Source organism: Gymnogyps californianus, chromosome 8, assembly GCF_018139145.2.
Source record: "Gymnogyps californianus isolate 813 chromosome 8, ASM1813914v2, whole genome shotgun sequence".
NCBI classification, from domain to species: Eukaryota; Metazoa; Chordata; class Aves; order Accipitriformes; family Cathartidae; genus Gymnogyps; species Gymnogyps californianus.
In genome coordinates, this window is record NC_059478.1 from 35,791,530 (window position 1) to 36,368,245 (window position 576,716).

The following is a 576,716-nucleotide window of genomic DNA, read 5'->3' on the forward strand; positions in this document are numbered from 1 at the left end:
GTATTTATCAGGGCAAAGCCATGTGTCACGAGACTCGTGCTGCCTTCAGTTCTCGAAAGAGAGTGATGTACCATCATTGGTACAACACAACCTTTTCAGTCACAAGCCACTGAAATCCAAAGAAAGTCTCCTAATTTTGTCTTCCTTTGATTCTTGTATTTTTTTCCCCTTTCTCCCCTTGTCCCTTCAGAAAAAAGGAGGAAGAAGGGCTCTCTGAAGTAGATAATGTTAGTATTACAATATATATAGGAGTGGGTCTCTTCAGTAATTTAATCTGTTGAATCTGTTCCAAGTGTCCCCTGATAGGAAAACCATTTTTTCTACCTTAACGCAAGAACATTCCTTCCAAACTCTATTTTAGGCACACAAAACGTCATGTTCTGCAGCTCAGTTATGAATGGCAACAACAACAGAATGTAGAAACAAAACCAATTCCTTCTTCTGTATTGGAGAATTTCTGGCACATCGGATAAATAATTATTTGGCACTCTAAGTCCACTCAGTAATACCGTTTTTAGCTCTTTATGCAGCTGCTAACATGTTACAGACACCCCAATTCACAGTAAGAGTTAAAACTACTCGTCGTCAAAAGTAGTTTCCATGCGAATGGATCAATGTTCCTTCACGCCGTTGTCCGTCGGATTTCCTCTGACAAGGTGATTGATCTCTCTTTCCACTCGTTGTTAGAGCACTTGGAGACAGCGCTGGCTGCCTGACAGAACTTCTGGAGGAGGATCTTTCTGAGTAGCAGGTAAACCCACGGATCCAGTATCTGGTTTAGTGAGGCCAAACGCACAGCTGTCAAGAAGAAATTGCATTCTTTGTGCAGTCCTGAGCTTTGGGCTTCACCGGAGAAGCTCTTGCAGTGTTCAAACGATGTGTGGCTGAAGACCATCTTCAACATCGTTATCTAAGGGAAGTTAGGAGGAAAAAGTGATACATGTTAAGAGGCTGTTACCTGTATATCACTATATGCAAATATTCCTAAAGACAAAATCCTGCCAAGACATGTTTTTCCTCCCTCATCCAATTCAAACTGTGGTCGGAGCAAATAAGCATTCAGAGAGCAGCTCAGTTTGCGTGTGTGTGTAAAACGAGTGATAAACATGATACCTTTCAGCTATCAGTCAGAGTTATTTATAGATCTCATGCTAAAACAAGGCAGCACATGCTGCTTCCCTGCTTGAGACACAACAGAAAGCTGTGTGCTAAATCCTAGAGGTTCAAGATGGCCTTAGCTAGAAAGGGAAATTACTGACCTCGACTCATTTTATCATTGTCATGTTATCACAATTACAAGGAACAGCTGAATAACTCATGATGAGTAGAGCTCTTCAAAATTATGTTATGAACAGTAAATGTCAGAGAAAAGAATTTCAACTACAAAAATGTCTTTATTCTTTTTAAAGCTAAGATGTTTTATTCTATGACTTCTGAATTTTAGAATTTGATTTTAAGGTAAACTATTCTGCTTATGAACTGAGCCAAATTAAAAGAAAAGGGTTAATAAAAGTGTGTTGGGCTAGGAGTCAAGAAAACATTTTAAGTCAACAGAAAAAAAATCTTTTTCTTTTGTCAAAAGCCACAGACTGCCTTTTGCGTTAACCTGACCTATATTTCCTCCTTTCCCCCTCAGTTCAGCTCCCCCAGTGAACAGAGTGATATAGTTAGGAACCTGTTTCCCACAGCATCCGAACTGGCACGACTGAGAGACACTATTTACACTGTAAAATGTCTCACGCAAGGAGAAGTTTCCGTAACCGATGTCTCCCACACCTCACAGCACAGATCAGTAAGCTCCGGCCTGGGAGCCAAAAGCTACACGCAGGTTGATTTTTTTGGGATTAAATGCCATCAGGCATGGCAGCATCTTGATTTACAACACTAGTTACGCAGCATAGGGCTATCGGGGTCCTGCCATGGGTGTGACGTGGGTGGCACATGTCAGAACATAAGCACTGGTCAGCAATAGTCACTCATTTATTCAGAATAGCCAAAGAAGAGGCAGCTTTGATTAATACTTTCACCCCAAAATCTGTACGTTAAGATAATTTTATCACTCGTATTTCAAAGTGTCAGCGAAGACATGTGCTGTGGGTATGGTACAGGCAGCAGGGAGGATTCATGTTTCTTACGGGTTGCTACAAAGCTTACAATCTTTAAAAGACTTATAAACTGAAGACTGCACTATAATGATTCAATCAACTAAAATAACAATACTTCGTACGTCCTCATTTTCCAAATTAAGACATAAACTTGCTTTACACCTGTCAGTGCCATGAGCCTTGAAACACTAAGACACTGCCAAGGGCTGCTACAGGCTGCACAGAAAACCTGTGACTGAAAAAGAACGCGGCTTGGGATCTCCAGTGCAGTGCTCCAGCCACAGGAGCACCGGTTTTGTTATCAGGCTGCTGCTTATCCAGGTAAAAACGGTGAGAAGCTTTTTTTGTTTGGCTTTTTTTTAAAGCTGGTGAGAGAGCTCACCAGAGCTGGTGGTGTGATGCTCTCATATACTCATATATAACCGTGGGAAATGTGAATCACATTTTGAAAGATGTCAGATATAGATATAATTTTCCATGGTTTAATCTGGATCTGTTGTCTAAATTTTTCTCCTGAGCTTTCTGTACCAACTACAGCTGCTTAAAAATATATCACTTCAGAGGCTTCTCGTTGCTTCTCTACAGATAAGCTATGTTAGATTTTGTATTGCAATGTCTTTTCCAGGAGCCCATAAACACAGGGATCAAAACGTCTCCTGAGCGGGCACTTGCCATGCAACTTGCTGCCAAACGACGTGCGTATCAGCTGTATAATGGGGCAAATACCTGCGCCCTCACGCCTGGCTGTGATGCACAAGGAAGCTCTCGGGCGCTTTAGAGCAAGGAAAAAGGCAGAGCTGATGTGAGGACGGGGCGTGCTTCATAATGTACGTCGGGTAACTGCAAGCAGGCCTTCTCGCCGGGTACCGGCTCCTACCACGGACTGAAGCATGGCAGCGTGAAGTGACCTGGCACTTGGGAAGCCGGGTAGGGCCTGTGTGCTACACTCTGTACTCCGAGGACAGGGCTATGGAACACCTAACTTTTCCTGGACAGGCCCTTTTTTTGCTTGCAAATCTCTTCTGGGCATGACTTGAATACCTTGACCGGCTGAATTTACTGTCTAGAAATCCTGCAGAATTGAGATGCAGTAGGTCCACACATTTTGATGTGTCTACTGTGTATGTCAAGGAGATGGATACCTGTGCACAGTGGCTCCGATGCACATCTAATTCACCGTCTTTGCAAAGTCAGTGGTACCATACACCAAGTAAACGGGCAGCCAGTCCTGAAAACGCAGGGAACAGCCCGAGGGACGAGACTCGCAGTTAATTGTTCACAGCCCTGTCCAACTTCTTGACTTCAGCCTTTCGAAAGCACCAAGACAATCTGCACCAGCAGCAACACAAGCCGAGTGATCCCAGCCAAGGTTTTCCCACAGAAGGCTGCCTTCAGAGCAGAGTGTCACCCAGAAAGGTCACATCTGGACTGCTGCTGTCCCCATAAACTGGGACAGTCAGAGCAAGAGTGACCAGGAGCAGAGGCTACGGGGGAGGATTTTTCCATTCAAAGGGATATTCTGGGTGCCAGATCAATAACCATGTGTTGACCTTGGAAAGGCTTAGATGAGTCCAGAAGGCAGGGCAGCTCAGACAGCAAAGTAGAATTGTTTTTGTTTCTTTAAATAGAAGCAGTTGAGGATTCCATTTGCTACATTTAATTTAAATAAAAATGAAAATCAGTAACCATTGGTAGAGCTTTTTAAAAATACAGATACAGATGCAGACCACAGCAAACAGCCACTTGTGCACCAGACCCACACAACCACAGTCCTACCACTTCCTCTGCCACCTCCGGCTGTTCAGGTCACTGTCACCGTCACCGTCACCGCTCGGTCTACACTGCCTACAGCATCTGCCTCCTGTGCCCACCAGAGTCGAGCACGACCCACCTCCTGACGAGGACTGCAGCATCACCATGCCGTGGAGAGCAGCAGTAAAGAGTATGTAAATATGCTGTGCCCACGCTACAGCCCATGGAAACCACACTGCATTTGTCATTCCCAGTATTTGGATTACTTTCTCCCAGATCAGCTCTTCTAGCTCTTCCTTTGGGAACTCTGCAGTGCAGACCTTGTTGTCTTGTTCTTTTGTTAGTGAACCCATGCAGCTACAAAAATATCAGGCTAATAAAATACATTTCCCAAGCAGAAAATTGCTGCTTATTTTTGGTTTTATTGCATAATATTCCTTTACTGGAATATTTGTTGGAACAACAATTGCTCTACTGGAAATTTTATTTGTTTGATATCCTTAGAGGTTGTTTATCATGGCCTGTACTGGTCTTCTAAATGAATTAAAAGAAAGACTGCAGAAGGTAGAGGAATCCACATCAGGTGGAATAAAGTCAATGGAACTACACAATTTATGCCAATAAAAAATTTGGCTCAAAATGCATATAGTAATATAGTTCATAATCATATTTATTCAATTAGAGTAGATAAAACTTTACTGTTATCACCAAATTTAGTTTTATAACAGAATTAAGCCTCCACTGCTCGGTTTTCAAACTTACAACCAAAGACAAGACGCATTTTGTGAGATATCTTTACAGTGTTTTGAACAAAGTTGGACTGTAGTACACAAGAACTGTTCAGGGTTGTTTCACAGGCTCCCCAGCTGGCAACCATCACTGTGAGATACTGCCACCAGCTTAACTTTACACGGGCAGCCGGTGTTACCTCAGGGACTCCCAGGAGGCTTACTACCATATTGCAAAGAGTTTACAATGAACTTCCATTGTAGTTGGGGGGGGGGGGGGGGAGATAAAAACTTTCCCAAAGATATTTTTCCAGTTTTACAAACTATGTTGGAAACTGCTGCTATCTGCAGTAAAAGATGGAGAATAAAACAGCTGAGGTGCTTGAAGGCGCATATTTTTCAGCCAAGCAAGAGCTGAGTAGTTGGTCTGGAACGTGAGATAACAATCTGACGGGAAATTCCTGGTCCCAGACTGCAAAATCTTTTCTTGAGATCGCTTCCAAAAAACCAAACATGTTTTCTACGCACCATGAAGACAGGAGGATTCATCGTCTTACACTGCTTCTCCTCTCCCATTAGCCCTAATCTGTTGTTTAAATAATTCTCTCACACATAAAGAAGCGAGCCATAGAAGGAACAGAGGATTCTCCTGATGAAATACAAATAGTGGCTGTGGTGAGTAAACCATGGAAAGTCACGATGGAGAGGATATGATTTTTCCTTGTGATGACTAACAATACCTATAGTCATGTACCACCTTGTTTTAAAATCAGAATTGTAATTTTGTCTCATTAAATTTTTAGGAGTCTCTTCTGCCGCCTCTGCTGAAGCTGAGGCAGAATGAAAGACTTCAGTTCGAGCAGGCCAAACGCCATGACAGACTTCGCTTGTGGACCCCTGAAGGAGAACTTCCCATTGCCTAGCGTGGACGTGGATTTCTTTTTTAAAGTAGAAATACCGCCCGTCGCAGGCAAAGCTAAGACAAGTCCAGCCAACTAGACTACAGAGGGGCACGTTTGGCATCTGCACCACCTTAACCTTGGCTCACCCCCTCACTGCAGCTGCTCATCCATCAGATTGACAGTAATCCAGAAAGGATTATATGAGTTATATGAGTTATTATATACATTATTATATGAGTTATTATTATATGAGTTATTATATAAGTTATATGGCACCTGACGATCTATCTTGATTAGCAACCTTCTTGCAGTAGGGCAATGCAACACCTCCTGGCACATGTGGGCCACAGACGTCCCAGTATGGCCTGGGAAGAACTGCTTCTCAGAGCCGGCTCCACATCAAGGCCATGCCGGTCTCTGCACGGCAGCACCGCACATCGGCACGTGCGCAGGCAGCACTGCGCGCACTGCGCTCTCCTCCGCCGCCCCGCAGGGCACTCACCGGCAGAGCAACCTCAAGCAAATCACTTCTCTGTTTCAGAGAAATATACGGTGGTGAAATCATCTGCAGTCCTCTCGGAGAATTACTGGAGAAGGCTGAGGAATTTCCTAAGAACACGTTTACAGAAGGATAATAACGCAGGGAATCACGACAAGGTCCCATCAAAGTCTAGCGGGATTCCAACCAATGTGGTCTAATTCTTACCACTTGGTTGTGACCTTAGGTAGCCAAATACGGTCCAGCAAAATCCAGTCTTTTGGCCAAGCTGAAATGATCAGGACGCTGGGGCAGCTTTGAAACAGATGGCTACTCCAGCCTCAGGTGGAAGCGGAGCAGTAGTGGGAAGAGTTACTGATTCACAGAAAAGGAGCCACTAGTTAGTTTCCGTAACTATGTTTTGCACATCTAAAAATATTACAAAATAATCTATTTGTAATAAAAATACCTGTAAGGGAGAATTATTTAATTTCTGTCTGACAGGGGGTAAAGGAGAAGAAGTATTTTAATAGGAAAAGCAGCACAATACCTGAGCATTTTGGCTTTAAATAGCCTTGAAACAACTCTGTGGGTGAGTAATTTTGTAGCCTGGAGCTCTAAAAGAATTATTATGAGAATTCCAGTTTGTGCTGCACTGGTGTTTCTGTACAATCAAGGGATAGCTGCCTCTATTTTACCTCAGACTCATTTCAATCTGCTGTCAGTTCAGTTCAATGGTTATGCTCCACCGCTGAGCACCAAAACAAATAGAAGATTAGCGTGAACTGGAAAGCACTGACGATAAAGCAATATCTTAAGCGGAGCATTTTCCCAGGTTCTCCATGCTGAATTCAAGGCAGATCCTGAGTGCACAACAAAAGGAGGCAATGCCTGCATTATGTATGCACTTCCTCTCTTCTACCAAATCCAGCACAAACCAAGAAAAGGCGGGACGCTTCATTAAGCCGTTTAGAGCACAGCCACTATCGTCAGAAGCTTCACTTTTCTGTTAAATCACATTTGATTTTGTCATTTTCCATCAACAGATCAAGTCTAAAACCACTGTCTGTGTAAAAGGGCATTGTTTACCCAATAGTAATAGTTGTCAGAATCCGTTAGTTCTCGGTTATAAAACTCAGATTTCTTTTTTTAAAATACCAAAAATCTCCTCCGAAAATCCCTGGATTCCTGTTTCAGCTAAATTTCTTACAACTGCTAAATGATGCAACTATAGGTTAAATGAGTTCTACAATTTGGCTTTCACTGAAAATGCACTTGCATTACTCCATGGTCACTCTTCCAAAAAATCTGACCTCTTACTCCTAATTCATACTTTGTAGTTGTACAGAAAATGTTGAAGTGCGCATATCAAAATGCTTCCGTAGTCATGACTCTTGATTTCGAGAATATGAAGACTAGAGAACATGCTGACTAGACAGAGAAGTTTTGCAGCACCCCACAGAACACGTTATATGCTTTCAAGTGCTGCTGCCGCACAGGGATGTGAACCGTTTACAAATTCACTCTGGCTCACGGCTGTGTCACCCCGCGGGGCAGCAGTCCTCCACACGATTGTAAAACACATGCAAAGCGTTGCCAACCGGTAGCTCTTCAACTGGCCCTGCCTTCGACTCGGAGCGTCAGGCTCCTCGCCAGGGAGTCAGTTCACCTTCCACGGCCAAACCTCTGAGAAGCCCTGCTCTCTCTTACCGGCTGCCCAAGCGTTTTCTGGAGGTGTCAGCGTTGTTTACAACAGGCTCTCTGACCTGGGCTCTGCTCCCTTAACTCATCCCATTAACACTTCCCACAGATCCATTCAGCAGAGCGGGGGCAGCTGTATCGGTTTGACTTCTGAGTGTTAAATCTGCAAAAATGCCACGGGACGCAAACCACCAAGAGGAATCCCTGCATCCTCACCGATTTTTCCGAGTACTCGGGTTCTGAAGGAAGAGAAAAGAAGTGTCCCTCAACTCAGGGGTTTTCTCTCGATGATACAAAGCTGGTTAAACCCTCAGGTGCAACAGCCCCACAGCCCCCAGGCTGGTCGAGGGAGCAGCATGGGTCCTGCCGCCTTGGCTGCGGAGGGCAGGGCAGAACCTGCGTCCCAACGGAAAGACCACAAAAGCAAGGGCTGAGAGGCAAACACGCTTCCCTCATTTAATAAATGCCTTCTAATTTTTTCATCTGTTTAATTACGGACAAGCATGCAACAGTTAACTTCTGTAAAATAAAGAAATCCTAGTGTCTCCCCTTGGGACTTAATCGCACACGTCAGCGGGACGGCAGGACGTGCCACAGCAACGTTAACGGCTAGCCAAGGTGTCTGGGACCGCAGGCAACCAATGCACGGCGACACAGAAACAGTGACAGGGTATTCTCCTGGTTTAACTTATCAAATCTAACATTCCTTCAGGTTTGAGGAGCAGAACATTATTCTGGGCTCTCAAGTTCTCACTACATTTTCAGTGTGGTTTCATATTTTACTTTCGTCACAAGCTGTTAATGATCTCTAGAAAGTTAACTTACAGCCTCTGACTTATTTTGGGGTGGGGTTATTTTGGAGATTTGATGGGATTTTAATTAATTTACAAGGATAACATTACTAAATTAAATTAATTTGTTTTCTATTTTTACCTCATCCCCATCGGCTGTTAGCTTTGGCAGCCATTCCTCTCGTTGCAGCCCCATTTACGAGAGCTCAAGTTCTCCTTTGTGCAAGAAGGAAGAAAAACCCTTCTCTGGCCATAAAGTACATTTCACATAACTTCAAAATTACCGTAGCTAGCTTCAGCCCTTTCCTGCTTATGGATCCCAAGTACAAACTTTGCAAATATCATACTATCCTCTGACAGCAGAATAAGCTGGCCTTTTTAGACAGGGTATTGGACTCCCAGGTGTGCCCTTGTCCCACATGGCAGAAAGAGACGTGGACTCAGCCTCCTCCACTCCTAAATCATGAGGAGGGGTTTACCCCAGCTTGGCAAGAAAGGGCGTAAGTGAGGAATAACAAAAGAGCCGGAAGAAATGCAAGGGTCCTTTAAAAAACCAGAAACAAAAAGCCCAGAATGCTGCTGTATATAAGATACAGCGAGCAATCCGCTGAAAACTAGAAGGCACTCGCAAAGTCACAAGTCGTCCCTTTTCTCATAAAGCACTGAAGTAAGTTTTGCTACAAGGTGGGAGCACATAAAAAATCGTAAACGGCTGTTTCCCACGAGCACAGGGCTCCATCACAATAAGGTCTCGATAAACTTCCTCGCAGGTTCCCCTAAATGAGGAACAAGCAGGTTCTGGTTCCCCTTGTCCCATCACCTCCAGACCCCTGCGGTGCTGTCGAGCAGGTGCAGCGTGCGGGGCAGGCTGCGCCGGGCAGGGGCTCAGCGTGCCCCCCCTGCCCCTGGAGCCCGCCGCCAGCGCCAGCCGCTCCCCCTCCCCTCTAAATCTGCCCGTTGCCTGCCCGGCGCCTGCGGCTCTGTGCCACGAGCACTGCCGACTTCAGTGTCCTGCTCCCAGACCCACGGCCTCCTCGCGTCCTGCCTTCCTCCTCTGTACGAGACCCTTGTTTTCCTCGAGGTCCTTCCTTTTGACTCCAGTTCCTTCGTCTTATTTTTTCCAAATACGCTGCACTTTGGCTACCCTCTTGGACCTCTCCCAGCTTCTCTCCTACCAGCTTTCCACACCTGACATCCCCCAGGCTCTGTCTCTGTCCCCGCTTTCTTTCCTCAGAGGCCGTCCACGGCCATACGAGGAACCCGAACCGCCGGTGCCTCCCACCCTGCCCAGGCCGGTGGGGCGGCTGTCGGGGCCCCCCTGCCTCTTACCCTAAGGGAAGGAGGGAGGGAGCAGGCCCGGCGTTAACCCACGGCGGGCGGCAAGGCGACCTACCAGCAGCGGTGACCAGCAGGCCGAGAGGACACACATGATCCCCAAGAGCTGGATCAGTGTCTCCATGGCGATTCGCCCCCACCGCTTGCTGGAGTGCGACACAGTCGCTTTGGTCCGACAGCGAGATGCCAAGGCCTCGATGGTGGCCAGGTTGCACGCCACCGTCACCACGAGGGAGAGGAGCCCCAGGCCGGCGAAGGTGGAGGCAAAGAGGCTGCCGGTGAGCCGGCTGTCGCCGATGCCGATGAAGCACCAGGTGCCGGGCCACTGCAGCGTGTACTGGCCCAGGCCGGCGATGGGCAGGAGGGCGAAGGCGAACACGGCCAGCCAGATGCCGAGCAGCACCGTCTTCGTCACCCGCGTCTTCATGTGGCTGGCGTACCAGTGGGGCGCGCGGATGGCCAGCGTCCTCTCCACGGCCATGGCGCTGGCGATGAAGAGCGGGCAGAGGCCGAAGACGGTCATGCTGAAGCCGAAGAAGGCGCAGAGGTGGCCCGAGGGGTCGACGGCGTCCCAGGCGCGGTTGGACAGGTAGACGGAGATGACGATGGGGCTGGTCAGCAGCTGCCCCACCAGGTCGGTGAGCGCCAGGGAGCCGATGCACAGCAGGAAGGACCGCTTCCGCCGGCTCTCCTTGGTCCGGTAGCTGCGGGAGACTAGCAGCATGGCCAGGGCATTGCCCACGATGCCGGTGATCATCATGGTCAGCGGGAACGCCACCGAGACGGCGCTGCAGCCCTCCACCGCCCGCCCCGTCCCGTTGCCCCGCTGCCCCATGGCGCCGGGCTCGGTGCCGTTGGGGTCGCCCTGGCACTGCGGCCAGCCGCTCATCCCGGCGGACTACCGCGGTGGCGGCAGCGGCGGGGCGCCGAGGGACCGGCCCATGGCGGTGAGGAGCGCTGAGGAGAGGCGCGGCGCCGCCGGTCGGCGCGCAGAGGGCGGGAGCCGTTATAAGGCAGGGGCGGGCGGGAGAGGGATGGCCCTTCCCGCCCTGAGGGGAAGGGGAGAGGCGGCGCGGCGCAGCGCAGGCCGGCCGCACACCTCCGGCTCCGCGGAGCCCTCAAGCCGCGGGGTGGGGAACGCTGCCGTACCCCAGGACGGGTCTGGGGTCCCGGCGGCACCGGCCGTGCCCCGCCGCGGGGAACGGTTCCTTCAGGCGGCCCGCTGGGACGGGGGCTGCCGGCCGGCCCCCCAGCGCGATCGCGGCGGCGGGCGCTGCTCGACCCGGTCCGTGAGCTCTGCTGCCACCGGGCGGTACCGGGGCTGTCCCCGTGTGTGTGTCCCGTACCCCCCCGGCGGTACTGGGCTGGCGGCGCTGAGGACCGGGTTGCTGAATTGCTGCCGAGCCGGTGCCGGGGGCCGCTGCGTGTCACCGGCCCTGCGGGCAGCTCCGGGACGCTCCTTGTGTGCTGAGGCGGCAACGAATGCCACGATGCCGCCTTTCTTTTTCTCCTTTCTTTTCCCGGCTCTGTTTAACTCTGGGGACTCTACGGTTCAGGCTCAGCCAAGTCGTTTCTCTCGGCCTCAGGCCGTAACTGGCTTGATTAACCACGACTAAATAAATGAACACCCCCAGCTATTAGGTGACAGAGTACCTGATACTGCACCGAAGCACCTCAAGCTTTGTGCCATGTCTGTGTTCTCACGGTCTCGGGAGCTCGGTGGGACCTGGCTTCGCTCCTGGCATAGACAACAACTAGTCAGAGAACCGACACTAATTATCGTTACAAATCCTTGTTTCACGTCACAGTAATTTCTTTGCTTGTGAGCAGGAATTTCTAAGCTTGCTCTATATAGTCGGCTACCGCTGGGGATTTAACTAATTTTTCCTGTGAAAGCAGAGTTAACACTTTTAGGAAATTTTAACAGTTTTACGGGTTAAAAGTGCTATTAGCAAAGTCTAGTTTAAAATACTGCCCTGCTCAGGTTTTGCTTTGTAAGTGTGCACAGGCTAAATCACGAAATGGGAAGAGCTGCATTTCTCATAGTTAAGAACCATACTAGAAGTTATGGCTTGCTTTATAAATTATTGAGCTGTGGCTTCTTTGTTAATTCCTTGCTTTCTAGAACATGTACAACAATCTGTCCTTAAATGAAGGAATCCAGGCTTTAATCTTGCAGATCTACAGCAGGATACCATTTGCAAGATAAGTCCAGTGCTGGGAACAATATTCACACTAAACTCGGATGTACAAAGCTTTAAGTAGAAAGTCTGGAAACGTGAGAGGGGAAGACATCCTTTCCCCTCCTCCCCCCTCTCCCCTTTTTAATTCTGACATTGATTTATTGATTTGGAGCTCCTGTGAGTTCAGCACACATCTTCTGTGTGTCCCTGCCACCATTTGGAAAGTTTTTGTGCCATCATTTGGTACTGTGCTTGATATTTGTGCCCCGCAGTTTCACAATGGGAATGTTCCCGGCTAGCTTAGATGTGTGTTATTTCTGGATGGGGTCCATAACCAGCCTGTGAGAAAGCACCAATTTCTCAGTTCCATTTTCCAAACTAAGTATGAAGCACTCTACAGACTTTTTTTTTTTTTTAAATGCATGTGTAAGCAACCTCTTTTTCCAATAAAAATATTACTCATCTTGATAATGGGAGGACAGGTGAAGTTAGTAAATTGTGCAGGACTTTGCTCAAAGCTATTGTCATAACTGAACTGTTACAGGAACATTACTCCCTCCTGTTGCTCCCTTGTCCAAATTTTGGAAAAGTTTCCACAAGTATCTATACTTTCATACTTAAACCCCCCCCCCACCAACCAACCTATTAGCTCATGTTATTTCTGATTAAAGAATAAAGAAGTCCTTTGTGTTAAAGGAATTCTAGACAGAAAATTCTATAACCAGTGTATACACTTTGATTAATGCTCCAAGAACAAACTATGAAATTGGTTAAAAACATTAGCTGGAGTTTCTTCCCCAAAAGCACGTGAAAGCTATAGCATAGGGACGCAAGCAGAGGTAGCATCCCTAGCAGAGAAACTCCTCAAACAGGAAAGAATTGTCAGGACAGGCTGATCCTGAGGCGTTGCCATTAACCGAGAAGGGTGAAGGGTGCGTTACTGGGACTGGAGGGGCTGTGGGACTAGCCCGCTCCTTCAAACTTCCATCGGCTTCAGTCAAAATTTTTTTCCCATTTAAAGTATCTTTTCATACCGCGCAAGAATATCCACTTTAGGATCTTAGACGCTCGGTTGATATCTGACTTGAAAAGTGCTCGAGCATTAAGCCTTTCCTAGTGGAAGACGACAGCAAAATGTCATGGTTACCTGCTAAAGCAAGGTGGTTACGGAGGACGAAACTCCTGCTGCGAACCCCTCCATTCACATCCTGTACCACCCCAGGAATGCCAAGCTCCAGTGGTCAGCTCTTGATTTTCAAAATTTACTTTTAAGAAGCCTTTTCTGACACCTGAATGAAAGGCACCAGGTATAATACACTGTTGTTATTTAAAGTTATCCTGCCATACTTGATGTTTGGTTTTCAACATTCGTCTAGCAGTGCTGCAATGAAATTAGGAAGGTTTCAAGTAAGTGTCTTCATCAGTTAGTATTTTTCATTACTCTCTGGGCTGGTTTTGGCTGCGGTAATTTTCTTCACAGTAGCTAATGTGGGGCTGTGTTTTGGATTTGTGCTGGAAACAGTGGTGATAACACAGGGATGTTTTTGTGGTTGCTGAGCAGCGCTTACCCAGAGTCAAGGCCTTTTCTGCCTCTCACCCCACCAGCGAGCAGGCTGGGGGTGCACAAGGAGTGTTTATCTCAACCCACGAGTTTTCTCACTTTTACTCTTCCCATTCTCTCCCCCATCCTGCCGTGGGGGGGAGAGCGAGCGGCTGGGTAGGGCTCAGTTGCTGGCTGCGGTTCAACCACAACACTTGAAATGTTACTTACGCTCAATTATTCCCTAAAGGTGACTGATGATAGCGCCATTGAATCTAAAATGCTATCATTTAAAACACTGCCCTGCTAATCATCAATACAAGCCCATGCTGCAACGTTACCCCCCCAACAGAATAAGGCATGGCAAATGCCCAATGCACTAAAAAAGAGGAAAATGTTGCAGATTCCTAGGCAGAACAACTAACTTGCAGTAGTTCATTATAACTAAATTTCAGTTTGGGGAGTTAGCGAGAAGACCCAATACAATGTCTATTTAATCTCCGGCTGTTCATCACAGTTCCTTGTATCAGACAACAGTGCACGGAGTTAGTTACCTGCTGTGGAAATGAAGCAATCTTGTTTTAAGATGTACAAACATGTACATTTTAACGCTTTTTATTATCTATCTGAAGAAAAAAGAAACATTTTTCAGCTGTGGATTTTACTCTGTTGCCAAATTGATACAAAATTAAACACTAGCCTGCTTTTTAGAATCACTTTCTAGTTGTCAATTACTACAGTAGAATGCTTATGCAAACCCACCATCACTATTCATGAATGTATTTAATTTTTCTTAGAAAAGCACATTAGCCCTAAACTTTATCTAATCAACACGTCCTCCTTTGCCATGACAAATTTCACTGATCTTTGATAAAGCTGCACAGAAATACCTGTTTATTTCTATAGGCAGAAATTTATCTGACCCCAATGGCTAAACTGAGGGCAAGGGAAATAATTTTCTAGTGAAATAAAAAATTTACTGCTACGCCACCGGAGATAATTCTATCCCCCCAAACACCCTACTACAGTAAACCCACATCTTTTTACTGCCCAAGCTTAATCTGCTTTGTGTCTTGTCAGAGGTGGACCATGTTTAGTTCTAATAGCTTGGTTCTAACTTATTTGCCGATCCAGTAACTGAAAAGAGGTATTTTGTGTCATTTGTAACAGGCATGCAAAGGCTACCATAGTCGCTGTGCCTTTGTATTTTAAAATGTAGAAATCAAAATAATTTCAACATACAGCTTCCTCTAAAAACTTTCTGAAAAGATGTGGAACACACAAAGAAGAAAATACCTTGAAGTTTTGTAAAAGCTCATTTTAAACGTGCTGCTGTTTAAATCAAAAAATATTTTCGGTACTTAAAAAACTGAAAATTTATGATTCATATGGCCAGGTAAGTGCACATACTGCCCTTCTTGCACTGCAGTAACAGAGAACAACAACAACAACAAAATAATCTGTTAGGACAGGTTATAAAGAAAGATCTGCTTACGTTTCCAAGAGGAAGCACTCACTGCACAGTTGACTCACAGGTTTTATTTACACTTGTCTACAGAATCATTTTGCCTTACATTTTATCTAAGCCAAATGAAACCATAATTTTCCTTTGTCTGTACCCTATCATTTGCTAAATTTAAAAACTTTCATCTGTTAAGTACAGCAACGATTTTAATACAAAGCACAAGAAAAAAAACCAAAGGCTAACAACACAGCATCTATTTGATCTGATTTTTACAATTTAGTAGTTGGACTTCGAAGTCGTCAGAGGCACAGTTACAAGACTAACCTGCTCTTGTGCAATCTACACACATTTAGCATTGAAATTAGATATAAAAGAAAGCATTAAAGAAGAAACTGCAGAGCATTTTTCTCTGCAAAAAGATTATCAAAATATTTCTACACCAAAAACATTTTGCTTATATACCAATCCAAAAGAAGTGTCTTAAAAAAAAAAAAAAAGAAAGTAGAATGTAGTTTCTAAATTTTGCTCCGTTTGTTTTTGTGCAGTTGATTTGAAAAAAGCAGTGGTCAAATATGGGTTTGGAAGTTTTACTACTGAAATAAATGCAGATATATTGCTGTTTGCTTGCTTAAAAAGAAGAATTTTCCTTAACATACTTACCTTGTGATGGCACTGAAGATACTTAAACCTTTCTTAACCAAACGGAGCTCAAGAGAGACCAAGTTTTAATGTGATATTGCTAGTAAAATAGATTCAATAAAGCATTTTAAGCCATAAATTAGTTTTAAGGGAAAAAGAATGATTGATGAAGAACACATTTAAGATGTCAGAACTTTCTACACAGTTTATTAATTCTCCTTTTTAAATATAAATAAAATTCAGATACCTTGAAAATTTTAGTCAGCCCCAAATGAATTTTACAGATGGCCTGCAGAAGCTTCACTTGATTCCAAGAAGCTAGTTCCACACTCCTCCATCTCAAGAGTAGCTCCTAAATGATCCCTTTACAAGAAAGGATCGCGGAGTCCAGGGTCCATGCATGTGAAAATACCATAGCCAGCACGCACTGCAGAAAGGGCACTTTGCTGACTGCGGCAAATAATGTCTAGTGACAGGCACCGGCAGCTATGAGACTCGAGCAACGGAGAGGATAGTGCCCAACCTCTCAAACATCCTCGCTTCGAAGGAATGAAGTCTAATTCACTCTCTACAGAATCATGTGATGGACTGGGTATTTAATAGCTATCTTGCACTGAGCAGAGCTAAAGAGAAAGAGAGGGGCATCCATCTATAATTTTACTTCAACACAGAAAAATAAAAAATAATTAGACCTAAGTACTCACTACTGTCATCCAATGGGTAACACCAGCCCTACAGCTACGCTAATCTTTTGTGGTCCCATACGAGCTACATCAAACAAGCTCAGGAGTTGGGTGCAGAAAGCTCATGGGTTCTTCCTATATTCCTCAGACACTTCTTTGTAATTGTCACATGAAGAGCAGAGTTCTATTAGAACATATCCAACCTCTGCCCGCTCATACATATGAGAGAGCCAGGAATTGAGTAACTGAGACTTTAAAAACAATAACCCCCGCCTTACTCAAATAATAAAACATCACACCTCCTCTGGGGAGTTTATGGCTTAAAATGCTACCTCACTTTTTGTTTCATGAATGAACAAAGCTGCAGTTTTCCAGAAAGCAAGGACAGACATGCACCTCTACTAGCAGATTTAGCACTTCTGACCAAGTAAGACACCAACTTCTTAAAAATGTCTCATGCACTGACTGCAATTTTTTTTTTTTTTTTTTTTTAAATGTGAGCTTTAATACATTATTTCTTTTTAGAACTTGTACGGGAACCAGAATGGGAAGATCCAGATGATGATCTGCGGCGTCTGCAAGATATAAATGGAGAAAGCATGCAAAGAAATAAGTTGAAATTAATTTTAGCATCCACTTTGAGTAGTCTGTATCCTATAATAGCTGGAAGCCAAGTATATCTGATAGGGGCCTTATAAGAATATAGAAATAACTTTAAACCACTAAGCTCATGAATGTGAATTTAATACTAAAAATGTAAGTTTAATACTGAAAGTAGAATACATTTTCTAAATGCAGTATTTGCTTATGAAAAGAAATCAATAATGTACACATTAGCACTTTCACACACTGAAAGAATGGCGACCCAGGTCTTTCTATGGAACATGCTCCTAACAGGAGGAAGTGTCATTGGGGGGGGGGGGGGAACCAGAGGTTTTAACAGGAAGAGTAGGGGAAGTGAGAAAACTACTTTTAATATCAGAATAACTGATCAGATTCAATTCTCTCCCAGTGAATCTCAGTCCTTCAGAAAAAAAAAACCAAACAAAAATCACACATTTAAATACACCCATTCTTATTCTACATAAACCCAAACCTTTCGGGTGACCGTGATCTCGATCGTCTTTTTTTGCGATCACCAGATGAAGAAGATCTAGAACGACTTCGCTTCTTGCTTCTCTCGGGGGAAGATGATGAACGAGAGCTTGAGTAAGATCTCTTTCTTGGGGTGGAAGACCCCCTGTAGGACCTGGAGCTGGATCTTTATTGATTAAGAAATAAATCAGATTTAATTCTGGTATAATATAGAAAGAACAAAGAAAGAACAAAAAGAGACAGTTTTCATGAACACTCACTACTCTAGTTCCATCAGTGTTTTGTCAAATAAATGTGTGGGTGCTTTAATACTTACTCCTTAGTTATCTGCCAATAAAGACTTCTACTGCCGTGGTAGTTTTCTTAATAAATTTTGCTAAACAGTGTTTCTTGATATACAGACCACCAACGGTCTGGAAACCTCTTTCCAGCATTCACCAGAATGATGCATTTTGACAAAGAAGCGATGGGAGACTGGGACAGGAGGTAGCCTACGTAAGGACCTTCCTCAGTAGTTAAACTCACAAAGCAAAATGGCTTGAAAACCACAGATGTAACGCTGATTTAACAATGTTTCACATCATATTAATGGATATTTCACATTGGAGATTTGTAAAGTAACGTTTGTCTTACTAGAATAGTCAAAACCCTCAGAAGGTATATTTACAAATCTCAAAATAAATTTGTGTAGAGAGCAAGACCTTCCACAACCAAAATATTTTAAAAAACCTCTTAGAATACAGTAATTTTGGCATTAAAAAAAAAAATGAACAGGCTTCACTCACAAGCACTCAAAAATCACTTTGGTTATCTAAAAAAACCAAGGAAAAAAAACACTTGTGGAAAAAGTAACAGAGCTAGAAAGTCCTAAACTCTAATTCCAAAATTATATAAAAACACCTAACAGCGTTTTTTCAGTAAGCTGGATAAAACATTTAAAAAATCCTGACAACACAGCGTATGTTGTTGGCAAAATATTGTCAGGGTTCTCATTGTAAACAACAAAGCAGTCCTATTTCACACAAGCTAATACACTGAGGACACTCGGCGGATGCCGTGTGGCACAAGCAAATAACCCAGCTCGGCTGACGAGTCGCTTCAGCACCTAGTGGGGGCACAGGCATCCTTTTTCTCTTCCTAAAAGCACGGATTCCATCTCGCGCTGACCCTCACGCGATAATCCATAGCATGTTTCCGCCACCAAAGGGCGGTGGCACCATTTGCGATTGGTCTTCCCAACTCAAACTTCCTTATTTACAGTTTTTAAGATTCTCTGCATGCATGGAGATGGGACAGTTTTCTTCATTCCATGGCAAAAGGAAAGTCCTGCCAACAGGATGCCTGTGCAAGGACACCTCAAGGAACTTAAGATGCTTTCGTTACTCTTCCCCGCACAGGTCAGTAACTGCTATACAGAAAACGTCGGCTAGCTCAAACTCCTGTCAGCTTCTCACATGATTTACTATCAACATTTTTATACATTCCCCCCACATTTATAAAGATAATGGCAGCACTATCTAGTGGAAGTTAAGATATGCTAAATAAGTTATCACTAAACACAAAACCAGAAGCATAGCGTATTTTCTAATGTTCTTCCACATCAAGTAGCTAAAGTGGAAACAGTAAAAATGGCAAAAATTACTGAAGCGAGTAAACATGCATTCAAATTCTTCTTCCTTCAAAGTGAAGATCTGTGGCGTCCACTCGTCTAGCTTAGATCAGACTTAAACTCTTCAACCAAAACCTCGCATTCTCAAGAAATACATCTGTAGTGGTAACAACCTCGTGCAGAGACCCCAGGAATTCTGACTTCCAAGATAAAAATGAGTTAATGTTTTTTGACCGGCATAATTTTACGATGAAATCAACACGCGGTTGGTTCTTCTGCCCTTTTTTCTCTCTGCAAGGAGAGAGTGCTACCTCATTCACCTTGATTTCGACCCACGAGATCTAGAGTGTTCTCTGGAACTGGAACGAGATCTTGATCTGGAACTGGAAGAACTTCTTGAATGGGACCTGAAACAACATGGAAGATTTTTTTCCAGTGTCTGACTTGTATTTAGCAGAATAACTGCTACTGTTAGCAGCAGAGACAACGATGCATCAATAGAATTTGGCCTAGAGTCATTAAAGAAGTGACAATTTCCTCCTACTCCCCCAGTATCACCACAGTACATTTTAAAATGGAAGCTTTAACATAGTAAGATAGTGCACTAAAAAAATTTATAAAGTCAGCTTTTTATTACGTTTCCTAAAACAAAGCACAAAAATTAAACAGGATTGCAGTTATTTGGCAAAATGAAACAACTGCATATCCATTAACTATTTCATGAAATCAATGCCTTAACTTTTAATTTGTGCCTTAACTTGAAAACCATCAGTTTCTTTGAAAAGCAGAGTAGGTAAGAGTATTGGGACTAGCTAGCTCAAATCTTCCCCAAATCAGTTCTCACAAGCATTCTGTAAGCAGTTTCACGTTTTCTTAAAGACTCTCCCCTGCATTAAAAATTAGGTAGTAGTTAATTCTTGGCTAAAATACGGACATAGTTAACACTACTTGTAACTAGTCAAAATTATTTTCAAATTTTTCACGTTGATGGATTTTCTTTAAAGCACAAACCACAAAAGGTATGTAAAAATGGTAGCGGACTTGCAGTAACCATTGTAAAAAGAAGGCATTGCAATCAAATTCTAATAATCTTTTCAGGAAAAATGTATTATACATGCTGTCAGTCTCCCAGTTTATACTGTTACCATGTCTTTTTCATTTTACTGTGCAAAACAAAAGCGGTATGAACACATGCTAACTAGAAAATAGGTTTAAACCTTTTTAAAAACCACAAAGTATGCACAAATGGCAACCGACATTTCCAATTAATTATCTGTAGCTAGAAGCAAAAGGTTCAACAGAAAGTTGAAAGATCCCTAGCAAATTTCAGTTACGACAAGCTACTTTTTACTTCACTGTTAACATTTGTGAATTAGCGAACAAAGTTATGGCCAGATGAAGTTCTTCTGTCTTCTTTGGCCTTCCCACCCCTGAACCCAAGAACTGCACTCACATGCAGCCCATACTGGCTGCATACTATCCTCACCCAGGACAATACAGCCACTTCCTCAAAGATCTTGCTCCACACCTCACTGCATTTACAAAAATTGCTGACAGCCGGTCAGCTTAGTCACTATTATTCACTCAGTGCTCCTCCTTGGAACCACGCGGCAAATACACATCTCAAGACGGCATTTGAAGGAGTGGGGAGGCTGACAATAGGTACTGTGAAGAACACAATTTTTCATAGTAGAGGCAGCATGATAAAAAGCATGACAGCAATGGGGAGAAAGACAAAAGAGAGACAGTGGCTGACATCTGGTTAGTATGAGGGTCTGAAGAATTTGGGCAGTGATCACAGCGGTGCGAGCAGAGAGGCGCAGTTACAAAGCTAGGAAGAGTAGAAGAAACTTGAACTTTATGTATATGAACTTTATGTATAACCCTATGAGCTAGTACCGATTTGAGGTCTTAAACCTATCAGTATCATCCTTGTATTAGTTGCAAGGCAGCTAAAAAGCTACAACGTGATCTACATCACATGATTACAAAACATTTATTGAATTGTTCATATATTACTGAATTTAAATAATAACGTGAGATCTTAAATCTCACTTTTTTTGTAGACTTTTTTTGTGGCCCCATGATCAGTATAAACCTTTAGCATTATTCTGACATTGCCCCTGTACTTAAAGCTTTGTCACTTGCCATCAAACTAAGTTCAAGTTTCTTGTCTTTATTTCCAGGATATTTTCCATTCTGTCCTTTCCCTGAATCTGTCTGGACTGCATCATCACTGCCCTCTTCTGCCACCTCCTCTCACTTTAACAATACCACCCTTCTGCTTCCCTGTTCAACAACTCAACATTGCTAAAAAAAGTTCACCCATTGAATCACATATGGCCAACAAGCCTAAAAATAAAATTGAAAATAAGTTATACTTTTAAATTTATTTGAAGGATTCAATTGAAATATCAACTTAAATTCACTAAAACAAGCAACGAGACATATGAAGCCTCCCTACCGAGGATCCACAGAAGGTCAGAACAGAATATTATCTACCTGTGCAAATTCTGTACATAAAATTGTTAACATTATTAAACTAAAACTGTAAGGCAATCAAGAAAAAAAAGTAAATAAAGAAGTTAGATACTGACATTTTGCCTGGCGTTACCCTTGACCTGTACCCGTTTACCTGGACCTAGACCTTGAGCTTGAATGAGAGGATGAGCGCGATGAAGATCGTGAGTGGGAAGATCGAGACTTAGAACGACTGCGCCTATTGGATTTCTTTTTCTTATTAGTGTCCTCTTCTTCACTGGCGTCAAGATTATATTTTGAAAGGTCAGCATCATCTTCATCCTCATCCTGAAAAAATGCAGATATATAAAAAACACTTAAGAAATATTTTGATTGTTTTCTTCAGTTAAGTGCTTTTTTACTTATTCTATCGTTTATTTCGTGCCTTTTTTCAACCTTCGAAAATACTGTTAGTGCATTTAATGAGATCCAAAAATTTTAAGAGTAAGGAGTGACTGAAAATTTGTGTTTCAAAGCAAACTATTAAAAAGCCTGCAAAAAACCCATCTGAAGTCCCATTTTCTGTTACTCAATGAAGTTAATGAAAATACAGACATTGTCTTTTACCAGTTACTTTAAATGAGCGCCTGGAAGAATTTTCAGACTCAAAATCTATAACCATAGCATAATTCTGCAGAGGCATGTTTCATATTCAAAGTTTGGTGACTGTTGTGTTAAAAATAAGCATATACACGTGTCTGCAGGACTGCTGGCCAAAGATGTGGACAATCCAATATGCGATGATCACGTATTTCAGAAAGATGCAAAAAATCTCTGAATATTTTATTCCATTTTATAAAAAATAAATCTGACTTTGTTTTAAAAGGCTAAGAAAAAAATTCAAGAACATTCCCTTTATATGGTAACCATACATAAAGGTTCCAAATAAAGATCTCAAAATTTTTGATTCTGATCTCAGATAACCTTTTAATTTTTTGTGGTTTAAAAAAATTATACATCTTGGAATGCAGGTATTTAGAACAAAACAGAGCTTCTGCACATACTTTACAGGAGCTGTAGGCACCATTATTCTGATAGCTGCTCCTCTGCATTGCTCTAAAGGCAGCTAAACATACAGACCAAACCTTACCTACCAATACTAAACAGCACTGTAGTAATAATTAAAAAATAATTGCTAGAGAAAAACCAAAACACGCTACCTCATCCAATTTATATTTGGAGAGATCTTCATCCTCATCCTCCTCATCTTCCCCTTCAGATTCCTTATCTTCTACTTCCTTCAGGATAGACGCAGGACCAACCGGCTTCCCTCTATACTTTTTCTTTTTGCGTCCAAACTAAGAAATTTTATTCCATTAGAATATGATTTAATCAAAAGTAATTTCCAACTGTATTTTTTGATAAAACTTCTATAAGAAAATAAATATCTATCAATTTCAAATAAGGTATTGCTCAAAGGGAAAGAGAAGTAGCATGAAACATCAATTAGCAACAGGAAACTTTCTAAAGAGATGCTTGTCTTCGATACAATTAGTACCCACAGACAAGATTAATGGAAATCTGAATTTAACAAAACAATATTTTATATTTGTGTCTATGGGATATCTTTATAAAACAGCGTTGAACATCTGTCTGAAAACAACATGCATGACCCTGAAGCCAGCTCCCTAAGAAATTTAATGAACTCAGCTTGTACCAGTTTAATTTGAACTTATTCTTAGTTTTTAACCCCCAAAAAGACAAAACAGATGCATTCACTTGCAGTTCAAAACTTTCACACTTGAGCATTTGACAAAGAGACGCATCACAACGTATTTCTGACTAGCGCTTCTCCCCGTAAGGAAACCAAATGCAAATGTCTGCATGCTAAACACAAATCACACAATACCCGTCTCTCCAGAGTAATACATGTACCTAATCTTACCTCATCATACTCCCCATCTGATTCTTCGCGTTCTATATATTCAACATTCTCTCGTTCATTAAATCCTCCTCCGTATCCTTTAAAAAGGGGTAAACCAAGACAATCTCTTGAGCTGCACCAAATTCAGCTACATTAAGCACAAAGTTTAGAATAAACTTTCACAGAGGTTCTGGAAGCCTTCAGTGGATTTATAAATATATGCCATACGGATGTAATATGATCTCAAGAAGAACATGAATTGTTCCCACACACGTTTATTAAACATAGTTCCTCAGAAACCTAACGGATAAAATTGATTACGACACATAACACAGAAGCAACAGCGTTTAAAAGAAGGGGGGGGGGAAATTTCAGGATTATAGGTGTGCTGAGCAACCAGCTTCCCAGAAGAACTCTGGTGGGGCTGCAGTGCCTGACAATTGCCTTGGCGTGGATAAACACAAGAATGTCTCCGAGGCGCTAGAATAAAGGCTACTGTCCTCGGAAGACCAAAATCCCACCTCTGAGAGCAGCCAGTAGCCAACTCGGGAAAGCAGGCAATGAAACACGAGGTGAGGGCCATGCTGGCTAACTGCTCTCCCAGCTGCTGGCACTGGTGCAGCCTCTTTGCCACAGCCAGGTCCTGCGTGCATGCAGCCTCCTTGGTGGCTTCTGGGCATGCCAGTCTGCTCCCATATCGCAATTATTCTGTGACATAAAGTCATACATACATATTCTCAGGGAGCAACAGGAACAAAAGTATCCTGTAGTTGCAGTGAATTGTACAACTGCCAAGATTTGCCTTAAGAATCTTTCTACTCCTTTTTATAATGCGAGTGGAAAACTTCAACGGCTCATTTTAATTTCAGCTGACTCTGTAATTTACTGCAAGCATGTGCAACATGCTAGGTGTCCTGCACATGACTGCAAATTTACCCTGAAGGATGCCAGAACTTGAAAGATTAATTAACTATAAAAATATTTAATTATATGAAATATTATAGGAAATACAATTAAATATTATCCTGTAATATTCTTACAATATTAAATAAGAATATTAAAAAAAGATTCTTTTTCCTTTTGAATAATAAGCTCTGTGCTCTTCTCCATGCTTCTTTTTTTATATGCATCAGCATTACACTCTATGCATTAAATTCTCTGCCTGATCCCATTTGCAGTGGTAACAGTATAAATAGTTACGACCGCACTGTAAGGATATCCTCTGTTCTAGTTACCACTGGGTTCATTGTTAATGCAGGAGGAACTTTAAATGTGTCACAGTGTGACCAAACCTCATTAAGAGATAACAGTCTAATCTATACAGCCTTCACACACTGTTCTCGTGACTGCTGAATTCTCTGTAGATGGACACTATATATAAACCAGACCTTTTGGAGTTCAATAAAATATTGCATTACTCCTTCCAAATGTCTTAGTATAAAAATCAAATATAGAGGCAGTTTAAGCTGACTATTCCTTGACTTTCCAAATGAAACCATCACATACTTTACACACTACTAAAAGTAATCAAGTCTAAGAACCTACAGACTTATTTACGTATGGTAGATCATTCAACTTTGCTAGTTCTGCTGTGAAAACAATCTCTTTAAATTACATTGTGATTTATAAAGAGGTTTTCTCACAGTAATTCGAGTATTTTAAAACCATATACATCTTACCCGTCCTTTCCTCCAATTTAGCGTACTTTGGAGTATTACACATATTACATTCTGATCTTCTGGCCCAGTTCACATTACCACATCTTCGGAGGCAAAAAGAACAAAACAGAAATAAGAAACATTTTATTTCAAATCAAAAAGCTTAAGTGTTGAGGCAACACTTTAAAAAAAGTCATAAAAACGTATTTGCCAAGTTCTAGCAGTGATCTGCAGTCACTAGTACAACACAATTAACTCCAAGGCCAACAGACACCAAGACACAAAGAACTGCAAGAGAGTCTATGGGTATCTCCCCAGCACGAGGATGACGGGAAGAGGACCACACTGGACAAATCAAAGGGAAACAAGTAAAACTAACAGGCAGGTAGGCAGACAAGTTAACAGAAGTAAGACTACACAAAAAGTGTTAAAATTCCTCATTACTCTCCAGAAGTGGCATTCACTGTTCAGAGGAGTTAACGAAGAAGCTACCATGGGAATAATGCTTATCAGCAGTCATCGTCGTCCACTGATGCACAGTTACAGGCTTCCGTTACTGCATTTCTATCTTAGAGAGTCCTAAAAGGCCACTCATACTTCATCCCTCTGTAACACCATCATCAGGACGCTGCTCAGTCCCAAGGAGGGAGGAGGAGGTCCGTAAGACACAGCCTAGCTACGAGCTCGGAAAGACAGGGCAATCCTGAACTGTGCCATCAAGTGGATTCCCTCAGACACCGGGACCCACGGCGCTGCCCAGGAAACCTGCCCGTCTCACGCTGCGGAACAGCGCAAATGGAAACCCATCAGGCTGAACACAGCCACGTTCCGACAGAAAAAAATTTAAAAAAGATCCAGATTTCACTGGTCAGACAGCTTAATCAGCAAAAACTGAAATCCTTAGAAGTGCTCCAGAAAATCTAAAAGCACCTTTCAAAAAACCAAAGCATTTTATTAAAGTAGTCCTTTTCTAATTCAGATCTTAATATTCTCAATTGATGGCTTAGAGAAACATCTAAGAATTTAACTATGTTCTAAACTTATTACATATTTAGTGAATGTTAACAACAAAATATCATACTGCAATGAAGGTGTTACTTCCATCTATGCATTTCTTCCGCACTTGAGAAGTGTCTCAGCTTACCAAAGAAAAACATGAACTTTTACCTGCCTAGTCTTGATTTTTTTAAATCTTTTTCCAGTCATGTTAATTACGTAACTGCTGTCCAGCAAACAAAAATGAATGCTGTCCTCACAGCAAAACCACTAGTGGAATAGCGTGAATTTTGATCACTCTTCTCTCATCAGTACAAGTAAATTTATACTGACAAAATTAAGTATCACATTGTAGATGTGTTGTGTGGCTCTGACACTCTGCATTTTTTAAAAGGGCATACGTTTTACACTGCCAGTCGTTCGCACTGAAGAGGCCACGACTCTTTTCAGCAAGTGTCTTTCCTATTTCAGTCCCTCCAGCTTTCATCATTTTGGCTTCCGTCGTTTTTTCTGGAAAAGAAAAAAAAACAAACAAAAACCCAAAACCCAGCAGTTCTCAAACATCTTTATGATTAATTAAAAACATTTAATATTGTTTTCTTTCAAAGAGACAGAAATAGACGAGGAGAAGAAGATATATCATCTCAGGTACTCACCTCTTCCACATCTGTTACAGCTGGTTCTTCTAGCAAAGTTAACGTTCCCACACCTGAAAATAAAAGCAGAAGGAGAACGAAGACGCTAGTTAACCGAACGCTGCAAAATGCACACACACGAGACTTAAAGAAAAACGCCCTCATATTTCTAACGGAGTTTGTTCCAAATTAAAACACGAAGTTTCCCAGGCCGTGCCCGACCCTGGGGCGGGCTGCTGCTGGACCCGCTGCACGGTGGGGGCCAGGAGCTATGAAACCCTGCAGGGAAGCCCGCCTCGGCCCGGCGGGAGGGCGGCCGCAACCCCCCCCGGCCTCCACCCCCCCCCCCCCAGACCCGGCGGCCGCAGCTCCCCCGGGCCGCCCGGACCTGGTGCTGCCCCACGGGACTGTCCGGTCCCGTGCCGTGCCGTGCCGTGCCTCAGCCCGGACCCCGCGGCGGACGGGCGGACGCCCCCCACGCCGCCCACGCTCACTTCTTGTCGGGGCAGATCCAGTCCCCGTCGCTCACGCGGAAATTCTTGGTCGACATCTTGGGCCCCGCCGAGCCGAGCCGAGCGCCGAGGAAGAGGACCGGGGTCCTACGGAGGGAGGGCTGCCCGCCGCGCCTGAGCCCTGCTACCGCAGCCAGCGGGGGCCGCTGCCGGGCGGGATTTTGGTCAGGCAGCGGCTCGGACGCCTCAGCCCGGCCGCGGGAAGAGGGCGCGAAGGAAGTGCGCCTCCCAGCGGGCGGAGGGCTCGGAGACGGGGGGAGAGGGGGAGCGGTGCGCGCATGCGCAATACGCTCCGCCGGTGGCGGGGCAGGCGTGGGCGGGCTGCGTGCCTGAGGAGAAAGGGCGGGCGTGGGGAAGGGAAGGGGTCTGCGTGCCGGGGAACCGGCCCGGCGGGGCGAGGGAGCCTTCCTCAGCCCTGGGAGCGTGAAAGTCGCTCGTATATTGAGCTCGTTTGTTCATGGGAGTTTCTTTTCCTCCAGCTGTCGCTGTGTCTCTGTCACCCCCAAGTCCCAGGGACATGAAGCGGCCGGGCTCCTCACGAGGAAAGCCTGTCGGTGAATTTCTGCGTGTACACCTTCACCTCAGTAAAATAAACACAGAAGCCATCAGCTGCTGATGTATAATGAAAAAGAAAGTAAACAAGGCCTTACTTCACAGATGAGAAAGTGCGCAAGGTTTGGACTGGTTTCTCAGTGTGATGGCCCTGACGAAATCCCTGTAAGAACATACAGAGCGTTTTAAATATGAGTAAGACAGAGCATCGGTATAAATATGAACGCTAGAGCGTTCAAGTAAACCCATCGTTTAAAAAAAATACTTCTTTTATTATGACTGAAAAAACCACTCCGTGGTTTGCTGGTGGGTTTGTTCCAGCAGCGGGATGCCGGCCTCCATTTCCCCTGCGTGACCGGGGTGCCCGTGGCCGTGCTGGCCGAGTGCAGCCGCGACGGAGCAGCGCCGGCACGGCGCTTTCTTGGCAGCTCCTCTTTCAAACCACCTCTGATCCCCTTTCGCTTTTCTTTTTGGACTGGTAACGATTTGGCAAGATCTGCTGCACTTAGGTTGACCAGCATTGCCTAACTGAGTAGATGCGATGTGCTTATTTATAGCAAATGTTACTCTCCTGGCAGTTTTTATTCCCTTTCCCTCCCGTGCTGTAGCCACATCCTGTGGAAAAATCATCTGGAATCTGGTTACGGGACTGGTTTTCATCACATCTGCTCTCCAGTTCATGAGGCAAGATGACAGTGTTACTGCTAGTTGTTTATAAAAGTATAAAACAGTGTGAGCGCACCGGAAAAATGTGTTGGGGCATCTGGTTTGTCTGCCGCAGAGGTTGCGTACAAATTCCCACTTACAAAATGTCCATAATAATCAGGAAGGACTAAACCTGCGTTTTCCTGCAGCAGGAGAAGGTCCCAGGCAAAGGACTGTGCTGGAATTTTGAGCAAGAGCTGTGGAAAATCTTGCTTTTCTCTACCTCAGAATTAGAAGAACAAGAGGAAAGTCTTGGACAAAAAGGAGACGGCGGCAGGGCAGCTGCTGCAGAGCTCACCCGTCGGGACTGCCCGTACAACAGCAGCAGGTCCTGTGTTGCACTTGTGTTTGTGTACACAGCCTGTTCAAGAAGCGGTGCTTCGCAGACAGGCAGCGCCGCTGCAAAATTTAAAACCTCGATTAGCGATTTTTTCTCCAAATGACATTCCTTTATGGCACTGAATAATCAGTCTAGGCTTAAATGAGATACCAGTGTCTTAGCGCTGTAGTAGATGGCAACAAATCTTCTTTGGTCACTTTTTCAGTGCCAATCTTTAAAATGAAGTAAATAAAAAAGAGCTTGACAAAAGCTGGAGAATCCAGTTGCAGCCCAGAGTGCCTGGAAGGATTCACTCCTGCCGCCGTATGACATTTCAGTCAGTACAGCAGGTGGCACTTTAGTCACATGCATTTTTCCAGGTACTGTTGTAATTGCAGACTAAAAGCCTGCTTTTTTGTGGAATTCAGGGGAGATCTTTTAGATATCAATGTATTGATAACTCTAAAAAAAAAAAAAAAAAAGGCGTCACTGTCACCATGTATGAGTGGCACCGGGAATTGAATGCAAGATTATCTTTGAGTTGCACACGATGCAGAACGTACAGTTGGCAAGGTCCATCAAGATGATGTAGTATGCGTCTCTGTTCAGACCTCCTACAAGCAGGATTTTTCCACTATCACCTGCCTTTTCCTGAAAAATAGGCACTGCTCCCCGGTTTTTGCTTGGGGGAGGCTCTGCTTAGGTCAGTAGGATTATAGGGAGTAACCACAACCCGAAGCTGGCCCCTAGAAGTTAATTCATGGCTGTGTGCCTCAGGAAAGACCCTTTCATAAGTAACAGGAGTATCAATCATAAAGTGTAATATCAGGGAGACAAAAAAACATCCGGACCTGCAGAATAAATTAATGTGTGATGGAAGGTTTTCTTCATCTGTAATATCCTTCTGCTTATTAAAAAACGTTGTCCAAAGCTAGCACGTTCGAAGAAAATCGGTATCTGTCGACTTCACTAAGAATTGGATTGAACTTCAGCGCGCTTAGGAGAGGCACTGTTCTGAAATCCTGGGTTCCTGTTGAAATCATGGTTTGTGAATTCATTACAATACTCTCAGAATTTGGGTCTCTCTCGTGTTGGTGTCTGCAGAAACACCGAAGAAGGGGCAGAGCCTGTGCAGAAGATTTCACAGCCTTCAGCGTGGCTTCTGTGCGGATGCAAGGGTCGGCTTCTACAGAACAAAATTTAGAATGAGCTTGGAGGATACCTCTCTTTATCTTGAATGATAAAATCCTCATGCTGTTCAGGTCAGAAGAAAACCCCCTTATCGATGATTTCAAGGACAGGAATTTGTTCATAATCCCTGGATTTCCCTTCAGGGAAATCAAGGCATGCAAAACTTACTTTTTACATTAAGAAATGAAACAGAATATGCATTGTTTTAAAAATAAGCACAGGCAAAACTGCAATTCATTTGATAATAATTTCAGGCTTAAATATTTTAGAAGTTACTCAAATGTAATGAGAAGAATATTTAAGTGGTATTTGTTTTCTGCTAAAGGCAGCTTCCCAGAGGAGTCTCTGGCCAGGCACCTGCAGCCCGAAGTTTGAAGTGATCAACCGCATTTTGAAAACAGGACCTTGCCCTGTATGTGCAGAGGGAGTGTTTCTGTAACTTCTGTTTGTTCAATTTACTTCAAAAAACGGATATATTAAAAGCTGAAAAGCCAACTGGGGACTGAAAAAAAAAAATTTATCTTTTAATTTATGAATAAAAGCAAGGCCCAAGTGGACAAGATCTTCTACGGTCTGGAGGGACGCTGTCACCAGACACAATCTGGTGTTCAACTCGGTGACTATATAGGATATTCCCTTTTTTTAATAAACAGTTAGCTTTACTTAAAGGTTTTTGATATGCTGATCTTCTTTTCCTGTGTTTCTTACACAAAGTTTCATTTAAATATCTACTGCCCATTTCACAATAGCTTGTGAACCATTTTATTGGATTCCTGTTTCTATCACAATACATTTTGGCTTCAAATGTGGGTAAGGAATTGCTAATAACCAGGTAAATGAGAAATACATCACCCATCATTTTAACGTAATGAAACCGAACAGCTGAGAATGAAAAAATGTACAGAAAACTCTTTAATTGGCCCGTCTCTAGACAGCCAATTCCTGCCAACAAGCCCTGAAAATCAGTTTTCCTGAAGAAAAACTAAATGGTACAAAGGCCAGCAAGATCAAAGGCAGGTAATTAAACGAAGGTTGCCTGTGCTTCACAGCTCTTTCATGTCCCTTCCTGGTATCATGTCTGCATGCCATGCTCTTTAGTAAGCAACTTGGGGCACCTAGGTTTTTAAGCTTCACTTTAAAGCACTTAATACATTGTTGATGCTTTCCAAGACATGATGATAATAATAACAACAACAATAATAATAATAATAGTAATAATAATAATAATTTCAGATCTATGAGTTAAAAGAGTGCAATGTGCTTCCATCAGGTGAAATCTAACTATTATGAAAACCTATTTCTGTTGATGTAATTGAACATACACTAAATCATACTGCGAAATAGCGTTTGACTGTCCGTCTTTCAAAGCGCATCACAACTTGACAGATACTTGTTTAAACAAGAAATAGTGAAAGTGCGGTGCCTATGTTAGAACGTGCAGATGCTATAAACCATTCAAGACACTCACAGGTTTGTGATTTACCATGAAATACAAGGACTGCTGTGCTGGAAAGCAGTTTTAGGATGTACCATAGCATTTGGAGAGTCGGTCTTCCAAAGTTTGTTTCAATTTTCAAGTGTGACAGACGTTTGGTAATAGAGTTTTTCAAGCAAGTGATGGGTACTGACACGTCACTCAAGCTGACATGCTTTTGGAGGAAAGGTTTTCTTCAACATGTGACCTTTACAGAAGGTTAGACATTGCTTGTCATTTAATAATTTAACAATTAAAGAATGATTCAAGCCAAGTGTTTTAAATAATAGTTTAAATGTGCTTGGTTTAGTAAGAGTGGAGTTGGCAAATATTCACTAAATCATTTAAAGGTGGGGCTAACGGGGCCTTGAAGAGGTCGCTGCGTCCTCTGCCTTGGTTCAGAGGTACAGTCAGATAAAGAGACCAGTCACGGCGGCTGCTGCTTTAACCCCACACCAGGCGCTCCCCCTCCGAGCTCTGTGCGCCGTCCCGTAATCCAGCCTTTATAGCCAAGCAACCAGTAGCCATCACAAATACTTCAGACCTAAATCTTTCTTTCTGCAGATTAAGCGGACTAGTTTTTGTCTTTCCATCAGCTGATCTAAAAAAGGCCTGGTACTCCTCTCTGTTGTTAACATCCTCTGGCACGTGTGAAGGGACCGTTCCTCTTCTCTATACTTAGAACACGGATTTTTAAAACTTTCCTCCTTGGCCTTATTGTCGAGATCTTCAATCGTTGTTGCTCAGCTCTTGGCTATCCGCAGCCAGCGGACCCCTCTCCCTTAGGGGGCTGCACACCGCGCTGTAGCTGAGGGCTGCACTGAGTGAGGTAGAAGGACTATTTCAGTTTGCTTTCGTGCAGTGCTACTATTTGTGCGTGTTAAAATCGCACTTACTTCTTTCCCCAAGAGCATCGCATCATGAATACGTACTCAGTTTATGATTCACCGTAGGGCAATGCCTTTTGCAGTGCTGTTGCTCTTCCAGTTGTTCACTGTTTAAGACTTGTATATTTGATTTCTCCCTTCGAAGTCTGATACTTTGCATGTGATCTGAGTTGAATTTCCTTTTTATTAATTTCAGATCAATTCTCCAAATACCAAGGTAATTCCAAATACTTAAGCGGTCTTCCAAATTTCTTTTGATTTTCTTTTTGACTCAATCTGGATTGCATTGCCTTAACCTGTGCACATGAGTGTCACACAGCCTAGGTCACAGGCTTTTCTCACGGGAAGGTAGGTCATACCTGGATATTTCCCTCCTGCTTGGTGGAGGTGCTGAATGGAGTGAAATGAGGTTTAACACAGAATCATAGAACCCCAGAATCATTTAGGTTGGATATACAAGTTCTGTTTTCACATAAACCTTCTATCTTTTTTGGTACTAGGCATGTTATTTGCCGTTCTGCCATATATTAAATATTTTTACATGTTATTAGTAAGCCAGTAATGGGAAATACTTTGCCTAAACAGTGTGTGAAACCACCTCAGCTTTAAAAGGAAAAGCGCGCGTGTCCCTTGCCTTGACACCTCGCCCACGTGCTTTGCGTATGAGCCTTCACATCCACCATCAACATGTAATAGAAATAACATGGAGTTTCAATAGTCAAATGTGCAGGGACGATCAAAATGGATCATATTTCATCATTACATTTTTACTCCAAAACAATAACAATTTCTTCTCTAACCGAGCTCTCACTGTTGCTGACAACAGCCTTTCCTGCAATCAGAATTGTGATATAGATGCGTTATTTTCTCCAGCAAATTTTACCTGTCAGACAGTTGTTTTAGTTCTAGTGCTCCTTCTCAGAAATAAATAAGGAGTCATGATACACTTCACCCTTTTGACAGGAAAATCCAAACATGTATTTGCCCACAATTTAGTTGACATCTGCAGTACAGGTTAGGATTTTCTTTTAGAGCACAGGAGATCCAGTTTAGATTTTTAAACTTACTCTCCAAAGGAGATGTAAAATAAAGTAATGTTTTCCTCATCATTTAGGAGAAGTAACCTATCCAGCAAAGCTATATTTCTGGGTACGTGAAAGGGTACAGTTAACAGTGACACCGTCCCAAGAACTGACACTGGATCTCCAAAACGTTGGAAGAATTTTTCATGCAGCGACTAAATACTCTGTGGCTAGCTAGATCTGACAAGGAGATGTCATAGCTGACATAACCCAGGGATATAGAGGGTTTTTCTAAGAGCAACTAAGGTAGATGTTCTTTAAATTTCGAATTGATATATTTTTTCCAAGATTTTCTTTTAAAAAGGAGCCAGTTTGGAAGAGCAGCAGTTGCCGTGCCCTAGCCAAGTGCAGGTTGAGAGGGGTGGTGACGATTCCTTGTTAATCCATTCAGAGATGGTAAATGTCGATGAAGGATAAGGATTCTCTGACTTGGTGGATAAATGACAGGATCAAATAGTTATGAATTGATCATGAATACATTTAAACAGAAATTAAAAAACAGAGTCTAGCCATCCAAGAATGAAGGTCTGTAATGGTTTTCCAAATAAAATCGGGGAAGGAGGATTCGAAATAAGTTAAGATGGAGCTTGGTAAACATATGGAGAGGGTTCTTTGATTTGACAGAGGGCTTACTGGAGAGGGGAAGCTCTGTCTGTGGTGTGAGAGTTTCTGAGCATCACGTACACGGGCTTATCCCGGGAATTTGAAAGGTGACTGGATCATTGCTTTCACTACCTTGTGCTGCATCAGCGCGATGCTCAGCCTTCCCCTTAGTCACCTGTGGAGGTCCCGGGTATTTTTTTCCTCCTTGGCAGGAGGCTTCATGGCTGCTGCTTCTCCCAGCTTTCTCTGAAGAACTAACTGGTGATGATGAGATCTGGAGTCAGGAGGAAAAGTTGCTCAATTCGCCTTTGGTTTTGGAGGATTGCTTCGGTTGCTTTCACAGAGTAAAGCCTTCAGGATTTGACGTGGTTGGATGGCCAGCGTATCTATATTCCACCCTATGTTTTTTGGTTTGGGATCAATTGCAGAAGTTCTTACAATTTCTGTAACTTTGTATTTCATAGGGCATATTTTGCATATTTGCTTGTAAGTTGAGAGTAATGAGGAAATCCTTACTCAACGCGGTGAAAAGTCCACCACCGAATTCGTCCTGCCGTGACTCCCTCTGTGTTCCGCAGGACACATGCTGTGTGACAGCAACAGCTTCTCACGAGGGTGGGTCACCCCAGGGCTACCAAGAAACTGCTCTGTGGTTGCTGCTTTTCTCTCGCTTTCTCTTCTGTCACCCTCCTCTTTTTTCTGACCCACTTTGACATCTTTCAGGAAAGGACTGAAGGATTCTTCTGTGGAATCAGAGGAGTCTGTCAGACAAGGAAAAAAACCTGAAGACTTGTTATTTGTTCCTTTTTCAGCAAGTTGCTGGTGCACCACGATCTCTGCAGCTCATTACGTGAGGACACCGAGGCCTCCTTCCTCTGGTATCTCAGTGGCTCCGGAAAACACAAAAGGCATTTCCCGTATTCAAACCTGACGGCGTAGGTGAGCGGGGGACTGGTTATAATGGTGACACGTGTGTGATGTTTGAGAAGGCTGATGTCTGAAGGGCTCTGTGCAGGTAGCGGCTCTGCGCTCCTGTGTCACTGAAGGAATAAGGCTCCCAGCAGGAAAAGCGGAAGACATACTTTCTAAACCTGCTGCTTAAAGGAAGGTGATGTGTTTAAGAAAAATACACATAAGTAAGCCGATATTTATAATTTTCAAAAGGTATGTTTGAACACCATCTAGGTGAGATGCAGAATAAATAATGCCCCAATTGACAGCTATAATTACCGGGGTTCAAAAAAGCTTATTTTGAATACAAATTTGTTTGAGCAAAAGCATTTAATGGGCAAGTGCAGTAGAAATAAAGGTGAGGCATGTAAAAAGAAGATCTAATATATATTTTTTAAAAGCCGGGTTGGAAAGAGTTCATCATTTAAGGAGTCATTGTCAAGCAAAACAAGATGTGATTAACCTTTCCCATGCTCGTCCTCCCCTGCTCTTCTTACACTGCATGGTATCACCACTAATTAGCGTGCGGCTGGAATCGGTGCGACGGGAGGATCTGTTAGATTTCCTCTGCTCGCCCTCTCGAGGAACGCTCGTCACCATGGCATCTGAGCACCTCGCTGCTGCGAAAGCGCCCGCCTGCAGCGGCGCGGCGGCGATATTTCGCTCAGACGTACCTGGAGGGCTTCGGAAGTTCCCAGCGCTGTGTGGGGATGTTTCTTTGCTTCGTCAAAATCTTTTCTGTTGTCTTGTCACAGATTCTGCCCGTGGTGAAATCAACAGCACTGCGTGGAAGATTTTGCAGATCAGCGTTTACTCCTAGAAATTTGGTGTTAAGTAGACGGAAGTGTAACTTGGTCGCAGAAATAATTAACCCCTTCATACCAGTCAATTTTAATCATTATTTTCTACTGTGTCCATGTAAATAAAATGTGTTTGGCAAAGTATCGCTTACTTTGGCAATGTGTCTCTAAAAATAAGTAATACAGTCCGTTCACACGTATCCCAGTTGATGGAAATGTGCCAGTAGTACATTTAAAGGGTAAGGAACAATTCCAAAAGAAACTGTACCTAAAAGGTTTTGTACTAGCTACAGTATTACTATTTTGAGCTGTATTTTTGTTAATGGACATGGGATTGTACCCGCTTAGGACTCTGAAGTCAGAATTAGGCTGCTGACCGCTCCTCCGGTTTCCAAATGGTGGCCTTACACCTGTAGTTCATTGCTGTTGCTTTGCTTTTTGCATCTTACTGACGTGAAATATTTTGCTCCTTCTGCAAGTTCTGTTTTGACAAAATAAAACAAAAAAATTGAACGATTTGGTTTAGGTAAGGAACTGAACAAACCCGAAGAGTGAATAGGCAGGAGCGTCCTCCATGGTTTGCTGTGTCGTTTCCTAGAGGCGCATCTACGTGACCTGATTCTCAGGATGTCCAGGGAGAACCATGGGTGTTCCTTCACTGCCAGAGAATTTGTGAATTCTCATACATTGCTGCTTCCCAGCCAGAATGCAAAAGCAATTTCATGTCCTCATTTTTACAGCCAATTCTGCTACAAATTTGCACATTTCAGTGAAGACAGTCTCTCTTTTTCCAGAACACTCAATTACAGCGACATCAGACACACAAAATCATTTTGACAAGTGTCCTATTTACAGGGAAATGAATGGCCACAAAGGAGAAGAATTCTTTTTTTCCCCTCTTCTTTCTTTTATTGTAGAAGAAAACTCTTGAGTGAACTTTGTTTTTCCTTAAATTGCAATTATCAGTAGAATAAGGAGTTCAAAGTACAATTTCCCTTCACATCGTGCTTCAAGCCAACGCGCCACACCAAACCAAATGAAGTCAAGTGAATCCAGAGTCGGAGCCCGCTCCAGAGAGGTGCTGGGTCTCCTGGTCAGAAGCCAGAGAGATTTCAGCGGGCTGACAACTCAACAGCGAAGTGCTCTGCACCTCCACGAGACAGAACCCTTTTTTTTTTCCCCTAAGCTTTCCGAGATGTATTCATCACACTCTTCCATGAGGTTGGAGCAGATCCCGAATTCAGCGCAAACTCCTGGCAAGCGGACAATCCAAACACTGAGTGAAGCAGAGGTGTGTGTCTATATATGTATGCAGGAGGGGTTTCTGAGGTCTCCCACCCGAAGCAGGTCTATCACCAGTATGGCATCAGGCCAGCCATGGCTTTGTCTAACTTCGTCCCAAACCCAACAGCAGACTCCGCTACGTCCCCTTCTCCCCAGAAGGGATAAGACCCCGCCGGTCCCTCCCGGGGACCTTGGGGAAGGCACAGTCCTTCTCACCGCAGCCCACCACTCTTGCCTTACAGATGCTGCCAAAGCCCGAGTGTGTTTCCCCCAGAAGTGAGCCCCGGCACTGTGCATGAGCCGCGCTCCCAGGCTCGCACCGATCCCAGCCGGCCTCCTCTCCTCGCTCCTGCGGCTCCAAACCCTGCCTCGGCCAAAAGCAAAATGGCGCTGGTTCAACAAACCCGGCTCCATTTAATGCAAGTAGAAACGAATTTTATCCTTATTGTGTTAGCAGCTATGCTTTTTTGTTAACGACAGAAATTTTGAGTGCTGTGCAAAATCTCTACGTTGCTATGGTTATAGCACAGCCATTCCCAGAGTCTTCCCGAAGTAGCTAGAGATGAGAAGAAACCAAGGGACACTATGAAAGTAATTCCCAGTAGCGCGGGGTTTTCAGGTGTTTCTCCTGCTGTCAGTGGGGAATAAATGAGGTTAGTGCCGTCATCTTAGTTCTAAGTAGTATAAAATTCATTTACAGCTGGAAACTTTTCAATTTAAATTGCCTCCCAGGAGGTATCCAACCTAAAACTTTGGGGCTAATTTCTACAAGCATGTGCAGTTCCCCCCCCTCCCCAAAGCTAAAGCTCTCCATGTATTCTCTTATCTCCCCCCTTTCCTCCGCTGCATGTTCGTGGTCTTCCCTGGCTCTTTCTCTGCTGTAAGCACAGCAAAAAAGAGCGATCCCCAGAATCATCGGTACCAACAAACCTGTGAAGAGTCCCTCTGCACCAAGCTGTGAAGTTGCTCCTCCGGTCCCTCGGGCGAGGAGGTGCAGCACCCACGCGCTCCCACCCTCCCTCTCCATCTGGAGGACCTGTGGGTCTCCGGCCCGGCACCCCAGCCCACCGCACCGGGTAATTGCTGGTGCGAGGTAATGGAGACTGACAATTTCATCTTTAAGCTATTTATCAGTTGGTGCTCTGCACATCAGGTGTCACAGGGACATGACAACTCTTGTCAGTGAAGGAAGCGAGTCCTGTGACAGGCTTTCAATTGAATTTCTTCACCCAGCACTCCCAGCATTAACACTACGTTAAAACAACTTCATTCATTATTCAAAAAAGGAAAAAAAACCCAGTGAGATCCTGACAAAATATATAACTTTTTTTGAATCCTAAAAATGCACCTGATCTTGATTCTTCGGTGCCTTCAGAATAACCTGTCTGGGTTCGTTAAGAACCGCTTTATTTGTTGCCAGTGAATAAGCTAACCACGGGTCATTCTGCCAACGTGTGGGAGTCAGTCGTTTGCTATGAATGATTCATAACTCAGGCTGCTTTTTAATAAAATGCTCATGTTAAAATTCTACATATGCTCAGAAGGAAGAAATAAAAATTCCTCTCTATATTTTCATTAGAATTTATAATAAATGACAACCCGGAGATTTATTCTCTTGTATGCATGTCCTTTCTGCAGCGGCACCATACTTGTATACAGGCTTCACTTGGCTGCCCACCGTCCCTAAAGTCACTCCGTGATACTGCTCCCATACAAACAGTTTCGAGAGACAGTGAAGTCCGACTTTTATCTCATATTAAAAAAAACACGCAACTGGAAGAAGAAGAAGTGAAGGCTCCAGGAGGTGGCATTGTTCGTGTGCCTTCTTCCCTAGAAAAAGACAAAAGCAGTAGTATCAGCAGTGTGACCCATGACTTCTCTCCGCTGAGAAAGCAGCCAGTGCATCGTCACCGAGTCATTGTAGTTATACACTACACACTCCGTGTATTCATGACATGTTTTTAATAACTCGGGAGTGTTTGGTTATTAAGCATAACACCATGCTCTTCCAAGGTGCAACTGAAGCAGAAAACCTAGCAATGCTGTCCCAGATTTATTGGGGAAAGGCGCTCAGACGAACCCGAGAAACAGAGCATGAGCAGTGGCAGTGCCAAGAGCTGATGCATGGCATGTTTGTTGCCTTCCGTTATATCTCATTTGTCCCCCTAAAGTAATCTGGAAAAGGGGCACCCCCCCTTATATCCACCGATTATCGCATGGCCCGGAAACAGAAGCCCCTGGGCTGCACGGCTTTGAGATCTCTCCCCAAAGCCTGCTCTCAGACCGCACCAACAAACAGCAGCAGTAAAGATTCCCAGTTTCAGTCCGCTTTGCAAGGGGCTGCTGGTCTGCACTCGCCCGGCAGTGCTATTTCCCTCAACTACTTCGGTCATTCCTCTGTATTCCAGTGCGGGACACGGGGGAAGTTCCTTCTCGCTCCCTCAGCTGCACAGCTCTCCTCTGTGCCGTCCCCTGCCGCGGACAGTTCGGCACCGTCTCTAGCAGTGAAGTCCTGAGCCTCCGTTGGCTTTCACTATGGCGTAGCTTGTTCTGCATCTCATACCATATCCCTATGGTAAGCAAGCCGAGACATCAGACATGTGAGCAAAAACCTGCTATTAATTTTGGTAAATCTCTTTACTGCAAGGCAAAGGTTCCTTTTCCTTCATGCACCTTATTTTGCAAGCCCTTTTTCCCCCGAATTCAAAGGTTCTGCTCAATTACAGCCGTTGCTCAAGCATTGGAAGGACAGTGGGGTGGGGTGGTTGGGATGCTATGGAGCTGCTTTCTACTTTCAGCGGAACTACGGCCTTCCCTTCTGCCCCTTAAACGTAGGGGGAAAAAAAAGTGTTGGTGGTACCTGTTTACATAGATTGGCTTTATGCAGAGGAATTAGTATTCTGCATGGGACCACAGACATAAATTGTTACAGCAGGTCCCCAATGAATCCTTCGTGAAACAAAGCATACCGTGCTTGGACCTGTTCGTTTAAAGCCCCAATTAACAAATTGGTAACTGCTAATGTCTTTCTCTTCACAGCTACTGAATGATGAGGTACAGATCCCGTTCAGGAGCATAATGGCAACGAACAGCAGGGCTTAACGCACCGCAGTTTGCCCTTTGATCCCAGATCATTACAAAAAGGGTTTACCAGAGAATTAGCTTACCTTTTCTCCTGTATTTTTAATTTTGAAGAACATTTTTCCTGCAAATATTTTTCTCATGTAAACTTTAATAGTCGGTCTTTGCCTGGATGCTGCATATAATTTGATTTTATTAATGACTGTTCACCCCTCTTGCTCTACCACTCTGTCCTCCAGCCTTACTCCTGACCCAGAGGGTTCAAGCAGATTTCTGCATCCGATCTAAACATTTTCTTCAGGGGTGCAGTTGTTTGTAAAAAGATACCCAGTTTTGACTTACAGGCCTCTGAGGGTGGAGAATGATGCATCTCCTGCTAATCTGTTTCAATGGTGGTTTTTTTTTTTTCCCAGAAGTGCATGCTGTTATATTTTTTAATTATTGGGTCTTTATTCTTTGTTTGTTGGATCCAAATATCTCAGAAAACCAATTTTTATACCCAAAGACCCTGTGGGTCTCTTTGGTTTATGTGGAAGGGTGCTGTAACGTCAATGAAATAAGAATCAAGAGTACTCGAGATTTAATAGCCACTGTAAGTGCTCGTCTACCACCACTGTCTTCAATAGCACTGCTGAGGAGAAGTGACTGTGAAAGAAAGGTCAGGATGTTGTGGTTTGCTTGTTTAAAAGTAGAGAACTAAATAGAATATAGGCAGATGGATATGAGGGCATTCAAAACTCATATCAAGGAACACAATGAAGTGAATTGGATGGAAGTTTCATGGCAATCATCGCGAGGGAGCTGATGCCTCTCTAAGTTGCGTGGCAACACGCTCAAGACAAAAATAAAACACACATATGGCTTTGAAAATCTGATTTATTTCTGAGGTGAAATAGGGTTTTTTTTTCTTTCTTTAAGGTTAAAGTCTCCTGAGTAAAATGAGAAAGTCCACTGACACTGGAAAAAGTTACCAAGTTTTGAATTTTCCAAGGATTCCTATGTATATGTGCACTCCCATTCCCACTGCCTCTTCATCTGCTCTGCTCTGCCCTTGGCCAGTTCCTTCTCAGCTTTGACTGATCTTGACAATTTCCTTTTTTAAGCTGTTCTTCCAACTCTTGGGTTTTTTTGTTTTAACTTCTTTTTTTATTCTGAATTATTTTAATTGATGAAGAGCAATTCCTCAACTCATTCCTGTGGAGCGGGAGTCTCAGGGCATTGGTCTTGCCTTGCGAACTCTGCTGATGCCAACACACTTCCCAGAACAAAGCCAGTTGGTGACTGCAGCTTGCACTGCATGAGGAAAAGAGGAAAGATGTCCCCTCGCACAAACGTGAGCTGATTGTGTTGCTACAAAGGACTCCAGTGCCCGAGACACTGCAGACTGGCCAGGCGTAAGAACTATGAACCATCTTTGCTTACTACTTGGAATTGTCTTTGGGCCAACAACTATAGAAATGCCAGTATTGTCCTTTTACAGTTTGCTCCTCAAGCAAGAAGATGCCATGGCTGACAGCGAAGGGAAAGTGTGAGGCCAGGAGTCAGATCTTGATCCCACCATAGCGAGGGACAAGGGTGAATGTATGGATGCAGTCTGTGTGATACCATCGCTGTGGACTCAGCTAGCCGAGGGCAGTCACTTCAGCAGCCTCCCAGAGCGACAGAGCTCTGCCAATTGATGTCTCCGTGGGCATGAGAAATTCCTGTCTATGGCAAACAAGGGGCTTTGAGCAATTCAAGCTCAGGGACATTGCAGGTTTGCATTACTGTCCCCAGCTTCCAGCCGGGGAAGATCAGGTGAGAACACAGTGTTTAAGTGGTTCCGTGGGAGGACTCTGTGTCTCCTCAGTATTACATCAAAGTGTCTTTGATTTACTTGGGTTGTGAATAAAGAAAGACCTATTAAAATGGTTCTAAGTACCTGCAGTATGTCTTGCTGTATGTCATAGAATCATAGAATGGTTTGGGTTGGAAGGGACCTTCAAGATCATCTGGTTCCAACCCCCCTGCCATGGGCAGGGACACCTTCCACTAGACCAGGTTGCTCAAAGCCCCATCCAACCCAGCCTTGAACACTGCCAGGGATGGGGCATCCACAGCCTCTCTGGGCAACCTGTGCCAGTGCCTCACCGCCCTCATCGTAAAAAATGTCTTCCTTATGCCTGTTATCCCTTGTGCACGTGCAGGTGGGATGCCGTTGTTGGCGCTGGTGGGGATGCGGTTGAGGCCGGGCGCTGGTGACCGCTTCCAGCAGGTGTCATCGCCGTGCTGCGGTCCCCTCCAGCCCTGCCTGCACCTCCTTGGCGATGGACCATAAATATTCAGTACCGGATACACTGAGATGTAAAATAGCAGGTGCAGCAAATCTGTGGGGAGGATACGTTTAATGGGTGAAGGCTTCAATATTCTGTCTACTGAGCAAACAACTGTATATAAAAACTCCATCTGTAGCTTTCTATGAGATGTTGAGTTGTTTTTTTTTTAATTTAAAACCACAATTTATTTTAAAAAGTACAGATACTCTTGTGGAAGATGGCTTTGTACAATTAAATGGCAAAAACGGATTAAAGCCATTGATAGAAATGTAAATATTTGAGTAATTTTAGGTTTCATCTGAGTACATTCAGAACAAAAAACCTTGTCCTGTGCAGTTTTTCATGTTCCATTCCCTATGGTAAAATTCTTGCTAGCAATTACGCTTTTTCTTTTGGCCTATTCTTCCTTTGTTTCCATTTCCCCCTCTCTTTTCCCTTAGCTCCTACAGCTCCTTATGCTTCAAGAGCAGCTCTTCAGTTCAAGGGGAAATGCTGCCACGTCTCCATGTGAGCCAAGTACCTCATCAGCTTCCCTCAGTATAGTTTACTGGAAAGCAATGCCAAGTATTTCCATTTATTTCCCCATAATGCCTTTACAACACCCCCCAGTGCTCATCTGATCTTTCATTGCCTACCGTTTGTAGGAATCTTGACATTTATACAGTGAAATTCCAATATTTAGATCAATTTATGCTTTACAGATCTGATTCAATTACCAATGAAATCAATGGACGTCTTGACTTCTACCAGAAACTTTCACGCTGACCAGATCTTCCACTCCTTCACATTTGCAATGGCTGAGATTTTATAAACAAACATATTTTGATCAAAAGCTACTTAATAAAGGTAATTTAACTGGCCACTCTCTGAAATAATTGTATCTGTAGCTAATGCAGCAGTCCCAAGTCAAAGCTAGTATAAGTAGGCAAAACTTACTGGAAAGCGAAGATGAATTTACCCCATTTATCTGAAGTCGCAGTTGACATCATGTGGAATATACGGCACATATGAGGCTGTAAGGGCACGGAGCCAGCAGACAGCTGCTGGACATAACGCTGGTCAAAGCCTTAGGTCCTCCCTTGCCTGCAGCGGGAAGCGTCTGCCCTGCTTTTATGGTGTTTACTCGGAAATTCGCATCCAGCCTTTCTCATCTCTGTGGCTGCTGGAAAACGGCAACGCTCTGTCCCTGTTGCAGAATCCCGTGATGAGCCTCATTCGTCCAAGCCTCCCATCCAACAGATGCCATATGCAGTCAGTCTGCCGACTGCAAGTCAATATTTCAGTCCTCTGTGGGGAAGATGACTGTGCGCGCGGCAGTTTAGCCTGCACGCCGCCTGAAGAGCTGCTGATACCACTGCCTCTGTCAAGGGCCGCCGGGGAGCATCGGGAGAAAAGGCAGTTGTGGGGTGGGATTGGGTTCTTGTCCTACTCCGATGGGAACCTCCGTGCCTCCTGTGGCTGGACAATTACTTGAGCCTGATCCCGTTCCACTGAGATTAACGGGAGATCTGTTGTAAACCGCAGTGAGTACTGAAGGAGACCTGGTGGGAGATGGGTCTTATCTGCTGGCCGGTCATACACTGACATCTGTTCATTAGACAGTGGAGTCCTGCAGAGCAGCTCTGTGGAAGCAGCACAGCCTCCTGCCCAGCCAGAGGATGGTGGCCTGGAAGAGAAGGACTGTGGGAACTGGAGGCTGATTCCACATAAGATGGTCAACCCTACCCAACATCTCTGGTTGGTCCTGTAGGATGATCCTCCATCTCTCGTTACAGCGGCTGTCCCCATTTCATTTGTTTGTCAGATGAGTAAAGAAAAGGGTGAATCCGTCAATCAGCCATACTTAGGAAGAGCCACACAAAGCAGCGATTGATTAAACCTTGTTCTCAGAGTAAAGTTAACAGAAGCCAATTACAAAGCTTAAAGAGAAAATGTTGTGTGCTCTTGTGCCAACGCTCTGCCTTGATTGGAACGCACTGAACTGCTTAATCAGAGCGGGGATCGGGGACACGGCGCCATGTCCCAGACTCCGCCTGTGAAGATGCTACCTGCTGGTACCCCAGGTGAGATGCTCTCGGAATGGGTTTTTTTTGAAGAAGTCATTAATGGCTATGTGCAACAGATGCTTCACCGAAATGGTCAGGAATACATTTTCTTGTCAAGGTGCAGTGAGTACTGTGTGCAGAGTAGGGTCTTCTGGGAGGGTCTGACAGTCTCAAGTGAAGGTAGAGACATATTTAGGTGGGGTTTACAGAGCTCTCTGGGAATTTTAACCTGAGGTCAGTGGTCTAAAGGAGGACTTCAGCCTTCTGGAGGTGACCGTGCTGCTGAAGAGGCTGTGGGAAGAGCTTCTGATTTGTGCGGTGACGCTAGGAAAGGTAGTGGGGTGCACGTGAATAGCTCTGAGGTCTGAGAGTTTCGGAGGAGAACCAAGGCAGAAGATGATTCCCTCTAAACATGGGGCAGAGATTCACTGAGAAGGTCTGTGAAATGACCGAGGGAAGACGGAAGATCTGGCTCGAGTGAGGCAAAGAACTGGGTATGGCAGAGAAATACTATTCGCATTTGGGAGGAACTTCAGACCTGACCCTGACCTGTCTGATCAAAGCTGTTGTATTTCCCCAAATCATCTGCTTCTTAAGGTCAAACCCTGCATACTTGATCTCAAACAACAATAACTGACACTTTAAAAGTCAAATCATCACAGATTTTTCTACAAACTTTATACACAACTGACTTCAATGCCATTGAAATGCAAAGATAAGTTTGAAAAGAGTTATTTTCAGAATAACTCTAGTCTAAGTAAAGTATTTTCAGCTAGAAATATCCTACATACTCAGCCTTTTTGCTGTGTAAATTTTATTTTTCATTTTTTATATTTTGCTGTGTAAACTTATTTTATCCCGTATAGGTTTTTGTGGGCTAAACCTGGGGTATAGTGGCTCAGTATACTAATGTGGGCAAAGAGCACAATCGTGATTTAGGGATAAGCTTACTTATTATTTAGGCACTATTTTGTAGGCTGACTTACATTCCTGTTGTATTACAGTCACTTTTCATCAATAATGAAAATATGTCCCTCTTATCCCCCACAAAAAGCTTTGTATTTTCTGGCATGTTTGAGGAAACGATCTAGCGTATATCAATAAAGACAGCAATAATTGCCATGGGCTTACTGTTGTTTATGCAGAAGAAATTTCTGTTATTCATTGTGGGCTGTCAGATGTAAGACATCATGCAAATGGAGCGGATCTCAGAAATAATTCTCGTATGGCTAGAGCAGAACTCCCAGAAATATTTGTCTTACTAAGAAGAAAATACGGAAAATGATACAGTAGCTGTTGCGGAAGCAATAAATACGTAGCACAGTATTATCTACAATTGTTCATAAAGATCGCTTGATTGCAATAGCAAAGTGCTGCGCGGTTAAAGTGAAGTGTCTTGATATAACAGAAGTTTTACAGATACATACACCATAATTAACTATTATTATGTGTACTAATACATACTGGTAATTAATTACTCTTTCAAATGAGATAGCAATCAAAGCCTTGATTTAAAAGCACATACATTTCTCTGTGTTTTCTCTGTGACCTCTGATATTTCAAAGCATGAAAATATTGATGTTCCAGTAATTGGCTGTTACCGCATTGCTCATCCATTAGCTGCTTGATTATGGTCAAGACGGTGATGGGCTGAGTCATGACTCAGAACAGGAAAATATATTCAATGTACTAAAATCAGATGGGTTGAACTTTGACTATGCGTCATCATTTGCAGTTGCTACTGCTAGTGTTAACTTTGGGAAACACTATAGTGCCTAGAAATTAATAAAAAAGGGAAAAAAAATCTTGTTTCCAGAAGATCCTAAGCATAACTGAAAGGGCAGAAATTGATACATAAGTTGTCAAGTTTATGAACTGTCTGAAAAAGACTGTGTAGTACGAGCTTTAGTAGCATGCATGTGGAGGTGTGCGTGTGTGAATGCACATAACAAAAGAGACCTGTACTGCTACCTTTGCAGCCAAGTCTTCTTAGTTTTTTAAAACTTGGCAAATTTATTTATCGCAGTCCTACCTCAAACACAACAGTAGAAAAGCCATTTTCTTTGTATAAGCTGCTTGCAACAATCTGCTATATGTTGATTGTATTATGGGTGAGCTTCAAATACAAGTAAATTTCAATTGTACAGTGAAAGTGTTTTAGTAATTAATTAAAAAAAGTCCCAGGATGTGTTGAAAGGAGTTAAAATGAATAACGAATCTATTTTTAAATAATGCATTGAAATTTATCATAAACTGAGGGCATTCAAATGTAGGAATGAGACATACCTGAAGAAAATCTGTATTTTTCATCATATAAAGCATTGTTCTGTTGTATGGCTCTGCATGTGTGGCTTAAATGTGAGGCTTAAACTTTAGAAAATACCTTTTTACTGTGCGGGTAATCAGACACGGGAAAGGGTTGCCCAAATCAGCTCTGGGGTCTCCATCCTTGGAGGTGCTCGAGCCCGACCGGAGGCAGTCCTGGGCAGCCGGAGCAGGGCTTGGACCAGACGATCTCCAGAGGTCCCTGCCCTCCCCAGCCCTCCTGGGGTTCTCTTTCCGTCCACGAGAGATGCACAGCGTAATGCTGGGGAGAACTGAGAGGGTGGCATTCCTGCTCAGACTGTTTTAAGCAAATCAAGTCAGAATTACGATGAAGAAACTTCCAACATGAAAATTCCCAATCTGTGATCAATTCATATAGGAACAGATTAGTCCAGCTTGGATCTCTGAGACTTATATACTATTTTAAATCCAACCTCTCTTTCCATTTGGATACTCATGAGTATCATTGCAGCTGAAGAGGGAAAGTTTGGAAGTTATCCTTTCAGGCTAAGGCAATACCAGTGGCCAACCCGGACGACTGCTGGAGAATGAATACATCTGCCCCAGCATGCTGAGAGAGAACTTCTCATCTCAGCAGATAAAACATCTCTGAAGAGTAAGTAATCAGTCGTAAATCCATTTCCTAGACTAAATCCGCTCCTTTGGACTTCTGAAAAGATGTCTCAGAACGCTTATTAATATTCTTTGCTATGTATTATATTTTTGTTGTTTCATTTTAGCTGTATTTTTTCATTAAAATGAAAATAATCTGCATATCCTTTATTCCAGGATTAGCTCTTTTTATTTTATTTTCCCAGCAGACTGATTGTCAGTTATGTTTCAACAGCTTCAACCACTGATGGATTTCTACACAGCTGCCTGGGCATCTGTGGCAATGAAATATGAATGTGTTTCAACAAAATCCAAAGGCTTCTGCTAGGGGTGGCAGTTATCCGTAAGAATAGCTTTCTGGAGAATGTTTGCATGTTCTTCAAATGTAGCCTGACAAATTGTTTAAGTTAAGGGTCATTTATCCCCAAGAAACTGTAGATATTATTCTTTGGGTCATAGTTAAAAAAATATAAATCCTCCCTTTAAGAAATCTTTGTATTTCAAGCGTCATTCTCACAGAAGTCAGAAGATACAACTCTGAAAATTGGAGACCTACAAGAAACAAAAAAGTCCTCCTCAAAGGCACGACACATAATGCCTTACAAAGTTCTGAGCTGGGGGAGAAAAGGAATGAATGAGAAGGGAAAAAAGGCTTATTTTCAGTGTGTTTTGATTTTAGCCACCTGTGATTCAATGCTGTGTATATTAATGGTAGATACCTGGAGGTGATAGACTCTGCGTGGATACTTCTAGAGATTAATATCCACATCAGACTAATATAGGTAAAGTGAAGCTATTTCTTTTTACCTAGAAGAGATAGAGATTGTGTATAAATCTTGTGGAAAAACAGCACATAATCCTTTTCTAAAGCACACGCTAAGGAGGGAAAAAAAAAGGCTTGCAGTCCAAGGTGAACTGAGTGACAAACGGTGTCCAGAGGTACGGCATCAACAGGCTGGCCCTGTGTCAAGCCGTTCTGTACCTGCAGCCTGGCCAAGACCCAAGGCAGGGACCCAAACGTCGCTGCTGCAAAAGCACGACGTATGCCAAAGCCGCTCACCGGGGCCAAGAACATCGCACGAGTGACTGTCGGCTGGCTCGCACGGCGCGGGCGCACGGCTCCGCGCCGCCGGCGGCAGGAGGGGATCGTTCGTGCCGAAACGGCGCAGACGTTGGAGCCGCTGTTAGTGCGGAGCTCACTAACGCGCCTTTCCCCTGAGGAGACGGGCCTCTTGAAGAGTCGTTCCTCCCCACGTGTGAAGCAACGTGGTGTTCTTCTACGTGACCGTTTCGTAAGAAGGAAAAGCCCCTCCCTGGGCATCTAAAAGTAAAAGTACGGTATACAACTCTGCTCTAGATGAGCAAGTCTGGTGGAGCAACGCAGCTCGTAAGGGCCAAAGTAAGGAGTTTATCACAGAAACAATAATACGTAACACTTCTATAGCATATTCTTCTAAAGATCTTGAAGTAATACACAGAGGAAGGTGAGCCAGAGCTCTGTTCGCTGTCTTGCTCTCAATGCAGTGACTCCCAGGTCTGTTGGTTCCTAATACCATGCTGTAAAGAAACCAAAGTTACTGCTCAGCAGCTTCAGGTTTGTATCATGCAGCTGAGAGACAGAATCTCCATGTAGAATCGCATGGAGCATAAATTACAATGGAATTTGAACGTGTATATTTACAGTTGTCCAGGACGAACAGTAAAAGATGCTCTAGTGAAAGATGTCCCTGCCCTTGGCAGGGGGGTTGGACTGGGTGATCTTTAAAGGTCCCTTCCAACCCAAACCATTCTACGATTCTGTGATTCTATGGCTAATGTAGGACAAGAAGAGAGTTTTTCTGAAGAAAATCCACACTCCTGTGCTTTCTGGAATGCCCAGGAAGATCCTCAGAGATAAGCCACAAACTGACTAAACTGTGAATGCGTCATCCAACTCACTTCATAATAATGTTATCATTGAACAGCTGCTTTTAATGTTTAATAAAAGGTATTTATAAATTGCTGTAACAACATTGTTTACTGTTTGCATTACCTCTCTCAACCTGGTTCATTAGCTGTCATTAGAAGCAGTTTACAGCGTACATTTTGCATATAGAAATGCCGAGTAATAATCTGCATTCAGTCCCATATCAACTTCAGCTGTTCCTTTCCACCTTCCCCTTTCTGACCGAACTCTCTGAATTATATAAAGTGAACATAGGAGGTACGGACACTCAGAAAATTGTTGTTTGGATTATGCCAGTAAATGCCTCATTCCCTTAAAGCTATAGTTCCTATAGCTTTTAGAAACTCCTACCAAAAATCAGTAAAGAGCTTAAAAATACATGGCATTTAACAGTGAATACCCTTCTTTATTTCACCTTTTAATAGGAGACTACTGGATTTTTCTAATGAGGTTATCAGGTTCCACTGTAGTGAATGCTTTAGAACAGCGGCTTGTAATTTTACTCATGTTGTGACCTTCTGTGCCAAATGCGGAACAACTCAAAACCCTCCCCTTATCTTGCTGGATGGAACACGTCACATTCCCTTTGGCAGCCTGGAAAGGACAGTACCTACCTTACCCAAAGCTCAAAGTCAACCGTAAGTGATTTAAAATTCTGCAGTGCAGTGCTCCTGCTGTCCCATGCCTTTTTACCCAACCAACGGCCAAGAGTAACTTTTCAAACTTTTTGAGTTTGCAGATATCTAAAATCTCTCTAGTCAAGGTGTGGAGCTTTCCATGAAACGATTTAAGTGTACCGACAATTTGCAGGTTACCTAGGGTGAAATGCGAGAGGCGGAGCTGCAAGGATGACGTCCTGGTAGCTGTGCAGTGAGATGTAGACGATAAGGCATGGAGCTGTCTGACCTCACTCCTGCAAGTAAAGTCATCTGATGTGAGAGACAGCAGAAAACCTGGCACAGGAGATTTAACATGTTGGGCGATGGGAAGAGATGGAGGTAGATGACTGGGGAAAGTATGGGACAATTTGGGAACTAATCTAATGATCTTTAGGGACTGATTCATGGGTTCACGTACATTGGAACGAGTGTAATTAGCAGGATTTTTCTCATTTAACTTTAATCTGAAAATTGGTTGTGTAGTCTACACTAGCACTGTAGTCAGTGAAGAGAAATAGGTGCTTGTGGCAGGTGATTCATCCTTACCTAAGATCAGTGTCTGAAGTTGGGTAGGATGGACGCACATTTAAGATTTAGGATCAGCCAATCCTTAATCAATCAGATAAAAACATAACACCGTTAGAAATGCCTCTCTGGGTCAGCGTAATGGTCTGTCTCGCTGAGTATATTGTCTGTTGCGGTGGCAATAGGCAATGCTATTCAAGAAGAGCACCTGAGTCTTACCAATTTTTGCTGCCCGTTTGCCTTGTACTCCTCCAGCATATAGAAGAGCTGTATTAGGGATGTTAGAAGTTAAAGCCCTTCCTGATATCTTTAGTAGCCATTGACCTGCAGTTCATGAATTTGTCTAATCCTTTTCAGAGTTGACTGATCCTGTTTGCCTCCCGAGCCTCCTGTGGCACCAGGTTCCAGAGGTTCATGACCTGCTGCGTGAAGAAAAATGCTCTTTTATCTATTTTAAAGCAACCTCCTCCTAGTCCCGCTGGCTGCTTCCGAGTTCTCGTTGTGTGTGACTGAACAACAGCTCCACGTTCAGTTTATTCACTGCCTGCCAGTGTTTGTCAACCTCAGCTCCGTCCTCCTTCTGCCTTCTCCTGAGGCAGACTAAGAGCCCCAGCCTTTTAGACCCCTCATAAGGCAGCTGTTCTACTCTGCTGATGTTTGCTGCTGCCCTTCTTTGTGCCTTCCCAAAGTCTGCTACGTCCTTCAAACGCAGAGACCAGCACTACACGTAGTGCGCGAGAAGTGGGCGCACCGAGGTGGCACACAATGGCAAAGGATGCGTTTGCCTTGTTGGCCACAGCCGTTCTGATGACATTCAACATTTTATTGGCTTTTTTGTCTGATATTGCCCGGCAGTGGTTTCAGAGCACCGCAGAGATGTCCGCAAGGGTTCGTTCCTAATTGTAACTGTCCGTTCTGAGCTCAGCACCATCCTGTCACCATGTCCAGAGTTTTCTTCTTTATGTCCCTTACCTTACATTTATCTACACCGAAGCTTATCCACCCTCTTTTTGCCCCCTCAGTTTTGTGAGCGCGTTCTGGTGTTCCTCACCAACGGCATTGCATTCGATCACATCTCATGCTTTTTTCCTCACCAGGAGGAGGCATAGCTGAGTATCTCGAAGAACAGGAGTGCCTCACTCCAAATAGGAATATAATTCAATGTGATGATTTACAGCAGAGAAAAATGGAAAATATGTTTACAATATTTTACTTCACCACCCTGCAACTCACCCAGACTTTTCTGAAATCATTCTGCCACGTTCCGTGTACGGCACGACAGAGTTGCCGCCACCCCTGAGGCTGGATTCAAAGGAGGCAATGTGCGAAGATCACAGACAGACGATTCAAAGTACAGATGGATGGGGTTTAATGCAAAAAGCATGCAGCAACATGCTGAACAGACGTGCTTGCATTGTTCCTGCTGGAAGTCTGCTGATCTGTGTGATCTTTTGCAGTAGGAGCATCACAGAATGATTTGGGTCACAACAAACAGAGAGCTGGCAACTTTGGATTAGTTTATGTTTTAACCTATGAAACATATTTTCAACTAGGCAAGATCTCTGGAAAAGACTTTGAATAAATGCAGTGTTTGTGTGTTGCCAAGGCTTCAAATCTGAGCAAGAAAAAGAAGAAACATTGCGGGCTAGGCAGCTCCCAAAATATTCACAGCAAAGTGGTAAGGCACGCATTTCTCATCTATACTTCAACTGGCCAAGGACAAATATCTCAATTTAATAAGCATTCCTACCCATTCTCAGGAAAGAAAACTGCCTCTCCCCTTTGCCCGGCTGGGTGGGGGGACAGCCCTTGCCCTGCCACAGGACCTGGCCAGCCTTTCCAGCCCCGTTCCTCCGTGCCGTTTGCCCAGGCTGCCAGAGAGTGCCAGAGTCGCAGACCTTTGAGCACAAGACTCGGCATTTAAAATAAAAATACCACTCTCGCTCTCTTTTTTTTTTTTTTCTTTTTTTAAGGAAAGCCTCCACTCCATTGCAGTAGCAACAGTCAATCTGATCGTGTTCAGGATTTAATTTATCACATTCAAACCAATATGATACAACTTGCTCAGGCGGCAGGGTGAAGGACGTAACAAATATACTCAGAAATGCCTGATGAAGAGGGAAGCCAGAAGGCGGCATGTCACAGGTTTGTCCCTCATTACGTAGCTGACAGCAGCTACCCACTCCCTCTTCCATCATTTGCACCCTGATGGAAGAAGACCTTAAGCGGAGCTCAGGCTAGCTCTGGCTTCGAAGTCAGACCTAGTGAGTCCCGGTACTGCAGGAAGACCCTGAACCGGTACAGCAAAAGCTGATGTGAATGTAGTTGAACAAATTGTTTAAAGGGAAAGCTCAGATTTCCCTTCCAGTCCCTCAGCAGATGAGAGCTCAGAACCCGGCTCTGTCCTTCAGCAGAGACGGGACGTGCCAGTCCCAGCATCTAACGCTGCCTATTCTTGCCTACACAGGTAACACTGACTCGGGGGAGTACCTGTCTACAGAATTGATTCTTTATATGGAGATATCAACTCACAAGCACCTTTCCCGTGGCAGCTCCAAAGCTGGTGTTTATTTATTCATTTTCGTTTTTAAAAAGATACTCAATCCTCTGTGTGAGCCGTAGCTGGTGCATAATGACAGTCGATGCTTGCCTACACGCTCACAGCACCACCAGTTTCTGACTTACTGCATTAAAGCAATGTACTTGGGGACAACCTGAGCACGAAAGGCACTGTATAAATCCAAATTCTATTAGGCACTTCATGCAATACATGTTCGTTGTACGGTACTTCACCAGGGCTTTATCTTAAAAAGAGAATGGAACACAAGACTTAGAAAAATGGTTTGCTTACAATCAGCAAAGAATTGTTATTCTGGTGCCGTGCTAATACATTGTCATACAAATGCCGAGGCAGCCTGATAAGAGTTCCACTGTTTAAGTTGAAGACTTCTATTCTGTCTTGAGATATTTGGGCTACATTGTTATTCTTAAATCATTTCTATTTATAATATGGAGAGTGGGTCTAAATTCGAGACAATCTTATGCTATTTTTTTTCTTCAGTTCTAACTATTCAAGGCCATTCCCAAATATTTAATTAATTAATTTAGTCTGAATAGTTGGTATTTTTCAGCATCCAAATCCAATCTTTCAGTGGATTTCAGTAAATCATCCCTGAAAGCTTTTTTTACTTAGATACTGGTTTTGCACAGCATCAATCATTCTACTCTTTGACAGGAAAAAATGTTTTCTAAATCTGGCTTGCTTTATTGTTCTCCATTACATAAATAAAATGATTTATGGAGTAAGAAAAGGAAAGAAAGGAGGAGGAAGCATTGTCTGATCTTTTTAGAATTATTTTTTCTTTATCCTGAGATGTATGCATTTTTTTCTCCTGGGCTTGTGTTTGCGCTGAAGAAGAACCTCAACTTTCTGCTGACCTCTGCTCCCTATCTTTTGCACCGTGCCCCGAAGATTAGTAAAATGTCAGGCTGCTCCTCCGTTCTGGGCGAGATAACGCGGCAGAGCTGGCGAGCTCTCATGAGCCTGACAGTGCCGTGCCTCTCAGAAACCTGCGGTCCGGCGGCTTCAGCACGGCAGCGTGGGTGAACGGGATCAGAGCGGGGCGCTTCCTATTGCTGCACAAGGCGGTGGTCTCGCCATGGAGACACGGGCGCCAAACACACACACGCGCACGTGAATGCACATGAATCAAAATTACTGGTTGCTATGGCGATGGGAGACAAATGATGCTTTTTGCAGATTCATTGATGGCGCCGTGTCAGATAGTCGGGTGCCACGGGGCTGCAGGAATTCTTCATCAGGATCTGCCTCCAGCTCTCTTCAGCTACCACTGAGTCAAAGACACTCAGAGAAAAAAAATAATACCTGTAGCTAACTCTCAGCTGTAAGCCTCCGCTCATGCGGAGAGTGCGAGCGCACAGCACTTCCGTGGCTGTTCCGATGGACGTTGATGTGGTTGATGGTCCACTCCTGGATTTAATGGATTGCAGCGTATCCCTGAGCTGGCATGGCTATGCTGGTTGGTCTGGATACACGCGACTGTCATCCTCTTGTGAAATACCTCACATCTCTTCTTGTCATACTTAGGTGCCCAGGACTAACGCTGTGCCTGAAGCCAGCAGAGAGGCTGAAGTACGGCATCGCTGCGGTTCCTTACGTTACAGAAGTGTCACAACAACAGCTATTGACACTACCTTTCCACTATGCTTTTTTATTGAAGAATCTTAAAATAGCAGGCACCACCAAAGTCGCCATATCTTGCAGTATAAACAGTATGCAGAGAAACATGGCTGGTGGTTTCTTCATGGAGCTCTGGTTTAGAGAAGGTCTGGATAAGAAAAATCCTAGAAGTAACATAACTGGCTTTGGTATACCATTTTTCTGGGGCTGACAATACTAGGGAAGGATCATTTATCATAAGTACATTCTTGTAATATTCAGAGAAACAATTTTTGAGCTTTGTGTTATCTATTGCTGCTCCTTTTATGTTCTTATTGCTTACTATGAGTTTCTGTTCGAGAGAAAAAAATTAAGTATATTTCAGAGTGATTGGAGTCTACATGCAGTTTTTGTGTGATATATTCAATATTTTATGATTCCTTTCTTCTTAAGTATTTCTAAATAGCAGTACCCTGTAGGCTGACGAAGAGAAATAGAATTTGCTTTTATTGAACATAAATATATGCACATTATAAAAGGAGATGGAATCATATAGGTGTGGCGAAAGCTTAAAGGTTGAACTATTACATCTCTAAAGGAAACCAGAAGTCTGCTGGAAATAAGAGGTGCGTCTTTTGACCCTTATGTCATCACAGTTTTGAAACAGAATCCAGGATTAGAAGTCAGAGGTAAATTTTTGTTCGAAGCCTGTCATTTAGCCTGGCGTTATGTGCGTTTTCCTGGCAGCAGCAGGTTAAACATTTTCCCCTCCGAGCAAAGCAGCAGTGGCTGAAGGCTGGACCCACGGTCCCGGTCTGCTTGTCGAGTGGGAAGGGAGGGCGCTTCCCAGGGTGCTGGCGGGCGGCAGGAGCCCGGCTCTTGCAGCGGTGTGCCGATCTGTCCGACCTCAGGCGAGCTGTTTTATCTGTCCAGCCTCCACCTGCACTTGCTTTGGTTTTATCTATGCAGCCTGCAAGGCATCCATCTCTCTTGCTGAGTGTTTGAACCCCCGTAGCAAAGGAGGTTCCTCCCTTCAGTTCAGACGGTGACGGACGACCTGGGATTTAGAGAGATTTTGAAGCACATCCCCAATACCTATTCCACTAGGCTAGGAAGGGAAAGAAGACTAAAGAATCACACTGTATCCTTTGCCTTTATGTATGTGCTCATAGCAGGCTTTTAGTCTATCAACAAGTTAAAGACGTGTAAGAGTTGTTAAGGAAAATAAGGAATTCAGTGACGAAAAAGCTTTGCAATCAGCGATGGCAATTACTGAGGTTTGCTCTGGAGTATATAGATGATTATCAAAACCTCAAACTTCAGAATATCAAGAAATAAAGACTATTACTGCATATATTTATACATACGCTATGATAGTGATTTTTATTAGAATTTTCAGGCTGCTTGTGTCAGGATGTGTTTCACTGTACGCAGCAAGACAGTGTGGAGATACCTGAGCTACAGGTGACTGACTGCCGGACAGCAAGAAAATTAGCAGGGAAATGTAACCTGTCTGGGGCTTTGGCCTCCACAGTCAGATTGTTTGCAGTACCTGCATTTGCTTGTTCAAGCCGCAGACTGAGTATTAGCCACCATGCTGCTGAAGGAGGACCAGCGGCACGTTGACATGCTCACTTCCCCATGGAGCAAAGGAGGACAACCGCTGTCGTATACAGTCACATCTGGGGTCTGCTCTGCGTTTTCCCAAGCAGACTGGGCAGGCAGATTATAGCTGCGCTCTCACTATGTCTTCTGGGATGTCCTGCATGATTTCGTATTTACATTAGTGGAAATAAAATGCTGGCAGTTAATTTTACAGACCTTCATAATCATTGATGCAAGCTCTAAGCCCATTCACTGAAATAAAAATTCTGGAGTTTTTTCAGTCAAGAGAAGACATTGAGTTGATTTATGCCCCTGGGTCAGGAAGGCTGCGCAGAGCTTTGGGAACCATCGTTCTCTGCCGTGCAGGACTGGTGGGTGGGGAGGTCAGCAGGGAAGGTGAGCGGGGAGCAGAGGGTGAAAACTGCTGCCTCGCCCATGGGGAGCTGGGATGCCGAGCAGCAAGAGCTCTGGGCCCCGACCACGGTCTCGGAGCTCTCCTGTGTTTGGAGACCGAGTGTCTAAAGTCTGACCCAATATAGAGCAGGTGGGAGCAGAAAACCCTCGCAGCCTGCTCAGCCTGGGAGGAGCTCAGAGATGCCAACCCTGGAGTGCCTTCCAGAAGAAGCCACCTTTCAGGGCAAGTCTGAGGAGCAAAACTGGACAGCGAGTAAACATCTTCTATGTTATAGCTGCTATCCGAAGGTGACACTACAGTGTTAAGAAGCATTTTAGCCTCTTGGCAGGTGGAACAACGGTGCGGTGACAGCCGCGGCTGCCCACCCCGCGCTACGGGAAATAGTCTCTTTCAAGTCCTCAGCAGACTTACATTTCCTGACTTCACTGTGCCGATGTGGAGCCAGTCTCATAGCTGAGGCCTGGGACTCTACAAGTCCGTCTTCTTGCTGCTCTTACCAAGTCTTTAACAAAAAGAATGCAAAATACAAAGCAAAGTCAGTAAAGGAAAAGGGAACTCTTCATACTTCTTCAGTTTTGGCTTTTTAGAGCAAGCCTGTTTAACACGAAATCGTGTTCAAGGACCAGTCCATCTAAAGGAAAAAGTGAATATTAGGTAGCCAGTATGAGAAAGAGGATAACATTCTCTGATGGACAGCCCAGTGCTGTACGCTCATAACATTTTGTTAGTAAATGTACTATGCTCATGTATGAGTTTGAAACAAAATAATTCCATTTCTAGTCTTTGTCAAGATAGGGAGAGAGAGAAAATCCTTTTCTGGAACAAATGAACAAAAGAAAACAAAATTCAAGGTCACAGCTAAATATAACACATAAAAAAAAGAAAGCAAGTCCATCCAGCATCAAGTAGCTGTTCAGATACAGCAATCTAATGAAACCAATTGTCCCTGACCTATTCTATTAACATTCTGAAAATGCAAACATTCACTTACAGCCTGTGTACTTGCAAAAAACCCACCCAGACAGGAGGGCCCTTAGGGCAATACAACCACCTGAGAGAAAGAAGACAAAAGCAAGGCTAACATACATCGTCAAGATTATTGACCTCGTGCCCTGTATAGCAGCAATACCTAAACCAGAGACTCCACTTTGCATGTCGCCCGCTAACATACAGAGTATTCACAGGCAGCTCTGTGTGTAAAAGCCAACTTCAGGATCCTTTCAGCTCATGATACGTAACTGCTCTCAAAGGCATCAAGCTGCTGCGTATGTCCACCCTCTGAAATGCAAATACAGGAGATACCTGCACTCCCAGTTAGCTCACTCGCCTGCTGCCAGCAGCAAAGCGGCAGGAAGCACAGACTTCACCCACCAAGCACCACAGCAAGCTTCTGCTGCCCCAGCTTTGTCGCTGTCTCTGCATGTGCTGCAATCCCCGCTCCTGAGTGCAGCTCAGGAAAGAGCTGGGTTACGCTCTCCAGTTCACGAGCAGCTTTCTGGCCAGCTTGCTGCAAACTTCAGATGATGTGAGAGAGGGAAGGGCAGGCAGTATCAGGGACTTTCATTGTAGAGAAAAGGCTAAAATCTACTTGGGACTCTGCCAGAGCAAGTGATGTCTGAGCAGAGAGAAGATGAATGGAACCATGCAAATCCTCAGCACGTTTCCCTGGTGAGAGCAGCACCTCTTGTAACAGGGGGATTGCCAGAGCAGGCTCGGTGAGGCAATAACTTCCAAGCGATCCTAGGCCACGCTCAAGATCTTCACAGTCTCAGGACACAAATGTGCCAGGAGAGGGACAAAATGACTCTGCGCTCTGCAGTCCCGACTCTGCAAGGTGAGACCTACCTGTTGCAGCAGGCATTGGCCTTGGCGATTTCCTGAACTTTCCCCTCTCCCTTACACTTAAATTCAGCAAATTGTTCAGAGAACTCAGCGACAGATAAAAAAGTTTGAATTGCTCCTCTGCAGAAGACTCTTCCAGGTTTTGGAATGAGAAAAATTTCAACCTTTCTCAACAGGCTGACGAAAGAGGTAGACCCAGGCAAGCCAGGCAATTCCTCCCGCCTCTCATGAAGCAGTGGATGTGGTTTGAAAAGCAAGGTGATGGCTTTCATTTCACCTGTAACCTTTTGGCATATGGAATCTTGAGGAAAAAAATCGCTAATGGAAGTTCCTAGGCTGGTGGCTGAAATAAAATGAGATGTGTAATATCAAAAACATCGGGAATTTTATTAGTGCTGAATATAGAAAATAATAAGGGGGAGAAGGTGCCAGTTAGCAACTGGGCACTTTAGATAAATGTCACATAGCGAGTATGTGCATTAATTTGCTGCATAGATTGTTCTGACATGTCGCATTCTGGACAAAATGTAAGAGCTGTGCCTTCTGTGGCATTTCAGAGCTCAAGACGCATGGACTGAGCCCGGGAATCCTTGTAGCGTGTTTTGTCTCTTATGAGATTTTTGACTTGAAACTGCATTTCTTTATCTTTAAGCGCTACACTGTGCAGGTTCCCATAATTTGCATTTCAAACTTGGCAGAGGGAGAAGAATAAAAATACATAAGGCAAATTTTACCATTATCTCTGAATTTCTGTGGTTTTATCAGTTTCACTCAGAATCCAGTATGTCTCTGTAAGGCTGTTTTTAAAAGATAAAAATAGGCATTTCAGATTGCTAAAGCAAAATATATTGATAAAAAAAGGAAGAAAAAATAATTGGAGGAAAAGCATATACCTATGCATTAAAACAACCCTCCAAAATTATGAACCAGGCATAAAATGTGCATTCTTAATTGTGGGAGACATTTCCTGATGAGAGTCAGGCATAGTCTTTATCAGTCTTAGACTGCTTCTTGCTGCTGTCACCTTGGGTTGCAAGTAAACATCGCTCTGATCACATTAATCTTTACTATTCCAAGAAACAGCTCTGAGATGGTTTTTAATCAATGGCAGTGGGGTTACAAATGTGTGCATGAGCTCCGAATCCAGCTTTTGTCTCCTTCTAAAATTCTTTCTAGTGACAGTGAACTTTCTTTTTCACTCCACTGCCAACCTTTAATCATGTAAATGAGCATTTAAATTTACTTAATAGTAAAGCAAAGTTTACTCTGCATTTTCAGAAGGGTTCTAGAGTTTGTAGGTTCCTTAATGGTAGGTTCAGCACCACCTGAAGCCCTCTGATGAAGCCTGAGAATCAGAAATGAAGTCAAACATCTGTCCTATTCCTCCACCTTTGAAATTTCACTCCCCGAAAAATATCTCATGATAGGGATTACTAATCATTATTGAAGCATTTCCATTACTTTATGTTGCAAAAGACGAATTCTGATCATGCGAATACAGACCAGTATTTTGGTAATACTAAACTGGATTGAGCAAATGGAACCAATTAAAATTACCAAGGAAAAAAAGGGTCAGTTTTAACCAGGATTAGTTCTCCAGGTTAATTCCCTAGATAGCTAGAGAAATGGTTATACCACCAGAAGTAAGAAACAGAGCAGGAACAAATGTCTGGTGCTGGAACAAATATCTGGTGCTGGAAGAAAGGAAGGACGTTTCTTTCGGTGGCAGTGCTGGTTTAACGTGATTATGGAATAGCAGCTAGTGTAGCCCATTTGAAATCAGCATGCAAACCACAGTAACAAATGACACTTCTGCTTGTGCATTTGTGGGCTCGGAAGCACACCTAGGCGTGCAGCAGCCACACTCATTCTCACATTGTGTGGGAGTGTGCATCCAACAAACTCCATTTCCCTTACTCCATTGACAAAGTTTGACTCATACACATTCCTTTTATAAGTTTAGGTAGCTCTCATAGCACAGTATACAATCCCTTTTGCTTTCCACACATTCCCCTTATCTTCAGTTCTATACAAACAGAAATAGTTGCATTTTTATTGTGGCTGATTCTTAGGCAATTTATAGAGTATAAAACTTAATCCACAGCGGGAGAGAGAAGGAACAAAATTTCAGGTATTTTTCTCCTTGAAGCTCTCAAAGCTTTTTCTAAACAATACACTTTTATTTGGATAATAGAACTTTAACCTTTTTAGATCAAACATGCTCTCCTCACATTTCTGCTGCAGCAGAATGGCTGTATTCCATACCGGAAGCTCGCTGTTAAAGCTGAGGGAATGCACACACCACAGCAAGCACAACACGGGGCCACCAAAGGGCAGGAAACGTGGTAAAAACATGAGGATCTGATCAAAGGGAGGCCTTCTCAACAGGGCGAATCCTCTGCCTAATCCAAAGCTTGCAGTGGGGGGCCTTTTCACTTACCTGTTCTAGCGTCTTTCAGCAGGTGAAGAAAATCCAATTAATCTCCTCCCATGGGTGCCCATTTGTCTCTCAGTGGCCCTAAGCACTCCTCTCTGAATGTTCCTTAAACGGCACACAAGTATTTGAGGAGATGCCTAAAAACCTCCGAGAGATGAACAGGCAGGCTGGTATCAAAAGGAGGGGGTTTTAGTAGCTGCTTACTTTTTTTTTTCCCCAGTTGAGGACAATTAGACAAATCAGAAGGTCTGAGCAGTTGCAAATGATACAGGTAAACAGAAAAATGCTGATAATAGTGATGATTGTTTTTGACATTGGGAGTTCTGAAGGTCAAAAGGAGGAGAACTTGAGACAGCAGCAGTCAGGCTTCTGAAACTCCTGGTGAGTGTCTGATTATTCTGCTAACGAATGTTGGTGAATATTTTGGGTTATATGCTTCCAGTTCATGAAGAGTTTTGCTTTCCGAACAGTTCAGATTGGTTGGTTATTTGCAAGAATTGCATTTATTACTCTATGGAGCTTTATCAGGATGGTTAAAGCAAATCCTGTTCATGAAGCACGTAATGACAGTGGCCCTGAGACTGAAAACAAAAGCAATATGATTTACTAAGAAAAAATGTCATTAGAAAAGCCCTTATGTAGCTTTACTGTTTAAAGAGGAAATATAAACCATTGTCAAATGCAAACAGAGCTCTTTGTTTTCTATCACTACAAATAGTAACTGCTCCAATAAAAGAGTGCCAAAGCTGCACACATTTGTGTAAAATGAGTGGCATTGTTCATACATCTGCTTACTCTCTCCACTGAATTTGTATTCAGACATTAAAAAAAGAAATCACTGCATGAGCCCACCCCAAAACATCATTCTCCTTGGCGCTTTGCTTCCACAAGGAAATGAATATAAGTGAGAGATGGCCATTGAATTTAGAGAGGAACAGCAGAAGAGTCAGTGGAGCATTAGAAGAGCATTCAAAGTGCCAGGCGATGAGGAAAGTCTACGTTTATTTCCTCGCTGCCCCTCATCATGTTGCACACAAACTTGGGCAGAGCGCAGATGCAGTTCCTGGACCGCCTGATGACTGGAGAGCACTGGATGTGCATACGGGTGCAGCCCTGAACAGCAAACTTGATTTTCATACCTATGGCTCGCTTGTAACTTAAGTCCCACAGCTCTTGCCACAATCACACACAGTTCACTGTGGATATACAGAATATTTTGAAGTAACAAGGTACCCAGTACCAGAAACAGTTGTCCTATTATGCTGAGCTTGACAATTGGCAAAATTTTCCAAATTCACATGCTGCGCATTTGAGCTCCTAAACTGATCTGAGTTTGAGGCGGGTACTGCAGAACTGCTGCAGAACCTGAAAAGAACAGCTGCGGCCACATCTTTTCGTGTTGCTAAGTTCACCTCTCAGTGTGAGCCCAAAAGCTGCTCCTAGAAATTCTAAACTTAGTATTCACTGAACAGATTCCTAAAACATTGGAGAGTATTTTTAAATGTGATGGTTTCCTGGCAAGATACACTGAATGCCGGCATACGATACATTATCTTCTAGATAATGTTTGGTCTTAGCCTAGCAATGCAGGACTGAAGGGAATAAATGCAAGGAAACGATCCCCTTGACTATCTAAATGTCACTAGGTACAGCTGTATCTTTAGAGTAGACAGCCATAAGTTAATGCAAAGACATTCCCAGACCAGTACTTCTACTAGATAGCCTATTAAACCGGAGAAGTGTTTGGTTAGAGGAGACATAAGCATAGCTCAGTGCAGCAGGGGGAACTGTTCACCTGCGCATTACAGATCCTGGGAAAGTAATTAGCACATTGAGCATAATGTTTTGCAGGTTTTTTCCAGGATACTGATAATCCAAAACCTGCCTGCACGTCAGTGTCATAATCCACCCCTAAATTAGGGGAAAACAGCCCGGATCCTATATAAATGACAAGAGGTGGGCAGAGGTAGAGGACCTGGTCCAGTTATGCCCGCGCCCAGAAATTATATAAATATGTATTTTGAGAGTTTTTCCTCTCCCGTTTAGGAAAATGGCTGTAGCTGCAGTGGAGATAAATCAGCTGGCCAGCAAGCACCCTGAGAGGTTTTTTATTTTTTTTTTTTTCTTCTTAAGTTATAGCAGTTTTGTCCCTCCTGACTTATGCCGGTGTTTTAGTGAAACAGTTATGTAAGGCAGAGCTGTGGATTTTGCTTTGCATGTAATGCTGCCAAAGTGGTGTAATCAAGTTCAGGCAGCGAGGGTGCGGCACTTTGCCAGTGTTAAGCCTAAGTAAACCGCAACAGAAATTGAAGCAGTTGGTACTGACTGAACTGTGGCCCCGGATTAAGCTGAAATCTTGCCAGTGTCATGGTGGGACTATTGAAGAGTTATAATCCCATTGGTTTGAACTAGCAAGGGGCAGCTTCACCCACATGATAAAGAGCAGAAGGGAATCTTCCCCAAATTACTACCAAATGAGTAGAGACTTAATACTTTGAAAAGTGAAACTGTGAAGGCTGCTGTTATGAAATTACTGCATTAGAGTAATAGCAGAATTGTTCCAATTCTCTTCATTGTTCCTGTGGATTAACTGATTTTATATTATTTCCCAGTGATACATACTGTGTTATTTATTGCTGTAATCAGTAAGATTCCAGTTCCATAAATAACTTTGCTTGCACAATGTGTGACTTTTTGTTTTATGGATCCACATTAATGTATTAAATTAGGTTTCACTGGAGATAGCTTTTGCTACAGTGTGTCCAGAGAACACATTTATAAGGAGACAGCCGCTTGGATGACCTTGTGTTTGAACTTTGGTTTTTTAGCAAAAAAGGTTTTATAAAAAGCACGAAAGAGCATAAAGTAGGTTCATGGAGGATACGAGACAAATGAAGCCGATATGAGGATGCATTTCTGTCTTCCAAATGTTCCTTCCTTTAAGACACATGGTGAACACCTACAGCTTTTGTAGTCCTTCCGACTTCAGCTGAGCAGTTGTTATGAATAATTACTAAGGCAGGACAGGTAAGTGACTAGAAATTGCTTTTGTCAAGAAGCAGTGCAGGTGAGGACTGGGCAGAGACCTGCCCTTCTGGGGCGATCAGGCAGGCTGCTCACAGGGTGCTAGAGCCGGACTTACCTTGATTTCTCCCAAAGGTGCTGAACGGTCACAGTGTGACCATATGTGTGACCACAGCTCACCATATCTGAAACACGGTCTATTCTTTTAGGTTCCTCCATCTAGCAAGTGAAAAGGATTTCTCAAAGACCATCAACAATGAGTAAGGCAGATTACTCAGTAACAGTCCTGTTTTAATTTTAAAAATAATGGCAATGGATTAAAATCTGTTATAAAACTACCCTGTTCCATGAATCACGATAGTCACATCAGTGTGACTCGCTGTTTATCACAGCCGTGTTGGATCTGTTGCCCTCTGTGGTCCTCTGTAGGCTGTGAAGCAAGGATGAAATGGAAGTAGTGGTCACAGCAGACGGCCAAAACTCTCGGAAGACTTGAACGGCGCCGGTGTAAATTCCCAACCCAAAAACCTACCGAGAGCTGGGGAGAGGAGGATTTTCCTCCCCACCTCGGCCTGCTGAGGTGAGCCGCCCTGCCGCCCCTGCACTGCCTCCCAGGCAGCATCGCCTACTCTGATTGGGTGGCCACGGCACCCCCTGCGTGCATTCGGATTGGGTGGCCATGGTGTCCGTTTGGATTGGGTGGCCAGGTAGGGCCTGCGATTGGTCAACCGTGACTGCTGCCCGGCAGCTGGGCGGGGCGGTGCACTGGATGTCTGAGGGGAGCGGGGCCACCATGTTGGCTGGCTGTGGTGGCCGTGGTGGGAGGCTCCGACCTTTGCTGTAGCTCACAGAAAGCAGTCGGAGTATTCACTTGTTGCATGAAGACAGGCACGCCCCCGCCCTCTGATGACATAAACCAGCCCTCATTAGGAAATAAGGTGGCAAAAAGTGCGTAACCGTAGTTGTAATTCAATGCAGAGGCACCGCTACCTGGTGAAGTTCAATGGCGACCGGTTCCTGCTGTCTCTGCCAGCATAAAGCCCAGGAGCTGCAAAAGGAGCCCTGGAGAAGACCAAGGGCACGGCTGCATAGCGTAGTGTAGGGTTGTGCAGCGGTACCTAAGCCAGCTGTAAATGAGATGCAAATGTTAGTTAGCATGGTGAGTTAACGTTCACCTCCTCTGGGCCTATGTACCCGCTTTGTGGCATGCGGGGCCGTGCGTCATCGCCTGACACTTGGCTTCACCGAAATACCTGCTGACATCTGGCAGTGCCGGTACGAAGCACAAACTGTCGATACTTGAGGTACAAAAGCTAATCCGTTTGTAAAGTTATATTCCTTAGCTATTCCCAGGTAGCGCGATCGTTTGCTTTTCTGTTTCGTCAATGCTAACCCATAAGGTGAAGAGTCTATATACGTGGTTGTTATTCACAGTCAGAAAAGCGTGGGTGTGTAGGCGCCTGCCCAAGTGCTGTTGGGTGTTGTGGTCCCTGAGTTAGCTCAGACGGACTAGCCGTGCAGCAGGGACCCCCCCGGGGTCTTGCTTGCGCTGCGGAGGAGCAGCATGTGGGTGTCAGTGCCACGGTAAGGCTGCAGGCAGTACCTGAGCCTCCTTTCGCCTCCCAGGCAGGTGGCAGCTCAAATGCCAAGTGGTGATAATTTAAATCATGGCGAGGGCCACCCTTGTATCGTCTCATTTCACAGATGCTTCATTTTGGTGCTGCGAGTCAGTGACATTTGGAGATACGCTTGCCTTCTTTTTCTCCCAACCAAGGAAAAGCTGAACTTGTAAGCCTTGCGCTGCCGTTGAGGATAACTGAGTGCCACTGAAAAGCCAAAGTGAAAGGGCCAGTGAAAGGCAAGCAGCATGCCCAATTTACTGTAGGGACTCTCTCACTAATGCTGCCTACAGGGATGGGACTCACCACTTTTCTCCAAAGTAATTTCTGTCTTGTGTTCTGAGGGATGACATAAATGTACAAAAAATTCATGTTCTTTGCAAGACAGACCCAGAAGACTATTTGCAGTAAATAAGAACTTTCATCTTTCTCATCTTTGTCCTATAAACCTGCTCTGGAGAGCTCACATTTTTAAAAGACAGTTCTCTAACACTTCCGTAGCAGGAAGGGGGAAAAGGCACATTTTTGTTCAGTTGTGAAGTCGTACAATATTGCAGATTTGCCCTCTGGAACTTTCCCAGTATGTATCAGTCCATAAAACTATAGAGCACTAGAGAAAGAAATATGCTTTCAAGAGGTGATCTGTGACGTTAGGTGGTAGACAGGAATCATCAGTAACTTCCACCCTGCAGCATGTAAGAAGGTATAATGATCCACAGACACCGCAAAGCAACATTTTATGCCTATTGTGTTGATAGCAGGGTTTCTGGGCTACACCGGTATTACAGTTACTGTCATTATGATGTCTTAAGAAACGAGTCAGCTAATAAAGACAAAGTTTGTTTTGTGTTGTTTTGGTTCCTTTTCTTAAAGCATAGAAAATAATAACTGTTCAGCTCAGGTACCTTTAGAAAAATGAGCCTTTCTACCAACAAAGGAAAGATGGAGGGAAGCGTAAGACATCAGCAGATATTTCTTTTTTGGAAGAAAGAACAAGAAAACAGTGTAGCAGCAAGATTTCTGCTTATTAAAAGATAGCACTAGGGCTCTGGGCAACATTTATCAGACACAGTCACAAAAGTCTAGTGTGGGATTTACCACTGCCTATCACTGGGAAAAAAATAACAACTAATGAAGCCTGCATTTGTTCAAGCAAGTCAAATATCCCATTAAAAATCCTAGTTAGCATTTCCAGGTAGGAAAAGCAAGAAAATACGTTTTCCAGAGGGGTGGTTTGTGAGACACGAATCTAACAGAAGCTTTTCCCCGGTGGCCTGACCAGCAAGCTCCTGACGCCGACTGCCTCGTATGCGAGGTGTTGGGGTGTGGAGGACCGGCCTTAGCCACCCAAGCTGGTCATAGGTTAGCGTGGCTCATTGCACCACTTCTGATCCAGATAATAATATTTTCTTACCTGTCATAGGAAAAGAAGAAGAAATGCTTCCCTCCCCAAAATCTTGGCTCCTCGGAGGTGCTCCAGGCAGGCCCCCTGGTAGAAAACTTTCCTGGGTCTCAGCAGGCGGTGGCACGCCTGTGGCGCAGTGCCTTTGGATGTATGGTTCCTATGGCCAGGACAGGAATCAACAAGCAGCAGCAGGGTTGGTTTGTTTTTTTCTGGGGGGCGTGGGGGTGGGAATTGTGTTTTAGCCCAAATGCGACGTGGGCTGTGTTTTAGGAGAGTGTCCTCCTCCATGTCTGGTCGTGCAGAGGGGTATGTATTTCCTTTCACCCGGGCTACGTGACGTGTGGCTGCAGCTGTAGCAAGGGAATGGTGCACAGCTAATGACTCCTGCTTTCTGAGCCCACATGCCGGATAAAACTTGTCAGCGGGCTTTATCATCTGTATCTGGCAGAGTGTCCGGGGAGGAAAAGAGAAAACATGGGTTTGGGAATGCATAAATTGCCTGTGGCATGACATGGAAGCATCGGAGAGGGGGCAGATATATGATTCGTACATACACTGTGTGAGATTGACAGGTCTGTATCTGTCCCTTGGTCTCTTTTGTGAGATGGTCCATGAATACCAGGAGTCAGATTTCTGCCCATCCACCCATGCTCTCTCTTCCTACACAGCGCCGTTTACATTATCAGTAACTTGATCAGGTGCAGCAGTATTTCTGACTGGAGAGCACATATCCAGACCGAAATTCCCAGTGTGAGGAGAAGCAGCAGGAAGAGCTGCTGACTCCAGGCCGGGTGCTCATTTGAATCACTACCTGCGAGAAGCAAAAAATGCCTAAAAGTATCTTACAGCAAAATTCTCTGTTATATTTTTGTGGCGTATTATCAACATTTAACTCACTGTAGACCAAGGTATTCAAACTACTATATTTTAGTTACCGCCACTAAAATCCTCGGAACATCAAAACCCATGCTGCCTCATTTTTTCTCCATTTGCAAATATCTTTGGCAGAGAAATTGAACAATAAATTTTACTTTTAGTAAGGATAATTGTTAGAGAGGATCCTCTAGTAAAAGATGGCGATTAAAGTGTTCTTGTACATTTTTCACTCCTACAGAGTTTAATGTACAAGTTGTCTTTTGCTCACAATGCGCAAGCTCAGAGGTAAAGAATCTATAAGGGACATGGATAGCTAAATGTGTGTGGGATATAAAAAAAAAAAGATTGCAAGCTAGTCTGTCTTTAATCTGATGGTAACCTCTATTTTTAAGGCAGCATTCTTTCCTTTCAGTGTATTAATTAAAGCATAAACCGGCTGCTAAGCTTATCTTTACAAAGTAGGAACTATTAATATTCTTCTTTTTTGTGCTTCTTTTTATTGGCTTTTCAGCTAAGGGACAGAAACACCAGCTGAACCAATTAGCTATCCAAAGTTTAAGGCTTATTACACATGCTAAGAAATGAAATTCTTGAACGTACAGTAATGAGGTACCTTAAAATGCAAGAGAGTGGGCAGATGCAATCAATCAAAATAAATCCATCGGTGATACTCTCTTTAACATTTTATTGGTAACTATAAAGTGAAAGTAGACCAGCAGTGATCAGAATAGAAACCCTCTGATTAAAATTCAATTTGTTTTCCCTTTCTGTGGTTGAGAAGACTCCATTCAGCAGGTAAGGGTGAATGCACTCTGGCAAAACCAAACAGAATTAAATGAAGACATCATCCGATTCAGATCTGGAAAAACAGACCTTGTGCTTCTCCCTGGAATAAGCAGCCTGACGTTGCACATTAGCATTGTAAAAAGAGTAAAATAAATCCGACAATTGGAAAGATTGGGTGTTTTAGATAAATATTTTTGTTGTTGTGGTTGCCTGAGACCATATATTTTTGTTTTCAACTCATTAACCTGAAGACAGAAAGAAATTAATTCTTGGGAATGCTGTAATGTCATTACTAGGAGTGTTTTAAGGTTCAGTACTCAATGCAATTCATTTCCCCAACACTTAGCAATAACGCCCACATACATTTGTATGTATAACGTACAAACATGAGCTGGTACTGTAGCGGCAAGGATGCTTTTGTCCTGTGAGGAAGCTGCCTTACTGCAGACCGTCACGCTCAGACCGACTGCGTGGGACCCCACCGGCTGGCACCAGCACGGGCCCGTCGGTCTCTGCAGGGGACAAGCGGGGCTGCGGGAGTAGGCACCGTTTCAAGAAAGACTTTCAAAGTTATACGCTTTGAAGTGCCATTAGTAGCTCTGCACTTAAGGGGCTGCCTCCCTGCTTTGAAAATGTATCCCTGGCCTGATTTTTTTTTTAATCCTCTTCTAAAGCTTAATTCTCCTTTTGGTAGTGGCCACACTCAGCGGGGACTGAATCAACTCCTGCTGTCTTCGGTGGGAATGCAGGGCAGGTAGGCAAGAGTCCAGTGGGTACCTAAATTGTCTGCTGATACCAACCCTTGGCTATTGCACATAACCTAAGCTTATATACACACCTCTAACTTGGCCACTTTGTCCAGGCAGAAACCAAGCAATTTGATACAGAGAAGATTCTTTTCAGCAGATCAAGAAAATGTTAAGGAAACGCCCACTGGCATCACCATGATTAATATCTCACTCAGCTTTTGATCAATCTCTTTAAGACGGTGGGAGAGTCATCATATTCGGAGCTGCGCTGCCACCAGACTTGATGCAGGAACCCCACAGCCTTCAATGGGAAGACCAAAGATGCTGCAGAAAGTAATGCTCACAATTTTTGTGTAGCATTTTCTGGACATAATTAATGCTATGATGTATTGTGCGGTCTATCAAAGGTACAGCTGCTTGGGAAAGTGTAACATCAGGATCTTCAGATCCTGTGCTAATTCCGATGAGATTTTATATTCAGTCTGCCTCAATTCCCTCTGAACTATCAATTTATCAAGCCAGACTCATTTGGGATGCAGCTGCTCCGCATCTCCTGGGGTCTTACAGATCTCAGCATGCAACCTCATTCCCACAGCCCTGCCATAAGCTCCTGCTAAAGCAGCATGCAGTTATTATGATATTCTTCATCTCATCTTCTGAACTGCCACTGCGTGCTCTGTGTTCTTCCCTGGTCACCGTGTTTCACCCCACAGGCAGCTGCAGTTCAGTGTCAGGTGAAACAATTCTTGAGTGTGCAAATGTTTCTAAAATGTTTTTAGATCCTTTTGAAATGCAAGTGGCTTTATAAGACCTATTATTATATTATTATTCTACTTCCACAGAAACATTTAAAGTACGAGTATTGTCTTGGCAGGGACATGGTTGATGTAGCTGATGCTTTAAAAAGAGTATCTTTGGGTTAGATGATTGCAGTTCACTATTTGATAGGTTACCAGAGGAGATGCTGCATCAGCTCCGTTTCATTTGGAAAGCAGCTGCTGTCCCATGGCGTCCTGTCGTTCTTAGCTTGCTGCCTCTCTTCCCTCCATCTCCCCACTGCCTCCCAGCACTGTCTTGTTATGATTTACTGATAACCAGGCAACCTCAGGTTAACTTGTTTTCTTCTGAACTTTTATCAAGTTATGTTTGCTCACTGACCTAGCTGCCAGCGCTAGCAATCTGGCTGGCTCGGGAGTAGCAGTTCTTTATACTCTTTATACCTGCCTGCTCTCTTTCTCCGGACAGTGCTTGTACTACTCTGCACTGCTAAACATTTCCCTTTGCCTTTGCTGGTGTACCTTTATCCTAATCAACAACCAGTTCACAGTTTCAGCTCGCAGGGTGCTTTTTCAAGGAAGCTGAAAAATGTAGAAGAGTTTTGTAGCTACGCATCCCAACGTACAACAAGAGCATTTAATCGATATAGCTCATTTTGTTCCTTCCCCTCGCCCCACTCAAGTTTGCAAGGAGATGGGCATACAAATGAAACCTCAGCATTAAACTTGCACCCAAACAGAGACGCTAGACAGGCGATGCATCAGATTTTTTTTTTACGTTTTTGAAAGGAGCTTGGCTTTCATATGTGCTAATAAGATAATGGTACCTCCTTTCTGGTTTGTGGTTTTTTTTCCTGGCATGGACATTTTCACAGTTTTAGGTTTGGATACAGCTGACTTGTGCTGCCTGGACTTCTAGCTGAATCTTTTAAATTTATATCTTTCCTTAAAGAAAAAAAATGTAACAGAAAAAGGCCATGATGGCTTAAATGCCACCATCACCATATATATTGCATCTCATCTCAAGTTCTGCCTCTGCAGGGGTCCCTTCACAGAGTCCTCTGAGGACTGTTAGCCTTATTCTGCCTATAGCTCTCTGTTGAAAGCCTGTGCTGAAGAATTATTTCTTTCTTGCCATTAAATAGCAATGTGCAGACAAATACATCTAGAAATTCATTTTGCATGTTACAATACAAGATGGGCTTTCACTGAGGGCAACTGGCTAATTCACTACAGGCACCATCCAGAAAATTTGGTAATTCCTTTTTTTTTTTTTCTGAATAAAGTACAGTCTTGTGACATAAATGCGCTTTCCCCCTTAAAAAAAAAGTAACAGTTAGGAACAATACAGCCAAAATGTTTTATTTGGGCAATACAAATACAATCAAATCAAAAATATCACAGATTTTCGTACATTAGTAAGAAGTTACTGTACACTTGAACAGTTGCCATTTTTACAGCTAACAAAGCTTTACCTTTATTAAAATGTATTTTCCTCTCACATAAAATATACACTTTTCACTGACGTATTTTACATCATACACCTCTCTGGGATAAGAAACATTTCACAAACAATGCACAACAGAGGCCATCTTCTCTAAACCCATACAAAATATTACATAGAAGCGAGAAACACTGGTATATCCTACTAGGCTGCAGCCCTCAAATGTCATAGTCTGTTGCTACTAAAAATACTACATGCATCATAAAATGCTGTACATCGTTTAAAGTTTGGACTTGTCAGATTTGATCCTAGTTCCACACGGTACTTTGCAGTGAGTGTTAAGCTTCGACTTTGTATTAATGGCACACTGACTCTTCCTTTGTGTTCACATCTGCAATTAAAAAACCCTCGAACGATGTTCCTAACGCCAGAGCAAACGCAAATGGTTTTGCAATACAACGCCACGGCTGATCATTTGATACCCCGTGTGCCTCGCAGACACGCAGTCTGCTCCATCTTCTGACAGCATAATAAACATCTGAAATCAAATCCTTGATCCATTGAAATAAATGGAAGTCTTGCCATTGACTTCAGTGGAACCAGATTTTAACCCTGCAGTGGTGTTATATTTCCCTTACAATTAGTGCAATATAAAAGGAGGGAAAAAAAGTTCCGTGAAGAAAGACTCCAGCCATGCTGCAATAGAGAGATCACTGGCAGCAAGCATCTCTATAATGTAAGGTTTCCATAAGAGCTTCCCCGAGGACTACCAAGAACCGTTCTTTCATAATCATTTTCTGATTTAATTTGGAGAACAGATGCAGGAAATAAATACACTCATCCCTACAGGCTCTTGCTGAGATTTGGAAAGAATTAGAGACTCTGTTAACTTCAGGTTAAACTAATTAAAAAAACATAGAAAAAGAAAATGTCACTATATTTTAATCCTGGGAGAAGTTCTGTTGTTAACCTAATGAACGAGCTATGGAAAAGCGATTTTCTCCCTACCCATTGTACAGCAGTAAGGTTACAAGGAAGTTACCGAGTGGCTTTGGAAAAAATTTTCCATGCATTTTAAAGAGGCTTTTTCTTAGTTGCAGATAGGAAGATCTGCCCGGTTACTGAGACAGATACTCTATGTAGCGTAGCATTGTTCTCGTCATGTTCTTTCTTGGCTCGAGTCCCTCCCGAAAGGCACCGGCCGCTTCCCGGTGCCGAGCCCCGCGGCTCCCGCAGGAGGCGGAGGTGCTGAGCCGCCCCCGGGGTGGCCGCGGCTGGTGTGCCCGAGGTTTCGGGGGAGTCAGGCTAGCGCTCGGGTCTGGGAAACATCAACCCAAGGCTGGTATCTCAAGGCGCCTTTCAGACATCAGCTTCTCTTTTTGCACAGGTTGTTCCCGTCCTGCTGCCAGGCCGGCTTTACACAGAAACACCCTTCCTACCTTAGCTCATCGCCGGGGAGAACATCCCCTGCCAGGATTTCTTCAGGTACCTTTGGATAAGGGACTGTTTCTCTTCAAAAAAAATCCTTCAATCCTCATAAATAAGGCATCCGTTTAATTTAGTTACTGTAAACCACTTTTTAAAAACTAAAATCCTCACCGTATCCTGTCATCTTGAGATGATTTATTTAGAAATGAATAAAAAAGAGTAATATATATATATATAAGTATCCTTTTCTAATTGTAACACAATGTACAATCCGCAACCTGATTCTGGAATAAAATACAATCCTGAACAGAAGCAACGTGAACGTAGGGAAAAGTAATTCAATCATCTCCCATTATTCGTGCATTTACCGTATTAAGATGGCTTTATCTTCTCTGTGGCTAATGGTCACTCAGAGGGAGGACTCGCAGCGTGTTTGCATTGCCCACAGCCTCGCGCCGCGCCGCTGCCGTGGGCCGAAATCCTTACTGTGGCTGAGGCTCCGCGTGGTGACTTTGTCAGGCTAAGAGATGAATGGATGCAACAGGAACGTGCTCGTGGCGTTGGGTTTGGTGGCTGCGGAACGCAGCGACCTGGCTGCTGCTGGAGCCAGTGCAGGCAGTCTGCTTTCACTCAATCAGCCCTGGTAGGAGCTTTAGGCAAGTGCTTTCTGTGCTGCTGATTGATGGTGTTTAAGCAGAATTTGATGCAGTTGGGTTCACGCTAGTCATGGGAATATATTTTTGCAGCAGTGCAAGGGTGACCAGTGGACTGTGATGAATTATATTTCCTTGGATTCGCTTGGCTTATACTGTTATCAGCTATAAGCAAGCTAGAAAACAAACAAATACAATATCTGATCTTTTGACACAGATACTGTACATTGGGCTCAAAGCAGAAATTTCATCAGCAGAAGACAGATAACAGTGTGATGGGTATCGTCCATAATGCGAAATCCGGCTCTGAAATTATGTGAATTGCACATTATACAGAAGCACTTCCAAGTTGCACTCGGCATTATTCTTAGATTTACTATGTAATTTGGGCAACAATTTACTGGTGAGAAAGCTGCCCGTGCACAAATAGGGGCAGAAGTTGGCTTTTCTTTTACCTATATGCTACTTCGTTTGTCCTGGAATAAAATACAGCATTATTTGCTGGAATTTGCCAATACCGCAGATAAATGTTTACAGTTCTAGAATCCGTTAAAAGTAGGTTGTCATGGTTGATTTTTGTTCATTCTGATCATTAATAAAATCAGGACAAATTTACTTCATCTAAATTAAACTGAGGTTTGGGAACTATATAAAAATGATGATTTTTATAGTTAAGGTGTGTGTATGGGATATCCTTTATACCTATAATTATATCTGTAGTTTTTTATATTCATGTCTTGTGTCTGAGTATATGAACATGCAGTGCATGCTTGCTTTCTTTGGATTACTAGTGTGTCTTTCATTCAGTAAGGTCGACTGTCGGAAACATTTTATAATAGCTTAGTATTAACTTGTCTATTTTACTGTGCCCCTGAATGACAGTCAAACACCTCCGTTTGTAGGTTGACTTTTGTTCTTTTACATATTTTAATGTAATGTTTCTACCTCACTTTCTGTAGAGTGGAAATGAGAAGGGAAGGCCAATATTTACCATGAATGCATTATGGAGATTCATAAGGAAATACACTGGGCCAGCCTTCACTTTCTGTTATACTAATCTCGGCATGGTTTACTTCATTTAAACCACTGAGGTTACTTGACTGCAAAGCTGAAGCCATGGCAGGATGTGGCATGTATTGTAAATCCATTGTATGTGGCTCCTCTGCACGTGCAGGGATAGTAGAGCAGCTCTGCAGAGTAACCCCGCTGGGTACCAGGAGTATGCTGCCAGGTAAAAAAGGCCCGCTGCACAAAAACACGTACCTAGCTCAAAGGTGACAAAGTTTGTCATGGGGAAGTCAGCATTGACACGATAAAGGCAAAATTTGCTTTCTCATGGCAAATCCAGAGCCTGTGTACATTATACACAGATCTACAGGAGAAGAGCTGTACGAAGAAAATAACATGATGATGCTTTCTAGGACCCCTCTGCCATATGGATCGTGATTTCACATGTAAGCTCCCAAAAGTTGGATCTTCCTTCCGTTTGGTCTTAGGATAAAGGGGTTTGTACCTTCATTAAACCTTTTTGATTTTGTATTTATTTTAATAAGAGCATTTTGTTATTGTGGGTCATGAGTTCTTACATCATACATGTCAAACCTGGCACGTTCCATTTAAAATATTCTTTTTGAAAGAATAGTTTTATGCTTGCTAAATAACACTGAGGATTCACCTCAGTAATTTATTCTGCAATAAAAAGAATACCCTTTTTTTGAAAAAAGAGGTTTTTTTTTAACATTTAAGATAATAAAATGAATGGAAAACCATTTGTTTTCATCAACTTTATGTACAATGGACCCCCCTCTCAGATTTTCAAAGGCAGCATGATGTAATGGGGTCCCATGAAAAAACAAAGGGGTCAGCCTCCAGCTATCCCCATACTGAATTCTTTCTGCGCGCTTTCTCTTTTTTTTTAAGGCTCATTTTAATAAACACTATTTCAATTCACATTTACTCAGGTTCTTCCACTTGGGAATCTCACAGGCTACGCTGCATTGATAGGAAAGCTCAAGACTCCCTCTGTCAGTGTGCCAGGGACTGTCGCTACGGTCTATCGAATATGAACACCAGGAAACTCCTTCATTTGCCTGCAAGGGATGAGAGGGTGAAAACGGGAACGTAGAGCCCATACATCCCTGATGGGTGAACCAGCGGTGCCGCTTGTTTTGCCACACAGGGACAGTGTCACCCGAGAAGGCACTGCATCCCACCTGTCCTTTCATCTTCCGTTGTTCGCAGAGAAGTCACCGCGTTACAAACCAGCAATAATTCTCTAGCATTGGTTAGGTTTACGTGGGTGAAGGATTGTACAAATGTTTACTTTAACCGCCAGCAGCTGACATGGAAGCTTTATGTTCTGAACCGGTGAATAATGCTAGGCTTTCCCTTCATGCTCCTTAATGCTTTTTTGACCTTATTTGCCTGTAAGTAGCTTTGCCATCAAAAGCTGTAATTCTGCTGAGTGATTTCCCAAACGCAAGAGGAGTCCTACTGTGTAATACTTGCCAGATCTCACAGCGTGCAGCATTACATTACGTGCAGGGTTTACTACTGAGTGATTCCATTGTGCGGTCCAGCTAGTACCATCTCATAATTAAATAGCAAACTCATGCCGTGTAAAGGTCAAACGTATCAAACCTGCCAAAACAAAGGCTACATGTGTGTGGGACTGGGGAGATTGAAGACCAAAGTCAGCATATATACAATAACCATTCATTAGCTTAGAAATTAGGACTTGCCACGGTAAGCAAATTATTTGCTGTGGATGTGCTGCATGAGAGTGTACTGCAGCGATGAAGCTCGTGCACGTGGCTTAAAATGGGCTTTAGCTTTGTAACCTGTGTTAATTCCACTCTCGGATGTATTAAATTTTTGAAAGAGAGGCATTAACAACACGGTAACTTTGCTTATAAATTTGCTTTGATCTTGTTTTTCGAGCCGTGTAATCAAGAGCTGGTGCTTGATAGCTAAGATTGGGTTTTATCTGTCAAGCTTTTTTAAGCTTTTAGAAGCTAACAGGGAGATTAGGTTTTGAATATGGGCTTCGTATCCTAACCCCTTATGCAAATAAGTTTAACAGATATGACAACACTCTGCTCCCTGGGTGTAATACAAAATATACAATATTATTCTATATTAGACCTGCTCTGTGAGAAAAAAGAATAAGTGGGTTATAGTAGCTTTACTGTGTCCATAAGTGTTCCTAATTCATTCCTCTGGTTCTAGAAATGAGCTTTAGCCTGTCTCTTACGGAACTCATCCTATCTGCTGTTTGTTTTGCACAGGTAAAAATAATTCAGACCCTTTTTAATGGTTTGCTACTCCAGTTTTAATTGGAAACGTCTAGGCTGGTTCTTGCTTCATTCCCTTCTAATACAATTTGACCCCGGTCCACAGAGTTCAAATCAAACTGCAATAGCATAGTTGGACTGACATATTTAAACCTGGTGTTTCACTGCAAATGATTTTGCGCTGCACACAGGAGGTAAATGAAATACAATATGTAAGTATTAAATGGATATACTTGAGCCTCCTGTTGCTACAACTTTTGTCTTTCAGCTCTGTCCTTACAGAATTTTACAGGTATAATACCTTACAGGTATTATAAACAACCAGGCTCAGCTGAGCCTGCTGTAGGCACGGCTATATTATTCTCGGGGAGGAGCTACACTGTGCAAACACATTGGAGGTCCTCAAAATACTGGATTTTGTTGTTGAAGAAAAACTGAGAAAGAACTATTTTGCAAAACCCTATTTGATGATGCTTAAACATAGATTTTCTTGAGTATGGTACAGGATTGAATTAGGCACATCACCCTACCTGGCAACTTTTGCAACGTCATGGAGAGCGGGGGCTTCTTTGGTGCTGGATCATTATCCATATTTATCAAAGGAAAGATACAAGAGTGGAGCAACAACATTATTTCAATCGCTATGGTTATGAAGAAATATAAAAATGATAACTGCTGAGTAAATGTTAATAGACAACATTGTCTGCTGGTGATGGTGAAAGAGTAGTACCCATTAAGAAGAAAAAAGACATCAAATCCCTAGGAAAGCTGTTTTCCCTCGTGTCATAATGACCAATGCTGTTAACAGGATTTCTAATGGATGTTTTATACTCTTCCCTAAAAGTACGCTACTAATAAAAGTCTTAATTTGTCATATTTTATGTATTTATTTTCAGCATATAAAAATGTAGCAGGCATCCTGTCTGCTAAAACATGCTTGTAATCGAGCTTTAAAAGCCTGGGTAAGCTGCTTCACAAAAGACACTGATGATAATTGGCAAACCAGCCCATCAGAGTTCAAACATTAAGTATTGACATTAGATTGAAAGGAAAGCTGATTCTGAAACAAGTGAGGAGGTTCAGGGCCATCCCAGCCCCCGTGGTTCCCTCGGTTCCTGTGCCCAGCTGAGGCTCTGGGCTGTGACGGACCACAGTCCTCAGCCAAGAAGCAGACCTGCGCTGTAGTTGCTTTCCGCTTCTAAATTCCACCAGTGAAACATTAAGTTTTAGGTCTAGCAGATTAGCATTTGGTTCATTTTTCTGACCAAGAGGTATTAGAAAGACATGTCATTAAGCGTGGCATACTTTGCAAGTAAAGCAAAAGCTTATAATTAAGAGTAAGCGCCTCTGAAATACTCCAAAGTGTCATTATTTGGGCATTGCCCATGTGATCTGCGGAAATCCGCCAGCACATTAAAACTGAACTTGGGCAGAGAGATATTTTTTGTTTATTTTATTTTATTTTATTTTATTTTATTAATTTAATTTAATTTAATTTAATTTAATTTCATTTCATTTCATTTCATTTCAAACCAATGAGCCAGGTCCTTCTATTGCGTAAAGCAACTCCATTGCCAGCTGCTGAAGCTACAGCTTGCTGATACACAGTTTGGCTCTCTGCAGTGTGACAGGCAGGGATCTACTTGAAAGGAGAAGGACGACAAATGGAGCTTTATTCCCTCAGCTGTACAAATATCCTCTATTTCACGTGGTAGAAAGTTCTGATTTATCATTTTGCCCTCCAGAACTCTCTTCCCCGCCACTGCCATTGTACCCCCAGTACTATCATCACCTTCCTTTCACCCTCCCCAAATCAGGACGGCCAGCTCCTGCCCCGGAGAGATGGAGCTGCCCCTTGGAGCACCACGCCTGGAGCCCGGAGCGGCTGCCGCGGCACCCCTCCTCTCCCTTCATGTTCCTGGGGTCAGGGCCTGTATCTTGGCTCATTTCTTTTTCTAGATAGATAAAGATTTTAAACAAAAATCTATCCTTCAAATCATGGTCCTCACTTGGCATCCAGTGAGCATATTATACGTACGTGTGGTTTTAGAGCAAGTTATTAGTGCAGCAAGATTATTTTATTTATTCCAATTTCACTGTTCACAGCTCAGCACAAAGCCAGAACTGCTTCATAGTTCCTAATAAATCACCTTAAAAACACGCTTTCATTACTTGTCTGGAAGTACTTTTGTTTTTCTAATCTATTTTTAGCTTTAATATATGTAGTATCATTCAGGTATTATTGTCATGTTGGCTTTTTAATACTGAGCTTTGTGTTGCAGGACTTACTTGTTCTTTTAAATTGTCTTATCATATGATAATGTACTAAGTCTTTTGCTCTGGATCACCAAGGAAAATATACTTGTGGAATGAAGAACAGATGGCGCTGAACCAAGGCGTTATTCAGGGTACTGATGTTTGTTTACTGCTCTATAAAATCCTCCCTGTATTAGCAGAGTAATATAGTACTAGTACCTGGGGCATTTTTGCTCAGGGCTCAATATGATATTGTATCCCTAGGCTTCCCGATTGCTGCAACGTAAATCAGGAGAGAAAAATCCAAAGTCTATCAGGGAAGAGGAATAATCAATAGTTACAAGCTATCAAAGGCAAGGCAGTACTTACTAAAACCAAGGGGCACGCTGTGCCCTGTTCTGCGCTGCAGTATCCTATGCAGCCGCGCCGTGCTGCGCGGGGCCGCGCCGTACAGGAACCACGGGAACATTTGGCTGAACCAAGCTAACCCTGCTAACCTTTTATTGCATGGCGAACCGAGTTTGATTGTACGGAATACATATACTCCCAATTCAGCGCTTTATACATTTTAATTGAAAAGCCTGAATCTATAATGAGGAGCAATCTATCTTGCAACGGCTGATCTAGAAGAACTGAATAAATAATCAAGCTGATCAGTCTGTGGCATGGTTCGTATGGCTGTCAGTCCCGCACCCAGCGTTCTTCTGGCTGGAGAGAGAACGATAACGCTGGAAGAACTCCCATTAGCTCTGCTAAAGCTTTCGCTCAACCCTAGCTAAAAGACTAGCGGCTAAAGCCTGCCCAGACCGAGCACGGCTGGGACACGTGAAGGCACCCAGAGTGCTGGCACGCTTGGCATCCTTCTGAAGCAAGCGGTGGCCAGCGGACTGGTGACAGATGAGAGGCACACCTTGCTCCTGCGGACAGAAAAAGGTGTGAAGCATGTCTGGTGGGGTCTTCACTAGCACTGCTCCAAGGCAAACCGCCTCTCCCTCGCTTCAGATGATGCTCTGGCTGGTCTGCACGTACATCTTTTGTTGGTACCACACAGTGCTACCAGACAGCCCAGTGAGTTAAGACGGAGCGGTCCCTTTGCCTTTGCGCAGCGTCGTGGGGTTGTTTTGCCCCCTGCCTTAATTTTTTCTTTCCTGTGTGCTTCTCAAACGTTGGCCTATGTCTCAGGAAGGTGGGAAACACATCCCAAGGGAAGTCAGAAGGATCAGGGCAGCCCAGTCCCTGGTGCGTGTGCCTGGCTGCGCTTGTCGCTGGGGGCTGAGGAGGCACGGCCTGCTCGGCTGCCCCTGCCCTGTCCCCCAGGTTCTGACACAAGGGTTGTCCTTCACGGGGGTAAGTGCTTTCAAAGCGCTTGGCCGCTGCATATAATTTGTGGAGACCACCGCATCGCTGCTGCATTGCTTGGGCAAGCAGAAGCATGACTCCAGGCTGCAACCAGAAGGCACTGGATGCTCCATGTCCACTGAAGCTAGCAGCCTTTCTCCAGCGTGACCCCTCGCTGCTGCTGTCGAAGCCAGTAAAAAAAGGGTCAAACCCAAAGTCTTTACAGCTGCTGTGTTTTTTGTCTGCTGCATGAACCACGTTATTGCAGTCCCTTTTTTTTGTCCCGTGCTCCGACACTGAACACCGGTATAGCACCGACCACACAAAATGCAGTTAGGCACAGAGGCCGCCGTTGATTTTAAGGCCATTTTTGAGACAGAAGTGCTGCTGAGCTCTAAGCTGCTTTAAATGCTAAGAATCTGCAGAAAGTTAAATCCTACCTGTTTTATACTTCACCTAATTTTTCATCAGAAGTCCAAGTGTGATGTGTTACATGACTCTGGCTCCACCAGGGCAGCGAGCTGTGGCAAAGGCCATTTAAAAAAAGAACATATTGTTGACAAATGAGGCTTGATGCTACTTTAGTCTTGACGGGCGTACCATATTTAGGGCGGCAGTGATACTATCCTATCCATGCAGATACTACTTTTTCCATGCAGATCATTTCAGTGCCAATATCAAGCAAGACGCTACAGAAAAACACTGGTTCTTAAACTTGCGCCTATCGGATTATTTCAATATATTATTCATATCACCTTTTTATTCTACTGCATTTTAAAAATCTGTTTATGGAAAAGTGCTCATAGAATGTATTAGCATTTGACCAGAATAGGGTATTTAATTCAGCATGCAAGCATTGACAATGAAGCATATATTATGCCTCCTACACAGCATTTACTGTCATTATAGTCGCCTACATATATTATTTTGTTGATGATTATGGATGAATATTAGCAAAAGAACTTTGTGCAAAATAAAATCATAGTTGCCCACCATCTGAGAATGAAGGAGAAAAGGGCATAAACAAATGGCTTGGCTTGCAAATGATAAACTCATTGTTTTGAAACTATCTTAGGAAAATTAAGGATTATCTTCAGTCATCTGTTACTTGTTGCAGCGTGGCATAAACCTGATGCCTTCAAGGTTTTTCTCTGCTCTGATTTCTGCCCCTGCCCCTTTCTAAAGGCGGCACTGCAGGCACTAACCAGGGCTTCGGAGGAGTGAAGGGAGACAGAGACTGAGAGCGCGCGATGCCTTCTCCAGCCTGCGTCATTTGCTTGACTGAGTCAGTAGGGCAAAAGATCACACAATTTTTTAGTGCCGCTGCCTTTATCAGACAACCGATTTATTGCTGTCGTGGCGCAGACCTGCGTGAACGATGAATTAATTCCCCACAGCATGTAAATAGCGTATCGGATATCATAGTCACTTTTGTCCCATGTGCAATGCTGTGCATTGCCACAGTGCTACACTAACTGTTTTGTTAACATTCATGTAATTTGTGTCATTGTATTAGAGCCAAGGCTCTGGGGTGATGGTATTGGTGACAAACTGGGAATGATCCGGAAGATTCATCACCAGCCTGCTGGGTCCCTGCTTTACTTTGATCTTCTCTGGTGCTCTGCATCAATTTCTCTTTGAATTATTGACTGGGGGATAGTGTTATGCAAACCTCCATGTATGCCACAGACCGGTCCCTGTGTTTAACCCTTGTGCATGCCTTGTTTTGCAGTTGGATGTGCCAGGGGACTCTTGTGTGGGGGTTTGTAAGTTCCCTGTCGGGCTGCTCTTGAAAGCTGCCTCTGAGATCTTTTAAGAGATGTTGGGAAAAAAAGCTTCTGCATCATGTTTTCTCCTGGCTGAGTCTGAGCTGGTCTTTGCAGGTCTCACTGCTAATTCTGTTCTTGCTGGTTTTGCCACAAATCCTGAGCTGACTGTGAGTTTTGCCGAGGTGGCACGACAACAACAACAACAAAGAAAAGCCATAAAGAATAGCTCAGTGTGGTGGGCAGAGGTGGTCTGGCAGGCACTCTTGGGGCCTTAATGCCAGCGTTTTCTGTGTGACTGAGGAGAAGCAAGCTGCGGAGCTTGGAGAAGGTACCAAGTCCCGCACTGTCCGTGACCTGGCGGCTCGTGGGAGGACACAAAGGGGCTGCCGCTTCGTGGGGGATCTGCTCCGCTGCTGAAAACTCCCAGCTTGAGCTGGTTCACGTTCTTCACTGTCATCTTCTCCTGCTGACCCTGATTTAAGGGCTGGGAGTGAGGGGCAGGTGTGTGACACGGATTTAATTTGTAGGTGCAAGAGGCGCTGCAGTCAGTGCTGAGGAAATCTGAAGACAGAGCGGATGAAGGCAGAGGAGAAGGAGTCTCCCTTCCCCAGGTCGGAGCTGGGGAGCTCTGCTCTGGTTTTGCCCAGGCGTTGGCCAGTAGCACCTGGGCTGCCTGTCCAACGTTACCGGTAGAGCGAGGAGCTATGAGCAGCAGCAACACACAGGATGCTACAGCCGGGAAGGAGACCACATCTCGGGGGAACGCAACCGCGACCAAGCAAAGCTTTCATGTCCCTGCTCCACCAAAACGCTCAGCCTCGAGGGTGCCGAGGTCCCCAGGTAGCGAGGGGGATAGCTGCACCTCCCTGAGAAACCTCACACCCTGAAAGGCTGCTTCAGGAACTGTTCTGAAGTACGTGGCTGAACTAATTTCTCCATTCAATCAACATTTCTTGCATCATTAGGAAAACAGCCCAGTCTGCTGTACCTCCCCAAAGCGAAAGGCAGAAGCCAACAGGAGATGCCGTTCTGCCTTGCTCGGCTTTGGTTTAAAACGATGCAAAGTAAAAGTCATCAACAAAACTAAACAATGCCCTGGGGAAAGCTCTGATCGCGTTTCCTACAGTAGCTTATCCAGCCCCGTAATAGATCTTGTGAACTTGTGTTGTCTGAGCCCAGGCTTTTGAAGTGTTGCAGACCCTTTCCATGGGTTGGGATGCGCAGAGACGATTACATTTACCCGTCGTGACTGATCGCCATTGATTTTGTTGAGGAGGAGGAATGGATAGCCATCACAGGGCAGAAGAGACTTTACAAAAAAAGTAACAAAAGAGAAAGAGTTTGTTTTTCCACTGGAGTGAATGGATGATTAAATCACCTGAGGGTCTTGCTGTGTGATTCTTGCTTTTTAGATAAAAAAAGCCAAGCGATCTAAACTGGTTCAGGTTGAAGTATGTATTAAGCTTTACACGGTATTAAATTCATAGATCGGTATTTCTTTAAACTCGAGCTGGCTGGTCATTTTGACCATATATAAAAGACATTCTATAAAACTGAACAGAAATTAATACAATCACTCGATAGCCAGAAGCTCGTTCTTAGAGCAGATCTGCCTAGATTGTTACGCTAATTGCTGCTCCGGCTGCGGAAGCGGGGACTGCGTGGCACTGCCTCTTTCTCTGGGGCTGCGTCTTATCTCCAGCAATTTTCTGAGTGCATGTTCTGTGCCGGCTGATCGCATCAAAAAAGCCAAAGGATTGAGAAGTTCAGGTGCTCGGTGAAAGGAGAGGCGCAGCAATAGAGATGGAGTGCTAAGATCTGTGCGGTTTAGCTATCCACTTCAACAAAACATGCTGGAAGATTTGCTCAGAAATAAGCAAACAGATCCTGCAAGCGCGATTGTGTTTCCATCTATAGAGCAATGCTGCCTGGATACCCTTCCCGGCAAACCATGAATCTCTTTGTGCTTTCTGATTACACTGTAAATCTCACTCGCTCATCTGTCATAAAGATTGATTTTTCTTTTATTGTTTTGTCAGTATATGGTTTTATCTCTTCAACCCCCTTCTCTTCCCCTCCATCCGTAAGCTGACATTTTGCTGAAGTGAATGTTGCGACGTCTATTGTATGTTACTGAGCGAAGCTCTAAAAATGAGTCCTGCAAATTAGCAGACATCATAAAAAATAACAGCCTGCAAGGCCCAGCGTGCCCTGACCGTACAAACCTGCTCCCCTTTCCCCGGGTCTGGCACTCCCCACGTACCCCACCTCCTGCTTTCGGCTTGGCTAAGCCTCTTCTATGGGAGCCACGGGACATTTCGTGAGAACAAGCGTATTGGAGAAGGTCGAGGAGCGGTAACTAGAATTGCAGCCATGTCCTCAAGGCACTGTTAGAGAGGTGGGACAAAGGCGGGCAGAGGTGCTCGCCTCTCCCCGGGGCCTCGGGACGCTCCCAGGTATCCCCTGAGCCGCAGCTCCAACCGCGATTTCCGTCAGAGATGGCTTCAAGCCCCGCTAATTTGCAGCTTTATACTTGTTAACTTCTGAAGGCTGGTAATTATTTTGTGTCACTGTTGACAAAGTTGACGACTGTCTTTCCCTGTACCATATTAATTCAGTGACTTTGTATGTGCGTATAAAAAGGCACGTTTGCTTTGATTAGACAAATTGTGAATGTTAAATTACAGTTTGTACCGTTGAATCTGCTATTTTTCTTCTGCCCATTATTGTAGACCAATATTCTACTTTGGGAAGGCATTTAAACCTCCTCACAGTGATTGAAGGCAACGACCAACTTTTTATATTCTATTTATACTGATCTCTATTTGATTTTCACAGATATAAGAGGCTTCAGTTGTAGGATCACCCTTATCTATAGATGTAGGCTGAGCAGAGACTGCACATAGTGCTCGTAGGCCAGGGAGCAGGCTCCTCAAAGAGTATTGCTACTTGTGTACGGTTAGTTATGCAGTTTTAAACAGTAGCTCAGGCTTAGCCCACAGCCGTAACACGCACAGACTATCAGCTGGCTGCTTGTGACAGTACCTAGAGACTTCTGGCTGCGTACAAGCTGTGCTGTACTGAGAGAGCTAAAAATTTGGCATACCGTTGATTTAAAGCAACTTTCCATTTATAAAAATGCACGTGGGATGGAGTCATTAGAATAATAAATTCTAATGCTTATATAACGCTTTGAATTTCTACGAAGCGCATTATAACTAGAGCTGTTTCACAGCCCTGAGAACTCGGGCGAAAGGAGGAAAAAAAGCCCTAACGCCCTGCCCCTGGGCACGGAGCTCGGCTGGGCAAAGGAGCCCGCGCGGCTCCCGGCTGACTCGGGGCTCGGCTTCGTTAATGAGCTGCTCTGAAATCCACTTGTGAGAGACAGCCAGCTGCCCCACGGAGGAGGTGCTCTTGGTCAGCAGAGCAGACCGAGCCCTTCCCCATCCCACTGGCTCTGGCCATGTCCACACCGTCACCATCACCATCACCATCACCGTCACCGTCACCATCGCCACCACCAATCCATTTTGTGCACCTAGGGCTCTAAGAGTCCCTCGCCCCACCTGGCTGGGGTCAGAACCACGACGTAGTGGTCCCTGGAGCAGAGGGGTGCGGGACCTGCCCTTCCCGCCGGCGGGAGGACACCGCTGAGGGACAGCGTGGGGACGGGCACCAGCCCTGCTGCCTTGGCGCGCTTCTGCTCATGGCTGAGACCGAGGATGGGGCTTCACGTGGCCCTTTCTCTCCGCAGCCCAGCGCGCTGACCGAGGGAGAGGGTGCGGAGAGCCCCTCTGGGGAGAGGAGAGGGAGAGGAAGAGGGCGAGGGCTGGCCGGAGGAGAGGGGATGCTCAGGGAGGAGAGGTGGGCTGCTGCTGCTGCACTGATTCTAGAGCTAAATCAAGAAGACCTCTTTGCTCTCTTAATTGCTATTTTTTTTGCATCTTCTCAGACCATTTTAGTAGAGAATAATTTCCCAAGCTCAGACATCCTCATTTGAATTGTTATATTATCTGCTGGGGTTTTTAAAAAATTTTTCCCCCTGATTACATTGAAATATTGGGCCAGATCCTGTGCTGGTATGGACCTCTGTCCCAACTCTTTACATGCATACAGGAGCAGATGTTATAAGTATTAGTGGACAGGCGGGTTGCAAACAATTTTATGATAGTGGGAAACTGAGAGCGGTCCAGCTGGAAGATCTTTGGAGGACACTGGCGGGAGAGCCACTTGTAACTGCTCCTCAGAAGTCAGCCTGCCCTTATGAATAATGGAGGAAAACCTGCTTACAGAGGCATACAAACCCAATTCAGTTTTGGTTTGTTTTGCTTCTCCTCCCTTGTAAATCCATGTGTCTTTCATAGCACATTCGAAGCTAAAAGAACTGTAAGTAACATCTCGTCACACTTCTTAAATCTCAGGTTGGTGAACTGCTCTAGTTAGTCATGGCCCTTTTGGTCCTGCACGCAAGTCTATTGATTGCATGAGGGATAGGACAGTTGTGATGCTGCGGTGGAGTCCCTGCTTGGAGAAGATGAAGGGCTGGCAAGGCTTCTACAGGAAGCCACAAAGATGTCACAGACCCCAAGAAACTCCTTTAAACAGTTGAGGAGGAAAGAAACCGAATCAATTTTACCCGAGAGGGCCCCGGTTGCCGGTGGCGCGTGGCAGAGGAGACACAGCGTGGTCCTCTGGCCCCAGCAAGGCAGCTGCCCGGCTCACGCCGATGCTCGTCCCCAGCCCGAGGTGGTGGTGGAAGGCGATGGGAGGAGGATGGCACCACGGGCACCGTCCCGGGGATGGAGCACCCCCCGCCAGCCCCGTCTGCTGGGTTGGGGCCTCCCTCCCTGCAGGGCGAAAACGGAGAATGGGGCCAAAGAAAACCTGCGTCTTTCTGTGGACTGAGAGCCTCTGCTGCAGCCCTCCGGAAGGTCACTGTGATGGTCACATTTTTTTAGGTAGCTCCTCATTTTCTTAATGTGAGAGATTTCTAAAGTTAATTATGAAATCTTTAGTATTAAATATTCAGGAACACTTATTTTTGAATACCTCAGGTTTAATTTAGGTTCTTTGAAATTTTAATATCTTGCTTTAATATTTAATGCTACCCTGACATGAGTATAGAAATTTAAAGTCTGTTCTTTGAATGAAACGAGTCCTGGATTTCGTTATGGAAAAGGCTGAGATGGAGAGGTGAGGAAAGGGTCTATCTTAAAAGGATGCAACTCTCTCTTCTTTTTTTCCTATCGATATTTGGGCATTGGAATATTTCCAAATAAAGATGTTCTTTTTGCACTAGTGTTGTTAAAGTAACATAGACTCAGGTATGCAAAATATGTTTCTTTCCTCCCTGCTAATTATCAAAGACCACAGTCTCTCCAAAGCGGCAGACTGTTTCGGGTCTTCTGCATCATGCTCATCCATCAAGCAGTACCAGGGCTGCGCTGCATCCCAGGCTCTGTACCATTTTTTGGTTAGATGTGATGCTGAGGAAGCACTCACTGTGTTTTCTTTGGGGCTCCACAGAATACAAGAGACACATAGATCTGGGCAGTAAATGGGACAGAAGCCTGCGTCACTGGGTGTTTTGCGGGTGAAGAATGAACGTGTGACCCTTGCATGGTTTGGTTACTGTTCCGATGCCAAACAGGTCACTCCTGTGCAGCACCAGCTAGTTAGCGAGCGGCGGTGGGTCCTGGGGAGCTGCCTGGGGCAAGGGCTGGGTCTGCGTCCTCCCTGCGCAAGGAAATGAGGTGCCGTTTGTTTCTGTTCATCCACAAGGCTAACTCATGTACGAATTCCAGATTATTGTGAAAACAACCCTTCATACACACATGTATTGTAGGTATGTGACTATATTGGGCATTGTAGGGCTTACTCAGTTCATATGTCAGCTCTAATTAAAGCCTCTCAGTTATTAAAATAATGTTTCACAGCACAGTACCTTCAAATGAGAAGCATTACAATTTTTTTTAGTTTTTTTTTTTTCAGGAAGGGGGTTAGCTGCCTAATTAACAGACACCATTAATTTGTGAACTGCATTTAAAGTGAAATGAGTAATACAGGCTTTGTGAAATTTTCTAAGAGTCTACATTAGAGTCAAGATGCATAAAAGCACTTGGAAAAAAATCACAAGCCGATGGGGTTTAGTGTTTAAAAGATATAGGCAAGCCTGTAGCTGGATGAAAACTGAATTTGTCTTGGGAAAAAAAAAGGGTTCCTTTTAAGGACAGAGTATGAGACTTGCATGGAGGATTTTGCTGCTGCCTTATTCAGAAGGCATGGGAAAATATCAGCTAAAGGTGATGGAGCCAAGTTGCTAGATGCTGAGTGTCAAAGAGCAAGAAAATATGTGTGAACATGTAAAATAGCAGCATGCAAAATTATTATCACAAAGGCTCTCTGTGAAAGAGAACAGGATATAATGGGGCTGATTTTGAAAAGCAGTTTTGTCCAGTTTTGTGCCTGCAATTTTATGTGAACTCATAATGCCGGTGCATCTTTATGGCCACATTTTATGCACTTAGATGATCACCTACCCAGCTTTTACTGCCAATCAGTTAGATTTCCATGGGTCTGATATTATGTACCATTATTCACAAAGTATAATAGCACGCACAAGCAGTCTCCCCAAGTTAATCGGACTTCATGTGCAAGTATAACCTGGCATGGATGAGGATGTCACCACTGATCTCCAAGCCTCCGTCTGTGCCGCGTAATTATTTGTGACAACAAGATATTATTTTCAGATACGAGCACACAAGATCACTAAAGCCATTTTAAATCCTGGGTAAATGTCTGCACGCACACACTCAGAGGATGTATGTGCTGCTTGTAACCGGTCCTTGGCATTAGCAATAGATTTTAAGCACTCTTTGTGGCCCCCACATTTATTGATGAAGCCTGGGCAAATGTTTGGCGGGAGTGTTTTGTGTGTCGTTGGGGACCCGATTTCAGCCCCAACTCTAAAAAACAACACACCATAGAAATTTGCACTCTAACTATCGGGTCTGGGTCCATAGCACTAACATTCACGTCAGGCTGGATAACAGGGCACGAGCATCTCTAAAGCATTCCTTGCCAGTGTAAAAGTGCTCAGCTGGGACGGCAGAAGGACGCAGCAAAGCGCCTGGAGAACGTTGTTCTTCAGCTGCAGCTTTGCAGACTCTGAGTCTTACAGTTTCTGAGAAGCCCTTCAAAAGTAAACTGCAAACCCTCCAAACATTAACTCACTGATTCAGAGACTGCATGAGCTGCAGCCCAGGATAATCTGGCACGAGCAGCAAAGGCAGCTCGAGTGCTTCACCACTCGCCCCATCTCAGATCATCCTCGTTTACACTTGGTTTTCCTCCCTTCACTTAATCACTTTAGCCTTTTGTGTGCATGCTCTAAACAGAACCCTGAGGTCTGGCATCAAATTATTCTCTCTCTATATCTATTTAATACGGTGTTCAGTTTTGGGGCCCTCACGACAAGAAAGACATTGAGGTGCTGGAGTGCATCCAAAGAAGAGCAACGAAGCTGGGGAAGGGTCTAGAGCACAAGACTTACAACGAGCAGCTGAGGGAACAGGGGTTGTTTGGCCTGGAGACAAGGAGGCTGAGGGGAGACCTTCTCGCTCTCTACAACTACCTGAAAGGAGGTTGTAGCGAGGTGGGGGTCGGTCTCTTCTCCCAAGTAACAAGCGATAGGACGAGAGGAAACGGTCTCAAGTTGCACCAGGGGAGGTTTAGATTGGATATTAGGAAAAAATTCTTCACCAAAAGGGTTGTTGAGCACTAGAACAGGCTTCCCAGGGAAGTGGTTGAGTCGCCATCCCTGGAGGTATTTAAAAGACGTGTAGATGTGGCGCTTAGGGACATGGTTTAGTGGTGGACTTGGCAGTGCTAGGTTAACGGTTGGACTCGATGATCTTAAGGGTCTTTTCCAACCTAAATGATTCTATGATTCTATGATTAATCTGAACAGTTTCAGTGCTCTGGTTTCTCACAGGGCCTGTGGAGGTGCAGCAAGAGACCTGCCGGCGGGGGCAGAAACGCGGGGCCCGGAGGTGCCACGCCATGACCTCAGCTTCTTGCTGGCTCTTGCAGAGCTGTACCTGGGGATTGCAGCGGGGGCGAGAGGGCTCAGAGATATGATCTAGCTGATTATTACAATGGAGAAAAGAGGCCAGATACGATCTTAAATGGCAGTGTTAGCTATTTAACATCTTCTTGCAGTTGGACTAGATGATTATTATAGGTCCCTTCCAACTGAAATATTCTGTTCTGTTCTATTCTATTCTATTCTTTTTTTCGTGTGGTTTTTTTTTGAGGGGATGTCCATCCTGTACAGCTAATTCGGTGTTTTCCAGGGACTGTGGCGGGTGGGGAAAGGGGGGTCCTAAAGACTAAACTGAGCGCGTTAGGTGGGTGCAGCAGGGTGTTCCTGTACAGACAGGCTTGAGGTGGGATACTGGTGAACTTGGCTTTTAAAGCATGGGAAAAGCGATTGTATAATGAAACTTGAGGCGAACTCTGTTCTTGCTCCTGTGTCAACTTTGCTAAAACAATCTTGGATCGGGATTTGTCCCTATGAGAAGATACACCGCATAGAAAGTGAAGCCAGGTGAATAAGGAACAATTTGAGGCTTGAAGAAGTTAAAAAAGTGAAGACTGCCGAGGTCTGATGATGGAAATTCATTAGCTCCTGGCTGAATAAGTAACTATGATTTTCTTTTAATGTAAGAGCTCTGCCAGCTTGCAAAGGAGCAGATGTGCACACAAGATGGATAGTTTCAAAGAGTCAAAATACTGTTTTTTTTTTTACTTTAGTGATTATCTTTTTTCATCTAGAATAAATCCAGATTGTGCATAGTCTGGAAAACAAAATAACAATATTTGGAGAGGGATAGTGTTTATTTAACAGGTGGCTTATTTAGCAAATGGTTTACTCTTATAAAAATAATATTCCTGTAGTACTCTGCAGCAGTGATTCAGAACATATGAGAGCGGGAAGGCATTTTTGGGGGTTATTACTTTATGAGGGCTCGGGTTAGGTTGGTTTAATTAAGAACATCTGCAGGAGTGCTTTGCTAAGTGCATTTGCATATGTTATTGACTTAGAGTTGGGTGCTGCGTCTTGGAGAGCAGTCACCCCCTCCTCTCGGCCAAGACAAGACGCGTTTGCAGGGACAGCGTGCTGCTGCAGAGCCCCGTGCGGGCAGAAGGGGCAACCGGTGGGCTGCAGCCCAGCAGTTTGAGGGACACACAAATTCATCAGCCATTCATCATACTTCCAGCCTCCAGTGGCACGGGAAGCCTATCCTTAAACATGGATTTGACACTCAGGTATTATTCCCTATTCAAGATGTTATTCCTATACAGGATGTTCCCTACAACGGGATGTTATTCCTGTTATTCCCAGGAACTTATCCTGGAGGGGGGAAAAAAAGGGGAAGAAGCCCTGGTGACAAAGGTGGAGGGCAGGAGCTGAGCTGCATGGGCAATCCCGGCCCTTCCCAGCGGGAGCAGGCGCAGGGACAGAGCAACCCCCCGGCGCGGGGACAGGAGCTGCCCCGCCAGCCTCCGAAAAAGGACCTCACCACAGCTATGCCCGGTGACAGCGGAGCTGTCGTCATCACACGGAGGAGTGCAAGCATGTTCTGCTATAGACCAAATATATGTTCTTTATAAGTCTTCTACATTGGGTGCGATAGCTGCGCTGGAATTTGAGCGGAGAGTTATTTTAATAACAATATTTTGAATAGTAGAAGGATAATTACACACAGATTTGGCTCACTGCCTCCACAAGGCTTGGCTTTTGTTTTCAGATGGTGTCTCTCTACATTTAACAAATACAAATGACTCTGTGGCGGTTTTTTTTTCCCTATACTTGTTTTATTCTTATTAATGCTTCCAAAGGCGCTGGTGCTGTATTAAGTAGCTGGCCTGGTACGGAATAGTACCCGCACCACGAACCAGGGGGGTGTGTTTTGGTTTTGGCCTTTCTGCCTCGGCCTATGGAAGGTGGGAAGGGATTTCTTTCCAAAATATTTTTAGTTTATTGGAATATTAAAGCACTTTCACAGCTCCCAGGTTTTGCTAATAGCGTGAGCATTAAATATAGGTAAAATGGCTTTGATGACAGAAGTCATGAACACAATAATTTAAAGTGATTATTAAATTATAATAACCCTAATTCTTGCAGTTCATTTTAAGACTCCATCCCAGTATTTACCATTATTATTTGTCATTTACAGCAATGCTGTCATGATTTTTGGGTGGGAGAGGAATTAGAAATTGAGAAAGTGTTGGGGCGGGGGGGGAAGGTTGGTTTGATTTTTGCCCGAATTGGCCAAATCCCTGGTTGTCAGCGCTCATGAAGGAGATCCATGCTCAAGGGGCTCGTCTTAGATGAAGAGCCTAGCAGTAATCATTGCACATTTCACCATATGGTAAAATAATTACTTTTCGCAAGCATCAATGCGAGGAAGCAAAGAAAAAAATTGTATTTCAAGATCACAGCTCGTCAGAAAAATGAACACATTTTAAACACTCAGAGGAGGACCCTGTGCTCTCCTTAGGGCTCTCAGCCGAGGACTAAGCCAAGCCAGCCGCAGGCAAGACCTGCAGTAAAACCCTGTCCCTGTCCGTCCTACGACAGGAAAGCCAGAACAAGCCCTGCCACAGAGCAGGGCCTTCTGCAGCAGCAGACCTGCCCGGAGACCTGCACGTGTTTAAACCCATTTCAGAAGTATTTCGGTCAAAAATTCTCTCCTCCCTTCTTCTGTTCATTAACCTTTACCAGAGTGCTAATTCTGTATTCAAATATAAGGTCAAAGCCCTTAGCTGAATTTTTTTCAGAACTAAGTGTCTTATCTAACATCTTCTGGAGTGAAATACCACGCCAGAAGCACTCATCAGTGCCTCTTGACTGGCGCTGCTGCCGTCTCGCTTCCTGAGGAGCTGGTGGTACATCTGACGTGGGAACGACTGTGCTGGGGAGCCAAGTTACTAAGGGTGATTAACTCTGGGAAATTAATTTTTTACATGTACTCTCTTACATTGTGGCCTTTTGCAAAAAGGTGCTTAAGGCACTGAAACAAAGACTGAGACACTTATCGAAACTCCCATGACAAAAATGAATATACTGTAAAAACTCAGGTATCTTTTCCACTACGTGTTTCATCAGCAGGGGAGGCAAACCGACATTCAGACATTTCTGCTCTGCTGCGTCTATATAAAGCTATGCCTGCACGGAAAGGTTAGAACACCATACCCCGCGCTCAAGGACGGCAGCACGTACGCGTCCGACTTGGGGAGGAAGGTTTTGCTGAGTTGGAAAAACATCACGGAGCTTTCAGGTTTGTTTAAGTTGAAATCAGAGCCCTGCTAGAGACGAAGATGGGAGCTCAGACCTCAGCGCGCAAGGCACAGCGCCCTATCTTTGTCTTCTTAGCTCACCATTCGTCTGACACTTTTGGTTTTTAAGGTCTGTCTTACGAGTTAGGAACTCAGTCTGAGAGCTGCAGCCTCCTCCTCCCGCTCCCCGTGGCTGGGGAGAGAAGGGGACCAAGAGAAGGGGACCAAGAGAAGGGGACCGAGAGAGGGGGCCAGCGGTGTGCCAGCCCCCGCCGTGCCGGGGAGGGCAGAGGGTGCCAAGTGTGCCCCGATGCCTGGGGAGAGCAGCCCTCCGCTGAGAGCGCAGCCTGAAACCCAGTGCCGAGCATCTCCTCCCTCTTCGACAGCACCGCTGCTGCGGGCTGGAAGAGCATAGTTTGGCAGCCTTGCAATTAAATTAATATGAGAAAAAATAACCCTGACGAGACTAGAAAATGCACAAGTAGCAGGGCAGGATGCTACTTGTTCGCTTTTCCAGGGATACCCGGAGGAAGGTGGATGGAATTACCACTTTCCTGAATCGGGCTTGTTGCTCACCGACGGCTAAAGCACGGGGCTGCGTCTGCGGCGGTTTCAAAAGATTGACGCAAATATCCCAGAACTAAACTTCCAAAGACTGTGTCAAGCACCTTGTTTAATTTAGCCCCGCATCACCTCTAACTCCACCCGGATGCCTCGCTACCTTATTTTCCAGCTCGCTGAGAGCAATACGGGACCCCTTCCCTGGCCCCAGCAAAGCGGCTTGACACCCGAGGCGGCCGAGGCTCCGGGGAGCAGCTCACGGGAAGGTGCCCCGTCCCATCACTCTGTTTGTCCTTCTGCTACTAATAAACACATAGCTAGGAAGGATACGTGCACCTATCTTGCTAAAAGTAATTTAGAAATGATTCATAGGGACTTACAATCCTTAATTCTTGGCAAACAAACTTTAAATCCTCTTTATGCAGAAAATAGTCGCAAATGAGATCCATCGCTCCCCTGGCCCAAACTCCCAGGCTCTCTGTTTTTAAAAGCTCGAGGGGAGTGAATTTGCAGTAGCTTTCTCCAAAGTTAACTTTTTTTTTCCTTATCGTAATAAATGTAAAAAGGTCAAGGTTAATGAAGAAAATAGTGAATTCGAAGTTCCGTGGAAGAACAACCCAGTGCTTTTAGCAATTCACTTAAATGAGAGAGGAAAACCAGTTCCTTCAACATTTTAAAGCTTTCGTAGCCTAATGAACCATGCTACCTCCTGCAGCTTCTAGAGAGCCGAAATTCCTGCAAGAAACTGTCTCATTAGCATGAAGTGGGAGCAGCCTGCCCGGCTCGCTGCGGCTCCCCGGGATGCTTCGCCTCTCCCGCCCCTGATGAAGTATCTCTACCTGAAGTGACACGTCAAAAATGTTAAGCACATCTAAATGGCTGCACCTCCCAGCCTAAATTAACTGCCGTGTAGAAGAGGAAAGTCTATTTTCATACCAGAAAAAAAAAAAAATAAAGGCGGGGGGAGGGAAGAAATGGTCCTGCCATCTCGCCATTAGACACCTACCAGAAAACAAGGCTGCTGCTGTTCAATCACATCTTTAAGGTTTATTCTCACTTGTGGTTCACATATAAGTCGCTGTCGTTGAGGTTAATGGGAGTTGTGTGCTCATAACTATAATGGTTTTGATAAGTGGAAAAGCTGATGTTACTGCACATAAATCGCATCGTGTAATGTGCGAATGGTGTTTTGGTTTTGGCTGAAAAATAATAAAGGGAAGGATGGATGTGCATTAGGAGAGAACAGATTTCGCCCTCTAGATACCAAATATAATATATATCATCATTACAGGCATTTTTTAATCTGGCAGCATAAAAAAAAAAAAAAAGGTAGTGGAGGAGTAATGAGTACGTTCATATTTGGCAGAGAGGAGGGGAAATTCCTGTGGCTGTGGTGGCCGGAGCAGCAGCACTGTACCCTCTCCTCCTCCCCATCTTTAAATTCTGGCTCGGGGCACAGATGGAGTTCGTGCTGCTGCTGCGGGCTAAGCCTGGCCTGCCGTCCCGCTGCCCCGGGGCTGAGGCAAGGGAAGGGGCCGCAGCGAAACGACTTTCAGCTGCCCTGCTTTTCACCGCTGTTTGCGGGTGGGCTCCAAGTTCATCGCGTGGGAGAACCAAGTCCTCCGCTCTGCCCGCGTACGTGCGGAGCGAGAACAAAGGAGAAGGTCCCTCCTGCGTTCCTCCGGTCACCGGGATGGCTGTTGGCATAAATTAAAGGCAACCCTCAGGGATAATTCTGGCAGCCAGGAGTTACGGAGACATCAGCACGTAGGTGATGCAGAGCGGCTGGTGACCATTAGGCATCATTCAGCAGCCCCCCCCCGGCGCGGGAGCCCTCCCGTGCAGAGACCTGACGGCCTCGCCACAGCTCCGTTGTTTGGGACAAGAACGAAGCAGCCAGAGCAGGGTGGGACTTGGCCCTCCGGCTTGTCCTATAAGGCAGATTTACATCCTACCAAGCGACGGGAAAGCTTAATGTGCCCTAAAAAATGAATGACTGAAAACTAAGTTGATGGGAGGTGGCAAATATGCTGATCTCTACATTTTTTAACACGGGAATTTTCTAATATAAAGGAACGTTTGAGCTCTTCATGAATTAGGCATAAAGTGGGCAGAAAGTGAGAGGAACAAATGTGCTCAGCGCTGAAGGTGCCCTGGTAAAAATCTCCCCTGCCCTTGCTGCTACAAAATTTTTGGAGCAGGATTTATTGAGAATCCCTTCCACATTATCCTGAGGCCCTTGTGCCATTGCCTTGATCTGGCTGTTTTCAGTTATGTTATGGACTTTGCCGATCGCAGAATAAATTCCCTCCCTTGCCCGCAATGCTCAGCAGAGCAACATAAAACAGGACCGAACCCCCAAACCAAGCGTGTTTGCACCCCCCTGCATGTGCAGCGGCCGTGCTTAAGGTCGGTCAGAAGCCCGCGAGCGAGGCGACGCATTGCCAGTGCTAAAGTTTATCCTTTTCCTAAACTTCCTCACATATGTCAGTTTATGCAAGAATTTTAAAATTATTTCATATTTAATATTTAATTTAATATTACTTAATTTTAAAATTAATTTTAAAAGAAACACTTTTTTTTTTCCTTTTTCTCCAAAGAAACAAAACCTTCCATGGCAGGCTATGAAATATGGATTATTTACCTCCAGACCGGGCACAAGTCTGATCCAGTCTTAGAAGTAAATGCATATTTAGTCATTAAGGCATATTGTTTATCCATGTAAATACATATTTTGGTATACACATTCTTTGTAACACAGTTATGTGGAATAAGTGGAGATTTTGGTAGGCATAACATTTACCGTTGTTTGTCTAGAACGCTAGCTCTGAAAATGTGCAAAAAAGCAGCTCTTACTGGTGATGGTTTTTAACACTCCTGTATCTTAAAAACAGCATAGTTTCTAAAAAAAAATATATATATTGAAAAGTTTAAAAAAAGCTGTCTAGCTATGAAGGATACGTTTCCTGCCAAGTTATAAACCCTTGAGAAACTGCATTTGTTCAAGAAGTTGTGAGACACCCTTTAATTCGGTATTAGTATAATATCACGATCAGCAACTGTATAATTAGAGCATCATTGCTTCTCTGTACGTCACTGATGCAATGGTAATTGCAGACCTGAGTTATTGCACAAGTAGGAACTTACGGTGTTACAGACTTTGGGGTTTCCAATGTGGACAACAATCTTGATATAAATATTCAGTTATACTGCTTGGAGCTAAGCCATTTATTTTTCACGTTTGAAAGGTGGGAATAAATATAATAATATTTGCCCGACAGATATGAACAGTATGGGTTAATCCTTCGAAGAAGCATAGAACATACCTTCAAACAGTTGCCTAAAGCAAATACACCCCACGCATTACAGGGCGGGTAGATTTCGTAAAATGTGGTTGTGTTCAATTTGCAGCAGTCTGCACCGTCCGTTTTGGAAGAACGCCCCAATAAGTCCCAGTCTGTACAATTACCAGTTTACCGCATGGAACAGATTCACCAAGAACCAAGTTTCTTTATTTGATCAACACCGCCTACAGCTCCAATCCTGCAAAAATCAAGGTCGTTTGGCTATAGGTACTATGTCTGTTGCATTAACCGGTGCATAAAGTTAAGCACGGCTGTATCTCTTTGTAGGACTGGAGGGCTGAGAGGGCAGAGTCTCGTGAGCAGCCTTCGGGATGCTGACCCTACAGACCCCGAGGGCGCACGGCAGCGTGTGCGCGGTCCCCGCGCCCCTCGCGCCGCGCTTCGCACGCACGCACACACGCACACGCACGTCCACTGCTGAACGCGCGGGTCTGACTGATATTAAATACCTATCTCATCTAAGGAAACGCCGTTGGCACGTAGAAATGGTTTTTTTGACTTGACAATAATTATGTCCCCCCAAATTTAAGTGAAAATTCAGAGATGGGACTATCTGGTCCATGTCATCCAGTGGCTCTACCTGGTACGAATACAAACAGTGCATACTTCTTTTTTTTTTTTTTTTTTTTTTTGTCGTATTTAACAAAGCTGCTGCTCATTCTATTCTGTTGCTGGAAATACCAGGATCCAGATATCAGGAATCACTGAAATGAAATATATCATCAAAATATATAATTTGATCCAGCCACAGTATAGAAACATCTCTCAATTTTACGTGAGATGAGGCATATGAGTTGGGCTATGCGTATCCTTTTTTCTTTCTTCATAAAACCGGACTGACACGATACTTTCTGCAGCACCACTGTTTCTAGCAAATGAGTTCTAAAATATAGCACTTTAAAGCTGCAATACAAGAGAGATTAGAATATCAGGCCTGTGTATAGTATAATTTGAATTGGGTTTATACTATTTCCTTAAAGAACAGATTTTGTCATGTTATTCAAGGTTTTAAAAAATGCCACATTTCTGAAAAGAGTAACTGCTGAGCACATGGCTGTAAATAATGCGATAGGAATAGTACGATCCGTCACGGAACGTACGCAGAGTGACCCAGGACATTTTATTGCCATATTTTGGAGTCAACATATTTCCGTTTATACCCTGCGCCTGAGTTCATCAGTAACTACAACAGATTCACTGCATATTCTGTCTACGTGTTAGCATGGGATAGCATATAGTGAGACTAGCGAAACTCAGAGTCTGCCTTTTCAAAAACTGGGGTATCATCTGTGAACTGAATTTGGAACCAGCGCTCATCTGGAATTGCCTGCTACAAACACCTATTGTCAGGAGAAAAAATGTTGTAGTATAATAATTGTGTCGCCTACTGGAGTTCATATACAAAACAGGGGAATAATAATGTCGATAATGGTTTTTTTATTCTTGTCATCGATAGTTGCTTTGTAAGCAAGTCAAGATCTGTTGGGGTCACCAGGAGATCTTGTATTCAAGGGCTGTTGGCCATAGTCACGCCGCAGCAATTTACACAGATGGCATTTTTAAATTCAGCTGTAAACTGTGAGCAACATTTTGTGTTAATGCTGTCCGGGGCTGTTTAAAAAAAAAAAAAGTTAGTAGCATGATATGCTATTTTGAGACTTGATCCTTCACTGAGTGAAATGAGAGCTTTATCTTGATAGGCTGCAGTACTAGGAAATTGTGTGTGAGGACTTAACTGCTGTGGTAAGATATTTGTACAGTGTTAGTACCTCGGTCATGAAGTCCTGTCTGTAAAGACGATTCTATCATGGACGGCAACATGCACTTCAGTACAGTTACTGGAGCAACCTCGTTTTAATATATATATGTATTTTATATATATATGTATATATATAAAATTCTGCTTGATACTTCATGTATTTTCAGATATCTAATATTTAAAAGCATCCTTTATCATTGCTAAATTAGCCAAACCAGTACAAAATTAAGTGCAAGAAAAATACCAATTCACATAGTTTTTGCCAGTAATACAAAAGGGACTACTCGGCTTCTCACACTTACAGCCATTTAGGAATTTTGATTTAGAATGACTAAGGGAAACGTTCCTACATTCAAAAGATGTCTCGAAATAATTTGCGTTCCGTTTTGTGATGGGAAAACTAGTTTTTAGAGAGATCGCCTACTGGTTAGTGGTGGTAGATGGAAAACATAAAAAGGAGAGGAGTTGGTGCTGTCCTTGACCGACTGCCTAAAAACCTACGTCTGGAGCGGTTCCATGGCCCTCTGGAGCTGGGAGAGGAGGTTTGCCTTTAGCCAATAGCACCTTGGTCCTCGACTTGAGATTTCCTATGCTCAAAAGGATGCTTTAGCGTTTCCCAAAACACATTCCAGATTTGTTGGAGAGGAAGAGGAAAGTAGTGTTTTATGAAGGCACACCCATGCTGAATTTGCAGGAAAAAGGAAAGAAAACAGAAAGCAGTACTGCGCAATGCAGTTATAATACAAGGCTCATTCTTGAAACCTGAATATCATGCTAGAAGAAAATCTAGATATGTGTAATATTTTGAAGAAATATTTTGAAGGCAATAGTATTTGATTTTTTTTTATCAAAAAAGAAAAAATGTTTCTGTGTAAATGTGGATAGAATGCTATTTAAGAAGGGAACTGAATATTTGTATTGCAGCCTTAAAGAAGCACATTTTTACTGCAATATTTTTTTTTTTTTGTAAACTACGGTCTGCAACTCAGCAGACCATGACTGAATGCTTTTGAAAACTTGTAGATTACAAACATGAAATCACAATTAATATCCTCTAAAAGTAATTTCAGAGCTTTCACGTCTTAAAAAAGGACAATGTGTACTGCTTCACAAGGTAATGCAGCTAATCAAAAAAAGGAGTAGAATTAAAGTATTTACATAATGAGCAATTCTACAGAAGGCGATCATCCCCATGTAAGCACTGCTGATTATATCCCACGCTGCTTTTAACAAACTCTACCAGATTGGATCCAGTCATCAGCACTTTCAGAGAATCCTTAAAAGCCTTTTATGGGTCTTTACATTTAGTGCAGAATGATGTTCTTCAGGTAGAATATGCTGGTGAGGGAGGACAGTGTCAACACAAGGTACCAGCAGGAGAAGAGGACTTCGGCGTCACCGGTGATCCCGTACTGGGCTGTACTGGGAGCTGCAAAGAGAAGAAAAAGGGGTTAAGTGAAAATTTCCACTCTTAGACCCCCAAATTCTTAGTTTTCATTAATTCTTCTAAGATAACTGTTAGGGCAGCAAAAGCATTCTGCTGAAAACTGGAGAAAATGCTGCAAAAGTCGCCAAGCCCTCCTGCTACACCCCTCATTTTGTTTTAAAGAGGATAAATGATTATTAAGGCAAGCATTCACAAATGTGAGTACTTAACATCAGATGAGCGCTTCATGTTTAAACATCTGAATTATTTATCTGTTTTTAAGTTACTGAGCATTAAGATCTCCACTGAAATCAATGAAAGGTGAATATATTTAGCTCTGTTGGAAAACAACTCACTTTCTCCCTAACTTTAGAAGCCAAAGTTTGACAATGTTGCTTAGCCAAAGACATTCATATTTATTTTCAGGCTCTTTGAAGAAATTGTATTTACTTGCTTTAATACAAAGTCTTTCTCAAATTCCTAAGTAAATATTACAGTGAGTGCATGCAAAGAGAGTTAAAATATAAGAAAACAGCGTCGAGAAACAAGGGAGGAGGCAATCATTTGCAGCAGTCGCGAGCGGGCTGTCTGCGGGCTATCCTGACTGCGGCGCGGGAAAGGACCCAGGCAGAAACCGATGCTTTTGGTCTTGAAAAGCCGCAGGCAGGAGGAAGGAAAAGGACCGGTTACCTCACCCTGCACTGAGCTGAAGCTATCAGGATGACGCTATTGGGATGTTCGGCTGCTAAATAAATTCTGCAGGCTCACTTTGGCCACCAGATTTCTGTACAAAATTTCTCTCCAATCAAATATTTTTCTTTTATATGATGCGTGAAACCCCGACCTCTTATAGTCGTACGCAACGTCCTGTGCTCTTTGGCTGAACACTGGTATCAAACGTTTTGCTTTCCAGACTACATGAATATGCTATAGATTATTCTAAAACCTAAAATCTGTGCAAGTCTTGTATCGAGTGCCATTTCTACAAGCAGGCATCGCTTATGTCAGCGGCACTTTATTTAGATACAAGTTGCAGATTTTGCTTTTTTGACTAGACTGACCCAATGTCTGCCGGAAACATGGATGGAGGTTAGTTGGTGGATGCTGAGCAAGACTGAGCCAGCTTGGTGCCCACGTCCTGGTGCTCAAGGCCTTTTCCTCGCAGAGGACAGAGGTGTCGGAAAGGCAGGAGGGGAACAGACATTTCCAAGCTCATTCCTGATGACCCATCTTGAGTGAGCTGGGGATGCTCAACCCAAAGGCTGTGCTGCGAAAGGGAGAAACCACGAATGTGGCTACTTTGAAAAACATGCAAGCCATGTGTGAACGAAGAGAAGAGGTCGCCTGGGAGCCTCGGGTTGGTGCGGGGTTGGATACCATGTGGAGGATCCTGCCTCTTCTGCAGGATCTCTCCTTTCACCCCATTACATTGCCGTCCCGAGGTGTCCTCAAGGCACGGGGCTATCTGGACTGAGAACACCAAGAGATGGTCTGAAGATGAGACTTCAGCCAACAGCTCTACTCTGCAGGTACATGGAGGATGGCTACACAGAACAGGTACCAACGGTGCAGAAGACAGTTTTCCTGGGCCAAGCCAAAGCTCGTCCCACCGCCTTGCCCAGGAGCGAGCTGCCTCCGACAGCACCGCTGCCCCTCGCCAGTGCCAAGTCCACCTCTGGCAGGGAGACAGCAGGGTACGGCGCACGCCGTGCTTGGGAGTAAGCAAACTTCACCAAATCCTCACGCGCTTCCCTTTTGGGCAGAGAAGAGGAGGAGAAGTAAAGCATCCCTGACGGCAGGCGCGAGCCGTGCTGCCGGCGTGTCCAGGAGGGGTTGAGCGGTGCGGGCAGGATGGAGGCCAGGGAGGAGAGCAGGATCTCGCTCGGTGGGCTTGGTACCCAGCGTCTGGCTTGCACGGAAAGCCCCTCCCCGAGATAAATGATGATAATAAAGCAACAGAGGGGATTGCACTCAAATCGCAGCCTGTCTGGAGGAGTAGGAGAGACTGCAGCAATCGCCCAAGAAAATAAAGTAAACCTGGGGGTTTCACCAAATCCTGTTTGCTTTTGCAGGACGCAGCCTCCTGAATTTCAAGTCTTGTTCGGTCCAAATACTGAAACATAAACGTTCCTTTTCTTCCTATACAGAAATCTGTGCTATGTGCTGCCGGGTCCATTTTCAATGTCTGACATTTTATTTGGTGCAGAGTATGTGATAAAACCAAAAATCATTCGTTTTTCCCCCCATGCAGAAAGGTTCAGGTAATAAAAAAAAAATTACAAGGTGAAGCTTGATTTTGAAGCTTAGTTTAGTGACTTATAACCATGACTAACTGCAGGACAGGGCACTCTCTTCTCTTCTCATTAAAAACGAACTTTCTGTGATAAGTCAGTATGACAAATCAACATTTAATTTATTACAAAAACCAGGCTAGCAAGCTGAAGCATAGCGTAGGTGGTATTTCATTTTATCATATTAAAAGAATTTCCCCAACGTAAAGATAATTTGAACTACGGTGGCTATAAAAGCGAGTGGAAAATTATGTAAATCTGATTTCCTGCATATGAACCAGTACTATCTTTCTAAAGCTTATTAAATCATATCTGGATTGTTTCAGCACAAAGGTACTAGGTGAATTAATGGGGGAAAAATACATAGACTTGGGTAGATAATAGAAAAGAGTTATGGTTCCCAAAGCTGGCTAACCAGAAGAATTTGATGTGAAAGAAACTTGAAGGAGAAGCAAATCTGGAGCAGTTTAAGCCACTGGACTCTGCTGGGTTTGAATAAACTGCCCCGAGGGCTGAGTTCATGTGGTACAGGGAGGTGCAGGATGCCAAACCAGTGCAGGGGCTGGTTTTGCTGGTCCATGGGCCATATATTAGCCCTGTTCAATCCCACCCCGTCCCACACCTCAGCCCCCCGAGGAGCTAGGGTGTCGATGCTATGGCTGGGTCTGACAAACAAGATTTCAGTTCAAAAAACCGTTCAATAAGCTCTCTGAGTTTCTTTAAACCCGTCTTTGGCATTACAATAAAGAATGAAACCCAGCTGCGCTGCATGGCTCCCAGGTTCCCTGGGACTGATGTTCTGAAAGAGCTTGAGCAGAAATTTGAAATTACTTTCCAGCCCCTCTAATACCTGTTCCATTTCCTCAGATTCCTTTAAAGAGGGCAAACTGGTGCGTGCCTGCTGTCATTAGGGTCTGCTGATCAGTACCTGCTGGGTAGAGTTTCACTTAGTGAGACCCGCAGCGACATTTGCTACAGAAAACCAAAATAAACCCGAAGCTATTCACGTTTGCATCCACGTGGCCCCAAGAGTCCCCCCGAACAAAGAAATTGCTGTCATTGTGGAAACCTCCCCAAAATCTACGGCATGCCAACAGGCAAACTGATCAGAAATTGGCTTTAAAGGGCTTTTTTGGAACTGCATACCGCAGGTTTAAAAAGCCACGCTATTTTAATTCAAACTGGAACTGGTAGCTGGAAAACATTTGCCATATGCCTGCACAGGACCAGTAGTTCAGCATGTGCATCGTGGTGCACTTCTTCAACCCTCTGATTCATCTGTTGGTGGAAAAAGCCTGACTGTTTTTCAGTTTGCTTTAATAGTCTCCTTTTATAATTAGCAGCCCGAATTAGAGCACCCTCTGGGAAGCTCGGCTGGCAGAGATGGGCAGGGCGCTGCCTGCGCGTTCAGCTGGGGAGCACCCGCTTGTCTCAGGTACGATGGACGGTGGCTTAATGATTGGGAAAGTCTTGCCAGATCATTATGCCTCTTAACTTTAATTTGACTTCTGGAAATCTCCAAGTGTTTCTAGTCTCCAAAGTGAATTTATAAGCAGATGTCCCTCTCCCACTGTTAGTGGCAAATGGGTTGCATCAATCACAATGTCACGGTAAGTCTACTGGATGGCATACAGTTTAAAATGTTGTGCTCGGCTCTTAAAAATTCTTTAAAATTCTTAAAAATTAATAAGCTTTCATAGGTTTTTTTTGATGGTTCTCTATGTCAGACTAAAAACCTTAGTTTAGGAATGAATTAAAAGGTTGAAATGTTTGAAAATAGCACAAAACTCTGTCGTGGTTTAACCCCAGCCGGCAACTCAGCACCACGCAGCCGCTTCCCCCTCCCCTCTCCCAGTGGGGTGGGGAGAAGGAAAAAAAAAGGTAAAACTCATGGGTTGAGATAAGAACAGTTTAATAACTAAAGTAAAATAAAATATAGTACTAACTAATAATAATAATAAAAAAATAATTGTAATGAAAAGCAATATAACAAAAAAAAAAAGAGAAATAATATCCAAGAAAGACAAGTGATGCACAATGCAATTGCTCACCACCCGCTGACCGATGCCCCAGCAGCGATCCGCCCCTCCCGGCCAACTCCCCCCTGTTTATATACTGCGCATGACATTCTATGGTATGGAATATCCCTTTGGCTAGTTGGGGTCAGCTGCCCTGGCCGTGCTCCCTCCCAGCTCCTTGCACACCTGCTTGCTGGCAGAGCATGGGAAACTGAAAATCCTTCACTTTTAGAATAAGCGCTACTTAGCAACAACTAAACCATCAGTGTGTTATCAACAGTATTCTCAGGCTAAATCCAAACCCCAGCACTGTACCAGCTACTAAGAAGAAAATTAACTCTCTCCCAGCCGAAACCAGGACAAACTCGCAGCTTCTTTTTTTTCCCCACTAAGATCTTAGCATTGAATGTCATTGTTTTATACAGACACACACACATGCACTTGCAGTCTTAATATTTGTGCAGCAGGATAATGGTGGAGGTATGTATGATTAGGCATTAAATAAAAGCATGAATTATTTGACTCTGATTACATCTGCAGCTATCCTGGGCATTTCCATAATACCTATTACCACCGTTATAATGGAGCATTCTGTTTATAACTGATTTTACAGCATGTGAAGCTTTTGGTACAGAGAGAGGGCAAGGAGAACAGCGGCTGGCCCGCAGGGAGGTATTTATCTGGCTAAAGAATCTCATCCAGAACAATGTCTTGGTAACTATCTGAAATAGAAACCAAGGTCAAATTGTTTGGCTCCCCTTGTGCCGATCCGGCGGTGCAAATTCAGTTCAGAGCTGTGGTAGTGATACCTTAAAAGAAAGTGAATTTCGATCCAGAAGAAGATTAAAATGAGCTTGATGAAAAGTCTGATGTTTGAAATATAAAATGACCCGGGATTTAGAAGATGCCGTAAGTTTAAAATATATCAGCTTCAGTCATTGAGGGATGATAATTTACTTTCTTGCTAATGGATAAGCCGTTAAATGTTCCTCAGAGGCTGACAAGCAGCGTCCCGTCTGGGAAGGCAGGGGCAGGGTGTCAAGCTGAGCCGCGCAGGCGGCAGCGTCGCAGAAGAGCTGTGAAGGGACCCGGTGGGGTTCGGCAGGTCCCCGTGCATCCCCTCTCCCAGAAGATGGTTCTTCCCCTGGGGAGCTCCGCGGGAAGCCTTGGGATTTGCAATCACCCCCTGCCCGCTGAGAGTAACCCTCGATATTGACACACAGCAGTAGGTGACAGAACTGGGTTTTGTGCGCACGTATTGCACCGTGTCCTTATAAGCGTTATCAGGCTCGTCTAACCTCCCTTAGTACAGTAAAATTATCTGTAGATCTGTGCGAGCAGGCGCTCTTGTTGCAGCAGGGATGGAGACAGGCGGAGAAAGTTTCGGCTCTCGTTCCCCCCTTTGCTTTGGAACTCCCTGTGTTCTTACTTATCGATAAAAGCGGGTCCGTTTCTCACTTTTGACAAGACCGCGTCTGGCATCTTTCCTGGGAGTCATTTACACGGTGTCACAGTCCTGCGGAAGGAGAAACCCCTGCTAAGGTCGGCGCTTGCCGTGTCCTCCACCGCCGTCAGAGCACGACCGCCAGCCAAGGTCCCTGTGTGCATGCCTCTGAAGTCCACGTGCTCGTATCACGCTCTCCTTTTTTCTAATTTAGTGATTATTCTACATAATCCTAATGTTTTATAACAGTTATCAGTTGTGAAAATATTTAAGCACACTCTTAGCACAGATAGGATTATGTTCAGACATCTCTCCTGGTGGTGAATAGAAAGGAACAAAGTAATATTATATCACAATCTCTAATTAATACAAGAGATTAGGAAAAGTACTATGCTGAAACGTGCAAACCAACATTGCCTAACACCAAGGACTGCATTAACCAGAAATAATTATAAGCTTTAATGCTGATGCCTTGTAGACAAAAGCACGGACCTCTTTAGGCTGTCTGAATAAGCAAGACTAATTCTGTTAAATGGATTATGCAGGGAGATGTTAATAAGCATTTCATTTAACTATATTCAGGTTAATGATTTATTATAGGAAAGCCTTAATAAATAGTTTTTTGTGCAACATTTAAAATACACAGAGAAGGAAGGAATAAACTAACTCAAGGTCAAAGCAGTAAGAAAAAAAAAGGTGAAAAAGACTGGGCTGTCAAAAATGTTTTTTTAAAAGAAAAGATTGTAAGATAATGGCACTCTGAAGGCTCAGTTGAGTCCTACAGATAAAATCTCTAAATATTGTTACACTTGAAGTTAGTTGAGGATTTATGGCTTTGGAGGAGCGGGTCGACAGTCTATAAAAGACTGAATTAGAAAGCAATGGCTTGTGATAGGAGAAGTAATCTGCTTGGAGAGCGCTAGAACAGGCGTACGAGCATTTTGAACAAAGGAAAGTTTGTCAAGAAGAGAAACCTCGCTCTGTGCCTTGGAGGCCGGGTAGGATTGTGGCAAGCTTGACCTTGGCAGAACAAAACCTTAAAATCTTGCGTAAAAATGAATCAGCGAAGACACCGATCTGTTTAGTCTTATGCAAATGCAATCATCCTCAAGGCTAAGTGCCCGAGACAGGGAATTTACAGTGACAGAAAATTCACGAGGGAAGTTAAACAGATAGCTCTGAACGAGCAGGCCCTTTTGAAGTGTGTGCTAGATGGAGACTTCAATTAAACCGAGCTTTGACCATGATAATAACACTTGGAAAATGCTTATAATTTAAGTAATGTTGAAATGCGTTTGGACTGCGTCTGTGGTAGCTGAGAGCTGGACGTGGTGACTCAGAAGGTCCTCTCCAGTCTGATGTTCCTCTGTTATTGGTATGAATCACTGAAATTCCTTTTAATGAGAGAGAAACGTACAGTACTGCCCAGGCCAACATCCCCAGAGTGCATTTGAAATGCAAAATGCTTCTATTTTAAATAAAGGCGTACGTTTGCAAGAGATTATTTTATAAGCGATGCATGGTCAAAATGTTTTGCTTATCCCAGCGAAGAAAGTCAAGTGAAGAAATCAGTGCAGAGCTACGCAGCCCCGGCTTTCGGAAAAGTGAAATACATTTTATGTGATGGCTCACGGGGCACTGAAAAACATTTTCACTGAGAATAACAAACTGCTGGATGAGGTAGCTTCACGCCACTGGACGTGTCCTCACCTGCGCGCAGCGTTCATTCGTCTCCCCAGTCCTTGCTCACGAAACCATAGGGACAAGGATTATGCCGGGAACAAGAGAGGAACGTTCTAGGGGACTCCACCTCCCTATAGCATCATCTACATCAAATACGTCGTTAGTATAGGGAACAGCCAAATTTTGCTCTGTTAATGCCTGTGCAGCCATTCTCTGGGTCGCGTGGGCGTAATTTTGGGTGGGTTTTGCTTTTGTATATTTTCTAGCCAGGAGTCACTTAGCACTACTGAGACAAATATATCTGAAAAGCCTTGAGAAAGGAGACAGGGCATATTGCAGAAGTTGTCCATGAGCTAACTCTGCCCGGATGGATAAGACAGAGCTGTAGAGGATAAAGCCAAAACCTGTGAGGGTCTTAAAAGAGTGGCTTTATCGTTCTCTGAAAGGTGAGCGTTGGCAGAAAGATTCGGAAGATGAGCCCCCCCCAGACCGATGGAATTGATGAGAGAGGGGTATTGTCAGGTCCTATTCATCGGCATTCACGCAAGGCTGCTGTGAGATGCAGAAACTGTAAAATGAATGGCTTATGCTGATTTGTTTCTTATTTCTCATTTAAATGAATAATGTAGCATTTTTTTGAGTCTTAAAATAGGAATACAGAGAATAACAGATTATTGCTATAACTGCAGAAGCAAAAACCAACTTTTTGTTGCACTAAAATATTAAAGCTTAGAGTTTTAAATACTTGAGATAGATATGCCACCAGCAAAGTTTTAAAGTGAAATATTATCCCAGCGTGTGTTTGCGTGTATCTCCGTGTACGCACAGAAAATAAGAACGAAGCACTTCTTGTTTCAGTCATAAAGACCCCAGTTGTGATATGCTCTGTATCTAATTCGAAACTGGTTCTTGGTACTGATTCTGAGTTAGTTAAAATATAAAATATGACATTTACAGGACTGAAAAGAAAGTCAAGCAATCAAAATATGATAACTAGCTCAGCCACCCGGCATTGTGATTTCATAATTGTGGGGATCTTTGCCTGGGAATTTGGGATCCCTGGCTGGGGAAGCACACGTCCAAGGAGGCAGCAGCAGAGACACGTTTCCCTCCCTGCCCTCCGCAACAGTCAGCGTCACCCTTCCCGTTCCACCCGCTCACACACCGACAAATAACTCATGCTGAATATTGTAAACAGCGAAGCACTAATTTAAAACCAGCTAAAAATACACCCAGTAATGTAAATTTTAAGATGATTTTTGCTTGCTTATTAATGTGATGGGGCATGCCAGACACATTTTGCAGTTGTTCAAACCAGGCCTACTTAGGGAACACTTAACAGCTGCATTTCATTAAGCTTATAGAGAAAGCAAACCCATAACTGATGGAGGTTGTTAACTATATGCAAAAGCTTTTAAGTGTCTTAATTTCTGTTCTCAGATAACTCTCTGGAACAAAGCATTTCCAAAGTCAGCAGCTTCTCAAAAGTACTTAGTGCAGGCATCTCAATATCTACGGTATGGACATGGAAGCACCCCCAGCCCCCTCAGGTTGACTCACCAGCCCCGTGTTATCTTGCCAACAGAATTGGTCGCTTTTCTAAGGAGAGCATCCCATGCTCAGGCTGAAGAGGACGCAGTTAAAGATCTAGCCAATCAATTCGGCAGAGTTGCATTTGGAAATGCGGTCCTGGGGCCGGGAAGAGCTTTGGTGGGCAGCGGCAAGGAGCGGCCACGCTCCAGGGGTGACGGCGGTGCCGAGGGTCGTTGAATTGGGTCACCGTTCCGATTTTTGCTGTCTCCTGTTTGCTTTTCCCCAGTTGCGCTGCCTGGAGGCCTGCCTGGGCCAACCACCTGGCAGCAGCCTCTCTCCCACTTTCAAAAGCTGTGCTAACAAACGGAACCCTAAAATTGTAGGCTTTTTTCCCTAACATGCATTCCTCCTTCCTGTCAGCTTCCAAAATCTAATGTTTTATTTTCCAAATTGTCATTGACTCTCCTCATAGAAATCCAGGTTTAAATCTGATTGTTATTGTTCGCAGCAAAACATTTAATGTGAAAAAAAAAAGGGGTGTTATTTTAGAAAAACAAACATCTCTAATTTTTCAAACTTACAAATGGTGAGTAAATTTTCCAGCTAATTTATACTTAAAAAAACCACGGTAATTTGATCATATTTAAAGTTACAGATGGATTGGCAAAATTTGGGTAACTTCATCGAGAGAGGGTAAGATAAACTTTTCATTCTAATTAAATGGATGCTATTGGTGAAGAGTATTTAAGGTGTCAGAAAAGAAATCCTCTCCAAGAAGGGAGGCACATGGCATAGCTTATACTTAGGCACAAGATCCTGATAACTCAAAAACCTTGATTTTGGACATTTTTACTTCACGTGCCAAAGGAATCGCTGTGGTCCTCAGTGTCAATGGGTGCTTTTTGAAGGAGTTCAGCATCTAATTATTAGTGATACGATAGTTAGAGACCTACAGAAACTATTAATGTTTTCTATTCAGTATACGTACACCCTTGAATTGTTAAAAAACGCGCTATAACCCAAACTACCGCATTTGAATACATTTGAATGTAAGCACTTTAGATTGCTACTGTTTTCACAACGAAAAAGTATTGTTAAAACTTTATTACCTAGGTGTGATTTGTTTCCAAACTTGCATTTTAAATTTTAGCATACGGTTGCCAATAGAAAAGTCCCCATTTACAGGCAACTATCACACAGTGGCACCTAAAAATCCCTGTAGTTATTGCTCACTCTAATTATATGGTCTTGCTGTTGTTCTTACTCCGTAGTGTTTGTAAGTGTGGGCTTTTCAGTGGGGGCCAGGCACGCATCATTTTTGTTACTCCATATTTCTGTATTTACAATGGATTCAGGTAACATGAAAAATGGGCAATGGTGATTTGGAGAAACTGTTAACAATAGCAGCCCTAACGCAAAAGCCTGTTTTGTAGATAATCAGTGTAAATAATAGATTCCCCGCATGCTGCTGTCTATCAAGGTATTTCTTCAAGCAAATGTCTCTGGGTATCATAAAATCAGAAAAACAGTGGTGCTCAGACAAAGCAGACTCACTCTAATCTTTCAGAGAGTGCAGACATGCTTTTGTTGCAGCTGCAAAAACAAAACCAATTTTAAACCCTTATGCATTGTTGTATGGTATATCTTTGATGGAATTTCATTTAGACACAGATAAACTTGATCACATCAAATAAAAAAACATTCCATTAAATAATGCAAAGGAAAAGAATCCTTCTAATACATTAATAGGATAAATGAAGCAGGCACTGAACACAGAGTGCCTTAGTGGTTAACAGGATAAAATAGTACAGCCCTGACATACCCGGTTTCTACTGCAAGGAATATTTCATAATCCCAAGAAGTATTTATGAGGAAAATTACTGTGAGGGAATAGAATAAAATTTGGCTTTATATATTATCCTCTATACTCAAGTTATCTCAAGTTTCTTTGTACCGCTGAGAAGTGCAGTCATATTGGGACAAATAAAGTGTCTTTTAGGAACTTCAGAGCCGCGGAGGTGTACCAGCCTCGGAGGTCTGAGACAACTTTTAACAGATGGAGGAGATACCAGCCATGTACAGTCCTGCCATGAACCCGTGCTTAACCGGATCACCACCTGATCCCTGCCTTTAACTGGTAAAGGAGACAGGAGAAATCAGCCAAGCGCCTTGCCTGGAGAGTGAAGCAGAGCAGGTAACGGCTGGCACTGAACAGACATCTCACTGTCCGTCAGAGCTGACTGAGCCTGAACGTAGCTGTTCAGAGCAAACAGCAGTGTGCACCGAGTCACCGACAACCCCAGACCATCTCCCCCAAGCCTTCCGGCACTGACCAGCCATACAGGGGCCGTCCCAAGGTGACCCGAGCTGGGATTGTAATGCAAGAACCTCAAAGCTGGATGTTCTGTAATGAGAAGGAGCTGCGTGCATTTCAGAGGGCAGATTAAAATCCAAAATAAACTTAGTCACTAAGAGAAATCTTTTGACCAGAAAAAAAAAAAATTCAATTCAATAAGGCCAAAAAAATTCTGCTCTTTAACAAAAACAGCCCACTGCACGTGTACTGGAAGAACAAGAATTGACTCTGTGACAATTCCTCAGAAAAGCATCTGTGATTACAGTGGATCATCCGTGCTATCTTGCTATGAAAGGAGAAATATGTTTCGGGGTGTGCAAATAGCAGTGCAGCCTATGAAGTAGTAGAGCTGCTGCTCTCCTCAGCACAGGAGGGCTGTGTCTGGCGTGGATGGGTCACTCTGGGAGATGCACAGACTGGCCGGACACAGCCCAGAGAAGAACAACGAGAACATCTCACCTAGGAGGAAAACATGGAACAGCAGGACAGTTCAAAACCCGAGGGGGAGAGGGAGTCCTGATAGCAACTGCGGGATACACATAACGATTGCCTGTGGAAAAGGTAAGGGCATGATCTGCTCTTGTCTGTAGCAGGTAGAACAAGATCGACAGGTCTGACCCGCAGCAGGTAGGGCCCAGAATAGCTATGAAGGCAAACTTAGCCCTGGGTTGCATGGAAAGGATGAGGAATCTGCATCATGGCAGAGTTTTAAGAGCAGTGTGTACAAATATCTGTCAAAAATATCAGTAGACACCACCTCTCTTGCCTGTGGGAAGAGACCTTTCTAAATATTCTCTTTGGGCCTTTAAAAAACAATAATCCAGGCATGCATCATAAGTAGCAGTGACTGAAACATTTAATTTCTTTCTGGAACTGGAGATATAACAGGTTTCACAGGAGGAAAGGCAAAGATCAGCCACCTCAGCCTGCAGCTCTTGGAGGCAACTCCCCAGTCCGTAGCACAGGCTGCAGCTCCATTTCCCTCTCCTAGAAATTGGCTCTCGGTTCTTTCCGATGGCTTAAGGACATGCCCGTTGCATGCAAACTGCGCAGAAAACTTTAAACAGATCTTTAATTCTTGTAGAAAAACGAATGCAGCTGTGGAACCTATAATTAGCATATGCCTCTTGGCTTATCGAACCCAGCTCTGCTGTTGCATCTTGCCTTGCGATTTCCCTCATAAATATCTTAAGGTCTATCTTAAAAGCAGTTACTTGTCTTCCACTGGGAGCAATCAGTGGAAGGTTTCTCTACAGTTGCACTTCTGAATGGGGAGGAATCTTCTTATTCTCAGGATAAATTTGTCTTTGGATGAGCTCTGTCTCCTCCTGGATCTCACTGCCCTGTTTCCACAGGCACCACTTGTGCGTGGCTTCACTTCGTTGGACTAAGCACTGTCTTCTAGTCTCCTTCCTCTTTCTCTTCTTTCTCTTTGCATAATAGGAACAACAACAGATTTGAATGCTTTACATAAAGCTGCAGTTTTAACCCATTTCTTTGTGGGATCAGACCCTGAAGGGCTATAATTATCACTAATGTTCCCACATGAGAGCTATTAATAAGTTAAAGGGCACTGTTGTTTCTGTGGCTTGAAATAAAACCCGACTTCCATTTTCTTTGAGTTTGCCAAGCTTTCCTCTCCTTCTTTAGATGTGCTAAAAATAATTTACCCAAGGATTATTAAGAAAAAAGTAAAGATTTTTTTGAATATTATTTTGTGTTTTATTGCAGCAGTAATCTCTTTGGTAAGGTTATCTTCAGTGACTCAAATAACTTTGCCTTCAAATAAAAGTTATTACTTAGCCCAAAGGCCAAGCAAAGAGTGCTTTCTGGAATCAGATCCACTCTGCCTCTTTGGAGCATACATGAGAAAAGTTGAATAAATGCAAACCTAGCATAGCTTGATAGTCAGAGTTATATGATCTACTGCTGTGTATTAATGAGCTAGAAACACTGTCTAGGATTTCATTAGCAAAGTAAGGCCTATTTAATAAAAATAGTCCATGAAATCATGAAAATTCCAACTCAAAATTCTAACAAAAGTCAAGGGAGATTATGATATTGCTGTCTCCCCAGCATGGTTACACAGGCAAAGCTACAAGGTTGGCTTCAGAAATGCAATCTGTCTCTAGGCAAAAAACCCCAAAATAAAACCAAAATCCCCCCCTGCTGAAAACCCAAACTCTGGCCTAATTGCAGATGTTGCCATTAATACTGTGCTCAGTAGGCTGGAACACAATTGCATAGTACTGAAAGAAAAATTATAACATCTGTGTAACCTGGCTGATAGATGACATGGTGTTGCAATAAATAACACGGTGTTGCATCTTTTTGCTTAAAACGACGGGCCGTTCTGTGTAACCAGCCTCTTCCATCTAGGGCTGTGCGCTGGGGGGCCTCACCTCCTGGTCATTGCCAGCAAAAAAAAGAAAGAGGCAGCCTAGAGAAAATACCCTGAGTTTCACTATCAAGACGTTTCTACAGACATCTGAAGCCTGCTGAATTTACTGGCTAAAGTATTAATTCCTTGAACTGAGAATTGGACATGACTGATTATTTTCTCCATTGGATTTCAGAATTACCAATGCTTTATAAAAGAAAGGCAACGCCTCGATACAGAGTTGTGTAAACTGGATAGCACAATATATAGCATCCTATTATCTATCAGCAGAAAAATAATTTAATAACACCAGCATAGTCAGCAAAGCCAGGAAATGCAGCTTATGTTTGCTCCCACTTAAAAGAATGCTGTTCATCGCCCACAGTAACACATTCGAGCTCTGACAGGAAAGGATATGGTAAAAAATAATGACCTCAGATTTAAAATGTGCTAGTTATGTGTCCGTAGGGAGGTACTGCATCACTGTGCACCAGCGTCGGAGCGGTCGGATGCAAGAATACTTTGCATTGTATTTCTGCGGGATGTACATGGTAATTGCAAACAGGATTGACAACTTCCTCTAGTCCAACTTCCCACGAAAGGCTGAACCAGGCGATCTTTCGAGGTCCCTTCCAACCTGGGCTGTTCTGTGATTCATCAGATTTCCCAAGAGCTCAGTAAAGGTATCCTAGTTCTGAGACTTACAGGGACTCAGACACAAGTTCTGAATAGACACTGTATTGGGGCTATTCTTAATTATTGTGTATTTTAAGCTGTAATCCAAAAGACAAATGTACAACTCCCAAACTGTCCTTCTTGCCCCAGATTTGGTGAGAAAACCATTTTTTTCTGAGTTCATGTATGGAAAAACTCAAAATTTGTAGAAAAGAGAAAAGAAGCTCTTCTGTTGAGAATGAACCATGAAAACACTTTTAGATGATAATTTTCTAAATGATGTAGCTACTGAAGACCTCAATTTCTTTAAAATGCTTCTTTATAACTGATATCAGAACTAATTTCTGTTGAGCTTAATTATGGGATATCTTAGCATATTAGGCAATTGCAGGTCCCATGTACTGTAGGCTTATATGATGTGTATGGCTACCTAACTCTGGAGCTACACTATGGTGAGTAAAAATGGATGTCACATTCATCTTCCAAGCTTTGCTTCTAGAAAGATGGCTTTTTGTATGTCTGCAGTGTGATGTACACACTGTTTCTGAAGCGCATATATATACTATTTTTTTGTTGTTGTTGACAGGCTTTCTATTTGAAACATTCAGACTATTTTAGATTTGCAAAAATGTGTTAAAATGCTGTAGCATACATATTTTTCATTAGTCAAAAGCAAAAAATTCTTACTTATTTTGCAGAAGCACTTGGCAGACAGATGTGCTTGCTAACATGGTAAGTACAACACATTCCTATGTCATAAGAAACATACTATAGTTTTCAACTACAGGTCTTACCGGAGTATCCCTCACCCTGTAAAAACCCTTCCCTCCCATGTATGTGCTCCACTGCGGGAGGCATGTTTCACCTGCCTTGCTCTTGGCACAGTCAGGGTAAAGGAAACCACAAAACCAGCTTGTATTTTTGGGTCTAAACGCTTTTGTCTTGTCTGGAAGATGTGGAATAGCAACAACTGTAGAGATAGAGGGGGATAGCAATAGAAAGGGATCGTTTTAAAGGAAACTTGTAGGCAAGGAACAAATAAATAATGTATTATTTCATATTATGCAGTTTTCTGCTCATACCGCTGCTTTTGGATGTGATGTGTTCAAGGCTGGAACTACCTTCTTACCTACATATCTATAGTCCACATCTAGCCCTGGTTTTGTTATCATCTGTAGCAACAGCAATCAACAAAACCAATCAGCGCTTGTTTAGCTTAAAATTAAATAGAAAAGAATACACAAAGGATAAAGACATCAAGTCTAGAACAGGCTGACGCTGGGTTCTGCATGGAAGTCCAAAATTAAACAGAGGAGAATGGGTCATGCTCTTCCACTGGACGTGGTAAGCACAGCTTTGGTTAAGAGGACATTGAGAATAACGCTATAAAAGTGCTAGAGAAAGCACTGGGACAAGCAAGCCAGCCGCCCATTCCCATTCCCCGTCCCTGTGTTGCAGTATGTAGCCCAGTTCTCATCTGTATCCCAAACCATGAGGTCTGGAAAGGTTCTTCAGTGAAGAAGAACCAAGAAGAGCCAAGAACCGAGGCTCTCCATGACAGATAACCACGCTCAGATCTCCATACAAAGCGTGTAACTTTCGAGCCGCCTGCAAGGGTTCAAGTGTGATAAATTTGCCCAATTCAGAAGTGTAATGCTGTAGCAAAACTATGGAGTTATAAAGTCAATTGCTGAGAAACACAGGTTGTTTTGAAAGTAATATGCCTGGCGTGTGCTTTCGGGTACTTATGCACATGGTTTTGGCAGCCTACAATAACTGCTTCTCTGACAATGTTGCCCTCATTTGTAAGTGTCACATTTGAGAAAAGGAAAAGCATTTTAATGTGACAGAGAAATTTGACTTGGGAGCTAATTACTTTAATTTGATAGAATTTTTGGCTCATCTGCATACTTGACAATTATTTACAACTTACATTGGTAATTAGAGGTTGGGTCTTGTGCTGAAACACTGTAAATAGCTTTGAAGACATTTGCTGATCCTTCTAACTTTTAGAAGAAATGAATTTATTAGTAGTTAATATGTAAAATATTTGTACTTCTGACCTTTTGTAAAACATTCTTTCTATATTTTAAATGATCAGTTGTCAGAATAATTTTCCTCAAAATGAAGTGTGACATTGTAAATAAGCTCTTGAATTAAGCAGCGTATTAAATCTATGTATTCAGTGGCAACCTTTGATAGTTCTCATATATCATGAAGATTTTGTTGGTTCTGCTACATTGAGGCAATGTCATATAGCATTGTGAATGATAATTTTTTACGCTGAACTTTACAGTTTCTGGACAGTTTCAACATCATTCTTCTGATCTTGACAAAGCATATTGAGTTAAGCAGGTTAGTACATGATTTCTTGCCTTTTTTGGGGGACTGTGTGTGAGAAAGGAACTTTTTTGCTGGAGGAGCTGACAACCTTTAAACAAATCTTCCACTGAGGTGGTTGTCAGATGATTTCTGAAGGTGCGTTTTTTATTCAGCTATTGTGCTGATTTTCTTAAGCATTTCTTTGGGGTTTCTCTTGGTCATATTTCTGCATAGTGTATATATTGCTCTCGTTTTACAGGTATGTTAAAAAAACCGTAATCCATGGAAGTCTACTGCTGAACCGCGCTAATAGCTAATCAATTAAACATCAATAGCACTTTTATTATAATAAGGTGATGGATGAAATAAATAACAAAGTCAAACTGTTTACTAATTCCAGAAGAGTTAAAGTATAGTGCCACCTTGAATTATAACTGACTAGACCGGCATTACCTCTTGAGCTTGCCTTGTATGTCAATACTGCTTAATCTTGTTCTTTGTAATGGGGTATGTCTTAAATAGAAGGACGCTGGATAAGTCATATACATAAAAGAGATCTACAGCTTGCTGGCATGTGAAATTCCTCTAATATATATTTTTATGAAACTACCAGAACATTATGTGCTCAGCAGCATAAATAAAAAAGCATGTTACCCTGGCAATTTTACATTTACTACATTAGTTAGTAAATGCAATGGCCACCCTTACTTTCCTATAATAAAAACTGCTGAGCCTTTTCATGAAAGATGATTGCAATTTCCACCGGCCTGTATATGCAATGAAAAAACATAACTCATCAAAATCTGAGCTACTCGCTCTTAAGATACAAGAGCGTTTTTCTTGAACACTTGATGTGACATTAACTATTCATGAAACTTGAGAGTGTTCAAACACTGCCTAAGTAAAATTGTTACTACTTTTCAACTTGATTGAGATCTTTTCTGAACCAGACTCTACAGCAGCCAGCAAAAGGGCTCTCCACACATAAGAAATGCGGAGAGCGTCCAGGTACTGTAGCTGTGAGCTATCGATTTGCTGAAAAGTCGAGTTCCTCCTCCAAAATTGATTCATGATAACTGCCTCCATTTGGGTCAAACAGTATTTAACCGCTTGTAAATTTTAATTAAATGATTTGTCACTTTGAACATACAGTTTGTCATCTTGCAGCTAAGCGATGTGTCTTTATCAGAGAATGACTCAAGGGGAAGGCATCCATCTCCTCTGTCACTTCGCCCCCCATTAAGATAATTTGGCTGTTGCGCGGTATGTGAGGCTCTGTGAAACAGACTGTGCTTCCTATGAACAAGTCCTTCATGCGAATTATAAAAATACAATTTCTTCCTTTCATCATTAACATATGCTTAACTTTCTGAGCATAACAAACCCTTTTCCCAGCAGCACTTAGCAAAACAAATTTTTTCCTTCCAACAACTTACTTTTTCCTTTTTCATGCACCAATGACACCTGTAGCTATTCTTACTCAGCTACCCAAGCATCTTTTCTGTGCCTACAGTTATCCTTACTCGCAAGATGTTGATTCCAGAAGAAAGTGAAGAGAAGCTTATAAACCGTGTAAATATGTTGACTGACTCTAGAAATGACAGTTTATTTTAATTGTTTTTTATGACTGCATAGCTCTTACCCTCCTTTCTGTGTAACTGGCTACGGAGTCCTCATTTCAATGAATTTAAATAGGTCTTCCGCATGTGCCTGTTATACAACACTGATGTAAGCGTATGAATTTCATATACATCCTCCTCTATCTATCTGTGACAAGGTCTAATCCTTCGAGGCAGAGGGCCTCTTGCTTGTGCAGGGACACAAGCTGTTACTTTAAAGCTGTTGCTTTAAGTCTGGGGTCCACCATTTGTGAGCTAAGAGAACTTAACGAACATCACGTAAAGTCCATCCACAAAATACACAGAAAGCGCGTATAATCTAATCAAGTATTTGTTACTTTTCATTAATGTGCAGATTTTCCTTTTCCCAAAGAACTTTCAGATTTCCACCCTGTAACCAAGGGTATCATGTTAGAAGATGCCATTCAGCTTATTTTTATTCGCTGTTCCCTATGATGAATTATTCGGGGCTTTCCTGATGAAGGATTGCAGCAGGAGCTGGCGTGGCCGTCGGGAGGAATCTGAGCTTTTGCAGCTACCTCCTGCGTGTGCGAGGGGGAATGAAAGCCCTCACCTCCGGAGCGGCTTTGGGCTGGCTTTCTGCTGGGGCTCCCCAAACCGTGGGGCTGGTGGGGGCCCCTTTGCAGAGCCCCCCACCCTCCCTGGCTGATGCTGCTTCTCCTCCGCAGCTTTTACTGCCGGTGGAGGATTTTGCATCAGGAGGCTTTTTGTGCACCAGTCTTCCCCACCCGCTTTTCAGCTTAATCCAGAGGATTTTGGAGACATTATGGCTCAGCTTTGCATATGTTATTACGCAGAAGAGGAAAAAAAAAAACCCAACAGTTGAGATTTTTCAAAGCTGACTGGGAGCTTTAGGCATGAAACTCCTGTTAAGACTCATGGCTTTGAAAATCTCTATCAATTAGTACAATATTTTGGTGGAGATAGCCAAAGCGTTGGTGCCTCTGTGGGAGGCCCCTTCCCAATTAATGCTGATTAATGGTAGGGGATGAGCGCAGGGAGTGCATTATCCTCAGGATGGCTCTCCCACTAGCTGCACCTTTTGAACACCTTCTGCTGTGCAGATGCTTAGTGTCACCGTGCCCTCGCCATCCCTTGCCTGAGGAGGACCACTGACACTAATGGGAGGAGACACAGCGTGGCTGCAAGGAAACGTGCTGGTGAAAAATGAGTTAACTTCAACAGAAGTATTTGCTAAGCAATCTGTGCAAGAAGGTTAGAGAGACCATTCGGGGAAGATGCTCGAGCACTGCACTCTGCTGCGCGAGCTCATGCTGCAAAGGGCCCCTCGACTGCGATGGCGTACTGACCCTGCCGCCGGTTGCCACGCTGTTGGGTGGCTGAGGACAGCTGCAAAAAGTCTCTTCTGCATGATATTTTCCATCCCCTTTCTCATCACCCTTGTGAAGTCAGGAATTTGGTCTCTTCCGTAGAAATACACGACACTCACCATTAAAATGCACTTTGAAACAGAAAACAAAAAGCACCAAACAGAAGGTTCTTTCGTATTCTCCGCGACCACCTTGTGGGTGAGCTGCGGCTCAGCTCTTCTTAGCATAGCGCTATATTTGTGGGTTGCAATCAGATAAACTCGACATCGTGTGTGTCCCTCTGTTCACGAGAAAGCAGCACACACGGACTGTCAAAAACGTTTCCCAGCCAGGCAATGGGCAATTTCTTTCTGCCATTGACTTTGGCTCAAAATCAGGATTTAGGAAGACAAGACAGAAAACAGTATGTGGCACTTGGCAGGAATGTTAGCAACTTTCGAAGTAGTTATGGATGTCATATTCTTAAAAAAATAGTAACAGAAGGGGAAATGATATATATTCCCCTCCGGGTTGTAGGTAAAGTTTGGCAGTCAGTGATGAAAGCTTTTCACCTTTCCCTTTTTCTAACCTCTCGGGGAATTAAGGGTGCTGTGTTTTGAGTGTATACCCTACGTCATGCCTGTCTAAAGAGCTGTGCTTTTGGGAAGACAGGGATGGACTTGGATGCCTTTAAAACCACCTCTGATGGTCTTTGAGACACGTGGGAGAAAGATACATTTTGCTCCAAAACCAGATTTTTTCCTAGTTTGTACTGTGTATAACCCTTAACTACTAAAGTCCTTCAAGTTTCTATAAAAGGACCTTTCCGAATAACTGAGTGAGACCTGGAGAGTGACAATCTCCATTTAACAGGGTAAAATTTCTACCTCTTCATAAAATGCAGCTCCTTCTTCATTTAAAATGAAACACTAAATGGGACTGTACATTGCAGGAGGGGAGGACATAGGAGGCTGTAGGTATGGAAACCTTACGAACAACATCCTGAAATGTCTCTATAACCAGAGTGCTTTGCTTTGACAATTTACTGCAGACTATTCAGATTACTTGCTGTTTTCCTATTATAAAATCCATACCCTGTTCATTCAAGTGAACATGCTCTTGAGCTTTCAAAACCGAGTTGTTCTCTGAATTGCCTCAGTTTGGCAGAAAACTCATTCAGTGTAGCTTTATATACTGTGCTTGTTGAATAAGGAGGCTGAATGCTAGGCAATAATTTCTGTTGCAATCAGAGATATTAAGAAGGATAAGTTCTATCAATCTTTTTTCCAAAGTCAAAGAGATGAGTCCCTGCCATTGTGGAATATGATTGAGAGAGAAATGCAAGCTGAGTCACGGATCTCGAAAATGAGAAGGACGTACAAAAGATGTCAAGGTCAATCATTTCGTCTCGGTGTTTGGAACGATAGGCGTCACTGAATATTCCAGCGTCATCAACGTCACCGATCACAATGTGGTGCAATATGGAGGCGGGTGGGTGGGAGGGAGCAGGCTGCCACTCATCCATTGGGTTAGTCTTCTGCTGCCTAATGCCAACAGCTTTTTCTTATGGAAACGTCTGACTCAGCAGCTGAAAAATGGTAAAATATTTTGCAAAACTTTCATCTTAATGAAAACCATCTTTAAAACTTTAACCAGATGGCTCCACAGTTTTTTGTGGCACCGTAAAATTCAGAGGCTCAGTTAAAATCTGGACTTAATGAAAATCATGTACAGGAACAGATGCCAAAGCACAGGAACAACTACAAAGTGAATTTTCCTTGTAAATCTTGCTGGACTAATGGAGTAGCATACGGTAAATTGGGCCTGAGCTCTTAACATGTTTCCTTCCACCTATATAGTGTGTCCTAAATAGATGTGAGGTTCATATGAAGACTCGCTGCTCAGAGATACAAACTTCTGGTCCTGCCACACTCACATTGAGCATTGCCCTATATCCTTGACAAGCTATTGTTTATTTTTAAATTCAGGTATTCGGGTCAGAAATTCTCATTAGCAGCTGGGCCTGGAAGAAAGCAAAGGTCATGGCACAGCAGGCCACTGTGCAAGTGGCTTGAGTCTATAATATAAAGTATATAGCCTAGACTCTGCGCTCTGGTCCAGCTCTGAGCAAACCATCCTTGTTTTATTCATCACTGTCAACTCCACAAGCGAACGACCTCTGTCTGCTCATAGTCCACGTCCGTTTAAGCCACCCTGAATATTCAAGGACTGCTGCACTGCCCTCACTGGTGTATTTGTGCCTTCAAAAGCATTTCCTATTCTGAGGAAGGTCTGTCTCCAATAATTGTAGAGTCCTGCACAAAAGCAGGCTAAAACCAAGACGGCACGGCTTCTGGGAGCAGTGACAACTCATGATAAAACAACATTTGTTTAATTGTTCAGAGCTGCTGTGTAAACCTTTTATGACCGCACTCTTTGAAGGACATGGGCTTGGCCCGGCTATCATGTTTTTTACCTACAAATTTTTGTTCTATTTTCTTTAACCCAGAAGAGACTATTGGAAGAAAAACACATCATACAGTCTTTCTTGGGTTGCCTGATGGCATGCTTAAGAGCTCATCTGGAAAGTTTAAAGAAGGACCAAAACCAGTTTAAAAACCAGTTTGGCAGACTGGGCCTTGCGACTGGTGTATAATAAGGAAAAGATAAAGATGCAAAGATATGCCTTTAAACATTAGGTTCAGAATAAGGAAATGGCTGATCCTGTATTATCTCTGGATGTCGGTTTTCATCCCTAGCTGGAGATATTGCTGGCAACTGCATCAAAATGTCCATGTTGCATAGATACTCTAGATGCAGCTGGCAAGAAACTGAAATTTCCATTTGGTGAGAAATTCAGACAGTGAAAAGGCAAGAAAAGAAGTGTTGCCTGGAATGAGATGGGTAGCCTGGAAGGAAGCCAGTATTTTTTTTTCCACTCAAAACTCAACAGGCTTTTATTTGAATTTCTTTAAAACTGACATATTCATGGAGATTTCAAATAGGCATTTTCTGACAAGTCCCCTATTCCCCCAAGCCTTCCCTCCCTTAACAACCCAAGTTTGTCAGATCCTTTCCAACCAGCTGTAGCTGTAGGCTCTTTTATATTCTGCGCAGAGTTGGGACCCTCCCTGAAGTTATAGATACGTGCTTATATATACATTTTAAATTTCCGCACATGGCTACACATCTCATCTAGATGGATATATGCATATTTATTCCTGTAAGAATTACTGTAGTCAGCCAATTCTGGCTGATAAAACCTTCACATAAAACATACCCTTATGTGATAAATAAAAACAAAGACTGCTCTCTTTCTGCTAATGAATCACATTCATGGAATCTCCTGCTTCTCTTTTCTCAATCAGAACATGTCCTTATACGCACGGTCTTTTAGAGCAGCTTTACCACGTCTTGTGATGTTGCAGGCTGGAAGATTTGCACTGTGCATTTTTCTTGCCCTCTCAGAGCTGGTGCAGGACTGCAGACCGGCACTGCTGCCTGCATACACGACATGCCACGCTGCTGCGAGGGCACAATAATACACGGCTTTGGCCACATTTCAGATTAGCCCGAACGGAGCCACACTTACTGTCTTACAAGCTAGATACGCAAACATCTGATTTCCCGGCATACTTTGGGAGCATAGGCCTAAATCATGTCTGTAGACGAAGAACAAAATTTAGATATATGGATCGCTACCCCCAGCCTGCCTTCAGAGCAGACATCTCCAGCCCGTGCGCCTCCGCACCGTCCCGAGGAGTCCATCCCCTGCCAGGGTTCCCCCGCCGCCTGTACGGCATCAGGTACCAGCGTCTGACTGAGATGGGGAGACATCTCGAGGACGTGGACTGAGATGGTCACGCATTTTATCTATATTAAGAGTTAACAAAGATGCTAGAGCTATAAAGAACAGTATCTATCTTTTAAAAGTCCATTAACTGTGGGAAGTTAGCGCTGTGCTGAAAAGAGCTTTCCCCATGTCTTAGAGGTGTGCTGGTTCCCATGCTGTAGTTCCTACACAGTATACACTTACATACGACAAATGCTGATGCCATTTACAATAACGTAAATGAATTTGTATAACGATAAACTACCAACACCAACGACACAGATCCCTTGGAGCCGAGGAATCACGTACAGCGGTGAGCATCCCCCAGAAACGTGGAGGAGCCTCAGGCTCGGACTGCCAAGCAAGCCCATGAGACGTGGCTCATCACTCGGCGTCAGAAACACTCGGGCAGGAGAAAGGGTCAACACCGAAGCAGCAACAGCTAGTAAGCTGAGCATCTCTGTCCGCCTTCCACATCCTCTACCCGTTTCATAGACTACAGAAATTATTTCACAGATGTCCCTGCACTGCTTTCCTGGCATTTCTCAAGAGCACTTCTTGGTTAAAATGTGAAATTTCAGCAAACTGATTGATGTATTATATTCTGAAATATTCAGGCATTCTCATTTTGGTGTGAAACCCTGGATTTTGTTGGTTAAACAAATCGGTGAGTGTCAGAGCAGCTTCTCCTCTTAAGCGGGCTCCTCGTATTTGTGGAAAAACTCATTAATATTGAAATCCCCCATGACAGAGGGCATGTAGGCAATACAGTATCAGAAGAAGTATTCTTGCATTTTACATACTGGTTTAGAGAGTAGGAATCAATGGACTAAAAATGACCTATTTCTAATCTTATTTTTCAGCTGATAGAAAGTAGCTCTTTTGATATTAAATGATGCATCTATTCAGCAAGCAGTGAATAATATACTTATGATTTACTGTGTTCAAACAGTTTTCTGAAATGGTGCAGTCTTTAAATATTGCAGAATGTCACTGAGCACACACTGTGAGTTATTTGAAACATGCATTTTACTTAAACAGAAACATTTACCTAATTCCACAGATTTTACTTTGAGGATGCAGCTTTCACAGAATGATTTAGAAACGTAAAGTTCACTTGTTTGTAACAGCAGATGAATAGAATACTTTAAAGGCAGTTATTTCCCATAGTGCAGCCGGTATATAATTCTAAGCGTTCCTGGTTTAAGAACCTGCCTTGCTCTGCTGCATGTTCCTACAGTAACACATTGCACACTGGATGAAGTGTGGAGATACATAATGCTGGGTGAATATATAAACTGATTTTTTCGGGCAGAGAGAACTATGCCGGGATTTCACATCTGCCTGGAGTTCTGAAATGCAACAGAAATGTCCATAATACGTTATGAACGGAAAGCTTTAAAATAATTAACAAATAAGATTAATATATTGATCTTTTTTCTTTAGAGACTGCTTACTTGTTTGATGCCAACCTACTCATAGCAAGTCTTGGTAACCTTATATATGCTTTTCTATCTGTTAACTGGGACAAAAGAACCTATGGTGTTCTGCTGGGCGTCGGAGGGTGATTCAGCCATCAAATGAAGGCGATGGAGGGCAGTCTGGGAGACCCTGCCTTCCTTCCCGGGGGGGATTATTTGGGAGGCAGTGAAGTGGCCACTGAGAGTCAAAAGCTCTTTGAACAAACAGACGTCTGTTTCTAATGGGATTTAGAAGTTAAACTTGCAATGATCCAGGATCTGTTATCCTAGATCTTGATCATCTTTTCATACTTGTTTAGTTTTTTGGAAGAAATTCCACAAACTGGGAAAAGAAAGAAAACAGTTTGAGTGTTGGCTGATGAGCGACCGTCTGTTTCTCAAGGCTGGTCATCCTCTTGCGCCTCAGGGTTCATCTCTACTCCAGTATTTGCTGTAGCAATGTGTCTCCTGCCCACACGCAAAAATCTCTAGCTCAAGGTACATGGTGCTTTCATCACGTAAAGACAAAATTAATGGCAAGAAAGAATGCCATAAATTCTGAGATTCAGAGTCCAACCCTGTAGATTTTCCTTACGCGAATCATTTATCGATTAAAATGGGAATTGCGACTGCATAAGGAGAGAAAAAATGGAGGGGTTGACATGTTTCCTATGGAACAAATAAAGCCTGCTTGAAATTAGGTATTATTTGGTATTCTGGTATATTAAAAGTGTTAGATATACAGTAAGGCAGATGAGGGAGAAGTAGCTGAAGTTCAAGGAGTTGTCCAACCTGCCCAGAGTGCTCATTTAAACATACGCTTTTGTTCCTGAGAAAATTAAATAAGTTAAAGTCCTTCTCTCTCCAACTCCAATTTTTATGCCTCATAACACGTGAAATCATTAATTAAAGAAGATTGCTCAATTATTCTCTCTGACCTGTCACTGTTACTTGTTTAGTCAGCGTTAAGAATTCAGCAGCATCTTCAAAGGCTTTCCAAGACACCACCTGTGAACTCATTACACTAAAGGATGAAAGATTTGTAAGCAACTACAGCTCCTGGCAAGGGCTGACAAAACAGCTGCCAACTGTGGCCCCAATTTTTTAACTTTTGCAGCTAATTCTACATGCTTTAAGCGTTGTTGCTTAAAATTGAGAAAGTGAACTCCCACGAGTAAAGAGCGGCTCCAGCAGAGGAATGCACAAGTGTATCACCACGGCTCTCAAACACAGTGTTGGTTTTGCATTAGTTATAAATGTTTTAAATGGTTTGTCTCCTATTGTTTGGAATTGTAAGGAATCCTTAAGGATTTTTTTTTTTTTTTAAATCAAAATGTTTTTTATAGGTAATCGTTGAAAGACATCTTGGGGATGTTGTCACATGGCTTGTGAACATCTAGAAAATGTCACAAAACTTCGGTGCTGAAATTTTACACATGTATCTTATAAATAATTTTTAACAATAGAAGGTCAAGACAGTTGATTAGAGTAATTATACTGAATATGAGAAGAAAAATTGGTGAGATGAAAGGTCTTTTGTATGTACCAATTTAAACGCTGACAGAGTTTGCACACTGTAAGAGGAGTAGAAAACGTTGGAACCTCATCATCAGTGCAGCACTTCATCTGTTTAGACAGGAGTTATCAATATTATTCTTTGGCTAACCAGTGCTTAAGCCACACTGAGAAAATAGATGGCTGATAAGAAAAGTGACCTGTGGGAGTCAGAGGCAGTAGCAACTCCAGGCTTAAGCATCTTAAGATGTCCGTGACATTTTCCTTTTACACTGCTCCTTCCATATACAACAATACATATGCATATACTCATACACACTAATAACAATGAAAAGAATTTTCAAAGATGCTTTGAGAACAGGATAATTACTGTGTATTCAGAGTTGGACTAAAATCTCAACAGAAGGTGGTTTCAAGATCTTCAGGATTACTACAGATTCTTCACTTTCTACAAAAAGTAACTTCCTAGTTTGGGCTGTAAGAAAGATCCTGGAAAACTCTACCCGTGATGATAATGTTGAACATCCCGTCAGTCATCTACCTTGATTTATGGGAGATCCTTGGCCTGCAATTCTCCCTCATCTATCTGCAGTGAAATATTGACTCAGTTTTGAGTTTTTTCATAACCTTTGGCTTGATATTGAAACATTGGAGAAGCATCCATCTCCTTCCAGCAGCAAAAACTTCTGCAGGAAAAACATCCATTGAAGCTGCAATGGACATGTAATGACAATTGTAAATGACAGCAGTAATTAACCAACTAGCTGCAAAGCCTAGATTAAGTAAGAAGGAGGCTGATGCTCTGTATTCTGACTGATGCAAGGACCGAGGAAGAATGAGTTACTACAGGATTATCCACATTTTGTACTCCTGTCACTGCATGAGGGAAAGCAGGGCAGACGGACAGAGATCCAACGGGTGCTGCTGGCTAAAACCTCCTGGGCTGACTTTAAACGGAGTCACAAATCTTATTTTACTGTCATAAGCAGCTACGGACAAATAAACCGGGTTTTCTGCCACGATCTCCCACCCCAACCTACTGTCTCCTCTGCTGATGCTGCAGCACATGAGGGACTCGGTGTCTGACACTCTGGAAACTTTTTAATTGCCTCTGCAGCTGTATAACTTCGTAGCAATAGAGATGGTTTTATCTAGCTATTTACCAGACTAAAAGTAGAAAAGCAGAGGGACTATCAGAGCATTATCTAATTATGTAAGGCAAACAGAACATTCCAATGGCAATGCCACTGCTGATGCCAGTGCTGATTTCCAGGAGGAAGGACTCAATCCTAAATTTTTATCCACTCTGAGAGCTTTCCTTTAAAAAAACACCCTTCCAGTTGTTTTTCATCTGCAAACTGACCTCAGGGTCCTTTCCTCAGTCATTTAAAGTTGGATTAGCTCATGTAGTTTCCTATCTATTGCAATTTTAGCTTCTTCTAAATTTTTCCTCTGTTGTGTTCAAAGGCTTTCATATTCTCAATTTCGAACTGTACTTTGGAAAAAGACCTCTCTTTTTAACACCGTGCTCTCAGAATTAAGGCAGGGATCGTTATAAAAGGACGCTATTCGTTTCCATTCCCCCATCTCCATCCTGCTCCCAAAAAATACAAATGATTTTGCTCATTTGTTGTAAATTTCTGCAGACAGCAAGAATTCAAACACATCTTGAAGCTATATTACTTGAACATCAATTTTTTAAAGTGAGAAAAGGCTGTGCTTCTGTGTTGTAGTGCTTACCTATGGAGATTAAAACCCAAAATGTTACTAGAGTCCATTCCAACCGTAACCATACAGCATAAACCATCACTCCCTGAACAGAGCTTGGAATAGTATCAGGCCAAGTACAAAACCCAGCATTAAATGACACATAGTCTGAGGTTCTCCTATCACTACTTTGCATGATTGCCATATCATCCGCGACTCTTTTCTTGTTCCTGGCTTCTGCTAGCTATAAAAATAATTTCTTAGCTTATTTTCAACTGCCTGGTAGTCCAAAGCAACTGTGAAAAATCACAAGGATAGGAACTTTTATTGCAAACACTATCAGCTTTTTGCAGGTTAAGTCCAGCCCTCCCCTCCTACTCCTGCTGCTGCTGTGTTTTGTGACGAACGGTGGTCACGCATAAATTGCTCAGTCGCTCTCATGAGCGGCTTTGCGCCGCAGACGCAGTAGATCCTCTGCACGTAGAAGAGACAAGAGTGCTTTGGAAACCTCGCTGCTGAAGAAGGGCACGCGGGAAGGCAGACAGGCAGCGCCTGTGCACAGCGAGCGTCTCCGCAGGGGACACCAGCGATTGCCCTTTCATTAAAAGCACCGGGGATTTATACACTTGTCTTTCTACTCCTGTAAGTTTTAAGGCGGGTGGATCAGTCTGCCGCCCAGTTTTTCTTTTGGAACTCTGTTTAATCTGCATTTTTAACTGGGGAGTAGATTACCTCAATCGCTATGGCTTTCTGGCGCCGTCTTTCTAATCTTTTTATCTTAATTTGGAAATAAAAGTATACTTCATGTGTAGGTTTTGCCAGAGGAAAATTCTACTTGTGTTTGTCTGCCAGATGATCCTGATAACGCTTCCCAGACTCCTCCTTGGAGGAGACCTGAGCATTGCACATCTTACCACATCATGCACATGGAAATAATATCAACCTGTTGGGTCGGACACTGTAATTGCATCCCGGGGACGGTGTTTAACGTAGAGCAATGGGAGCTAGAGCACGGTACGTGAGACTCACGACTTACCCCTTCCAAACCCTTTGGGAAGTGGTTGGGAATATTGTTACAGGCTGACCTGAAGCCATCTTTTAACAAGCTCTGGGCAGGGCAGCCCCTGTTCGACAGCCTGCACCGGGCTGACCAGCTCCACTGAGGGTGTCCTGCTGGGGAGCAGCGTCGGGAAACCCCCAAGAAAATGGGGAGTCACCACGAACGGTCAGGACCTCTTACCGCCTGCCAAGCGCAAGGGCAGGCTTTTCAGCTCTGCAGGAACACCTTCTGGCACCCTAAAATGAGGAGGACCTCACAACGGTTTCTTAGATCCATCCTACGAGCCATTCAGTGACGAGACAGCAAGAAATTTGTAAGCCTCAAACCAACGTTCATGTTTACAGCAACACCAGAGAAGAGTCAGGTTATCACAAAGAGAAAACACAGTAATTACACTGCACGGCTGCATTGCCCTGTGCACATCCACTGCATCACCCTGGGGCAGAGAATGAATGGCAGAAAAACAGAGATGTGGGGAGGGTTTTCTCAAGAGGGGAAATTTAAGAAGAGGACAACATATGAAGCCTGGAGGGAACACAAACCGATGAATGCACAAAGACGGGAAGGAGACAGTCCAGCACTACCACAACAAAGCTGCCCGTAATCAATTCCAGTTATTGATATGGCAATGCGTCAGTTATGAGTCCCTGAGAAAAAGTACCCAAACATACTTCGTGAATGTATGTGGATACTGACCTGGGCTTGAGACAGGACTAGAGGTAGTAGGCTCAATAATTTCTACAAAAAGGGAAAAGGAAAAAAAAAAAAAAGAGAACATTTGGGAGTTAATCACACATGGAAGACAAATACAGAATGAGACAGCAAACAGTCATGCAACAGACACGACAATTTTATTTAAAGATCGGGCTGGCCATCACAGGCCTGTGACACACATGCAGTCGACCAGACTTCTGTGCCTATGAACTATACATCAGTGTCTTTCTTTTCCCAGCTATGATATTCATGTGTCACCGGCATACAACATCAGGACCGAATACACAATCACTCAAAATACACAAATATTTTTGCCTGCCACCGTGGCAAAGCCACCCCTGGAGTTCTCAAGCACAGAAACATTTCTCCTGGGAATTACTGAAACCTGGCTAGAAAAAGGGGGTCACTTTATTGAAGGTAATTTCCTATGATGAATATAAGTCAAGGTAACAATTTTGAACAAAGACGGTTTTTAAGTAATAGCTTTGTGCTTTAGCGAACTTTTAAAAATGCACATCTTTTTAATTATTGAAATCTTTCCAGAAGAAAACATTTCTCAAAAACATCACACACATTTTGACGATGTTTACTTCACCTGGGGCAACCAATACAAACAACAGAAAAAGCGAAGAGAAGAGCACAATTCTCCAGCATTCAGTCTAACGAAACAATCACCTGTGGCTTTTCATTATAATTTTAGTTTAAAATTCATTATTCTGTGCCTTTTTATTAGCTTTGAATAGTGCTATGCAAAATGAAATACCAGTCCCAATCAATCTTGCACAGAAGCAAGCTACCATCTCAATGTAGCAATTCAATACTCTTAATAAAAAAGATTTAACAAAATTACCAAGCTCAAAAGATCATTGACCGTATCTTGACTATAACAAGAAACTAATGAAAAAAAATGTGAGCAAGTTGACAACAATAGATGTGCAGGTAATAGCTGAACACACTCTCCACTCTCGTCCAATTTTGCATTTTTTCCCCTACAATTACTTTTCAGGTTAATAAGATGCAAAAATGATTCTAAGTGAAATAACAGACAAATATTTTCCCAAACAAAAAGTTATGAAGTTTCTTTACCAAATTACTGACACTAAGAATGCTGCTAACACAGATGAATGTTTCCAATCTTAAAAATATTTATTTGACATCTTGACAAATACATCGTTGTTGCTGATAAAGTCAAATCACGTTTTTAAAATAAAATGGAATTTGAACTGTATTACTCCAACTTTACAATTTTATTTGAAATTTAAAATCCAAGAAGGTTGGTGACATCTTGAGCAGTCTTTAACATAAAAAGGGCTTAAAGTCTAGTATCGTGGTTTCCTACCCCGTATAGGGATAATTTACGTATGCAGCAGTGGAGAGAGGGAGAGCTGCGGGCAGACGGGTCGGTCAGTTAGTCCCCAGACGTCCCTCACTGGTTCCCACCATGGCAACTGGGGCAGTGGGAAAGGAAAGGTGGAGATGAGGGTGCTCCCCATCCTGCTCCGGCCGGGAGCATCCCAGGGGACGTGCAGTTTGTACACCCTGCCGCGGCGCTCGGGTGCCGGGCTGCAGGGCGGCAGGAGCTGGCCGCTTCCAGCACGCCTGACACAGAGTCGGTGAAGGACATAAATGATGGTAGAGGATTCTTCTGGGGGTTGCGCTGTGCTTCAGATGAAGGTTTCTGCTTAACTGACTGCGGCACAAACAGGGGTTTTTCCCAGTATATTTAACAGATATAAAGCAAAATTACACAAAGCTACAGAAATGATGATTGTACAGTGAAGAGCGATGAACTAAATTGAGTTCAGCAATGTCCCATTTTTACAAAAACCATGGACTTTGCTACATTGGCATGGATTAGGAAACTGTGCAATAGCCATAGCGATGTGTTTGTGGGTTTTGAATCAATCTGCTTAAGACACCGACTCTGCTTTCTTAGGAAAGAGGCGCAGTGAAGGTCCTGGCTGACGTCTCATTGCCTGGGGAACCCGCGAGAGCCTGCCGGGGTAGAGCCTACTGCAGGGCAGCACTGCTGGGCTGTCGGGGCACGTCCCCGGCCAAGGAGCACCGCTTGTGCTTACAGCGAGGAAAAAGGGAAATGCCATACGACAAAATGTTTCCAGCTGTCTAGGAGAAAAGACGTCCTCTGTGAAATAAGGTTGTACTCCTGCGCAGAGCAAACGTGATTTTAGCAGGAGAAAAAGAAACTGTGTTAAAACAAGAGACTTGGAAAAAGCAAAGAATTATCAAGAATTCCTCAATTTTGTGTTTTAATGTCTTTAATTTCTTCCAAATCTTTATGTTCTGAGAAATTACACCCTGCTTCTCATGTATAATTACCAGCTTTGCTTCAAATGCATTGTACAATGATGACAAAAGTTATTTTTCTGGCTACCCTAAAATAACAGGATGCTTTTCTTCTGAATTTAGGAGTCAATCCTTCTTGTTGCTATGGCTTCCTATAAAGGAAAAGGTTCCTCTTGCTGCAGAACAACAACGTTCTTTGCAACAATCACATAAATTAACATACTCAGTGAGTACAATATTTCATTAAAAGGCAAAATACCATACCCAAACCAGCAGGGATTTTACCAGGATCATGCCTCTTTTGGAAACATTGGATCTAGACTTAATTGTAGGTGCTTAAGGTAGCATAAAGTCACAGAATCGTAGCATCATTGAGGCTGGAAGCAAAGGCGGTAATGTCATGTATTATTCTTGCAAAAATCTCACTTTTAAAATACATTATTAGATCAAGGAATTGGAGAGGTGGATATATTTCTAGTTTCAAGTTCTAAAACCCTTTGCAAATCTTTATTCATGAAATTGTTCAGGTCTATAGAGAGAAAACAAAACCAGCTGGTTTTCCTATGAGCACGCTAGGCTGGTTCATTAAAATTAAAATATATTAATGACTTCTTAGTAACACTGCGAGGCAGGGATGTGTAGGAAAGAGTGGTAGTATCTTTACTTCATTTTGCTGGGACCCCAATCCTACAATATCAGGACTGCTCAAATTTTCAACGGTGGTTGTGAAAAAAAAATACGAAAGTATAATGGAAAAACATGATATTCTGTGCCATTTCTGTGACTTCAGTGGAGAATTCTCCTTGAGCAGAACTTTTTAGATTTGTTTTGTAAGCCAGAGGAAAAGCAATGTGTTCACACCACCTCCTAGTTTGCCCTTTACAGACTTGGTGCCGTCTGAATTGCTGCATGCAGAATCCTTGCTGTTATCTTCATAATCGCCTATTCTGGCGAGGCAGGCGTGAGCCAAAAGCATCTCGCTATTTTAAAGCAGAGCTTTAATTCAAGCTGGGACCAAAAAGATAGAAACAGGAGCATCCTGGGCGTAGGGATACTGGCATAGCATCACTGGCTGCTAAACATACACGGCAAACTGGTAATTTCTGTCAAGGTCTAAATGTACTAATGCCCCAAACCACTTAATATTACTTGCTGGCCTGCCTCTGTCTTTGTCCTCACTGCCCGGTTGGGAAGGCTGCCTGCCTTTCAGTCCTGTGGCTGCACTTGCAGACTGACTGCTGCTGCCAGTTTGGGATAACGGGGCAAATTCCCACCATTGACTTCAAACACCAGGTGGACGTGCAAGCGAGAAGGTCAAAACTCGTGGTGGGCATCTCTCCTGTGCCTCAAGGCTCCGGGGATGCTCAAAAAGGGCTTCTGCAGCGACCGTGCCGCGGAGGCAGAGCTCAGCCCCTCCGGGAACCCAGACTCCTCCGGGAAGACGGGCCAGAACAGATTCAGCCAAAACAGAGTAGCACACTTTGGGAAAAGCTGATGAAAGATGACAGTTTAATTTTTTCTGAAGCGTGTACAAACGTACCTTTTACTGCCTTTTAAGGTTCAGCTCTCTTTACAAATACCCTACCGACCATACGGTGAATGCTTGGGGATGCTGCCAGAGATGTCGCCATGGAAAGCAGAACCTCACAGCGATGGTTTGGGACAAGTGAGTCTGGAGTTAGAAGCCCCTGTCCTGTCCTGTCCTTTTAGAGGTGCTGCCACGCACTGCAAATCTGTGGAAGTCATGAAGCAACTGTTGGAGAAGGGTTGGTACAGCCAAGGACCGGTGACAACTGCCCTTGGGGTCGAGGCTGCATCCCTGACTCGGGCAGCTTTAAGAAGAAAAAGGGGGAAGGTTGGGAGAAGCTCAAGAGATTTCTGCAACTGTGCGTAGGAGGAGAAAGAAAACAAAGTACACGTAGACAGGCCAGCAAATACAGTATTTGATGGCAGACAGATTAAGTGCATGGAAGAAGTACGAATGCCGCCGAGAACAGCAGTCAGCTAAGTGATGCTGTCAGAAGGGGCGTACAAATCACAGCCTGACACCGAACTTGGCCAGGGAGAAAGAACAAAACTGCCGGTAAGCAATGCAGAGAGTCCTGGAAGGGGGCAAGTGTGACCAAAGGCAGCCCAATGCGGAGCAGCAGCTGTGGCTGGAGCCGGGGTGGAACAGGGTAGAGAGCACTCCAAGAAGAGCGCTGCATCCTATGCCGGCATTGTGATGGAGCAGAGAGAAGTAAGAGATGATAACATGGGTAAAACAAACTGTCTGGGTTAATATTACTTTGAGAAAGGTGGAGAAAAGTCTTCTTGGGACAACACAAGGAAATCTACTTATCTGCAAAGTCAGATTTTGATAAAGACAACTAGGGAGTTTTTAAACAGAGAAATGCACCTGTAGGTCACGGTGTAACCGCCCGACTTCGCGGAGGTGAAGGAGGGGGAAATGTGGGATAAGGTGTGCGGGTATCTGTACCGCATTGTCACGGGATGAAATAAAATGTAATGTTCTTTTAAAATGAGTTTTGGTTAGTGGTGCTGAGCCTATGCTAGAGCCGACTGCTGGAAATAATCTGGCGTTAGAGAATCAGCAGTTGAGTGAGTTTAAATAAAGTGGAAGAATAAACCCCGCAGACTTGTAACTACAGCTCTAATCCTCAAAAGAGAAATCTTCGGAGAATATAAGCTACTAAAGACAGCTGGGACAAGGAGGTGCAGTTTAATGTCAAGGACATTTAACGTTGCCTTTTACCAAAAGGAAAGAGATAGTATCTAGAAATTCCTTTCTGATCCCAGGCAGAAAAAAGCTTGCAGAGAAAACCTCTTAACAAAATGGGAAACCACCCCGTGAAAGGCTATGCAGCACAAGGAGGAAAATTACAAGGAACAAAAGGAATTGGCCATGAAGAAGCAATGTCTGGGAAACCCAGCCGGGCAGGGATGAAGTGGGAGCTGCCCGGATGCCCAGCTGAACGGCACCTTGGCAAGGAAACCACAGCAAACCTGCTGCAAAACACTCTTTAGCCCCATAGATACCTTAAGAAAAATGAAAGCACCTCTGTTCACAAAGGTAGGGTAGAGAAATTAAGCATGGACCTAAAAATATTTTTTTTTTGCTTGAGTTTTAGCAAAAGCTTAAAAGATGGCATTCTGAATAACAAAATGGAAATGGAAATTGCCAGGCCAAAGTTAAAGCAAAATTCAGTCAGCTCAGGATACTCAGGTCAGAGGGATTTAAATACGTTTGCACATAAAATTATCAAAACAACAGTAAATTCATGGGGAGGGGAGGACAGCAGGTACAGCAGGACTGAGAATTAAAGATATGTTCAAGAAGGGTAAGCACACACAACTACAACTTCACGGCTTTAGAAAAATGTGAGGCGGAAGGAGCTATTAAAGGATATAGGCAGGTAAAAATAAGTAAGTAAATAAAAACTGGCTATTAGTTTACTAGAGGCCAATTACTGGTAATTATTTGCCCAGAAAATTTCCTAGTATATGATTAAGGAACCGAGTAATTCATCAGCCCCTGTTTGCATGAACAAATGCGTGTAAACCGAGAGCGAATGCATTCAGAGATCCGAAGTGGGTCTGCAGCCTTTATAGCCTTGCTGTCCTCACGCTGCCTCCTCATCGAGCTTGTGCAAAGGAAAACCAACTCCTTCGAGGAGGAAACTCGATTAGTTTATGGAAGGGATTACACGACGGAGCAGCCTGCGGTATAAGGCGATTAGATTGACTGACCCAGGCGTCCTCCCACTCCCAGCGTCTTAATAGCATAAACCAACCTTTCTTTCCCCCAAGAGAATATGAAAAACTCAGCAAAAGTAAGCAATACGTTGTTTCAGTCTGTTGCCTGCAGAAAACCACCCTACGAGCCTCTCACTCTCAGATAAAAACCATACCAACCCTCCAAGCAAGCACCCCACCTCCTCTTCCCATCTCCCAGACCCACCAGCAACCAAAAGCAGACACAGAATTGCCCACGGTACACGTGCCGGAAATTTTTCCTGTCTTTCAATTAAAAAATGCACAGACGTTATAGTGGCGGTTGCACGGTTACTACTTATACTGGCGTACTGCAGTCCAGACATCCTTTTTCAGGAGTTGTGACCGGCCCCTCACTCTTCGCCGCTAACGCAGCCACATTTCCCTGTCCACTGCTCACAGACTTGAGCTCATCAGCCATTGGGGACAGAGTAGGGCGACTCACACACGCAGCGCAGTGTAATTATATTGAAACGTAATTGTTATAGCGTCGCACAAAGAAGAGTATGATCAGTACTGTCCGGAATACAGTTTCTCCTGTGGAATTTACTACTTCAGTAACGTGAACAATTTCAATATTAAACTGCAACCTGTGAAGAGTTCAGAAATGGAACAGATCTCAAACTGGTGCATGATGCTTCCAGTTACAAAACGTTGCAGTCTCCTACGGAGGGGTCTGCCGATGGAAGAAAGAAGAGAAAAACCTACCAAAATCTCAGTCTGCACTTGCAAATACTGCAAGTTTTTCCCGCGCTGGAAGTTTAAGATAAAATTTATCTAAAAAGAAATTTGGTGAAATGAAAAATTGCTGACAGTGTTTAATGAAGGTGTACTAACTGAAACCTCTTTGGTGCTGCAAGTTAATTTATTATTTGCACAGCACTAGCACAGTCACAGCCCGGGCTGCGGGTGAGGGTCTCTAACGCAGCCCCCTTGGAGCCATAGCTCACATACTGGTAGGACTTTTAGTCAAGATTTATTAAATCCAAGAAGGGAAAGGCAATGGTAAAGATACAAAAACTGTGAAGTTTGGAGAAATCTGGAACGCCATGGGACCACGCCAGATGTACGCCTTTGTTCTCCTCTCTCTTTTTTCTGTGCCTTGTCCTGGCACAAACACAAAGGAGAGAAGAGTGCTCATTATTTATTCTCATTCCCCTTCCTTCCCTCATGCCCCCACGTCAGCTTTCTGTGTTTTATCTATAAAGAAAATACAGAACTTTTGACAACATTCCCATTTCTGGTACCTTGCCAAACCCCTCACTCTTCATCTGCTGGTTTCTGTCTCTGCATTTTATACAGAGAATTTACTGATTTTTCTAATACTAAATTTGAAATGACAAGACACGTCAAGCAACTAGACTCAGCACTTGGCATCCTTAGTCTGTTGAGACGGTTTTGCCCCTGAAGAAATTATCTCCTTCAAGGTAACAGAAAACACAGTGTCTCTGTGGATATCACTTCTGAAGCCCAGTTTGCTCCAAATATTGTAATTAATTTCATATTAACAATATTTAAAAATATATATATATTTCCAGTGTATGAAGACTGTAAGGGTATCCACTGCAAATCAAGGTCCTTAAAAACCACAGATCACAGAACACAGACTTTGATCGACACAGAACCAATCCAGTTCTGCTCCATATGTCAGACAGGGAACAGCCAGTGGCCTAACAGCTCCAGTCCCACTCACCAGCACCCCTGCCCAGACGCGTGGCAGCCGCCTTCTCCCTGCACTCCTCAGCGGCCGACGTGGCAGCATGTTTCTGCTGATGCTGGAGCCGGCGAACAACACTTGTCTGTCGCTCGCAATGGGTGTTAATGCCACCGTAAAGAGCATTTCGATCCATTAAGGAAGGATAATTCTTCAGCAATATAAAAATGACGATGCTCTTTTCCAGTTCTCTGGAGCACCCTCCCAGCACGAGCCCAGCACCAGCCCGTTGCTGGGTCCATTACACAACAAGTCTTGAGTTAAAGCTATGAACCCAATTTTCTGTTACAAAGATAGCTTGTTTTATCACTCTGCAGCTGGTCCAAAATGAAATTGTTTTGGCTGGAGCAATTGATACTGTTAGGAGGATACCAGTTTTTAAAAATGAAAAATATTCTTTATTATGAGTGAAGCCATATGCCACACTCAAATTCTGTTTTTCAGAGCAAAAAGCAATGCTATACAAGTCTGAGATATAATTTATTTCTTTGTATTCTTCACTATTACGGTGACAGAAAGTCTAACTTATTTTACAATAACTACGATGAACAGAAACTATGAAATGTTTTAATTGATTTCTGTAGCCCTCAACATTGTAACATTGCTTTCTGCCATTCTTCAGGTATTTGGATCCCAAGTGTGAAATGCCTACTGGAACAAACTCGGGTTGCCTTTAGCCAAAAAGTTATGTTTCTTGAAATCTCGTTTTAGGATATGACACACACAAGAGCATAGAAATCTATTCTGCTCAATACTATTTTCTTAGGAAGACTGAGAAGTCAGATATACGATCAAGAAAAGATACACACTTAATTTGACAAAAGCACAGCACTGGCACATAGTCTAGTTTTTTCTTTCTAGGGTTATTGTAGTTTTTTCTAGTATTTTGCAGTCTAGACATTAATCGTCAACACTCTAAACAGTTTCCCTACTTATATTCGGTTTAAAATCCCATGAGTTTTCTTAAGATAAATACAAATGATTTAAAAACGTATTTACTATGGAATGGCATTTACATACACTGTGTAAAAGAAAGCACAACTTTACGATATATTTTATTATAGGATGGGAGTCGGTGCTTACTCAATATCGGTAACATCTTATCTAATGACAGTGCAATTTCTAGACCTGAGAAAGTGTCAAAACACGATGCTGCCAGACTAGCACACTTACAGATTGTAACGAGAGCATTTGTAACAGGAGAATCCAAAAATCTTGTTTCATTTCAGTCTGCATCAGTAAAATTGTTGGATTTTGCTGCAATAATATTTAGACTTCCTGTGTACTGGAGGAATCAATAACTGGTCCAAAATACAACTGGCAATTAAACACAAACACATTAATTAATTAAAAAACCCCCTCATAACTATTTTCATTTATGACCTTTGATAATTAACCAGGCTTATTTAATCTAATCTCCCCTGGGCTTTATCAGCTATGTTGAAGATTAATGATTTATTTTGAAATGAAGGTCCTTAAGCCTAGGTAAACCAGAGACTGTTTGAGTGCAATGGTAAATGGAAAAACACGTTTAATAATAAATCTTTTGGATGGAAAGTGTAAGTGGATTGGGTAGAGACATGACCTTAATTTATTCTGTCTTTTACTCACCATTAATATTTTGCAATTGCAATTTGAGCTCTTTTACAGGTTTGAGTTATTACACCTTAATTGCCTAGTAATGGTTTATTTTATTTAAATAGTTTGTTCTTTTACTACAGGATGATAAGTATTTAATAGCTCAGTGTCTATGAGACAATAAAAAAAAATTAAAATTATTAACCTTGAGTTTGAGACCTGAAATTGCCAGGTAGTTCACTCACTCCATCCTTCAGCAATCCTCACTGCTCTACACCTACAGTAGCTTGGTTTTGCTTGATAGCAGGAGTTTTGCAATAAATATTCAAATATTTTGAAGCCTGTAGAAAACCACGTTAATGACACCTTTTAGTGTATTCTTGTAAAAGAAATCCAATGAAAGTTAAGTTATATGAGCACTCACTGAAATCCATTTCTGTGGAGTACCAGGCCTGAGCACCACACGTGTTCTTAGCTGGCGCACAAAACGTAATGGGATGAATTTAAAGTTTTACATAAAATTCTAATGGAATTTGATTTTCTTATGAAAAATCAAAGAAAGATACTAAAATAACACATTGTTTTAACTCTGGAGTCTACTAAAGTTTTTTTAAATTTATTTAATTTTTAATAAGTTCCAGAACGAATCATTATATTTTTTGTAGGATGAACTATTTTATAGCGTGAAAAAAAAGAAGTTTTAAATTTAATTTGATTGGGCGGGGTTGTGAACCACTAACAAGCAAAAATTATATTTCCATTAAAAACATTCAAGATAATATTTAAAACAAAGGCCACGCATTTGATACTCTTGCCGCTAAGAGTATGCAGTTTCCATCCCCGCTATCACAGCAATGTCACATCTATAACATGTTGGCATATGCTCAAGGCTTTACCTTTCACAGGAGTGCTTGTACTTTGAGGAAATGAATAAATCAGGGAAACTTATCCTGAGCAAAGGGATTTTGGCAAAAGCACCCATCCATATTGCAGTCTACTTTTTGAGTGTCACAAAAATCTACCCACTAGTTTATGGTCCCATCACTAGTACATCTTTGCACTAGTATTTACAAGCACTAAACTATTAAAAAATGAAAAAGTGCAACAGATTTCAAGGAAAAAAATAAATTTGAATAAATGAGTAATGAAAATTTTCAGCTTTGAAAAACAAATTTGAACAATGAAATCTTTACAGATTTCAGAACGGACCTCAGCACTTGCAGCCTTCAGCAGTGCCATGCAAGGTGGCTGAAGAAACTCCTGCAAAGCAAGTCTAAGAGAAAAACGTAAAACAGACCACGCAAAGGGTCACTTACGTCAGGATAGCAAAAAATATTCATTCATTAATTGCAAAGAAAATATGGTTACGGGGAGTTTGGAGATGGCGAAGGTATAGAGAGAAGCCAAGACAATGCAAAGAACTCCAAAACCAGGTAGAAATATTTTGTTCTATGGTGAGTCTCACGCACGCCCTGGGTGTGTAGGGCTGCCTGCAGCCTTCTGAACGACCTCGGGATGTGGAAGAGACGCATAGCAGCAAACACGTCACCCGAGAGAGAAGTGATGCTCTGGATTTAAAGAGAAGGGAAAGGAACCAGCAGCTGCTGGTCAGCGAGGAGCTCTGCTTTTCTGCCCAAATGCCACGGAGAGCAAAACGGTCCGGCCGCCCCGGTATTAGGGACACACTACTTACTCGATGTGAAGCCACATGAGGATGTTTTCTTTCCAAAGAAACTGAGGCCCCTTCAGATGCAGAGAAAGATTTCTAAAGCATTGCATTTCTAGCGCCCATTGCAGTTTAAGAAATGTAACAATAACTTTCGCAAACGAAGAAAACCTCAGACAGCATTTTTGCATTCTAAGGAGATACATCAATAGGGCTCGTTTGATGTAAATCGAAAAGTGTTTCTCTCAGCGCCGTGTATCCGGTTACAAGACACTGTCGAGTATTATCAAAAATAAAAGATAATAAAAGGCACAACCAATTTGCCATCCCTGTTGAGGACCTGTGTTTATGAAATCTTCCACACGGTTTACAATTTTTTTCCTATAGCATTTATCAGAAAAGCACTATTGAGGATACGACTTATGAAATTCTCTTCCCCTGCACACTTGAAGCATCGCAATTTCTCAATAAGCGGCTGCAGCCAGGCCCACGGCAGACTGTCTGCCAAGAAGGAAAAGAAGAAGCCGTTGTTTTAACCATGATCACTTAAGGGAAATTTTTTGAAAGCTTCCTGTTGTAATCTAACCTGTCCCTGTGTTGCCTGACCACCGATTTCAACTTGTGTGTTGTGGTTTGCCCATCAATCCATAAATGTAAGCATCTGCTGTGGTCCCCTCTACGTGACACGCAGGCTCCCTGCAAAGCAGAGAGCACACCTGAGTGTCGAGGGATGCTCAATCAGCGCACAGTAACCAGGCATGGAGATTCTCGTACAAGAAAAAGCCTTAAAATAAATTGTGTCGTTTTAATTAAAATGAACGGAGGAAAAGGAATGGCTCTGTTCATGGAAGAGAAAAAAGAACATTTTAGGAGTTTTCTGAAAGTCATCTCTAAATGCTTAATCAACCCTTCCCAGCCTGTGGCTCTTCTACATCAAGTTAATGGAACAGGGCTGCATAACCGAGTTGCAAAATGGACAAGGAAATGGAAAAGACAGACAACGCAGTCATCAGGGATGCTACGCTGAACACGACCTTCTGTTGATGTCAACGGTCTAAGGAGGCTGCTCACGAGTGCACCCCTTTCCCGGTGCCGTGTCACCTGCCGTCCGTGCCGCAACAAAACCAGGGTGAAGCACATAGAGAAACCTATTGCATTTCTGTTTCCTATCAACATTTTAATTATGTCTACTTCACAAAAGTTACATGAAATACAATGTTTTTGTTTAGTTGTTCAAGTTATAGTATTATAAAAGATAAACAATATTTGCTCATTACTCCTTATTTCCTATTTCGGATTTTTCCAGAGAAAACTGTTGCTTTAATGATTTTTACAGCTGTTGAGACCATAACAAAATGAAGAAAAAGTGGCAAAGTAGTCTGCATCCTTTTAGCTTGGTCTTTCATTCATATGTATAAATAAGAAGCTCATGAATAATGTAGATCTAGAAATCTGTTAGCATTTTTGCTGTTCAGAAACATATGATTAGCATTGCTCTGACTCCCAATAATTATATTCTTGTTCTCAGAGGTCATTCTTTAAATCTGCACAACTGTCACTATATTTCGGGAAGTAAATAAGGCAAAAGAGACATTAGAGATGCAATGCGACGCATGCCACGGCACTACCTCCTTCCTGCGTGCATAGCGGTATGCCCGCAACTGCTAATGCTATTAAACAAGTGCTTTTGCCAGGTTCGTGATAATAGGCAGGTTTGTTAATTTTCTCCCACTTCTGAATATTCACAGCTCCCATAAAAATAGCCTGGGTGCAGGGGAATCTTCCAGGAGACACCTTCCTCTCCACGCAGCCCTGCAGCCCAGTTAAACCCTCTGCCAGCGCCAGCGTGTTTTCATTCATCCCGTGCGCGGCTGGAGTTTATCATTAAGCCATGCTTTGGCTTCTCTTGGAAAGGCCAAGTGACCCAGAAAAATGCTTCTGCTTGCTGGCTGACTGCGCTTTACCTGGACGTTGGAAAGAGAGAGACTTGGGTTTTTTTCTGGCACGCAGTGGAAGCTATAGGCAATCTGTAGGAGAGGCAGCTGACCTCAGTATTTGAGACCTTTGATCAATGCGCCCGGCAGCATTTGCTCTGACACACGCACATTTGATCTGGGCTGCATAAAAGATCTGTGGGCTAGAAACACTATAAAATGTTGTGCTCTGTAACCAGCAAGAGTAATTCTATTTTTTCCCAGTTTTTTCCATGGGATATCTTGCCACACTGAATTATACTTATATGATAAAGCTGGTTTTGTCTATAAAGCTCTGCACATACAGAAATGCCAACTCCACTGTTCTGGTGCAGTCAGAGGTACCGCTCAGCCATACACGTACTGAAATTGCATCCTGCTTTTATGCTTTGGCTAACGTGAATGGCTCATTTCACTGGAGCAGAGCACAATTTCTGAATAAATATTATTAACGTGGGGCCAGGCAGGGAGTCCACCTGTAAGGATGCAAGTCCTGGTACACGAGAGCCACGTTCCTGCCCGTTCTCCTCGCACCGACTCCGAGCAGTGACTTGGGGCTGGGACCCCCACGTCCCATGGGCACACAGGGCTGCGGAAAAGTCCCAACAGCAGCAGGCAGCCGGGCAGCTCATCACCCCGTTTATCAGAAAACAAGAAGAAAACGGGAATCTGCCTGATTTACAACGGAGCAGCAACGCGGACACAGGGAGCTGGCTGGGAAGAGTTCGTACTAACTTCAGGTACCTCCCCAAATCGCTAATGTTTGCAGTCGATATAGGGGCCCATAGGTAGTACCTGTGCAATCAGGGTGCGTTACGCCCTGGGTCAGCCCGTAGAGATGCTCCCCCTGACCAGGGGCAACCTGGGTTCCTGCCCTAACCACCTCCAGGTTCACCTCCCGTAGGGCTTCCCGGGTGAAAGTCTTCTCCTGCTGCTTGCAGCTCGGGGAATGCAGGCAGAGACACCTCTTCCCAGAGTAGAAGTCTCATTCTCATTTATAGACATTCTTGCCTGATCTATGCATTAGTACTGTGTTTAGAGTAAGCACCCCCATCTCTGCAATCCTCGTATGTATACAAAACATGCCTAGAAGAACTAGATGGTGTTCAACTGCTCTGATATTTGCTTTCACTGGCACAGCAATTTGTGAATAAGTTATTTAATAATTACTGCGTAATTATAGTTCTGCTGATCCCTGATGAACTGAAATCCACAGACAATGCCTATCAAATGAATCATTACAAATCTCTATAAATTACATGGTGAAATGTGCCAGTGTCACGATGAAATTCATAAAAAGTCTACAGTTTCTGTAAAAGGAGACTTAATTAAGCTGGAGTTATGGCTGCACATCTCTATCCAGAGTTTAAGAAGGAGCACATTGTAAGATTTGACTTCAAACATACCAAGAGAAATAGAGAGCCACATAATGCTACAAGTCAGAGGGAAAAAAAGAGAGGAACACAATGGTAAACCTTAATGTGGATTATTCCAGCTTCAAATGAGTCATAGAGAAGTACAACTGTTCTTCATTTGGTACAGATGTGTGTTGGAAAATAGGTAGAACAGGAGATGAACAGTGCCTGGCTAATCTATAGAACAAGTCACCATGCAAACACTCAGAGGAAGGAAATACATTTATTGCCTGGGGAGCTATTAAAAGCTGAGATCAAGGAACAGAAGTCTGCTGCAAATAGCCTACAAGAAAACAGAGGCTCCAAGCACACGCGTCAGTGGGTTAAAATAAACAACAAAATGTGCTTCTCAGAGGATTCACTTATCATCTCCCGCAAGGGATTTAGATATATCAGACTGTGATAGCTGTTGTCAGACCCAATAACTTTTTCCTGGTCAAGGTAGTGAAATTTAAAATATTGGATTACCTATTATTTACGTATTGGGATCCTGCCTCAGAAGATTACACCCAAACCAAGGATGACTCCCTGCCAAGGTCAGAGGCAGACCGGCTTTGCTGCCGCTGCTTCTAACACAGACTCAGCACAACTTGTTAAGGTAAGTGTCATGCTACAGCTTAGAATCTTGTTGCACAGATGAACTACTATTAGCATATTATAAACATAATATTAGCATGCAAGAACTGAACATACTATTTCTGGACATAGAAATATCTTCTCCGTTCTTCTGGATACCAAATCCACCTAAACATGGCTGAGATAACCCTGGACTGGCCCCAACTCCTCTTGCAGTCCCTCCTCAGCACCGAGGATGCCTACACTGACCCTTTCTACATCATCCTTCCACTGCTTTAATAACAGGCACAACAAACTGGCTGCTTCTAACGTATTGAAAATGAAATAAATCTTCATCTGCAAAAAGACAAACAGGACTCTCTTCTTAAATGCAAAACAATAAAAATCACTTTAAAGAAAACCAGAAGTGTGAGTAGCTAGAAAGAGGACATTAGGTAGGGTTAGACCCAGGCCAACAGTTTTCATTAATGCCAACCACATACTCCACTTGTTAAGCAGCATAATAAAATCAAACCAGCACTAAATCCCTGGGTGAAATTGGGTTTTGTTTAGCTTTGCAGCAAGGCGTTCATTGGAACAGCGGAAAGGGAATTTTACACGAGAGCTGCGTCTTCTTTTTTGACTTTTTTTGTACGGAGCAGACCTGAGGCTTTCGGTTCATTTCTTTAACGCGGAGGACAAATCCCTTTGATAAACTGACTAAGCTTCATTGCCGAAATAATTTCAGTTGCTTGCCCCACCGCTCTGTATTGAAGACTGCTGCAGAACCCAGCTGTTCTAAGGGTTAGAAATCCTCCTCTCAGCCCGGATTTATGCACGACAAATTCATACCCAGTCATTTTTGGACTGGCTTCATCCCTTAGCCTAAGCAGTTATTTTCCCAAGCAGCGCTTTATTGTATTGGTTTCCGTGTCGAAACAACCCACTCCCCCAGCCTTTGCTTTGCTCGACCGGCATTGCGCAAACGTTGATTCAAGGGCAATTTCCTTTCACTCTGTCGTCACGCGCAGCATCACAGCCGGGCGCCAGTTCAAAAACCCTGGGCAAACTGAGCAAAAACTAAGAGTCGGTAGCAGCTCTGTAACGAGCTCCAAGCAGAGCTCTTTCCTCTTCCGCTGCAGCGCAGGCTGGCGTCAGACCACGGACACGAGGCCAGACACGCCACGTTCCTCCTCGCTCCCCGCCTTCCAAAACAACACTGTCAGCAACTACAGATGTGCTAAGAGAAAATGTGTGAAAGTAATTTTTATGTTCAAGAGAAGTCCCAGGCACTCTGGCAAAAACTTTTTGTAAATGGGGGAGTGATGGTTCCAGTCCCTGGACTGGGAATTTTATTGAAAGTAATGCAAATTTTGTAGGGTATTTGATATGACAACCATTAACAAGGACCATAAAGAGCTGAGCTACCTTTCTCACTTGCGTTGGCACTTGCATGTCCTGGACATGATGATCTATCCGCTCAGGCTGCACACTGAACTGTGGAACAATATTTACAGAGCCCAGGAGCAGTTTCAGCAACTCCTGGTTGAGAGTAAATGCTGAAAGGTCAAGAGTAAGCCTTTCATTTGCAAACAGAACTGGACTGGCTGCAAAATCTCATTAGTAGGAGAACTATGTGTCTGATGGGTGACATACTGAAATTCAGACAGGATGATGACAAGCAGTGCGGGGAAGCTTTAATCCTTTTTTCACATTGCAACCTAATTTAGAAATCTGCATGCAGGGAAAGCTTTTTGGTACTTTGCAAAAAGTGCAATTTTGCTTCACAATGTGAACCGCTTAGTCATTAATTGAAAGTACTATTTTAAACCAGACATACTTTGTACAATACACTGCTCTGACATTAGCAGGAATCTGGTTTTTGAACTCAACTCTAGATTAAGAAGAAAGGTGAATTACCTTGCTGAAGAAGATGAAGAAATGCACTGAACTACCTTTAGCTGTAAAATCATTGTTTTAAAAACATTAAAGTCTCTATTGATTTAGATAAAACATTGTTGGATCCTGACTCCAAAGTTTGTTCCTCCGGTCTGACAGACATTTTCTCGTCTACTTGCAGCACTCTGGAAAGCTCAGCAATAGCATTAGCAAAGAAAAGGGGCTGGTACCAGATGTACGTGTTATTGGCTAAATAAATAAAAGCGGGACACGACTGCTGTATTGTGATGCGCCTTAGTTTACTCTGTGGTTACTTCATGAGATTTGTTGCTTTCTTCCTCACAGCCCCAGTAATTTAAACATTTTATTCTTTTCCTCGGAATAGCATTTTAACAGAGTAAATTATCAGAATTTAAATGATCAAGTTCTCAGGTTTGTGTTTTATCTTTGAATGAAGTTAGTAAATCTAAATATTGCCTAGTCTAAAAATAGGGATATCTTTTTACAGGCCAATTTATAAGAAAAGGTCTGTAACAGTAACAGCACCTTACTGCACAGTAAAATTTAGGTTACTGTTGTAGATGCTTCATAGCAGAACGTTTTAAAGTCAAGACATCAGCTTTGTTACTTGTGATAATATGTTGGGGAAAAAAGTACATTTCTGAAAAATTCATCATAGGTCTTTTCACTAAGTATTTCTAATATTGCAAGCAATATCTAAGCAGCTGATGCTAATGTTTTTCGCCTGAGGTTTGGAAAAGCCCTGAGAAGAGTAAGCTTTTATACTCAATTTATTATTTAAAATCCAGTCAAAACCTCAACATATAAACGTGTAGGTGGAATTAAGGATAACATTGAGTTCTCTGTTTTAGATGCTTATTGAAATACCTCAGCATTTTGTTACTTATGAGATTCAGTACAGAGGTTAATTAGTGTTTTTAGTGTGCGCTCACTGAAAAAGCTCTCATTTTTAAATCTCTGAATCTATTTTATCTTTCTGGCAGCCAAAAAAAGAATTTTTTTTTTCTTTCTCATTTTCTTCAGTTCACAAACTGTTCAGACACTTAGGAACATGTAGCAGCTCTCAGGAAAATGTAAATAGAAGCTGTGGAGACCATCTCTATTTTTTTTGATAATCTCTAAATTAGAGGACACTTGACAAGATAGAAGCACACACACTTTTCAGATAAACAGTGTTTGGTTTCAAGCAACTGCTTTTGTTCAATAACCTAGAATTTATTTGGTAAATTATCTCAGTTATCGCATTTTCCAACCTGTTGGACTATTTGCTTAAATACTGAAGTCTTGGGTTTAAAATCTATTCTATGATCTTCATGAAAATTCTTGATATCCTTGATCAATAGCTAATTCCTTTTTAAAGCCCCATGAGCTTTGGTCTCAACAACTTGTTATGAAAATAAGTTCTATACTTAATAATATTTTAATGAAGAAGTGCTTTGCATTAAGTTTAAAATTTGCCACTGATTAGTCTAAGTGAAAGCTCTCTTGGGCTTGTCTTATGAGAAAACTTCCTAATACACCTTCCTTAGACTAGCCAATATTTCAATAAGCCTATTTTCCTTTAGAAGACAGACAGTAATCATCTTTAATCTCTTGACATGGGAATTTTTTCATCCTTTGTTTCCTGTCACCCCTTTATGAATCTCCCCCTCCATTCTGCAAAATTTTTGAGGCCAAGGCTGAAGTCTGTGTTCCAGATTGAGTTGTAAAATATATTTATATCATTACATTACAGCACTTCCAGTTTTCATCCCATTTGTTATGCATGTTTTTCTTTGGATTTTCAATTTTTCTAAAAAGTTAATTTACTTCAAGGTTTTCTACCCCTTGAAAAGAAACACAAGATCAAGAAGAGCTCTGACCGTTGGTGCTCCTTGCCCTGGTCAGGGCACGGGCAGCCGCTGCCTTCAGCAGCGCGCTGTAAATGAGTTCCACAGATGACCCTGTATGTTTTAATCATTGTAATTAACTGATACCTAAGACGAACATTGAGACATGCTTCTAGACATGCTTCAACCTCTATGGTTTATCCAGTTCAGTAAGAATATGTGTCTAAACATTGTTAGCTGTGGTTATAATTGCACAATTTGAGAATATAAACACAAATGTAACAAAACATAACATAAAGGCAGCTTCGGTAAGGATCCATAGCAAAGATCACGAGGGTTTTTGTTTGGCTTTTTTTTTTTCCCTTCAAACACAGATACACTCTCAGGCCTTTAAAGTTTCTTCTAAATGTCAAGGAGAAACACGTGTTACTGGCCTTGCTCAGACGGGTTATTTCTACCTCGTCCCATCTCAGTCACTTACTGTCATATAATTGATAATAAAGCTCAAGCTGGAAAATGGATTTACAGAAAATTTCTCTTTAACTCTCAGTAATTGCTACCTGGAGCAGCAGTTAGCATCCATATGGAAGGATCTCAAACCCAACATCTAACAGAATTATTACGACTTACATAAATGGAGGATTTGGCCATTTATCTTATTCTGTGTGAATATATGAATTTAAGGTGCTGAGTTTTTAACTCTGCTGGGTTCCTTGTCTCAGCAATATCTTATGAAATTAGTCCCCCAGGGGTACTTGTGATGTAAAGAAAACTCTCTGTTTTAGTTCTGTGCTGTTCAGCTGCATTGTACGTCTGCATGTCACCCTGTGAGAGAACAGGGAGAGAAGAAAGGTTTTTACCTTGCCTACGAATCCCATTGGGGATGGTTGAAAGTTTTCAGAGAGTTGTTTTCCGCTGGGAACATGATCACTCAATTAAAATGCCCTGGATGAATACATCTTGATCTTTGAGAAAGGTCCCCAAGGAACCAGCTCCCAGATTTATAACCCTGCTTCTCTAATTCCCTGAATTTCAACACGCTGATCAGGAGCTGGGTGTCTGTCCCAGTCTCCATCTCCAGGACAGGTCCTTTCGGTGACGGATCACCTCTCTTGTAGCAGCCGGTCCTATTAGGCCAACTTGGACATGGTAAGCAAACCCAAGGACTTAGACCAGAAGACCCACCAGTGAAGACAGAGCACACACAGAAGGAAAAAAAAACCACCCAAATCACCTTCAGTCTGTAACAGAAGAGGTACACCACAGACGTCAGGAGCTTCCACATGGGACAACGCATCACACACAGATTTGGCTTGGCTTTGTAAGGGGTGTGCCATGAAACCCTACGGGCGTGGACCTGGATGCCTCTTGCAGCAGGTCAGAAGCCATAAGAAAGCATTACGGCTCAGACGTGTGACAACCCCTTTACAAATGATTTGGAAGTTCCCAGAATGGATTTCAAATCTGCTCCCAGTCCATCACCCCTCCTGAGACGCGGCGGAAGGGACCTGCCCTGCATGCCCAGCAGGAGCTGCATGAGCAGATGTGGGCAATGACTGCACCCCCGGGGCAGGACTGGAAGGGACTCCCCCAGTGAAAAACTAGGTCCATGGCACCAGTTCCCTGCACAGTGATGTCTACAGGAGACTTTGGGCTTGATCCAAACCCTATTAAATCAATAAATGTCTTTTGACGGACTGCAGCAGTCTTTGAATAGGCTCCTAATGAGTACAGGAATTTTCATTTAAATTTTTATATGTATATAGATATATCTATATACATTTTTTATTAATTTTTTTTTGTGCAGGCCAGCCTGCCTGGCTGACACATAACACAGAACTATGCAAATTTAAGTTTGATTTGCTTTGCAGGCTGGTATTTGAGAGATAAAACAGTAAAATCTTTCTTAGGTAATTGGACAACAGCTGAAACTGTGGACACAAAGGGAATTTCCCTGGAGAGTACATTTCTTTCTAGAAATGTCAAATTTGGTAGGCCAGGCAAAGCTATCGAGCTAAAACTTAGCAGAAACCTGTCACATATCCAAATACACTAAAATACCATTTCTCAGTCAATAAAATGAACCTGCTGAGTTTAACGATGACACCAAACTATATGAACAGGAGACGACCCAAGCAGCCTTTGCACGATAACTAAAAGCTATGGAAATTACTGATAATAAAGACTATCTGCAGCAGCGCCAGCCTTGCAGGGCCCCGGCACAGGCCGGGTAATACGGGAAAACTCCCGCGGGAGGTCCGGAGCTCAGTGCCAGGGAGAGGGGAGCACGGCCAGCGATGCAGCCCAAACTTTGTCTGCATCAGGAGAATTTTATTCCAGACAGAATAACAAATGCTCATCCTGAAGGCGGTCTGGGGCTGCAGCCGGGGCCGTGCACCGCGCACAAGGGGAGCATCTCGAACGGAGTGCCCGACAGACGGACCTGCTGCACCGCTCACCCGAGCAGTGCGGCCGCTGCCACCGAGCCCCTGCAGCACAGCCGCGTTCCGCGGCCCCTTTGCTCTAAATACAGCTCCAGAGAGGCTGAGTTTAAGAAGTTCACATCCCAGCTCCCAGATATGTTTGGGGGAAAAAAAAAAGAAAAAAAAGAAAAAAAAGGAAAAGAAACTAAAGCTTGCTAAAGCTGGAGGAATAAGTGCATACAGCAACCTTTAAGGTTTAAGAAGAGTCACTTCAGGAATACGACTGCTGCGCAGGTATCAGACAACATTAAATCACCATTGCAAAATGGTGATGGAAGGGTACCTGTCCCAGCAGCAAGCCTGCTTGGCCACCCCATCACCACCGTTATCGACAGTGGTAGTGCAAACGCATGTGTTTATCGCTATATGGAGTAACTCATTTTGGATCGTTCCCTTGCTCGTTTCAGGAGAGGCTTTTATGAACTTGGAGACAATTATTTTGCCATGGCACTGCCCTTCCCTCCCTCTGCCCAGATCTCATTTCTTCTTACTCCTGAGAAACCCTGCTCTCTCTTCTTCCCATGGTGACTATGATGGGTGGAAACAGGCTTCAGCTGCGGTAGGAAAATGTTTGCTTTAAATACGAAGGAAAAGTTACTAATGTAGGAAAGAAGCATGTCTATAAAATGACCGCAATGGTGGAGGGTCACTATGGATCAAGGGGAGCAAGTCCAACAACTGCCAGGAATGACAACCAGCATCATGAGCGTGTCCTCGGTCAGATAACTGAGGTGATCTCTGAAGTCCCCTTAAGCGTAGTTTTTCTTTGATTTTCATGACTTGGCACAGCAGGAGGCACTGCTAGGAAATTACCATGCAAAATGGTTGCCTGTCCCCTTATTTAGAAGATGGGTCATACCAAGGCCATTATACCACTCTGCAGATACCCTCGATACCTCTCTGTCTTTGATGTTCCAGCAGACGTAGCCAACGCTCCAACAATTATACATAGTGCCACTGAGGAACATGTATATTATTACATGTTATGTGCAACTTACAATGACTTAATTTAACTTTTTGGAAGAATATTGATTTTTTTTGCATTTCAGACATGAAACCCAATGTATTAAAAATATTAATACAGCAGTTTAATTAGGAATCTTTATGTAGGAACCAGGACACAATGCAATCAACATGTATAAATTGAGGGCACGGTCTGGCGCTTCCTGGCATGTAGAAATGTTTGAGACAAGATTATAAGCGTGTTGCACTAACCATAAGTTCACAGTTGGATGCTTATTCAATAAAGTAGTTCTGTTTAGCTGCAGCAATTAAATTAGCACAGAAAATACTACCACATCTCTCGCACACCTTGCTATGCTCCTTCTTCTTCCAAATGTCACTACTGACCTTTTCTGCAGCTCTTCACAATTATTTACATTTTTGAATAATTACTGACAATACGTTTAAGATCTCTGTATAAACCTGAACACCAGTAACACCTGTGGATCATATAACCAGCCATTTAAAGGAAGTAATTTCTTTGGCAGCTGCTAGTAACGGACATGGATGCTTCCTCTGTATTGCAAGTTTTCTTAAGAAAGATACCACTTACCAGACAAGTTAGTTATAGCATTCCTAAAATTACCAGGGAATGTATAGGAGGTGCTCTTTAGAAAATAAAAATAATACCTTTACTTAAGAATAAACACACACCTATCTACTAGAGAAGTAATGATTATTTTCATCTTCTGCGAGGCGATGGCTTACATGAATCCAGACTTTTGTGGATGACATATCTTCAGGGGATACAGAGAGATCACACATGCAGCAGTGAATTTATTGCCTCTATGAACAGTCTCATAAGTAGATTTATAGTTTCTATAGATGTATAGATCTACATGTAGATTAAAAATGCAGGATTTCAACAGCTGCTCAGATTCCTGCCCTAATTTGACAAGTGCTCAGGCAGAGGAGGTGAGGACCGTTGTGCCTGCCGGGCTTGCAGAGGCATGGGGTTGGCGTTGCACCCCTGACCGAGCCAGGATACTAAACCGATGCACCCTACAACCTGACTTATACAGCCTGGATCTCCGGTGCCACGGAGCAGAGCGAAGAGCCCCGTGCCTGGCCCAGGATCTCCAGCAGCTCATCAAGGGCTTGTGGCGGCAGCATCTCACCCCACGTCCCGCTGAGGGGAGCAGGGGCTGAGCAACGGCTCCACCTTCATCCTCATAGGTGAAAGGTAGGAAGAACCTTCTGCCACAACTCAGCTTTGATAAGAGAAAGTAAGAAATCCACTACCAGCTGTGGCTTCTGGCCAGGCGAGCACAAGGACAGGAGACATCTCGGTAAGGATGTTGCTGCTCCAGCAGCAATAGAGACCATCTCAGTTTTGGCTGCTTGAGAAACCTACCTTGGTGCCAATGGTTAATGGTAACTCCCTCCCCTCGCAATGGTCTTGCAAATTTGTTTGTAGGAAAATGCCTTTTGTCTTGAATTAAGATTGCGCTAATTTAAAAGCAAAATCTGCTGAATTAAAAAAGGGCTATTCCATTCCCCGCTGGCTCCTCGCCCCTGTAGATGGAACCTCTTACCCTGGGTACACACCGTAATGCCTCATCTCCTGGGCTGAACGAGTCAGCAAATCCAGGCTTTATTTACAGGAAAGGACTACATTCTTCTTCCTACGTACCAGAAATTCTGGGAAAAGCCAGGGTAGGCAGTGCTAAACATCTGATCAATTAGGCCCATAGATGGCAGGATGGGACTGTCCAACAAGCACGCCTCATGCAGGTGCTCTGGGAGGATCACGTACTCCATACGCTTGCCCACAAAAAACAACGCATTTGGATGATACAGAGGACTCAGCCATGAATAATTAGCAAATTGGCATTCATTATTAATTTATTGGAATCACTGCTTCTCTGTATTTTTCCCGCAAGGCTCAGTCTTTCTATTTTACAGCTGCTGAATTTATTATTAATAGCTAGATCTTGGACATGGCCAACAAGTCTTCAGTTAGGGATAGGAGAAATTTCGTTACGTTCGCGGGATCTGGGATGCTCATAACTCCCTAGACATGAGGTTCTTCTGCAAACTGATCTGGCTACCTGTCCCCGGGACAGAAGTGGCTCTGGGTGACCTTCTGCTGGGCGTCCCTGGCTCACAGCAGCAGTGGGGTTGTCCTCTGGCCATGGGTGAGCAGCCATACCCCAGACAAGTTGTCCTCCTGCCCTGTCCACCCCGCAGGCACTCTCAGGTACAGCTCCATTAATCTACCTTTGCTCAGGCCATGTCGCAGCCACACAAAGTCAGCTTTTACCTTGTCCTCACATCCCTTTACCTGCTTTATGACTTTTAGGTTAAAAATTAGCTCAAGGTTGCCTTTATGGATCACAGAGAGCCAGAGCCCTCTTGGTAGTAGAAGAAATAATCCTTTTTCTGGTATCCTTGAGTTTTATATCTGCATAGGATGCAGACATCAATAACGGAGAATATGCTTAGCTCTGTCCCCGAGAAAGGCTCCCAGCTGTGCACAGCTACTATGTCATTTATATATTACACAGGGATGTGCAAAGAAAGAAAATACAGATTTTCTAACTCTGCCGTACACATTTTTCTTAAAAAACCCAAACCCCACCAGCAGACAGAAACAGCCAATTAGCAATTGCTTAGCGATATCGGGCAAGGTGCCAATACCTAACGGCGGAGGTGTGCAGGCATCCACGCTCAGGATGTGAAGCGCTCCCGCTGCAGCTGCGCGTTGTGACAGCGTTTTGATAACAACCCCTGTGTCTCTGCGCACCCGTTGCGGTTGCACAAGCGAACACAGCGGGGCATGCGGCGGGGCTCCCGAATCGCGGCCGGTACCAGCACCTGCGCTCACGATGCTATTCCAACCGCTCCGCATCTCAGACTGTAGGGCACCGATGCAATTAACAGTTTAAATACACGCTGAAATAAGACATCAACATCTAATTTTTAACATTTGTCACGATGATCAAATTATACTTAACCCCATATTTGACTATCACATGTTGCAACCAACCATTAACTGCTAACACTTCCCCCACACGTACCTGAACCAGCGCATATGTTCAGCTATCGTTGCCAACAAAATAAAATGTAAGTAGCGTTTCACAAGAGAAAATTCTCTCTGAAGGATTAAGGAGTCCATACTTAATAAGTTGCTACCCTGTGATGGTTTTTTTAAAGTGATACTCTTTCTAGATAACATTAATGCAAACTATAAGCAAGGAAAAAACTCCCCCAAATTATCTTAATTCCCAACTGAAATCTAGATCACCACCTTTGGAAACTTCTCCTTGTTTTGACTAGATCAAAAAAATCATAGTATAAAATAACACATTTTGTCTTGGTCTTTCAGTCAGACCTCTGAGCTAGCATCACCCCCATATTCCATTCTGTGAGGTCAGGATCAGGCCCAGATTTCAGTCTTCTCTCTCGCACTGTTCTGCTTCACACATCCCATCTCTTTCATGATGGAGAACAACTATTTTCATGATTTGTAACAAGGTACTTGGTACTTATACGACATTTTCCACCTCTGCATCTCAAAGTGCTTTTTAAGGGTGGCTACACGGCACCTCAACAATTTAAAACTGATAAAATCCTGGCAGCAACTAAGAGACAGATTCAGCTCTGCTCTGTTCAAAATTAAACCAAACCTTCATTTTACCTTCTGTGAATTGCAAATGCACCAAATACTATCTGCTTCCAGCATAATATTCCTTTGTTTTCACTTCTTGCATTTTCTGTTTAAAATAAGTGTAACGTTGTTTCCATTTTGTTAATGATTTCTCAAATGTTAAATAAAATGGCAGCAAAGGCTTCATGCTATTTTCTGCTTATTACGTCTCTTCTGCAGTAATTTAGAATATCCTGACAATACATATCATATAGGAAGTATATTCAGAAGGAAGTTTCATGGCTAGAAGGCAATAACCCTAGGATTTAAGCAACTGAAAATCTACATTTCCACTCAATAAGGAATATCTTTATGTAGAGAAAAGCATGTAGGATATATTCTAAGTTTTGTCTTTCAGTTTTATCACTATTAGACAGATTAGCACCGAAGTCCAACTACAAACATCTTCGGATGCCACTAACAGATGGCTAGATATTCAACAAATGTGAAAAAGTACAAATCCACAGATAAAAATATCTTTCAAGCAGGACATTTGATACGATACCCATTTTAGGTAACCTTCATGCTAAAAATCTCAATGCTTTGCTTTGCCTATTACAATGCTCATTGTCTTTTCCAAAAGATTTAACTTCAAGTCCTCTGCGACTTCTCTGTACCAGAGGCCAACGACCGACAAACCGACCTGTGAGCAGGGCTCTGGCACACCCCAGTTATTCAGCTCAGTATATTCCCTGAAACTTGCTGAAAAAGTTTTTAACTTTGTTTACAGTGGTACCTTAGTGATCCGTTATTGCTGTTCTGAGCAGAAAGATTTTGTCATGCTAATTCTGTCTCTATACCATGACAGCGGGTTGGGTTTAGTTGTGGGTTTTCTGTAGATTCATAACTCATCGATACCCCCAAAATGTGCCGTTGCTTTCGGAACAGAAACCCTTCTGCAGCACGGAATAAATAACCGGGTGCGTTATTTCCCAGTACTGAGGAACGCAATGGTATTTACATGCCTTATGAAGAAACCAGGGGGAAAAAAGCATACTACTATTTTTTGGCTTTTGAATCCATGTATGTGGAAACAAACAACCATGAACATTTGCCACATGTCCACGTTACTTACGGTTGAGAGGCAGGCTGGCATTGGTCGTCCCTAGCTTGTTGGCAGCGACACACGTATAGTTGCCAAAATGCTCTTCTGTCACATTGGTAACAGTAAGAAGTGATCTTGTACTATAATTTTTAATAGTAATTCCTTGTTGACCATTGATCAGTCTAGAAAGCAAAAAGAAAATTTCTGTAACTCATATACCATAAGCAATAAATGTCTTTTTTTTTTTTCTTTCTTTCTTTTTTTTTCCTTTTTTTACAGACATAACTGGTAGCACAGTAAGCTGTTTGCAAGCTGCCGATGTAGTCTGTCGAGCAAAATTACCGTAGCGGCAGATCGGAGAGGCCATGGGCAGCACTGGAGCTGTGGGGTGCTGAGGGGAACCCTTTCTGCCTGTGTCCTACAGTCGAAAGAGAATAAAGACTGACACCCACAGCCCTGCCTGCCTGGCCATAGGATAGGATATAAACTCTCAGATGGAGAGCTTAGATTTTAAATTGGGCAAACCTAACTGGAAATTTAAATACCCTATTTGGGGCAGAAAAATATTATGGTAAGTGTTTCAGAGAGTGTTTTTTCAGACGCTGGAGATTGCCTGTGTCCTTGCACACCTCCAGCTGATGGCAGATGAGGATTAGGTAGCCAGAAATGCGATTGTGACCACAGTTTATTTTACAGGCCTCTACAGCTACAAATTAGACCTGCAATTAGGAAAGATGTGCTACAGCAGCACTGCGTCCTGAGACAGCAACCTGAACAGAAACCAGGTAATGAAGCGCAGGAAAAAGCCAAACCAGGGCTCTTTTCACCCGGCTCTGGTTCCCTGGCTTTGAGCTTCCCACCCCAAATTTCATAGGAACTGTGCAGGTCTTCTGACGTTGCTTCCAAAGCCATGTCAGAAGCACCGCTGCTGCACTGGAGCAAAGAAAGATGACCAATTTAAATGTTGCTGTTGTAGGTAAACCACGTCTGATCAAACAAGGAGATGAGACAGGTAACCACATTATTAAAATACTAGCTACAGTTGATTACTCATAATTCCTTATATTTCACATAAGGAGCAGAGTGCCAGATTAAGTATACAATTTTTGTTTGACATATTGAAAGATAAAATCATATATTCTGGGAATGAATGCAATCTTTTAGCATTCCCTCTAAAAACATTTCAAGTCTATCATTAATTGCACTTCTGCATGTTGTGGATTGAATACTTCTCATCATTACATGAGTGCCTCTGTTCCCATTTCATCAGTGTATGCTGCTGCACATACAGGGGGTTTCTCTTCCCTGTGTAGTTTGTGTTGCTGTAAAGGACTCTGGTCTGCTCTGCGCAGCCCACCGTCGGGGAGAGGAGATAGCACGTGCCACGGACGCACGTGGTTTTGCGAGAAACATAAAAAAATGGGATCGAAATGCCTGGTTTGGGGTGAACACTGCCGTTCGAAGATTCATCTTTTCTCCAGACTTGTGAAAGGCAGAAGTTTGTCCTTCCAACCTATGCACGTGCTTCTGCACAGGGATGTTCTCCTTCTAAAACTGCCAACGTCTGTCCCTCCTCTTTCTGCCTCTCCTGCAGAAAAGCTCAGGAGCCTCCTCCGCTCCAAAGCACACCCTGCTGTGACGCTCCCACGCCAGCACGCCTCGGCTCGTAGCTGGCGACAGCGTTATCAGCGTGGCAAGCAACTGACGCCGTGCACGTGGTGCTCAGGGAGGCAGAGCAGGCAGGCGCGCAGCAGCGCACCCGTTACTCGCTCCAGCCCCAGGTCAGACGCTTTCCTCGGCATGCCCCTTCCCCAGCAGGGAGGGCACGAGCTGCAGCCACGGCCACCATCCCTTCCTGCTGCCTTTCAGGGTTTGAAACGCCTGTCCCCTCTCCTGTCCCTGTCCTGGGGACCTTGGGGTACCGGAGCGATAGCTCCACTTCCCCCTCTGGCTTCCTCCTACCGGCTGTTTCCAAGCCACCTCCATCCTTTTGGCCCATAACTGCAGTTTGAACTACAGCATCTCTATTTTACAGCTGTAAGGTTTGACTCATATTTTTTGTGAGGAAAACAACGTGGTGTTGGGATTTCTGCCGTCCCCATGCCCCGTCAGAGGCGACGTTAGTGTCAAAAAATCAACTGAGTCTGCTCGATGTGATCTGCTGCCTTCCCCAGGCTGCCGAAAGGACGAGAGCTGTGGGTGCCAGCTCGGATCCCTTCCCCTCCTCCTCTCACCCTCCTTCCTCTCCCACCGCTCCTGCCAGCGCAGTTTGGACAGCATCACCTTCCCTCCACGTCCCTGCTAGGAAGTGGCTGACACTGGGGGGCCAGAACTGGGACTGGAGTAAATGGAATCGGATAGATATGCATATCAATAAGCCACGTAATTAATGGACCGAGGAGTCGGCATTAGTTAGCATAAACTCAGCAGTTTTGAGGATTTCCATTTGCAGTTGTAAGAACTAGATGATTTTACTTTCAAATTAATTACTCCCGTGTGCTGCTCTGCCTGGCTTGTTGACTGAGCACAGCGTTCATTACTTGCCTGGGTTTTACCAAGTTACTTCTCAGGCTGGAACAGCGTTTTAAGTTGTGTGCAGCCACCCTACACATTCCTTCACCTTACTGCTTTGTACCACTAGTTATAAAGGGAAGAGTGATCTCCTTTTTATTCCAGAGATTATGCCTACGCATCCAAAGAAGATTATGCATCAGTGCCAACCCCAAGGGGTACCTATCTTTGGTTTCATATTTGAATACCTTCACATTATTATAATATATTAAGCCATTATAGTGAGTTTTGTTATTTCAAATGTAAGTCTTGTTTGCTTTGTCAAGGGTAAGGGAATTCGTATGTTTAGCTAGGTGACTTTTGGGCTTCTTCCCCGTGGCTGTTTAATGTCTGAGATCTAATTTCCGCGTAACCCTACAACACAACATACTCAAACAGTTGAGTTTCGGAAACTGGGAGTCAGCACGGCGAAGCCATCCTCCTCTCCGCAGGGAATCCTTGTACAGTCCTTCTTACAACCCTCACGCTCCTCACCTTTCCCCAGCTACAAGAGGAGAGCGGAGGTATTCAGCCTGCCCGCTCCCTGCCCTGGAAAGCCACCCAGCCTCCCGCGGGCTGCAGCTCTCGGGCTTCAGGCTCCACACCTCGCACTTGGCCAGGGAAGAAGACGGCAAAGCACGCTTGTGCGCCAGCGCTTACGGAAAGTTAACGAACGGCAACTCTTGTGAGCTCGGTCATTAGGTAGAATTAGTCCTGCGAGCTCTCTGCCTTGAAGACCAGTAGTTTTAACTGGATGTAGTCTGCGACTGCTTTTATGTTTAGTTTTAATGGCTATTTTATGATGAGATGATCCCTGGAGTCTGGAAACTGTGGGTTTGGATTTACATTAATCTAAGTAACAACAATATCGTTTACAGACCCAAAAGGCTTGTTTCAGACACTGAACATATACTTAGGGTTTCAGATCTAACTCCCACTGTTCATTTAGTCAACAATTCATCCAGATCTACAAAAAACCAAAAAAGGTCCCAATCCAAGACTAACTGAGGAAAATGGATTCTCTCTACTCTATTAGCAGAAAATGCAGCAGGGTGTGCACTCCCAGTATATAAATTTAATCTTGTAGTATATCTGCAAACTATCTGCAGGATAATGTACATGCTACTCTGAACTACCTATGAGAGCTGACTCTTCCCAGTTTCGCGTTACAACAATGACTGAGCTGTCCAAGGCTCATTCTGTGCTGGCTTTCCATCATCCAGAGGTAAAGGGGATATACTGGAGGAAAAAACAATGTGTATGTATTTTCCTCTTTCCTGCAGGTGGTGGAGGTTCAGAGATCCCCAGTACCTTTGCAGTCATATATGTCTAGCATATATGCCGACAACAGTTTAACAAAAAAGGATGGACCATTAGATTTAACATAATATGTGAGCAGTAAGACACAATAGGACAGTACATTTCTTGCTGATTATAGCAAGTCTCAGGTGATACACCAACTGAAATGGAAAACAGAAGGCACAACTTTGGTGTCCTGAAATGCTCTGCTTAGTCTTTCCTGCTGCTGCCGTGGCACTGAATGCGCTCACGAAGAAAGGAATTGGCCAATGTTATAAATAAAGGTGATTATCACGCTGGAAACGGCTAACTGAATCCAGAGTGCTAGAACCTGTGCTACAAGACTTTCTACATAAAATATGTTTCTGCTGCAACTCCCCCCAACATGTGTACAATACAATATGCATCCTTGGAAATAGGATGCAGATGAATTTCACCAACAGAAGAAAAGGATTTACTGTTATATATAGTAAAGATCAATTCTATTGTTTTAGAGAATGCTTTAGGGTATGGTCAAAGTGCAATAGTTACGACTGCTCTGAAAAGTCAGGAAGGAAGATGAGCAGCTAATGCTCCTGAAGGGGAGCAGCCAGCCAGGGAGAAATGAGCTGACAGATGGCTTTCTGTGAAAAATGGTCATTAATATTCTCATGTCAGCTCCCAGGTTTAATGGGATGCTCGAGCTGAGAAACCCAACGCTCGGAAGCCAGGAAATTCCAGAAGTTAGAAGGTGCGTATGGACAGTCGCTTCCAAGGGACAATATCCACTTGCTTTTGCACCACTATGCAAACCTAACAGAAATAAGCTCTTAGATAAGGTAAGAGCTGTAAACCAAAATTTCCTATTCAAAAAGAAAAATATCTACCTGTTTAATGAGCTGGTTTTTAAAATCAAGATGACCCTATAGAGATGCCTGTTATCATTACATAGCACTAATGACCTGCAAGTGAAGCTGACTGTGAACAAAACCAAAGCACGTGGTCAGTTTTTAGGGTGAGAGCAGAGAGTGGTCCCCTGACCCCCTCTTGGCTGCTGTGGCGTGCAGCAGCTCTGCTCAAGTCTGTGGACTACAACCCTGTGGCCTAGACCACTGGTGGCACAACTGGGTGAAAATTCATATGCATTAAGGTTTGGTTGACAGTCTTGCTCATGAAACAACCTTTCCACCCCCAAAACCCTCAGCGGGAAACCTATGACGATGAATTTAAAAAAAAAAAAAAAAATCGTTTTAGTAAACTTTTTCAGTGCCTTTCTGGTTATTATACTTAAAAGGCTGTAATTATTAAAGCATGTTTAACCATTAGGCTCATTATTGCAATTATCACTACCACAGCCCAGCCACGGACAGCCTGCTTACGCCTCACTTCTGAGCACAGAAACTACGACCACAGGGAAACCGAGAAACTCCCTCAAAAGCCGCGCAGCATGGCGGCTGGTAGCCGACACCTCCAAGCACCCGCTGTTTAAAGCAGCTCGGCATTAATTTCAGGACAGCCTGCTGGACTTGTCATCACGGGGGACAAACCCAGCCCGGCGGTCTCCTCTCTCTTCCACCCGGGTCCCCGCGGGCGGGCAGCATCCCCAGCAGCACGAGGGGGTCGGCGAGCGCCGGCTACTTACTTCCTCTCTCCTTTGTACCACTCAAAGACCGGGGCAGGAACTCCTGCACCTTCGCACCGTATCAGTCCGTTCCCTCCAAGCATCACACCGCTGGATTTAAGTTCCTGAATTGTGGGGGCAACTGAAAAAAAAGAATTGTAAAATGGATATTTGCATCTAGATACGCAGATCGTTTAACGCCGCTTCTCTTCAGCACGCTCTACATTACTCTCAGCCTGGCGCATGTTTTCCATCTTGATTCACATTCAATCACGTTTTCTTCCAGCAGTGTAAAAATTATCCCACACAGCAGATTCTGATATATATTCTGCGTATCTGGTGTAAAAAACACAACTGAGACATGAAGAGATATCAAGCCCATACTGAAAAAAGCTGTTTTTCCAACTCAGTTACTCAACATAAAGTATAACTATTTGTAAGCATTAGTATCGTACAAGATGTATTTAAAACCTGAGAACTGGAAAAAAGCACATGAAGCCCCAACCCCGGCGCCGGCTGAGAGGCTGCGGGGTCCCGCCGGGCTCGGCCGGGGGGATCCCCCGCAGCTGGGGAGGGGTACAGCAGCTCCCGGGGTGCAGGGTCCGAAGCACAGACAGGGCCAGCACCACTTATCTTCTGCATCGTGTCTTCTGCAAATGCCCCACGAACCGCATAGGCTTAGATGGCCTTTGAGATCTTGTTTCACATATTAAAAGAACAAACTTACCTTTGCAATTATGAGGCAACTGTAAATACCATATAACAGCATGACTTTTCCAATATTACACTGGATATAGATTTGTTTCAGTAAATATTATTTGTCTTTTTAAATAGTAAACATTGTAAATAGCAATAAACATTTTAAGCTTAGAACTACAGGTACAAATAAAGACGAAAAGTGATTGTCAGTTTTTCCAGTTGCCAGCGAAAGGCAACCGTAAACTGAAAATTTTAAACACAACAAATTCCTCAGGAAAGAGATTATCAAAGGAAAGGCTGAACAACAGTTGCCTTCTCCCTGGAATTTCTTTTACATGTTCTGTTTTTAAACAATAATTTATGTGCATCACAAAAACGCTTTAAAAACCAAAACGCAGAACTTATAAATAAAAATCTGTTTATTTTTTCCCCAGCAGTTTTCCAGATGTTGCTTTAAGGTGTTTATGTGCATGCAAAACGCTGACTGCCTCTCGACTGCTTCTTTCACCATCTCACCCACCGCTCAGCGCACCACGTTAAGAGACCATCATCTTTTACGGGAATCAGCCACGCTAAAGAAGCATCGGATATATGAAAGAGCAGAGTGACAGCCAGGTTCCCCGCACAGGCGGGTCAGCTCCATCGCGTACCTCATCGCACACCCATCCTTCACCAACACCATCAATGGCTGCTTTTCCAGATGTGTAGGACATGGCACAGCAATCCAGCTGTCGCAGCCCAGGGAAAGCAAACGTGCACTCTTAGCACTTACACACAAGTCTCAACGTTTAACAAAACCGGGTGAGTGCATTTCGGGTGGGATTAAACAGAGAACTGGTTCTCTCTCGCCCATCGCTCACGTCCTACCCTGAGTCAGGCAGACAGACTACAATTTCCCACAACCGGCAAACACACCCTCTGCCTTCAACTTTCTCTTCCCAATGATTACATCAAACCAATCCATAAATTCGTTAACTTTCAACCGGTAACATTAAAATTTCAAGTGGATAATAAACGTATAACCAATTTGCATGACTACTTCTCCATAATCTGCATAGGAAAAAAACCAGATTTTTTTTGTTACTCCATAAAAATAACAGGGAGATATAAAGCTTTCTCCTTCCTGAGAAAAAAAGCAGTTTGTGCAGCCAAGACTTTTAAAAAATAACTTTGAGTGAGACCGATCACATGAAGAGCTGTGAACCCGTCACATTTTGCCTTTGCTCCTACAGCACTGCGCGGCACCAGCACCTACTCAGAGCACCACAAAGCTCATAGCTCAGCTTGTGCTTCTGAAGCGTTCAAAAGAATAACAACTAAAAATGTCCAAGATGAACCATACAAAAGCAAAACTTGTGCGAGATAAACCATACAAAAGCATCACCTGAATGATGGAAGGAAATGAAAGGCTACTGCATGGAGGTTGCCAAAAGCTGGACTATGACTGGGAGGAGGTCTACCTCTCGCACAGGGTTTCCACCCGCCCTGGGACCGGGCACTGCCTGCCAGCATTCCCACCGCTTCCCTCAAGTTGTACAAAAGGCGTGAACACTGCAACAGAACCCCTAGGACATTCCTCCACCATTAGTTCACGTGTGGCCGGTGCATTTGAGGCTGGTCCAGATGTGCCGCTGACGAGCAGGCAGGTCCTGGGTCTCCCGGCTGCAGGGCACCGACCCCAGACCCCCGGCGTTCAGAGAAATACCAGCTCGCTTCCCCATTTACCCATGCCTGTCTGACTTTGCGGTTCTGGATTGCTGGGGGACCTGGTCCACCCGCCTGCCCAACCCAGGTGGTCCCGATGGACCTCTTCATCCTGAGGTTTCAAAGCTCCAGGGAGACCCACAGCCTGGCTGGATGGCAATGCACCGGCACTTACTTATCCGCGCAGTTACAGGTATGCACCTTGCCGCAGTTTTAAACTATTACTTATTTTGTCCCTGGTGATATGAAGAGTAGGTCTAAATTTCTCTCTGAAGAAAGCTTTTACCCATTTAAAGACTGGTGCGCTCATTCTCTAAGTCCTCATTTAGCTAAACAAAGGCAGTCTAAAAGAAACTCAGTTCACTCCCTCTCATTTCAGACATCACATTTCCCCCCAAAATGTGTGTGGTTTCTGTGGTGCCTGGAAGTCCTCCAGTTCACCCACACTTTGCCTGAGTGAGCGTGCCCAACGCGAGATGCAGTGCTGCCAGGGAGATGCTGCCAAGTGGAACAGGGAGGTTGCACGTGGTCTGCACGTGATGCTTTCCCGCACGTGATGACATCCTGCCATTGCTGACTTAACACGGCGTTTCTTCCCCCGCTGCCCCTTGGGATTCCTGTGGCATTAGCCCAGTTGCCCATCTTACACTTGTGCAAGTCCTCACCTGCGGGTGGGTGCTACCCCATGCCTCTCCTTTACCGATCACCTTTTGTTTTTGCCACTGCTCTCCCAGGTGTTGAGACAATCTCCGGTCGTGCCTGCTCCACGGGGCAGTCTCCTAGCAGTGCCGGGAATCCTGCCCTAAGGGAGGGACGGAGATTTGCTGCACTTGGAATAAACTGAACATGGCAGGCGTAAGTAGATATAATCTATTTTTGGGGACACCAGAGAGAAATTCTGGGAGAGGTACTGGAATAATGCACTGGATCCATACATCGGGCAAACTTTCATGAATGGGAAGTTGAGTTTAAGCTATTGACGTCTCATGTAATTCCATCACCACCGAAAGACGCTGGGGAGATTTTCAGTGACGATGGGTTTTGTCTCTCAGGCGCTGACAGACACTGGGAAGATTTATCACGAGCGTGGGTTCTGTCCTGTGCAAGACAAGAGCCGTGACCACCCCGCAGGTTCCACGGCGTCCGCAAGCCCTTAAATAGCAGGAAACAGTGCCTTACCCGGCCCCTTCTCCACATCGCCATGCAGTGGCTCCTTGGAAAGCTTTGTAGTAAGCAGCAAATATTTTTCTGCGTTATGCAAAGGGAGTGAAAATATTTGGGTTTTTTCTAATTCAGAGTGGGTAGGATTATTAGCAAAAAAACTGAGTTTGAAATTAATGTACCGCCCTATGTGCACACTGCCCGGACAATACTTAATTGTCGTGAGCTAAGCAGAGAGCGCAACTAAAAGACCAGCAAAGGCCTGAGTCCTGTAGAAAGTTTTTTTTTTTTAAAAAGTACCACCTTCGTGCTCCTCAATGTGGCCTGCTCACCTTTTGCTTGGTGTTTTGTGGATTTTGGGGGGATTTTTTTTTTTTTGTTTGGTTTGGTTGTTTGTTTTTTAAATAAATGCAGAACATCACTGGTAATAAATTCTAAAATTAAATGATCCATAAAAATGCACAGCTTGCCGATACTTTTTCAGGCAGGAGCCCCAGGCACCGCGCTCCCAGTGCAGCTGGGAAGGGGATGCCGGCTGGATCCCAGCTACAAATGACGATTCCGGGCTTTGCGGTCTGGTGAGGCAGAGTTTCATTTGGAAAATACTGGAAAACTTCTGAAAAGGAAGTTTTCTTAGATCTCCCTTTCAGAAGGATTTCAGCTTCTGTTTGTTCAGAATAAAAATAAAAATCAATATTCTCTGCTCTAGGAAATCCCTGGTTAATACTGGTATGAAAACACAAACCGAAGATAGCTTAGAGTCACCATTCTCTTAGACTTTTCATTGTCAGGTTACTGTCTTGTTTTTAGTACAAAGGCAAACTACGCAATGCAGGCACATTTCTGGTGCACTGATTAGTAACGTGCTGAGCCAAAAATCCATCAGACCCTACTGCTCCCATCGGTGTGGAAGACTGAATAACTCCAGATGAAATTACACACCTAAATACCTGCTGCTCTCGTTGCCAAGGTTTGTTTTGGAAAGGAAAGAGACAAAAACATAGGAAGAGATTCTCAGGCCTCCACTATTTCATATGTTTTTTTAGTGTTTTTCCACGTAGTCAGCAAAGACTCATTTTGGAGAAGACATTCGTGATTTGATCTTATTGCTGTCAGTCACGCTGCAGCTGTCTGCATTCTTATGCTGCTGGGGCCACACGTGTTTTCTCCTATGTAAAAGATTTTGAGGTTATAACAACCAGAAGGAATACTATATTGATCTAAATACAAATAATTTAGCAAGAGGAAAGCTCATATATTATGTTAACAAGTGCTCACAAGGTTCAATTCCATTCTGCCTTCACTGTTATCCAATATACATTGGTTTTTTGGTGAACAATCGCCCCGACACCAGAGTTGCCCAGTGCAGCGGGGATGTGCAAGATCAGCCAAACCGCCCAGGAGAAGAGAGGGATGGAGGATAACAACAGCCCGGGGCTGACGGGCAGGTGTTTGGGAGAGGTTATAATAACCATACAGAAAATAACATGATTTTTCCTCCCAGGTAGCACCTCAAGAATTTAGAAAATTCCTGAAACAGATGCGGCGATGGTTCCCCCACCCGTTCCTCCCCCCTGGCAACAGGACTCTGCATTTCGCAGCACTGATCATCCCTGCCTGATCACCTCCACCTCATTAGATCCTCCTGCAGCTCTTTACAGCTTGCTTTATTTTCTTTTGTATTGCCAATAAACTTGCCAGCCCTCTGCTGACACCCTTTTATAGGGTGGTATGAGCAGCACGGGGGGGGGGAACGGGACCTTGCAGCGTGCTCCCCTCCCCGCGGAGGGACCGGAGGGATCTGACCCTCTTAAATTACTGAGGTGGATGATTTAAATCCTGCTCAATCCCAATGGCAATCAGATGCCTTCCAAAACCCCTGGCAGGCTCCCTGCAAGGCCGTCGGGAGCGCTCCCAGCGACACCAGTATCGCTGCCCACATTGCCCCACATCACCCACCGCCCCGGCGACGGGCAGCTGCTGTCGGGTTTTTACGGCTGCTTAGGGAATCAATGGCAAGGATAAATATTGGCCATCTAGGAAAACATTTTCACTCAGGAGTTTAATAATGATGACTTAAACTATTACAGAAAATCATTTAGTATCATTAACGATGCAATCCTGCCCTGTTCAGCCGATTGATCAGACGCTAGCAAAAGTCCTGAGTGGGCAATAGAAGGCAAGGGATAAATACAGATGGACACAAGACATGATGAAAGTTTAAAAAGGTAAAAAGAAAGAGCAGCTTTAATAAATTTTAAATAAAGTAATTACAGCTGGAAAAATAGTGGAAAAACTAGAGAAATTTTGGTTAAAGATTCAACACAAAAGAATCCAAGGCTGAAGGGAGGCACGGGGTAGGCAAGGCTCCGGCAAGCCTTCCCTCAAACTCCCCAGCCTCCACAACTGGAGGCTTTACCAGGTTTTCCCCTGGCAAGTGACGTGGGAAAAGATTCCCGTTGTGTTGCAGAGACACAGACGTGCTCCTGAGTGCGTGCAGGGCACTTCATTATAAATAATAATAAACACACAAGCAAGTAAGAAAATAACAACCTGTCTCAAAGGTACCGAGCATCAGCAGGGAGTGAAACTGTTTTCCTGGAAGAGCCTACAGGAGGGAGGAAGGGGGTGACAGCTCCGAGAGCTCCCAAGGGGGAGAACAGGATAGAAAAGTTAGTGGTCTGACAGAAGATACTGCAGTAAAATGTAACAGTGATGTTAACAAGAAAACCTTGTGTAAGACTAATAATTTTAAATGTGTTTGTCATTTTTATATCTCCTAAATAATGGTTTTACAAAATAACAAAGAAAAAAAAATGATTATATGTATCTGTCAGCACTGGGCTTTTGTGACTCATATTTGTAGGTTTACTCTCTCTACGATGGATCCTTGTTCAGTCCTCTCCCACAGTTCATCCCTGCGGAGCAGAGCACTTAAAATAAATGCTTCATTTCTGACTTGAAAATAAATTACTGGAACTTACTTAATATCAATTTCTCAAATACATGTAAGTGCTTTGCTGGGAAAGGCTTTTTCGAGTGGGTGCTCAGAGACTCAGCTTAACTGGAGTTTTACTGACACCCTTTCGCACTTGTCCTTGCATGAGATGGCTCAGGAGGTAAGGCTGCTCTTGACCCAAAACACATATTTATTATCCCCACAAAACACATATTTATGTACCCCTGCCAGAGGGATTTGACAGGAGAGGGGCGTGAGCGAGGAGGCGAACCGGACCCGACACGAACCGGGAGGCAATGCAGGACGCCACAGCAGCTCGCGGCGGGTTCGGTGTCACTTCATGGGAGTCGCGCAAGTCTCACCCAGCAAAGCCCAACGTGCCTTTGCACCACCGCGCACCGCCACGCAGCCAGGTTATATCAGTTATTGCTAAAACGGTGTGGGAAAGGTACAGCTACATACTTCCCTTCTTATTGAGGAGCAACAGAAAAAAGCACCCCGCAGGACAGGAGCACAACATAGCAGCAGCAAGAACAGTGATGCGACGGCTGGGTTATTCCCGTCCCACAACCAAACACGACGTGAGTTCAGGCGATGCGCTCCGTTCAGCCTGTGAGCCTCAGGGGGACCTGTTTGAGATTTCAGGATAGATGAGCGCTACATCAAGTGCGTACGCACACTCCGATGTGTGCACGTCCTCTTTAATTTTAGTGAAACAATTGAAGTTTCAATAAATACCCCTATTAAAGTCTCATGTGATGATGCTGAGTACTCACTGCGCTCCAGCTCTCTCCCAGCGTGTTAATGAGAAAGACGTGAAAACTATCATCTTCGTCTCCCACTCCTGCGCTGAAAGAGCTCTATAATTACTTTCTGCTCAGTTTCTGCTCATCTGGTATCACCAGCATGTTCGCATGAGTCAGGCGTTTGTGCTGGGAAACCAAATTTTACAACTTATGTTCCATCCAGAAACGATGCAAAGTACTGCTGAATCTGGTTCGCTACCCAAATATTTTCATTTTGCTTTTAAATGTCTAAAGGAACAGTTAAAACAATGCATGCAACACACTGGCATTCAGACAGGCACAGAAAGCGTGCAAAAAACCTCCAGCTAGAACAGGTTTCATCTTTTAACGTTTTAATGAGCTTCGGGACTTTTATGCATATTAGTTATGTTGCCCTAATTACTCATTATAATTCTAATGTGCATTTTATATTTAATTACAATGCTTATAAAGATTTGGTATGGACAGTAAATTATTATAACTAGCATGTGCATAATGATTATGAGCTGAATTTATTAACTTTTACACTAGCATTCAGGGCTGGCAACTTCCAATTTCACCTTTGTGATTAACCATATTGTCTGATTAAACTAACATTTTTGTGGCATTAATTGTAAATGTCAAAAAAGTCTTTCATTTTTCCAGTTTTCATCAGATTTTAATTTGGCATCCTCACGTAGTCTTTTGTTAGTGAAATTGCTCGCCAGTGTGTTAAGATAAAGACTTTCAGGTAAGAGAACGGGTTTTCTGAGGTCTGTCTTCTGCCTCAGAAAAACAGATACGAGCAATATTCAAATATATTCATTTTTATATATATACACACACACAGTGCTTTACCAATAAAGTAACAAATCTTTACAAGTGAAACAGTATCACTTGTACTTTATATAATTAAGACGGTCTTCCAATAGTCTAGCTTATTTAATTTTTCTGACTTATTCAGAGCGGCAGCCCTACCTATTCCCAAATTAACGGAGTGGTTTAATAAATGACTCTTCATATCAGAAACTTCTCCAGTGTGTGGCAACATTTGAGAGACGTGCCTTTAACAATCACTGGGCTAAGCAACTAATAAGCTTATTTTTTCCATCTTTTCTTGATGACTTATCAAAACCCACTGAATTTAGTGGGATCTTGATGTGTACATATACATAAATTTTATATGCAAACATACAAGGTATCAGTAAGAATTCAGTTCAACTCCTGCATTTCTAGATGTAACCCATCATCTCTTTTGTGCTTTTCCCTTTCCTATTCAGGATTTAACTTTACAAGACAGTATACTTTAAGTGTTGATTAATTAAACAATTGTGTAAATACCTTGCGCTAGCCATCAGAAAACGAGCGGATTCTCAAGCATTCCCTGCGTGTAATTTGGCATGTCGCAGGGTGCATCGGAGTTTCCCGAAACGTGCATCTCCCTCAGCTCTGTCTAATGGATTGCATTATTACAGACCATCAAAATCACTGGCTGCTGTGCAATTTATGTTTTTAAATATAAAACCTCCCAGCATTGAGAGGAAAGCTTAAAATCTGCGAGTAATTGTTATGTGGGAGGAAAAAAAAAAAAAACAGCAACACAAAATAATTATAAATAATAGGCCAGCAGACAGGAATTTTTAACAATGTGTTTTACAAGTGTTTGAGTGATAAGAAAGAAGAGGAAGAAACTTAACAAACCCCCCCAAAACCAGCAAAGCAAAGACCTCTAGGGAGCTACGTAAGAAAATGCAAGTTAGCGCACAAGTGGAAGGACTGCTTTGTTTTTCTGCCCATCACATTTTATCTTACTGCTTCATCTATTTAATCCTTCTATTTTCCAACAAAGCATTTTTCTAATCGTATTCCCTTTAAGGAACACAAACCCCTTTTCTCGAGCCGCTCGCGCTGCGGGTGACAGCATCCGAGGGGCGGGCAGCTCCAGGCACGAGCCAGCATCCGCTCCGCGTCCCGGGCTCAGGCAACCTGCGTTCCCCGTGGTTACTACACGGACCAGTATGGGTGCGTGAGCATTGACAGCGTCGCATCAAGCCCCCTTCGGCCGCAGACCTGGATGGAAACGGCCCCTGCACCGTCAGCGGGGCGCTGGCCCCGGCGGGGGGATGCTCCCCTGCTCTCTTTAGCCCCTGCCGCCCAGCCCAGCTGCTGTGACTCTCCATCTTTGTGCGAATAGCTACGCCCCATTTGATAGCACGGGTCCTGCCGCCGTATAGGAGTTCACAATACGAACCACAACCTCAGCTCCGTGCGCTCCCTGCGGTCGGGGACCTCGGAATGCACATCAGAGCAGCTGGGGGAGGACAGCAGGGCCAGGAGCGTCTCAATCTGCATTTGTCCAACTGCATCGCACTCGTCCTTTCCGTGGGCGTAACTGAAACCACGATGAACAAACGTGAAACAAATCCTGCATTTGCATACAAGACTTGTTGGTAATTTAGAAGGAACAGATGCACAAAACATAAATAGGGATAGAAATGTTCAGCGTTTGGCGTTGTTTGATACGGTGGAGTTGGTTTTAATCTTTCATTGGCCAGTGCAGCTTGATTCAAATTTAACTGAAGTCAAAGTCTTTGTATTGACTTCAGTCGGCTTTGAATGAGGCCCAGAAAGATCTGCAATAAAAGAATTGCACAGTTTTCAAAACAAAAAAAGTAAAAAACCCCACAACTTGAAAAACACTAGTGTAACAAAGACAGCTCTTGTCATGTAATCCCTCTTTTTATACGCTATTGCTCTTACTGCTATAATTTGAGGGAAAAGTTGTCATCGATACTTTCTCATCAGCAAAGAATGGCCGAGCGTCTGTAATTACCTGAGTCGAAAGAACAAACTTTTATGTCTCATGGCATAAAATATGGTATCGACGGGACCCAGCAGAACCACTGACGGTCTTTTTTGAAATACATGAAGGGGATCTATTAGAAAAGGGTTTAAAACCTTCAGCGTGGTACGTAGGGAGATTGAGAGGCACAACTTCTGAGTCCTGACACTGCACCCACTGTAGGAGGGGGAAAGCGTGTTTGCTGGGAGGTAGGTGACGCCCGGGCACTGCGGCACCGACGGGCAGTGGCTGCCAAGGAGGCTGCGTGGGTCCGTAACGGCGTGCAGGTCTCCTGCAAGAGGAGAGGAGGCAGAGCCTGAGCAAAGCATTGCAGAGCCTCAGCAACGTATAACAGAGCACGACACCCCTCATGGGTCATTTGCAAGTGCTGGCTGGGCGACTTCAAGGCGAAGGGCATCTCTCTGAAATTCAAGAGAGCATCTCCCCCAGGAGAAGGCGTCTCGGGAACAGCCAGGGTTAGCTTTTCCCACGTGGCATGCATGCCGGTCTAATTTTCATTCTCCCTTTGCATTCACTCTATTAAGTTACGTTTCTCTGCGTGTTGAGAAGGACTACACACCCCATGGAGGCAGCGAGGCAAGCCCAGCGATGGGGAGCTTTGTGCTGAGAGGCAGGGCAGCATCTCCTCAAGCAACAACTGTGAGGCTTAAGTAGTGGGAGAAATAAAGATATTTTACGCCATGCAAGCTCGCTGTTAAATATTGCAGTGCTCCATGTACAGGAGCAAACGTACGTCTCTGGGTAAGGCTGGAGGACCGGCGCTAGCTTGGGAAGGGGACGTTTCCATATGGGACAGGAGCACCAACGTGGCAGGACGTGGGGGGAAGAAGGATGATGTGCTGTCGTGTCTGTTTGCCCAGAGGAGCTGGTCGTCCTACCTAGGCCGGGCTCACCAGCTGCCCCGTCAGGCACTCGCATCAGCAAACCTCCCTCCCTCGGCAGTTCCTACCAGAAAAGCTTCCGCACAATTAACGTGCTCTCGCACTCTGCTGCGGTTCCTTTATCTCAGCAATTTATTCAAACGTGTGTGAAAGTGAAAGGGGAAAAATGAGTATCGGCATCCCGGAGTGGTACTAAGGAACGAGGAGGAGGAAAGGGGATGCTTTCATGCATCTGATGCTAATCCAGAAGGAAGAGTTGGCTGGGAGCCTGGGTGTGAACAAACACGAGCGCTTTTACTTTGCTATTTCTCTCCCTCTAAGGAAGATAAAAGCAATGGACTTCAACAAATTCCAGGAATTACTAAGTAGATCTTTTGGCAGTAAAGCTGAGGAGAAAGTGAATTAAAGCAAGCTGGTAGTTTTCCAGGGAAAGAAAGTTTGGAACAAAAATGCAAAATATCTCAGAGTAGGTCAGAAACGCAGCAAGAGACCTGCTCGAGTCCCACCGGAGCACATCCAGGCAGCCAAAGCACGAAAGCAGATAAGGCAGGCACGAGACATCAAGGGCAATGAGAAACCATGCCATACGTACGTTATCAGTATTGAAGAAAAGAGTTACCCTGCTGCTCAGTACTACCCCTGTGCGGTGCCCAGACCACCGAAACACTTGTGGTGGTGCGTTTCTGTGCCACCACCCTTGCAGCTTGGCCCTACCTGAAAATGCAACACGATCGCTCATCAAAAACCTGGACGTTGGGCCCAGAACAAACCCTGGGGACCCACATCCCTTTGGGCTGGCAAGGAGCCTTTTGATGACAATTTTCTGAATAATTGTGCATCCTCACCGTGGACATTTTTTCTCATCCATGTTTCTCACACTTGCACCTGTAAGTGACATATGTCAAAAGCTTACAAATGTCAGCACACGACATCTTCTGCCTTCCCCGGCGATAAACGGGAATTAGTGAGACGACGTGATTTGTTGTTGATGAATCCATGGTAGCTGTTACCCTCCTCAGGTTATCCCCCAGGTACGAACACATCTTGTTACAGTTCCAGCATGTGTCTGGGGACTGGAGACATGCCAGGCGACTGCCAATTCCCTCTGAACAACAGGCATCCTGGGGCCTCGGTCCCCAGGACCTCGCCCAGCCCTTTCTAAGGTCTCAGAAATAACAGTTTCATCATCGTTTGCTTTATGTAGATCTTTGATGAAGTTTATTATCCTCATCCGATGACTTGAGACAACAATTAGCTTACAGAAGACTGTTCTCTATCGACTGTAGGTTAAGCTTTATTTGTCCGCTCTTGGTATACAGTCTTGGTGGCTCGCAGGTGATCAACCTTCCCTTCTTCTGAGATGGCGGAGCAGAAAAGCAGGAGGCGGCGTCTGACAAGGCGCAGTGCAGGGAAGAGAGGCCAGTACCTCCCAGAGATGCTCGACAGACGCATTATCTAGCGCAAACCACCTCCTTTATGGGGCAGCAGTGTGGTCTCAGCTGAAGTACCAAAAGTTCAGAAAAGCAGAAGGAATTGGGATTAGCGGAGCGGGAAAAGATGATTTATTAGGGATACATTGCATCAGTAAATACGCAAGACAGAAGAAAAAAGGAATCAGCTCTGCCCTATCTCCTTTACGGGCCAGGTAAGCAATAATCAACCAAAATTGAAGCAAGGGAGATTTAGGTCCGGTAAGCTATTGCTGGAAGAGATTGCTTAAGGAGACTGTCAAGGTGTTCTTTCTCTTTTTTTATTTTAAAAGAAAAGGTTGACAGTTCAAATACCAGCATCTGCATCTGGACAGCAGCATCAGCCTGACTCCTCAGTTCCTCCTCTGGGTTGAATCTTTGTGGTCTCTGGGATCCTGGGATTATTAAGTATCAGAACAGTTCCTATAACGACAAATTCCTTTACTCATTTCTGTAGATACTAGTGTTGTGTTTAAGGTTATATGCCATTTTTCAACACAATGGGAAAAAAAGAAATTATGCTCTTCTCAGCTTACAACAGTAATGAAATCTCCAGGTTCATGCTTAACTACAAAAATGAGGCAAGTACTGAAACTGGATTTGGAATTCAAGAAAATAATTCAAAAGACAGAAGTAGAACTTTTTTGCAGAAAACTTATCACGTACACCTTGGATCTGATTTGATATATTCTACATACATAACAAAGTAGCTAGGTGAACTCACCAACATGATATTTCTAAGGACAGAACTCATTACTACTGTATAATAAATGGAAGCATAAGTCAGAGTTAGCACTGAACAGATTGTTTGGGGTTGCAAAGACAGCAGCTGTCACAGCTTGACAGCTTTCTTGTTAGTGAATCAGCTTTACTGACAGTCTTTTTGATTGAAAACCACTGTTCGCTGACAGTGTGTTATAGCTGATATACATATGTATCTCATGAAGAATGAGAAAGAGCCATAAAAGGTCTAGAAGCTATTGCTCTATATTAAAAAGAAGTGAAGTTTACATAAAGGGTTTTTTGGTTTCTCCCCACTCCCCAGCAATCTGCAGCAGATGTAAGTTGATAGAAACAGGACAATCTATACTGATATGTGACAAGCGCACACGCACGCCGAGTCAAGTCCAAAGTGGGTTTTCTAGCTAAAAGCAATAAACCCACAGAAACACTCGTTGCTTTCAAACACTCTCAGGAAAAGCTTGTGTAATTGAAAACAAAGTTTAGAAATAAAATTACAGAAATAAAACTCAGTGCAACTCTGACAGGGGCTTCCCAGACCTCCTGCTAGCCCAACGCGGGGATCTGCTGGAGCAGATATAGCCATATTAATTCAAAAAAGAACCCGTTTACTTTGAGTCACATTCTACTTTTCTCTTATACCCTCCATCTGTGTCAATGGTTTCGCTCGGCAGCTCCATGGGACAGGGAGCGTTGGCTTCTGCTTTCCGCAGCACACTCCAAATACCTGCGCAAAACCACCACCACCACCGCTCCCTGGCCAAGTCCAGCGCAGGCTTCCTCCAGCACCTCGCTTAACACAGCCTTCCGCTTTGCAGTGCCCTGGGCTCTTCACTAAGCACATGCGATCTGCATGCTTGTGGCACCAAAAAACCAGCTGGCTGTGGTAAAGGAGGTATTGTATTGAAGCAAATGCGCCTCGGGGCTCTCTCTCTCTCTTCCCTCCCATCTCTATTTATTTATAAGATTGTCCATATAAAGTAATGTCTTCCTCCTCAGTTTTGTGGTATTTCAACAGATAAAAGCCCATGAACTGGGAACAATGGTTGTCACCTTTTATTCTGAGATCTCTGCTTAAAACAAAGCACACATGATGCTGTGCTGAGGAAGACCAAGGCCAAACAATGAGAGCCATTTACGACCACCAGAAACGTCCAGGGCTTTGCACTTTGTCCCTGATGATCATTTAGTATTCTTGTTACAAGTGCTCATTTCCAAAGGATGTCACATATTTCTCAAGAAGAGAGAATAGACCACAAATCAACACTTGGGTGCAGACCTGACTTTACATGAGAAGTCTGGAATTAAGTGGGATTTCCCCACTTAAACATTTGTTTGCCACACTGAAAGATAATTCCCGATTTGCTCTATTTCCTGAGATTCTCTTTTGCCATTAGTAATACCAGGTGCAGAAGCAGTGAGCACCTGAATTTTGAGACATTTGATATTAAACAGAATTTTGTTCAAAATACACTGGAGACAGCGCATTTTGAAGTGAATTTTTCTGGATTCTTGAACCGAATTCTTTCAGTCTAGAAACCACTATCACGATCTTTGTGCACAGCGTGCAACAGGTATCAAAGCAACTGAAGCAATGTGGTCCGTAATGTTCCTTGTCGTTGGGAACAGGCACTGAGTGCAGCCGTGCCTGCAAGGTGTCAGAGCTTTCATCGCAAGAGCTTGTGTTTGCTCTACAACTCTAAGGTCCAGAAAAGGTCACAGCAGCCTCAACATAGCCTGTTTTTATTTGAGAAGAGGCAGAAAATATGAAGAGAGCCAGCTTTATGAATTCTAATGCCTGAAGAATGATGCTGGCAATTTTTCCTTCCTTTTGTGTCAACAGCACTGCTTTGTTTTAAACTATAAAAGCAGAAATATTACTTCTCAAAGCTCCCCTAGCTCAGATCTAATGCCTACACCACACACTTGCTAATACCAGCCAAACTGCAGAAGTTATTAAAACCTAATTTAGCAATCTCACCAGGGGACAAACAAGTTGTAACAATATCATTACAGTCTTATCAGGGACTGGATGTCTCGTTGAAATGCTGCGCGTAGTCAGGGTAGGAGCCAACGGGGACCGTCGCTGCATGGCGTCATGGCCGTACCCACACACTCGCAAGTTATGCTAAACAGATTTCTTTGGCAGAACCATTTCAAAGCAGCAATGACTGCGGCCGGAAAAAATAATAAAAAAAGAATCAGGAGATTGAGAATTTTGCAAGACTGACACACTGTTCAGACTTGTCTTCCCATGACCCCAGTTGGTGTCACCAGCTGCACTCAAAACCCCTTTAGACCATCACCTCAAAGGCATTGTGCTTGTCTAAGTCTTAGACCAAGAGCAACAAGGAACACTACAATTACTAGTAGAAATATTGCTTTACAACATGTTGACTATTATGAGAAATATTTTAAGTAATTGTTTTTGCTGAAGAGCAATCTGGGCAAGTGAACACTCCTGGAAGCTGAAGAGCTCTCCATTAATTTTGGCTCTAGTTTGGAGTCTAAAACAGCCTGCTGTATACTTCAAATTGCTTCTTGAAATGCATAAGCTCTTTAGAGATGAGTCATCTTCTATTAAGACTTCAATTTTCCTGAACTGTATTTTAGCTGGTATTTAAAGTGGGATCACCTGGAAGCTGAAGAGCTAGCGGTGGTTCAGAGCTGGGAGAAGGCATTCACCCCAGGCAGGACTGACTTCCCAGGAGTGCTTTTCCTCAGTCACTACAAACACTTCCTCGCTTTGCATCCCGTCAGGTTTGAGGGGGTTAGCATCTCACCTGCAGATGTGAAACGTTAGCACCTCCGAAGATGACAGGGAACTGCACACCGACCCTCCAGGGAGCCAGCGCTGCGCCCCGGGAAGCCAGCCCTGTCGAGAGGAGCATGGTCCTGCTGATGCCAGGAGAAAGAGCTGTAAGAAAGGCTGCTTCACCAGAGGTGGATGCACAGAGCTGTCCAGAATCTTACTGTAACCTTATTTTGACTTTAAAATGACAGCACAAGTGGAAAAGTACAGGAAAGTTGTATTAAAAAAATTCATTAATTTTTTTTGTCCACTAATTCATGAGCTGGTCCCCACACTTTCACCAACAATGCCCTGAAGCCTTTACGTTGTGCCTTTGCAACAACCATCAACAATCTATTGCTGACAATATTTTTCACCGATATTAGGAGAGCGTGTCATGGATGCTCTATTATTTGTTACAGCACAGTCTCCCAGAGATGCATAAACATAATGAATGGCATTTACTGGTATACCATAATTATACAATATGTGGACCTGTAACTACTGGCAGAGTGTAAATATGTGCAAATTAGTATGGTTATTTTTATTTCAAGGACTTGTTTTCCTGGGGACAAGGAACAGAGATTACTTTCAAATGGGTAATCATGGCAGTCCTCAGAATTAACCACTGCAGAAATGACAAATAATCAACACCCATAGGCTTCTGAAACGATAAAATCCAGATTTGAATAATAGAAACAATCTTTTAATAGCTAGGTCAGACACTCTGCTTCCCAAGAAAACAGTGCTTGAAAAAGGGTTTGTTTGCACAGGTGTTAATAGCTCTCTAACTCCTCAATGTGGTTCACAGATTGGTGTCAGAGACACTCTTCACATAGCGAAGGGAGAACCTGAGGTGCGTTTTGGTGTCTTAAACTCTTAATTTGCCTTTGCAGCCGAAAGCTGGGCCATTGCAGCAGCAATGCTGGTGTTACGCTGGGGCATCATCTCCTCTTCCACTGAAGGAGCCAAGCTGCATCCTTGTCCTGCAGCCTCATATGCCACCGGTCAACCCGAGATCTTTATGGAGAGAAGAGGCAGCTCACTCGACAGGCTGCTGTCCTTACACATCTGCACCGCACCGCCGGCAAACTCAGGGTGCAGCCGCCCGCTCCCCCCAAAACAGCTCCCCCACACACACCCCCAAATCACCTGGCAGAGTTAAGCAGGTATTTTCTTTAAGAAGACGAAAAATGTCCTCCTTATCTGTTGGAGGGATATCTCGAGTACTCATACTCCAACTTCTTCAAATACAAGACCTCGTTTCATGCTGCCAAAGCCCTTGATTATGTGCTGCGGCAGCAGAATGCCATCTACATGAAGGAACATTATAATCAATTCTGTCACGCTTCAATATGAGCAGCATTTTTCAGAAATATGCAGTAACTGCGCAGCGGTTTGCAGAACCTAATAGTAAACTATTACACCGCAGAAAGAAATCAATGTTAATTTAGGAGCCAAATTGCACTCAAGTCAGAAACTTGAACTATATTGTTTTAATCTGACTTCTGAAATGTTAATAAAAGTACCTGAAGGACATAAAGTGACAAACATTACTTTCTTAAGAGGCTTCTTTCCCCACCAGTGAGGAGAAAGATATTTTCTTCAAATCAACTACATTCTTTCCCCACCCCACCAATTGAGGTGGTTTTAAATATGTGACCAGTTTTTATTGAATTGGTATAAGTTGTTTTTCATTAAGTGTTACTGTGAGATAGGACATCATATAACTCATACAAGTGATCTCAGCGATGAGAATAGCTCGCAAATTAAGTAAATAAGAATTTAGTCCTAACATTGACCAAAAATAACAAAAAAAAACCACAAGTAAGAAACCCCCAACTCTGATTACATTGTGCATGATCAAAAGCTCCATTTTACAGGGTAGCAGAAAATTCTTCAAAGATCTTTGCCTTATGCAAAAAAACCCCTGGTCTTATTTGCACCAGTTTCACCTGAAATATTTTGCTAGCAGCTCCTCGTCTGGATGGCTGGACCCAAAGACAAGCTCTGCTGTTATTGACTTAAACCATGAGCAAAGTTTTCATCTCAGCTGTGCTAGCACCTAATCTCCTTTAGCTAAAGTGGGTGGCTTTGTAGTCTCATATATTTGACCCACCGATGTAGAAACTAATCACACTGTTATTTCTCTGCTCTCAGCTGCGTATTATGTGCTGCAGGAAAGACTTCCTCTCCATCGTTCCTCTGAAGGCCTTCCTACGTCTTTTTAATTGAAATAGTAGCTCAGATGTAAAAGTTATAACTACTGAACTAGAAGATCTGTACGACACAGAGAATCCAATTTTTAGAATTAGGTTAATATTTAACGGTAACAGGAAAAACAAGTCAAGAGATGGTCTTGATGGACTACTACACGAACCTCCACACCCACGTCACTCCTGACCTGCCTGCATTGCAGACTGCCAACGCGTCCTTCCAGAAGTCAGTCCACGGTCCCCCAACAGCACATCGCGGAGCAGCACCGTTCTCATCATTCAAAATGTTAGCACAACTCTAACTTTGATCTTCTGCAACAGTTTGCAGGCGAAAAAAAGTGAAGGGAGGACACCATCCATTCCCCAGGTCTGTGGCAGGCAGGACAAAACAAAAGGGGACCAATCCTCGCAGCCTTCTTCCCAAAGAAACCGGAAAATTTGTGGGAAAGGGGGCAGCCTGAAGTCATGCTTTGGACAAAGCTTATGCCTGGCCAGGGTCATCTCTTATGCTTGCAGACTCTGACCCACCGTGCGAGTCCATGGTGTGCACCAGCATTACCCTCACCCACACATCCAAGACCAAGCAGGCTCGAACAGAGCAGAGTCACGTTCTGGAAAGCTCACACTGCAATAAGCCCCACTGATCCATTAACAGAATCAAATATGAACCAGTAGTGAGATTTCCAGGAGTCCCCAGTGTGACTTAGAAGCCAAAATCCCATTTTTGAATGGTAACCTGAGAATTTAGGAAAACATGTTTCACAGAAGCCAGTGAAACCGCACTCCGGAGTGCTTTTAGCTATTCAGAGTGTAATTTTGATACTTCAGAAGGGTATTGCAAAGTTCAGTCTTCCAAGGCTCCGCGTACCTCTCGAAACGGTCGGTGGGAATTGTGGCTGCTGAGTACCTGCAAATTGCTCTCTGTCATTACAATATAGGGAAATACTTCGTGATTAAAGAGAGACCGACCTACATGATGCAGTTTTAAATGTGTGAATTTTAGCCAGATGGATAATATCAACCACTGCAACACCAAGAGAAGGCCTTTCTGTTCCACGGTCAAATATGAACATATGACTTCATCTCATGTGGGTGCAACTCTGTTTGAAGAGTTGACATGACCGAATTTACTTGATATAAATGACACCGTAAAGAAAAGCAGTAACTTCTCCTCCACAGTTTTGTTCTTTCAGAGAACTGGTTTTAGCTGGTTTAAAAGAAAGAACTTTGTAAGTGGATGGAAGTGTCCTCACCAAGAGGAAACATTTGTGATTAAGCTTCAGGTCCTCTAAGGCTGTGAGATGCAGCACCCTTGACTGCAGTCGCTATTGTAAACTTCTGGTACGACAGCCAGGAAGGCTGTTCCTTCTCAGGCTGGCTAACAAACAAACAATATTGCAAAAACAGAGACTCACACAAACACCTACAACTGTTCAATACACTGTCCATGTTGTTTTAAGAAAAAAAAAAAAATTGAAGTTGCACTTATGGATCAAAATACATTTATGTAGGCTCACTGGTTTCTCCAACAAAATGACTCCTGGCCTCCTAAAGCCAATGCTGACCATAACCCCCAAGTCTTAAATTTAGTCAGGGACATAAATATGAAGCTGCACATCTGTAGCTACTAAAAATTGAAAGAATCAGAGTTATTTATTTATGCTTAAACAGAAGCTCCCCCCTCCCCTCTCTTATGTTAGAAGAAAGTGGAAATTAAAACTGCAAATTGCTCTGAGTCATTTTATACTTGGTACCAAAGCAGAGGAGGACCGAGACCTTCAGAAAATATTTGGGCCTTGCCTTTTCATTTAATAACGCATCCACCTTGATTGAGGGGAATTTTCTTTGTTGAATCCAAAATAAAAAACCTTGCCAAGGAAATGTTTTTCGTAGGTCAGCAACAGTTCACAGCAAGACACTTTCTGGGAAAATAAAGTCACAGCAACGTGTCCAGGTATTAGAAGCCCCAACAAACACTGAAGTCCTAGAATGTTTTTCCCCAATAGGTTTAAAGTTACAGATATAATTAGGTTAGAGTGGCTTGTACAGTATGTCTGATTTCAAAGTAAAATCAGAGTATTATGCATAATATTATGCAAAGTGCCATAGCAACAGTAAGGCAGACTTCTAAGAAATGCTAATGAGATAAGCTGTTCTGCAAAAACCCTAACCTGTCCAAGCAAAAAACAAACACATTACTTAAAATTCATACACGAAACTCACACATTCCTTCTACAAAAAACCCCCACAGCATAAAATATCTTCTCAAACCATCACAGCAAGAAGAGCACGAGCGGGAAGGAGGACAAGGTCTGTACAGCAGACACCTTTCGTAACCGGCTTGCTGCTCCTTGAAAACCCAGTCCCACCAGACTGACACTGCTCCGGCTGAAAACCAGCGGCAGAACTCGGATGCCGGAGCCTGGGAGAGCGGGCAGCAGCCCAGGGTCCCTCTGCTCTGGACTGGAGCGGGACCACCGCAACCCGGGTGATGCAGTCACTGCTCTGAGCACACAGACCCAGGGTCCTGAGGCACTTGATGAAAGGGGGGGGGGGGGGGGGGGGGGGAACCAACAAACCCACAACAAAACCCCCCAAACCTTAGATGATTTACTGAAGAACATGAAACACATGCACAAAAAGGAAAGGGTAAAGGGGGCAGAATCATCTGAAACACAGAATTTGATCAATTCAGTAACCACAAATAATTGTTTTATATTTCAAGTTAAGACAAGGAAAGAATAATGCAGCAAGTACTTGAATAAACCAAACTGATACAAAAATCAATTGGCCTAATAAACTTCAAAAATATATTCAAGAGCTGGATTAAGCAAATGCAGAGCTACACTGTTATTTCTGAGGTGTGGGGCAAGTGCCTAACACAGCCTTCAGGAACCTTTTTCAGAAAAGGAGCAAGCAACAGGAGCCAGGGAACTACAAGCCAGTCCATTTATCTCCAATCCCCATAAAAGCGCTGTTCGAGCAATCAAAGACGTGAAAGCACCTGCAAGATAACAAGATGAGCAATCGCCAACAGGTTTGTTAAGAACAGATTGTGTCAGGTCATCAGTTCCTGCCCATAGCAGGGAACAGCAGTGGATGCCACAGCTTAACTGCAGCAAGCATTTGACCACCTCTCCCACACACCAGCAAGCTGGGCTTGGCTAAAAGCTCCCTTCACGCGAGTGCGCGTTGTCTGGAAGGCTGTGCTCATGGGTCTGCTGTCCTGCCTGCGCAGCTGGACATCAGTCCTGGGCCTGCTGCTGGTGGGGGTTTTCATTAATACCATTATCAGAGATGAGAACCCTGAAACAACCCTGATAAATTGAAGAAGTGGCCTGGAAACTGGACAAAACCAAACAGGAACGAGTTCACCGCTTAGGATTCATCAGCTGGATGAATACAGTGAGGAGGCGAGACAGCCGTTCTGCAGAGAGTGACCAGGGCTGCCGGGGGTAAAACCCCCCTGAAGTGTCCTGCTGTCACAGGGAAGGCAAGTGCCCTAGCCAGATATACGACCAGGCATAAAAAAATAATCCTTCCACATCCTTGGCAATCCAACACCTCACCTGGCATGCTAGCTCAAGTTTTAAATACCTTATTCGAGAAAGCCCTTCCCTAGCACCAACTGATCTACAGAAAAGAAACTTTTAGTCAATCCCTTAGAAAACATGACCCAAGAACAAAGATGAGATGAATCAGGGCTGGTGAGCGTAAGGAGGTAAACACGGGGAGCACAAGTCCACTGTCTCCAAAGAGATCGAAAGGCGAGACTGATCTGTTCTCTGTTCCTCAGAGGACAGGTGAGGAATGGGGCTGTAATTCTGCAAGGAAGGTTCACATTAGACACTGTGAAAAATGTTCCATTAAGGACCGTGATTGAATAGAGTATGTTGCCCATGGAGCTGCCATCACTGGAGACGCCTCACGGAGGGACTGGGCAAACACTTATTGGCAACACTGATTCAGGGCTGCAACTTGCAAGGTTAATACAGTTTTTACACGTTATCGTGTAGTCTATTCACTTCCATTTTCCTTTTTCAATATTTTCAAGATCTAATGGAAAACATCTGTACAAAGAAATGCTGTTGCAAGCAGACATGGCTCAGTATCTAGAATATTTTGAGTTATCTTTATATTTTTTGTATTTACTGTCTACAAAATTTGTCAGACGAGCTTTCTCTTCTGTAGACCCTGGCACATCAGCGGCAGGAGAACTGCTGCAGGTTGAGCCCAGGCTGCACTAGGCATTGTTTCCTTCAAAGCAACTTATGCCAGAAAAACTACTTGGGAGTCCTGGCTCAGAAATGAAGACCTGTCCTCCCTCCTGTGCTGCCAGGAAGACCCCAAGACAGCCAAACCAACAGACCCTACCGGACCAGACCACACCAGCGCTTCCCAGTGCCAGCTGGGCTTCCTCAGCACAGGAACTGTAATTTTCACCTCCCCAGAAAGCACCGATGAATCTGGCCTTCAATTTGCAGCATGATGGGGTTCATAAAGGCTGGAATTAAATTATTGTCTTTTAATTTCAACTGAAAGGCTTTTTTCCTCTCCAAAGCCACCGGATCTTAATTCAGTGAAGTCTGCAAGATCCAGCTTTAACAGAGCTGTTCAAGACACAGTTACAGAAAAGCAGACCCTTAGTGTATATTATCTGAAAAAAGGAATACTGCAATACAGCTCCACTTTAAAAGTCCACATTTGCTATTTATTTAGGTAGCTGACAATTTTACATAAATCAAAATAAATGCCAGTTTCATGATGCACACATCCCATTCTTCATCGTCTCAGCATGGCCTCAACACTTCTGGAGATTCTCGCATTCAGCAGCTGCCTTTAATATATTTTTTTTTTAAGTATGGCACTAATAAACCAGAAGAGAGGCGGCAAAGCTGCAGTGCCACACGGATAGTTTCAGACCAGCTTTCAGATGACATATTAAAGTCTTGCTAATCCAGACACTGGTTCGTTCAAAGTGGGGTTCGATATTATCACCTATAAATCAGTATTTGCTTTATAAAATGTAATGGAAAATGCTAATAAGATTTACTTATGGAATGAAATTGGATTATATCTTTTCTATTTTAACTTGATTTGGTATAGTATTCCTTCTTCATAAACCAACAGCTTCAGTTTCTCCCCCCCCCGCCCCAAATTCAGGCAGACAAACACACCATGGATTCTCAGGCCACCATTTTTAAAAGGGAAGTTATGAGGGACAGACATAAATTAAGTAGAAAATGTAGATTATGCAATATGAAGCAGTACAAAGAAAAAACCCCTGTAAAGTCATTAGAGTTATAATATATGTGCTGTAAGGCAGATAGCATGCTGGTTGTTTATGTATGGTTGGAAGCTGCCCAGCCAAGAAACTTGAAATTCAGAAAGTAATTTAAACGTGGTAATTTTCTTGTACATGCTTGGATGACTGAACACCCGCTATATGCGATGAATATCCATATTCAAAATTATGCTTATATCCACCGTAACCGCTCAGGGCTCATTGATACATTCTATTAACTGGGCACAATAAAACCTTGATTTATTCTACAGTTATCAGGTCTGCAGTAAAGAACGTTCCTTTTAATAACAGTGAAACAGTATTAAAAATTGTCAGCAGCAGCGGCTAAGCAATCATATTCATGCAAATGTAGCGCTGTACCGTCACCGTTCTGTGTGCTGGAGATCGTATGCTGAGACGTCGCTGTACAAGACACAGTGGAGGGACACAGAGATGAAACAGGGATTACTCGGACTCTGAGACGAAGAGATGCTTCGGCAGCACACGACCGTCCATACCCCATCAGATCGTAAGGGTGCAAAAGCGGGAGTTGAAGCACAAGCCACACGCGTCACTTCCAAGAGTATTTTCTATCGTAAGCACTACCGGTGGGAAAGGCGATAGACGTTTTGTGAAATCACAGGATCCCTGTAAGACTAAAGGAGGAGAGTTTGGTGTGCTGGTCGTGGCTTCAGTGATGCTCGCCGCGGAACCGAGTCGCGAGTAAGTGGCATTAAAGGCACGGTGGGGGTACCTGGCAGATGGGCACAACATCCCTGCACCAGAAGTACAACCACTGAGTAACACCAGGCTGGGTGAGGAGCAGCAGAGGCTGTGGAGCTGGTGCTGAGCCCACGCGGCAGGGCGTCAGCAGGAGAATTAAATAAGTTTGCGAAACCAGAGAAAAATGAAGGAATGGGATTTGGTTTTGGGGGGGTGGAGGGAGAAAGCCTTGCTCTTTATTAGTTTGTTAGACAAACTAACAGATATCTTAAAAGAAGAAACAGGACTGAAGAACATTTGACAAAGGAAACTGCCCAACCCAGGGTAGCAAAAGGACCTGAAGGCTTCCTCTCTTCTTTTATATTTCTTTCGTTAAGATCTTTCCAGATTTAAACTTGAAAATAAATTTGACACAAATTTCTTGTAAATAGTGACTAGTAGACAAACCACAGCTCTCCTAAATTAAATATTTAGCTTTTACTGATGGAAAGCTGCCCTGCCAGGCCAGCTCAGACAGCAAACAGGCATCATTCTGCTGGTTTGGTCACACGTGTGCCATCCCTTTTTGAACAGGGCTGCCCATGCTGACGTGCTGGGAAGCAAAGCTCACCCCAGCAGCACTGGCCACTGCCACAGCACATCCCACCCACGGCGAACAACGTGCCCCCGGGGCTGATCCCAGCAGGGCGAGCTCTCCCAGCATCAGCCCAGCTCCGGCACGACCCTCTCCTGAAGGCAACGAGCCATTTTTCTGCCTGGTCAGAACGGATGAGCATCATCAGCAGGGAGCAGATGTTTGGAGTGCTTTTGCATTGCGCTTAACTGGCTAAGGGACAACGTACAAATCCAAACAGAAGCGCATTAGCAATTAGCTGACTATGACAAATCGTTCATGTATACAAACTCTTTCATGCTGTAGGCAGATCATAGTTTTACATTGCTTCAATTTTATTTCCAACCCCCCCTCCATTTTCTTCTTTAGTTGTAAGAAATATTTAAAAAAAAAATAAAAAAATACTCTGCATATCCCCAGTGCAGACTTAGAAGTTTGCCTGGCTCTGACATAATGCCACATGCATCCACACTACATACAGCCAAGGACACTTCCAGCTTAGCCCAGGTAGCCAAATCAGGACAAAGATCAGCTTGGACACTTTATTCAAGTATTTATCGAGCTTGTTGGTTGATTTAGCAGTCTGTAACATGTTTCTTACTGCAGAGAGAGGTACCCTCACACTGCCTGCTGCAGTCAAACGTGAGCACCCCTTGCTTGTGGTATGCACCAAAGAGGAGTATGACCCTCTGAGCCTGCACACCCATCGACACAGACACACTGTTTCTCCCATTACCCCCTTGGCTCGGTGTTCACGAGAGCAAATCCCATCCCACCGGCAACCCAGCCTCTGCCACTGGCCACATGGGAGTCACTGGTCCTGCTCCCAGCTGCCACAGCGAGACCTTTGCTGGCCGTGCAGACCCGCAGCGCTGGCTGGTGGAAGGGCCAAGGGCTGGTGCAGGAACAGCCCACCACTGCTCAGCTTCACCTTCCTGACACCATGGGAGCTGGTCTTTCCCGCCCACAAAAAGCCATCTGACATACTCAAAGCTCACGTTAAGAGAATGGTGAACTGAGATCAGAAATGGTTTCATTTAAGCTTGAGTTTTGGCTTTGGCCAGCTAAGCTGATGCTCTTATCCAAACTAGGACTCATGCACATCTAGATCGTGGCTCAGAAGGCAACAGTGATTCCATGAGTTTACCACCTCCTCTGTGTTTTTAAAAAAAAAAAAAAAACAAACCCACAACCAAACAAAAAACCCGACACCAAGACAACCACTAAGCAGGCCTACCAACTTTTCCCTTTCTATGAGCACTTGGAAAGGTCCCAAGACAGCTAGTTTCACTCTTATTTCATATCATAGGGATTTTAATAACACAGATGCAATATGTGTTTTGCTAAAACTAGACTGAGCTCACCATTCCTTCTGGTCCCTATTGCACGTTATTTATCTAACAACACAAACCATTTTGGAGTACAGCTTGTGCTAAATGTGTCACTCCAAAACACCCAGGGCACACCTATGCAAATATCTGCACAACTTCTCTTACTGACAATCTTCCAGTAACAACGTACTGCACAAAAAATAATGGTCACTTGTTAGAATCATAGAATCATTTAGGTTGGAAAAGACCCTTAAGATCATCGAGTCCAACCGTTAGCCTAGCACTGCCAAGTCCACCACTAAACCATGTCCCTAAGCACCACATCTACACGTCTTTTAAATACCTCCAGGGATGACGACTCCACCACTTCCCTGGGCAGCCTGTTCCAGTGCTTGACAGCCCTTTCTGTGAAGAAATTTTTCCCAATATCCAACCTAAACCTCCCCTGGTGCAACTTGAGGCTGTTTCCTCTCATCCTATCGCTTGTCACCTGGGAGAAGAGACCGACCCCCACCTCGCTACAACCTCCTTTCAGGTAGTTGTAGAGAGCGAGAAGGTCTCCCCTCAGCCTCCTTGTCTCCAGGCCAAACAACCCCAGTGCCCTCAGCCGCTCCTCACAGGACTTGTGCTCCAGACCCTTCCCCAGCTTCGTTGCTCTTCGTTGGACGCGCTCCAGCACCTCAATGTCTTTCTTGTCGTGAGGGGCCCAAACCTGAACAGAGGATTCGAGGTGCGGCCTCACCAGTGCCGAGTACAGGGGGACGATCACTGCCCTGGTCCTGCTGGCCACACTATTGCTGACACAAGCGAGGACGCTTGCTCCATAGAACACCATCCATTGTGGTTTTTCCTCCCACATAGTCTATAGTTTTTAAAAGCACTGCCTGCTTTCAGGAATTCAGCAAAGCTGATGTAGGTGGAAACATGTCAATGAGAGCAAAGAAGGAGCAAGAATGGCGATGGACTCTGCATAAGCCACCTTGAGCTGCTCTGCAGTTGAAGTCTGTCCTTGTGACTTGTAAAGCAAGGGCTGATAGTCACAGCACGTTATACCAGAGCTTTGGCGCAGAAGCCTCAGGACCTGCAGCCGGTGTCACCAGCCTATGTGACCAAGCAGCACAGAAAGCTGCCTGTGAGACCCACTGTACAATCGAGCTATTCTATAAGCGTTAGTGCATTGACCCACCACCTTCCAGGACAGCATGAACTACAAGTGCCCTGGTGTCATGTAAACGAGGAGAGTCTGGTCAGCTTTTGAGCGCAGGAACATCCCATAAATGCCCAGGTAGCACGGCTAGCCCCATCAGCAACCCACCTCCCCTGCTCCCACCTCCCGCTCTGCAGCGACCGGGGGACGAGGGGCTTTGCTACCTACAGCATATCGATAGGGACAAGATCTGTGGAGGGAGACACAAAGCTGAGATCTCAAAGAATTGTGGCCAATAAAGATGCCACAGCAATTTTCAAACCAGAAACTCTTACGAATTACAAGCTGGGTAATTGCACTTAGCCTAAGAAAATTCATAGTTAGAATGAATGAGAGTAATTATTCCCCTTTTTTTTTTCCCCTTTTTTTTTCTTTTTTACACATTGGAGGGAAAAAGAACACGGTTCTGAATGTTTCATGTCATACCAAGTGCTAAACCAAATTCAATCCCAAGTCAGAAACACCTCCTCAGCGTGAGAATCCCAGAAGGTCAGAGCTGGCAGGGACAGGCAGCAGGCTGCCGCGGCGGTTCCTGGTGTTACCCACCATCCACCGAGATCACTGCGGCAGAACCGTGCAGCAGCAAAGTCCGTCTTGCCTTCACACTGGGGCAACCGCACAAAACCACTTGCCGCCTCTACTGGGAGTACCTCAGATTTCCACGGAGATCAATCGCCATCTAATCACCCAAACAATTTCAAAAGATTTCTCATCTCCTTATGTTATTGCACAACCAGAACAAATTAAATCAGAAACACTTCAGCCCAACAACCACAGCAGTCCTCAGAAGTTACTCAGATAATTACTCAAAAAATTACTCCAAAACCTGAGTCTCAGCACCGCAGCCCAGCGAGAGCACCTGCTATAAAGCTTGTGACAGCATGCCAGCACTACTGTCCTCCCGACAGACAAAAGGAGGATTCGAACCTTAATCTCATTTTACCTTCCTTCGGTGAGACTAACTCATACATCAAATAGCACAGGGCATTTTGCTACCGTAATACAAAACCCAAACACACGACAATTTCACCACAAGCAGCAGATCGCTGCATTAGACTTTTCTTCTCAGCTGCATCCCTCTTCTCCATTGGATTTAGTGATTAAAAAACAACATGACTTACAGTTTACTGTGACTTTTACTTTTCTCACATCTGGGACTGAGACATCATTTTCTGCACTGCATTCATATTCCCCAGCCTGGTCTCTTGTAATTCCGTAGATGTCCAGGTACTGTCCACTCTCAAAGGGTTTTGCTGAAATGAAATAACCAGAGAAAGAAATCATTGGAAGCTGAGCACAAAACACCAACTTCACCAACGTCTGAACAGCAGCTGTAGGGTTTTGCTGGGTGCTGCAGACAACACACATCCAAGGGGAGCTGGGCAGCTGCTGCAGCTTTTGCTTGGAAACCCCAGCTCCAAGCTGGGCTGCAAAACCCCCCTGAGCTCCTGGGGTTGGCCAAGGGTCCTCTCCTGACCCTGCCCCACAGTCAAGCTCAGCAGCCTCCAGACCCACAAGAGCTCCATACCTGATGGGCTTTACGGAACATAAGGCAGAGTCCTTAGTCAAAACCCTGCCTTAAGAGCTTCAGCATCCGTTAGGGCTTATGGTTTGCACCTAGGCAGAGACCTGCCCCCCCGGCAGCAATCAGAAGCAAAGGCAGCGATCAGGGCGAGGCAAAGGGACAAGCAGCCCAGCCCTGGAGCAGCTGATCCACCCCTGCTGCCCGTGGCCCCAGCAGCAGCTTCCCATCCCAGGTGCCCTCACTTTCCGGGGACCGTTTGACCTTGTAGCTATACATCAACCAGCTGGGCATGAAGCTAAACCTCATCAGCTGGGGACGCCCTGCACACCGAGGACGGCCAAAGCCAGATGTGTCCTGGGGGGAACGGTGGCCGATCACCTCTAATGGCTGGCCATGGGTGCAAAATGGGTGGGTCATCCCACGTCCTACCTCCAGGGAAAAAGCCCTTTCAGGCTTGCTCACCACGCCACTCAGTACTTACATGCTGTGCCCTAATAAACATTTCATCGTATTAATTAAAAATTAAATAATAGCTCTCCTCTCCCAAAGGACCAAAGCCCAAGAAATAAGATCCTCAGTTTTGTTACACAGAAATACGGACAGTCAGTGTGAGCTGAAAACAGGTGGAGGTCTATTTGATGTAAAACAAAATGAAGACCAAACCAAAATATTCGTGTATGTAACTCCTTAGTGCATTGTAACTGAAAACATTAATCATTTTAGAGAGCAAGAACAATTATATGATTCAAAAGCTAATTTATCTACACTTGACATGGAGTCATAGCATACACAGAAATTTTTGTAGTTTTCTAAACCCCAGCACCTCCCAGCTTTTCCCTACTGTGGTTCCCGCCTTGCCGTGAGCACGCTGATATCCTTCGGATGAAAACTGCTACCTGGTTCAAAGTTCATCCTTCTGTATCTTTTGAGCCCTGCGCTCTAGCTGGGGAGCAAATTAATTGTTTTAGATTCCTCACAAGGCGTTCACCACATAATAAACCAAAAAATGTTAAATATCATTTTTATCTTAAAACAACATATCATAGCAGTCATGACTACAGATGCTGGAAATCATAGGCCTAAAGGTTAAAAAGACTTGCTGGAAGTGTTTTCCCAGACAGACGAGCTTTTAATTGACTGTTAATAACTTTGCAACTTATGGAGCAATGACAGAAACCTGAACTGGGCAGTGAGAACTAAGTAGAAGTATTATGTTCATGTCCATCACAGCAGTGAATGTCATTTGCTTATCTGTTCACAGATTAATGTTTTAAAGTGTGCAAGGTTCAAAACATCAATTATAACAGTGCATCGCTTAGCAAGAGAGCACTCATTAATAAGCAGAATATACCATGCCTGTCACGGGAAAGACCTCAAGCAAGCACTGGTTATGTAAAGTAGAAAGATAAGACTGAAATTGGAAAATTATTGTGAACTGAAGTGAACATTCATAAAATGCAATGAAATAATTTATGGGATGCGAGAAATTGCATGAGAATGATTTGTTTTCTCTTCCATGTTGTTCGTAGGAATAAATCACAACCCCCCCCCTTCCACAAACAAGCCAGCCGTTGCTGTTCACACCGTGGCCCTCGTCCGGCTCCACTTTGGCCAGGTGGAATCAATGTCTAGGAAAATTGTATTTACTATTGCTTTGAACAGCAGGGAAGGATGCAAAGCCCCTGCCTGCACAGGGGCATCTGCCCGGCCAGAGGAGAGGCCTTCCAACAAGACTTCTGCTTTGTTACTAATACCAAGAAAATTATATAAAATGCAAAATTCTCCTGTGTGTCAGGTTAAAAATTGCTATTAAATTATGAGATTGTAATGCTTTCCAATGTCAGTACTTCCCTGGTCATATGGTATGCACCAAAATATTGTACGCTGAATCCCGGGAATAATTTATGATGTATCCTATCCCAATTCCCAACATCAATTTGGAAAAAAAGAAAAAAAAAAATGTATCTCCAAGTACCTGGAATTTCGTCAAAACAGTTATTTGTGTTTTGGAGTTAAGCTAAACCCAAACATTCTCTGCTTTAAATGTTTGTTTTAATGTAAACATAACACACCAGGCGATAACCTCGTTTCTTGCCTCCCAGCTTTTGCTTTCTTAACAGTTCCTGGACTGTAGCTGTGCTTCTGGCACTCGCTTTGCCACCTGAATGGGGTAAGGTTGAGCCTCAGCCGAGGTCAACGCAGCCGCCACTCCGGACTGACGGCAGCGACAGGTTTACGTATTCAGCACAATTCTGCTACGGCATAAACAACCTCAGTGCTCGGGTCTGGCAAGCAGTCATCCGTCCGGCTGAAAACTATCAACAGGAACAATATCTGCAGGGAAAGCGAATGCGCATTCGGGTGCTGACCCCAGCCAGCTTCGGGGTGCTGCTGCGGACCGAGAGGGCAGCAATACAAATTGCTACAGCTCAAACGCATCAGCGCTGCTGGGTGGAAACTCGGTGGGAGTTCCCGCAATAATTCCTGTTAGAATGATTTGCAAAAATGCCCATCGGCACTTTCCATAACCCTTGTATTTATAGGGATCTTATGCTGAGCTTTTAATCTAATTTATGCTGCAGAATACGCATGCAGTTTTATAGTGCTGTAAACCCCATCTATTTTATGCAACTCACACACACATGTGAAAATATTAAAATTAAGTCAATTTTAAACCCTCATGTCCCCAGAAATTTTGCATCTGGCTCACATAAGAAAGCTTTTAGTAAATATTAGAGATAAATATTTTTCTCAGGGAATACATAGATACCACGTTTCATCTTTCCTATTCGTCTGCACGGTATTTCATCTTCTTCAGCTTGTTTTTAGTTCTAGAGATTTCCCATGGCTGTGTGGGAGAACTTAAATCGTGTTATGTGAAAGATACATGCATAAGTATATATAAGTGTATTTATGCTACATTGCATGCACATCCAGCTCAAAAAAGGATATTTGTAGGCAGCGGGGAGAATAGATTGTGTATGAAGACACTGGTGAATGAAGACAAGTTTCAGGAGACAACTCAGTTTTCTCGCTGTTTTTTTCTGTGATGTCTTACAGCCCGGGGTCACCGCACCTTGCTCTGCCCTTCTGCAGACCATGTGCATTTCATGGACCTACCAAGATATCAGGAACATGGCTGGCTGGCTTTTCTGGCCGTGCAGCCAAAAGCCTTATCAGGCTTAGAATCTGAGAACAAGAAATCTGGAAGGTTCATTAGCACCAGTCCATCAGCCTGAGGTCGCGTCAGCCAAGATCTTTGATCAAAGATGGGAAAAAACTGTTAGTTGAAGTAAAAGAAACATAAACGTGAGAGTGCCTCGTGCCCAAGGCCATTCCTGATGGGTTTTTCAGAAGATCTCTTAACTAGACTTACTGATGCACATGAAGATATGTAAGTGACCTGCTCTGGATATCTCAGGTTATAAGACCAGGTTCTCTAGCCAGGAAGGGAAACGCCTGTGACACTCAGCTTGAATGCCTATTTTCTGCTACTGCCATGTGATATGATGCCTGATAAATCATCACACTTGTTATTCCTCAGGAGGGTACACAATTAAAACTGTGTTTTCTTACCACGCATATGGTATCTGGCATCAGGTGTAGCACACGTACACATTGCCATATGGACCAGTTCTCAAAGGCTTGGACGGATGAGTTTTGCAAGGGTAGCATTTTCCTCCCCTGGTGTTAAACATAAGTCAGTAAGAACAAAAATCTGGTGCAAGTCCAGGGTAGCTCCGAAAAACTGAGGACTTCATCTGAGCCAAGGGGGATTTTTTTTTCCTTATTCACTAGGATATTGAATAACTACAACATAGCCCCAGTTGATGAACTGTAAAACCTGTTCAGTGCTCAGGAATGGCTTTTATGACCCAATCTTTGAGATACCTCATCCTCCAGCAGAGAGTGAAGACCCTCGTAGGGCTGGGAGCATGGAGAGCACGAGGCTGAGCTGATGCCGCTCCTGGTTCATCACGGGCTCAGGGCATTTCGATGGTGCACATGAGAGATTGCGAGTGAACCGTCTCCCAAAAGAGGGGAGGCACGGAGATCCCAGCTCATCCTTACGTCTACTGTCCCAATGATGAGAACTGGGCTCAATATAAGAGAACAGAAGGTGGTCTCCAACGACGATGCCATTATGATGCCATCTGATTATCACCAGATGCTTTAAGTAATCCATAAGGTCCTTCTTGATCTCAGAGGCTGGGTGGAGATACAGGATCAAGGGTGCAAGGAGGCACCTTTCTTTCCTGGAGATGAGTTGCTGTGGGATGCTGAGAAGAAATCTAAAGTCTAAACAATTGGATTCACCCAGAAAAATGATCTGAAGCCATTTCTACTACTCATTATGGGTTCTGGGTTTAAAGCTACACCAAATGCTGTAATTGGATAATCCTCTCCAAGGAACTGCAGGTAATCTGAACAGCTCGCTGTCTATGGGGAGAATGGCCCTATCACATTAGGGACCATTTAAACATTGATCGCTGAAGGCCATTTAGCTTTAGAGAAGCCATGCTCCACATTTGCAAAGAAAAATCAGATAAAATGTAAAGAAAAAAAATATCCCAGACTGACAGATAAGTTGGGGACTGGAGGAGATCTCCCAGCTGACGACACGAAACAAGAAAAGCAAGTAGAGCTATTTTGTATGAAAGACGTGCTGATAAAAGAAGAGAGATGTGAACATAGATTGACAAAGTTGAAAGTTTCAGAGGTGGAGATGAACAGGGTTATATCTATATGTGAAATACATAGGTACGGAGAGAAGCGTTTGGAGAGCCAGCTGTGTGCACGCTCATAGTGTGGGCAGTGTAAATCTCAGCCAGTTATCAAGAGATGTTGTGTGTAGAGGGTAGAGGTTGGTCCTACAAGAGAAGTCGTCACAGTTAGTTTTCCTCATTCTCTAAAGTCACATCAGTTTCGGTCCCTGCGTGGAACTGCTGCCAGGCTGCACCGTGTGTCTGAGCTTCGTGGAGTTAGGATGTTTTGGAGCAAGTTTGAATTTTCTCTTTGCAGACTTCATGCCAGGGAACACATGGTCAGCTCGTACTCCAGAATATGGACTGACTTTTCTGCCTCAGCAGCTGAGCATTAATAGAAAGGAGAGCCAGCTCCATTTTAACACTTGAGAAGATACGGTCAACCAGACGTTACTTTGGAAGAAAAAAAACCACTTGAGATAGTAGGTTTGTCTGCATGTTATGTCTTCTGGATATTTAGTTTCATGTATATCAGATTGCACTCTGATTTTTGTGGATCTGTTCAAAACACTGTGCTGCCTGCAGAAGGCAGAGGCCTAAGTGCAGTCTGCTGCAAATGCCAGTTTTTTTCACTGGAAGACCACAACCCAGAGCAGGGAGATCATCTCTCTGCATCATGACATGCAAAGCGCCCTTCGGCAGGAGAGGGGTTTGCAAGAGATCCTCTTACACAGGGCACACTGCGTCTTCTGCAGCAAATAGCTAAACATGAACATCTTCAGTCTGAAAAAAGCCTAAAAAACCTTTCTCTGCAAAACAAAGATTAAAACCGTGTAGGGAAGAACAGGGCAGTGATCTTTTCAATAAGAAAGCTACACGATTAAATCTCACTTGAGCTTATTTGTAATTCATAGCACTTAATGTGGGGGTTTGGCTCTTGGGAAGGGGCTAATTATTCCCAATAAAGCCCCACGCCTGTGGCGGCGTTCGGAAGAGACTCGGTCCGTTGGTCAGCCGGAGGGTGACCCGGGGGCCCCGGGGCTGGGGAGCAGGAGGGATGGGGGGCAGGAGGAGCCCGGACGGTATCACCCAGGCGTTCACCCTGGGGTAAAGGACTGTGGTCACAGCTTCTCTGATGTCTGATGGCTTTATAACATTCCTTCCTCCTGTTGCTGTATCAAAATGATGCACTGCAAATGATAGCCTATTATTTATCCACTGGTTGTCTATTCGGCTCAAATACATTTGTTGATCCCTCCCATTTTATATGACTCTCTTGTCTACAGTTTGTTGAAACTGGAGGCATTACTAGAGTTAAATGAATCATTAATATTTTTTTCATATTTCTTTATATCCCTCAAAAGCAACACCATTTTTTTTGTAAAATGTGCCTTTTAAAAGGAATTCTTACTATGTTTAAAATACGATTTATTCACAAAAATGCCCAGAAGAAATGATTCTGGGAAGTAAACCAGGAGGTACTGCAGGTATGGTCAGGACGAATGTGGCATCTGCTGTTCGCTCGCTGTCACCTCCCTGGAGTGTCTGCGTTCACCAGCCTGCCCGGCCTCGGTTTTCTGCCTGCCTGCCTGCCTGCCTGCAGCCCTCCCGGCAGGGACGTCCCCAGAGGCTGAAACACCCCTGTCACAAAGTGCTCCAGCCACCGCCTCGGTACCAACACCCGTGACTAGAGTGGGGCAAGGTCGAAATAATAGCGACAAAATAACAGAAATAAGGAATAAAAAAAAAAAGTGTTTGAGAAGTAAAATAGAAAAAAAGGAGCACCTCGTCAGATTTTTGAGATCATCTGTTACTTTTCTCAAAAAGTTTGTGCAAGGCCCAAAATTGGCACGCTCTCTTCAAAAGACCAGTGTCTCCCAAAACAGCCATGAGGGACACTATAGCAAAGGAAGGGGAAAGAGGGTGAAATCTACAGTTGCTTGGCTTGGTTTTGAACATTAAAGATTTCGTTTCACTGAAATATCTTCTATGATTCATAAATTGCTCACTCGGAAGTGCAGTATTTCTCAAATAAAAATGAACTAATATCTGAGGGAATAAACTAAGCATGTATTAAAATTTTAATTTTGGTAGCATTTTATGAGTTATTAAGGAGTTCATCTACTTTTATTGAAAAGCAAGAAATACTTTCCATTTGTTATAAAATCATCAAAAAATTCATACTTATTTCTGTGCAATGTTTTTGTACGGTTTTAGTTTGAACCTCCGTATTTCGCTAAGATTGTAATCTTACTCTCATTTCTCAGCTCCTTCACAAAGACCCAATTATTTGACCATCTTAGTTTGAATATTCTTCTCCTGACAACTGTATTTTAACAAGAATTTTTTTTTCAGCCTGTTTAAAGATTTTAAGAAGACATGAGGATTTCTAGGAATGCCTTTAATTGTTCCTGAAGGGATGCTCAAACTTCTGGAACGGTTCTGATAAAAATGACATTTTTCTGAGAAGTCTTCCTCAGAAACCCCCTGACCACAGACAGTGTAATGTCACTTGACCCCAGAGCAATGGATCATGATACTGAATGTCACTTAATTGGATCCTAATGCTCCACGTATCTCCCAAGAATGGTACTTACAAGTATCGTTAAAAAAAAAAAAAAAAGGCCCAAAGTCCCATAACCTGAAACCAAAAGACACCGTCTTTTGTATGGGAGAGGTGTGATTTTGGAAGTTCCTTATTTTTTGTTTATCCAAAGGCAAAGGAAAGAATCACAACGAGCCCTTTATATTGAGTACTAGTGTTCGCACTGCTGTCCTTAAACTGTTAATTAATCCCCTGATTTAGTCCACGTAGAGCTCCACACCATTCCCCCTTGAGTTCTCGGGAAGCTGCCAGCTGTGTGTCTGATATCAGGGAACCATTGATTTAATGACATGCGATGCCTTTACCAAGTGAAAATCTCCCCTTCAGGATCACGAGCCAGGCCATTAGACTGATATAAAATATTAATCACAAAACTTCAAGTCCCCAAATAGTTGTAGCATGGACCAATCCATCTACGCAATCACCACGTTGCCCATCAGTGTGATGTTTAGCTGTTCCATGCACATAGTTTTTCTCCTGTAAAGGCTGATGAAAAACCCCGAGTCCCCCACGAGCTGTCCCATGTCCCAGGGGACGCATGCTTTGGGTGTTTTCCAGGGAGGTCTTGCTCATCCATGCACAGGAGCAGCTCCTTGCAGCACGTCTGCAGCTGAGGAAGCGCTCGGGTAGGGGGGAGCAGTGCAAGTTGTTGCATTTCGGGTGTACAGCCACCAAACGAGCTTTGTATGCCAAGAGGGCTGTGTTGCAGTAGCTCATCCTCTGCTGGATGAATAGCACAAATTTCTGCAACCGAACCAATTGCTCAGGTGCCCAGCCCCAGCCGGTGTGAGCAGCAGCCCAACACCTTGGTGCTGCACCTTCGGTGCTCACAGGGAAACGTGTCAGGCCACCAGGCTGGAAGATTTCCTGACTCCTGGAGCTCCCGGCCAGAGCTGATGATCGGGAGAAGCAGGCATCCCTGTGCCATAAAAAATGCGAAGCAATGGGCTTGTGCAAAGTACTGCAACGTGGAGCTGTAAACCTAGAGCTGAGAGCCGAGCCGCATCCTCAAACGGCACAGAATGAGGAGTTTACGTCAAGGCAGAAAAAGAAGGGGTGTTCTCCATAAACCCAGTCTAGGAGCAGGACACGAAAGCTTTGTAAAGCCCCAAGGCATCCGAGCCCTAAATTAACGTTATCTTTGTCAGCGTAATATGCTGGCATTGAAGGCATTACTTCTGAAACCAGCTGGTGCCAACGTGTACAACACACAGCCAAGAGGCAATTTGCAGGTTTCTCTGGTGGCTCAGGGCAACTGAGAGCACACCCCTGTCCTTCCTTCCTCCCGAAGCCGGGACAGACGACGTCGGGAGACGCCAGGGGCTAAGTGGAGCGGCAGAGGAGCAGACAGCTATGTGCAGGACTCTTCTGCTTGTCTCCTCTCCTCCACCGCACAAATAAAACCTCCCTGATCACGGTCAATCTTAGCCCGTCACTGCTGATCCCCCCTGCCTTGGTCTATCTCTGAAGGTTTCCTGGCTCGTCTCCAAACCCTTCCAGCTCAGTTGCAAGGAACAGATGTTTCGGCTCAGTCCGGTAATGCTTCACCTGACCGAGGAGCCCAGCGCTAGCGCCGTAATGAAGCTATTGCCTGCAAGATGAGTAATGATGGCATAAGGGAGGCATATCACTGTCATTGCTGATCAGGTTAAACCACTGAATTATTTTACATTCTGCTTCTTAGACACCTAAAGGGAACTAGCTTCGCTTTTGGTCTAATGCAGCAATAAATCTACCTCCGTTTAGGAAAGGGGGCTGCATGTCATTGCCGCTCCGGACGCCACGTCTCGAGTGGGGCAGGGTCTCACTCCACCCTGCAGCCTGTGAGCACATCACCGGCTCCGGCCTCACAGCTTCGTCTCCTGCAGGACGTCACCTTGACGAAGTGATAGCTCCTTATGACAAAACCCTTCATTACCTTTAGAGCTCTTACCAAGCAGCTGGGGAAGTGAGACGGGATCACTTGGAGAGGGAGACAACAGAACCGCGACTCCAGGCATTGCAAACCCAAACCCACGAACCAGGAAACAATAATCACCAATTTTAAGCTATCCGGGACAAAGCAGCTCAAGTGAAAGAGGTCTTTTTGGATGGCAGTATTGCCAGGCTGTTTGAAGTACCTGTTAATTGGACTTTGAATTACGAAGTTGGGAAAATGCGGTTCGATGGCGAGAGCCTTCGCACAACTTGATTAGTGCTGGGAGTAGCTTCACTGTGCAAAGGCAGCAGCTAAGCGGAGCGTGGATGAGAGCAGCTGCTCATAGATCAAAAATTACGTAATGCACACTTGCAGATATATTAGAGGGAAACAGTGGTGTGAAATAACCCTCACCAGCAATGACATCTGCTAGATTTTCAGAATCTAGTAGGACAAAAGACACAAGCCAGAAACTTTTGTTTCTAAAACTTTCAGTTTTGAAACCATTTTCAAGCAAGAGATGGAGCATTTTAAAAGACGAGCTCACACTTTGTACACACACAAAGCCCTGGAAATCTGATAATAATTCATCTCAGTTAAGTATTTTCAGCCTGAAAATCCAGGTTCAGAGTACTTGCACTTCAACAAAATACTTCTTACTTCTGTCATGTGTGGATAACATTTGAAAAACAGTGGTTCTCTAGCAGAGGTGCAAGTGGAACAAAATATTTGACATTATCTGTGCTCATATCAAGCTTTGTTTGTTTCTTAGGATTTAGCTAGAAGTTTTCAAAAAGCCTCTTTCTTTCTCCCCCGGCCCAGTCTCAGCGTTCTGTAGCAGTCTGCTTCAGGAAAGGTCTTGCAGGAATCACACTCTGCCTGTTCAGGGACTAGCATCGCCTTTTGTCCTGTAATTGAATTGAATCAGCTCTTAGACTCATTCTTCCCAGACAGCCCTCATTTGAGTGCTCTGAAGATGTATTACACTAATATATCGTCAGAACGACATTGCTATGATGATACATTAATGCAATACATCTTCACAGCTTTAGGGCTGTCCAGAAACAATAGGACGGGCATTAGATTCAGTTCAGTCATATCAGACTCATGCACACATGCCCCGGCGGCAAACGAAATGTGTTAGAGAAGGAGAGGAGTCATCACGTGGATATGTTCAAATCTAAATTCAGGCTCATTTCTGGATCAGTGTAGCTTTCCTCAGTGTTAGTGAAAAATCTGTTATTTTGCATGTGCTAAACAGTTCTTACAGGGTTTTTTGGGGGGGGTTGTTGGGTTATTTTGGAAACGCTTCAGTGTCACCGTTCTCTGGTGTGAACAGGACTGAATGAACAAGGAGAGTGTCCTGGTGCTAGGGATTTGCCTTTCCCTCAACATGGGAGAATCTGTCTTCATTCAGCTAAATTCGTAATTTCTGAAAATCTGCTCTCCCAAATGCGTGCATATACATACATCCAGTTAATCCTCATGTTTTAGGAAAATAACTAGAAGCTAGACTGGAAGTGATGGGGATAAAACTGTGAGAAAAGGGCGAGAGAGCAGGGAAGAACTGGAAAATACAAAACTAGAAGTCACCAGGGATGATGCTGAGGATCCAGGCTGAGCGGTTACAAAGGCAGAGGGGGATTCTTCAATCCGAACAAGCCAGAGAAGCTGGGACAGTATGGGCAGGAAACACTGCCACACACAACTACAAATAGAACAGGAGATTCCTATGTCTCAATCTTAGTTTTTTCTTCTTTTTTTGCCTGCAGCCAGTGGCTGTGAAACCCGCTAGCAAAATGTACATCAACACATCTGTCTCCTTGCTGAGCCAGCAATGCTCAGTCTCTATGCTAGCAGGTAATGCAGCATAATAGGAGTGGATGTGGAGATTAAAACAGTGCTGAGGACCTAACGTGCACCGTGGGGGGGTCTGGCGTGGCTTTGCTTCGGAGCAGATCTGTCCTGCTTGTGTGGGCTGAACTCCCGCTCGTGGCAGGACCGTGCGGGGTTCACTCCAGGAGAGCATCCACCAGATTTCCTTCATCTGAGGGGATGGCGTTCATGCGCTTTGGGCACATCGATATCAGCGTTCCAGTTTGGAGCAGGAGTGCACTTCTGAGGTGAACCTCTCGGTTGCTCTCACTTCTTGCACCACGCGTGGTGCTGCAGAGCGTATGTGCGGAGCCCAGCCTTGCGGGCGAGTCCGCTGGGTGACAACACGGTGCCAACACGAACCGACTAGAGTGAAAATATTTGTTTGAAACATATGAAACTTCATCTAACAACACTTGTGGTAAATATTATAATTGCGAAGTCAAGCCTTCTGAACAAAGCCAAAGGTGAGGCTACTCTTGCAATCTTTTATGCCCCTCTCTCTCTCCCTTTGACATAGACCCACCCTGGTCACTGTTGTCTAACTGCGGCTGTGCTTCATTTGAAGCACCGTGTTTCCCCCAGCATCCACCCAGATATTTAGCTAGTTTGGCAAAACATAACCGTACACGTCTGACCAAGCGCCCCATCTGCTCTGCTAGCTCTCGCTGTGTCCTTCCTACGAGGGAAAGCAGCCGCTCCGATGCCTCCGTGCATGTGCTGTAGCGGCAACTGCCAAAACAACCTGCTGGGATGCGGAGAGATACCCCACTTCCCTCCGTTTGCTTAATTCAAATATAAACAAATGAAATACCTCTATACCCTGAACATTAGACTATGGTGTGAATTTTCAAGAAGCGCCATTTTGTTTTAAGGGAGCTAGGTAGCAAAAAGTTTTGCTTCTTCCCTAAGGCTTTTTGAAACTACGGAATTTAACCTATTTTGCATTTAGATAAACCCAGGAAATGTCAGGCTTTCCTGGTAAGCCTGTCCTAAGCAGCAAAGCGCTCAGGCGGCGCGCGCTTCTGCTGCTGGCCCCTGCTCGGCTCAGCGGTCTGAGCGTGGCCGCTCTGCCGGACGTCACCCCAGCATCCCGGGTCATCGGTCCCTCTGTGGCTGGGAAAACTCGCCTCTGGAAAGTTTTGTCAAAACCAAAGCAGAAAAGAGTTTCGACATACAGCGCCCGGATTTTGCAAGGCAGTAACATTTTATCAAAAGATTTCTGAATGGCTTTTGTTGTTACTGCTCCTGGCAACACTGCCAGAGCTTGCTTTTCAAAACTGACAATGTAACACACACACACTGCGCATACAAGTGTTAAAAGCTGGAGTTATGTTTCAGGCAGACCTTAATTCTTTAAAATTCTGGTTTCATTCTTAAACTATTGATGCTGCACTTTGCTCTTAAATGTCAGAACAAAATAAGTAATACCTGCAATTTATTCAGATGACATTTCAACAATACGAGATTTTCAGATTACAAGCTACAGCCCCATGTTTCTTATGGTGTTACGCTGAATGTGTAGATTTTGTGGATTTACATAATGGGTTTGTATAATGAATATTTATATAATGAAAGCATTTACATAATGACTGCAAGTTAAACATGCACAATAAAGATTCCAGGCCAATAATTTATGTACTAAGTTGAAAATCACCTCTAAATACATTTTATTTTTATTCCTACGAAAGGTTCATTTTATCTCTTGTTCAAAAAAATTGAATCCAACCTTATCCAAGTAAAGGCTGCATTGATGCAAATCGTGATAATATTTTGGAATTAGTCTACATTGAATCATTTGTATTCAGAGATTTCAGTTTCTTATCTTTTAGCAGCAGCTTTGACAAACAATTTCAGAATATTCTAAATATGATTCATTAATATAATTTAGTGTTGTATTCTAGATGTGATGCTTGCATGTAAGCCTCATTAGTGCCACTGGGAATTACAGGAGAAAACTGGAAGACATTATAAAGTGCAGATGAAGCTTATGTTTAGATAAAGGTAATTTGCTGCAGACAGAATATAAACCGTTACAGAAATCTGGTGTTTTCAACTCTCTTGCGTTTTGTTTTCTAATAAATCCAGGCTTCTTGTTTGCCAGACTGATATTTAATTGGATTTGAGTGCCATTTATAACTGTCTGTGCACCAGAACACACACCTGAGCACCAAAGTGGTACAGTGTTGCTGAAATGGAAAAATTCTTCTTCATTTGGTAGGCTAGCAGACAGAATATATTCTGTAAATTATATGTTTGCTTCCATCCCATTTTACAAGATTTTTGAGCAAAAAGTTATTTGGATCCTGTGTTCTCCCGCTCCGGACAGAGTTCTGTCCATTAATCAACCAGGGGACACCCAAGGCACGTCCTAGTGCTCTGCAACAGCCGCGTCAGCGCTCGCCTCTCGGAAGAAACGGGTTTTGGAATGATGCAGCCCTGTAATGCAGCGTTTGCAATGAGTTTGCCAGGCCTCAGCACTGAGGCTTGTCAGAGCATCTCTGCCTGCACTCGTCCTGCCCTGCCTGCAGCTTTGTCATGCCTGGTTCAGCTGGGGGAGCATTTCCTCCAACTGAGCAGGCGTCCCCGGCTAACCTGTTTTACCTTTGCGTTTCCGTGGTACAACCACGGTGTTATACAGCCGGCAGCAGCGAGCAGTTATTCCGTGTGTAACGAGGTATTTATGACTGCTACACAACGATGCAATGCAGAGAAACACAGGCTGGTGTGGGAGCAGGGGCTTGAGAAGCGGGGACACCGGACACGGTGCAGAGGAGGGCAGGCAAGGGGTGGATAGAGATGGGCAGGGGCTGCCACGGGAGACCCCACGGCTGTGAACAGCCCACCCATGCTCAGTTAAAGAAAGGCAGATTTGGAGCTGGACAAAGTGGGGTTTAGGGGTATCGGAGAACAAAGGAATGATACCGGACATACGTAGAAGGCACCACGTACAGTAAATAAGGATGTAATGTGGAGCTGCAGAGCAATGAAGAAAGAGCAAAGGTGTAAAAGCATGACAGCAAACATTTAAAAATGACCCCAAACGGATCCTAAAGGGAGGAAGAAGAAACCACCAACGTGAACATCGTATTCCTCCCCCCGAAGGATCCTGGGTGCTGGCAACTCGCCATCACAGCCCCCACCAGAACGAAGCCACCAACCTTCAGCCCCCACGGGGCAGGGAAGGGTGCGCTGATCACCAGGAGAAGGGATAGGAACTAAGTGTGTCTATAAAAACTTTAGCTGCGTCAGTATTCTTTCCTTTTTGGTAAGTCATAGAATCACAGAACGGTTTGGGTCGGAAGGGACCTTCAAAGATCATCTGGTCCAACCCCCCTGCCATGGGCAGCGAATATTAGATCTAGGCTAATAATGATTCTTGAGTTAAAACTTCAATTGTATATACATAAACCAAGCATGTATTGTTATTGTATCAGGTGTACCTCCTCTTTGCCCATAAACAAGATTGAGCCATTCATGAGCACCAGTGTAAATGCATCTGGAGGTGAAGTAAACCAGTTGCACCATGAGGAGATGCTTCCAGTGCCACCCCGGGCAGCCAGCCTGCGGTAGGGGCGTATCCCACTGTTTTTACAATGAATTATGCATGCACGTACTGAGGGCCCCCCTGGACAAGAGAGATGTGGACATCCTGGAACGAGTCCGGCGGAGGGCCGTGAGGGTGATGAAGTATCTGAACTGGGGAGCAGCTGAGGGCGGTGGGGTCTCAGCCTGGGAGGAGAGGGCTCCGGGGGTCCTATACCTGATGGGGGTGTAAAGGAGATGGATGCAGACTCTCCTCAGAGGTGCCGGTGACAGGACAAGAGGCAACGGGCTCTCACTGAGACACACGAAATGCCATTTAAACATGAAAAAAAGCTGTTGTACTGTGAGTGTGATCGAACACTAGCACAGGTGGCCCAGAGAGGCTGTGGCATCTCCATTCTTGGAGCTATTCAAACCCAACTGGACATGTTCTGAGCAGGAGTTGGACCAGCTGATCTCCAGAGGTCCCTGCCCACCTCAGCCAGTCTGTGGTTCAATTCTGTGATTTTCTTTTTTTTTAAGTACCAAATTTGTTAAGCCCACGTTTGTGTTTCATCTAACCTACTGCTTCCTGGTGAGAGAGCAAGGGATGTGGCAAAACCAATCCAACAGGCCACCCTTTCCCAGAGAAAATCCTAAAAGGAGAAGGTGTATGGGATTTGCAGGATTACCTGCCAGCTGCTTGGTCAAGATGCTCCAGCAGGGAGGATGAAACAGCGAGCATATGGTAAATGAACGCTGCTGTCTCCTATGGGCGCTATTCATATGTGCTTCCCAGAAGGGCTGAGAAGGCAGAAGGAAGCAGGTATCGGGCAAGGCAAGGGAAACAAAGCACAGGCTGTAACTGCCTGCCCTTAAATCTTCGGTGGTGAGAAAACATACCTGTCTGCCCACAGTTTGCTGTGCTAGGCGCTCGGCAGGAGCACATCATCATTGCACCGCGAGCACTTTGATTGACTCTCCCTGTACCACGATATCTTTGATTAGTCTTTTCCTCAAATTTCATTTTCAGTTCTCGTTAGGGTAAATGTAATGGGTCTGCAGCTGAATGAGCGCATTCTTCCTCTCAGTCCTCATCCTCAGTCCTTTGGTCAAGATACAAAATCAGTGGGTTCACTGAAAGCCCTTGTGATTACATGCACTAATTTTGTCTGAATTCAGGATGAGGAGGATCTAATTCCTCCTCAGACCCCTTCTCCAGCCTGAGTGCACTAATTCTCCTTTTCTGCTTTTTTCCTCTCCAGGAAAATTGTAACAGCTCCTTCCTGTAGACAATCCAATGCTTTAAGCTATTACTCTAAAGTATCACCACGGTTTCCAATAAAATTTTATTTGACATTTAGTTAAAATCCATTTTCTGCTACAACTGAGTTTTTTTTCCCTAGTCCCTTGATGGACACTTCAAGCAGAATTCATTGTCATTGTCTTAAAGGTCAAAAGTTTTTTTTTTTTTTCCAGATCTTGCTTTGTAAAGCAAACTGTTACTCAGGCTTATAAGACACTGCGGTAAGCTGTGACAGTCCATGAAACCGTTCTTCCCTGCAATTACATGGATTTCATAGAAGTTGTGCGAGCAAACAGAAAGACCTTCACTGCAAAATCAATTATCATTGTAGAGTCCCTACAAAAGAACCCAGTACAATACCAGTCTTGCACGCAACAGCCAGCTGGAAGCGGGGAGTATCTCCTTTCAGAAACACAAAACCCACCAGGATTTCCAGAGCCGGTTGCTCTGAGATACGGAGCGGGGATCTCCCCACCTCTGAGCGAGACAGATCCCGCTTTGCTCGCAGGGAGCCAGCTCCGGTGGCTCTGCCCCAAGTCAGCCAGTGCAGAGATGCCTGTAATGTCAGCTGAAAGTTTTCCTTTAAATATGTTATGAGGAATTAAAAGTATAAATGGAAATATTAAATAGAAAGTATGCTTTTAGATGCCATTTTGTTTGCAGTTTTTCACACATATAATTTAATTTGTTCAATAAACCCATTCTAATAAACTATGCTGCATCATGGAATAATGGTTCAGTGGTAGTTACATTAAATCTATTGCATGATGTGTTAATGTTTTTAACTTTCATGCTTACTTCTAGAGAGCCCTGTGTGTTCTTGATTACTTCCTTGTTTTGGTTTTAATCGGAATTGTTTGGTAAACGTCTGCAGCCTGTTAAAACAGGCTTAAAAATATACTCATATTTAGGGTGCCTTCACTTCTACATTCCTATCTTACGGTAGTATTATAGTTTTCACTGATCTCAGCTGAAATCTGAAGAAGCTTTTATTTTCTGAAAGTCTCGCTAGGCACACACTTTTTAAGGCATACGAAAGCGATGCTGTCACACTTCCGAAAACTGAACATGCAAAGGCTGGTACTGGGGAAATGCGGCAGAAAGCTCCAGGGGACAGATAGCTGTGCTTACCAGACGGAGAGATGTGTCTCCAAGAAATGGAAGGCTCTGGCTTCCCCGTGGCCAGGCACACCAGAGTAACATTGCTTCCTTCATTCACAACGATGTCACTCGAAATACGAAATATCTTCGGAGAAACTGGAAGGAAACAAGGAGAAAGTTGTAATGGAAAGCTGCTGAATCAGTGCAATCCCGCCAGAGCACGGAGAGCTGAGGAGAGCTGGGATACCCATATCGCCATTGTGGGTAAAAATACGTGCGGTTGTTGAAATATAACTGTGCAAAAACCTTGTTTAGGTGTGAGCACAGCTATTTCCATCACGTTTGCAGAAGCTCAGCCATGGATTTGAAATGCCACAAATAAGAAAGGAGCAATTTCCTCTATTTTGTGCAAAGCAGGTATTGTTATCGAGTTCCCAGTAAACTGCCTCTGATGGATGCTCTTGTTTAAGAGAAGGTTGAGCTTGCTCATGACAGTTTGAAAAGAGGATGGAATTAATTTTTTCTTATACTTTTAAAAATAACGACGCCTATTACATTTACTCCATGTGTACTTGGAGAGTCATATCTGTTCATGGAGGAGACTAAAATACATTTATTTCTGTTGCTTTGTATTGCTTTTAGGCTTGCAGTAGCAACATGGCTAAGAAAAAATAAGCTAGATTTTTTTCTTTCATTTCATGAGCAGAATTCTTCACTAAACTACATTTTCTGTACTATTTATACATCTGGGCATAAGAGAACAGAGTTCCACATGGATGGAAAATGTTGGAAAGCATTAAATGGCCTACCCTTAAGGGAATGCTTTACTTCTTGTAATGTTACACAAGGAGGAAAGGAACTCAGGGTCCCAGCAATGAAGGCAGGAATTCTGGATTTCAGAATGAATCTTTCTTTCTAAAGAAATATGTATTTCTTTACATGTCTTATTATTATGTTTGATATAGAAATCAAATCAATGCAATAACAAGGCATACCGTGTTGATGTTTCTGAAAAGCACTATTCGCTATATGATAAATAACAAATTTTGTACAAATATTTGTAAAAGGTACAGATCTCACATGTGGGTGTTTCAGAACCTTCTGGAACGACTGCTTTAAAATCAAAGTGCTCTGCAAGGTAAATGGGTACCAATAAAATGAGGAAAAAAAAACGTTTATGATCTTCCATTTCCCTAACCAAAGTCTCTGTCCAACCGGAGCTTTACTCTCCTCAATGCCACGGTCTTGTCCCACTGGTTTGCTCCAATTTGTCACAGCCAAAATCCCACCACCTGGACCAATACACACCCCTTTGCCACCTGGGACACATTGTTAGCATCCCTTCAATGTACTTTAAAAGTGCAGAGCTTTTTCATATGCACAGACTGGTTTTGTGTGCTTTGGGATCTCCACCTGCAGATGTTCTCCAGCCCTTTCCCTGCTCCAGTGACTGGAAGTATTTCAGTCGTAGAAATGAGTTGGGGTCAGACAGACTTAAAAAAGCTGGAAGTTCTCAGTGCTTGCTTGTGGCTATGCATTTGTGGGCAAATAAAATTAAAAGTCTATGTAGAGTATTTTTAATTAGCAGAGAAACATCGTCTTTAGGGAAAACCAAGGTCTGGGGAAGGCTGAACCTTCCCCAATTCCTAAAGCAGTGAAGGTCAGTATTACCCGCCTTTGAAGTTCAAGCAGGTTTACACAATCACTTGAACAGAGAAATACTTCTGAATTTGCCCTACTCTAGCTCACAAGGGTGACAGTCCACTCTTCCCCACTTCGCTTGATGACCTGAAAAAGCATGCAGTCGTTACAGACCATTTTTAGGAGCTGAAACGTGCAGAAGAGTTATTTCCACGTAAAGGGTTAATTTATTAATCAGATTTCTTTGCAGATCCCTGCAATGAACCCGTTACTCAACTTCCTTCTGCAGAAGTCTCTCCTGTCCTAAAGCAGACCGTGAACAGCCGCCACCGACATGCCCACCCCACGTCAGCTATGCCATGACGCGACCCTTCTGCGGGGCCCCCATGCCCTGAAACGGGGCGTTGTTAGTACAGGTCTCCCCCACTCCCCCGTCCCAGCCCAAGTTAAATATCATTAACGTTTCAGCTTGGCAACAGACAAAACATTGAAAGGAATTCTTATTTATGTGTACAGAGTATGAAAAATAAAGCTGCTTCCTAAAGACAGCTGGTGAGGGATCATTCCATCTGAAATGTAGAAATCCATCTGAGAGCAGGATATCATGAGTAATGGGGCATATGCAGTGGCTTTATTCCATCTACAATATTTTAAACATATCTTCCTAAATCTGAGACACTTATTTCTTTATCCTTCAAGAATGAATGTACTTCCAGAAAGTCAAGTAAAGGAATCAAATAACTCAAAACAGTTCTTCTCACAAGTAAATATATACAACTGACTGATGCAATATCTATTTGGAACTGCGGAAATATCTTCCAGATGAAGTAAATGTTATGGTGTAAGACTTCCAACAGCATTAAACTTCTTATTCAAGGTTCTGTACTTTTGAAGGTAGAAAAAGGAGAGAGATTCGCTCATGTTCTGGCATTATCGAAGCAGTACCACAGAGGGATTTTTCACACCTGACACCTAATGCTATTTATCCAAGTGATTTTTATTCGCCTTAAACTTGTCACTAAACACAGAGGAGGTGGCTGGAGCCTGCTGGGCTGCCGTGACGGCACCTGGGTGGCCAGTACAAACCAAAGCAAGCTAAAGGAGGTCTCCTGGTGCTCAGGCTGTGCCAGGGTCAGGATTAGGTTTAGTCCAGTCTCTTCCCTGCATCCATCACCAGAAAATGGGTGGGTGAAATATCCACTCATTGTTCAGTATACTGATTTAATTAGTGTCACTGATAAAAACAGATTAGAAATGTGATAACATTAATCTCAGTGGGAATGAGGAGCTCTCGGCATGCTCTTATTGCTGGTCCTTCAGCTCAGGTACTGTAGGTTCCGTGAGCAGAGTGGCAATCCAGCAGAAAAGCTGGATCACATAAGCAACTGTAATCAAATCTCCCAAAATACAAATTTCCAAAGAAAATACACTGATAGTCCTGCCATAGGCAGGAATCTAGAACTGAAGTAATGGGATTTCATTCAGTTCACACAGATGAACAAGATTTCTTTTCCAAGACAAAGATCAACATGGTCTACTCTTTTCTCTGCTGCTTAATGCAAGCATTGTCTTCATCCTCCTCTGCCTTTCCTCGTAAGGTTTTATTTGCTCTTTATCACTCACCTCCTCTTCAGGTGTCCTCTTCTCACACAAAGCAGCATATTTTCCCTAATGCTCAGGCTCCCAGCCCTGGATTTCCTCCTGCAGCTCCAGCTCTTTCCCTCTCCTCCTTGTTTTAGGATAGCCACTGACTTTGGCTGTCAGTCTCGCCTTCCCTGTTGTAGGTTTTGCCTACCATGTTCAAAACCCAAATCTATAGTATTTTGTCAAATATTTTAATTTTGATAAAAACATATGTTCTAATGGCAAACAATTTGAAAATTTTTCCCTGGTGATTCTGCATGTAAGCCATGGTTATGGAGCACAGAATTTGATATGAACGAAATTCAACTGTATTAACATATTTGTGGAATATATGGTCAGAGGGGTCACCAGGATAATTTAGTCTGAGCTCAGATAGTCACAGGCTCGAGAAATTTTCCCAGCAGCCTGACTAAAGTATATGTTTTCGAAAGCTGTCTAGTCTTATCCTGGCGATTCCAGGTGATGCTCACACTGCCACGTCTGGTAAGCACTTTCAGCGACTGAATACCCCCTCGCTGCCGGGAAATAGCATCTTAGTTCAAATTGCATTCCACTAAATTCAGCTTTCAGAAATCAGATCTTATTATGTTTTTTGTCTGCACGACTGAACATCCCCCTTACTATCAAGTATCTTTACTACGACTAAGGACCCGTACAACGTGATAAATCACCTCTTCATCTTTCTCTGCAGGTGATTTGAGCACCACAAGCTTAATTTTTGTAAGGCTTCCTAGGTAATATTTGTTTCTCTCTTTTGAGGGATATCTGAATCCTCCTGAAATGTGAACAGGGGAACAAGGCATAATAGCCTAGCAAGAGTCTTACCAACACTGTACAGAGGTAAAGCCACTACTATATCTCAGCTTTATTTCCTCTTGCCCTGCGCAATTATTATCACCCGGACCGTTATTCCTATTATCCCTCCAGCTCCTGCCGTGGCCAGCTGTGGAGGGAGGGAGGGGGCAGGAGGCACTGAAGGGAAGAGGATGGCTTGCTGCATCGATCTCCTGCCTGGTTAAAAATACCAGTTATGTATGCTACTACAACAACGTAAATACTTGGAGGCTCCTCTTGGTCCCATTGCACGTCCACCTGGGATTCCCTCCTGAGCAGTACTATGGGAACCTCCTCTTAATTTCCTCTTTAAAATTGCGTACCTTGTAGGTAAAAACTGGCGTCCCCAGCAGGAGGAGGGAGAAGGGCAGCGTCGCCAGGGCTCTGCCGCAGAAGGGACCTGCCTGCTCCATCTAACGTCACCCTCTCTTCTACCTTATGGCAGCTCTGGTAAGACTTTTCCAAATCAAACTTCCCCAGCAGTGGCTGACAAAGTCCTGCTTTTTCACCTCGCTGTTTGGAGGAGCGGCTGTGTCTGACCAGATCTGCTGTCCCTGAGGCCTGACTGATTGATGCTAATAGGAATTGAGTCTCTGGCTCCTACTTCTTCCTGGAGTCCAGAATTACGTGTGCCATTATTTTGCAGGGGATTGACATTGAATCTATAGCTCATTGCAGGGTCTCATTTCTCATTTTCAAGGACTGGAATTATATTCTTAGTTACATTCCTGGGTACATAAATGATGCAGCATAATAAAGCTTACTAGTGTAGTGGGAGTGACTGTAGGGTAGAGCTGCTTTTTTAGTCGCTGCTGCTTTTTTGAACATGGGAAAGGATGTCTTATTTTCATCACGATTTAGAATTATCAGGTAAAAAATCTGGGGCCTCAGCATAAGCGCACCCATCTTGTTTCTTAAAATATGTGCTGCCTTACTGTTTCGCTGCCTTGAAATATCCAATCAAAGTCTATGTAGTAGCAAGATTATAACATATGTGGCTGGACATACAGCTCTGTTTCTTCTGAAGGCTTCCCCAGATAAAGGCAATGACAAGTTATGAACTACATTTTTTATAGTAACATTTATTAAATCATATGGTAGCCAACTCCCTTTTCAGATTATAATGTAATCAGTCCCATCCTATATACAGAATATGGCCAATTCCAACAGAACATATAAAAACTGTGAGAGGAATTGGGTTGTAAGTACAGAACTGTTACATCTGGGAGTTTGGCAGGAGAGACTTTACCACCAGCATCTAAGGAATCACCTGCTTCACCCCTCCCAGGCGCTGCAAGTATAGCTTTTGTGCTCATACTGCCTTAGCTGAAGCTTCGTATGCTTGTTTTTCAATAGTGACTTTTTTGGTGAAAGAGAAGTATTACAGAGCCCCTTTTCCAGAATCCCCAATACCCTTAAGTTCTTCATCCACATGCTGGGCTGCATCCCCACCTCTCCGTCTGCAATGATAATTTGATTTTTTTTCCTAATTATAATTTCATAATTAAGCAATAAACTCATGGAGGGGGAGAGAAGATGCTGCTTTCAGCAGCTTAACTGACCGTTTCTTTCGGACTGGAATCGATTCGTTGACCAATCCATCTGTGCCAACGCTTACGCATTTCTAATTGCGAGCGGGCAAACAGCAATGCGCACCGGAGTTTGCAGAACACCGCCCAGCCCATTTCAGAGCCCTCCTGCGCCACGCACCGCAGCTCTGCTTCCCTGCGGTGCCCGAGCACACCAGATGCTGTTTAGGGTCCGAGCTGCAGTGGAGGGCAGTGAGAGCGCACGGTTCAAGGGACACTCCCGGCGAAGCAGCGCGTCACCGAAGTGCCATGGCCTGCGGCAATTCAGCCTTCCCTTCTGCAGAAGCATTAGCGTTCAATCAAACGCGTCTTTCTAAAAGCTGTACGAGTCTCAGAAGGCAAAATCCTCCCCTCAAGAGCACACAAACACCCTTTGAGCGTCGGGGTTTCAGCAGAACGTTTGCCTTCCCTGGGAGCAGCCGCCGGCCCCGGGGGTACCCGCTGCCCTCGCCGCAGGCAGCAGCCCCGCCGCGGGGTCCGCAGGGGCGAGGGGCAATGCGACGCCCTCGCGGCACAGCCCCGGCAGGTTTCTTCTGCTTTACAGATTTTCTGATATCGCTGCCTGCAGCAATCGGCACAGGCAGGGTACAACAGCTTTTGGCATTCCCATGCCCAAGCCATTTGCTCCTCCAAGTAACATTTCGTACTCCTTCCCACGAATCCCAGGGTCGGACATTTTCGCCCAAAGGGCAAATCAACACCATCAGTTCTCTTCCTGCTGCTGTTTGGAGCCTACGGGACGTGAGTGCACACAGTCCTTGCTGGCAGTACTTCATGCCCCCATCCATTATATCCAAAATACGGAACGGCTGTATGTAATTTTTAAATGTGCGCTATTTTATAATCGCCTTTATACTGTATATGAGACTGCGGTTATAAACACGTAAGGTCTATTGCATTTTTATTAGGGAGACAGAAACTCTCTGGTGTAATGATTCCTCCGCAGTGTCACGCTCCACGAGCGTTGTTCCGACAGCAGGCAGGCACGGTGCGCCCACTGGAAGGGCACTGCGCTTCCCGACGGCACCACCGAGACTCCTGAGGTAATTGCCAGCCGCCTACTACAGCACTTTCCTCTCTGACTTTATTATTTGTGTCTGTATCTCAGTGAACTCTTTTTTCCCCGTGCCTGTTAGATGATCTATTACAGAACTACAACTGAGCTTTAAATTTGAAAAAAAGAAAAGAAGAAATGGCAGGCGGGAAGCTCTGTGAGTACAGCACAGTGTTTGAGCCCTGTTTTCATAGCCAGTGATTTTCTGTACTCAGCATTGTACAGAACACAGACCCCATTGTCCTCGCCTCGAGGGACACAAGATCCCAGTGGACAAACCCTCTCCAGATTTTGCTAAAGCCTGGAAGGTCTGATCCAGAAGGAATGTGCACGCTTTTGTTTCTTTTTGAGGCTTATCGTCAGGAATTCTGCAGTCTTTCTAAGGGAAGATTTGAACTGTGACATGGTAGAAGATGGAGAATTTTCCAGACTTACAGAGTGCAGATTAAGTGATTTTCTCTTAAGTACGCACCTTTTTCATTTTCTAATTGACAGGGCTCTTCTTTAATCTAGGTTTTATAGTGGGGAAATTAAATAAAATCTAGTAGAAGATGTCTGTAAGTCTTATTACAATGACACTGAGCAAGTTGCATCATTTATGCATTTCCAAAATAGAATTAGAAAATAAATGAATACAAGCCATACGTTAACTAAAATAACACACAAGTAAACACAGAAGTGTAGTCCTGCTGTATAATATAATTCTGTAAAATTACAGAAATGATACAATATGATCCAGTACTCATGAAAAATTATAGATTTTATTTTTATCAATTATTTCCTAAGAAGGTCTTCTTTCCTGTGATAGAAATTGGCTTCTGTAGTATTTCTGGAACCTCACAGTTTGAGACAAATAATGATTTCTGATATATTGGTATGCTGCTAATTTTGCTGCTATTTACTGACTGATAGGGATCATTACATTCAGATCACTAAAATCTGTGGAATTTATTAATTATGACTAGACTATATACGCATAATCACAATGGAAAGTTAATATTTAGAAAGTATTAAAAAATGTTTATTTTGCGCACATACTTCTTATGATACCTCTAAAGACTCTGATCTATGAGCAGATTTAGCTTTTAATATCTGCTATGCTGAGCTTCGAGTGCAGATTAAATCCATTGCAGAGCTACTCTCCATTTCAACAACTACAGCCTTTCACCCATCCCACATGGCAACTGTGAAGGTCAGAAAAGAAATTAAATATAGCGGCGAATAAACATTTATGCAGTATATGGATTAAAGAAATGCGTAAGAAACAAGATAATAAGCAAGGATGAAAGATGAATTAAACTCCCAAGTAAATTTTGTACAGGGGTCCAAAATGAAAAGCGTGTTACAGTCATCTGACATCTTTTCTTAAAATGCTTTTAAACGAATACCTTCCCATTTAGGACAAGGTATATGGACTGCCTGTAGAAATTCAATAGAGGAGGCAATCAAAACTAATCTTCTGCTTTCTATAGTTTTATCAAACCGCCCTACTGCGGGGACAGTGGGGCGAAGGGACTGAGCGAGGAGCCCGGGGGGATCGCCCCAAAGGTGGAATCCCTCCCTTGACAGGAGGCAGCACAACCGGGGCTATAGGTGCAGTCGTGCAATGCACAGCGGGTGCCAGGGTGGTGATGCAAGATGCAGCCCGGTACAGGATCCCTGATGCTGCCCAACACCGGCGACAGGCACAGAGCATCAGTGCAGTGGGAGAGCAACGGACAGAAGCTCCTGCAGGTACCTGGAGCGGCTGAAGAGTCATTGCTAAGTGACGGCCAAGCAACTGCGAGGTTGCAGAACTGATCTGCTATAACCCACCTGACGGTCTGATTTTCCAATGAAATATTTTGAGTGATTCGGGACCAATTCCCCATTTGCAAATTTCAAATTAAAGAGTTGCCTGTGGCACATCAAATATTAAATGCACTTTAGCCTTTGATCATTTTCTGGGAGTCAAAATAAATCAAAATCAAAGCCAAAGATTTTTGTTATCTAAAAAAAAGAGAAAAATTAAATGATTATTTTTTGTTTTGCTGATGAAATTTAAAGCAATGCTAAACATTTTGGAAAAAGATTTATGTTTCAGTGAAGCTTCATTTTCTGTTCAGAAAGCAGTCTATTACATTGCTTTACTTAAATTTGACTAATTGAGAGGAAATTATGTCGCAAAAGAGGAACATGGAGGAGCAAATGGTAATTCAACCTCACAGGTAGTCATGCAGGCAATGTGACACCTCCAGTGTTACAGCACGATCCTAATGTGCAAACCTGTCCTCACACAGTTTTAAATCTCCACCATTCCCTTCCTTCATGTGTCTTGATGAACGCATTCTCTAAAAGGTTTCTGTAAATGACCAGTAACAGGAAAATTTCAGCATTTTCCATTATTTCCTTTCTCCAGTTCTTCGCTGAGAATAGTTATTGTACTCGGCTTTAATAAGTAATTTGTCAACATTATAGGATAGCAAAAAAACAGGGAACATACTCAAAAAAGTTGTTTACCTAGTTGGTTTGCACAGTGTTTTGTTTAAATATTTACCAAAGCTTATATCCACTACAGCGTTAAATACATTAATCACCTTTATTAGAAGTGCAAACCAATAGAGTGTGGCATGAGGGATACAGCGACATGCTTATTTTCCCTTGGGCTGTTTATAACAGAGAGAAATAAATTTGTTTCTGTCTCCAAAAGCAATTAAAACAAACGGCATGAGAATGAAGTTCAGACAAGCCTTAATAGCGAGCTACTATAAAACCAAGTGTGCAATAATAACGATAACGTTAATAATAACAATCATAATTTTATTCCACCCCGATGCCACTAAAGTACAACTCGTTGGAACCAGTCCATCAGCTCCAAACCAGCTCGTAAGTGATAACGACCCGCGGTCCAAATCTCAAGGCCTTGAAGACAAATAAAATGGAGGCACTCGGCGCTTGCCATCACGAAGGACCCCCCAGCTATCTTCGCAAAACCTGCTGTGAACTGCAGAACGCTGCCCAAGTGGGTTTTTGCACGCCAAGTGGGCTTTGCCCTTCTCCCCCGGCCCAGTTCGGGTGCCCCCCTGCCCTGATGGTGTGATGCTGCTCTGAGCCGCCCAGAACTCGCCGCGCACCATCGGGGCGAGGGACGGGAAATGATTGTTCGTGATGTACAGACGAGCTTGTAAAGCACTGGGGACTCCTCGGTGATAATAAAACCCGCTATCTCAATGTAATTTGTTACCACTAGTAGTCAGGAAACACTCGCTGAGCTGCACTCACAGCCAAAATCTAAAAAAAGAGCTCAGAAGAGGAGGGGATTATTGTCTTCTCAGGCTCCCTGCATTTTAATTTCCTGATCGGATGTTTCTCGCTGGCATTTGGGAGCAGATGACCCTCTGATCCTGCCAACATAATGAATCCCACCAGGCTCCTGGACCCCGCGCGCCCCTTCCCAGCCCTCCGGCGGCGCGGGAGCCGTGCAGCGCGGGGCACGGCGGGCGCTGGAGCTAACGGCAGCGCGGGCAGCACGTCCTCGGCAGAAGGTGGTGGAGACACCACGCTCCTCCTCCCACCAGCACACACCACCCCACGGTGAGGGGCACTAAGGCAGCGTGACCGTCCCCAGAGCTTCCCACAGCCCGGCTTCGAATATACAACTTTTTTCCACGTCTACTCAGATTTCGTAATATTTTCTGTACACCTGCCTTCTAAAATCTCAAAAAATTCTAAATTTAGCTGTGGAAATGCAAAATACGTGGTTGGCTTTTTTTTTTTTGAGATGTTTATCAGAGATAAAAACTCATCAGGCCTTGACGTGGGCTAATAATCTCCAGCAATTCATTCCACAAACAGACGGCAGCAGGTCCCTGGCTTGGTTCCCCACTCACTCCCAGGCGTGGCAGTGATGGCAGCACGGGACAGACCTGGCTGCTACCAGAAACATTTTCTCCGAGGTGGCCAACGCAGCCAGGACCAGCGGTACAGCCATCCGAGGCTCCTCATCCCTTTGGCAACGGGACGGCTTGCCGGCAGCAGACAAGGATGCTGCATTGCACCAGGAGGTTACCGTCAGCTGCACCTCTGAACCCCACATTGCTGGAACGACAGGTTAGGGACCTGCGTGATCTGAGCTGTCTGCTGTAGATACTGAAAAAAATACGGTGAACCATCGATTTCTCTCTGCAGACAGAATAATTTATTGCTTTGCTTTCCTAATATGCATATTGATTTCATTAACTTGTGTAATATCTAGAAATCACTAACATGACATAAGAAATAGATTATTGTTCTTCTTTTTATGGCTTGGACATAATAATTAGTTTTTACGACAAATACATAGAAAAATTAAAATGTGCTTATGAGGGTTATTAAAACCAGTGATGAACTCCATTTGCCACTAATTGAGAATCTATATGACTTTTCAGTTTGCAATCATCAGATCCCCCGGCATCTGGAAAACCTTCCACTTTACAAATGATTCTGTTTTCCAAAAGTTTTCATAAATTTTAGCATATGCACTTGCATGAAGATTTCTCGTAAGAAAACCCAAATTTCCTATTCTTTCCTTCTCTTACTCTTCCCATTTTAGTCAGAAGGACGAAACAACTTGTAACTGAATAACCAGACACAACCATAACACTCCAATGTGGGGGAGGGAAGAAAAAAAAAAGGACAGTTAATCAAAGGAAAGTTTTTATGGAAAAAAAAATATCCCAAGTTGAAATGTGGTTATTAGGAAAAAGTGATACGTTTGAACCGTATGTGAATGAAAAGAGGGGGACTGTGTTAACAGCTAGCAGGGTCTTCAGCGGGCCACTCGACCATCTGCAGAGCTCATCAATAACCATCACCAAGCAACAAAAAAGTAATAATATTGCCAACTGCAAACCGCTGTGACTACTGTGAGGTGTATTAATTAGCAGAAACAGATGTAACTTATTTCCAGGAGATTACACTGGCCGATGTCCCAGGCAGCAGCTAATGCTGCTCATCCAGCGCCGTGGCTAATTAGCCAGCGAGGCGTCTGTATGTGCTCGTGAAGCTTCATCACTTGCTCTTGACCCCCAGCCCAGCTATAAATCCAAGCCTGCTTCCGTGCGGTGTGGGAGAGGACACCCTCCAACCAGTGGCTTTATAGAGAAAGCAGATAACGCCAAATATTTGTGGCCCCAAACCAAAAACGGCAGGATTGCAAAGAATCCCCTTAAAGGCTGGACTTTGCACAGACTACTACCAGTCAAGTGGTTAGTGAACGAAAGTCACAGTATTACAATGCAAAATTCATAAGTTATCATAAGTCAGCGTGCTTTGAATGCTCCAAGAAGCAAGAAAATATTTCACTGTTTTAAAACACCCTTAGTTTTGTCAAGATTTTTAAATTATTTAAATCTACATAAATCCTCCACCTCTCTGGCAAACATGTACACCGTTTTCATCCTCAGACCTGTAAACAATTTTGATCCCCTAAACACCTCTAAATGCCACATCTAAAATACCTTATTTTAAAATAAAAAACAACCGTAAAATCACAAAGAAATTTTTTCCAACAAAATTGTTTTTATAGTTGAACATATTGCACCATAGTATCTACCATAAAAAAGATAATTGTGCTTTTTAGAGGTGCAAAATCATTTGTCAACACTTTAAAAAAAAAACCTTGCTCCACTTTTATATACTTTTTGTTTGTTTGTTTTTTCCAGAATGCATTAGAGTTGCCACACAAGAAATATTATTATATCCTCCTCTGCTCAGCCCTGGGGAGACACATCGGGAGTGCTGGGCCCAGGGCCGGGTCCCCCTGGAGAAGAGAAGCACGGCGAGAGCGGAGCGAGTCCAGGCAAGGGCCACGATGGCGATGAAGGGCACGTCCCAGGAAACAGTAGCCACTATGAAGACTGTCAAACAGGAGTAGGTGAGCAAGAGTAAATCAACAGCAAAGATTTAAATTTGTATGAAGCTTGCTGAGTTTAAAACAAAATTTAAATTGCTGCATTTTAAAGGGTCTGGCTTTCGGAGAAGACACCCTTCATGGATGAAGTCCCATCCCAAATGCCCAGCTTGAGGCAAGGGCAAATAAGGTTTTTCTTTGGGAATGAAATTCCTTGAAAGCCAGGGTAAGTGGAAACTGCAAGTTACAGAAAAATAAAAGTTCAGAATTTTTCAAGCCATATTCATCTACAGAACCAGTTATTTGCCCACGTGCCCAGCAACATTTTACCGCTCCTAAACATCGATGCCTATGAATTGTATTACTGTGCCAGTATTGAGCCATGGTATCTCACCTCCTTACGGCTGCTGAAAAGAGTCAATGGAAGGAAGAGAAAGAGCTTGCATGTTCTGGAGCATGTCAGACATGCGTTGTAAGTGTAACTCCAAGGGCAGCTCACAGATTATTAACCCCGGTGAAAGGCACGACCCGAGATCGTGGGACGGTCTCACAGGACGGTGTATGCGGCAGCGCAGGCTCATTGCCTGCAGCAGTGCAGCGCAGCCCAGCAGAAATAACGTGAGAAGTTACTTCTCCTCCCACCCTACCTGCACCCGCCATGGTTAATTTAACTGTCTATGAATGCATAAAAATGCAGGTAACCATCTAGATGACTCTCCATGTAGCATTGCTTTTTGTCCAGCTGAAGCCCCCCCTGTTGTAATCAAATACTGCACAAAGATTTTTTTCATGTTTGACAAAATAAAATAATAAGATGAGCTCAATATTTAGTGAGCCGTCAAACACTCCCAAAACATATATGATTCTTCGAGTATAGTTAATATAGTTTTTTTTTTTACTCAGTAGAGTAAATAATATAAAGAAGCAGACAACAGCCCGTGCTAGTGTGGCACAAATCTTCATTTATGTGGCAATCAGTCACCAACTGGGAAAACTAAGAATATTTTTTTTCTTTTTTGCATTTACATGATTAGTTCCTTAACAGCAGTTTGATTGAAGAGCATTGCCTAAAGGTCCCCACCTCTTGCTTATTAAACACACTTTGTCTTGTACGCAGAAGAAGCATTGGCACACTGGTTCTGATAAAATAAATTAAGGGTGGGCTGTGAAGAAAAATGGCTATATCTTGATTCTTCATTTATTTCCAATTCATGTCAATGCTAAAGCATGAGGAAAAACCTCATAAAAGTAGTACTTTTGTAAGTTTTTGATTAATCTCTTTTCCTTTTACCTCTTTCATATCATTAGCAGTATAACCATAATTTGTATAAATTAATGTAATACCCTTTATGTTTTAACTAGAAATTTATTATCATGCATTATCTGCTATCAGTGATCAATTTATTTTAGACCAACTTGAATATCAGTCTTAAATTATAGAAAAAAGGCCCACATTACCACAGGAACATGCTAATGCAGAATTGGAAGGAAAAATCAAATTAAAAATGTGTAAGCAAGTATTCTATCTGTTGTATCTATTGTATTTCTATCAACAGTATCCTGGAGTCACAGCACAGGGGCAGGAAGGTCTCCTGGAAGCGGACGCTGGCTGGTTAAAGGCTGACGCGGCTGCATTCACATCTACAAGATTCTTCCTAAATCATTCATTTCAGCACAGAAATATCGGCCGTTACCTGCTCTACTCGTGGCAGTGCCACTTCTCAAAGGTAAAGATCTATTTTAACCTCAGTAAAAGTTTATGAAGGCATGAGAGACTTGGGAAGACGTCAGCAGTGGCAGATGTGTCACCTATATGGGTGCCGTCCCTCCTGCTGCCTCGTTACCCGCCGAGCTGCTAACGATGGCAGTGTGCACTGACGGTCCTCCGACTCTGGGAGGGTCACATTAAAATGGTTTCTTTCTCTTCAGCAGCAATATCTCAAGTAAGTAAATCTATTCGGACTCGTCAAAACCAAGTTAAAACGAGCCATGCCTTGAATAGGGGAATTGAACGAAAAGTGAATTTATACTTAAGAGAGGTTTGCTGAAGTCGGTGAGATTTTTGCTATTGATTCATCAAAGCAAGGAGTTTTCTCTGCATCACAAAAACAAAAATACGCGGTGGCTTTCAGCTACACGCTCACCACGTGCCGCTTCTTGAAGGTTCGGGTTTTGTGAGCAATGGCCCCAGCGAGGGTGGAGCCGCACGTGAGCAGAGGCAGGCAGCGGGGAGGGCTGCTTCCATACCTGGAGGACTGTTACCAAGCCAAGAAGCCATTCATAACATGTGCATTGGAATAAATTTGTAAATTCAGAGAGCACCACTGTGTAAAACTTCAAGTAATGGAAGCCACTACAAAAGGGCTAAATTTATTACTAAAAATAATGAGCAAAAAGATAAAGAAAATCTTACCAACTATGTATCAATTGTATCACTGTGATTGATTTTTCACTTAGAATATCTAAACATTTAACTAAGAACTACTCAAGTTGAATATTTTTTTCATAAATATTTTAGTAAAATCTAGAAAGTTTAACAGAAAATAGGCTAAAATATCAGGTGGATTTTTTCTGTTATTAAATACTAACAGTGATTTTCAGGGACCGTTTTTACACTGCTATGCTAATACCTCTGACACTTATGGTCCACCCATCTTCTTCCAAGACTGAAAGTAAAAGAGCTCAGCAAAATAATATATATATATCATGTACCAGAGGGGTTGGCCCCAAACTGGAAGCAAACCACCACTTCTCCGAGGAGGGATGGAGACGTGTCTCCAAGCGCGGTGCTTCTGGAACAAGCACGTTGGCCTAAACCCCAAAGTTACCGCAGGAGGGGAGGCAGAGAGCAGCCCCAAAGTTTCACCTCGCAACCAGAGCCTGCTCTGTGAGGCGGGAAGGATGCGCTCTGAATGAAGGCTGATGGGCGAAATTTGTTATGATGCTGAAAGTTCTTTGAAAGATGAACATGACAGCTTTCTTTTTTTCCAAGCAAATCGAAGGATCTTCATCTCTTACCCACAGTTATTTTGTCGTGCAACCATTTCTCCATCAATGAAGAAGCAGACTCTCTGCAGATAATCATTCTTCAATTTCTGATGCCATAGATTTTCCCTATTTTCTGTGACTCATCTTGTTCACTTGGTAAATGCAGAGAGAAGGGAAAGGACGAGCACTTGTTCTCTCTGCAGCCCTTTCATCACTCTCCTACATTTTTTCATTACTGTACTCAATTTATCACTGAGAAAATACAGAAGTAGAAGAGCTATATTCTTTGCCTTGAGATGGATTTGTTATCAGCAGTTTGATGCTTTGTAAAGCAGAAGAAATGTAGAAAATAAAATTGCCATTTCTGTTAATTGATTTGCAAAAATCTAGTTTAAAATCAGAAAAATCTTACTGAACCAAAAATCTAGCAATATTTTATTTTTCTTCCAAAGCTTTCCATCTTTTTCCCTTAAGTGGAAAGCCATTCCCAGGCGCATTGACATCGCCAGACCGCTGGGTCCCCAAACAGCACGTTCCCGCTTTGACAGGTCTTTGGTTTCCAGCACAGGGAACAATTAGGCTGAGCAAACCCATCCCAATCTCACTGGCTGAATAAACACTGACCGTCGCTCCTGAAGGATGAGCCCCGTTTAGGCTGGGGGAGGTCAGCAGAGGTGCTGGGGTGCTGACTCCAACCACCCAGCGTTACAGCGAGTGCAGCTCTCTGCCTCGTTCAGCCTCTTCCAAAGACGGGTTAAGTGTTCCCTCAGCTGCACAGCCTGGGCAAGGGATGTGGATTTTGCCTGAATGCACTTTCCTGTAACACCAGCACATTTGGTTTTTTAACCACAATTTCAGCTGTACTTAGCAAGCTAGGAGTAATTAGGTACTTTTGTGTTGACTGTCTAACGATTCTTCTCAACTTTTTTAAGCACAACTGAGATTGGTTCAAATGAAAATCAAATCACTTGATTTACAAAAAAACCCTTACTGATTCCTGCTACTAATAGCACTGTAATGGGATGATGCGGCGTTATGTCTTTCTGGTATGAAAAACTGAAATAAAAGGAAATGAGAAAAACATGTTTCTGCAAGCCATGAAGTCCTCGAAGCAATCATGTCCCATAAACCAGCGTACACTGGGAATGGGATGCTTTCCAGCTTCAGAGGGAATCCCTCATCCAAAATACAGATTGTCGGAGTATGGACAGAAAAAGAATTATTTTATTTGGAAATTCTTTCTGTGCAAATGGGGATGAGATTCGTGTCTGTGGGATTATGCCTTTATGGTCTTTCCTTCTTAAAGAGAAGGCGAACTGTCACGGTGAAACGTCCCCCGGGCACACAGAAGATGCAGAGCAGGACTCCCATCTTCTGTCTTTCACACTCTGTTTTTCCCACTACCTGGAAAAGCTTTCAGACATATCGCAAGCTACTTTCAGTAAGCAATGCTCTTTAATCAAACCGCTGCTAAGGATTTAATCATGTAAATGTAAAAAAAAAAAGAAGGCAAAAAAAAGAAGTAAAAAAGCAATAACCTACTGGCTAAAACTAAAGTTTTCCCAGTTGGTGACTGATTGCCGTCTAAGTAAAAGGTCTGAGCCACAGACGATATTCCATTTTAGTTGCATTGTTTAAGCTAATTTAGCACACACTGATAGGAACGTACTCTGAAAAATCAGGGATTCTTTCTGTGTGTCTTACAGACCACTAAATATGTGATTTACTTAATTATTTCCTAGGCAAACTATGTCAAATTTACTTTTCATTTTGATTCTAAGGGGGATTCTTCTCTGCTTCAGATCCTCCCGCACATCCCAACACCCCCAACCCTCTGTCCGGCACTGGAGACTCGTGTCACGCCTGTGCAACTCCCTCTGTGTAAGAACTAAATATAATCTTAGGAGGGATTCTGGGAAGCATTATCTCAGATAATCAATGCAAAAGTCTTATATGCAGTAGCAGTGATATTGTTTGATTGATGAAGTTATTCCAATTCATTAAAAATGCAAATAAAAATTATACACAAAGGTTATTCTTGAAAATCCTTTCCAATTTAGTGAATTCAAACATTTAGTATACCCACAACTAGAATATACTGTGATTTTAATGGTATGTTGTTACAGAAAATAGGTACCCCCAAAAAAGAAGAATGATTAAAAATACGAAAATGGTCAAAGGTAAAAATAATACAACATTCTATCTAGTTAAAAAAATGACTCCTCCGTATTAATTTTATATACCAGCATTGCAGGGGAATGATCACTAAGAAAAGACAAGAAGAAAATTGTTTACACAGGGTAAGAAAGGAACAACTGGGTGGAACAGGATAAACATTTGTCAGCTAAAATACAGTCTGAATAAATTTGCATAAAGCAGTCGGAACGCTTCAAAAATCTCACGGTCCATAGGAAATTTCTGAAGACCTCTCTCTGTGATTACGCAGACTTAGACTGGAAGAGGACAATAATATACAAGCAAAAATGTATAAATAGATCTGCATATAGATCTCGTCCATCTGTGAAGCACCATTAAACACCTACATCTTCCAAGGCTTTCTAAACAAGCAGTTTACTTCCCAACCCGAAGCCGGCTTAGTCAGATCTCAGGTCTAACGTGTGAGTGCTTACCTATAAGGCGTGTGCTTACCTATACGGTGTGACCTTACCTATAAGCGGCCTGTTTCCTAGTCGTTATAGTCTCCTAAAAATATTCTCAATCCTTTCTTTCTTCCTATGCCATTAGATATACGCTACACTGTCCTCATTTCTCCAGAAGGTGTCAATAAGTTGCTAGTTATTATCTGAGGACATACACATATTATTCCCTTAAAACCCCACTATTCTTCTTTTCTTTTCAGACAATAAGCTAAATACTGCAAGGTTCAATTTAAAACCAACGGAGAGAAAATCATAGTTTGGTCAAGCCAGAAAAGCAATGTAATGTAACAATTCAGAGTAAACTTATATTTCCCATTCCATATCGTTGTAGATAAAGTAACAGTTGTGTTAAGTCTTAGCGAAATGGAGAGGCTGCTTATTTGGGGTGCGCAGGCTGTAGACTGCTGAAGTTGCTGTGCACATTTATATGTGTATGTATAAATAGAAACAGAGGACATAGAGAAGAGAGAAACAGGTAAAATGTGGAAATTTGGTACGCATGGATTTTAAAGATGAATTAAAACGTAAGTGGGCATAGAGCTTTTCACTGAAATATTTTATGTAACATACTAAGTACCAAGAAAAAAAATTCTAGAATAGAAAATTAGAGGTAAACACCATCAGTAGTCCTTATGGGCAAAATGAAAATATTTGAAGTTTTTGGCCGATAAACAATAATATACTTGTTGCCACTCCTGCTATCACATGAACTATATAAAAGATCTGTAACGATTCAAGATGCTTTCTTGTAACTGTGCATTTCTTCTTCTGGAGAATTTTACAGGTTCGCTTTTTCTCCAGTAAGGCTGGATGACAGATTTACATTGTATTCCCAATATAGTTATTAAAATAATTTCCCTTGACAGTTCTCTGACTGCATCACTCCCCCTTCCTTGAATCCCAGCCATATGTCTCTGCTTACTTTGCATTTTAAGTATCTTGTTCTTATCTGAAAAGCAATTCATTGTCCTTTGCTCCTCAGTACGTGTCCACTCTCGCCCATTATGAAGTGAACGTGCAGTTTGATTGTGTCCACAGCCACCCGCTCGGACGGCATCATCTTCCCCTTCCCTTCATCCACACCTCCCTCCACACCGGAGAGCCCCACGGAAAGGACCACGCCATCCCCGTGACCCCTCGGGACCCACCGCTGATGTGATTTCCACATTGAAGCAGCTGAATCCCGCTGCCCGCAGAGCCGAGGTACCTCACCTGGCGATAACAAACACCGGCATCCATAGTCATGTCACTTCAAAGATGCTGCCAAGTGTTAATTCTTGGGAAGCTGAAAGTCAAGTCTTTCAAAGGTCAGGGTGACTTGAAAAGTGGCGTGGGCCAGCGGTGCTTAGGAAAAACGTTTGTACCTTGTCAAAAGACATCTTAAAAATGGGGCTAAAAGGAACAGAATCAATCAGCGACTTCAACCCTTTGCTCCAAGAGAAGATCAAGAGTATCAGAGACATCTCTGACGTGTGTCAGTCTCACCTTGGGTTGCTAGCTTATGGCAGAGATCTCCCCAGGCGACCTGCTCTGGCTCTTGTCTGCCCACAGAACTGGAAATTTCCTCCTGCTCTGAACCTCCTTGCTGGGAGGTTTTCTTGTACACTTGTCCTGCCCTTTGCATCCTCTTTGTAACAACTGTGCATATATTTGAAAATTTGTTTTAACCTGCTAGAATTCCCTGTCTACAGGTATGAAAACTTTCACATTTTTGTTGGGTGTTACATTTCCTACTATTATTTATTCTTATGCATTTCATTTTTATTCTCCTTTGAACTTTCTTTACCTTGTCTAAAACTTTTCTTAACTTATTCTTTCCCAAATTGGGCATCCCATTCCAGCTAAGACTTCATCGGGGACAGATAAAGCAGAACGGGTACAAACCATTTCCAATCCAGGTACTGCATCTCCAGATGACATCTGCCCTTTTCCTGCAGTATTTATGTTGTTGTCTCGGATTTAATACATGGCCCACTATAACTCTTCTGAAGCACTGCTGCCTATGTAGTTTTCACTCATTTGTGTATTTGATTTCTCCCTAAGACTGCTGTCTTGCACTGTCCTTATTTAATTTCATCTTATTGATTCCAGACCATTTCTGAAATCCATCATTTTGAATTTGAAGCCTGTTGTCACAAGTACTTGCACTTTGATGTCACCTGCAAATTATATAGATGTATTCTCTAGTACATCACCTAATTCACCTACTGAAATACGTATTAAATCCTTCTGGAATCACGACAGACCCATTTGATATGTCCTTCCCACTAGACAGTGAATTACCGACAATCATTCCTTCAGTATTATTTTTAACAGGCGGTGTACCGACCTTACAGCAATTTGATCTGGGCTGTCTTTCTTTAATTTTTGGAAGAGAAAGCCAGGACTGACAGCGTGAACGTCACTCTAACGTCAAGATGCGATTCCCATCTAATGCCTGACCTTTCCCAGAAGGCGAGTCACCTTCTCAGAGAAGGAAATTAGACTGGTCTTTCATAGTGCCTGCTTTAAAAATTAATGTTGCTCGTTTATAATCTATGACCATTTGATTGTTTATGAGATTCCCTTTTTTTAACATGTTAATTCCAGACTTTTTTCAGGTCGGAAGTTAAGCTCACTTTTTTACATTTTCAGGGGTCTTCTGTTGATTGCTTCTTTAAAACGAAATACTGGGTTTCATCTTCCCCCCAGGTTTCCCAAACAATTTGTCAGGATTCAGAGACTGCTTTCAGAAGTCCGAGGATGAATGCTACCAGTTTGCGATTATCCCAGCTTGTGTGATGCATCTCAGCATTTAATTTGATCTTTCCCTATTTTGGCTTCTCCTCCTGAGAAGTAATGCTCTCCAGCTCCCTGATGGACGTGGGTCAGAGGGAGGTCTGGCCTCTGCACACGTGGACCAGTGGGGGAAACCTCTGCTTTGCTTTTGGCTGCGGTCTCCATGGATGGAGGAGGAGGAGGACGCATCACCGTAGGAGGATCAGAGGAAGGATGGGGAACCCACCGGGCAGGTAACCCCCAGGTGCCCCGTGCCCCGTCCAAGCACCGTGCTCAACTCACACACGTTTCTTCCTGCAGCTCTGGGAGAGGTTAGATCACGAGCACCATCCTGACTCATTCGCGCGTTTCTGTACGCCGAGGGGTGCCTCTCGTTATCCGATCACATACGACTTTTACTCAGGAAAATGATTCTCTAGTTACACTGAATGCAAATACATACTGCGCAAGTTTCCAATGAATTGACTCAATTCAAATGAATAAAGGCTTGCTCCCTGAATTAAGTCAGTTGGTAGGTATTTATTCAGTATTTATTTTTGTTCTCACTACGTAGCCTAGAAATTAGTAATGATTATCTAACATTTAAATGTGGAATTGCTTTCCACGTTATTAATTTCTTCTCTCGAGTTTCTGCAGAACTACCCCCATCGCACGTAAATGTGTTGCGAGCGGTGTAATTTAATCTTCATGATGTTCCAATGACAGGGGAAGCATTAGTATTAATGGGGATTAATGGGATTATTAATATTCACATTTTACAGACAGTTAACACCGAATTAAAATCAAACTGTTACCTGCCCAACAGTTTTGGATACCTGATGAGAGACAGTGCACGCAGCATCTTCTAACGGAATTTCAGTTTCCAGCTGCCTCGGGAGAGGCCAGGGAGGACCGGCAGATGGGTGCTGCTGGCTGCCACCCTGCCCAGAGCAGGCTCCTGCTCACAGCGCCGGCTGTCACCCTGGGGTCTGAGGCAATTTTGACATTCATGCGCAAAAAGGGAACAATAAGTTTGCTCCAGGTTCCTAACTTTGCAACTTTAATATTATTTTGATGCGGCTTTTGAAAACGATATCAATGAACAATAAGTGTTTTGACCTCGTTGCTAGAACTGTTCCAACTCCAAATGATCTTAAAGGCTTCAGCCAACAAAACCAGTGTTTGTTCAACCTAAACAGAAGTAGGCGATGTTTTATTTCCGAAACGGTTACAGAACTGCTCTATACAACATTTGTGGTTCTCAAGTATTCATGTACTGAGCCTCTTACCCTTTGCTGTACTACCTATAAACGAGAAGATTTCTTCAGAGAAAAATGCAGTGAGTTTTTCAGCTTTACCAACATAACCTTGCCCAGCATAACCTTGAGACGACGACAGGATCACCCTGTGCTTTTTCATTAACAGAAACAGCACTTTCAACAGAGCATTGTCCTAATAATGGAATTTATAACGTTTCCAAGTCCTACAGTGTTGCCTCAAGCATAATCTCTGGGCCAGCTAGTATTTGAGTGCCGAATGAATGCTAGTTCCCTGTTAGGGCATTTAATTTGACTAAGAAAGGTCCAAGTGAAAATTTTACCATAATTTCAGCTGTGGAATCACAGCAATAGATTCAATTTCTGTTTCCACTGTTACAGTGACATATACACTATGTTACAATGCACAATTACCACCCTGAATGTCTCTGCTTACAGAAATCAATGAAAATGAAAAATGTACAAGGATTCTATGCACTTGTCCCTATAAATTACACTGATTATTAAAGACTCCAATAACAACGAACGAATCAAATCTGTACTACTATGAAAAACATCACAAGGATCACAGCCATTCAAAGTAGGCAGCTTACTCCACTTAAATGGACTTCTGGAGCTGAGTACTCAAAATTCTGTTTAATTAGGATTTCAACATCCAGCTAATGACTTTGCTTTGATAACACAGAGCACCACTTTCCATCTTAGGTTAAAATTACAGCAGTCACTGGTCCATGCTGGGTAACTATGTGACTTACCAGATTCATAAATAAATAACCATTTCTCAGTGTGAACAAGCATCTAGATTAATTTATAGTACTTCAAAGTTAAAAAAGACTAAGCATATTCTGTCGGCATAGCCAATGATGAAGGCAAGGCTGGTTTGCCTTTGGGAGAAAGCATAGTGGCAGAACGGCAGAAGCATCAGTAGAAATGGTTAAACTCCATAGATGTCCTTTGCTACCCTATTCGGTCAGTATTTCCATCGGGAGAGCAGTGTGCTTCTGTAAGGAGGGAGCCAGAAAAAAAGCCCTGGGAGCCGCTTGGGGTGCCTGGACGGACCCAGCCGGCACACCGATCTGCTGCCTCACACACCTCCCTGGAAATAACCCCAGCTCGGGGCTTAGCACGGATTTGAGAACTGGGAAAGTGGGTTGGTTGGTTGGTTGGTTGGTTGGTTTGTTTGCTTGTTTGTTTGTTTGTTTGTTTCAAGCTTTTTGCCAAAGGCGGAAGGGAAGGCATGTACAGTTTTGGAAGGTGTGCCGGCACAGCTCTCCACCACCACGCACCTGATTCACCCAGGCTGAGAAATACATAAACTTGGTTCAGAAGAGATGGGAAATTGGAAACAACCTGAAATTACCCTTGCCGTTAGCAGCTTGACACTCATCTCCAGCAGTGCTGTCGTGCTGCTCTAAATTTCACTGCGTGCCCATCAGTGTCAAACGCCCGTCACGAGTTTACACTGCACACGCGAGTGATGTCGGAGGCAGGGCTCAGACTGGCACTGGAGCAAGTCCTCGACGTTCAACCAAAGAACGTATGGAGACCTTGCTTGGGATTCTCATGAGATGAACCTGGGTCACGCATCCCATGCTCTGCTGCAAGGTCAGTCTGTGTTTGCCCCGGCGCTGCTCTGGACACTGTAACAGAGTTGTGGGTACCCACGGAGAGAAGAGGGATGGCAGGAGTCAGTGCAGTGCCCATAGGGGAAGAGGAGGAAAGCCTAAGAGCAGAGCAAGCACATTCCAGGACAGCAGCAGCTCAGGAGGGCTGGGCTGGCAGGGACCTCTGGAGATGGTCCCGTCCAACCCTTGCTCACTGCAGGGTCATCCAGGGCAGCTGGCATGTGGAAGAACCAGAAGAAAGCGAGCGCTGGGAGCAAGAAGAGTACTGGAGCTGAAGGAATTGATGTGGACACATACATGGTAGCATGCAGTCAGAAAATATTTGCTGATGTTCTACAGCCTTGAAAGTACTGCCTGGAAAACCTCTCGCTCAATGGTATTTTCAAGGGAAATCATGGGTGTGTGCAGAATGAAATCCTTGTAGCCATTCATGACATCCAGTTTACCCATGTCTCTGCCATTCATCTCTTTTTAAGAGAAAGATAAACAACATGGAGTGGGCAAACCTCTTGTTTCTCCTACCCATCAACATGCCTGTTCCTATGAAAATAAAAATTAGCAGTGGAGATGCTAGTGCCTGAGGAAGCCTTGCACAGTTAGGACATCTCAGAGTTGGGAGGTTGCTGCCATAATTTTCAATTTTAATCAACCATAGTGAGACTTTTCCAGCTGTTAAAAGGTGCCTTTGCAATGTGAAAGCTTCGTGACAAAACATTATCATCGATGGATATTTCTGTCTGGGTGAAATCGGTATTTGCAATGTGGGGTTTGAGGATTTATTCAACATTGTTTTTATTCTTTCCACTGCATAGCAACAGAGGTTATTAAGAGCATCCTGTAAAATATTAGTTTTGGGACTCCATGTTAATTAACTTCTCCATGCTGGAAATACTGAAGACTGACAGCGTTAAAAGCACTTCACCAGTTGAGGCCTTTTTCTCCGTACAACTGCAGTTCAGGAGCAGATATAATTATAATAGCATAAAACTGTGAATTAGTTAGGCAATTTTTTATTTGTGACAGAATTAATTTTTAAAACTCATTTAGGAAAGAGTATGGGATCATGGCTAAAGTAAAAGACAGTACGTTAACCACAGTTTTGAGCTCCTTGGCTCCTTGCCCTGGCACAAGGGGTCTGTGCTAAATGAAGCAGATGAAGAAATCAGTTGACCTCTCTAGGACTCTGAATAGCTTCCTGAGAGGACCCGGGAATAAATCAATGTTTGACTTTTGAGTCTGTGATGCGGTGGTCAAGTTCTGATACTGCTGGCTGCAGTGGCCAGTCGTAAATGCAGTAAGTGGGGCTGATAACCAGCACTGTGGCAGGGAAGGTGCTGGGCTCACACCTAACACCAACGGGGAGCCACGTTTGCAGGGGAGACTCAAAGACCAGATGAATGGATTATTCGTCTAGCCGCAGAAGCGTAAGGGATTTTGAGCGGTGTTTCCAAATCAGGACATGGCAAAATGACAAATGTCTCTATTTATGGCCAGAGGAAACTTCGGAGGAGTAAATATCGCTATGTTACTGATGAGATCAGTGCTAAGAAATACAGGATCAGACACCAGTGTGCGCCAGTGAGGATGGCCCAGGGAAAGCTTAGCTCAGTCAAATAAAGCATGAGATATAAAGTAATAATGAAGCGATTGGCTTTCTAACATCAGTGATGAAGAGTGGAAAGACAGAAAAGCTGACTTTAAAAGGACTTTAAAAATTTTTTAAGGAATTACATGAACTAATATGTAACATAGAGAAAGGCAGATAGTTTTACTATTTACCTTTTCTCATCTTGCTATGACATTATTAAAAAAAAAATCCCCCCAAATAATAAAACCAATCAAAATGTGTTTAGGAAGAAGTTAAAAACATGCAGCACATAAACAATAATTTCCACAAGATCTCATGGATGCCAGGAGTGCATATTGGATATTGTTTCCCATCATACCGGGCTACAAAAGAAGAGGGAAACACTTGAATTGCAAACCAAACAGCACCTGATCTGTCTTAAGAGGGAAACTTCATCATTTTCCCTGTGGTTAAGTTGTTCCCCACGTCAGTTCATATGGCTTTCCCATATATCACCCCGGGAAGGCAGATAGCTTCCTCTCGCATTATGCCTTTTTAATGTAAAATGCAAATTCTGCTTGCTGAGCTGCTGCTGGGGTGTAAAGAGCTCCTTCTGAGCACCCCAGCGACTGGGAAGGAAACTCTTACCTTTTGTAATGAGGGAGGAATATCTCCATGCAGAAAGTTAGAAGTTAACTGCTTGTTTACATAAATTAATGGAAACTTTGAATAAGAAATTACTTCTTGTTCATAACAGGCTCTGTGTATCTGTTCTAAGTAGAGTTACGAAGGAAATAATTCACCATAGCTCATGCACTCTGACTGGAATGGGATTTAAAGAAGTCTGGAAAATTAAGCCATAAAACACGACAGGCGGCGTGTTTCTGGAGGTTGCTCCAAGAGCTTTCAAACACCGGTGAAGTGCAACAATCTGCTGGGCACACACTTCCCGGAGTGCCTCAGTCGCTATTAGAAATGGAAATTAAAGAGGAAAAGTCAGATGAGAGGAACCGAACAGATGCGTTTTGGAGAGATGATCAGAAATGGGGCAACTCCTCCGACAAACAGGCCAAACCACGACTGCGAAGCATAAACCAGAGTCCTTTCAAATCTGCACACATGGAAATGCTTTGGAAAAAATTATCACACGAATTCTATTATAAAATTAAATATTTTTGCATCTGCTTGCTGAAACCAGACTTACGTGTATAAACATCCGTGCTGTACATAATTATACTCATAAAATGGGTGCATGCATGGGTGAACGCAGAGACGTAAACCCAGTGTTTACGTATGTGGTTATTCATTTTGGGCTCACAAACTCAGTGTGCATTCAAACACTTCAGACGTAGTCAAGGAACCCTGCTGAAAATTTAACCACAATGTTATATTGGATGCATTTTACTGCTTTAATTTTTCTGTGAATTTTTATTTAAAATACGCAATGTCAGAACACAAAGCAGGCTGAGAATTTACGCTGTGGTCACATTTTATCTCACTTGAAACCTACCTGAACATTGCATTATAGATCTGGAAACTCATACAGTAAGTCTGGATGAATAATGGATTTTTTTTTATGAGTAGCTGAATTCCTAAGTTTGAAAAAAAAATTCAGTTCACATAGAACCGAGAAAGGAAAGTTTTGGTTTTGAGGATTGAAATGAAAACCAGTAAAACTTCCTTGGGGAAATATGAATGTTTTGTTCAATCTAACCCAAAACCCTGTGTTGCTTTTCCAGGTTACAGAATCCTGTCTAGCTCAAAAAAAGGCTGTTTAGAAAAGGACAGCTGAAAAGCTGAAGGCACGAGACACTGATTTCTAAAGAGTTATTCCAATTATCTGCTCCTGTGTATCATTTAGGGGTCTGTTATCCCTGATACACCCCTCAGGCTATATCGTGTGATAAGTAAATGATGAGTAAGATCTTGTTCAGATGACGGCTTTTAAATGTTGACACTGACTTGAATGGGAACACTGCTTTGAAACTGCATTACTTTTGACAAAAAGGACCAAATGTCTATGGGTGAAACCTTCCTGCCTTCTTCATATTTGTGTGAACCCCAAACTTAGTTCTTATCTTTTCATCTCGCAAATTTGGGCTAAAAGACACACCGGTATTTTTTTCACCAACATTATTAAAATATTCCCTGTAGTGTACCAGAGACAAACATTTAATCTTTTAAAAGAATTTAATCTACAAAGCTGGTTTTGGTAGGAAAGCTTGTTAGATATAAGATATATACCACATATATTCATTTTTATTTTAAACCAAGATTCTATAAGCTGGGGAAGGCTATTAGAAATAACTGAAATTTGCAGTCTCTAATATTCTTGCTTTTTTGAGTCACAGTGAGAAAAGAGTGTATGTGTCTAAGTGAATTGTACAGTCCACAGTGAATTAGAAGAAAATCAGCACCTTACAAAGCTTGAGTTAAATACAATGTCAGGAAGTAAACTACAGTAGCACTTAAAGATTGTATGTATGATAGAGAGCAATTATTGTAAACCTAGAATTGTAGGCATTCTTCAACTGACTTGCATTGAATATCCATATTAATTATAGTGTAATAATATCGACATTGCTATATTAAATATTAATTATGATTTTTACATACTGATCCTATTCCTCAATTCTATTCAACTTTTTTCACAATAAAGAGAATAAGTTGTTTAGTACAATAATATAGTGGTCTTATATTTAAAATATATCTTACTGGAATAGACTGATTCAATCGGACACCTTCTTATCCGCATTCAGAAAGTCAGCAGAGAAGTCCGAAAGGCAGAAGCAATTAGAGCCATATTATTTAACGTGATGTTTACATTTTAGTGATATAGAAGTGTCTCTGCAGGAACCGGTTTAACGTAAAGAGAGGTTATAATCTGAAAAGAGATACAGGAAGAGACCTACGGCAAATACTTTTAAACTGCAAAACCTGGGGCACTACCTGTAAGCAAGGGGAGAGGCACGCTACACCTAGTGATCGCTGTTACCACATAGAGAGATTTTGGAATATCTATGGGCAAAACATTTTAGTGTGCTAACTACATTCAATTCACTGCGAAAACAAAACAGTGTCTTTCCTTTGAAGTATTTCAAACAGAAAGATTTTTTTATAAAACAACCCTTTTATTGTATAATGGAAGTGTTGTGTTAATTATAATTTTTTTTGCCAAGGATCTATTTTACATAACAAAGCAAATCTGCCAACTATTAAGGAAATTTTCCAGTTTTCTCTTACAGATGATAGAAGGGGAAATAATATCATATTTTAAATGCAAAGTGGGGATGATTAAAATTTCAGTCTAAATAAAATAAGAACATTTCCGAATCCTAAAGACAACAAAACGAGTAATCTGCTGGGGACAATATAATAACTATCTTACAATTCCACACTTTAGCCCTTAGTATTATAAAACCTTACAAGTAAGCAAAAATCTAACTATTTATTTTGTCTCACTGTAATGTCTTCAGCACTGTTGGCCTTGAGGCAGGTTTGAAAATCACAGGCTTATGAATGCGCTTGTTTTATCTAGCTCCTGAAGTGCCTTTTTATCCATTCAAATCTGGGCACTCAAATTCAGGTTCACATCTCTCTCGTGAGATTTTTGTTTAATTTTTTCCTTTTAAATGAGCATATTAACCTGAAGGGATAAATCTGCAAAACATCACATGGAAAAAAAGAATGCCAAAAAATGTAGTAAATGAACAGATTTTGTATGTGCATCTCCTTGAGCACAGTTTTCAAAATTCACCCATGGGTCTAGGCTATTCTGTTTGCAAAAATTCCTAAGCTTTTATTTGAATAGCTAGGATAACAGATCTGTGATAAGTAGGTATAATAGAAGTTAAAGTCATATTATAGGATTGTATTAAGAATCAATGCTATATGGTTTTCATTTTGCTATGGAGTTTTCTTGTACGGTGCAAAAGATCTTGTACCATATATTATCCTTGTTACTGCTTCATAAATTATAATATGTAAGAAATGCAGCCCCAGTAATTTAAGTCATAGAGTTTTCATTGTATGATTCCTTTAAGGAAACTCTTCAGAACATTTCTGTGAAAGATTTGTTCCTATAAATGAACAGTTAGTGTTACATGACTTGTTCTTTAAAGGAAACAACATATCTCTTAGTCACATAGGATAAAGGAACATAAAATCATAGAATCATAGAATCATTTAGGTTGGAAAAGACCCTTAAGATCATCGAGTCCAACCGTTAGCCTAGCACTGCCAAGTCCACCACTAAACCATGTCCCTAAGCACCACATCTACATGTCTTTTAAATACCTCCAGGGATGACGACTCAACCACTTCCCTGGGCAGCCTGTTCCAGTGCTTGACAACCCTTTCGGTGAAGAAATTTTTCCTAATATCCGATCTAAACCTCCCCTGGTGCAACTTGAGGCCGTTTCCTCTCATCCTATCGCTTGTTACTTGGGAGAAGAGACTGACCCCCACCTCGCTACAACCTCCTTTCAGGTAGTTGTAGAGAGCGAGAAGGTCTCCCCTCAGCCTCCTTGTCTCCAGGCCAAACAACCCCCGTGCCCTCAGCCGCTCCTCACAGGACTTGGGTATATTCAAATCCTGAGCATTGTCTGATGAAAACATAAATGTGAAGACAAACCCTTTAAAAATTAAAAAGTTCTACTAAAGTGTTGAGGGATGAACATGAACCATGACTTAAGGAAAAAAGACACTATCTGAATTTTCACTTTGTACCCAGGTGTTTTGCTGGATATTTTAAATGGAAGCAAGTATCAGAGCAGAACAACAACAACCTATATACTTCTTTGGATCTGGATGAAACCCATGCTTTTATCCTTCTGCCTTTCCCCTCTTTATTCCCGGTTTGCAGTTCCTCCCTGCTCCCCATGGTGATTTCCACTTATCATCACTCCACACTGGATGCAAGGTGGAAATCCAAAAGGGTGTCTGGCTGCAATTATAACTCACCCATAAGTGGGGGTTATTTTAATAATTCTCTTTCATCCCTGCTGTTACTGAAAATATGCTCGTATAGCTGGATGAATAGGTCACAGAAAAACCCAAACCACCACCAACTCGTGAAACTGATTGTTGTGTTAGATATTCAGTTCTGCTGCCCTTTGAACAAACTGTAAGGCATTCAAGAAAGTTGTAAAATTAAGCATTTGAAAAATCAGTGCAAGAATGGCATTTTCATGCCTGTTTGCTTCAAAGGATGCTCTGATTTTGCTAATTGCCTCAAAGAGGGCTTCGATTTACTGTTTGCTACAAACAGTATTCTAATTTAGCTTATCCTGTGAGTCTGCAGCTGTGTTCGAGTATGGTGATGCTTGGGGCTTGTTACGCTGTTCTTCTGAAATTCATTCTCTCAGTTGCTTGTGTGAGACGGTTTATGTCTTTGTAGATTGGACTCAATACCTTGCACTAGATGAAGACTTAGGCATTCCGGCCTTTGACATAACCACATCTCCTGGCGGGAAACCCCAAAATATTTTCTTAGTTAATGTATCCTAAAAATCTGAATCATCACTGTAATTATAAAACAGAAAAAGGAAGAATAATTTGGATTACTGTTTACCATAAATGTTGTGTTTTTCTAAAAGTGAAGAGAGGAGCATAGTTCTAGGCCAGCTCCAAGAGTTGCTGAAAGCTGTGCCACCAAAATGAAAAAACAAAAAATAAATCGGGTGATCTATTTTTTCAGTTTTATTTACAAAACAAAGGCTAATTGCATCTAGTCTAGTGATATTAATAAACCACTGATGAATCTGCTTATTGAAGACCAGTGACTCCTGACCAACGAGACCCACTTTGTAGGCTTTGGTTGCTCATGCCTACTGGATGGGATATAATGAAATACAATATAATGAAATGGGGTATAATGAAAGTATTAACAGATGCTAATACGTAGTTACATATTAAAGATTTTTTTCCTTTGTTCTTTCAGTTAAGGGAGTTCAAATTAAATCACACTTTCAGTCAACACTGAAGTGTTTTTTACAACTTGTTAATGATATTGTAATTATTGCTTCATATACCACATGCGAGCAATTTGCAGATCAAATTTGCAGCTATTTGATTACACCGCGTCAGCCACCAGAAATCGGACATGGGTCAGCCACTGTTCTACCTCTAACGGCTCCTGTGTTACCTAAACACTGGGACATGCCCAAACTACGAGACATTTCCCTGAAATAATTCACTATTTGCATAACTGCTGCTCAGATATATTCATAGAAGCTACTATAGAATAACCCGCATTCAGGGCCATGAAGATGATGAAGCTATCCGAGCACCCGCCACGGGGCGAGAGGCAGGGGCGGTGGGAGTGTGCAGCCCGGAGAGGAGGGGGATGCTCAGGGCCACAGCCTGCCCAGGCTGCCGTGCTTTGGGGGAAGGTGGTGAAATCCCTTACGACTGCCAGCTGGGGAGGAGAGGAGCAGAAGCTTCCTCTTTTGAAGGCTCAATTTAGAAAACTAAAGCCTCCCAAATTAAACCTCAGTATGAAGGTATTTCAAATGCTAAAATGGGGAACAGCAGCACCTTTATTTCCCCTATAGAGAATGCACCCCTGCATCCTTGCCAGATGTCTCAGGTTAGGTAACCTCTGCATTTGCTGTTCTACAGTCTTTTGATATATAAGAACTGCAAAAGTTTTCTTTACATCTTTATGAAAGCTGTACAATCAAAGATGAACTTTTTCAAATGGAGATTTTCCAGGCAGGAAACGTTTAATCCATATCCTTTAAAGCTTTCTTTCAAATTTCTTACAATTCAAGATTACAGTATGAATCTGTGACTTGACTTTTCAGTTGTTTTCAGCCCTTTCCAGAAATTCTCCTGAATTAGCACTATGAGTTCTTTTTAAAAATACGCATTTGATTTTGCTCTTTCTAACTGGTGTATTTTGCTGCTTGCAAATATCAGATATTGTCATCATCCTCTCTTACCCTCTCTTAAGCTATAAAATCAAAATTAAGCTGTAGAGGATTCCAAAAAAGAAGACAGTATATGAGAAGGAACTGCTTTAATAAATCCATCCCCATGCTTGCTCATTCTTGGTAATTCTCCCATAACCATGAGTCCAGCACAGCTCATAGTGCAAAATATTTTTCTTCTGCAAGTTCCCAGCTCATAAAAACAAGACAAGATGTACCATCTAATAAATTCAAAGGGAAGAATCGCATCTTCATACACTGGAGGTGGGATTTAAAGAGCTAATGTACAATTCTTATTTTTCATTTAATTAACTCACCTATGCGATGCAGATAAAGTTTGCCATAGCTCAGTAGAAGACATACCAACGTGAAAGAGTACCCAGACACAGTAAAATCCTCAGCAACGGACTGTCCTCTTTGTGAGTTGTTCAGTTGCATAGGCAATTTTTTTCCTCCTAATAGGCTTCACTATGAATGGGAATTACCCTTGGGCATCGGTGATAGAAGAGACAGTCTCAATATAAAAGCCTTACAAGGAAGAGTATAGTGAATACATGTATCTATTTCAAGACTGATACTCTTGCAAATACAATCTTCCATAAATATCTAGAGATGCTGCCCCTGGTAGGAATGGAAAAAAGATCCCATCTTCATTTAGTATTTTGTGTGTGTGTATATTCACTGAGTTGATAAACTACAAAAGAGATTGGCTTGAGAGTCCTATGTATTTCCAGAAAACCACTGGATGTTTTCCAGTACAACCTATGGCTGCTTCTGAGGCAAAGAGAACTCCTCTTCTTAGACCGAAGATTCAGTTTCTCTGACGGAGTCTCCAGTTGTTAAAGTACATCAGGTTCGTGCATTTCACTCTTTCGCCTGGTTTTCCTAATGAGATCTTTCTACCCCTTCCTGTTTATGGATTTTTATTAATGGATTGGTCACTGGAGGTAGAATATTTCTGCCTATGTATAATTTAGTCAGCTTTATGAAATAGTCTAGCATGCTAAGAGGTCATGCATCAGCTTTTGCTAAAGCAGAGCTAGCTACAAAGGATATAAATCACAGTCCTTTACCCTGTTCTGGATAATAATGCCATCTCTCAAGGATGTCATTAATTTAAAAGCAGGTATACAAGCTTACTTTGTAATTTCTTCAGAGCAGACTACGACTAGAAGCAAAGCAGCAGCATGCAATGCAGATTTAAGTATTATGCATTATATAAGGAAATAAAAGACAATACAAATTCTGTATGCTATCAGTTTCTCCAGCATTAAATATGGAAACGTAGCACGAAGCGTACAGCTCGTTTTATTGCAAATATTCTATCACAGTTGTGGTGGGTTTGTGTAGCAAGCGAGGGGCTGCAGGGCTGGCTCCTGTCAGAAGCTGCTGGAAGCTTCCCTGGCTCCAACCGGGACCCGCCTCTGGCCAAGGCCGAGCCAATCAGCAATGGGAAGAAGCTACTAGAAGCTTCCCTGGCTCCAACCCGGACCCGCCTCTGGCCAAGGCTGAGCCAATCAGCAATGGGAAGAAGCTACTAGAAGCTTCCCTGGCTCCAACCCGGACCCGCCTCTGGCCAAGGCCGAGCCAATCAGCAATGGGAAGAAGCTACTAGAAGCTTCCCTGGCTCCAACCGGGACCCGCTGCTGGCCAAGGCCGAGCCAATCAGCAACGGTGGTTGCGCCTCTGGGATAGCGTATTTAAGAAGGGGGAAAAAAAAAGATTCCTGGGGTGAGGGTAAGATGGGGGAGGAAGAAGAGGAGCCACAGTTAAAATAAAAAAGAGGAGGAGAGGAAGAAGATGGGAGAAGAAGATGAGCTCCAGTGAGGAGAGGAGTGGGATGTGAGAGAAACAGCCCTGCAGACCCCGAGGTCAGTGAAGAAGGAGAGGGAGGAGGTGTGGGGGAGCAGGGATTCCCCTGCAGCCCGTGGTGAGAGGGCAGGCTGTCCCCTTGCAGCCCATGGAGGTTAATGGCGGAGCAGAGATTCCCCTGCAGCCCATGGAGGACCCCACACTGGAGCAGGTGGCTGGGCCTGGAAAAGGCCGTGACGCTGTGGGAAAGCCCACGCTGGAGCAGTTCATGGAGGACTGCAGTGCGTGGAAAGGACTTGAGTTGGAGAAGCTCGTGGAGGGCTGACCCCCGTGGGAGGGACCCCACGCTGGGGCAGGGGAAGAGTGTGAGGAGGAAGGAGCGGCAGAGACAACGTGTGATGAACTGACCGCAACCCCCACTGCCGCCCCCGGCGCTGCTGGCGGGGAGGAGGTAGAGGAATTGGGAGCAAAGCTGAGCCCGGGAAGAAGGGAGGGGTGGAGGGAAGGTGTGTTTTTAAGATATGGTTCTATTTCTCATCATCCTACTCTGATTTGGTTGTTAACAAATTAAATTGGTTTATTTTTCCCCAAAATCGAGTCTGTTCTGCCTGTGACCATAATTGGTGAGTGATCCCTCCCTGTCCTTGTCTTGACCCATGAGCTTTTTTTGCTGTATTTTCTCCTCCCCATCCTGCCGGGGGGAGGAGCGAGCGAGCAGCTGCCCGGTGCTTTGTTGCCGGCTGGGCTTAAGCCACGACAAAAGTCCTCCAAAGGTTACTACTCTCTCTGCTTGTAACTCCAACTTCATTTCTACTTGTGCTTGGCCTAGTTTCACTCCTACAGCTGATGCTTCCTCAAAAAAAAAAAAAAAAAAAAAGTCCGGGAAGAGACTGACACAGAAAAATGAATAGCAAAGCATTTAAAACAAAAGACAAAAAAAAGGACATGCTCTGCATTAATGCCATTTTATATTTCATTATTATACTTAGCCGTTTCTTACTGGTAAAAAGACATATGGGGAATGTTCCTTACATTTTCCTTCTCATTTAATTTTACTTCATTCGCTTTTGTGTTTAGCTTTTCAACCACCAGTTCTTTATTCTTCATCCTGGGACATCTTCAGTGACCAAGGTCATATTGTAAATGAAAATGCACCCTTAGACACTAACCAGGAATATGTCCTCTCTACCTTGCTTATGCACTTAAAATGCTTTTTATTTTATTTAAAAATGCCCATCAACTGCCTGCTAAAAGTATAAAAAATCTTTTCCATTAGCTGTCACCGAATATTTATCATGAAATTTAACGTGGAAAAGAACTGCTTTGTTTCTGTATTAACTCTCAACTCTTTTGAGAACGTTTTAACGCGTCCCAGCTTGGCTTCCCCCAGAACTCCGTGCCTCTTACTGACTACCCCAGCACTCAGGATTTCTCTCTTTTTAAACATGAGCAACAAAACAAAACCCCAAGATCAATAAAGTTGCGATTTTACTCTAGAGTGGACTTTCTTCCCCTTCCTTCTATTCTGTGGGATAAAAAAAAGCTGGCAGGATGGGATGCTTGAATGGGACATTCATTTGGGGGACCTTCGTGCTGAACGACTGTCCCAAAAATACAGGATCAGCAGACCAGCAATGGAGATCCATCACGCAGATACAAACCCTTCCCTTAGTGGTCAAAAAGCAACATAAAATATTGGCTAATACTATTTCCCTTTATTGGATTGAGATTTTCCTCTTTTTTTTGGATACTTTAAACTTATATTTCACCACCCTGTTTTGCATAATGACATTTGGTAAACTATGGATTTGATGTAGCCTCCACTGGTGAGAACTGACATTTTCCCACTGACTTCTCCCAACACCTTCTCTCATCTATGAAAATAAATATCTTTTCCCAGTGACGAACCATAAAGAAGCCAAATAATCTTACATTTTCTGTCTCGCTGGTCTTGTTTGCATTTACCCCAGCCAGAAAACAGCGTTAGTGACCTGAAAGTGGGCTGTTTTTTGTGTAATCAACACGAATAACACAGGCTTTAAAAACTTCCAGCGGGAGCAGAAAGAGATGGACAGCAAGGTGTGAGGCTTGGTGGGGTTTCTGCTTCCTTCTCACCCTTTTCCAGAGTGAGACTGTGTTAGAGCATAGGCATGGCAGCAAAATAAGACCCGATGTTTGGCTTCACACCGTATGGAAAAGCAGTACCTTCCTTACACTTTGGAGACAAACAGCCTCTTAGAGGATTTACGCCTGCTGGCACGCAGGGCTGACACAACCGTTGGCCCTGGATATTCATCACCAGCGACGCCGCACACCCATGCCCAGCAGCCCGGTCTGCTCTGCCGCTGGTGCTCAGCAAATGGTGATGATGGGAAGGGAGGAAGGCAGCACCCGGCCTCTGAGGTCCCTGTCCTCCGTGGCATAGCACGGGCCAGGATGAGCTGGGCTGGGCTTTCTCACCTGGAGAGCATCAAGCTCCCAACTCGACACCAGGATGGGGAGGAGAGGTGGGAGGGGATAAATAAATATTTTTCCACCGGTAAAATCTGGCTTGGCGCAACTGAAATAAAGGAAACATGAAAAGGCTGACAATGGTATTTTTAAATAACAGTCCAGTTTAAAACAGAACACTGCTAACACAAATCTAACTCATTAAAAGTAAGAGCTTTGCTAATACTTTATCAAGGCACCCTGAACAATCCAGACAGTTACAAGATAAATTACACGATGTTTTGAATTTGCATTTTTGGGTGACAGACCCTTTTAGCCTGACTTACACTTGTGATCACTGCAAACAACACTCCCCGGAGTTTCTCTATGTATTGCATAGGACTTGCCCAAATTTACCCAGGACTCAGGGAGATGTGCGTGGCTTCCCCCTTAGAGCTCGTGGTACAAAGCACCCAGGAGAGTACGCAATATAGAATGTATTGCCTTGACAAGCTGCAGCATGATGCTGCCGCAGTGGATTTGAGATAGTCTGTGCCTGTGAGGCCCCTGTATAATCAGGAGGGAGGAATGATCAGAGGTGGTTTACACCATCACAGGAGTGAGGGACACTGTTCCCTCAAAAGCAAGCGCATTGCCCAGTCCATTTTTCTGTCGTATGCAGCCTTTGCTTTTCCTTGCTTTAGTACCATTTGAATGTTAGCGTACATAATGCTACGTCTGTAGGAGTGCACAGAAAGAGAAGTACATAGGCAAAGACTGCACATGGAAGAATAAAATGTTAGAGACTAATTACAGCACTGCTACTCAAAGAAGACAGCTCGATTGTTTAAATTTCATAGAAAGGAAAATCCGGAACAGGTTTGTCAACAGGTTTCTGAAGAGCCCAAATGACATTTCACACTTTTACAGATGCTACTACCTAATTATTCCAATAAGACCAATGCTTAATGGGGTTTCAGAATTCTAGATGCTAATTTCAATGTTTTTAGGGTTTTTAAGTATGTAATATTGACATTTACAACTGGTTGGATTTATGGCACAGAGTTTTTACCTGTTAGATAAAGTTCAACATATGTGCAGAATTACCTTCAAAAAATATAAGGCCAGTGGTGAACAGTTCCAAATCTTTTTCTTATCCATTATAAATCGTTGTTCATTTACAGACCTATACGGCTAACATATTGCTTCTTTGCAATTACAGAATGCTGTCATCTGTAAGAAAAGGCAAATCTATGAAATATCTCTCCACATTCAGCATATTCATACTGAATTATGCCACAGTTTGACTCATAATATGACTGTATACAACAAGGAACTTGCATATACACATCCACATGTATGTGCTTGTGCACCCTGGTATATACATTACTGATAGCCAGTATCAACAGACAAGAACTCTAAAATCTCTTCTATCCCTGCCAGTTATCTGCTATATGATCGTGGACATTTCACTTCAAAATAAATGTGGGTGAAACCATCCACCAGTTTTATTTCTCTCCACTAATGCCTTACTGGCTGGATTTTCATATTGCTGAACATCAGAAGGGCAATTTCAGACCGTGAAATAAGTCTGATTTTATCCTCTCAAGTCTGTCAGGGTCCCCACTTGTAAAATGGAAGGTAATGCTTTTCTCTGTTAGGAATTGTTATGCAAATTTAATTTAAGTTTAAAAAGAATACAGTTATAAAAGGCCAATCATTATTTACTTATTATCAATGCACTGATTTTAGTCTATAGCTAGTATGAATGAACTGTTCCTTGTATGAATAAGTTTCCAATGTTTCTGATCACTACAGTGCAAGAGACTAAATTTAGAATGAATTGCAAGCAAATTCAGAAAGGTCACAATGTCCAGCAAGGAGCACCATGAGCTGGGAGAACAGGAATCTACAGCCGGTAGCAAACCACCCTCTCGTTGATGATGAAGTAGCAAGACACCCGGATATTATTGCTGGCGCACTGCATTGTTCTAGCAGTGTTTCCACAGGAGAAACTACTGCCAGCTTCTTTATTTTTACCCCATTTCCAACCCACCTCTCTAGGTCTGCAAGAAAAAACGGGAAGCAAAACTGGAGGTGGAAGGCAAGAGGGGACGGGAGATGCAGGGGAGGAAGGCGATAGCGCAGATCCATCCTCCTGCTTCCGTGCCGCCGTGCCTGCCAGCACAGAGACAGCCGGGACACAGCAACAGCCATTGTCAACGGGCAGAAGCTATTTCCCAAGTTGTTAAAACTTTTGAGCAGCAAAATGTCTAAGAACTGCATGTTGGTTACTGCAAATTTTCTTGGAAAGTATCCTGTCACTGTGATTTATAATTAACTCTATCTCCTTCGTCTATTTGTTCTCAGAATGCATCATGTTGTAGCAACACAAAACATTTCCAGCTTGAGCATTTTTAAAGCTTTTTGTGGACATCAGTGGATTTTGGCTGGCTGGCATTATCCTTTACAGGCAGGTGAATACGATCCCCACGCTTCCAGGAAACCAGATCACAAGAACTGGACAAAGGCGCAGAAGCAAAACCAGAACAGAAGCTAGGCTAGCTCACTCCCGGTTTGCAGGACCTCATTCTAATTCCACCTCCCATTTCAATAAAATAATGTGTTTGTGAAAACTTGCACTTGTTTTTTAATAATTTCAAAAGGTGAAGTGTTACAAGTATATTTATTGTTTTTATAGATAGAGTTCTTTTTATTATATTCATATACTTGCAATTGCCTGTACTGATACTTGGAACAATATTTCCAGTGTTTATAATTACAGTTACTTAACCTGCAATATAGCCAGATAAGCAGTTTAAAAGTAATTTGGAATTTCATTATGGTAGCAAAGGAATGTGTAATTCTCAAAGCCTTTGCTGTTAACCAAGCAAGGTCATGTCACACAACAAAACACACAGAATTGGTTCTGTCCTGGTTTCCATGATGCTCTTCTCCCTAGTTTTAAGAAGTTCGTGAAAGGCATGTCTCCCTTTTTTTCCCTGAGAAATTATTCTAATGTCTAAAAGAGTTGCCCTAAAAAGGAATTTTTAATTGCTAGATGTTTATGTTCAAAGCATTGCTCCTTTTCCTCTGTAAATAACTGCAGAAAACAAATATTCACAGATGAGCAAGCGGCTGCAATGACAGTGGCTTGCCCAAGACACGTTTCATCTTCAGCTTTGTCAAGGAGCTTGTCTGATCGCTGGTCCGACAGCTCAGTTTCCCTGTTAATCTCGTTGTTCCATTACCTCTTTAAAAAAGGAAAGTAGCATCAATAAATATTTCTAACGCTTTCCCAGCTCCTTCCACTCGCCTCTATAAAGTCACCTTTCCCATGCCAGAGATGAGGAGACCAGTAATTCCACCAATTGTCCGTGGATCTCCATCATCCCCTGCAAGTAAGCAGGGATATTCCCATACTCAGCAACCGCATCCAACACGGGATCAAAGGGAAGAGGAGCGGCAGCTGCGTGAGCAGCAGGCCGGTGAGCGTGGGGCACACGGCGCGGCTCCCGCGCCCGAGAGGCCAGGGCTGACGGCTTTCTGCTAACGATGCGGAGGTGGAGGGACGGCTAGTCAGGCATTGAAATTCCCACAGAACAAACTGTAATGCTGTAAGAGGTGCCATTTCATTGTATATATGGTAAAATTATTTATCGTTGGCACCCTGGAGCCTTGAATAAGACACTTATTACTTTAAATAAGTGATTGATTCTAGAAGTACGTGTGGACATAGTTATGACGCCGCGTCTTCAGCGGCATCAGCAGACAAGGGATGCCGCAGGGGAAGTTTCGCTCTTTGGGAAACCTGTAAATCCAGCGCAGTTTCCATTTGTCTCACTTTTTAAACATTAACTGGACTTGACAAAAGGATTTTGTCAGATTATAGTATTTCAACTAGGATATTTAGTATGTCAGATGTTATTAGTTTTAATCAGGCTAAAAGTAAGATGCTGACCTCAGTCTTTCACGCAGAGACACCGAAGACGTGCCGCTGTCGGTCACGCCATGAAGGGACACAGCCGTGCCGGTTAAGAACACTTGATGTGTCTTTTTGTTTTATTCCCCAGTTTCTTTCCATTCTGTTTTTATAGAAATGGTTGTCATATATAGATCTATTTTTTCATGGATTACAATGAACAGAATTCCTGATATGGTGTGTTTTAATTGCCTTAATTAGAAACTTGTGAGGAAGAATTTACTAAAAATCTTATCGTGCCAAAATTTTGACCCTGAAATACTTTTACAGTGTTTTCTCCTCAATCTTAGGGAAAGAGAAGATAAGGATTTTCAAAAATGTTGGGAATTCATTTGAGGATAATCACTGGTTTTGCACCTCCTTAGCAAGTCTTCACTAAACATGTAGATTAAAGTCCTTTTTACAAGATAAAACCAGCATGTTCTAGATCTACCCTGCATCAGGTGGGATATTTTTTACAACCTCTTTCAAATCTAGGTGATGAAAAAGATGACACTCTGAGTAAGAGTTGCAGAGATTGGTCTCCAACATGCTCCAAGGCTATTTAACTGTCTTTGTTAACATCACTCCAAGCAAAAATTAAACTTTTAAACATGGGACACCGTTTTTTCTCCTGACAACTGACAGTCTAACAGTACAGAAGTTGAAATAACAGGAAATCCAATGGGAAAAAAAAATCAGATAAATCACAGTAATCACAGTGATCACAGTGACAGGCAGCAGAAAGCTCAATAAAATATTATACTGCTTACTCAGGGTACAGAGTTCCAAAAACACTTGCAATGTAGAAATGGTGGCAATGAATAACAAAATAATTAATGTCTCAGTTTTTCCAGGCCAGCCCAATTGCCTTTAATTAAATCAACAGGACGGCGAAGAGGCATTCCGAGAGGGAATAGTAGAGCCCATAGTAAGGGCAGTCAGAAGAATGTGTACTCATATGTAACCAAACCCTTAAAAGTGTTGTAAGCCAAAGTTTGTGTCTTTAAGATAATACTCCTGCAGTTCATTACAGTTACAAAACAACATTTTGGAGGATCTGTTCAATTGAAATTGCATGTGGATAAAGTAATTGTAATTAAAATCTCTGCATTGCCGCATTCTATTTTCAGATGACAATTGTATTTCTGAGGTAGTACAATGGAAAAAACAGCATTTCAATTTCAGTCTTCCAAGCAAGTCTTGCAATGAGTGTTGACTCTTTCTTGAGTGAAGCTATCAGGATTTTTGCCGTTGAGTTCAGTGGGAGCAGCATATTCAGTAGATATGAAATCTTAAAAAAAGACATATTCAATAAATACAGAGTCTTGAAAAAGGAGTAGGTTGGGCAGCCTCGATAATTTCTTGCATTATACGATGCAATCCCACACCACGTTCTGCTATGAATGACTTTTTGCTAATGGACTCCCATAGCTCCATCCACATGCCCGGACACACGACGTCGTGGAGTCAGCATCTTCGCTCTGCTAGTGGCCAGCGCAATGCTAAAGCCTTAGGCGGGGGGGTATGCTGTCAGAGCTCTACAAGCACTTGAGAAGGCTACCCACAATCCTCGCTGAGTGGTACTAACCATGAAATTATTTTCACGTTTTCAAGTCAAACACTTCTGATGATTGTAAATTCCTTCACAAAAGCCTTTTCGTTGAGATGTGGAAGACTATGGAGGTTATCTGCACTTTAATTAAAAAGGAATAAAAATAAAAGAAATAAAAGCTGGCCCAACGGTTTTTGTTGACATCATGCACTTTAGATCGTTCTAATGCAGAGTAGTAGATTTGACTTGTATTTGCCTTAGTGCCAGTAAGAACCAGAAGAGACGCACTGCACAGAGCAGACACAGTCACCAGCTCACTCTTTGATAAATTCTCATTCTGAATTGGCTTCCTTTCCAAAATATTTTTTAAAATTTTTCTTTCTAAAAGTTTCATAACCCTTTTTACAACCTGGGTTTCACACAACATTTCCAACGGGTTGTTTTTGTTTTATTTGAGGGAGCTCTCCTGTTTGTAGGGTGGGAGCTTACCAGACCAATGTTTTAGGAAGTACGAGAGATGCTGTGCCCAGCAGGAAGCTCACGCGCCTCTCTAGCTTGGTAGAGGAGGGGATGAAGAACCTAACTAACCTAACAAATGCAAAGCTCAGAATTTAATAATCTACATTTTTGCCCTTTGCATTAGATTATTACGTTCTCTAACCTAAGTTGTTGGGTTTTTTTGCTTTGCCCCTTATTTTTTCCTCCTTACTTCTGCTTCTGGCGTTGCTGTATAATGCAAGAAGTTGCTGAAAGACGCTTTGGACTCCGCTGAACACACCTTTTGCAAGACTCTCACAGGACACAAAACAACTCATTCAACTTAATTCAAATGTAACAGAGCTAATATACTTTGGACCAGAGAGCAAATGATTATTTTGCATATACTATCCTTTGCCTGCAGATTTCAGAAGATGGAAATTTCAGGCTTATAATGGACATTCAGTTGAAGCCATGACTGTAAAGCACCTCCAACACGGCAGAATTATGAGTTTCAGACTAGTACAGCCCTGTTCTACTTCAGAGAAAATATTCCTGATTTACATCGTTATAAATGAGATCACCCGCTAACGCAAACATTTTCCATGATTTAAGTCTTTTAAAGAAGGGGAAAAGCCATTCATACATATTTTAGAGAGAGAGAGCCCCTGTAGCTCATTTGAATGCTGTGAGAGGTACAAATGTGGGAGGAATTTAATGAATGGATAAAAAATACAAATCCTGGAGAAAGCATTCTGATCGGTCATTAGTGATGCATTAATGACTGTGGATGCAGCCCTCGGTAACGGCAAGTCCAAGTACGCTGTTTGCTGGAGTGGGTGGTTCCTTCGGCTGGGGGGCCTCGATCATTGAGCAAATCTCACTCAGCCGCCTCCACCTCCGGAACAATTTTTCTAAGTCTTTTTCTTCTTGTGCTGAGCAGGGACAAGATGATAACAGTGGCTGGCACTAGCGAGTTAATTTTATAACGAAAACTGACATCCTACTTGAGTGCTAGCAATTTAAAAGAGTAATGGATTGTCAGTTTTAGCTGGAAAGTGGTTGTTATATGATTTTAGAAGTCTTTCGCATATTTATTTTGTCCCACTTTAAATAAATTTGGGTAAGATTTATCTCGTTAGCTCCAAATGCAAGTCCCTCTTGGCCTGATTGAGGAAACAAATTAGACTTTGCAAACATTGCAAAGACTAAATCAATACATTAATATTTAGGGGACATTAAGGAGGTTTATTAAACAGAAAAAGGGCCTTGAGTATTACTTTGGAAATATTATCCATGTTTAAATAAAAAATATAGGTTGCGGTTTCTGACTGAATCTATAAATCGCATTTACATAGATAACTGAATTATTTACATGCACACCGTGTCAAGTGCAGATTATGTACAGAAATGGGACGATGCAGAGACGGCAGGACAGGAGCAAGTGCCAGGTCTCACACGCACAGGGTCTGTCCCGGGAGGAGCCCCCAATGTGCCCAGCACGGGCTAGATTAAAATAAAAATTAAGATGGCAAGTAACTTATGTAGGAAAGTTTTTGTGTCACCAGTTCCCCGGTATTAGCATTTTGGTACTGACGGAAAGCACTGATGTGACCAGGAACCGGGCTCCTGCAGGACGGGGAAGGCAGAGGGGGCAGCAGGGGTAAGCAAGGGCAGCAGAGACCGTGGGGAGTTGGAGACGGGGTGGCAAAGGGAATGAGACCTGTTATCTACACCTCAAAGCCTAAACCACAGACCTATTCGAGCTGTGCATCCATGACAGACCAAAATACAGCCTTGAAAAAACACCCCTCGATCCAGACTGTGCCAGCGGATCCTGGCGCTGCTGCCACCAGGAGCATCGCCAGGCTCCTCGTTCACGTTCAAGGAGACAAACAGATCTGTCAGATCCTTAATCCCATCGTCAGGAAGACCACGGTCACAAACCTTGCTCACCAACGTCATGGTCACCCCTGCCCCACCAGCCCCTGTGGGAACCACCGTCCCGAACCCTGGCCACTCTCCCTGGACAGCCCATCTACAACGCGACGGGGAGCAGCACCTTCCCCTCATCTCACATTAAAATTCATACCTGGCTAAGTTATATTTGCCTCGTCTTGTAAAAGTGCTCTCCCTTAGCCAGCATGTTTGTTCTCCCTCCCTGGGATCCACACCAAGTGTATTAATAAAGCATAACAAAATTCTCCCCGAGCCCTCTTTCGCTAGGTTAAGCAAAGCAATCTCTTGCAGATGTGTTCTTTATTCTCCTAATCATCCTGGCAGCCCTCCCTCGGCGGCTGAGGTCCTTTTGAACACCCTGTTCTGGCCTCTGTCTCCCTGGAGTCACAAACGAGAAGCCCGACTTGCCCCTTCCCCACACGGTGCGACAGCATCGTTACCGCGTCCTGACACACGGAGGGAACCGGAGACTTTGGGCTGTGACCTGTCGCTCTGCCCCGCGGCAAAATTAATTCTCAAGGACATCGGTAAACATGTCTTAATATTTTTGCAAATTGAAAGGGAAACGCAGCTTGGAGGATGCAATTTAAACTTTGGTAGAATAAATGTCAGATTAGAAATGGCAGAAATTGCAACCTTTTGCTAGAAAAATTATGAGCAATATAGCGTGGTAAGAGGTATTTCATTTTTTTACTTTACTGTGGCAAACATCTGATGTTTAAATCATCTGCAGTTCATGACTTTGCAGATCAAGCATCTGGCACTGAGGTAGACGGAGTTGATTACAAACTCTGACCTTCTAAACTTTTAATTAATTACTTCATAATTCTCACTTCTTTTTAATAAGGTCACAGAAATAAAGTTAACTGGATTATCTTCCTCTCTTTCACGTGATTTTTCTTTCACTGATGTAAATGTGGGCTAAAGACACATTAGGCTTTTTTCTTTTTTATTAACTATCTTGATTAATTTTCTTGGTACAAAAAGGTGTAACTACGTAATAGGTAACAGTGATCTGGACTTGACTTGGTGGTCTTGTTAAGGCGTTGAGCAGGGATTTGGGAGACTGAAAGTCAACTTGAAGCTCTGCCAGAGATTCCTGAGTGTGGCCAAACCCCACCAGGTCTCGCAGCTCCCTGTATCCGCGCATAGGACAGTGATGGAGAGGCTGCTGCTTCCCTTCAGCCTTGGTTATTTACTGATCATGTTACCTTTCTGTGTTTTACTGATGGAAATCAAGGCATCTTTAACCCATTAAAATGCATTTATTCTCTGAAACACTTACATGACTACGTTCAGAAATTATCAGCCCAAATAGCAGAGAAGAGGATATTCAAAATGACAGCTACTGGATCTGTGTATATAGAAAGACCTCACACACACGGAAAAAAGGAAAAAAAGAGAGCGAGCTGGATTTACATGGCTTTTAAAGTGGAGTTTCACAGCAAATAATTTTGCAATCTGGAGTTTGAACCTATCTGGGAGCTTATGATCAGACATAAGTCTTTATTCACTTAATTCGTGACACGATGCTCACCCCCCCGGCTCTTCCAGCTCTGCCGTTTTCAGCAGGAGAACGCCTTCTTTCAACGTTACTTGACAGAACACAGCCTGTAGGGCAGAGGAATTTTAAAGGGCTAAGACTTGGTTTTAAAATTTTCTTTTTCTCCTGTTATTTCCTGTGCTGCTCTAGGTCTGCTGCTGATCATTTATTCACAAGGTAAAAGGAAACCCAGCCCTTTGACTGAATGATTTTACTTTGGCAAAAGACCTGCTTTTCCCTTCATTTATTTCTCCCCAATAGCAGAAGTTGTTTCTAATCTTGAAATACAAAGCCATGAACAATATTAAAAGGAAACATAAAACTGCTTACATAAAATGTTATTGTATCATCCCTATGAACCCTATTCAGCAGGAAAGGATATATAAGCTTATAGCACCAATTAGCTGTTTGATGTTTCCTTTGCAGTCTCGGTTACTTTCAGAGAGGTCAATCTCCATCTCAAAGGATGCCTGAATCTTGCATCCTTACCTCCTGAGTCTCTGCACACGGAAGGTGAAGCGATGGCTTTATTAGCAGTGTAAGCACGAAGCGACCTGATTAAAAGTGCTTACATGCCCAAGTCCCATTCAGGACAGCTAATGACAGCGGTAAGTGTGATGCCGGTCTCTCTAAATTAACGTGCAAAACTCAGTGTTGAGTCAAGGTGGGATCCCACCCGTGTGGGATGAGCGATTGGCGTGACTCCCTTCCGATCCACTGAGCATCCATTGCACGGCTGATGATTATTAATATCTATGGTAATATGTACATAAAGATATGAGCTGGAATGGAAAGAAGTGGCCACAGTCATCACCGAGATGGGATGGGGCATCCTCCAGAGCTGCTGAGCCCGCTCTGCCGCTCAGTGGATGCAGGACCTCTCTCTCCAAGCAAGGAGCTCAGCAGCTCTCCCTTCTGGCTAAATGCTAAGAGAACTACACAGGAAAAAAATACAAGGACGGTGATTTCTTTTAACTTTACCTTGAAAATGGCTCACTTGTTCTGGCTGTGCTTCATGGAGCTGGTCCCTACTGCCTACATAAAATATAGCTGAAATGATATTGGAGTAACTGAATATATATACACAATTGAAATAATAATTGATACTGTCACAGCTTCTTCATTCCAGCTTCCCAATCCGACAGCATGCAAATACTTCTGCAATCCCTGAACAACCCCCCCACGTAAACAGTACGTGTACGGGTCTGCACGCAACAGCCGCCTCTGCGGAAGGCTATAAAAATGACTAAGTGGTGGCTTTTTGGCTGTACTGATAAAATAACGTCCTTTATGCAACAAACACACTTAGCTCTTACAAGGCAGCAGCCTAACGTTCTTACAAACCATTGGGGTCTAAAGGTCCAGTGGTTAAGAATAATTAGTTTGAGAAGCATTTCATACACGTTATTTGTAAGGGATTTTGGTGTGCCATATGGATTAATAGAGATTGCCATTTAAATTCTTCTGTTTTATATTCATTGCTTTATTACTCATAAAAATGCAAAAGAAAATGTTAATGATGATTACACCAAAGACTAATAAGTTAAAGCCTTAGGTTATACTTTGCATTTCTGAAGATATAAATGCAATTGCTTAATAATTATGCATATTTTTAACTATTGAGTTATTATTTCTCTATATGCTTGTAGTTAGCCTAATTAATTTTAAGCTCCTGTTTATATGTTTTATACATGCAACTAATTTCCAACATTTTTTTTTAGCCCCTTGCACGAGGGCATTAACTATTACAAAGACAATCAAAACTAAGAATTTCTCACCCTGGAACAATGCAATAAATATTACCTCCACGCGTGTAAAACTGACACCGTTGTTCTGCAGCGCTTATAACAGAAAACTGTCTCACGGAAATAAATGGACTGTTCTTATTAACAATATCAGGATCTTAGTATTCCTGTGAGAAAACTGGTCTGGAAGAAACAAAAACTGTGGATTTTAATCCAAAATCAGCTTCATTTTGTCTTCACTTGTTTATTTTGGTTCTAATGAGTTTATATTAAATTTCTAAATCTAATAGAATTTCTATTTCTGTGTTTGAAAAATTGCTTTGTGCATGCTAGCTTTCCTTTTTTTAAGCTGATGAGCTAATTCTTGTTTTTATAACAACGTTTGTGATGGCACACACCAGAGAAGACACCTGAGGTGCTCAAATGAAACACTGCATCTTTTAAATGCCAATAAAATTGACAGAAAACTTCATGCTTAAAGCTTCACGGGGGTAGGACACATCCATGCAGGCAGGTAAGCTGAGTGCTATGGGAACCGCAAGAAGACCTTCGGGGCTGTGGGGCTGCTGATGGGCCATAAAGCGCCCCGGTGAATCCTTCCTTCCAGCTGAGCCGTGCCGGGAAGGGGACGAGCTTCCCGAGGAGCGACCTGCCGCCCTGCCCACCGCCGCGGGACCGCCGCGGGATGAAGCGTTTTTGTGCTTTCTCCCAGGCTGCCCTCGAGGAACCGCCTCTGAAGGAGCCCACAAACCAATTCATTTTCCTCCTTTAAAACTCCCCTCAAAACAGTCCTGGAGGAAAGCTGGAGCTGGGCTGTTGGGGTGCCGGCGCCGCTGATGGCCGGGCCACCTGCGAACTCTGCACGACAGATCGCGCTCCGGCGTCTGTCTCACTGCATCCATCAGTTGTCTTTTATTTGATACTTTTATCCCATGGTCATCAAAGCATGTCTTGTGGCCTTGTTCTGTCCCCAAGGACAGCTGGGTCCTGATCCACAGTGACCCCTCCACGGCATGCTGCAGTAGCGGCACTGCCTAATTCTGAACACATCTTGACATCGTAAAGGAAACGAGGATGTTTCTGGCAATATTTGGTATGAATGTTAAAATGCAAAGGCTGTAAAGCTTCTGTGAACTCAGCACCTGAGTATGCACCTTTACGTGGTGCTGAGGCTGAATACCATGCAAAACAACCAAACTTGGAGCCACGCAGGAGACCTGTACCAAACTGAGAGATACCCGCACAGCACCACTGCCAGGAACTATACCTGCACTATTGTCCCGGTATTTTCCTCTTATATTTTTACAACTTGTTCAATTGCCAGCAGAGTAGGAGTGAGGATTTAAACCTGAATTTGGCAAGTTGGAGACCCTTCTGGGCTCATTATCTATTTGCAGGGGCCCAGAATCAATGGCAGATACAGTCTATGGCTACATACATCCAAGAAAAAAGAAAGAAAGAAAGAATGAAAAGCTTTAAAATGTGCTTAGCTAATGTTTCCCATCTATAAACACAGATTTTTTTAGTACATCTCCAATAACAATTTGCAATTGGTTTAAACACATACCTTGTACAGTTAAGTGCACCTGCATCGTTCTAGGAGTGTGTTGAGTTTGCACAGAACAAGTGTATGGACCGTCATCTGTCACGTCTACGTCCTGTATCTGCAGGCTATATTCTCTTCTATTTGCTGTTGCGATTGAAACTCGAGGATCTACTGACCACTTATCACTTCCAGCAAAAATAATACTCGACCGATTCAGCCAGGCACCTTTTGAAGCTCCATCTTCCAAGTAACACCTGGGAAAAAAGGTGAAACCGTAAGTATGAAAACGTAGGAGCTTTTAAATACCATTAACTTGCTATTGATTTTTAGACTGAATACAGCTACACGATATTAGACTTGAACCTCAAAACACGAGTCATTTGTTAATTCACAAATCATCATAAAACCAAAAGCCTATCTTACAAACACACAATAAACACAAATATATTTTTCTGCTGCGTTCTTCCTTTCTGATTTTCCTGCTGTGAGTGGTCAGTGGAGCAGTAGGTAGGAAGTCTCAGTTATTTCCGAACCGGACTCAATGACTTCATCGGAGCAGCCCTTTCTGCTCCAGTTTCAGCCCGTAAGGATCAGGAGGCGGCAAGAGCTCCTGTGCAAAATTACTGCCCTTTCCCTAAGACACAATAAACTTCTGCTTGCTTAGTTAGGGAACCAAGAGACTTTTTCCACCAAAAATCATAGTGACATCTTAGCATCCAAAACAGTATTTTTTTCTTTTCAAAAGGTTATTAGATTTGTCATTGCTAACCTTACATTCAACACCTCTCATTTAAAGCAAACATACATTCAATTAGCATGGATTTCCCTGCTGACAACAACAGTGAAATATGAAGCATAGTTCTACTAAATATTTCTTAAAATGTCTTTGGTATGGTAGTGACTCAAACGAATGTGATTTGTTTATTATCCCATACTTTAGCTTTTTTTCAGTTATTATTAGAACAATAACCAAAAATAGTGCTCTTTGGGGTATAATAGTCACCTTAGTCGGAGCTCGGTGAAAAACAAGACCCCTACAATCAGAAGCAGATGTACCCCAGACAGATTCTTTTCCCTCTAAATTGTAGTTCAAAAATATTCCTCCATAAAGTAAGGACTTTGTTTTTTTTAAAATGAGTACAAAGTACAGCTGGAGAATGAAAACATTTCTATCGGAAGAGTTTGACAGCATTGCTACACAATATCTTGGGGGTTTGAACACAGCACCGGAGATTGTGAGGGAATTGCGAGCCAAATGCCCCGGTGTAGGTACTGCAAACTGTCTGAAACTAATCAGCTGAGAAATATAAAGAACAAGGTATATTGCAAAATCTAATTTGTAATCCGTTTCACCATCTGTAGAATCAAAAACCAGTCGGAGTATTAAAGGTCAATGTTAATTGAAAATCTTTTCTGTAGATACGCAACCAAAAAAAAAAAAAGCCACCCAGGCATAACAGAAGCGTAACCTTCTACTAAGGTAATTAGGCACTGCAATACGCTGCTGTTGTCAATATTTTGTATTGCATATTAGGAAACATTTGTAATCTCTCTCTAAAATAGCTTTCCATCTTAAGTTGCTCACCTGCACACTGGGATGAGGAGAACTGCACTGTGATGGATGCTATTAAACGTCACTGACAAGTCCTAAGAATAGCATGGCGTCAAGCACAATTACTAAAACTTGGTGGAAAAAGCGGTGAGAAGCCGGTGAATGATTTTGACAGCACTTCTTAGCACAACGAAGTAAATAAGAAGGCAAGCAGACGTTTGTTGGGGCGGGATCCCTGAAGAGGCGAGCCGGCGCTGGGGTGAGAGTGCGTCGCTCCTGAACCTCGGCCGGGCAGAGCGGTGGCCGGGGGGGGAACGGGGTGATGCCAGAGGATGCAAAGCTGCACCGGCGCTGAGGAACCCCCGTCGCTGGTAGAGCTAAAGGAGCGGCCACTCAGCGGCACGCAGGCCGGTAGGATAACAATGGTCCGAGGAGATGCTCTAAGTTTTGACGCAACCGATGGCTTTGGAGCAGCCATCAAACTTTTCTGCCATCTGGAAAGAGGGGAGTGACACTGGTGACAGATGGGAGAGCAGGAGACAGAAAGGACGCTAAAGACCACTCCTCAATCCCACGGGCATTTTAACTGTGTGTTCAACTGATGCTTGGACGACGCAGTCTATATTCTACCTTGCGGCGTTTGACAGTGAAAGCGATCGCTGGGCCTGACAGCCTAGGGATGCTCTCTTGAACTTCAGCCAGAGCGATGATTTTTGTGAGCAGCCAGGAAAACGCACGAAAGAGCAGCAAGTCAGGAAGGCAAACATAATGATGGGAAGAAAACCAGTAAACACCAGCAGAGCACAGGACTGTGTGAAGTATAAGAATACGACAAGACTACAAACACCAGAGACACGTCAAGTACCACCTTGCCATAGACAAGGAAATATTTGTCATAAAAAGAGGAGGACTGGAGACAGGAGATGAGACCTGAGCAAAAGAAAATGGTGACAGCCTGGGTAGAGAGCATGGGAAAATAGGGCTGGGAGACGGGTGTCCGGGAGGAACGGCCAGCAAGGAGAGTCCCTTTCTGTGGCTGAGAAGTGAGGGGATGAAAGAGCAGAGAGAGCATGCAGAAGGAGCTTTATTTCTATGAGCTGATAAAAAAGACTGAGCCCATCTGGAGTGAGGTTAAGGACATTTAACTATGGCTCAAAAACTAAATGAGCATTATACTCCAGTTTTCCATAAAGAAGGGGACATCCAGCATGTGGGAAAAGGCAGAGCAGCTAATGGAGTCAAGGGCAGAGAAAAACCTTAACGGAGTCACGTTTGAGAGCATGAAACTGCAAATCCAGGAGCATGTGGGATTTTTTCTGAACAAACTGGAAGTGATGCTATGTGACTGGGAAATCATGAATGTATTATCTACATTTAAGGAAATGCGGAGAGTGAATCAGGCAAATTCTAGGCTAACCACCAGGCCCACAATAGAATTTAAGGCTTTAAAACAACTTTAAAAGTTGAAGGAAGGTAATACAAAGTGCAACAGACTAATGGGACATTTCTATTTCATAAAGCGTTTTTTTACATGAAGGAAATCCAACAGAAGAAGAGAATGCAATAGATCTCATCTCTTTGATAAAACATTAAAATAGCACAACTATGGAAACTGTTAGGTGGGAGAAAATGGTGATTTCGTAGCTCAAGCATATGGTGGTATTGTTTAAGGGGAAAAATGACGTTCCCTTTAGGAATAAGAAACTAGAAGCATCAGGCTGAAATTCTTCAGAAATGGATCATGAATATAACCATTCCCTTAATTAATGGTCTCAACATGAAATCTAGAAGAGTTCTGAGAGAAGCTGCATATGATACGGGATAAAAAATCACAGTTTATCTAGCAGAGAATTGGGATGTCACGGGGAAGCATCACTTTGAGGACGGAGAGCGCAGCTGACGTCTGTGAATCCCTGCAGGAGGAGTTTTGTGGGGTCTGGTCCCATTCGGAGAAGGCAAGGAGCCGCTTTCAAAGTCTTATGAACATTTTCAAATTGATTCTAATGAACAGAAGACTGGGGAGAAGCAGAGAAACCTCAGATTCACTGATGTTTTTCTACAGTCTACTGGTATTTCTGCAGCAGCTGGACACAGTCAGTTATAAATGAATATTTTTGAAGGTAGCCTGTAGTTTCAGTGACCATTTACTGTTTTACTTAACTCCCTCATTGTTTATACACACACAGCCATCCACAAACATGCAGCAAAGCGTTAGCACTATGGCTTCTTCCCACAAAAGAGAAAACCAGCCTCCTCCTCTCCCAGCACACAAGACCAGCCTCAAATTCCCTGCTCGTAAGAAAAAAATTAGCCTTGCTTAAAGAAAAAAAAGAGAGAATAAAGGTTGAAATTTTTGGTTATTAATTAGAGACAAAAGTGGAATGCTCATCAGACGTAAAGCGAACCACATGAAAACCGCGCTGAGAAGGGCAGTGCTTAGGGATGCTGTCGCGGCAGCTCCGAAGCATCCTCGCAACCTCCTCACGGCACCTGCTCTGAAAGCCCCAAAGGTTCCCGAAAACTTCTCCTATAAACACAGCCCTTTTGATATCAAGGCTTTCCTGCTGAGAAAAGGCAAGATACAGCAGCACAGAAAGGAACATGAGACCTCTTGCTGGTTTGATATACAAAGGTATTTTCTCAAAATAACTTTCTAAAACAAATAAGAAATTTTGCTTTATTAATTCATAGGTGCATGGTTATCATGGATAGAGATGAAAACCTGCTAAACCCAACCTTCTTCTATACCCCACTAATTAACAAAAAGTATACTGTATACAATTGCCATATAAAACACGAAAACTAAGGACTAAAAATGGAACTGATGTTTAGTTGTTGAGAAAGATTTTCAAGTTTGATGAAAAAATAAATCACAAAAAGGTATTTCTAAAAATGTAACTAGGAGAAAACATTTCAGTCTTGTTCAGACCCTGACGAAGCATGTTGTATTGTGGAAGCACGTTGGCTTCATAATAAAAATGATATTCCAAATAAGGTTCTTTGAAAACAGGTTAAATATTTTACCTTAGACAGGCTCCTTCAATAGCCCAAAGCAGTCTTTTCTCTACATTCACTCAAAAACCATGCAAGTTCCCTAACACTGTAGAAGCGAACTGCTTGGGAAATGCTGCAGAATTCGGCTGAGATATTTTGCACAGGATAGCCTTCAAATTAAATAGCCGCCAAGATGCTGTATTTTCCCACTACGCTTGTGAGATGCAATGGATAAAGTGCATATTTACTCCACGGAAGAAGCAATCAAATGATTCATCTCAGAAATGTTTTCTAATCTAACAAATTTAATCCCTTTCTGTTTGCAAATCACTTCTCATTTCTGAAAACGCAGTTATTGCTTAAAAGGATTCTGCAGGCAACTTGGACTGCACATTCACCCACGTGTGTGACTGGCCATTGGAGGCAATGCTTCTGCACTGTAGTTATTGCAGAGGAACAGAAATAAGGACAAATAAGGAATTTTTCCCCTTTAAATGAAGGCTTGGTCTTTTTCCCCCCCATACCTTTATAATTTTCTATGAAAGAGCAGTCTTTCCACATATGTTTTGTGTGACTTAACCAACCGATTTTGTATAGATGAACATTTGCAAAGAATAAACGCCGAGCACAACAAAAATACCGACCAGAAGCAAGCCCATGGAATCCGACCAGTGCGCATGGACTCAGACCGCAATACCACAGCCGACCTTGTACACAACCTCTGCGTTTATCCCTACAATTGTATTTCTCACACCCTTGATCTCTGGATGCACTTCTTCATTTTAACTAAGAACAGTATTTTAACGTTATTTTTTAAGCTGCAGGTCATAAATGATAACTCTGTATTATTTTCATTGCACGAACATGAACACATCTGGAAACACAACGGCTCTTTTGGCGGAAACCCCACAACGGTTCAGCTCCTACAAGAAGACGAATTGCCTCGCTGCACGTGCACGCTCTCCCCATCCATACCCCTCCCCACGCCGCTGCGCCGGCAGGGATCGGGGCACGCTCGGCGACAAGCCAGGCATCTCACGAGTGAGGACTGGGCGGGGGGCAAAGGCAGCTGCGAAGAGATAAGACCTCGCAAAGCAAACCGACGACAACTACCGGGAACGCAGCTGAACGGGTCCGCGTGCCCCGGCTGCCCCTCGCCGTGCACGTGCCGGGGTGCAGCTCAGCCGGGCGATGCAACGCCCACGCTCTGCGCGTGCATAGGACAATGCTGACCGAAGTCCTCCATGAGAACCTCTGTTTCCTTAAGACTGCAGCAGCCTAGTTGAGCAAAATACGTTACAAATCCTAAAGCAGGAGTCGCCAAGCTAAGTTTTACTAAGAACTTGAAATTTGGGTTTGCACTCTGGAAAGATTTGCCCATTAAGTCTTGCAAACATTTCAGGGAACTTAAGCACAAGTTTTCAGCAAACCTGAGAAGTGAGTTTGAGCAGAGTTCTGATTTCACGTGAACCTCTGAAGAACAGGCAGCCTTCCACAGCAGTTCCCTCAGGATGAGTCCGAGCCTCAAGCTAAGAGCCCAACTCTCCAACTTCTAGTTTTAAGTGCCGTAAATACACTGAATAACGACGCCAGATCAATGCACAGTTCTAGATCAGCGCACACAAATCCCCGTGGGATGACATTACTGACGGGGCAGAGCTGCTCCTGCCAGAGGTCTCCCAAGAGAGCTGTGGTCGGTCACCGCCGATTGCTGGCGGACAGTTCAAGCCAGAGCATGCTGATGTTTAATAAAGTCCAACAGTGAAACATTTCTTACAGTAATATATGGGAAATAATTTATTGAAAAGATGACAACCAGTAGAAACTGCGAATACTAGTGGCCTTCCCTCTCTTCCCCCTTTCCTCTCTTTCCTTAAATTGTATTTATTTTTAAACTTCTGTGTATCACGGCAGCATTTTCTGCGATGTAATTTTTAAAATCTATGCATAGGACCAATTATTTTTAGAAGTTAATAATAACACTGTAGCACAATTAAAGAAAGCATAACAATCATTAAATAAAAGTGACTTTTGCTCTTTTCACCTTTACTTTGCTTGGAAAAGTATTGATTAAACTACAGCTGAACTCAGAAGATAATTATTCTATTTTTAAACTTAGAAGATTGGAAAAAAGAACAATTTATTTTTTAACTGATGATTGTAATCAGAAATTCTCTACTCAATAAGCATAAAAATAGATTTTAATGTTAGCCATCATATACGGCTGAAGGTATTTTATTATTTTTCTGACCATTATTAATGGGGATGATCTTCTGTAATTTGTAAGTACAGAAAAATATAGTCTCACCCGGCTTCCTTAAAGTTTTTAATCCTCTCTTTTTGATACCTCCCACTTTCCTAGTTCTCTAGTCTATTATTTCCCCATAATTAAAACATAGACCTATTAATCTTTGTAAAAAACAGTTCTTCTCGGTTGCTTAATTAAAACTGCACACGGTCGCTTTTTACAAGAGCCTTCGCAGTGCAGCCCGGGTTGGAGCTCCCACCTCGCCGCCCTTGAAACAAACTGCACGGCATCGCACACGAAGCTTTCCCACGTTCTGTACATCACACGAATGTTTGACGTATGCCTGTCTCCACACAGCCTTCAGGACACTCTCCTGGGTTACATCCGCGTAGTACTCGGGCAGTACTTATAAATGAAAAAAATCTTCATTCAAGTAGGACCAAAAGCTACCGTTATCCCCACTTCTTGTGCAACTACTTCCTTCACCCGGATTGCAAAGCTAAGAGGATAAGTGAGTTCAAAACTGCCTTATGAATCCATAGGTAAATTCAACCCATGCAACCCTTTAAATACACCCATTCAGCCCCATGGGCCTCCATTTAGTGCTCCCGCCTCACCCGTTTCTGCTCCGCTCCCTGCCCGAGCGGGACTGTGGGAGGCGAGCACAAGGAGCCGTGGGCAAGCCGGCTGGCTGGCCGGGAAATGGCACCCGGGGGCTACTGCGCTGCCCGGCTGCAGAGTCATTCAGAACAGGTCTCTGACTTCGAGGAGACACCAAGTGACATACTGTGGGACGCTTCCCCCATAAAACACATCCTCTAAGTGGTAAGACACATATTCCCGGTCAGAACAGGACTCATTTCTGGGCAGGCTGTGTCTCTCAAACCAGTAATCCCCTTGCAGTTCAGGTTAAAAGTTCCATCTCATTTACAGCAAGTCCTGGAATCCTTTCTTTTCCCTGAAAACCGAGAAGAACTTGACTTGAAAATTTTTACGGTTTTATATAACTGGTGCTTTGGGTGCTGGAGGAGCTGACTGCAACGCCCACGAGGGATGACAGCATCCCCTTTCCATCGCCCTGCAGCGGGTGAGTGTTCACCAAAGCAGATGTGAAGCACTTAACAGAGCTGTTATTGCTTACTACAGCAACTTTTTTTCCAGTGAAATTGGTTTTAGCATTGAGTTATAGCCACTTTCCTCAGAACAAAGAAAACCTTTGCAAAAAACAGTGTTCCTAAATTTTTTCTGCTTTAAAGGAGATCGGCTTTGAGCTAAACAGCAAGGGGAGAGAGAAACACGAGGGTCAGGGTTCAGCCTAGAAAAACACCCAGAAGCTCAGAACATAAAATGATGCATCCAAGCTCCAGAACCAGAAAATCACACCAGAAACCTGCTAGGGACTTTTGCAACGCCCTTTTACTGATGATCTGATAAATGTCTTCTCTGGGTTCTCCATGGATTCTTACAAATGACAGCTTAAAAGTTTGTTACACGACGGAAACTTCTCTGAACAATAAAAATAACTCAGGCGCAATTATAGGTGATCCTTTCACTTTTGTGATCAGCATCAGTTTTCTCACGTCTACGATAGCTCAAAGCATGGAATTCTGCATAAAAAAACTGCGGCGCAGCTGCTCGTTGTCATCACAGCTTTTTTTTATTTTTTTTTTTTTTTATTTTATTTACAGAACAGTCTCAGGCCGGCAGGGAGCCGATGCATCGACGGCCGGTGGTCGGGCTGGTGCACACCAAGCCCCGGCTGCCTCCGTGCCCGGAGCTCGGGATCCCCCCCGGCCCCAGCTGCCCCCAGCAGCGTGTACACCGGCACAAGCTCAGAGTATCCGGAGTGTGAAGATGCTGCAGCCCCAATTTCACCATTTTCTCCGGGAGTTAACCTGCGCTGCCCGCTGCCAGGCCTGGAAGAGCGAACACAAGGACTGGGAGGTTGCCTGGGGAGAAGACTTGGCCAGCGCTCAGCTGCAGCCGCGGGAGCTGAGTTCTCTCTGAAGTGGGGCAAGCGTTAAATATTACAGAGGAATTGCACCCTGGAAGCAAGGCATACAGGATATTAATAACAAGAAAGACTTAACAGAGTTTAAAAATCTTAATCTTAGGAAGACTTTCCCCCCCCCCTCAAGAAGCAACACTATTTATTTATGAAACATGCAGATGTTAAATTATCCTGCAGAGGGAGACTGTTCTGTCGTGAGTGGGACAGAAATCTGCACAGACGGTTTCTGGAAAGTCTGAGAAACGGGAGTTAGGTAAAACAGGGGAGACAAGCAGTTGTTTTAAAACAGGGTTTAAAATCAGAACCCCAAAACTCTGTCTCACAGCAGCCAAAACAGACCTAAAATAAATAACCGGCTTTGCTTTGCCTGGCATCTCCGTTGTATGTCGAAGTCCTTAGATCCACCTTTAAAAATGCTTTCTGCTTAAAGAATGACAGCAGCACTCAGCTGAGATGTGATGAGGTTCCTATATATGAATGTGCACCTTTCCAGCACCAACTCAGCCCCGGGTGCTGAGCCGCCTGCCCTCCCCTGCTCACAGCAAGTACCAAACCCACGGTGAATTCTTGCGTGCTGCATTTCCAAAACGGCACCGGCTGAATCGGGATTAAAAAAAAATGGTGCTAATGGATCGAATATAGATTTCAGATTCTTTCTCTCTATGCAGCCACCAGTTGACAGCAAACATTCGTGAACTTTGCAGCATTTAACGTAGGTCCTGCAAACACTGCAAACTCTGCTGTGTTCCCCTAGGAACTCCCCCCGCAGCGTCCTGCCTCCTCTCCGCACGTGCCCTGGCCCCTCCGCGCCGCCGTGTTCACTGCACCTTCTGCTCCCACCTCCCCTTCCTCTGCCTGGCTGCCAACCCCTTTCTCCTTCCTCCCACCCTGGTATCCGTTTTCCTTCTCCACAACCAGCAAGTCCCAACGTCTCCGTTGCTCTTTGTCTTTTCGTGTCAGTGGCGGAAAGGGCTCCGATTATACGTTGAGGTGTTAACATGCGCAAATGAGCCTTTTTCCTTTGATCTTTGCTCTGCGTGCGTTCTGCTTTTTAAGCACCATAAACCGTAGTTGGCAGCGAATCCTTTTTTAGAGCAAGTTTTCTCTGCAGGTTCAGAAGATGCAGCGTGTCTCCTCTATAGAGGATGGAGAGCCTCCAAAGCCAGTCTCCCTCCAAGCATCAGGAAGGAGATGCCACAGGAGACCGCTCCCTCTGCAGCTGCTCCGGCAGAGGAAAGCTACCCAGGGGGGATGATCCCTCCAGGAAAACCTTCCGTGCTCTGACCAGCACAGTGCGGGGGGACGACCGAGTCTCCAGCCTCGCCTTGTCCCTCCCACAGCCTCTGCTCCAAGGCATCTTCGGGCAAATAGCAGACTCATCTGTTGCACTCGCAGCAAAGGAGCAAACGATGTCGTAGCATCTCCTCCCCTTCCAAGCTGAGCAGACTCGGCACGACTGAGACGTTTCACCCAGTGTTTGCAGTCAAATGATTCATTTAGCACCATATCAATACATGCATTCGTAACTGCCTCCTTTAAATAAAGACGTTCTTCCAAACCTACTACCCTCTGTTTTCTGCAGTCCTCAGCAGCCCATGACATTGCTTTCTAAAATAGCAGCTCAGAACTGGAGATCTGCAAACTTAGGGAGAAACTAAGACAATTCTTTAAATATTTGCTGACCCGTGGACTTTTCCAAAAGGAGCAGATACCAGTATGAGATTTTATCTGGCAAACCGCCTGAAATAAATGGGGATACGTGCTACCTGAATTTTCATGAGTAATTAGCATAATTAACCTCCCTGCTCTGCTCCTATGCCACTTCCACTGCTCCAGAGAATTGACGCATAGTTTATTAACCATGAGAACTCATCAGATTTTCTGCTCTATAGCTGGCCATGACAAAGTTGCCAGGTACCTGCCAGCCTGCGGACGAAACAAAAGACAAGGCAGAGAGAGAAAGCAGGACAAAAGGACTGGGAGAGAATCTTCTTCGTTACACATCTCCAGCTTCTCAATTTTATAAACTCGTCTGCCTTGAGATGCTTTATTCCAGGTAAGATATTCCAGGAAATCCGTCTGCAGATAAAACATGGATTAATCCCTATATCTGAAACATTTTAAATGGAAAATCAGTAGAATATTAGTAATTAATAGCAAAAGTGTTTACTCTTCTACGAGATTTTCAATGTAATTTGCTCTACAGCTGATGCTATTTGAATTTTAATCTGTATGGGTTTCAACCTCAGTACCTGCCAACCCATCCCAGCCAGGCGAAAGGCCACTTTCCCAGGGGTTTCCCAGCCTCCCAGGTTCCCCACAACCACCAGCCATGGCCACAATGCGTATTTCCCTCCCGCCACAAAGAAGTGGCTCTTCTCCACGGCAAGGACAGAGAAACTGTTAGCATCACAACGGCAATAAATTCATTTGTGGTTTTTATTTATACGAAAATATTCCCACCCCTTTTCACAGATATTTTTTCATATTAAAATGAACAAAACAGTATAGTGTGAAGCTAAGAATCATTAGTTATTAATTAATTACTTCATGGAAGCACATAATATTTTCTCTGAAGGCTCAGAACCAATATCAGACAATATTATTGTTTCTGACAGTCTTGGTTTCATTTTCAGAGAGTAACTCCCAGCTTAATCATATTATTTGAAATATTAAAAAGGGGCTGGCTGCTGCATTTGATATTTATTAATTCCTGAAGATTTATGATATAGAAACACCGACTTCCAGAAATTATGAAGAAGAAATTGCCAATGCAGAAAACTAAGGAAACAATTCACTGCATGGGTTTGTCTTTATTATTTTGCTCTTTTCTTAAGGGAGAGGGGTCTTTGAAAATTCGAGAGCCAATTGTGTTTATTTTATAGGAATAGATCAGTCAGCTGTTTCTTCTGATGGTGAAAGCCAACCCAGATGGCAATTTTTTCCCCTCTGCTTTTTTGCCACACGGCACTGAAACACAAATTAAAGGAATAAAAAGCAACATAAGCTCTGAGACCATGGCAAGGCAAAGGATCATGCCTAGAGAATAAGAAAACATCGGGCCCATGAACATACCGTGTTACCTTCCAAATTTTCAACATCACAGCACGTTATTGAAGGATTTTAGCATCCAGAAATATGTAACTGAATTAAAACAGCCGTAATACTAATTAACTGCATTTATTTCAGTTTCAGAACAGTTACATTAGTCTTTATTTTTAACGCTGAAATGAAACAAAGGTTTCTTCACTGACGCAATGAGCTCTGACAAAAAAATGAGGGCTTACAACAGGAGACTATTAGAGTTACGCGCGCTCAGGATGGAATAATGAGTGTCGGCTGGCTGTTATACTCAACATCCACATAAATGCCGTAATTTGATAATGAGTACAGCATCACGGCGATGCGGGGCTCGCACCCCCTGCGGCACATTACAGGAAAGAGTGAGACAGGCTTGCGGGCAGCGGACATCGCCTGCACCCGGGGAGCGGAGAGCAGCCCTGACCAGCTTCGCCTAGGAGAAAACCGGAGAGTCACCACACCGAATGCAAATATCTGCCCAGGTTTGAGCTCCCAGCCCAGGAGAAGGACCCAGGGTCAGCGGGTGGCCCCGCGGGAGGTCCCCGGGAGACAGGGCAAGGAAACGCGGGCTTACACGTGCACGGACCTGCTTGATATAAACTTGCTCTGCTTGCATTTCTGCACTTGCCTCCGTAATGTTTTGGAAGACTAAACCAAAAGGCAGGCGTGATAAGGACAAAGGGCAAATACTATTTACCAGTCATTTAAAATACGTGATAAAACAAAAGTGCAGGAAACCCCCCTAGATGTGTGCTCTGTTGGGTGGTTCTCCACGTCGCGCTGCCCAGAGACCCCATGATCAGCAGCTTGACAAGGGGTGGGAGGTCCCCGTCGGCTGGCGAGGAGGCTGTCCTGGCTTCCTCGGCTGCCTCGACCGTTTCTCCCGACACTGCGGTCTCCCAGGTCGGCCACTGGGACCATGCAGTGCGGTGAACCTGCTAACTGGTGCATTGCTTCCCAACGTCAGGAAATTTTATGACGTCTGTCTGCAGAACCAGTGCAACGGTGAGGTCCTCGCTACCTGCTCAGCTGTTAAGTATAAAACACAGCAAACATAGTGAGAAAAAAATGGCTATGGGCAAAGGCGTGGGTGCTCCTGCTCCACAGCGGAGCTGTGATACCTCCTTCTTTCTCCAGGCACACCAGTGACACAGGCTGCGGCTGCCCGGGCTCCGGGGATTTCTCAATATTCAGCTTTTATGTTTCACATGTTCTTCCCAAGTAGGCTTTTTTCACTAACAAGGCTTAACGAAAAAACATTCCTTCCAAGTGAAAACAAGTTGGATTTTAGGATTTCCTTATAATAATATCTACACTATGAGCGATAGGACACACAAGGCGGGAGATAATTGTGTGCTGTGTCATGTCCTTTATTGGATCAGTATTGACCCGGGACTCTTCTCTGAGAAGGTAATACCAACCCTGCAACGCAATTCTCTCCAGGTTGGTTTAAGTAAAATAATAGAGTTAATGACAGAAGCAAAGCTACCTAGAGAGGTGTAATTCATCATGGAGTGTTTCATGCCATTATCTTAAAAACATACAGTGTAGTAATCACTTGAAGTAGTGATAACACATAATTGTATGCTTCTCATAAATTATAGGTGAATGGGAGTTTCAGCTAATGAGTGCCAAATAGCAGCTCAGGAACTGTAGTGATTACAGAAGATGTGGTGATGAATGCATTTATTATTGGGGTATTACAAATCTTTTTATAGCAGAGATGGCAAGTTTATAAATAAATAACCAGCCACAGAGGTACCTGCACGTCTAACCAAGAAAACTAAGTTATTAGCCTGCAGTTTAACCAGCTTCTTATACAAAAACATTTGAAAGCTTGGTGAAAACAAACCAAGGCAAAACAATGGAAACAAAAGTCCCACCCAAACATCTGCACCCATGGGTATCCACACACTGTTTTCCCTCCACTTGCAAAAGACGCACTGTTGGAGTATTCTCAACTGAAAAACAAACTTTTGCCTCGTTTCTCCTGGAAAAGCATCACACACACCCACACTAATTAAAAGCAACAGTGCTCCTTTGCGGTATAAATAAGGTGCTGCCCAAAGTAAAGAGCTCTTTCTGTGTCACTGGCTAGGACTAGCCCTTGCAGCAGCGCAAGCTGGCAGCACAGCAGGGAGCAGACCCGGCAGAGACCCTGCAGCCCCGCAGTGAGCCCGCCCGGGGCAGCGCTGGGGAAGGGCTACACGGTATTCATTGCAAAACCCAGCAAAAGCCCCTTCAAAACGCAGTTTTGAATCACTTCTTCCTCTGCAGCACTCACCATCAGAAAATGCCTCTATTTGACAACAAAAGATAGCAATATGCCTTTGGGGCTTCTCCCTCCTCTCCGGGACAGGAGGGCTGATGGCAGAGGAGCGAAGGTGGCACCGGCGGTGCTGGGGGGAGCTCCGTGAGCCCCGTTTCTGGGGGCTCACCTCCTCCCACAGCCACCCAGCACAAACCAGTAAACGCTGAGGATGAAGACACGGATGGAGAAAGATCAAACCTGCACTTGCTGGTGTGAATGAGCGTTTTCACTGATCGCGGTAGAGGCCAACTGGGTCCAGCCTCCTGTTCCCTGTGGAGAAGTATTTCATGAGCACCATCGCAAATATTTCTGCCAGTGCAGCTACTGCTTAGAGCCCCATGCATATAACTTGGCTTTATTTTGATCTGCTTTTCTTTGCACGCTAAAGACAGGAGTAACTGTTAGCATTCCAGAGAAAGAAAATGCATGTAAAAAAAGCAAGCAGAAAACAGGTAAAAATCAAACAAAAATGACTATGCGACTTGAGAGCACAAAGCAATTCCTCATCGGCCAACCGGCAGCCGAGCGGGGCTCAGGGCTGAGCCGCAGCACACTCTGCGCCCCGTGCACCCCCCCAGCTGCCCCCCCGGGGCGGTTGTGTCCTGGGGGCCACTGAGCAGCCGCCTCCGAACCCCTGCCCCGCCAATGCCGCCGAGGGTTTTGCACATTTTGATGTCAGTGTTATTCCCCTTCGGTCCTTGAGCTGCTTAACTCGTACCCTGCCTAGGTCAGTGGATTGGTGCAATGGGTTAGTATTTCTGTGTTCAGAAGAATATGAGTACTCCTTTGCTTTTTTAAATGAAGCAAATATGTTAAAACTTATAAAAAGATCCGAGTGAAAATATTCTGGCACTCTGTAATGTATTTTGGCATTTTTACAAATAACACATTTCCTTGCAGCAATTTCTCTGCAGCCTGGCAGCGTGCTGCGTGTGACCAGCCACTGTTGCTTTTTTCATCACGATGAAAATAAGCCAGAAGGCAGAACAAGAGAAGCATCCTATTTCTCTGAAGTTTCTGACATTACCTTAGACCCAGGTTTAGTTCCTACTCCAAACTCAGAATGATCTATGACTGAGATCTTTGCTCTTTGTCAGGCAGAAGAGAGATTACACGGAGGTGTACCACATTTCAGGTCAGCCTCTAATACATTTAGGACAGTGCAGCTGGCAGACAAGGCCATTTCAACAATTCCATTTTTGTGACAATATTTGAGAAGTTATCTTCATCCCTGGGCAGAATGAAAATAAAATTTAAAAATCTCAAAGGCTTTCATGAAATAGAATTCTCCACCCAAACTAATAACTAAATAACTCATTTCATGTGACTTCTACTAGGGCTGAGACATGATTTTACCTGTGCTTATCTCCTGGAACATTTTGTTTGCTGATATATTACTGTTTGGAATATTAGTAATAAATAAAAAAAAAAAAGGCAAATTTAATTGTGCTGCAGTCCTTCACTAGAATGAATCTTTCAGGAGAAATAAGAATGACCTCTTTATTTAAAAGAGGAAGAAAAGGTTATAGATGGAGCTGCGCTGGCTGATGAAAATACACGAACTTGGCACACAGATGTCTCACGTTCCAGTTGCCAGCAATAGCCAGATTTTTGGATGAACCTCTCAGCTGCTTGCTCCATAGTACCACGACTAATACATTATTAATAATATTATTAAACATCTCCTCGGGGGGAGATCTCGGCGTGGGGCAGCCACTCCGGGCCGCCCCACCAGCGCAGCACCCGAGAGGGCTGAGGGGAGGCTGACACCCTCCTCCCCGTGTGATAACTTTTCCTTGCGTTGCTTGTGCGGTGCCGGTGTAGCAAGAAAACGAGCTGCACCTTGGGAAAAGAACTCACAGCTCGGGAAACACTTCTGCTGATGCTGGGCTGTGTTTAACGCTCGAACGGACTGTAAATTCCACCCAGTCCCCACTGGAGCTTTCTGGGAATGAGATCTGCACATCTCGACTGAAATGCAAAGGGGTTGCTCCGCGGTGGCCCTCAGCGCTACTATACACTGCCATGTGGTGGAAACCTTCACATCCTACGCAACGCGTTGATGTCTCAAGTATTTTGTAATAGCATCTAATAGAATAATTTTAGATAACCACTCCAAGGCGTCCTGCATTTGACAGATCCCTCTTGGCCATCCTGGTCTCTCTGCTTATGTACTAGTGCCACTGGAGAAGAAAGGAAAAGGCAGATAAAGGACATACTACGCTACAGTGGCATTCCAAAGAATTTCATGTATTCATATTTCATGTCATATATTCTGAATTTCCATCATCTGAAGGACATATCCTGGATCCAATCCCTTCCATATTACTCACATTTAAGATTTAAGTAAGTCTCACCGTGCAAGATAATGGAAAAGATTCAGATAAAGTGTTTGCTTTTAGAACCGCAAATTACAACGAAAAGGCTTTGAAATCACTGGAGGATAATAAACCTGACTGAGTTCTTGGTTCATGTGGTGCTTGGTTTTCTAGTTTTTATAGAAGAAAACCATGTATAATCTGAAACAGTGTCTTCCTATGCTTAATTTAGTGGTGCAAAATGTAAGGACAATACTGTGTGCTTTAATTATCCCAGCAAAAGCAGCATTTTCTGTACCTTTGGGTTGAGACTGAGATAGATATGTTGCCATATGTACATGCAGGGTGCTGTACCTGACCAGCACGGACAGCAAAGGAAGACTCACAGCAATGTGAAGCTCTCCACTGTCACAAATAAAGTAAAACAATAAGCACTGGCCTATGGGTGTCTTTTAAGCCGGACTGAGTTTAAGACACGAATGGGTTATTATAAATCTGAGAGGATGCCTTAAATATATTATACATCTTCAAATGTTGTGCCCAGACTTCTTTTTTTTTGTCCCTGTACTGCTAATAGGATGAACATTTTTTTGAGCACCTTAGAAGCCTATTCGCATTTCTCATGCTGTATTTCCACTTGACTCACTCATTGTGAAAGGAAATTTTACCGGAGGAATTCAGCTTTTTACAGAAGGCAGCCAAGGAAGTCGATTACTTAGCAAAACCGCCATCTCCACTCAACTGGTGCTCTTTATCTTCCCGCGGCAGACACTCACACACTTGCCTCCGTAATCCAGTCTGAAGAACATGGCCCACGACCATTAAGCGTAGTTACTGCGGGATAATCACAGCGATTGATTCTGACACACTGATTTTTCAGCAAGATCTCCCACCACCTTCCACTATATTGCGGAGCCGGTCCTGGAGCACATCCACTGAAGGAGCACGGAGCCAAGTTTTTGTCTGCTCCTAATTGTTGCTGTGGATTCTTATTTGTAACATAGAAAAAATCAAGTGGAAACTACCTCGCATTCGACTAGCTTTGAGGAAAGCAGCACAAACCCCGACTTGCCTATGTCTGCATACTCCACAGGCCTGCTCTGTCAGATACGTGTAGCTGGCACACGCAGTAAATAATTACATTGCGCTGACTGTATTCAAATCCTGTCTTTGAAATGGTGATGGAATTTATAGCAAATGATTTTAGCAGATATGAATGATGATTACTTTTAAATATGCAGTCGTTCACGTGGACTGCCCTAAACCAAAACCCCGACCAAGACCAGAGCGGGCAGTATTGCATCGGCACCGTCTGGAGTTCCTGCACGTGGGAAAACCAGGCTTACCTTACTCTTCTGCTGGAAGGGAAATAACAAAAGATGCAATCTTTCTTCCTGTCTTCCTAGGCTCCAGTTGACTTCAGCAAGGACAGGATTTCACCCCAGATCTACAACGACCTTGCCGACGGGGAGAGTGAAACCCTTCATCTGAACACTACACTGCCTGATGCCTACGTGCAGAATCAGGTCCTTGGAGTGACGCCTGTCTTACAACATAGTCCCGAACCAGTTTAGGTAGTGACGCTGTAAGTCATTTCATAGAACCATAGAACAGCCCGGGTTGGAAGGGACCTCGAAAGATCAACTGGTGCAACCTTTCGTGGGAAAGGGAGCCTAGATGAGAAGTTTCAGTTTTCATTTAATTTCAGAGAAATTAGATGTACCCTTTATTGGGTGCAGAAGAATGGCATTTCTCAGCACAGGTTGTTTTCTGAAGAAATAAGTGATAGTGCACACAGAGGAAGGATGAACAACCTATCCAAACAAACAGTCACTGACTACCTATATGCAACTCTTTTTATAGTTACTGGGAAATCCATTTGTGCCATTTGAATCTCTTCAGAGATGCCTGTGGCTTGCACGACCGCTCTAAGGCAAAGTTTGACATAGCCTGACGGCATTTGCATAACCTGTGTGTAACAAGGAACTGTTCTTGAGTAGTTTCCTTTAGCACATCACCTATAAACAAGCTTTTTAATACTAACAACTAGTGGGAATTCCTTTTTTCTTTTCCCTTTATGTTTTCCCTTTGAAAACAAAATCCAGCCTTCTTATTCATGTTCAAAATATGTTGGCTGTTCATTTTACTTGTAAAAGAGGTGGCGAGATAGAATCACGTCTTTTGAAAGTTAACAATTTCACATCAGAACAAATAAACTTTTATAAAATGAACCAATTATGGATAACCTCTGTATGAGGTATATCAAGATGCTGAGTGTAGTAACAGGTGAGGTAATCACACTGGAAAACATACAATGCACATCGAAATTCATATTTAGATAGAATAGCTGCAAACTTTTCTCCGTATGTTTTTAGATTAAGTGATGTCATCTTATGCAGTTCTGGCAAGTAAAATAATTGTTGGCCAGAGAATGGATGAGTACACATTTGTTTTATAAACAATAGCTAAAGGAATAGTATTAAAAGTATTTACAGTCACATTGGGCATATATTGCACCCACACAAGTTGAGCCCGTTTCCCCGTGCAGGGCATTTGGGACCAATGCAGAAGATGCTGAACATCCCGGAGAGATGAGGAGGGCTGAGCGGTGGCAGTCAGCTCGGTCCTGCCGGGGGGCAGCCCTCAGCACCCCCCCTTTCCCTCGTCTGGAGCGGGGAGAGCTGGTTCCTCCCAGGCAATGTGGGCGTTTGCATTCACCAATATTGGGAGGCGCTTGGATTGCAGAGAAAAAACCCACAACAAATCATTAGATTGGTTAGCTGAATAATTGCACCTCCTGTTTCCTACCCTTATCCGCTCCGATCATTATGGCATTATGCAAAACAAAATAAAACGATCCGCTATACAATCACTGTATGACCATCCAGTTTATACAATCATATCATTATGTATATATAAAATCATAACGAACTTGGTAACTATGTCACTATAGGTTCTGCACATCCATCACCGTACAATCATTATATAGAAACAGGTACGATTCGCATGCCTTTTCAGAAAGGTGTTTAAATTAAGGCTGAAACCAATCACGGCCAAAGCACAAACATTAAAGGGTAGCAGATTGTGAACGATGGAAAGGCAGCTGCTGAACACCACCCCAAGAAGGAACCGATGGGATCAATGAGCTGCCCCCCGGCTACGCCGTCCCCCTGGCCCGTCCCTCCCCAGCCCCAGCCCCACGCGCTCTTTTCCCCGCCTGCTCCAAGCAGAGATGAACGCTGTGCTTCATCCGACACACAGCCCCGGGTAGCTTAGCAGCACGCTGCCTGGGCTCGGGTTTTGCAGCCTGCAAGGCAGCCGCCAGCAAAATCAGGTCAGGGTGGAAGGGAAGGCAAGGCAGGTCGTAATCAGGATTTCGTGTCTGCAAAGCCTGCTATCCTCTAACCCCCCCAACCTGGTCTGCTCTTGCTGGGTTCGAGCATCTCGGGTGAGAAAAGGGAATACTGCTCTGAAAAGAACTATACGGCAACATTATCTTGCTTAATAATTCATCCCACACGTACAAACACATCAGTGTTTATTTAAATTAATGGCAAAAATATGTTTCCTTCTCCAATTCCCTGAGCCAGGCAGCAGCCCGTCAGCAAGCACAGCTCTGCTACACCCTGAGCACGAACAGAAGTGTTTGCTGAATGCCAGTGGGTTATAGCCCTGCAGAGCATAAAAAACAGCTACTTTTTTTTTTTTGTCAAATGTAACTGGAAAGAATTCAGCTTGACTCTCAGAGGTAAGCTGAATTCAGAGTGCTGGGAAAGAGAAGAAATCAAACCAACCCCAAACCTGACCATGTTTTGGGCAGAAATAATTGAAACTACAGGTGGAACCTCACCATGACATTTGCAAAGAGCGACTTGATTAAAAACAACTACATTTCCTATGATTGCTAATCCACCTTTCCTACTCCCTCCCAGACAAATACTTTAAATGCTGCTTGCCAGAGAGCTCAGAGAGGTTTCAGCTGCTCACCCACTTTGTGCCATTTTTAGATTTCTGGGGTTCCTTTTTTTTGTTGGTTTCATTAACGCAGCAGCCGCACACAGATCACACACCGACGCTCGGACACAGACACAGAGCCACCGAGGAATGGTTGTCCTCGGGTACACACGGACGCGGGAGAAGCACCAACATTAGTCCCACATCACAAGGAGACTCGCATCAGCTAACAGGTTTGCTTCTACAAGTACTGAATAGGAACAAAGACTTCCCCCTATTATAAGCAATATATTATAAGCAATATATTATAAGCAAACATATTTTTATATAAGAACTAGGGTCAAAGACCTTATTCTAGCAATGGCATAAAAAAGCATGGAAAAAAGACAGATCCCCACAGGCAATAACACATCTACCTATGCGCTCTTAGTGCTATTAGTGCTGTTGCTGAGTGTGCTAGAAATCAATAAATGTTTTTAAGCAACTATTCCAAGAACAGGTGGAATATAGACAGTCTAGGAGGTGAGCTGGGATGGCTGGAAAACATTTGCTCTACATCTTTTCTGTATTTAGAAAAACCCAAACATTTGAGCTGCACCATAAATAGCATGAATCAGAATGAGGTTATTAATCTTTGAGAGCCACGTACAACTGAGATTAATCAGCTTGTCTCTCATAAGCAATACCTGCAACTCCAGAATAAGAAACATTTCCATAAAGAACACACACAGGCATTAGCCTGTTTTCCATATCTTAAAGTCACATCTTCATTGCAAAATTTTAAAATACAGTTTCTTTTTTAGGACAACTAGGCAAACGTCAATCATTTAGTCTGATTTATAGCATAGGAGAGATAATTAACTGACATTTGCTGGCACGTTAAGAAAGAGCGTGTGAACAGCAAGGCGAGTGGGGCGAGGTCTACGTTGCTGCCCCAGCGCCGCAGAGCGTTGGGGCACCCGAGGGAGCTTTAAACTGGGACGGCGGCTGTGCCGGGCACGGCACTGCACAGCCCCCTGCGGAAAATCATCCTTTTGCTGAAACAGGGTAAATTTGCCCGTGCTGAGCTCCGAGCTCCCCCAGCTAACCTGCCACCACTGTCTAAGCTGGCGACTTAGAAGCTGCCATAGTTAACCTTCAAACACGTACGGGACTGAAGCTACGGGTAGTCATATCCTGAATACTGTACATTTTTTTGCCTAAAAGGATAAGAAAACATCAAGAAAATGGACCAAACCCACTTGTTACTACCATACGCAAAATTTATTTTTGTTTGGCTATATACATTTTCAGGATGGTGCTCCGCTAGACAATTGGTGTTTTTCAGAGATCAAAATCTTTATTAATTTCACTGTGGTGATGAAGAGGTACCTGCAACAAGGTTGGTTTTTTTCTTTTATTAAAAAAAGTAATACATATTATATAAAATCTAGTTAATTAAAAGAGACCGCTATCCTGCAAATTTCAGAGCTTGCTTGACTTCTCTAGGCAAAAATGTAAGTTACAAAACACATAAATGACAGTTACCTTACTACACAAAAGCCATTTCCCCAAAGCCCCTGGTTGAGTTACAGGGAGGAGTTGAAGGAAAAATCCCAAATAAGAGGAAGAGACCCAAACCGTGAAACGTAGAGCGGCAGAACCGTGTTTCAGGGAAACCGTGCTATTATTTTGAGAGGATAATCAAACCTGAGGAGCGGCTGCGTTCCAGCCTTGGAGCTGGGCACGTACGCAGACGGAGGGATGAGCTGGCAGCGGTCCTGCCCAGCTGGCGGGAGGCGCGGGGAGGCTTGGTCCAGCCCAGGGACTGCGCGGGAGAGGATTAAACCTCATTTCCCATCCTCCTGCCCTAGCTAGCCAAGCGACAACCGCTCCAAATCACCGCACATGTTGGATGGGAGGGAAGTGTCCGTGTTGAAGGGACGCTGACACATGCTGACGGTAAAGTTACACATATTGTGGGAATAAAACCGATGGGCCTGATTACGAAGATTTACATTAGCAATTTAAAGGGATGGCATCACTTGCAAAAAGAGTGCAGAATTGGATCCTCATAGTTTTTAACAGCAAGCATGTTTGGCCTTTGTTGTTTTTTGTTAGTAGAAGACAGAGAATTTATGTGCATAATTGCACATAAATCACGTATTTGCAGACCATTGTGAAAAATAATGACCTAGCTTTTAACTGTTACACATACTCAGCTCAAATTAACTCCAGTGAAAGCCCTGTGTTTATACGCAGGGAAGAATTTGCCGTAATTACGTCCAGTATTTTTAATACAAATTCTGTTTGTGCGCATAGAAGTGTGTTTATGGCTATCCATGTACTGGGGGATAATGGAGGGCCGCCTTCGTGCACCGCCACAGATGCCTGATTGCATATTTATCTATAGTAGACATTTCAGTGAAATGACCCAATAATTTCGCTGCCCAGACTTATTGCAATATTGCATGATAATTGCTAGAGTGAGCTGAAAATAGATCTTAAAATAGGATGTAGGTGGTTAGCCCCAGGGGAAAAGAGGAATGAAAGATTTAGTCTGTGGTGCTGGCTATGTTCAAAAAAAAGAAGCAGCAGATAAGCTAGAGAGACGAGTAGGAGCAGATGGGAAAAAGAAAAGCTGTAGTTATATGGGGAGCTACATTTCCACATCGATCTGATAAGTGCCGGCCGCTGTCTAAAAGGCTGAGCAGTATCAGCCCATGTACGTGCACCTGGGAATACCTGCCACGGGAGTTTGGGGAATCCCTCGCGTGGTTGCAGAGGTGGCTAATGCAAAGAATAACAGAAACATATCGCTCTGCTGAGAGAGTATCAGGAGGAGCAGAGATGGCAATTGCTACAGCCGGAGAATACTTTATCCCACAACCAACAGTCACTGCGCCTGCTTGACCGCGGTGCCAGCAGGACTGACGACGGGCTCTGGGACGCGCTTTCGCATACACACCGCGGTGCAGTGGCCAAACGCCTCGCCAGCAAGGCGGGCAGGGAGGCAGCTGCAAACACCTACAGTATTTATAATAGTAATATTTGTAATAGCAATATTTATAATAAATAGTGATATTTTTGACTGAAAGGTGTTCTTTCTCGTTGAGAGCAACAAAGAAAAAAATCCAGCCCGTCTACAACCTATTCATAGCGCTTGCCTGTCTGCTCTCCTGTCCCAGTTGACACCAGTTCTATTATTGCCGCTGCTGGTATCTGCACTGGGGCCGCTCCTCAGGACCCCGCTCTGCTGCAGGAGCCGCCGAACCAGCGCGACAAAGATCCCGCCAAACTGGCACAAAAATCAGGTGAAGAGCTTACAGTCCAAGTATTTCTTCACTAATATTCCCTACATTTTCTGAAGTAGCCTTGTCTTAATTGTGTTCATATTTGTTGTCCAGAAATTTAATTTCTTATAGTTCTTTAGTCATGTGTCAACATATCTAAAATTCCTGTAATATTTATTCTCCTTCTCTGGATAACCTTGTCAATCTTAATTATAGCTTAGGGTAGGCAAACAAAATTGAATGTGTCGCTCCAGATGAGATGTACCATTGTTCAATATGCTGCTGTAATATATTCCATACTTTTAATGCACCAAAGCATTTTAACTGCTGTTGCACACTGTGCAGACAGTCATTTGAGCTCTCAACCACATTTATTTATTTAGATTTCAACCTATAAAACATAAAATAATACATTTCCAAGACTCTAGGTGCCCTTGACAAATAATTAAAAATGCAATTCCACAAATTCTCACACAGCACCAGCACATCAAAAACTTTTCTCTGCATAAAACCATACAAATGTCAAACTTCTTTACCTGAACTGTCACAAAACTTTATTTCCTCCTGTCACCCATTTCCACTAAACTGGTAGTATTTACCTGCCTTTCTCACAACTAAAAAGCCCTTTCAAGCCAGAGGGGGTAATGGATTCTCCATTTCCAGGAGCTTTCTGGAGAGAACTCTGCCAGTTCACACTTTAAACTGTTTTTGCAAGCAAGTCCCATTTAGCTCCCTTGGCCATGCCAAGCCCATCAGACTTGGCAGCGCCTTGGCTGAGACCCACCCAGCTCCTCACACCAGCTACCTTAAATTGCTCTAAAAAGGGAAGAGCCGCTGCCTTTCCCGGCACTCAAAACTCAGAGGATGGACCATGGGGAAAAGGCAAAGGATGGCTGCAGAGAGATCTAAGGGCACTTCTCAAGTTAAAAAGGAGGTGGTGAAAAGCGGCGAGGAGCAAAGGGCATGCTCGTGGGTAGGGTACACAGCTAGCGAGTGTATCCCTTGGATGGAGAGGAATTTATCAGACTTCAGACATTCAAGTTGCTTCAGGATTTAAAAATCCCAGTTGTGGAGGCTTCATAGAGAATAGCCAGAGCACATACTGGTGAATATTTAAGATTTTTGAAGTGCTTAGAATTCGCAGCAAATCCTTTACAGTTGCAAACAAATTTTATAGAGACTAATCAAGGGAATTAGTGAAATATCTCAGAGAGGCTCCTGCGTTAACAAGATCCCACCACAAGGTGATGGCGTGTCTAGAAAGGTAAAATGCTAAAAAAGTTTCTATTACTTTAAAGACTTGATTCCTGAGGGAACGGTTCTATATAAATCATATTTTCATAATGTAGACTGGAAAGTGTGGCTAGAGCACTTTCATCTAATTTTCATAAAGTATCTTGAATCAGCAAGAAGTACCTATCCCTGAATATAGGTATTTCAGAAAAATTTAGAAAAAAATGATGTCTTAGCTCAAGCTTCCCTAAGGCAGCTTCAAGTGGAGAAATACGGGCTTATTTAAGCAAATTATGAAGGCTGAATTTTATACATACTGTGATACTAGTAATTATTAAGGACTTGCTCAGAGGCCAGGCTCTCAATCCCCTTTTAAATTCTAGGATATGAATGGGGAAAAAAAAAGCATGTTTCATCAACAATTAACCTTTTCCCATATGGATGAAAGATAAATGAATCATTGTCCATGTAAATTCTCAGCTCCTGTCATAAAGCCTTTTGTTAAAATAAATTGGAAAAATCAACATCACTGAAGTTAGTAGTCAAGTTTCTACTAACTTCTACTAACGGGGGACTGCTCTCACCAACTGCTGATGTCCTCATGAGCTAAAAAACTTGGAAAGAAGTTTCACAGAGTCACCGACCGGCTGAGGTTGGCAGGGACCTCTGGAGCCCATCGGGTCCAGCCCCCCAGGGCAGGTGGCCCAGGACCATGTTCGGTCGGGTTCGGAAGATCTCCAAGGACGGAGACTCCACCACCTCCCTGGGCAACCTGTGCCAGTGCTCGGTCACCCTCGCTGTGAAAAAGTGTTTCCTGATGTTCGGAGGGACCCTCCTGTGTTTCATTAGAATTGACTTCCTAAGTTTTATTAAATGATATTTAGAAATAAAGCCTGAACGAATTTTCTCACTAAATAACAAAAAAGCTACCAGAGAAAATAGAAAATTAGATCATTATTAATAATACAGAAGGGGAAGAAAGACAATTTTTTTATTGTTTTGACCAAACTTAAGCTTAAAGACCAAAACCCATTTCTATTGAAAACATCAACACATTTTGCAAGGAGCAGAAATGATGGATAAAGTTTTAAATTCCAAAGGAAAGGAAGTTAGTATAATTACATTTGTGGACAGCAAGCTAGTGCTTAGGAAAATAGAAATTCATGAGATACAATTGACTACAATTTGCCCTATAAAACCAGGATGAAGGAGTTTCCAAAGGCTTTTACGAGCTAAGAGGTTCATGAGGCTGTGAAATTCATGAGGAATTTGCATTAGTATCAATTCAGAGATCTGTTTACTACTGGCTTTTTTCCTCTGGCATGTAAAAAGAACGTTTTTGAAAACAGAGTCCCGAAGTTAGAAAATTGCTTGAGAAATGCTGCTTAGAGGCAAAAAAGCCCTCCCCCCAGATTAATTTTTAAGCTATTTAATATTTCAAAATTATGTGAAATCATCTCAGTCTCAATATTACATTTCATTAAGGTACTTAATTACACGTAGTTTGGTTTAGAGACTGTTCAGCGGCGTGGGGCCAAGCGAATGTTTAAGCTCCTGTCTGAACTGGCTAATAACGCTTGCAAAAAGGATTTGTCTCTTCTCTTCCCCATTGAAAAGGCAGCTTGTGTGCAACCAGAAAAATCTAGTTTATTTCTTGTGAACTGAATGGCAGCCGGTTCAGTTGCTTCGTCATCCCCAGGGTACTCCGAAGTGCAAAGGGGGAACTTCACGACTATCGAAGGCAGCCGCCGGAGAAAGGGCTTGGCACTGCCCGAGGAAGCGACCAGCAGCTCCCGGTCGTCGCCTCGTTCGGTTTGGCAAAAAATCACTTTCAATTATTTTAGCCAGCGGTTTCCCAGCTGTTGGTGTGATCCTGTTGATAATACTAATAATCCTTTGGACTATCGATAGTCCAAGGTCCAGATGTGCTCTGTAGGAGCCAATACTCCCGCTTTCAAAATAGTAAAAGTGAATATTTTTATTGTCTGAAACAAAGAAGTAGCTACTACCAGCTTTACCTATGAGCTACTTAATTTAATAACATTTTCTCCTGTGTGAATTACCAGACAGTTAATATCCACAATTTCAAGAGAAAATATACTGAGGAAGTTAGAACTGAAGGTGACGTGATACCAGTGCTCCCACATCACTCCCAAAAATGATGCTTGCAGAATGTTTTTTTTCGTAATAAACATGTCTCTTTGCAAGTAAGACAAGAAATCGCATCATGCTACCGCAGTGCTTTCAGACCAAATTCTCATAAACATAGGTTTGCTCACTCTTTTCCTGATTTCTTAAAACCCTATCAGTTTTTGAGGCTGACAGGACTGGCTTTACAACACAGCAGCTGTTCTGCTCTGCCTAGTGCAATATTGATTTTTACAACAAGCTCTGTAAATATCAATATTTTTGTACTTCAAGCAGACGAAAAGCAGCATAGTGAAATGTACCCTGCCAACCAAACATGCCGGGTCAGTCTGGAGAGAGCCAAGACAAGTTAATGAGAAAGTAAAACAGACAGGAAGAAAAAGAGCCGGGAAATAGAAAATAAGCTGTGGAGGATGAGATGAGAGCTCAAGCGAAATGGAGGAAAGGTAGGCAGAGAAACTGCAAACACATTTTGGGGGCATGCCAAGCCTGAAAGAGAAATAAGTAAGATGGGGAAAACAGAGCAGACAGCTGTAGGGACGGCAGGGAGAGCCACCGGCACTGGGGAAGTAGGCTGGTAGGTCTTCTCATTTTCTGATTATTTTAACTAAATCCTACTTGCCCGGCTATGACAAAGTGCATGTGTTGGTCTCATTAAGTAATGTTTTGTGATTTTGTAGGATTGAAAAATCCTACAAAATGGAAGAAATTGAAGTTGTGTGTTACCTATTTCATCGCTGCCCTTTTTTCCAATGGACATGGAGTCATCGTCTTCCTAAACCTGGCCCAGATGTGGGCTTCAGTGGAAGTTAACTGGCCAATGCCTCGCTGTAAAAAGTGAACGGCGAACAGGACGGTTCAGGAGAGGAGCCGGAGCCCGGGGCGGGCTGACCCTCTCCTGCGGTGGAGTGGGTTGGCCAAGTACTTTGCAGGGAGGCTCGAGAGGTCCCAGGACCTCCTGAACCTTTCACGGCCAGGAAGGTGCTGCACCATGCCCATGCCACACCAGCCTCGAAATGTGCCCCTACAGACCAGAGCTTTGTCATACCCTGCGGGGACGGCTTCTCTCTGCGGTTAGAGATCATGGAACTAGCGAGGGGACGGGAACAGTCCTGCTGGCACATTTAATGAGAGGAAGCCAAGTGGAGGAGGCAAACTGCAAGATCTGTGAACATTTTTAGTATTTTCTCTCATGTTCCTACTTAGCTGCGCTTTCAATAATTCCTTTACATAGTGGTTATAACAGAAAGCTATAGACCAAAGTACATTTTATTATTATTTTCTGATGCCAAACATATTATCAAAATTAGCAAATACCGTACAGCTGAATGGAGGGAGGTATGAGGCACAATATACTCCCTGAGTGCTTTTAATTTGGTTTATGTTTTTAGGTAGGTTGCTCATTAAAATTTTCATGAACTAGTAATTCAGATGGAAAAAGCTGTGGAATGCCAAATTCTGAAGATTTCCTGTAATTTTTTATTAAGCCACAGAATTAAACAGATCTTCTCTGAGGGACTGCTTTTTCTATAGAGAAACCAAGTCAAAGAACATCACAAAAACTACCTGTTGCCAGCCCTACTGTCTTTCTGAGACTCAGATTTTACAGCAGGTAGGAAGTAAACTGCCAGAAACGGGAATTCTCCTGTTTTCCAAAGTCCCACAAGTTGCTGAACTCCAACCCTTGGAGAGAGAAGCTTTTGGTCCTTCTCAAAAGCAGCCCCTCTGCAAGGCTGAGCACCAGCCCAAAGCCACCTCTCCCCGCCCCGAACCCATCAAAACCATCAAAGAAACTGTCTAAAGAGGCAGCTCGGGCATGTCACCGGTATGAATTTCATCGTCCTCATGAAGATGCTGAAACAGAAAGCTTGAGCAAAGCCCACCAGCCTCTGACGATGCCGCTGGAGGAACGGCGGGGGCACGGGCTCGTAATGATGCTTTTTTGCCCCTCTTTGATTTTTTTTTTCTTGAACCATAGTGCAGGCGAGCTCCCCTGCGAGAGCAGGAGCTCCTCAACCTGCTGTTTGAGATGTTCAGTCTAGATATTGAGTTCTCCCACAAAAATATTTAGGGTGCATTATTAAGGTTCAAAGTCATGTTTCCAAAAATGAGGAAAATGACAGGATTAGGTTGTTTTTTTCCTCACAGCCTTAAATTGGCCTCCTGTTACCTGGACTATGAAACAGAGTTTATTTAAATGAAGAACTAATATTTTTCCAGTTAAGCTCGAAACTACTCTTCATGTATTCTTGGCACAATAGTCCATGTCAAACTGCTCCAGGACCACTCTTTCCAGCATTCCCTCACCCAATACTGACTCTATATCTTTCCTAGTTTTAGAGGAATTAACTTTAGAAGAAACTTTGTGTGCCAAAAATGATGAGACTTAAGAGCTTTTAAACAAAAATACAATAGTCTTCCAATGTGAAGTGATAAAAACTCTTTTTTTTTAGAAGAAAACATACTTCGACCAGGTGTGCCATTACTATATCTGCCATTAATTATGTCATTTATTAATTTAAAGCTTTTTCCACCTGCCTCACACATATTTGAAATAAAATATTCAAATACATTCAGTGTCGATAAAAGGGTAAATTCAGCTGTGAAACAGAACAGATTTCCATTTTCCTAATGCTTTTTGGCACTTGCTGCCGTCCAGTTACATTAGTCTGTAAAAATGTTTCTAGCTCTATCAGCCCCTAAGTATGTGCCAAACCAAATGTGAATTTATAATTCTGAGTAAATAAGTCCTACACATTAAGTCCCTCAAGAACTAAGAATATGTAAGAGAAACAGTTCATACATTTTAAATGCCTATAATCATAACACTGTACCCAAAAATGTGATATATGTTCCATCAGGAAAAAAACAGCTTTTTAGGTAAATTCTTGACAAGACATAACCTTAATAGCTTGCATTTTTTCCTGTACTACATATGATTTTGACAGAGAAAAATAGAGGACATTTCAGACACATTATGCATTTTGACGTTAAATAACTAGCAATTAGCTAAAGTACATAATTGCACCTTAATGCAGCAAAGGAGAAAATAACAAAAAAGACTGGGGGAAAGTGTTATAAAACTGCAAAAAACCAAAACAAAATCGGGGGGGGGGGGAACCCCAGAGACACTGAAATCACTCATACCAGGCTAAAAATGAAGGTAGGTGAGATTGCCAAAGCCTGCATTCCTTACTCAGCCAAAATTCCCATGACGTACTTACAGATGGGCTCACGAAATATACGTACACACAGCTCCAACATCATCAGCACCACACAGAAAATTACTAAGCTAAGAAAAATAACATTACTTCTAGCTGCCTTTTTTTGTACGCAGCTTGCACTGAGAATTTTTCCTACATGCTATGTTATCACAGGTCTCCACAGCAAGGATAAAATAGCTGGTTTGAAGAAAAAGAGAGCCACATAACGCAAGTCAGTTTTGGAAAACGCGGTGCACTGAAAGCCTGGGGCCCAGAGCTAGGTTAGGTTCATGAAAAAAAATTAGAGTAAATAGCACCAGTGCAGCTTGCACGGCTTCCAGTGAAGACTACAAATTCAGGTGAAATGTATCCAGCCAGTGCAGGGAGTAAAGTTCTGCATCTGCTTGCAAACAAGAGAAAAAAATGCAAATTCGACCTGTTTTAGAAAAGGATTCTCCAGTGTGGTTAGCTCTGGCAGCCAAGCGTTAGATTCAGTCATACACACTGTGTTTGTTCCCACATCGAGTCTTCTCAGCAACGGACAGACCGCCCATTGCTGACGAACAACAAGTAACACCTCAGGTGGCTGATACACTCGTCCCCAGGGATGATGATAAGAATAAATATGGAGATATTTATTTAAGACTAGTCTCTAATTATGGAATGGCATCTAGTTGCAATTGGCAGAAGTATGTTTTTCATCTTCAAGTAATCAAGAGACTGGATGCTATTGTTTGACATCGGGACTTGCTCAAAGACATCAATAACCTTGTCACTTTGAAAGACAGTCTTCTGCAATCTGCTCCGCTCCTTCGCTCGCAGACTGCTCGTGCTTATCTTATCTTTTAGCATGTGCAGAGAGACGAGATCATTGTACCAACCCTTCAGCAATGAATGCCAATTCACTTCTGGTCAGAGAGTCTTTATAAATCCAAAAGCTCTCTTGTAAGGCGTCTAGGATCTAAGAGAGCTCACAGACCAGCTTCACACTTCACAGCTTTCCCACAAAGATGCATTTGTTTGGAGTGCATCCTCGGGAAGGGCTTCCTGCAAGGTCCACTGGTGCTGGCATTTGCCGTGGTGTGACTTCTGCACAGGAGAAATCTCCTATTTAACTGTTCTCTCTGGCTCTTCTCCCTTGGATCCTTTGAGGAGTCATCTTTAATGAGGGTGAGGGGAATCTGGTAGAAATGGGTTTAGTACAATTGCTTCAACTCCACATTTGGGATAGCAATTACGATAAGTCTTTCCAAAGTACACTAAAAGCAGACAGATAAAACAATGGAAGATGTGTCACACATCTTGCAAAGCAGTGGATTTTAAAAGGAAAACAAAGGGAGTAAATAGATGCAATTTTCTACCAACAAGTTCTGCTGCTGTATCACAAATCCCCTTCAGGTGATCTGGATCAACACGGCAAACACCAATCTTGGCTCAGCAGGTGCTGATGAGAACTCAGACGCCACAGAGAAGAACGGGACGAGAAATAATACAAGAGCTGAAGGAAATACTGGTGTGCACAGTACGTCTGTGAGGGCTACTGCTAGCCAGCCCCGCACAAGGTGCCAGACAGACGGCGAGCCAGCAGCCAGTGGGAGTGATGATGTTCACGGGGAAGGGGAGGGAGGAAAAGCGCTGAGATTACAGAAAACACCCACGGCCGTTTTTGGGGTCTTCAAACAGAAATGCTGCTCAGCAGGCGAACGAGCGGGTGACACTCCACGAGCAGCACTTCCTTGGAGCACGGAGAAAGATTAGCAGAGGGATAACGAAGATAAAACGGGGACGTGTCAGACAGGATTTCACGGAAAGCGGGGCTGCCTCTCATCTTCCAGACGTTAACTATTAAGCAGTGACGTGGTACTCGAAAAGGGATGTTTTCATGGATGCTACAGCTCCTCTTTCACGATCAACTCCTACACCGCAGAATACCATACCCGGTTCTGCTCACCAGCTGACTGCAGATATGCAAAGGGAATATAGGAAGGGGAAGCAGAAAATTAAAAAAAAAACAAAACTCCACGGAAACAAAAAGATTAAAGGCACTGGACTAGTTTCCATTACGAGGGACAGTGGAGGCGGCTCAAGGTCACGTTTACGGCAAAGGGAGCAGTACAGGCATGCTGAACGTGCACGAGCACCACTTCTCGCCACACTACTGTTGTTGTTATCAATAATCTAAACCATAGCATTTTCCATATAGAGAGGTCGGCAGCTTGCAAAGACACGTCACCGTGTCTGCTTTTTGGAGAGGGAAGCTGGGACAGTCTCTGAGCAGGGCAACAGCTAAGCCGAGGAGGTGTCTGTCCGCCCAGGTCACTGCCACTGGCAACACCACAAACTTCAGAACGGGCTTCACAGAAGCAGTTCTGGACTGTTTGCTTGGAAGTTTCAAAGCACTAAGCATGCCCTGGGATAGTTCAGCCCATTATTTTCTTAAAATGCTTCATGTGAAAATAAAAATTATAATAAAATATTGTTCTGTACACTGCAGAATTTAGCAAGGTCTATTAGGGTTTAGTGGGTGGTACAGGTTTACTGAGAAATGTGAGGCATGCTAATACAGCTTCACTTTATGGCTTCTCCTGTCCCCTCACCACCAGCAGAACAGAGGCGCAATGATTTGCCCACAGCCGAGGTTACACAAGAAATTGGTAGCGCAAACACAGACTGGCCACTCCTTCGTAGCGGTTCATTTAAATACATATATCTCAATTCTTACAGTCTGTCTTCAAATCTCATTAAGCAAAAGCACTAATTGCAAGGCGGGGCATATATGTGCACGTGTGTCAAAGGCAATGGGGTAATCCTGCTCAGGCATGTACATTTCAAAATTAATAGCTAAGCAATTTTTCAATGAACACTCAAGACTCTTAAGCACCTGTATACGATAATAAATGATAGTGATCAATTTTATTTAAAATAAAACCGTTAAACAATTGAAGTGAGTTCTCATCACTAGTGCACTCATAGTCCTTTACTCAATCTTAGGAGCAAATCTTCCTTTTGACCAGAATATTGTGACATAAAATAACACCTCTCAGCAAAGTGTGCCACAAAGCTACCAAAACATTTTAAGCTCTAAAATACACACCCCAGGAAAAAGTGTATATTCACAGGTATGTTTTATTAGCAATGCAAGCAAGATGTTTTTATACTGAATTTCTAATAAACAGATTTTCAGATAATTTTCCGTAGGTTACTAGGAATTGCACATAATGATGCAAAACCTGATCTTCTGGAAAGTTTCCAGAGCCTCACTACACTCCATCATGGTGATCGCTATACTCAGCACGGTATTTATTGTCACATGAAATGCTTCATCACTATAAGGAAACATCTGAATGTTGCTAACTTGCTAAATCTGACAATTACAGACCTGTCACCCACCACTTTTAACATAAAATCTGACCACATCGACCTCATTACTTTAAAAGGACTATGTACTCCGATGTCTTGAAAGGTGAGTCCGTATTTCTGTGCGTATTAGCATATTAGCATAATTACATGGGTTCTGCCTTTGGGGTAGCCAATCAGACTATGCAAATGTGGTTGCTCATGGAGTTGTTGAAATAATCTGCCACTTGAGAGTTATAGTAAAACAATTCAATCCTGCTTTGCTACAAAAGGAATTAAGTCAGAATCATGAAGTCTATCAATCTTCCAGCAAATACTCTACAGCCTGAGAAGACAACCTCCTCCACGTTCTCCACTTACACGATTTGCAGCAGGGAGCCTACGCCGCACAATCCTGTTAATGTGAGTTGCCCGTTTTTAGAAGAAGTATTGTTGGATTTGTGGAACTGGTTATGTGAATAGCAATTATGCAAGTAAGTGAAGCTGAGCCCAACAGTGCAGGCAGCGACCAGTACTCATGATCGCACATGACTCCCCCATTTAAACAAAAGCACAGACATCACCAGTAAGGTGGTATCACACTTTAGTGGACACTTTCTCTAATTAGACATATAGGAACCACTGAATTGCAATCCCATTTTAAAGAAAGGGAGAGGTTTTCCTTAGCTGACCTCAACAATATAGACCTTTTTCAGATTTTCCTTTTGAATGTCTGGCTTCAAGAGCACGGTACTGGTGGGCCACCTTGGACTAAAGTCATACAGCTTTGCCCTGCGCTGTAAAATATAAAATATTTGCAGAGATGCACAGAAATAACCAGCTAACCTACACATTAAGGCACAGTGTTAAAGACGCGATGCACTCGAGGGGGCATTGGGTGGCGGAGGACAGGGCGTGCTGGGGCTGGCTGCCCCGGACTGCCCGCTTCCCCCCATGCTCCAAGAGCTCCAGCCCCAGCCGCGTGGGAGATCCTGGCTCACGGTGCCATGGGCACCTGCAGGGATGTGCCCTTTGGTCCTGCTTCCACCCAAGAGTTTATTGTTAACAAAAACAATGAATGAATTTGAGCAATAATAAGGTTTAAAAAAGGAAAGCAACAAAGATTTAGACTGAGTTTTTACCAAGCAGAGGCTAAACGATGGAGGAGTAGAGCACCAAGGTGGAGAAATGTTATTTCCTGAAGGGTTAATTCTAAAAAATGTCACTGATTTAGTTATTACTTTATTACTGAGCAAATCTGCAATAGCATAGGATACGCTGCCTTTCTCCTGTAATCATATATTTTACTGAACATCCTTCAGCCTACTTTCATATTCAAATCAGATGAACATTAGGCACACTAATAAAATAATATTTGCAGAGCCTGAAAGAGCCTTGATTCTTTAACAAAGGAAAATTAGCAGGCTGTGAAAAGGTAAACAATATTTTAAAACACCAAGCATGAAAGACAAACAAATGATTTGTTGAAAAAAGTAGGGATCATTATTTCCCAGAAGTGGCCGTTATTTTTACACGAGCCGGGGGCAACCCCAGCGCTGCCCAAGAAGAACGAGCATCGGCACCTCTGGCAACGCCGCACGTTAATGAAATGTCCTCAGAGCTGCAGACACAGCTAGAACTTTCCGTGATCTGTCACTGCTCTCATGACGGTATCTATGACGACAGAGCCACATTTTTCCTATATTTATTCCTATAGTTCACTACATAATTTTATTCATATATTCTATTACATAATACCAGTAAGACATGCCAGCCAATGAATTTTCATGGGATTATTACACTTCTCAGAAGTGGATGAAGTCAATCAGACTTGCCCTGTGTTGACTCAAAACAAAGTAAAATAAAAAAAAAAGTTACTGCCATCATAATTGTAACTTTTTACTTTCATCAAGAACCACACAATGCTAGCCCTTTTATACCTCAAAATCCACTTCCTTTCATAGCCACTGTCACATGTTCACAGCTATAAATATAAGAAACAAAGACTCTATTTTGGGTATACAGAATTTTGACATTCAGAATTCTGATCTCTTTTTATTTTTTAGTTTTATGAATTTCTTTCTGTAAAAATAGATCTCTCAGCTCAAAGTATCTAACTGCAAAGAAGAAGGAAGAGGGCTAGCTAACAAAATTAGCCTAAAATTTTACAGGCATAATAATGCTGAAAGGCCAATGTAACTAAGAAATAGATGTTTATCAGTTCTGAGTAGAATACAGAACACTAAGAGGCACAAGGCAGTTGGAGATACACAGCAAATAAATTTACTTTGTTGCTACTGCAACCACTTATTTGCTATTAAACATCTTACTACAGGACAAGCAAACACATGAACCTATTTAATAGCATTTTCACTACTCTAACATTGAAGAATTTACCAACATTAACACAAATCAAAACTACTTGTTTTGATTGCAACATTGATTGCAATTCTATAATAAAAGATTAGACTGTGTTTGAGATGACTTCTTCATGGTCAGTGGGTGAGCGTGAGTGCATATTATTCTCTCTTGAAAGGTTTTAGTATAATTGCCGTCCCTAAACATCACAGACCCTACAAGCCCATGAAGAGGAAGAGCAGACCACGCATGTTGTCTGGCATAGCCGCACTCTACTGCTGTCCAAAACTAAATCTGCTCATTTTACTCCACTCCCAGGGGGACAGGAGTGCAGAACAGGAATGCAGAAGTGTTGAAGACCAGATCATCCATGTCTGCATGAATTCTCATGCTGACTGCAGTGGTCCTCAGCATCAACGAGACCCAGGTCAGGCCAACTATGAGCATGTGCTAGGAGTACCTGCACTATACTGGGGTGTAGATCCTTCTCTGCAGTTACATAAATACAGAGGGAAACAGAAATTATAATCTAAAGTGCAGTGATGAAAGTGTTACCTAGATAGATATGTGAAAGAAAAATAGCTTATGAAGCTCTTGTGGCTTTTCAGAAATAAAAGATATGGTGGAAATGTCAGAAAACAGAAAAAAGATTCTCAGTGGTGTAAATCAGCATAGTGCTCCCACCACCGATGGAGTGGAGTGGTGCTACTCCATACGCAGTTGGGATCTGCTGAGCATTCACAGCCAGGGTGCGTGTACATTGATACCCAAAACTTGTAGGAAACAAAACCTTTACAAATTCAACAAGGTAGAATATTAGCATTAGAAAAGCTATGCCCTTTAGGCTGAAAATATGATGCAAATACTTCCCAGCATCTCATCTCTAATTTCTGGCATAATTATTCTGTGTTAGGAAAGACGCTAATTTGAATGTCCATTTAGAGCACTGATCAAATTGATGCCACTGTTGGAATTCAATTATCTTCTTAGGCTTTCAGCACTGCAACCTAAGGCAATGTGTGTGTCTAACGCATCAACATTTGCTTATATGCTGAGATAATCAGAAGCAACAAGAAAGTGAATCCTTTTTTAAAAAAGGACTACCTTAAAATGGTTCTGTTTGCTGTATATATTTTCCCAGGGACATTTGAGAATCGTGCATCCCTCTGCCCCAGCTTCCCATCACCAAGACCAGTGTCTGCCTCCTTCATCAGGATAACGTCCAACGAGCCCGTGTCCCTCGGCTCTGCAGCTGAGCACGGTTTGGTGAGAGCCGCTGCAAGCCACAGCAACACCCAGCTTTGTACCTTCACAGCAGCGAGACGTGGAGTGGGATCGTGAGATGTTGAACATCATGAGAGACATAAAGATTAATCAAGATTAACCCCCACCTGTCAGTATAGAAGCTCACCCTAGGCCATCAGAAACAAACTAACTGGCAGGAAAGGCAAGGTTAAGAGAAAATCCTGCAGTGGGGACGGAGACTGCTGGCTGCGGCAGAGCAGCGGGAGTTTACATCCCCAGGCAGGGAGCGAGGTCGCTGCTCCAAACGGGATCCTGGAGGGGACGAGGAACCCAGCGTGGCAGAGGCTCCTGCAGAGCTGTTCACCCTGGCTGCTGCCTGAGCCTTGGGGAGAGGGGGCTGCCAGCCAAGGGGAGCACAGCCCAGCACCGCTCCTCCAAAGGCTGTGGGAAATCCGTCTGGCCCACGTATCCCTCAAGCACAGGGATACAAAAGTACAAGTCTTGATTGTGCTTCTGATGGCAAATCTGAGTAGCGATGCCTGAAACCTTGTGCTTTGCATGCCAGTACTCCACTGCCGGTGAGAACCCTGGCCGTAACGTTGCACCATGACCTGGTCTGTAACTCGGGAGCTCATACTCCACACTCCCTCAGTAAAACTGATACACAGAGGCACTCTCAAATCGGACTTGGAGGTATTAATTGTGTTCTGTAGTTCACACTTCCTTTATTTTCCAAAGATGTCAATCAGCCTTTCCATCTCAGCATAACTAATCTACCGGGAACACGTACACAGAGATTTTATGCACCCCTTAGACAAACTAAAATAAGTGTGTTGGTTTCCTTTTTTCTTTGAACCTGAAATTCTGAATTAAAACCAGAATATTTTTATCTGGCCACAGAGCCTTCTGTATTTAAATTTACCTGTAAATTCTGGTATTTGTTTCTATGCCCAACATGAGACTTGCACATCCTTTCTTTCTGGTATTTGTTTCTATACCCAACATAAGACTTGCACATCCTTTCTTTCTTTTCTACTTAATTTTCCACCTAAAGAATTCTGGTTGTCTGCACAGATTTGCCTTAGTGGGAGGTCTTCAGCTGGCCATTGGCAATACTACCAGATGCTGAAATTTTGTAACTCTCATTTGAATGGTAATTGCACTAAATATCCTCAGCTTGCTTTTTATACATCAGTTGTTAAAAACACATTAATAATGCAAATAGAGTCCTAGTAAGGACCTGACCAAATGTACAGCCATCCCAAACACAGCAGAGCTTCCCATGAACGTACCTAGTTCGAAAATAGTCACGCGTGTTTCAGAAAAAAGCAGACTTCTGAAGTAATCCTCTAAATAAATTCTTTGCTCGGAAAAAACATGAGCCTCCCATTGCTGCATGACTACTGGCGGCTCTACCAAATGTACTTCAGCTTATGGTAATGGGAAGAATTAGCAAGGTCAAGGATGCTGCCTGCCATGAAGAAACTCTTTTGTTGAGTCACTAACAACTCTGGAAGCACGGATTAGGATACGAGGAGTAAAAAACAATATTGAGATAAGGTTGGAGGTTTTTCAGTGTCTTTTTAGTGTTGCTTGGAGAGGCAGCTGCTGCTTATTATTGAGATACAAACTACAGTAACATTTTTAATTGTAAAATGGATAAAGACAATGAATTATAAATGCTTTTAAAGGAATATATTAATGAATGTAGTATATGAAATGAAATTTAATTAAAATTGTAAAGTCATAAGCCTTTAAGGATAAAGTGAATTAACTAAAAGGCTTTATAATGAATTAATATAATACATGAACTGGAATTGAAATAGATTTTAAAGGTATTTTAGATAGTTCTTGTATGGAAAAACAACAATGCATGTGACTAACTTTTTAATTGGTTTTGATCACTGGGAAAGAATAGTGGCTGGCTTCATTTTATTTGAACATAACTTTTTATTTATGCATATTTATTCTTTTATTCTAATGCTAATAGAATAATAGAAATTAGGTAACTATGCAAACAACTTGATTAGATTAGGTAATCAAATTAATCTCCAACAGTGTAAGTATGGCCCCTATAGCATACGGCATGCTAGAGTTTCTGTTTCCAGCTCTGCTGAAAACTTCTCAGTAACTAGAAGTGACCACCTCATAACCAGCAATTCTTAGCGAAGACCAATGCGCACGATCTCACTGCCTGCTCTCTGCCTTTACCTCTGCCTGCTCTCTGCCTTTACCTCATCTTCTACGTTTTACAATCCCTTGCATTAGAGACTGTGTTCTTCAGGGAGCCCAAAACAACTTTGGGAAGAGCTCACACAACATATCCCCAAAAGACCCACTCGGTTTTCCCATCCGTGCCTTGCCGACACCGAGAACAGGAGGAGTCTGCAGGAAACCGCCTGGCCTTACCCGCTCCTTCCAGAAGCTCGAATGCCCTACACATTATCCTGATTTTTCCATTCAGTTATCTTACAGCTATTATTACAAGGATGTCATTTATCCTTTAATATTTGCAGTGTGAAAAGAAGGTGGGCAGTATCCGTTCCAATACAAATGGACACTACGCCTCAACTACTTCTCTCTCCTGGTGCCTGTGCCAGCCAAACTCAGAGGTCCAGGTCTCCCACTCAGGACTGCCAACACACCAAGACAGATTTTTTATTTTGTTTTGTTTAAGGCTAAAGGCTAAGTCCAAGAACTTTAAATCTTCCAGCTTATTATTAATATTTTTGCTCTATCTTAACTTTTGTTCTTAATCCATGTTTCTTCTTTCTTTTCAAGTATGCAGATAAGAATAGCATGGTAACACAAAAAGTTATCAGGTACATTTGGATGCACTACTAAGCTAAGGTGAGATCACACTGATAAAAACACTCCTACGATCTCCTATCTAAAATGGATATGTCAGCTTTTACCCAATCTGTCATTAGAATGGGCTGATATAACTTGACCTAAAAAGTACTCACTTGATGGAAAATATTTTTGAAAGGAGATGACTCTTTAAACTACCAAAATATATACAGATACAGTGACCGAAGTTTCAATACAGATTTTGAAGTCAGTTTTAATTAACACTGGAAGAGTTCATCCTAGGTTTCCCGTGTCACATTTGAGTCTTCAGGTAAAGATGGATTTCTTTTCTAAAAGATGGGTTTTAGCTGAAAAAGAAATTGTGGACTGGATATAAAAATCACACAGTCAGATTATGTGGCACATCAGATTAGATGATCATTAATGGTTTCTTCAAGGCTTAAAATCTATACATCAGTTCCATGTCAATAGTATGTTGTACATTTCACGTGTGTCCACATTAGATGTCTAGTTTGGATCAGATGTGAATTCAAGAGGATCTCCTGGAGACAGCTCTTTATCATCTCTTGGTTTACACCATGGAGAGGTCATGGAGCACCTGAACTGGTTGCTTCCAGAAGAAACCAAGCTGGGCAGGGTGCTTGAGGAAGGCATGCGCTGCACTCCGCCAGCTAATGGGCAAGAGCACATGGGACTGCACCACAGCCACCCAAAATACAGCAGCAGAAAGAAGTGTACTGTGGATAGCAGATCCTTTGGGCCAGCTGTTCTGCTCCCCAGCTCCTTCGCTATGTGCCCCAGAACTTGCTAAGGCAGCCATCGCCTTCAACAACCCTGGAGAGCCCTGAGAGCAGGACAGCAGTGGGATGGCACGAGTTCTGAGAAATAGGCGTGGGCAGGAGAGCAGCACGGCCCCAGGAACGACAAGAAGAATGCAAGAGAGCATCCTAAAGTGCGCTAGAGAGCTACTGCAACTAATTATTTCAGAAATCCAGCCTTAATGTTTGGCTGACATGTCAGTGATGAAAAATTCATTAACAAAGACTATAGCATCTGACAGCTCTGGCCAGATCTACCATGTTCTCTTATTCTAATATACGCTTTAGGAATAGAAAGTTGTCAGATACGTGGATGATCAGTCTTTGTTATACATTTTCATCTTCAGAAAATGTCTACATGTAAATATTTCAGAATCTGTTGTTCTTCTTAAATTATGCTGCACTACAAAGAAAGAAACACTTCATGTGGAGAGCCACAAGCCAATAGGAGTTGGGAGTCCTGAAATCTCCAGGGAGATTAGTCCTTAATGATCTTTAAGTGCAATTGCTGGAGACTAAAAACAATTTTAAAAGCCTTCTAAAGAGAAGCAATAATCTAAATGAAGTGATATGCAGCCGTAGTAGAACAACCTAGATAAGAAAGGGTATTTTTGCTTAGCCGAGTAAAATTTTGGTTTCTAGAGAAAAAAACGAAATGAGAGACGTAGAGAAAACTAGAAAACGGACATGTAAAGCTTTTAAAACTTCCCAGGGTACCAACCATAACCATGTGAACTCTGTGGATAATAAGGGGCAAAAAAATGATGTCTCTTGACATTTCGTTTGAAAGATGAGGTCTTCCAAACAGAGGCCAACAGCAGTAACTACAGAACCACAACCACAGATTTTAATCTACAGGTAATTTGGTATTTCCTTCAACAAGAGGGAAAGAAAATTTACCGCATTGAGATGATTATGGTCAACCTCAGCAGGGTGGCAGCGGTGCTCCTCACGGGACATGAGGGAAGAGTGGCAGCTGGATGCGGTGGTGGCTCTTGGAGAGGACGCCTTTGGGTGCCTTTCTCACATCACCCTCCCAACCTGAGACCACTGAGCAGCCCCCAGGACTGCAACAGCCAGACACTGAAATACCCAGCGCTAGGAGGGGAACATTTGACAGAGATCCTTCACAGGAGAAAAATATTTTGGTTGGTTTCAGTTTTATCTTCAAGTGTATGTATTTCTCATTTAAACATCCCTCAATAAATAAATGAATTGAAAAGAATCCGGAATAAGGCATCAGCTGCAGTCTAAAAATACTGCTACAATACGTAAATACACCTAAGCTCCAGGAAAATGCCCAGGTTGATTTCTGTGAAGGCAATAGTCCAAACTCCTCATTGATCTTAAGCACGTACCAGAAGTGGCTTAGCGGTTGCAGTGATCAGATAGATGATGAGTTCAGATTTTCACGTCCTGAGTCAATCAACAGCAGCAGCAGGTACCACGGCACTGTGTGAACACTGGGTCAACGCCACCACACAGCCATGTGATCACCAGCTCACTCGTACGTACCCTTTTCTTCTGTTTTTGTGTCTCTTGGGCATTTCTCATTCTACTTCACTTAACCATATCTGTTGATTTTCCAGCTCAAGCTTAGACATAGAATATATTGTGGTTTTTTGGTTGTGGTTGGGGTTTTTTTGCCATTTTAATCACTTTTTCTTTCGCTAATTGAAAATGTATATACTGCAAATGTCTCTGAAACCAGTCATATTTCTTATTGTTGGAGCAGGCTCCAACTGCAGTTAGTGCACTTGAAAGCTCTGGAATATTAAGGAAAACACCCCAGTCTGAGTTAATGATCTATTATCATCCATGGGTAGCCACTGTCAAAGATTATTCCAACACAGAAAAAATCTATTTTTGCCTTCCAGTAAATTCACGTAGTGCAACTTAGTTATCATGGAATCATCATAGAATCACAGAACGGTTTGGGTTGGAAGGGACCTTCAAGATCACCTGGTTCCAACCCCCCTGCCATGGGCAGGGACACCTTCCACTACACCAGGTTGCTCAAAGCGCCGTCCAACCCGGCCTTGAACACTGCCAGGGACGGGGCATCCACAGCCTCTCTGGGCAACCTGTGCCAGTGCCTCACCACCCTCACGGTGAAGAACTTCTTCCTTACAGCCAATCTAAACCTCCCCTCTTTCCGTTTAAAGCCATTAGCCCTTGTCCTGTCACTACCTGCCCTTGTACAAAGTCCCTCTCCGGCTTTCCTGTAGGCCCCTTTAGGTACTGGAAGGCTGCTGTAAGGTCTCCCCGGAGCCGTCTCTTCTCCAGGCTGAACAACCCCAACTCCCTCAGCCTGTCTTCATAGGAGAGGTGCTCCAGCCCTCTGATCATCAAAGCAATACAAATCAGATGGGCACTTCACATATCAGACAGAGCTGCCTCTTGGAGATGTGCATAGGCTTACGAGGTTCACAGCATCAGGGATCCTCTGTTTGCAGAGGGGCACAGCAGCCAGGGAGCTTTTACTCGATGCTGTCTTCGCTGAGCTGTGCAGCTTCCAACCGTATTTACTTAAGATTTTGGCAAAGGCGCTATCCTTGTCCTTAACAAGCTTAGCTAAGCTTTTACAAGCCCATGGCAGGTTCTGCTTGTCTCACATAATCTGATGGGATGAAGTACTTCTGCCTGTACTGGAAAATAATTGCTTGCCTATCTTCTACGGTGCTTTTAAACCTTCTCCCCTATGGTTGAAACAGCTTCTTCGGTTTGCCGGTCTAAATTCTGCAAGATAAATGGGATCTCTGTTCTCCCTCCTGCTTCCCAAGCTGATAAACAGGACATTATGTTATGCTATACAGACTGTATGTAAACAGCTGAAAACAATATAAAAGACAATTTCACTATGACTTGATCTTAAATTTAGAAGGGAAGAAGTTGCAATGCTTTTCTTCTCTGCAATAGCAAAGCAAAATAAAGTTATTCTGAAATGACCAGAAGTGCTTTTCTGGCTGTAAAAATATGCATCACATGTGAAAATGGCAATTCCATTAACACAAAAGAAAGAAAGATGAAGAGCAAAGTACCGTCCCTACAAAAGGTACAATGGCAGTAATTTCCATGAGCGAGTTAGCTGCACAGGCAGCCTGGAGCAGGCAGCAGGTACACGAAGCACGGGGCTCGCTTCTCTTCCTGGCGTTGACAGGGAAATTTTCATGCACTGATGCATTTACCTTTTAAGTCAATGGGACTTGTTGAAAATGGTATTCTTCGCTTCTGTGTGCTTCTGCTTGCCTTTCAGTCCTGGGTTAAACCTACCTACTTGGATTGCAAGCAACTTTAATCACTGAAGAGCGGATTATGATACCTTTGTACTGGGTGACATCTTCCCCATCTTCTGAGACAGACCCCAAAGCAGAAGATGGTGCAAGCTCCCACGAGCGGGGCCAGGGTTCTCCCTGCTGAAGTCCAGCCCTCTGATCATCAGCCTGCCAAAGCCACACTCCTACCCTCATCTGCATTCGGTACTCGAGGCTTGCACCTAGTGAAAATATTTCCAAAGTTCAGCACATCTCCGCACACTGCCTAACTGTCTTGAGAAATGATAATAAACATCTAAAACCCCCAGTGACAATGGATATGCTATTTTTGCAATAACCCTCTGAATAACACTTCTCAGCCTTCATTATGGACCAAACAGTGCTTCAAAATGACACTGGAATACAAAAAGTCTGTTGGTTTTGCTAATGGACTTACATTGTTTTTACACTAATATAAACAAGATGAGATTCAGGCTTTATCAGGATTTCCTGACAAATATATTTATCCCTATTGAAAAGAAAGCTCCTCTTCTTGTGAAAAAGGCACTCAAATGAAACCATGGTTACAGAAGTTGTCTTGTATGTTAAATAATGTAATACTGCATCATTTTAAGTCTCTAATCTCATTAGGATCAAACTGTAGCAAAGGATTAAAATAGAGATTAGAAACAGTGCAGAAGGATACCCTGTCCCTCTGCACGTATAAAGCAGAAAGATTTTACCCTATAATGATAAGGTTATGGAATGGGTTTTACTTTACTAATTATTTTTTACTATATGAGCCTTAACAATCTCAACGTCCTTTTGAAATTTCAGATTTCAAGGCAAAGAGTTGGAAATGACCTGTACGTCTGCCACCTTCTCTCTGTACCGTCATATGAAGAAAGGATGGGAAGAAAAAGTTAGTTCTGAGTACTATTGCCTCGTCCTGCCTCCTTTTCTCTCTCAAAGTTTGCTATCATCTCAGGTTTAACTGGAATGAAAAAGAACTATGAAAACCAGAAAATAAAAATAGGGGGGGGAAATAAAATAAAGTAGGCTTTTTTAGTGGTACGGGTGTCAGAAGTGTCTTGCAGACTCCGGCCATCTGCACTCACAGTGTAGCTGGGGCTGTCGTTTGCCGCATTTCGTGATACTAGTTGGGTAAGAAGGTAAAAAAGTTCAAGCTTTAAACTAAGGTTAGCTGATAGGATGTATAGGTAAATCCGAGCATTTCAACTCCAGCAGAAAGAAGAAGCTGTTGCCTTTTCCACAGAGCTCAGCAGTCTGCACCCGCCCCAACAGTGGAAGTTTATTACATTTGGATGCAAAACACAATTACCCTCTAACTTAGCCTCTAATCTTTATGAGGTAAGCCTACGTACTGCTGCTTGCCTGGGAACATTTAATGAGAGATTTGCATCATTTAGAGTCAGTTTTAATAAACTTTTTATTTACAGTTGTCTAGTTAGGAATAGGAGTTACTCCAGTTAATTCTTTGCTTACAGCAGCCCTCCAGAACTGGAGGCACCTACGGCTGTGCTGTGAGACCGAGACATGCTCCGGCTCATGAAAGAGTTAAAAAAATGGGGTAAAGGAGGCTGTGCACAACCCTCACACCCGCTCTTCCAGAGCCACCCTCCCAGGAGCGACGCCGAGCCGCTGCTCAAAGGACCGGGAGAAGGAGGGCAGGTGGAGCACGCACACCCAGGGACGGACACAGTCTGCTTTTACCCTGCTTCCCGTTGTGTTCAAAGCACAAACAGGAATCTTAACGATCTTTGTGGTTTCTTTTAGATGAGCTGGAACATATGAAGATGTAACAGATGAGTAAGAGAAAACAGGTATAGGAACAGATCAGCTAAAAGGCATCCTTGAGTTAAAGTAACAGATTACGTGGTTTCCTAAGATAATCATGTCCTTCTTGGTGATTCATTAAACTGAGATGAGAATTTTCAACCAAATTCACAATCACCATTATGCAGAAAGTTCATCAAAGTAAAGAAGGAACTTAGTTTCAGAATATATAAAATGTTGACATTTCCTGAAAAATATAAAGAAAGACTCTGAAGTTCATCATGCTGAAATATTTTAACTGGATGTCGAGCCTCAGTGCCTGTGCTTTGAGACTTCTGGTTTTCCACTCCATCCATTAACCCTAGAAAACGGACAGGAGACTCTCCAAAGTACTTTTCACCTAAGCAGTGACAGGAAAGAAGAAAACCACCAATTATTTCATTATGAATCTCATTACAATAATTTCAATATCTATCAGTCATAAGAGGTATCTCTTACCTCTTAGCACTTACTGTCTAAGAGCCACGTACTGACCCTGCCTGCGCATTAGGGACAATACGCTGCATTTAAAGGGCTTTGGCAGAAATCCCATCATTTTAGGTGACCTGATCTTAATTTCTTTGTCATCTGAAAGGATTAATTTCTGTTAAAGATTTTGCATTACTTGTATTTCTTACAATAGATAGCTATTATTTTATCTGTCTGGGTATAGACGTGTATGTATATATATGAACACAGACAAGAGTTTATTCTGTCAGCAAGTAATCCCTCTCATGATCTGCTTCCCTGTGATATAAGGTGGTATCTGCTAAAAAAGAAGTATGAGATGGTTTCACCTCCCTGCTGAAGAGCTGTGTAACTGAAGGATTACGATCTCAACGCAGCGGAGGCAGGTTTCAGAGCCATCCTTCCCTTCTTTTTCCGAGGGATGTAATGGGAGGGAGGCCACGGCTGCTGCGGCTGCGGGACACGGGCCGGCCATGCCGGCAGGCGTGGGGCAGCTCGGTGGGGGCTGCTTCCCACAGCAGCGGTACCCCTGGGCACCCCCACTCTCAGCCCCCCCGGTACCCTCCAGCTCTTTGCCTCCCCCGATCGTTCCCTTTGAGCCTTTTCCCCTAAACTGACCCTCACAGGGGCTCCCAGTTTCTTTTTTTCTTCCCTGAGGTCCTGTTTCACCAATGATACCTGCAGGAAGTAAATCACCTGATAAACATAGGAAAAGGGGTGGATTTGCACTGATAAACATGCCGGGTTAGATTTATCTAGGAAAAAAGGTATTGTTACATTGCGCACACTCTCACAGCTGAATCTGCTGCTTGTACTCAGCACACAACGCACGCGATGAGGATTTGCTTAGTTTCAGCCATCAAGCCAAGACCCACGACAAAGCAGCTCGCCGTGAAGCTGAGACAGTCGTGACTGACCATCACACAGTTTACCAATAACCCTTCTTTCAGAAGGAAGCAAACCCAAACAGACGCCGTCCCGACGGAGGAGGAGAAGCCGTGCAGAGGAGCGGAGCTGTGTGGGGAGAGGGATGGGGACCCCCTCCGATGGAGCGCAGAGCAGAGCCCACCGCTGCCCACCAGCGCAGGACTCCCCTTCCCGTGCTACTGCCTCGAGACATCGCCTCTCTTGCCACAGTCCCACTATTTTCCTTCCATACAGGTACTGAAAATATATTTTTCCATTATTGATTCGAAACCTCACATAGTTTGAAAATTATTACTCTTTTTTTATTATTACTAATAAAAATATTACAAAGTATTACTCGTAATTGGGTGTGAAATGCTTAATCTTTTGAGAGCAGGTGATGCAGCCATCCACCTTGTAACCTATACTCTCTTCCAGTGTACTTAATGCGAAAGCATCTTTGCTAGGTCCTCAGGCCCAGGTTAGTTCCCTGTGCATATCACAGCAAACCCGTCTAACATTGGGGAAGGGAAGATTGCACGCACGGTGACCATACTTCTCTGTGCTTTGGATGTTGCTTATCTCAGGTTACAGGACCCTCTATTTAAACACATGTCTAATTTAGTTATATGCCTACATTCAGACAGCAAGAGTATTTCCACCAGCTCTGTACTCTAATGAAGAGGCCTGATCCGTTTATCTAGTAAGGTAACAGAGCAGTGAAGACGCAGTAGTAGGGAGATCAGGAGGTCCACCCATGCCCTCCGGCTGCTGTGGGGACATCGCCTGTGACCACTGAGATGGGAGGGGAAGGATGTCTCCCAGCAGCAGGGCAAGCCCACTGCTGAAGGATGCCAGACCCATCACTGAGAGACATACATGCTCAACGGCAACCAGTTAAACACCCTGAAAAAACAATCTAGATATTCCAGTGAAAGCCTGCGAACCTCATCGTGTGTATTACAGAAATACTTAAACACCAGCTTCTGAAGGAAATCAAATACGAAAGTGCTGATTTGTCACCTGGCACTTAAGTTGGCCTCAGTATTGGGGGAATGGAAGGCAGAGGGTGCCATACCAATTTTTCAGAACGGCTCCAGCAGCAATCACACAGACCATGACGCACGACTTCCATACCGGGCAAACAGGCGGACGCTGGTGAAGTACCGAATGAGGAGACCTACTGAAAAATGGGCTTAATGGAGAAGAGATGGCATAGCTTTTCCTCGGGGCAGCGGCGTCTCAGAGGGCCATCACCCACCTCGCCGGAGCTGACACCGACACCCCCCCAACGAAGAGAGAGGAGAGGAGGGGTGGGAAAGTGGTGGGTTTTCAGCAGGAAGGTTATCGGTGCAGCCACAGTGAGGTCTCTGCTGGGCAGGGCTCAACGTCTTCCCAGGCTGAAGAGTGGTACAGAAGGAGATGACAGAGTTCATTGGCGATGCACAACTATGTGGAGCAACGTAAAGGCAATCCAGCTGCGAGGAGCTCCAGCCCAGCCTCACAGTACGGAGCACTGCCGCAACGGCAGGAAGAAACTGCCGTTATGGATAAGCGCAAGGTAACGCCGAGTTGGGCAAGCCAGCCCTAACGACACACACAAAGCGAAAGGTCACTAAATCAGATAGTGGCGCTCAGAAAACTTCCCCGGACGATGGAGTTTTTATGGGTGCTTTTCAACATCGGCTTCGTGCTCAGGAGGGGAGAAGGGAAGCGGAGGTTCAGGCAGGAATTATACAGACAGGCACCGATGACAATGGAAAATGTCATTATGCCAATAAAACTCCACGGGAGAGCCACAGTTTGCATATCTGGCATCCTATCTCAAAAAGGATTTAGAAGATCTAGAAAAGGTATGAAAAATGCGACAAGAATGGTTAACTAATTCGAAGAGGTTCTGTTCAAAGGAAGATAAAATAAAGCACTATTCAATTTGGGAAAGAGAGGACGGCATAGCAGACGTATAGAAAATCATGTATGGCAGCAAAAGCGCAAAATGGCAAACAATTATTTGTTGTTTCTCAAAATGCAAGAACAAAGGGTTGTCAGAAAAGAACTAGACAGTAGGTGCAAAACAAAGAAAAGAAAGTATTTTTCATGTAGTGTATAATTAAACTGTGGAACTCATTACCACAGGATGCTGTGGGAGCCAAACACGTAAATGGATTTGAAAAGCAATTAGACAAATTAATGGAAGAAAAGTCCATCAAAGCCTATTAAGCACAAAGACGTGGATTCAACTATTGACACAACATTCATCATCAGTCACGCAGCACTTCTACCCTACTACGTTTATCTTGAAAATGTCATTTCCCAGCCCCGGCGGCGAAGGCAGCACCTCCTCTGCAGCTGCAGCCCAACGCCGGCACGGCCGGGCACGGGGCTCTTCTCCCCTCTCCGAGTTACCGCACAGAGACCTTCCGCTTGCTAATAGAGTAGAGTTTTACCACAAAAGAAAATGAAACCTTCACTGAAGCACCGAAGTACTTATAAATTAATTACACACACTCATAAAAAATACTGGAAACACCAGCAGCGCTAGGCTTGGAAAATACCGATACTTGGGAAAAAATGAAAACCTTTGCTGACTGTTACTAACCTCAGATGAACTTCCAATAGTTCAGGTTTGCCAATTAGGAAAGTCTATACCAGCACCTGGAGGCCAGCAACAACACATATCTATCTTTATTATGTTGTGAAATATAACCCGAGGGCTGCTTATTGACATTTTTTATGCAGTAAGAATAAATGCTGCTTGTATTTTCTTATTAAAGAAAGGAATTGCTGTACGGTATTGCAATAGGAAGATACCGTTGAACTGGCGCTTTCAATAGCTTCATTTGCTTTGATGATGATAAACCGCAGCCTGGTCCTTCACAACCGGCTATCGGTTTCTGCTCCCACCAATGCAAGGCTGGCTCTGTTCCCCATCTATTGCACTGCTGCGAGGGAACGTGCCCCCACGTGCAGAGAGCTCAGGGCGAACGTTCATGCTGTGCCTCTGGTACCTGAGGATAGAATATTACTTCGCAAAGTTTTAAATCTTTTCCTGATTACATTGAGGTACACCAACCTATTTAGTACAGACTGAACATACTGCAAATTGTTATTATGCTGGTATGTTTTTACTTAGGAAAAAAAATTACTGCTAGGCTTATTTTGCCAGATTTAAAAAATCATGCTGAATTGAAAAGTGTTTTTCTTGTAATTTAGAATCTAGACAGGAATAAAATGACAGCAAGTATCAGCCCTGGATTACTGACACTCTGTCTTATACCAAAGTGAGGAGAGCTGAATGCAAATTATTCTAAATGTACCCATTTTAAAACAGAATCTGCAAAGGAGGAGCATAGGGAAAGAGAAGTTACGGTTCCAGGAAATGTGATCTGTGTAAGCGAATATTATTTATTAAAACATATTGACTAGTGGATACTTTCATCTTAATTTATAAATTCCAGCAATAGGATATGACTCTGAGACATGTGCTAAAGCTAAAAAATTAAGGTGTGAAATCCAAAATACATGCCGCTTGGCAAACCTATTGCTTGCGTAAACATATCACAGCAGACACACTTTGCACCATTTATAAGTTACGATCAGATTTCCAGTTTTGTAACTTGCAAAGCTGCAGGAGGAAAATACCAGAAGGTCTTCTGGGTTTATAAAAAAATACAAATGCAAAAAGAAGCCCAACAACTTTATTCTGTAAGATTTATTGACAATTTCAACTAAACAAAAGTTTATATTTCTCATTAGGTTTTTTGTGCTCACAGTATTATGTCTGATTTTCTAAACAGTTACATAGATTTTATATATATATAAATAGTGTAAAGTGAAAATGACATTTTCATACATCTGGCACATCATACAAATTTTAGATAGTTTTTTTCTAACAGCAATGTAATGCTGATTAGAAATAAATAAAAAATTCTCCCACTCAATTCAGTGTATATGGGATTACGCCACACTTCCCTAGTAAGGTAAAATACTTCCTAGGCTGAGAGTGAATCCATTTAATCAATTTGCTGGTCTTAAGTAATATCTATTCTCCTAAAAAGGCACCTAATTATTGAGAATGTTGCCACCTTTGAATTGCATATATTATTGATTTGAAAAATAGACAAAGTAAAACCACAAACTGTGTAAGACCCAGATCTCAGTAACTTTAGTATCATCTAGAGAAACCCAGTTAAAATCAATTGATTTGCAAAGAGACTGCTAGAACAACCACAACTGGTATTTTTGAAACATCTAATGAATAATATCCCAGGAAAATTTTCCCAACAACCAACCAAATGTCCTATACAAAGGGTATGAATTGGATCTTCTGCATAGAAAAGATCAAAAAGCAAGTATTTTTAAAAGAAAAAAGAATAAGGATTATTTTATCTCTCACAGTGACTGGCAAGGTGTTTTAGACAATACAGACCCAACCTTTGTACGAAAGCTTTCTGTATTGTTTTAACGTTACGCTATTTAGCCGTAGTGAAATATCAGCTTGATTGTGGACTTGTTTTCCTTCAGCTTAACGCAAGAGTCCTGTTGTGTGGGCTCAGCAAGGAGGCCGTATTTACCCCTTAACGCAAACACTGGGAAAAGAACACCAGCAGGCAGGCGCCGCGGGGCAGAAGACGCTCGTAGTGGAAGTCTGCGAAATATCCTGCGTGATGCTTCCAGCCACGACCCACCGCACGCCCGGGAGGAAGAGGGACGCAAAGCACAGCTCTGCGCTTGGGGGCTTCATGGCATGAGCTGGCCGTGCCGCGGGCGATTGCACAGGAGGAATCCGGGGCAGCCAGAGAGCTTCCTTGTGTCTATAGTGGGGAAAACTGGGACCTAGTGTCAAATTAACCAGGGTCTGTAGCTGCAGAGTGAAATGCAGTTATGCGTACAAAGGGCTCAAAATTGAAGTCTCTGCAAAGGCTAGCCCTGCATGCTTTTTTTTAGGATGCTCTTCTCCATCTTCAGCCCGTGATACGCTAAGAATTCACCTTTGTGTCTTTACAAAAGATATAAAAGCTTATTGTCCAAAAAGGGGAGCTCCCCAGCCTTCTGGACCTACCACTGCGACCCTTCTGAATTTCACACACTCCTCCAAAAAAACCTACTTTACTTAAGCATGAAGAAGCTGCTAAGTTTGCTCAAAGGCTGCTTTGAGAATCACAGCCCAAAGGTGAACGTGAAAAGTACACGCAACATGAAAACTACAGTGCTTCTATCCATAGACCTTCAAAACTCTTTCCATCTTTGCTCTTCTAATTATTAAACAGTCTCTGAAAGTCTGTAGAAGAAAGAGGTCTGACAAAAAAATAACACACACTGATTGCTAATGATGAAGCTAATCAACAGTGGGTTTTAATTCTTGGCTTCAACAGCCCATTTTCTTTTTTTTATTAATATGCAGACCAGCACCAGTTGTGTCGTCTCTTGTTTTTAAGCAGAAGAACTTTTGAGCATAATGCTTTCAAATTTTCTTCCTTGACATCATTAGGCTAGTGCAATAGTGAGTAATGCTGAACCCACTATGAAGTCCAGTTTTGCAGAACTTTAACTTCTGCTAAGAAAAGTGGGATGGATATGAGAAAATTATAATTACATCTAGCATTCAAAATAGGTAAAATCCAGATTTGTGCAACCTCTGAAATGCCACTGTAATGATTACTGCCTTTCTGATGGAGGAAGAGCTGCATTAATTAAATTGAACTGGAGCCTTGTGGAGGTTTCCAATAACTTTTTAATTATAGCTTAATGCTGCTTTCTAGCCCTTGCAAAATTGAAATTTCTCTTGTAATGGCTGGATTTCATATTCAGTCTTTCTTTTTTTCCCAAGACGCTCACAGAAAGCCATGAAGTTGCAGCCCATCAGCCGTGACTCAAGCAGGAAGAGTTTTGTGCAGTACAACATTTTTCCTGATTTCTTTCCAAAGCGCAGACCTGCTAAGAAAATGTTCTTATAACCCATTACAGACATCTACATTTGTGTGGCCAAGCTGGGAGTCCAGTCTCTGCTAGCTAATCAATGGAAAAGGGCGTTTTCTGGAGAGCCAAAACATTTTCACAGGCTCCTGCCCTGCCTGAGGAGGAGGCTGCACTCGTTTCACTTTCTTTGCCCTCTCCCTTGGGGCCAGAGACACAGAGTTTTGGAGGCAGGTCCCAGGAGGCTGGAGGGCTGGGAAGAGTTAGCGAGGTCCGAGGAGGAGGAGGCGGGAGGAGGAGGATGCACCCTGCGCTGGGAAGCGGCACTGGAAGCGCGCGTGGTCCCGATACTGGGACTGGAGATGTCCTTCCTCACACTGGGACTGGAGGTGTCTTTCCTCACGCTGGGACTGGAGGTGTCTTTCCTCACCTTCACCCCCTTTCTGGATTTTACTGAAGCAGTGTGGCACAGCTACGTTCATTCTCACACTCAAAAATCAATAATTTAGAATTCCCATAGTGCATAGTATCTGCTCTCAGACTGAATGAATTAATCCTGATTATAATTACTGTGAACATTAAATGAAATATTAATATGCAGGCATTTTCATGCGAGTTCATATTTCCACTTTCAGTCCAGCAAGAGTGCACAAAGAGTGACATTTACGGAAGACAATATACAATGTTCCATGGTAAAATTCTTGACGTGCAGAAACTTTCTCGGTCTAAAGGGTTATACTGACTGTAGTACATCCTCACAATATAAGGCTTTAAGAGATATAAAAGATGACATTTCATTTTTGTTCTCTGGAACATTTCTGTTTGAATGGAATTCTTTCCTAAAGAAAATACCAAAAAAGAGGAGTTTAGAATGACATTTCTAGCACTGCAAAGCTTTGATTTCAAATGCACAAATTCCAGCACGTGAGCTTTACAGCCTGAGAACTTTGCATGTTGATGGCAGCCGACAATCTGATTTCCAGCCAGACCTGGAAGAGATGGGGCAAATTATCACCGCCTTTGAAAATTATCTTTGTGCAATTTAATCTTTTTCTTTCAACTGGTCATGCTGTTAGCGAGCAATTTGGTAGGGAGAAATTATCAAACAATTTTAAAAGACTGGCAAGGCTTTCCAGATTATTAGCAGAAGTTTCAGAAAGTCAAGAAAAGTTGAAATATTCCTCCGATGCAGAAATGTAACACCTAAACCTGAGCTCTCGTTCCGAGAAAGTCTCCGAGAGAAATCACGTGAATTCTGTTCTGAAGCCACCATGGCAGAAACGACAACAGCTTGGATTTATTCTGTGCTTCTGATACAAATTAGCCATTTATATTTCCAATACCCCTGGCAGAATATTCAGCGTCGTGGTGGGTTTAACAAGACTCAGCAACGCCGATGTGACGCCCTGACCGATGCTAACTGAGATGCTTCTTGATGCAGGGGAGTGGGAGAAGCCTTGTAAAGCCTGCGATGCTGAATTAGACAGCCGTGATCTTTCATCTTCAAAAGGCTCTGAAATTAAAGTTGTCTAAGCCAGGACTAAGTTATAAGCACCGCTTCAGCAGTGGACTCCGTAACGCGATTACGCACCCTCGCATGGCACACGCCGGGCATTTCATGAAATAGAATTACACAGATTGCCGGAAAGGGGAACCCAGCCGCCCTGAGCACTTTCTCTTTCTCTCTGGCTGACGGGCTGAAGTAATTAGTCGATTGTCTGTGCATTTCTCCACAGCACAAGTAAATAGCTGTGATAAATAATTACAATTATTAGCAAAAAAAATTATAATTCTAATAAACAATACAATGCAGCAGGGAGGTACTTTCTGCGTTCATTAGCTTGGAACTAACAAAGCACCAGTTCTGGGAGGATTACACTGACAATCCTGTCCATTAATTGGCTGATCCTCACTCCTGAGATCAAACATAAAGACTAATTTATTATTCTTTAACTAAAATATTATCCAAAATTACTTACTGTAAAGTTGTTGACTATAAGAGCCGCTGGCATGCAGACACTGCAATACGGGGGGGGGGTAAGCGCCGCACGCAGCCACACACACGTTGTAATTCCCTATTTCCTGAAAACCAAGGAACGCACTCTTTTAAACTTTTGACTCTGCACGATGGACACTTAACTTTCTTGTCATGGCGGAGTGAAACACCTCATGTGCCCTTCTCACATTGTGCAGCAGGGCAAGAGCGCCAAATTAATCATCTCATTTACAGCAAGTAATCGATAGTAATGAATAAATGCTAAGTGAGGAAGGAACATTAATTTTCTATCGTGAGGCAACTCACCACAGGTACGCTGTTCTTAGGACAGAAAACACCGAAATACAACCCAATAAATGTTTTTATACAAAACAAAACAGCGGTGCGTGTGTGTGAACATAATACCTTTTCTCTTATCAGTTATTTAAAAAAATAATTCCTACACAGAAAACCAACATTTCGTATGGTCCGGAGCAAGCCATTTCCAGTTGCCAGCTGCTAATCACGTGCCCCCTGTTCAGCTTTGGTACTGCTTCAATACTCTTCAGCGAAGGCAAGGTGGGGCGTCTGGCCTTGTCACCAAGAGGAAAAGAAAAGAAAGCAGAACAAAAAGTCTTGCACTTTCCTCGGCAGCTGAAAGACAGGCTGTCCGTGCCAGGCAGCGGTGGGCTGGGGCTGCGTCCTGCCCCTGCCGCGGGTTCGCTGCCCTGGCGTCGGATGCTGGCTCGGCTGCCTGGGAGGCAACGAGCGCCGGCCAGTGACGAGGGTCAGCGTCAGCCGTGACCTTCTGCGGGCGATGCTGGCGTGAGCAGGAGAGTGGTTTTGCCTGTCAGTTAGACTCTTGTTTGCAAGCAATGGCCAGGACAAACAAAAGTCTGATCCCCAGCTGGGGACTGTGAGTGCCGCAATGTCACTTTTCCATCGAAAGCAACGGAAATGACTGAGCCTCTGATAGTAAAGATGAAATAACTTTTTACAAGGCTGTTAGGCAACTTAAATCTACAAACTCCTGGTATTTACCCCAAGACTTCATTTCTCAAAAGTCTGGATATTAGGTCAACTCTAGATGTGCAGTTCCCACCTCCGGGTGCCGGGTCTGTCGCCTGGCTGCACCCACGTCTCGACACCCACTCGTCACGCTGACACACGGAGCCGGTGCACCGACCGCGTTATCAGAGAATTTCAGCCCCTGTTTCACCTGTCACAGCCCTGGGGGGCACGGGCCCAGAGGCCGCGGGATCGAGGATGGTTTTCACCCAGCCTGGCTCAGAAGCACCCACGTCACTACAGAGGTGTGGACACGCCACGGCGGAGTTGGAGCTCAGCATCTCTTTGCAGTTACTTCACTGCTGAGGCTGGCAAGCAGGGTAAGGCACTTGTCTAAAACTTTATGTCACTCAAACTATGCATGGGAATGTGTCATGGAGGAGCCTGGCTCGTTTCTGCTGCCAGAGTCCAGGATCCCAAAGGGACCCAAATTAAACCTCCCACAAGGCTAATTTGCCCCAGCGGCAAAATGATGAAGAAGGAATCAAATCTAAGCTTGAGTGTAATCTTCTGGTCAATAATACATTATTTATGTTTTAAATTAGTTTCTAACGTGTGTCATTAGCATAATTGCCCTGTGTTTGGGCCAGGTCTGAGCATGTTCTCTCACTGAAATTAAACAAAAGCAACCACACTGAATTTGCACAGCTGTTAATGAATTGCACACTGACGTTCCCAGGATTCAGGGCTTTGTAACAGTACAGTGCAGTGTTGAAGGCAATAACTGTGTTGGCCGGTACAGCTCCCATATAAGCAGATGAAAGTCTTACAAATCTGGTGAATCTGGTTTCCTATTGCACCATTGCACTTACTAGTTTTGGGGTTGTTTTTCTCTTTGTCTCTTTTTTCCCTGAAAAGAACAGTCATCAAATAATATCTAAAGCAAATAATATCTAAACCCCTATTTTCCAATTAGCTCTTCTCTAACCCTACTTCCAGTGTCTCATACCCGTACCTCTACCAGGACCTGGGCTATCATATTTTCATCACTTTTCTTTTAAAACCTGGACTGTCACCATCACGTAGATTTCTGCCCATCCACCGACAATCCCTTTGTGAGCTTCCAACTTTGAGACTAAAGGCATGTTTGGTGTAAAATCAAATCAGGCATTTTCTTTTGCAAAGACTTGAGCAAGTTCATCGTAAGCTTATTTTTTTCAGTCTGCCCTTCTCCTTTTTTGAGGATTACTTCCGAAATGGAGCTATACATGCCGTTCGTTGTACCTTTTGAAGGTGAGAATGACATTTCTAAAGGAATTATCTAAGAACATAAAAAATCTAAAAGTCTTGTGCCTTTGTAAGAAAGAAATTTCAGATATTGCTGAACCATCAGATCTATCTAAATGCAGTACAAAGACAAAAGAAAAGGATTTAGACACACTTTAAGAGCAAGGGTATAAAAGATTAACTTGTTAAGCCTCTGTTAGCTCTCATGAAGGGTTGACATGGAGTGATCTCCTCTCCAGAACCGAGTAACTCACAACATCAAAGGTCATCGCTGTTTCGATTGCCAGGCTGTTTGGACTGGGCACTCTGGTCACAGGGACGCTTTTGTTCCCTGAGAAGATAACTGTAATGCTATAATTATGAATTCCAGAAGGAACAGCTCTGAGGAATCCAAACGTTGCTCTCCATTAACTAGACTCAGGCAGTTTTTTGTAGTTTTAGTGTAACACAAAAAAGACGCATTTTCAATCAAGAGTAATTAATTTTAAAATGAGTAGTTTGAAACACTTAGTGCAGTGTTTGACCACATGTAACACTGAAGGAAAGCCATTTAGCTAACTATACTAAAAACTAGTCTGGCAAAATAAATGTGGTTTTTCATATTGGTTTGGATTAAATCTTTAATTCCTCCATGTGGTTTAATCTGAAATACTAAACTTCAGTCACTATGTGGCTAACTAGGCTAGTATTTCAAACCAGAGAATGTATTCCACAATTATTCTGTGGTTATGAATGATCTATGAGCAAGCTGTAATGTTTAAAAACTTGCAGTCTATTCAGGTCTTTGGCATGGTGATTTAAACCCACGGATCATAGATGAACTTTTCCATGTGAGCGTGTAAAATGTTATTCACCAGTCATATATATTCCACCAAAATTACACCAGGTTTTATTTGATCAGGATTGGATGGCCTGATCCAAACACACCTTGCAAAATATCTATGGAAATCGTGTTGTGACTTATGGAAGTATATTTTTGCACTTATATTTTTCTTTCAGTATAGAAACAACAACAACAAAATATTGTCAGTGTTTTGGTCACGCTCCCAAACATGCCCTTATCCTGAAAAGCAGAGCAAGACTGAATCCACCCCTGGCTTTTCCATGCCCTCGTTCCAGTCTCATTGACCACGCGTGCCTTAACTAGTGCCTGAAATTCAGGCTGCCGCAAACCCCCTCCTGCCCACGACCCCGGCAGCCCCGGCCACGGCTCCGCTCCCCGGGGCTGGGGCTGGGGGGACTGGTCCAGATGCAGAGCGATGGAAGATGCTGACCCAGGCTCTGCCGGTCCAGCGGCTGCTGCCTCCAAGCTGCTGCTTCTGCAGTCCCACCGTCACTGGCTTGTGGCGTCTTAGACGCCTCTCGCTCCACTTAATAAATCCAACCCTTTTCTCCAGTCCGTGACAGAGTTTTATGGCTGACGGTGAAACTCGGCGGGGAGAGACGTCAGTGAAAGATGGGCATCTCCTCCAAGTGCAGAGCTGGAGCGGCAGTGCTCCTCTAAGGCTCACAAACAGCCACGATGAGACCCAGTACCTGCGCTGCAGCAAGACATAACGGATTGCATGGTCGTGGTCTCCGTGGCAGGGGCACAGACCCAAACTGGCCAACATTAATTTCAGTGGGAATTAAAATATCCCTTACAGCAGCCCTTTGTCTGCACCTCCGAAGACTGCGCCCTTTCCCCATCAATCTAAGTCTAGGTCCATCAAATCCAGCGCGCTCTGTGCTCGCATCACAAAAATGCCATCTGCGGCAGGTGGTGTTACAGACCTTTCGGTATCTGCCTTTTATTTCATGGCTGTCCTCGTCCAAATGGATTGGATACTTCATTCCTTTTTAAGGACGCCACCTGGCTTGCTTCCAGAATTCTTAAAAATTTTACCAGAGACTTTCAATATAAGATGAACTGCTTGTTTATTATAAAAACTGTCAAATGTTTGAATTGCTACTCTGCATCCTATCATTTATCATTTCCTCGAATCTATACCAATCACTAAGCTTGCGATACTGCTGTCATGTTCATTTTTTTCCTACATAACAACAACTTTATCCTGTAACAACTTCTCTTTGTAATGGAATAATTTAAAAGAGAAATTCCAGTGATACACATTTCTCATTACTTACAAATAAGCAACTTGCCAAAATGATCCCAAACAGACACTCCAGTAATTTCAATTCACTGGCTAAATATAATTAGTAACCTTACATCTTTTTCAAAAGACATTGGCATCACTTTACAATTCATTATGGGGACCAAAGACAATCTGTCTTATAAATCCAATATCAGTAAATGAATCAGAAGAACAGTAATTACCAGCAATTGGTGCAGGTTAGCAGAGCATCTCAGACTGCTAAAGCACCGTATTAACGGGTTAGGGCTTGCAACACCTCTGTAGCAATGGAAATGTTATTGCTCTAAGAAGCCTCTTTCTTCAGGTGCTTCGTGTTCAGATAACAAACCCAATTTTTCTCTGTTTTAAGGAATGGAAATGGAGGACGGCATGGCGTGGCTTCAGATAAAAGCCAAATCTAGTGACTGTCAGACCTGCGTTTCTTCTTTCCACGAACTGGCACAAATCCTACTGTGCACAGATGTGGACCAAGGAAGAGCATGATCCCGCAAGCAGAAGAATTTGCAACACAAATTAAGAGCTTTCTGAAACTCAAAGGGGAAACGCTGCAACTTTCCCCATTTCCATAGGAACTGATTTTTTTTCATCATGTTCAGATAAACTGACCGTAGAAATCCTTTCCACCTCGTTTCCTGACAAAACCAGGTGCAGGTAGCTGTGCTATACCTGTCTGCCCGTCCCTCTCAGTTACCTTCGGACCCACTGGCCCGTTTGCTTCAAATCCGACTGAAGGATGGGAGGTTCAACGAAGAGAACTCCTCCATGGAAAGGAGAAAGGAGACCCTATCACTGCTTCCAAACCGCGAAAGGCAGGAGCAACTCAGCCTTCGCCATCTCCTTTGGACAGACGGCATCTAGCTGCAAACACGGTCAGGCTTTCCGAAAACTCAATGCAGGTAGGCAGCTCCAGGCTGGTCCCAGCATCTCCTCATCCCAGTATCTCCTCATCCCAGTGTCTCCTCATCCCAGCATCTCCTCCCAGTGGGCAAGTCTCATGGAAACGGGGGAGAGGACGATCATAAGGAAGAAACTGAGAATATTTCAATGGGTGGGAAAAAGAGGGGCGGAGGACACAGGACCCCATTTTGTAAGAAACCAGCCTTACTTGGTAAAAAGTATCCCTGAAATAGGTAAGAAGTGTAAAAGTATCCCCTTTGCCGTTCACTGCGAATTTAATGTCAGAAAATCAGCTTTCTCACACATTCACTGTTAGCTCAAATCCAGCAACGCGTGATCACAGTAGAAATATAATAGTGCGATAGGAAAGGTTCCCCATATGTCAGAAGGATGACTCTCTAAGTTTCTAAGACTACTAGCAAAATTTCCAGAAATACGTAGAAGCTGCATGTAGCTTATTTAAGCCACTAGCCAACTACGATGGCTCCTGCAAGGTTTTGCACCTGTTTGTTTTCTTTTTAAATGCCATGAAAATTGGCAGCAACATAAAGCGATAGTACTTAAATTGTTCCTTAATAGAAGTGAAGTGAGAATTAGAACAAAAATAACACACATATTGTGTTTGCAGATGAGAGAACAAACAAAGTGTACACATTTCTAAGTTGATGTTTGAATGTTCTTATTTTTCCAGCGGCAGTTTAATACCTATACCAAAAAAAAAAGCAACAATAGAGGAAGCATGCTTCGGTTTAATAGAAAACAGATTAAGAAGACCAATGGTAAAACAGAAAAAGAAAATACCCTCAGAATTAAGTCCTCAGTGCTAGGGTGACCTTGGATGTAATCCACCTCCAAGATATAAAAAACAACGTACAAAGGTAGCGTATCAATCATTTTTATTACAAAACAGACTATGAAAAGCTATGGGAGGTGGATCAAAAATGGCTGAAGAATCTGCAAGACGCTGATATGCATAGAGTACCGCGACACTGGCCAAGAGGGCGGGATGTAATTATTGTTTACAATCCCAGGTTCAAGTAATATTGCAGTGGAAGATAAATCAAAGGCTGACATTCAGAGCAAAATATCAGTGACCTTGACAGGGACAGTCTCTTTACCAGCCTGAGTTACAGCCACTGCAATTAGAGTCTGCACTTTCTTGAAGCGAGGGTACCAGCAGTGACGCCTGCATTTTACCTGTGAATGTCCTTCTGTATTTTATGGTGAGCCCTTATTTCTATCCTGTGTTTTTTCGAAACTTATTATACTAGTCTACCACTATTAGTCATAACACTTACACCATTCTCACAGTTTTCTTTCCTTAAAAAGCCCATAGTTGCTGATAAAAAGCTTAGAAGTGAATTGAAAATGTCAAAGAAAAAATTAAAATCGCTGAGGTTAATGGAGTCCAACCAAAGGCAATCATGGGACAATCTATTTTTAGATATGCCTGTGACCCCTTCTTAACTTTTCTCTCAGATTTCATAGAAAATGTTAGCTATTTGGATAAGATTTGCCTTTGTCCATAACCTGACATCACACAAAAATATATTACAAGAAATCGCAGAACCAGAAGTAATTTTGCTGTTCAACAACATCAATACATAGACCCTCCTCTAATATCACACTTCTTAGTAACATTTGATCATTATCTCGTGTTCCTTTCTTCCAGCCGGTAGTCTCTATTAAAAGCCAAACGCAGGCCCAGCAGAAGAGAACGCCCCGCGGACTGCCCCTGCTGCAGCTCGCCGGCTCTGCTGCCAGCAGCTTCCTCGGCTTGAAGAGAAAGGGAAGGTACGCAGACAAAAGGAAAAGGATTTTTACATTTGTTAAGAATAAGGGTATAAATATCAACTTCTTACAACTACATTAGCTGCCGTGAAGGGATGGCATACAGTGATTCCTCTTCCAAAAAGCGATTGCCCCGTGACATCGTGTGCTGTCCCCACTTTGGTCAGTGCATGGAGCAGGAGATACTGGTGATAACTAGTGCAAGACACTGGCTTGTTCCTTCCCTTACAGCATCATCCCAAGTTGCTGTTCTCTGACAGTCGGTACGAAACACGATGCTCTTAAGCAGGTTAACCTAAGGTTACGCTTATTGCAAGTACTTCTCTCGCCACCACAGACTACTTTTAATATGAATTTTCTTGTTTTCCTGTCACAAACATTTGTGAAATAATACTTATTCTTGGGATAGCATCTTCAGCACCAAACCATCATTTCTCTCCTGATTGCTACCATTGCCAGTTATAAACAAAGTCAAGTCCATTCATCAGTAAATATCCAAAACAAGACAGCTCAGCTCAAATAATTTTTGATGAAAGTTAGAGAGGATTACAGGGAACATCTGACTAGGCATATGGCATTTTAGCAAAATTGACAGTCTTCCAAACTGTTACTCATATGTGTCTTTATCGGTAACTGTTTTATCCAGACTTGTTTGGTACGTTGAAAAAAAAAATCTTTTAAAAAATGGAGAATGAATAAACCACCAACATTCACTATTAAAAAATCCCTTGTTCGATAGTTAATGAGTTCCAAATATTAAAATATTTAGCCATGCCTAATGACTGAATATCAGGTATTGTGAAGGTTGGTTCACAGCTTCATACAGCTATACAAAAACATCAGACAGGTAAGTTTATAGGCTAAAATCAGTATCTACATAATAATGTAAAGCTATAGAGACAGACTATATAAATTACAGAAGAAAAAATAGATTAATAGAAACGAAGATGAGATACAAGTGTCTTCCCCTTGACTGTCATTTAACTCAGTTTATGTTTATTCCTCCATTTTTTCCTGTCTTCTGATTCACTGCCCTTCACTTGCTCTAGCTTTCTGAACTACACCCACCAAACTGACCCCTCTTTCCCCATTCCACCCTTCCAGGCTGTACCGAAAAGGAGCTGGTACATGTTCACGCAAACCCCCAAACCACGTTAAGCTAGGGTGGGGGCACCAATAAGACAAGTTTGGAAGATGTTCCTGGCTTCGCCTTGTAAACCAGAGTGTGGTTTGGTTTGAGCGTCATTTCTACTGCCTACAAACAAAGGTCCAGTCTATTTTTGCTGTTATTTTGTTACAAATGAGAGGGAAGGCTCCTACCGATTTCTTGTTATACATGTATTACGGTACGTGCACGTATCATAAGAGAAGTCAAAGACTATATGACAGTCTGAGTCCTCATTATAAAAAAGGCCAATGTGTTTCAATAATTTGGTTATTCTGGAAGCAAGCCTTTAATTTTGGACCAGGCAGACTAGAGGCAGATGTGCGTCTCTGCAGCTGCTGGAAGCCACCCGCCGGCTGCAGTGGCCTGACGATGAGCCAGCCCGCGCCTGCGCTGCTCGAGCATCACCACGCTTCCAGGAGAATGAATGAGAAAGAACCTGGAGGAGAGCAAAAATGATTTGAAACCTGACCGGTGAGAAACAATTGAAAGAACTTGGTTGTTTTGTCAAAGGGAATGTTATTTAGACACTTGGTTTTTGATCTTCATTAATGACCTGGAGAAAGGAGACGAAGAAAATAATGAACATGCACAGAACACCGAAACAGAAAGTGTTCTAGAGCCGCCCCATGCATAGAAAAGTGATTAAATTCTCTGTATATTCTCCAACTCGGTGCATTGACATTTACAGCAAAACCTTCTTTGTACAGACCTCTGAGTATCCTGGTTCCACTTAAAGAAAAAAGTAGGGTGGAAATACAATTTCTGTACGTATATATATACACACACATGTATGTACACACATATACAATTTCTGTAACCTATTGCTGGAAGTTTATAATCAAACCCTTTTATGAAAACCTTATGAGAAAATAGGTAATTTAGATTGACTCTAGTTATAAACCTCCTTTCCAAGTCTCCTCACCATTGGCTCCTAACATTGAACTCACTCGTCTCCAACGATTGATTTGTCCAAAGACCTTTAAGAAATTGACATTTTATCAAATATTTCATCTTTTTTTTAATCTCCTGTAAAAATAACTGTTTTAACATTTTATGTGAAGTCTGTTGTTGTGGACTAGGCTTTTTCTAGATGTTTTCTGAAGATGGGATAAAATTTGGCATTTGAGCTAATTCTTTGTTCAGTAGCCTACATTCTTCTTCCAGCACTAGGCAGATCTTTCCCCAATTTATATATTTAATTAAAGCTTTTCAAATCATTATTATTCAACGGTTGCCAGTGCAATTCTGTTTGCTTTCAGGTTTCATGAGGATTCAAATCATTCATGAAAATTTCTATTTCTCTCTCCCATGGCCAAATGTATATAGCCCTTGAGATTTATTAGCTTCTTTGGATGCAGTAGGAGCTGTTGAAGACTACCAGGTTACTTTGCAGTATGGTGATTCATGTTCCTTTGCACCCAAATAATGAGCAAAAGAAGAAAATGACTTGATACGACATGCCAGGAGAAGTTATCTGAAGGACTTCACAACTTGACCTCGTATTATAAAGGCTGTGACTATCTTCAACGATGCTTTGAAAAGTGAAGTAGCTGAGAGAGGAAGAGTCCCCATGACATTGCAATTATGCAAAGGTGACATATAAATAAAACCCCTAGGCAAAAAGAGCTGCCTTTTCATATTAAGATTGAAATAATTCTCAGATCAGGACTAAATTTTTGTGAGAACTGTCATATCAATTAGAGGTTTTAAGGAAACTGAAGTCATAGATAATGTATTGAGCATAATACACTGACATTTTGATATGCAACCAGCAGACACTAAAAAAATGACAACTGACTCCAAAAACCAGTAATGCTGAAATGAATAAATTAAATGAGCAATTACTAGTATGTTTGACAAAGCATGATATAACAATGCATTAAGCATATATTAGCTCAGCTTTTACTCACTGATCTTTATCTTCTTTTAATTAATGAATTTAATTGACTGGAAGGGAGATTTAAGAATGGCTTTTTACAAGTCAAGTAGGAAAACCATTTTATGTTTGGGAGAGGACAAGCAAAGAGAGTATGCAATGGAAAACAACGGGGTGGAGCCACTATCGGTCTGTATCTGGTGCCAAAACCTGAGAAGATATAGGAGAGTCATTCACAATTGTAATTTTCACAAAGGAAAATTTATCAAAATTAAAACCAGTAAGACATGCAAAATAAGGGGAATTCTAGCAAAATTGGGTGGATTCATAAAGAGTTTTTCAAATCTTGGAAACAGTTCTTCGGATAAGAAGAGCACCTGTATATATCTGCCAGGGTCCCGAGCATCCCTGAAGCTGGGATGCTTAGCCACTGGAAACTCGTGGTGAGCTGGGGATCTCCAGTGACACAGAGCTCTAGAAGGACCTTCTTGGTCTTTTGTCCCAGAATCACTGGGAATTGACGTTGTTACTCTTTTCTGAGTCTGGATGCAATCGGCTGCCTTACCATCATCATTAGCCATCAGCCTTCTTACAACCTGCCTGGATACACATATATTCATCTCATATTGTGAGTTAGTCTGTCTGCCGTACGGGATACAATGTGCTGCAGAGTGTGTGTCCTGTTTGGAGAGCACGCTAGCTTTGGGATTAGAAGCAACCTAGTTACTGCTGCATGGAAAATAAAATCAGCCCATGCTGAGCTCTGCTTCCAGCATCGGGGCTAGATCAGCTTCGGCTAAGGGGAATATATGTACTGTACTCTTCCCTAAAGCCAGCCTGCACACAGGTATGTTGGAAAGCATTCCTTTTTGCTTAATCAGGCTCAGATTATTTCTTTTTAAAAACTGTATCTTATATATATTCATATATATGTGTGTGTTTATATATGCTATCCTGTGTAGATATCTGTATGTGCACGTATATATTATTCCAAGAAAGTATCAATAATATTAAGTCAGAAAAGAAGAGCAAACTATCTCAAAAGGAAGATTTATTTTGCTGCTGTGCACATAATCCTTACAAAGAGTGAACAGTAACTATTACCTTTTTCTCCTTTTTTAGCTTTGTTTTCAATTGCATTTTAAATAACAACTGTTTGTAGTTTTCTCTATTTTCCATACCTGGGGAATAAAATATATGCTTAAACTATTTGAAATTAGTTAAGCCTGAAAATGTCAGATGGAGATCAGTTCTGGAGTTTCTCATAGTAAATTATATTTAAATGGCTCATGACTTTGCTAATACTAGACTGGAGGCAGTGTAAGGACCAACAGCACTTGAAAGAATGAATTCCACTAGCTACAAATTAATGGAAAAAAGTAATACTTATTAGAAAGGCTATGAAAAATCAAAGATGGTCTGGCATAGGAGAAAAATGCATCTTTCAGATACTATAACAGGCCTGAAGACTTTTATATCACATTTTTTCAAATCTTGTGCTCTATCACAGTAAAAAGCAGAAATGTGCTCAGCCACTCAAATTCAATTTCAGCAAGCAGTGATGCAAATACATCCAGTGTGAAAATTTCACTATACAGCTCTTTAGAAGGCTCTACTGATGGGACGTGTTATGATGGGTGCTCGGGAAGCGTCCCCATATATACTTATTTAATATATACTCACATTGGCTCTTGTTTATCTTTTGCTTCCACCAAACGTGAAATAATGGGACCAAAAAATGTACTCTAAACCCTGAAGGTGAAATTTTTAGAAAGTCTGTCTCAGAAGGAACGATCACTCGGGAACGATCACTCGCTCCTCCCTGCAGCTTCTGAAAACAAAACAGGAAAAAGGGAATGGGGGAGTCAGCGGAGCAGCCAGGCCAGAAACTCATGAGGATCCTCTGGGGAAGGAGGACAGAAGCAGCCTGGAGCGTGCGGAGGGAGAAAAAAGAAGTTCCCTCTTCGCGTCCTGCACCTCGCTGCGTCTGCGCCTGCCCGTGCAGACTCATTTTGCTTGGCTCATAGTATGGGTGGCGGAAGAGCAGAGAATATGGATGCTCAAATCTACTTCCTGCCAATATGCATTGTCCTTCAAACATATAGCTGAAGAAATATTCAATACCTCAGTGACTTAAATACCTCAATGAAATGCAAATGTGAGAATATTTGTGGAATGCATAGATCCTTCACAAAATCTGGGTTGAGTTTCGTTATTTGTTTTTGTTTCAGATTTTTTTTCTCTCACTGTGTCTGCACTGACTTACAAACCACCGTGGCACTAGGACGGAGAAAAGCGGTCGGTAGGAGTGTGAAATCCTGGCTTGCAAAGAGCCCCACAAAACCCACAACTCCCCAAACCAAACCTATCAGTGTGAACACAACCTGACAGAAGACGTTACACCAACAAAGGCAAGAAGATTTTCATTAAACTCCATTTCTTGGATGCATTGTTACTTTCATCCACAAATTTACCACCACAAAAAGCCAGCAGCTGTAGATTAGCTTCTCCTAAGCTCAGCGTAGTTAGGCACCGCAGAACGGTATCTCATGACTCCAGCAAATACCCAGAGTAACATGGCTATAAAACTACTAATAATTCATTTATTCTTGTCACATGAATTTGGTTATTTGGGGGGGTGGCTTGGGTTTTTTTCCAACGGAGGAAAAGATGGTAGCACTCCATCTGCAGGTCTGAGTTTTGCACAGGAAGAAATATCGCTCAGGAAATATTTGGCAGAACAAGTCCTCATCATTTTACAGGCCGACAATATCTACACGTATCTACAGCTTTTACAGGGCAACTGGAAGCGTATTTCATCATTGCCCTTTGATAAGCGAGAAACTAATATCCCCTATCTTTATTCACAATAACTGGCTAAATGACTCTTGTCAAAAGCCCAAACTTTTTGAAGGGTGGCTGACAAGGGAACTTCGTGAAGCGAGAGCAGACACCCGGTTGTGTCTGACTTGCTTTGTTCACAGACAGGTATATTACTAACTAGCCAAACAACAACATATCAAGCATTTTAATAATCCCATTAGCTGGGCAGCTTCTTAGCATCACACCAGAGGGTCTAGAATAACAAGCTTATATAAAAGCTCTAGTTATATTAAATATTAAAATATTGTTAAATATTAAAACAAAACTTCTAAAAGATAAAAGCAAAGCAAAAGTCACAACCCATTCTATTATTTTACTTAATTCTGTCTCGAAGTATTTTGTAGCAGAAATGGCCTAGGCACTTAGGAAAAACCAAAGGACAATAACCATCACTTAGCTACAGCCTTAACCATCCACTTCCTGTTGACTGAAGAGAAGACAGGACCCAATAATTTTTATTTGCTTGACAAATTCATCTTCCTTTTCTCTGTTCTGCTGACTGCAACACGCTCAGGACAAACGAGAAGGGGCACCAAAAAGAGCAACTCCTTTGAAATTCTGCCGCTAACCTGCTCCTGTGCAGTGACATTTTTTTTTCTCTTTCAGGGAAAAAAGCATCCTTTTATTTCTGCGTGTTTAGTGAGACAGATCAAACCCGTGACTGCTAAACGAGGGTGTGAGACAAAGAAGGCTAAAGTCTACGAAGCCTTCGCCCAAAATGAAGGCTGTACATTCAATGGCAAGAAGCGCATAGGTCACACAGGAGAGCTTTTATGGGGTTATTGCATTCCTACATGCCTCTCTCACGGCAGCCGTGAGCGCCCAGGAGCTGACAGACTGCTCTTCCTGAGAAGCACCAGGCAGGCGCCTGCAGATTTTAATGGCACAGGGAATGGAAAGGGGAAGGGAGAGAGAAAGGGGAGGGAGAGGCAGACAAAAGGCAGGAGGAACACCAGGCTGCCAGTTAGCCCCAAGCTGAAGGCATGAGGAACAGAAATGCCGCTCTTCCCTGCAGAAGACAGTAAGCCTCCAGGTGGAAGGGCCGGACACAAAAAGGGAGACCTGAAAACACACAAGGATGGATGCTGGGGGGTCTCTCAACCTCAGAATAATTTGAGGAAGGGTCCAAGCAAAAATACATATTATCGTCATTTATGACAGCAATTTGGAATTGATTCATTATGCCTTTTTTCTTTTTTTATTAATGTCTTAAGATGTGTTTCCTCCCAAGTAGCTGTTATTTTTCAAAGCATGCTCTCAGCCAAACACCCCAAAGGTTCCTCCGCCATGGAAATACACTGCGTGTCGGGGGAACCAACACATGCAAACCGGTAAGAGAATAAAGATTGCGATACCAGATCAGAACCTGCATCCTCCTCAGCTTAGTAGAACGTACGGGATCAAACCCGAAGAGCTTCCACACAGACCCGGAGCTGGGGAGAAGGCGGCTTGCCCGTGCGACACCACGCCGGCCACAGACATCACCTTCCACCCCTCCCTGGCCGAGCCTGGGGCCAGCAGTAAGCTTTTTAATTACAAAAGCTATGCTCCAAAATTGGATAAATACACCTAATTGGTTTTTTTGTTTGTTCGTGCAAAGATAGGGAAAAAGCACATTTGAAAGATGGTAGGAATAAAAAGTAAACAGGATCTACAGTACCTCTCAGAATAATTGTACCTTTCTTCGTCTCCTGGGGTAACCATGGTAAATAACTGCTCTGTGCTCAGCACAGCAATTCACTCGCATTAGTCATTCTTGATGCTGAATTACCTTTTCACAAACAACCAGTTTGCGAACAATTAAACTATCATAAAAATGGGATTTTTCTCCTCAGAAGGCTTTGGGGCATGGCACGTTGATGACATTTTGCAAATTTTCCCAGGAATCCTTTCTTTGCTTGTGCAGCAAATACCAGCGGCCACCACTACTCACGCAAAATTATATTTTATTAAAATTACATGCAATAACAGAAGAAAAAACAATGCCAGATACAAGGTGGGTTGACCCACTCAGTAAGGGCATGGTGAAAAGGAGGCAGCAGGTCGGGTCTGTGGACGCTAGAAGATGCCGTCCACCCCGACAGTCCTCCCCAAAACTGCTCCCCTGTGTTTAAAAATGAACTCTCCCAGACACAGGACTTTCCTCCTTTATTGCAAGGAAAAGAAAGGGATCTGGTGAAATCGGATCCTGAGAAACTTAATTTAACACAGAGGCGCAGGAGCCTGCTCCTAACTGTGCTTTTTGTTATGAAATCAAAAAATAGTTAGAAAGTCCTCACCCCCTGGTATTTTTTTTAAAATGCTTCCAACGAATCAGAGAGAAATCAGACAGTTTTTGGCAAGTCGGGCAAAGTCCTCCTGCCTGCAATGCCCCGCCGGGTGCCCGGTGCTCGCCTGCGGCAGCAGTGCACAAGCGTGCACAAGCGTGCAAGAGGCTCAGGCTCGCGGGAACACGTGCATTGCACCATTGCCAAGAGTATCGGGCAAGAGGCCAGCAGAGCTGCAGGGTACGGCCTTCCTTTTGCTTCCTTACAGCAGATTCATCTTCCAGCAGGGTTTAAATATGTGTGTGTATATATATATAAAACTGATTTTTTTTTATCACCGCTGCATGCATGCAGGGAGACTGTTCATAGATCCAGAGTGACAAATTGTGCCATAATCAAACTCTGTATTTGTGCAGACACCGTATCACTGTCAGGGCATACTATTTATATCCAGAATATACTGCTTTGACTTCTGTGGAAGCAACAGATCTAATAAACTTCTCTGACTTCGCTGTTGCTGGGTTTCATTGTTCAATCTCGTTTCCTTCATAATTTGTACAATATGGGAGAAAACTGTATCTCACGTCACCCAAAGCAAGTTACTTCTCAGGAGCTCCTGAACTTTTGGTTCGGGTGCAATTTCATTTTTTGCACCTCACAAATGACTCTCATAAACGTATCTAAGCTTGGAAATCAGAAATTATAGCCGCATCCTTCAGCACCATACATCTACATTTGTGCAGTGCGATGCGGAAACCAAAACCCTAGTAGCAATCAGGATGGATTTATCAGAGGACACAAGTTACAGAGGACACAAACCACCTGTAAATTAGATGCATACTGAGCATACTGTGTTTGCTATTTTTACCTTTGAAAAATGAAGCTGAACTACAGAAGGGTCATAAACACAAAGGCTATATCTTTTAATAAATACAGCTGACTCCTATATAATGCATGCATGCAGAGATATTTGAGAACTGGAAGTAGAAAAAAATTATTTAGGTAATTTACAGAAAAATAATTGTAAAATGGAAAAGCATGTAAGATACTTTACCTTACAAAACTCTCTTTATCTAAGAAATATCAAGCAAATAATATTTCTCCTTACAACACTCCTCTACTATTGGAAAACCATGTTTAATGGATAAGGAAAATTAAGAGAAGAAGAGATGATTTATTGAGAAGATCCACGGAAGGTGGAGCAATGACCCATCCACCAGAGCCGGGTCAGCTTCATGGAAGTTCCTTTTCTGGTTGTTTTCTTCTCTGTTTCGATTTTTTACTGCAATTTCAACAGTAAAAACCTAAGGTGGCACTGCCTTAGGTTATACACTCCTTACTTCACAACAGGAAACAAATTCTCCAAGTTCTTCTACAAATATTGAAAATGTGAATGCTACAGTGTGGCACTATATTGTTTCCTGAATTATACACTTTCTGAGTTCAGCAAAGGCTGTGTAGATTACATGTTCTCTCATTCTTTCCTAAACAGAGGAATACCGGTTGCTTTTACATGGATGAGCAGCACCACGGCTTCCCACCCCCTGGCAGGAGGTGAGCAGGGGAGTAGCCTTACGCATGAACTGAGCACACCAACAAACATGGAGCTGATCAGAAATGTCTGCAAAGCCAGTGGCCAGAAACACTTCGAAAGTGCAGGCAATGCATTTCTTTTCACTCCCACTCTTCTATGTACAGACATTCACTCAGCAATTTTGACTTTGTACCCTAAAACCAGCTCTACCTAGTTAGGTTACTGTACCTTATTCCTCATCAGACCACTGAGCATATTTGCCTGGAAGCCCGTGCTCCATCGGCAGCCACAGCCAACTCTGAAACCTACTGACAGCTCGCCTGGAGCGCAGGAACCCACATGCTCAGGAGAAGTGCAAGGAAACAGCAGCAGAACGATCCACATCAGATATTCTTCATGATTATCGGCGAGATCTCTATTAGTCTGCCAAGGAAATACAGATGGTGCACGGTGCCCTCGAGGTTGTTCGTTGGGAGGGTAGTACCATGCATAATACACTTACGGTCCTCCCGCAGACCTGCCATATGCAAGTCTTGGAGCCCTCCTTAAAATACAGCAACCTTATATGACAAGAAGAAAGGCCGCTTGAGGTCAAAAGCCGCTATATCTACAAAAAAGGCTATGGGCACTCGCATTTTATTACATGATTTTCTTACTTAAGGTCTCAGTGGTTAAATATGATGAAGTTCTCGAAGGAGCTGTGCTTTGCCCTGAAGGGCTGCCCTGGGCGAGCAAGCCTTCGTAAAGCCCTCTTGTAACCCACCACAGCAAAGGATAATCATCTATGCAATATGCAGAAGTCACAATAGAGTGGTTGGAAATTAAACAGCAGTTCCAAGAGACTTGTATTTTCTACTATTGTGTATGTTACTTTTAGCATGATGGCAAAAAGCCAATGATAAACCTAATAGCTTGTTTCTACCAGCATGCAAAAGTATTTTAGACTGAAGAAACGAACAGTTGGATGTAGAAAGACAGTGCAGTCCTCAAGTACACACAGTACAGAAATTAGAAAGCATACAGTGTTTACTGCCTGAAAATAATTCAATAATAACAGGCATCTCTATCTGGCCTTCACCCAACAAAGCGGCAATGGACACGGTGGAGCTCATGTCCCCTCAGCCTCTACATCTGAAGCTGCCCTCCAGCAGGTAGGCTTCCTCAGCCAACAGCAGTGTTTGGTGAATGAGAAATGGATAACGTATCAAAGATTCGTTAGCCGACAGCCCGCGATTGGCCTGGCGATGGAACCGCTTGCAACAAAATCCTGCCAGGATCCAGCTGCTTCCGCACGCTGGAACAAAGGTTGCTGGGGGCTCTGCGCTGAAAACTTCCCCGGTGCGCTTCGGCGGGGTGTAGGTACGCACACAGCCCTGGCAGCATCTCGGTCTGGGCAGTCACACGTGAGCCATGAGTTGTGAAGAGCAAAGACCAGACTGATTTCCCAAAACTTCAGTTTATTGACACTTAATCACATGCACTGGAAAAGCCCTTTAGTTAGAGCACACCACTCTGATTTTTGAATACTCAGAGATAAAAGGAGAGGTAATGTTGTACCCCAAATACTCGTATTTAATTAATTTATTATACAGATACGAGTGTCTGTTTCTAACTGGAATGGATGATGATTCTGGAAGCTTGTCCTTTTTTGGAGGTTTATTGGCAGGTCTCTCATTAAGGTACGGCCCCTCCTGTGAGCATCCTCTCACAGCCCTCGCTCACCATGGCTGCACAACGTTATTAACCTGAATGTTCAAACACTTACGGGCAGCGACATTTGAAAGACATATCTTTCTGTTCATTTTCTTTTCTGTTCCTCTATGTCTCTCCCTTTTTAATCTTTCTCAGTGCAGAGCAGTTATAACCTGATTAATTAAGCTGACCACTCCACTGAGATTTTGTAAATTGGGTTATAAACTGAGCAATTAATAACCATTATAAATACGAATATAAATTGGCCCTCCACATTTTGGTATGAGTTGCAGGCAGTCCCTCTGCTTCTTTTCCGGCCGGGAAGTGGCTCTCCCGCCCCGCGGGGCTCGGCAGCGTTGGACCGTGCCCCATTCCCGTTATTTGACAGAGTCCTGACCTGAATTCCAATGGGAAAGGGAAGCACTGCCTACCGGCACTGCACAGCGTTTCCCTTCAGTTCACTACCAGTACGCTGGCTGCTGGTTTCAGCTTTTATGGAAAATACCTATTCAGATCACACAAATCTTTTATATAACCGCATGTCAGTATTTTACATTCTTGCTGTGTATTTTGAAAATCAAGGATACATTTAACTCAACAGTATTTATTTCCTAAGCCTGAAAATATGAATTTACTTTGAATTTCCTCGTGCATGTAGTATTTCCTTCTTTTACTACAGTTTCTTTCCTTTCTCACTGAACATAAAGTCCTTAGCCAAGCAAACTGACACAAGCCCAGCAGCTTTACCCCAGAGACAACAGTTTACCTATGTTTAGATCCAATTTTGCTTCCAAATTCCCTGTGGTATCCTTTAAATGAGGTGCCATGTGTGGTTTGAGAGACTTTTCAGTACACTTTAACGCTGTGAGATAAGGATTCAGATGATTTAACACAGCCCGTCCCATTGCAGATCCACGTTACCCTCTCGGAGAGAAGCCACAGGAACGCAGCATCCGTGGCAGAGCGCAGAAGTGTGCTGCATCCGCCTCCAGGTCTGAAAACACGCCTGGAATGCTTGTTCTCTCTCTTTCTTTATTTTCTGGTTGGTTGGTTGGTTTGGTATGGTTTGAGGTTTTTTGGGGGGGTTTGTTTGTTTGGGGTTTTTTTTGTTTCTTGGTTTTGTTTTGGGTTTTTTTTTTTGGTTTTGCGTGTAATCACAAGGGACATGTTTTTTTCTCCCAGTGAATGACTGGTGTTCTACAGACCTATATCTTTGGAGACGCTGCCACCCCCAAACAGTCCTAGCGTGGGGAAGTACAGAATAATATAATTATAAGGATTTGATTTAATCTTTCTCAAAATAGAGAAACTGGCTGGTTATTGTGAACACAGGTGCACTTTTTTTAGTAACTTGCTGAAGCTGTCACACACCCCCAGAAAAGTGTTTCAAAATTCAAATGCCGACAAGTTGCTCCGAAGACTCTCACAAGAACGCATTTACAAACCCCTCTACCTCAGGAAGAAAGTAATAGTTAAAGAAGGATTCCTCTCGGCGCGGAAGCAGCATTGCGTTTGAAATAAACCCGCTCTTAGATACCACTGCAAATTGATCAGAACATGTTGACTTCATCTGTTTCCAGACAAGGAGAACCCACAGCTCTCGGCAAGCTGTTCTCATTTACAATACAATGCTCTCGTAGTGTTGGCAAATGGGAAATCCCAGCGCTGGTGAATATACAGAAACCTTCATCTCCAGCTAACAATCCCTTAGGACCCTATTTGTAACGAAAGGGCCTTTGCATGCACATGCAGAACTACGCAGTTTGAGTGCTTGGCAGAGAGGCTGCGGATTTGAGTCTCAATCCTTTTAAAAAACTTTATGCTTATTCACAAAAAAAGTCTTTGTAGAGCTGGCTTAACAAAGGGGATGGCTGTGTTTCCACTGCCATGCATAATCCCTGCTCAGTTACTTCCAATTTACTGGAATAGCAATCCAGACAAGTCATTGCGCTGAACACAATGTGACAGCACTGCAGACATACTGTCTTTGTAAAATTAAAGCACAAGAAAGACTCCTCTTATAAGTTTAATAAGCGAGTCAGTTCCAATCTGGTACAACAAGATTGTTTCCACATGATATTTTTCTCTTATACTTTGAGATAAAGGAAAAAACCCTGAACTTAGGAAATTTTGGACAGTACCCTGAGCTGATATTAAGCATTGTATCACCAAAGCCATTAATTAACATTAGACTAGAATTTGGCCCACTACTAATTTAACTTGATCAAAGTAATATATTACTTTTTTACAAGCTAGAAATTAATCGCAGTTCACAAGGCAGATAAAGATAGGTACCTTTCTCTATTTTCTCAAATTTACTAGAAACCTTAATATATATTGCAAACCTTCATACTTACATCCAGTTCCAAAGATCACATGCACCCTGGTTTCTCACTGCTTTTGCTATTATTCAGAGTTACCATCTTTAAAATAGATACAGATCTAAACTTATTTCATACGGAACGCCTTTACATACTAATGTAAATGTAACTAACGCGATGCATAAATTGCCTGCAAGCAGAGGGAGCTCTGACTCTTCTGAGAAGAGACTCGGTGGATCAGATCCCAAGTGTCAACAGACGCAATTCGGCCAGTCCGTGTTTCCCCCCCAAAATCCGCCCCGGCAGTGCCCGGCTTTGCCGGCTGGCCCAGCGGTCAGTCACCGCTCCCGGCCGCGGCACCGGCAGAGCTCGCCCTGCTCGGCCTCCATGCCAGCCCCACCGTTGCGCACAGGGGGACTTTTTTTTTCACGCTAGCTGTAGAAATAAAACCTGTCGATAGTAACTGTTCAAAAGAAAATATTTTAATACAACAATGGGAACTTTACACGACAGTCTGTAGAAAACACCCTTGTCAAATACGAAGTATTCTGCATGACAGGCAAAAAGGGACACGATGACCATTCACTGCCTAAGAGAAAATGTAATAAATTTGCATTTCAGCCCATTTCCCAACATGTAAGTGAAGCCGTTATACCGGCTTCAAGGACGGATGTCATTAAGAAGGGCCGAGCCGTCCGGCCGCAGGCTGAGGCTCAGCTCGCACCGCTCCCCACCAACTCAATGACCAGGACGGGACTACACAAAAAAGAAAAACTACAGCTGGAGCGGCACCTGCCCGGCCGGAGACACCACCGCAGACCTATCGGCTCAAAACCAGACCTGAAACCATCTGAAAAACCTCACTTCGTTTTTTTAAAGACTGCATGGTTGAAAATAATTAGCATTACTGTTACGAACAGAAAAAGCTATGAAGATGAATAGATAACTTTACACAAACCCTTTCTTTCTACACGCGGTCATGTAACCCAAATACCACAATCATTAAACGGTTACTGCCAGCTAGGATGCTTGTTCCGCCGTTCAGGTGTCCTCGTTGTAAAACAGGTTGTTTTCTTTCATTGCATAAAGTAAGCCCACTGTCCTGAAAAAAACTCCACACCACTAAATAGTATCACGGGGACAAACTAATGGAAAGCCCTGGATAAAACTAAATGAGCTTTTTGATCATATATGGCAGAAAAACTGACATCTGCAATTAGTCTGATGCAATGTTTTCACTGAAGGCACGAATTAGGCAGCATTTGACTGTATATGAAATAATGTAATCAGAATTATTAAACACTTTGAGAGGGGAAAAATACCCTTCCTCTTACAGAAGAATTTCCTTGAATGTATCACAGGTTGAATTAGGATGACCAACTAAATATATAGTCAGATTTTAAAATTATACCTCAAATTAAGTAGATATACTTAAATAAACGTATCTGATAATGCTTATAACAATTAACATGTCTTTAAACAATTGCTATTAAACCTCTACAGGCACTAGTGCTATGTATGAACATAATTTCCCCGATGACAGACATAATGCTATTGCTCACTGTTTACTATATATTTAAGTACTGTTTGTTTTGACCTCCAAACTACCTGAACTAAAATTAGAGTTTTCTTTGATGTTCCAACGAAGTAGAGCAAGAAATATTTGCCATTTGCTATAGGTTATATACATATTCAAAACAAAAAAGAAGAGCAAAAAGACTACCAGTAATGATTACAGTACATAATATAATCGCATTGGATTATGGAGATGAATTACATGAGAGCTTTTACTGTAGAGTTAAAACCTTCTAAAAGTAAGACACATGCTAAAATAACAGCTGGAGAACAGCTGGATACGCAAGACAAAAAGTATTGAAGCATAGTAATAAATCATGAAACCTGCATGTCTGACACACTGACTTGATCAGGAAAAATGAATTGCCGAGTACAAAGTGTAATAAAGAGAGGTGCCAAGAAATAGTCCTATCTGCCAGAAATAATTTGAAGTTGAAATATAATCATACACAATATATATGATAAATAACGTGAGACAAGGTCTCCAGCGACAAAGGTAAATAATAAATTTATGTGGAAGTAAGGATTTACACTGAAGCTGCGAAATAAAACTAGAGAGATACTGTAAATATTGTCCATTCCAGATGATGACTTTAATTTCTCAGACAAATAACTTCTAAGGTTTCCCATGTATTTTCTGGACCTGGAACCAATACATTTGCTATCTCTAAAGTTTCAAAATAATACACACGCTTCCAGCCACTGGCCACCAGTAAGTTTTGAAGGGAACAATGTATCTGACAAGGAAATAACGAGTAAAAAATGAATTATGAAAACTTATCTAAAAAGGACAGGTTATTCCCATGTTAAACCTTAGAGAAGAAAGCCACGGGCAAGGGAAAGCCCTCCCGAGAGCAGAGGCAGCTGCTCGCCCGGAGCTGGCTGGGGACTGCCCAGCCATGCCAAGTCCCACACCAGCCGCCGTGACGAAGACGCTGCTGCTGGAAAACAAAACCCCCAGCCTGCACTGTCCCACCCATCGTTCCTCCTGCTGAACCGACCGCAAACCCACGCCACACGCCCTGCATCTGTTCAGGGGGAGAAAGGGATGCCGGCGCAGCGGCTGAGCCCCTCCGTCCCCTGGACCGCGGCGGACCTGGGTGCAGAAAGCCCGTCTCTGGTTTGGGGGAAGAAGAGGGAATACGTATCGTAATCAAAAGTTGATGGATCCTTGTAAGAGGCCTGTGCTGTCCGAAAGCTTGCAGTGGTGCCATAATGACATACCATAAAGGAAGCTGGAACACAACATCTTCAGAAAACAGAACGCTTGCTACTGTTCCTGCTGAAGGTGATACTTGTCTTAAACTAAATCTGTCAGCTTATACACGAAGCTTCAGGGAGGAACCCCGATTGCCATATGTGAACCTAAACTGCAACACGCAAAATTTTATCCAGGATTTCAACCATTGTCAATATATAACCGCAAAGAAATAAAATATCACTTTGATACATCCTGCTTTCCAAGTTTTGTTCAATACAGGTAAGTTTATCTATGCCACAGGGCTATGATTTTTTCCAGTCTAATTATTATTACTTATACTTGAATTTCATTGGTAAAATTATAAATATTTAAAGAAAGTTTTATGTTAAACGTGCAAAATTGTCTCTGTATAGAGCAGGAATGTATCAGCACTGAAACTGCTGCACATCTCAAATGTTCAGTTTGGGTAGTGAGTCTGCTACCATAAATAGTCAAGATTGTTATGGTCCTTAAAAGTCAAGACAAAATTAAATTTAATACGAAAAAATAGATTGAGCCATGAGGCAGAGCACCGCGAATGACATGCGGGGAGGGGCGAGGCGTGTAGTTTGGACAGATGGTGATGGGCGTCTCTCCGGGGGAGGCAGACGGGGAGCGGCAGCAGCCAAGGTGTGCGTAATTTACAGCTCGGGAGGCATCGGGATGGCAAAATAAACTCACAAGTCAATGAGAAACAAGCCGAGAGAGACAGCCCTTCTCGCGCTGCTCGAGGGATCTCACAGCGAAAGCGGAGGTAGTTGGGGAGTCCCCTGGTTGACCCAAGGGCAGAGGCAGTTAATGGAGAGTTAATCCCTCGCACTGTCCACATTATCTGCCTCAACATTACATTAAGGATTTTACGCTGTGCCTAAAACGAGTGACCTTACCCGAGAGCCCAAGCCAAGTTGTGCACGGCTGGTCCCAGGGGCTGCAGCTCTGCTCCAGCCTCCAGTGAGGGGTGCGCAGCCGCAGACGGGGACCACCACGTCCCCCCAAAACATCCCTGCCAGCCTGGTCAGCCGGCGGTGCCCAGCTCCTGCAGAGCCAGGGCCATCACCCAGACCCTGCCGCTTGCTCGCCCCGATTTGCAACGTTTACACAATACGGAACCAGAGAGGGGTGTTTCTTACTTTTTTTGTTTCATTCCTCAGCCCGAATATTTTAAGTTATAGTGCCTTCTAAGAATAACCGAGGCACATTACACTGAGGGAACGGCTTGCAGGCTTGCCGCTCTGGGCAGCCATCTCCCTTGAGCCTGCTCTTGGCTGCCGAGCACGCCAAATTCGTGTTCCTGCAAGTCACTTCAGTCCGTGATCAGCCCAGCTACGGAACAAGAGATAATCCAGCATTGAGAAGCGCCAGCCAGCCAGCGCTGCCTCCACCAAGCAGCAGCAGCAGCAGAGTCTCCTTGGCCGTTACGCTCCGCCGGCACTGCTGACCACTGCAAGCAATCAGCAGCGAGCTTCGGGATGGGATTTACGTCAAATGGATCCTTGCATCCTTGTTCTTGTCAATTCTGGTTGTTTTTTTAGCTTGCACTCTCGGGGGTGAGGGGTGAAGCACAGAGGGTGGAGAGCACGGCAGCCCTCCTGCAGGCTCCAGGGGTTTTATGGGAGCAGCAATTCCCATAATCAGGAAAAGGAAATGTGCACTTCTGTAATAACATGAAGGGCAAGGTGCCTTGACCTCAGAGGTCTCCTGTGTCCATACACAGAAGGATGCTTGGGAAGTGGGCAAAATTTTGTATTTTTAGGCCCTGTTTGAGTAGAATGAAAAACATACTTATCAATAGACATACAGATCAAGATAAGTAGACCAAAAATAATAATAACAAAAAATCAGCAGAACTCCAGGAGTGAAGTGTTAAGAACAGTATATATAAAGGAAGAAGAGGTTCTTGTCGAGCATCACTGAGGCTTCCAAACCTGACTTCCATGAGCACACATCGAAACTAGGAGAGTCTTCTACTCAAAACCTGAGTCCTGGCTGCTACCGAAGCCCACGTGGCCTGAGGTGCCACGTTGGGTCTGGGATCTCCGTCAGCAGCCATGCCTGCCTCGCTCAGACCTCACCACCAAGCTCTCGTAAGCCAGGGGCTCACACTGGGAAGTGCCATAGGCGTCGGGCATTTGGAAGCAGATTAAATTGCTGTCATGGATGACCTCTGTCCAATAACAACATGACCTACCCCTTGCTCTGAACTCCGTCGGAGGGTCTGACCTCCAACGCCGAGACTCCAGCCCCCATACCGACGCCTTGGACAAGGAGCAGGACATCAAATAAAGCGCAACAGAGAACAAACACTTGTGTAAAGCAATTTGTATAGCTCTCTCAAGCAGGCAACAGAGACCGGTTGCCTGAGTCTCAGACGTAACAACGCAGGCTTCAAAGAAAGCCATCATTAAACCTGGGGCTGAGAGCTCAGCACTGATTGAAATCTGACTAATTGGGTCTATCCGTAAACAGGCAGAGACTAGAAAGGAAAAATATTTAGGGTAAGCAAGTGGCCTAGAAAAATCCAAAGCTCTAGTAAAAAATAAATTCTGGTGCATGTTCCAGAAAGGTCTTTTTTGTCTACAATTAAAAAGAAACCGGACAGTTTGGGGCAGTTTGCAACAGGAAGGCAAGATGCTGCGCAGGTATCTGGGGAGCCCAGAAAGTGGTCCACTGTCACACTGCAATGGGAACAGCTTCTGGGGATATTTGCATTTAAATTCTTTTGTTATGCAGCCTCACACATACTTCAAAATATTTTGTAGCTTTTTGCTGTAATGCAATACAATAGAACACAAAATACCACCCATCCACACGAATCATGGTGCTCTGTTCATTACTCCACGCTCACTGAATGGTGTTTCTTGGCACCTTTTGATTGTGGGACTACAGGTCTTGGCCATTACCAAAGGACCAGAATCCAGCCAGCTGCTGAGCTGCAACTCTGCACTCAGAAAGGAAATCATGACTAATCCCAGAGACGCTGCAGTATTTAAAATAAAGGGCTGTTCTCTGAAATTGGTGAGGGAAACAATGTCATAAGAAGATTTGCAGTGATCTGAATAAAAGCGCTGTCCTGGAGGTGTGGGGAGGGAGGCCCCATACTAGCAGATCAGTTTTTTCCTCTTTCCTTTTATCCAATCAGTTCTTTCTTTCTTTCTTTTTTTTTTTTTAACTAACTAGAAGTAAAAGGGTAGATCTTTTTTGAGTAAAAATTGTTTGCACACAAATGGTAAACAATTTATGCTTGTCAGAAATTTAAAAACTAGGAGCATCAGTTACTAGTAATGTATTATTACTATGTCATTACTGAAAGACAGAACTTTTACATCACCACGCTAGTATTTATACTTCATTATATTGAAGGGACTTATTATATTTAAAGGATTATCTCTACTGCCTTGCACGCTTCAAAGCAATAAATGGCTGCCAAGTTTGGTTAATGGCCAAGAGGAACCTAAAGCATTTAATCAATCTCAAAGCTTTTTTATTGCAAATATTCTACCAAGAGCTTACTCCTATTATAAAACAAACTATGGATCAAAAATAAAAATAAAAATAACTATTCTTCCCTCCTATGAGAAACTGCAATCTAACACAGTGTTGAATTTTCAAGGGATGTAATTTTTTGCTCGTGTCAAGGCATACATAGATTTGTATGTGAAAAAAAGGCATTAAAATAAATGAGTGGCATGTGTGGAAAAAGATTAACATTTAACACCTGAGGCACAATTTTCAGAATTACCCATGCAAAAATGTGCATGCAATTGCATACCACCAAGTAATTACCTGATTTGCATATGTAATGAGATATGAGGCCATCACTTCAGTAAGAATTTCAGTGTCATTTTGAAGGGTCTGTCCACTGCAGAAAGGGAATGAACGTTAGGCCCTCATCTCCTCAAAGTTTAACATAAACGCAGTGCTCAGAAAAGGACCCGAGAAGAAACCTGTGGAGACCAAACACGTATTCGAAGCCTGGGCAGGAGCCGTACAAACGTCCCAGTGATGCGTTCACCGTCCTGTCTGGGAATACCAGTTTACTGCTGAAAAAACGAGGCTTATAAAATATCCTGATCTCTCACCTCTCACAATCCAGATGTGATTAACATGTAAGGATGAGAATACAGTTCATTTCTGTACCAGGAGGTGTGATAAACAGGCAGACCTAAGATGTCTTTTGGAAGCCTTCCTGAGCCAAACAACTGCTTGCCCTGTGGGCATCAAATACACATTACCCACCCTACTTCCAAACACCCAGAAGTACTCTGCATGCAACAAGAACTTAACCCAGAGCTACCCAAGCAGAAGGAGAAGACAGCCCACACAGCAGCACCCCTTACTTCACCACCACCGTCTTTACTATTGCCAAAACAAAATATGGCGCAGCCAGTATCATTCAAGCAGAATGAGGGCAATGGTGAATAGCAATAATTTTTTACTTTTGTTTATTTCTTAACATTTGGGATTAGTTGTGTACACTTTAATGTTGAACTTCCAAGGAAACAAAGCACTCCCCTCGGGGAGATTTGATTTTATTTTATATTAGATTTTACTTTATTTTATTTTGTCTGACTGAGCAGATATGTTTGAGAAACACATATAGAAACTGTATTTCAAAAGTTTTTTTTCCCCCGTTATAATTAATTCATTGTATTACATATAAAAGATAACCAACAATGAAAAGGGGTTCTTGACCAGAAGCAATTCAAGTGTTATGCCACTAAAACATACGTAGGGAAAAACTAAACAGACCACTCATAGGTAATACTGTGTAAAAACTGACTTCTTGAAAATTACGTTTGGAGAACAGGAACAGAAATTTATGCACCAATCTAATATTCTGTTTCGCAGTACCCCCAGGGCTGCACTGTAACAGGGAGCTGCTGTACGGGAAGAGTACGGGAATAGCCATGGAGAAGTTACAGAGCCTGTCAGCGGACAGGGACCCTTCCTGTTATTTATTATTTATTGGTCTCACCCACACAGTGTGAGTGAAATGAAAACCTGCAAGTGTGTTAACTATGGGCCTATGAATCTGCAAGGTGACCAGGGCTGTCATTTAAATAGCGCTCTCCACTGTTTCAGGTTACTATCCATAGTATTTTCTTGTTAAAATACAGGAAAACGCATGCCCAAAGAAGAGCTGTGCTTTAATCAATACAGACTAAGATGTCAATAAATTTATCTTCTGTAAGCAAGAGCAGTCCTGTCCCCACAATGAGAGCTGAGATAACAAAGCTCTGTATATCTGACTGAGTTTCAGGATAAATGATGGATGTGGTATGTAAGCCTTCAAACATATCTGCAGCTGCAGTCATGTATGCATTTATTGATTCTAAAAAATTACTCAACCTAAATTTTCCTGTGCTATTCTACAATACTGCATTTTATAGTAGTAATGTACCACAGGACTCCAACAAAAGTAAATCTTTACAACCAATACTCAGACAATCACAGCTTTTCCCAGTGACACTGAGGTAATAATTAAAAATTCACAGCAAAAAAAAAGGGTGAATGGGACCATAAAAAAGCCAGTGCCTCATAAAAAAAGGATGAATCAACGTAAAGACTCTGTAACAACTATCTTTCTGAATGGGTTTAGGACAGCCATCTTTGTAAGAGATATAGAGCCATCTTTTTAAAGCATCTCTGCATTAAAGAGTCAAAGAACAATTAAGCCTCATACCAGGAGTGAACTATAGCAAATTATTAAATGCAAGTCTTTATTTTTGCTCCCCACACTGTTCCCATGCTTTGTTGCAGCACGCAGACCCTTAACTAATGACTTTACTGGTATAATGGAAGTAATCAGTCTAGTGAACAGCAGGCAAGTGATGGGAAATACCTGAATTTGTGTACAAGAAAGAAGGGCTGTGAACCTACAAAGGTGTAAATGCACCAAAAAAGCTCACAAAAGAGCTGAGATACCTTGCAGGTGATGATGAAAGAGTTCATGTCAAAGTGGGCTAGTGTGGCATCCCTCTGTCCTTCCAGCATTATCCGGGATGGAGATCCCGGGCCTGCGGCCACATCTGGGCTCAACATCGAGCAAAATTACGGGTGAGGATACGAGGACCACTGTGACCCCGTTATGAACGTATGTATGCTACCAGCACCGGAGTAGTGTGTAAATTAAAATACTACCATTAAAGCAGTTCCAGGGAATATCTCATAACCTACACACCAGGACACTGGATTTAGCCCAGTCCTCTCTGCACTAATTCAGGCAACTCGTGCCACACCGCTCAGAAAAGCACCTACGCTCGGACAGCAGGCAATCAGAGATGGAGAATGTGCTTCTCTGGAGCTTCGTTTCCATGGATAATTACCTTCGCCATTTCAAAAGTCTGTTCAATTCCTAATTTGAAAATGCCTGTTTTAATCACCCTCGTCAGTAATTCCTGTGATACCCTCCTCCCCAGATCAAGGAGCTCCTTTGCACCTCCCCATGAAGGAAAATTTCACACAGACATTATAAACACATGGGTTCTCAGATTTATTTCTGGAAGATGGACCAGGGCTTCTCCAGCGGGTCTCCTGAAGCTGTGCAGCGTGCAGAGGTAGGGCTGGGTTTGGTCCTTGCTCTTTGGCAGACAGAAGACGGAAGAAACGCTTAGCAGAGAAGCTCCCTTTCATTGCAGGGCTGGAGAAAAGCTGTGCCAGTAGCAGTTGGCACTCCCTGAATCGACCTTCGCTTCCCTGTGCTGGCCATTGAGGATTGTAACCCAAAAAAAGGCAGTGCCATAACAACTTTTTGCAGCTCTCTGGGTTGCACTCGTTTCCTTCGGCCCTGGGGAAACTGCACAGGGCAATGCGAACAGACTCAAGCGAGACAGCCTGGAGGCACAGCAAGAAAACACTGTTTATGAGATGATATGGTCGTACAGGAAATACTGTCTGAGTTCAAGAGGATCTTCTGAATTTATTCGTGAAACAAGGTCTGATGAGACTAGATGATGAATGCTTCTTTTCTTATGAAAAATTACACACTCTGTTGACCATGTCACTCTTGTGACTTGCACGTTTTTTTTTGAGATGGCATAGAGGGAAATGTAGCAAGATACATGTCATTTTTTAAGATGCTTTAGTTGTCAGCATTTAGATAACCGTACGGGATCTAACAGGTTATGTTACAATTGTTACTAAACTGAACGAAAAGCTCAGCAGTTATGGACATTACGCGAATAACATCATCAATACTCCTGGCTCATAATCTTCTTAAAACACCCTGTGGCCAGGAACAAGATCTGTCTGTACAGCATCAGTCCTTGTTACGAACGTATAAAAAATAAATTGTTGAAGATGGGATATTTGAGCGTGTCTTAAAACCATCATAAATATGGATTTCCCTGGACAAATTTCCCTTTCGGACTTGGAAAAATCTGCCTTGGATAAATAAAAACAAACCCACAATTTGACTATGTGGATGTCTGAACGTTTCTGATGTCAGGCAGAAGAGCAGGTGCCTGGAAGTCCTGAAGAAACATATGCTTTGATAGAGTGAGCTGTGCACATCTGACGAGCCCAGCACCTCTGGGCTGCAACCTGCATCCCGACAGTATCAGACATTGAGCATCGCCACTCTGAATCCCTTCCTGCATTTCTCTGCATGACGTCCCACGCGGAAACCTGGGAGCCCTACGAATCTGCTTGCACGGTTCAGGTACACACGTACGCACATACACAGGGAATGGCTCCTGCCTCCAGCACGCCTTGGAAAGGCATTTCAGAAAATACAACTAAGAGCTCAGCAATTCAACGTGCCCAATAACCGCCAGTAATGAGTACTTTCTTCTGTCTTGTCTTACAGTTATCACGGAGAGTCACTTACTGTCACATTTATAACCTGCATGTATATGCAACCTGATCCAACCCGTATATCTATTACACTCTTGAAGCAGTAACGCATCAGACGTCTTACGTGGGGGAACCATTTCACGTGAAGGAAACATTGCCTTCACAGCAAAAGACTGCTCCTGCGGGAGCACTCTCCTCTGAGACTAACTAGCAGAGACTCCTCAGGCAAGTCAAGGGGGAATTTGAAGCCTGTGACACTATCATCTCCTCTCAGCACAGTAAAGGAAACCATTCAGCTGAAGTGAAAATGCAATGTTAAATATAAAAAAATAATGCTAAAAATCATTTGGGCAACAGAAACACTCTCAAAATGCTAGATTGCCCTGGGTAATTAGCACAGTTTTCTCTGTTTAATTTCAGCCTGAAATACACATCCATGTTTTTTATGATAAAAGTTATACTTTCAAACAGTAGCATTTAGAGGTACATATTTGTAAAATAATTTAGCTGTGAAGTGTAATAAGTAACAACTGAGTAATAACAACTGAAATTTTATTTCTTACGCTAAACTACCTAAGTACCACAAGTACCACTCTTGTATGGAAGCTATTTATATGTCCAGGTGGCATCCAAAATGCTTTGGTCTGTCTTCTGTGAGCCTGTCAGCTGGATCTTCTTGTTCTCTTCACATATCAATGCTCTGAATCCTTCAATAATTTGCCTAGTTGCAATTCATATTTTATAGGCGTTAGACGTCCACAGCTGAGTGTCTTAGGCTGAGAAGATTTTCAAGATTTCCTCTGTCACTCATTTATTGTCCTTTAATATTAATTTGCATCACCAGTGAACCTGACACCTGTCAGGAAGAACAAGCCTTTCAACCTGGAAAGATACCATGAATTTGTAACTGACACACTTTGACTTGGAAGAAAAAGCAATTTATTGTTTTTTTTAAAGGAATGCATAATGAAAAAAGAACCCTGGGTGAGCTTTCTCCATTAATGACGGTGGTTTAAGTGATAGGAAGAGAAAATCTTTGCACTAACCATGTTCAAAAGTAATTGCAGAGAAAGGGAACTGGATTAAAAGGACAGAATTTTCTGAGACTATATGAGGCAAATTTTAGGTCACATTTGAGTGAGCTGCTTGATCACTGCAAATTTCCCAGTCCAGAATTTCTTCTTCTGATGTTAAATATAATACTTCAAAGCACATACATTGTATTTTAGTCTTACATGAGGAACTCAGTGGACCTTTGGAAAGTTGCTAAGTATTGAGTAGTTCTAAATTCGCTTTTATCAGAGCATGTGCAAATAAGAACAACATACAACTATGGTCAAGACGTAGAGTAAAAACTGGCTCTGAGACAACGTGGTTCCATTCAGCCCACATCTTGCAACGTGTCTGAAGTGGAAGAGGTATCATTAAGTATATTGACATGAGATCAACATCAGAATTTAACTTCTTCAGGAATCTGAGGATTAAAAATATATAGCATGGAAACATACTAAAAAGTTACTTTGCATGAAACAATATGGCCTATCAAGAAAGTTATCGTTGTTTTAAAAAACTTTTTAATCTTCTAGATTAAAGGAATAAGCCATTGTATTTTAATTATCATAATCTTAGTGCCATAGTCAAACTTATATAGGGCCAAATCCTCAAAGGCAGCACATCAGTGACTCCAGTAAAAATAGTTATAAACTACGCAGAAACGATAAAGCAATTCCCCTAGATACAGCGCAATATTTTAACTATCACATTGCTGGATCCTTTCCCATTTTTGGCAATATAATACCGTTTCTAAACTGAAGACTAGTCTATCTGTATATTAGCAGCTGTATGTCTTTCACATAAGTAGAATACAGATAGATGGAGTAGGTTATCCCTATTTTGCATAGTCAAGGATAGTATAAACAGTACAGCAAGAACAGAAAAAGCCCATATTCTTTAGACAAGCAGAAGTTATAAATTAAAAGGGCAGAATACTCTATATTAAGACAAATCTAAACATTGAATACAATTTGAAGAGGATCCAATGCAAGCCTGGATTGGAAATTTAAGCTTGTAGCTATCCAGGTTTACCACGACATTGTGTTTTCACTTTCAGATGGACAGTATCTTAATACCATCATCAACGCTTGGCAGATTTAGTCCTTGCATTTGATAATCTGTTTCACACTTCAGACACCTTTCTGTGCCAAAGAGGATGTCTTAACATCTTTTAATATCTGCCTAATAAATTTGACTCCTCACTGTCAAACTTCTCTTTTTCCTTTCATAGATTCTCAAAGTACGATGCTCTCAAGGGCTGATTTTCTGTCTGCGTTCTCTATTTCTCTCATATTTCTAACAACTTAATTCCAAAAAGATACCGAGTCCTGGATTTGTGGAGATACATGGAGGATACGCAGCAATAAGCTTTTGTTCTTCAATGCCACGTACTATAGCAATATTGCTAACTATATACGTTAGGTATTCACAACACAAAAATCCTGCTTTAAGATTTAACTAAGTGAACAATATCTTTAATACCAAGAATGGCTCATTGCAAATTCTGATATTTAAATGGTGACGGGAGATTAATAATACCTTTCAATAAAGGACAATAATTTATTGAATACATCCAAACCACCATTTATTTAAAGGACATTATTTCAAGAGCAACTAAATCAGTAATTAGTGGCTTAGTCAATAATCCAAAGACAGTCAGATTTTGTTTTTAATAATTAACACTTGGCAAATAAGCTAGCTTTTAAAACTTGTATTTTGTACTGAGGGAGTTAGGCAAACTGCCAGAACAACTGTATGTCTCATTCATAAATACATCTTTATTGTAACTACTAGCACGGTATGTACAGGGTGATGTGCACAGTCATGCCCAGCCACGTGTGCAGGTGACATAACCCCACCTAAGGAGTTGCTCCACGCTTCTGGGTCTGAGCAGGGAACGTGGCTGAACCCCCCCGCCCTTCAACAGGGCACCGCTGCAACCCGCAGCTCTGAAGCTCCACACACGTTAACTGGCATTTATTCTTCCTAATGACTACTTCTCTATAATTTAAAACCAGGGCACGGGGAGCACGGGCTGCTGCCCAACACCGACAGCAAACGGGCAAAATCTTTCTCAAAAAAAAAAAAAAAAAAATCAAAATCTTTGTCAGCAAGCCAGATTTAATTCTTTGCTATGCATAGAAAAAATTGTACTGTATTAAAATAATTGTACAATTGTACAAAACATTGTACAACTGTACAATAAAAAATTGTACTATGATTACTACCATTTATTTTGTTCATTCCGCCACCCCAGCGCAAGATGCGTAAGCGAGCAAATGCAGAAGTGAAGGAAGATCTGTAACGGTGCGGTTGGGCTGACACGGGGGCTGCGGCGGGAGCCAACATCCCAATTTCATCTGTCATTTACAAAACCCGTTTGTAAAAACAGCTCAGGCGGTTTTCAACTCTAAGTAGAGTTCCTTGATCAATAGAGCTTCCAAGGAATACTAAACGCTTTTCAGAGAGAGAGAGTATTTAGATTAAGCTTCAAAATTACATTTTGCCAGCGATGGGCAATGTAAGCCCAGTTCCTCTTTGCAGCATTTCAACAAATATTTGCCCTTTTTATATACGTAGTTAGATTGCTTTAATAAGACTAGCTTGCTCCTTACAGCAGAACCAATCCATACTTATTATTTTTCCAATAAAATAGAAGGGTTTTTTCACCACTGTGCAATCACAGTCAATTCCTCACACCTTATTTTTCAAAATAATATTTAGCTTGCACCATTGTTTTATTTTTTAATGGAGTAGGAATAAAATAACTGAATCTTTTCAACACAAGCTATAAAAACTAGCATGAAAAAGCAACAGAAAAGGAATGAGGTTTCACCCTAATGAGGAAAAATCACTTTGGCTACATCTGTGTATATCAGAGTTCTTTCAGAATAAAACTATGGGTTTTTAGGAGGGAAAACGAAGTTGCAAAGCCTTTCAGGGGAGTGTTGAACTGTCCTTCAATAGCACTAACCGCAACCTGTTAAGTACCGGGGATGTAATGATTTTTGAACTGCACTGCAGCTAAGGGATTTGTGCACGTAACGCATCTCATGTGGAGCTGGAAGACAAAACCCCACAGCACGTGCTGCCTGTGCAGCATCCCGCACGAGGCTGACAGCTCGGAGTTGAACCCTCTATGATGTTATCTCGTTGCAGCTTGATAGTTCATTCATTTTAGAGAAACTTTACGCTGAAATCTTTACATAAAAATCAGCCTTCTTTGCTTTTTCTAAGCAAAAGCCGCTCAAAGTCCTCAAAAACACAGGCTATCCCATCTCTGGCAAGTTACTCGGCACTTGGAGCTGCCCCCGAGAGCCAAGTCAGATGGCAGTGGCTGTGCTAGAGCAATGGGCGATAGCACGGGGTATGAAACCATCAAGGTTTCATTCCTGTTTTCAACTCAAACAGCTGCTACCACGGATGGAGAGGCAGGTGCTGATGCACGAGCGATATTGCTGCTAAAAGAACAGGCCATTTGGTGATAACTTTTCTCACTAGAATACCATATCGAAAATACTTTTAAATTTCCTAAAGTGTTCAGCTGGGAAAGGAAGTTAAACAAAAAAAATACATTTTGAGACAAAAGAGGAGAGAAAGAAATGTTTTTCTTGCTCGCCTTCATTCCACTACGGTTTTTCCAAAGCTGTAATTTAATTTGGGGTGCATGTGGAAGCAAGGAAACTGTTTTACTTGACGCCAGGCTGGATGGCAACGGCACGGCCGTTCTCCTGGGTGGTTTGGGAGTCAGAAACCCATCTCCCGACGGCACAAACCAGAAGTGAGAGAAGCTCCAGCGTTCCCGTGGGCTTCAGCACCCCGGGGCACGATGGCCGTGCCCGGTGCTGGGCTCTGTAGCATCCACACATCCAAGAGCAAATTGGGCTTAGATGGTTCTTCACTGTGTTTTGGTAACAGATTTGGAAATGAGATGGTGCATTATAAAGATGAAAAAATGAGGACAGGAGAGCCAGCCCTGCAGCTTCTCTTGGTGAAGCTGTGAGCACTCTGACAATCACGGGTCAAATACTAGACTTGTAGAAGAAAATAACCCCATGGAAAAGCTCAGTGACACATTTAGCTTTTAGACATTTGTTTTTTTATTTATTAGATATCTCTGTTCTTGCTTGTACAGACTTCATCTGATAAAGGCCTCCCTGCTGTGTATATCTAAGGGCAAACACGCGAACCAAATGTCTCCCCGTGCATTACGACCAAAGCGGCGCCGGGCGCGTCGCCAGCTGCAGAGTCATGCTCAGCAGACATGCTCGTGTCTCTGTCGCGGTGTTGGAGGGGTTTGCATAGATACTTCTCACTTGTGGTTTTAAACCAATATTCAGATTCTCAAATGCTGGCTCACAAAGCGGAACTCAGTCACGACCACCAAAATGTACCTGCCCTGACGCCATGTTTCATGTAAAACCACCGGCTGCCTTAATTAATTGCTAGCTGTCTCCAGGCTTGCTTGAGAAGTTCAAACTTTTCTGGAGTTGTTCACTGGGACAAGTTTGTAACTAGACCAAACCCAGCAGCACTAGGAATGGTAGGAGCAGTTTTTGCCTAGAAATGGTAACGCCTAATGATGAAAAAGCAAGCAGACAGGATGGTGAAGGCCATGAGCATCCGCTTCGCTTGGGCTTTCCTTTGCTGGCACCAAGAAAAGGACGGGGGGGGGGAAGGATCCAGAAAGCCTTCAAGAGACGCATCGTCAAAGAATTCCCTCGGATTCCCTCAGCAGAGTATATTTGCGGAGAAGAAGGAAAATCACCAGAAATCTGGCTGGTTTGCCTTCACGTGGCACTTGCCCAGCAGCTGCGATCCCCAAACACGGCTTGCCGTGGCTGCACATGGAACCAGGTGCCCACGACAGAGAGCGTCTGCCTGCCGGCAGCGATTCTGAACCGTCCTGTGGCTGCTCGCACGTCATTTCACAGTGATGCTGGAACCTCGCAAAGTCAGAGCAAAAAGGTAACGTCTGCCACTATTACAGACCAGAAAAGGTAATTTCATCTGCAACATCGTCACTGGATGTGGAGATTACTTGATTTTCATCATCTGCAATACGAAAGAGAAAATCTCTTTCTCTGGTCCATTTCTGAAGCCTCACATCCTACCCCAGCTATAAAACAGCTCCTGCCTGAGAGCCCCACGGAGACCAAGGCTTCGTGGACCACTGGGACAGTCGTAGGATTTCTGCTCCTACAGCTTCTGCATACCATACTACATATGATTTGTTTGGTTTCTTCCTTGATTTCTTTCTTTTACTTGTAGTGGAACAATTATAGATAAGGTGTTCACATACCTTACGAAGGAGGACGTTGGTTGAAGATGCACATAAATTAGGAGCTTTGCTTTCCCAAATAATGAAAGCTCAAATACATCTCTTTCATATGCTTTTATTAAAATAATAAAAAAAAAAAAGCTAGGAAAAGGATTTTGTTTTTAAAAAACAATCATGCTTTAAGCAAAGGAGAAAATAAAAAATACAGAGAAGAGATAAATTTAAATTTCTTCTAAAAATATACAAAAATATTTGTTAGTTGAGAAAAAGTCCCTTACAGAAAGCTGGTCTATGAGTGCTTTTTAATCCTGAATTTCAGGACATTAAAACTCGACAAATCCAACACATCATTACAGCCAGGTAGCTGCAGACCTCCTTTGCTGGGCCATTAATTTTGAAGAAAAAGCTTATTTAACAGCACGCTGGAAACAAAATGCAGCTAACTAGGGTAGGAAAGCTTGTGATGTTTGGGACCTACTACCAAGAAAACAGATTATCCAAACGTAACTATGGAAAGGGTCGTGGAAAGTGTTGGACAGTTTTAAACTACTTGTGTTTCTTTGTTGTGGAAATGAAACAAAACCACTTTTTCTTTTCCCCCCCCAAAAATGCTGCAGCCTAGCTCTCGCAGGGCATGTATTCCCTTTCCCTTTGCTGACCTCCTGGTGCAGTACCGACCCAGGGCGGTGCGGGTCCTGCATAGTCCCGAGCCTCCCGCGGCCGGCTGGCGCGTGCACCCACTCCGCACCCGGGCAGCACCGGTGCGAGCTAATGGAGTTGTTACCGCACGATAACCAAACACCATTAATATGTCTAAGCTCAAGTTCTTGGGATCAGAAGTCACCGTCTCCCATGGAAACAGGAGCTGGCAGTAACGAGACGAGTCACGGCATCTCCGAGGCAATTAGAGGCAATCTAACAGCATTCATGATTTAAGCACTCGCTGGTAAGTGCAATGCACACGCAAACTTTCCACCACTGCCTGCAACACAAAAGGTATTTACCCTGTGGAGAGCAAATAATGTTTGCAGTCCTGTCTTCCCCACGGATCCCACCACTGAAAGCAGCTAGAAATTGCGGCTAAATACGCATATTTGTATATAATCAACGTCCCTGTGACGTGCCTTTCGGGCGGTGGGAGGGGAGGGTCTAGCGCAGAGCCTTGCTGCGGTCCGACCCCCTCTCTTTCCAGAAATTTGCCCGCTGTATTCTTATTAAATGAGCAACTCGGGAGCACCGCTGCATCTCGATGAACCGAAGAGCATGACAACAAAGAAGAAGGCAGATCTAAGCCCTGTGGCCACCTTCCACAGCCACCCCAGAGGGAGCTGCTCAGCCCAGCCCATTCCGGCTGCCCCCTCCCTGCATCCCGCCGTGGGCAGCACACAGCCCACCCACCCACCCGCCCACCGTGTCCCCCGCTCTGCTCTCCTCCGCCCACGGCCACTGCGTGGACTCTGCAGTTAGCTCTGCTCAGGGCTTCTCCCTCCCACCTTCTGATCACCGTGAGCAATCAATTCACCCCTTGCGCCTCTCCTTTCCCCTCTCATCTCTGGTGTATCCCTGTCTTTTCTTCGCGCTGCAAACCTCCTGGAACAAGGACTCTGTCTTAGCACTCCCTTAGATTTTCTCTAGGACAAGGAGCCCTGATCTCAGAGGCTTATTCTGCATGCTCTTAGGTCACCTCCACCTGCATCCCACCTAACCCTGACCATAAACATTTCCTGCGGCCTTAGTTCCGCTGTTTCTCACTGAAGTTCACAGTCCCAGACCACTAATGTGATGCTGACATAAGATGACTCAACTTCAGAGAGTTTTAAAACATGTAGTAATACTAACAAGTTATGAGATTCTGAATTTCTGCCTTTCATCTTGGTTGTGTAAGCGACACCACAGGAAGCAACCAGCTTGGGTATCCAGAGGTTACTATTAGAAAACATCACCAGTTCAACTAGAAATGCCTAACAACTGCAGAGCAAATCTTGTTAAGAGAAAAAAATGTCTCGCATAAAGAAAAGATGCCCAATTATAAACTTATTTTTTATATCATACTTCAAAGCTAAAGAGAGCTTATACTGAGAGGAGGAAGATAACACAAGATATTTTTGTTGTCATCTCTTAATAATGATTAGGCAATAAGTGAAAACCTGGATCAAAGTAGGAGGTATGAAAAATAAGACTGACAATCAGAAAAGGAAAACTGATCCAAACGATGTTGATAATCTGAAAGGCTCTGGGAAATCTACTGATCGTGCTCGTGAAGAAAAGGGAAAAGATGCAATGATACAGTGAAAAACGCATTGTGCCAGCCAAAAACCTTATCTCAGGGTCCACATCATGCCTGCCCATGCACAACGCTCCGACTGGCACCCTGCTGCTGCCCTGCTAGCGGGCACGCGAAATGGGCAACACCTCAAATCCGAAAGGATCAGATGGATGAAGGTCTGAAAATACAAAAAGTAATTTAAAAACTTGCTCTTACGACAAGTCGCTCTTGAGCATGCTCCTATTCCAGCCAGCTGAAAAAGGCAAGGACTGTGGCTGTCTCCCAGCATGTTTCACCCTCTGAATTCACACTCGCTGCGAACACCGTGTGACAGGAAAAGACAAAAGTCGCAAGAGGCAGAGAGCTAAGAGGGAGGGAGGAAAAGCGGTATTTCCTACAACTAGAAAAACCATTCGTTCATGCTCCAAGCCTCACGGCGCATGCCTTTCACAAGGATCTATGTCTTACTGCATTTTTTTTCTCTTGAGTTCTGATACAGATGGACTTGGTGAAAACTGTCCAGATGCCTGCCCAGGAAAAGGATGGTTTGCCCTGGTGTAATATATAATGCATGTCTTTGTGCTTTGTGTAAATAAAATCCAGCTATATAAGCAAAATTCTGTCTTTTAAACTCCTGCAGTTTCACTGACTGCAATGCAAGCAAAGATAGACATTGTCTTGCATATTTTATTTTCCTCACAGGAGGTGATGCTCCAGTCCCTTTATCATCTTGGTGGCCCTTCGCTGGACTCTCTCCAGTATGTCCATGTCTCTCTTGTACTGGAGAGAGTCCAGCACCAGACCCAGCACTCCAGGTGTGGCCTCACCAGTGCCGGGCAGAGGGGAAGGATCCCCACGGTGGCATCCCCGTTGTGAGAGCTGTCCCACCACATCTCTGCGATCCCAGCGAAGTCGTAGCCCTGCACCTGCATAGAATTCCAGCTCCTCCCGTCCGATCCCCACGCCGTGTAGGTTAGTGCCGAGGCGTTTCGGAGAGGCACCCAGCATGCCGACTCCCCAGAAAGGCCAAGGGACCTTTCCCCAGGGCTGTCCCACCCACGCTTCCTCATGCGCTTGCCTAGGTGCGAGGTGGTGCCACTTCAGCCCTGCCTTGTTGATTGCCATGGCCCCTCTCCTCTGTCTCTACTGCCGTTTCTGTGAGAGTTACAGAAGTAAATCTGTTTTCTCATTAACAGTCTTGCTATCACTTACTCTCCTCCCTTTACTCATCATAAGTATTTGTGTCTGAGTGGGGAAAAATTAAAGACGAAAACAAATGCAAGATCTCACAAAATACTTATGGGAAGCCTTCACTGCAGAAAATCCAGTGCTCCATCATTTATTGAGGGATTTGTTTCCCTAATGCGTTCACAAGGCTATACAAGTACAGCTCGTCACCCAAAATTAACAGTTACTAGTCATTCCTGAACTGTTTTGTAAATGACAGTCAATGCAGCCTTTGTGCTACAGTGAAACATGACATTTTCTTTTCCTGATCAAATTCTATTCAGGAAAGAGTTGAATTTGCACGGCAGGAATGCTCAATGTCCCCATCCAATGAGTCATCGATGGAGAGTCCTTACAACAGCCCCCATCCACCACAGGCATCCGTACCCAAGGGAGATGCTGCACAGAGAGAGAAGGCGAGCAGAAGTTGAACAGAATTGCAGCAGTTTAGAGTGGAGATCTGGTGACAGGAAAATGCCCAAAGTTTCTCAGTGCTCTCTGTTAGTTGACAAACTTAGCAGAAACCTAACAAAGACACTAAATTATTTTTTTAAAAAATTCCTGTCCAGATTTGCTTGAGAAGCATATAAAAGATTATAAAAACATCTGGTGGTGCTTGATTGACAAATTTCACAATTAAGTACAAGACCCCGTTCAGGACTGAACTGCCCCAAAATTAGGCACTTCCACGTGCAGTTTTGAGAAACCCAGTCTGCAGGACGGAGCTCCGTTAGGCAGCCGGGCACTGCTGCATTAGACACAGCACACACGATCTAACTGTGTTTTTACACAAAATGCACTGCCCTGATATTGCTGCGTCTTCGTTTCTTGTTCATGACAAAAAGCTCATCCTCCTCTAGGGCTGTAGAGGTGTGCTCTGTTACAGCTCATCGTAGCAAAATGAATGCTTTTCTCACAGAGGGTGTACAAGTAAGCTTGAGCGCATACTTTGATAAGCAAAACCAGCTGCTAACAGTAATATGTGATACTAAGTGTGAAAATTTTAACTCCATTATATTTTTTCTATATCACATGTATCTTTTGAAGAACAGAAGGAAGAGTACAATTTTGTTCCTATGATGAGAGAAGTAATTTCATTTCCAAAACATTGCAAAGCAAGCTAGTCTTAGATTCTCTCAAAACAACATAGTAATATCTCCAAATGAAACTTTGCCCCCATGTTGTAATTTAAGCTAAGCAAGCGCACGGATACCTTGTTTTTACACATACACAGAACATATGAACAGGCAATAATAAAACTGTGTCTTTTTTCAGACTTGCGAACGTGTCTGAGGACCCTTCATCCTAGCCACAACCCATGTATTTATATGCAGATAACATGGTTTAAAAATGCTAGCAAATTCAAATGGCAGTAATTAAAAACATATTATACGAAAATAAATGAGTGTGTAGGTGGTGAATTTGGGATGCCAAACCCCCAAACTGCAAGGGAACCTTTCTCTCTTCCTCTGCCTTGTGCCAAGCTGTCAGCGGATGCCTGAGCGATGAACGTCTCTCTGCTCTGCCCGCTGCGTCTCGGGCACCTTCTCGTCCCATCCCCTCACAGAAAGCCCAAGGACCTGAATATATCGGTTTGAGTTTGCTTAGGAACTGGCACGCACAAGTTTCACCTTACAATGCTTAACGTGTGGGCATCTGACTTAGCTGTAGTTATACAGTGAGGCAGGGCTGTCCGGAACAGAAATAGTACTTACTCATGTTTGTGGGTGCTTCCATATCGCTATTTTATGTTTTAGACTCATTCTCCCTCTAAATCACCTACACTGCCATAGTTTCATTGACATCAGTGAGGCTATATCAAGTCGCCTTAGAGTCTGCTCTTAATATTAATTCACCCAATGTTCCTCATTCAATGCAATCACTTTAGACTGAGCAAGATCTTTGGTGAATGTTATGTGCATGTCAAAAGCTACCACCTTAAATAAAAATGCACTAAGCTTCAGACTTTCAAGCACTGCTTGAGAAATTAATCCAAGAAAATATAAAGTCAGATGCACTGGTTCACTAATGCCACACAATACAAAAAGAGTCTGCTTTTGAGCTCAGATGGTAAGGATCAGTTGAATCTATTCTCTTTAATTCTGATACAAGTCAAAACTTTCACTTACAGTACCAACATTTACTATCATAATTTCTATGAAGGAAATGGAAAATTCAGGTGGCAAGGAAAACACGAGCGAATTTCAGTAAATTTTAAGTAAGAGAAGAGCTAGTCTCGGTGCGGAAGATTTTTGTTGTGTAGAGTGTGTTAGTGGCAAGATTAAAAATGACACCTAAAGTGCCTAAAGAAAACCACGGAATTTAAGAAGTGGCTACTCAGCAATATTGACTTAATTCTCTTTGAAATAAGATGCAAAAGTTGCTCAGGCATCTGTCTTCATCTTTAGGCACTCTGGAATAACGTAAATTCTGGCCACTACTACTTTATGCAGGACCACAGAAAGGAAAGTCAGTGAGAACGAGGGCTTTAACAGCTATAGGACAAAGACTATGAAAAACAATCTTAATTTATAGAAAGCCACTCATAATACAGGGTGCTCACCATATGTTGTTTTCATATTAATGCACAGAATGAGTGAAAACTAATCAGAAATAATGCAAGAGGTAACTCAGAGATCTGTTGTCCTATCCAAAATCAAAACCAACCATAATGCATCACTGAAAGATGTACCAACTCTCTGAAAGCCTTTCATGGCTGAACTTCCACAGTCTCCTCAATAATTTATTGCACTGTTTTGAATGTGGTTACAAAAGAAAGTTTTTCTTCCTGTTCTTGACTTGCTTAAGATTTCCACTGGCAGTAACTCTGAGAAGCATATCCCAGCTCTGCTGACACCAGCTGGAGCTCTGCCGCTGCCCATGGTAAGGTCTGGCCCCTTCCAGCAAGGCAGAGCACTCAACAACCTCTTCTGGACATTTCTTGGAAAAAAGCACTGTGAATTTTAACACTTAACCAAGGGTAGCAACAACAGTTGATCTCAGTTGATAAAACATGATACAGATGTTGTAACTGACCCTGAGCAGGCTTGGACATCAGCATGAAAGCAGAATATGAATTCATACTTCTAACACATTGATGAGCATCTACTGCATGAAAGTAAAATTAAAACGTTTGCTGGAGTTTGCTGGAATAGAAAGCTATATGGATTAGGACCACTGAATAATTTAGGTTGGAAGGGAGCTCTGAAGGTCATCTAGTCCAACTTCCCCTTCATATAGACTCAATCAATGCCCACAACATTACACTTATTGCTATATGAAAGTGAAGGCAGAAAGGAGAGACTGGAGGACACCACTGGAGATCAGCCTTCATCTGTGAAGGGCAGGGTAGTTGAAGAGCCCGAAAGAGCCAGAGTCATGGCTGGAGCTCTGACCCTGGTTACTGAAGAAGCCCAGAGCCGATCAGACACGCCAGCAGACATGCAACCATCTCCTGCCCATCGTGGAGGCAAGAAGGGTGTCACGAAACTCCTGGGGAAACCGCACCAGAACTACAGCGATTACCTGGTGATACACGATTCCATCCCTGTCAGTGGTACCGTCCTGATCATCAGAGCAGGGAAAGTTGTTGAAGCAGAAATTTCAGACAGCCAAAAGATATATTCGGTTCTTTCATATGTGAAGAAAATTACTGGTCTGCATTAATGCTGTATCTCTTTATTTTTGTTTTTTCTTGAAGAAGGCAGGAAAAAGTTTGGCATTTTTCGCTGTATACTGCACGTATACTATACTGCTCTTGTGTATTCACAGTAAGGATGACACGGAGGAGGCAAAAACCTTTCCTTGTTCTTTAAAGACTAAAGACCATGGGTTTCTAATCAAAGTAACAAAGACATCCACTACTTATAAAATCAGATGCAGAATCCTGTCCCCTCTGATTTCTATGGCATCAAGATTTCACCATCTTAAACTTCAGAAAGGGAGAAGACTTTGATTATGGAATACTGATTTTATAACACTGTCATAAGCCTATGATAGAAATGAATTAATTCATGAACACAAACACATCTAAGTGTATTTGGTTTACAACATGAGAACCATTTGAGAATCAGCAAAATAAGTGTGTATCAATGATACTTTCTTTTACCTATGACAAGTTAAATTACTAAATGGGAAAAATAAGTTTACATACAAATATTGTAAAAGTAAAATCATCGCAGTGACTTTGCATCTTTTGGAAGTGGAAGTCAAAACACTCCAGATTTTCAAACTGCCGATTTGATTAAAAATACATTACAGCTTTGTAACTATAATGAGCAAACGTCCTTGAAGTTATAGCATCAGCGGTACAGCTCCTTGTCCTAGACTGCACACAGCTTTTTCAGCCATATTTTCTTTTTCTTTGATTGGAAATAGGGATTTCCGCAGCATCTCACTTGCCCACGTACACGGCACAGCTGCTGTGTCCGGGGGAGAAGGGACAGTGCAAGAGAGATGAAAATATAAATATACTTTTTACAGAGATGGAAGTCCAGTGTGTCAGCTCTTGGACTTCTAGAATACCATGATCATTTTCTTTCCAACAACCTCTAGGGAAAAAAAAATTTTAAATGACAGAAGTGCTGCAATAAAGTGGATTTCTGACGTTGTAAAGAAGCCCACATATCTCCAAGAACTTTTATGGTTAAGGTTAGGAAATTATTTTTTTCAATTCAGTAAACAGTGAAATATTTCAGTTACTCAGAACCCTTAGAAGAGCAACCTCAAAAAAGCAAGACAGGTTTTCAAATGAGGCAAGAAAAGACAAATTATACAGGGATACTTTGAAGATGTATTATGTTTAGTGTGTCTTTAATTACTAACACCAATCATCCCTTTTAATAAAAGGTCAGCTGCTTTATTTGTCAAGAATACTGACTTAAATAATTTTAAATGTAAGATGCAATAATCGCATTTTCTGCTAACGATTCCTTGTGCATACTACTTGTCATTAGTTCTAACGAGAAAGCTTTAAATACAAATATTTGTAAAGATATTGCAAAAAAATAAACAAGACACAGTAGCAAGATGATTTTCATCGGTCAGTAGCTCTCCTGGCGCAGTCATACACACGCGTAGCAAGTCTGGGGAACTCAAGGCCCCGTTTTTGCCCAGGCAGGTGGGGCCAACCCGCGCCGGAGCAGCACCCCAGGCACGCGTGTGACCCCCAAAACCAAAGCCGGGTCGGTTCCCGCTGGCGAATGACCAGGCATGGGGTTGTGCCGCAACCGGTCACCGAGGGAAACCTCCCACTGACACCACAGCAGGCGTCTGAGCGGGAGGGGGCAAATCTGGGGCTACGTTGGGCCAAACTGGAATTAGGAGTTGTTTTTTGCCTTTGGATTAGCACTTAGGGGCCCCGATTTGTAGGGGAAGCTTTTTGGGTTCAAGAAGTAATTTTTTTTGTTGTTTTTACAACTAGGAACTGTAGGAAACTTTTAATTTCACCTTTGGTATCTTAATGACAGTGGTAGCTGCTACAAATCAGCATGCATTTTTTTTTTTGTACGTGCACCAGCATGCAGGCTCTTTTTCTCCCCAGAGCCTCTGCATGGTGCAAAATGGTACTGGATCTAGCTTCAGTTCATTTTCTAAAACTATCAAGAGTGCACCATAATTTTCCCTCAGTGCTCCAGAATACGTTAGTATGAAGAACACTGAGAAATTGCCATGTGCAATTTAAAGCTTGGTCACTGAATAAATAGAAAATCTTAACAGACTGTATACATTTCCGACATTCATCTGGAGGAACGAGCAAGGATTTCTCATTCCTAACTTTTATGCTTTGTATAATACTTGATTGTTACCATCCGCTGGAAAGTAACATAATGCCACAGATAACATAAATTCTTGCAAACCGATTTAGAAGTCTATAGCAAAATAATTGATTAATGTTTAAAAAAACCCTAAAGAGTTAGGCTTCAAGGAGTCATGAGAAAAGACTGCAGAAAGCGGATTTACATTTCAGACACACATTCATTCTTTTAGGAAAGTACTGAACACAACATTTATATTCATTTTGTGGTACTAGCAGCGCTGATTGATGTGAACCTATTCATATTTAGATAACCTATGAATCAACAGAATAAAAATCCTCATATTAAGGAGAAGAATAGAAGAAAGAGAAGGAGAAGATACCGACTTCATCTTTTTAAAGCCATTAGCAGCACTTACATATGGGAAGCTCCTTCCCGGCTTTCCTTTCGCGTGGATGCTGAACCCCACCGTGCCCCAGCCCGTGTAACCGTCCTCGCAGGCAGGAGCACAGACCAACGTGCTCGGTCCAGGCAAAGGTGTCCCCGCGTCACCCCCAGCACGGCTGCGGCACAGGGATGCGCTCGCCCTGCAGAGCGCGATGCCCTACGGCCCGTGGACCAGGGGCCCGTGCCGCGGAGCACCCTGCCGCCTTGCAGCCCAGGCCAGCCAAGAGCTACTGCACCCACCTACTGACCTTGAGGGAAAAAAGCGAGATACGTCCCCGGAAACACCCGCACATGAAAGCACGCTAGCACAGGTCGAGACGGAGATCGTAGCCAGAGGGAAGCTGAAGTAAATTAGAAGGATGCGACAAAAAGAGAATGTGATATAAAGTATTCACTAGAGGTTGAATTTTGTAGAGGTACCGGAGGAGGCACATGTTTTGCAGTGAAGCCTGGATTTAGAAATCACTTAAGGTTGTTGTGTAAATTTAGTAACATGCTACATACCAAAACACGTATCAAAAAAGCCCCTCTAAGAAAACATCTGCAAATTTTCATGCACTTTTCTAAGGCTTCTGGAAGCATTTAATTCATTGTCCAGACATCATTTGTTTGCTTTAAAGAAAGAAAAAACAAAAAGAAGGAATTTTGTTGTTTAACATCTATTCTGTGCTTCAAAGGTAATTTAGAAATCACCAACACTAACTCAGCCCGTTCATGTGTACACGGACAGCTGACGTGAGTGGACCTTCAGGATGAGAGTAGCTTCCACACGGAAGAGCTCAAATTTCTAAAACCAACATGAAACAAATACAGTGAGAAAAGAAGAAACTGCATAATATCGAGCTGTCAGAAAAACGCCTCCTCCCCGGCACTGCTCCGCAGGCTGCAGCCAGCAGAAGGGCTCTCGCAGCTCCCACGGGCTGGGCTCTCTGCCTTTACTCTCACAGGGATCCCAGCGGGGAACTGGGAAGTTAAAAGTTGCTTCTTCTACCATAAATAATGCCGGTTTGGTGAAAACTGAGAACGTGCACCTGATGAAAGCACTACCTCTCCTTGATGCACGGGCAGGGAAGCCGTCCTAAGGGACGTGCAGAAAATATGAGCCCTTGATGCACAAGTACGAACAGAAAACCTCCTTTTCTAGGTAAGAGGAGAAAAACAGGAGAGTCGCAGCCCATGGAAAGTGAGAGGCACACTCTCAAAGATCATAATTTCAGATTAAGGCAAACTGTTTCCTCTTGGGATACCTGGGGCAGAGATCTCTTCCTTTTCACATGTGAGAGCAGCAGATCATGAACCAAACCAGTCCATGCCAAGGAGAAATGAGAATGATTGCACAGTCCTTAAAAGGCTCTTATGGGTGACAATTTAATGCAACCGGCCGACTAAAATAAGCAGCCCTGCTTCTTTCAGACTGCAAAGACAGCCTCATAAACTGCCCGCACGTCAAAATGCTGCCTTACTGTATTTTGGCATGGAAAAGGAACGTATATGCTGTCCCTCTTTCCTGTGCAATGGACTTAGGAGCCCTATGGAGAGGATCCTCCCTCTGATAAAGTTTCAGTTCAGATCAGCCCCAGGTAAATAAATTGCCGTAAGAAGGTACCGGTGAAAAATGGCTCGTGTAGCTCTGGAGATGGAAACCAAAGCTGCTCTCCCAGCCGTTTGGTACCCCCTGCAGAGTGCGGGATGCTGCCGGCCGGACCCCCGGCTCCCCGGGATGCCGCCCCCTCCCTCCGCCCCAGCCCTGCTTCTTCTCCCAACCGAGGATGCTGGCTGGAGGAGCCCGCTCTGCTCCCGGCACCGGAGTGCCTTCCCATCGATGGCTCCAACTATTGACTTTATTATTTTTTAATATACTGCTGGGAAACTGAAGCAGACGCTTATGGATTGCCGAGGTCAAAGGAGGCTAAAAGCCTTGGGGGAGACGAAGCTGGAGGTCCAGCCCTCCCCCTGGACTGGCATGGATTTGCTGAAGCACGCTGCTCGAGCGCAAAGTCACTGCTGGGCCAAGCCCAGAAAAACTCTCATCCCTGAACTGGAACTGAGGCGTGGGGTTTACTTTGTATTTCATGGTCTTAAGGCTTCTTCAAAGATGTTCAAATGTGAGCATTATCTTCCAATCATGGATTTATCGAGAGTACCACAAATGTAACTGTAAATGCAATCAAGCTGTGACTGGCAGAAATCAGTGTATCATGACTACCATGAATATTTCTCTCTAGGATTAATTTGTATTATCATTTTGAACTCTTTTTATATAGCTAGCATTGATTTGCAGGAGCTGCTTGCATTTTAAATCACAACTACGTGCTTTTCATTTACAATTCAATGTACTTTATTACAAAGGTGCAATGTTAATGTTTTCTTGTTTTCACAGGAAATAAGCCATTGCATAAGGTCTTTCCCAGGTTTGCTCCCCCAGGCCCTGTCTGCCAGGGGACAGCATGGTTTAAACTGGTAAGTTACAAACTGACTTTTAAAAGCGATGGGCATGGTTAAAGCCAGTCGGTACCATCAGGCTGTACCATAAAGAACCACTGCACTGCGCACTCGTTTGAATTACTTCACTGTTTAACAACATAATTCGTGCAACTTAAGTGGAACTAGACATTAATACTGGGGTTCAGTGGATGAGACATCGTTTAAATGGAAAGTAGGGCTGTAAGGTGAAAAGGCAATGAGTTTGCACGTCTTCTAAATATTACTTCTGGAAAATAAGTGATCTAGAGGAATTAAAACAAGGCTTGAAACAGAGTAATACCCCTCATCCACCGGGACTTTTTCAACCTCTTCATTAACAAGAGACAACTAATAGTTATTCCATCAGCATCAAGGGGATGCTACGAGGAATCATTCACCACCATACTTAACATCCATGTGTTTCGAGCTCATAGAGTAAGACGTGCTTAACACATCGTATGGGTTTGAACTCGAAGCCTCTACCTCCCAAGACCGAGAACCGGGCATTTCGCTACCCACGGCTGAGAAGGCAGCCGTGGCCAGGTCCCTGCAGGCAGGCCGGCTCTGCGGCCGGCGCGTACCCCCCCGGGCGGGGGCCGTGGGGAAGGGGTGCCCCGTGGCTCTGCTGAGAGCGGTGGCCAGACGAGAAACTCTCCCGGAGGCTGCTTCCTAACAGCTCTGATCCCGACTTAGGAGAGCGCGCGGCATCGAACCACCACACGCTTATACGCCTTTCCGCTATTCCTCCCTTCCCTGTGTATTAAGTACTTTACATACAAAGATTCTTTTTAAACAGTGTCACCACTGAAGCATACAGCCACATTTCATCCTCTTCAAAGTCAAAGTAAGACTGAAGTGAAAGAAAACATTTCAGCGTCTTTCAGGCGATCCAAGAAAGCTATAAAAACCCTGAACAAATTGCTACCAATTCTATGATTTAAACGTTTCCACAACATGTCTCTCTGTTGAAAGGGAATTTAGTCATCAAGCCAAAGGGGATCTGCGCGGAAGTTTGCTTCTTTACCACTTCAGGCCTTAGGCATGGAACCTGGTGCAAAAGAAATGGTTTTCCGTTCACAGCCCTGCACTCGGACCCGTGGCTGGGCTTTGCACAGGTAAGCACTTACACAGACCGTGAGGTACCTGGCTCCCTTTGCTTTTGGGGCTGTTCCATAATTACAACTGCACTTTATAATTTTCTAAGTTTCTTTACAGGCATAAAACCACACCACTGAACCTCCTTTGCTCCTTCTATTAGAATACTCTGTGTGACAATGATTTGAATCTGGAAAACATGCAAGGTCTTAAAATCGGTATTTTCTGTAGAGGAAGTGGGAGAACAGTAGGAGGACATACGAAAAGCAGATTTATCTCCATGATGGAAGAAGCTGTGCTGTGGTCTCACTGAACTCTGAGATCTCTTTATAAATAAGTAGTGGGGCATGTCCCTGCTGTCGATCAACGATCTGCCGCAGCTGCATGTACACCAAGCCAACCAACCCCAAAGTAATAAATTTAACTCATTGCTTTTAACTCTTTCATCTTTATCAGAATTAAAATGATCAGATGGTGCACCATCTTTGTGGCTAGCAGGAGCTTTGTTTTTAAGTTTTCTAGGTCAAACATAAGAGCTGAGTGGATGCTCGGCACTCACAGACAACAGAGATCCAGATCACGAATGTATCATGCATTGCTGGCGCTGTTCAGGAAGCAACTGTTGCTCGTTTCCTCTTTAATTCACTGAATTTCTCTCTTAACTTTCTGCATAGCAAAAACTGCAGCAGAAAACAAACTCGTTTTTAACTCCCTCATACACAAACACTCTGAAATACCTGAGTAATATTCCATATAAACCAAACCCCTGATTTATTTTTGTCTTTTTTTTAGCAGTTGCTATAGTTTGTTCACCTTTTTAGATGTGTTGTTGATTCTTCTGATGCAGGGAAATGGATACTGTCTTATTATTGGATAGACACGGTGGTGTTTCATCTCCGTCACCTGCAGTTGGAAACACTCTCAGGAGAGCATGCAAATTCTCCGTAGTCACCCCATTCTTTATGTAAGCATAAAAATAGAGCTTGCTGGAATACCGACAGGAAATGAATCATAACTTGGCTTTGGTCGAAAGCACTTGCAGTCAGTGCAAAATCACCTGCTGCACGAAAGAAAGCAGAAATTCGTGTTCAACTGGAAAGAATACTGCTGCCTTAGACCTTCAGCAAACACCTGCACGCAGAGCACTGGGGTGCTGCCCGGAGCCCGAAGCCTTCCTGGACCACCTTGCAAGCTTCCCAGAGCAGTAACTAGCAGAGAGCCCCAAACTGACATCTTATATAGCATCAACATGCTGATTTTAAAATCATACTTTCTCTATTTGCTGGTATCACACAGAAAAATGATGAAAATATATTATCTGCTCAGCTTCTCCGAACTCCAGGTTTCATTAGCAACTGGAGGAGCCTGACAGTTGGCCACCTCTTTCGGATGACGACAAAACACGTCAGGAAGGTATTTGTTCCTCAGCTGTAACAGTTTGGGACAGAGCATGGCACAGGCATGTTCATTGAGGAGCTGCCAACAGAACCAGCCAGAATCCCTCCAGAAAACCAAGAATGCACTAAATCACAGCGAATTCATGGAGAGGTTTACTTTTTAATGCATGGAGAGTTTTACTTTTTAATACATATGATCTAAGTGTAGTTGTATGGTAGTTTATGTTTCTTTTTTCCCTCCCAAGCACGGGGTTTGCTGTGGCTGGTAAACTGAAGCGCTTTAAAACTCTGTTTGCTTTACCAAGTATTTCACCAAGACAAGACGCACTTTTTGGTAATCTTAACATCCTTACCACTGCCACTGCACTTTTCCTATGTCAAACGCTTCATGTACTGCTCTTCTAGCACGTTTCTTTTTGATCCGACCCTTATAAACACACGTGCTGTTCTGAAATGCAGTCCCCAGCCACAGCAGCATCTGAATGCCGTCCTGCCCTTGCACAAACTCCAAGGCTTTGTCTCCGCTCTCGCTTTATTGCAAGCCAGCCATCACGTCTTGGGTGGCTGAACAGTGAATTAGAGAAACAACCAGTTTAGGAAGAACCTGGCAGGGAAGGTGTCACACGCTGCTCTCTCTCCAAAGCCAGACAGGCTCCCAATTCAAACCACAACGCGGCTGCACAAGCTGTGTGGGGCGAGAAGGAGCAGGGGGGACTGGGATCACCTTTGGTGGGTTTTGCTGTCAGGGACGGAGTCTCGTGAGGTTATAACCCACGTGCCACCCAGCACCTCGTTCTGCAACGACTGAAACCGGCTCGGCTGCAGCAGAGCCCCGCAGATTCCTGCCCCACCGCTTGCAGTGCCAGAGCTGCTGCTCTGGCCATGCAGCAAGCAGGGTTAGCAAACGCATCTCACTGACTGTACTTATTTTCCCTTTAGGCAAGGCACTCCACACGCACACTTTTCCCATGTTCAGTGAAGCTCTGATATACGGATTTTCCTATTAGACATTTTCTTTAATAAGATAAACTGCTTTAACACATTTGATTTGGTCTGAATAGCATGCTGTGTTTTCTATACTGAAAATAATCATTAAAAGTGTGTTTTTACCCTCCTCCATATCCCCATACAGATTTCTACATATCTCGTTCCTAACATAAAACATATTTAAATGTATTGCAACATCAGATATTTCTGTGTACTGAACCAGCCAGACAACAGGAACAACACAGATGCAATCTTCTGTACTCTTCAACAAAACATCAATTTGGAAATTTCTACATTTCACATTGTAAAAGAAACAACAAGAAAAATTAATTTCTACTATCCAAAACTGTATCTGTATGTTTTTATTCCATAAGTTCACTATTTAATTCCACTCGACAACAGTGTATGTACAGACGATCACATGGGTAACAAGTTTTTGTTAAGCAGACATAGGTCATTTTTAGCAATATATTTATCCATAAGAGCATCTGATAAAATCCATATAGATTCATTGTTTATCTTTTTTTTTTTTAAAGCTAAATGTGAAATATTCAACAATTTTTCATATCAATGTGTTGAATGATCCCTAAGGACCCATCTACGCGCCGCAGGTACCTGCTGCTCCTGGGGAAGCATGTTCCCCTCATCCAGCCTCGCATCTACATTCACACGCATTTCTAATTATTTGTTGTAACAAGTGTAAATTCTTCAGCATTTCCTTACCCTCGTGTGAAAACCAACAATAAAACTTTATGCGCTTAAAATTACCTCTGTGTTGTTCGAGGACTTGTCTAGCATCTCGTTAGTAGCTTCCCTTCATCTTGCAACTTTAATTAGCAGCTCCAGTCTGGGATTTACCTATGACTGTCATGGGTGAAGAGTGCTAGCTAATGAATTATTCAAAGTAAATTAAGAGACTAAGGGAGTTCTCTACCTGTCTAAGACTAATACACACTTCATTAGCAAATATTTTCACCTGTGACAGTCACAGATACCTCACAGACTGAATTTTTACGCTCACCTGAAATGGATTCTGTCTATGTCGATGTTAATGTCAAACTCCGAGTTTTACTTCTATAGAGATTACATTAACAGTGACAGTTAGTAAATTGGATCCTCAAGATTACAGGATATCTTCATTAAACCTGGGTAATGCTAGGAATGGTTACGCAGGCAGATTTGTATCACCCTCGAAATACCCCAGTGTTTCTTGTCAGGATCCCACAATGTGATTTATCACTGCCGCTCCAGACTTCTTGGTCTATTAGCTGAAACTTTCTGAAAACTCTTAGCAATATTTTTAACTCCGAAAATACGCAGGAAGCTTCAAGCCTGTTTTACCTGACTCACCTTGCGCCAGACTACGTAAGGATCTGCCCTCCATCAGCCCAGCCAGTTCATCTTCACAGCAGCAATTTGCTAGTCATGACAACCGGTTCTCGACCGGCATTTTAACAAGACCAGGTCAGTAAAAACAGAACTTCATATACATCTCTGACAGCCTCACGGACAGCGAATCCATCACAGTGGAGGCTCCTCTCAGCCCCCTTGGGAAACGGGAATTTGCCGCCTCACACCAGCACACTGCTTATCCTCAAAGCTCAGGAAGCAGACGCACAATCACCTTGACAATAATTATGATACTCGGCGGCACATCCAGCATATAAATGTTAGAGTCTTACAGAGGAAAAGAATATAAATGCATAATCACTGTAGCATCTTGAAACTGCTGGCAGACTATCGGTCAAAATTTGGTACTTGAACCTTTAATGCAGTTTATGGTATGCACTATATATCCGATACTTGATAGTTATATAAGTTAAAGCAAATAAATCACCAACAGCAATCGGCTGTATCCTAATCTCTCTGTAAGATGGAGCCCTGTTATGGCACAGATTCCCAAAGGACAGCAAGTCTGCTCTCAAGGATATTGATCTGCTCTGCTGTTCTTCCTCCTAATTGTCACCAATGCAGTCCCCTCCAATTAGCCCGCTCAGCTAACCGGCAGCAGCAGCCTGCTCTCCCGGCGTTCATTATCCAGGTAGGTGACAAAGTCAAAGCCTGGCTAAAAAAGAGTCCAAAAAGAATATAAAAACAGAGCAGTGGTTGCTGCTCCGGGCACTTTTCTTTTTTTCTTTTTTTTTTTTAACTGGCAATATTTTAATACGCTTACGGGATTGAAAGCTGTCAGTGAAATAATTTATACAAACACTCTTCAGGAGCGCTGTATCAGTGGAGCAGGGAAACATCCACACTGCCAGGTTTTCCGGAATGAAACAGGAACCCATCACACGGGAATATAAAGGCAACATTTTTTTTTGCTGACAGAAATCACTGGTTCTAAGAAGTACTGCCTTCCGCAATCTAAAGATAAAATTGACTATTAAAGATAAATTGAACTGTTTACTTATAGAAAAGATTTATGGGTTTATGAACAGAGGACACATGAATAAATTGTTTGCTGAATAACTGTGGGGGAAAAAAAGGCACAGAAACGCTTTTAGTTTGCTAGGCTGACTCCACAGGTAGCTCGAATCAGAACAGCCGCACTCTGCAACCCTGTGCCACGGGTGTGACGAGGACAAGGCAAAGGTCAAGTATCTCTTGAACGTGTTCTGGATTTTTTTCCGTGCTTACAACTTACATTAAAATATTCTCAATCACACTCCTACGCACAACAGCTTTTATTTAGGTCATTAAAGAAATCAGATTTTTAACATGAAGATTAAATATTAATCTATCTTAAAGAACTGAATTAATTTCACAGACACCCAGTAACACTCTGAAAAAAGGTTTAGATACAGGAAATTTTCCGATGAGCACATGGTAGTTCTCTGCTCTGACTGATACACAGCGGTGCTAGTGAGGGGAGCTGAGGTTCAACAGAACACTTTGTCCCCTTTCGCCTGGGTAAAAGGGAATATCTCCCACAATCATGTCAAAGGAAAGAACCACCCTTCTGACATCATTCAGCTCTACAAAGGGCCTAAACGTATCTTCTGGAGAGGCAACCAGCCACAATAGGTAAGAAGTCCTCTATTTCTTTGATAGCTGATTCCAGTAGTTAATTGCCTATAAAACACTTGCTTTGCATTTCTGTTGAAATTGTTCAGTTTCAGCTTTTAGTCATTAGTTTTCATTACATTTTTTTTGCCAAGATTGAATTTTCCGAGTTTTTTTGACATAAAAACATTCTTCAACACAATGAGGTTGCCTATTTCTATTGTGCTAAACTAACTAGGCTGAGTTCTTTAAGCTTCTCCCTGTAAATATTTTTTATTTCCCATATAATATTTTTCTCTCTCTTCTGCCATCTTTCTGTTATTTCAGCATCTTTGAGAAAACACGCACCAGAACTATACATCGTATTTCACTACCTGTCTCAGCAAGGCATTTGTATTCCCATTCATTACTCCAAACACGCACACCTCTGGAGCCTGTTAGTGTGGGGTTTGCCATGGTGCTATATTAGGACCCAACGTAAACTCTGTTTTTAGAATGGTTCCAGCCTACTGAGATGCTCCCTTTGAGCAGCTTTCCTCTTCGTTATATCCTAGTCCACTCATCACTGTGTCATTTTCAAATTTTATCATCAATAATTTTATACCAAATTTCAAAATATTCATGCAAACACCAAACAACTGCTCCCGTCGCTCGCTACCGAAGAACCCCTCCAGAAATACCCTTTCCACCCACACTCAGTGTAGACTCCACATTGACGATTTTTCTCAGGTCTGTTAACTATCCAGATCTTAATCCACGTAACATAGCCTTACTGAACTTGCAGCTTGCCTTTTGTTTTTTTTAAGAAACAAGAGTTTTTATAGTAAATATATAATTTTTATACTAAATCAAACAGCGGTAAGAGGCAGTGCTCATTACATGTAGCCTTTCAGACAAATCGCAAAAGATTGTGATAGATTTGAAATAGTTCTTTCCTCACAAAAGAATGCAAAAAAATATACTGAATTGGTTTTGTTAACTACTTGAATCTGTTGGATTTTTCACTGAAGTATTTTAGATTGTATATTACTATGGAATAACACCTATGGACGGGTGATCTTCTCAACCAAGTCTTGTAGCACTCCAAGGTTCAGAGCATCCAGATCTGCTGGCTCACAGATGGTCACCCTTCCCAGATAAGCGTACATCATCTGCCTCAGAAGGCATTTCATGATTCCCAAGCGACATCAGTCCACTTCTTTCCAAATGTAGAGAAGTTGCTGAAAAATGTTAACAATGATGCAAAGACAGGCAACTTACTGTTTCTTTCCGGCATGAGCCTGTCCCATTGTTATGGTTGCACAGACATGAACATCACTGGGATCAGCTACGTCTTCTGCTTTCAGATGCATAACAGAAACAGTACTTGCTTCATCAAGTGTGAGAAAAACGTTTACATACTAACATTTATTTACACAATAATAGAATGTTAAAATGCTCCAGTAATCATTACATGAAGATCAAATGTGAAACCTTATTATATACATCAGGAAAATTAGCTTTCCGATGAAATATGGCATGACCTTCAACTACTAGTATTCACAGCAGTCTATATTCAGCCATTCATACATATATTCATAAATTTGGAAATTGTAAATTATGTCACGAGATGGATTCAGCCCTAGTGAATGCTGAATTCTATCTTTCACTTATGCACATCTATCGCAAATAAATATTTACTAGCACGCCCCTAGTATTTTCCTCAACGCTCACTCACTTCCTGATGAAATGCAGTTGGTTTTCATCCATAACTACTATTCAAATTCAGAAGTGAAAGCGATTTAGGAAATAAATTATCTTTTAGAAGTATATTTAGTGTCACATGTCTTGGTCTTCTCATTCAAATGTTAAATGTTCTCCTCTCTGTCTTCATTGTTTTCCATTCCATAATCGTAAACTTCGCAGTCAGAGCTGCAAATGAAGACCTATGGAGTGCTCTACTCCCCAGCCCAGGCAATGAGCTGTCTTTGTCACTGTCATATCCAGGGCAGTGGCCAAATTAAAGACATTCATTTTCATGGCTGGTTATTACTACCTGATAACCTGAACGTTAAGACAAATACATTATCCCTGATGCGATGGAGAAGCTGGAACCAGAGGAAACCAAAGCAGGATACCAAGAGGATGGTCTGAAAAAATATTTGTCACAGAGGTCTGAAGAAATGTCACAATGCAAGATGGTGTTTCTTAAAATCAGAAGGAAAAATAATTCATTAATCAAGATGAAAAAGCCCATATAGGAGTTTGCATTTCACAGGGATGTTATGCAGAAAGAATCAGCAAGGTTTAGAGCGAGCACGGACAGGAGAACCAAGAGAGGGGTACCAGCCAACCAGGCTGCTGGTTTACAAGCAGGACAGTTAGTTGAAAAGGCATTTATTGGAGACAGGCAGAAATGAAAGATATGTGATCTTTTTTAAAAATGTAATGCTTGAGCTCCTCGGTAGGTAGCTACAAGGAGATTTCAGAAGATAAAATGGAGATTTTGTTTTGCAGATCTAAGATGCAAATCTGAATTGAAGATGTATCTGTGCGTCATCTTCACGGAGCCAGCAAGTTAAATTTTCAAGAGCATAGAGACAAGAAAGGAGGGAGTAACCAAGGGGATCCAAAGCCTGCCCGCACAGCAAAAGAGTGGAATAGGACTCTTCAAAAGGAAAAAATAATAATAATTAAAAAAATAACCAAAAGAGGACAGAGGCTCACGAGTGAAGAAGATTTCAAGATGAGCACAGCTATTGATATTGAAGCTGGATGACAGATCATAAAAAATGAAAACTGGCTATGTTTTGGCAAAACTCCTGTCTCTCCTCTACATGTTCAGGTTTAATGTTACCATGAAATACACTGAGCTACTTGCCCGGATAATATTCAGTGGATCTCAGATTTTCATGTCTGCCGTACATCACTCCAGGAGGATATGATTGTCTCCGAAGTGGTTTTATGGGTTTAGCATTGGTTCATCTTGCTTAGACCACCAATCTCAGAGGCCATAAATTAACAAAGAGTTTCTTGGGTTACAAATTAATTTAGTTTAATGATACAGACCACCCCACCCGTCTCAAGACATTCATAGTCAGATTTCAGGTAGCCAGATCACCCTCTGAAAGCATTTCCCGCTCTTTTTTTCTTTTTTAGAGCAGCTAGAGCAGTAGATTAGGGTCCTAATCTAGGAAATTTAATTACTCTCCAGCAGTGAAGCAAGGTGAACCCACCCTGATCAAATATTTCATATAACACATTAGCGCGAATATCAATCACATTTCACAGCACATCTGTTCTTTATATTTTGTTGTTACTGTTTCTCTGACAGAAAATTGCTATGCACAGAAAAAAAACCCAAAGCCAACAATCAGCACTCGACACATCAAGTTTACTTTAACCAATCTAAAAATCCTTGCTGCCTTGAAGAACTGCAAAAATCTTTTAGGTGTTTTGTGTAACTCAAAACCCCAAGGATCAGTTTGCAAAGTAAACAAATACATGTACGTTCACAAATCCTTTTAGGAAAAATGTCCTGCACGTTGGGAATCGGACTGGCTACAGTTACAGACATGAGCTGGATGAAGACAGAAACTGGAGTGCCGTCACTGGCTTTGGGAGTGACGTTCTTCCTTCCTGCTCGGTCTACAGCTTCTTGGCAATGCCGGAGTCTCAGCACGTTTGACCGATCAGCAGGTTACAAGTTTCAAAAGTCTCTTTCCCTGTTTTCAGAAATTACTCAGACCCAGGAAAATAAAAAATATTTAGGCTCCTAATTGCTAAAATTACTTTGGAAAGTAAACTGTAGGCTCCCATGGCACTTAGATTACTTTCAGGCTATTACTAAAAGACAGTTTTTAAAAAGCCTTTAAAATTAATTAATATAGTCAATGAATAATCAAAACAATTTTAGTATGGATCTAAGGAAAGAAGTAAAAAAGAAGCATTCAGCACTGTCCATGAATCCTTAGCCATACTGCAAACTGAAACTTCTCTATTGTTTCCAATACTCTGAAAATATAATTTATAGCAAATACTTACTTGTTCTTGTGCTGAGACACTAATAATGACAATAGCGCTCTAACCAGTGATCAGAATATATTTTATGATGTCTAATATAATCTTTATCTAGGACAAGTATTCACAGCCGTAGCCATGAAAACATCCCTTTGGAACAGATGGTAGATAACCTAAACTATTGGGTCCATTTTCATGAGAAATCTGAAATATTCTGTTAACTGCTGTACAAGTCTTGCCCTGGAAAGAGAAGCTAATTAAATGGATGTAGAAATAAATTTAAAAAGCTCTTGCCTGGACCCTTTTCTGCAGGACTTGGTATGAACATGGTGCATCCCACCTCCAGCGTAACGGAAAGCAAAGAGCTGTGGCCAATTTCTCTAACAGATCCAGTGCAAAAGTGAGTACTACGCCTCTGAAAGAGTAGCTGAGATTCTCTGTTCTACACCTGCGTATTCTTCATCCACGGAACACCCACGTGGCAGCAAAGAAGCGGACATATTTGAAAACCTCAGGTTGGAACCTGTAGGATGAAGGGCAGCCTTTTCGCTAAGCCTTCAAGCAGAACAGATGCAGACAAATTGGTTTGCCTTCATAAAACTCGGTATTAAGAAGACAGCAAACAGAGGAACAAATACTAATACTAGTTTTTGTTTCTTACTGTGAATGTTTCATTTTTCCTTTTCATATAGCGTCATAAAGACACTAACTTGTATCAGTATCATTAACTGTTCAAAACAATTCTTGCTCGCAATCTCTCGTGCAATTAAAAACCAGCTCCAAAGCACTTCCCGCAGCTGAAAAATCACTTTCTGTTGGAAATGGAGTCCTCTTGAAGATCTGTGTAAAATGCACTCTTAAATATTATCTTCTCAGATTCATTTTTCCCAAAACCCACATACTCAGGAATATATATTGTAATATGGAGCCAAATTTGCAACCCAGCTTCTGCTGCAGTTAAAGATGATCGTTAAAAGACCTAATTCTTCATTTCGTTATGCATCACACTAACAGGTTCGATAGATCTTTATGCTCGTGCAAACAGTTTTGTTATTTATAACCGCTTTCAGGCGACTTTACAGTATGGATTTGAATTTACACAAATGAAGATAATAAAATTACCTTTTTTCTTAAATAATCTAATCCAGCTAGTCTACTAATTTAAAATTAATGGGATGGAATGAAAATGTTGGACAGTTTGAAAATAAATTAAGTCTGGAACCAGGTTACGTTTAATCAAGCTGTCATGCAAATTAGCGGCTTCACTCAGTGAGTACTATTTAAAGAACTTCTTTGCTAGTGAAAATGTTTTTGGAACCATTACAGGAACTATCTACTTTTTGTTAAAGGCAGATGAATGCTAAGAAGTACAGCTCCCCCAGTACCAGGTTCATAATTACAATATCGTAAAGCTTTGCTAGACAGGGAAACTCCACATCAGTCTGCTGGGGGTGGGGGGGCGCCTATAGTAAATATTTTCTGAAAATAACTCTTAATCTGCAATATTATACACTGCTGCCAGAACAAGAAAAAACAAACAAACAAACAAACAAAACCAAAGAAAAAGCAAACAAAAAAAAAAAAACCCAAAACCCAAAAACCCAACCCAAACAAACAAAAAAAATAAACATATGATTCTTACAGGAAGAGAACGGCAGGAGACGTCCCTTTCTGCAGGAAATGAAGCTGTAAGCAGGAGAAGCCCCCCCAGATGTCACGCCTTCCACCAAGCTCCCGGGCTTGGCTCCCAGCCACCCCAGGGCGCTCGCTGCCACTCGGGTCGGGTGCTCGACGAGCGCCAGCGGTGAGTAATCAGCAGCAGGCACTCAGGCTGCACGTTCCTGATACCGTTCCTTCCCAAGACTTATTATCTTCTAATAACTACAACCAGCCCTACGAAGGCATCACCTATTAAAAATGGCCAAAATTATACTTCAGTACCGCCGACGGCACTTATTTGTTAATTGAGTGGTGCTCTTTATTATCAACTGATTACGCTAACTGATGTACAAGATGCTGTAACTTTATAAAAGGGTTGACAACTTCAGTAATCAGTGTGCTGAATTCCTGTTGTTATTTTAGATGAAGATTACTGATTCTCGTCCAGATGAAGCAAAAGAAAGAACATCCCTGATTCTGCCATCACACAAGTATAGATGTATATTATTAAACAGCATACATATGTAGTCAAATTAATATTCTTAAATAGAAAAAGGAATCCTTTATTCTGCTATGAATATATTTGTATTGCTTTTCTGCAGCCAGTCAAACTTTTTACTAGCAGATGTGTTTTGGATATTGTAATTTATCTGCTTCTAGCTTATGACTAATGTGTCAAGTCCTCTCCAAAGACAGCAAACATTTGCACAGAAACTGTATTCTGGGTAACATAAACTTTGATCAACAGTAAATACTGCACATCATTTGCTACTATAAAAAATAATATTACTTTGTACTATTACAATGTATTATCTTCCATCGAAGAATTCAAAAGGTTTGCAAAAAATGTTAAGAATCTAAGCTTCTTCCACTTCCCCTCTGCCTCCCCAAAAAGAATCACAGGAATTTCAAACATACTCGTATTTAGGGAACATCTGAAGCTTTATGCCTGTGTTTTGTTTGGTGGTTGGTTTCGGTTTATGCACTTACAATTCTAAGCATTGCATCCCAAAAATATTTTATCACGAGCTGTAATCTTAGTGCGATACTGGCTTCTCCTCACAATTTATTGTAGCTATAATAAGCAGGTCAACTATCCATACATTTGACATCAAAATACCATTTAGAGTCCATGGACAACTATCTGAGTATCTCCTCCCACTCAGTCAGTACTTGAGTCTTGGCTCCTGGACTGACTTGGCTCTTCTGTGAGTTCTGCCTTCCTCAAGTCACAGAGATAAATGCACTGCATCATCCTTAACGTTATATTCCACTTTTCTACACAAGCATTATTTTCATGAACACTTCAAAACAATATTCCTTCTGATCCTTCACTTGGTTAATCTTGTAAAAAGAAAATGCATTTGGATGTGTCTAAAATATTAAAAAGTACGCTTTTCAAGACAGTCATTCCAGAAGTATTATATTTGAATTAAAAATAAATCTTGTTATATAAAATCTTCTCCTTCACTGTTCGCTTTACCTAGCTAATATTAAAAAAAGCAGGAATCAGCACAGTCCATTGGAAATGTGATGTTTCAAGAGTTATTTGAATTATGTGCCAAGTACATATGCAGTGTTCAGGGTTATTACTATTTTCATAAACAGAATAATGTGTTCCCTGAGCATGAATAGCTTCATTGCAGTAAACATTAATGCTAAAATAGATGGTAGGGAGGGAAAGGTGAACTACTGCTGGGGAGAGAAGGCCATAGGTACAGGAAAAAATAACACGCAGGTAGTAAAACTACTCTGGTATGCCAGTTATCTATATTTAGAAAGGCCAGGCATCCTAAGATATTAATTATTTATATTACCACTTAAGCCTTATTGGTATTTATCAAAGAATGCATGTTAACTTGAAATATTTACACAAAACTACTGCACTCAATGAGATGGTGTCGTGGTTGAACCCCAGCCGGCACCTGAGCCCTACCCAGCCGCTCGCTCACTCCCCCACGGCAGGATGGGGGAGAGAATGGGAAGAGTAAAAGTGAGAAAACTCGTGGGTTGAGATAAAGACAGTTTAACGGGGAAAGCAAAAGCCGCACACGCAAGCAAAGCAAAACAAGGAATTCATTCCCCACTTCCCATGGGCAGGCAGGTGTTCAGCCATCCCCAGGAAAGCAGGGCTCCCTCACGTGTAACGGTGACTTGGGCAGACAAATGCCGTCACTCCCAACCTCCCCCCCTTCCTTCTTCTTCCCCCAGCTTTAGATGCTGAGCATGATGTCATATGGTATGGAATATCCCTTTGGGCAGCTGGGGTCAGCTGTCCCGGCTGCATCCCCTCCCGGCTCCTTGTGCACCCCCAGCCTGCTCGCTGGTGGGGTGAGAGGCAGAAAAGGCCTTGACTCTGGGTAAGCACTGCTCAGCAACCACAAAAACATCCCTGTGTTATCACCACTGTTTCCAGCACACATCCAAAACACAGCCCCATACCAGCTACTGTGAAGAAAATTAACTCTATCCCAGCCAAAACCAGCACAGATGAATATCACAGAAAGTGCTCTTTACACCTCCAAAACCCAGATGCATTTTAAATCCATTACCCATTGATAAAATCAGTACAAGTGAATGACAAATGCGTTACAGAGACAAAAAAAAAAAAAAAATCATGATCAGCTATTTGGATATAATACATGAAAGAGGAAGAGGAAAAAAAATCCAAACCCAATTCTGCAACGTGTAGGAAACGATCCCAGCACCCTGAGCGTACCCCAGGTCACCAGACCATCACCCGCATGCGGGGGCTGGACCACGCCAGGCTGCCTAACTCGGCCGCACCAGCACCGCCAGTGCCGCAGTTTTGACCACGTTTCCTGTGGCTATCGCAGCCTGGGTGAACGCTGCAGGTTTTATAATCTCCTGACAAGAGCATGCCGCTCTATATTAAAAAAAAAAACAACCTGAAAATTCATCTACCGTATCTATGCTAAAGACTCTCGGATCTTCTCCACTCCACTCCACACCTGCGCCCCAAGTTTAACTTTAAACTTTGAACAGTTTTTGGCATTTCACAGATGCTCATGTACCGGCTCAGGGGTGCTCACCATGCCTCGCCTCCTCTTCCTCTGCCCTTGCCCCTTCACGCCTGCGCACTCGCTGCAGACAGCATCGACCGCTCCGCCTCTGAGCGGGGATTTTAAGCAAAATTTCCCTTTTAATCCCCCCTTTGCTTTGCGCTAATCCCCCCATCTTCTGTCACAGCCGGACCGTACGCGGCAGAGCCGGGCGGCGCTGCACTCACGGCTCCCCAGAAGGTCCCGCTCAGCCCAACGCCTCCCCCCCGGCCTGGGACAGCCCCGAGCTGCAGCCCACCCCAAATGACCGGGTTATCCAAATTTAATTTGCAGGCTGTGTTTTATCTTTAGCATGTGCACCATCATACTACCAGAAATGTAATATAAAGGAGGTTTATGCAGGTAAAAAAAAAAAGTCACAAATTAAATACAATTAATTCAATTCATTTTAAACTAATTTCCAGCTGTGTGCAAGACTACACTAAAAAAAAAAAAAAGTAGCTGTGACAAAAGATATATTTTGTTCTCTCTTCCTCTGCTATTTAATAGTCTCAGAATGAAAAGTCTAGTACAATTTTCTAGTCCAATTGTTCCAGCCGGGGGGAAAATTGCTCGTCATAATTAGGCCACTTTCATAACATATTTACTCATCACTCGGTCTCCTGTGAATGTGACCAAAGCTCCGCACCTGTGAATTGGTGACCTATTCCTTCACCACTGGTCATTTTCCCATCATCTTCTCTCCTCTCACCCGATTTTGATCCCGCTACACACTTGTTCACAGGTCGCGAACAGCAAAGCAAAGTTCACCAACTACAGAGAAAAATATATAAAAGATTGTTTGCTTTTCGTGACCGTGGAACCTGTACATGAGGTTTTCCCGCCGGGGCTTTGCTGGTGCGCGCTGAGTGACATGGGGTGATGCCCTGGGTCCGGGTGGGAAGCCCTGGGACCCACTCGCCCATCGGAGCCACAGGGCTGGGGTGGTGCAAGGCTTGGCCATGGACCTGCAGTGCAGCAGAGAAGGACTAACCCAGCGCCCTGCCACAGCAGGTATGGGCTACTCGGTCATCATAAGCCTGTTATCTTTCACAGCATTGGGGACTTACTCTTTCCAGGGTACTTAATACGTCTGGTGTATCGATTATTTATTGGTAAATATTCTTTTCAGCTATACGTGCCCTTCTGTTTGTCTGCCAGGCAGAGAACCAAAGTTCTGTCAAAAGCAAAAGTTGCAATCCAACCCCGATTGTGGGGCGAGGAGCAGCTGGACCACTGCTGCAAGTTGGAAGCTGTTGTTTTGATCCCTTCCCTGAAGTAACACAAATCTCTTATCTTTTTAAAAAAAACTAAATGCGTACACAAAATTGTCTCATACATGAATACTGCAGAAAGTAAACAGAGCTCTCCAATAACAGAAAGTCTTTCAGATGCTCTTTCTATGATTCTATATTCTTCACTGTGAGGGCGGTGAGGCACTGGCACAGGTTGCCCAGAGAGGCTGTGGATGCCCCATCCCTGGCAGCGTTCAAGGCCAGGTTGGACGGGGCTTTGAGCAACCTGGTCTAGTGGAAGGTGTCCTTGGTGGACCTTGAAGGTCCCTTCCAACCCAAACCATTCTATGATTCTATAAGAATTGGAGACAGTGCTTTATACAGAGGACGTGAAATATTTAATTGAGTACGTTTGAGTAATTATCCAGAAACAACTACAATGTTTGACCTGGCCCCAACCCTCCTGCCCGCCCAGGAGAAGTGCCGCTGGTGCAGAGCTGGCGGCGGGTCCCTGCGGCAGCTGGACCTGGTGCTGCCGGGTGGCTCCCGCCCGGAGCCGCTCCAGCCCCTCGCTCCATGTCCCCAGCCCGGCGGTTCTTTAACCTCAAAGTTAGCGGATAAAAAAAGAACAAACAGCCCCTCTCTATGAAAGACTGGGCGAGTGCTCGGTAAATGTCTTACTAGTAGATAAGTTTTCAGTTTTTTCTAATAAGCCATGTGTGTTTCCAAAATCCTGGAGGGTGATAGTCTTTTACAGGTTGGGACAGGACGCTAATCTTCTGATTTCTGGTTGAATTGTCAACTCAAGAGTTTACTTCATGGTCCCTCTTTCTCCAGAAACAGCCCTAAAGGACTGCCAGAGTTAACGGGGCATGGTGTAATTCAGCACACCAATATCTTCTGAAGAATTTTTCAGGATTATTTGGACAGCGTACGCTATGTTTCTCAAGCCATTATGTAAATTTACGCCCTAAAATGCCTTACAAAAAAATTTCCTGAAGAATTAAAGTAACCTGAACGGTGAAGGTTGGGATTTTCTTTGTGAAGAGGAATATAATGATAATTTCTGTAGCAGAGGTATGCAAGTTAGCTTTCACACGTTGTTATAGCACACTTAAAAGATTTTGAAGGTCACAGTGGCTTCCTACAATCCCTGCCCACAGCACCTAAAAACCTGTTTACACATCATAAAACAAGAACTGTGATATGAGAGACCCTTAAGACCTGAAAGAAAACTTCAGACTAATCAGTCTTTTTTTTTCACTGTTTATATTAGCATTTCAATGACATTTTAAATATTTAATTTTAGATTTACTTAATAACTGTCTTGAACAAGAATTATGAGAGAATTACCCTGCTGAAGTGGGAGTGTTATTAGAAGTTAGAAGTGGCCTGGTGAGTCTAATCATAAAAGGTGTGCCTTAAGTGCTGCAATACAATTTCACTTATATTGAGACGACCTAAAGTAGTAGCTAGACAGGGAAACACTTTAACACTTCCCTCTGTACAGCACATCTAAAAGTACAAGATTTTGCCAGTTTACTGATTTAATTCCTATGACAAATTCAAGATAATTATGACATAACACATCAAGATAAACTCATACATACTTTTAATGAATTAACCTATAATTTTGTAAATATTATACCACCATATTACATTTAGAAACAAAAATATTTAGCATGACTATTATACAAAGAAATGTTTTAATTATTGCATTATTATGTGCTATTTCATTCTGTAAGCAACACAATACCTGCAAAACTACTGCATTTTTAACTCCCACTGGTATGAGATTTTTCGTCACATCTATTAAAGTACATAACTAAGCTAACTCAATACTTCATAAGCATAGATCCTAAAATAAGTCAATTTAATAATGTAAGTCCTTTCTGAGACCTTCACATACAGTTGTGCTCATTTTTTAACTAATTTAGTTCATCTGAGCCAAATCTCTCATTAAAAACTGCTATATTATGATGGTTAGGAACAGAATAACTGAAATAATTGCTTTTAGACCTGATAGAGTTACCTATTTGAAATCATGCTTTCAATAAAGCTGGGTTCATTCATCTTGCAGAAAAGACCTCAGCCTTTCAGATTTTGTGACACAGTAGACAAACACAGAAGACAGCGCTTTTATTTATCTGTTTATTTTTGCCAAGATATCCATTCTTCTCGCTGCCTTTTGAAACTTATTATTGCCTCAGCTCAGGATATCAAATTATTTTGAGATTTCACTGAGACTTGCATTCAATCTCCTAAAGACTGTAAGCATTCAAAGTCTGGGACAACCTCACCTGTAATTTATTTCAAAATGTGTTGACAGTGTTCAACCTCTTTTAGGACCATTTCCCAATTTCCGTTATAATTAAGCTAAAAGTATTTTGTCAATCTAAAAATCTGGTAAAGCAAGTCTTCTTCTTCTACTCCTTAAGTTTACCTTCACTTATATGCAAGAAACCAAAAAAATCATTAGGAAATGCTTACGCAAGCATGATTTGAGGGACTGACACAAAGATGAGTCAACACCACTTCTAGAATTTAAAAAAAAAGCCAACAAACTCTTTGAAAGCTGCGTTACTTAAATGTTTATCTTTGGTTAAACTCCATGTTTTCCTCTCAGCATCAAAGCACCAGTCCCGCCACCAAGCACGGGGTACCAAAAGGCTGTTCCAGCTCTTGCGGCGGTCGTTGGGTGAACATCACATTGGGAGAACCCAATGCTTCCACACGCACCCTGTAGTCCAAACGGATCAGAGCCCTGCAGGCTGCCGTCCCCTCACGGTGGACAACCCAACAGCTCGGTGCGATCGCTGACTTCTGCCGTCTTCACTGCAGTTCTGGGTTTCCTGAAACTGGCAGAAAGGCTATATGGAAAATTATCCATCCTTTTACCCTTCCTCGGAAGTACCTGAACCTCTGCTGTTCTCCTTCATGTTCCCATGGGTCGTGGCATGGGAGTTATTCTCCTCCTCTTCCCTGCTGGCAAGAAGAAGTTCTTGACCTTTATTCAGCCAATTTGGAGAAAATTAGCAGTTCCACATCTCGCTGAGTCTTCAGTGCAGTATAGCCCGTTAATTTGGACTTCACAGTCTGCTTCACCTATACCTTTCTGAAGCCTCACCAGAGAACCTGTGAGCCCATTTCACAAGCCCAGTACCACTGAGGTAAAGGACACTGGCTGGGCCATGCATCGCGGACCCTGGAGATGCATCAAGGACACGTGGTCTCTCAGAGGAGTCTCAGTGTTGGCAGGTCTAGGGCTAGAAAAGCAGAAGAAGCAACTGCGGAGGCATTAACCATCCCAGTCTTCCACTGGGAAGGGGCTGAGGCAAGCACCGTGGTTCCAAAATGCAGTACACAGCTGTGACGACAATTCCCAGTCGTTACCGAGCACAGTACTGCTCTTAGCATAGACCTCACCCTCTGCACATGCACAGGCACCCTCCCCAGCTCTCACCGACCATGGGAGCTTCCGACCATCATGCTTTTCTATAACACGATTCAGAGAATCTGATCTGATATTAAATTACATCAGTAATAATATACAGTTTATTTTGAACCGTGTCACAAACATAAAATGTGTTTATTCCAATACTGCAGTGTACCACTTACCACAAGTATCGGCTGCCATATTTAACGTTTTCATTTTTCCATCATGCATTTACAGCTCTATTTTAAAATTAAGTGACACCACAATTTACTGAAAGCCAAGGTTATGTCTGGAGCTCCTGTGTCAAGTTGAACATTTCTAGTGGGCAGCATCACAGTCACAGAGAACAGGCAAACATAATGCGTTTAGTTACACCCTCCCCCATTAAACTTCTTTCTGATAATTATAACTGGTAAATCGGCGTTTCGGTGTGCTGCCCGGGGCAGCATTTTGTCGCCTGGGCACCGCCCTGCAGCAATGCCAGCCTTTGCTCCGCAAACGCCGGCGCTGGGCAGCCCCCCGGGGACGCTGCGCCCTGCGCCCGCCCAGCCACCCACGCTCCTGCCGCCGACACAAGCAGTGGTACGCGCCCGCCCTGGGCAGAGCCCGTCCGAGAGCTTCAAAAACAGCTCGCCTGTGCTGGTTTTGAAGGCTGCCACTCTCCCCTGGGCTCCCTGAAGGAGCGGCCCCAATTTCAGACCAGTACCTGCGCTGGGGACGGTGAAGCAGCAGGCCTGGCTGATTTGGAGCAATCACCCTGTGGGCTGGTGCACCCTTCCTGAGGGTCCTTCTGCTGCTAGCAGGTCTCTCACTTTGAAAGACGAGAGTAAACCTTCCTGAATTAAGACCAACCAAACAGTGCAGAGAACCAGCACGCGCTGCTTGTTCCGGTGCTCCTGATCCCGAGTGAATGAAGTGCTCTAACATGTTGTCTCTGCAAACTTCCACCGGTGTTATTAAAACCCAGAGCTAGTAGAATGGAAGTAAAACCTCTTCATAGGTATTCCAGCACTTAAGCTGGTAGCTTATTAAAACCTGCTAAAAAAATTACTGGAGTTTTCACACAAGGGTTGTACTGGACTACGTGCTCAGCTTTTAAATACACTTAGCCGTCCCAATGAACTTTATTCTTCCACATACACAGCCTACTGGCACACTGACCATTTTTTTTTTACAACAGGGTAGAAAGACAAGTGGAAGAGGAAGTTCTATGCAACCAGCATGGCCAAGCAGAAACAGAGGGGAAAAAAGGGGAAAAAATGGTTTAGAAAAATACTGCTTCATTTACTCCAGCAAATTTTTTGTTCCACAGCAGCACAAAGCAATTTATTCTGCAACACTTTCCTGTTTTCACATGGCATCTACCCGCACCATAACCCAGAGGCTGCTGGAGCTATCTATCGCTGCTAGGAGCATCGCTTTCCCACAGGCGGTGTGCAGCCACAACCAAACGCGAAGGAAGCACCTTTCCAGAGCGGGCACCGAAGGCACCACTGAGGAGGCATGCCAGTGCACCGGAGTAAGGAGTCTGTTCTATTTTAAATGTTCTTCTACAACTGCTACACGGAATTAACAGCTTTAATATAAAAAAAAAACCAAACCCCCAAAAAAACCCCCCAGCACTAAGTCTATAAAAAAATACATATATGTGCCTATATATATATTATTTTAGTCAGAAATTCAACTACCGTGCTGAAGAAAAAGTAATGATTTTCCTGTAAGTCAATAGCTACTAGGCAGGCGGGCGGGTGGGCGGATGGATGGATGGATGGATGGATGGATGGATGGATGGATGGAGTACCCTTGTTCACCATGTATCAGAAACGTAACAAAATAAATACACTGAACGACCAGCTTCCTACTGCCCTGGGCGCGCTCCCGGACACCCCGCAAGGGCCCCTCTGCACGGCGGGCCAGGGCAGGCCCTTCCGCAGGCGCCCAGCCCAGCCTCCCCGCGGAGCTGGGAGCTGCTGGCTGCTGGGGCGAGGCGGGAGGTAACCCCTATTTATTTTTGCATGATCACATACACCTTAACCACGCTAAATCAACCAGAACTTCGTTTGAAACTTCCCCTTCCCTTCTTCAATCGAGTCTCCTTGGAGAGAACTGTCCTCCGTGTCATTCTTGCTTAATTAAGAGGCTAAAGCTGTAGCCAGCAGCAAAGCTACCGTGCGCCTCTAGACCAGGGCTTTACAGATGCTCCCCTCTCCAACTAGTAAGAAATGGGAGAGTGGTTTCAAAGCCTTGTTTCCTTCTTTAACTGGTTGTTTATAACTCTTACCTGGTCCAGCTTCCCACCGGTTCCTATCGCTAACCTGCCTGCGAGCCTCTCGGCTCTCCACTGACGGCACGACTGTGCCACCGACGTCGGTAGCTCTGGAGCTCCTTATCGGGACCGTGCTCTAAAGAAACGTATCTCCTCCGTACCTAACGGCATCGAAAGCAAGCCTGAAGAGTTGTGCAGTGCAACACAACAAACCTGTCAGTCAGTCTTTTCCAAGGAAATGAAGGGCAAAGGTCTGCATCGTCCTCTCCGTACCCGGAATAAATTTAACAGGAGCATTCGCGTCAGGTGAAAACCAGGTGGTCAGAAAGGGAGGACTTCAGTCTCCGGTGCTGTTTTATGGTGGTGAATTATATTCAGTTTAAAAGCATTTTTTAACAGGAAGCCAGTGAAATATCAAAGGCATACCACTGTACCGTAAATTATGCATGCCTATGTTTTGTGGAGGGAATAAGGTTCCTGCCTACTTTTGACAGAACTGCATTATGTAAATTTAGCAGGCATATCACAGATGCTATACTAAACTGGACAGTTATCGTATTCCTGTACATTTACATCAGTATAGAAAAAAACCAGCATATATACATAAATATATAGAATTTCCTTCATTTACATTGACATTAGCATGAGAAAAACTACTGGAGATTTCTGCAAGAAGTATTGTATGCTAATGAGATTTTCTCCAAGACAAAGCTGTTACTGCTAACAGTTGGATACTCTCTTTGTTTTAATTATGCATGACTAATGATAGCTGTTTGGCTGTCTGACCACCAGATTGTCTGCCGTTGCCAAGGGAAAATCTTTTAAAATAGATTGACTGTTTTTCTCTTATAAAACAGAGCATGTTCTACTTCATCTTATATTTTTTTAACAGTTTTGCAGGTATAACAATCAAAACTTGAGTTGAACTCACTGGTGGGCCATTCTCGCGTGTAAGTCACCAGCAAACCTCCACAGGCGTTACAAGTAATACACCGCACCGAACCAGAGCTACAGCTAGAGCTACTGCAGACATCCACTGGCTCCATGTGCTGTTACATATACAGAAAGTACTACAGAAAGAGTACAGGGAAACACTGCTGCGACGGCTGAACATTTTATTGGGCCTATTTACATATCCACCTACATGCAAATGCAGGTGCACTAATGAATCCAGCCTGCTCTGGGGTCTCTGGCAGCTGTAAAGTTGGGAAAAAACCTGTGCATCCAGTCAGAGGAAGAAATACTTTTTCTGCCGAGTTGAAAAATATTGGAAAAAAGTAAAAAGAAGATAGCCTGAGAGTTTCTGACATGGTAGGGTAAAGGTGAGTGGGATTTGGTACGCCTGTGCAGAACAACCAGAGCACCGCGACCTCAGCCAGCGCCAAGAGCGAGGGTCTGCTCCGGCCGTACTCTGCCACGCTGCATACAGGGCGCGATGGCACGGCCGTACCGAGCAGCCGAGCGGTGCAGGGCGCGATGGCACGGCCATACCGAGCAGCCGAGCGGTGCAGGGTGCGATGGCATGCCCGTACCGAGCAGCCGAGCAATGCAGGGTGCGATGGCACGGCCGTACCGAGCAGCCAAGCGGTGTGGAGCGTGATGGCATGCCCATACCGAGCAGCCGAGCGGTGCAGGGTGCGATGGCACGGCCGTACCGAGCAGCTGAGCGGTGCAGGGCGCGATGGCACGGCCATACCAAGCAGCCGAGCAGAGCTGTTCAGCCCCTGCAAAGGGTCCCAATGGCCCCACTATGCGGTCTCGGCGGTGAGGGCTTGGGATGGCTGCACCACGCTAACAGCATGGTGGAGGCACAACTACCGGCAAAAGGCAGAGGAGGGACTGCCCGACGATTACAAACTTAAGTAAGCACGTCACTGAGTTAGCATGAACCTTGAACTGACGTCTGGGTTGAGTTGGGGGAAATCAAAATTTTGCAAATTTGAAGACTTCCTTCCTCTGCTTCCAAGTGGGACTTTTCTTTTCTGGCAAGTATGTGGATTTTGTACTGAGCACCTCTGCTCAAAGGCTGACAGAGCCGGAGCTGAAGAGGACTCTGAACCTCCTACCTCTGCCAACAGGCAGTGCCTTAGCAGAGGGGTATTTTACAAACATCTCTCCCCATGTTGCTCGTGCAGCATTCTCACAGGGAGACAAAGGTTTGTCTTTCAACCTTATCTTTGCGGATCATTTTGACTCGCAGATGAAGCAGGGTAAAGGAGCCGGCAGCTCTGGTACCAGCAGCCTGCGGATGGATACAATCAATTACCTGATTGATTAGTGCAGCGTTACCTCATCGCAGGCGAGTCCACTGCCGCCGCTGCCACCTGCAAAATCTCACTGAATTTATCCAGAGCTGTGGGCAGCTGGATTAACCTGCCCCTGCCTTCACTCAGCTGCTGGCTTGAACCCCTCCAGTTCTGAAAAAAAATCACGTTTATTCTCAGGCTGCGCGGCTCCTCGCCCGGCACCGGCGGCATCTGAAGGGGGCGGCTGCCGGCGGTGGCTCGCTCAGCAGCTAGAGCAGCGGGGAGGATGCTGTGCATCACCTATTTCGCTCTTCTCATTCCCTTCCCAGGAAGAGCGGCAGCCCCATTATGGAGGGGTGCGAGAGAGGATCCTCTGAAAGGATGGCCCGTGATATTACGGTACTGTGGTAGGCATGCAGGACCGGCAGCTGGCATGGGCCAAAGCCGTGCCAGGGAGAAGGAACAACGTGGGCAATAGCCCGCTGGTGCAAGAGTGCTGCCCGACCCTGCCCGGCCGAGCCAGGACATGCCAGTCTGCGTCTGGGACCTGCCTGCCTTCATCAGAGGAGTGCGAGCCCCGCCGTACCCATCCACCCCTGCAAGTCTCAAAAAGAGCTGAAATGTCTCCAGATTGATTCCTCGAGCCTGCCGCAGCACAGATTTTAGTTTCCAAGCACAGCGCTGGGTCAAATTTCTGCCAGGAGAGAGAGCGGTAAGCCAGTACTGCGTGTCGCTGATTGGCCTGTGAAACGAGTCAGCATGAACCCCCGAGACTTGTTTCCCTGGGATATCGGCTACAGTCAACTCTTATGCAAGATGACAAGAAGAAAGTAATTTAAGTCTCTGTTTTTTCCTCAACAGAACAGCCCTTTGGAACAAATTCTGTTTTTCATTCCTTACTGATTGCTTGTTTTGTTAGTTCCTCTGCATAACATCTGAAACATTCGCGATTGTTTAAAATGATAAATTATTTTAATTTACTCTGAATTTATTTATTATTACTGCACAGACAAGAGGCAAGCGCCATAATGTGCTTGTTTAATAATTGGCAGGGATTTGGAATGTGAAAGTCTTACCCAAACAACAGCTTCATTTTATGGGGGAGCGTGCACATATGTCTACACGTACCACCGTTACATTTCAGAGAGAGAGGAACAAAGCTTCACCTAGCCAAATGATTTATGATCCTGAACTGCACAAGAATACCGAAAGAGTATGGAAGTCAAGAAATGTACCTTTTAAAATCATAAAGAAAAGAAGAAAGTTTTTATATTTATTACGCCACCCGTCCCCCCCCATAGACGTAGCTGCATTTATACACGGGTGCACACAACTGTATCCAACACTGGCGTGTGGACACGCATCAGAGGGACCATAACGCTAGAATATAGACAGTATCTTAAAATTTAAATATGCTACATACACTTGATATTCTCCTGCTATTCATACTGCAAAACTTTCATTCCAAATGCCCAATTCTCAGTAATACGAATGACAACGGACGGAGAATGTTTGGCAGACGTGTTAGCGGCTTTCCATGACCACTGTCACTCCTTTGGCAAAGACTGTTGGCTATAAAGGGCAGCTCTTCTTGAAAGAGAAGGCAAAACTGGCAAGTACGTCCCAATCCCCAAAAGTCACTAGCCCCTCTCAGCAATTTAAATATGAATTAGGCACCTACATCCCCCTGAGGACCTGAACAGCTTCCGAGTCGAAGCCTGCTTGACCTTCAGCGTGACGCAGGCGCTCAAGCCACACAGGCACCTTCAGCGATTTCGACCAGAGCAGCTAGATGTTCCTCAGGACCGCTGATCTGGGAATCCATGGGATTTCATAGCTCGAGAAGTGTTGGCAAGGAACCCCCACAAAATAAAATCCATGATGATGACCATAATGCTGTAGTTTCATTCTTGAGCGCCTGGAGGCAGGGGAAGCAGAAGCAGGAACTGGAAATGGCCCCAGCAAGGTTTCCTTTGGCCAGGACTCCCCTGCGCCCATGGTAAGGCACTGACGTGCTTTACTGGGAAAGGGGCAGTCCAGTCTGCAAATCGGCATGTTTTGAAAGCCAGAGAAGCAGGAGACGTGGGTTTGGCTGCCGCTGCCAAACTTCACCTGCCAAAACAGAGTTCATCCCTATATCAGACTCTGATCTCAGAGTCTCTGGTCTCAGAGACCCTGCATTTGGTACCCCTAAAGTGACCTAGTTTAGAAAAATAATGTTAGGTGGCCATCTCTCCCCTGAACCATCGACGTTCATCAGAGGAGAGCCGCAGTGGAGAACAGGGAGCATCCCATTTTCCAATACGAGCAAAGAAGAAGACACGCAGCTGGGAAAGTCATTTTCAATAGGCAGTGAGAACTGCGATCTCTGCGAAGCTCGAGGGAGCCACAGCGAAGCACTGAGTCATCAGTGCTGCACAAGGAACAGCATTTCTCCGACACACTGCCTCGCATGCCTCCTGTGCCACCCCGGGGGTGTCACGGTCGAAAAGCTCGGTACCTCTCGGGGGAGGCAGAAGTCACGCTTGCTGCCTTCGGGGCTGAAGCAGCAGCTCTCCCAGACGAGGACACCGAGAGACACGGAGGATGCCAGGAGCTGCTCTTCTCGTTCCCCAGATGGCAACTTCTTCCACCAGCGGAAAAACTTAGGGAAAAGAAGCAGCTGAGTAACTCCAAAAGCAGCCACCGAAAGAGATGGATGGTGTTTCAGATCAGCTGTCTGCCATGTGCCCAAACCTTCTAATACCAGTGAAAACATACTCCTAGGCAGTGTCCATCTGCAGCTGCTTCGTGCAGCCCGTCCTGTGTTACCTGTTGGTTCATACGAAGAGTATGATGACTACCTCAAGTCTCCGAGGCAGCGGAGAGCGTGACTGCGCACGACATAGGCCTGAAATTCTCCAAGGTGGAAAGAGAAGCAGCCAGGCTACATGCAAAGAATTTCAAATTTAGAAAATAAACCAAAAAACCCCAAACCTACTGACCTATGACCAGAAAAAAAAAATCTTCTCCTACAATCACCCTTCTCAGATGACTGTTGGCTGCCCTAAACCTCAGACAAAATTCACAGGGGATAGCCAAAAGAGACTACTGTGGTCAAAAAGACATGGATGAAGTTCAATCTACCTGTTAACAAGGCTGGCCTAGAGCTGATCCCCGGTTTTCCCAGCCAGGTTTGGCAAGAACCGACATCTGCTCTGTAGTCACAACCGGACCCAGTTATCTGCTTCACAGCTTCCACCGCTCCTGCTCTTCACTGGCAGCCTTTGGGAACCTTGATCCAAAGGATCCCAGCTAGAGGTTACTCTTTGCAGTGAAAAATTCACATTATTTTACATATTGCAGAGCATATCTTTGATAAATTACTCTATAATCACATAGTGGTAAAAAAATCTTCTGCTTTTTTTAAAAACGTGTCAACTTCTAAAACTTAATTTACTGTGATCACACAATGTAAAAGTACTATCAGGTAAGCCAGCTTTTATTATCCATGAGCTTTAAGAAAAATAAAGTGCAGGATAAGAAACTTTGCTTGCTAGAGAAAGCCATTTTGATCATCTTCAGGTTTGTACATTGAGATACCTAAGGGGATTTTGTTTACAAATTGCCGACGAGGTATGTAGGGAATGCTAATAAGCTAGACTTGTTTTCTTGGATATATAAAGCCAAGAGGGCCACACACGCAAATCACCCGTAACCTAGACCAGCATCAGCACAGAAAGTCAGAGAGAAATTCCCTTTTATTTCATCCCGGAGGCAGAAAGGCCTCTGGCTGCCATCCCGGCGGCGAGCTCTCCGGCTGCCCTCCCGGCGTCACCCCGCGCACGGCCGGCAGGAAGGGGACGGAGCCGCCCCCGCCCCAGCGGAGCTGGCCTTCGTGCTCCCCCAGCATCCGACCCGCGAGCACCAGCACTGCTGACGGGGCGGTGAGGGAACAGAAACCGGTCACCCACGCCTGCGCCGAGCAAAACTGCTCTGCATTCGTCGCCTCTCTTGAAACGCTCCTGTTCCAAAATCGCCACCGCTGCTGTCAGGGTTACGGATGTGCTGCAAACCTACGGTGATCCCTCTCCTTAGGGGAGGTCTTGAGAAGGGTCACTAGAGAGATCCGGTTCTGAAAATACAGGCTGTTTCCTGTATTTCTAGCAGTTTACAATGTAGCAATTTGTTCTTTTAATAAAATAATGTTTATATAACCTGCTCTCTCCTTCCTTGTGCGTTCTCATTAAATCTTAACTGGTTGCCTGGGAAGAATACAGAAAAGCTGCAGGACAGAATTATACTCCTGAAAATAAGTGGCTTCCCAAAATTATTCTGCCGTACAAAACAACTGCATTACTGACATAATTTCTTACAACTTCAATAAACAGTGACACAAACAGTGTTGGGACTGCATGGACCAATCACCGACTGAAAACAAACAAAGGGTACCCGGTTTTAATTACCGAGACTACAGAAATAGCCCATCATCAGAAAGAACGCCTTGGCTAACAGGAGATTTTCTTTAAAAAATAATTGCTAAGATGCTTTCTGTACCAAAACAGGCGCCGAGTGACGTCCTGGCAAACCGCCTGTCCGGCCAGTCCACCTGGAGGTGCAAAGCGCGGGGTGCCATGCCCTTTGCCAGCGTCGGGGAGCGCTGGCCAGGGAGGCCGGGGGAGAACGCGAGCATCCCAGTGCTGCCCGGGCACTGGGGAAGCCTGGCCCAGCCCCGCCGTGGCCCGGGCGGCGAGGACGGGGAGCGCGCCCACCCCACGGTGTGCGGTGAGGGCGAGGGGTGACGGGGGGGGGGGGGGGGGGGGGGCCCGGCCGAGCAGGAGCACCGGGCAGGCAGCGATGCTCGCAGCTTTGCTTCTACAGCACTAGAAAAACGCTGCACGCGTTTTGATGCTGAATTGATTAATTACACTTTCATATGAATTAACTATTTTAAAATGAGGGAGTTGTACAACTTATTTTACTTCCTGTTAACACTTAGAGGCTTTTACTGGAAAACCTCAGCAGTTAAAGGAGGCTTTATGCCTCATCTTTAGTAAAGACAATGAAAACTTAATGTGAGAACTGAGACTGGAACTTGGCTCGCTCAGGCTGCCACCTTATTCACTGAAACAGGCTACCCGCTTTCTTCCCTAATATTTCAGCTCAAAACGAGACTCGCGCGTAAAAGTTCATCCTCAGTTCAACGCAGGTAACCCCACTTATTCACACTCCTTGCAGACCTCACGAGGCGGGCCGATGCGTAACGAAGCCGCACAGCTGAGTAAAAGCCCTGAGAAACAGCACCGCAGCCCCAGGAGCCGGCACAGGGGGTGCGCCCCGCAGCGCCCGCAACGCCCTCTCTTTCGGGGACGCCTCCGCCTAACCGTGCATCACAGAAATCACCCTGACCTTCTTGCAGCCAAGAAAACGCTGACTTAAAGCCATGGGAATTACTCCCATATTCTAGCATTAATCATTAAAAAGAAGAAAAAAAGGAACGCGAGATGCTTTAAGCACGCTGCTGTCGTTGTAACAAAAGTAAGGAGGTAACTTTTGAAGCCCTCGTTGCCGGAGAACAGACAAAATTGGCGAAGCCTGGCACTGAGAGGCGAATCAACACGTGCCGGCAGAAGGGAGCTGATGGCCATCTTGCCGTAAGAGGCTGAGAACTACAGGGCACAGCCAACTTCGGATGCTGCGACGTACAGTAACTGAGAAGAGCTACATTCAGACGGCTACAGAGCTGGAAGGAAAAAACTCCTTTTCTAATGCCCAAATTGTTTTATCCAGCTCACTGGAATTCGTATTTAAATAAATAGCCAGCTCCCAAGACTTAGGCTACTAATAGCAACTATTTTAATGTATATTGAAACATATTTATGTTACAAATATCCAGTGAGGAAAAATTCAGGAGGAGCAGTGATGATGTGCACTGAGAGACTCAAGATAAACAGCTCTACCTGTCTTCTGCGTACTCTTCCGAAAGTGTTTTCCCTTATAGCGACCCTGCGTTTCCCCTTTCAAGTTGCAATACCGGCTGAAAACAAAATAAACTCTGATTTGAAAGAAAGCCTACAAAAGGCACACGAAATGAAAGAAGTTAATCATAGAGCAAGAAGAACGAAAAAACCAGATGTATCGACGTTGTTTCACCATCTAATTGCTTTGTTCCAGAGTTCAGTAGCGATGTTAATGTTTCCTTTAGCAGCATCTCTTTTCAAAACAGATACTCTCCCTCCCCTGTGAGGCAAAAGTAATGTTTTAATCTTAAAGCTCTAATTTCATTTATGTAACCTATCCAGCTGCACAGAGACTGAGTTCCAAACACAATCTTAGGCCTAGAAAGCTGAATGTATTCCAGCTGAAACCCACCAGGAGGTAACCTTTAGAGTAATTCCACAATTTTTTAATACGGTAGTTCTAAACATATATTTGTTTACGTCCTAATAGCATTTAGTACTGGCTGAATGTCTGTCTTAACTGCCCGTGAACTCAGCAAGTTACCTTCTCTGCAACCTTTAAGTCTGAAACAGTACAAATAAAATAGACTTTTTTTTTTTTTTAATTTCCTTTGATTCTCCAATTCTGCAGACAGAAAGCACGAGGACTTTAGGACATCTCAAAATACAGACTGTAATTGAGGTATACATAAAAAATACTTGTCAGCTGCCCTACATAGACATCTACTGTATTTTCAGTAGCTACTACACCAGAAGCAGGCTGACTTGCTATAAAGCAGTTCCGAATTCCTACTGAAAATGCCTCATGCAGTATTTCACAGCAGATTGTAGGATCATTAAAAATGCATATGGCTAAAACACTTTGTAATCTGGAGACCTAAGTGAGTGACACCCCAACAAAAAATAATACAGCCAGATACTTCATAGCTTAAAACTACTGCCAATTAAATTGGAGATTTGTCACAAGCAAGGAGGTTCAACCCACTGCAATCATATTCCAGGTAACGAGAAAACGTATTTTTCTTGAACTATAGCAAGATCGTGACAAAAGTACAATGCATGAATAAAAAGTTAGAATCGGGGACAAAAAAATAATCAAATCAAGCCAGAGGATTAACGAACTCAAATCAGAAAGGATTCAAGTAGATTAAGTATGGTGTACGACCACTGGTAAACAAATTGTGCTCCGGTCAACCGGACTGAAGAGAAGATACTGTAAGCACGGGGAGCGCAAGGTTCATTAGGAGAATCAATAACAGAGCTATGGTAAACACGTAATCTAACGGCGCAAAGCGAGCTTTCCCCGTTAATCGCTGAGAAATATGAAAATGTAAAAAAAAGGAAAAAAGAAAAATAAAAACGGGAATACTTCTGACAGGGCGTGATGCCCAGCACGGCGTTACAGCCCAGCCATACCCGGACTGCGGAGCCCGAAACTGATGCCGAAAAGCCCAAACCGGCATCATTTCCCCCAGCAGCCCATTTTCCAAACTTCCATCAACGCAGCGTGCTTGACTAAAACAAGAGAGACTTCAAACCGGGGAACGCACTGCGGGGGACACCCCCCCCTCCCACCCCCCCCCACCCCCCCATTCCCCGCATCACACCTCCGGGGACCGGGAGAACGACTCAGCGACCGCTCCAGCTCCCGGGATGAAGGCAGCGGGTGCTGTCGGTGACAACTTCCACGCACCGCAGCCCCGAGAGCGGTCCGGGAGCCCCGACCGCTCTCGGGGCTGCTGCTGAGGCGGGGACCGGTCGGGCGGCTCCTCTCCGTGCACCCCTAAAACATCCCCCATGCGCCCCCCCCCCCCATCGCGATCGCCTCCTACCTAAGCACCGCCGTGTCCCCCTTCCTGACCACCAGATTGTCCACGGTCGCCCCGGGAAAGTCTCCACCCGGAGCGGCGAGTCGGCCGGGGGGAAGGAAACAGCAAAGGCCGAGGAAGACGATCGCCAACCACTGGTGGGAGCCCCCGGCCCTCCGCACCAGCGGCACCATCTCCGCGCCGCGCCGCGCCGCTCCGCGCTTCTCCTGGGCCCGGCGGCGGCCGCCGAGCGTTGCTCCCGGTAGCGGCGGCGGCGGCTGCCCCTGCCTGGTGCCCGCGATCGGTGGCCGTGAACGGAGCGTGGCTGCTCCCGGGCGGCCGCCGCAGCATCTAGCGAGGAGGGCAGCGCGCCCGCTCTGCGCGCCGCGGCGGCGGCTCGGCGGCGGGCGGCGGCGGGCGGGCGGGCGGGCGGCGGCGGGCGGCCCCCGCTGCCAGCCCGTTGCCACGCAGCCGTCGCCCTGGCAACCGTCCCGGCGGCGGAGGGATGCGCGCCGCCCTCCCCGCCGCTCCGCGGGGCCGGTCCCCGTCCTCCCCCCCCCAGTCCCCCCCCCTCCCCTCCCCAAGCCCGGGCTTCCCGCTCCGCCGTCCCCGCCCCTCGGCATCCCGGCTTGCAGACCCCCCCCCCCCCCCCTCCCGCTGCCTGCGGGGGGCGCAGGGCCGTCCGGCACCGGCAGACCCCCCCCCCCCCCCGCGGGCCTAGCATCGCCCGCTTGCGCAGCCTATGCGTGTGCCACCATCTCGTCGGCAATTGCTCCTCGGTACCGCTCTCTGCCCTTAAGATTTAATAAAAGTTTACCACTTCGCCAAAAGCCAGCAAGTCAAACAGGGCTTTAAGGCGGTAGCGCTGGAAATCGCACCACCGGCTCCGCGGTGAGGCCTCCTCCTCCTCCCTCGGGAGCTGCTAAAATTCCCAAAGAAACGATCCAGTCCTTTCTGGAATATAGGGTGGGCCACTCCGATATCTGGGGAGTTCCATTTCCTAAAATTCTACCAGGATAGCTAGAGACGTTCACCAATAGCAGGAAAAAAGGAGCAAAAAACCATTGACGGATTATTTCCCTACAGACACACAAAAATTAGCAGCCTTTTTTCCTCCTGTGGTCTCCTCCAGCGTGTTAAACGCACGCTCAAAACGTTGTCAGCCTCTGACAAACGCCACTAAGTGAGGAATTCTGTTTGCTCGGCTCGTTTACCCAAACGCCCACCTTCCAGTCTAACCAGTTCATCACAGGACACGAGGCTGCACCTCTCCGGGGTCAGGCTGAATCTCGTGCAGGAATTACTCTCCTCCCGTCGGTTCGAGAGAAGTTGCATAAGCGAGGCACTGTTATGTAACGAGAATTGCATGGCTGCTATGACATTAAGGGCAGTTTTGAAACGTTCTCACACTAATTCATGCACATCTGGCCCGTACAATGTTGTAATTGTTCCTTCGCAGCAGCTCTGCCACCCCACGCTGCCAGCCCCGTGGTACGACGCGCACTGACTTTCCCGCAGTACTTTCCCTTTCATCAGCTGCCAGGGTATCTATTTGTCTGGTGCACCATTTTTTCCTACTCGCAATCTGCCTCAGAAGGATTTGAGAGTAGAATATTCCAAGTAAAAAATCTTTAATAATCGTGATACTTCCAATGCTCGCTCTTTTGATAAACCTGTATTCCTTCTCCTGTAAGCTTTACCCTTCTTTACTGCGTCCCATTGCATTAGATCTTTCCAGCTGCCAAAAGAAATTCTAGTGTACACAAAAGGGAATTCTTCCTCTACTTCTGCGGCACATGATACTACAGAGTTTCCTTGATAGGGAAAGAGAGAGGGGAAGAGAGAGATTGGCTCACAAATCTTGGATACGGAAGACTCGCCGTCAGTATTATCGCTATAATACAGTAATGCCTTTTTAATGTTAAATGCAGCTCCACAGTGAGACAATCCTCTCTGCTAGCACACATGCAACTGCCGTAGTACGCAATACCCATCTGCTGGGACCACAACAGTAGGAACTTCCCGCAAGCAGAACTTGAACGTCTGGTACCAAAAATACTGTTAGGAGTATTTCTGAGGCAACGCCATGCATTTTGAAACGGGCTTGCCGACAGGACAGACTCCAACGGTAAGCCTCAGTTGCTTTCGCTAACCGGGAGTTGTTAATAGCAGGTGGAGCCGTCCCACATCTCACGCTGTCACCATCCCGCATTCAAAGATACACAATAATCTCCCGTAGGACCTTTCCAGACATGTATGCTTCTTGCAGTTAGCAACCGCAAAACATCACACGTCAAACAGCTGGAGATGTCCTGTCTGCCTAGCTCTCGGGTATCATTTTGAGCACCACGCATCAAGTTCTGTTGCCAGGAGGGTCAAAGCGGTTTTCCAAAGACCGCATCCTCAGAATACTTTGTTCCCAGAGGAACCTCAGTAACCCAATGGTTTTGGTCTGAATTTCTTCTCTGATATTTCACCTGTGGCAATATCTCAGCTTCAAGAGCCATTTTCTGTCTTCTGCGTAACCATTCAGAATCACAGTAGGGTTGAGGTTGGCAGGGACCTCCACAGGTCATCTTGTCCAACCCCCCTGCTCAAACAGGGCCACCTAGAGCTGGTTGCCCAGGACCATGTCTAGTTGGCTTTTGAATATCTCCAGAGGTGGAGACTCCACAACCTCTTTGATGCATTCCCTGCCAGTCGGGTGGCTGGAACGCAAGTGGTTTACCTTGCAGCCAAACATATAACATTGCTCTGCTTTGGATCCTAGGGTGGTATCTTTCCCATTCACATGTTCAGGAATATTGGACTTTTCTTCTATCACTCTTAATGTATCAAACTGCTCTTCTGGCTACTGTGGTGGTATGCCGTTGCATAGGCTCATGCTGTCCATAAAGCTGGAAATGAAGCGAGCAGCACTGCAGTAATTCTTTGACAAGACCCCAGTAGAAAATGCCTCCTGTTACCCAGCCCCAGGGCTCCAGGCCAGCCACCCATTTGCCACCATCGTTGTTATTCAGGAGCAGATGCCCTGCTTCTCAGATATTGTCATCAAAACCTTTGCCTCCTTTTCAAATCACTGGACTTCTAAGCTGAGATCCTGCACTGGGATCTCCGAATGCTCTCCCAGGTCACGTGCGTGAGGGAAGCTTGGTCTGAAGAACCAACCAGCGCAGCCTGGCGACAAATGCTTACCTAGCTGCGCTGATGCACCAACATACCCTTGTCACAACAGCAGCAAGACAAGAGAGTAAAGTACGGAGAAACATTCGTTGAGGTGGTTTCGTACGCAAGGCACAGATGACAAACACACCAGCACCGATCCTACTTCAATGGGTCCTGAAGACCTTTCTATCACTTTTCCCCACGCTTCTTCCTTCCAAGGTTGCATTCAATTAAATAGCTGTCTCCTTTGCAAGGCTTCCATTCCATTGCTCTGAGAAGAGCATCTCAAGGGCTTCATCTTCCTTTTTTTTTATCCCAGGATAATTTTTTCCTTTGCCAAAACAACTGATAATTGCCTTGCCTTACCTTCCTTCTGATAACAGCAGACTGGCTTAGCCGAACTAATAAGCAGCACAATCCTTCCTCTCTGCTGCAAAAATAGACCCTTCCGCTATTTCCCGAATCGGTCCACACTTCACTGTTTTTCACATTACACTTTTTGGGTAGGGGAAGTTAAAAAACCAAACCAAAACAAACAAAAAACCCCACCCCGTTTCTCAAGACTTTCTGCTCTTCCTTTTATCTCAACCGTGCAATGTACCCGAACTAGATAATGCCACTCTTTTTATAACAAAAAAAAGGGGGGGTAGGGGGTGGGGAAGACAGTTCAGATCCATTGGAGCAGTCTCTCGTCTTGCAGACTTGCAGTCTAGAGTGAAACGTGGTTCCTCCTCTAACTGACATGCAAAATATTTCTGTTACAGCTGGTCAGACAACGTTTGCCAAATCAATTAATTTTTGAGGCAGAACATTTATGAATGTGTTTGTGATCTTCAGTGCTATTTCTTAGACTTTGGGGGAAATACCTTTCCAAGCTATGATGCAATTTTTGCAAATATGTTGTGTAGGTATCAAGAGGAGGAAGACGTAACCACACGGGAATCAGTTTTTATATGTGAAAAACTTCACACAGCTGTCTTACGTAAGAAGCCCTTTGAATGCTCTGGTACATTAAGTACTCACATCATCCAGAGAGATGTGATATAATAGTCAAGATCTAATTTTAGTGAGAGCTCTGTAACCTTTAATGAGTCACGTGATGTTGGTTTTACTTGACCTTAACAAACAATCAAATGATTTGCTCCTCTTTGAATAAGAAGGACAAAAGACATTTCCTCAGCAACATTTTATTAATTTTGCAAAAGATGGCATAAATCTCAATCGACAATAGCCAAGATGAAGCTTTTTATTTTGTTTTGTTCATTTTTTAGATTCATATCCCTGGCTTTCATGCTATTTGCAGATCAATGGAAAAAAGAGCAGGTCAGGAGTCAATAGCAGTTACGCTAACAAGTGTTGCTCTAGAGACTGAATTCTTTCATCTGAATCTTCCCCACCTCCGCCCAAGTCTAGGAAGCTGGGGGGGGGGAGGGGGGGGAGAAAAAAATCTCACACCAGATATGTACACACGTAGAAAAATTATTTCCATGGATGGAAGACAGAAACCTTTCCTAGCTAGCTTACTATGAACTTCATTTGGCTATTTTAGCGTGCTGGCTTCACCTGAAAGAGCTAGCTACTTCAAACATAGCCATGGTAAGGCCATGTGATATTTCTTGTGATTCAATTGCATATTTTTGTTTAGAGCCATTTAGAAAAGCTAAATTTATTTGTTGTTTGCAAGTATTCGTTTAACAGTTTGCACAAATATTCAAGACTGATTCACAAACTTCACACTTGGCTTTTTGCTTCGTTTCCTTCTGTGTGTTTCGCTCTCCTGTAACTGTCCCTTCGTGCTAGCGACAAAACATGGAAGTTGAATGACTAGAGTTAACTCCAAGGGAATTGGTACTTCTGATCTGCATCGCACAGCTAGCATTCAACACGGGAAGAGATAACAGGCAACGCACACACCCGTGGGCCGCTGATAGCCTGTGGGCAGAGCACCGTGGCACATTGCCTGTCCGGCCTGGATCCAGGTGCAGGACTTTGGTGGAACGATCTGCTCTGGGAAACCCCTCTCACTGACACGACAGTCGGTTGCTGGGTTGCTGTTTTTCAATGAACTCTTCGGTTTTAGTCACATTCTTTTTAATTCCTAGTCGTGTCGAGTTCCAGTTAGTTTCATTTTTCTGTGTACTTTGGACAGTGCTTACCAACTGCCAATTACTCCTACGTTAGAGTTGGTCAAGGAATTGGCTCTATTTCTACATGTTGTAACATCGGCTGCAAACGTGCACGTCATCTTTCGATTTCCCAACAACATCCATGGCAGCAGCGTTTTCAAGGTATGTCTCGTCTTCTAGAACAATCACGCTGCGGTGATGGAAGGCATTCTGTCCCGTAATTTTGTTAATGGCTCTAATCAAAATCTTTTTACAGAGCTCTGTGAGAATCAAATGGGCAATTTCCAAACATACATTTGTTTGCTTTTGAGATGTATATTTCTGAAAGTGTTTGAGTATTTCCACCTGGTTGCCAAATGACTTTGGTTAGCGTCATCCATAGCATCTGAATTGCAACCTGAGGTTTGTCATGAAACTGTCCCTGATAATAAAAACTTTGTTTGTTTCCTAAACAGATGATAGGCATTTTAAACTGGGGGGGGGGGGGGCGCGGAGGGTGAGGGAAGGACATACAGGATGACAGGATGAGGATGAGAGACAACAACAACAACAAAAAGAACAAAAAAACCCCTACACTGAATTTTCAGAGTCATGTTTTGTGTCCAAATTCACAAAAACTTTGGAATTTTGAAACGTTTTTACAATGGCCAAAGAACAGTAGAAACTCAGAGGTAATGAATAAAGCATTCCCGGAGGTAAAACCAGTTTTTTAATTTTAATTGAAAATCTTTAAGAAGAAGAAGAAAAAAAAAAAGTAAAAACTTTTATTAGCTTAGGAATTCTCAGGTAGTTAACATTCTCGGGTAATATTCTCTAGTATATCTGCTTTCTGCCTTTCTCTCCTGTAGCAAAAACATCACATAAATCAGGACAACACTTTATTACTACGCTGTAGTGCAAACTCTTCCAAGCAGCATCCAGCCATTGCTCAATGTTCTTAAAACGTGTCTCAAGTTGCCCAAAATGTGAACAAACAACCCAAGGCACCCAAAGAATTTGTCAGCTTTAGTTCTCAAAGAGCAATTTCTGATGTTTCTGCAGAACTGCTATGTAAAAGAGCTCATCTAGATCAATCCCACTGGATCATCAGTTACAGTGCCAAAAGGCTTCACAAAACGCATTCCCTGAAAATTTCATTTGAGGGGGGGGGGGGGGAGTGCAGAGAAAGGCGAGGAAGGGATAAATCTCAGAAAACACAGACCCAGCGCTTTCACATTTTTAAATAAAAGTTTTCGTATGTCTCCTTTCCAATATCTACTTTTTATTTTTTAAATCTCTTATACATAAAAAATGGAAATAGTGATTTTGTCAAGTGTTGAAATCAACAGAAATTTCCTTTTCAATAAGTATCTCTTTCACAGATAACTTCAGAATTCATGGCACTATGGTGGGGTTTTTTTGCTAATAGGATTGAACGCAAATGCTGAAATCTCCATAAAATGCATTTTCCATTTTCTGCATAGTCTATTACGTGACCATGTACAGAAGTGCTCAGTAAAATACTTCACAAAATTATTTCCCATACTTCAAAAATTGGAAGAATCCTAGTGTGCTTTCTGCCTTTCTCTCCTGTGGCAAAAACGCTAGTACCTAGTGTGCTACCACCCACGAGCTGCAAGCCAGCAGTTCGATTAGCACCAGAACGAATGGACCCTCATTTCCATAGATTTGAGTCGTCATCTTATTCGAGCTTTTAAATTGACAGAACAAGGCTGCAGAACAAGCTCAGCCCATATTAGACATCAGAAAATGCATATAATAACGAATTCTCAAAGGAGGAGTGAATCCATGGGTGCCTATTTATAAAACACAAGCTCTAATTATACCTTTCTCAGACACGAGGCATTCATAATGTCACTTCTCCGGATTCTCTCATGTCTGAGAAGACTTGACTTGTGCTGCATCCCTCCACCGCAGTGGAAAGGCAGACATGCTAGACGTGCAGTGATACACACTGAAAGCCATGAGGCAGGAGTCATTTCCATCTTATGTCCATCATTCGAGCAGGAAGACTCAACGGTGCAGGGGAAAGAAAAAAAAAGTGGAACAATTTCTTCTTTAGCATCTACAGAGGCGTCAGGAAGAGCAGCGCTGACCCAGCACCTCGTAAATCAGCTTTCTTAACCCAAGAGACGCATGGAAATGCTCCGCTTATGCAAGATACTGCTTCTGAAATCTAGATCCTTCTGCTTGACAGAAGCGCACGTGTGTCTTCAGGTTCTTGGTTGGCTTAACCAACCCTCTGTGGGATAAGATTGCACACAGTACAAGGCTATCAATAAAACTTTAGTCATATGTGGGTGAATGAAAACATTTTCTTCACCATATGGTATACTATGGAAATAATTGCCAAATGACAGAAGCTCGCTAATATTGATGCCAAATACATAGATAATACTGTCAACTTGTGCTCAGCCTACATTTTCCTATTTTAAGACATACAAGTGAGTGCAGTTTGAAAACATCCACAAGAAGCTTCAGACTGAAGAACTCTGCAAAGACACAGATTCCCAACACGCATGGAAAGTGGTGGGGTTTTTTAATTGTTCAGAACTCTTTGACTCACAAAGGTAAAGAGCAGAGTTTGCCATGCAAAGAGGTAGCTTTAAATAAATTTCAGAAAAAAGCGGTGTCAAGACACAAGCATCCGGCCTTACTAGAAATAACGTCTTCTTGTGGCTACTGTTCTATAGTGAGGAAATATCCTCCTTGTTGGGTCTGGAAGCGGAGCAGAGGAAGGAAAACTGGAGTTTGTGGTGCAGCAATTTGCAACTCCCCATGCTCAAGACAAGACACTTACTCTAATAGTGTGGTGTAGTGCTTATAAACAAAATGCTTTTTTAGTGTAAGGAAGTGCAGAAACATTTTTTCAAGTATCCTTGCTGCAAATATAAGACCATTTTATGAGCCTAAGGATTATATAAGCAGTGTATTTCAAACTTATACAACAAACGGTAGTTGTTCCTTTGATATTTTTCAGACTGGAGATGTGCAGAATAGTCATTACCGAAACTATCAGATTTTAAATCACATTTCCTATCCGAGACATTCGTATTTTACAAAGGCTTGTATGGGGAACCCTCACTATTGCAGTCAGAGTTTATAACTTGGACAAGGCAGGATGTGCTACGTGTCAAAACTTAACAAGTGAGGACAATCTGTGAATCTGTGCTCAGCAGCCCAGATCATTCTTTCACGTTAGGATTTCATTTATTCATCAGGGAGCATTTTGTCTAAATAACCTCTGACATCTCCACGCAAATGTTTCAGCCTTGGGAGAAAAGCCCCGTACGCTCACGTGCCTCGCAGGATGGAAGGACAGGGACTGCGTATGCAAAGCGGGAGGGATCAGAAAAGTCAGGACACTCTCCTTTTCTTGCCTGATGATCAACACCCCTGTTGTGGACCTGACGGCAGGGCAAAAAGCCTCCACTAGTGTTGCAATAACAAACCCTACCCTTATTATTACAATAAGGGGACAGCCCCCCCCCCCGCCCTTTTATGACCAAGAAAACGAAAGAGGAAAAAAAAAAGGTTGATTTTTTTTTCTGTCCCAGAGTATGACTCTCACACTTTCCTTTGGGACGTAGTCATCTCCAGTGTAATATTACGGGATCTCTTGTTTTTTTCTTTTTAAAGCACACTAAAGAGTACACACTAGTTGCCTGGAAATATGAGACCTTGTCACATCCAAATTGCTCATCTAAAAGCATTATTCTTTAATTCTTTTGGCTAATCAAACCAAATTCTTCCAATCTATACTCATACCCCACCAATCATTCTTGGTGATGTCTTCCGGAACATCTCTAGCTGCTTGGCAGTGCTTATTGCCCCTGCCAGCTTGGGGCCACTTGGGTACATCTTACTCTACCACTGAAACCTCTGCAAGCCCACAACCCTGAGCAACCTGATCCAACTTCAGGCCCTGCTCCGAGCAGCAGGTTGTGCTAGATACCCTGGAAAGGTTCCTCTGAGTCGTCATCGTTCTGTGTTTCTGAAGTTCAGGCCAGTCCCAGTGCAAGCCAGACCCCGAAGGTGCAGCACGTAGTCAGTGCATCATGCCACTTTGACAGTGACCACCAGTAACCGCACTGAACAGGGTTTTCTGAACCGTCATGCATCCATTCCGGAGTAGCTTTAGCACCCTAGCTTTTGTAATAGCTTTCTTTACAAAGATGTTTTGCAGGGAAATATCAAGCTTCCTAAAATCAAGTAGATTTCCATAATGCTCTTTCCTTGTTCACAAGGTCTGTTATCCTGCAGCAAAAGGAGAAGTGATATGATATGACATGAGTTTTTAAAGGGAGTGGGGGGAGGATTTTTTTTTTTTTTTGTATGCAGCATACTGGATGGAGGATATGAAGACCACTGATCACAGCATATCAAATAAACCAACCCGATAAACTGATTAATGTGCTGACTTCATATTATCCTACTCTGTTCTCTATTTGATTTACATGTATAATTTAGCTTACTCATTTAATCTCGTTAATAAAATATCAGATTGGAAGTCTGTGTGGATTGCATGTTTTCTCCCCAGGTATTAAGATTAAAAACCCGAGGAATCTCCAGACAGTGACTTTGTAAATCTCTGAGCAATGGTACAAAGAAATGCCTTATAGCACTTCCATAATTGATGCTTGAATCACAGCACTGCTGGAGTCTATAGGAAACAATATTTGCATATCAGTCATTTCTTTTGACTAACAACAGGGGTTTCAGAATCTGCAAGGAGTGGCTGTGGTGGATATAAACCAGCCATCAGAAAGCTTGATCACTTTCCTGAAAAATCAATCTCCGCTTCTCACAGGGCTGTTAAGTGAAAACGCACCTGCGCCATTTGGATTCAATACTAAGAATAGAGTTATGACATTATTAGGAAAAACACATGAATAAAACAATGAAAATAAAGTCAACTTTGGCCACGCTTATGGTCAAGAACGGAAATGGAATTTCATGGTCACATTATCAGAGCCCAATTATCCTTCTGAATATTAAAGAATTTGTATGAGAGGAGATGTAACAGCAGAACAAACAGAGCCACAAACTAACCACTACAAAACATGATTTAACTCACCAATCTCAAGCAAGCAGTATGGCTCAGATTTTGAATATTCACACTCCATCCTCAGTGTGGCATTTTAAAAAGATACTGTATTTGTCAAATAAATTGAAATAACTGCGAGAAATGAACCACAATCTGCTAGGATATGGTAGACTTACAAAATAAGCTCAATTCATCAAAAAAGTATACCTTGCCAGTGCACATACTTCTTATTTCTCATACATGACTTATCTGTATATACATAAATATACACTTCATGCAGAGAGATTCAAAAAGATGTGATCTTAACGAATTTTGTTCCAATGTAACATGGAGACTACTACTGATGGTGATATAGATAAAGCAATCTGTTTGAAAGGCTAAATTTTGAAGAGAAGCTTTTCAACGTCAATTAAAAGTAATAATTTTTAGGTATTCCAAAAAAGCATCAAAGATCACCTCTGTAACACCTGCCAATGAAACAGACTCATTTGCACATTTTTAAATAGTAAATCTAAATTCGAAATCAGAGGAACTTTAAAAGACTGACTTAGATATTATTGTCCTAAAAATGAACATCTCTGTTGACTTACCTAGAATTTCTAAAATTACTATTTTTTCAAAATGAAATATCAATAAACTGCCTGACCATAGCACTGCAAAACATTTTACATCAAGCACAAACCTGTTTAAGCTTTAGCATATTTTTAATCCTGCTTTTTTTTTTTAAGAAAATTAGGCTTATGTCACCAGCTATGTTTGTATTTGTGTGCCTACCTACCGTGAACAGCTTTGAAACTGGCTGACTGATTTCAATCAGATTTGACATAAAGACAAAGGTCTAAATGATAATATGTTCCTACCAACATTATGAAATTAAGTAACGAGAGACACTCTTATTAGTGCTCCACTTGAGAGAAAAAATGCAACATGAGCTCATCCTTTTTCAGACACCAAGAATTCATTCTTGAAATGCAAAGTCACGGGAAACTGGGCTTGCCTACAAAGAAATTAAATCTTTATTTAAAATAAATAAACAAAACTTTATGTCTGAGAATCTAAGATGCCCCTAGGTAGGTCGCTCATACGGGAAAAGTCAAATATTTTCAACATTTTTCTGGGCATCTTTGCTGCTGCCATTATTCCTGGTATGCCTTTCATTAAAGAGTCATGATACCATCAGAAATCTTTCCCATGTAGGTGCTGGTAAGCAATGATCAACTCTTCACCTTTACCTATAAGCTTGTAATTGTAAAGGCATGTTTTTCACACCTTGAACCATTCTTTGTCATAATTTTTCTTAAATCTTTCCAAGTTTTTGGTATCTATTTTGAAGTATAAAATCCCACAACACGGCACAGCAATTGGTACTATAGCAGGAGTCTCAATAGTGCCACATCACTTCTTGGTCCTTCGTATTTCCCACCTATACGTTCAAAGAATGGATGTCTTCAGGTACAAAACCAGCAGCAACTTTCTTTTTTCATAGATTTATGAACTTAAATTAGAAGGGACATTCAAATTCAGCATTCCCTTAACCTGTTTGGCTCTAAGAAAGAATTGCTGGCTTTCATGACTAGTGGTTTTGGAAAGCATCACAATAGGAGGATGAACTTACAGCATAAATAGTAAACTCGAATATACAGGTGAACTAACTCTGGTCAAGAATAAATCACAGAGAATGATGACAATGGTAAACTTGTAAGAGTAATGGTAAGCAGTAATATAGTTTTTTGGTCTATAGGCAGAGACATTCTACTAGTGTATGTGCACAAGGTTGAAATGTTTGAGTCTGATGGATCAACAAGAAAGGAACCATTTTAAACAATGTAAAAATTATTATTTTAAATAATCTGGGATGTAATCTCAATGCTTAATTGAAATCCTAGAACCGATTGTGGCCTATCTGTGTACACAGAAAGGCAGGAGAATGAGCAACTACAATGAATGCCAGCAGCATTTGACCCCCTCCAGGAAACAAACCACAGAAGATTTATGAAAAGTGCATTTGCCCAGAGCAAAAACTGGGAATTGATGTTCAAATTCTCATCATTTGTTAGCAATTAGTCATAGCGGTTTGAAATAACACCTCTAGTACAAAAGTAATGATGTGTCATCCCCACACAATTCCCAGAGGTTACGATGTACCAGAAGTACAGGAATCCTAATGTATCGGTATGAAGTCTAAAGATGTTTGTTAGTGAAATTCAAATAGAAAGTACCATATCACTGAGAAACCCACAAACTATTGTGCTGGTGGAGAAGAGAAATTAGTGCACATGGCAAGGGAGAACACGAAAGCCAGCGGAGATGATGGGCTCAGACCTGGCTCCTGACAGTGCAGAAGGCTTCCTGACCGCTGTTTGCAGCTCACCACGTCAGGTACAGGCAAGCAAGAAATATTAAACAAGATTTCCCTATGCTGGCAGCAGAGTACCCATTTCCACTTAAAATGGTGGGTCGAATTAAGTCAACGCAACGAAACCAAACCCAGGATTGCAGCAAATTTGCAGATTTTAAGAGTGTGACTATATTAGTGAAATAACTGACTCAGCTGGCAGACAAAATTACTACTCTGATGTAAATGAAACATTCCGTATTAATGCATGATCAAAACACCTGGAGGTAAAGTACTCCGGTCCACTAGCTGGTGGACAAAGAAAGGATAATAATGAAACGGGGTACAAAACCTTGGGGGAGAGTGAACATCATCTAAATAGGAATGTTAGACACTAGAGTAAATGTATCACGCTACTAAGTAACGCTACCAAAATGATTTAACTCGCAAAACCAGGAAATAAAAAGTTTCAACAATGGAAACACATAAAGAAGTTAACTGTACGTATCGATAAAACACAGAGGTTGCAAAACCCCTGCCTCAACACACAACAATGTAAAATAGGTGACATAAAATGCCACAAGAGATTTCCCTTCCTCAAAGAAATACAATAATGCACAAATTGTTGTTTGTTATAAGGTCTCGTAAGCGTACCAGGCTTGGCTATGAGTATGGCCAAAGAACCTGTGGCTGGGATTTCCTGCCACACATATGTTTTAATTAAAACACAGAATCTCCTTTCACAATTCCAAAAAATCCATAAAAAACCTCATTCATTCACGCTATGAAAGTATACCAGTTGCCTGCATATTTGTTCCTTTTTTACAGTTTTGTTATGAGTCAAGTTGTTCCCTCTCCGTTTTCTTAAAAGGTAAAAAAAAAAGAAAAAATAAAAAAAGGTGATTGTCTTAAAAGATAAATTTCATTTTTCTACAGGAAAGGCCTGTCACGTAACCGCACCATCACATTTCTACTTGTGCGAAGGGACTGTTTCTTTTGAGGGACATATTATTCAGTAACTTCATTCTGCGCGACTACCAAGGAGCAACACAACCTTTCCTCAGCGTATATTTCCAGTAGACGAGCAAACGGTGGAGCAACTCCTTAACAAGCCCAGGAGGCACTGTACGGAAGGCAGCGCTGTTCACAGCGTAATACTGGTCTGGAGCAGGAGTCGTTGTGAAACCGCTGCGTCAAAGCCTGGGCTGGGCTGGAGCTTCCAGAGAGCTGCTGGCTTCAGCGGAGCCCAGAGAGGGTTCAGTAACGTAACGATGGTTTACACCAGCCGCACAGCCCTCAAGGCTTTCCCGCGAGTAGCACACGGATAGAAAAGTGTTCCCTGAAAGCACTGCCAGTGCTCTTCCCCTGCTATGCAGTGATTATACATTACTGAAATACTTCATTTATAAGAAAGTAAAATAAGCCTCCTTACCACAACGCCAGTCGTAGCGATCGTTGTCTCCTTTCAGGTGGCACAAGAAGCAGAGGACAGCAGCCTCTCTGGAGCCAGGAACTGATCTTTCTCTCTTTGCCGTAGGGTTGAATGTTTTTTGCCATTATGCATCTCATTCAGTAGCCTTGCCAGTGTAACTTTGGCCAGTCCCTCAGACAGTGGTCCTCTGGCAGCAGATTTGGTATTCTTCTGTGATCTGCACAGAGCAACACCATCCCACACTGCACGGGCCGGGAAGGACCAGCTCTCTCCTCCTTTTCATTATCTGTGCAAGAAACATCCACAGAAGAAGGGCCCATACACAGTCACGTTCCGTTCATTAATGGGCCATGTACTTTCCCTTTCCCAGTCCGTTCCTCCGAGAGCTGTTTGCTTTCTGAGCGTTACAGAGTAACCAGATGCCCTTTCCAGGCTAAGCCCGGAGGATGCTGGTGCACCCCAGCGCGCTCTCCAGCTGCGTGCCGCAGCACGCCTCGGGCTGTTGATGAGCCGGGATGGAAAGTCTCGGTCCATCGGCTCCTTCCATGCTGCAGACACACACAGAGTGCCAGACCTTGCCAGGAACATGACCTTGCAGATACACGATCTTGCTTGTGCCCAGAGCTGTTGGCCATCGATAGCCTCTCCAACGAGGGGTCACGAGGAGCACCCCACGTCCTCCAAGAACGGGAGTCCCTCCTTGGAGCCACGTATTGAAAGACATCCATTGAACATTTCTTCCTTTGCTCAATAGTAGGGTCACTCCTTACATCCCCCACTACACGTTATCCTCGAGGGTAAGCAGATGATTAAACCAGGAAAGGAATATTGAAGCAGTTCCTAATTTAAAGTATGCTGGGGCACCTAGGAAAGAAAATGAAGCCTATTAGGTTGTGTAAGATACATGTATTCCTGTAATGACTGTATACAAACTAAATCTTTAGTGTGTATTGAAATCAAAAGCAAAAAAAAAGCTGCATTTTAATAGAAACTAGCTTGAGAAAGTAATTTCAACAGACATGCTATTTCACTAACAAATTTTCAGAAGTTTCCTTAAACACCACAGTTTCATATACATATATATAGGTTTATTTCAGTTTTTAGAGAAACCTTTTGTTGTCTGATTATGTTCTCCTCCACTCCTCCCTAGCATACATTTACCTTTGCTTATGTTTTTACATGTACTTGAAGACGACTGCAATTCTTAAATTTCTACTGTCTTAGTCATATAAGTAATATTAAGTAGGAAATGTTTTCAAAGTTTATTTTCGGTGTGTGTGGAAATCAAGAAGTGACAGAGTAAGCTATTATCCAGACCTCTTTAAGAAGCCGTTGTTAATATAGCTGTATTTATAGAAGCACATATCATGGGAAGAGTACTGACCCTAAAACAACTAGAAACCTAAAATACGCATTTTCATTAATTTAGTTGTCTGTTGCTTCAAGAAAACATTATCTTTTACCCCTCAAATTCGGTTCCAATTACTTCTGAAACTTATAATTAAATAAATTTTGGGGAAAAAAAAAATCAGAGAGATGAATGTACTTGTAGCTGTACAGTCATTGTATTTTATTACAGTGAACTGATGAAACTTTACCCACAGCCTGTGCTTCAAGCCTCCTAGCCTCCTTCCACATGGAAGGGGTGTTTCATCTTCACAGAGAGTTTAAGCAACATATGTAAAAATAGCTCAGGTTTTGGCATACAACTGAGAGCTGAGCAAGAAGAGGAATTTAGGTTAATGTTCTAGCATCCTCCGATTAATCAGCGGCTATCCAGTCACGCGATGAATGACAATTGACCAACTAGAAATGTCTGTTCACTTAATCCTAGAACAAATTAACCTTTGTTGCGTTGTAATAAAAAGGAGTCTCACTTCTGCTTGCTGAGAGACAGAAAACGCCAAAGGGAAAGCTCCTCCCTTGCTGGTGTAAGTCCCACTGAAAGTAAGAATATACGGCAGTCGTGTCGTGCAAGGAAGACGGAGGAACCAGACACCTTTTATCATGTTTTCATCAGACAAGTGAAGCACACAGACACCTCCCCCCCCAAATGAAGCTTGAATTAATCATTGTAAAGAGCACAAAAACTGTAAACTCTAGAAGTACCGCTCCTACCTGCACGTGGTTCTCGAGGTCTGGAAATGAGGATATTGTTACTGATTTCAGTCAAAACAGGCTGAAGCAGAGAAGTCTTAACTTTATACATGCAGTGGTTTATTTAGTAGGTGAGTGGTGGTGCTGGTATTTATGAGAAGAAAATGTTCTTGTAAAAAGAAATCCAAGACATCATTTGACAACTGAGCATTTTTGGCCAAAGAGTTTTTCTTCTTAAAAAGTGCTCGAGTTGTTTTTGTTGGAAGAACCATATTATTCAAAAAACTCTTTAGTGCAAAAACTGTTTCATAGGCGATTTTAAACCAGATTTAAGCTACGTCACCTACAGTGACAGTCTGCTTCGCACAGCCTTTTTCTGGGAACGCACACTTCGGTTGGTCTCAGAAGTTGTGTGACCCTTTACACTGCAGCAGCTCTGCACGATGATGTCCATCTTTAGTGAGAAACATCATAATTCTGCCCTGAATTACTGAGAAAGGCACATGTTTCAGTCTTGTGTTTGTGATGGCTAGAAGGAAGATCAAACAGGGTACCAAAATTTGTTCCGGGCCTTTTGAAAGACTTTGAAAGCATGACAGTCTCAACAATGTAGCGGCAGTTACTTAATTTTTTATGGGCTACTTCATTTATTAGAAGGAACAATGCCTAAAATTTCAGTGTTAGCTGCTCTGCTCCCAGGAGAAGATAAAGCCCGTGTCACAAACATTATCCCGCGTGTGACATCAGACGGATAAGGAGTGACATGTCTTCAGAGTGGACTGAGCATTCAAATCAGCTTTAAAACCAAACTTCATCCCTCTAACTCTGCCACAGCAACCATTTCACACATTTCATCCATTAATATTAAAGCAGACATGAGTGAAGTCTAAAGCAACCAAGTAGTTTCATCCCCCTCCAAACTGTTAAACATTTAAAGCAGTGACATTAAGAAAAGCTCTGTGGATTTTATACAGCTTGTTACAGAATTGTGTTACAGCCCTTCTCTCAAGTGGCATTTCTCCTTCAGCAAAAGTATTGTCTTTACTGTTATTGCTTACTGACAACATTCCGGAGAGTTGAGCAAAACCTTCATGGAAAGCCCTCCTGCTGACCAACGCCATCTAACAAAAGTTACGAGCTTCTGAACAAATCTGGGTAGACAGCATGAGTTTGCGGAAAGGTAGGAGTTAAATACGTTTGAGTGAAGCTCAGACAACTAAAGTTGGAAGAAGTTTGCTGGTAACTTTGGGGTTTTTTTTATCTGTTTGGGACTGTGGGCATTCGCTGCACACAGTTTCTCTGAAACGGTGGGGGTTTGTGGCTGGGCTGGCTTTCTGTTTCAGAAAGTAGCACGCGGCTTCCAGACGCTGCCAGAGGGCCAACGCTCGCCTTGTTCCTGCCGCTCTGGTTTGCGGCTGCTAACTTTTCTAGGGAAAGCAGCAATTTCCTCGTGCCCCGTTTCCATACCCGTGCCTATGAGGCCGAGGCGCTTTCATTCCCAAGCAGCATAACGCTCAGAGCAACTCACGCTCCGAGACTCCGCTGCGGGAGGAGGTCTCCCGGTGCGCCACTTTGCCAGTGACATTTTTGGGGTTGCTGCAGGAAGAGGGAACCTCACATTCTTTCACTGCAGGAGCCTGTCAGGCGCTCTGGAAGCGGAGCGCGTTCCTTCCCTGCCTCTACTTGCAAATGCAAAAAAGAATAACATTTGCGGTTTACATTCTGGTAAGGACTCACTCAAAATAAGCATATCAATCACATATAATTAAGTTGTCAACCCTTAATTTAGGGTGTTGTACTACTTAAAAAAAGCAAATATAAATACCAAAGCAAAGTGACAGGAAAAAAGAAAAGAGGTCTAACTATGATTTTTATGGCCAGAGAAAACCTAGACCTCTTACTTTTCTCATTATTCCAGTTAAAAAACTGAAAATTAGTTGTTTAATATTTCAGCTGAATAAATCTCAAGCATATTTGATATGAGACATTTAACTCTACCATTTGTGAATTGTAGCTAGCCCTTAGCACGATATAATCACTGCAATATATTTATGAAATACTAAACCCAACTATGACTGCTAGCAGCCAGTGTTACAGATATACAAAAAATAAAATCTCTTTCCCGAAGAGCACAGAGGGTAAATCAATGGGAACGATTTACAGAAATGAAAGGCGAGTCCCACATAAAATAGAGGTAGCTTGCACTTTTATGGAAAATGATTTTTAACAAAAAACGACATTTTGATGAAGATTGTTCAAAATTTTAGTGGCACTTACAGGAAAAATGTAATAATTCTAAGTGAAAAAAAAAGCGTTTTGGACAGTTGTTATAAATGCTGATCGTGCACCGCATTGGTTAGACCGTACAGTTTGTATGCATCACACCGTATATCACCAGTGGCTTACAAACACTAAGGGGCACGTTATCGGCTACGGACAGAATTTCAACGTGTTCGATGCATTATGATTTCTGTTGGCCAATTTAATTTGCTGTAGGTTAGCAGCTTCCAGCATAAATGATGTTTCATTTATTTAATTTTATTCAGAACCCGAATGATATTTTTTGGCTGTAATCTTATTTACTAAGCTGTATTATGAACCTGTGAGCAGTGGTTTTTTTCCATACAGTCAACATTATATTTTGCTAGCCTTACACTCCATCAGTCTTATTTCTCTTCTTGCAAGAGTTCCTTGCCAGAGGTTTTTAAACAGAAAAAACATGCTTTTTTGGAAAACCTTGCTATAATAGTCTTCTCACTTTCATTAATTCGGGATTGACATCAAGAAAATATTTTACTGTTCCGGAATAGGTCATACATGTTTCTTGTCTGAAACATAATGAGTATATGATCATCCTTTTACATATCCCTTTGGATATCAAGATCGTGATACAGGATACCTGGATGAAACCCCACAGCTCTTGAAATCTAAAAGGAGAGATGCCCAAGTGCCGCTGTGAGTCAGTGGGGGTTGCTCCCGCCTCTCCCAGGTGCCATTTAGGTTAATATCAAACAGAAATTTCCTAAGTCTTCAAGATCCCACAAGGTATGAATGCTTGACAGGTGAATTTGAAACTGGATTTTTTTCCCCCTCAAATTCCAGAAAGATTTTGATCTTTGGCGTCAATATATATTTCAAACATGAGTAAGTAGCAAAATTCATTTTGAAAATCCATCATTTAATAAGCTAAGTAACAAGATATTTCCTTTCTTTTGATGGACAACTTATACAGGAAAAGTGTTTTACCAAAAAAAAAAAAAAAGAAGTAATAAAGAATCTGATCCAGTGATTTTGATTATTTCTATAAAAGCTAGGAAAGAATCAGAGTGACTTTTCAATAATACTATGTACCACCTTACACGGGAAGTATCCCAATGAGGCAAAACTAAAAATAACAGAATTAAGCCCAATACCGTATTCGGTTCAGCACTTTGACTGATGATATTTTCATTGCAGGGACATCCAATGAATAAAGTGAAAGCAATCAATACGGAATTGTAGTTTGCTTTTTTTTTTTTTAATTTATTTTTTGCTTTGAACGAATCACTTTTGAGAAGATGAGCACGCCTTTGCACATGGCCACGTCCTCTGCTCAGCCCCAGGTACAGAGCGCATGACTTGGGTGGCAGGTGGCAGCTAGGTCAAGATTCCTGAAGTCTTCTTTAGGAGGCTACACACAACTGTGAGGAGGTAAACATGGGTAACAGCCTCTAATTAGAATGGATTAGGTGCTGCATGCTCCTAATTGCTGTGCCTTTCTTTTCCAGGCTGGCCTGCCAGAAAAGCAGCAGCATCAATCCTAGGGCAGAGCACAGTAAGGGACAGAAGGTGCTCGAGCATCTCTTCCTCCCACGGCAGCAGGGCCAGGGGGACCTGGGATGGCCAGAGAGACCTCGGCAGCTCGCAGACAGTCCTGGAAGAAAAAAGGCAAACCACCAGATTCCTAGTGCTAGATATTACATTTCTAACACCAGAAGTTTATCATGTTGATGAGGGATCTCTCGCTGGTTACGCTCTAAAGCTAATCCTAGCTTCTTTGAGCAAACCGCTTTGTTGTATTTTGAGTGTGATTTCCAACAGTAACAGGACAGCCCTTCTAAGGGCTGTAATCACATTTCTTTGTGGACTATGAAGAGAATCTTTGCAGAAACTGTATGAAGATATCAGGATAAGTTCTGCAGCTGCACAGGGGGAAACAATGTAGAAAAGAACAGAGAAACGCTTCTTTCACTATTAAAAACAGATAGATAAATAAAATAAGATCACTTCACAACACTGTCGCAGATTGTTTTCCATAGAAGCAGCTTGGATGCCGTCAGAACAATCAAGTTGGGACCTGAGCTGGTAGCACAGTTAATATTAGGTGTTAGAAATTAATTCCGTAAAATTCAAATCTGGTTTGTTGGCTTTTAATGATCAGCAACTCGGTGTTAGGTGGAGTGTTGCACAACTGACTCTTGTCGGTAATGCTGTCTTTCAGAAGGCAACGAGGCAACAAACATCTCCTTATCTATACTAGAGGCACTGCAGAAAAAAAAGATAATAATCTCTTGGCAGGGTACTGCCTACATAATAGCCAGATTTATACTGGCAATAATGCCTTTAAATTGTAATTAACAACAGTTTAACAGTTTAGTTTACTGTGAAAAGAAAGGCTGTTATTAAAGGATTATAGAAACATACTTGCTGACACTACATTGCATCGGTCTTTAGACGTCTAGATGCCCTGGTGCGTCACACTGATGGTTCAGACAAAATGCTCTGGTGTCTATTGCTGTTCAATGGATGTGGTACGGTGAAGCACATCTGCTGTGTGCACAGCCGTTTACAAGTTACTGGACGTGCAAAAACACTTTAATAGGTTTTGGCTGACCTCTCCAGAGTTGGAGCTGTGGGGTGTATCCTGGCAAGGCACCCCTCTGATGGGGCAGAACAGCGGGAGAGGGTCAGCGTGGGCTCCTTGAGCATCCTTCGGGCTCCGGCTGCTGCTCAGGAGGGACAGACAGACCTTCACTGCACTGAGCAAGTGAGCTTCTCCCAGGACCAGGGCTTGTAAAGGTAACACAGACCCTCCGCCAGCCGTAACTCGGCGAGACTTTGAGGATCTGGCCATGAGGGGAAAATGCACCTCTTCCGTCCCTTAACCAACTGACAACGTGTCTCAGCCTAAGTCCACGTGTTTTCTGCTACTCTTTGACTATGCTGTCGCTTGAAACACGTTGACTGTGTCTCCATGTTCCTGCTTTTCTCCATTTCTAACTGTCTCAAAATACTGAAGAGCCTGTCATCCCAATTGCCCTAATACTCATCTGTTTCTGGTGTCAGGCATCAAATTCAGAAGATCTTCCGCAAGATGTTTTTGCTGTTGTGCAGTAATATAAAAACTTATGCATAAAGTCTATGCATTTGTCAGTATGATAAATAGTATTATCTCTCAGAAGCAGAGTTCATTACCTGCTCTGATGCTATCAGTACTTAGCAGAGTACTAACAGATCAGGTGAAGAGAGCATTGGAAAACAGATTGCCTTCATATTAGGTGTCGGTGTGGATAAAAGCAGAAAAGCTTATATATTTACCAGAAATATTAGCAACTCTAGATGCCTTTAATGTTGACCCATTCTAATACTGAAGCCACATCAATTAAATTTAAAAACAAGCTATCTGCACAGCTTATTGCATTGCTTCAGGTTAAAGGCATGTCTCCTCTGAGTAGTTTAATATATCTTTATTAAAATGAACAGAAATGAACACATTTTTCAACTGCCTTCATGCAGCTGGGTAACAGACGGTAACAGTAATGGTTTTTTTCAAGCTCAAAGTATTTTGAGTATTTTGAAGTGTTCATGGCTATGGCTAGCGTGATAACCTCTACGTTGCTAAGTTATGCTCTTATTATTTCAGTGCCTTAGCACCTCCAGCAAGCGCTCACAGGAGACAGAGCTGCCCTCAGTGCAGATGCGAGAGGACCGCTGGGGTGTGTGTACGGGGTGAGCTGGAGGGGGACGTCAGCTTCTCCTCAAGGAGAAAGCAAATCATGGGTGTGTGTTTGCAGCTCAATTCTCTGATGACCTCCACCTTAGATTTGGGATACCTGAGAAGTCACAAGAAACATATCAGGGTATCAAAAGTTGGAGGGGAGGAATAGAAGAGTTGATTTTCAGCATCAGTGGTTCTAGATATTTTCATTCATTCTGCATTTTAGCCCCCTGTTCAATCTAAGAAATTTGCTAGAGGACAAAACTATCACTCTTCTGCCACTCAGGAGCTCTGTCTGGACATTCAAATGCACCCATATTCAGAGAGGAGTAATTGATGGCTTCCTTCAGGTTACACCAAATAACCGCATGAATCGCATATAACACATGAATCGTAGCAATAAACCTAATCACTAGCGGTTTGAAAACAACCTAAATGAGGCTTTGCTTGATATATCCAAACTTCTTGCAGAGAGAGTTTGTGAAGGAAAATTGTTTCAACACCAAGTTACTGCCTTATACAGCAAACCCTGAAGATGATCGCATCCCCAGTCTGCTGCATCAGGTCAGTGGCCAGAATATGTTACACAGTTAAGAGCAGAAGACACTCCACCATCATCTACTTTCCTCCTGTAACCTCCAGTCCAACAGCAGTGGATGTTGTAGTCAAACTATCTTAAAAATACAGGTCTGAAGAAGTTGTATAATTGAGTTTGCAAACAACAACCAGCCATGAAGATCAGACCTTTTTAGCATGTTAAATATTTAAGAAAATCCTTTGAGACGCTTCTACAGGATCACTCAAGAAAAGGAACCATGAGCTGAGCTTACAAATCTGAACATCAGGGAATGAAGAGACGCCTCCATAGGTGATAGCAGATGCTGTATATTCACTCCCTTTTCTCCCACTTAATCTTCTACCCTCTGTGAGTTTAGAAATATCCCCCATATTTATTGGGGTCACTCTTCAACCTTACAAATGATATTCAGACACGGCGTGTCAGGTTCACATCCCAAGCAGGGGAAACAAGAGCTTTTCTGAAGTTCCCAGGACATACAAGTGTACGTCTGGCACAGAGTCACGCTGACTAACGCACTGTAACAAAACAGATTTGTAACAACGGGTGAAGATTTGCACTTTTAGAAGGACTGCACAGCAAAGCAAGATTAGTCTCCGTTGTTCTCTGTGGTGCACTAGGTTTCAAAGAAGGTCCTTGTGAAGTATGAAAGAAACCATTACTTAAGGCTCAGCCCTCATAAACACAAGTGTATTTGTTAACACTTTTCTTGTGAAAATCTTAAAACCCTTGACAGAAGAGAATTTTTCACCAAGCCCACTCTGCGGATGGTGAAATGAGGCAAAATGCTTACCCTTGACCAAATTCAGACGCAGAGGCTGGGTCAGCTGAAACTAAAACTCTTTAGAAACCGTAGTTCTCATTCATCAAATCCATAACCTTATTAAAAATATACTCAATGGATTTTTTAGCAAGTGGGTGCATGGACTAGAGATCTTTCTAACAAGCTAGATTTGATTTTTTATTAGAAATCACAGTGTAAACCTCTTATTTTTGCTGTAGACATCCCTACTTTAATTTATCTGTATGCTTGTTAGTGACTGGCAAGTGACTTTTCCTTTAAAATTATTTTGCTAGAAGTATGCCATGAATACTTGATTAGTTGCAGACAGATTGACTTGCAGACTTGTTCTGTGCTACCTGCTTAAAATATTATGTACCCCAGAAATACATTTGCTAGCCAGAGGCAATTCAATATGTGCAGATTTCATTTTGCCTGCAGTAACGAACACTATATCTAGACAGTTAAAATACATATTTTAAGGGGAAAAAACCTCCTAATAAGCAGCTGTGTTTCTGCCTTCTAGATTTGGATGATTTTGTTCGTCTCTCCAAAAATCATCAATATTTTGTTTTTACTTCAGGACTGACACAAAGAGTTGCGACACAGCGTCGAAATTTGACAACAGACTTTTCAAGAGAGTGCTTTGATCATTTAAAGCCCTGAGCAGAGTTACACTTTTCCTATGACATTTATCTTTCAACTCCTTCCCACTTTACAAACTCTAATCGGAACTAGACTTAAAGGATCAGGACATATCCTTTTTCTAGCAGTCTTTATCCGTTGTCCATTTGCAATAGTTTTTTAAACTTTGATATACCTGTTTTCATGTGTGTATGTATACATATGTACATACACGCACATAGACACATATATTTAGATTTTATCTTAAATACAGATATTGAAAGAGATTTCTGAGCACTTTTCATACGGAAAAGAAAGGCATGGTTTAGTGGCATGCCTCCAATTTACCGATGTACGCAGTTAGCTGGTTCCCATACCTGGGATGGCTCATGGTTTCATGCAGAAACACTGGCTTCAGCACCGGTGGGGCTGAGGCACCGACAGACTCGATCCTTAGGTTTCATAGTGGGAGGCGCAGGGGGAAATCAAATCCTGACTCCATTTCTCAACCGAACATACACACACAAGCAAACCGCAGAAAAGGTCGTCTGAGCTCAACCACTAATACTTTAAATTCATCTTGGATAAAGAGGTGCTCCAAAAGCAACAGAAAAGCAATAGCAGAGGTGCAGTGTATATATAAAATAACAATCCAAAAACTTGAACCTGTGCGTCCTGGGTAGCAAACAAGCCACAGTGACTCAGTGCCAGAAATTTTTCAGGAGGAGCAGCCAATCAACCAGTGAGATGAAAACCTAAAATTGTCCATCCTCAGGCTTCCTGCAAAGCACTTGGACAGACTACATGGAAAATTGTCTCCATCTCTGACCCTGACTCCATCATTCAAACTATTTTTAATCCTAGAAGGCTTGCTGTGAGTCCTCAGTTCCTTCTGAGCCTTCACCAGGCACTTCAGCCTTATCTTCTCAAAACACAACATGAGTCCTGAAAAAAACCCCTATGCTTTCAAACAAGACACAAAAAATGTACGTGCATTTACATGCATAGTTCTTTCCCCTTTATCTGTCATTTCCACCCTGAAAAGAAGCAATACATATGAGGGAGATGGTAATACATCTCTCAAAGGTTGACTGGATTCTCAGCAGTGTCCACAGCACAGAAGAAAACAGAAGGGGGATCGTGAGGGAAAACATAGCAAGGAAGCTCAGAGGATGGTGTCAAACTGGTGATGGGGGCAAGGAAGCTTCTAAAAAGAATTCAGCCTTAAAAAAACGAGTGCTCGGAGTTCTCTAGGATGACCTGCCCCGTACATTTACCTATGAATCTCTCAGATTCAGATAGTGGCAAGGTCTTGGTCCCCTTCCACCCACATGTACACAGAGGGTAAAGCATTACCTACGAACGTGAAGCTCTGCCAGGCTTCGGTCAGTCACGCCTCTATTCTCTCATCTCTCAGGAGGAGGACGACTCAAGGGAGGAAGAGATGACCCTTGTGGTCATGGTGCTTGTCTTTTAACTCAAGGAGATGGCCAGGGACTGCTCATCGACATCTAAACTAGATTCTGTTGACCCTGATTAATAAAACAAGGGTCGCTTTTGCTCTCTAGAGAAGCCGCCTTTCCAGCAAGGGACAGGCTCTGGATCTTCCTCCTCGCACATTTGCAGGATGCTGCAGGCAGAGAAGCATTTCCAAAACATATGAGGCTCATTTCTACAAAAGGAACGTTTCTGCGGTGTGAAAACTTGCAGGCACGTTGGCACCAAGCCTCTAAGGAGAGAAAATTGATACTATTTCTTAGCACACAGCTGAAGGTGAGGACATCTGTATGCTTAAATACATATATTTGAATGTAAAACTCAAAATAATGTTTATAACTACAGACGCTTGTAAAATTATTGAATATAGCTCAGACACAAATGGAAAAGGTAAAAAGTGTAAGGATGCTACATATGTGACAGGTTATATAATGAACACTGAAAAATACCATCTATACTTATATTTACTATCAAGCTACTGGTTTTGCTCAGCAGCTGCTTGGTGTGTGCAGCTATATACCGCACACTGAAATTCAGGCACCAGGTCTACTCCCGCTACGCATGGCATCATAGGTGGAAACCATATGTGATAATCCAAATAACTTGGTTAATGAGATGTAACAAAGACTCAGTTGAAGTCTTGTAATTAAATACAGTTTAATTCTTTTAATTAGGGCAAAAAGAACCCAAATCTCTTTGAAAAGAAATTGCTGTGTCCCTTACTTGTGGTCAATGTCTGAAACAGATGCAATAAGCCCGCTGCTGAGTTCAGCAAGTTTATTCACACCGTTTTTACTGTGACAGCTCTGTCTTGCTATTAGCCTTCAGACTTTGGAGGTGGCTTCGCATACATTTTATCTTAATGTTTAGCACTTCATAGCAAACAATCACAAATGCTACCAGTGAACCCTGGCACAGACATGAAAAATGCACTTTCACAATATATATTTTTTAAAAAGCCAAGTAACTACTGATAGACTCTGATAATGGTTACTGACCTAAAATGGCCAAGAAATAGACCAAAGATCCACATTAAAATAAGTTGTGTCCTTGGCCACAAAAAATTAGCATGCTAGATAAGAAAAATAAAAGCATTTAAATATATGAAAGTTTTGAACAGTATTTTCAGCTGAAGACAGTCTGCTTTTCTATAATGCATAAGTAGAAGAGCTAGAGTACAACTGCGCTATCTAATTTACATAATTCAGCTATTCATGTTCAAGGTTTAAATGCTGCCCTACGAAACAATCATAGGGATACGAGAGGTAAAAATAAATAAATATGATTTCAGACAAAATGTTCAGAAGGAGGAGAAGGAAAACAGGAATGACTCATATAGAGTAAAGATTTGCAGGAGAAAACAGAGTTAGCTTGTTGCTGGTTTGCTCTCAGTGTTTAAAATGAAGGCCAAAGAATGCATACAGAACAGAGAAACTTCTATTCCTCGGAATATTCCTTCAGCTGGTTGGGGCTATGATTTGGCTTGACTGTTAACAGCAGCAAGGGATATCTTAAACATAAAATGTAAGCCTATGAATGGCTTTCTCCCCCCCATGCCCCCCAAGTCTGAATTTTGAGCAGCAGACATCATATACTGCTAGCATTAGTTTTTCTTATTGAAAGCAAGATTAAAAGCCATTTTTAAAAAAGTAAATCTATTTCTAAGAGGAATAAATGGATGATTTACTTCCTGATTTATTGCTATGCCTTCCTCGTTGTTTTGTTTTGTCTTGTTTTGTTTTTCATGGACCCTCCCACGTGGATTAAGAATAACACATTTGTAAATGATCTGTATTTATATAGGCAAGTACAAACCTGCTTTTGTTTTCTACTGATCCATATGTGGGCTTGCTCAATGACTAACGTATATCTTTAAAAGGAATCACACGCTCCTTATGCCAGGGATTCCTCCACAGCTGGGCTGTTGGAAACACCCCTCTCAGCCATTTTAAGACAGGACTTGCAGAAATGCACGTCCAGTGCGTGGGAGCCGGGTGCTTTCCCGACTTCATATGGTGCAAAACCCGGGGGTGCAGCCGCCTGCGCCGGAGCCTGGCCCTGGTTGCAGGGATGGGGTGACTGGGATGACTGGTACACAAGGAGGAAAAACGTATCTCTCATTAGACGACTAAACAAAAAGGTGAGGGATGGAAGAGAGGAGGGATTTGCTCTCTCGAGGTGCAGCAGAGGTAACCCCAAGGAAAAGGAGAAGTCAGGAGATATCACTGGCACAAGCGTGATGGCCATGGGCAGACAAGAACATGTTCAGGCTGAGAATTAGGAGATTTTTTAAAAAATTATCAGAAAAGCAAGATTCTGGAACAGGAGAGTGGAAGAGAAAACTGACGCAGGAAGGAGCCCAGCGGTTTGGAGATCAGGGCCGGGGGCAATAACGCTCCCTGGAAAGGAGCGCAGGCAGGTCTGACCTGCACAGCCCTGCCACTGAGACGGCCCGTCCGAGCTGTGGCCTTAAAATGGGCTGGGGAGTCTTTCTTCTTGTCCAAATCCTCCTTCAAGAAGTGCTATTTGCAGAAGTCCTCACTTAGTAGTAAGATTGTTCCCACTCACTTCAATGGTGGGTCTGCTGTTAAAGACAGCAGGGTCTGGGTGGGACGGCTGCTGAGAGGCTTTGAAAGCCACCCACAGGAAGCTCCTTTATTTTGTTCCTGCGTTTGTCTTAGAAATGCAGTTTTCTTCTTCCTGCCCTTGTCTTCATTTATTGCACCGTTTCATTCTGACCTTCCCCGCATGTCCTAGATGCTTGGGCCGGCCAGCTCTGCTGTAGCCCATCACCACTGATCTTCTTCCCGCACCTTTCCCTGCGCCCGAGTGTCACTCCGTCACCCGTGCCCGGTTCTGCATGCATATGCATTCGTGCAATGCCACTCTTGCACCAGAGAGAAGCAGCAGCCCACTCGCACCTCCTATTTTTCTCCCCATCCTCTCGCTGACAGCGTAGCAGCCAGCATACTCTGACCACCGACGCTGCCACAGGGGAGGACATGGGAAGGAAGAGGGAAGGAAGAGGATGTGGGAAGGAAGAGGCAGCCGGCTCCCCGCCTGCCTGATGCAATATCAGCAGGTCCTGTGGAAGGCTCGAGCCCGACAGAAACATTACACAGTTAACTCTACTTAAGCAATAGCGAGGGTTACACGGAGCATAGTGAAACGGAGTGACAATGAGCTGGGCGTCTGTTCTCGGGTGAAGGAATTTGCTGTTAAGTGCGCTAGCTTGAGCTGTGGTTAAAAAAAAAAAATTACCCCAAAAGAACCCACCTTAAATCCACCTGTGTCTTTTACATCAGCTTTGTTGAACACACAAAAACATTGCTTAGAAAACACAGCACTGGCTGCAGGGCCACAGAGCATCCTCAAAGAATACAGTTTAAGGCAGAGCAGAGGCGTGAGAGAAGGAGGTGCCTTTGAAACACATAAAGCCAGTGTTGGATCCAGCCCAGCAAACACCAGTAGAGAGGGGAACAGAGAGGAACAGAGGACAACAAGTACTGAAACACAGTCCAGAGCAGCATTGCACAGTCTTGAAAAGGCGTATGGAGAGTTTGATCTATTTTACTAAATGCAGAATTGATTTAGTGTTGTGACAGCCCTGCTAGATTTACTACCACCTCCTTCTCTGAAAAACCAGGCTGCTAGCTGTATCTACGGAGATAAGCGTAGACACTGCGGTACAACCAGACCACGAACGCAGGATGGATTGGGTCTGAATTCTGCTTCATTAATCTGCAATCTCCCTACCACAGATGAAGAGAAAGCAAAGGCGCTTCAGTGCAAAACGCAGTTTTGTTTTTCTGAGAACCTGAGAACAGTTTGTACACATTGCAGTTAGCTTCATAGCACTTCAGAGAAAAAAACCCCACACATTTAGTTGTCAGTTTGCATAGAAGCTGAGCAGGGCTTGTCAAGGTCAGTGACACAGAGCCCAGGACGCCTGCACCCCGATCTTGCAGGAACCTGCTAAAGAGTTTTTAGCAGGGTGAGGCAAAGGGGAAGCGCTCGGGGTGAGGGAGAGGAGGACAACTCCTAGCAAACTGTTGCACCTTTTGCCAGAAAGATAACCAATTCCACCGCAAGTTCAGACTCCTGGCTTGGAATCCAAGCAGCTGCAAAGAACCAATTCTTCAAACGTGAGCAGTTATTTTCCTGTACTGTTTTGGGGACTTGCGTATAATTTCAGTAAAATGCAAAATACTTCCATTTCACATTACACTGTTAGCAAGATTAACTTGCATTTTCACTTTTGTAATATGAAGTGAGCTTTTAACAAGAGTGTTTAAGACAACATCAGCAGAATCATCTGAGCATCCTCCAGAATTTTCAGCCAAGGAAAACACATCTAAAAGCAGCAAGCTGACAAGTTTGTTTGAAAAAAACAAAATATCTAGCAATAGATAAGTATTATTTATTTCTCAAAATTGGTTTAAAGAGAAGAAAAAATTTTCTTTTTTCACAGAATGCAGTTTAGCTTTAGACAGCTAAATAAGGCTTTTAGTTAACATCAGCTTTAGAGGGAAAACACTCTTTTCCTTCTGCAGCCTGAAATAGATTTGAAGAAGAAACACATATGAATGATGAACAACATATGAAGAAGTGATAGTAATTATCATTCAAGAGATCAAACAGAAATACTCCAAAAGAGTATAGAATAACATGCAATCAGGGAAATACAGTAAAATTATACTGGCACTGTAAGGCAATGATTTGAATCTTGTCGCATTTACATAAGTTGTTAGAAAAAGATGATATAATGTGACCATCAGTACAGATAATAGTCTACAGGCTAAACATAACAACTTTTGGAAAAATTTTAATGCTCTCCACTACTTTTTTTTTTTTTCCATAAAGACATGCAATTTTATTTTTTTTTTAACCTGTGAAGGCCAACAGGAGCTTTTCAACAAGCTACATCATTCAAAAAAAAAAAAAAAAGGGACCTACATGTGAGACCCTATCTTCTCTCGGCAGGCAGCTCTTACCTCCCAGCTAGGCTGTCGTGTAGTTAAATCATTCTTTGTTGTCCATGTGAAGAACATTGCTCAAGGCATCAAAAACCGCTGAAATCTGATGGAATAAGTTCTGCTCTTACAAGTACTTAGGCGGGACAGCAAAGGGTAAGGGAGCTGGGTTTATTCAGGTAGGAAATGCACCACAACAGAGGACACGGGAGCTGTTGGAAGGCTGATGCTAATGCCCATGAGGCATCGGGTATAGTGCTGGTCCTTTTGGCACGGGCCTCCGACCCAGCTACCTGCCTTGCTGTGACCGAGCAGGCATGGCGCGAGCAGAGCCGGGCCTCGAGGACCAGCTCTCCAGCAGCAGAAGTGCTCCTGTCCAGGCTGGGCACAGCACAGGTATGGTTTGTTCCACCTCAGCGCAGGGGTTGTGCAGAGGTGGACGCAGTGGAGCATCTCTTCCCCTAGAGACCTCAGTTGGTGGCAGTGGGTACATTGGTACCCGGTCCCCAGGATACAGCTCTGCCCTGGGCAGGGAGTAGGAAGACTTTTTGGGTCTATCCAAATCTCCCATGCTGCTCAGCACAGCTTTTATCTGATCAAATGATGGAAGTTTTCTACAAAAACTAAACGTGTGCTGATGCACGGCATGAGAAGCCATGTATGAAACCACTTCACGACATCTTCCTTGTCGGCGCTCAGTGGCAGGGCAAGAGCGGAGGCAACCAGATGTTCAGGAATGCTGAGCACAGGCGGGCAGAGGTACAGGCAGCCTCGGCCAGCTTTCTTTGTCCATGTGCCCCTCAGTCTAACAGAAGAGCAGTACCACCACCGTCCACCCTGCCCAGCCCTCCCAGGAGCCGGGACCTGCCCGGAGCTGGGACCTGCCCAGCGCCGCTCCCCAGCCGCCTCCATCGGCGCTCGCGGGGGCCCGGACAGCTGCTAAAACCACCCCAGGATTTCTGCGGGAATGCCAGCAGGACCACATGTCCTTCCTCCTCGTCACAGCGCTGCTTCCACGCGTGGGAGGAAGAAGCCTTCACCTGGTGAAGGCAGACGGCACTAGCTGGTACGTACAGAGGGGCCCTGGGATATTCCCAGGGACGCCTGGCTGCAGAGCAGTAGACACTGCATATGATAAGCACAGGTATAGGTCACTACATGGGAAAAAACAACAACTGGAATTTTATTAGCCAGGAAAATGAAATGGAGATCACAGATGCAAATCCTTTCACCCATATGTAGGCAAACCTAGCATTTTACTAAACATTGGAGAAAAGCATCCTGCTCTGGGAATGCTTATCTCAATGTACAGGGAGGACTTGAGGGTTGAAATCCAGCAGGATTTTTCCAAATCCCTGATAAACTAGAGAAATCCAGGCAGCTACCGTACAGCCTAGGCCTCTTCACAACAGAGGTGGAGACCCCAAGGGCTTTTCTGTCTTCTGGTTCTGCGTTTTTAAAGCATATATGAACATGATATTCATGTATTCCTCTCCTGCTACCAAGAGCCTACTTATTATCTAGGACAGAGAAGTGCAGACATATAAGCAGCTTTTTCAAGCCATTGATATTTCTATCGGTTCCAATTTCAGACTTGAAGGATTTTTGCTCTGTATTGGGAGCGCACACAGACTCAGCTGCCTCAAGTACACGATTGCGTGTGATAATGCAAAGCAGAAGTCCCCCGAGAGTTTGAACTGCAAGGAAACCAACTCTTTCTGGGTTTCTTGCTGAATTCATGATCTAAATTCCATAAACCATATGTTAAAGAGTCACGCCCAAATAATTTATGGTCTTGTCACACCTTCACGCGAATTAGACATGGAATAATTGCATAGGATATTCCTATTGCTATAGCTCAGTCCTCTTTCTCCGACGTTACTCCTAAAGCTGTAAGACATAACATCTTATTGTCATGGAGTAAATTCACACACTCTTAGACTTACGCTCTTGGTTGGGTCTAGCTTGTTATCCCCATTTCCAGTAAGCTTAGGAATTTGCAGCCCACTCTGGCAGGATTTAAAGGCTAGAGATACAAAGTTATCAGACAATTTCCTAAAAACAAAGAATTATTTATCAAAGCAACATGATAGCAACATGGAAGAGCTGTTTCAAAGCACTCTGTGTGCGGAGTTGTCTTTTATACAGGGACTTTTCATCAGAGTAGGGTATCCCAGGCACGTTTGCTGTGTGTTATCAGCTGCAGTAAAGCTCGGGCAGTTCTGCAGCAGCATCCTAGATATTTCAGCCTGATTTCCCTAGCTGCCTTCTTCCCATCGTGTGAAGATCCTCCCCCAAGGAGGGAGGAAGCCAGCACATTAGTCCTGCTGATGTGATTTTCCCCCTCTTGGTTTACGAGCCTCAGCCCCTCCAGCCACGCAAGCTTGGGCGAAGGCGAGTTAAGGTCCTCAGGATTGTGCATCCAAAATTGTCCCTTACCAAGCGACTGGTGTCCGCTGAGAGCACGCTAGCCATGGCCATTCTGTTCTCTCCTGACTGTGGTTCCCCCCCCCAGGTAACTCTCTTTAAATTAAAAGGAAAAAAAAAATCACCCAGTACATTCCAGTAACCAGGCCAACTCCTCATCTGCCAGATATGCAGTTCCTTGTAGGAAGGGTTTGAGTAACTTTTAGCAGTGGCTACATTCAAAGGGGCATTTAAGTTCTACTGGTATCATTTCCTCAGGTTAAATTGAGTAAATTATTAACCACAAATTATTTGCTCATTAATTGCTTAATAAGAAGGCCACTTGGACCTTCTGGCTGAGCTGGATTAGAGTTCTTTACTTTTTCATGGAAACATGAAGTGTTTTCGCTAGTAAAGAAATGAAACATTTGATGAGTCAGCCTACACAAATTTTAGAGATTTTTATATAATTCATTCAGAAAGCTTCCTACATGCTTTCATTGGGAGAAGAACATCAGGGAAGATGTGAAAGCGATAACCTCATTCCTATAACATTTGAAGTTACTAGCTATATCTATATACAAAAATGTGTATACCAATTTCTAAACAGCGGCCTCTGCTCTGGAGCCCAGCAGAAGCTCAAACCTCCTGCCTCAAAGCGCTCACTGGGAGCAGGCAGGCAGGCAGACATGAATGAATCAGAATTTGAAAGCCATACATAAAATAAACCCATCAGTTTTCTCCTCAAAGCCCTTATTTGTGTCTCGTCTTCATAAAATCTTTAATGCTTCAATTCGTAGGTGTCACATGAAGAAGTCAATCATTGCTAAGACCTAGGTAGTGCTGTGTATTTTCTATCTAAGAAATTTTTTTTTCCTAAAATAAGCATGATATTAGATAATAATATTTGTTACCTCTTAACAATAGGGGGTGTGTATAAGCAAGCATCGTGTCTGAGCAGCCTGCCTGCAAAAGGAAGCAAGTTAGCTCATACTAAGCTCCACGCTGCTGTGGCTGTTTTGCTTCTGGTGCCTAAACTCACTTCTCTGGGAACTATGAACACATTAGAAGAGAAAGATGAAGCAAAGTGTAGGTTCACCGTTTCCTGGATGATGGCCCAGAGAGGGTCAAAATAGCCTGTACTTTTTTTCTTTTTAAGGTAACTCTTCTTAAAAGAATTGTGGATCACGACCAGATGCATAATGCAATTAATTTTAAGTGCAGAGGTTCAGCCCCCAGGCCAAATCTGGGAAATAAAGATATTTGAAACACACTAAGCACCTTTTGGAGTCTAATGAAATTCATCCTAAGAGAGTCACGAAGTAGGCAAGCAATTGCAGAGGACAAGGAAGGTCGTAAAGGACTGAAAGACAAAAATATCTGTGATTAAGGGGTGGAGAAAGGGGACTCTAGAAAGCTAGAGGCCGGTCAGGCCAACACTCAACACTGGAAGGAGGCCAGGAGTTAATCTATTGGTTTGGAAACACCCACTGGTTCTCGATGAACAGCAACAGGGAGTCATCAGCAAAATCTGGCAAATGGATTCAATACTGTTGTGCTTGTTTCTGAAAGCCCAGCCCTCTCTCCAAAGAAAGGGGGGTGGAAAGTAAAGGAGGACTTGTTACTACTTGTATTGGTTTTCCCAAGATTTGTCACACAGGTTCACAGACTAAACTCTCATTTAAATGTAACTTCTACTTTGCATTAAAATATTGTTCAAAAACAAAAAGAGGAAACCCATATCCCCTACATACAAGTTATTTAAGAAGCGATCACCAAAGCAGAGCACCAGCTCCCACTGCCCTGGGGCAGTGCCAGTGAGTGATGGTGGCAGAGTTTGAAACCCCAGGTCAGCAAAGCAGCGGCTGGCACGGCCGACGGCGGCACGGCCCGGGCACAGCCGGAGGCGATGCCGCCGCTGGTGCAGCCCTGCAAGCCAGCACCGAGAGCCCCACCTCGTCCTGCGCTGCCTTCACCAGCCACGGACGAGGAGGAGAGACATTGAACTGTGCAAAGTACAAATAAATAGAGCTGTGAAGCAACAGCTCTGCCGAGGATTTCAACCTTTTAACAGCTGACTGTATAAATCCCTCTGGCTGCATGAAATCTCTTGCATTTCTGTCTTGAGGGCAATACCATCTTCACCAACTTTCATGCCTCGCTTTCAGAGAAGGTAAAAGAACAGAGACAGCTGATGTTGCTATATATCGTCCTTTACGTCCTAATGGCTACCGACTTCAACGCATTACTGACACAAATCGTCACCGGCACCCCAGTTTTGCACACCTGCCTGGCCCCCGCAGACACGCTCGGAGGGAAGGAGCAGCCTGTCCCACCAGGCTGTCCTGCCGGCTCGCCAGAGCAACACCGGGGTGCTGCTCATCAAACAGCCACGCTCATAAAACAGTTATTACATGGCACCTTTCAGCCACCCACTGCTCTTAACATTCCTTCCCAGGTTTAGAGCCGATTCACTATCCTGTGAGGTACCAGCATATTAGTGCATTCACAGTGTTCTGGGAAAAAAAACCAGAGTCGAGAAGACTACATCATTTTCATTTTTCATAGGATCAAGGACACTGGTTCTTGGTTCTTCTCATCCCCTCCTCCTGTCAGAGCAGTTTTCGGCTCCCCCTCTCTTTCTGCACTGCTTTCCGTGTGTCCTGTGCACCAAGCTGGCTGTAATGGAGGTGTTAACTATAATTACTCAAAGAGTTTATTTTTAATTCCAATAGCGATTAACGCTGTCAAAGCCAATGCATACTCTCTCTTTTGCAAAATGGTTGAAAGTATTCTAAAAAACTATCACGTAAGCTGGGGCTTTTCAGTACATGCTTCTTCACGGAAAGAAATGGGTCTGTATATTTGTAATGCAGCTGCTTCATTGTGAGAGGTGAAGAGCTCACAGCCATGGACATTTCACCCTTTTCAGCATCTCTGGCAGTTGTTGTGCACTGTTAAACAGCTCTAATAGGAGACGAACCCACCCTCCTGCTCTAAGGCCATGAGAATTAGTTTTCTGGGTTTTTTTTTTTTTTTTGGCCTCACCATCTTCACGGGTTGTGAAGTACAACGTACAGGCATTTCAGAGAAGCCGCTGGACCCCAGCGGGACTCTCCAGTTCAATGAAAGCTATCAGTCCTCCTCGTGCTCCAGGTAGGTGGATAATAAAAAAGGAAGAACCTGGAAGCCAGGCTCAAAACTTAGATCAACGGTCCAAACAATAAATGAAATTTCATAAGGTCTTAAAAACGCAATGGGGAAAGCATATTTTCAGGCTTTCCTCTCTCCTATTCACTAGTTTCTTGGCTTATGGTTACATACACAGCTATTACAGCTACATATCCATAAAGTTCATGAAAATTAGAACTATGCCTGGATGAGAGCCTTGCACCCTAACAGTGACTGAAAAGGATCAAACAGGCAACAACATTTGGATCACAGATGCTGTGGAATGTTTTTACAATTACAGTTGATTTAATGCCAGATAAATAAGGCTTTAGAGACACTTTAACATCCATTGATTCATATGAAAAGGAGTGTACATAAAAAGATTTATTTAATTGCTTTTGCATTTTAAAAATGTAGGTTACAGCAATTAATCACTCCGAGTGTAGACATGAAAATGTCCCGGTGATACAGAGTGTGTCAGCGTGCTCTTCAGTGTGCCACAGGAAGACGTAAGGAGATTTTAGAGCAAGGTTAACATGGAACCTCACGTTTAGATTTAAAAGTTTGAAACGAGGTATGATGACATTTGTCATGTAAGCATCGAGCGGCATCTTGAGGAACGTAAGCTACGTACACACGCAAACGCCTGTGAGGAAAACCAGCCATGGCCAGAGGTTGAGCTCAGCCGTCTGCTGAGCAGCCATGAGTGCCATAGCATCCTCCTGCGGATGATCCCCCATCCAGACCTCAAAGCCTAAGAGCCTTCCAGCAAGTTCAGTAAGTGTTTGAAAGAAACCAATTACGTGAGCAGCTTCCCCCCAGGAGCTTCCCCAACAAGGTCTAATACCTACCTGGCATCTCTGTTCCCCTCCATTTTTTCTAACTACTTTTTAATTATCCATCATTACCTAAGCATGCAAACCATGCTGAAGCCCTGTCCCTGCTCTGCACGGAGCTGAGGGTCACTCATTCATGTTCAGGTGCACAACCCGGGCTGCAGCCCTTTGCCAGCCCTGTACACCCATCAAAAACACGGCAACGGGCTTCTGGAGATGGAGTTCAAGGCCAGGCTGGACGGGGCTTTGAGCAACCTGTTACACTGGAAGGTGTCCCTGCCCATGGCAGGAGCGTTGGAACTAGGTGATCTCTAAGGTCCCTTCCAACCCAAACCATTCTATGATTCTATGGAAGCACGATTACGCAAGGAAATGAATCCTGCAGCATTTTCTTTTCTAACATACAACGTTTTCCCTATTTTTCATTAGGATTTGCAACAAACGGTACACTTTGTGACCTATAAAAAAGGCTTACTTTTACAAACCAGTTGACAGTTCCCTACTCCTCCTTTTGCCATCAGAGAAGAGGAAAGGCAGCAGTCCCTCCAGACGCCATGTCCTCCAAGTACTTAGATGGGTAACGAGGAGTGGCCCCCCCAGCACGGCTAACCTCAGAGTTCATTCTCATTGCTGGCGCTTGCTCATACAACACCGCTCAATGTCACCGTGCGCTTCTGCTGTGTCACCCCTCCCCGTCTGCTACTACTTTTAATCATTTGTTGTTAAGTTTTATAGAGGAGGCATTTTTCCCCCCCCTATAAATATCGCTGCAGGGAAAGGAATAAAGCCAACTTCTGGACACCTTCATAATGATGTCAGACTACCTAAAATAACATACACATCTCATTCCAATCAAAACAACTCTCTAGTTGCTGCTATTTGAAATAGTTGGCGAGTACTGCTAAATAACTAATTTTAAAAGTACACTTCTTGCAGTTATTTCATAAGCATGAAAAATTGCAGAGCATTTTTAGCTGTCATAATAACCTCACATTAATGTAATTTATTACTTCATGGCCCCATTTTAAGACATGGTGTTGGTTACGATAAACAGTCTATCTGGCCAGAGGATAAATGTCCCATTACTGAAGCCAACCCAAATTACGGGCCTGCTCTGGCACGGGAAGTTAGATTTCAAGAAGCCACAGAAAGCGTGACAGCAGCGGGCATTTCCTCCCTCGGCGCTCTCTCGGCAAGAGGATTAGTGCATTGCAAGAGTTAAAACCAGATGAGGCCCTGCCCTAATGCCTGGGCTTTAGGTGATGCTCTGAGCCGGACCCACAGAAAGTGGGTCATGTAACAAGTACGATCTCTGCTAAACGTAAATAACATCTGGCTCATTTTAATCACAACCTGAACTGCAGCCGGGAGGCAAGGAGGCAGCCTGTGCTTGCTGCAGAAGGTGGGCCCAGACACACTTGAAGTATACAATTTTTTTTTTTTTTTTTTTAAACCCAGGATACCTTAAAAGTTCTCCAGCTTAGTTTCTCTATGCCAGATATGCAAATTATCCTGATTACTACTAAGTCATTAAATCTAAGATATGTAAAACATTGCTACATCAATTAAGTTATAATAAGGAGATGGATGAACAAGCTAATACTCTCCAAGTTACACATATTTACCTTATGGAGCAGTGGCTGTTTCAGAAAATGCGAAGGGCAAGTTGTGATATGCATTCAGCAACTATTTTTGAGTTTGCAGCAGTATGCAAAATCATAATTATTATTTTATGTCTCATTTTGCACACAGTTGCTATGCTTGACTTTCAGTAGCAAGTATATCCTTATCATTTAACCCAAACGAGATTTAAAATAAACGTACAGGAAAAAAAAAAAAGAAAAAAGAGACTTAGGACTCCAGGTATTTCACACCACTTCTAACTGTAAATTGAATGTTAATCTGAGTACAGATTTCAGTGCTGCTTAACTCCTCTGCATTTGTAATAGACCTCAGACCATTCTCATAACAACGGGAAGATATTTATATTTAAGTCAAAGTCAGTGGATGAGTGTAGAAGAGAAGATGTAACAAGGAAATAAAAATGAGAGGCTTTTCCCTATTGAACACATGATTTTGGGGTCATTTATTGTTGTACTTGAATTTCAGATGAAGTAGCTTACCATTAAAAAAAATAAATAAAATAAAAAACCAAACTATGGTCGTTTTTCCTGCCTTTGGTATCACTTTGCTTTTCAGCCCAGAAGTATGCTGACTCCTTCACGATGCAGTCTCTTTCAGACATCTGGAACAGCTCTCTAATGAAAGAGTCAAATTCCTTCCCATTAATAATGCTTAGATAACAGGAAACTATCCCCCCCCCCCCTTTTTTTTTTCTTTAAACACTTTTTTTCATCTCCCCTCCAATTTTTCCCATTGAGCAAAACCTTCAGACACAGGACAGAGGAGGGGGGGAAGACTAGTTAAGTTATTTTTACATATATTGAAGTATTACACAGAATTAAAAAAAGCTTTCCCATAGAAATTGTACTAAAATACTCCAACAAGCATGGCAGAAGTGGTTTTATCACATAAATGTTGTAATCACATAGGTGTTTTGTACCTTTTCCCGTTTTTCTTTTTCTGTCTATGTAGAAGTGAACTAAAGTTAGCGTCACTCTAACATCCATGTTAGCAAGAGAACAATGCTGGGAGCCTGCACCGGCTTTTCTGTCTGCAGAGCAAGTCCCGCTCACCGAGACGGGCGCCAGCAGGCACAAGAGATGCTGACACGGGGCGAGGCGAGAGTTTAACGGGGCTCAGGGCTGCTTCCACATTTCCCTGCGGGGAAACCCTCCTCTCCCTCGCCATCATCCCGTGCCTCGGCACGGGCGAGGGCTGGGATCCAGCTGCAGGACAGAAGAGCTGGCGTCGCCGGCAGCCGCACCGGCTGGCTCGGGTGCGACCTGCACAGAGAGAGATGCTCCGTAGGGTACCCACCGCTGGAAGCCCACCGGCGCGCGGTCAGCGCGCCCACCCTCCCGGCCGTGCTCCGCTGCCCAGAGCGGCCCCCGGGACCCCCCCGCTTCAGGGCTTGGGGTTCACTAGTCACAACTCCTGTTGAGCAAGAGAGGAGATTGACTCTTGTAAATGAGAAGATTGTTTTCATCATCCATCTGATCTGCTCTATTAATAAAAATAGACCAAACCCTTCTGGCGCAATTCATTTCTCACTTCCACTTTCAAGTGGTCTCTAAATACAAGAAATCATGCCTGCCCAATTAATCACAGTACTGAACTTCTCAAATACCTGGGGAGAATGCAAAACCACAGCTACTGGAAAGTTTAAATTAAACACTTGAGATAAATTAAGGAGTACTTTAAAAAACAGTGGCAGTTGTCCGGTAGCGGGTAAGGACTAATCTCCTGGCTTTTTCTTTTTTTTTTTCCTTGAAATTTTCTGACAAAAGGCAAAGTTGATTGTCAGTTACTGTAAGGCTTTTTGGGTCTTGCTGATGCTGCCTTTATTGAGTAGAAAAAGGGAAGGAGAATAAAGCCCGCTGGTAAACATTTAAGCTCCAAATTATTTTAATTTACACCCTAGTGACACACACAAGCTTTCACATATGGCATCAATGTGTTAACTGAATTTTCTCCACCTTCTACTATTTAAGCACAATGCCGACTCGGCAGTCCTACGAAGAAACAGCTGAATATAACATGCCATGTTCATTCTACACTTTGGGAATTGTCATATTGCATCTGTGGGATTAAATTTTTTAAGGAGTTGTCAAGTTTAATTGGAGAGTTCACACAGTCTCAGCTCTGGTGCTGTGATTTATCCAGCAAGTGTTTCTCTTTTATCACTACACTAACTCATAGATCTAAATAAAACCATCTGTGAACAAAGCCTGTGGAATTAGGCAAACAGCTCGAAGTGCATTGGTTTTCCCAAGGTTTCATGTGTACGTTCTGTCGTTTGCTGGATGTTTGATCGTGTTTTAGACTTTTCTGCAGGTTTGGCGATATGGATGGAGATGGCTTCAGCCAGGGGCAACTGGACAACGACGCTTGGCATGCACCAGCCCTGCCCTGCCCCAGCCGCCCTCCAGGGCACTGCCACGACACAACGTGACTCCTTTTGAGCCACAATCCCCAATTTTCTGCAGTCCTGGGCATTAGAAACATCAGGACTGATGCATCTGAAGGAAGAGCAGCGTTGTCCACCCGTGTCCCTCCTGGAGCTCCTCTCTTCCCAGGCTACACGAGCGCTTTGGGGAACGGGCAGTGTTGTTCTCCCTCTCTCCCAGCATCATCTTTCTCCTCCCCAGCTGCTGCGGTCGCAGCCCTCGGCTGCCTCTGGAATCCATCACAGCCTGAAGAGACGCCCTCTTCTCTGGGTGTGTACGTATACACACACACAAATTTGCATGTAAATAAAATTTCTGTTTGGAATAATAGTCTATAAACTTCAAGCTTTGGAGCTGAGCAACACAAGTACAAGCTGGGATCAGTATGAGGCATAAGTCAGAACAGAAGGAATTTATTTAGTATCTAAAAGGCACTTTAACACCTCTCAGGAAAGCGAGCCGGTACCACGTTAGTTTATTCTGCCCAGTGGTTGAAGACTACTGCAGCCTTAAACAAACTAATGAAAAGCAACAAGCTTTTAATAAGTTAAACAGACCATGGCAAAACTCACAGGGCATATCGGGTCTGAAAAGGCAGATGCTCACTTTACATGAAACCACCTCTTATTTCTTGTTTTGGGGTGCAACACGGGGTATCCACAAGCTTGTCGGACCCCGCATCCCTCAGGCTGAGCATCCTGCTCCCCGCATGGGGCCAACAGGGCAGTCCCACTTTGGAGGGGTGGCTTTTGGTTTTTTTTACACCCTTTTGACTGGCAGTTGCAAGATATTTGTACAAGAGCAAGCGTTATCTGTCTCCCCAAAGACCAAGAGGACTAAACCTAAAGTTTTGTGTGTGCCAAAGCCCTGCCTTACAAAACAAGTAAGGATTGCTGCAATTATTCTGTGGAATTGATTTGAATAAGTTTCTCTGTTATCATCAGATGCAATAAAGCTGATAGAAATCTTCTTTTAAATTCGTATAGAGAAGGGGAGATGCAATTTTGCTCAGAAATATCATTCATTTCATCACTAATCTGCAGATGAGCTTCCAGAGACTCAGGGTGAGGGGCTGTGCCCAGTTAACGCTGGTTTTAGGGCAGCTCTCTGTGGCTTTCAGAAGATGTCTCAGCTCATCCTCCCTCCCACCTGCTCTAATGCAGAGCCTGTTTGTTTTGCCTCCAGCACTTACTTACTACCTGCAGCTGGTAAACTAATATTAAGTGCACAATGAGATTGCTGAGCTAGGGATGGAGTCATAAAAGCCTTTTGCAGCATGCACTTTACCTTGGGAAAAAAAAAAAAAAAAACACCCATATATCCTAAGTGAGCTCCCAGTTGCATTATGCAAGCAGCGTTCTGGGGTATTAACCCTTCTCTTCCTCTGCGCAAAGGGAGATGTCTGCCATGCGATGAGAGTCAACAGGGAGGGTGCATAGAGGCTAAAAATGCATTTACAGAGAGAGAAGCTACTCTTACAAATGAAAAGTAAGATATTTTAGTCTTTCAAGTATTTAGAGCTCTCATTTGTACATATTTATTCTACTTACGTAAAAACAGTCCCCTGGAAAGCCATATACTAATCCATAAACACAAAAGTGGAAATTGAAACCCTCTGCTTCCTGCACCAGTGGTGGGAATTACGCCGGCAGAGAGACAAATAGCATATATATGTATTCATAGAAAATACTGATAATGTGTGCAAATTATTTCTTTGGTATAAAAATATATTTATATTTACAAAAAACAGCCCTGAAAGTACATGAAAATGCCTAATCATACACACGCCTTTCCAAAGTCCTCTGAAAAAGGTAGCTAGCATAAGTTGCAAGGGTATGGAGGACTGAAGGATTTCATATCATGTCCAGAAATTTTTAAGGAGACATCACTCCACAATAGCTTTGTTATATTTGATCGTGCCTTAGGGCTAGACTAGATGACTTCAGGCTTATTTTCTGTGTTTATTATGTAAAGCTTATGCAATCCAGTAGTATTGTCTCTCATTAATACGAACAGAAATTTAGAAGACCTGATCCATTCTTGGTCAAGTGCTCAGTTTGCAAGAGAAGGAATTATACACACACACCCCCCATTTAAAAAAAAAAAAAAAAAACAAAAAACCGAAGAAAGTAAACTCCCTTAAACCTTAAGACCGCTGGCAAACTTCCATCTTCACATTAATTCATACCCTTAAGCCTATAGAAGTTGAGATCTTCAGCCCAGCTTCACCATTATGTTTTTCTATTATTTTTTATTGTAGTGCCCCAGACAGGGATCAGAGCCCATTAAAAATAAAGTCGTTATTCTGAGAAGTCCACGATCCAGCTAAGAACGTGCTTTGGAAATAAGTGTAGGCAGGCTGGCCTACAACATCCACATTTTTCACGTCTGTCTTCTGTGACTTAGCAAACAACTTTCCCATTCCAACGCTTAACAGGTACAAAGCTCCACCTTGCCATGTTCTCATGGCGGGAAACGCCCGTGTCTGAACTGCTGGCAACTCTCCTAGTCAGGAGCTGTTGAGGAGCAAGCAACACTGCTCCTTTTCCCCTGGATGCCGTCGTTCAGTGCTGACAATATTTGCAATGGCATAACTGGTTCATATGGCAGTTTCTGGGTTTTGTGTGTAAAACAGCGATACAAGTGAAGGAATTACAGTTTAGCATGTCCCGCACGAGCAGGCAAATCAAGTTCCCTTGCATCTAACGTATTGGCACCCACACAAAGGTTGCACCTCCTTGTTCTCCAGCTCACGGACAGAGGCTCAGCCGTTACGACGGGATCCATACACGTGTGAGCTGCTGCTGCTTTCCCTGACCTCCCTCCTGCCTCTCACCTTCCAGCTTTGCTCTGAAGGGGGGGCCCGGAGGTCCCACCTGCATCGCTGTGGTATGGGCTGGGGGAAAGCAGCTGCAAGTAGCAAAGAGGATCCACTGAACTTCCACCTAACCAGCACGTCCGTTATCCAAAAGCAACCTTTAACGATCCCCAGGCAGACTCTTGCCCATGGAACAGACTCGAGTGCAAGACACGGAGCTGGTCATCGTCCGGCCACAAACACAGCTATCCTGGCTTGGATCTCTGCCTTGGGGCTAACATGTTCTCTCTGCCAGGACAGTCACCAGCCATAATTAGAAGTGGTTATTAGCACCACAAAGCATGAGCAATACTAAGCACCTCTCTCTTAATTCTGTGCTTCACGGCAGTGTCTAAATACTTTGACAAAAAAAAAGTTTAACTTGTTCTGAAGATATCTTAATATTTTCATGCAGATCTACTTCTCTTCGCTAGATTACCTTGTAATTTAAAACCAATTGACTAGATGGGAAGAAAACAGTCTTTATACCAAAGAATAAAAATCTCATCATGCCAGGAACCAGTCTCCCTTGACCTCATAATTATGACCATATGTAACCGGGAGAATAATATATGGTTGACCACGAGCTCAGGTTGACCCATTTAACTATTAATACAATATTTTTGTACCTTTCTTCCTGAAGCCATTCTTTAAAGGGGCTTTATGATGGCTATTCACGCAGCAGTGAATTGCACTTAATGAAACCATGCATCTCACCCTGGCATCCAGATTTTTGTTATTGACTTCAACCATAAATCTTTATGTATTTTTCCTTTGGGTAAAGTATTAAGGAGTCATTTTCTTAGCCCAAATAATGACTTAGAAGATATACATTTTATATAAAAAGTGTACAAGGAAGAGCTCTTTTCCTGTCACACGTTCTCATTTGTTAACATAATTTTGACAGTCTTATTCCTGAGTGCAACAGTCTGAAGACGTAGATGCTAAGCAGTGCTATAATTAGCACGTAATTTGCTCTAAACTTCCTCTTCCAAAATAACAAGATACACAGATGGAAAAACTGCTGGACTGACAGAAGGGATAGCAAAGAGCTCCTGAACAACCTTGGTCAGGCTGCTGGCCGTAGAGCAGGTCTCCTCCTGCATTTGTGGACTGGGAATTTGGGAAGTTGGTGTGAATTAGTAGGCTCGCAGCAGTGTTTTCCAGCATGGGTGCCTGGGACAGCTCAGGTTAAGGCTCTCACGCTCACGTAAGACCAGTGTCCCAGCACAGACTCCAGTGCTGTTTCAAAGCAGAGGACCTGAAAGCTGTAGGCAACCGAACAGCGTTGCTGCTCGCGCAGTACCTTCAGGATGCAACAGCGCAAAGAGACACAGGAGCTCGGGAGCAGTGACCTCAAACCGGCTCTGAGCAAGCTCCATGCCAGCCCACAGTAATTAAGCACAGAACATTGACCTTCTCACCTTGCTATTGTTTTAATTATTTTGTAGAAAAAAAACACAACAAAAAAACAGGCTTTCCTTCATATCCCTCTTCAATCAGCTCTACTGTACAGCAGGCTTCATTGGAAGGAGAGGAGAGTGTAGCTGGTCACGCATTAATAGTTAATACAATCTCTTGATGGGCCATTTAAAAATAAAAGGGATCCATAAATATAGCAGCACTTTGTATTTGTTTTGTCATGAATATTTATACCTCTATATATTTCATGTTAATTATGCTAATTAAAGTAGCCTATGAAGTTTATCAGGTGAAAGCCCGAAGATGAGAGGGCATGGTGTCTTTTGGGAAGGCTGCACTCTGCTTTCCCATGTTGAAGTGCACACAGGCTAAAGCAGACCAGTTTGGTCATTTCGGGAACTGCTGTAAAGCCTTCCGACAGCTCAGTCGGTTTTAAAAGCATTTGCTGTGATGTGTGATGGTCTGTTGAAATCCCCAGGCTTTTGACTCAGACCAGTTGTTTACATCCAAATTACTTTTCTTCATTAAGCTCAAACTTTAATTCCCAATATATTAAATTTGTGTTGTTCAAAACAATAAGAAGTTCTTTTTTATTGGCTTTGTTCCTACAATTATTAGATTAAGGATGTCATTAAAAAAGTTGTCAAGACTTTTTGTAGATATAGTTTGGTAGTTATAAACAGACCAGATTTTTCACATCAATTTAGAGAGGAAAAAATATTCACACTGCATTTAATAGCCCTGTATCAGTCCGTTGTGTCTTATTAAAAATGCTACTTTCCTAATGGATGAAGCAGACCTGAGGGAAGAGCAGTGCTGAGGCTTGCGACATGCTCACTGTGCTCCTCAAATGCTTCAGACACTGGAGACTAGCTAGGGGGGTTGGCCTCTGTTCTCCCTCCCCCATTTACTGGTATATGGTGTACAGAAGTAAATCTAATGGTAAAAACCTTGCTATTTTCCTGTTAGAAGCTACCTTTCTTTTGCTTTTGTTTCTGGTGAGTATGAAGGTGAACACAGCAGCTATTTGCCATAAAATAAGCAAGCCTGCCTTTTCCAAAAGGGTTTTCCTTATACTCAAAATGCTGAACAGCTCATATAAAATAAAATAACAGCACACGCAAGGGTGTGATGTGGTAGAAATCATCTCATGTTTTATCTCTGATTGGAGAAATACTTGCTAAATATTTATATTGAAATTCCCAAGTGCCTGAAAATCTTTGGGGCCATAATTTTAATATACACAAACACACAAGATGTACATTATGTATACACACAGAGAGACTTTTTTTAAGCCAAGTGCCTATGCTTGATAGTTTGCTGCAGAGGTAAGCAGCGATAACATTTATAAGGCTTTAAAGAGGAATCTTTCAGGTGATAAGTTAGACCTAACCTACTCACAGCCTCTCACAGGCATGGCAGGTGCCAGAAACCCAAGGACTAAACGTGAACAAGAAGTGGACAACACACTCTAAATCCAGGGGCAAAAAAGTTTCCTTTCTCTCAAAGCATGCTTTATGGTCTTCTAACATCTCCCAGGCATTGCAACGAACAACGTGGCACGTATTTGCCAACAAATTAAAGGTTATGGAGAAACTCATCAAAAAGCAACAAGTTTAGCCAACAATTCCCCCCTCTTCTATCGATCCAGTGACTCAGGACAGAGATCAGCATTGCCAGGAACACAGGGGAACAGTTGGCTGCCAGCCTCGCAGGGCTTCAGCCCCGTCCTTATCTATTAGGCAAAACAGACCACGCTCGACCTTCCCAACCCATGGACTTTTATCCGGTGACCCCCCCCATCAAGCCAAGTAAGGACTCTTTTCCCCTAAGCACTCTTTCACCATCTGTGAAAGGTAGATAACACACAGAATTAACTAATAGCAAATGAATTGTCAAAGTGTATCTCTCCCATCCCAAATGAGAGCATTTTAGGGAAAAGAATAGGTTAATTAGATATACATTCAAAACATTATTGTGAGCTCTCTTAGATGTAGATCATATCTCCCAGGTGGAAAACAGATTGCTCATTTGTTGAGCCAGCTTGCTGAAGAACAAGTTCCTGACATTTTTTTTTTTTTTACTATTATTATTTTTATAGCTATATTCATGAAGCCTGTGGTTGATAAGTAGGGCAATTTGCATAGCTGGTTTGGATGGGGTTTGCTGTATCCCTCTGCAATGCAGTTTCAAGCATTTAGAAAAGCAGGACACAAGTGCAGCTAAGTAGTCCTGCCCTACCCCATGCATTTTTAAACATATGTAGTGCAACAATCTCTCATTAGCTGGTAAAGCACAGCCGTTAGAAGCACTTCCTGCACCTTTAGCTTCTTTGTCTTCAATCACCGAGATGCCTGGCATTTCAAAAAGTCAAGTGGGGAGGATTAGACTCAGCTGAGAAAAATATCTTTGCAGCAGAGAGATTGCAAATACCAGTGTGAATGGGAAGCACACTCACAAAGAAGGGCAGAGCAGAAATCGTTCTCTATTTGTTTCTGTTATAAAAAGGAAGAGGACCATAAGTACCACATATCAAAACAGAAAGATTTATCTGATGGCAATCAGAGATTACAAATACTTTTGCTACAAACAAGCGTACTGCCTCAGAAGCAACAACATGCTTTCAGTAAATAACTCATTAATGGCCAATATACTTTTCCCTAGCTTTATATCTTTTCACAGTAGGAAGACTGTTCTCTGTATCTGGTGGCGGGTTACAAACTGACCCGGGGCAGGGGATAATTCAGTAATTCAGGCACCGGCCCCCTGCGCCGGCCAGAGCCAGCCCAGCAGCCGCCTTACCCAGGGAAAGGGAGAACATCCCCGCGGGCCCCAGCTTCCCTCTCGCACAGAAATACTTCAGAAGAGTTGCCTGAATTTTACTTGTGTCAAAGAACAGAAAAAAAAAAAAAAATCATTTGAGGCAATGAAAGTATAAGCAGAAAATCAGTTCACATGCGATGTTTTACTTTCAACGCACTGGCACTGTCCTGTTTTGCACTGAGATCCATCACTAACTGTGAATAAGAGACCAGAGGATCAGTTGTTGCACCCAATTCCAAATCAATTCTGAATACATCTGCTTGATGGTGGTTATTTATCCTTTATGACATGTTCACTGTAATGACTAAATTGAGATTATAGCACATGCGTATGTGATTCCTGGACTATATATCACCTAAATTCAAGTCAATATATCTCTCTGAATGCCATCAGCTTAAACCAGGAGAGGAACAGACCAGCATTTTATAATCTTTCCAGGAGAATGAACAATGTTTCAGCCAGCACACACACCCCTCACATGTTTGTATAATACAATTACATTCTAAACTACAGCCTAAATCCTACCTTTTTTTTTTTAATAAGAGATGATAGTTTTCATTTTACTTACGTCTCTCATTCATGAATATTGGCAATGGTTTCCTTTAAGCAAAGTAAAGGCAGTTTGAACATTATTCATTATTTAGAATCCTCCTGAGCCCCTAGACCAGTCCAGCCAGCATTAAAAAATATAAGCATATACAGCACTCACCCTCCAGAAGTTTTGAGCAAGCTCCATTACCCTACATCCTTCATCCCCACAGCTGCACTTTGCTCTAGCACAACCCCCCAATTTATTACACCTTCGCCAGCATTAATGTCCTGCAGCTGCTTCCCATTTGGGGCTAGGCTATTAAAAGAACAGAACAAAGCTCTAAGTACCCCTCTTTTCACATCCTTGCTCCAGGAGTGGGGCAGCCCCTGGGGCCAGCCAGGGCTTCCCCTGGTGCAGGGCAACTGGCCCTTGTGCAGTGACCACCTTCTCGGGGGGTCGGGGCTAACAGGCAGAGCACGGGGCAGGTTTGCCTGGCTGGCTGTTGCTTGCCATGGCTCAGCTGTAGCAAGGACAGCTGACGTTGCTGCAGGGGCTGTCGCTTTTTACTGCTCTTTTCAACCATTTCTGTGCAGACAGGGTCGTGGGGGGCGGGTGGGCAGAAGGTAAGAGCGATGGCCAGCAGATGCCACCGCCTCTCGCAGGAGCAAGTGCATGGTGTGGTGGCTCTGGGTCGGTGGCTTCGCTGTCGGGAGGAGGAGGAGGAAGGGCAAAGGCCTGTCCAGGCAGCGGTAGGGCGTGTCTTTGGAGAGCAGGGCAGGAGCAGGAGCAAATTGAGTGTACAGGCATGTGAAAGGGTTAATTAGCAGCTGCTGGTAGTTACCCTCCAATACGTATCCTGAGAAGATAACTATTATTTTGGCACTGAAGGTGCAGGGTGGTGACATAATGCTTCTATCCTCTCCTTTGTTTGTTAGCTGATGGAAACATTACACATGTATTTCTGGAACTAATTGGACCAATCCCATTCTCTCAGCTTGCTTGTGTGGTTTAAATAAGCCTCCCATTAACTCAGTTGCTTTCTTAATCCAGCACTAGACTTCTAAATACTGTTACTCCTAACACAGCACTGACTCCACGGTGAATGGCTCTGCTCCCTAGCCACATTACTGTATCGATAATGTGATTTAAGCCCTGATGCCTGCACCTCCTATACCCTGATATGCAATTTGAAAGGCTGTTACTTAAAAGGCTCAGGTTGCTGGAAAAATAATTCAGTCAACAGATGAAAAGCAATATTTTCCAACAGCAAAGTGCTGCTGCAGCGCAGCTCGAGTCACCCCAGCGGTTGCTGGCCCTGATCCCCTGTGGGATGCTGGTGCCGTCCCCACCAAAGGCACCTCGGCTCCGCCACAAAGAGTTACACGCAGCAGGGGCCCATCAAAGGGTGTGAGTATCCCATTAAGATAATGATGGCAGGTAAATAAAATGCTTAATCTGCTGTAAAGCCACAGGTTATCACAAAAAGCTGTAATTTGAACTTGACCCTAACAGCTGGATAACAAAAGTAGCAAATAGTAGGTCTCAAAAGTTGATGACTTGCAGAGGGTTGAACTCCACCTGGTGCAAGATGTAAAATGCATTGCATTATGTGTCTGCCGTGAAAAGAAAAGATTATTTTAAAAGCCACCCCCGGGCCAATGGCTTCCCAGGCAGCGGGAGATGACAGTGGCTCGTGTCCCTCCCAAGGGTGTCCCTCTGGAACTGGGGGATGAATAGAAGCTGCTGTTCCCTGGATGCAACGTAACACGAGGTCTCCCAGGCTCTTCACCCGTTTGCACACCCTTTTCTCCCTTCCTCATATGCTGAATCGGACGACCGTGCAAATTAGTACGTTGTCCCATTCAGCGTGCTGAGTTATGTTTAATTAACAGGAAGGCAGCGCCCACCAGGAGGGTCCCGCGTTTGCCCAGTGCGGATGCCGTCGTTACAGGGAGCAGCCCCAGCTTTGGGCACGCTTCCCCGGGCCGCGGCGTGCCGGGGAGGATCCGGGCACTTTGCACAGCATCACGCTCTAATTTGTAATTGACAGTTTTCTTGCGAGCGCTTCCCAGCCAAATCAAGAGATTGTTCTCCAAAGACAGGCAGCTGGGTAAATGTCAAGAGCTCAAAAAGTAAATTATAGTGCAAACAGGTTTGATATTTCTATGAAATGAAAGTTAAGCACATTTCTTTTTAAAATACAGAATTTTATTTAAAGCAAGTGAAAACCTTCTATTGTGACCTTTATGAGATTCCAAACAGTGACAAATTTGGTCATTACAAATAACCTTTTCCTAGCAAGAGCCTTACCAATGGGGACTTCCTTGCAGTAATATATGTAAATTAATTTCCAACCTACAAAACAGTAAATAATATAAGGATCTTTTAAGATACCTATTCTACAGTAAAATGTGCATAATGAAAAACCAACGAAAAAGGCAGTACCACTTTAAAGTGCCACCATGGAAGATATTATGTTGTACCGCGGCTTTCTGGGAAGCCAGCTCTGTCACTCCACCACTATTTCAGCAGTGAATAAGTATTCCAGGATTTGCCTTGCTATTTGTCTATACGATTAACCCGAAGGTGAGAATGAGATCATTAACCTGGGATTACTCGCATGTTTAGAGCTCTCATCACACCTGTAGTGCCTTGTTAGCCAAACTAAAAATATCCCCAATTTTTCATTTTTCTTTTAACTTTACACTGACAAACACTATTCTATACATGTAAATTAGAAAGAAAAATCAATGGACACTAAATGAAACCTGAAACTCTGAGTAATTAACCCACGGAGCACCAAACCATATCTCACGATGCAACCGTCAACCTAATGCAGTGCTTTTTGAAACAAACGTTATCCTTTTAGCAATGGACGCTTAAAATTTGTTCATGTTTTTCAAAACACGAGTCCCATAGTTGCATTCCGCTGCGAACACGCGGGGACAGAAAACCAGAGGCAGCCTTGGCCAGTCGATCTGCAGCTGCATCATCCGCTGCCTTATCAGGCACACGGCCTGCCGCTGCCCAGCCGAAATGGGAAAGCGGGTTATTTTTCCTTATCGGAGTAGCTGTGGCATTCACTGCACTTCAGATGAGAGCCGTGGTGTAAGCTGGGGCCGAGCTGTTGCTCGCAGGTGGTAAATGCACAGGATTTACCCTGTCTGCTTTATCCCATAAAAAAAGGGTGCCATGACACCCCGCTCCCACTTTGGAATAGCTCCTAGAAATAAAAGCGGTCACCTTGGAATAAGCAGCGTGCGGAGGAGAACCGAGGCGAGGCTGAGCACCAACAACCCACCGCCTCGCACTGCCCCTCCTCTGAGCAGCATCCTCTGGGTGCCGGCTGCCCAGCCCAGGGAGGGTCCCCGTGGGAGAGGACCGGCCTGGGGAGGGGGCAGGAAGATGTCCTGTGCCCTGGGGACATCGCATGAGGATGCAACTGAAGATGAAGTGCCCGAGGATGCAGATCCTGGTTGTTACTGAGCCTCGGGGAGCTCAGGATCCCACCTCCCATGGGTTTCGCAGGAAACAGGCACTGTAGTATGTGGAAGGAGCTGGGCCTTAGCTTAAACGGGACCCCAGACTCTCCAGCATCTTTTTGGCTAAACGGCATTTCGGACTGCTTCAGTCAGAACAGCTTTCCCCAAATACATCAGTCTGACTGTGGCGTTCCCCTGCTTGCGAGTGGCGGGGAACACAAATCCCACCGGACAGCAAAGCCATAAAAGGGGTGGACAAATAAAGGTGGGTTTCTTTCCCCCCAGACCACTTCACAGCCGAGCTGGTCCCACTCCCGCTCATCCCCAAGACCTCATTGCCAACGCCGCTCAGCCTGCGCCAAGAGGGATGTTTCATCTGCTGAAACGCAGCATTTATGGCTCAAATGCAGTCAACGACGAGACACGGAGTCAGCGCCGGTAACCGACTGCAGAAGCCCCGAGCAGACGCTGCTTTCAGTGAGAGCTAATTAGGAAGGACAAGCAGTGATGCCGGGTCAGCAGCAGTGTCTCCCAGCCCGCGCAGGGCGTCCCACCCCGGCACAGCAGCGTCTGGCCCCCCGGAGCCTTCGACTGCGAGGGTGCAGCCGGGCTGCTGTTTTATTTCACGTGCGTTGCAGCTGGAGGTTGAAGACCTGCTTTGGAAGGTGTGACCACCCACAAACCCATCGCACGTGGTGCCCTAGCAGACTGCCACGTCGGGTATTGCTTTTAAAGGTCCTAATTCATTTTTGACGCGCAGTCGTGAGGGTAGCTTCGCGGTCCATATCCCTGCCCTGCGTATTGCATCTGTCTATTTAAAATGTAGGGACAGCAACTGTTGTAGGAGGCGACAAAGACCATGGAGGCATGTGCAGATGACAGAAGAGGGAAGACAAACTTATTTTTCTTCATTGTGGTCCCTATAGTTAGAGTACCACATTGTCTTTTTGCTGTACTTTGAAACAGTTTTCATTAGTTAGGATTAAAAAAATTGTCTAAATGTGACAGTACCTTTAAAAATATTGGTAATAAATTCCTTCATCTTTCATACTGTGTCATAAGTATAGCCTCTGCTTTATATTCCCTAACAAGATGTAGCATTTGCTATTTAATTATATCTAAAATAGGAAATACAATATCTGCTCCGTTATTGAAAAAAACAGGACATAATGAAGACTAACATGTTAGAAAGTTTCTGTAATAATTAAACACTTCAGCTTACTCCATTTAATTAAGAAATTTAAAGACTGCCATTTCAGAAACGGATCTTATGTACTTCCATGAAATCAACAGGTCAAATGTTCAAGGAAATCATACAGATGACCAGACTGCATTTTTGGAGTCACTCTCCAAATCAGGCTCCCTGCTCCTTATTTAGGCTACACCCCTTCGCAAAGTCTGAAGAGTTTCATCACCGAAGAATAAACAGGTTTCTGAATCCGCAGTAAAATCAATAAATAAAACGTGCCGAAATAATGGCATCAGCATGCGGGAAACAGACGTTACCACGAGACCGGCGCCCGTGGACAGGGGGGTATTTTTCAGACGAGGGTAGCTGTTAACAGCGATTTCTGCCTGCAGAGCAATACGGTGGATCATTCCCGTATTTAGAAGGACTGCCTTATGTCAGGCGGGGTGAGAAGCTGCCTGTTGGCCGGTGCGCATTTCCTATCGCTGGCGGTTCTGTAAGTCACAAAATGACCCTGGGGAGGGAAGGGAGGCTCTCCGGTTCCGCCGAAGTCCCCGGAGGAGGTTTCCCAGGGCAGCTGTTGGAACAGGAGCCCCCTTGGCACATGGATGACGGCTGCGGAGCCGGCGGAGCGGGTGCAGGTGATGTCTGCTGGAGATAAAAGACCCTGGAGCGTTCGGCACAGTTTGCAACCTGTGAAGCTCTGTCAGGGGCTCTGTAAACAAAAGCTCCTTAAACAAATAAGATGAAAGAAGTAATCAGTGCATAAATCTCCTCACACCAAGACATTAAAGGCAAAATATTTATTAAAGAGTAATACAGTTTTCTAGCTAGAGATGATGCATGATGCATGGAAGACATCACTTGAATAAACACTGCAGCAGCATCTGCAAAAGCAATGCGATCATCATCAATCTGTATTTCAGAAGAATGAGCAATGCCTCTATGGCCAGGTGCTCCCGTTAATAAGAAATCCTTCTGTGGAGCATTAAGTTTAAAAATAAATATTGGGACATTTACATCTGTGCGTTTCCATCAGATAGACTAACCAGAATCGGATAAATAAATAAAGGTGGGCAGAGAGGATCAGTATCAGCAAGCGGTGAAAACTGAGCCCCTGTTGCTGGAAAAACTGAAGCTATTGGGGTCGTAGGAATGCTAAAGAGCCCTGAACAAAGAGCTCTTGGGGAGCTACATTAACTGAGCAGAATACCTCAATGTGTAAAATACAAATTGAGACCAGGTAAGTAAATAAGAAAGCTATGTAAACACGGAGCCCGGCGCTCCAGCAAGATGTTCCCATCGATCGGGAAAGGCCTCCCGATCCGACGCGCGACACACAGCCCAGCGGCGCGGGAGCACGCAGCCGGAGCCTGCTGCTGTAGCGTTTTTCCAGAAAGCAGAACCAGTGTTTCATGGGGAAATAAAAAGAAAGTAGCCAAGCAATCTGCCCGTCTCCGAGCAGCTGCAATGCGAGCTGGACACGTACGGGAAATGGGGGTGTTGCAAACACTACAGCCCGAAGAAGCTGAAACCACAAGACAGCCAAAGGAGCTGGTGTATGTTAGCCCAGTCCCACCGCTGAGGAGTTCCCAAGCGGGCACGGTGGGGCTCTGCAGAGGCGTGCAGCAGGCACCGGCTAGGCGCCGAGGCGGACGCAGCAGCTTGGTCCCTTTGGGTGCAATTACAGCTTTTCTCCTTTGCTGCACAACTTTGGGGACTGCAAAACTCTCCAATTCAGTAGCAACTTCATACGCTGACAGTAACTTTTGGACATTGATGTCCAGTTTATGGACCCATAAAATCAGCAAACCCTAAGACAAGCCACCCTAGTTTCAGGTACCACCTGCCATCTGCACCTTATTAACTTCATTTTGAACCCCCTCTAAAAGAAAGCTCTGCAATAGCTGCTTGCCTTTCTACATCTGCTGTTGCAAGTCTGCCAAGGCAGTAGCCTATTTCAGTATATTTTTAAAACTGGACTTAAGAGAAATGTTCCAAAATCTGTGTAAGAGTCACTATTTTTCCTTTTGGAGTCTAACCATCAGGTGAGAAAAAGTTCAGGACAGAGAAGCCTGAGAGCAAAAAGTAATTGAAGTCATGTTCACGGGGAAAAAAAAAAGAAGAAACTCTTTTTAAATAGCATAATTCCTGCCTCTTGGGGTTGAAAAATTGATCTCCGATTGCCCGCGCCTCCCTCAGATTGCTGCTTTGATCATTGCAGCCCACTGCTCGGCATCTTCCACCTCCAGGGCTTTCTGACTGGAGCCAAGCCTGATAGAGGTTGGAAGAAACGATCACTATTTAGATACAGTTCCCTATTTTTTGAGTGCCATCAGTGTCCTTGAAGCTGTTCAAAACCAATAAAGGAAATCTTTGCCGTGAACTCTGCCACTTCATAAACAGACACACAAAGATGTTCATTAATTTAGGTGAGCCAGAGGATTAAAGAATTGTTTTAGTTTGCTTGCATCGCAACATTATTGTTCTCTTATCTATTTCAGTTTGTGTGAAGATTAAGGGAAAGCAGACCTGAATTAAAGCATTTCACAGAAGAAAGGACTTGGAGAAAGAGGAATTCCCCAATTGTCTGGCTTAGTTCCACGGTCAGTTGTTTTTGCTTTGTCTTCATCATTCTCCAAAAATATTTTTATCACCCACTTAATAACTGTTGGAGATGCATCTCCTCTACCCTTCCTTCTTTTTCATTCCTTCTTCTATTTTCCCCTTAACATTTTCTTCCTCTGTTCATCATTGTCATTGTGACAAATAGAGTTTTACAGATTAAATTGCTTTTCTTGTTATAATTCCAGTACCATAAGAATGTTAATTAGGGTTGCTTATGTTTCAGAAGCTATTTAAAATGTACTGTAAGATCATACACTATTCTTCACCCCAGTATGCAACTCCCACTATTGCTGGTAAAAAAAAAGCTCCTAAGATTTGAAGACTAGGGGTTTTTTTTTTATTTTTTTTTTACTGTGGGTATTATAAAAAGAAAACAAAGTTTGTCTTTCCAATTTAGGGTCTGTCAAAGTGCCTCTGAAAGTCACAAGCACAAAAAAATCAGCTCTTCCCACAGCTCTGCTGGAAATTTCCATCCCTGTCTTCTCTATGGGGGCTCGTCGTCACCAAAGGTTTTGTGGAATAAAGGCAGTAGATGCTTTGCAATTACAGCTTGCCAGAACCTGGATTTTTTTCTCTGAAGGAAGGGCTAGCTTTCGGAAATATTCTCACTCTGTGGAAATGTCCCACGCCAAATTAAAACCTTTGGTTGCATTTGAGGGAAAGGGAATGTCTTGTGGGTTTTTTTTTGGGGGGGGTGGGGGGGTTAAATGACTTTTTTTCCAAGATAGAGAGCATCTCTTTCTGGGTGCTGGGGGCGGCAGGGCTCCCCAGCTCGGCTCTGCCGGGAGCTCTGCCTTTGCAGACGTGGCCAGTCCTGCTACTGGCTACCGCTCGGTGTTCGCAGCCCTTCGCTGCTCGTACAGATTGATGTCTCTGCCTCGCGGTGATGGAAGATAAAACACTATCACTGACCTTGCCGTAAGTGGTTTAATGTGGCACGCCAAGAAAACAGGTGTTTGTATAGCAGGAAAATCATCATTAAAGTTGATAGCGTTCTTCCATTGCTTGACCAAATGGGCTCCTGAGGGCTGGCGTGTCAGCGGCAAAGCCTTGTTCGGTACAGGCGGCTAGATAAGGGGTAGGGAAATAGTGAATTATAAACAATCCAGCAAAAAAGATATAATGGCAGAAAATGAATTAAAATTACACCTGGTCATTTCCATGAAATGGAGTAGAATGCTATGTATGATACAACTCTGCGCTTGAAAGCAGGAGTGCATTTGCTGTCATTATTCTTGTAAGCTGAACAGCATAAAACAAGATATACTAATGGCAATGCTTCTGACAGTAGCTGAAATTGCCCTCGGCAGCTCTCCCTACTTCACCTGGTAGTGTTACATAAAATTAAAAGACTGGCTTGAGGAAATCTACTGGGGATTGTTCCTATCGAGTAGGAGAGAGAAAAGAAATATTCGCCTAGTTTTCTTTTTCTTTTTTTTTTCCCGTCCTTTTTCTTTCATAAGAGAGTACAGAATAATGTTATACGGAAAGGATGTTACTATGACACTGCTGAGATGTGCCGAAAAAAAGGACAGATTCATATAAATTATTTATGATTAATGTATTATATTTTACCAGAGCAATTTACATATAGAGATTTCAGTATTTCTTAACATTATTATGGAGATGTAAAAAAAGCATTAGCAGCAAATACCTGCTGCTAATAACCAGGTGGAGCATGTAGGAGAGTCTATTTGGGTGAGAAAAGGAGGAGACTAGAAAACCCCAGGGACACGTTTGCGGTATCCCACTCGTGGCACACCAAGGGCTTTGGGCTCTGCCACCCAGCGTTGCTGTCAGCTGCCCAAATCCCATCTGCACTCCTGGTCTGAATCTGTTCTTGTACGAATACATGTCTTTCACGGCAACGGAAAAGGTTAATAGAGTTAACCATGACGTTGACCGATTTTTTGAAGAGAAGCATAATTAACTACATATGCCTGTATATATGTCTATGCTGTATACTTACCTACCTACATATGCACGTGTATATTTATATACCATGAAAGCAGCCCTGAGCTGATCCCCCTCACAGCCTGGCCACGGGACACAGGACTCCCACCCTTTGGTCCCCAAAACGTCGTCCTCCTCTGCACCCTGTTCCCATCCCCGCAGAACAGCAGGGACAACATCAACGTCAGTGGGGTTTTTCAGATCTGAACTTCTGGAAAAAAAAGAAAAAGAAAAGAAGAAAACCCCAGCCTTCACTTCATATTAAGGCCACTCTGGCAGATGAAGCGAGATAACGAAGGGAAAGCAGCCATGTCTGTATCGGCGATGGCGTGTTGGCTCACTTGGGTACCACAGGTCACCACACATACAGCTCCCGACGGCCCCGCGCAGGTAAAGTAAATCCACTTTCATTCCTTTCACCCAATTTCTTTTGGGTGCAGGCCCCAGGAAAACTTCATTCGTTTTTTCCTGGCCAGGATGCAGGAGAAAACCGGGAGATGGGTAGAGCCGCCCTGGAGAGCCCGGCGCTGCCCCGACGGTGCTTGCACCCGGTGAGGGCCCCTGCGAGGCAGAAACTCCTGCGGGGATGGGTGGGAAGAGGACCCGTACTACGCCGACAAGTGTTGATTCGCAAACACTTACTGTTTGGTAAAAATTGGCAGTTAATTGATGCAGAGAGGAGTTGACCGTACAGTACGGGAAGAGCTGGTGAGGGAGGCTGCGGTGCGGCTCTGGCTGCCCGGGTTTGGTACTAAATCTGCTCATAACTGGGGTTTGCAAAAAAGCCAACGCTGAAAGAGACTCAGCCTGGTGGAAAGTTCTGCGTCAACCCTTGACAAGCTATTGTCAGTCAAGGAAAATTACACAGGTATGGCCAAAACTAACAGAACGGGCAGTTTAGTTTTTATGAACATAGAAGAGTGTCCAAAGTACAAGTATCAGCATTGAAAGAAAAGCTGGGGTGACAGAGACTGCAGATGAGTCTCAGGTTATACCTGGTTATATACCCAGGTTATAATGATGGACTTCATAGGCTCGCTGGGGGTGTATGTAAAATAAAAGCATGCATAACACATGGGAAAACCCCACTCTGTAAGTATACTAAGGAAAAGTGTATCTGCTGTTGAGATAAAGTGTGTGGCAAGCTTCATTTTGCTGTATTATGAGAGCTACAGAGGGTCTGGAGAGGTGGACTTGGCCTTCTTCAGAAGCATCATCTCAGATCTCTGTGTTCAGCTTGCAGAAAGCTTGGTTTCTTCCCTGGGATAGCCTTAGTTATAAGATTCTGCATCTCCACATACGATTAAACACACAAAATCAACAGTCAGTCTGTTTTCGGACTCCCTGGCTCCGAGTGATTTCTGGCACCGCAGGTCCCACGTTCGGTTACGAGGCAGACTCATGCACCGTACCATCCGTGCTCCCGGGAAGCGCCAGTTACCTTCCAAACCAGAGAGGTTAAAGGTGTCCACAAAGCAACAATCTACTGCACAGACCGTGCACGCAGAGCCTGCTCCGGGAGCTACACCTTCGGGTTAAAAGCTGCAACACGTCACGGCAGTAGTTGTTCACCTGCGTGGTAACACATAAGCAAGGAGCCAGGCAAATGCAAGGCTCCCCTTGAAGGGGATTAATTACACAGCCCCTTCCTCGGCGCTGCCGCACACGAGGGAAGACGGGGCGTTTCGGCGTGCTAGCGGGCAGCGTGCCGTCCCAGCACGGGTAGCCGGCGCGGCTGCACCACGGGCACACCAGCCGCTCGCGCCCGGAGAGGAGCGGGCAGGAAGTCTCCAGGGTTATTATGCACCATCAATTTTCCCATTTACCTCAGCCAATTACTTCTGAGGCGGTTTTGATTAGATTTACATAAAATGCAGCCTCCCTCCCTCTATGGCTTGTTGTAACTGCTGTATTATTCCTATTTCTTGCACAACCCTTTCTGGGAGCAGGGGTGATCTCCAGCTGCGGATGAACTTGCCTTGCCTCCAGCAAGCCTTTGGAAAGCCCATGAGAAAGCGCCTGAGGATGGCAAGGTCCCAGGTTTCCCCCTCATCCAAGTGGATTTAGAGGTCACAGACTTTGCGGTGAACCATTGTTACTGTTATTTCAGAGGCATGTAACTTCTGAATGGTTTTATTCCTCTTCGGGAGAAGAGATTAAAGCTAGAGCAGGGCATGCTGGTGGGATTTGGAGGTCTATGTAAGATTTCTGCAGGTTCATGTACGCCTGCTCATCACACGAACGTTGCAAGACCCTGCTGCTGCTGCTCAGTGTCCGAGTCCCGGTTTCCTCTCAAGCCCCGATGGTGTGGCACATCGGGCTCCGGGCCGGTGGGCTTGGGCAGGGACCTGAGACAGGTCAAGCCCCGGTGCTCAAAGCTGAAGTGAGACAGAGAGTTGTGCGTGAGCCTACAAGATTGCGTGGAGGCACCGAGGGGTAAGAGCTGGTTAGATCACCTCTGCATCATCAGGGCAGAAATACAAATGGAAAGGAATAATCTACAGCACCGTTTTTGCCCAGGGCAGTAGGAAAGTTTGTCTAGAAAAGATTTTTCAGTACTGTGAAACAAGGGAAGTATATTAGAAAGGGAAACAGTAGAGCTCTGACCCCAGCACTGTAAGCAGAGCTCTGCAGGAATGGAGGAGACCGGCCGTCCTGCTCCAGCAGCACCCGTTCCCATTCGCAGCACGTGGTCGTAAGAGGAGCTATTAACCCAAAGTGTGCACAACTCCCCAGCTGACGAACAAAACGTAACCTGCTTGTCACAGGCCCTGCTTTACCTTTTTCCACTTTTTTTTTTAAAACTGTGCATTCACAATTTAAGTATGGATTGAATTTATATAATATAATGATTTCCCATCATTTATAATCCCACTATTCTATTATGCCCGTGTTAGTCAGGCTGTCTGCATACATGAACATACTGATCCCTTCTAGCCTCAAAACCCATCAGGCCAGCGTCCAGCCCCTTGGCGGGGCTGACCCAGCTGGCTGGATCACTGCTGAAGGCGCACGTGCTGATGTTGACAGCTCTGCGTCAGCCCCATGTAATCGTCCTTTCTGGGCAAAACATGAACTTTGGAATCTGGGTGTCGACTTGCCTGTTTGGTGAAAATCAAACCCCACCGTCTTGAGCCCTTCAGCTTTAAAGATGAAGCTATGGCTGCAGTTAGCATAGGCTTGGTGAAGGCAGAAGAGACTCGGCGGGGAAATCTGCACGGTGCCAGCAACGTCAGGGACTTGGAGTTCCTCAAAACATGGTAACAAGAGCGGACAAACTGTCGTGCTCGCTCACCACCCTGTTCAGAATCAGAGCTCTAGCACAACACTGACACTTTCCTCAAGTCTTTACCTTTAAAGATGGGTTTTGACTTTAAACGTTTTACATATTCCAGGATGCCTTTAAAATAATTTATGCAGACATTATAATGCACATTTAAGCAGGAATGCCTTCATTATTTCAGGCATTTTCTCTTCATTTACAAATACAGGACAATGCAGCAGATAGCCATCACGTTCTGCGCGCTAACATGATTTCATTCTCACCCCTGGATTTATTGCATGGATTTGTATCTGAATGGACAAGAAAAACAAGGGGCAAATGAGTATGTAAGAAGCGCGCCAGGCAGGGAGCACACGCCGTGCTTGCAGCAGCTCCAAAGACGGCCTCCGAGGGCAGGGTGGGTGCAGGCAGCGCGGAGCAGCTGTCAGGACGCAGCTCAGAGCAAGCAGCAGTGAATGCGTGACGTCCAGAACCCTACGAGACACTAAAAAAAATAAAAGAAGAAGAAAAAAGAGCCAAACCTTATATTAAGTCTACTTTGGAAAACCGTGACCCACTTCGAAACAATTCACAACGTCACCGCCAGCTGACACCAGTCACATTTTTAATTTTTACTGTCCCGGTTTGTGATGATTTAATAATGTGCATTGTCAAATTCTGTCTTTAAATTTTAATTGCTAAAATTCGTCTTTGAAGAATATTTTTCAGTATCAAGAATGTAAATAGAAATAGGGCCGAACAGGAATAATATGAATAATTCAGCCTTACAATGTGCAAGTTTTATACTTGGAAATGAGTGATTCACTCCTACTGTATATTGTCATCACGAAGTGCAGACATTAAAATATGGAAAAAAATGTGAATAAGCCATAATTATTTAATGGCGTCGTAAGATCAGGATTTTTTAGATTGTATTTTAATTACAACGTAACTTACAGTGCGAATTTCATGTCCTGGGTTTCTAAAAGAGCCAGCTTACTTCAAAACAAGAGAGTGCCCGGTGCCAGCTCGCCCGTGAGTGCCGTGTTTGCCGGTCTGCCTGAAGCGGGTCACGGCTCTCTCGAAGGACGGCGTGCGGACTCCCTGCTGCCAGGCAGGAGGCTTGGCATTGCACGCAGCGCAGGCGTTTCCTAGCGGGAGTTGCAGGACTGTGATCTCCTGGTTGCAGCGTAAGGAACGCGAGCAGGCTGTCCCTGTCCGCTCGGCGGGTGAAGCAGACTCGCGGCCAGCGGCACTTGAGGTGCCCGTCTCTGCTGGAGGTCGGGTGCCCGGCTCCGCTGCCACTAAGACGGGGACAGGACCCGACGGAGGCACTGCTGCTCTGCCCTCCATCATCTGCACGTCTCCGCGCGCTCTGAAACCTCTGGGGAAAGAAAAAAGGATGAAAAGTTCCTCTCTTGCCTTATCGACCCAGAGGTGTAAGTCTGCTCCTGCAACCAAAAACTTGCTAGATTCCAGCATTTTCTAGATTTGGTAAAATTCCTTCTGCTTCTGTAACTTCTGAATTCCTGCCTTCGTCCTGTAATGGAAATACCTGTGTGCGGTTTGGGGCTGGGGTGCGTTCAAAGGCAGGGCCCCGAGGGCGACCGAGGTTTGTCCTGCAGAAGGTCCCTGGCCCCGAGGGAGCGGGTCCTTCCCATCCCCCGCTGCTGCAGGCGGGTGCAGTAGCTGCAGCAAAAAGAAGAAAAGCATATTGACACCTTGGTACGCCCGGCGGATTTTGTCTTTTCTGAGCAGAGAAATAATACATTGTGCTTGACACTACACCTACAATTTTACACCTCAGCGATTTTAATATTACGAATAACAGATACCTAACACCAGGACCCAGAGCTCTGCGAAGGAGGCTGCAGCGCTGCGGGGTTACCTGGGGCTCCAGCTCCTCCGCTGCAATTCATCCTGTGTGCTTTGGATGGCAGAGCTCCTTCTGCCTGAATCCCTGGTTTTGTTTACTTATAAAATTCTCTCTCTAAACACACAGAAATATGGACATAGGCGAACTACGCTGACGCGTTTGTGTGCCGAGCCAACTTTTAGCTGATGAGCTGCATAAATAATTTCACAGGAGCGGACCCAGCGGCGGTGCTCTGCAGACCCCTGCTCCCGCACAGCACCCTCCCTGGTGCTGCAAAGGTGTCCGAGCCCACAGCCTGCACACCGGGCACCGGTGGCTGTCGGTGCTCCCCCCATCTGCTGAAGACTCTTCCCGTACTATTATTGCCTTCCAAAAAAGTGCAGAGAGAGATGTGAAAGCACGTCAGCGCTTTCGATCTTACCTGGACTCCAGGTAGGCAGACTGAATGCTCTATAAAGAAAATGAGTAAGAAAGCGTTTACAGCCATGGCGTGTTTACCATAAATCATTAAATGAACAGTAAACTTAATTTCAAAGACACAAACTAGCACTGTGAATATTTAGGCTTTCAGGTTTACTGAAAGAGTAGCAAGCAAAGTTATAGAAAAGGGACTGCTCTAAAAAAACATAAATATTTATAAATATCAGTGAAAATCTAAACTTATGTATTCTTATTAATTTATAAACATCTGGTTTTCCTACAGAAAAGTGAGACTTCATGCATTTTCCAAGTAACTCTAAGTTTCCAAGCAGCAAACTGCAGCTTGAAGACCTCCGCCGGGGTTTCCTCGTCCTCCTCCAGCAAACACAGACGCGGTGCGGGTGGGTCTTGTCGCTCTGTTTGTGTCTCTGCCGCTGGCACTTGGAGACATTTATATCTACAAACAGCAGAAGTTAAGCACAGCCCGAGGAGACACGGTGGCACAGGATGGTGGGACGGTTGGCAGCTGGGAGCCTGGACGCGGTGCCTGTGGCATCCCTGTGGCTATCCTCATGGCTGTCCCCATAACCGTGGCCGTCCTTGTGGCCATCCCCGTCTCCTTTGCCATCCCTGTGGCTTTCCCCATGGCTGTCCCTGTTCCCATGGCCATCTCCACTCCGGTCCCCATCTCCTTTCCCATCTCTGTGGCCTTCGCCATGACCATCCCTGTGGTCATCCCCGTGGCTGTCCCCATCCCTGTGGCTGTCCTCATGGCTGTCTCCATCTCCATGGTCATTGCCATAAATGTCCCCATGGCCGTCCCCATTCCCCTCACCAGGGCTGTCCCTATGCCTGTCCCCATCCCCGTGGCTGTCCCCATGACCATCCTTGTCCCTGTGGCTGTCCCTGTCTCCACGTCCATCCCCGTGGCTGTGCCTTGGCCGGGGGCACGGGGGCTCTGCTCCCATGGGGGCCTGGCTCTGGGTGCACGTGGTCTGCAAACCCCCCTGCTTTGTCCGGGCTGTGGGTCCCGGGGGGTCCCAGCCCCAGCCCCAGCCCCCGGTGTCCTGCCCATCCGTGCCCACAGCCACACACGCTCCTGGGGGAAGCAAAGGTGTTTGGTGGGACTCCCTCCCGCAGTGCGCTTTGCAAGGTATGCTGGATACCCGAGAAAAAATGGTGGTCAAAGCTAATCAAAAGACTATCAGAAATTAATTGTTCACCTCTTTTCTACACAATATGAAAATAATTGCTGCTGTGGCTCCCATAGTGTTTCGCAGTGTGTGCGAGAGAACAGGCACCCTGATAGGCAGATGTCTGATGGCAAGTTACAATAAATATTCATATAGATATTTAATACTAAAACATTTCTTCTCTACTACTTCTGCTTTACTTATTTCTAGTTGCTGGAGAAGCAGACATATTAGAATATTAATTTTCCGCTTTACTGGAATGATTTCAGAGTCAAGTGCCGTCAGAACGCCGAATGCAAATGCGAGCAGAGGGGGTGTGACTCACACTAATCCCCTTCGCTGCATTTAAGAAAAAAAAGCTTATTTATTTGCCTTTCCTTTATTTGGAGACCGCTTCAGATTTTTCAAGAATGCTTTAGCGGAGGTTTAAGCCAGATACGTATCGAGAGCGCATCCTCACAGGTGTGAGCGTGTTGCTTTCTGCCTCAGAGGCATTTGCCAGGAGGCTTCACATTCGGGGACCGAAGGCAGACCCCTCGGGACCGAAGGCAGACCCCTCGGGACCGAAGCCTGCCCGCCGGCCGCCCGGGCTGCGCAGGCTGGCGCTGCTCGGCGTGCACGACGGAGCCGCTCACCTTGCAGCGCAGGTAGCGCTGCCCCAGCGCGTTGTCAGTCGCGCTTTTGTGGCGGTCTCTGATACGGGAGCGGTAATCTGCCGACGAGAGGGGTAATCTGCTCAAAGCGTAAAGCAGGCTGAAGGTTAAATTTTGCATTTTCCACTGAATTTGCACGTAGCTGCTTGCAAATGGCCAGCTTGGTGCTTTCATTGAAATATGCATATTCTGCTTAGGTATTCATTTAAATTCATCTCCTTGGGACGAGGTATCGGAGGAAATAGCCGTTTGTCACTACTCAAGATGTTTCAGCTAAGCTTGTACCGCAGCGAGAAAATGGGCACCGTCCCGGCTGTGGTCAAGAAGCGAAGGTCAAAGCAGCAATGTCCAGGTCCTTGATCAGGGCTCAGCTCTCAGGCAGGGATCTGATATCAAGTAGTAAACTTGGGTGTGTTCTTTCTCTAGAGACAATGGGTAGTCCTCTGAGCAGGGAGGAGAAGAACATATCTGAAAGACCTTGCTGATGAAGGCAGAAAAATGATGTGGGTGGCAATAATGTTTAATTTTGATTAGATGATAGTATTTCAGGAGGGCAGTTTGGGTTTTTTTACATAGTTGATACTGACTGTTTGCTCATTTTGTGGAATTTATTATCAGATCAATTGGTTTAGGCAGCTGGGGAGAAGGGTCTCCGGTACTGTTTAAGATAAAAAATGCTGTCTCTCTTCAATAAATCCAATCCAATCGGTATTAAATCTTTTGGTAAATATCTTGAAGAAATTAGGTCTCCTAGTGTTTGTGCTTGTGGATCAAGGAGAGAAAGATGGAGTCAGATGGTTTTCAGGTAAGCAAACAGGGAGTTTGTTATTTCAAGTAATGGATAGAGTGCTACCTAAAGTCAAATAAAACAATATAAACAAAAGCCACGTACACACATATTCTTCCCAGGTACCACACTAAGCGAGAAATGCTCCAGGAGCTCCTGGAGCCGTGCAGAAACCAGCAAAAACACCTCGTGCACAGTGTGAAAACACAAACCTGGCGATTTATCGTCACCCTGCGAGAAGGCGCTGGATCAGAGCCACACCGCGGCGGGGAGGGGAGCGCTCACCGGCGACAGCCGCCCTCCTCGCTGGGGCACGGGGGGGACAGCACCGTCACCCTCCTCGCTGGGGCACAGGGGGGGACAGGACCATCCCATCGGTGCTCACATGGGATGAGGTTGCATGCCATGCCTGCGGTGTCCAGCCCTCGGGGACAACTTTCTGCTGCCACTGAGACATTCAGCTTTACGGGGAAAGCATGCACCAGCCCTGGCACAACGGGCTGTACAGGATAAATACAGGGAGCTGTTTCCCTTCCAGACATGACCAGGACACCCCTTGGGAGCCAGGTTTACATCTTGGATGCTCCGCTCTGCAATCAAGCTTCAAGACTGATGGTTGAGGATGATACTGAAGATCGTATAGCAAATACTGCAATCCTACATGAATTTCTGCTGGATATGGACTTGTCTATCTCAGCTTATCTGCCAAGCACCTGAAACACGGTGAGATGTTCAGGGATCCGGAATATGTGTTGGGAGAGGTGCCAGGCGGGGATGCCCCCCAGGGACACTAAATGTGGTGGAGCACGTTAGGGGACAGCCAGGCTGGCAGCTTCGTGCCATCTCCCGACTTCGTGAGGTCTCCAGCACGCCCGCACGCAAACCGCTCTGATTCACGCCTCACTCCCAATGCAACCACCGTGCAAGGACGGGTTTGCACACTGTGCCATGTGGGTGCAATGGCAGCGGGCACGGCGTCTGGGCATGGGGCACGGGGAGCTGGGGCACGTGCACGGAGCCTGGCCGCGAGGCAGTAAGTCCTACGAGCTCTTCCCTTAAGTTAACAGGGTCCCCAAGGATGAGATTTAACAGGATCCCCATGGGTGGGGGTCCTCAGTGACCCCCCGACAACAACCTCGGCACTTCCAGCCCGCCTCTCAAATCGTAGCTGCTTTGTCGTCGTCGTCGTTGTTGTTGTTGTTGTTTTCTCCAAGGGTAGAAGCATATGTGCGTAATTTGTAATTTCAAGCGATTTGTTGCCTGCACCTTTAAAAGTCTGGAGAAGGGCGTTAATTGCCCCCTCTTGGCTTTAGTTCCTGCGAATGTGTTCCTTATTGTCTTCCTTGAGCCAGCAGTGCAATCGCTGCTCAACCCAGAAAGGCAGATGCAACATTTCTAATATTAATACAATAGTGTCCGAATATTCTGCAGTTCCCCAGCATCTGTCACAGATGGCTCCAGAAGAAATCTGCTGCTATTATAAGATCTCATTTAAAATTTTGATATCTGCTTTAAAAGGGCAAACCCTGCCAGCTGACAAATAATAAGTGGCCCTTTTGTATTCTGTTCCATTCTTATCCATTTTTCATGCTTTAGCAAGGTGAAGCTTTCTAATCAAGGAAAAGTAGCATGGGCAAGTGTAGATAATATATTTTGATGTAGGTTTGTAATGAATACGGTATTTATTAAGACACAAGTCATTAAAAGAAGCCTTGCATGGCTGTTGCACATTATTTTATTGATTTTTTAAAATGCATGGATCAAGGCGAGGATTATGCTTTACAAGAAACATTTCTATTTCTAATCTTTAATTTGATAATGCATCACCGTATTTGTTGATGTCTGCCATTTAAGGTTTTGTGGGTTTTTTTTCTGTACACATGCTGTGAATTTTAAATTCAGGGCAAGCTTTGAAAGAAGAGGACTCGAGCTGTAGAGAGTAATGATGAAAGTTTGGAGAATAGATTGAGGTCATTGCTTCTCTTTTCGATCTTTTATTCGTGTGTGCGGATGTAGGGTGATCTGACTCCTACTGAAGTCAATTATAAAGCTACTTTTTATTGCAGTAGTGAAGGAAGAAGTTCCTTGTAGACATAACAGATGTCAAATGGATAGTCTTGGGGGATGAAGAATCATCTTTATCAACAGAATAAATACAGCCTGGGCATCAGCAATGAGAATTCCCTCGAACCTCTTGCCGATATGTATTAATCATCGCTGGAGTTAACACGCTGTGACGAAGGTTTGGGTGGGGACGGCGCCCTCCCTCCTGCGCTGGCGCAGCCCATGGGTGCTGTGCCGGGGCTGTCCCCAGCTGGCTGCACAGCTGGGCAAACCCGCTGCTTTTGCAAACTTTTGGAGCTTGGAGATTGGCCTCATTTATCAAGAGATCAGACGATGCTGGTACTTATCACTATCAATCACTGCACGTTCGGACGGCATTTAACTTAGTGATTGTTTTTACTTGACATCTGCAGCACAGCCCCTCCATTTTTTGTCTTCCTTCATATAAAAAATATATATATACTGATTTAAACAACGTATGCATTCTCATGTAGTAAATTATGCCCTTTTTTTTTATTTAAAAAGATAGGAAAAAAGAAATTAAGATTAAGATTAGACCTTCAAGCACTATCTCAGTTGGCTGGGGTCCCGCGGCCAGGCGGAAGAGCCTGCCTGCAGGGTGTCACACCACGAGCCAGCAGACTCCGAGACACAGGACGGGGTGTGTGGTGCTGGGGGACGTGGCGCCCGGTCAGCAGATGCTGAAGCGCCTGTGCTAGCTGCCATAAACCTACCTAAGGGAAAGCGTGAGGTAGGGAGATGCACGCACAGCTTTGGCAAAAGTCCTCGCTTCTTACACTTGTTCCTACTCTTGAGAGGAAACGATAATTACTTTTAAAAGGCCGACTTTGTCACCGTATTGCTCCTCTGCACCGTGTTGCAATGGGGAGATGGGTAAGGGCGAGTGACCCTTCGCTGGGTGATGCAGCAGCGGGAGCACGTGGTCGGAGAAAGGGGGGACACCAGCAGTGACACTAAGCTGGGGACCAAGCCCACACCGGCCAGTCCTGCTGCTTTCCCAGCCCTGGGGTTGGGGAAGGAGCTGCTACTGATGGTCACCAGCGGTCACCAGTGGTCACCAGTGGCGTTGTGTGATGGGAATGCTGCCGGGCTTGGGCTTTAAATATGCAGATGGTGTTTGGATTTCTTTTAAGGTAGGCACAAAGCTAGTGATTAAGCAGAATGTTGCAAATACCGTTTTAAATTAATTGGTTAAAAATAGATTATTGTTTTCTATATGTGATCAGCAAAGTCTGGTAAAACAAGTCTTTTGTGAAGAAATGAAGGGAAAAAAAAGAAAGAAAAGAACTGTTACTTTAATTCCTTATCTCAGTTCAGAATAAACTCTATCATGATAGGGATGAATTGCAGTTTAATGCATGTCTGCGGGTTTTGTCTGTGGCTCCTTCTTGGAAAGAAAAGGAAGCTTTTCACCTCCGCTAGACTAGCAGGGCTCAGAAAGAGCTGGGATAAAAGGAGATGGTGAGTGATTTGAAAGGACGTTGACCCCAGCCATACTTTCACCACGACCTGCACGCCAAGAAGATTTTTCTTGTCTCTCCTGCGAGAGCTGTGCGGGTACCGAGGGATGGATCGTAGCCTCTGTGCCGCCGGGCACAGAAATGCCTGGAGTGTGTGTGGCTGAGGAAGGACTGGAAGCGTGTGGGTCAAAGCAAACGTGGAGGGAAGGCAGGGCACAGCAAGCGGGCAGCCGTGAACCACACAGAGAAGGTGAGGAAAGGCTGCATTCTCCAGGCTCCGGAGCTCCTGAAGAGACTCCCACTTTCCTTTCTGTTCTTCTGAAAATATGGCAAATCAAACACTATGGGCATTTTAAAAATGAGTATCATTGGTCTATTAAATGAGTCGAGCATCTACAAGCTATTTTTCAAATACTAATTTATTGATATTGATTATCTGCTTTCCAAGGCTTTCTACTGTCACCCCATGCTAATAATTGCAAGTCCCTGTAATGCGCTGGTGCAGGTGTTTGTTAGGAAGGTGTTGGTAAAGGCACTCAGACTCCATCACGTATGGATTGAGATACTATTTATTGGAGCTAACACGAGCAGGGAAGAGCAGATAGTATGGTAATCTGACGTCCCTTCAGATGCTGGGACCCCGAGTGTCGCAGCGTTGGACAGACATCCCACCCGGGCACGGCAGCCTGCGAGTTCCCATCCGTGGAGAACTGCCTCGGCATTTTAGTCTGTAGAGCTCTCATAGGATTTTCCTAGGAGAAAACAACCCTATCCATCATCTCTACTGTCAAACAAAAGGATGTTCACATGAGAACATGCTGCTTCACTGTAAGATAAAGCCACGGCCGGCCGGGTGGTGTAAGCGCCGGTGCCAACGGGAGCTGCCGCAGGTTCCTCCGTCGGGATTAGCCGGGGAGGCCATCCCACAACCGCAGGGTGTGCAGCAGCAGCAGCAGCAGCAGCAGCACTGCTCTGGCCCGTGCGTAACTGCTGTGTGGGTCACTAGCTCCCCGATGTACCGTGGTCTTTTGGTTAGGACCATTAGTACGGTATAGACCGAGCCTTTAGTAAATGGGATATATGGATGAGGCACTGCATCCACTCTTGCTAGATGCTATTGCCTCCCCAGCAGTACTAATGTAATTTCCGATGAATTTTCATGAGACAGAAACCTTTCCCGCTCCCTGTCACACTCAAACAAAATTCCTTTGGGTCTGCAATGTCTGGATTAAAAACCAGGTGACTACCTAACTCTCGGGAGTATTTCATGATAAAACATAACCTGCCTCATTTTGTCTTGGGAGCCATTACCCCCACGATGCCTAAGAAGTGTCTATTACCTATTTGGTTTATGCTACTGACATCTTGCTTTCCAAGAACGATGTAGATTATTATCCCTAAGTGGAGGAATCATAGTGCTTTATGGAAAACCAGATCTCTTACTGAATTTGAGATATGTTTTCCCAAATCTGTAGCTTCCAGATTTTCATTCCAGTAGTTTGGTATCCAACACTGGTTTTCTAAAGCAGCTCCAACTTCCAAGCCGCGCTCTTGAACTTGAACACCTTCATTCAGTAGCTCATATTTCCTCATTCCGAATAAATATTAGCTTTTTTGGTTTTACCATTTTTTTAATTGTTGTTCCTTTGTTGTGCTCACTTTATTGTTTATGGCACACTCCATTTTACACTCCTAGCTAGCAAGCAGCCTTACTGTTTCGCATCTTCAGGACAAGAAGGTGTCGATTTGTCTTAGAGACTAGTCATAAAGAAAAACACCGAAGCAGGTATGTGCAACCGTGTAAAATGACAGGGATAAATAAGGACAGAAGTTAGAGGGGTCCTATGCGCTTGCTCTCATTTGGATGTCTCTGTTATTGGGAGGAAACCTGTTCTTCTCCCAGAAAGTTTTTGCCACGGGAATTTGTCCCTTCCCAGTCCCAGCGGCGCCCAGGACCTGTCCGGAGGCAGCTCAGCCCGGGGGTCTGAGCTTAGAGGGGGCAGCCGGGGCGAGGAGAGGCGTGCGGGGCTAGGGAAGGGTGCCCAGGGGAGAGTGCCCATGGCAGGGGTGGGATGCTCTGCCAGGAGCTGGAGCGGGGAGCGAGGGGGATCACGGCGGGGAAGAGAGAGAGCGTGGTGGGGCTGTCGGGAAGGCGGCCGCCCGAGGGGCAGAGCCGTGCTGCCGAGAGGAGGGGGCGGCCGCGCGGTGCGGAGGGAGAGCCGAAGGGAAAACTGAGCCTGTGACAGGAATCTTTGTAGCATGGCATACAGGCTCCAGCTGACTAAATCATGCATTGTTTAAGAGTGGATATTATATTTCAAATAATGTATTTAATTTATCCTCAGAGTCTGTGTTATTTCTCATAGGAGCTCCCCGATTTTTATATCCATTTATCTCCACCAATTTCTGATATTTCTTAAAATAAACTTTGAAGTATTCATCACTTGAATTTTTAATATTTAAGACACTTTGGTGCATTCATTGTGTTGTACATGAAAATCACCCTCGTTAGGCAGCTTTGCGCAGCCAAGTGAACCTCGAGGAGCCCAGTACCCTTGGGAGGCATCAGCAAGTGCAGCCCGGAGTCACCATGCAGCTCTCGCTGCTCCGGGAGTCAGGCACACCTTGTGAAACCTTCCACCTCCTGAACAAAACCGGGTGGGCAAAAGGCTGAGGACCCAGAGCAGTGTCCCGATTACACTTGGAGGACCAGGGCAAGCCCAGGTTAGATAGGGGCAGATCCCCCTCCCCGTTTTAATGGTCCCACTATGCAAGAAAGCACGAGAGGGAATACGTAAAAACTGCCTGAATTCTTTAGCGGGGCAAGGGAAAAAAGTATTAAGGGCACACTTGGAAACAGCCCCTGTTATGGTGTGCTACATGCCACCCTGAGCCCAGAATGAATTAAATGGAATTTGCGGTCAAACAGTGAGAAATTATACTGTCAAGGTAGCAAATGCATCAGTGGGATTTTCAATTTTACCTGATGAAATTGCATACATTGCTGGGAGAGAACAAATGCCTCTAGGAGAGAGCCTGGTTGAACTGAAGCATGCAAGTGCCCACATTCAAGAGAAATTCTTCAGCTTTGTCCTGGTCTTTGCTCTGAGTGTATAGCCAATAAAACCTTAATGAGTGTTTCTGAGTTTGGGCTTGACCTTTCCAAATTAGTTGGTCAAGGATATGACTATTACTGAAGTCTCAACGACAGCAAAAGGAGTAAGCGTTAATAACAGAAATACCCCAAAGCGAAGACTGAGTGCTGCTCCCTGCATAGGTTAAACCAGGCTGCTAATGGTGTGAGTGGTGAGTGAAGTCTGCAACACAGCAAAAGCCATCAAGGAAATTATTAAGGGGATTGGGGACTTTCTTTTTCTTTCTTTCTTTCTTTTTTTTTTTTCCAAGTGCACTGGGAAGATGCCTCAGCCCAGCCGTACCACCGCTGCATCACTTGCATTGAAATCTCGGCATCCATTTGGCAGCCCCGTGACCTCTACCTGACGGGGGTGACAGGAAGAAAAGGACCTTTATATTTGCTCTTTTATGTTGCAAATGCCTTGACCTTTATAATTAGTTTGATCACGTGACAAAGTTCTGCTGGAAGTTTGAACACTGAATCAAAGGGTGGCATAAATACCTGCTAAAAAAGCAGATACACATCAGAAGGCGAATAGGACTGGCTTAACAACAGCACCACATTGCTGCTATCTGCCTCACCAAAGTCACAGCAGATGTTGTGTCCCCAGTGGCTCTGGGAAGAGAGGCTGGCGTTTCCCCCAAAGAACCACTAAATAAACAAGCCAATCACATGGCAAAAAGTTTTGTTGCTTAAATGTCTGTTTCTTATTTCAACTCTGTTTATTCCTTACACCCACATTTTCCCTAAAGCGTCATGGTTCGCTAAAACACAATTCCTAGGCTCAAAACCACAGAAGAGTGTTTGGGACCTGACCACTTTTGGGACGATTTATGGCGAAGTTATTGTGCCAGACGGGGGGCAAGAAGGCAGCAGGCGGGAAGCAATGAAGAACGAGGGCTGGCCAGTGTTTTGGGCCAGAGCTATGAACAGCGAGAGCCTTCGTGTCGGCTCTTGAGCTGGGAAAGCTGGTCCTTCTTCTCCCCAGGCTCAACAAATAGACATCAATCACTTTCAGGCTTGACAGTGCCTTCTAGGAACTTGTAAATAACTGAAAGGAAAACAAAGCAATCCAGTTAAGATTTTTTTTAAAACAAAAGATCAAGCTAATTTGGGCCATGGTAGGGGAGCTGCCTGACTGCTCTGTGCTCCTTATTTCTCTTCTTTGCTCTCTTTGCACTGTGACATTGAGCTTCACCCATCAACTTGGAGATGCCTCTTCCTCAGGTCCTTCGGGCTGGGTCCCTCAGATGGTAACCAGGTGCCAGGCTGGCACAGAGGGCAAGAGCCTTCCTCCTCCTCCCCTTCCTCCTCCTCCTCCAGAACAAATAGTAGTTGAGAGCATTTTTTTTTGTCCAAAACCTGTAGCACAGGAACACTTTTTACTTGCTTGAGAAAACTGAGCAATAGCTCTGGAGAAAGAGCAGGAAGGATGATTTGGATTTGGGACAAGGAGACAGACCTCCATCCAACCCCCCCGCCCCGTGAGGAATCGGTCGTACGTAAGCTGACGGCTGTGCTACGGCTCTGTGCGTCATGAGGCTGATGCTCTGTTTAACTGCAGCTATCAGTCATTTCCTTGTTACAACCTTTTCTGCATGCCGACACAGAAATGCACCTGAAGCAGCAGGCCTGCTGTGGAGTGCGGGTAAAAGCAAAAGCTACGACATTCAGAGGAAAGGGGACAGCGAGGTGGGATTGATCCTATTACCTGTCCCATCCTGGCTCCCGTGAACGGGGCTGCTGAGCCGGCCTTTCAGGGAGCACACATTCCCATCCATGCAGGGATGAGGAAGGGCGTCTGGTCGCAGCGAGACCTGACCACAAATTGGTCTTGTTTTTCCTCTGCTTATGCGTGTGTAGCAAGATAGCTGTTACAAATCTTGAAAGAAACTGTTAAAACTAATTTTTATTATGCTATATGACTTAGAAAGCTACGCAACCGCATTTTAAGGAGGTTATAAAGTGAGAGAGGTAGCCTAGAGGCAGAAAAATAATCTAATCAAGGTACACAATAGAAAAGTTAATTAAGGAGCCTTGTAGGCCTATAGTGGCCTTCTATGACGGAGTGACTACATCAGTGGACAAGGGAAGAGCTACGGATGTCAGCTACCTGGACTTCTGTAAGGGCTTTGACATGGTCCCCCCCAACATCCTTCTCTCTAAATTGTGGACATATGGATTTGATGAGTGGATTGTCTGGTGGATGAGGAATTGGTTGGATGGTCGCATCCAGAGAGTAGTGGTCAATGGCTCAATGTCCAGACGGAGATCGGTGACAAGTGGTGTCCCTCAGGGGTCCATACTGGGACCAGTACTGTTTAATATCTTCGTCAACGACATAGTGGGATCAAGTGCACCCTCAGCAAGTTTGCAGATGACACCAAGCTGAGGGGTGCAGTTGACACGCCTGAGGGACGGGATGCCATCCAGAGGGATCTGGACAAGCTCGAGAAGTGGGCCCAGGTGAACCTCATGATGTTCAACAAGGCCAAGTGCAAGGTCCTGCACATGGGTCAGGACAATCCCCAGTATCCATACAGGCTGGGGGATGAAGGGATTGAGAGCAGCCCTGCGGAGAAGGAGTTGGGGGTACTGGGGGATGAAAAGCTGGACATGAGCCAGCAATGTGCGCTCGCAGCCCAGAAAGCCAACCGTATCTTGGGCTGCATCACAAGAAGCGTGACCAGCAGGTCGAGGGAGGGGATTCTGCCCCTCTACTCCGCTCTGGTGAGACCCCACCTGCAGTACTGCGTCCAGCTCTGGAGTCCTCAGCACGGGAAAGACATGGACCTGTTGGAGCGGGTCCAGAGGAGGGCCACAAAACTGGTCAGAGGGCTGGAGCACCTCTCCTATGAGGACAGGCTGAGAGAGTTGGGGTTGTTCAGCCTGGAGAAGAGAAGGCTCCGGGGAGACCTTATTGCAATGAGGGTGGTGAGGCACTGGCACAGGTTGCCCAGAGAGGTGGTAGATGCCCCATCCCTGGAAACATTCAAGGTCAGGCTGGACGGGGCTCTGAGCAACCTGATCTGATTGAAGATGTCCCTGCTCATGGCAGGGGGGTTGGACTAGATGACCTTTAAAGGTCCCTTCCCACCCAAACCATTCTATGATTCTATGATAAAGGAAATGGCTTAATCGACAGCATCGCCACGCGCTCGCCGCAGCCCCCAGCCGCCCCCCGGCCGGGGGGTCAGCCGTGCCCTCCCGGGGCGGTTGCTGCTGCAGCAAGGTGGATCCCAGCCCCGCTGGCTGGGCTGCGGTGCTGGGCGGCTGCTGGCAGCAGCTCCAGGGTGGCCAGAGGGGCCTCAGAAATGCCAGAGTAACGAGGGAGGGTCCTCAGGGCTTAATATTTCCTAATCACACATTCTGTTGCTGTTTAATGTTGCTCCATGACTGACCCCCTGATGCACGAGCATTGCGTTTTCTCCGCTGTCATCCATGAAGGGCTTCTTCTCTGCTCTCCCAGCTTGGGCTGCTCTTAATTCACCTAAGCCAAAACTGGCAAAAAAATGGTGCAACACTAGAAAATGGTTTCTCATTGATCTGATTTAGACAATTTACTCTTCTGCCGCTTTTTTTTTTTTAACAGACGCCCTTGAAACTAGCCTCACCATAGCAACACACTTCATTAAAGCAGATTGTAAATCAACCTGATCTGGCAAAAGTGAATACACAGTGCTGGTCCTTAAACTTGCAACAGGGATTCACTCGGGTTCATCTCCCAAAACCACAGCGAAATGATCAGGATTTTAGAGATGCTCATCAAGTGAACACGGCGAGGGAGGAATGCAGATGCTGCTGCTGTCTGGATGCTTGTCCAGGCTGTGCAGTGCATGGAGAGGAGGTGCGGGGACGGGGCGCTGGTGTGGCTGTCCCCTGTCCCCTGTCGCTCAGCCCATCCTTTCCTCCCTCATCCCCCAGAGCCGGCCGCCTCTCGCCCCGCAGGGGAAGTTTTGGTGATCCCATCGGACCGGGCACGCGTGACACCCGCTGAACTCCTGCCCCCCGTCCCATGGCCAGAGCAGCTCGTACCAGACGACGCTCCCTTCTCCCTTCAGTTTTTCATCCAGGACTAAAGCCCGCAATTGTGTGTTCGGAGGATGTGAGCTTCCATAAGAACCTGAGAAATTAAGTTTTCCGCATTATTTCATATTCACCCTGGGTAATTAGAAGTTTGCCTCGTATAAGTAACGACATACTTTCCTGCATTTGAATTTGACATTTTCGGGAATTCTTTGTGAATTATTCAGAAAACAGAAGTGGAGAGAGGCCATAGAAGTCATAGGCCGATGCACGAGGAGGAAAAGACTCATCTCTTTCTAAGTCAAACAGTTCGGAATACAGGAGATGCAAGAGAGGAGTCAAACGGCGGTTACATACGGTATCTGGTCATCAGGTCAAACAGCAATTAAAGCTGTAAAACCTTTCAACGAAACAGAGTGCTTTTACCTCCAGAGCTGCAGCGGCTTTTGCTGCAGACGGTACCCAGCTGTGGCCCCCATTGACCCGGCAGCAGGCTCTGCCGCCGCCACTTTGGGTTCGTATGGTCAAAGTGTTCACTCTGATGGTTTTTAAATTTCTGTTTCCAAACACAGCTCCAAAATCATTCCTAAGCCTATGTAATGAAAGTAGAACATATTAACATGCACATAAAGTTTATTTTATTTTCTTGGTGAATTTCCTCTAGTATGTTCTGGTACTTCCCTGGTCATTTTACAGGCATTTTCACAGTTCATTTTATGTTTTTTCTTCACAAACCTCTCTCTGCTTTGAAGAACGAATAAAACATTTTTATTTTTAATTCATATGGATCCGATCTCCCAATCTGAATGCAAAACCAAGGATTGCATACTGCTTGACGTCTCTCTGTCTTTTTCCCCTCATACCCTCTTTCACGCACGGGACAGTGCCACGCCACACTCAGCTCCAAGCAGTTCAGCTGTCTTTTGCTATTAGTTGGTAAAACAGACCGGACAATAAGGGCGCTGCACGAACCTAAACACAGCAAATAATTATCGTATCACATCATAACTCAGGGTAATTAATGAGAGCTGATTTGTGGAAAAGGTCATGAGGAGAAGAAAGACGTTTCACAGGAAGAATATACATTACGATCATCTTCAGTATTATGGAAGTGGCGGCTTCAGGGTTCAAATTAAGACGTTAGCGTTTGCTGCTCTCACTCCCCAACAGCTGCGCTCCTGTAAACGTGAGAGTTAAGGGGAGCTTGGTCACAGCGGTGCGAGGAGCATCAGCCACTTCTCAGCTGGAATTAGGACGTGAATAGCCACGCTCAATCCCTCCCTCCTCGCTGCCGGGGCTATGGTTGGAAGCCCTCCCGCTGCAGAGCGCACTTGGAGGGGTCAGGCTGCTGGGGGACACGGCCGTGGGTCGGCTGGTGCTCTGCCGTGTGGCCTCTGCCCCAGGGAAGGGTGTTCCTAAAGGCTGGTCCCCGCAGAAATGCGTAGAACAATTAGCTCAAATCGTCTCTTAACCCAAGCTAGCTGTCATTTAAGTTCTGCGTTGAGTCCTGTTCAGCATGCAAGTGGTCTATGTCTAGTTTAGGTTAATCTTATTCCATAGTAAATTATATTTTATGGTACCACTTTACGAAGCTGACGAGCTTTAGGATTTGTACTTGAAGGGCTGGAAATTGCATTTCGTTGCTTTGGCCTTTTCTGCTGTCTTTGTGGAAAAAAGAGTTGACATGATTAATCTTTAACTGAAAATTGAACTTTAACTTCAGAAATCCTCAAAATAAAGTGTTAAATCAACTTATTTTACATTTCCAATAGAATACCTATCCATGGAAGTGTTAAGTGCAAAAATGATATGAATAGAAAATCTTAGGCATCTTTAATTCGCATGTAATTCAGAAATAGGGAAGTCACATTATTTACTATCAGGCAGTGCCCAAAGCCACATTTCCACCTGATGTTTTGCTAAAACTAGATTTTTTAGGACCTCATGATATCACATTTTGTAACTGAGACTTGAAGGAATTTTTCACATTTGTGTTCCAGGCTCAGGGCTATTTTTAGAGGATTTTCTGAACTTAATTTTTCTCCCAAATTATTCTTGAAATTTTTGCATACCATACCAGGACATCTCCTTCGAAAGATGTTCTGTCCCAAAATAATGGAAGCATTTAAAAAAAGTTCTGTTGTCATAGGGATGAATGCTCTAAACAGGGATACGTCAAAAACAGTTGGATCAAATTGTTATGTTAATAGGATTTTTTAAAGTAATTAGATCACAAAGATGCTTTTGTCTTTTCTCATTCAGAGCATAGTGTGACACGGCTAAACAAATTATTGTGAAAATAATAACTTGTTTATTTTAATCAGATATTGTCATTGGAATACTTTATCAGTTATCTTACAATTTTCAGTCGTGTTCACACTGCAGAATTATCTCACTTGATTCTTATCAACTCTGATTAATCTAATTTTCTGGGCATTTCACTGCTGATCAGCTGAAACTGTGAGTTTGCTTTGATAACATAGCTGAAGAGAAAGCCAAGCTTTGAAGGGGATCTTCTGCTGGATTAAAATGCAGATTTGTGAGAAAGTCCCATTTGAACCTGCTAAAAAGAAAAACAATTTCCTTTTTGACAGTTGCCTTTTCTTCTCATGTTGTTTTTATGTATCCAGAAGACTTTCTGTTGCTGTGAAGATTTCTGGTGCTTCTGCTGGTGAAGTGCTGGTGCATCTCCCAAGCCTCCCGTCCGAGCCGCGGGTCTGTTTGCACGGTCAGGATTCTCCACGGCTGGGTTGCCTGGGGAGGCTCTGGCTGGGAAAACATGCCAAATGCTGAGTGTGGGATTGCTACCTGAAAGAAGAAAAGAAGTCGCTTATTTGTGAACTAGTGTAAATGTGTCTTGGAGAAGTAAGTTTCCCTCTCCATATTTCCTTTAGGATGGTTGAGTTGCCTGGGAGATATGTAGGGTGCTACGGAGGCAGTCTTCAACAGGGGTGGAGAACAGAAACAGATTTAAAATAGTTTTGAGCAAACAGTAGTTTTTTCAGCTCTGTAGCCAAACGAGAAAACCTGGCTTAGGTTGAAGTGAAATAGATCTGCTTCACTTTGGATGAATTCAGAAGACTTCATATCATTTACTTTTTGATTAAATCATTTTCTCTTGCTTTAATTCACAGCAAAAAGTCAGCAAAAAAACTTCTGCGATGAAAAAGAAAGATTCACTTGTAACATACGACCTGATAGATTACCTGATCACAGGCATCTCCCGTGCTGCTGCATTCAAGAGCTCCTTGCACAGGAGGTGGGTTCGTACACATAGTTTGCATCATGCTCTCCTGTCAGCGCAGAGTACAGGGATTGTAGAGATTGCGGAGATGAACTGGCATTTTCTGCGCTGGTTGTCCTGAAATGACCAGACCCTGCCCAGAGTAACTAGGCGATGTCCCACATCTTTCCACTGCCCGGGGGCTCGCGGGAGCTGGGCTCGCTGGTCCTGGAAACGTACCCAAATTCTGCCTTTGTGGGCACTTGCAGAGGTTTGGGGGTTTTCCCTGAGGCTGCCACAACAGTCCCAGTTTTGATCAGCGCAGCCCTGGAGAATTTCCCCCAGAGCACAGAAATCTATTCAAGAAGAAAAAATGTGTGTCTTTCCCCCCGCCACATTATTCAGGTAACGTCATTGGTTTATGGGCAGAAAATAACACCAACGTTTAGCACCTTTGTCTTTTCTTATCGTTGTGGTGCGGATGACACAGCATGTCCCTACCGGCCCCAGGTGCCAGGGTCCCCTCCTCTGTCTCTGTTTTGCCTGTTTTCACAGTGAGTCTGCTCTAGCGCTTGCCCTGCAAAGCACTGGATCCTGTTTTGCTATTTTTGGCACCAGTTTGCAGGCTCTGGAGGGGCTTTTGACAGATGACTCTTTTTTTCAGGGTGAAAAATGGACCTGCTACCATCGTAGCATGATGAAACACATCGTAGCACACAGCCCAGTCTAAAACCTGACTGAAACCAGCAGGGAAGAAACACAAAGTGGGATGCCACAGAGACACAAATTTCAGAGCAAAAAAGTAAGCACGTGTAAAGAAACAAAGACATGCAAGACAGCAGGTGCCTTCGAACACTGAAATCTTCACGCACCCTTGGCATGGAGAGGCAGGTATCAGGGCATGACTGGGTGTCTTCCAAGTCCTCTGCTTTATTCCTCTGTGCACAACTCAGGCTAGCAGAGCGCGAGGCTTTGAAGCTGGGGAAAGCCACTGCTACCCGGGACTGATGAAGATGTTAAACTGAGAGATGCCTTTTCTAGACCGAGTCTTCTGATCGTTGGGCTGAAACATGAAGGAAGGGGGTAGCACGGTGCTGGGACCATGGCAAAGGTGCTGGCTTTAGAGGAGTGGTGCATGCTCTGCCTGAATCTGTTCTCTGCACCCCGAAGCAATGATAGCACCTTAGCTTGGGAAACAAGTGGAGTTCAAAGATAAATCTTTTTATTTAATATTTCCTCTGAGCAAGAGGTGGGCGCGGACTACCTGCCCAAGAGACCAAGGGAAGAAAACTCACACCTTCTGCCTTTCCCAGCAGATGGCTGCACTCCAGGGCAACTTCTCAATGCCTTGTCTGCAATCATAGTAGCTTGATCAGATTTGCAAAACTGTTAGATTAATCCCTGGAAACAGGTCTCAACAAAACTTGAATGAAAACCACTGTCCTTATTCATCAGTGCTTTGAATCCCTGCAACCTTGCAAGGTTGGAATTGTGTCCAGCCCTCAGCATTGCCTCAGACTGTTTTTTCTCACCACTGGAATTTGTCATTTTGAAAGAATTCTTGGTATGGCATGGACAAACCTGATCTTTCCACCTTACGCTTGGTCATTTGGGAACCTTACTGCATTTATAACAAATTTTTTCATATTCAAAGATGCTGTATTTATTCATTTATTTATTTTGCTCTCTGTGTAGAAATCCATGTGCTCCACTCACTCACTCTTGCTTATCCAAAGATGTAATCGCCTGCATACTGGTTACAGCTTTATAAAGCTGCTACACTGAGGATTTTCAGCACAAAGGAATTTTGTACCAGAAGATACTGGGAGACTGGAGTCTGCTAGCAAGAAGTTACATCACCATTTAAAAACATGAAAATAAGATTTACTTTCGACTTAACAAGAAAAACATCAACACTGAAGCTGAAAATGTGCCTTTGAAGGGCTGTCAGCCGCACTGTGCTTGGTGAGCATCCCAAAGAGCACGGGACACCCGGGGACCACGGTGCTAGCCTCATCGTGCCGGGGCCGGTCAGTCAAAACCCAAACGCTTGTTGTAGAAACCCTCCGTCCATCCCGGGGCCCGTGGGACTCGCCGCGGCGGGAGGCAGAGGGCAGTGCCTGGTGCCTGCGGGGCACGGTGTCAGGGATAAGCACCTTTTCTTCCCGAGTAACGCAACCGAAGGAGCTGGCACATGAATAAATCACTCAGTGGCCACCCGTGGGGTACAGCAAGTGAAACAGTGTGCTATGTTTTCTTTGTGAGATAAAAGACAAATTAGCAAACCGTTCGAGGCTGGTTTTAAAGATATAAATCAGGTGTCTGGAAGGGAGTGCCTGGTGCCACGCAGTGTCAAAGCCTCATGTGCTGCTGCCATGAGAGACCGCTCACCCGCTGCTTTGCGGAGACATCTGCTGCTCCCTCCCATCGCTGCCACAGGACCTACGGGCATAGCTGTGACACACCACCCGGCGTACGGGACAGCAACTGCCGTCAACAGTTGGAGCTGGAGATAACAATAATTTTGCGGCGTTCTGCCTCCAAGACCCTGTAACTCTCCGTTAAATGCACAGGGGCTGCAGGTGCTCGGTGTGTGCAGAGGTTAGCCGCAGATGGGACCTGCACACCCTTGGCCGGCTCCAGCACTGACACCATCATGAGTCTGAATGAGAGGGGACCTGTAGAAAGTTCTATTATTATGGTTATTAAAATTTGAAGACTCCTGATGTGCAATGGTGCGGTTAGTGTATGGGTAGCTTGTCAGCACAAGGCACCTACTGCAACTACACATCAAAACACATAGATCAGCTAACAATGAGGGACAGGAGGAGGAGGAGAAGGATGGTCTTTCCATGTCCCCTGTGTGATGACAGGTAGTCTGAACATGGGTCCTTGGTATTTCATGTGCACAGCAATACTCGGATAATAAAAAAAGCCCTACCAGTTCGGAGGCAAGCTTGGAATTGCTGTGTATGTGGTAAATTCTCAGTTTTGCTTTATTAGCCATGCAAGATTTACGGAGAGCCTGAAAACACCATTATTGTCTGTGATGTTCTGATGGCACCATTAACACAATATTGTAAAAACTGCCCTACAGTATAAACTGTAGATTGTTATCACGCAGTCACCATAAATCTGCTCATTTTGCAAACTGGTTTGAAGAGCTGGAGATTTCCCGTTCCACTGGAGAAAACCTGTTTTCTGTCGGAGTATCTCCACGGCAAATCTGACTTGCTGCTCTCTGTTCAGCATCTCTAAAGTACAAACAGCTCCATAAATCTGCTTTGTGGGGGGATTTTTTTGTTTGTTTGCTTTTATTTGCCTTTTGAATGTAAAGGTTTCTGGGGTGAAATGGGCTGGCTGCTGGCTCGGGGAGCGGAAAGCCAGACTGGGGCTTGTGCCTCCTAGAGACCAGCGTTGTCCTCCTGCCCACACTGATGGGCTCTTGAACGGCAGCCAGAGCAATTAGCACGTGTTGGCGAAAATGAGCGCGCGGCGCAAGATGGCTAATGCGCAAGAGAAGTTTTCTGCGGAGCAGGAGGAAGCAGGACAGGGACGGATGCAGCCTGACCTTCAGCCTTTGGTCAAAACACGCGCTCCAATCGATTGCCACCGCACGCTGTGCTCTGGTTTGCTCCGAGCAATCGCTTTTCTGGAGCATTTTGGAGATGCTGCTAGCACTGGTGGGAGAAAGCTGCTGAGCAACGGTCTTCTGGGGGAGGCCGAGGAGGAGAGGCGAGGGCGGCGCGGTCTGCGCTGCCCGGGGGCACAGCCGAGGGGACGGAGCCCCCGCGCCGGTGCCCTTCTCCCGGGACGATCGGGGCACGGTCATGCCAGGGCTCAGTGTGCCCACGCTGGGAGAGCAACTGCCTGCCAAGCAGCCCGCTGCAGCACGAGAGCTTAAATTAATGCTAACAAGAGCTGGGAAATTACTAGTTTTTAAATGACAAGACCCATACTTTATGTCATTTTCGTTTGGCTGCAGAAGAAAGACAGATGGTCACATTGTCTGTCTTATCAATAGCAAGACGCCTGTTTATGCAAACCTTTTAAGATTTAGCAATCTGTAAATCCCATGGCTGGGGTGGCATGAATCCACATTTGTGCAAAAGGCTCTGTGAAATGAAACAAAATAGTACAAGCTGTGTGCATTAACTGTCAACATTTAAACAAACCCCCAACCCTTGGCACATATGCTGTGTATTTTCGAGGACAGGGTGAGTGAGATTCTAAGGAAAAAACCGCAGCCACCCAAAGATCCCCCGGCCTGTCCAATTAATATTCTTTCTCATTAAAACTGCCATTAACCTGGTTGTTAAATTACCATGTTTATTAATAAAAATACTAAAACACACACATACCCTGTAATGACAGTGCATCAAATGAGAAAAAAAAAAAAAATGCTAATTTCAAGTGAAAGTGATAAGAGTTCAGCAGTATTTTATCCTGTTATTACTGCCTCCTCCATATGGTTATATTTTCCATTTTGTTTTTTCTGTGACAAGAGGTGAAGACCCAGGAATGCATGAACATGCTTAATTATTTGCAGAAAAAACTTCTTAAACTTTTAAAATTTAAATGGAAAGAGGAAAAAAGCTACCCTGTTTCAGAAGCCATGGAGAGTGGGTAGGGAAACGAAAGAGGCAAAAATACATATTGTAAGAATGGTGTGGTTTGTTCTTACCTATATTCCAGTCTCTTCCCTTAGTGACAACACAGAGAAAAAGCTGAGAAAAAGTTACATCACCGAGACAAAGCTTAACGGGTTTGGTCTCCAAAAAAGAAAACATTCAGATTGCCCGATCTCTCCCATTTCCATGTGCAGAAGGTGCTAGTTGAATTATATCCTCCTGTTGCGTGGGTAGGTACCTGCTCTGAGTATTTGCATTCATGCTACTTTTCTTCAGCTGCGTTTAAGCGTTTATAGGTGTTATTTCAGGTACAACTAGAATCTGCTTGTATTTGTTAAGACTTTTCCTGCTACAGCCCAAATCCCAGAGATGCATTTTTCATCTCACCACCCAAGCTGCAAATTCCAGCTCAGTGAGGAAAGCGTTCTTTCCCAAAAGGTATAAAACACAGTACATTTCTGGTGTGTCCCTGGCCGAGCCCTTCAGCCGCAGACCTCAGAGGGGCCGTCTGTGGCAGCTGGAGCGCGCACAGGGCTGCACATGGCTCAGGGGCAATAATGGTGAAGACAGAACACAAATTCATCCACTACCGACACGGAAGATATTAATATTTTAATTACATCTATGATTAACTAATTTGCTGTCATCAGCTCCTTTGGCAGCTGGGAAAGGCTAGTGCCTTGATTGCGAGGTATTAACCACAAAGATCGGTGGCGATCTCCCTGAATACAGACACGAACTTTGTTGAATGCGAGTGGAATACATCAGTAAATGAAAACAATGCTTTCTTCTAAGGGTCCCTCCTTCCTTAACGCTGCGCAGCACAGCGTAGGGCACTGAGGCCATGTCATCCTGCCTGGCTGCAAGAAATGGGCTGGGACTTTCAAGACAGGAGCAGCATCACCTGAAAAGCCACCGAGGGGAATGGCTATTGCAAGGCAGACGGAGGAGCATCCCGTCAGTTTTCACCTGGTTGGAAAGACTCAGAAGGACTTTCCTTCCCCCCCAGGCTAACACCTTCCCGGCTGTGCTGGATGGTGCTTGTCCCCATAGGGGACACGCAGGCGGCTGGCCATCTTCTGACGCTCCATTGCTGCTCAGACACGTGGTTATCTCTGGTCTCAGCTGGACGTGGCAGCGTCTCAAGGGCATGTCTGCGGTGAGCCCCATCAGTGGCAATGGCTGGTCAGCGCCAGGACTCCCACCAGCACCCCACGGGCCTCTGGCACAGCTCAGGACCATTTCTTTACTGTCAGACACGAGGAATAGCGTAAATCCCACTTACCCCACCTTTGGTCACTGTCCTCCTACAGCCTGATGAACTCCAAGGACATGCCACGGTAAGAATGTCCTCTACCCTGAGAAATTTGGTCTTGTTTTTATCATTACTCTATAATTACTATCAACTGCGGTAGATTTATTTCCATAGTAAAAAAAAAATCCACTCGCACTGGAGGTACTTTGGGTTAGCTTGCACAATTTTTCAGCAAGACACCTAAAAAAGCTGTCATAAGGAGCTGGAAAATAACAATAAAAAATCTTTTATTCTTTTTAGCATTATATAGCATATATAATGCAGCACACATGTTTATATGTAGCAACTTAGCATTTCTTTTCTAAAAGACAGAATTTTCATCCACATCATAATTTAAATATGCTGCATTTCCTGTAAGAATCCAATCCCATTCACCTCAGTAAAACTTTCTGTCACATTTTAATGATATTTAATAATACTGAGAATAAAAATCTGGTTACATGCACTGAGTGGTACACTAACAGAGATGTAGAAAACCTTTGGGGAATGCAACCTAGAAAGTGGAGCTTTACTGGGAAGAATGTCAACGGAAAAAGAAATACCGGTGTGTTTGTGTAAAAAAGTTAATTTGCTCTATAAATGAGGCAAAATAAACACATACAGTAAATGCTATTATTTCCATCGACAATGAGGTTAAATAAGTACTTGAGGGGTAGTTCTCAAAGGCATTTGTGTACAGGAGAGATACTTATCACAGTGCATGATGGTTATGTATGGTAATAGAATTAAAATGAATTAAAACTCAGCTGTTATCTGTATGCAGAGGAAAAAAGCCCAAGATATTAAAGCAAAGAGGATCAATTTATGCCTTGCTAATTGGAAATTCTTAGTATGAGTGAAGTTACGCAAAATTCACTATCCTTTAATTTCTTTGGTTTTCAGTACTGCGGAGATCCAAGAAGCTCAAGTCAAATGTAATTTCAACTGCCAGAGTTAGCCAGTAAAATTACTACTGAGTAAAAAAAGAAGAAGGAAAAAAACCCCAAGCCTATGTCTAGGTGATCATTTGCAATCACTGTTCAAGGTTGCAGGCAAACAAATTCTCATACTTCATGACTAATTACCAGCAAAGGTCAGAAAGGAGCTCTTTCCCCTCCCCTCCTTTCAGTCCTTGTTTCTACAGCTGACAAGAAAGGGAAGGCACCGTGATTAATCCCCAAATCCTTCCCTCATTAGAGAGAATAAGAGATGACCCAAAAACTCCTTGCAGTCAACACGAGCGTTTCTGTCCACCCTGAGGAACTCTGGATCCAGACTTCAGTTGTCGACTTGACACAAAAGGAGAAGCACTAGCTATCCTCTCAACCTGGAGAAAATCCCATCGCCTCATTGAGGCAGATGATATGTGAATCAGACCTGCGTGTGCTTTGGAGAAAGATCTTCTTAGGTTCTTCGAAGAAGATGTCTCTGTTGTGTAATGTATTTGCATAATGCTGAAAACTCACGAGGTGGTTGTATTCCTGTCCCCCTACTTGTGCAGAACTCCACTTCGTGTTGGCGGGAGCAAAGGACTAGGCAAGGTAAGTTTGATTTCAAAGTGTTATACTCTGAGTTATGACTGAGAAGATGTATGCGCTATTAAGTTGGGTCATGTCAAAGCAACGCAGGAATAATGTATTTTTAAAAGGTTCTTTTTATACCCTGCTAGATGTGTCACTGATTAAAAACCACACTTACCTTCCCAGTTTTTATTCCTTGAAGTAGGGATAATAATCTACCTATCAAACAAAATATTGACACACTTGTAAGAAGAAGTTCCTTATTCCACCCCAAGTCTAATTAGAATCATAGAATAGAATTGTTTTGTTTGGAAAAGACCCTTAAGATCATCAAGTCCAACCGTTAGCCTAGCACTGCCAAGTCCACCACTAAACCATGTCCCTAAGCACCACATCTACACGTCTTTTAAATACCTCCAGGGATGGTGACTCCACCACTTCCCTGGGCAGCCTGTTCCAGTGCTTGACAGCCTTTTTGGTGAAGAAATTTTTCCTAATATCCAATCTAAACCTCCCCTGGCGCAACTTGAGGCTGTTTCCTCTCGTCCTATCGCTTGTCACTTGGGAGAAGACACCAACACCCACCTTGCTACAACCTCCTTTCAGGTAGTTGTAGAGAGCAAGGAGGTCTCCCCTCAGCCTCCTTGTCTCCAGGCTAAACAACCCCTGTTCCCTCAGCTGCTCCTCATAGGACTTGTTGTCTAGAACCTTCACCAGCTTTGTTGCTCTTCGTTGGACGCGCTCCAGCACCTCAATGTCTTTCTTGTCGTGAGGGGCCCAAAACTGAACGCAGGATTCGAGGTGCAGCCTCACCAGTGCCGAGTACAGGGGGACGATCACTGTCCTGGTCCTGCTGGCCACACTACTTCTGATACAAGCCAGGATGTTCTTCGCCTTCTTGGCCACCTGGGCACACTGCTGGCTCATATTCAGCCGGACGTCGACCAACACCCCCAGGTCCTTTTCCGCCGGGCAGCTTTCCAGCCACTCTGCCCCAGGCCTGTAGCGTTGCATGGGGTTGTTGTGACCCAAGTGCAGGACCCGGCACTGAGCCTTGTTGAACCTCGTACAATTGGCCTGGGCCCATGGATCCAGCCTGTCCAGATCCAATTGTAGGGTTGATTCCTTTTGCAGACAGTGAGTACTATTAGGCTGTGAGGTTACTGTAGTAATTATTCTTGTTTTTAAATAGTAGAATAAAAGCTAAAGCCAGAGTCTACTTAAAGTGAAAATTAGATCCACCTCCTGCCTGGCAGAGTTGAATTAAGAGCTTTTTATCCTGTTCTTAAAACACTTTTTTATAATATTTTCCTCCTTTTTATCATACTTTCTCTTTTTCCCAGAGTTTTAATTTTCCCTCAGATATGTAATTTATTTTTTCTGAGGGGGCTGGACGTGACATTTTTAGCTGGGCAGAGGATCACCAGCCATTCAGGACCATTTTGGGTAGACAAGGAGTCTGGTACTGTCAGGAAAGTGCACCAGGGCTTTCTCAAAGTTCTGAAAATGAAGTAGAAATATGTCAAGAAACATGCACTCTTATGGGTTAGTTTCTCATTTAATTAAGTACAGCAGTTGATTTTTCAAAAGTGAGCTGACAGATATCTCATGCAGCTGGACTGCAGTTAACAGCTTATATTAATACTGATGAGTATTTGGTTTAGAGCTGAAACCACCCCCAGCTGCATTCCAGCACAAGCACTGCAGCCAGTACCAGCTGTGGGGACGTGGCGGGTGCACCGCTCGGTCGACTCCTCATGAGACTGGGTGTCTCACATCCTCTTGGCAACTTGGGCTTGGGCCCCGTTTCACTTTTGCAGGAAAGCAATCAGAGAACACAATACTATGGGTGGATTTGTTCCCTCGTAAGAAGTGTAATTTACTGTTCTGCTCGATTTTGCCACTAAAGATAAACATATACCTGTGCACATATGTGTGTAGAGAGATATAAAGAGATAGTCTGCACCAGAGTAAGTACAGTGATCTCAACCTCATGAGAAAAACACAGAACGAATACATCAATTACAAGCATATTAATGTCATGAGGAGACACTCTGTGTTGTTTGTGGTCATTCTTAATCCAATAAAATCGTCTGGGGTTTTATCTATGAATTTAGACTATGATAAAAAAACGACTTCAGGAAACGAAGATGAAAGGATTCTTTTTTTAGACTCTCTCAGAGCTGCATACCAAATTGTTCAGAGTGGAAATCAGAAGATGTTTACTTCTGCCAGTCTTGCAGATTCAGGTCAAGCTGTGAAAGACCAAGTTACCTTTTCACTGGCTATATGATGAAAGGTAAGATAAAAGTATAGCAGGGACAGAGCTGAAAGCTGCCCTGTGTGTGCATCAGGACATCGCTCTGCCGCATCCTGATTCGAGTGCTGTGCTGCTGCAGGGAGCGATGGCAGCTGGACCTGCGTGCTGGCCCAAACCCCTCTCTCCTCAGAGGGGTGAGTCGCTGCTGGCTTTCGCCTGCTTTGGCCCAGAGTTGTGTCTTAGGTGTGAGAAGCTTTTCTATTTTCCAAATAACCCTAGCTCTTGAACTGGTCCCATATCTGTCTGGATCAGTATCCTGTCTCTGGTATTGAATGCTCTCACTGTTTTCTCATAGCAATGAGCAGCACAACTTGCAAAGAAACATTTTCTTTTAGAATTTTAATTTACTGTCTCTCACCCTCACTGAATCTATATTTATCCCTGTACGTGAGAAAAAGGAAACAGCAAGATCTCTTATGCTGGTGTTTATGTCATTCCAGATATTTAGGAGGAGGTTTGCAATACATGCAATATCAAAGGACATGTTCTGAAGGCTGATGGAGCCTTTGCTGTGACCCTCGCTGCAGATCACTGGAAACACATGATTAACAGGTCCGCTATCTTCAGCCTCTCTCTTCAGCTGTTGGTTCAAAACTCAGACCAGCCTCACTAACCTAACTGCAGCTCCTCCTCTGCCTGCAGAGGAGTTCTGACACTCCACCAGTTCTCCCAGTTCAGACACACCACCCGACCAAAAACCACTGCTCCACACGTAGCTCCGAGCGCAGAGAGCATGTTGTGATCTCTATCTTCCATGACATCCAAATACTTGATTTTTTAATCATTTGTTCTTTACAGAAGGGTAAAACCAAAAGCATTTCTGTTTACGTTCTATTTCTCTTTTTGACATTTTTATCAGAAGAAAAGCAGTGAGAAATGGGCATTCTCTAAAGGACTAGGAAGTGGGATTCAGTCTCCAGCAGCAACATGGATGCAGGCTGACTGAAACAGCTTGTGAAATGGTACCATCTTCTCAACTGCTCCAGAAAGTTGAAATTCAATGAAACTTCACACCTTTTTAATTTTTTTAATTAAAATAAAATAAGAAAAGAAGAATCAATGTCATTTATGTTTCCCTTCTATCTATAGAATATAATATGTGAAACAAGAAACATGATACTAATCAGAATCGGTTACGGATTTGCAGTTGACCACTAGTGCTTTCCCCTACACTGCTAGTCAAGCCGATCATCGCTAATGAAGCCGTATGTTGCAAACAACGTGCCTGCAGCCTGTCCTCTTCCAACTACAGAAATTTATTCCCAGTAAAGCTCTGTATCCCTCATCCTCCGGAACCAGCAAGCTCCTGCAGCCTGGGGCCAGTGCGAGGCGTGGGCGATGCTGGTCCCCGAGGGCAATGAGAGCCTCGCACGGGGCTGGCGTGCTCCTGCCCTTCTCCTCCTGCTGCTTGCAGCTCCGGTGCCTGTGGTCAGACCCCAGGTGCATGTTCCTGCATTTTGTACTATTAAGCTTCATCCCAATTATGTTATGCCAGTGCTTAAGGTCATCTTGTTAATTCTGTGCCATAGTCCAGCCCCCTCCTGTATTAACAGTATCTCTCCACTTTGCATCGTCAGCAAATTTCCTCACTGTACGCTCTCTTCCTATGCCAAAGTCATTAATCAAAATTTTAAAGTAGTTTCATTAAAGAGCCCTGAGGAAGGTCCCTGGTAGCTTTGCATAGCCTGGCACATGTCCTCCCAAAACTGCTGATGCCCCTCGTTAAAAGCGGTCCCAGCCCCATCCCCTCCAGCCTCACCAGCGACTTCCCTCGCGGCAGCGCATCCACTCGCATGGCCACACGCAGGCGAATGCGACCTCTGCACTCCTTACAGGCACTAAAACGACATAAAGTGTGGAGAAACAGTCACAAAATCACAGAGTGGTGGTTTTATTCTCTTTGCCCCTCCTCCCCCCCCGTCGTCCTGCGGCGGGGGAGACCTCACAGAAACGCAGAAGACGTAAATCAAAATCCTTTTTCTGCCCGGTGTGAGGTGAACCCGGGGGAAAATGAGTACGAATAACACCACGCTGTGTGGCTAGGGCACAGGTGAGGTCCCAGCGCCGCCGGGCCGGACTCCTCCGGGCAGGGCTGGCAGCAGGGCGAGGAGCACAGGGCCCCGGTCCCCATCCCTTCTCTGGCACTTCTCGTTCGGGCGCAGGCAGACCTTGCCTTCCTCTGGGCTGGGAGCGGAGAGGCCTGACCCACAGCTGGGGACGGACAGTCAGACAGACAGACGGCCTGCACAGGCAGGGGAGGCCATCCAGCTGCCCCAGGGCATGCATGAGAGACACGGAGGCGGCCGCCTTGCCGGCGGCCCACCTCCCCTCGCAGGCCGGGTGCCCCGGGCCCACCTCGCCCTACCTGAAGCGAGGCAAATGCTCATTTATTAAAACCAGAAACTGCAACATTTAAATAAAATAACCTCCAGAGGTAGGACCCTAATGATATTTAAACTAAGTAATGTCGTCTTGAAATAATTTATTAAACTTCCTGCGTTAAACCCATTTTATTACTGTAAAGGAGCTCAAGTATTTTTAATTTTCAGAAACTCGTGTATCCTACTGTTTGATTTTTATGATTAAAAAAGGTAGAAACGTGCGGCAGTCACCTACTTTGCATGAGCGAAAGCAGCACGATTGTGCACATTATACCAATGAAATAAAACCATACTCTCCCATGATTTGCTGTATTATTAATAGTGCTGCGAAGCTCATTATAATCTAATTTAAAGACAGATCTAGCACAGAGACGTATGAAGGATGATCGGAGTTCAGGCCCTACAGCAAATTGCTTGAATCTTGATCTAATTACCCCAGAACAGCCAGTGTTACCAGCGGTTCATATTTGGCAGGGAACTTTTGAAAATTAGCCTGATCAGTGTCAGAGAATTGGAGGGGGAAGGAGACATTTTAGGTGTTTGCACTTAAACAACTGTCTGTGAATGGTGGATAAATGAAAGGCGAGTGGTCCGGCACCCCTTGAGGTGCCTCAGTTGTTCATCCCTGGCCCAGATTTTTGGCGACTGGGTGCCGGGATGCGGCCACGGGAGCAAGGAGGTTTCCCTGCGCCGGCTGACAGCAATTAGAGCCGCCGTGACGACTCCCCCGCGCCGCAGCAGCGTCCGAGGGCTGGTGAGCTGAGCGGCAGATCAATGATTATTCATGCCTAAAGTTCAACTACATTTTAAAGCAGCAATTGAACTGTTTGACCTCCACCAAATGCTTTGCCTGGCTGAAAACTGCAAGCCAGAAGATAAATCCATGCGTTTTAGTAGGCATTTGAGTCATAATCACTCTAGGACCCAATACATAACCGAATATTGCTCTTAATTAATGAGACAATTAGACTTTGATTATGGCACTGCAGTACCCATTATCATTTTTATCTATCATGACCCTCTCGTACAAAGCATCCACGTTTCCTTATATGCTGCTGTACTTCTGTCTGGGATAATATTGGAAAATAATTTATATAATGGCACGGACTGGACAAGCATTCAAATCATCTCTGTTACGACCTGATCGGCCGGGATAACGAGCAGCCGAAACGGCCCAGAACTGAGTTACGGGCTCACCGATCACAAGGGAACGATGCCCAGCTGAGGCACAAAGGTCTGTTTAGCATTTCCAGTGCTTTATGTCGTGCCGCAGAGGTCACCGTGCCCTGCACTGTGGGTCCCCACCGCCCCGGGACCCGAGACCACTCAGGATGTCCACACCCTAACGTACACTCTGCACGCACTTTTTCATCTTCTTTGTTCATGTACGTTTTCTGTAAAACCACCTCAACTCCATTTCATCTTGGCCTTGGCCAACCTCCCCGCCACTGCCCCACAGCTCGGTGGTTGATCTCTCGGCTGCCCGAGTGAGCAGTGGTTGCACTGGGGAGTCCCCTCCCTGCTCCGGGGGCCAGCAGTGCCCTCTGGGACCCCCGCTGCAACTCCTCCAGAGCCATCCCTTCGCTTTTTTAACTAAGTCACGATCAAGACTTTATGTAAAGGCTCTTATGAAACTTAGCACCAAGGGAAATATGTATAAATAAATTTAAATGTATGTTGCCTAACACCACATCATTCTGAACAACTTCAATCTAGTGATGTGTAGATCACTAGACTACACATCTAGTGATGTGTAAAACATATGAAATGCTCTACCTACAGCTTTTGGGAAGAAAGGGAGGTTTCATCTAGCATGTAGATTTATTATTCCTTGGTGAACTCAAACATTTGCTATTTAAATTTTTTGCCTCTGCATCCAGAGAAAACAAAACAGACAATTCAAAGTGCCTCTATATTAATATTTCTTGGGCTTCCAAATGCTTATACGAGATCAAACCCACTAACATTGTACCAGCCTTCCTTTCATATGAGGTTTTCCTTCGAGGCAGATTTTTGTTCAACAAGTCAAGGAAAGTGCGCTCAGTGGCATGCCCAGAGACACCAGAATAAATCAGTGGGAATGGGAAGGTAAAAACCCAGCTGTTCAGAGCATCCATCCTCCAGTTGTCACTCCAGACATGCAGATGTTATCTACAAAGCTACCTCTGATGGTTCATAATATCTAAAATATTACACACCCTGCCAAAAATACTCATCGTGTTTCAGATACTGCTGTGCCATTTTACAGCTCTGGAAACAACTACCTGATCCTGTTTAATAGGAAAGCCCTTCAGATGTTCAACCAGCTCGAGCAAAAACTCTCCAATTGTCGCAAAGGCACTGCTTTTCAGGTGCTGTTTAACAAAAACCAGAGAATCGTAGACCATTGTACTTCAACTAGCAGCTAGTGTTGCAAGAAAAAAACAACTGCCCTGAACTGACAACTGTATTTGATAACCATACCATGCGTACTGCAGTTTTCAGCAGTGGCATGCCAGCACTTTGAAGAGAAATAATCAAATTTTTCACAAAGTTTATTTAAGGCGGGGAATTATTTCAGTTCTGACTTTCCATGACTTTAGAGAGCTATTCCCATAGACACATAAAAGTAACCTAGTAAGAACACAATCCTTTCATACATTATGAAAACCTGTAGAAAAGAACTCCAGGATGAGCTATTCGCTGCAACAGACAAGTTATGGGCAACGTCTTTGATGGGTAGCTGTCAATCAGCCCTTTCTGCCGGTTCTGTGAGCACTTATGTTGATGGGTGTAAGTATGGAAACTGCACGGTAGCAAGTCACTAGATTTGGATTGCAGCTATGGAATGCAAATGATCTACAACAATTTAGCAACAAGTAATTGGTGGACAGTTGAACAATATTAATTACCAAGCGATAGAGGCAGGATACCACAGTGACTGCAGCCAGTCGCCCCTTGTCTCTGAAGAGGTGGGTTCGGGTCTCGATCTCGCTTGCAAATGAAAATTCATTTGGCGGCCTCATCCTCCCTCCCTTTGCTCGGATTAAACACACATCCCCCGGCAGCGTTCGGCGCTACCAGCCCAATTGCAGCCCCTGCACCAGAGAGCTGCGGAAGCTACAATCGCAGGCGTGCGGCGGCTCCGTCACGCAGAAGTGCATGGGAAGCCTTCCCGGCCCTTGCCCATCGCACCCCGGGTGCAAGCAGAGCTCGGGGGTCTCTGCTGCTAGCACTAAATTCACCCACAGCATAAATCTGCAGAAGCTGAAAGAGTTGCCAGGAAATTGAACTTTTAAAGCGAACGAAATTCAAGGGAAAGAAAATAAGAAGTACAATGCATCACGGCGTGTGTCAGAGGTCCCACATGCAGCCTTATGGACAGGCACGGTGCATGGGCTGGTGGTGGGTGTATGAAAACTGTGAGGACACCAATCTGTGGCGCCGAGAAAGGTATGACAGCTCGAGGACATCTCGTGGCACTGTGTGGGCCTTGTTAGCTGGGGAGGAAATCTGCATTCACACAAAACTCTGCCCAGAGAAAGATTTTGAAATGGGAGAGCGGCTGGCAGCCGCGGAGGGGTGGAAGGAGGATCCCTTCCCTGCCTGAACTGCTGCTGGTGGGGTGCTGCTGCGGAGCAGGGATGGGGATGGGGAAGGGGACGGGGATGGGGAAGGGGACGGGGATGGGACAGGGATGTGGCACCCGCTGCGCCCAGCAGGGACAGCAGGAACGAGCAACCACCCAGGGCTAAGCCTGACCCGCGATAGTCGACATCAGCTGGGCGAGCACAGCAGGGGACGGTGCAGGCGAGGCAGCCGAGAGGACGCACAGCCGGAGGGTGGCTCTGCGGGGGGAAGGAAAGAGCCTCTGCCCTTCTCCAGCGAGGCAACATGGGGAGAAGTCTGGCTTTAGCAGCTTCCAGTTCAGAAAGCATTTAATACCTGTTGTGCCACCTCTGCTTCACTTTACTTTTACTTTTGTTTTTTGGCATGCTGTCTGTGCAGCTCTGTCCAAATATCGAATGGTGCTGTTTAACTGTTATTCTTTGATTAGGCATTAAAACTGAGGTGCACTATATCCTGGAGACACTTTGTGTCTTGCAAAAACTGGTCAGCTGGTCTACGGTCAATAGGGGTGCCTTGAGATCCAGAGCGATGTAAACAAACCACCCTGCCTGGAGAAGGTCAAAAGGAAAAGGTGGATAATAATATTCAGAGAGCTGCATTATTTCCACAGAGTGATGAATATTCCATAAAACAATTTGGGAAGCAGTTTATCAGGGCATTAGCAGCAGCACTTTATAGCTCTGTGCACTGCACTGTCTTTCAGTAAGTGTTATTAGAGCTGTACCTGAAAATTGCAGTGTTAATATGCTCCTCATAGTGCTGGGATTTGATCCACTAATAACGATCGTTTGGGACTTGCAGGTTCTGCATGTGGCAGGGCTGTCTTCTGCTAGAAATAATAATAACCAAGTAAAATACATGCACCCTCACATTCCCACTGTAACTAACAAAATTGCGCTAAGCAATTTGTAGATATGAGCTACAAAGCAATAGGCAAATTGCACTCCTCAAATTTTCTCATTTCCTTTCTTTTACATTTCATTATGATTTGGGCTAAAAAGTGTTTGGATAGAGACTGTGGCAGCAGTTTCCCATGGCACTTTATGAGTTTAGGCATACAAATACTTTCAAAATTCTTATTCAAGTCACCTTGCAAAATGCCATCCTGTATCTTTTTACACCTTAGGGAGGTATCACATCTGTGATCCCATGCAAAGAAAAAGAATCTCATCTCTGGGCCTGCAGATCTGAGAGGTTTTTGATGGAATAGCCGTCCGCAGGGGCAGGCGCCGGGAGGGTGCACTTCAGGAGCTAGCTCCACCGCAGTGCATGCCCCAGACCACGTTTCACGGCAGCCCTGCCTACAAGACTCACACGAACTGCAGATAGACCATTCCCCTGTGTATGCGTTCAGAGCCAGATTTTAGGACATTTGCCAAGATCTGACAAGCTTGCTTTGTTTCTGACATGGACCCTTCTCATATTTGTATTAGTTAAGTCAAAATATGCAGATGCTGACAATGAGATATTGCCTATGTGGTGGGTTATACTCCCGTCAGCAAAAGCACGTCCCCCTGCACACCTGCAGAGCTACTGCTGCGTGGACAAGTGTGCACGTACTCTTTACGATTTCGTAGTCTGAACACATGCACACGTTTTAAGCCTGTGAAATAACGTCCTACCTAGAGCCAGATGTCACGTTTTCTCTCTATTTCCTCATAAGGTCTGGAAGTGAGAGCCGGCGCATCACACCTCTTGTCCTGTTCCGCAGCTGTCGGAGTTACAGGAGACCGAGCTGCGGGTTCTGACTTCCCACCCCGTGCCCTTAGATAATAAGGGCATAACCCATCTTTCTTTTTGTCCTTTTTCCCACCTAGCCTGTAACTGGAGCAGGACCCAGCGGCAGTAAGATAAAGAGAGCTGTACAGAGCCCAGGGATGGGGAGCGTTTGGTACCGTTTGAATCAAGCTGGAAGGAGAGCCCCAGCTCAGCCGCTGCTCAGGCCCCCACGACTCACCACCTCGGGCAGCCTCGCAGCCCGTCTTCCCCGGCGGTGGCCCTGCCGGGGTCGTAATGATGGGCCTCTTACCTCTGCCTTTGGATTTTTGGCCTTGCCCAGGTTTTTGTGGCCAAGGTTTGCTCTGCCTTTGGTCTGCGACAAAGGCATCAGAATTCCTCCCCATCGCCTTGCCCCGCTGCTGAAGACATCTCTGCCTGCGCCTCATCCCTCTCCAGGAGCAGCACACGGCAAATCCTCGCAAAAATCACCTCTGTATTGATACGTTTTCTTCACTGAGAAGGAGAAAAGTGTATGTAAATATATTCAAACTATCAATTGCTGGTGACCTTGCAGTTGTGAGAAGCAATGCTATTTTTCATTTGTCAGGCATTTCAGCTATACTTACTGCTGTGGTAAGATATAGCTGAAATCTCTGCTTAAAAGTTACCCAATTATAGTCCATATGTCCAACCATTTGCAATGAAAATGGGAGCTTCATTTCATCCATCATAGCATAAATATCATCCTTCCTGTGCTGTGCTTTTGTATCTGTTTCCTTCTCGCTCTTTTTTTTTTTTAAATAGCAAATTGGCTTTGAAATTTGCAAGCTTTTGCAGTATCATGGAAGATTAGGGATCAGTGAGTGAAGTAATGTCAGCAGAGGAGTGGCGAGAAGTGATTTTGGGCCATTAATCATCAGCGTGCGCCCCAGCGCTGTGCCAGTGCTTTCGGCAGCATACCCCGCAGGGACGGGGGTCAGCGGCCAGCCGGATTTCCCCCAGGGGAAGAGATACTCCTGCCTGCGGTCAGTCCCCATCCCTCGCTGCCAAAGCGGGGATGCCTGACTCAAGGCGTAACCTGAGCTTTGCAGTTCCGACTGGCCACCAAACCTAATCTGTGGAGTTCTCGTGCCTTTTGGATAACACACGTACACAACGTCCAACTTACTCTCCCAGCGCTTAGCTTTTACTATGGCAAATCCCACTGGTATTCAGGGTAGATTTAAAGTGACTGCAGGATTCTGTCGTTGTTACAGGTTTTGTCCAGAAAGTGAGTGAGCAAATTCAACGAAGAAAATTACATCAGGAAGCATAAAAAATATGGGGAAGGGTGGACCTTCCTCCTGAGTTGCAGCCACAGGCTGAGCAGGGCTCTGGTCCTGAGCGGCAGCCACAGACCTGCTCTGTGCTGACCTTGCACTCCTCTCTGCTGGGACAAAACCCCACCAGCACCTGGAGAACAATGGATGCTTCTTGCATGGAAACGCCGTATAACAGTCCCAAATGTTCAGGTTTCCACAAGTCTCCACTGATATCCTACCTCTGCCCCCACGGTCCATGGGAATGCCTTTCCCCAGTGAGAGCAGAGCTGGGCTAATTCCTAATGATGTGGAAGGTCCCAGCTTTTCACTGTGATCGCTGATTGATTTCACGAGAGAGACAAACGTTAGAACATCTCGGAGCCTGCCAACAGTCCTTCTAAAGCAAACATAAATTTAAAAATGTATCAGTGACAATTTATTTCTATGACATTTTTAACACTTCTGTCAAGGACACATTTAAATTAAAAATGAGCAAGAAACTGAAATAAGAGACGGGGGTGAGCTGGAACGGATCAAAGAAAAACGCTCAATCCTTAAGCCACTGCTCCATCTCTAACTCCCTGTCCTGTGACAAACGCTAGTGCTGAGTAAAAGCCTTCGAGGTCTCTTGATATTTCCAAGAAGAACAAGTCTTGGATGTAGAATTTCCTTGCTATTTGCAGTTTTGGTCAAAATTTTTCATAGCTTTTTAGGGTATTTTTGTGATATTCATGAAAGAAAAATCACAATCATTATAAAATGGGATTCTGGGATTTATTTGCCGGTGATGGGGTAACTTCGCTGTAAGAAGCAATAACACAGTAATGAAGGTGCTGCCCGTTGCCTTTAAGTACATCTTAAGTATAGTCATTACATATTGAATGTATGTAACTCCATCTTTATGACTGGCTTTGCCATTTTTCCTCTCCCTCACTTTACAAGAGTGTTACCGAGCTAAATTAGCCCTTCCTGAAAGTGAAAGGCATAAGAGTCAGAAAAAGATTAGAGAGAACATGAGGAGAGGATGGGAATCGGGAAAATGAGAGATGTTAAAACACAAGAACATGTCCTTGACTGAACTGTGTTTTCCCTGCCTGATTGACTCCAAGAGCTGCGTAACATGTACATGTACCGGCTGGAGCGGAGAGTCTAAATTTTAAAAATAATTCAGTGAAACTTCTCTTAGAATAGTATAGCTTTGTATAGGTCATTTATTCGTATAAACCTGGCAGAGACACCGCATGGAACAGCATTGTAATGACTGCAAAGTCATTTTAAACTCAGAATCCGCTTTTATAAAGCCGGACAGCAACACTGGCTGAATGGGATTTGCCCAGTGCCTGGAGCCCCATCCCAGGTACCTTCTGAGGGGCTTGGGGCATGCAGATGCCCCCGGCCGCTCTGGAAGCCTCACCCAAAACACATCCTCAAAAGCAGAATTATCCACCCAATTTTAGGCCAGCTGGGTGCTCTGGGGTCTGCTCCATATGTGCAGAGCCTAGGCTTACAGTGCAGCCCCGAGGCACGGGCAGTCAGACACCTTGCCAGGTCTGAACCATGGCTCTCTGGAAGTCAGGTTAGGGGATGACTGAAAATAATCCCATCACTTTCAATGATGGGAAAATGGAAGTTAATTTCCTCTGTAAGTTCTGATAAGTTTAACTGAGGGGGCAGAGAGACCCTTGGTTCATCGGCATGCTTGCTGTGGCTTAGTAACTAAAAGCATATCAGCCCCCTTCAATGAAGCTGGAGTGAAGTTTAAACTACATTCTTCAGTCCAATACTGCAGCTGTGCTGTCATCCACACAGAAGTTTTTTATTATGATTCCTAAATACCAATAAGTTATGTATTGATACATCAGACCGGTACAGAATAGCACATTCTACCCATTCTGTAAACATTAGCCAGTCCCATTTAATAACTTTCCCATGATTTCATATCTAATAGTTTCTTGCAGTTGAAGAATAATTTATGAGTTTATTCAGCGTAGTAAGTATGTGTTTATGTGTGCACACAGAGTCAAAACTCACAGTTGCGTGGAAGAAAATAAGTATATTTCAATTGATCTTCACTGTGCAACTCTGGTTCTTATTCTTTCAGCGTGTTCTATCTGGAAGTAAAACCCATTTGCTCTGTTCAGCATCGGTTTGCTTCTGAGCAGGAAGCGATGGCTGGTTGGATTCCTCCTGGTCAGGCTCCGTGGCTGACGCCGCGTGTTGTCTCCCCACGTTTTTAATGTTAAACTGCTACAGGTTTAGGAAAGCAAGTCATTTGTCAAAATTGATTTCTGTGTTGTCAACATGTAATGCCATGGTAACCTGATGGTAGGGGCTCCATCCAGACGTACACATGCTGTTAGACTCCAGCTCAGCTGGGATTTCACCCTTCTGCTTCGAATTACATACATTAATTAAAACAACAGCATTTTCACAATAAAAGCTTGTGACATTTTGTGGTGGCATGTTCTGGAGATCTCAAAGGACAGGGACGAGTGCTTGTGGCGATTTCTGTGTCGTGAGTACGCCCGTGTGAGGGGCTGACCACAGTAACTCTGGTGAACTGACAATGGCACTATGAATAATTGTTCCTACCCGATAGCTGCGGGAGGGTTTTGTGCTCATTCAAAAGGTCCCACATAAACACAACCACACAAACACCCCACCCACAAGCCTGCCTGCTGAAAAACAGAAAGCAATTTCTTCTCGGTACTCTGGCGTATCAATATGTATTGCACATATCAAAAATTAAGATGCATTTTGTTGTTTAAATAAAATATGAGGACATTCCAGGTGCCAGATTGCATTTCAGTTCCTAAAGAGACTCCTTGAGATGCTGGAACACTCTATGGAAAACCGGGGCTATGTACAACAAGCTGAGAATAAATTACTACTTTAACATGAGATCCCTCAATTCGTGTGTACTGAAAGAACAGCACATGCCAAACTGCCTCCTTGATTCACAGCTTCAGAAATGGGCCGTTACCAGAAACACATTCGGTTATTTGCCTTAGAGTATTAGGCTGTTCCCCCTCAAGAGCCAGAAAGGCCATGGGTAAGAGAAGTCTCTTACAGCCTTTAAAATCGCCAGCACCATTTGTACTTGCACACATGCGCTGCAGTGCAGAAAAATATTTCTTCTTTTAATTGGGTGCTGCTCTAAGGTGTTGGCTTATATTGTAAGAAAAATAAAGCTTCTCACTTAGTTAAACTCAAAGTAGCAAATTACAGCTGAACAAGGAGGAGGATAAACACACACTTAGCACGTTGCATCGTTTAGCCTCAGAGAGAGTCCAGCCCATAATGGTGTAAATGACCCTCTTTAGCCGAGACCTCAAACAGGAGCTCAGATGAGTTGCAGTACTTAAGGATCTTCATGGCACCTTCCCTGAAGTAAGGAGGGAGGTTAATCTCGCTGTCCTGGCCAGATTCACGCCTGAATAATTAACCTCTGGCTCTGTCTACATTTCCCCTGTATTCTTGGTTCTCTCCTGAAAAACTTGCGGTAAATAATGTTTGCCGAGCAGACTGGAGGATGTATTCTGTTTCAAAGGCGAGGTGACTAATCCTTTCCACTCTGTTAAGCAGTTTGAGATCATCCGATATAAAAATCACTATAAACATTTAATATTCTTATAGAAGTAGTGTCAGTGCTGGCTGCCTGGGAACCCGTCCCAGGAGAAAAGGGCAGAGATCAAGGAAAGTATTCAAAAGGATAATTAAATATTTAATAAAAGCTGTTAAATATTGTGGGCAAGAATTACAGCCAGCATAAACCAAGATGACTCTATTGGTGGGTCTGTGCTGCTTTATATCATGCAAAAGAAGCTGCTTTGGGGTGGTTTTCTAAAAGCCATTTACATTTGCTGATGTTATTAAGATGTCTTCTATAGCTAGGACAATGTCAGAGTTACTGTGTTTCAGAAGGCCTAATGAGGAAATCAGTGTAAAAATATATTATTAGAAGTAAAATATTTTTATGTAGAAAATCTGTTTAAAAGTTAAGTATTGTGGACTGTATGCTAGGTATCTGGTGCTGCTAACAGACACTGCGTTTAATCGCTGGTTTTGGTAGGCGAGGAGACTGAAACTCTTCTGCTGCCACGTTTGTGAAAGTAGACCGATGTGAAATACGTTAAAGCAGCACAGCCCTGGAGACCTCATAAAAGTGTGCCGCTGGGTTTCGGTACCAGTTTGAGCAAGAACATTGGGTATATGCCTGCCCGGTACAGATCTGGTCCTGCAACCAACTGAAGACATGAGGCTTGGCAGATGTTTACGACCGTGATGAATGTTCCGACTTTGTCTCCAAGACTGCATTTGAGTTTGCGGCAGTCGCTTCCCTCATTTAAAGTCAGAGCAGCACGCCCGGGCTCTGTAACTTGGCAGAGATAACGGTGCTTAACGATAGAGAGAGTTTTTCCAGATTCCCCATATCTGGCCCTTTTCCTCCAAACACCCTCCACCAGGCCATATGTCATCTCTAATCCATCAGCACACACAGAGAATAATTGGAATTATTCTTTATAATATATCAGCTTGCATTGTAAAACAAAGAGCCAAATGCAGAGGTGAAGTGTAAGAGGAATAAGTGGGTTTAATTGAGGTCAAATTGATGTTACATGTCTAGGAGCTAAATGAAGTTGTAAGTTAAAGTGGGAGATGGTTTAGGTTAACTCACACGCCCCTTGAAGTTGTTTTTCATACTACTACTCCTTTTTTTCCAACCCCTTAATTTTATCATATTAGTCCGTTTTAGATTCAGCAGGTTAAATTTAAGACGAATGTATAGGGAGCGAATATATGCTTTGGAAACTGAGTTTGTGACAAAATGCTGCTGCTTGCAATGTGAATATATGACCAGAACATGTACTGCACAAAATCTGACATTCTCTTCTGCCTATTGCTGAGAAGCCCATTTCTTTTTCATGTAAAAGGGAAAAATTGTGTAAATTTTGGTTTTTAGGCTGTCGTGTTTGGACACTGATATAGCAAATAAATGTAATGTCTTTATTTAATATCCTCCTGCATCAGCCTGTATCAATGGGCAAGAGGAAAGAACTGTAGATGGCACAAAAAAATAGAGTATGTGCATATGACACAACTCAGTGGGTGGATGTTCATCCCACAGAAAGCAGGATCACTGCTCTGTACGTCCATAGCATAGTTGCACCCCAAGAGGGCAATCACCTCCCTGTCCAAGTCAGCAGTTAATCCCGTTGTATTTCCCATACATCAGTTGCCGGGTGTCTTTGAAGACCGCGGTTTAATGTAAGCCCCAGGAAAAGCAGGAGCATTACCCTGTTTGTGTAACAGCTTTGAGCACGAAATATTAGAGACCAAAGGCAAAAGCCGTGATGATGCGCTAGCAGCAGGCTCTGGAGAGCCCACTGCAAACAGCTATTTAGCACCGAGTGTCCTGTAAGGTGCTCAGTTTGGTGACCAATCTGTCGTTCGCCTGGAGTTTATATCGGGCAGCAGCTTCTGTGGCACTGGTAATTCTTGAAGCAGCCCACTCTGGCCAGAGTCACAGTTTCTCACTAATATTAGGTCCCGCTGCATAGAAGAGAAAGCCGACAGCAATCCCAAAGCCGCTCGCTGGCTGTGCGGTCCTCGGGCAGCACGGGGTGCAGGTGACAGCAGCGTGCCCAGACCTCGGGAGCGGGGCACGGGCAGGGACCTGCTGAGCAAACTGCAAACGGGTGCTCAGGAAATACGGAAGCTTGAGGCATCTTGAGGAAAAAAGTGCTGTGAGTGAGAAGTTCCTCCCTGGAGAGGATCTAAAGAGGTCTAGAGTGAAAAAGCTTATACCGATGGATTGAAAACGGCTTGATTGCCACGAGCAGTATTCCTTGCATTCATCTTCTCCAGAGCCTGGTAACGCTCCTGTCGGTGATGATTCCTGTCAACAAAGCTGGTGGGACAGGAGAGGGACGATGTCCAGGCTCGAGGCTTCAGCCGAGACAGGAGAACAAAATCTGGTACCCCAACAGCAGGCAGCCACTGTCAGCGGTGGTGTCCATTTTCCTGGCACATAGATATAATCATAAAAATGTTACACTTTTGCCTTTGTCAGCTTGCTGATTTCTGTCGTTGCAGTGAAATGTTGGATAATGACAGACAGCATACACCAGAAATGTACCTGCAGGAAGACTGAGATTTCATCAGAGGTCTTGGCCAAAGGCAAGAGAGGTGCCCTGAGTGTCATACTGTGACTGTGTTATCAAGAAGTCTCGACACTGCAAGCTAACCAAGATTGTCTGTCTTGCCCTTCACGATCACACGTAAGTTCATCTCAGGAAAAACCTCACCAGATGGGATAACTTCTGCCAAACTCCTGTTGCGTTTCACTGTTGCTGTCTTGAGATAACGAAGAGCACAAGAGCTTGTGTTCTCCAGCTATGGCCATTTGTCCTGAATAACCATGGGTTGTTCACGAGACCTCAATTGCAATCACTAATCTGGGGAGCAACAGTAGCCTCAGGGAGTGGGGTGCAGCCACACAGGCTCCCGGTCTCGTCAGCTTTTGTTGCACGGGTCGGGGGGAGAGGGAGCGAACGGGACGCAAGGTAAATCCAGTTTGTGCGGCCCAGGAACAGCAGGCTGTGCAGACAAGCCAGCGTCTCCAAAGGATATTTATGGCATCCTCCATATAAATATGCACACGGAATACAGGCAAGGATATCACTTTTCATATTCTTACCACAAGTGCTTGTGCCGTTAATCTTTCACAGTCATTCCTTTAGGTGCCATTTCAAGTCAGATGTAGTAAAGATATATGAATTTGCAATTACATTTCAATGCTATCATGTGAATATGTAAAAAATGAAAATAGTAAAAAATTGTTTATGTGTTAGCTGCTGAAGCGTATACATTCAACATATGTGATTTCAGAAAACGTGAAATGTATGTAGTTGATAATGATACATTTCAGAAATACTGAAGTTTTCTAAAATTTTATTTATCCTTATATGGAGAAATCACATTTCTGTCACGTACCACAAATTCAGCTTTCAGCCTTTTGGCTGCTTCCTGGCTGTACATTTAAGTTTTGTTGAAAGTTCTTTGTTCTGCAAAACTGGTTGACTATTTCACAAAATTAGCCTCGTGACCTGATGTCTCAGACCCCTTTTTACTTTTCTCTGTACTTCTTTTATCCAAATGGAACAAAAAACCCTACCCCTATAAAACAACCTGAAAAAAAATTTTGTTTCCATGACAGCCACAGATTTGCACTGAGTCTTGCATAACCGAGGGGTTCATGCAAGTGACTCAGTAGTCCTCCTTTGACAGACTAGGGTTTCACTTCACTCTGTGACTTAAATGCATTAATGATTTAAGGTAATGCTTAGTGTCCACTGAAGTCAATGAGACTTAAGTATATGAAAAATAAGTTTGCTGAATTAGGGTGAAAATAGAATTATGTTGGTCAGCCCTGAAGCCACGAGTGAACTAGTTGATAGGGAATGAGTTCATTTCATGTGTACAGGAAATAAAAATTGACCTTGAAATCACTGATTTTTGGAGGAAAAAAGAGTAAAGCTCTTAACTGAGCCTTTGAATATTAGAAAAGTATGACTGGTATTTAAAGCAATGCATATATTTTTTGTAAAATGTTCAGAGTTATTTAATTCATAGAAAACCTGTCTGCTTTTCTGATGGAGCATAGTTTCTTGGAGGCGAGGTCAATCATATAGCATCACTGATGGGAAAAATATTACGTCATCCCCTGTAGTTAGCAGAAACTCGGTGCATAATAGCTAATTCTCCACAAGCAGAGCACTTCTGGTTTTGCTAATTCTGGTTTTCTTCCTCTCTTCCTTCTTTTCAGTTTAGCAGTAGTTATATGTCAAGAAGCCTGGCTATTAGCCCCTCCTCACTTCTAACATGTCCAATGGAGGTATGAAACCCAGATGAGCAAACCCCAGCAGGAGCAGCGGGCGCGGTGCTGCTGTTATAGTGTAAAATGATATCACATTCTGGTAACTCCGATTCTGAAACTGTTTAAAATGAAAACACTTTTCTTCGAATCATACTGTGCTTTCATGTGTGAAGATGGTGCTGGGAGGCGGGCTGGCTCTAAATATAGCACTGCAGCTTCTTTTAAGCCTTTTTACGAGAAGCAGAGGACAGAGGTCCACTCTAAATAACAGGCGAGGGGAAGCCTGCCTGGGTAGAATATAATAATGCTCTGTAATAGGAGATTGATAGATCACTAAACATCGCGCTGCGATGTCAGGAAGAAATGAATAGCGTGTTATTTGGGAATTCCTCCTGCCTCCTCCAGCACATCAGGAAGCCGAGAGGCAGTAAAACGTTCGACTGAGCCTGGAAATGTGACCGCTCTAAACCAACAGTTTCATCACAAGACGTTTATTGGGGTCACACGTGAGTCTTGCCCGCTTCAGCATTTCCCTGGAGGCGTTATCGCCGTCTCTGGGATGTGTAGGATTTACCGTTTACCTCAAAATCAGATTTTATCCGGTGTAGGCAATTGACATTAGCTGGCCACTGTATTTGCCCAGGAATAATAAGTCCTGCTAAGCCAGACATGACAAAAATCTCTCCTTTCACATGCAAGCACCTCCCTCCCTACCCTTTTCGTTTGTTTGTTTTCTAAATATAGGTTCCCCATCTGTTCGTTTTTATATGACAATCTGCCTTGTTTCCATTTTATTCTTTACAGCGTAGTCATGGTTGACACCAACAGAAATGCGCTTACATGGGAAGCAGGGGTTTGAAAGGCAAGTCTAGACCCTGCAAGGCGGGACGCACCAGGAGGGTCTGGGAACAGACCTGGGCGTCCTCCTCCCGTCTGCAGGCAAGGGGACCTTCAGCGAGGAGCGCTGGGGACCTCACTCCCACTTCCAGTACTCTCTGCGTTAGGTGCAATGAGGTTGCCAGTCAGTTTCAAATTCACAGAACACGTTTTCCCTCGACTTTTTTTCGCGATAAAGCCATTACTGAGCAGGTCAAACACCGTTTTCGATTGCAGCCGTTTTCTGCCGCGCTGTCAGTGATGGAGGATGGCGGGGTGGTGGGTGGACGTGTGCTAGAGCCCACCGCGTCACCGACACTTTAAGGGATTCCACAATTTGCTGTCAGTTCTTTCTTTCATTACTTTCAATATTTCAAGTAGAAGCCCTTGCACATTTTTCTTCCTAAAAAGCCATTTGTTTCAACTTATTTCTTGTTACCTGTTTGCCCAGTAAGAGTCTCCATGACCTCCCTTTCTGCAAGTGTGTGGCAGAAACCATGGTTTATCGTGACTCTGGTTCAGCCTCACTCACCGTCCTGCCCCACGTACTTGTAGCTGGAAATGGGAATATTTGGGGGCTTGACCAAGAAAAAAGTATTGGTGGCAATGAAATGGTCATAAACTTGCTCCAGCTTTTCTGAATTTTTACATTACCAAATTATAAAGTTAGACTAAAACTTCAAAACTTAATTTTCAGTCACCAATGAAATGTGTGTGTTTTCTGATTTTGAATAATTTAAGCTTATATTTTCATTATTTTGATTAAGAAATGTCTTTCAATATATCTTTTCGTTTCAGAAGTAAATGCTTAAGCAATGCTTAAAACTGCAACAAAATATATAAAAGAGTATCAAAGGGTTAAATGAACCATTTTGTTTGACCTGAAATGACTTCTGGATTTCTTGGAACTGCCAGAACATTGAAAAGTCATTTATTTGCACAGCTTTAATTAAGCAACTGCCTCCAGTTATGATTTATGCTGTCATTCAGAAAATTAGACCTTCACACTGTGCTTAATTTTTGCCACAGTCCTTAAGGACAACATTTACGAACACAAGCTGTGGTCTGGGATGTTCCAGCTTTTAGATGCTGAGCTCAAAGTGACTTCAGATTTCCAGAAACGCTTCTGCAAATCAGCCGCCGTAAAGGAGATTTGAGCTGGACACTCAAACGCCGAGGCAGAATTACCATTCATCTTTTAGAAATCCTGGGCTGATTATTTTTATTGCAGCAAAATACTGTAAATTGTATTTTGGTGAGAAGAGGCAGGTATTTAATGCCTTTTACAACAATGTACAGTTTCATAACCACCTTTTGTAGCACCACATTAAGTGACAGCACTTTTCTTTTATTGCAGAGCCTCACGTGCTGTAGTTGTAATGAAGACTTCCTACCTATTCAGAAGACTTCCCATATATCCTTGTCTATTTGCTATATTGCATTAGATGGAGACAAAAGAGTTAGTTCTGCCGTGAACTTGGCTATTTGTGTATTTCTCTTCAAGTCTGTAGGGCTGCTCAGGTACTGAGCGTTGACATCAGTATTTGTGTGTAAGGCTATATGTGTATTTATATATATATATGTGTGTGTGTATATATATTAAAAAAAGCATTCAGAAATGGAGAAACAGAAGGCTGGGGTATGTCTACTGGATTGCCATAATAATAGATTCCGATTCTTACTCATCATTGGAAAACATCCAGCCAGAAGATGAAATAACTTTACATCAATCAAATTCTGAATGAATATGTTATTAAGAATATTGTACAATATCAAAATAACTGTGTAAGAGCTGTCTGCGTTCAATACCTTTCATGGTTAGTGTAGTGTTGTACGATAAGGATCGCTGCCTAAAACAAAACAACACAAAACAAATAGAGAAAAATTAGCCACACCGTCATTTCTCACACATTCCTCTTTGTTGTGTTCTTTTTTTATTCTACGCTAGACTGTTCTCTCAAGAAAAAGAATACAACACCCCTTTTACCTGCATTTCTCGGTAACCAGCAGAGCCTGTGCTCTGTTCAGCACTAATTTCTGTCTCACACTTCTAAAGCAAGTTGAAGGCTATAATCATTGCTACAACCAATCTAGAATTTGTGGGTTTTTCAGGCATGTGCTCTGGTGTCCAGCAATGATCCCATGGTTATGTTGTGGGAAGCTACCGATACCAAACCTATAGCACTGGTAACTAAACCAACACGAACACTCCTACCCTAACAATCCCCCTCCTACTGATGTCCCCACGAAGGGTGCCGCAGGCTGGCAAGAAGAGAAGGGAATTCTTGGCTCCTGACCAAAGAGCAAATCAAAAATGTCTGTGAGAGGACCGAGACGCTGCACACTGAGATGCTGAAGACTCCAGACTGCAGGAGTTCAGAGAAAAATGGTGCGTACAGGTGTCAGGATAGGCGGTAAACTGCCAAGATCAAAGAAAACATGGAGAAGTCGCGCTGGAGGCAGATCAGAAAAACAGTCCTAGAGCACAGTGCTCACATCCTCGGTCCTGCTTTACCAGCCTCCTTCTGGGATCCCATTTCTGCTTCCACAACACCATCTGATGGTCCAGTTTGCATGACTGTGACATGAAATGATCTGCAGAGCAAAGACTGGGAGAATAAAAAAGTCAATCCTCTGCTGTTAAAATCAACAGGTAATACACATCACAAATCCCACTGGACTCAGGATAATGCAGTTTAAACAACCAGAAGCAGAGAACACACGCTTCTCTTAAAAAAAGAAAGAAAGAAAGAAAAAGCTCTGTACAATAATGACATCTCAGATAGGAAGAGCACAGTTCTCCGTAAGTAATTTCTCCAACTGTCTGAAGTTTAAAAACATTTTCCGGGCACGGCGATACAGAGATCAGAAGGCCAGGAAGGACCATAGGCAGCAGCTGATGTGACCTGTGGTACCGACCAAGCCACAGCACCTGGAATGAGAGCACCTTATCTGGAAAGCACACAATTAGGCGCCGAGAACCGCCGGTTAGCTAGTTGTTGATGCACTGCATGTTTATTACGTGCACTTTATATTATTCTGCTTTCTTAATTAAAATGTTATGTGGTACCAATTCAAATGCTGTACAGACATGCATTACAACACTATTACCTTTTTCAACCAAGCTCATAATCTCATTAAAAGAAGACGTCAATTTGGTTTGACAGGATCTATTACCAGTACACCCTACTTGATTGGCATTATTTACATTACCCTTCCTCAATTTATTAATTGAGTCCCTTATCAGCTGTCCCATTATTTTTCCTGGCACCGCTGGCAGTCTGGCAGCCCCGTGCTGCCTGCGCCATGCCGCGTGCCCTTTGCATGCCGGCACGACCCGAGCCGTGCCAGTCCCGAGAGAACACCGAGGGTCCAGAGAGCCCCGTGGCCAAATCTTTTAAAATATTTTGATTTATTTGGAGGTTCTGGCTTTTAAAGACCAGGCTTAGTGGCATCTTTCTCATGTGCGTCCTGAGTTAATACTGGAATGAGAAATGCTTCATCTTCCTGTGGTGCGGCTTGCTCCCAGGTGTAGACCTGCCACAGTTATTGGGTTCTCCTGCCTTTTAAACTTGAAAAGGTTTCCATTTCCAGCTCAAGATACACTAATCCCATAACTGGAGTTATTTTTATTCATAATATTCATTAGAAAAGCCATTTTTACTGTTCTGACTCCTGCTAGATAGTGATTTTTCTTCTGTCCTTCACTTCCCTTAATATTATTCTGGATTTCTACCCCTCATGCATATTCATTACTGTTCACTTTCCCTTAATTCCATTTGCTTTTCATACAAATGTCTGCAGTTTTCCTGTAGGTCACTTGAAGTTTTTTCAGCTGATATTTTTTTAGGCAGTATAGCCTTCTTTCTCGATCATACCGTACAGTGACCTTCTGAAGGACTTCAGGATGTTTTTATAAAATGGACCATAACTGTTTTCGGAATTTTAATGATTTGTTTACATTATGAAGTCTGGACTTCATTTTAATAACATTTGTTATTGCAAGCACACTGTGATTACTTGAATCTAAGCTAGCACCAATTTCTGATGGTGTTATAAATTTCTCCTTAATTGATAAATGAGGCCAGATGCAAACTTTCCCTGTGTTCCTTGGAAAACTCCCTCTTCTGCTCAGGGGTATTAGAATTGCCCAGAGTTGTACCAGCACCAGGAGATTTCCAAATTATGGCCCTCAGACCGAAGTTCCTCACGCTAACGCAGTGTCCTCGGCAGAAGACACTTGTGATTTGGTATCTGTGGTCTCTCAGGCCACAATTTTTTTCAGAACCATTCGTGACTTCAGAAAATAACAGTTCCAGACCCTTCTGCCTTCTGTCCTCTGCTCCCATCGAGACACCTCAGAGCCTCCCGGTTCCGCCACCTTCTTCGGTATTTCCTCCGTCTCTGAATCACCTCTTACCGGCAAACAGACCAAACGCACCCGTAGGTCGTGGAGTATTCGTTTCTTAAAACTTACCTCGTTTTAGGGGGACGTTTTGTGTCATTCTCTTGATGAAGTCTGCATACCTTTGAAACCTCTCTTCTCGATTATTGCAAAATCCCTGTCAGGGACCCCGTGAACCCTACTGGGTTTTCTGTTGTTGCCCCAGCAGCTCCACAGCTGCCTGGCTTTGAACTTACGCCTGTGCCAGGGTGAGAGCAGTTTGCATCTTCTTGCACGGATGGACTTGAAATAGCAGAAAAGTAGGAATTGGAAGGAAGATAAATGCTATATTTTTATTAGAAAAAAATAGGGTTGTATGTTAATTTCTAAGATTTTGTACTGGATCATATTTTATTGCATTTTTGGTTTCCTGTTAAAGTAGAGTTTAACATGTCAAATCCTAAGTAGTAATAACAACACGTTAACTAGGAAATAAATGTAATAAATAAAACATGTTGCCACTCTGATTATCCTTTAGGTACTATCAGAAGTAATAAAGCGCTTGACAGAAAACTTTGAAGGCGTCTTTTCTCCTCCCCCTCCGAAGGATCTGGACAGTTTCACTTTGGATATTTGACCTTGGTTTTAAAGGGTGACATTTCTTTAAAACTGCCCTTGCTGCAGTAATTGTTGCTGGGGATAAAGACAACTGCAAACTCCGAGGCAGTGAATTGGTAAAAGCAATACAAATTCTTTAGTGACAGTATATATCATGTTCAAAATGTGATATGCGATCCAATTTTGTGTCATTTAGGAGCACGTAAGGGGGTTTTGCTGGTTGAATTACACAAGATGGTATAAGAAGCATTTCGGTTAAACTCATAGTCAAATAGATATCAAGAAAATTCTACCTTTATTTGAAATGCTGTGCATAAAATTATTCAAGCATCACATTGAAGAAGGAAAATTCAGCGAGTATGAAATCGGCCCAACGTTTCCTCCATGAATTGATGTCTTTTCCTCTTCATAGTATGCAGTTGTTTAACAGTGACATTTAGTAATGTATGTGAATAATTGCTTGGGTTTACTGCTCATTACTTCTTTAAAAACCCAGGAAAATAGTAATAGCTCTTTGACTTTTTTTAAATAAGAAAATAATTTTCACTATAAAGGTTGAAACAAAATAAGTGATCTTTACTTATAATTTGATAATGTCGTTACTGTTTCTCTGCTGTATTTAAATTCTTAAAATTATCATTTCAATTGCATTTACGCAGACTCTAAAAAGAGGACTTAAAAGGTGAGTTATTAATTTTTCTAAGCAAAGGGTTTTAAAACAATTCCTTACTGTCCATGCTGCAGTACCTGCAGATCTACTAAGACAAACAGCGTCCACCCTGCGCTTCAGCCACATCAGGTGGGGAAGAGCTTTTCAGGGTCCCCCCCCAGCAGTCAGGACCCATTTTTCAGCCTTTCGGGTGTTTGCTGAGCACACAGTGCCGGGGCTCGGTCCCCGATGTTGGCGAGACGGGACTGAGGCAGAGCCGAGCCCGGGGCTCTGGTGGTGACACCAGCCATGGCGCCAGCTTAGGTTTAACGGGGCAGCATGCTCTTCGGGAGCTGCCGGCGGTGTGGGGAAATGCCTTTCTGCCTGCAGCAGTTTTGCAAAGAGCATGCAGCAGGAATGGGAAGAGTCAAGGCTCACACATCCTCAAACATCCAGAGAGGACCGGAGGGGGAATCACTGCGACAGATACGCATCTTCTAAAGGCACGCCACGAGAAGGATGCGTTAGGTTAGTCCCGCTGGACGTCTGCTGTGTTACTGCTCGCTCACCTCTGCAGAGCCAAAAAGGTTGAGTTACTTTGACTCGAGACTGTGAAGAAGTATTTTACATAATATTCTGCAGTGTACAACTTTGATTACATCAGAGCAGACGTTTTTCAGACTCTAGTATCGGTGGTAAAGTGACCCACAGAAAATTTCTGAACTCTTAATACCCTGCAGGCGACCGTGGGCCTAGAGCTCATGAGCAAAACTGAACCAACTTAATTTAAGTTCAGCTGAGAGCTGTGAGCATCATGGCAGTCCCAGGCACAACGCAAGCCAGCCACAAGTGTGTTTATCCTGATCCATGCCTAGGTTCTCCAGCCTGTGGTGAGTCCCACACTGCCCCAGTTTCCCACTGCTGCCTGCTTCTTGCTGGAGTGTTCAGAATTAGCTAAGTAAATTTATATGAGCAGTAATCGCTCCTTTCACTACCGTGTGGGCATCTCCAGGCTCTGGAGATAAATAGACTTCCAGAGGAGAATGCCAAATGCAGGCATTAATAATAATGTCATATTTGATGGGTTTTCTTTAATTTGCAATGAAGCAAAATATGGTAGAGAAACAATTGATTCTGTATTTATGTTTTGGCATTCCAGAGAAAACTAGAGAGCTGGTTTGGGGTCAGAGCTAAGATTTTATGTGAAAATATATTTTAATTAGAATTATCCAAATAATTGGCTATTACTTGATTTTTAATGAGCTTCTTCATTTATTACCTTACTCTATAAGTGGATTTAAATGAAAGGGTTTTGTTGTTGTATTATTATTTTTCTTATTGTTTGGAAATGTATTTTTTAATTTCTCTGTATGTTACCCCAGACTGGGATTAACTACTAATTTGACTGGGAAACTGTGCTCTAGTTCTTGGCACACTTATCTTTTTTGTCTGAGCCAAGTTTTGGGGACCACCCTGTCACAGCTGCCAGGCTCCTGGGGCTGGACAACAAGAGATTTCAGGATGCTGCTTCCACACTACTGGAGGTGGATATACGGGTTGTTTGTTCATATGGTGCTTATACTTTGCTGTCTGTGGTGGGCAGCAGAGGCTCTACTCTTTCCTTTTTGGAAAGATCATTCAAGCACAGACCCATGATCTATTTTTGAATCAGCCTCTTCTTGCAAATCCTGCCTTGAGTAACGAGACACTATGAAGAGCCGTGTCGACTCCTTTTCTAGAAGGTTCACTAAGAAAACACACATGAGTTCCCATGAGGAGTCTCACTCTTAGCATGACAAAGAATCATTTTTAATTATTTCTATTTTGAGGGGTACTTGTGCTAAAAAGCAACAAGCGGTAGCATTGCATTGGTTTCAGACGGATTTACCCTACACTGGCTTCTGCTCTACCCTCTTTGAAATGCATAGCCATAAAGCAGCTAAGCTCGAGGTCATGAATTATGAACTCTATAGGATTACAAAGATGTTTCACCAAATTAAGGACAAAGCACAAATATGCATCTTATTATTAAAAGCAGTCTCTAGTCTACATCATGCGTTGGAAACCAAGGCAATAACACAACACTTCTTCAGAAGAAAGTCCTCCCCTGAAAGCCTCTCCCTTATTGACACTGTTATCACTAATAAAAAAAGTTTTTAAAAAATCAAATTCATATACGTGCAATATACTGCTTTGCCACCTGATGTAAACTGCTGTAGTGCTCTGTAGTAAAATACAGCTTTAATGATCTTTACCCTCTGGAGAGTACATTATTGCAGTTATCTAACATTAATTAGTTTTAAAATAGCAAATAGCCCTCTCTGCAACATGCAGAGATGGATCTTCATCTTTTCAAATGGGCTTGTGATGATTTAACTCTCATGTTATCTGGAAAATAACTAGATTAAGGAGAAGAACTAGATAACTAGAAAAGACTACAGGATCTTGCTCCAAAATCACCATTCTTTTTAAATACACACTTTAAAAAAAAGCTCACTGCACAGGTGATGTACAGATGCACAAGTACTGTTAGTTTACACATGATAAAGAAAACATGGGATGGATCTACAGCATTGTCATATGGTGTCAAACATATGCCTCCAGAGGATCCCTCGTACTCCCTATAACATACACCAAAACACAGAATCTGCACTAATTACAGTGCGGTAAGAGGAGGCACTCCAGGGAATGTGTTTCCACGCTAGCCAGCTGGAGACACTTGGTCATCCTTTCAGCACTGACCTGTGACTGTTTGAAAATACGGTGAACACAAAGAGAAGCAAATAGCGCAGTTATGAAAGAAAATTATTGAACAAACAGTTGTCTAATTGATTTTTCTTAGTCATTGTTTGATTCTGCCTTCTTGCTTGAGGAGGACCCCCAGAAGGCCATTGCCTGCTTGGGATGAGCATCCCTCCAGAAGGTAAGAAAGCTGTACCAGCGTAGAGCCTGTCTTACGTCTCATACCAGGGCTTTAGTAGGAAATTAAATGGGCTCCTCTATAATGTACGAGGATTAAGATACTGATAAGAAGTTAAACCAACACGTTTCCACAGCTATTTCTTGAGAGATGGCATTTCTTAGTAGGAAAGTTACTTTGCACTAGAGGGGAACCCTTCTCCCTGGGTGCCCAGTAGAAGCAGGGAGCCAGCGCTCTTCTCCAGCCAGGGAGACCTTCGTCCTCCGCCCCCAAGTCCCAGCTCTCAGCTCCACCTTTCTCCCCAGGGCTGGCACCTCCACGAGGCCTTTCTCCTGCAAGGCTTTTTTTAAAATTTATTTATTTTCTTCCCACTGAAGTAATTTCAAACAGGAAGATGTTGTGCGGCGGGTCTGCAAACAGAAGAGTCCTAATGGGCAGATTGATGGAAAACACCGTGCTTAGTCCTTGAGAGCAGATCCTTACTTTTATTTCTTGAAAAGCAATCACAGAGGAGACAGTGCTCTGGCTGTGCATAAGAGCAGGTTTGTCTTTCATACATCTATTCACTAGTGTGCGGGAAAGAGTCTCTCAACACAAATATTATTCACTTTAACTTCTTTTTAAGCTTAAAGTTGTTCAGTAATGAAAGGAGAGAGCAATCTAATCAAAGCGATGCTTGCTATGTTGTTAAGAGAGAACAGTCTCACAATTCACAGGCTCAATCATTTTCCAATCACAATTAACGTCATGTTAGCTAAAGGATCACAAGTGAAAAATACAGAGATGTGCACTCTAAGCAACAGAAATATGGTGAAGGCTCAAATACTGCTCATTTCTGAAGCCTCCTGAGCTCAGACTACTATATAATCAAAATCCTTCTCTTGGAAAATTGAAGAAACCAGATAGATACCCTTAAAATCTGCAAGCTTCTCCTAACTAGAAGTAGAGAACAGAAGCTTGCTGTAAAAGAGCAGAAATAAGCAATACTTAAAACTAGGGAAAATTTTTTGGTGGCTGTACCAAACTTTCAAATAAAAAAAACCCCAAAAAACAAAACCCAAACCCTTTCCATAGTAGTACCGGCTGAGAAAGGCGACTTTCACGGGGGTCGTTGCCATCGCATCCTTGTGGAAACACCCCGGGAGTTAGAGGTCTTTCCTGACCCTGCCGGGTGGCTGCAGGCAGGGAGGGGACAGGCAGGACCTTTGGAAAATGGAAGCCGGGCCGCGTGCCGTGCTGGCCGGACCATCCCGCTGTCCTCCGCTGACGCAGCCTCTCTGCTTTGCTGGGACCAGAGCTGACTGCTGAAGCGGAGCTTGCTCATTTCCAGAAGCATCCCTGGACAGCTGAAGGAGACATCGTAAAAGGCTACTTTATTAAACTTTGAAAAATACAGACTTCATGGTGAGGTTGACTAGGCTGGTACACTTTTATCCTTCCGATAATTCAAACTGCACCGTATTCTGGATGTATTTGACAACAGAGGGAATCCGGATGTCATGTGCAATCATGCTTACCCATTTTCTCAGAGATTCAATCAAGCCAGTGAATTACGGTTTGCAGATAGCAGTGCCAGCTGGCGACCCTCTGTATTTGTTGCTCTGCAGAAAGAAAACATTGGGAGTACCTCTTCCCCGGGAAGTTTAAAGATCTAAACTGAAACATGACTCCAAAAGTGTATGTGACATTAAAGGGAAGAAAGGCAAAGAGTTAGTTAACGGGAAACAAACGTGAAGTGATACGACGTGAAGTTGTATTTGTCAGCTGCTGTTATAACCCTATCACTCATGGTTTTCCCATATAAAATCATTTCAAATTGAAATTAAACCTTCCAAGCCCTCCAGTTATCCCAGCTGACAGCCTGCAGCGATTGCTGGTTGGCTCATATTGTCATTTCATCAGCAGCTGTCACTTTTTGTGGGTAGAAGGATTCAAAGGATAAGGGAAGAATTATCTCTTGACATAAGTCTCAGGTGTTTGAACGAAACAAGCAGTTTATAGATCCATCAGGGCATGGGGGACCAGTTGTACCCTAATCTGAGCCCTTGCGATGGTGAACGCTGCATACCTGCCTTGTGGTCTGGCCCAGCAGGGAGGCCACCACCTGCAATGGCTAGAAAGGATCTCCTGAATAACGTAAAAAGACAGAATACCATCAGAAAAAGTAAAGCCAAGCCTACTAATGGGTGGAAATTTACATCAGATATCTGCTGGTATAAGAAATGCAGAGTTTGACCAAATTATTTTAACTACTAGTTATATTCAAAACAAAATAACTGCTTGACAGTCTCATTATTTGTCAAGGAAAAGCATCTAAAGAGCGGGAGGTGCTATGAACGGCGCCGGCGTGAGCCATCCAGCAGTGACAGCATCACGTTTACATGTCAAATAAGCCCTGAATATGTCTATAGCTAAAGACGAGTGTCAGCCCACTCGAGGCTCACCCACTCAGGGAATGATCGCCCCAAGCCCCTCACCACGACCGCCAGGACCCTGCGATCTGCTGTTGGGGGGTTCCTTCCCCCCGGAGGGAGCAGAGGCCGTGGGAGACAAACGTGCACAGCACGTGCTGATCTGCATCACTCTGGCTCTGAAAACCCTCCTGTCCCCCCGCACCCAAGGGCCCCCGGCACGGGGACGGGAGCCGCTCACCGTCGGCAGTGGGACACGATTCCCATCTCCCTGCATCTGCAGGGACCCGCATCACTAACTGGGATTGTAAGGGGCAAAGGAAATCCTAAATCCAGCATCCATGTGAACAGTATCTTGCCAAAACTTGGGAAACTACTCAATGGAACAAGCTCGTTTTGTCCCCAAACCCACAAATGATTCATTCTAAATTAAATGCTATAAATGGACCTTCCTTGGGAAATACATCTATCTCAATTCCTCTAACTGAATAAGAAAGGTTAAATGTCCTATCAAAAGAGTATGAACTGAAATCCGCAAGACAGAGTTACAGAATGTGCATATTAAGTCCATTTAGGGAATTAAATGTGCATTGTCTCCCTCTAGAAGCACTTGTCTGTAGAAGGGGCTTGCTGCAGCTGTACAAGAAGAAAATAAACCCCAAGAATTCAAGCAACCAACTCACAGTTTTGAAGCATCACAAGAAGGAAGGACCTCTTGACTCAATAGTCAGTTAAAAGTCTTAGGAAGAAAGTCATCCCCGAAGAAACAAGCCACAGGCAAAAAGGTCCCGAATGTGCTGTGAAGCACCGATATCTTCTGCCAGCCTGCCAAAGGCAGACGAAGTGAGATGTGTCAGCCGTGGACGTTGAACTGACAGACGTCCCCCCCAGCAGACAGGCACCTTCGGACAAGCCCTCCAGCAGCGTACGGGTGCAGGGAGGGGAAGGTCTGCGTGGGACACGCTCTCTGGAGCACGGTCAAACGCCTCGGATCCCAAAGTGCTGCTGATGCCTGGAGAAGGCTTGGGCACAGCAAGAAACCTCTGCCTTTCATTTCAGAAAGTATTTTTCCTTCTGCTGTTCAGAACACCCAGCTGAAAGTTGCTTGGGGCAGCTGCCTTCTTTCTGACAAGACGTAATTAGCGCTCTGGATTTGCACTGATTGCAACATTTCTCTTTTATCAAGCCAGGTTCAAATCCAAAACTTAACTGTCATAACAGGAAGTAAATTTATACCGTTATTTTCACTTTTTTAGCAAACGGGAAACAAAATAGAAACCGTATTCCCAAGAATATACTAGAAGAAATAACTTGTTACTCTTTGCTTAGTTACTGGAAGGATGATAAATTTACTGTAGTTATTAAAAAAAAGGGTAGGTCCTTACAAATTAACGCAATGTGGACTTTTGGAGACAAAAAAAACCCAAAAACAACCAAAACCCCAAACAAAAAAGCCTTCCTCTGTGTTATTGTTTCCCTGAGTATATTTTAGGACAATTGCTTACAGACCTGGAGTGCTGGGTCCAGTTCCCCAGTACAGGAGAGACATGGACATACTGCAGAGTCCAGCAAAGGGCCACCAAGATGCTGGAGGGACTGGAGCATCTCTCCTACGAGGAGAGGCTGGGAGAGCTGGGACCGCTCAGCCCGGAGCAGAGCGGGCTCAGGGGGATCTCACCCACGTGCATAAACCCCTGCAGGCAGGGTGCCGAGAGGACGGAGCCGTGGGTGCTCTTCCAGTGGTGCCCAGGGACAGGACCAGAGGCCACGGGCACACGCGGACACGCAGGAGGGTCCCTCTGGACGTCAGGAGACGTTTTTTCCCTGTGAGGGTGACCGAGCACCACCAGGGAGGTGGTGGAGCCTCCATCCTTGGAGATATCCAGAACCCGCCGGGAGATGGTCCCGGGCAACCAGCTCTGGGTGGCCCTGCCTGAGCAGGGGGGTTGGACCAGATGACCTCCAGATGTCCAGAGGTCCCCTCCAACCTCGACCCATCTGTGATTCAGTGACTGCGTGATTTTCGGTTGTAGACCTTGCCTACATTAAAACCGAAATTTTTCTTTTGTCAATAGGCTCTTGACTAAAGGGCTTTTTGTTCTTGATGAATTAGTAACGTTGGTGATTGATTAAGAAAACCAGCTCAAGGAACAGAAATGAAAAGTGAGCAAAGGTTGATCTGCAAATATAATGCTGAAATGGTCACGATAACATGTTATAAATTAGACACCACAGAAATTTCATCAGGTGAGTGCTCTTGCCTGCTTATGCAAGGCAGCAGCGTCCAGGACAGTAATCTGCTAGGGCGAAAATGCAGACAGAGCACTGAAAGCCAGTAGGTAATAATGCTAGTAATAAAGCCAAGAAGCACTATAAAAGGCATTTAAGATACTATTTTTTTTGGCAGCTGCCCAGTAAAAACAGATTACCAGGTAAGGATTGGCAGCAGAAGCTGGCAGAGCTGGTGGCTGAGGAGCAGAAGCCGTGGTTCTGGCTTCGGCTGAAGTTGGAACATCCCACCTGAAAGTCAGAGCATCCCAAGCGTCCCACCTGAAAGTCAGAGCATCCCCCCAGGGTGACACCTCCCGCCTGGGACTGGTCGCCGCACGCTGCCGCGCTCTCCAGAGAGATGGAAGCGGGCGTGCAACAGGCAGGGTGAACTGAAGTGCCGCAAGGCTGAGACAGGCTGCAGCGTGAGGCTACAGACACGGCACGACCGGCTGCGCTCTGTCGGGGCTGCCAGGAGGCTCGGCCGTCCCCCCCAGCGCTGGCAGAGCATGCACGGGGCCTGCCTTCCCCTTGCCTGTCAGCGTGGTGGCATCTCCAGTCCTTTCATAGATAGCTCCCAGTGCATATGCAAAAGGCAGACTGGGGTCTCTGGGTCTTTTCCCCCGAAATGCTCGCCCTCCGATTGCTCACGGCATCCGTCGCCGCTTTTTCCGCCAGCTGAAGCCTGGGTCGGCAGGGAGCTGGGGGGGCGAGGGCTGGTGCTGCCCCGCGGCTGGAGCTGGGAGACCCAGACCTGACTGGCGTGTGAGTGCAGCGGTCATCGCAAACCCACCCTCGGGTGAAGCATGCCTTGTTTGGTACTGGAGTTTTACAAAAAAACCAGGAAATCAAACAGGATCCTCAGACCCTTCCCAGAGACGGGATTTCATTTTATTGGCAATGGAGACAGCCTCTCTTCTATGGCTCCGAATACTTGCCTCTCTTTCTTCTGCAATATTCTTTTTACTTGAAACGTTAATAATTTAGTATGCTGCCATCACTCACTAAAAATGCAACTCAGTTGTTGTGTAGCATGCATTCAATTCTTCGCGTTACCTGGTAATTTTGCCACTTGCTTTAAAAGAGTGGATTGTTTTCTCAATTTTAATTTTGAAGCTCTACTTCTTTCCTCCTTTCTGACTGTACCTCAGGCGAACACAAGCTTGTTCTGGTGCAAGGGCAAAGAAAACTGAGCCCTTGGTACATGGCCACGTCCGTGCCCTCCGTGTTTGCCCTCTGCAGCTCTCTCGGCGTTGCCCTGGTGCCGCTGCCTGTCTCTGCCTCCATCTTCTGCCTCCTCGGTGGATGTACGTAGCCTGAGGAGGTGTACGAGAGCTCTCTCAAGTCTGAGTCACTATTTGACAAACAGGAGGAAATTCCTGCCGACGCCGGGCGCAGGCGTGCCGTGGGCTGGGGCTGCCCCTCGCTGTGGTCTGTGTCCGCACCGGCAGCGACTGCTCCCGTGGGCGTTGTCCTACGCACAAACAAATAAATTTCAGTATTAAAAGTTTCTTTGTATTGGAACAGGAACCGGGGCTCTTCTTCTCTTTGCAGGTGCAACGCCCTGGGGCGAGGGGCAGGCAGGTCAGAGCCCCTGTCTTTAAAGGAAGATGTGGGGGGGGGAAATCACACCTGCGGAGAGAGCAGATGCTGGAGGCGTGGGTAGCCGTAGCCACGAAAACGCCTTGTTAGAGGAGGAGAAAATTTATTTCTCAGGGTGCTCTATTGGGGAAGCAGTAATATATTTTCTCATAGCAGTGCAATTTTACAAAAAGACACATTTTTTTTTCTTCCTCAGTGTGCTCGCCATACCACATTTCAAATGCGTGTCTTACTGCCTGTCATTTATACTTCATCGCCTCCTTTAAAGCATACCGGTCTGAGTGCTCATCCTCCATGCGGGAGACACCAGGACATTCACCTCGTCTCTCTTCCTTCGCCGGGCGCATGGGGCTGCAGTGGACCGTGTTTGTGTCACTTAACACCCCTCTTCCATCATGATGTCTGTGTGCAGTAATTAGCACACACTTCAGTTTACTTCGTAATAGGAGGCTTTGTTCTCGCTCATCATTCATTTCTTACTTAACCGTGAAAACCTGGAAGTTGCGTCAATTTGAAAAATACGCTTAAGGGGCATAACAGCATATAAATATATTGGAAGGGCATCAACACGAAGGATGTGAGAGATTTGTTTACATTGGTAGAAGACAGAAATTACTAGTTGTAACGGGGTGAAATTAATAATATATTTTCAGGCCGGTTGTCAGCCTACAGTGCCTCCAGCAAAGGGAAGCAGGGGAAACCCTGGCATTAGAGACCTTTAAAACAGACTGAGATAACTGTGTCATGGACAGCTGGACTTTAGACATTATCACCTCTGGTGTGATCTCGTCCTCCGTTGCAGGACCCACAGTGGTTCCTCGGCCACAGCAGCTGGCTTGTATGTATGACATACCTGAGTAGTCACCCACCCCAAATGAGGAGAGGTTTGGATCTGGGAGAGAAAGATGTGAGGCTGCCAATGACAGAGGGCAGGAGAAGGAAGCTGTTATGAGAGGGGCTGGAGGTCAGCAGTAGAAGGTGATGGAGATGTGGTCCAGGGACACTGGCAACATGCTGCAAGAAAAGGCTGAAGGTCTGGATCATTCAAAAAAATCCCCTGGCCTGTTAGGCTCCAGCCAAACATCACAAATGGAGTCTATGAGATCATACTAAAAACACAGGACATTAAATGCAGCAGCAGATTCCATTATTTTCCCCCATGCTCATGTAGAAAAAATGAGCGGTTGATAGAAAACACTACACAGCGAAATCTCCACGCCACTCCGGTACCAAAGTGAGCACATCAGACCACGTCCCCTCCTGAACACCGCATCAGACTGAATTACCCGGGAGCAGGAGAATGGTGTGGGCACCGAAGTCGTGGTGAGGAATGCCGGACTCCTGGGGGAAGCCTCTGTCCCTGCGGCATTGCCTCGCGCTGCCGGCTGCCCTAACGTGGCCGCACGCCCCCCGCGCCCCACTGCAGAGGATGCTGCTCTGGTCCAGCCCGGTCACTCGGGTCTCACGAGGGCCAGAGCATCCCTCCTTGCACCCGCCGCTGTCCCCGGGAGATGGATGTGTGGCCTTCTCGTGGTCAGCCTGATGCTCATGGAGATATAATTAACATGCCCTTATCTAACTGATCGTTCCAGCTGATGTCATTAATCTACACGAATTTCCTCATAAAACTGCTGTCAAAGATTTTTAAAGTAGGACAATCGTTGGATATTTTTTTCCAGAACAGCTGTAATTAAGTGACAAAAATATGATTACTTGAAGACTCAGTTGGATAATTTACTTTTCCTTTATGCTTTGGAAGCCCCACTGATTTTTCCAGATGTGGTGACAGTGTGTACGTGGTAGATCCGGATCGTGGATCGGTTAATTCCAGGGCAGGGCAGAGCCTGCCTTCCTCAGCCCGATGCCGGGGAGCGGCACCCCGCTGAATGCCTGCCGGCTCTCCTGCCTCTGAGCCAGGAGCGGGAGGATGCTGGGGGAGGCAGAGACAGACAGTGGTCCTTTCCCACCCTCGGCTTCCAGTCAGTTTGACACAGTCGGTTGCACCTTGGAAAAAAACCTGTGGCAAACGGCGATGTCTCCCACAGCTGTTTGCACAGGTCTCTGCCTCTTTTCTCATAAATTTGACTTGTTCCACAGCTTTTACCGGCATTTATGGGACTATCATAATCTCAAGGCCTCTGAGGTGCCTTATATATACTGGGATGAGTAGGAACAGACCATACATCTTTATGTCAGGCTTTCCGAAAACCCAGACAACGTGTTCTGAAGCTTTTTCAGGACACTTCTTTCCTTTGTGTGTTTTAGGTACCTATCATTATTTTCAAAACATCTGGGCATGAAAAGCAGCAAGCTGCTGTTGGCAAGGAGGTCTGGTCCTCCAACATCTCTCGAACCCTGCTCGCCGCAGGAGACACGGACCTGTCCAGACGCAGCACGTGTGTGAGGAAGGTCAGGCTCCGCTTCTGCTAGCCAAATCTCTGCTCTTTTCCACCTCCTCAGCCCGGATGCACGCATATCCCTCCCATTTCTTACATGGCATAAGGTACGCTTCGAGGTTGCAGAGAGCTAATAAAAGCCGTTGCCAGGTGCGATTTGTATTCTGTAAACCGAGAGGGCACGTTTTCCCCAATCAATGAGGTTCTGAGAACTCAAAAGTTCAAGCCATTAATTAAGTTAGGAAGCTACACAGTGGCACAAATGCCTGCATGGAAGGCTGGGGATCAATTTCCAGCATCAGCCCGACTCCGACGAGCGCTCCTGCCGAGACTGGCGCTGGCGCAGCCCCTCGGCAGGTGATGGGGAGCTGCGGCGTTCCGCGGCCGGCAGCTGTCGGCACCGCGGCGCGGTCACCCTCCGCGGCGGCTTTCCAACCCCGGCTCCCGCTCTGTGCATGTGCACATCTTCCTTCTGCAGGTATAACAACCAGTTATACCGATGCGTTTCCGTCCATACTGGGCACGCGAGGACGCGCGTTAAAATACGGAAAAACAGGGCTTGAAGTCGCAAGTTCTAGTACTTCGGAGACTATTGCCTTTCCTTGATTATAATACAGTGACATACATCAATGCAGAGGAGTGTTTTCATGTGCACGCTGTTCCTAAAATGTGTTTAACAGGAACACGGCATACATTTTAAAAGACTACATTCCCCTTGCGGGGAAAGTGTGACTTTGAAAAAAGAAAAAAAAAATCATTATCAACATTTCCACTTAAAAAAATAACAGAAAAAAAAAAAATCCTGGAGAAACTGTTGACTTTCTGTTCAAACAAAAAAATGTTTTTAAAGCATTTCAGATTAATAAACACTGGCTACTATTTAATTTAGAACAGTCAGACCCTTAGTAAACAAACTCTTGATTGAAATTTTACAACCCATCTTTATCAATAAACCTTGTATACCCCTTGAACAGCAAAAACCACAGGCCAAATCCTGAAAAAAACTTGCTTATACTGGTAACTTCTATTTAAAGGTATCAGATGTAATATTTTTAAATAATTCTTTATTATTCAAGCAGCTGCAGGATTCTGAAGATCAAATTAAAATGACATTGTGTTTACTGGATTGCTGGAATTAATTCACTTACTGTGAATATCTTACTGCCCCAGGACAACTTGTGCCCTGTGCTGGCATTGCTCTGCTGCCAGATGTGCTCTCCTGAGGTGTACGCAAGACTTTTCTTAAAATATTAGGCTTAGTGAGAGACCCCTCGTCTGAGCAGACCTGGGAAAAGCCGTGGGGCAGGCTGAGCCGTCCCTGCCTCCAGCTCTGCCCAGCATTCGCCTGCACAACGGGCCAGATTTATGGTGGATTGGTTCAGTAAAGACCCACAGCAACACTTAATTGATTTCAGACACTGCCAACGTAATCGCTTCAGTCAGAGGAATGTCCCTTCCTCCTATGAAATTTCTTGGAAACTCTTGTTTAAATTAAGTTCACGGACTGCAGTGCAGAGAGGTTTGCACCAGGAGCCGTTTGCCGAATTCCCTTTCCCCGGCACGCCGGGGAGTCGGGAGGCCACGGCGCAGGCAGGGTGCGAGCAACAGGGAGGAGGGTTTGGCTGTTGGGTCAGCGCATACAGATTGAAAAAAGGGCTTCATTCATCCTGGACTGCTGCACCGTCCTTTTTAATTCCAGCAGCAAGTAGATATGAGGGTCTATTATTCCCGCTCCCTAACTTCATATAGCTATACGTTACACCGTCCTCGTGGCCTGGTGTCCTTGCCCGTGCATCCCGTAAGGGAGCAGAGCATCCCTACCCTTCTGTTGCAAAGTTCGACCTCCTGCAGGTTTCTCTTTGGTGAACGGTACACAGTTCACGACTGAAAACGGGCAATGCCGTGACAGGAATGGCCTTTCCTACAAGCATTTATGCAAGTCTAAAGAACATAGTTTCCCTGCTCCCACTTGCATGCCCCTTGGATTCCCGTTTATCATCAGCGTAATGATTTTAGTAATATGGTAACTTAAAGTAAATTATTTGAGCGTAGCCTGTTTTGAATCACCCAAGTTTTGCTCTAATTAAGGCTAATGTTTTGAATCATCACAGGCTTTAAAGCAAAATTTGGTTTGGACTTAATAAATGATAACTCACATAATATCTGTGCAGCATCTATGTTTTTTGTTTCAGTGAATTAATTTTCCTTCTTCAAATTTGAATTAAAAGAAATCGACATTTCTAACACATTTTAAAGTCATTTTGAATTAATAAAAATATTTTGCTTTAATGAAATTGAAATGTTGTCATGATGTTAATCTTCAAAAGTCTTAATTTTTGTAAGTGTAAGCACTAATGACTTCACTTGGACAAGCTCTTTGGAAACTGAAGATCAAAAACGTTCCATTAAAACTGTTGAAATGAAATATGTCAACTCTACTGAAATACTTGATTTCAGTGTTTTAAAAACAAAATTTTATTGAACTTTATTTGATGTTTTAAAACGAACTCGATTTAAATGACAATAGAATTTTTCACTGAAAAATCATTTGACTTGGAAATGTAACTAACATACAGAAAATAATCAACTGAAAGCTTTGAAGTATCCGAATCCTCTGAATTAGCTATAGCTGAGGCATAAACAGAGCCTTGCATCTGTCAGCACTTCAGAGGACTTATAGGCTGCATAGAGAAAAATAAGTGACGTCTATCTAAGGAACGGGGCTTTTCCTAACAGTCAAAAGGAATGAGAGAGAATTGCCGTGCTAATTAAACTCCTGTCCTTGCCATTAGTGCCGAATCTTGAGCAATCCTCTTTGGAAGGGTTACATCCCCAGCACACCAGGACTTTCCTTCTTCCCAGCTTTGGCGGAAGGGAGTTCTGAAGAAGAGTTGCCCTTGAGTCATACGGGTACCTGCAAAAGAGAAGAAAGTTCTCCATAAAATCGTGCGCATACTTAAAGTTGGTCTTGTAAAGTATTTGAATCCTTTTTATATCCAAAATCTCTTAATTAGTCTTGTTATTTAGTAGCACCATTCTCTGGAAAGAATCCAGTCATCCCTAAAATTATTTACTAAAATAAATGAGAAAGTGAAATGACATTATTTGTTAGAATTCTATCTGAAATTGTGCCTTGACATAAGGAGAACTGAGATACTGTTTTTCTAACATCAGCAGCTCCTGGCGTATAAATTGCAGCTCTGTGTGTGAACAACAAAACCTTCCAGACAACACACGCGTGTGCGCGCATTAAACATTTGTACCTCTGTCTCTTTAAAAAAAAAAAAAAAAAAACAAGGTTATTTAATGAAGACATTCCATATACTATCTTTTCCACGTGGGATGCCTCAATTTCATTCAATTTTGCACTCCCAAATGTTCTCTAACAGGTGGCGTGTGTAAAAAGAATCTCTGTGTTTTTCAAATGCAATCTTCCTGCATTGCCAAGTGTTTAAAGTTCGTATGACAGGTGTAATGAAAGGGTTTGTAAGAAAGCCATCACGCAATACTGAAGAGTTCAACATAATTATTGGCTGCAGTACTTAAAGCACACTACATATTTGCTTAACCAAAAGTAATTGAGAAATAACATTAGCGCGGTGCCAGGGACGGGAAGGCTTTGTTCAGAGCTTCTATGTGGGCATAATGGGAGCATTAACTAAAGTACCCACTTCGTCTCACCACAAAACCCACAAGTTATGACGACAGTTCGCTTGATGAGAGAGACAGAGAGAGGAAAGAAGACGTTATTTCAGTGCCCGTATGGCCATCGCCTGCGGGCGAGCACAAGCCGGGGTGCACACCCGGGGGCGTGGGGTTCGCACTCCGCCGGTGCCACCAGCTCCGCGGCACGCCGCCGGCACAGCCTGGCACCTACACAAGCTCCGTCAAGACGATATTGCGGATATTTCCATCCACCCGCAGGCAGGCGGTGGGCCCGGTTTGGTCCATAGACCTTCAGGTGAGGCGCTCCTCGGCCAGAGGAGCGGGGTCTGTCGGAGGTCCCTGTGACGGTGGCTGTCCCACAGCCCCAGGGGTCCGGTCGCTGCCACCCAGCCGGGGACAAGCTGTCCCCCAGGACTGGGATGGGGCTGGGTGGGAAGTCCATCCCCCAATTCAAAAGTTCAGCATGCCTGGGAGGAGGCGTACGCTTCAGGAATACCCCCTCGGGGAGCAAATCCCTTCCCTGCAAGGGAGCATCATCTCTCTCTGATCCTCGTGCAAGGTTAATCCACGCAGAGGTTGTTTCGGTGCCATACCCTTCTGGTAGCTGGCAGCGGTACGCTTTCTGCAGCCACATCGTCTGTTAGCAAAGTCACATAACCTTGACAAAAAGTAAAGAAGAAATTTATTTATTATATTTTGCTTTTAGACCGCTCTGTCCAGGCACGGTGGCACCAATTTTAATTGATTATACTGCAGTTTTCCTCAACTTCTCCAGCAAATATGATGCAGTGTTGCACCTCAATCACCTTAGCAGGAACCCGCTCCAAAGACCTTATCATTCCAATTTTTCACACATTCTGTATTTGTGCGTGCGTGTTTGGTATTTCACTCTTATCTCATCTCCCAGCCCGCTGCAATAAACCAGTATTTCTTAACAAGAGCCATTCTCAGTCTCAGACCTAATAAAAAAGTCTGTATCACAAAAGCAGGCTGTTGGCCCTTCCTTTTTCATGATTAAAGTTTTTTACTGTTTTACAGATAAAGTAGACAGAAATAAAGAATTTTTGCCCGGACTTTAGTCACAGACAGTCTGTCACTAATGAGAGGCTTGTGCCAGCACACACAAGCAGCACATCAAAACATACACAAGGAAAACAATTATTTTCCTCCCATTCGAAAGTCTACCTACCCGAATGCAGGATCCCATAGCTGCGCATCATTAACTCGGCGACCAGTATACAACCCAGCCTCAAAGGCTCGCTTGGCCGCTCCTGCAGCTGGAAAGGAGCATCTGGCTCTGCTACTCTAAAGCATGCCATTGTTTTTTAGGAAATCAGGATAAGTGTACGCTCTCCGTTGCAATGTGCCATCTCCGCTGTTACTCACAGGCGTGCCACAGAAATCAATACCAAGCTCGGTGTCGATAACTAGCTAACAATTACTACGACTTCGGCATTATTCCTTTCCTCTTTCCTTCTCGTGTTAAGCAAACTAAGGATTACCGATGACCCTACCTTGTTCTGATCACGACAGCAACGTTGCCACTGGCTTTAAAGCAAGCCCTGCGTTGCATTCCCGGGGGGGCTTGAAGACCCTCTGCCACGTGGCAAACATCCCAGCACTCAGCCCAGAGGTCATCGGGCCGTGCCGGCACTCCTGCCAGCTCACCGTCGCGTGCCTCGCGGTGCAGTCCCTCTTCAGAGATCACTGCTACCTAAACATTACAGTTTAAAAACACCGCAGCGTGCAAGCCTCTGCGATCTATCGTTAACCAGATCCTTGCTGGTTCGGCAGTGCTCCCCACACAGCGCTCGGGTCATATATTGGTTTCCAAGCAGACGTTTCTGGTTCTTGGATGTCTGCTTGGAGCTACTGACCCTGGAGCCAGGAAGAGCTTCCCGTCCTGCAATTTTGCTGTCTTTATGGTATCAAACATCTTCAGCTGAACTCCCAGCAGCATCCAAGATGCACTTGCTCCTTCATCCACAATTCATCCAGAGACATACTGATGGAAAGGCGATTAAAAAAAAAAAAAAAGGGGGAAATAAAGACTTATAAGTTCTTTAATCAAACATGTAGAGAGGAAAAAAAAGACTGAAAAAGGCAACGATATTAATAGTGTTCATATATGGACTATTCAGTGCTGCTATTATAGAAAACACAGTTGACATTTATTTTTGTTATGATGGTCAGGATTGAAGTTCAGCATCTGCTGCAGAGTTAGATTCTCTCTTCATGCATTTATTGGCCTATTTTATCTAAAGCTCTCAAGTTTCCATCTTATCCCTTTATCTTGTCTTGGCAATAGCACTAAATATTGATAAGTAACTAAATGTAGACAGTTTCCCAGGTAACTTCTCCTCATACTGAAAACCCAAATTTGCACTTTTTTGGGTGCCATATGGGTCCAATTACCCATTAACTTACAAGGAAACCAGTTGGATCCAAAATAGCATTAAGGTGTACAATATGCGAGCTAAGATTTTTTTCCTGCTGGCATTTGCTTGCTGGCATTTAAATTTCCTGTCAATCACAAGACAAGCAAGTTATTTTCACTGTGCCATTGAGACCAAACTGTCATGAAGAAAACATCACAAAAGGCACAAAAACTGTACCTTTTTGATGGTACAACATGATTATCTTGATCTTATATTTTGTTGTGGTTTCTATTGATTATTTTTCTGCCTTTTTTTTTTTCCAGAACAAAGTTCTCGCTTTGATGCTTCTCTTTGATAAAGTTATAAAGCTGTGCCAAAGATTTGAAATCTGTCATGGGACTTCTGTCTTCACAAGAACAAGTTGCAAATGATGTCCCCCATATTTTTTTAAAAAAAGCCGCATGCCTCTCAATCAGCAAATATTATTCCATGATACTGTGAATCTGTCATTTTTTCATCTCTGCTTTTGTCTGAATCCTACTGAAATATTAACTGGGTTCCTTACAGATGACACGAGATCCAGTGTCTGCTCAGCACGTCTCTATTAATATTTATTCCAAGGGCACTTCAGGAGAACAGCCACCGCCCGCCCCAGGCTCCCGCGCCCGCCCTGGGAGGACACCCGCTCGTGCCCGCCTGCAGCAACCCTTCCCGAGCACTGGAAGGTTTTCCGAAGCAGCCGTCCCAGCTTCATCCAGCTTTAATTGCCGTCGCACTGGGAGGAAATACCACGGAGGTTTCATTCTCATGAATCAAGAGACTCGTGCTGTTCTACTACATATATAAAAATTACTCAAACAGGGAACAGCACCATGGCCGTCCCTGAGCCTTTGCTTTGAGGCTGTTTCCTACTGATCCTCTTTTCGTCAGTTTTTTTCCCCAGTTCGTGCGCTCTACTTTACCTCTGCCCAAGGAAGAGCTCCCCACAACGTGCGATCCCCCCACCAGGACTCTGCATGGTGAAGCAAATAAAGCTGTGTCCTCCTTGATCAGAGGTCCATCTCTTTGAAGTGCCACAGCCATCCAGCTTTACATAATGACCACCTGCAAAGGTTTTGTTCAAAAGTACTTGTTTGAAACATTCTCAGAGAGGCAAACGCCTATAACCGTCTCTTCAGAACCATCTCTGCCTCCTCCTGTGTTGTAAAGAAGCTGAAGACTAAGTCTTAAATGTAGTTGAAAAAAACCTGTATTAAATCAGAACAGATTTAAAAATATATTTCTGATTCATTTGAATATCAATAAGAGGGAGGGCAACGTGATCAGAGGCAAACAGCAGAACTCAAAGCCACAGACCATGGAGGATGAACGTGATCAGAGGCAAACAGCAGAACTCAAAGCCACAGACCATGGAGGATGCCAACAGGCTGTGGCATCTCCAAGAGCAACTAAACCATGTAGAGGAAAGAAATTAGATGTGTTTGACAAGAAGACACAAGCCCTAGGTCTAGAGGACCTCAAAGCTACAGGCTCCTGATGCATGGGGAGTTTATGCCAAGGCAGCACGGCTGGCATTGCTTTTACGCTCCTCTGCAGGTCCCAAGCCGGAGGCGCTTGGTGGGAACCAGTATGGATATTCCCGTGCTTATGGTTTGCATCTCCTTTGCATCTGCTTTTATCTTCATAATGTCACCGAGGATGACACTCTTCCTCGCTTAAAAAATTCTTGAAAAAGAGGAACGACCTCATGAACAGCTACGAAAATCTGAGACTCTTGTTTTTCACCTGGTATCCAGCACCTGAGTGATGAGGTAAATGAGCGAACAGGCTGTGAAACGTTTCCCAGACCACTCAATAGTGAGCCCTTTCAGGCCAAAGCTGAGAGCCCTGCCTGAGTTCTGCTGGGAATAAAAATTGATAGTGAAGTCAGGTATTTTTTAATGCAATTTTTGTTTCCATGAACACAGGAGAAACCAAATAATAAGAGAACATTTATTTGCTTGCAGCTCCAGCCCTCTTTCAGCCAGCACTCAAGTCGGAAAGCATGGAGACCTCTGAGTCTTTCATAAAGGCTGCACTTCCAAGTTTTGTTCATTTTGTATGTTTTGCCATTTTTCCATCTTATGCTCAGTGTGTCTTTTCTTTTCCGTTTCCTTCCAAGACCCAGAATTTATTTCACTTGCTCAGTAATGACTTGGCTTCCATTTAAGCTTGCCTTGGGTGGTGCTGTGTTTTTCCAGCTCTATGCTCACAATTTCTGTAAGCCTACTGAAGAAATTGAGAGATAAAAAGTCTCTTGCGCACTAAAGGCCAAATATCTTGTTCAGAGGAGAAAATCCCCCCAGCAGTGAGAGGGATGCTGCTCTGTGCCGGGACCGTTTGTTAGTACGGGCTTCCCTGAGTGCATCATCCACCCGGGGGGGAGATCAGGGTGGGATGGTGCAGGACACCACGGCACTGGGGCTGGAGGTTTCTGCTCCCGCATCTCTCCCCGCTGCCTGTGCTCGAGGCTCAGTATCGAAGCTGAAATAGCCACCAGCTGCGGCGTGCAGTAGTGCAGCGCACAGCTTGGCCCAGGGGCAAGAGCAAGTAAAAGAAGTGCCAGCTTCCCCTGCTAATCAAGAACTGTGTGCCGGGGCCAGCAGCCTCACTGAACCCTAAGTGACTTCCTCGCAAACACAAGGAAGAAAGTTTTTGTTGTTGTTGGGAAACAAAGCACCTACAGTGTAAGTCCTGCAAGACTCGCGTCTCCTCTGCGCTCAGCTGAACTGCTGTGCGGAGGGACGTGCAGGTGGGACTGTCGCCGAGGAGAGCCCAGCCCCTCCGAACTTCTCATGGCCTCAAGTGCTGCAAAGAGCAGCGTGTGCCACGGCTTTATCCCGGCAGTGCCTGAAACTGTGACACGATCCTCATGGGCTGGTCTCCTCCTGAAACAGGGCTACGTGGTGTCTGTGCGGCCATCAGCAAGGTGCAAGAGAAATAATAGCTTTGGAGCAAACTCCTCTGAAAAGAAAAGGAAAAAAAACGCCTCACTTGGACTTCAATCTTCAGCCCAGATATTGGAGGCAAAAGCAATGCTACTTGTCTACCAGAAGCTATGTATGCTGCATGAGTATTTATGCTGCGTATATCAATCTTTCTTGCAGGGCAGTATTATTAATGTTGCAAGTGTTTTTAACCATATGCATGTCCCTCTTAAAATAAAAAAAAGTGAACCTTGAAGTTGCTGGATGAAGACTGCATTTATCATCTTCAGCACAAGCGCCATTAAAATACACAAGTTCTCAAGCTCTCTCATCTGTCATACGTGGGATTCGGAGAGAGCAGCCAGCTCGATGTTACATGATTTGCATAAAACCCATCACCCATCCAGCCAAACTTTCACATTTTCATGTAAGACAGCAAAAGCCCTTACTGTACTGACCACGCATGAGCACCAAATCCCCCGGGAACGCCCTTTTGGCGGGTGCTGCATCACAGACGGTAAACCCTGGGCATTGTCACAGTGCTGCTCTACCGGTGCAGGAGGGGGTCCCGCAGCCGGGACCCTCCCTTTCGCTGCCCCGAGTCTGTCCCGGTGCTCCATGCACCGCCTGCCCCGGCTCGCCCCGGCGGAGAGCCTTGGTGGAGGTTTCTCAGGCAGGGTCTGCACAAATCACTCAGGACGCTTTCCACTGGTGAAGCCGACAGTTTTTCTTTATGTCTTAAGTGCTCTTTCTGACTCTCAGCTAGAGTCAGAAATTTAAAGTCAGCTTAAAATTCAACCCGTTTTTGCAGACACACGACCTCTGCTGAGGGCTTTCTGCCCTTTGCAGTTGCTTATCCCCCCGGGACGGTAAGACCCCGCTGTCTCTGCAGAGCACCCTGCTCCCTCACCACAGCAGCCCCCAGCTCTTCCCGCTGCCCCGGCTCACCCCGGCTTGCCCCAGCTCGCCCCAGCTCCTGGGGCCAGCTCTGCCCGAGGCTGCCCTAGGCATCAATATTAACAGGAGAGCATGCTAGGGGTACGTTGCCTTCTTCACAAAAGGCAGATGTTTCGGTGATGAAACCAAAGAAATCGGACTGCTTTATGAAGCCTGTTGTCGGTACTGCCGTTAGATCCAAGCGGGTTTCATAAAATGCAGCTTTCGCCTGATGTGTCAGAGCGGCGCAGGCAGAGGCAGAGCATCTCTGCTGAGATGTGGTGGGGTGCCTGGCCGGCTGCCCTGCCCGTCCCGGCGGATGCTGCCGTTCCCTCTGCTCCGGCACGGGACAGCGGGGTCGGCAGAGACTGCTTGTAAGAAGTCCCCTAATCCTCTGCAGTGCCAAAGCAACGTGGGGGATTACGGCTCCTTCCCCACTGAGCTTTCTCCGGTGTGGAAAGCATCGTATTTGCGGAGGGACCTTGCAGTCAGGTAAATTCAGCTGCTCCCCCTCTGCTTCCATTGGGTTTGGGGTGCATTCCCCGGCTGCTGCCTCGGGGAGGGTGTGCTCTGCGCGGGGCAGACCCTGGTCCCCGCGGGCACGGATGCTCTTTGCCCCGGGCGGGTGAAGAAGGAGCGGCCAGGCGGCCGCGGTGCCCCCGCGCCGGTGCCGGGGGCCGGGGAGAGCGGGGGCAGTGGGGGCAGCCGTACCCCCCCGGGACGGCCGGACCCCGCTGCCGTGCCCCCCCCAAAGCGAATTCTGTTTTCTCTTCTGGCCCACACGTTTCCACTGCGATCGTAGCACTTTTACCCCTACAAGCGATGCACACAAATTAACAATGCGGAACGTTTTAAACTCGGTTTCGCACTTCTTGGTGAATTCTGTGAAATTTCTGTGCTTCCTCACTGACAGGTACTCGCAACGAGCATCTGTGAAATAACTGCGGAGGCAGCGGAGAAGCAAAACACAGAGCTGTAATAATTCAGTTGTAAACATCTGTGCTGTGCATGTGGGCACTAGACCCTTTCTTAAAAACGATTCAGATGATACACCCCTGTAGCCCTGCAAACCCAGCATCTGCCGAGCAAACAGGGAAACGAATACTGTAGTGCTGCCAAAGCCAGGTGACTAATAATTAGCCTTTAAAACTTTCTCATAATTTTTCCATCTACTGACAATGGCTTATGCATATTATAATCAAGTCTCACTCAAATGTGTTACAGGGTTTGGGTTTTTTTACTAAGGTCTTAAAAATAGGCTTTTGTTAAGCTTCAGCTCAAAAATAATTTTTAGAATCTTGTAACTTAATCGATTTTCCAAATCTGCACAATCAAATCTACTGACGAAAAATGGCACAAAACAATCATCACTTCTGTTTTCAAGAGGAAAAATTGGTATGGCTATTTACAGGGCTTCAGAGATGTACACAATACATGTCCCACTTAACTGAGCAAACTATAAAATAGCAATAATTGCCCCATCCCATATGTTTCCATTCAGATATTGATAAGAATGTTATCACACTTTGGAGAAACTGATTCATTGTGTTGTGGAGTAGATATGAAAAAAAAAATTCTTGATGGAAGCTCTTAATATGAATTCCCTCCATGTTACGCGTATTAAAGGAATTTCAACCCATCAGGAACTAATCACATTTCATTTTCTCTTTTTTTTTTTTTCTCGTGGTCAACACACACCAGCACAGCTGAGGTGTCTGATAATCAAAGCCTTCTTCATGGTTGAATAAATTTAATACTCTTGCTTCATCAGTGCAGCGTATTAAAAAGTCCCTTGACATATTTAGCTTGATTGTTTAAGGCATTACTCCAGAGCCATGGTATTACAGATTTCACATACAATATGGGGGGCCTTTGCTTTCATTTATCTGCAACATGACATAAGAAATTGGATTGAAATAAGTTTCTTTGGAAAAAAAAAAGCCAATTGATAAAGTCATAATACAATCTCCACAACATAAGTGGAGAAATAAATGAACATTAATTCGGTATTTGTAATAGCAGCTAGCACAAACAACACAGGTATTTTGAGCTGTAAATAAATAATTCAACAATGTAATGTAATATGAAGTAGATATTTGTTTTCTAAACAAACAAGTTAAAAACAGTTCCACTATGTTTAAAATGTTAACTTGCTTTTCTACGGCATAATTTAATATGTGTATTAAAAATGCACGGTTGGCTCCTGTAATTCCACGTGTGATTTCAGTTTGAATCATGCCTTTCTCCTCCTTTAATTTGTTAGGACACCGAACAGTTCTGTTGACTTGCCGCAGAAGAGCCCAGGGCTCGGGCTGAGTGGAAGCTGATGCCATCACGCAGTGAGGATTCACCGCAGCTCCAGGAGCCGGGTACCACCGGCCGGAGGGAGGGATGCTCCTGCTCTAGCTTTCGGCGCAGTTAATAAACAGGTATGTGGAAAGCAGTTTGGGATGCTGGCCTGGACATAGTTGTACAGAGGCATTAACGTGTCCTTACTATTGTTTTCTCTGACATGTTTTTCCGCAATAAAATGGTCTGAGAGCTCGCTGTGAGACCGCAGGTGACTTCCTCTGAGCTTGACCCATTTCTTCTCAGACCCATCTGAATCCTTCTCCTGCAAGCTGAGAAATTTAGAAGTGAGAAGTGCGCTCACCGTCCAGGAGCCGCTCAGGACGAGGGTTCGGTGTGCTAGAGACCTGCCGTGTAAATCGCCCAAAATTCACACCAGCGCTCGGGCACGGGGAACGGATGGGACTCGCGCGTTCTCCGCCGTGACCTCAGTCTTCCCACGCAGGAATCCCGCAGGGCACCTCCCTAAGGGAAGGGGTCTCGAGCCGTCGCAGGAAGGTCTGGCCCTCAGTCCCCGCGTCTGCACGGCTCGTGGACAGGCACCAGGACATCACTTCTGCCTAGCGTCGAACAGCCAATTTAACCAACTTAGCTGCTAGACAGTTTGAACAACTTCAGGCAAAAGATGTCAGACGTGTGGTCCCTGCTGGGCACCATTACATCTGAATTAGGAAACACCAAAGTAAAACCATGCTGATTTTCTAGTTAAGGTTTCTGCATTCAATGCCAGAATGCAATTGGGGTAAAATGTCTTCAACAGCATTGGAGAATAAATCCAAGAGCCTAAAGCAAATGCCTGGGTCTGTGATAAATTAAAATGAAGCCTCTCTGTTAAAGGCCAGGTTGCAACTTATATGAAATTCAATTAAAGTTAAAATATCTATTTTCCAGGTCTTGCTAATAAAGCGGATGGTAATGACCCTGCCTCAATAACTTCAAACTTGCTTTGGGATATATTCAAGGGTGCAGATTTTCCTGTCATTAATAAATCATTTTGTATTCCACTGCACCAGCAGAATGGTCTTGGTACACCTGTGACTGGAAATAAAAGGCTATAGTCCTGAAATGTCTCTTAATATTGTTTTTCCAAGAGCAGATTCCCTCTGAGGTCGGGACAGAGGTTTGAATCCAGTGGTCTGCTCTTCATCAATGCTCTCAGCAGCGGGACGGTGTCCCACTCCCCTGGACACAGGTTGGGAGCCCTGGTGATAGACCAGCACCAGAGGGTTTTACCACATTAAACATTTCTAAATGCCAGAAGGGAGAGAAATTCATTTCTTGCCAAATAGCCAGCGGAAACAAAACAGACCTAACCCTCTTCCCCTGACTTCAGCAATATTTCTGTCCGTCTCCCTCTCCTTTTAAATGCAGGAGTGTAAAGCCATGGGTGAGTTTGGGGGCTCCACCAGGATCTGGTGTCTAGATCCCTTGAAAACAGCATCGACTGGAAAGAAGTGCAAGCCTCCGTAGCAGTCTGTCCTGTGCTCTAAGGGTTTTGTTGGGAAGATGAGAAGTGTATGTCCCAGCCTTGAATGACTCAAAATCTAACCAAAACCATCCATCAATATCCACTATATAAAGTCTGTATTTTTAGCTTCCCTGTTGGGGACAAAGCCCCCTTCTTTGCTTCATGAGGTCACCTGGAGCAGGGGGCAGCCAGGCCAGGCCCCCCACCCAGGGAAAACCAAGCCTGGTGCAAACAGCCCAGAAAAAAGTCTGCTTCGTGCCCTGTTATTTTCGGGTCGCTCAGGCAGTGGTGAGGTTCAGTGTCATTACAGAAGAGCTTTCTCATAGACAGGCTTGAAAATTTGGGCTCTGCCAGCCAGCTCCATAGCCGTGCGGTGCCCTAAGGTGGCACAGCACATGGATTTTAGCACAGCCTTTGATTTCGTTGTATAGACTTTGTCTGAGGCGGCACCTTTCCCAAGCTGATTTTGCTGAAAGGCTCATGCCATCCCTACAGATAAATGCGGTTGTGCTAAGAGCAAGAAGTTAGTCATTTAAAAAAAACCCCAAAACAAAAGTCTGGTCATGGGAGCTTGTTCGTGTAAGCCTCAGATAGCCTGGGAGTGGGGCGCGGGGAAGATGCAGTGCCTCCCTCTAGAAATGACTCTTGATTTATGAGCTGCTTTGGTGAGTCGTTGTGTTCACAACGTGAGTGCTGCTCCCTCCAGATCTTGATATACATCCTCTCGAGCAGGAAAAAACTATCAGGGTAGGTAAGAACAAGCAGTGAAGCAGTGAACTCGCCGTGACCAACCCCTTTCAGCAGCTTGGGATGAAGGAGAGTCTTCCCACTGCGGTGAGATTTCACAGCACCGCTCTGGCCAGCGGTGACCAACACTTTCAAGGCAGATCAGCTGCAAATGCCATTGCCGAGGGATGATTAACCAGCGACGCTCTGGGTTTTCAAGGGAGAACTAATATCTACGTTTATGAAGAAATTTACTTGCCAGGTCTTGTTCCTGGAGATCCTGAAGCAAAGGCTAGACAGAGTTTCTCCCTACCAGTACATGTGTGTCTGAGCGGGTCCTCGCTCCTCAAGCTGACAGCAGGACGGGGGACGGGGTGCTGGGAAGGCAGCCCCCCCCAGCCCGTGCTTGGGCTGCTTTCCCTCCCCGTCCTCCCTGGGCTTGAGCACACACCACCGGCCAAAAGGCTCGCAGGGCAGAAACGGCCAAAAAGACACACCGCGTGGCCTGGCACCGCTGCACAACGCCGCGAGCGCCGTGCTTGCGAAACAAAGGGTTTGCTCCTGGGATGGTGCACCAGGCAGCTGCCAGCAAGAGGCGGTGTAAGTGTGCTTCAGCTGAGGATGACACAAACCTTTGCCTTCAAGTTAAAAGGGCTATTAAGACGCTGAGCTTATAAAAAGATATTTATTGTTAGTATGGAGTCTATTACTATGTCATTAGTAATAATAACACACAGATAATGAATTGCACTGTTCTCCTAATGACTTGGGGTGTGGAATCATTCTTTCTAACTTCTGTTCTTCAGAAGACCACACGCCAGGCAATTAATATTGTCACTTGCATACCGAAGATCCTAACCCCACTGTGATTAGAGCAAATGAATAATTTGCCATTCAGCTATACTGAGAATAAAACTAGGATATGACTGAGAACAAAATTCTTGAGTTGCAAGCTGTAATAATTAACATCCAGCAGAGAAGCGGGGGAACAGTTTAGAAAGGCCTGATCTAAAGACTTCTCGAGGGGCTAGGAAGCCTCTCCTCTCCTCTTTTTTCTTTTTTGGCTTTGGATCAGAGCCACCCTGTAAAAAAATCATGATCATCATCCTGCATTTTGAAAAGCAGAACAATAAAGTCTCTCTGCAAAATATTATGGCCGCCACAACCACCGGCATTTATTTGGGAACCACCCAAAACGCGAGGAGGGTGCATCTGCTCAGCAGAAGTCGCATATAAGGCGAGTCAAGGCAGAGGGGGACAGAGAAGAGGAACCGTCTGGCACTGCCAGTGCCGGGGTACGGCCGCGGTGCTGCCAGCTCACACGTCCCATGCTCCCCGGTGTCACTGTTAACAACAATCCTTGTCTTCGTGAGACAGCACTGGACTGCAGCATTTAAAGGAGTTTCTGTTGATAACTAAAGATAAGAGTTAGCACTACAACCTAGATGACCCTTTCCCAACTGGATTCCTAAACCTGAGGTCCTACAGCCATATCCTTCAGAGGTGATGAGTACCTCCCGCTACCGCTACACTTACTGGGAATTTTACTTTAAAATGAAGTGAGTTGTGAAGAGCTTGGACCGATCTCCTTTAATTAGCTAGCAGTCAGGGAGATGGTTCCCTCCCCGGGACAGCCAGTCCCCCTTGTGCCAAGGGGCTGTGTGGGACCGGGAGCCCCAGCCGTGCTCCCGCAGCCCTGCCTGGGCAGAGCCCCAGCTCTGCCGACCGCCTGGCTCGCTCCTCCCAAACATCATCCCTCCCTGGGGATACCTGTGGCTTTCCTCATTCTTCTCCAGTTGCTTAAAGCTACGGGAACTGATAGCATGTTGCCAGGGGAGGTGACTGGTGGTGGGTGACAAGGGAGTTTTAAAGTTAAAAAAATAAAAAAGCAACCAGAAATACCTTATTTGAAAAAGGGAGGGGAAAAAAACCTACCACGTGACATTTATCACGGAGAAAAAAACTATTAAAAATTATTATGACAGGAAATGAAGGATGAGTCATTTAGTGCAATTGTGTTTTTAAAATAACAGTACTTGTTTAATGTTAGCCCTGAGTCTGGAAAATGGGATTGAAAATGGATCGAGGAGCACCTGGGACAGTAAAGGATCTATAAGAAATAAATGAATGACATACCCTCATAACAAAACATGTGCGATACGTTCTGCCATCACAGACAGTGAAGTGGCAGGTTGTGTTACACACGACAAGGAGAGGGACGGTCAGCTCCTATCTCTCTCTCTCTCTCTCTCTCTCTTTCTGTATCTGCGCATGCGTGTGCGCAGGAAGAGAGGGCAGCTCGCTTAGGCAGAGGTACCAAAGCAGAGGTAACGGGGATGTCCGGTGCCCCAGTGCCACCAGCTGGATGCTTCTGTCTGGCCCAGCCAGCAAGGAGGGGAGCAGGGCTGTGGGAGCAGCCGGGGGCCAGCCCAGGCTGAGGGACGGGCACAGCCCAGCGCTCGGCTCCCCTGGCCCCCACCGCTGCCTTGCCTTGGGCTTTCCCCACGGCCGCGGTGAGGATGCAGCAATCTTTATCATAAACACGATACATTTGCTTGCTTGTGTCTGGATCTAATTAGAGATTCAGTTAGCTTTATTTTGGGCTGTAAACCTCTCTGGTTTGTATTCTCAAGACTGCGTTTCAGAAACACCCGTGCCGTTACCCTCCCAGGCTGGGTCTGACTTGCTGGGAGGGCTCCTCACTGCAGCCTGGGAGAGATTGGGGACGTGCATTTTCTGAACATTAGTTTGCAAATGGACCCTGAAGTGTCGGTTATGTCCCATAAACCCCTAAATAGACCAAAGAGATTCAGGTGAGGAGCGTGTCCCTGCTCGGCCCTGCAGGGAGGGCACGAGGGGTACCTCCTGCATGCCTTCGGGGAGAGCGGCATCAGCAGGTGATGAGCCAAGTTCCTCTTTCAGTCATTATTTTCATGCTTTGGGGATTTTGCAGTACTTACCAATACGGTGCTGGAGAACCTATAGTCCCTGGTAAGTGTATTTAATATAAAAGCACCTAAACTGCTCTAATGTGGGCTGGAAGAGCAAGAAGGATTAGCATTACTGCACTTACTAGCACTTGCTGGGAATATTATTCCTAAAACATCTCACACCATTTACCCCGAGGCACTGCTCACACCGGCCTCCCTCCCCCGGTGCCGCATTACTCTGCATCCTCAGCAGGCAGGGCGCGCGTGTCCCATCCGAAATATTTTTCACACGAGTGAAGGCAGGCATGGGCTGTTTCAGATCTGATTCTGGCTTCCTCTAATCACCTCGTTGGAGTTTTACTTGTTTAAGGCCATGACCAAGAGTACTTCAGATCCAATTTTCATGACATCCAAACAGGCAAGGGGATTAGAGGCTCGAGTACAATTTTCGCCTATTGCTAATGACGATGCGGGACGCCGTTTAGCCGCACTCTGAAGTATAATTGCTGCTCTTTATTTCCATGGCTGCCCTGACCCAGAATTACTCGTTGTTACCCACTCCCACTCGAGGAGAGTGGGAGCTGCCTCTTCCCAGAAGCTCCAGCTCTCGGGCAACAGGGCCGTGAACCAGAGACCGCTTCTAGCCCCTCGCCTTGACAGCAAATTTAACTCTCCGCAGGGTGCACACGCACATATTTTATCTTTATTGCACCTTTTCTGAATAATTTTAAATTCCAAATCTCTATAGAACTACTTTATTCCTGTTTCCCAACACAATTTCCCCTTGCTTTTGCCTCAGGAAATCCCTTTCTCTGCTCCGTCCAGACATCTGGCTCAAACTTCCCAGGTTTTGCACCGCCGTCACCACCAAGGGCCTGCTGGGCTCCTTGTCGCAGCGTCAGGTAAGTGCAGCTTTGGAAAGCTGAGATGCTTTTAGGAGCTTTTCTGCCAGTGATTTTGATCTTACCATTTGCAAAAACGTTCTGTAAGCCCAAAGAGCAGATTAGCCAAATGACGTTGCTGTCACCCTTCTCTCGGTCCACGCTTGGCTCCTGCGCTGGGCGTGCACGGGCAGGTTTGCTTCCAGAGGTGGGAGCAGAGAGGCATCTTGTGTCGCTGGGCTTTTTTGTTGGTTTTTTTTTTTTTGTTAAGAGGCTGCTGCACATGGCACTTGATGAGAAGCGTGAACCGAGCTATGCTTATGCCAGTTTGCCGGGTAGTCAGGCCAAATTTGGGGCTTTAAGTTCCATCCATTTTACTCAGACCTCACCGACAACAGTAGGAGCTGTGCATGCAAATGGTGACAAGATATGACCTCCAGCAAGAATGATTGCTAGCTATAATTGCCAGAGCAAAAATATAAACAGCCAAGCTTAAAGTGCTCTGAAAGAAATGCTGGGTCTGTCACAGCCCAGCAGTGCAATCCCATTAGGCTGTAATAAAACCACATGGCTGGGACATCTTCTTTTAACTTCTCTGTAATGTTGTTTCTTTCTCTGAGGATGCAAAAGAAAAGCGCTTTTATTGTCGGATAGGACTCCTGTGAGTTAATTCTTCCTGCCTCAGGTGGGAAGAAATCCCATTTTCAATTGAAGCTCATTTATGTGAATTCTGGGGTTTGGGTTTTTTAAAATAGCAATTCCTTGTAGCCAGTGGCTAGTGTTTGCAAACTAGGGTGCCTCAAGTCAGGTACCTCAGATCTATGTTTATCATATACTGACTTATCTTTTCACGGCGAAATAAATAGCTACCGAAGTACTTCTTTATGACGCTGGAAACACATGAAATGGTGTTTGTGCAGTTACAATCAGCCCAACAAATTTTACAAGTGAATTTTTATAAATACCATTTGGGTTCTCAAAAGTCTTAAATGGAAAATGAAGAGCTGCTGAATATTGATAAAGAAAAACAGAAAGCAAACCAAGAAAGGTGTTAAACTGAAGAGTCCCGCGTGCACAGGGTTTGGCCACCTCCTCCAGCGAAGGAGCCGCCTTCAGCTCTGCCGTACTCAGACCAAGCGATGTGCTGTACGACGTGGGGCAAGCGGGCTCCAGCGCCTGTGCGAAGCCGTGCCCCGAGCAGGAACGGCTCAGAAGGCAAAAGCTCATGCTTTATTTGCGGTAAAAATTTTACATTTTACAACCATTCAGCTTTGTTCTTTCTCCCCTAAAACTAGATTTTTTTAAAAATTTATTTTCTGGGGTTTTATTATCTTGTTTTATTTTCACTCCTGTGGCTGAAAACTGGAAAAGGACAAGCTGTTAAACTCATCTGCCTCCGTTCTTTAGGAAAGAGAGGTTCCCAGGATAGCACAACACATGGAGAAAAGGAAATACAGAATAATATGGAATTTTCACATTTGCCGTGTTTCTGTGGCCATTTAACAGCATAATCTGCACAAATAGAAATTGATTGTGAGGAAATACCTTTGACTATTACACATGCAACTTCATTTTGCCAAAGGTTTTGCGCAGTCTGCAGGAACGCAGTCTTAACTTTGCAGCAAGGACAGATTCATTCTACACCACGCTCCCGTCCCTTCCTGGAAATGGATTCGTGTTGTGACATTTTCTCTTCTTGCTACAATTTTTGTCACTGCAATGAGGTATCTGGGATTGTATTGTCTCATTTTCACACTGCCATGCCATACTCTGTTGACCTTTTTAATATTCAGTATTTTGAATGGTTGACCATTGCACTCCGCCTCTTCCTATTAAAAGGGGAGCCTAACCTGTTGCAAAGGGCTGGAGTGACCAGCCAATTGAAATGAAAAATTCTGAAAAGGTCAGATCAGTGCAGCATTCCATACATTTCACAAAATATATTACATATTGAAATTCGGATGCCTCCTCTCCTTGACAAAGACTGTTCCAGCAGCAAAAATAAAAATAGGTACAACATCAATCTAGTGTTATGCTAACAGCAGTGCTAGAAAAATTGTGGGACTGTATAATTTATCCCATTGTTATTATGGTTTTTAGCTTCTGCTCCTCTTTGGATGGATTATTACAGAAATGTAGCAGAAACCTTAATTTACATTTGATTCAGGAATCTATTTATGGTGCTGTTCAGGCTCCTGGCATTTTTGAGAGACTCCTCAGCTATACGCCGTCCCTAGATAAAAATGTAAAACTCATTCAAATAAGAAACATACATTTTTCTGCTTCTTCAGCAACTTTAGAAACATGTTCAACACAGTGCCTGCATCAACATTGCCATTATCAATGGGCGTCTGCTACTCATTGTCCCCTGCACAAACAGCCCATTTAAGCCCCGCTTAGCATATTGAGCCCTGCTGCTGTGCGGGAAAGGAGAGCGAAGGCAGACAGCAACGGGCGCTCGCTTTGCATCAAACCTGACCTGATGCCATTTCGGAGCCCAGCGCTGGGGCAGAGCCAGGGAAAGCGCTGAGTCAGCATGCTGCGCGGGGACGGTCACGTGGCTTCTGCAAGCTGCAGACCCATGCGCCTTGGCACGGGTGACTTTGAACCACAGCGAGACGCGGTGGCCTTGTGCGGATCCGGCGTGTGTACGCGCCTCTTAGCAAGGTGATCGGCCTGGCTGAATCACTCAGTCACTTCAACGCTTGATCGGAGGTGAGGATTTGTGCTTCACGGACATTCCCAGTATTTCCAAGCTTGCTTTAAGAATTCCAGGAAAAACAGAGATTCTAGAAATGCAACTTGGAATTTAATTTTGAAAATATACTCAGCATTTTTCCCCCCTTGATCAAACATTAATCTCCATCTTTTGTTTGGGGTTTGCTTTCAATTTTTGTATTTATCATTATTTAATGACATACCAGGACTATTACCATTCTGCTCTTAGTGATTTAAAAGTAAATTATGAATCAAAAGATAATTGCAAGTATGCTCTCACGTGTTCTGTAGTATGTGGTTTCTGGTAGTTGGTTGAACTACTACCATTTTTCCAGATCTGTTTGAAAAAGAGCAATGAGGTTTGCTTGTTTCTCTAACTCTTCCAAGGCAGAGGTTGCAATGCTAATTACGGTCCAGGTGGTTTACTGTGCTCTGCAGAAATGATCCCAGCCAAAGACAAGTCAGGGTTAAACCCCTGGTGTGGTCGGTGGTTTAGAAATAAGAACACAATGAATAAATATTATTACCATTTAAATTTGTCAGTTTCTCAATACTATTACCTGTCACTCAGAACAAATGACAGCCAGGTCAAATTTCACTTTATTTTTTTTTTTTTCCTTCTTCACATAACTAATTTACATATTGGTTTACACGTTGCCTTCGGAGGTTAGGCACTGAAGGCAAAGATGTCTGTAAGGCGTCCATGCTTCCAGCCTCTTAAACAGCAATAACAGGCCTGAGTCAATTTGCAACCTAACTAGTTAAGACAAAGTGAGAGAATTATTCTTTGATATGAGTTTCTTTTGGCATTATAACATAGGCATCTTCTCGTCAAAATCAACCGTCCGACGCAAGGGAACAACGTGCCCCCCGTGCAAGGGCAGAGCCCCCCGGCAGCCCCTCCAGCCCGGCGGGCGCAGGCTGCGTCATGCCGTGCCTCCGTCGCACGCAGTCCCCGCTCTCCCACCGCGGCTCGTCCTCACGAGCTCCGCGCGCGCCGGGCTGCCGTCGCTCCGAGAGCTGGTGACCTCCGGCTGGGCTGGCGTTCCCTGCCACCACCTTCAGCCTATTCCACGCTTCCCCTCGCCCCTTTTACTTCATTAAGGCTGTCAAGAAGGTGATTTTATTGGCGCAGCCCTTTTACATACGCTGAGCACTTATTTCTTGCTCTGCCACCAACGTCATTCAAAGACTTTTGCTCATCAAAAGGTCCGATGTTCCCCAAAGCCGATGAACATCAGCCAAATCTTCCTTTTTACAGGGCACATAGTCGGCTTCTCTCCAAACAGCAGAAATACTACAGACAGATTTTCAAAACTCTCTATTCCTCTCATCCCTCTTTCTCCCAAGACTTTTGCTGGAGAGGAAGAGGAATTACGCGCTGTCAGCAGACAAAATAAAACCAAATCTCTGACAGAAATTATTTCTAAAAATATTTCTGAAATTAACGTAATAAGGAACTAATATATCAGTTGTTTAAACAGATGCAGCAATCCAGTAAAACTGGATTGCAATGGCATTAGCTCCCTAAAGGGCAGTTTCAAGGTTGTGTCATTCCCCTATACAGGGCTTGCTATATTGAGTACATAGTATGCGTATTTTCTAAGATATAGTTAATATTTACAGGCCTAAAAAATAAATTACACTCATCATTTCAATGACTGCAAATGCTAGAGCAAAGATCCCTGCAAGTCAAAGCTGCTGCCAGCACAGTGCCCACAGCGTGCTTCATCTCTCGCTTAGATCCACATTGCAAAGGTTTATCTTATTTCCATTTGTATTTTCCTAATGAAACAAGTCTCAATCTCATCCGGATTTCCCAGCGGAAACGGACTTCAATAAAATCTTTACAGCCCAGAGTGCAGTGCCGCATCGGCAGGGCAGCTTTGCCGGGCGCGGATGAGGATGGTCCCCGTGGCGGGCTGTGCCGGGGGATACCGGGCGCCCGCGGAGAGCCGTGCCCCGTGCCGGAGCGCGGACAGCCCAGCCGCGGGGGATTACAGTGCGGTCAGCACCGACAGCGCGTGTAGGGGAGCATCCCAACCGCTCATCAGAACCATGGAACGCACCAGCCCGCAGCAGGGTGCCTGCGGGAGGGACCACGTGAAGCACAACGGAAACACGCCGTGTCACTCCTCCTCTGCTTTGGAGCGTTTGTGGCACCAGGCAACAAAGTTTTGGGGTTTTTAATAGGTTCTGAAAAAGTTTCCCCGGTTTTCAAAGGTCTTATTGCTCTAACACTATAGACACATGTCTGTCTGCTTGTTTTGGATTAAAATATATAACTTTAAAGGGAATATGAAACTCTGGAAAGCTCCTATAAAATAGAGAGTTCCCATAAAAGTTCCTGTGCAATAGTTATCATAGCTGATATGGAAATGGCCACGGGTCCATTTAACATTATTGCTGTACTTGAGAGGAAAAACAACAACAACAATGAGAATAAATTCAAGCCTTATGAAATATTTTATTTTTATGCTGAAGGTCTCGCTTTTCTTTTCCAGAGTTATATTTGTTTATGCCCATCAGTAAGAAGCTTCAATCGGCTTCTCCAAAGCTGGAGGAGGACCAGCGTGACCGTTCGGACCTTTGTCGGGTTACGTGGACGGCGCTGAAGGTAACAGCGGGCACAACAGGAGCCGATCGCCCGCTTCTTTTGTCGACTACCAACACCATTTCCAAACCTACTGGGAATGAGGCACCTGAGTTTGTGTCTGGAGGAACTGCTGCTGTCAACAGGCGTCGATTAAGCCCTATTTAAATTACTTCGCAATTTTTCTACTCTAGCCCAGCGCCTTCTGTAATAGTACTGTCTGTAAAACCTTGCATATTTATTACCTCTTTTCTGACAAGATCACAGAACTGGCCTGAGCTAAAGAACAACAGGTTTAAAAAAATCACTGGAGCATGTTAATCAGTTAAAATGCTTTTGTGCTGCAAGCAGCAATGTACACTGCATGCACCTGAGTGATTCAGCGCACAATTCTCCAAGACACATTTTTTTAACTTTCATTTTCATTTTATTATTTAAGTGCCTTCGGCATTTCCATTTAGTCACCTTTTACCATGTCTCCTTGTTACAAGAAAATTATTTTTCTCTTATCCTTTCAAATGAATAAATGCGGGGTCTCTTTCTTCAGTGGAGGTGATCTCGGAAGCCAGTTTTACCTGCTTCTCCCAGGGTCTAAGTTGAAGAGGAGCTTTGCCAGCTGGCACAGGGACGGCAGGGTCTGCCTGTTATGGGCAACAAACACTTTGGCTAATTTCTGCAACACAACACCGGTTACCGTGATGATTTCCGAAGCTACCTGCATCCTCAGTTTCTGTATATCCACACCAAACGATGTATATCCCTACCAAACGAAAAAGATGATGTGTTATTCCCTGGTCCGAGCAACACACTGACGATCGCCCTGCCGTGTCCCCAGCCCCATCCCACGCTGTCCCGAGGAGAGGTGCTGGGCTCCCTGCCCCTGGAAAGGCCGGACCCGGCACACAGCGGTGCTCGTTAGCAGTTATTTCTGCAGGCAAAAGACACAGCAGCTTGAAACAGTTAATTCGTTTTCCATAATCATACTTCACATCACACAAGGCTGATTAGCATAAGGAAATGTAGAAGAAATCAAAATGTGGAGAAGAATTTTCTAAGAAACAGATTTTCTCTTCCCTTGGGAATTAAAGAACAATAAAAAAACCCACGACAACAATTCTGCAATCACCCCTACACACAGTTTATTGTTCAGTAATAGTGCTCACAAGAGTCGGCGATACATTTCATCTTTTTCTCTGGCACGGGTAAATTTCTTAATAGGATGTAAGCTCAAGTCCCAATAACAGCTAAAACAGACTAACCATTTTTTTTTTTTCTTTGACACCCTTTCCAATTATATTTTAAAATCTTCTTTGGATTCATTATATTCTGTAATCCTGCCAATTTGCATCATTTACTGTGATGCCTTCCCTTTGGAAGCAACAATCCCTTACACATTCACCACCCTGTCAAATTTACAGAACGTGGAAATGTTCAGATAATCTCTCTGAAATGGTTTCCTAGGCATTTGGTAGCCCATTTTATTTTTCTTGTACTCAACGGAGAGTGATCAGGAAGAAACATCAATAAAACGTCATTGCACAAAAGCATCTCAAAGAGGTTGTAATTATTTACGATCTGGGCTTCATTGTGCTCACACCCTACCCCTGCCATGGGAAATTACCTCTGCTTTGATGTACACGCTTCGATAAATGAAGTGCAGTAAATCAGAGACCTGAGAATGACACTGGCTGCGCTTTGCATGGCACAGGCCCGTTAATAAAGATCACGCAGTTCTAATTGCAGACGACTTCATGCGGCTTCATAACCCATTCCTCCAGATACGCTACCTGGGAGATGTTAAAATCAGAATTTTATTTTATTGAGCTATTGTTGCAATTCAGCCATAGCAATTAATGACTTGCAAAACAGCAATATTAATTTAGTGTTGATGGCTACTACCAACCCTAACTGTTTAAGGTTAAAATGAAATTAAACACCTTAATAGATTGGAAAGAAAAATTTAAAATGCTATTGACAACCTGCAAGTTCCCTAATGCCAAACACAGATTATGGGCACGACCTCTTTCTCTTTTTATTAATTCAATACTGAGCTTAAAACACAATACTGGTAAACGTTTCAGAAGTCACTTCAACGTGAATACCGAGTGGGCTGCGTAGAGGTAAGAGTCGAGAAAGCAGGCGACCGCTGCACCTTCCAGGCTCGATGTGGTTTATGCCAGTTTCACGTTTGGTGTTTTAATTGTACCTGGGTCACATTTCATACATTTTATTAATGTACCTGCTAAACTGCTGGAGTGTGGCAGGCAATCACAAACCAGATGAAATATTTACCGTTCGCTTTAGGGATTGGAGATGGGGAAGAAAACACTTCATTCCCCTCATCCCCACCATTTCCACCCTTGGATGCTATGGTGCACGAGGATCAGGGTAAAACCCCAAAATCATGATGTGTTTCTGGATGGTCCTTCAAGCAAACGATGGATTACTACCTCTGTCTCCAGGTCTGGCCAAGCCTCTGGGTTTTGAGGAACAGCTTTCATGCAGATGGGATTTTTTTTTCCCCCCCCAATAACTTTCTAGGAGAGGGGTTTTGTAGAAGTAAGGAGTTAGATGAACTTCTGATTGCTTCAAATGTCATTAAAAATTTGCAATACATCCTTTTGCTTGTAGTCTTTGCTTTTTGATTGCTTTCTGCCTTTTAAGACGACAAGGGAATCTTGACATTTTTAAAAGAATATTCATAAATAAGAGTTAAGATGATGAATCACAGCATCACAAAAGCCGAATTTTATACTTGTAAAACACCCGTACAATGACAGTAGTTACCCATAAACACTGAGAGAACATATAGCCCTTTACAAGCCACGTATGAGCATTAGCCAGCTTATCCTGAACATTTAATTTTGCTCTTTGCTATTATCTATGCAGGATTAGGGTGATCAGAAACACTCAGAGCGAGCCCCGTTATTCTGCATGACTGCACCCAGGACAACGGGCAAGACAGGAGGTCATCAGCATACCCTGGATGTCCCAGAGAGAAAATACTTGAGTTTCACGGAGAAAACGGCAGGTCAGAGATGACCGAAGGCAAAGAGACAAATTACAGGGAGAGAAGAGGAGGAGAACTTTTTTCTGTAAAATGAGCGTGGGTGTCAAAAAAATGTCCCTACACAATTAAGGCCAGCAATGCTAAAAAGGGTATCTGCTGGCTCTAACCGACGCCGACACTTTCTTCACAGGGTGCTGCTGTAACCCGTGCCCGACTCTGGCACCAGGGACCCCTCGATCCCGGCTTCGCCCCCTCGCACGGAGCAGTGGCAGATGGTGGGAACGGCTCCCAGCCTGGCTGCATCCCTCCCTCCCGTGACCTAAAAGCCCGGCTACTCTTATTTTTAGAAAAGAAATGTCCCTAAAGAAAAAATACATTTCTGCTTAAAACCATGAGAGCCAAAGCGGTTATTTCTTTCGCAAAATGAAGGCAGAGCCAGAGTTTGTTTTCCTCCCCTCACGGCAGCGCAGGTCTAAAGGCTAGGCAGCCTGGTGAGTCGCAGCCGACACAGACGACCTCGGTCTACGCAGGGTCAAATGGGGGTCCTGAAAATACCCGTTGTGCCCCAGAACAGCGAGCCTCACGAGAGCGCAGGCACGCGGCTGTCAGCAGGCATCGCTATTCCGTTTACGCGACAAGAGTTTACCACAGCCTAGTTGGGAAAAAGGCAGACTAAGGCTTGCTGTATTTCCTAAGGGCATAGCGTGCTAGGTGCGTAGGTGAATAAGGCCACTGCTAACCACCCATGTGCCTTCATTAATACGTAATCAGCTTGTCTGTAAGCATCCCGTGTGACACCACTGTTGTCCCAGTCCTCACCAGGACCGGCATTCGCCCTGCGCCCGTCCCCAGGGTCCCAGCCACGCTGCGTACTTTACACTGTGGCAGAAAGATGGACCATGAACTCCCCAGGACAGGGTCGGAGCACAAATTGAGATACAGCAGATGGGGACGACCAACAGGCAACAAAACAGATTGCCACAATTAGTGTAGTCAGCAGCAGCCGGTCAAGAAACGCTACCCAAACGCTTCAAACTGAAAAATAGCCACAGCAATATCGCCTTGGGGACACTTGATTTTGGAGTCATCCGAGCCCCTTCTCCTTTCGATCTGTTTCCCCAGCCACCCACTATTCTGGCAGCCAGGTACCTCTCCTGGCGTTTCGGGAAGCTATTGTTTTCAGCCAGCGCCCAGCCCCCTTCCCCTCATCATCCCCGAGTAGGTAACTGGAAATGCAGATAATTATAGGAAAAGGTTTTCAAACACACACATTTCCTAACTGACACATGCTCAGCTCTTGATGTGTTCTGTGCCTGTTCTCATTAAATTTTATACACAGCAAACCTGAACAAAAAGCTTGTGCAGTGTTAGGGAACAATGATTCCTTTTTGCAAGTAAAGAGGAGATTTATGGAGAAAATCACTTGAATCTGACAGTCACTGACATCAGTTCTCAGTTCATGAAAAGTGAGTGGGACCTGATGGATCCTCTTCTTTTCATCAGAAAGCTGCTGTTTTTCTTGTCTTGGCTTAGAGTGGGAAGTGAATAATGAGCATGTTGATGATTAAAAAAATTTTACCTTTTACTTTAGCCAAAATTCTTTGCACTTATGACATGAATTATTAAAAAAAATTCTGATTACATACCCCAAAGCATTTCATTAAAGAGTATTTTTTCAAGCACCTTTTGGGGGGGGGGGGAGTGGGGGGAAATCTATTCTGCAAGAGCCGCAGCCACAGCAGGGGAACACAAAAGAAGCTGATTTTGAAAAGGCGACCTCCTCCTGTGCCCGAGCGAGGTGAAGCATCCACACCCGTACATCTGCTGCCGTGCATCACCACCGGCACGCCGATGGGAGCGACGCCTACAACTAGCACTAGAGTGTTTGTCCAAAGAGCCGCTCGCTTACGTTTAATGCCTGCTTGATGCATGATCTTCCCTCCTTCCATTAACATCTCTCTCTCTCAGCTCACTGCGAAGGGAGCTTGCAGGACAGGGCTATGAGTGAGGAAATTGCCTCTAACAAATCTTCTCCTTCAAAACAGAGCACCTGAAGATTACACTTCCAAATGCCACCTCGGTGAGCCGCGCCGCTCAATTTTCTAGGTGTGCGAGAGTTTTATTTCGCCTTCTTCTGAAGCACCAGTTAGACCCCTGACAGGAGCAGGCAACCGCTTTGGTAGACTATGGCTGTACCCTACGGACAATCCTCTCCTCACAAATAGATGGTGGAACAGACACGGGAACCTAATGCTTTCCAGTGATCCTTCCAGCCTTGTCCCAATTAAATAAAGGTCAGCTCCAGAGGCCAGACAGGTAGAGGTTGAATGGGAAGACAAATCAAAGCACACTGTTTTCAGCATGCTTGTTCCTCCCCATTTATTTCTGTCTGGTTTCCGTGCAATTTACTCAGAGCATGGACAGAAAGACAGCCGTGTCAAAAGGGAGTTGTTAGAACAGTATCAGGAAGGGCTGACGTTGCTGGGTTATGTTTTCTGACTTCATTCCTATAAATGGCTTTTTGCAGGGGGACCTTCATTTTTTTTTCCCCTATTATATAGACAAAATGTGCATTATGGTTTGGATTTTTGTTAAATGACTTTGTAGCAAAAATAGATTTCTCCAGTGCATTCCTGGGTAGATTTGACTGGAGCTTAAAACACTACCCCAGTTTTTTAGGAGAAAACCCACCTAAACCTCTGATTTTGAAAGGGTGTGTTTGGGGAGGAGACTCCAAGCTGGGCACTCCAGATCACCAGGGCCACATGAAGTGTGAGCATTAGCTTGAAAAGTCAAAGCAAGCCCCACCCATAGAGAATAGAGCAAGGAAGGAAAGTGACACTTATGGTCTTGAACCCATTTTCTTTCTTGGACTCTCTTTATACCCAGGAATGACTTTTTAAAGTTTCTAGTCACCACTCACTCATCAGAAACAGGATTTCACCTCTTTTCCACCCCAGTCACTACGAGATCCCACTGATACACCACCACACCAGCAGCCGTAGTCTCTTGGACCAACTTCTCCTGTAACATTTGGGGACTTCTCTGATGCTAAAGAGAGATTTTGGGATGTCCCTGGGAAAACTCTTTGACCTTGACAGGAACCATATATCAGGCTGATTAAAGACTGCAGTCCCCAGGAGCGCCAGCTGGTCCCAGATCCAGGGGATGGGTTGGCACGGAGGGGACTGCCGCAGTCCAGCTGGCCTCGGACATCCAGCACCACGCCAACAGGACCCGCGGGGAGGAGGGCACGCTGGCAGGTTTGTGCGGTTCCTTACATTTGAGATAGCTGTAAGTTTATACAGCAGGAAAAGAAATCTAAAGATCTGACATTACGGAAGAAGATTTTAACTTCTCTGGTTTGACACCTTGGTTTCAGAGTCACTGGAATTATTTGAAACTCAAATGGAGGGAATCAGTCCTTTTGATCACGGTATATGCAAATGGTATTGTCTTTAAATCACACCTGCTTGTAGTAAATATACATTTTGTCAGTTTGCAGTATGTGAAGAGTATATATAAATATATTTACACGTACACTTTTTTATGTCCATGTGTTTATGTGTAGCGATCCTTCTGCAGAGCGCGCCGTAATTTGCCTGTAATCTGTGAATGAATGCTGTGTATTGGAAATAGAAGAGATTTTGGGTGCATGAACAGCCTTCTGCACTTAAGCAGCCCTTGCAGACGCTCCCACGTGGTACCACCATGGGAGCTCTGCCCGGTCAAGACCACGCCACCGCCCCGGAGCCCCGCGGGAGGACACGGCTGCCCCCGTGCTTGTGCGTGGCTGTGCCCAAGGGGACGAACAGTGCAGACCTGCATCTGCGGCATCCACCGAGACGCGGAAGAACTCCTCCTGTCCCTCTCGATTGCCTCGTGGCAGGCCTCATCTGCCAAGAAATAATTAGCCACTGTCCCCTTACCTTGAGAGTGAAACACTCACAACCAGTCCCGCTTCATCTGCGGCCAGAGACTGGGTGGTTAATTGGTATTTTCCTTTGGTTTTACATGAGAAGCTTTTCAATAATTTTGTGAAATATTTTAGGCTCAACCAGGAGAGAGAATGTATAATTTATTTTGTTGCTTGATAGAATTAGTTGTTCTTAGCTTGCTGTGGCAGTATAAACTGTGAATGCAATATTTTCTAAAGTGTCCTTTTTCCATGAGATTAGTAAATTTAATTTGAAATTCTGTATTCACAAGTAGTGCACTGGCTGAAGGCAAGCTGTAGAACAGATGACAAAGGTTATTACATTTTTTAAATTATATTTTAAAGATGTTTAATAACTGTGGAGAAAAGACTTTTATGAAAATGGAAATTGGCAGATTAAAGAATGAGTTACAAAAAGTTATTTTAAAAACACATGAAGTTACTTTTCCTATCACCCCTTAAAGGGCCAAGGTCTTGTTCTCAAGACCAAAATTCTAATTTGGACCAGGATTTAGCTGAATCCACAATTATATTCTATAAATTGATTCTAAATACAGATACAAAACATACAATGGTTATTGACGGTCAGCAATTTTCGAACACAGTTTTAAGACTTCTTTTCCATGTCGCCAACATAAAAATTTAAGCTGGGTTCAAAACATGGGTAATGTTTTTCTGACTCACGTTCAAACCAAAAGTTAAGCTTCTCAGAGCTAAATTCTGCCTTGATCTTGAGACAGTGATGTAAACAGGGGCAAAAGCCAACGCCACACTGGGAATTTAGAACCTGATCATGCAATTTTCAAATAAGTGGAAGTTTTCTGTGAGTATGAATTAGAGTAGGACTGAGCCTGTGGGGGTTTTGGAACATAAAATAGAGCCCACCCACTCCTCCATAGGCTACTGCTGCTCCTGAAAATAATAAATCCAAGTAAAAGCTCATGTTTTCTGCTGAAGTCAGCAGGTGCAACTAAAAACACAAAGGAATAGATCATGCTTCAGAAGGCAACTTGCTGGTTTTCACCTTCTTTTCAAAACACTTCCCTCTTGCGTTCGAGAATAAATGATTACAGGGAATAAACGACAGGAGAAACTCTTAGCTTCCCACACGGAGGTAATCTAATAAAGCACACGTTGCTGGTGCTCACCTCCTCGCCGCTGCGTGGGTGCTCGGATTGCACACCCACCACCAGCACTGACACAAGCAGCACCCGTGCCCGCCTGGACCCACCAGCCCTTCCCATCAGGTCTGAGCCCACCGCAAACATCCCCATGACCCATGCCCCATTACCGTGTTCTTTGTCACTGTCAGTCTGCCCCCCCGAAATCGTATATGACATCAACTTACAGCCTACAAGAGAAGAAATGTGCATTTGTTGGTGAAATCTTGGCCCAGAACATACTGGGTACCCTGTCTATTAGAAACTCCTATGTTTTCTGATAAGGCTCCTAGTGTTTAATTATGGAAGTGACTCAAAGAATTACGTGCTTTGTAGCATATCAGTATCTGCTCAGCCCCCCCAGTCCCCAAAAGCAAGATGACTACGAGGAAAGGCAAGATGAAGTGGGGACCTGCGAGACCGCTGCACAGTGTATATACCCCATCTGTCTTCCTGGTCACTACGTGTGCCACAAAGCACTCCACTGAGTGTGTTCCCCTCTTCCTCTTCTTGGGATAAGTAGTGGGAGATATGGGAAGTTTCAATCAAGTCACAAGCAACTGTTTTTACCCTCCTAAAATATAAAAGCTGTTTTTAAGAGGTTGCTCTCTCTGAAGGAAAGAACCTGCTCAATCTGGAAAATCAGCCTAACTACTTGAACCTAAAGAACTAGTCACAAACATGTGCATCCCACGTATTCTGTAACCTTATAAATTGCATATTGGAATTTACATAAATTTCCATTTTCTTGGTCAACTTTATAGTACACATTAAGCTTAAATTATAGTTTCTCTTCTAGCATTGTCTAAGCCAAATGCTGTTATCAATAGATTCATATAATTACCACTTTCTTTAATTATTTGTGGGAGTAAGGTACAGCAGGTAGGATACTTTTAAGTGATAATACAAAGCATTTTCTACTTGTCTGCACCTAACTCATAAAAAGGTCATAGGAAGGTTTTACAACTATTCTCAATTAAGGAATAAAATTCGCACAAATAGCTCTTTTAAGCGAATCCACTGATGGTATCTTCAACATCTAGAAATCAGTTTGCACCAGGGTTGGCGACAGCTCTGCTGCCTTTGGGTGAAGGAGAGGGTGTCCCCTTGTTCTCAGTCTTGCAATGGCCGAGACCACAGCCTTACCTTCTTCACGGGGACCACTCCTCCACGCGTGCAGGGGGGCACTGAAGGGGTCCCATCACCCTGCCCACCACAGAAATCGAGCTTCAAGGAAGAGACGCTGAGCTGGTGTGAAATCCATCCTCCTGTCCAGCCTGGCACCCCAGCTTGCCAGAGGCCGCTTCTCCTCTCTGCAAGCATTTCCAACAATGACAGAAGCATAATTGCCCGAAGTTAAGGAAAGTTATGAGTTATGCTGATGAGAATAGATATGAGAAGCAAATTGTTTTAAAATTAGTTTGTTAAAGGCCCAAAAATCCACAAGCAAGAAAGAAAATTTCCAGCTAGAAGGAATACAAGAAAATGCTGTCTTCTAATACTGATTATTTTCCAATTTCTAGTTGGTAAGAAAAACTTCAGACATCATCACAAAATCCCTGGGAGGAAGGACTTTGAAGGAGGAACAGGTCCAGATAGCTTGAAATTCAAACCTCTAAAGGCCTGGTGAGAAAAGCCATAAAAAGATTTACTTTTTATATGTTTTAAAATACCAGGCAGATTTCAATGGTGCAATAGCACCAGAATCATACTAGCATTTCAAATGGTCCAGCCAAATGACCCAAATCAGTTGGCATCAAATTTGGACAGTGTGTGCAATGCTACTACACAATTAATTTCAAAGTGCTAAAAAGGTAAAAATATACTTAATGCTGATCAACACCGCTTTACAGGTTAAACAGCCCTGATTACATTTGATATTCTATGTCTGGATGAAAAAAAACCTGCAGAACTGGCATATACTTCATTTTATTATGAAATTGCTTTGGATGAGGATCTTTATAAATGAGATCTAAAAAAAAAAAAAAATAGTTTCCAGCAGTGAATATGATTAAGGGAGGGGAAGGTTATTACCGAGGTTCCCCAGCAACCCAGGTTTGATGCTATTCAAAGTTTCCATTAACAGCCTGAGAGTGGAAATGGGCGCCGGCAGGACTCCCTCGGAGCAGGCACGCACCGAGGGGACGCAGTCGTGCACTGCAGTCTGCAGCCACCCACCAGGACCCCGGTGCTTTGCGCTTGGCCGTGTCACGGTGACAGCCGTGCTTCGTTAGGTGTGCTTGCCTCAACGAGCCTTGCCTCGTGGCTCTGGCTGGCCCCAAAGGCAATGAGCCTTCTCGCCAGGAGTGCAAAGACGAAGCGTAGAAGACAACCACAGAAATAATTTGCGAGGCGGAGAAAATGCATGGCACAGTCATGGACCTGAAGAACTCAGTAGGCTCTGGGGGTTATCTCCAATTAAAGAAGTGACTAAATTACAACTTCCAAATGCTTTCAAGAGAAAGTATGGGTACTACAGTGCCTTTTAGTCTACCTGTGAAAAACATGGCAAAAGAATTTGGCGGAGATAAAGGCCTGGAAAAACTAACAGTTGTTCCCTATCCAGCAGTGGGAGATAACTCATTGCTGGAGCAAAGTCTTGGAGGAAGCACTGAGCCCCCTTGGCCTGCTGAAGTCAAAACGAAGCGATAGGCGAGGATGAGCACTGGTGGTGGTACACGAGGAAGAGGCTGGGTGAAGCTTAAGGATCCTGGGTGTATCAGTTATCAGAGAAGATGATTTGGTCTCTTCTGGCCTTACAGAGACTAACTCTGAAATTCAGACAATATGTCCTGGTCCCAGTTGGAGAGAAGGAAGTTAAACAGCTTGCTCAATGAGAGGTCAACCCAGGGCAGTGCAGGCGGCTGTTGTCTGCAACACCTCCCCTCCGGGAGGAAGCTCTCTGTGTCTGGTTTCAGACTAGGTCCTCAGCATAAAGGTTAAAAACCAGTCCCAGCTGAAAACACCCAAGTCTAGTACCGGCAGAGGACATTTGCTCTATTGGGAACTAAGTATTCCTCTAAAATAGATCAACCCAACCCAAGGCTTCATCCCTTTTTGTTAAGCATTATTTTCTTCTCCCTGAACACTGGTAGTTATCCTCATTGAGGACCGTGTCTATGATCAGCATTAGTCACCAACCACTTCCACCGTAGCTTTTTCCCTGAAACACATTCTTTGTTGTGATAAAAGTATTTTCCCTCCCTCTCAGTCTCAGAACACACAATTATTGAAAACTTGCCAGTAAAACAGAACAAACAAACAAAACCAAGGCCATTGCCTGCAGACAGATCCAGCACAGAAGATTTCAGCCCAAGAGGGGCATGTTCCGCACAGGTCAGGAGAGCACGAAACCACCCTCACGTGATGCTAACCTCGCATCACTGTTGACATTTGGGCTGCCTTGCCTTGCATCCCCCTGGGGATGAGCAATGCCCTCCATTCTCCGGGCCTGCAGACTATCACGCAGAGTTTCACAACAACACTACTTGCAGCCCATTTTTTGTTTGTGTTACATTAGCAGCTCAGAATTGTGCACGTCTGTTTTCCCCTGACAACAGTTGTTACTTGATTCCTGCGACTGGCTTGCTTTTTGCATTAGCCAAGCAAGGATCGTTGTTGTGGAGATAGAAGGGTATTATCTGTTGCTAGAGTATACTTGGACCACCTTCAAAAGTTGAAGTAAAAATAACCCCACAACCTTGGATTCAAATTCACATTTATTCATCTCATTTTTTAATACAAATTTTTTTATCTGGTGTATTATAAAAAGCCTCCTTACACATATCGTATTTCACAGTACCCTAAAACTCCTGTGCATCCTGAACAGAAGTTCTGATTTGCTTTAATCCTTCAAAATAAAACAGAATTTAGAGATAGTCTTAAATGCTTAGCCAAGTTTACTGAAAAGGATAGCACGACATTTTTGTAAGACCATATGAGAGAATTGACACAGAAATAGCAAAGATGTTTGTTAGAATGCTGACTTTCTCTTAAGTGTACCAATGGACTCGTGAGTTAACCAGTAAGAAGATATAACCAATATTGCATGTTATTTTTAGTCTGTCTTCTGACAAGGAGGGGGGGGTTAGCCAAGTATCCAGTACTTCTTAGCACTGACAAGTTATTTCCATCAGTCCTTCTGCTTCCTGACTCCTGTAAAGCCAGAAAATGCAGATATTTGACAAACATTTCCAAAACACACTGAAGTCTGAAAACCCCTGATGTTTCTGAGTGAACATTTGGCTTACGTTTCACCTCCACACGCATCCTGGAGCGGGCTGGTTATTAAGGACTGTGGATCGCAGGTCTGTAGCACTCAGCAGACTGAACAGGTAGTCACCTCCGCCTGTTGTTAACTTCATGGAGGTCAAACACACACAAACCCCCTAATGTCCTCCTGGATACCTGGGCTGACTATTCTTGATCACACCCTGCCTACCTCATCTTCTATTAATCAGCAGGAGGAGAAGGTGGTCACAGTCTGACCACACTTGTTCTGTGCAGTGTTCCTCAAGTGATAAATCATTGCTGAGCAAATACTCAAGGCATCCAAGTTTCAAAATGTAGATTCAGACATCATATCTCTATTAATGGAGCAGTTTGTTCAATACAGGACTCATCATACGCAGTTTCTCACAGTAATATTTCACCAGGTATCAGCTTCTCGTTTCTTCCAGAAAGCACTCCTGGCCAGTATAATCCAGTCTCAGGAAACACAAGAAGTGTGCAATTAAATTCTCATTCATGGCCTTGCTCCAACTCTTCCTTCTAATTTATTACCACCCTGGAGTCCTGTGCAGACTTCACTCTCCGGACGCCCACCTTCTGTTTGTCCCTCCGGTTTACAGGGGAGCAGCAGCTGCCCAAAGCCTCTCCTATTGCTCTGCCATCTGGCCAGAAAGATTTTTGTCTGCAAACATGGGAATACCACTCCATGCCTTTGTTTCAAGTTGCAGGAAAACAATCGGCTCCTTTCGAAGCCTGATAAATGGATTTGCTTTTAGGTCTGCTAAAGATACAGGATTAGCCAGCTCTCATGGAGGAGGATTGAAGCAGCTCTATCCCACTACAGAAAGCTTTTCCCTCCAGAGTCCCCTGATGCAAAGCACCTGACCACATCTCATGGCAAGGGAGACAGGATGAGACCCTGGTACTATGTCCCAGAACGGGACGAGCAAGAGCACAGCTGAGCACCCTGTGGGAAATACAGAAACCAAGTGTTTCTTCGCTCATGCATAACCGTGCATGGATATTACCCATTTAGGGAAGAGTAATCCCAGTCTCATTTGAAAGCAATCCCCAAAAGAGGGCTCTCAAAGGACTCTGAGACCATGAAACCACAAGACCACAGCAATGGGTTTTAGCACCTATGGTTAGAATGAGCAAAATGGATACAGTCAGAGCCTGTACTCACAGCAGTTTCACAGAAATTCAGCAAGATGCTAGTAGATCATGAGATGGCAGCCACAGAGCAGCATTGCAGACACAGCAACTGTGCATGTGGTGATGCTCTCTGTAGCTACCCTAGACGTTTGTGCCGCAGCACAGCAGGTAATCTGCTTGCTGCAAGGTCAGGTCACCCCAGGGAACAACCTGGGTTTTGGTAGGAAAGGTTTATATGATCGACCCCAGCCATATCCTAAATAAACAAGCCACTTGAAATTCTAGCTTAATTACACATGGCATAGTACATCAGATCAGGAAATAATAAATCTTAGTTTTAAACTTTTCCAAACAAAGTCAAAAGATACCAACTTCAGAACCTGGCTACAGTTTCCTTCCTTCCCATCATTTCACAGCTATAGGTAGCATTAAGCTGCTTTTGTATTTGCCTGCCTTGAGCAAGCGCAGCAGAAGCAGCTCGACTAGTGGACACCTCCACCTCCCCATCCCATCAGCTCTGGCTCAGAGATGAAGTTCAACACATACCCAAGTTGGTTCAAACCCTGACTACACGCCAAATTCATGCAAGCTGCAATGCTGGAGGTCCAAATCATCACTAGCAGAATGCTATCAGCCTTTTTGCAGGCTAACTACAGGACTTTAACTCCTGCCCAAGCCTAAACAACCTTGGTTTTAATAACCTAAAACCCACCCAACTCCTCCAGTATCATATTAATCTCATAAATCAGTTCTACAGCTCAGATTGTCCTGGATGCATAGAAACATTTTTTTATCATCCCATTCTGCTGGCCTAACCCATTATTCCTGTAACACTCAGCACTGAGTACGCTCTCCTCCCAGCATTACACACGTGAATGCTCAGTGCATACCATGAAATATTAAAGGAGAATACCAAGATGATTTCAGGGATCTGGAAAGCCCCGTAAGCAACGAGGCTGCCACATCGGAGCTGCTTTCTCAGCCCGAGACTTGCAGAGCTCCATCTTGGCTCTTACGGAGAAGTCTTAAAGAATGAGTCAGCTTTTCCTGGTAATTACTGAGAGGTTTTGTGTTCCTGTAAGCAAAGCCGATCTTTGCAGAAATACACATGCTTTAATGCTGAAAGACATTTGGAAACTATTATTATTGTTCCACCAAATAATAGATCCCTTGAGAAGCAAAACAACATTTTCTATTTACACATCTGTACAAACTGCTGTTTAGAGAGGGAAAGGCTGATTTGCTTGATACACCGGAGGATCGGTTAGTGCTCTTACTAACCCAAACTGTACACCATTAGGGATTAATTTGCGTTACAAGGAAAAAAGCAGCGTTTGGCCCTTCATCACAGTAAGGGCTAGAGCCATCTTTATTCTTGGTATAAGACTCCCTCAGCAGCCCCATCGACCCTCTCCAGATCTTTGTGCTCTTATTTTGTACTACAGCTTCTTGGAAGCACAGAAGCTGCATGCTCCACAAAACGAAGCTGGGAAGGGACAAGCCCAGCGGCTGAGGGAAGAAGGCTGCGAGGGAGCGGCATGGATCCCAGCAGCGGGGAGATGGCTGCAAGACCCCCTCCCCGCCAGCAAGGGAGGAGGCTGCACAGGGCTCTGCAAGGAAGAGAGGGACAACACTTCCACTAAAGGCCGTTCACGTGGCCTGGGAGGACGGGCCAGCCTCGTTGATAAACCATCCCTGTGCCACTGCAGACCAGGCAAGCAATTGATGTGCTGCAGTTCATGATAATCCAGTGCTCCCTGCAGGAACCTGCTCTTCCTCCTTCCCCGTTTTGTACTGGGAGCAACTCCAGCTCTACCAGTACAGAGCTTTCTGGAAGCAAGCTGAAGCTCTAGCAAATAGCTTTTCTAGTGCCACATAGGTGATGGTGCGAGACTCAACACACAGTAGATCTGCATGGGACAAGCAGGAGCAAGAGTGCAAGAAGAAATACAGCGAGAACCTTACAGGGGGAATTTAAAACACCTTCACAGTGTCCCAAGCACATTTTTAAGGCTGAATGAAGGATAGCTTTGAGTCAAGCAGAACTAAGGCTATGCACCTACCTGAGTCCCACATCCCCACGTGCTGCCTGTGTTGATGTTAACTGCACGACCATGCAAAGCACCCACCACCCATGCCACCCTGCCTGCTCCCACAGCACACACTGCCCAGCTCTTCCTGCCCACACTCCTTTTATAGCCTCCTGGAGGAAACCAGTTAATTCTCCACAGCTGGCCCAAGCCAAGCTGCTTTACAGATCTTTGCACTCAGGAGAAGCTCCTTCTCCTGCTAGGAGCTCGTTGCCTTCCTCTGCGGCAGGCTGGGGCATTGCTGCTTTCCCTCACTGGAACAGGTAGGTTATGTGTGCCCGTGTCGCGTGCAGTTTTTCAAGCATGTTGCTCCTTAGCCACCCCCGGGTAAGCACGGTGTCTGTGTCTTCAGAGCGCAGGTAGGCTTTCTGTTTGGAGAAAGCATCCTTCACTTGAAGGGCTTGCCTATCTGCTGCAGGTAACAAGCTTGCAATCAAAGTGTTCTGTCTCTGTGTTGTATTTTAATTCCATTTTAATTTAGATTTTATAGAAGCACTATTTAAACTTGGAGTTGCATTACTTATTTCTGAGATGTTAGTAAGTCGTATTTCTGGAGCACTTTCTTCAGCCCTTGCTCCAAAGGGAGCTCGTATAAATGTCTAGATTTCTGTGTTGCTGTACAACTGGAAGAGACAGTGCTTCTTTTGAGGGGTGCTTCTCTGACAGTTCTGAGTTATTGCTGTCTCATTCACATTCTTCTGCAGCTGTGCTGTTCATAAAGGTGCAGATATGATATTATTTCACAGAAATTCATTGGGTAACTGAATAGTATCAGAGCATTGTAAATAAAGGTATGTATTTGACTTTCAAAACAAGTTTCAAATGCACTGTATTCCTATATAGCCTATCTTTCTTTTTCATATTTATGTATTTTCTTTTGCATTTCCTGTTTGAATTATTATTGTACCTGAAACATGATTTACATTTAGTATAGTTCAGAACAACAAAATGTAACACTACATTATACAAGGCTAATCTTTCCTTATACAAATCTAATTCCAAGGAGTAGTGTGTATTCACTGATCTAATATGATCTAGGAAGGCAGATTGTTATATTTAAACAAGTCCCAGATAGGAATTTGTTATAGGTGACAATCCCTAAGCTGTTACACATACACTTGAAACACGTTCCTAATGATAGCGTTATGATCATGAAATGATGGTTAAAGAGTAGATGACAGTCTGTTGACTGTGCTTTATGTTCTCTGGAATAGCAGGACTTTAATGATAGGAAAAAAACCATAAAGAATTTCACCTACTTATCTGTCTCTTGTGCTACCACATCCTAAAAAAATAGATACATAAGAAGATTATAACTGAAACCACCCTCCTCTAATCAAAATATAGTTTTTGAATTATGTAAGGGAAATCCTATTGATTTGGGAATACTATGTAAATAAAGTTAAACTGGGGAAAGGCAGAAACCATACAGTGGGGTAGTAGGATCATACTGAAATGCACTTCTGAGAAGGATGCCAAGAGTAAATGAGGGAGATGGGAAGGTAGCTCCAGCAGAAGATCGTTAGCACGTTAATTTCTTGTGCAAGGAGAGCAGTGAGACTCATTACTCCCATCCAGGGCCTTTGCAAGGCTCCCTCCATAGCCGTGGCTGGAGTAACTCTTTAGGTCAGGCTTTGACGCTGGCAGGCAATTTCTGCCTCAAACCCTGCAGATGCCTCAGGATGCTTTGCACACAAAACCACGTGCAGAGGAGCTGCGCAGTGTGTTGGCATAAATCCGGTCACTGCTTGTGAGCAAACCCGCCGTGGAGGTTGTCACCAGGGCCCAGCTCGGAGAATTAGCCAGACGCCTCTGAAGCCTTAGTGCACAGAAAGACCGGAGCCGGAGACTGCAGCAACCTCGGCTGCCCTGCATGCAAGCACTGCTCTGCGGTCGCTTTTTGTGGGGTTGTATGGTATGGCGTATTTTGCAACTAAACAAGAATTGGGTCTTCTTGTAAGAAAGCTGGAGAACGAAAAAAAGGGAAACTTCTGCCAGGTTTCTCTTACTCAGATATTTTTTTTTTCTCCTCAGCCATTTCACTGGGAATGGGAAGTGGAGGGAACTTGCCTTCATTTCCAGTAAGACCCAGTTCCCCAGTCTGGTGGGTTTCTCAGCATTATCCAGGATGTCGGGGCTTCAGCCGGCAGCAGGATCAAGCTCCTGGTGCTCCTGCAGCCCACCCGCTCTGGGACGGGCGCAGTCCCACAGCTCCTGCAGACAGACACGGCAGGGTGCTGCTTCTCCTCTGGGCTTGGCAGCGATGGAAAATCCTCCAGGTCTCGCTGCCTGCCCGGGCTACCCACGCAAATGTATGTGGGCAGGGACGGGTCTGGTGGGAGAGGACCTGATGGACCGCTCCACGCTGCTTAGCATCATGGTGTGGTCCAAGCAGCAACGTGTCTGTTCTGAAAATTGTTAATTATCCTAAATTAGGTAACTTGGCAACAGTCAAAACTGGAATGTAAATTTGGCTGTATAAAACTTGAGTGATTTTGGTTGGGGTCTAAATGTTGACACTTCAGCCTGTCTTCCAATACCCTGTAACAGAAACAGACAGTTTTCTTTCCCTAGAGGAGCTCTAAGCAGAATTGACAAAGAAGCTGAAGTAAGGATGGATGTGTGTTTTTAAAAACTGCTTTCTTTGAAATTAACTGCATGCACCAGAATATCTTTTGATATCGCTGCCCTGCCATAGCGCACGTGCACGGGGGAGCGAGGAAGGGACGCCCTGGACCTTCGCTCCGAACCCTGTGAGCTTTGTGTCGTCGAAATCTCACCCAGGATCTGGCATCGATATGACTTTCCCATCATATATTCTGAAATTGCAGTGTCAGGATGACAAAGCACTGACGATCTTGAAGCCAGGCCGTGGCTAGCCTACCCTTCAACATTAAAATGGATGAAATGGAAGTCAATTTTTCAGCTTCCAAAGAGTCTGTGGTAGGGGAAAAACATCTCCCTCTACTTGACTCTTCTTATCTCCTTTTTCATTCCCGGCATGGCTGGAGGATTTAACATGTTTCTTGCTATCGCTGAGTGCTCTGCAGGAAAGCAGCCGGCGTTGCAGCACAGGCAGCGTGCGCAGCACGGCATGTGCCATGGCAGGGAGCATCCTCCAGCCCCAGGACCTGTGCCCTGTGCCGCTCCACCTACCTCGCTGCTCTCTCCATGATGAGGAAAGGAGGCAGATACTTGCCAATTCTGACTATATCTCCCTAAATGCCGCGGTCACTTGCCAATTCTGACTATATCTCCTTAAATGCCACGTGTGCCGTGGTCACTGCACGGCGGTCAGGCCTCCCCATGGCTGTTGCACAGTGGATTTGCTGTTGGTGATGTTATTCATTTGCATTGGCGAGGCAGCAGCGGCTACTGGGGAGGTCAGGGCAGTGCTGCACAAATATTTGGCAAGATGCAACCTCTGTCTTGAGGGACTAATAGTCTAAAAAGTAACACTAACTACAACTTGAAGAATGGCAAGGCAATGCAACTGCTTGCTTTTTTTTTTTCCAGGGACATAACCAAGAGCACTACGCGGGACAGTTGCATGGTTTGGGTAGTGGGGCACTGGCAAACTGTGGCAGAAATGAGTCCAGACAGCCCAAATCCCAGAGTGTGCCTTTACCACAGCACCGCTTGCTCCTGGTTAACTGGGGTAAAATACCTTTCATTCTCGCACAAACCACTGTATGATAATATCGATGCTTGCTTTTCTTTTCTTCCATTGAAAGTGGTGTGATAACAAGGAAAATGAGGCCAAACTTGTCCAAGTTTTTGTGTTATGTCCCATTGTTTATTCCTTCTTTCATTAAGAAAATGAGCAGTGTCTTGAACCCAGAATCCTTCGCTTGTTTCTGGCTACAGCACAAACATATGTATTTAGGGATGTTACTTCCACAGTTAGACTGGACATCATCTGATTTAAATGACCAGAAAGATATTTTTGCATTAATTAAGTTAAAACTACATAGATAAATACCTGATTTCCTTTATCAACCGCTCCTATCTGTAGGGATAGGAGCTATTCATGACTCCTTTGTAGCAGCTAATGCCTCACCACAAAATACCCATACTGGAAATAACCGAGTCCTTGGATAAGTGTCTGCAGGTTACCCTTAGCTCCACCACTAGCTTTTTGTTTAGAGATATGGGGAGTGTGGGAGAGAGCAAGCAACATGTCTAAAAATCCAAACTTAATATGTGACTGTGGAAGAGATGGTAAAGGAATAAGATAGAAGTGAGAAATAATTTGGAGGTGGGGTGTGATAAACAGAGGGGCAACAGCCCCTGTTGCTTCTGCTGCAGAGGAGAGCATTTCCACCCTGCCTGGCAGGGAGAATGCCCGCTGCAGTGACTCTGGGCATCTCTCTTTCCAGGTGGAGGTGAATGGTTTGTGATAGATTTTTTGGAAACAATTATGTTTGGCTGGGAAAATATTGCAAAAAAAGGAAAGAAGAACTTCATGCCTGAAGGCACTTTCAGCAATGTATAAAATAAAAAAAAAAAAAATTTTTAAAGCATGAGAAAGAAAACAAAAATGCAGTTACATACAGAAGCAGGGCAGAAGTGTTTCTGTAAGTAAAATGAAAAATAGCACAGGTAGTGTTCGGGACACGGAATGGACTGCCACAGGTTCCAGACCAGCACGTCACCTTTGCTGCCAAAGAACTTCCTTATCTGCAGAAGCTGACAGCAATTCGCCTTCTCCTCTGAACAAGCCTTTTTCTCACTGAGGAGCCTTGGGCCCTAAATCCCTAACACACGTGCATACACGCACACGCATGTGCTCTTCTGCTGTCCCAAGGAGCAGCCAGAAATCACACTTTGGACACACTCCTAAATGCTGAAGAATTCACCGTACCGGGGCAGAGTGGACAGACATCAAACTGGCACGGCTGAGGGCAGGGCAGCTTTGAAAATGGAGAAAAATGGTGATGAAAGAGGAAGCTTTTGGTAAACCACAGAAGGCGGGTGCCTGACCGATTCCCTGCTCTACCGACGTCCCAGCTCCATCGCACGCATCCCCGTCGATCACTAGCCCTGAAATATTAGGGGAAAAGTAACAGACGACCTGAAAACCCTTTGAAATATGGTAAAAGTATCTTAAATGCATGACTGCTGATTATGTGCTCACCTCATGCCTTTGTGTGGTACCCATGATCTGTGGAAACCAAGAAACTCAACTGTGGGCTTCCCAGGCAGGTGCGCCTCACTCCATTGACCTGAATTCAGCCTGGAACTGTTGCATATGATTTGCATTATCTTTGTAGACGTGTGCTATATATATCAATGACATAGAAAACATGGGACAAATTACCTCTTTTGTTAAAAATGGACGGGAGTCTCGGGCGTGCTCTCAGCTGCCCACGAATCTGCTCGTTGATGAGCATTGTGTATGTTACAACAAAAGCACCGACAATGAGATGCGCCGATGGCGTGGCATTAGCGCACAATAGCCGTGCATGTCAGCATTGTGTTATAAACCAGGAGACGGTGCCTTCATTGTCTCTTTTTCCTTTGTTCCTGGAGTCGTCCCTTTGTGTTTGTTCCATTGTTAGACTTTTGCTCATTTTGGTTAATGCTATCATGCTATGACACTATAAAGCTGGAAATGTTTTAGCCTCAACCAATCATTTTTCAAGGGCTTACTTTTACTGAATATTAGTTCATTAGATTTGTAGAGCATCCCAGTAAATGCACATTTGAAAGCAGAAGAGAGAAGGTCTGCTGAAGTTGTTATTAACCCATTGCGTTTCTGCATGGGCAGTCTTGAAGGGGCAGCTCCCCCAGCGAGGGGTTCGCAAACCAAAGGCTCAGAGTTAAGGGCAAAAACCCATGCGGCTTCCCCGGGACGCGAATGGGAGTCATGATAGACACCACCAGCCACGGGTCTGCCTCAGTTGTGATTCCTTTGAAAGGTGTGACCAAAACGTAACGATGCTCAAAAACAGTGTTTGTGTTCCATGGGTAGTTTTAATTCAGTTGCATTTTCTAAATTTCTGTTATCGCTGCTGCATTTCAAATGAACATTTATAAGTAAGCAGCAAAAACCTAAAATGTTTTCCACTGCAGAGTTACTATTTTTTTTATTGAAGATATTTTTTACTTGTGCAGTTAATAAAATTTTGTGGCAAATTGATACATTTTAGCAAAACCAAATGTTTCAGATAATACATTTTTGTTCATGTCAAAAGCCCTTTGTTCATTGAAAAAGCACTTAATGGAAATATTCTAATCAGAGCTTTAAAATATCAGATGTCTTCAATGAAAGGTCAGGCCTCCAGAGCAGAACGGGGAGCAAATAGCTCAGGAGGGTTAATTAGCAATGAAAGACTAAACAAAAGCCGGGAGTTTGAAAGAGAGTCTCTGAAGGAGCAAAGGCACTTAAGATACACTAATGGGTTTGGAAAAACAGGATGGACTTTTTCCATATTAAAATCCCTTATGCACCAAGATGAAGTTCCAGCTCATGCTACACTGCACGTTATTTAACGTAAATACGGGTTTGTGCTTATTAGGCTACTTATTTTGTTATGTTTTTTAACAGGCCACTTGGAGAGCCGCCTGAACCATCCCAGGACAGCTTGGCAAGGTGGCCGCCCCATGCCCTGTCCCGTCGGGTGCTGGGACGCGGTGCCGGGCGGTGGGATGCGATGCTGGATGGCACGGCGGCAGGGGGGCAAGGAGCATCTCACAGCCACGGGACCGGTGCTGCCCTGCCGCGGAGCACTGCTGCAGCCGTGGGGGGGTCCCCGGTCCGGGAGTCCCGGAGGAGAAGGTAATCCTGGGAAGCTGCCATTGCTGCAGAGCACGAGGCACTCTGCAGAGACGGGGCGTGCTCTGTCCCCCCACCAAGTCACGAGTATCAGACCACGTAGGGAGAGCCACGGCGGGGAAGGGATGCCGTCGCCCGTCGAGGTAGGGCTGACACCTCTAACTCATAGCTCACCAGCCCCCCGCAAATATGTTCTTGTGGAGGTCTTGTAGGGAAATAATTAAAGATGAGAATTTCTTCAGATCCCCGCCCTCTGTAGAAATTAGTAGGTCACAAGAGTGCCGAATCCATTAAATACTTTGTCTGCGAACTTTTTCAAAGATCCTAAGTAACGTGAAGAATACGCTCACCCGGTGGTGTCCATAATAACAGGCACAGAAGCTGCCAGCAGCATCTGAGCAGTGTGCATGGGAACTGGGATGTAATATCAGACTTTCAAGTAAGAACAAACCTGCCACAGACATGTCTTACGTTCCTGACCCTTTCATACTGTACATCCAATTAACCTTTATTTACGGAGGAGTGATGACTCTCTAATTTGATTGGCAGCGCTGGTCCTGGCGCCAGTGGCTGGAGTTCAGAAACTCTGCTGGAATATCATGCTTTATTAATACATCATTAAGCACTTTAAATGGATTCCAATGGTGTATGTCTAAGGAAGGAGATAATTCAGCATTTGTTAGTTACTGACAGAATACAGAATTGGAATTTATAGCGCAAGTCTTAATGTCAAAAAACCTAATGTGCCAGTAATTGAATTACAGTATCATTTTGTAGCCTGCGCGTCAACTGCTCCTTTGGCAGGAGGAATGGTGAATGCTGACGACGACTCTCCTCTACTCAGATGTAAGAATACTGTAATACAGTTACACCATCGAGACAAATCTGAATACAGACAGAGCAGCAGCTTGATGTAATCGTGACGTGTGTATGACGAGCATTTAGTCCACACCAGCGTTAACTGAACGGCATCCTTTAGAGGAAAAGCGTATCGTTAGCATTATTTTTTCTTTAATGAGTGTTCAGGCTTTTCCAGCTTACAGCGAATGTTATCTATATATCTATATCCATACATAACTTGAGCAGCAAAAGGATGGGTGTGCTCCACATGCTGCAACTTATGCTTACAGCGTATCAACGACTAGAAGATACAGAACAGCTTCCTGACCAGAGAAGCTCTACATCTTCATTCTTTCTTTTTTATGAACTCTGCTGAGACTTCTTTTCCCGCATCGCTTCTCTTTAATCTCCATCCAGAAAGCACACAGTGCAAATAAAATGAGATTATTCTGCTTTAACACAGAGACCACTATATTGACTATTTGTTTGTGAAACAGGAAACCAAAAGAAACTTCTGTCTAAAACTGGCGGGCACAGCTATGACTGACATGCTGTTCAAGAATAAATGAATTCAGCGCTCTGCTGTACGAAAGTGTGTAGGATTTCTCCCGAGAACACATTTCATGGGGACTAATGCGATTATTCGTGGAAGGCTGCTGAAGTGCACCAAGGTACCGAACAGGCAGAAGATGACGGAGAGGTCGGTGCCCCGGTCGGCCTCCATTCCAGCAGCACAATAGCTGTGGCGCGGTGCAAATGCAGCGGAGCTGGAGACCCCGTCCTCCCCGAGATCACTGCTTTGAAAGCAGAAATTACAGGCACAAGGGGTTCAGACAGTAAAGAGGTAGAAATGGCAAAGGTGTTGTATTAGACGGGTGGAAGAAACCCAAAGGAAAGAAAGAAACGACAGACACAAAGAGAGAATGAAAGGATGAAATTAAGAGAAAAGCCAGCTTAACTGTACAGAAGAAATTGCAATCATGCAAAAATGGAAACTGAATAGCAGGTTGTTATGTCGGGGCAGTGGACTGACCGGGGAGTAGAAGACTCACGTGACAAATTATTCCATCTTTTTTAAAATTAAACATTTCTGCCACAGCTTCTAAAACAATCCGTCCACCTGAATCTCTGGATGCTGGCGGGCTCCCCGGTCAGGTACGCTCGGGTGCTCGGCATTTAATAGCTGAGCCTCACCAAGGCCCCCGCTCAAAGCACTGACAACTTGGCTGGAGTAAGTCTTACAAAAAGATTTTTCTTGTGGTTTATGGCAGAAACATTAACTCTGAGCTGGGCACAGCTTTGCACTGGTTAATACATTCACCAGAGATGAGGTCTAATATGAGTCTTATCAAGGAGTCATAATTAGTAGTGATACCCCAATTGCCTGATGCATTTACATGTTTTCCAAATTTTCCCACTGAAGTGAGTCTATCTCCACCCCCAAGCCATCGACGTTGCGGATGCTGCATTGCCTGTCCTCCTGGAAGAGCTTTGCGTTCAGGGAATCTAATCCTTATCCTGCTGTTTGGAGAATAAAAGCAGAGCCTCAGCGAGCAGAATGATCTGAGTGGGTTCAGAGTTTGTGGAAAATCAAAAGTTCCTTTCTTCCCTCCCTTGTAGAGAGGACTTCACCGGATTATCGGAAGAATGAGCAAAACTAACTTGGATAACAGAATGAGGAGGAGGAGTGTGAAATGAGCAGTAGGAAACCCATCAGGTAGCTGAGGGAAGAAAGCGAACATGGGAGATAAAGGGGAAAGCACCTATTTAGGTGTGCACAATTATTTCCTCGCTTCAGGAACAGGGCCTGGTCTATTTATCTGCAAAAGCAATTCACAGAAACATTGTTATTGCAACCCTCTCCGTAAAAAAGAAAATAATTGGAGGAGATAATTTGCTGCCTTGAGGGGAAAGAGGTACCGGAGGGTCCGCGCTGCAGTATTTAGCAAATGCTCCTGGCCGGTGCGGTTGAATGCAAAGGGCTGCGAGGCGGCAGGGAAAAGCCCCGACAGCGGCCGGTGCTGATGGGCGAGAACGGCTGACAACGCCGCAGGTCGGTGCCCCGCCACGTCGGCTGGGCTTCGGGCGGGAGAGCGGGAGGTTATGGGGTGATGTCTGAAGGGAGCTGCTTGTTACACGTGCAGCCCAAATATTGCTGGAGGGATCGTGTGGATTAAGGCAAATGACAGAATACGGTAGGGAAATAAGTGACGAACAGCAGTGGGAACAAGGGGAAAAAAGGCAGATTCAAAATGCGTACAGGGATAAGCGGAACCTGTGGCAGGGCTGCTGCTTTAATCAGGCAAGATTTTAATGACCCATGCTTTTGCCAGACTGGCGCTGGAGAGCCAGGGAGCAGTGTGAGAACCGAAGTCCCTGAGTAATTAGGAACAAGAACAAAAGCTGACGCCGCAAGGGAGTCGAGTGCGATGATTGAATGATCCTGTGACTGATCTCTCATTTACAAAGACGAAACAGCCTGGGCAGCGTGCTCGGGGTGAAACCCCTTCGGCAGGACGAGACAGGGTGAGGCGCAGGAGCCTGGTGCAGCCGCCGCAGCCACCCCGCACGGCACCGGAGCTGTGGAAGCAGCAGGCAGGCTGTGAATCTCCCAGCATCCCCGCTCACACCAGCATCCCTGCTCACACCAGCATCCCCGCTCACACCAGCATCCCCATCCACACCAGCATCCCCGCTCACACCTGCGCCTGGGGCTCAGGGGCACGAGGATGGTGCCAACGGCCGGTCTCTGGCTGGCGAGGAGCTGGGGTAGGGCTGTGAAAGGGATCAAACTCCCAGAGGCATTGCAGGAAATCCTGCCTCCGGCGAACGGTGACAGCTTCTGCGAGCGTCCAGATTTTCTCTCCCTTCCCACGCACCGATCCTGCAGAAAGCCTCCCCGCTGGGCTGGAGTATCGCTTTCCTTTCTCATCGTGCCGATACACCGCAGCACGCGGAGGGGTAGGGCGGTGTGTGTGCGTTTCTCTGCCTGTGGCCGTGTTGCTGCCATCAGCAGCGTTGCCTGTTGCTGCCTGGCTCTGGCAGGAGCGGTGCATGGGGCGCTTCTGCATCCGCAGAAGAGCTGTTCCCCCCCGCGCTGACCACCGCTCCCATGGGTGCGCACCGTCCCGAAGCCCACTGTCCCCCTTCAGACCCTGGACCAAGGGCTCTTCCCTGCTCCCCGCACCACGGCAGCATGACCAGGGGGGCCGGCCCCCACCTCGTGGCATCAGCAGATGGGCTCTGCCAGGCACCCCCACGCTGGCTGATCTCCACCTCACTGCAAAGAGCCAGGGTCATCCCCTCCGGCTAGATGTTGCCGCTGACTTTAGGATTTTCCAGAACAGTCTCATTTCATCTCAAATAACATCACTCCATTGCCCTGTCATTACTGCCTGCGAAAATTGGATCCGGACGAGCTCAGGGTGACACTGAAGACCTGACTTGGTGCAGTCAGTTGCAGAGATAATATACTGCCGTGGGTCCTTCAAAGGAGAAGCACTCCAAAGGAGATTTCTTTACTCCAGCAAAAAATCGACACTGGTCCATTGAAATGCAGCTACAAGCTAGTGGCACATTTTTTTACACAATGCGTCCTCAAAATTAGCTGCAAGAGGACAGGGCTGAGCATGTGTTTTGCTTCTAAACAGTTGCATAGTTTCAGTCATGTGTGTAGCAGCAATTACATTTTCCTGTATCTCTGTCACAAGTCCCTCTCTTCCCCTTCTTAATTTATTACTCAAGTCCTGGGTAGCTCATCTAGGCCCTTCATTTTTCCCACAGGTTTGGACTCTTTAGGGAGTGCTGGGCGTATTGGCCGCTCTGCTCACCAACGCTTCGCGTGGGGAAGGCGATGCAGAACTGCAGGCACAGATGATGCCGGGTTCACGCAAGGAAGCCGCTCGCTGGCGTACGGAGAGCAACTGGTGAATGTGAGAGTCAGACGATGTCAAATCCTGCACTCACCCCGTCTGAAAGGACAGTCACAACCACATCAACGGAGCGGTGCCTGGAGCATCGCTTGTCCATACCCCAACCCAGAGAGCATCGGCAGCTGGGACTGCAGAGCTGCTGCCCTGGGCAGGAGCCTGGGTGCAGAGTTTCAAAGATATGTAGATGTGTAACAGTGCATAAACTGGTCGGTGGGATGTTCAGTAACGCAATTCAAGCAGAATGTCAGTTATTTCAGTGGGCATTAGCTGGTTTTTTTTCGTTTGTTGGTTTGCTTTTAATCCCCCTGAGTAATTTGTTATACTGTTTGGCTCATAAGCATTATAGGAAGCATGTCCCTGATTGACCAGGGTAACATTTTGAGGGTGGCTAAGTGCCTTAGGAACCAAAGTGTCATTTTCAAGACATTCAGTCAATTAGCAGTTTAACCCTCTCTGAACAGCAGCAGACTGTACCCATTTAGGAATCTGAGCCCCACTGATTTTCAGAGCTATTGGCTGTGTTTGCTCTGCTGTGCACACTTTTCCCCAGGGTTGTCTGCCGGTGTTGTGTGTGTTTGCAGTCCTGAAGCCAAATTAGCTGTCTGTCTGCTCAAGAGGGAGCATGGGACAAGAGCAGAGCAGCGCTGCTTCCATTCCCAGCCTCGTACCGGGGCTTTGCCCAGGGCTTAGCCCCTTCCCCACCTCTCTGCGGGGTGAGCTCCACTGCCCATTGCCCCTGTGGCACAGCAAGTCCTCTGTAGACTGCCATTGACCTACACTTCTTTGTACAATGGGGCTTGTGCTACTACTCACTTACTTCTGGCTTTTTAAAGGCATCTGCATGCCCCAAGGCAGACATCTAATGGGTCTTTCGGTGGCAGCCATCTGCACTTGGCCACATGAGGAGACGGATAGTGCATGTCTGCCGGCTTAGAATCATAGAATCACAAAATCATTTAGGTTGGAAAAGACCCTTAAGATCATCAAGTCCAACCATTAGCCTAGCACTGCCAAGTCCACCACTAAACCATGTCCCTAAGCGCCACATCTACACGTCTTTTAAATACCTCCAGGGATGGCGACTCCACCACTTCCCTGGGCAGCCTGTTCCAGTGCTCGACAACCCTTTTGGTGAAGAAATTTTTCCTAATATCCAACCTAAACCTCCCCTGGTGCAACTTGAGGCCATTTCCTCTCGTCCTATCGCTTGTTACTTGGGAGAAGAGACCGACCCCCACCTCGCTACAACCTCCTTTCAGGTAGTTGTAGAGGGCAATAAGGTCTCCCCTCAGCCTCCTTGTCTCCAGGCCAAACAACCCCTGTTCCCTCAGCCGCTCCTCACAGGACTTGTGCTCCAGACCCTTCATTAGCTCTGTTGCTCTTCGTTGGACGCGCTCCAGCACCTCAATGTCTTTCTTGTCGTGAGGGCCCAAAACTGAACACAGGATTCGAGGTGCGGCCTCACCAGTGCCAAGTACAGGGGGACGATCACTGTCCTGGTCCTGCTGGCCACACTACTTCTGATACAAGCCAGGATGCTCTTGGCCTTCTTGGCCACCTGGGCACACTGCTGGCTCATATTCAGCCGGCCATCGACCAACACCCCAGGTCCTTTTCTGCCGGCCAGCTTTCCAGCCACTCTGCCCCAAGCCTGTAGCGTTGCATGGGGTTGTTGTGACCCAAGTGCAGGACCCGGCACTGAGCCTTGTTGAACCTCGTACAATTGGCCTGGGCCCATGGATCCAGCCTGTCCAGCTCCCTCTGCAGAGCCTTCCTACCCTCAAGCAGATCAACACTCCTGCCCAACTCGGTGTCATCTGCAAACTTACTGAGGGTGCACTCGATCCCCTCGTCCAGATCGTTGATAAAGATATTAAACAGAACTGGCCCCAATACTGAGCCCTGGGGAACACCAGGCCGCCAACTGGGTTTAATTCCATTCACCGAGACCCTTTGGACCCAGCCATCCAGCCAATTTTTAGGTGTGTACCTGCTCCCTCATCTCTCTTGTCTGTGGAAACTTTCAAAACAACAACAGAACATCAAAGAGCTTCAAAAAGGCAAAAGTGCCGATCAGCAGGTACAGAGGACCTGTTGCTTTCCCTCCCACTTACTGACCTGGCACAGTCACTTTGCTCACCGCGTTCATCCGTTTGAAATGGTAACTCCATGTGAGCATCTTATCAGCTACATGCACTTCTTACTCAAACAAATCAAGTCTGAATCTGAAAGCAATGGAGACAGTAGTGCGGTAACCCTGGCAAGCGATATGGCTTTTAAGCTGCCATAGACTCTGGAGTCAGTGAATCATTTGACAAGGACTGATACAGCCCAGTACAGAACGCAGGATAGAAACCACAGTATCAGGGAGAGCAGACATCAGTCAGGGAGAGCACTGTGGGTCCTGCCATCCCTTCACCCTGGTAGGCATTTTCCCCTTTTTCGGCTGGTCCAACTCATGCCGGTGAATCTCTCCGGGATGGGCACAAGCCCGTGGTGGGGGCTGAGGAAAGATGGATCTGGATGCACGGAGGGCTGGCGCAACAGAAACCTGCAGCAGTGGCATGGCGCTGGCACCGGCAACGCCTGTTCGGCTGCGGTACGGTCCGTGCATGGACACAACTGGCCATGTCCATCTCAGACGGGATGCCTTCCTCCTCCTCGTCCCTCTAGGTGAGTGTGATGTGTGTGCTGTTTGTGCACTAAGGAGAAGGATACCGGTATCAATATTCATGTTCTATTTTAATTTTAAACCCCAGGAAGGCTACAGAAAGTGTTGGTAATGTAATTCTAGGTAGGAAATGGGTATGAGTAAGAACACACGCTCCCTTGGGACTTTTCTAATCTTCTCAAGCAAATAAACAAATGAACTCCACATGCAAAAAAAAAAAAAATCCTGCATTAAAAATAAAAACCTTGAGGGGTAGCTGGAGAAGCTGTATTTGTGCAGGGGAAATGTCCTGCAGTGGTGATAACGGGGACTGTTCCCTCGTGAAGGGGTGCAAATCAGAAAGGCAGTGGCAGGTCTCCCCGGTCCCATGTGCCAGGGAGGTGGTGTGGGCCATCCCTCCTGCCAGCCGCCCCGGGAATCTCTTGCACCGCCGGTACCATCACCATGCCTGGCCTGGCACCCCTGACATTTTGCACGCTGCTTGTAACACGCCCCCATACCAGCCACTCTGGCCCCTGGGGTGCCGCGCCACGGTACCCGTCCCCGGCAAGCCCCGGCGCAGAGGGCGTGTGCTGAGCATCCCCAAGCAGGAGCAGTCCTGGCGATGCTGCGACGGGCTGCACCGCCGGCAAAATGGAGCATTTTACTGCTGTCAGAATGAAGCCAGAAAGCATCCCAATTACCCGGCTGCCCTTTCAACAGGGGGATCAGGAACGGAGGCACTGCCGATGGCTGCAGCCGGCACCGTCGCAGCAGTGTGCTGTCACCAGCGGCTCTGTCATCTGTGGGGTCCCCGATGTATAACGCAGAAGCGGCACATGCAATTAGATGCTCTGAGCCTTACAGCAAGCGTGCTGATCAACGTGACACGTGCCACTGCTTGGAAGAGGACAGCTTGGGTCAGTGCACGGGCTCCAAAGAGGACACAGCGACGTCGAAAGGCAGCCCTTTCCTTTTATCTGGCTGCTCCTAACTAGTCTTTCTCTTCACAGTCTCTCTCATTACAGCACTGATGAGACTGAGAACGTTAGGCTGAACGCTGATGAGCACACGGCAATTTTATGGCTTAGGAGAATTATAACAATGAGCCATTTTTTTTCTCCTCCGGTACTGGAAGGTGTCCTGTGTCTGTCTTTGCCCAGTAATGAATTAAGGTACCAAACTGGGCTCCCTTCCCCCAAGCATTGACCAAGAAACTTCCCTCCCGTCTGTACCTCTTCCTCCTTCGCATTTGTGCTCACTTCATAGTAAGCACAAATACTTGTTATAACAGTGGCGACTCAAATATGCCAAAACCTGTCCTTTGTCTTCAGATTCCTCATTCATTAGCGGTGTGTGCAGATTTGTCTTTTGAGTCCTCTACTCTTCTTTTATTCTTCATATTTAATGAGGCGCAAAGAACTGTGCAATAAAGGCTCATCAAAGCTGTCATTTATCTATGTTTGACTGTCTTCGTTATATATTAGTAATAAATGCCCTAAAGCTTTCTGTATATGGATATATTTCTCCTCATTATTTCATGTTGTTTTCTCCAGAAATTCATTCACACACTCTTTTTTTCCAGTCTTCCAGTCTTTGACTAGGAGAGCTGCTGTGTGAGCTGTGCAGCCGTCCTGAGATGGGACCCACAGTTTCATCTAACCCTTCCGTGAGAGTTTGGCATGGACAGCGAGCTGCAATTTCCCCATGCCCCAGCCTTTATGCAAACCTTACATCAGGATGAAAGGACGGGGCCTGATGAGCTGGAGCTCCACTTCTTTCCGACCAGCCTTGCCCAAGGAGTGGATTATAGCATCAGTTCCAACGCCCCAGGCAGGCGCCAGCCTGGGGGGGGTCTCGCAGGTAGCGGGGGCTGTGAGCACTCCTCCGCGCGATACCCCTGCTCCCATGCTCAGATACCGCAGCGATAAGCGCCGCGGGAACAGCATCAGCAGGGATGTAGATAAGGGAAAAAGCCAGATAGCCAGTTTTTCTCTGTTTATCTCCTTTATCTCGGCAATGCCCAGCTTTCTGGCATGGAGGGAGGGAAAAAGCCGTTACAACGTGCATGGGACAGATAATGCCAGCGAGCCTTTTCTGCAGGACTGGAAGGGAGCAGCATGCTCAGTAAGGAAATGTCTCCTGCCCTGGATGGGGAAGGTGCCCGATGGAAGAGCTGTGGGGTCGGCTTGTCCCTTGAGCCGGTAAAGCCCATGGCTGCTGTGGGATGCTATGAAGCACCGATGCCTCTGGATCTGTGCCGCCAGGGATGACTCGTGGCTGTTTCTGCTTCTGCAGCTGACACCAAGGAGAACAATGTGTTTTGGCCTGCTTCTCCTCCTGCCATACCATCTCTTACCGTTGCCTTGCAAGGGCGTCTGTCCCTGCCGGCAGGGAGGGAGCAGCAGCCCGGGGCTCGCAGGAGGCGGGGGAAATGAGAGTCTTCATCACCCCAAGCAA

At 44.0% G+C, this 576,716-nt stretch overlaps 3 protein-coding genes across 4 annotated transcripts; all 3 read right to left on the reverse strand.

The window, feature by feature from the left end:
* Positions 1-622: 622 nt before the first annotated feature.
* PTGER3 (prostaglandin E receptor 3) lies at positions 623-10,681 on the reverse strand. Its single transcript, XM_050901355.1, has 2 exons — positions 9,851-10,681; positions 623-910 (listed from the first exon to the last, which is right to left on the reverse strand). The coding sequence occupies exons 1-2, from the start codon at positions 10,679-10,681 to the stop codon at positions 623-625; spliced, it is 1,119 nt and encodes a 372-aa protein (XP_050757312.1).
* Positions 10,682-16,796: 6,115 nt separating this feature from the next.
* On the reverse strand, positions 16,797-27,258 carry ZRANB2 (zinc finger RANBP2-type containing 2). The gene is made up of 10 exons (XM_050900761.1): positions 27,174-27,258; positions 26,701-26,753; positions 26,446-26,554; positions 25,070-25,152; positions 23,412-23,488; positions 22,687-22,824; positions 21,642-21,814; positions 19,327-19,413; positions 17,399-17,563; positions 16,797-16,877 (listed from the first exon to the last, which is right to left on the reverse strand). Exons 1-10 carry the CDS (start codon positions 27,227-27,229, stop codon positions 16,814-16,816), a joined length of 1,005 nt encoding a protein of 334 aa, XP_050756718.1. The 5' UTR covers positions 27,230-27,258; the 3' UTR covers positions 16,797-16,813.
* Positions 27,259-98,348: 71,090 nt separating this feature from the next.
* Positions 98,349-396,158, reverse strand: NEGR1 (neuronal growth regulator 1). Of its 2 annotated transcripts, XM_050900844.1 has the most exons (8): positions 395,989-396,158; positions 258,645-258,877; positions 209,189-209,314; positions 191,719-191,850; positions 163,213-163,333; positions 157,773-157,924; positions 130,818-130,859; positions 98,349-100,898 (listed from the first exon to the last, which is right to left on the reverse strand). In XM_050900844.1, the coding sequence occupies exons 1-8, from the start codon at positions 396,156-396,158 to the stop codon at positions 100,774-100,776; spliced, it is 1,101 nt and encodes a 366-aa protein (XP_050756801.1). In that variant the 3' UTR covers positions 98,349-100,773. The 2 variants fall into 2 exon arrangements, with proteins under 2 accessions (XP_050756801.1, XP_050756802.1); XM_050900845.1 differs by lacking the exon at positions 130,818-130,859.
* Between the last annotated feature and the right edge of the window lie 180,558 nt (positions 396,159-576,716).

Bases quoted from the DNA above. Each gene is read 5' to 3' on its own strand.
- PTGER3 (XM_050901355.1), bottom strand. From the start codon at position 10,681: ATGAGCGGCTGGCCGCAGTGCCAGGGCGACCCCAACGGCACCGAGCCC. The intron at 911-9,850 runs GTAGGTCGCCTT...AACTTCCCTTAG, and splicing joins CCTGCTGGTCACCGCTGCTG to ATAACGATGTTGAAGATGGT.
- ZRANB2 (XM_050900761.1), bottom strand. From the start codon at position 27,229: ATGTCGACCAAGAATTTCCGCGTGAGCGACGGGGACTGGATCTGCCCC. The intron at 25,153-26,445 runs GTATGCCCTTTT...TTGCCTCCGAAG, and splicing joins AACGACTGGCAGTGTAAAAC to ATGTGGTAATGTGAACTGGG. The intron at 16,878-17,398 runs GTTTGGGTTTAT...TATATCTTGCAG, and splicing joins AGATCACGGTCACCCGAAAG to ACGCCGCAGATCATCATCTG.
- NEGR1 (XM_050900844.1), bottom strand. From the start codon at position 396,158: ATGGTGCCGCTGGTGCGGAGGGCCGGGGGCTCCCACCAGTGGTTGGCG. The intron at 209,315-258,644 runs GTATGTGTTTAA...GTTTCCTTCCAG, and splicing joins GGTGCACTTAACTGTACAAG to TTTCTCCGAAGATATTTCGT. The intron at 163,334-191,718 runs GTAAGTCATGTT...CTTTTTTTTCAG, and splicing joins AGTAAAAGTCACAGTAAACT to TTGCCCCCACAATTCAGGAA.